Raw genomic sequence first — 576,716 nt, forward strand, 5'->3', positions numbered from 1 at the left:
CAAAAACTGGGTTCGCCTCCGGAGGGTCTGATGGACCCAAGTACGGCGACGATGGCCCCTACACCGCTGTTCTGCTCTCCAGAGCAAATACAGAGCTGTGACTCTCTCGATGAATGCTCGATCAACATCAGCCATCTTGCAAACAGACAACCGCCTAGCACTTGCCCCTCTCACAAGAACCAGATTTCGTCTCAGACGCGTGTCAATTTCGCTTCAAACTTTTGTCCAACTAGATGCGATAGACATGAATTTGACGCTCTATTCGCGTTTGGTGTGAACGCAGCATAAGGTGTTCCATGAGGGTAGTGCTGACCCAGGGCTTCTGCAGAAGCTGCCCGCAGCGACAGACCTCGCCCTACGTGCGAAAGTCACGGCTCGTTCCCTTGGCCAGAAGATGTTGACACTAGTGATCCAGGAATGCCATCACTGGCTGAACCTGGCGGATATGCGGGAGGCCGAGTGGTACCGGGTGGGAGTTGATAATTCCTCATTGAAGTCTATCAGGCAGTCCTCATTCTCCGTACTCACTGTTCTCTCGCCAGCTGATGTTGTGGGCTCACACCCTTGGTCAGACTCATGATGGAGCTCTGCTTCCAGAACGAGGGTCAGCTCGTCATCTTTTCCTCTGGCTCTGGCTGATGCATCGCGGAGGGGGGTAGCTCCCCATCTGTGGGGGGCTCACACGATTTCTCTGCGGTCGATGGTGGTGATTCAGGCTCTGGGTCGGGCTGTGTTCTGTATCGGGGAAGGACGCTCTCCAGACACTGGATGATGTCTTCTTTCCAGTTCAGACTGGTGGTGTCTGGGATGATGACGGGATGATGGTAATTCGCCCTGATCCAGAACAGTGACTTCAGGGTCTAGTCATTGTAGGGGCCGGTGATGGCGAGATGAAAAAACTTTCAGAAAAAGACAAAAAAATCTGTGATCTCACAAGCCATGGCAGCAAATCGAGCTGCATAATCCATCTCTTGGTTCGGTCTTCTGTCACGGGTGGTTGCAGGAAGGCAGAAAAAGACGATGAAGATAGTTCCAAACGACTAAGTTTACAAGTAAATCCCAAAAAGGCAGGCAGGCCGATCATCTAAACATAACGGTAGACCAAACAATGACAGATTGTGAACTGTGAAGTTGGCCCCCCAGCCAACGCAAAACGTTGTCAAAATAGGCTCAATCGTTTGTGCTCCGTTTGTACTGTAAAAAGTATTGTTGGTGCTGGATCGGTTTTTTAGATATTAAAATAATATTTTTAGGTCATTCTGAGGTCACTCAGCCCCCCTACATGATCCAAATTCACCCAAAATAGTCTCGTTCGTTGGTGCTGGTTTGTGCCGGTAAAATTTTCGTTTGTGCTGCGTCGGGTTTAAAATATCAGACATTGAATTATAGATGACGTCACCAGCCCCCCACATGCTCCAAATTCACCCAAAATAGACCAGGGCTCCAGACTAACTTTTCCACTGGTTGCACTGGTGCTACCAACTTTCTCAGTTGGTCGCACCAGCATATGATTTGGTCGCACCTTTTTTTTTTTTGCTACATGCCATGGGATTAATCAATGCATGCTGATGAATAGTGGTTTTAATGGACCAAGGCTAGCAAAGGATTTCTGGGTAGCAGCATAAATACCTGTAATATATTATATAAAAACATATGTAATATATGATAATTATCATTTTCATGGATTTTGGACAGTAATTTTAATCTGTAATTTTAAGCGTTTAACATTTGAATTATCACTAAAAAATGCTGGGTTGTTTCAACCCAAATTTGGGTCTAATATGGACAACCCCAAATGTTGGGTTAAAAATGTAATAAAACATTTTTACAGTTGAAAGTTGGGTTAAAATTAAATTTTTAACCCAACATTGGGGTTTGTCCATTATTGACCCAAATTTGAGTTTAAACAACCCAGCATTGTTTGGAGTGTATACAATCTATCTATTTACATTTGAATTATATTATATCTATCTATCTGTCTGTATATTATCATCTTTCTATCTTTTAAAAATCATTAAACATTCAAATGTATGCATTACATTTTAAAAGATTAGATTATTATAATACGCTGATACAGATTTTCGTTATCAAAGTTTTAGTTGTAACAAAAATCAGAAATCTCACACTCCTGACCTTACCTTCTGCATTTTATAATCATTTCCTTTTCCTCTGTGGAGCGATTACTCTCATCTAACCGCTGAAAAGACGTAGGAAGGGGCTCGGTGTTTCGTGAGACCTTTTCATTTTTATATGCCTTAATTCCTGAATTCGTAATTGGCGGGTTTCACCATCAGTGTGCAATGCGCGTGACGTCTACGTTCGTCAATAAATAAACTGCATGTGTCTTGCGGAAGAACATTGTAGCCGGAGCTACTTCTCTCCGTTAATGTCTATGGCGAGTCACGCAGACACTGGGCAACTCCGCAGCCGAGCCGAGCCCGGGAAAAAATAGTCAGAATATAAACACTTATAGGCGTACCCAGGGCCGGCGCTAGCTATAGGCAGAGCAGGCGATTGCCTAGGGCCTCGGGCTATGAGGAGGGGCCTCCATAACCGTAACATCCCCTATATCCACCAGACGGGCAGAAATATAGCCTCATTGTTCATTGGATATTGTTGAATTGTCACTCATCTGCAGTTAAACCAATTAATGTTTCCGTTTCAAAGCGGGTGCCGGCTTCTGAAATTGTGTGTAACGGACGCGTCCATCAGGTGCTGCGAAGCAAAAGCCTAAATAGGCACGCAAAGACGCACAGCTCGTAATGCAGGTGTGTGCGTTGTCGTCATCTATTTTGGAGTGATTGCAATGTATTCTAAATATAAACTTGTACTGTAGATCAGCGTCATTTCTAGAAAAATCATTCACCGCTTTATTACGAGTTTAAAAGAGCGCGAGCGTCATTAACGTGCCCAGACGGGACGCTTTGAATTTGGGCGTACAATGAATAACATCGCGTCGGGAGCTGACTAAAAACGCTACAAAAGTAAAAGACAAGACGTTTGTATTCAAAGTTAAAAAGCCAACACACTACAACATTTTTAAATGTTTCAAATAAAGGATCTCATGGGTCTATCTTCTAAATTCTGCTGATGATTAGATTATACCCTGTCTGACATTAGCCTACTTACGCCAATAATATCAGTTTAGAATTTTTTTTCCTAATCAGTAGCGATCGTGTCTTTCTCTTCCACTTGATTTGTGTATAGCATATTTAAGCTAGCAATGCAACGCATAATATCATATTACTCATATTAATAATATGACAATATGCAGTCAATATTGATTAAATGGTAGGGGAAAATCCTGCCCATACCGCAGCTATGAAAAAAAATGATAAAAGCATATATCACTGAAGTGGTATTCTGGAACTGTGAATAAATTGAAAAAAAAAAACAGCAAAATAACAATAACAACATCTTCATTAAAGGCACACCGCGGAACTTTTGGCCACTAGTGGCGCTCGACCTGTAACTTTCACGTCTAGCGTCCCTAGAGGCCACAAGCTCCGCAGCACTGTCGCAAAAGTCAACAAACAGTCAACCGGTCCGCCCATAGACAGTGGGTCAGCCTCCCGTGTCTTTAGATTGTGTGTGCTTGCAGTGTTTGAGGCGGGCAGCCTTGCCGCGCTCGATTCCCTTATAGCAGTCTGCTGAGAGAGAGCGAGCGGCTTAGTGCTAACATGTCTGTGAGTGAATGTGGGCGCGGGACGGCGGGCCGGGCACATTTACTGCACTAAAAACACCGTCGGCCTGAGCTGACTGTAACTTATGTGTGTTGGTTTCGTTTTACAGAAACCGTGGGACATGTTGTGTGTAGTGTTTGTGGGCACTGAGTCGTGGGAACGTTCACTACATTTAATGTACATTTGACATGAGTCGACTTTATTTGTGCGAGCCCTGCACTGTGGCGGGCTGTGCTTGTGTGTAGAAATGAACAATGGGCTGTGGGCATTTTATTACACTCATAACACCATCGGCTGTGGCCGGTCAGGCCGGAATACCAGAAAATACTACACTACTTATTTGATTTATCTGGGTCACCTTGGAAACGGCATTTGTGTGCAGGCAAGCGTCAGCATCGGTCGGGCACCCCTCCTCCTCCTGAAGCTCATGCCAGCGAGCGAACGCTGGGGGCGTAGCCAGTATTGGGCCAGGGCGGCACTGGCCCGCCCACATTACTCACTGGCCCGCCCAGGCAAGTTTGATAAAAATTCATTTTTAGTTTATTTGTATTATTCAAATGTATTTATGAAAATATATTAAGATATACCTGATTTATTGTTGACTGCTGTGTGCGTTTAATTTATTTTCCGAATAAAATTTAACTGGTGAAGCAAGTTGTAGAAAGCCTCTCTCCGGAACGTTATTGGTTGCTATGGTTGCTGGGGGTTCCGACAGGAAAACTCACAGTGGCGTCGGCGCCACAATAATGGCTAAACAACTTTCTTTAATGTGCTATTTGAAAAAAGCAAGAATTGAGGAAGAAGACACGCCACTGCCTTCATCTTCCGAGTCCACACAGCCCAGTTCTTCCGACTCATTACCCCAGGAGAAGGCTAGTCAGGTGCTGGCGCCGGCCGCTTCTTGCTCCCTCTCTCCCCGTCAGCCTGACGCGTGTTTATCCGCCGATCTAACTGTAATATTATTATTTTTGCTTACTTTATTTTTCCGGGTGAACTGTATTTGCACTGCTGAATAGCCTGAATAAAATAGACAGGTTATTGTCTGTTTGTCCAGCCTTTATTGAGCTCTGTTGGTTGAACATGATGATTTGCCAAATATAAAGGTGTAACTGTTTTTTCAGTTTGTCTATTAATGTTCATTATTATTGAAGTCATTTTTTATAGGAAAAACTATAGGCCCAGTCATATTTTCACTGGCCCACCCAAAATACAATTTCTGCCTACGCCAAGCCTGGACCAATGGTGATCCTCGTCTTGGCTTTTCATTTGTCACTATCCCTTTTTCTTTTTTTTAGTGTCCTCTGACAAAACCTTTGCCTTCTTCCTTGTAGCTGTTGGTTCGGCCATGACGAAAACATACAGACGGCAATCAAACGCGAGTTGAGCACTCACGTCAGAATCTGAGGAAGTTGTGGGTGGTGGGGGAAGTGACGTATGCCGTAAAGCGGTTGAATTTTGTAGTTCTTTTTGTGCTCGGGTTCCTACCCGAAACCCGAAGTTACATAGTGCTAGGAAAAGCGATACAGACACCTTCAGGCTTCGGCAGACGTGTCATTCAACCTATTGTAAGTCGATGTACCATCTCAATGGGTTTTGGTAATATATTATAAAGGTTGAAAAGTTCCACAGTGTGCCTTTAAACAAAAAAGAGATTAGCTTAGATGAAGTTTGATCAATATGTACATACAGTAGCCTACTGGTAAAAAGTCTGGACCAATTGCTATTTTTAATGTTTTTGAAAGAAGTTTCTTATTATGCTCTACAAGCCTGCATTTATTTGATCAAAAATACAGAAAAAAACAGGAATATTCAGCAAGGATGTGTTAACTATAAAAAGTGATAGTGAAGACTTTTAAAAACAACTTTTTAATAATCAAAAAAATCCTAAAAAAAAATTATCACATGTTATAAAATAAATATTAAGCACCATTTCTAACATTTGATAATAAATCAGAATATTATAACGTTTTCTGAAGGATCACATGACACTAAATTCAGCTTTGCATCACAGAAATATATTTTAAAGTATAGTAAAATAGGAAAACCATTATTTTAAATTTTAATAATATTTCACTATAGGCTATATTATTTTTCTGTATTTTTGATCAAATAAATCCAGGCTTGATGAGCATAAGAGACTTCTTTCAAATAGTAATGTGTCCAAACCTATGTACTGTTTAAGTAAAAACATTTAAAATTAAATGTTGTATAAATTAAAAGGTTATAGGAATCATATTTGTTTCAGAGTTTTTTATTGGGGGTGGGGGGCCTCCAACATGAATATTGCCTAGGGCCTCCAAATGTCTAGAACCGGCCCTGGGCGTACCGTAGTGATTCAGGATAAGTCAAAAACACGGTTTGGAAAATGGATTCATGATGTACTCGCTCATTTTGAACATAAGTTACGTTACGGACTGCAGCAGCTGCTGATACAGCGGCGTTCTGTTGCGCGAGCGTCCACTCGCACTAATGCGACCACATACAATTTTAACTCACACATTCTCAAAAAACGGTCGCAGTCTGGAACCCTGTAGACGCAATCGTTTGTGCTCCGTTTGTGCTGTAAAAAGTTTATTTTGTGCTGCGTCAGGTTTTAAAATATTAGACATTAAATCAAATTATAAATGTTGATACTTATTATAGGCTACAAGCTGACTGAATAAAATAGATCATTGAATTGGTCACAAAAATCTAAAATATTTAGTAATGGTCATTCTGATTACTGCTATTTCTAAGACATGTCTATCTAGTTTTATGTGAAGTCAGTACGATGTATGATTATTTCGGGTTTGTCATTTATTCAATCTCTTACCAAAATGTTAGATACTAATAAAGATGACTTAATAGAACATCAACTTCGTATCAGTGTTTTTGTAGTCCCTCTAGTTTTTATTAAAAACTTCATGGTGTTCAGACATTATGTCAGACTATTTTTTTTCTGTCACTTACTTTCTCTGGGCAAAATGGATTTGTGCCCTCAAGTCGTAGTTTAAAGTAACTTCAGCAAGTTTGGGCACGAGAACAGCAAAAATATCCTCGAGGTGAGCACACTTTTCAAGTAGAATTGACAAAGACTTTCTGTCATCACATAATTTGTTCAATAAACAATTATCTTTACTTCATTTACTGGTCTCTCCTGATTGTTCTTTTTATTAATTTACAAGGAGTATCATCTACTACACTTCTTCACTGCCACCACTAGGGGCAAGTGACACTTCTGTTCAAGATTGCTCTTGTAGAACAGCGTAGAGTTAGTAGAGAAAAGGTCAATATAAATCAAACTTCAAGTTGTTGCAGTTCTAAATTTCTGGCCAATGTAAGTATACATTGTTTTTAAAACAGTCAGTTACAATATTAGTAGTTTAGGAATAATTGTAAAACATTCAAGAGAGATAAGATTGTCAATGGTTATTGAACAGAAAACTCATTGCTAATACTAATATTACTCATTTAGCTATGAAATGCTGATTACAGTTGCATAAGTTCCCTATTAGTATAAAAAAAAAACGAACATGGGTCACATGTGCAACTGTAGTTAACATTTCATAGCTAAATTAGTGATATTAGTATTAAAGGTCCCGTATTATGCCCCTTTTCACAAGATGTAAAATAAGTCTCTTGATGTCCCCAGAATGTGTATGTGAAGTTTCAGCTCAAAATACCCAACAGATCATTTTTTACAGCATGTTTAAATTGTCATTTTTTGGGGCTTAGAAAAATGCGCTGTTTTAGTGTGTGCCCTTTAAATGCAAATAAGCTGCTGCTGCCGGCACAGGGGGCGGAGCTTCATGAGCTCGCGCTCAGTCTCTCAGGACAATTTCATCTCACGGAATGATAATAATATCATAAACTCTCAGTAACGGTGTTCATTTCGAGGACAATAATGCCTACAGAGTCAGAGTGCTGTAGTATTGTATAGAGATGGAACAGGTATAGTTTAGTAGTTTAATTACGGTTATTATAACGTATTTGTCATCTGCTTGTATGTATCCATTATTTATTAATAGCCTACAAGTCTGCTGTTTCGGACCACGTCCGAATGATGATCAAACATATACTGATGAGTTTAATAAAGTTTATTGTACATCGCACAAAAGATGAAGCGTCAGTTTTACTTCAGAAAATCACCGTAAGAGCTGAGTAAACACAGTAAGTTATAAGAAGTGCGCAAGTTGAGGGAGTTGAGGGAGCATTCCTGTGGGCGGACGTTAGTCAAAAAACTGTTCTACTGACGTCATTAAAGAAGGAAGTAGAGGGATATAGTCCAAACGGGTCGTTCGATGTAGGCGACTTCTGTTAAATAAAATATCTTGCTTGGCATTGAACTTTGAGCTTTATAATTTTACAGATATTATTTATACTCTAACAACAACATTACACACTAACTAAAGTTTGAAACATGGGATCACGAAGAACGGGACCTTTAACAATAAGTTTTCTGTTCAATAAACATTGACAATCTAGGGGTCAACATTAACATATTGGTCCTAATATAAGATATATTATCCTTATATTCAGACCAATACAGTAATAGATGAAAACAAATGTATACTGCACATTAAATATTTTGGAGTCAGGATTATTGAAGAGGCTAATTATGTTTTGCTTATGCCAGATGCCCAAGACTTCAGCAGTCGACAGGGATTACATTTTTACAGTACTGTGTTCATCAAAAGAGGCTATAGTCCAAAATGGCAACATAGCTACTCCTAATCAGAGCATCTGGGCGGGGCTTGGTAAACAGCTAAACAACAAGATCACTGCAAAGGCATTATACACCTTTGTTAAATTAAACAGACACAACATCTGGACTGCTTTAGGGTTTACTCATGAAAGTGATCATGAAACAAGTGGCAGTAGTGATGACACTGATTTTGAGCCAGGGTCCCTTTCCTCCAGTCCAAAAGATTGCTGGACTTTTGATTTTGAAGTTCCATTTCAGAAATGGATTGAATGTATGCCTGAAACGGTCACATACAAAAACAAGTTCTCTAAAAAAAAAAAAAAAGGGAATACACACTTTTGAAGCCTGGTATCTGGATGCATGTGATAAATCATCACATCTGGCAAGAAGTGAAATGCCCCTGCACATTTGCTTTTAAAAGAGCCAAGGTCTATCCATCAGTCACAGACAAATATATTGAAATCAGAGGCAACTGTAAGGAGTGTCGTGGCCACATTCACATAAAATGTGACAAAAAGCCTGAAATAAACAGCACAATGATGTTCAAGTGTTCACTTCAAAACACAGATGACTCCCTGCACACTGGCTGTTCCAAGCGTGCGATGTCTGGTAACTTGCGTGTGCAGATATCCAAAGAACTGTGTGAGGGTAGAATGGAATCCCATGTATGGAGGGCATCAGAGGCAACAAAGCTGATGGCTTTTGGAGATCCTGAGCCAAGTCATCTGCCTAATTTGGCCACCCTGCGCAAAGCAAAGCAAGAGCGAAATGATTTAGAATTAGGCGACAAGGATTCTATTGTGTCACTGCAGATGTTAAAATACAGTGTACCCCACAGTGGAAGCATTAAAGACATTGGACTGGACAGGTTTTTCTGTCACTATTGGAGTCAAACACAAATGTATATGTACAAGACATTATCAAAGACATCTACTAACCCCACTGTGAGTTTTGGTGCAACTGGCTCAGTGGTGAGGAAAATAAAAAGACGAAATGGAAAGTCTGGCCATATATTCCTATATCAGGGTGTTGTGTCAGGGGGTGAGGGCTCAAGTGTCCCAGTGGTGCAAATGCTGTCAGAGAGACATGATGTTAATGCCATAACACATTGGCTGACAGAATGGATACGCACAGGTGCACCTACTCCAAAAGAGGTTGTGAGTAACTTTTCTCTGGCTTTGGTCAAGGCTTTTACTCCTCATCCTGATCTTAAGACCTATATCAATGAGTGTTGTGGAGTCTTACTCAGTAAACAGTCAGCAAAAGTCCCACCTTGTTTTGTTCGGGTTGATGTTGCTCACTCCATCAAGATGATCTACCGGTGGGACTGCTTGAAAAAAAAAAACACATCGCATTAAAGATTTCTTTGTGAGGTCAATGGCTCAGCTTCTCATGTCATAATCCATGGACGATGCAAGAGAGCTATAAACAGTATCACTATTGTGGCTCTCAGCAAAGCAGAGGGCAATGACAGCTCTGGAGCCCCCCTCATTTCAGAAAGGTGCAAGAAATATCTGAAAGCCTGAATTGCAGGGTGAGGACCTGGAAGTAGATCCATGTGACCAAACACAGACAGACCTGCGGAAGTGGGTAACTGACATATGTGAGGAGAGCAGGTCACTTGCCGTATCTAATGGTGATTAATTTATGACAATATGCACTTTCTAACTGAGATTATTCCCAATATAATCTGGCTGGCAAATTACTTACCACTCTGGACAGGGGTAATGATCCCTCACTTCCGAAGCTCCAACATCACCGCAAGTTCAGCCAATGTCGAAGCCGAGTTCAAAAACATAAAACGCGGCCTTTTCAAGCATGAAAACTTGCATATTCAAGTGGATCGATTCATTGCTCGACATCAGTCCTTCATTGAAGGTTTGGTAGGTAGGGGGACACTAAGACTTAGGGAAGAATTGTGTGATGCATGACCGTAAAGGGTGCTAGGATTAATAATTGTCACACAAATTAGACCAGGTGAAAGAACTAATTTAAGGGAGACAAACGATCAGAAGAGTAGAAGGTGAACAGGAAGCTGGGCTCTTTGATCGTTCAGGAGCAAGCTGACGATTATTGCTGTGCATAACGCAAGCTGCTAAAGCAAGGTAGTAATTGTTTTTGTGGTTTTGTTTACTGTTTTCTAAACGTAATGTTATGTTCCTTGTTTGTTGCAGCAATTTGATACTTCATGATGGGGCTGATGACTAAGATATCAGTGGATAGCACGAGCTACTAAAACCAGGTATTAGCTGAATCGATAGTTGTTATTAATTGTTTTTGTTTTAGAAATGTACTAACGTGTGCATTTTTATTGTAGGACTGTTTGGCACCGATTGTTAATTTAGAGTTTTGTCTTCTACTTTGTCTATTGAATATATGGTTTCTTTCACTGAGTTTTTAACTCGCTGGAAACGGTGTTTTAAGTGCTCAGCATATGTCGAGTGAGTCCCTCGTCTTGACTAGACAATTGTTGGGAAGTAACGACATGGTATGGTGTTCAGGAGAATGAAGGATTGCTGAGTTGTTTGTGTAAATGTGTTTGTGTTTATTTTGTTTAGGTTTTCCCAGGCGGCTGCACTCGAGGGGCAGTGGGCGCACGTGTGGTGTTTGCTTGTAGTGGATGCAGTGGTTTGGTGTGAGGGTGTCACATATTGGTAAATGCTGTGGTGAATTAATTGGTGTTGGAGTATTATTCATTTCTTCACTCCACTTGTGCCTCGGTGTACTGCCAGGGTCTTATTTTGTTCTTTTCCTTTATTATTATTATGTTTGTTTTATGTGTCCATATGGAATGGACTTTGTGAAATAAAACTGCTGTGTAAAAGCTTTTATATCAAGATCCTGACTGCTGGTTCATTTTATACATGATTTACCTGTGAACTCCTTAACTGGGAGAGGTTACAAAGGCAACATGCGTATTTTTTTCTGCAAAACAAAAGAGTGTGGAAAAAGGTGAAGAGGATGCAGCTGTTGCGACAGTGATCGACACAGGAGTTAATCCATTACCCACCACAACCTCCAGTGTAGATGGAAGGCCAATAAAAAAGATGCTTCCTTCTCTGGGAATTCTGACACTGTCACAAACATCCATCCAACAGATGAAGAAGCTGTAGAAAATTGAAGAGGCTTAGCAGTTCCACCCAAAAAGAGGAAGAGGAGTTCATACCTCTCTCCTTGTCCTGAATGGCTCCATGCAGATCCATCTGTGAGGGGGAAGAGACTCAAAGTGGAACTGTTGAAAAATGGAAACAATCAACAGCCTGTTAAACTCAGGAAATCAAGAATCTTTGTGCTTAACACATATGCATTTGATGCTGTTTGTCAATGATTATGTTGTGCTTTCTGTGATAGTGTCACTTTTGAAAATATTGTTTGAAATGAGAATTCCAACAACCTCCTCCAGCTAGTGAAATCCATCACCACAAAGGGTCTGAAGGCCTACATACAGAGGGCAGAGCTGCTAAGTGAAATATTCAAAGCTGTTCGACTGAAGTCTGGTGCTCTCCAAATCGATGCACAATGCCACATCTCCACTAACATCAATGACAAGTCAAAAAGAGTCTCTATCCAAGCCTGCTGTTCGCGCTCACCTTATCACAACTTATAGCTCGTTCACATCTCACCAGCGCACTTGGCGTTCGTAGATCAACTGGTAGAGACTCTTTTTCAAAGATGGCTTCTGCCTGTATACGCGAAGTTGACTGTATGTAAAAAATATCTTCTTATTAAACTGTCTGGACACTGACAAAGTTCTCAATGCTTCGGTTTGAAGGTAGGGACCCTCATTATGCTACCGTGCTAGTGTGGGGCTATTTTGAGCCTTGTTAGTGGTATTAACAAGCGATTTTTATTTGTCATTGATCTATGCCCAATATACTAGCGTTATACTAGCTTTATAGGCTAAACTGTTTTTAGAGATAAAACTATTTACATTCCATAATCATGAAAACAAATCTCAGATAACGGTTGACTAGGTAACAATGTGTAATTAGACCAAAGGTTCATTTTGCGCCGGAGTTCTCCTTTAATATAACAGCTTCAAAGGGGTATCAGGCCGTGAGTGCAGAGACCAGTCTATGGCAGAGACGCTCTGGGTGAGTGGTATTTACGACAGTAACATTAAATACAAGTACTCCACAGCGACTCTAGGGGTCTTTGTATGCACCAAATCTAGTCCATACAAAGGCGTATCTGTCTGTTACGATTGTGAGATCTCTCGGCTCGATTTTCTTACAAATGTGTCCAGGCAGATTTTCTCACAAATGCAGTTGAGTAACTTCCTCTTCTTAAAACAGTAGATGGCGCTAAGCTAGGGGATAAATTTAGCGCTAGTCTCCCGGGAGAAGCACTGATTTGAAACGCGCTTGCCTTTGCCTACAGCTGAGGAAAAAGTTTCTGTCTTACTTTATCTATAATATACATCTTGAGGTTTTCCTTTGCTAATTGTTTATTACATATCTAGACAGAAATCCACATTAGCACTTAGTAACACTTCTCTCCAGGGGCGGCGCCAAGGGCATTCGCGGGCCATGCCCCCCTAAACGAGTTACTGTGCCCCCCCCCCATCCAAACCTCCCTTCCTTCCCTCCCCGCTAAACCTGAACGATTACAAATGCGTTAAATTAACATACGGTGGTTGAGCGAGGTAAAGTTAGCTTTAAGGTCGATATTCAGTTCTATCACAGCATTTGCTAATGTTAGTAATGACGAGAGTTTCGCTACAATTTTTCATGTCACTATCACCGTTTAGACAAATCTGGTGTTTGTAAAGTTTATAAAACCAATGATGGGACAAACATTACTACACAGTAAAAAATGATTTCCATGATTTGTTAACACAACATTTTTTATTTTGTCAAATCAACTTAGATTCACTAATGTTGTTCAGATAACAATTTTTTTTTAGTTTAGGTTGATTAAACTAATAGCTTGGTGGCAATGCACTGATATAAAATAAAAACATTAGTTGATTATACTCTGAGTCTTAATTTTCCCTGCGCATGCGCCGGACGCCCGGGAGTAAACAACAGACGACACTTGAAAGAGAAGGCGCGATTTTCTCTTCAGCTTCTTCAGAAGCAAGGAAAGACTGTTTATGGTAAGTAATTTTAAAATTCAATGTCTTTATAGACTGGTTTTGTCTAAGGGTAATTTAATTTATTTCCTAGGCAGCGAAAAATCAGAAGATGGTTTACGTTATAAGTAACGTTGATAATTTTGTCCAAGAAATTCCAGAAGTTTCCATTGAGGTTATTTTAAAGTTAGTGTGTTTCTTATGTCATCTTTACAGTTTAGTAAGGCTGTTAGTGAAGCGATTCAACCTTAAAATAATCCCGATAAATAATAATAGTTTAGTTATTTTTCATTTTTGTCACGATTAAACGAATGCATATTGGCCGTTTTAAAATATAGACTAACGCTAATGCATTCAGGTTAAGTTAACGTTTCCTTTAAGAGAAGGAAACGGCAATAAGTAAGAGATTTAACTGTTATACTTATGTTTCTGAAGCAATAAGTGTTCAAATGAATCTTTTTATGTAATATTTCAGACTTGTTGAGCTTTGAACATGTTTGCCAATTAACGTTAACTTACACGACGTAAGTTAAGTTAACTTGGACCAGAGACGTGAAGGCGGCATCTGCTTCTATATTAATATTCAATATTAATTTTATGTTTCTTGAATTGTTGTATAAAGTAAATGTTAAATTTGCAAACGCTGTCTACACTGCACAATGACTCTTATTTAGATTGTGTCCAGGGCTGGCCCAAGCCTTTTTGGGGCCCTACACTTGCTGTACTTCAGTACAGTAAAAGTGCTACAGTTTGTTATAATAGTCATTTTATAGTAAATCAAAAAGCAAGGAGTGGAAAATGAGCCAATAGCGGAAATTTCATATAATTTTAAGTGTTTTTTTTTTCCAGCAGGTGGCAGATATAGTCCATGTTATCTGCATGAATAAAAATGAGTAATGGGGATCTTATTTAAAGTGAATTTTACTGCACAACTGTACAGTTAAATAATATAAAGTTAAAGGTTGAATAGGTCATCTGGGAAATGCTAACTTTAGCCGTAGAATGCAACGGGGATTACTTTCAGGTGCTGCGTGATATCACTGCGCCCATGGTACGTTTGCAACGTTCCTTGATTATTACGCCAGAATGAGAGTATAGTTCCATGCCAAATCAGCCTAGAAAATTGCCATATGAAAATATAATGTTGTATCTGTTCATTTCAGGTGACACGATGAAGCCCTCTGGGTGGCTTTTAGCCATCGAGGGACATGTCGTGATGGGCCCACACCCTTTCTTTTTACACGGAGTAGCTGCTTTCTTCAGCAGCTATTACATCTTCAACCTTGAGTATCCTGCCGCTGGATCGTCGACGCTGGAGTTCATTCAAAGGTATTTTATAAAGATCACATTTAATCTTGTAATTCACATTATAGTACAGGCTTCCAACTCAATGATTGTCTTGAGGTCTAAAATGCTGACAAACGAGGTACCTGAGGCTAGCCTGGTGAGACCAATCCTGATCTCACGAACTCATTCAATTTCGCTCTGCAGATCAGTCTGGTTTTCAACATGTTATGCTGACAAATACCTGCCGGTCCAATCACAGCTATTTATTTTGTTTTGGGGCAGGCTATGTGATGATGATTTCAAAACGTCTATTGCGAAATGCGAATGTATTGAATGAAGTAGATGAAATTTTCTTTAAAAGTAGAACAAAATGCTCCCAGGCCCTTAATTGAAAAGGATGTGTTTGTCATACTTTCAACAGGGTTTGGTTTTAATTTACCAACCTGCCAATTGCGTGAAGATGCATTTCAGTGGCGGCGCACGTTGATATGGCCTCTCATAGTAGAAAATAAACCACTTTGCCTCAGGCAAACCTAACCTGAGGCACCTTGGCTAAAAATGGCTAAAAAAAATTATGGTGAGAGTAAGATCTAACAAGTTTGGATTATAAATCTATTAGGGTTTGATGTGGGGAAAAAGCACAGCAAAAAGCACACCTTGATAAATGCTGTCTGCAATACATACTGTAAGTCTATTTAAAACTGAAACTATCTTTGCATATTAACAGGTGCTTCCTGGGCATCAATCCTGAAAGAGGCTCAAAGACCAAGAAGCGGACAACAATGAACCCTCATGTGAGCACCCTTTTGAGGAAACTTATTGACTTTGAGTGGGCATCATAGTTTTTTTTGCAGCGGTAGTTTTCAGGCTTAGTTTTGAGTAGCCTTGTTCTTTTTGTAATTTTTCAAGACAACTTTGCACTACAAGATTTTTACACAATGCTGTTGCGTGTGGACTCATTATAATATTTGAGACTGAGAGGAGCGCCTGACCCCTTTACGACATTCCTTCATCGCTCTCTCCCTTGCTCTCTTATCTTGCCATGAAGGCCTCATTCCCATCCTGTCCATTACTGTTATTGTGACACAGCTAGTTGAATAGTTGAATTGTGAGACAGGTAGTTGAATTGCAAGTTTGCACAATTTCTCTGCATTTTCTGCATGTAAAGATGGCTTTTATCACTAGAAAGTTGAATTTCTTGAAGTTCTTGGCATCTGCTGTACATTGAAAAATATTTATTTGTTAATAAATATGCCTTTGGGCAAACATTGACTTTACCTCAGAGTTGTTTGTTGGGGGGAGGGGGTTAATTGTACAATGATTGTAAATTCACAGTAAATGGAAGCTTCATCTGCATTACTTTTACAGTAAGTTACTGGACAATTTTAGCATGACTTCCACAGTATACATTGTAAATTCACAGTAAATTATTGTCAACTTGTACATTACTTTCACAGCACACACTGTAAAAGTACAGGGCCTTGTTGTAATGATGTACAGCAAAAGATTGTAATTCCCCAGTAATGTACTGTAATATCACAGTAATTGCTTTGTCATTGAAGCTGTGAAGTTACAGTATACAGTTGTGCTTTTACAACAATGCATTGTAATATCACAGATATAAAATTACAGTAAATTGCTGTGAGTATATTTCACAGTATATTGCTGTAATCTTTACTGTGAAAGTCATGCAAAATTTATCCAATTATTTATTGTAAATTGACAACGAAATATTTTGCAGTGTAGCCTTTCATTTATTATTTAAAAGTACTTTTAACATTTAAAAACAGACATTTTCAAATTCCAAAGCTTGTAGAAGGTTACTATTAGTAAGACAGAATTACTACAAGTGAAATTGTGCCAATACCTCCCTTCATGTATTTACAATACACAATTATTTTTATTTTTATAAAGGGTTTTTGGTAACTTACTACAGGTGAGATATTTCGCATTATTTACCTGTAGTAAGTCAAGCCTGGTTACAAGCATGGCTGTAGCCAGCTATGAGGTCACCGAAGTCTGGACCTCTGTATTTTTCAGAGGTGTGTATAATAAAGGTTGTGAAACTATTGCCTAATATAGTATTAACTCGACTTTAGTGCTGCAAGGATTTTCCACAGCATCAAGATAATTTGTTAATCGTCATAAAGTGCGAGATAAGATGCAAGTACCGTAGCTAAACATTTCATAATTGACAGCTGTTTTAAGACAGAAATATTAAATGCAGACCTGCAAACTTGTCGCTATTCGGCGACAATCACCGTTTTCTTGGTCAATTGGGTCATTTACGTGAATCGCGTAGAACCGGAGTTTTTTTTTTTATGGGGGGGATGGGGGTTAGGCTGCCCTTCATCTGCATGCCATGCAGGCTAGAATTGAGAAACATTATTGGATAATTCTTATAATTTACATTTCTCTGGGCCTACCGGAATCTTAGCACTTTTTCTCTTGGCCAATCGGAATCTTAGCACTTGCGTCAGAATCTTGAAGCACACAGCGTCTACGGAGCTCGCCATTGGATGAGACACCACGTGAGTCTGATGGAAACTCATAACGTGTAGGAATCTTTTGTGAAATTCGAGGTAAGTCAAGCTTTTTGGAGCAAAAACAAAAGCTATTTATTTGCTTGATTCAATTGACGTTAGCTACCGCTTTTTATGTGATATAATTTACAATAATATTGTATTGTCTAGGGGTGGAACAGTACATGTAAGTTATTCGTATTAAACCGAAACGGTACGGGCGTCACGGTTCGGTGGACGAATTTGCACAGAGAATACACGGTATAAAAATAAATAAAACTCTAGATAGCGATAAATTTCGCTCTATTCACGTTTGGTGTGAACGCAGCATAATGAACAGGCTGCGATGTCAAGATTGCAACGCTGGAGTGTGTGTGTGTGTGTGTGTGTGTGAGAGTGAGTGTGGGAGAGAGAGGCGCGGGCGCGATCGAACAGTGGAAACATAAAAACATACTCCGTAATTTTGTTAATACAGGACATTATTCAAACTGCAAAGTGTTTACTTATTTGTGTACACTCGCAATAAAATACAACATTGTGCTTTTGTCAAACTATAAACTCTTGTCAAACTGTAACCTACAACTGTCACCCAACCAAAAACACACACACAGTTTTAAAAGCAAAACATATTTATCCAACCCCATTTCAAAACAGTCTGTGGGTTCCATTTTTTGGACATTCATCATATCGCATTGGTTTTTATTTCTTGTCCTCAAACAGAGCTCTAATCTGTTTATTTTAAGTTGCACATTCTACATTGATTAAAAAAGATGTTTTTGATGGTAGTACTATTTTATACGGAAATCAATTATTTATAATTCAGATGAGAATAAAGTTAGGGTTAATTAAAATTAAGGAAAACAAATATATTGATCTGAAATATAGCAAATTAATTTTAAATTCATTCAGGTACAATTACCAAACATATCTCAAGGTCTTTTTGTCTTTTTATTAATTTAATTAATAAACTAATTGTATAAAACTATTGTCAGTGCACTACAAATAAACTGGTTCTAAGCCTTTATTAATAAAAATTCAAGGCTTAAGACATTTATAAAAATGCCTTCTATATTTTTGTTTTGCTTTTCATTCCATCGTACCGAACCGTGATGTCTGAACCAAGGTATGAACCGAACCGTGACTTCTGTGTACCGTTCCACCCCTAGTATTGTCGTCATACCTATAAATTACGTTAAGCTATGCTAAAAGTGGTACCGGAAATCGGCTGAATGGTTTCCAAAACGATAAAAAACAATTGTTTTACTCGAGGGGAGGTGGAAAATGAGCTTAATTCCCCAAATGGTGGAATATCCCTGTAACGTTAGCTAGGCTTATCGCCCCTGGAATGGTTTGGAAACCATTCATCGGCTGAATGGTTTCCAAAACGATAAAAAACAATTGTTTTACTCGAGGGGAGGTGGAAAATGAGCTTAATTCCCCAAATGGTGGAATATCCCTGTAACGTTAGCTAGGCTTATAGCGTAGACTGAGAACCATGGCCTCGGATTTGGAGGTGCTGATTCTCATCCCAGCCGCTTCACACTCGGCTGCAAACCGTCCCAGTGCATGCTGAAGGTCCTGGTCTGATGGGGCCAACACGACAACATAATCCGCAAAAAGCATGGATGGAATCGTGTGGTCACCAAACTTGACACCCTCCGGCCCCTGGCTACGCCTAGAAATTCTGCCCATAAAAATTATGAACAGAACCGGTGACAAAGGGCAGCCCTGTTGGAGTCCAACATGCACCAGGAAAAAGTCTGACTTACTGCCGGCAATGCGAACTAAGCTCCTGCTCCGGTCGTACAGGGACTAGACAGCCCTTAGGAAAGGGCCCCGCACCCCGTACTCCCAGAGCACCCTCCACAGGACGCCGCAAGGGGCACAGTCGAATGCCTTCTCCAAATCCACAAAGCACTTGTGGATTGGTTGGGCAAACTCCCGTGAACCCTCCAGCACCCTGGAGACGGTATTGAGCTGGTCCAGTGTTCCACGACCGGGACAAAAACCACAGTTCCTCCTGAATCCGAGATTCTACTATCGGACGAATTCTCCTCTCCAGTACCCTGGCATAGACTTTCCGGGGAAGTTGAAAAGTGTGATCCCCGCTCATTCGCACAACAACAGTGCCTGGTGGCTCGAGAACGCACACCTTGAAAATAGGTTCCAAGGTGTGGCCTGGATCCGGCTGACTGCGGTAAACTTCGGGATAAATAGAGAGTCTAATATTAGCCATTCTTCTTATGATGTAATAAGTACATCAGGATTTATGGTGAGTGTTCCCGGTTCCAGCTGACCTAATCTATGCAGCCTAACATTGAATTATAGAAGTTTATAAAGTACTATGTGTATGCTAGGTCAAAGAGATCTAGGTCAAGAGTCTAGATTTAAACTGACAGAGTGTGTCTGCTTCCCGGACAATGTTAGGAAGATTGTTCCAGAGTTTTGGTGCTAAATAGGAAAAGGATCTACCGCCAGCAGTCGATTTTGATATCCTAGGTATTATCAACTGGCCGGAATTTTGAGATCGCAATAGACGTGAAGGACTACAATGCGTTAAGAGCTCGCTCAAGTACTGAGGAGCTAAACCATTTAGTGCTTTGTAAGTAATGACCAATATTTTAAAATTTATACGATGTTTAATAGGGAACCTATTCAGTGTTGACCGAACCGGCTAATATGGTCATACTTCCTGGTTCTAGTAAGAACTATAGCTGCTGCGTTTTGGACCAGCTGTAGTTTGTTTATTAAGCGTGCAGGGCAACCACCCATAAGAGCATTACAATAATCTAGCCTGGATGTTATGAATTAATTAATTAATTGTTCTGCATTTGTCATTGAGAGCATATGACGTCATTTAGATATATTTTTAAGATGGAAGAATGTGGTTTTACAGATACTAGAAATGTGACTTTCGAATGAAAGATTGGTATCAAAGAGCACACCCAGGTTCCTAACCGACGACGAAGATTTGGCAAAGCAGCCATCAAGTGTTGGACATAATTTAAGTTATTATGCGAGGAAGTTTTTTGTCCAATAATTAGAATCTCTGTTTTCATCAATCATTCAGTTTTAATATTAGCTATGCATTCCGTTAATTTGGTGAATTGGTAAGTTTCGTCAGGGCGGGAAGAAATATAGAGCTGAGTATCATCAGCATAACAGTGAAAACTAATGCCATGCTTTCTCTAGAAATCTCCCAAGGGTAGCATGTACAGAGTGAAGATGGTGGCCGTTTTTTAGGCTACAATCTGCATTGTGTAAATCTGGGATGAGCAACTTTGACCATGAAACTTCCAGATTTTAAAAGATGAGCCCCAACAGTAGTCATGATCAAGTTCAGATTGGCAACTTATGCTTACCTGTGCAATTACTCACTAAATGAAATAAACATTGCCATGCATTATTTAATTTCATATTTAGTTTATGTCTTTTTATGTGCAATCTTTCATTCATGTTTTGGCATTTCATAGTAAAACTAATATTTTGAGGTGTCAATATTCAGAATGGAGTGACGTTGTCATGCAATTGAAATTGTTCAATATTTGAAAACATAAAGAAAATTAAAAGCCTATAGTCCAAGTATAAAGAATATAAGAATGCAAATAAAATAAGTATTCAAGAAGGTGAACGATCAGATTTGGCCAACATTCAGTTGCAGTGTGAACATAGATATACACAGATTTAACAGATACATATTTCTTTTTTGAAACTCATTCCACACTAATGACAGTTAAACAGTTTCTCTCGAGTGAATCCTCATGTGGATATTAAGGTTTACTTTAATGCAGAAACTTTTCCCACATTGATCACATACGAATGGCTTCTCTCCTGTGTGACTTCTCATGTGGGTCCTTAGGTTTCCTTGTTGTGAGAAGCTCTTCCCACACAGTTTGCAGGTGTAAGGCTTCTCTCCAGTGTGACTTCTTATGTGGGAATTAAGTGTTTCTTTACGATTGAAACTCTTTCCACACTGAGCACATACAAACGGCTTTTCTCCAGTGTGAATTTTCATGTGAGTCTTAAGACTATCTTTCCGTAAGAAGCTCTTCTCACACAGTTTGCAGGTGTAAGGCTTCTCTCCAGTGTGAGTTTTCATGTGGAAATCAAGGGATTGTTTATGTGTAAAACACTTTTCACACAGCTTGCAGGTGTAGGGCTTTTCTCCAGTGTGAATTTTCATGTGGTTTTTAAGGCTTTCTTTTCGAAGGAATTTTTTCCCACACTGTTGGCACGTGTAAGACTTCTCCCCAGTGTGAATTTTCATGTGGGTTTTAAGGCTGTATTTTTCAGTGAAACTTTTTCCACACTGTTTGCACTTGTAAGGACTCTCTCTAGTGTGAATTCTCGTGTGGACTTTAAGGCCCCGTTTTTCAGTGAAACTCTTTCCACACTGTTGGCAGGAGAAAGGCTTCTCTCCAGTGTGAATTCTCATGTGGACTTTAAGGTGTCCTTTTTGAGTAAAACTTTTTCCACATTGTTGGCAAGAGTAAGGCTTCTCTCCAGAGTGAATTCTCATGTGAACTTTAATGTAGTCATATTTACCAAAACTCTTTCCACACTGTTGGCAGTTGACATTACTTGTAGCTCCTGTCTTTTGACCTCTTTTTCGTGAGTAAGCCTTTTCGATCCCTGAGCAACTAAAATAATTTTCTCCATTTATGAAATCACAATGTTTCTCATACAGATCTTTTTCTTCCATTTCATTCAGTTCTTCACTCTCTTCTTTCAGCTGCATTAGGTCTAAGGCAAAAAAAAAAGAGGAAAACAAGTTAACCTGAGTTTAATACAACCACGTTCCTATTAGAAAAATAGTGTCCTCTGAACTGTCTCAAGAATTTCTGAATTCCCCACTTTGGGCATTGGGGGGTATTGGGCATCTCACTTCAATTTTTGCTCACTCGTTGTATTTGTGTTTTTACAATGGGGTAATTTTGGTGATTAAGTTTTAATTGAAGTTTACACAAAACAAGATAGCTTGATTTCAATATTTGAATTAAATTGAAAAACAACTGATACAACTGACTCCCTTAGTGCATCGTGTTTCCTTCTGGAGCATAAGTGAATGTTTGAACCTTTTTTAATTGTGTTTGAGTCCCTCAATTGTCCTCAGTGTGAAAAGATGTATATCAAAATCATTGTCACTGCTGGAAAGGGTTGAAATATTCAAAAGATACTGCAGGACCCTTTGCAGGACCTGATGGATATTTATGAAGAACATTGGGCAGAGTTTAACTGCTCGGGACAAACAAAGGACTCAAGAACAACATCACAAAACAGACAAAAAAAGTTGTGGATCATCCAGGTAACGACACAATATTAAGAATCAAGGGTATGTCAACTTTTGAACGGGGTTAATTTTATAACTTTATTATTTTATTTTTTTTGTCTTGTGGACTACATGCAAACATTTTATGTAAATTGTCTAATTCAGGACAGCACTAAATAAAAAATTACATGCATTTTGAATGATCCCTCTTATTTAGATTCTGTAAGGTGTATGTAAAACTACTCTGTTGTCTGTGATCTACAAATGTATGATACTATTGAAGACCAATGGTTAATTATTTACATATTTAATCAATAAAGATAAAGATAAAATGAAGAATATTATGCTGCTACATGGAGTTCAGGATAAAAAACTCATCCTTGAATAACTTATGATGGTAAATTTACAACGGAGGATGATTGTAAGGATTGAGATTGTTTTGTTTCTCTTTGCAGGTTTGATTGGTGATTGGGGCTAGTCTGAGAACACCTGAATCCTGTCTTGGCTCCTATTTAAGCCTCGTAGTGTGGCTAGTCAGGGCGTTGCTAAGAGCAGTTTGCCAGATCGCCGCGTCACTTTTGAGAATGTTGCTTTTGTTTCACAACTATGCACTCGTCCTGACAACATTCCATAGGCGTATGACAGAGTTTTGCCGTATTTTTATTGGCCGCTATTGAAAAAGCATATTTTGCGGTTAATTAAAGCTTGTCATATTGCCAAATGACTGGGAAACCTAACCAGACCTTAAAACGAGCTCCGGTGGAACAACCGTTTGAGCATCTGTTAATAGATTGTGTCGGTCCGTTACCTCCTTCAAAGTCTGGAAATAAATATTTGCTGACCGTAATGTGTCAGAGTACTCACTATCCACCAACTTATGTGATGCGTAAAATCACTACTCAATCTGTAGTTAAGGCCCTGTCGCAATTCATAAAAATTTTTGGTATCCCTAAGGTCATTCAGAGTGACTAGGGAACGAATTTTACGTCTAATATGTTTGCGGAGATATTAAAACAGTTGGGAATTCAACACCACCAGTCCAGCGCATACCATCCACTGAGTCAGGGTGTGCTGGAGCGTTTTAATCCAACGCTTAAGTCTCTTTTGCGTGCATATTGTGTTGAAGTAAATCGAGACTGCGAGGAAGGGGTCCCGTGGCTTCTGTAGGCTGCTAAAGATGTCACTCAGTCTAGTTTAGGTTTCAATCCCAACTAATTCGTTTTTGGACATAAGGTGCACGGTCCGTTTGCTGTTGTGTGTGATCAGTTAAAGGGTAAACAGCCACCAAACAGTCTGCTGGAATATGTGAATGGATTTCGAAGAAGGTTGTTTCTAGCTGGTCAAGCAGCAAGAGAAGATTTGGAAAAAGCCCAACTTAAGATGAAAACTCTTTGATCGTCATTCTGAACAGCATGTATTCCAATCTGGGGTTCAGGTTTTGGCATTGTTGCCATTGGCAAGTTCTCCGTTCTGCGCTAGGTTTTTGGGGCTGTTGTGCGTGCACTGTCCGACCTTACTTATGAAATTTCCACTCCAGACAGGAGGAAAGAGACTCAAATCTGTCATGTAAATTTATTGAAACCATATTTGTCCCGCAATTGTGAACCAAACAGGGTTAAATCAGCCGTAGTGGTTGGTTCAATGTCGGATTAGCCTATTCCACCTTCTGTAGTAGATATGGAAGATGTTAAGGTTCCTGACGATACCATAGTAATACGCTGGTTAAAAAACTCTGATACCCTGAAAGATCTGGCGAGTCTCATTTATCTCATTTATCTGCTTTGCAGCAGTCAGAGCTGTCACAGGTAATATGTAATTTTCCGCCACTGTTTGGAGATGTTCCATCACAAACTCACTCGATAGAACATGACGTAGATGTGGGTGATGCCTCACCTATACGTCAGCGTTTCTAACGTGTTCCTTTTGATAAGCATAAGAAATTGGAGCCGTCAAGTTTGAGTTGGGCGTCGCTGTGTTTATTGGTGAGAAAATCAGACGGGACGTCTAGATTTTGTACAGATTACCGAAAACTTAATAAAATCATGAAACCTGACGCTTTCCCACTCCCTAGGATGGAGGGCTGTGTCGACCAAGTGGGCTCCGCGAGTTATGTCAGTAAATTTGACCTGTTGAATGGTTAATGGCAGGTACCTTTGACATTTCGGGCACAGGAAATAACTGCGTTTATCACTTCGTCTGGCTTATATTCTTATTCCGTCACGAGTTTCGGGTTACGTAACGCTCCAGCAACATTTAAAAGATTAATGAACCACATAGTTTTTGGGTTAGAAGGATGTGCGGTTTAATTAGATGACATAATTTTTTTTGTGACAGCTGGGATGAGCATGTGAGTCGGGTTCGAGCCTTGTTTCAACGTTTGGCGGATCTCACATTTGCTCGTGCAACAATTTCTTATTTGGGAAAGGAAGTAGGTCAGGGCAGAGTGCATCCTTAACCCTTTAAGACCGACGGTTTAAAAGCCTATAGAAACTGAAACCAAATTGCTAGCTCAATCATTCTTTTTGCATACAAAACCAGAGATGTAACATGTTCAGATCAAGCCTCCAACATGCCCATGTTGCGTTGTTTTCACCCTCAAATCAGTCTGTACAAACTGCGTAATATGCGTTTAAAAAAAAAAAAAAAAAAAATGCATTGCACGTCTTTGCACACATGTTCTGTAGATCTGCGATTGATAGTTACGTCTTCCGATGGCTCATTGACGTATCACGTTCTGTGCACTATGACCCCCGGGTGTGTCGCATGTTGTGACGTCACAAGCTGCATCATTTGACCATGCGTTTGACTCGCGTGATTATTCATGACCGCGCGAGCACTTCGACTCGGCGCTGTAATATCTTCACTCGTGAAAAGTCCTCTCCCCCCTCTCCCTCTCCCTGATACTTCGTCAACTCTGCACAAAAAACTACTACTACTGCAGGTCACGTTGATATTGACGGAAATGACAGGGAGAGGGAGAGGGAGAGGACTTTTCACGAGTGAAGATATTACAGCGCCGAGTCGAAGTGCTCCCAATAAGTGCTATTCCGCCATAGATTATAGTTATTCATTTTACCCGCTTATAAAAAGCGCCACATTTTATTTAGTGTCATCATACTTGGTCGTGTAACTACTCGTGTAACTATATTTAAATAGAGAAAACGTGGATGTGTTTGGTCGCTTCTAACTTCATCTCTGTTTGGCCCATATACAATGAATGGGGCTAAGCTAACTGCTCTCAAAGCTCTCCGCCCGACAGAGCGATTCAGTGCACGCACTGAGACGAGAGAGGTATGTATCAACTCGTCTTAGATAAGAGAATAACATAGTTTAATATGAAAAAACGGTGGAGTATCCCTTTAAAAGCCATGTGTCATGGCAGATTCACTATTAACATGGTGGAATTTGCCAGCGTAAAGACTGAACGCTTCTCTAGCGAGGAAACGGATCTGCTCGTGCGCGAGGTTAAGTGTGCAAGCAGACCATCTACGGGACAAGCCAGATTGCACCATATCTTTATGTAACAATCTTTTACAATGTAATCCTTTTATTTTTTTATATTTGCTATGTTTGTGTTCTGCTGCACATTCCTCTGTGTTTGTAATAAGAGTGTATGTGCATTGTGCACCCGCCTATAGGCACATATTACGAACACGCTCTTTAAATAATAATAAAAAAATACTGCGCCATTAATTTTAGACCAGGTTTCAGTTGGTCAATGGCTCAGTCTATTTCAGTTGCCTCAGAATAGCAATGCACCAACAATGCACCTGAACACACCTCGTTTTCAGACCAGCACTCCCATGGGCAAACAGATGGGCGCAAATGCATTTGCTATTTAAACAACGTGGCACAGGATGTGAAAATGCGTCGGGCTGAAGCTAGCAAAAAACACTTGTGCCGCACCTGGTGCCACATTACGCTGAGTGTATGATAGGGCCCATTGGGTTTAATGTTATACACTAACACGGGCGTAATTTCCTATGGGGACAGGGGGGACATGATTTTTTTAACCGCACGCCGTCATCGCCACGGAGGAGCAGGAGTCTGTGCCGATGCGCGTGTCCGCGTCCACGTACGTCGCGTCCACACACCATAGTCCACATTCTAAACTCATAGCTCACTGAAAGTTCTAATATACAGGTATCGCGCTTATTCTAGCGTGAAAGAGAACTGGATTCTGGCGCGCTGTCTGTGCGTCGTGTGCGTGTGCTTCAGAACATTCACAGACAGCGCGCCAGAATCCAGTTCTCTTTCGCGCTTGAATAATAACACACACATTTATGCCAAAATGTCCGTTTTGTCAATTGTATCCTCACAAGAACAGTCACAAATGAGTAAAATAAAATCTTAAATGAACGTCAAGAGTAAATGAGAAAATTAAATGCGAAAGATCCTGTCATCAGCGACAGATCTTAAAGGGACAGCAGCCAATTCTCTCTGTCAGTAAAGTTGACCAAAGAACAAAGGGGAATAGAGCAAATTACTCACTGATCTTGTCTAAAGAACGTTTGTAGCTTTAATAAGGATTAATCTATATATAATTTATGCAGTGCAGACTATTTGATAACCTTATTCAATTTCTGTATATGTCGTACCTGTTAGTTTATTAGACGAATATTGTGAGGTAACGCAGCGCCGCTTCACTTGGTCTAACGTTACACTATCACACTAAACGGTATTTAAATGTGTGTTGAAAGTTATAATGTTATACTACGTGTTAGTTCGTTTGCTATACGAAACTAGCAGTGAGCTAGATCAACATTAGAATAACATACTGACCATATTCTAACATTTCATCATGTTGAGCTAACGTTATATAACATTGATTTGTTTTATGTACATTTGCTCACCTGTCTAATAAAGCTGTCAAGTCGTGACTCGTGAAGCTCTGTCGAATCCAAGTTAGTCGCGGACGTGGACTGGAGCTCTCGGCATCTCAAAAACGCCACGCTGATATTGATCCTCATTTTAGTTCTCCTTGTTTGTCCCAAAGTCTGCTTGCCATGGATGGTCTATGTTTGAACGAAACAAGAACTGCGTGCCGCCAGAGAATGACGGGCTCTAGTGGCGCTAAACGTTACGCACTACGCAGTTGTCCACGTCTGTCGCCATGGTTATGTCATGGCTATGGCAGTATGAACGGAAACCGAGGATAGCGCGGATATTGCGACATTGACAGGCGACATTTTTTTCCTGGACGGCCACTTATTTAACCCTCAGACGGTCTTCGTTTCGGAGTCACATCCTGGGCCTTCCCGGTCAGAAGTGACCGGACACCTAAAAATGAAACTTCCTCCATCCCAGTAAAACCAATGCAATTTATTTTTGTTCTATAATATTTATTCTTTTTAATTTAGTATTTTGAGACAATTTGATTGAACTTATTAATATTTATGCAATATTTATGGTCATTTTTTTGCCATTGAAAATAATGAATTATTTATTTTATTTTTATTTGTTATTTATTTTTCTTCTATGCAGTATTTTAGGTTAAAATAGAGACTAGGCTTTCAGAAAAGAAAAAAAAAGAAAAAAAAACTCAATTTATGGTTTACCACTAGATGCCTGTATAGCTCTAAATGGAGATGCTTGTGAATTCTAGTTGTTTTTGGACCAAATCACTTACTTTTAAGATGTGGATTGAATGTATTTTTTTAGAAATTCTCAAATAATACTTTTTGCCAAGGTTTATAACATTTTATTAATTATTATTTTAATAATTTTAATAATTATTATATTAATTATATATATATATATATTAATTATAATTATTAATTATGTTATGTTTCTCACTTTTTTCTTCATCGTGGCCGATTTGTAGATAATTTTTGTGTTTTTGTCAATTTCCCATTCATTTCCTATGGGGGTCATTTTTGACCGAAGACCAAAATCGTCACTATTTTTTTTACGACCACTTAGCATGCTCGGATCATGAACTAAATTTTTTTGTGTGTTCACATACCTAATGCCAGAAAAGTCATCAAGTTTCGCAACATTCCGATGAAGCTGTGATTTTTAAAAATTCAAACAGATTTTTTGTAATCTGAATTTATTGGTGTGTATGTGTATAAAAGTGTGTTTGTATGTGTGTGTGTGGGTGGGTGTGAATTTTTTGCACTCTTGATGTTGTAGAGTATCACCCCTTTACAGCGGTGTACTTTTTTTTAGAATCGTAGCCGATTTGTAGATTGTACAGACAAAAATTCAGAGAATTTTTGTGTTTTTGTAAATTTCCCATTCATTTCCTATGGGTCGGTCATTTTTGACCGAAGACCACAAGTGTGACTATTTTTTTTATGACCACTTAGCATGCTCGGATCATGACCTCAATTTTTTTTGTATTCACATACCTAATGCCATAAAAGTCACCAAGTTTCATAACATTCCGATGAAGCTGTGATTTTTAGAAATTCAAAACAGAAAATTTTCCGGTCATAAATGACCGAAGACCGTCTAAGGGTTAAAATGTGAATTTCTCTGAAATAAAAAATCTTTGGAGACTTTTGGGATATTGTAAAAAATCTGATGGAGTTGACAGAAACTGAGGACACAACTTTAATAGGCAGATATTTATGGAAAATATAGTTTGATGTTCACTTCATGCATTGTTTTTTATATTTACACCCCTTATTTTTTATTTGATATATATGTTTTCACAATTGTAGAGCTTTTTAAAAGTTTTTTGGGATGGTTAATATTGTAACCTCTTGCTGAGGACAAGTGCAATAACATGGACCATCTAACCACAGACCATACATTTTAACAACTTTTCCCCAAAAAGATAAAAAAGTTTATTCTAAAAATCAGATAGGTATATACAGTTCCTTTAGATTTAACTTTGTAAGTATGTCATACATGATGAATTTCTTAATTTTTGCTATAAATTAGACTTTTCTTTGTGGGACATGTTTTGTCCCGACTCTCAAGAATCAGTGATGTACACAACTGCAGGAAATATATCACACTGTGCAAGTGATTTTTGGATATTTTATTACAAAATTCTTACATATTGTGTCTTTAATGATGACATTTTTTGACTTTATAAAATTATTCTCTCAAGTCTTGGCAATCGGCCCCTATTAAACAATAAAAAAGTAAGATTTCTTTTGGTTATACATCGTTTAGTAGCCTACTTTTATTTTTGGCAGAATTTATCATTATAATCAACTTAATTATTTCCTGGATTTTGTATCACCATAGTCCCTAAATGTATGTAAATGCAGGAAATGGGATTCAAATCGGAAAAAAAATTCCCCCATTTTGTGTCCCCCCAACCCCCCACCCCCCACTTCTCAAACCAAAGTTACACCCTTGTACACTAATATGACATTCTTCAAAAATAAATTATTTCTGTAGCGCTGGACATTTTAATAAGGATCAAATGACTGAGTTCAGCTTTGAGAATAAAACCAACCTGTTTGTTCCTCAGTATCTTCTTGTTTCACTCTAAACGTTTCTTCAATCTTCATGTCTTCACTCTCCTCTTTAATAAACGCCATCTTTATAATAGCGTGTCACTATTTACAATAGTGTCTTTTTCTGTGTGTTTGGACAATAAGATGAGAATAATTAACAGAAAGGAAAAATAAATCCAAACTAAATCTCTGTGTGCGTCTCAAGCAGGTCTAGTTCAGTGTTAAGAGAGTCAGTCAGAGTGAGAGTTAATGGACTTAATCACCTGTTTAGACAAACAATAAAAAATGAACTTAATATTAAGAGTCTGTACGTATGTGTTCTTGTATTAAGGCATTTAGGATTTACACCTGGTATTTACTGACTTGTAGATTCTAGAGACTTTCATACAAATTCGTTTGTTGAAGTTGTCATTACATGTTTATGTTCCCCTTGCATCTACAGCTGTTTTGACCAGCGTGCGGCGATTCGAATCACTGAATCATTTCGCTAAACATTTGATTCGATTGAATAGGGGATTCAAAAGCTCCGTTTCTCCATCACCACTCGCCAGCGACCGAAATCGTCTTTACAATAAACTGATTGACGATATAGGGAGCGAAATGAGACGCACCTTTTCTGTTACTGATGTGTGGATGAGCATTAATGTAGATAAATCATTCAAATGTTTCTTTCAATAATAATGAATAATTTTACATCGCTTGCAAAAGCTGTAAATTGTCTGGAAGGTTTGCATTGACTTAAATACTTTTAAAACGTTTAAAATTACAAACCTATTAGCCGAATCACAACAGAGGCAGCAGCGCAGCGCAGTCTTATGACGTCACATCGCCAAACTAAAATAAAAGTCCTAAAGGTAGTCCTAAAGAGCCTATGGTCAATAATTGGTGAAATACCTATTTAAATGATTGTGGTCCATAATGTGATGAAAAAATTAAAAACTACTAACAAAAGACAATGAGACTAAGTCTTGGGTGCAGAAAGCATTTATATCCCAATATTAAAATGCAACAACTTTATTAAAAATAGTCTAGGAGTTCATATACAAGTGTCAACAATGAAGTGCATGAGTAGGTGTGTTTCTAATATTAAAATAAAGTTAATTAGTCTTAAGATGAAAATAGATGTAAATAGATGAAAATATGAAAGATTCTTCAAAGAATCAGTAGAAATATAAATGTAATTCAATAAAAAAAATGAATATAGTTCAGTCTAATAAAAAAATAATTCACAGATCTCAAATAGTAACTCAAGTCTCAGATGTCAAGAGTCATTTGAGTCGCTGCCAATGTAGAGTGATTCAAATTTAATGAGTGAACTGTAGACAGAATTTACAACTTCTGAACTCCGCAGAAAGCTCTGCAGTTAATGCTCAGTAAATTTTGTCACACTTTAAGTATTTGAAAATCTGAAAATTTCCACACAAAAACTAAGGCCTGGTACTAGAGCACAAATGCAATTTGGAACAAACATGCTCTCTCAAACACACACACACACACACACATCATTTGTATAGAATTTGGAATTTTTATTGAAATAAATGTGTGACAACAAAGAGACTCAGACAGGAGGATGTTAGAGGACTCAAAACACAAGACATTTATTTCACAAGACGCAAGTATGCAGGTATGTAACAATCATAAAATGGATTAACTGAACAGTTATAGCAAGTGGGTGTGTATGACAGTTAAACAAGTCGTTCAAAATGAGTTGGAGTTACTTTTATATAATAATATATATAATCACAAAAAAGATATAAAAAACTTGTTATAGAAGCAGTTGGCTCTCATCCAGAACAGTGAATGGATCAGTGATATTTATTTCAGTGGTGAGCGGTGACTTTTTTGACCGGATATGCTCATTAAGCCAAATCCCCCTCCCCTCCCTGTGACGTAAAAAAACAACCAAAAGTTACACCGTACAGCGCAGAGGCTATGGCCAATTTGTGCTGTTAATAACCTGTTATGGAAATTATTATTGTACTGTTATTATTATTTGGTCTTTTGGAGAACTGTAGAGACAAGCACAGTCAGGTTGATACACCGTGTATACCCGAATATAAGACGACCCTGAATATAAGACGACCCCCCCCATTTTCCAGACTTATTTTTGGGGAAAAATAGATTTTTGTGGAAAAAATCTGGTTTTTAACAGAAAATAATTTTAAGAGCAAATTTCCGAGGCGTTGTTCCAAATGCCTCGCATCACCCGAGCCTCGTGTAGAGGCTCGCTCGTCGGCGGAGACCGGTGTTGTGCCTAATTTCGACCCCCTGCCAAATTATTACCCCCCTCGTTGAAGTCAGTACCTAATTGCCTAATCCCAACCCCGCCCCTAATCCTACCCCCTCCCCCGCAACTAATCCTAAACCTACCCATGCTAGGGGGATAATAATTTGGCGGGGGTCGATCGAAATTCGGCACAACACCGGCACATATGCGCTTCCTGATTGGCCATGACTGCGGCTGCCCTGAGTGCGACGGGATGGATTTAACCACCCTGCGGGGTCGTCTAGCCGTTTTCGATGACGATCCGGCTCCCGCTCTTTCTCGAGCCGTGGCCGCGCAAGAAAAAGCGCCGTTCACAGAGGATGCCAGAGCGGACGGAGACAAGCGAGCAGAGACCCGCCCCCCCTGTTCACATATCGCGTCTTTTGCGCGCTCAAGTTCGTTATTTCAAATGTAGGCGCACTCATAATGAAAGCGACGCGCTCGTTTTTTCCAAGTCGACGGCGCGGGAAAAAAATGCTATCAATCGATTTCTCCACTCAAATATCCACTCCCATTTTTCAGCCTATTTTTAGGACAAAAACCTCGTCTTATATTCGGGTATATACGGTAATACATTTTATTCTTCAAATGGCAAAATTCCATGTTCACAAATGTACATTCTCCTGTAAAAAAAAAAAAAAAAACCCACTTCTTTACATCATTCAAGAAAGAAATTGAGTTTTATATTGAAATCCGATTTCTATGAAGGAAAAAGCAGGAAAACTTTTGAAAGTGTTTTAGTATATGTATACATTAAGCTCCTCTAGTGTGCTGCTATGTCATTTAAGATGTATTTTCTACACAGCGCATAGGCTTTTTAATTATTTATTTATTTTATTGCAGAGAATGGGAACATACAAAAGAGTAAACATAATATCAACCACAAACGGCGCATAGGCTTCGTAACGACAGGTGGTATTAACATTAAGTGACATGGCATCTGACGCACAGAAGCCAATGACACATGTCGCTATGCTTAGTGACACATCCGGTCTTCAGTGCCAGTGGATGGTGGCATGTGCCACGGACATTATCGCGACACACTGACACAACAGCGAGTCGCGGAACATGTCACTGTATGTTCTGACACCTCCAGTAGTGACTGACAGATGAATTGAGCAGCTATACTGATGTAATCGTGACACCAAAATCCTACATAAATAGCCTAATTTAGTGATATTTTATATATACACACTTTGTCAAAAAATAATACCCCTTTATTTACAGGGCCAAACTGGACACAATATTAAGTTATATCTTTAAACAATATAAATACAAGTAACATATGGTAATAATAAATAAACTAATATAAAATAAAAATTCACATTACATATTATCAAATAAAACAATATTGTTTTAAACAATGTAATAATACTGGAGATTAACAGAGATTACTACCTGGGTAATCTAATATCGACATGGCTCCAGGTTCCCATGTTTTGTCTGCTTATACCAGTCATGTAAGTTATCTGATCATTGTACTAGTTATGCAGCGCTTAGCTTGGCAAGTTTGGTATTTCGTTCCCACTGCGTCTTAGCTATGCAGCTTTGAGTAAACCTATGAAAGAGGACGTCTCTGGTTACTGGTGTAACCCATGTTCTCTGAATAGGGAACGAGACGCTGCGTTCACTGCCAAACTCCTCGCGCTGCCGACAAGCTTCCTTTTTCGGCAGAGAAATCTGAGGAGCAGATGATGCGCGCGCTAATATAATACGATGACGTGAGCGTCGGGGCGGCGGCCGCGCCATCAGCCAATGATTAGAGTGAATCGTGATTCTATATGGGCTTCAGACAATCGTTCTGACGCGTAATTTTACACGTGAAATGCAGCCAAACTTTGGAGCGTTTTGTCTTCGGCATCTACAATAATCCCCTCGCTATCAGCAGACGCTTGAGCGAGCGAGCGAGCAAAAGCGCGCATGTGAGACAGAACAGACAGTGCTCCAATAAACCGTATAGTGCTTGCACGGCGGAGAGAGAGAGGGGGAGAGCGAGAGACTTTGCGTGTGTCCGCCTTATACCACAGAGACTCAGGCACCGAAATCTTCGTTCTTATTCGGTCTGGTTACTACCGCTTACGTCCGTTTACCGTTACGTCGCGTTTCGGTACCCAACCCTACTTAAAGGTAGCCTGGCTCCGCCCTCCTACGCACTTCCGCTCAATTTTATTTTCCTTCAGTACTACGTCTGGGATTGTGCTGTAGACTTTGGTTTCCAGAAATAATTTTTTTACCGGTCCAATCAGCGAACAGAGGGAGTGGCTGAGAACGATGACGTTGATGTAGCGCGTCAGTTTGAGTTGGAGTTCAGTAATGGCAGCGGAGAAAGACGTGAGAAAATCTATTCGGTCCGTTGTTGCAAAACTGCCGAATATCCAGAAGTTAAAGCCCGAGCAAGATCAATGTTTGCTAAGTGTTGTTGGTGGCCATGATTCGGGAAAAGTTTAATTTTCCAGCTCACTCCGCTAGTGGTGAATGAGTTAGCTAAGGCGAACGATAGGATGCAAAGCCGATAGTTGTTGTCGTCTCTTCTTGTTGCACTAATGGAGGACCAAGTGAGGGAGGCAGAAAGGTTAGGAGTTGGTGCTGGGCAGCTCGGCGTGCACGATGATCACTGTAACGTTACAGCATTTGCGGCAGATCCGAAACGACCGCAGCGGCGTATTGTTAATGATTACACCCAGCTTCGACAGTTGATTGAATACATCACTGTCATTAGTGTCAAATATACATTTAGAATTTAGAATTGTTCCTTGAACTCTTAAATTCGATGAACAAAACATGCAGCTCTCTTTGACAGACATCTTATTCTAAACATAATCCTCTGATCATTCGGACTTGTTTTTTTTTATTGCTTAAAACAATACACAAGTAATAACAGAAAACATAATACAAAAACAAACAAAAAATAATAATAAAAACAAAACAAAAATAAAACAGTAGGGGGATAATATAAAATAAACATGAACAAGTTAAGAGAATTACATGACACTGAAAAAAGGAAAATAATTACAAACAGATAATGTTTTTAAGGCTTTTTTTGTTCTCAGACAACTTAATTGAAAAGAGGTATTTTTTAAAATTCTTTCACAAATATAAGAAAGAGAGGTTTAGCATTTAGATATTTAGATTTATGAATATGGAATTCGGACTTGTTCTTTCCAGCCGGTTTCGGCGCATGACATACGTCACGACCACACGTTAGCGATTGGCTATGGCAGATCCTGAGTGACGCTGGGCAGATCCAATAGTTTTGAACTTTAACAGAGAACCCGCCTACAAGGAAGTAAACGTTTCTCAATGGAGCGAGGCCAGACTCTCTGTACAAATGAAATGTACGAGAGTCTGGTAGAACCAGGCTAACTTAAAGGCAATTTCAGTTCAAATTTCAATTTCAATTTCAGTTTTTGTCAAACAGCAACCCCTAGAGACGCTGGAGTACTTGTATTTAACGTTACTGTCGTAAATAGAGCATCACAGTCCCGCCCACAGCCGGTGCCGGAAGTAAGAATTCAATACAATTTCTCCATTGACAGTTGGGGTATAAGCCATAAAAACGTAACCATACATGGTAGACTTAAAACCACCTACGGCTGTATTAAGCGATTGTATATGCTCATATAAACGGCAAAAGTTCATGGGGCACTAACCTTGTTTTAAGATAAATGCCTTTTATTCGCGATGTCTTGGATAAGTACTTCATTACCCACAATCCTGAACAATCCCACAGTGATGCACCTGATTGGTGGAAGTCGTGTAACTGTCTGGTTAAACCCCGCGAAGGTCCGTGAAGACTGAAGATCGTTAACCCCTTAACGCCTGAATTTATATAGCTGTATATAAAAAAATGTTTTATGTGTGTTTTATCAATTATCAATTTCACTTTTGCACAACAAATAAATCGAAATTTTGGTATGTTGCAAATTTGCAACAGTGGGCATAATGGTCAAAAATAAGATAACAAAAAACACAGTAAAATAACAGTGAAAAAACAATGTTTTATTTATTCACCCTTTTTTTAAAAACTTATTTATATAAATCTGAAACAGCAGGTATTTAATAATAAGAATTATGACCACTTTCATGTCACCAACACAATATACACAAACGTTACTGTTACGGCTATAGGAAACATTGCATTAATTTGAATTGTAGATTGATTTGAATTGTAAATTAAGTTTTCAAATGTATGTTGCTGAACCTGAAAGAATGAGAGGGAATGCACAGAAGCAGTTCTTTGTACTATAACAATGTAACATAACAATGCTACTCCATTCTTTAATTATTGAAGGAGCAGGGGCCGTGAAACACCTCTTGGGTAGCCCCAGGGTTAACCTCCACACACACACACACACACACACACACACACACACACACACACACACACACACACACACACACACACACTCGCATACATACAAACACACACATGCACGCATTCACGCACACGTGGACACACATGCATGCATGCATACATACATACACACACTCAGGCATGCACGCACGCACAACAATGTAACATCACTGCTGCTCCTGTTGCTCTCTTCATCCCCTGGCTCGGGAACACATTCGCCATCGCTGCCCGCATCTTGGTATTGAACCTCCTCCTCACTGCTGCTGCTCCTCACACCTGCAGGGGTCAAAATTAACTTTTAGAAATGTGAAAATCTATGGATAATCTATGGATAAACTGGCGAAATTCACTAGCCATTCAATAGGAAATCAGCATTTTCAGTCTAAAATCTAGTACCAGCCAACATAAAAATTAACCAGCATTTGGCTGGTGCTGGTGCTAATTTTGAATCCTGATTCACCTGGCTTGACAACATTTTCCTGATCACTGCAGCTCTCTTCATCACCTGGCTTTTGAACATATTCCTCATCGCTGCCTGCACTATCGCTGAGACAACTATCCTCACTTTCCTCTGGGGGAGCTCTAACGCGAGGTTGCGCATTTACGCGCTTGCCGTAAAACACGGAAGGTTTCATTCGGATCTGCATAAAAATAATTAGCTTTTGTATTCATATCCTAGCATGGTGTACCCCAGCATGGTGTCTGTATACAGACTATTGAAAATAACTAAGCAAAATACAAAGGATTACCTAGATAAGCTGTCACGAAAAGAGTTTTTCTATATAGCGCTGGTTAGCGGTCAGCATTAGGCTTATGGACCACTGTCGCTAATATACAACAAAGCGAAATATTACAATAACTTCAAAAATACTTGTCACACATATTTCACCTCATTACGTCGAGTGTATATGCACACAATAAGCAGGTGAGTATTTTTTATCTTAGCACAACTTACCTTATATACACCTCAGGATCAAACTTTCCCGACTCATATCCATAACTTTGCGTCCGGAGTAATCCTCGTGAGTAAACAGGAAATAAGTCCGTCACTATGCGGTCCCACTAGAAACAAGTGCTTGTCGAAGGTTACTAGGTCCTTAGCGAATATGCACTAACCGGCATTGGGGGAATGCAGACGTTATCTCGGTTGGTTGATTGAGTCAAACGGTTTGTCGCATATTTGTGACAGTGGGCGTTAAGGGGTTAATAATAAAATAAAATAAACCTGTGTTGCGTTTTTGCGTGGTACACTTATCAGTGCAATCATGATCTCCTTGGCTGCCATGTTGGCTTTTTTCAAGGAGGAAAACTAAAGTGTTCAAAGGGAGGAAAACCACTTCAAATCGGGTCATGTAGTTGAGTGTAGCGTGTCCAAGGGTCAGCTTGTGGGTTTTGTAAGGGCCAGCATGAGGGACAAGTTGTGGTGAGTTTTGCAGGGAGGTTGGTAACGTTAGTTAGCATTATCGTTCACTTAAGCTAGGCTACTGTAGCTACTGTAGATTCGGTTACGAGCAAGTAAAATATTTTAAACTTTACCAGTATGGATATGCGAGCTTGATAGTGTGTACTAACAGCCATGTTAATTGTTTATATTCATACTGATAAAGTTAGTTATTTTATTACTTGTGATTCTGACATGATGTCACTACATGCACTGCGCTCCTCTCTGCTCGGCGCTTGTAAACGCGTCCGACTCTTCCAGCTGAGCGAACGGCCGGGATCGCGCGTTCATGTGTTTTGGGGGCGTGGCTTTGGAAGGAGCCGAGAAGGGAGGGGGTGGGAGTTAATGGAATAATGAGCTGTGTTTATTGCAGTCCTGAGAGGACTACAGACACTCGATTTTTAAAATTTCTTTTCCAGATTACTTACATTTTAATTATGGATTGATATATAAAGACAGTTTAAACAAATTTGGAAAAAAGTATTTTTGGGGATTTTTACCTACCCTGCCTTTAATAAACTGAATATGATGGTGGTCCAAGAGCAGACCATGCACCGGTCCATGCATCAGACCGGTGGCGTGGCGCACTTCCTGGTTTGCTGACCATCACTTTTTAATTTTCACTTGTTGTGGATATTAAGAAAATACATTAAATGTTATTCAAATTAAGGATGAACTATAACTTCATGAATAAAATGAGCATGGACCTCAACCTGTCCTGTCAGCAGAGTGTCCTGTGTCATAAAGGGCTTTGAAATAAACACACAAACTACACACTGAACACACATGCTAAACCAGTGGTCACCAACCTTTTCAAGCCTAAGATCACATCCCAAGTCCAAATGTAAACCAAGATCTACCACTTGCAGAAAATTATGAAAAAACAAGGCCACAATGTAGTTCTACTTTGACATTCTTTGTTGCCTGTTAGTCACTAGCAAAATATTTATTTAACTATACAAATAGTATATAACTATACAAACTGTCAACTATAATTCAACATTTTCAACAGTAATATAACATTGTTAAGTATATCCACAGGCTTATTACTCATATATAAACACAATAATCAGTCAATTACAGGCCTAAGCCAATAATGTACTGTTTCTTTTTCCCTTTTAAAACATATTTCAAACACTTCAAAATGGTAAGTGCAACTAGCATACAAAATATTATGACAACAGTCATCCTTCAATTCTACAAAAATATTTTCACACAAATTACAGACCTACTACTATTCATTACCTCAATAATCAATCAATTACAGGCCTAAAATAATCATGTACAGCACTGATTTTCTTTCCCTTTTCCAACAACATAAAACACAGATTTCCTTTTAACAATATAGCCAACACAGGGTTTTTCCTGGCTCAAAATGATGCGGAGTTGGTAAAATCGTAACACTAGGGGGGTCCGGGGAGAAAATTATGTACATTTTAAAGATAAATTCATTAATCTGGTGCACTTTGAGTCACTCGAATCTGTTGTTAAAAATAAATAATAATCCACCCGCAAACCACCCATATTCTTTGATTTAGATATCTGAATCTGATCATCACATTACAATTGTTCAATTAAGCATGATAATATGGTAACATATCACACTGAAGTAGGCTGATTTAAAATGAACATTTATTTAAATTTAAAGTTCTTCTTTTGGCAAAATTACATTTCCTTTATAGCCTAAACAGAGGCTTTAGCCTACTCCCTTTAACCCTTTATGACCTGCCATAGAACAATTCCACCAGAGTATATCTTTGTATTTTTACATGCTGTGGTGTCATTCTTTTGAGCATTTTCATATGCCATACATCAAAATAATCCTTACTCTCCCAATTTGAAGGCTATGTTTGTAAAAAATCAATAGTAACTAGATAAATATCTCAAAAGTGCAATAAACAAAAAGAAAAACAATTTTAATTATTTATTTTTTACATATTTTATTCAATACAAAAAATGGATAAATGTCAACCTCAAACTTGTCAATGTGAAAAACGTACATAAATCAATTTACATAAATTAGTTTTTAAGATACACTCATTCAAAAAAAGGGAGGGGAAATGCCATGTAAAATATTCAATTACATTTGTGGTCAAACAGATAACATTTTGCTTTTGAATATTGATTGAACATTGAATTGGTTAAAATATAAAATAAATAGATGAGCAGACGTATAGTTCATCATCATCGGACGCAATTAGAATTTCCAAAACCTCCGCGTCCGTGTACTTTCGTTTAGACATAACGTTGCGTGCGTGCGCGCACGCGTGTGTGTGTGTGTGTCAATGTGCTTGTATTTGTGAGTGTCTAAAGGAGAAAGAAATGATAAAATAAAGCAATGGTAAAAAGACAATAACGATAAGAAGGAACATATAGCAAATGGGAGTCAAACGGGAGTCAAACGTGTGATTTTTTTCCCCCAAACCACTTTAGCGGAAATCCCGCCCTGCAGCCGATTTCATTGGTTTAGGTTACAGTGACGGGTAGGTTTAGGGATCAGTGCTTGGTGTAGGCAATCTGTACAGTGATTGACATGAGCAATGAAAACTTTAGAATCGGCTGCAGGGCGGGATTTCCGCTGAAGTGGTTTGGGAAAAAAAAAATCACGCGAGTCAAACGCATGGTCAAATGACGCAGCTTGTGACGTCACAACATGCGACACACCCGGGGGTCATAGTGCACAGAACGTGATACGTCAATGAGCCATCGGAAGACGTAACTATCAATCGCAGATCTAAAGAACATGTGTGCAAAGACGTGCAATGCATTTTTGTGGGTTTTTTTTTGTAAACGCATATTACGCAGTTTGTACAGACTGATTAGAGGGTGAAAACAACGCAACATGGGCATGTTGGAGGCTTGATCTGAACATGTTACATCTCTGGTTTTGTATGCAAAAAGAATGATTGAGCTAGCAATTTGGTTTCAGTTTCTATAGGCTTTTAAACAGACACACGCAAACGGGAGCGCCGGCGCTCCCGTCGGTCTTAAGGTGATGATACACAGGGCAACTTTTTGAGCAATGTTGCTGGGCAATCTTGCCGAGCGATTGTTGCTTGGGCACTTTCCCATTGAAAATGGGCAATACATTCCTATCTGGATAATTTAGATCGGTCGTGGGCCCTGTGTCTTATCTGGTTGCCCGTTGACGGCAACATTGCCCAGCAAGATTGCTCAAAAAGTTGCCCTGTGTATCATCACCTTTAAAGGGTTAAACTTAAATTGTCAATGTTTCATTTTTGAAAACACTCTTATCGGAATAATTTTTTGTACCTTTATAAAGGGCATTTTCCCCCTAATTTTATTTAATGTATGCTCTAAATTTCATTTCAAATTCTTACATTTTATCAATACATCAATTAAAATAATAAGACACTAGGCTGTTAGCAATCAAATTGAAAAATTATAACTGTGTTTAAATGAGATTATGAGATTGTTTTGAAATTTTTTTGAATATACAAATAAGGAATGTTGAAAAGAATGATACTTTGAAACTAAACCGCCAGTAGGAGGCGGCAGGCGCCCGTCTTATGAGCGAGTCATTGAGTCATTCATTCAAACGATTCGTTCAAACGGCTGATTTATTCAAAATGAGGCGGTTTAATAATGGGTAATTGAATCTTTGACTCAAGCGATTAGGTCAAAACGCTGAATCTATCGGTAATGGATCATGGATGCTGTGAGATGCGCTGGTTCTGTTGTTTGGAACTATTTTTGCTGCTGAAACAGAACAACAACAGTCAGCGTCTAAAAATGTAAGTAACTTTAAACTTAATTTTAACTATTTGTTTATTGAACTGTTATGAAATCAATATCTTGGTTTCAATCGCGATGGCATTCACAGGAAAACAGCACTCTGGTCGTGTGTAGCCTATAACGTTATATTGTTTCTTAACTATAAATTTGACAGAGGCGGCCGCCTCATAATTGTCTATGCAGGAAAAACCCTGCAGATGACTACTCCCTCACCGTTGTGCCGGTTGTGCCATCGTTTCGTTAGCTTGCGTATCGTTAGCTTGCCTTGAAGAGCTTGATGTGAGCGTAGTGTGAAGTGGCCTTGTTTATACCATAGACTGTAAAAAGGTTTATACTCGACGCGTCCGCATGAGCCAAAAATGACGTCATTGTAACGGCGCGCACGCCTCCGGATCCCCTAGACACCATTTACTACACACAGTAGACTCACACATGGTGCATTTTTAATTAATAAGTAATAATGAATAAAAATATTGGTGTTTTTTCTCTGATTTTGAAAACTCTTCGCGATCGACTTAAAATGCTTCCAAGATCGACTTGTCGATCGCGATCGACGGGTTGGTGACTCCTGTGCTAAACCATCTCATTAAACAGATTAATGTCTTTTCACAAAATAATTGTAATATTCTTTCTTTCTTTTTTTTATTTTGTTTGAAGTCACTGGATGAATTTTACTAACAGTCTTTGTCAGGATAAAACCAATTACTCTCATTGTCAGTTAAGGTCGAGTGCTTGTTTTGAGATTGGCAGTGAGATGGCTACAGCAGATGGCATGAAATTATCCATTATACAATCATCTGACATTCACCAGCTAATGCCGAGTTCAGACTGCACGATTTTAGCCCCGATTTTGGCTCGCCGACAGGTTTTGAGAAATCGCCGACAAATGCCCGAAAACACAGGCAAATCGGTGCTCGTTCACGCGAGTGACAATCACGCAGTGTGAATGAGCAAAGACGTGATCTGAGAGAATCGCCGACAAGTCGCCGACGCCCGTGAGATATTTGGCATGCTAAATATCTGGACCTGTCGGCGATTCACAATCCTGCTGTGTGAATGTGTTCTGACTGAAAACTACATCGGCGATGACCTAATATTTGGAGTTATAGACCAGAATATCAGTATTTTAATAGATAGGCCTATATTTACAATTATATCAAACAGAAACAAAGCACAAACGTTTGCATGACCAGCAGCAACAGCAGGACATTTGCAAAATAATTTATTTACCCCAACTCTCTTTGCAAAACACAGTCCTTGCTCCCCTCGTCTTCCCAACCATTTCCTGCATAAACTTTTTTTTTCTTTTTTTTTTTTGCTACAAATCAGTGCACATACAAATTGTAGGCTATCATTTTTAATAACAAATTCAGTGTCGCGTGAGAACTCCGGTCTCACGCACGCGTGATCTTCCGTTATTTCCTATCACTTCTCGCGTTTGTTTGGTTGTGAAACGTAGTTTGCGGACCAGGCAGAAGTTGTCGGCGATTCTTTCTTTTGTAAAGTCATGCAGTGTGAAACCTCCTGTCGCCGATCCATCGTGCAGTGTGAACACAGCAGCAACTGAATGTTACCCCAGATAGTCATGCAGTGTGAAAACAACAGTGACCCGATTATTTTGAAAATCGTGCAGTCTGAACTCGGCATAACACAAACAGAAATATCTGTACACCTTTCAGCTGTGACAATATTCTAACATGAGATTAAATCAATGAATGAATAAACATATGAATAACAATGTAAAGTGTGTTGCATCATTTCAGTTTATTTAGAACCATCACATTGATGCATTAAACATATAAATGAAGTTGTCACAAATTTGTGAAATAAATAGGTGGTTGAGTGTGATTTTTCATTATTTCTCTTCTCTTCAGGTTTCCACTGGTGACTCGGCAGATGTCACCTCTACCTCCTGTGAATGTCCTCATGGACAGGCCCGGCCCGTGGCATAGGCAAAATGAGTGAACAAGTGAATTTTTGTATTAATTGTTTTTTTACTAATACTATTTTAAAACCATTAATTCGAAATACTACAAAATAAAGCAAAACAACAACACAAAAACTTAACTAAGTCCCCCGACTCCGGTCCGGCGCATCAATCTTCCCCCGCCCAGCGAGTGCTTGAAGTGTGTCAGAAACAGAGCGCACACGATCAGTTTACTGTATCTCGCAGGCAAGGTCTCCCTCTCTCTCCGCGCTACCCGGTTTGGCGCTGACGCACATACAGTGTTCTGTCTCGCATGCGCAGCTCTAGATTCTAGGAGATTTGAACTAATTTACGTGTCGTGTTGCTGTTGTATCAGTCAGATCAGCGTAGCACTCAATAATCGGGACAAGAGAGGTCCCGATCGGGACAAATAAATTAGGCCCAAAAATTCGGGACAGTTGGCAACCCTAACTCAAACACTCCCGTAGAAACGGGCCAGGCAGCTCGCGCCAGGTCTAGACACGGTGAAAGTTACCTCATTGCTGCTGAAACAGAACAAAAACAGTTCACATTAAAGAAGACATTTCGCAGTTTCATTCATGTTGAAAACATGAAACGTGCCAAAATTTTGTGGAAGATTGCTGCCATCAACTCCCAAGCAAACACTTTTGCTTGTGCTCAATGAATAGTTTGTGCATGAATTACATTTGGACGATGACATCACTGTTTTATCCAGAGCGGCTATATATAAATTAAATAAATTCATATTTTTTTACAACAAAATAAACCATCACTGAACATACTTAAGCTTGATTATGACACTATTTTCTTCTAGATCTGCTGTACAGGAGAAGCAAACTTTGTTGCATTATTTTCCTGTTATCACTGTAAAGCTGCCTTGAAATTGAAATAATCTGTATTGTAGGCTAAAAAGCATCATATAAAAATAAAGGGGACTTGACTTGAATGCTAGATGTAATGCTCTTGCTATATACATATATATATATATATATATATATATGACTAAATAATCACCAACACAATGATGGGGTGAAATGAGCTGTAATGCATGGGGCACACTGCAAAAAATGCCTTTCTTGAAACAATCAAGATTCACTTGAATCTAGTTAAAGTGAACTAAAATCAAGCAAAAAAATCTGCCAATGGGGTAAGCAAAACCGACTTGATAAGAATTCTTGAAAATAGCATAAATATCTAGTCACTGATAAATGCAATTGAATCTTAAAACTAGACAAAAATGCTTAAAACTATGCAGTTTTTACTTATTATAAGAAGTGAATAATAAATAAATTTAGCAAAAATTGAATTAAAACTAGAATACTTTATCTCAAATCTAATCACTAATATACTGTTGGTCTTAAAACTAGACAAACATGCTTAAAACTATGCAGTTTTTACTTATTATAAGAAGTGAATAATAAATAAATTTAGCAAAATTTGAATTAAAACTAGAATACTTTATCTTAAATCTAATCACTAATATACTGTTGGTCTAAAAACTAGACAAACATGCTTAAAACTATGCAGTTTTCACTTTTTTTAAGCACTGAATATTAAGTCATTTTAGTGAAAATTGCATTAAAACTAGAAAATTTGACCTTAAATTCAGCTTATTTAGATTTTCTTTAAGATGTGAGACCTAAAAATAGATAAATATTCTTGAAACAACCCAATAAAGAAATATAGTACAAATATATACATTTAAATGAATAATCAAACAACATATTCAGTTTTGCTGAACATTTATTAAAGAACATCCTCTTTAACAAATGGAGCATATAAAGCAGGTTGAACTGATTCATAGGCTATTCAACTGACACTTGAAAAAACAAAAAAACATGGCACATCAACAGCAAATGTTCTGCATAAAAAAGCTATGCCTCAGTCTGTAAGCTGCATACACTGTATAACCTCAAACAGTTTTAAACAGCAATTAGTTTAATGCATGCATTGCAATAATACAATTGATTTAAGAAACACTGAAAAAGCAGGGAAATCTCATAATAGCACAAATCAAGTTCAAATATAATGGGGAACAAAACAAAAAATAAATAACAAGAAAATACTCCATCACTACCTCAGCCATATAGGTTTGCAACTATTTATTCAACAAACATTTTCCATTCATGAATGGCCTTTTTATAAGAGGGGGTTGCATCCTGCTCATGGAGGACATCTACCAGAACTTCTGTTTGCAACACAGACAAGAGTGTGGCAATACACTTGGGATAGGTCAGGTGGAATGCATAGTAATATGCCAGGAGGTAGAGAAGCCCCTCGTGGAGCAAATCTTTCTCAAAGGTTACAACTGGAGTTGTACCGGCAACCACCATGCAGTTCTCCTCACCAACCAGCAAAACAGGACTAGAAAGCACACGCCGGTGGACGAAGGTATCAGGGTCCTCTGAGGGCTAGAAAACCAAATATATAAATACAGAATTTAGACTACAAACACAGCAAAAAAGCTAAATAAGTAGTCAAGTCACCTTCATTTATATAACACTTTTAACAATATAGACTGTTTCAAAGCAGCTTTACAGTGATAATAGGAAATTAAAGTAACAGAGATTGTTTTGGCTTCACAGCAGCTCTAGAATAAAGTTATTGTCCAGTCCATTTGCATAACAACAGCGTTTGGTAAAATAATGTTTGTTTGTTCCAATGACAGCTATTTAATTAACACTTTGAAGTCCCAGAAAGGCATGAAAGACAACATTAAAATAGTCCATGTGACTACAGTGGTTCAACCTTATTTTTTTTTGAAGTGACGAGAATAGTTTTTGTGCACCAAAAATACAAAATAATGACTTTATTCAACAATTTCTCACCGTAAGAATGTGGAAAAGAGCCTCACTGATTGGGACCACTTTCTTGGGTACTGCAGAGCCAGATGGGAAGAGCAGTGGCAGGGCGGTAAAAACAGCAATGGCATGTTCAACTAGTAAAAAAAACACACAAGAGAGGAGATCTATATTGATATGTGCTAAGAAATGTAACACTTTATAACAAGTATAGAGTAATAAAGTACTTGCAAATCATTAGCAAACTCTTAGTTTATAATTAATTCATAGACCATATATTGTAGTATCTACATTGCTAATATTTCAATAGGCTATATACAAATAGTGAGTTCATTGTCACTGTAATTAACACAATTATTATTGTTTAATTAGCTCATTGTAAACAAATATTTGATTGGTTATTAGGAGTAAATTGTTCTCTTTAGATTGAGAAAGGAAAATGGAAAATGTAATTAAGTGCTTTAAACCAACCTTTATTAGACATTAATTGCGTTCATATTCAGTGTTACTTAAAATGTTTACAAATACATGTAAACAATAAAATACCAATACAGTGAGCAGTTAACTAATTAATAGTTTGCAAATGATTTGCAAGTACTTTATTACTGTAGGCCCCTTTTTATTATAAAGTGTTACTGAAATTAGGTGTGGGTATTATCTATAAAGAATCAATCAATCAATAAAATACAGCTTTACCTCCATTTAATGTCCTTGGAGGCTTCATGACTTTCTTCATGACACCATAAAACTGAACCTTGGAGTAGAAGGTCTCCCACCTGCCTTTCACCTCAGAAATGTATTGGCAATTGTTTGGCTCAATGATTCTCCGCAGTTCATCCATTGTCTGAGAGAAATAATTATTGAAAGTGATAAGAATCATCAACCTGGAGTGCGTTTCCCGAAAGCATCGTTATCCAACTATGATCGCAATTTCCATTAAACTCTATTCGTAACGACGGAACTTGCGACCATAGTTGGCGAACGATGCTTTCGGGAAACGCACCCCTGTATGTCTGCAGTTAGGTAGATGATATGTTTTACATCAGTCTAAACTATGCTTCAGATTACTCACATGGTCCAGTTCTTTGAAGCACGGGTATGCCTGTAAAATTTGTGTGGGTCTGTCTTGCTCCTTCAAGGCATTTGAGTCAATGAAATTTCTTCTGGACTGGAACTCCAGGTCTAATAGATGAGTTACAGCAGCTTTGTTTGGCTTCTTTGCTTTGTACATTTCTCGTAGAGTCCTGTAATGTCGTGCCTGTGTTTTCTGGCTGTCAAGGCTGTTGTCTGGACCATCGGCTATAATTCAGTCATACAATATAATTAGAATATATCATTAAACAAGATGCACAAAATCAACAATTCAAGGATGTATGCCACATAAAAATAAATAAGGCAGAATTAGGCTTTATATTACCAAATATTATGGTATTATTTATTGCAAAAATTATATACATTTTATAGTAAATTTGAATGTACATACATGCTTCATCGATGCTGTCATTGTCTTGCCGTGGGGTGCTTGATTTTGAAGGTGGGGATAGATGAAGTGTTGATGCACTGGAATCAGCATCATAGTCACTTGCCACTGCAGCAGAAGGTTCTTCGTCCAGACGGGCTCTCTTGGAGGGAGGGTGTTGGGCCTTCACAGGACTTCGGATATTTGAAAGTCGCTTCATGAGCTTTTTGGCAACAGTGTCCTGTACAACAGAACAAAAGCATCAATGAATAGTTTTGAAACAATGTTAGCAGAAAATATGGAGCTAAAAGAGTCTCAATAAAGATAAATGTACACTACATTCACATATGCACACACAGGATTCATAAATACACACACAGGATACACAAATGTGCACAAAATTCACAAATGCACACAAAAAATTAAAAAAGCACAGAAGATTCACAAATACATACAAAATTCAGAAATACACACACTAGGGATGTTAACGATTAATCGGCGATCGATTAATTGCCGATAATACATTTAATCGATAAACCTTATCGATCATCGATTAAGCAGGTTCATGCGCGTGCGTGCTGCTCAACCGCGAAACATGTAAAGCGAGCGCCCGGAGTTATGTTTGGGACTATTTTACACCTTCATCATGACTATAAGTTTGCGTGTGCATTCGCAGCCTTTTGTTTTGTGAAAATGTAAAGTTGTAATAGTTTATTTTGTGTACGCCTATCTATATCTGATTTAACGTTATCTCATATTGGATGCATTTGGTTAAGAATTGATGCTAAAACGTGATCTTTAGCGTGCGCAGCTCAAACGGCAATGCACGCCTAATAATGACTATTGGGACTGTCATATTACATAACATTATAAAGAGAACAATATTGTAATAAAACATTGTGAATTATTTGGGTTAGTTGCCGTGTCGCGTTGTTCCAGGAAGAGCACGTCCACAACATGAGTAGTTCTGAATGGCACGTAAGTTAACTTAGTTCAAGTTCACTTGTGCATTCACGTCATTTTGTGCAGATATAATTTGTAATATTATGTTTATTTTGTATATATCTGATTAGTAATCTCATATAGGATGCGTTTCTTTGTGTTAAATAACGAGCTAGCAAAGTGCTCAACGGTTATTCATTCAGCGCGTGCCGCTCAAGCAGCAATACATGACTAATAATAACGATGATTAATTTGGGTCTGTCATATTACATAACATGAGAACACTATTTTATTAAATTGTTGTGAATTGATTGGGTTTAGTTGCCGTTTTCAGTGCGTTGTTCCAGGAAGAGCACGCCACAACAGTCACACATTCTGACGCACGCATCTGAGGCGGCGTTGGTGACACGCGTTGTATTAGTCGTTATATTTGATTATTAAATAATTAATTTAATTTAATTAACAATTTCATCGAAACCATTCTCATTAATTTGGTGAGGAACATAGCGTATTTTAGCAGGATTTGCAGACCCTGTCATGCTATTGGCCATATGCCACTGCAGCAGACGCATATTGCAGTATTAAGGTTAACGATTAATCGATCGTTAATTTAAACGACGATCGATCATGGTAATTTGTGAAAATTGACATCCCTAACACACATAATTCAGAAATACAAACAAAATGTTGGAGACACACAGACTTATCTTCAATGGCACCATTTATTTTTAAGTATTACAGCTGTATCTTAATGGCATCTTTTTATGAATGAAGGCCAGTGTCACTAATATTATAGCTATTGATGTCTCGATTGCCACTTCCCTACTGAAACAACCGTTTTTTGGGGTCGACAGCTTATAAAAAAATATTTCTGGGTTATTTAGCTTGTTTGCTGTACACCTTGTCACATAGCAGCTTTTAGACATTGTTTTGTTTTTTGTTACAAGGAGGCAGCCTCTCGCAATGCAAAGTCAATGGAGATGGTTGGATTGGCCTAAATACGCTCTGTCTCTATGCATATAGCGCTGTGTGAACGCGTTCATGTGATTGGCTGATAAGTAAACAATCCCCCACGTGGGGTGTGTTCTTGTGATTGGCTAAAACAAGGGAAATATCTGATTGGTTGCAGATCATTCCCTTTTAAAAAAAAGGTATTTGTGTGTCGAGCCAAGTCAGGGGAGTCTCAAAATTCACACACAAATGCAGTGAAGTTCACAGACCGCAAGCAGTTTGTATAGATATATTTGTGTGTGCATCAGAAATACATTTCTGAATCTTGTGTGCATTTGTAAATTTTATTTGCATTTCTGAATTGTGTGTGTATTTATGAATTTTGTGTGCATTTCTGAATTTTGTATGCATTTGTGAATCTTCTATGCTTTTTAAATTTTGTGTGTGCATTTGTGAATTTTGTGCGCATTTGTGTATCCTGTGTGTGTATTTATGAATCATGTGTGTACATGTATGAATCCTGTGTGTGCATATGTGAATGTAGTGTGTGCATTTATCTTTATTGAGACTTTTTTAGCTCCATAGAAAAACATGCTTTAAATATAAATATTCAAGTAAATAAAGTCACTTACCCACTCGTGACTGGATCCAGTTGACTTATCTTTTATCATAGGGTAGTATTCCACTAACCGCTTTGCCATGGCAAGAACTTCATGTTTAGTGGGGTATTTGTAGTCATCTGAAGAGGCTCTTGCAATTGAGATCATATTTGTCATGGTATTTCGGATGAGCCGGCAGAAGAGCTCCTTTGATAAGGTGACTTCATCCTCTTTTCCAAGACGCTGCTGCTCAAAGTATGCGCGTCTCACGTGTTGTAGTTCACTATCAGTGAAGAGAACGTATTCTGGGCTGGGTAACTTCAAAAACTTTGAAGTGCTGGGGTCATCTCGTTTTGAACTTTCATTATGTTCATCATCTGCTGATGAACCTTGGGTTTCAACAGGAATTGTGTGCCCCTAAAATACGAATGTAGACTGTACATCATTCAAATCAGACAAAGTAATTTTATTTTCAGAGCATCACACTTGTATGTATAAGTGTTAGGGCTGTAACGGTACATGTATTCGTATTGAACCGTTTCGGTTCGAGGCTTCCGGTTCGGTACGCATACAAACCGAACGATTCCTAGGACCATTTTTCCTGCCGACAAAATTCGTGCTGGTGCGATCACCACAACGCTGCACAACATCAAATGGCAAGCGGAATGAAAGCGGAACGAAACTGCGCTACTCATTATGTGCTTCACGGATCACAGTTCGGACCAGCAACATCTGTGAGCGCGAGCCGATCTCGATCAAGCGACACTGTTACAACACAGCGCTAAGATCCAGTGAAGAAAACATTTGAATTCGCCACTGAAGTAATAACATCGCTGCATGATCTAGTTATAGGCTTTAAGTCCACAGATCAGCAACATTCACCATGGATTTAATATAGTAACACTAACTGTAACCAGTTTGGCTGGAATAGTGAAATGCTTTCAAGTACTTCACACATCTTTTTCCAGCACTTCAAAACTCAAATAATATATAAATAAATATATGAAGAGTTCAGATGCAAAAGCCTCTACGTGCCATTTGAAATTTTCTTCTAGAATGATAATTTTTATGAAGCTTGTATATTTAAGTTCAGTAATTTCACTCAAATGACAATTAATTAATAGGTAATCTTCATTGCCATTTAAAGGTGCCCTAGAATGTTTTTTATTATTATTTTATAATGTTTCCTGGATTACCCTTATAATGTTAGTATGTTTTTTAGATAAAAAATAATCATAATTTAGAAATAAATGGCATTTTTCCTAGCCTGCTTTTAGCCTCTGATTTGAACACTCTGTTTGAAGGGGCGTGTCTGCTGTGGGATTCAGTGTAACCGCGGCCACTGCTGTGATTGGCTGACATGCTTGCATATGAAATAGCAACGCATTACATGTGAAACTCTCTCCCGAATACTTTTACTACTGCTATTATACGTTTTTACTATAACAGCTATCGAGATTAACGAATCGTGAGATGTTTTTAAAGTATTTAGATCTATTCCCATCACATAAAATGTTGCCGTGATGAGCATTGAGCAGATGACAGTGTGTTGATCGCGAGAATGAAGATCTTATCATTGCAAAGCAGTTTTTGCACTCTCTCTAATGCTTTCACCAATGCAAACACGATGATGTAAATACAGTAAGAGCTTCGTTGTGCAGTAACGTGCGTCATTGATTTCATAACGAGTTTGGCAAGTGTCCAGATAAACTCGAGCTGTGTGGAAAGATTGTTCTTTGATCGCTGTCTGTATATAATTTGTTCACAAATTAAATACGATTATTTTCATCCTACTAAAAGAAACGATGTGAAGCTGATATTTTAGTCACTGGCTTGACTTACTGATGCATAAACAGTATTGAACGATTTTGAGAGAAAGATTACCTGTCTGAACTTGAACAATTACACATCAGAAAGTGTTGCTTGGTAGCTCGATCCGAGGCCAGCTCTGTATTGGCCCAAGTTGAGGAAACACTCGGTGAAATGTTTGAAAATTTCCAGAGAAAATAAAATTAACCCATTGTTTCTTCAGAGGCCCAGATGAAGGAACTAAAAAATACTTTTGTGTTCATGTGTACATCCACACTGAGCGACTGCGATGCTTCGGCTGCGCAGTTCCGCCTGGCATTGAGGGCTGGCATTATGCAAATATTTGGAGGCGTACATATTAATGATCCCGACTATTGCGTCACAGTCGGTATTGTGTGGAGAACCGACCGTTTTTCAGGGGTGTTTTTCATTAACGTGAATTAAATGAGAACGCGAAAACAGTCCAGTTTGAGATTCACTCTATGTCATGTCCATGCACTGAACTCTTGTTATTTGACTATACCAAGGTAAATTCAATTTTGAATTATAGGTCACCTTTAAGTGAAATTACTGAACTTAAATATACAAGCCTGATAAAAATGATCATTCTAGAAGAAAATTTCAAATGGCTTTTGCATCTGAACTCTTCATATATTTAAATGTTATTTTTAATGTGATGACCAAAACATTATTTGTTCATCCTTCAAAGATGACCCCCATTTATAAACCTGAAAGTTTCAAGATGTAGGAAAACTCACATTTATTTAAAAAATATTTTTTCTTTTAACGAATAGGAAATTTCTCTGGCATTTCTTACTTTTTGCTGTATCGAAAACGTACCGAACCGTGACTTTAAAACCGAGGTACGTACCGAACCGTGATTTTTGTGTACCGTTACACCCCTAATAAGTGTTCATCTTTAAAGGATTAGTTCACTTTAAAAAAAACTTTTGCTGATAATTTACTCACCCCCATGTCATCCAAGATGTTCATGTCTTTCTTTCTTCAGTCGAAAAGAAATGAAGGTTTTTGACAGAACCGAGCAAGGCGAGCATTTGTGCTTATAAAACTTAAACTTTTTTATTTGTTTTTGAAATGACCGATCGTTTCTCTAGATAAGACCCTTATTCATCGTCTGGTATCGTTTAAAGCCCTTTGAAGCTGCACTGAAACTGTCATTTGGACCTTGAACCGTTTGGACCCCATTGAAGTCCATTATATGGAGAAAAATCCTGGAATGTTTTCATCAAAAACCTTCATTTCTTTTCGTCTGAAGAAAGAAAGACATGGACATCTTGGATGACATGGGGGTGAGTAAATTATCAGCAATTTTTTTTTAAAAAGTTAACTAATCCTTTAACCACACCAACTTACATATGGTGTGGCTAAAGTATTGAAAATGTAATTTCCACTAACAGGTTAAAAATATCCAAAACACAAGTATTTTAAGTAAAATTACCTGTTCTTCCTTATGAGTCATATGCCAAATGGCTTTGCGCCGCAGGAAGTGCTCCGGACCAGGAAAGAGATCTCGGTAGGGATGTAACGATTCACTCGCAACCGGTTGAAAATCGATAAAAATGTGTGACGATTCAAGTCGGTTGAAATGTTAAACGAATCGCGATACACGTTTTAAACAGCAGGGCGCGTTTACTATAGCCTACTGTGAAGTTGTGAACCTCGCTTTACAATAGCACAATAGCAGCGAGCACACACTGGCGTGAAGCTAGCGAGTGTTTTCACTTCATTCATGGAACTTGATCTTGTGTGAGCCAAGCTCAACTTCCATAGGAATGAACTGAAAACGCTCGGTTTGCTCCGCTCGCGCCGCACCAGTGTGTGCCATAGACTGGTGTGCACGTGCCGTCAAACAGTAGACATGGCTTTGGCGACGGCAAGCGTAGATGTTGACGTTGACTCATTCAAATCGGAGGTGTGGCGGCATTTTGACTTTCCGTAGACTAATAATAATCACCACCGTGAGTAACACCAGTCACCTCCGTTTTCATGTAAAAGTCATTAATACTACAATTGCGAGAGCCACGGAGATCACAAGGTGCATCAGTGTTTCCGTGGCAACCAGGTGTTGTATTTATTTTACTATCTCTTTCTCTAAATGTGTTTTTTTTTTACTCTTACTAGTGTAATGATACAAATTATAACAAAATTAGAATCTTGCCTTTATTACAATGTAAAACCCCTGTCAATCTGGTACTACTAATTTTACACAGTCTTTTACATAGTGTGCGAAGGTACCAGTGTCCAGCCTCTTGACCAAACAGACAGAAAGACTGAGTTGAAACAACCTTGAAGGGAATTTTTTTAATGTAGTTTTATTATTTGAGAAATATATTTTAAATTAAAAAGAAATGTGCAGCATTTTGTCTGAGAAATAATAAAAGGGACACTTTTGTCTTAAATCGCATTTGTTAAAAAAATCGTGAGAAAATCGTATCGTGAAACCAGTATCGTGAATCGTATCGCATCGTGAGATGAGTGAATCGTTACATCCCTAGATCTCGGATATCATCTCGTGAGAGAGTTGGTAAAATCTCTTCCCCAATGTTGGCAGCTTAGAGATTAGAACACATGTAAATATGTTAGTTAGCATAGCTCAGGTTTCTAAGCGTTATACTTTGTATGCAGAACTTTTCAGATATTGTAAAAATATATCCACATCATTATAGCTATTTAGTTTACCCAAATAGACAAATTTCTGTTTTGTAACATGGAACTAACAGAGCAGAAATATTAAATCTATGATATAATGATAACAGTTTCATAACACTTGACAATAAGGTTATTTTTGTTAGCATCAGTAAATTCATTAAGTATTATGAAAAAGCTATAAACAGTTGTAGAGCATTTAACAACATTGGTTAATAGTAGTGCAAATGTTCATTGTATGTTTGTTATGAAATAACCAATGTTAGTATAAACACACTTAAATAAAAAATGTAGGTAACGCTTTATAATAACTGCATGCTATGAATCATTAGTTAAGCATTAGTAAATAGTTAGGCTAATTCATAATTTAAAAAGCATTAATAGACATTAATAAGCAGTTTTTAAATACAGCTATAAATGCTTTATTCTTGATTTATAAGCACATTTATTATGTTTAATAATTGTATTTTCATACTTTATAAATGATCAATTTATAATTTCTAAATTACTAGATTATTTACAAACCAGTTATTTAAGAGTTGTCAGTGGTTCATAAGATCAGTTATAATGTGCAAGTAAATGATTCATTAACTATTAAAAAGGTACATTTATACATATTATTATTTAGACATATGTGTTAATAAATGCTTTATTCACATGAATTCCTACTGTAATTCATGGTTAATTTAGGTAGTTATAAAGCATTTAGTAGTGGTCAGTTAACTATTTTTGTGAGCTCATCTAAAGTGAGGACTAGTTATGCCTCGTAAAGCTTTTACAAAAGAGATTTAAAGGCTCAGTTATCTTCTGAAGTTCAGGTTCTCAGTCCTGGTCCTGGGGACCCACAGCTCTGCACAGTTTGTACTCTCCCTCATTTAACACACCTGATTCAGATCATCAGCTCGCTAGGAAAGAGCTCTATGAACTGAACTGGCTGTGTCAGATAAAGGAGAGTACAAACTGTGCAGAGCAGTGGGTCCCCAGGACCAGGATTGAGAACCACTGTACAGTCAAAGGAAACAAACACAACACAGAGTAACACACATGTCTATGATCTGTATCACTCGTGTTGTTTGTTTCCTTTTACTGTTTAGAAGATAACTGAGCCTTTAAATCTCTTATGTTAATAAAGCATTCATTAACTAAATTCATTAAATAAAGCATTCATTCAAATGTCTAAATAATAAGAATTTAAATAATTTATTAAAGCATTATTAACACACTGAGTAACTGTTACTATATGTCCAAATAATATGTATAAATGTACATTTAAATAGTTTATTAATCATTTACTTGCACATTATAACTGATCTTATGAACCACTGACAACTCTTAAATAACTGGTTTGTAAATAGTGTAATAATTTAGAAATGATAAATTGATAATTAATAAAGTATGAAAAAACAATTATTAAAACATTATAGATATGCTTATGAATCAAGAATAAAGCATTTAGCCTATATCTGTTTTTATAAACTGCTTATTAAAAAAAACTTGCATCACAATTACTAAGTTATTGCGATTGTCAAAACATTTGGTAACTAAACCGAATTTTATTAAGTTTAGTGACAAAATGTTTACAATGGCACAATGACTGGCAGGCTACTGTTTTCTTATTATTGCTGACACAAATTTCAAGATTTCAATTCAATTCTTGTGATTTGATTTCCAACTTGATTCAATATCAATTAATTTAGATAAATATTAGGCAAAGTAGATACATGTCAATTTTTCTCAAGAAAAAAATATCTCACCTAATGCTATAAACATACAGAGCCCTGTCAGCTGGTATTATTATTAAGGGTTAAAAATAACTCAAATTAAATAGTATGCGGTTTTTATTACAATAGTTATAATATTTTAACGGTATGGGTAAAAAAAATAATATATATATATAATAAATATGCTAAATACAAGCCAACTAACGTGCTATGGCGGCTCTCCTGAGGTAACTTAAACGTTAAATGTTATGTGGCATTTTGTTCTCCAGCTGTTTTATTGACCTCTTTCCGCAGTTGAAAATCACTGATTGATATATTATGTATGAGGCATACACATTTCGGTATGTTGTACTGTATCTTTCAACATACCTATTGTTCATTCGTGTTTATTTACTATTAACTAGTAGTAAAGAGTAAGACATATATTACCTATTTGGTTCACGTGCCGTTTGAACTGAGGCGCTACTAAGTTACAACAGCGGTCTGTCATGTCACGTCACATTTACAAGCGCCAAAACAGTTTTTATTGTTTGAATTTCGTAATAAAATTGACAGAATCTGAGAGCTGATGATTTGTTTCATATCAAAAGTAACCTTCTCTGTCTTGTTTGTCGGTGTCAGTGTCCTCTTCGCGACGTTTCTCTGCGTGAGAAAATGGATGTGTGCCGCGAGAGCTGAATGCGTGAGAGTTGGCAGCCCTGTCAGCTAGTTTCATTCGGTTACAGAAACGTGTTGTTTCCAGTAGGAAGCATTTCAATTTCACACAGAATGACCAATAGAGGAAATTTGCAACACATTTTTACAAATGACTTACCTTTTAGAGTGGAAATCGCAACATCATCGAGTCTATCCATGGTGAGAAACTGGCCACCATGCCACTGACTGACTTGCTCCTCATTCGCTGCTCGTTGGCGCGTTGATTGCGCATGCGTAATACAAAACCGCGCACGCGGTTCTCTTCCTCCTAGTGTGTTGAACGTGTTTAGTTTAGCACGTTGGTTGCGGTGGTAAGATACGATTAGATTCAAACTCTTCGGTTTTATCTGAGGTTCAAAGCTTGCTTTAATTTCACCTGAAACAATGATTTGGCGCTGCGTCATTTGTTATGTATTTGTGGCTCTTACACTCAAATCTTTATTGAGTCACATCAATTTTGCACATAGCCGTAGTCCAGATTTCCGCCTGGTTTGTGGAATAGATGGGTGCACTAAAGAGTACCGAGTCTACAACTCTTTTTGGTATCACATCAGACGAACACACTCACAATATCTAGACGGCGTGGGTAGAAGCAGATCACATCGGAGAGAGAGGTCAGCCAGTGAACCTAGAAGAACAGTGAACAGCAACTTGTGGGCATACAGTGGACCAACGGCGGTGGATACTCAGGATACTCGCAACTCAAGTAACGTTAACAGTTCGGATAATGAAACTACATCGGGGAGTAATGTACAACCCTCTCTTGCTGATCCTGTGGAACATTTTGGTGATTTTGATGCATTTGACACCGGTGAAACAGTTTTCGCTGGCTTAAGCAGTGACACCGTTTTACAGTCGCCTCAGAACCCGGACCCACAGGATGTACCGAATGAAACTTCAAATCCCTCTCTACTCGTTCCAAACAGGCCTTCAGATGACTCCTGTTCTTCACGCCTCCCCCAAGAAACCACGGTAAATGAATAACTTGGTTCTTATGATGTTAATATAATGGCATTAGCAGTAACGTTAGAGACTCGTGTAATCTAATTAGTATACATTCAAGTATTTAATAATTTTATTGTTTTCTTCGTGTTTAGAATGATGAATTATCAAGTGATGATGTGCTATCCAGACATGCCACTTCTATTGTGATGACTGCTAGAGAGAAACATCATCTCTCACAGGTAAGTATCAGTAAAACAAACAGCTTGTGTGTGTGTATTACACACATAACGTTTTTGAAAGAAGTCTCTAATGCTCAATCCTGCATTTATTTGATCAAAAATACAGAAAAAAAAACTAAAATATTACTAGCCTATATAAAATTATAATTTTCTATTTTAATATACTTTAAAATATAATTTCTTTTTTGTGAATCAAAGCTGAATTTTCAGCATCATTACTCCAGTATACTCCATTGCTAAAGTCCAGGAGCGGCTCCTGATAATACATTTAGGTGGGGCAGATTCTGAATGGTATTGTGGGCTATATGATTAACCTATGATTGATTGACAAATGTCTCCACTTATTAGAATCTTGCGCCTGACAGTGTTACACTTATACTGACACCTACCGGCGTGTGTCCGTGCAGCATCATGCAAAAATAAAGGTGTACGGTTATGCCTGCTAATGCGTTATTTGCAGAGTTGGGTATAACGCGTTACTGTAGTGTAATTACATTTCGTGATAACGCAGTAATGTAACTCATTACATTTAATAAAATGTATGTAATTTGATTACAGTTACTAATGTCAATAAAATTAAGTTACTTACGTTACAAATGTATTGTTAAGAAAAAATATGAAGTAAAATACATTTCTAATCACGTTTGGCGCGGCTGCGTCAGTTAATGAGCATGCGCTTTAATGAATTACCGGAGAACGCGTGCTGCTAAAATGGACGCAGACGTCTACGGGGGACGGGGTAGCTTTCTTATAACGTAAAGAAAGCTAGCCGCGGTCCTTCTCTACAGATGCAGCTATCTCGTCGTCATTAAAGGTTGTATCAGTGATTTCGGGCCCAAAAATAAATGTCTAATCTTTCCTAACGATCCGCTAGCTGCCCGCCCCATAAGCATGCCGTCCAAAAACCGCGTCTCTGTAGGCAGCCTAGGCTCTGAGATCTGCACACAAAAACAAATGTGTACAACCACCACTCAAAACCAAAATAAACAGTGTTCCAACCAATCACTGACAGGGGCGGGTGTTGCTCCGATTTCGCGTCCAGCCGTGCACGAGCGCAAAACCTCACAACACCCGCCCCTGTCAGTGATTGGTTGGAACACTTTATTTTGGCTGTAGCTAAGTTAGAGGAGGTTGACTAGTCGCAGCACTTCAACACGCGTGTTTTTTTTTCGTGACATGGGCGTGGCAGCATCGACGATTCCATTTTTTAATTCGAAGTTCGATATTGACTTAATTTCGATCGATTTCGATTTAAAATCGAAATCGTGACACCCTTAGTGTGCGGGTTGCGTGAAAACGATTCTACGAATAAAACATCTAAAACTAATAAATTGTTATTCATCTGTTGCACAAAATCAACAAGAACTAAAACAAAATAGAAATTATTTACAGGCCAGAGTTTTGATTTATAACATGTTTGCAGCATTGAACGATGTAGCCAATCACAGACATATGTGTTGATTTCTTGAACGCAATGGCCAATCAGATTCATTTAAGATAGAATCACCTCACCAATCATAACAGACTTTTTGTTCAGTGCTGAATTCTGCTGGCAAATCCTCTGATTTTAACAAAGTGTGGATATTATGAAAGATTCATTGTGCAGTCAGCTTCATTAATAACAGATGTGTGAGATCACGAGGAACTGTCAGCTTTTTAGGAATTATTAAGGGAACGCACTTTGCGCGCATTCAGTCATGCCAAACCATGCACGCAGTAGCCTGCTTGCTTTTATGTTAAATTAACAGTGGTTTGTGTGTTAATGCTTTAATAACAAATCATTTATCATAGGGTAGGGTCGGGCTTGATTTTTTGGGCCCGATCTAAGCTCTAGACTGAGTGAACCTTCTTGTAGTCACATGGTCTATGTGTGGGAAGAACAAAGAAGTTCAGTCTCTGTTAACAAAAAATGTGAGTCCATTGCTTTTATTGTTTTTGGTTGTTTTGTTTATTTATTGTGGATATTTAATGTTTTCCATTTTCAGTGTTAAATAGTCTATAGAAATAAAAGTTTATTGATCTTTGAAAAGGTGTACCTGCATTATTATGGCATTATCATTATTTTATAGGGCTGCAACTAACGATTATTTTCATAATCGATTAATCGGACAATTATTTTTTTCGATTAATCGGATAACAATTCAATTTTGATTTTGTTTTGTTTATTATAACTAAATAAACCCCTAAATCAGGGTATTTATGTGTACTGTAAAAGTGTACTTTAAAAAGTGCAAAAGCCAAACATTGAGTTTTACTAATATCAATATTTGCATTGTTTTTAATGATAATTGCTGATGGCAAGTTGACAACCATGATTCATGTAAAAAAAAAAAAAATCAAAATTATATACAACATATTATGTTTTAACATCATTTTTGTTAAAAACAAATTTACACAGACATGTTGTTCAGATGTGAAGATATAAACCAAAAACATAAAAAATATATAATTCATTTAATTTTTATTTAAGATTCAATTAATTATAAGGATAAATTGATCAAATAAATATAGAAAGACTGAAAACAAGCGTGTGAACGTAGTAGAGCCGCAGTAGATCGGGTTTGTAAAACAATGAAAACTTAATAATAGACAAATGCTATAAAAAGAGAATGGAATGGAGGTACACAGCAAGCTAACAGGCTTGATTAAAAGTACAGGAAAAATGATGCATTAGTGCACAATAGTGCTGGGTTTCGATTCAAATTTCAAGAATCGATTCGATTCCGATTCTCAAGATCTTGAATCGATTATCATTATTCGATTCGATCCGATCCGATCCGATCTTCGAGATTTAGATAAGTGTTTTTGAAAAAAGCATATTTTTTTTCCAGCTGTTGAATTACAGGACTGTAGTTATGCAACATATTGATACAATTATTATAGACATTTAACTGCAAATTAATGGAGTATTGATGGTTGTAAAGAACAATCCCCCTTCCAGAGTGTTGATACAACTGCTTTCACAAACTTGCACTGGTGTAGACGACAGAGGACGCAGAGGTAGGCTATATCAGCAGCAGTAACCGCAGAGGATTGCAAGTAACCGCAGCAACCGCGATATTCACGTTTTTTTATAAGGCTATACCCTTCTTGTTTTGAACTTCATGCATGTGTATTGAATGTTAAACAAGTTCATAATGATAACAAACAAGACTGTTTATCGTGGTGATGTGTAGCCTACAGAGGCTTCGCACAGACAGTGAATGAGAGAGATCGGCAGAGCGCGTGCGAGTCTGCGTCTGTCTCTGAAGTCATATGTATTCGTGAAAAAGGTTGCTGTGTCAAAGGAAAGCGAAATATTTGTCGTATCATCCTTTTAACGTTCACGTCACGGCTATTTACCATAAATGCACGTCAGCAGCAGCGCTCCACAGCGCGAGGAAGCTGCGGGGAAATAAAATCAGCGAGTCACGCATTGAATCAATGCCATATTGGTCTCTAATAAGTGAAGCATCAGCTTCAGCGTTACCCATGCGACGCATTGCTGCTCAGCTGAGCCTTGAAAAGTGGAACTCAAAGTTAAAAATAATTAACACCTTGTTTCATTACATCTCTTTTAATGAATCAGCTTTTTTGAACGTGTTCGTTGAATGAACGGTTTAATGACTCACTCAAAGCCCGTTGTCGTAACAATGTGCGCGCTGAGTGAAAGCCTTTCAATGCGCATACAGGGATCTCCCAGTCGCGGCAAGTTAAAGTTCACGGGGAAAATGTAAACCTATTAAAATCGATCCTCTGAGTTACGGATCGATCTTTAGAAATTAATATGAAAATCGATTCAGAATTGGTGAATCGATTTTTTCAACACAGCACTAGTGCACAAGCATTCGCTGAAAACCACTGACTACAGTGACTAAAAAATCTTTTGCTGCTGTTAATAACTGCCTTATTTAGTGCTTCACTTTGTAAACACCGTTTTAATAACCTGATTTCTGCGGTAGCGCTATTTTAATCCATCACTTATGTTGCGAGCGAACTGATTGCGCAACCTCGAGACAACACAGACATCCCAAGTCTCCCGGAAGTTCCGGGATTCTCCCGCATATTGATAGCGGCCTCTCTGATTATCCGCAAATTAGTTCAAACCAGGTTCAAACTCTCTGAATCTAGAGCGTGCGAGCAAGAGCGGCATGCGAGACAGAAGAGACTGCTCCAAACCGTGTAGCGCGCGCGCACGACAGAGCGGTGTGTGCCACATCATGATTGGCCTGTTTCAACCAATCACCAGTAAACGCTCCCCGTGACGTAGGGCTGGGCGATAAAACGATAACGATAATTATCGCGATATATTTTTTCTCGATAAAACGATATCAAGAGGTCGATAAATGTTCGATAATGTGTATGCGCCAAAAGCGGAACGAAACTCATTTGAACCGCGCGCCACACGGACCGTTTATCCGCTCGGCTCAAAGTCCAAACGGCAGCGCGAGCTCACTATGGCAGACGCGTTTACTCTGATCGCCTCGCTCACGAGATCCAGTGAGAAGCGCTTAAGTTCAGCGAAGAACACAAATGTCCAGTTTAAATCAGTTCAAAGGCAGATGAAACACCGCTGACAAACAGGAGAAACACTGCGCAGCGAAACAGTCAGAATCTGAATTGATACTGAATCCATTTAGCCTACCATGAATTTACTGTAACGTTGGCCTAGTAATATTAACTGCACCATGAAATGTGGGATATACATATTGAATTGTATAATATTATTAATGTAGACAATGTATTAAATGACTAATCGAATATAATTACAGTATTTAATAATGTATTTAACTGTTAGGCTACTGTTTTTCATACAAATACCATAGAAACCATAAAGTTACATTTTGCCATGATAGTGAGGTGCTATAGGCTGTGCCTGGCTTTATCTGTGGTTATCATGATCTAAATACATGATACTGGATGACCAATGGTTAATTTTAATAAAACTCAAACCAAATAAAAATGTGGTCCTAAAATAAAATAATAATAAAAAAACCCAGATGTTACTGTTTTTGTTAATGAACATAAATTTAACATAGTAGTATTGTATTAGCTTGAGTTAGGATGTAGATTTACTGTCAACTCACTGTCAAATATGCGTTTCGAGACAAAACATGTAATTTGAATATTGCAGCCTAAACTGCAAACTGTGCTGAAGAAATATTTTTCTATTCAGATATTTATTTTAAGGAAAAATGACAAATGTTTGAATGTTCTACCTCAGATTTTTAAAACCACAATGCTCTGGTTTATACAACTTTCACTTAGGAGCAAAAATCTGCCTTTAAACTTGAAAGAAAAAAAGATTTGACATTTATCGTGATAATTATCGATATAGACTGATATAAAAAAAAATATCGTGATCAATTTTTTTGGCCATATCGCCCAGTCCTACCGTGACGTAAGCAGACCAACTAATCGATAATGACATTCGTTGACAACGATTTTCATAATCGATTATAATCGATTTTATCGATTAGTTGTTGCAGCCCTATTATTTTAGATGTAAATGGTCTCAGAACGACAATATTATCGTTTATCGCAATAATTTCTTGGACAATTTATCGTCCAGCAAATTGTTTTATCGTGACAGGCCTATATGGTAAATAATTTTTTGTACAAGACTTTGGCCCGTCGTTGCTTAATATTAGCAAATTTTTGACGACTGCTTTGTTGAACTCAGGAATCTCACGCAATAACCACTTTTCAATTGAAAGCATCGCCAATGCATTAAAGCTGCAGTCGGCAAGTCTGGCAGATTGAGTGGACTTAGGCAACATTTTGAATGTTTACAACTCTCATGCCCCTCCCCCACTATCGACGAATACCCTTCCCACCGAGTTCATGCTCGCCAGTGCGTGTGCACCAGATTTTCAGTGAACGCGCCCGTCTCATCAGCATCCATCAACACCATGGGGTATTTGAAGGTATGCTGCCCTGGCTAATCTACCGATAGATTGCAATTGCTAACGTCATTTATACTCTAAATGAGCTTACTTGATTTGTTAGTGTTTTGAAAGCGAGATACATCCGCCATCACTCTTCGTTACTGCGCGAACTTCAGGCGTGTGCATGTGATTGTAATGCGAGGGGTGGCGTGTGCACGACCTGTGATTGACAGGCAGATCTCACGCCCCCCTGCGCTGATTGGACCCGATGATCCGGGAGCGGTGGATTTTTGCAAAACAAATAACAAGCTCCAGGTGGAGTTAGAAGCTCGGGTTTTTTCTAAAAACACTTTATTTATGTTGTTCTGTTGGATTATAGTGTCGATTTCACTGAATATGATCCAAAAAAAAATTGCCGACGGCAGCTTTAAGCTGTTCCTATGACATAGGCCTAGTGTTTCTAAGAAATGTTTTAATTTGTTTAAGGGTGGAGAAACATCTTTCAGACACGGCAGTTGTCATTGGCATTGTGATCAGGATACGTAGGAGTTTCATTGTTTCTGTGAGCACACATCATTTAAATTATTACTGTTTATAAATGTGAAAAATGTGACTGCACCTCCGCATGCTCCGAAGTCGGAATTGTCATCAATCAACGAGAGCTCTGTTTGGAGAAGTTGTTGATTTTACATAGGGTATGCATCAACTGCCCTTTTCAATTTTTCTTTAGAAAAGTATTTTGAAAATTCGCAAAAAAGCATGTTGTCGAATAAGATCGCAGCTGACAGATGCCCTGTGAAATCAAATCTGCCTTTAGCATTGGCTATTACTAGGGATGGCCCGATACCGATACTGGCATCGGGGATCGGGCCGATACTGTCCTAATATACTCGTACTCGTACTCATAAAAATTCGCTGATACCACGTACCGATACCACGTACATTTTGCAAAACGAAACTGGCCGCCGCGAGTGCTTTGTCGAGGTGAACTGAGGCATAGGAAAGTATAATGTCGGCGGTTTGGGCTCATTTCAAGATAAGGGATGATGACAACAGCAAGGCAGACTGTGAGTTATGTTCAGCTAAGGTGTCGAGAGGAGGGAAAGAAAGTACATCGTTTAACACCAGCAATCTAATTAAACATCTGAAGACGCATCATAGATCTGATGGCCGAGCGCACGCGCGGGCGGTAATGCACTCACTCTGTGTGCGGGTTACGGGAGAATAAAACGATTCGCGGGACTCCTGCAAACTAGAAATATCTATGAATAAAACATAAAAACTAATAGATTTTTATTCATCTCTTGCAGAAAAGCAACAAGAACAACTACAACAAAATAGAAACGATTTACAGGCCAGAGTTTCTATTCATAACATGGTTACAGCGTTGAGCGATGTAGCCAATCACAGACATATGTGTTGATTTCTTGAACGCAATGGCCAATCAGAAGCATTTAAGATAGACTCCCCTCACCGCTCAAAACGGACTTTTTTGTTCAGTGCTGAATTCTGTATGCTGGCAAATCCTCTAATTATAACAAACAAATTGTGGATATTATGAAAGATTCATTGTGCAGTCAGCTTCATTGATAATAACAGAGATGTGTGAGATCGCGAGGAACTGTCAGCTTTTAGGATTTATTAAGGGAGCGCACTTTGCGCGCATTCAGTCATGCCCATGCACGCAGTAGCCTGCTTGCTTTTATGTTAAATTAACAGTGGTTTGTGTGTTAATACATTTATTATTTTACATTTTTTTTTTTTTTTTTGACTTGTTAAAACAAGCAGAGAAGAAAATAAAAAGTCTTCTGACCTGTGTTCTAAAATAGTCTTCTGTCTTTTCTGGGAGCCTATAGTTACTTTTGCGGTAGAAATATCGGTATCGGTACTCGGTATCGGCAAGTACACAAATGTAAATACTCGTACTCGTATCGGTTTGAAAAAAATGGTATCGAGCCATCCCTAGCTATTACAGTGTCACAAACTTCAAATGCGGTCCGCTCTTTCGTTTAGACTGCGCAGTAGCGTCGCTATATTTTATTTGGGTAAATGTCCTGCACTTTCTTACGCACTCCTCCAGATGCTCCTCTCATCACACTTGCCCCATCAAATGTTTGTGCAATGAGTCTCCCCTTGTCAAACTTCTGGGGGATACGGTGAATAAGCTAAAGTTCAAAAAGTCGGCGTGTTCCTTTAACTGGCACAGACTCTTAAGCTTTGCTGACACGGAATAATATAGTTCACATAGCGTAAAAACAGGCTCATATCTGCCCATATGGCTCTCAATTACAGTGTGCTGCATTTCCATTTTCACCACAAATTTACATTGGAAAAATGCAGGGTGCTGTTGAGCTTGGGAGGGCTCAGAGACCCACTGCCCCACTTCAATCATTAATATAGCCAACCTTTCAACCCAAGCCATTAATTAAATTTCAACATATCCATCTCACTTTGACTAAAAATAGCCTAGAAACTCATAAATAAATGAACATATTTACGAGTTAGAATTATAAGATTAAGTTTATCTAGAGTTTTATGTTTTCAAGTGGTTGAATATTGCCCATACTGTGGCCCACCTGCTCCAGTCTTCAGTGTCACATGATCCTCCAGGATCTAATATGCTGATTTATCATCAATGTTGGACACTGTTGTGCTGCTTAATATTTTTTTTATAACCTGTGATACTTTTTTCAGTATTCTTGGATGAATACAAAGTTAAAGAACAACATTTGTATCAATATACACTACCTTTCAAAAGTTTGGGGTCAGTATTTTTTTTTTCTCTTTTTGAAAGAAATTAATACTTTTATTCAGCATGGATGTGTTAAATTGATTAAAAAAAGGAATAAAAAATTATAGTAAAGACTCAAATTGAATAGATTTCTATTTTGAATAAAAATTAATCCTGAAAAGAAGTATCACAAATTCCAAAAAAAATATTAAGCAGCACAATTTTGTCCAACATTATTAATAAATCAGCATATTAGAATGATTTCTGAAGGATCATCATGTAACACTGAGGCCTGATGCTTCAGTGTAATGATGCTGAAAATTCAACTTTGCATTACAGAAATAAATTATATTTTAAAGTGTATTAAAATAGAATTACAATGCAGAATAAATGCAGACTTGATGAGCATAAGAAACTTCTTTCAAAAACATTAAAAATAGTAATGTTTCCAAACTTTTACTGCGTGTGTAGATGTGTGTGTGTGTGTGTGTGTATATATATATATATATATATACTCATCTTCTGTTTTAGTTTTTTTATAAATACAATATACCTTACAAAATGCCCCATAAATTATAGCTCTAAAATTAGTATTGGCCACTATTAAAACTGTTAAAAGAACTTTGTTGCTGAGACACATTAATGATTTATCAGTGTTTTCATTCAATGATGTTGTAATGTTCAGTGTATTTCCCTGAAAATTAATGTTCTTTTTTTTCAGAGCGGTGTGAATGATGTTGTGGCAGCGGTTCAAGAGTATCAAGCTCAGTTACTGAACAGCTTGAGGAGTCAGCTACAAACAGTATTTAACAGACATGCAGGAAGTGAACTTCAGCAAGAAGCTTTGGGACTCTTTGACTCCTTTAAAGATCCATTTGCTGCAGTTTCAACATCATATAGACAGGACAGTGTCATAAAGGAAAAATTCAATTTTGTGGAAGCAGAAGAGGTTTCAGTTGGATTGGCAGTATGTTGTCAGAAAAGAGATAAAAGAAGAGATCTCGCCATAAAAAACAAATGTTTCCATTATATACCCCTGATAAAGAGTTTAGAACAATTGCTGTCTCATCCAAAAATCTTTGCCATGATAAATGGTGGATCCCAGAAATGCAGTGGTGGATATTTTTATGACATCATAGATGCTGAACTCATGCTGTCACACCCTTTATTTTCTTCTAGACCCTCTGCTTTACAGATAATCCTTTATTCAGATGAAATCGAAATTTGCAATCCCCTTGGATCTCATGCCTCAAAGAATAAATTGCTCATGTTTTACTACACTTTGGGAAACATTAATCCAAAGTACAGGTCAAAATTAGCTTCAATCCGCCTTCTTGCCATTGCGAAGCAAAGTGAACTCTCAGAATGTGGAGTTGATGCCATATTGGCAAGATTGCATGAGGACTTGGTAAAGCTATATAATGGTGTGAAAATTCATCTGGCAAGTGGTGAACATGAACTATATGGAGCAGTGGTTTCCATTTGTGGAGATACTTTAGCTCAACATGAGTTGTGTGGATTTAAAGAGGGCGTGGGCTTTGCATACAGTAAATGCAGACATTGTGAATGTTCTTTTGAGGACATGCAAATGTTTTTTAATGAAGATAACTTTGAGCAAAGGACCCTAGAAAGACATATTCGACAGTGCAGTGACATTGAGAAAGCCAGCACCGAGTATCTCAGGAACAGCCTTAAAACTACATACGGAATAAACCGAAGGAGCAAAGTAATGGATTTCCCTGCCTTCAATTTAATCCAACAAACACCTCAAGATATAATGCATGTCATTCTTGAGGGCATTGGTCCCTTGGAAATTAAGTGTATGTTGAAACAATTGGTTCTTTTGGGACAACTGGACCTAGATGTTTTCAATGCTGATATCATTGGTTTCCCATACTCTCCACAAGATATTAGAGATAGGCCTAGCCCTATTCCGTACAGTACATTAGCTTCCAATGACAACAAACTGAAACAGTCATCAGGTCAAATGCTTGTTTTACTCAAAATATTGCCATTTCTGTTGGATGTGATTAGAGGTACTGCTTATTTTTCATTCGTTCTTGAGCTTCTGGAGATTGTTCAAATTTTGTTTTCACCTGTTATTTGTCTTGAGACTATTGACAAGTTGAAAGTACTTATTGAACAGCATCTTAAACATTTTAAGGACCTTTTCTCAGAGAACAACATTACACCTAAACAACATTACTTGATTCATATTCCATCCCAGATTAAACTGTTGGGACCAATGCTACGTCACATGTGCATGAGATTCGAATCCAAACATTGTTTTTTTAAAAAATGGGTTTCAAAGGTTAATTTCAAAAATGTGTGCAAGTCCTTGATTAAGCATAACCAAATGTTTGAATGCTGTCAGAATGTAAACAGTTCCGACCACCCTATTTTTACCAGTGAATGTGTATTGGGACCAGTATCAGAAGTAAAAAACATGCCATATTTAACAGGAAAAGTAAGGGACTACTTTGGAGTTGATCAGATAAACCATGCAGTGTCTGTTAAGTGGATTACTTTGAATGGTAACAAATACATTCGTGATAAATCATTACTTGTGTGTATGGCAAATGCTAGTAGCCTACCTGAATTTGGACTCGTGAGGAACATATTTGTCATAAATTCATCTTTGTATTGTTTTGAGTGTCAGATGTTCAGTACAGTCTGTTTTGACAGAGACTACATGTCTTATAAAATTGAGGTTCCCAACCTGGCAGAGGCAACTGAACTGGTAAATGCAGACAACCTTGTAGACTATACACCGTATTACAGTGTCAGTCACAGGGACATTACATATGTCCCTATGAAGTATTACCTTGGAGATGTGATTGAATTACATAAAGCCTCAAATGTGTGAGAAAGTTATGGGTGTGTTCTATAAATTGCATACTATTTTGGCTGTATACATTTTATTTTTTTGTCTTTAATTTATCATTGTGATGTTTTGGAATATTCTACAGTGCTCAGCATAAGTGAACACACCCATGCTAAAGTTGATTGAAAGGAATAAAAAAAATCATCTTGATAAAGTGCATCCTGATAAAGTTTCCTTGGCCTTTGTAATATAAAATAGCCCCACATCATCACACACCCTTCACCATACCTAGAGATTGGCATGGTTTTATTTCAGTTAGCTTAATCGCTGGTTTGATTTGCATTGAGAGATGATCTTATGGAAAGTACCCCATGCCAATCTCTAGGTATGGTGAAGGGTATGTGATGATGTGGGGCAATTTTATATTACAAAGGCCAAGGGAACTTTATCAGGATGCATAGTGTCCTGGATCCATAAAATAACTGGCCTTTAAAATAGAAATCTGCCCCTCTATGGGGATTTAACACAGGGGTGTCCTGACTTATGCCCCCTGTATTTTAAGGAAGAACATTTATTTATTTACGATACATTATTCATTCACAAAGAAAATTGGTGTCTTTAAAGGTTGGAGTTTTCCCCATATTTTTAAATTAAGGCATTAAGATCAATTTCCAAAAGATGATTTTTTATTCCTCTTTTTAGTCAACTTTAGCATGGGTGTGTTCACTTATGCTGAGCACTGTATATGGTTCAATACAAGCTAAGCTCAATCAACAGTTGATCAAACCTTTTTTAAGAAAATATTAAATCCGTTATTTTTGTGCTCATCAACATTACACAACAAATGCTGCCGATGATCTTAACCTGTATTGAACCCAGAATATTCCTTGCATAAAGATTGTATAAATATGCTCATGTAAAGTGCTGTCTGTTTCAACAGCCAAGGGGATACAACAATCTGTAAGTGTTACTTTGTAAATGATTATTCTACATACATGAAATTCATTGTTGTATGTGTTTGTTGATACGAAATTTAGTAAATCAGAATCAAACCACTTTTTGACCAAGTGTTTGTTCACACAAGCAATTTGTCTTAATTTATTTTTCAAATATCTGAACAGACACAAACCTATGAACAGAAGATGACTAACAAAACAAAATCATAAATCTTTGACCTTTCTTAATTAAGATTCTTGAAATTAGAATTTGTAAGGGTAGTATTATTCTTAGAATTAGCACAAATATCTAATTGAACATGCACAAAAAATTGCGCTTTATAACTGTCACTTGTTCCTAGTAAAATCTACCTCAAAATGAGTTAAAATGTACTTGTCAAGACCAAAGAAGACCAATTTTCTTATATTAAGATTTAAAGTATAGTGTGCAATGCATTTTATAAGACTTTTTATCTTTCATGGCAAAAAACAAGATGTATTTTCTAGAAATAAGTTGTTTTTTTCTTTCTTAGATTTTACTTTTTGCAGTGCACCAGGTAAAATCTTGTCTAGGGCAGCAAATTGGTCAGGGCCGGCCCTGCTCATGGAGAATATAAATGCAGTCACACTGCTGCTCTGATGATCTGGGCTGTGCAAGGACTGCAGGTGGGAAAAGCCTAGTGGTCCATCAGACACAGTCAAGGCAGTGGAGGAACTTTTTCGCTGGATGTAGCTACAAGCCACTGACTCGTTCAGTGACCCCGGAGGACCGCAAGTGGTTGCTGGATCAATTCCAGGGTCGCTTCACGGGGGTTTCCTGGCTGCTCACTCCTGAGCCAGAAACTCAGCAGGGATCCCTTCTTCATCTCTGCAGTCACAGCATTGTAACTGCCAATAAACACCTGGGCAGTGATGCTGTTCTTGCTGCCTTAAGGCTGTCCTTGGACCAGAGAATGGCCATCCAGACAGCAACAGTGGGCCAAAAGGATAATCACCTCAGGCATGCCCTGCAGAAAGGTCGCCTAACGGCTAGCAATTATGGGAGTGTGCTGTCCGCAAAACGTGCCACCCCTTCCCTCATCAACAGGCTCTGTGGGAACCAGGACCTTTCTGGAGTTTTGGCTGTGCAGTGGGGCATAGTGAATGAAAAAGAGGGTGTTGCTGCGTTCGAGGAGGGCACCAGCCTGAAGGTCAGAGGGTCTGGTTTATGGTTGGCTGACTCTGGGATCCTTGGTGCCACCCCTGATGGTCTTGTTGGAGAGACGGGCATTATTAAGGTGAAGTGTCCATACAGATGGAGGGACAGTACCTTTGAGGAAGCGGTGAAAGAGAAGAGCTTTTACCTTTACCAGGAAGGTGGCACCTAACACCTGAAAAGGGACCACAGCTACTGGCACCAAGTGCAGGGGCAGCTGCACATTACAGGGAAGACCACATGCCACTTTATCATTTGGACACCTAAGCAGTGCATGATATTGCCAATCTCCCATGATGACTCCTGGCTGCCTAACTTGGGGATTTTGGAGGCATTTTACAGAGCTCATATGCTCCCACATATTGAGCAGAACTTGTAACTTGTAAATAGTGTATATAATGTAATAGTTCTTACAATCAGTTCCCCTTTGTTCATCCTTGAGGATTTTTTCACAGTTCTGTTCAAACATTTTTGGGGGGGCAATGGATCAGCGTTCTCGTCGTGCCTCCTGTCAGTACCTGGTTTCAGGGAAGCCAATAATTCATTATTATTACATTTATATAGCGCTTTTCTAGGCACTCAAAGCGCTTCACGTGGAAGGGGGAATCTCCTCAACCACCACCAATGTGCAGCATCCACCTGGATGATCCAGAACATAAGAAATAAAAACAACTAGCCTCTCAGAGTGCAACCCAAAGCGCTCCACACTCAAGACATTGGCACATAGATGGCTCCCCAGCGTCCATTCCTCTGTGTGTGTGTGTGTGTGTAAGGGAAAAAGTCACTCATCCAAATTCACTGCAACTTCCTTTATCAGGGGATTTGGAGATTCACCAAGGTACAGCAGAGCTGTACCACCACGTCAGCATGGCTTCGTAAGGAGTGAGGAACAAAGTGCAGGATTTTATATTCTTTCAAACGAGCATTTGCTCTCTCGACATGAATTCTTGTCCGTGCAATGTCTTTTGTGAGTTTCACTTCACTCTTGGTTAATTTGCCATGGTGCAAGAATGGTGGAATGTTCAAGCTGACTCCTTCTGGCAAAAGATCTCGAATCAGAAAGCCTTTGTCAGCAAGGACGACATCACCCGACTTGAAGACTTCGAGGATGCCACTCTTGTATGTAATGACTGCGTTTGGTGCCACACCTAGCAGGATCTTTAATTCATGGATGCCTCTGTATGAGGAGTAGGTGTGTTTTTGAAGGTCCATTGAGGCTGGAGTAGCAATTTCAACATCAGTGCAGTCTATCACCATCCTGCAGTTACGGAACATCTGGAAAGACAATGGTAGGCTCGACTGGTTTTTCTCCCGACTTGGCACAGCGGCCATGATGTCTTTTATCTATGTTCTACATGAACATAGTTCAAAGTCAGTACTACATTAGCCACTAGGGCTGGGAATCGCTGGGTACTTCACGATACGATACGATATGCGATACATTGTTCACGATACCGATAATATCACGATATGGCGATACTGCGATAATCGATATATTATCAGTAATAACTCACAATATATCATGTTTTAAGAAATACAATTTTTTTTTAATTAGGAAAATTAATCTCCATTTATTTTTTGGGATGAAACACAATAACAAAAACAACTTGTGTCTTATCAGTTGCAACAAAACAGTCACAGACACTATTTTAGTGTAACATTGCTGCAATCAGTAGTAATAAAAATGTTTACGCCGGGGTGTGTCGGCTTCGAGCCAGCACCAACCACGGCTTTCTCACAGAGCTCCGGGTGATGCCGCGTGAGGTGTCTGTACATGTGGTCGTGTTTCCCGTTTTGCGGACTTTTGCAAAGCCAGACATCCCAAGTCTCACGTAAGTTCAGGGAGTCTCCCGCATAATGATAGCGTCTCCCTGATGCCCGCAAATTAGTTCAAATCTCCCGCAATCTAGAGCGCGCATGCGAGACAGAACAGCCTACTGCGCGCATAACATACATAGCACGGCAGAGAGGGAGAGAGCGAGAGACTTTGCGTGTGTGCCTCATGAAAGCTAGTCAAATCCAGTCAACTCGGATAATGAATAGAGCGTTTTATAACGGCTTTTAAGATCGATACTTGGCAAGAGCGCATCGAGAATCGATCGCGGGAGTAAATATCGTGATATATCGCCATATCGATATTTTGGCGCACCCCTATTAGCCACGCAGGATGAGCCACATTAAAAAAGCCAACCAAGATGCAGGTTAGTGTAATTATGATGAAGCTCCATCAGAGTCATCAGGATCTGGTCGTCAATTGACAGACATTCTACCTTCCACCCAGCATAGTACACGATAGACTCCTTGAATCGCAACACATAGCCAACAAAGATGTTAAAAATGGTTCTGTCGGGGAAACAAGTTTCCATCCATAGGACCTTTTCATCAAGGATTTATGCAGAGTACCTGGAACATTGATGCATATGTCAAATGGGACTGGACGTCATGGGCAGGCTCTCCTGTGTGGGCTGACTTGTGCTGGGCTTCAGGGGCTGACTTGTGCTGGGCTCCAGGGGCTGACTCGTGCTGGGCTCCAGGGGCTGACTCGTGCTGGGCTCCAGGGGCTGACTCGGGCTGTCCTCGTTGGACCCCTTTCAAGTCCATCTTTAAAATGGCAGCTGCACACTCTGGAGTAGGGATTGGGTGCCCTGTCTGCACGCCTGATTGAACAAAAAAACAATTGTTATTCATACTCATGGTTTACTTACATGCATTAAGACATAATCAAATACATTTATGCCTAAACAAGTAAATGTATGCACTAAAGCATTTAAAAATACACTTCTGTATTAATGCCTAAACAAGCACATTTATGCATTAAAGCCTAAGCAAATACAGTTATGCATTAATGCATAAACAAATACATGTATGCATTAATGCATAAACAAATACATTTATGCATTAAATCCTAAGCAAATACATTTATGCATTAAAGCATAAACAAATACAGTTATGCATTAGTGCCTAAACAAGTACATGTATGCATTAATGCATAAACCAATACAGTTATTCATTAAAGCCTGTTATGCAGTTAGACAGTTATGCAATTATTATTTAATTATTAAATATCAAAGCTAAGTAGAAGCTTAAGAGGCAGAAAGTCAGAAGCCAGAAACATCGCTAGCTGCATGGTCTATGCAGCCATTCCCAATAATACATAAACAAAAAAATTTTCACACAAATGCATTTAACAAATGTTTTAATGCACTACTGTCATTAATGTGCATTAATGGATTTAAATGTACACCTCGTCGATGTCCTTTATACCATAACACGAACACATAAGATAGGTAATGTGTCTACATAAATGCATGAACAAATGCATTAATATAAATAAATGCATTACTGTATAAATAAATGCACTTATGTCACTTGATAAATTGGACATCCTAAGAGCACATGTGAGCAGCAAAAAACACTGGTAGCTGCTACTCCCCTGCAGCCATGCCTAACGTTACCCTAACGTTACTATTAACACACAACACCCTGATTGCGTTCTTACATTCATTTGAAAAAAGTAATAAAATAACGTACTTACTTGATATATCTTATCCACCGATTCCTCACGGCATCACTCTTGGGGAATCGATGGAAACGACATGTGTTGACGACTGAGCGGTGATTGTAGTCAGGTACAAAGCACTGCACCATGTTGCTAACGTTATCGTTAACCGCTTTCACACAAGCACACAATATAAAATACACAATGATACGTATAAAATTCAATACACAATACCTATATAAAACACTATTACTTACATGATTACTACTGAAATAACTGCTATTAACTGCACATTCACTATATAAAATTCACTGGAGGAAAAAGTTCGCGTGGCCGTCGTCAGATTTGGAAGTCACTCAAAAGTAGGGGTGTAACGGTACACAAAAATCACGGTTCGGTACGTACCTCGGTTTTAAAGTCATGGTTCGGTACGTTTTCGATACAGCAAAAAGTAAGAAATGCCAGAGAAATTTCCTATTTGTTAAAAGAAAAAATATTTTTTAAATAAGTGAGTTTTCCTACATCTTGAAACTTTCAGGTTTATAAATGGGGGTCATCTTTGAAGGATGAACAAATAATGTTTTGGTCATCACATTAAAAATAACATTTAAATATATGAAGAGTTTAGATGCAAAAGCCATTTGAAATTTTCTTAGATTGATAATTTTTATCAAGCTTGTATATTTAAGTTCAGTAATTTCACTTAAATGGCAATGAAGATTGCCTATTAATTGTCATTTGAGTGAAATTACTGAACTTAAATATACAAGCTTCATAAAAATGATCATTCTAATTTCTAGAAGAAAATTTCAAATGGCACTTATAGAGGCTTTTGCATCTGAACTCTTCATATATTTATTTATATAATATTTGAGTTTTGAAGTGCTGGAAACAGATGTGTGAAGTACTTGAAAGCATTTCACTATTCCAGCCAAACTGGTTACAGTTAGTGTTACTATATTAAATCCATGGTGAATGTTGCTGGTCTGTGGACGTAAAGTATTACTAGTTCATTCACGGCACAATGTTTCTCCTGGTGTCCACGTCAGCGCTGTTTGATCTAGAGATCTGCGGTTAATAACGGAGAAATTTGAATGCTTCTCACTAGATCTCGCAGCGATGTTATTACTTCAGTGGCGAACTCAAATGTTTTCTTTACTGGATCTCTTAGCGCTGTGTTGTAACGGTTGTAACAGTGTCGCTTGATCGAGATCGGCTCCCGCTGCACAGATGTTGCTGCTCTGCTCCGAACTTATAAACGGTCCGTGAAGCACAATAGCGCAGTTTCGTTCCGGTGTTGTGCCGAATTTCGACTCCCTGCCAAATTATTACCCCCCTAGTTGAAATCAGTACCTGATTGCCTAATCCTAACCCCACCCCTAATCCTAACCCCTCCCCCAATCCTAACCCCTCCCCCACAACTAATCCTAAACCTACCATACTAGGGGGGTAATAATTTGGCGGGTGTCAGAATTCGGCACCACACCTGTTGTGCCGAATTTCGAATTCGGCACCACACCGGTTTCATTACGCTTGCCATTAGATGTTGCGCAACGTTGTGATGATCGCGCCAGCGCGAATTTTGTCGGCAGGAAAAATGGTCCAAGGAATCGTTCGGTTTGTATGTGTACCGAACCGGAAGCCTCGAACCGAAACGGTTCAATACGAATACATGTACCGTTACACCCCTACTCAAAAGGCTCTTTCGTGATTGTGGCTTCAGTCGACTTCAGTGAGGCGTGGTGGTTTATGGGATGACTAGTTCCTTCGCTCGTAAATGAAAATATGTACACCAGGGGTGCCCAATCCTGCTCCTGCCTATCGACTGTCCTGCACAGTTCATCTCCAACCCTAATCAAACACACCTGCCTTTAATTTTCAAGTGATCCTGAAGACCTTATTTGGTTGCTTCAGGTGTGTTTGATTAGGGTTGGAGATAAACTGTGCAGGACAGTCGATTGGCAGGAGCAGAGTTGGGCACCCCTGATGTACACAGTCTTGTACCTTTGACTTTTTTGGGGGGATTTTCTCTTAGTTTTTTCACTCGAAATGATATGTTATATTGTATGCTTATGAGTTCAGCCGTAGCTGGTTTTCCTCAGACATGTTATAAAACTCTTTAGATATGGATTTTTCCAAAACGTCAATGGGAGAAATGAATAGGAAATTTACTTCTGGCACCTAAGCTCTCTCGGGCTGTGGGCGGGACTGTGATGCTCTATACCACTGACTCAGAGCCGTCTCTGCACTCACGACCTAATCCCCTCCCCCCTGTATAGCAGTACCTGTTCAGTAGGATGGAAGCGTCGGACATCGAACAGGCACAGATAGACTCCGAAGATGTCTACTGACCAGGTAATGTTTCACGATTTCATACAAATATTAGGCTACTGCATAATTGTATATGTTGTGCTATCGAATATGAACTACTGATGATGGTAATAGGATAATAATAAGTTTATGTCAAGCATTAGCCTACTTTATAATAATTAAGTAGCCTACCGCGTTTGATGGCTTGTAATTTAACTGCAATCATGGAAAAACATTATAAGTAAATAGCCTATAGGCCTACTGTATAATTTAATTTGTGTTTGAGTGTAATGTAAACATTACAAAAGGGGGCCATCGAAAGGGGGGAAGGGCGCAAAAACTCTCGACCTTGAGGAGCAGTCGAGGCTGCAGGAGCTGCGGTCAAGACGTGTAGCCTTTTTCCCAAATATACACTCACCGGCCACTTTATTAGGTACCCCATGCTAGTAACGGGTTGGACCCCCTTTTGCCTTCAGAACTGCCTCAATTCTTTGTGGCATAGATTCAACAAGGTGCTGGAAGCATTCCTCAGGGAGTTTGGTCCATATTGACATGATGGCATCACACAGTTGCCGCAGATTTGTCGGCTGCACATCCATGATGCGAATCTCCCGTTCCACCACATCCCAAAGATGCTCTATTGGGTTGAGATCTGGTGACTGTGGAGGCCATTTTAGTACAGTGAACTCATTGTCATGTTCAAGAAACCAATTTGAAATGATTAGAGCTTTGTGACATGGTGGAAGTAGCCATCAGAGGATGGGTACATGGTGGCCATAAAGGGATGGACATGGTCAGAAACAATGCTCAGGTAGGCCGTGGCATTTAAACGATGCCCAATTGGCACTAAGGGGCCTAAAGTGTGCCAGGAAAACATCCCCCACACCATTACACCACCACCACCAGCCTGCACAGTGGTAACAAGGCATGATGGTTCCATGTTCTCATTCTGTTTACGCCAAATTCTGACTCTAACATCTGAATGTCTCAACAGAAATCGAGACTCATCAGACCAGGCAACATTTTTCCAGTCTTCAACTGTTCAATTTTGGTGAGCTCTTGCAAATTGTAGCCTCTTTTTCCTATTTGTAGTGGAGATGAGTGGTACCCGGTGGAGTCTTCTGCTGTTGTAGCCCATCCGCCTCAAGGTTGTGCGTGTTGTGGCTTCACAAATGCTTTGCTGCATACCTCGGTTGTAACGAGTGGTTATTTCAGTCACTGTTGCCCTTCTATCAGCTCGAACCAGTCTGGCCATTCTCCTCTGACCTCTGGCATCAACAAGGCATTTCCGCCCACAGAACTGCCGCTCACTGGATGTTTTTTCTTTTTCGGACCATTCTCTGTAAACCCTAGAGATGGTTGTGCGTGAAAATCCCAGTAGATTAGCAGTTTCTGAAATACTCAGACCAGCCCTTCTGGCACCAACAATCATGCCACGTTCAAAGTCACTCAAATCACCTCTTCCCCATACTGATGCTCGGTTTTAACTGCAGGAGATTGTCTTGACCATGTCTACATGCCTAAATGCACTGAGTTGCCGCCATGTGATTGGCTGCTTAGAAATTAAGTGTTAACGAGCAGTTGGACAGGTGTACCTAATAAAGTGGCCAGTGAGTGTATATATATATACTAACAAATTGTTTTGTGTGTAGGTAAAAGCATTCCGTGGAGGCTGTGCAGAAGGACAGGCTGTTGGAAACAGTCCTGACAAGGTTGCCAGGTCTTATGTTTGATGTGATGGCCATGTTGGAAGTACCTCAGAGCCCTGACCCTGATGGAGATGGCCTGCATACCAATTGCAGAGAAATGGACATAGACCTGGAAAGGCTTTGCTGTCGCCAGAGACCTGCAAATTGCACATGCAACATGGCCCGTGCGGCCTGGAATGACATTTTTGCTGTTGACGACAACCAGGAGCCCAGCTGTTGCGTCTGTAAGATAAGGATCAAATTCTCCGACCCAAGAGGCCAATATACAGGATTCCGGTTGCGCCGCCTTTAAACAGCCTTTTGTAAATAGTTATACAGTAATTTTTAAACAGCACCTTATGGAAGAAACATTTGTGAATGTCAATTGTATGTTTTGTTCCCGGTTACCTCTGCAATTGTGAACTTATATTTATTATTTATTTTAGTTTAACTTTTTTTTATTTGCATTAAATAATGAAGTCAAGAGGGGAGAGGGGGGGCACACATTAGTAACACTTCTTACCACAATGGCATAAAGGGTAAATCTGTTTAGCCATCACTTCCAGCCCGCTCTCCTCAAACAATTACAAATATGTGCTAAAGGCACACATCTTCCAATACTGTGAATGACAAGGTAAAAAGGGCATGTCAGCAAGAGTTATTTTAAAAATATTTCAGTCTTTGTAGCAATAGATTATATTAGATTATATTAGATTCAACTTTGTCATTGTGCAGAGTACAAGTACAAAGACAACGAAATGCAGTTTGTGTCCAACCAGAAGTGCAAAAAGAGAAGAAAAGTGCAATGTGATATACAAGTATAGACCGAAAAAGAAATATGGTGCAGTGTAGACAGAAGTGTACAGTTGGTTAACAGAAGGTGGTTTAGAGTAATATAAATTAAATATAAATATGTGCAGTGTATTAGCAGTTACCTTATAAGAGCAGAAAAAATAGTTGTCTCTGTGACCAATGGCTGGACACCTGGTACAGGGAAATCTTCATCCCTAATTGAAAAGATAAATGGTTAGTTTACAATGTGCTATGTCTGCCTGGATTATTAGGATAGAGCAGAAAAACATACTGATCACAGTCTGACTCCTCTGTTATACTGGACACCGGTGGCTTTTTGTGGTCTTTTGTGACTCTTGCTGGGTGTAGACTTAACTTGCTGATGCTGGTAACTAGAATAAAAGGGCAAGATCAGTATGTTAGCTGCAGGCCTTTAGAAACCGCTAAAGGCCCGGAGCTCGAACCAGCGAAAGCTTCTGAACACATCTTAAAATAGGCACTGTAAGGACTGGGCTAAAAGGGTGAATCTGAATAACTAAATGCATCCTGCTAAAGACCCAAAAAGACTGAATGTAACACACACACACACACACACACGAGCCCTTCCCTCCCCCAACACACGAGTGAAGCTCCTGTTACAAAGTTTATAACCCATCGGAATGTCGCAGAATGTCTCTGAACAAAGAGACGGACATTTCTGTTGGGTAAAGACATAAAAACCATTGAATATATTTTGTTAAATGTATATGTGTTTTTCCCCATGTCACAGTGAAATATCTTTGTTTGGCCACGCCATAAATAGACATTAGAAATACCTTCTTTATGCATATTAAATACCTCTGTATTTTTCCTTTGACTTCCATATGATGTGTTTGACACCTCTAAAATGCTCATGGAACGGGCTATCTGAATATGCAAAGAGATATAAAGTAAAGTGTATTTTTAATAGGTTTTACCGCCATTGAAGATTCAAACTGTTAAACTATACACCCTCCTTGAACACACCCCTCTACCACGAGGGGCACGTTCTTCCAAACAAAGGACAATAAACCAAGGGTTCCCGCGTGCAACATCCATTCCCCGATTGGCCCAGTGAACAGGAAGGGGATGGATTTCTCCGAGGTGATAAATGTAGGAGCGCGGCTCCGCCCAACTCTCTCTTGAACTTTCCAGTGCGTCAGAAACATGTAATTCACGCGGATGTCCCCTCAGGGGATCAGATCCTATCCTGGATCTTTTCTTTACTTTCTAGCCTAAGATCTGTTTTCTGTACTCAACTTGTTTCACTTCCACGAAGTGAAATGACCTGAGCCGAACTATTTCCGTTGGTAACGTGACCTAAAAGACTTCCGACTGCTGTTCAAAGACTCGCGCCGCATCACGTGACTCCACGGAACCAAGGATTCAGCTCACGCACGCAGCTAAACCATGCGGGCCGCACGCGCACGGAGAACAAAAGATCTGCCGTCCAAAACGCGGCTAGACCATGCAGGCCGCTCAAGGAACGCAGCAACACATGAGAGAACCCTTCCACATGCAAGTAAATTTGGGTTACCCTGTTTTCAGAGCATTAAGAATGTGTTTTCGTGTTGTTTCAGAAAGGTTGATGTCGAGGTGAAATTGTACCAGCTCTGTCTCTCTCCCTCGCTCTCTCTCACCAACTCTCTCACCAACTTTCTCCCTTTCTCTCTCTCTCTCCAACTCATGTTTACATGGGTACCAATTGTCTAAACGCCCCGCGTCGTCTTAGTTTGTGTTTAATGTTTGTAAATACATGTATCATTGTAGTAAATGCTTAAGTAGTTCAGCTTCATTAAATACATTATATCCTTTTGATTGACTCATTGCCTGTTGCTCATAACCCAAGTCACTGATATGCTTCGATAACGTTACGAGCTCTTTACAGAAATACCTCAGACGGGCAGAGGTGGAAAGAGTAATAAAATATTCTACTCAAGTAAAAGTACTACTACTTCAATGAAATTTTACTTAAGTACAAGTAAAAGTACCGGCCTAAAAATCTACTCAAGTAAAAGTAAAAAGTAGCTCATTTAAAATTTACTCAGAGTAAAAGTTACTGAGTAACTTTTTTAACAGCGGGTGGGGGAATCCCCCGTGTAGGGCTGTAATGGTATGAGATTTTCACAGTATAATAACGTCTCAGAAAATATCACGGTTTACAGTATTAATCAATTATTAAAGGTGCTATATGTATTTTTTACCGCCTCTATCGGTGATGTTTCAGATTGCAACCAATTTTTACAAGAGCGCTCGTGCTCGAACACAAGAGCGATCACTCATCGTACCGACCACACTGATACTTTCAACACACTGGAGAAAGCATCACACAACATGCTGGAAACTCATATAAACTCCCACTGCAACTTTATAATAATAGGCTACTTTTATCAGCTTGACGTTGAACTAATGCTCCATGCTCGTACCATGATAACGTTACATTTGTGGTGTTATCTAGCATAAGGCATTTCACCAACCATTCGTGTATCTTTCACAATCAGCAATGTCAACATAGATGAATGTATAATATGATAACGAAAACGGTTAGTGAACTAGACTGAACAATTTCAGTGTAACAGTAAGATCGTAGGAAGTAACATTACTGTACTGAACGTGTCGGAAATGTGTATTATAAACAATATGATAGTAGTGGGATGAGTGACGTTAGACAGTAGATCTAGTACATAAAATAAAAGTTACATCCTAAAGCACCTACTTTTTGTTATCCTGGAACAGTCTTTTGTATTCATTTCATGTCTCATGTATGTTGTAGTTTACCTTGCTATTTCATTATAGTTTAACATTATTTCAGCATATCTGAAAACTTGTAATTTATCACAATAAAAACAGCGGAGGTCTCTCCATAATTCAAACGCTCTGCCGATGTTGATCCGTGTTTTCGTCCTAAGTCGATCCGATTCACGTTTGGCCTGACGAGTTTCAGCAGTTTCAGTTTTTATATTTTTGTGGAGTTTGTGTTGGAGTGTGTGTTGTGCTGGAGGCAGGTCGTTTGTTGGTGTTATCAGACTCCATGTGGTCAGCTGCAGTGCCGTCGCATAGACTGCATATAAAGGAGAGAGGCTCGGGAGCGCAAGCACGTCACATCCGATGGCTTTCGCAGTAAATCCGACCCGGACACTTTACATAGAAATAGGAATACCGGCCTTCAGAGGTAATAGCTAAACCCAACAAGTGGATCATTGTAATGTGTGATTACAAGCCCTTCACACACAGGCAATAAAAAAAGGATTAATTTTAGAAGAAAAGTTACATATAGCACCTTTAAATAAATAAACGGTATTATTAAATTATTATTATCATTAGTTAAAATGACAGTTAAATTAATGAAAACAGGTTTTTTTTTGGTTGAACAAATGCTTTTACTATAACAAACTTGAAACCATTTGTTTGTTTTGTTTATTAAAATTTCAATAAAACATGTCTAATCAATTAAATTCAATAATTGATAATGAATTAGATTGACAACTTATTTTTAACATTAATAATTTATTAAAATGTAAGAATAATATAGTCCTATGAAATGTATTTTGTTCAGAAAATTAATGTTTCTTTTTATGATTTAATCCAAATATATTATCAAAAACGGTGGTAATCAAATGTAAATTAAAACTTTGTGTCCTTTTATTTTTTGGGGAAGCGCTGCAAAAACAGATTTACTAAATTAAACCATGGACAAAAAATGTATATTCCTTTAAACAATGTTTAAATAAAATGTATTATTGTTGTTATTATTATTTTGAGAAGTTCGTTCTATTGTATGCCCAGAATTTCTCCTTAGTAAAACCGAACTTTTATTTTGACAGGTTGTAGTGAAGACCCGTTTCAAAGTGTAGCCTACCGGTATTTGACAATGGTTTTTCTCATATAAAATTATGAAAATGCTCATTAGGCGTTCTCTCAGAGCAGCTCTGGAAATGTATTCATGTCCTCAAATTGTTTGTGAGACGCTGAAAACACCATGAACGTCACGCGTACTTGAGTATGTAACGTTAACGTTAGTAGACAAAGCGGCGCAGCTCAGCAGAACAAATATGTTATATATTTACATAGCAGTATTTTTGTGCTTCAATATTCACAGACCATGTCGCGATTGGATTTATTGCACAGTTCTACTTTCCATGTATTCATCCATCCATTATTTTGCGTGTTTTACGTGACATCTGCGTTATGTAAATTCCATTTTCATGACTGGATTCCGGGATTCCCATTCCCTCTGCATCACGTAAGTCATTCGGCCTTAAGTTAAATTCATCGGGACATAGGCCTACCTTTATCTGCAGGAGGGATGGTGTCCTATGTATCCTCCTTTTGCAGCCACTTTGCGTCCACATTTTTTGCAAATTGGATATCTATCCTCGAGGACAACCACTCGTTTTTTCTACAAAGTATTTCCATACTCTGGCCATAATTCGCTTCATAAGAATTCGAGGGCGCTTTCAGCTTCAGCTGGGTCTGCGTCACCTTTCTTGCGCGTTTGTTCTCCCGCCCTTCAACCATAGACAGTATAAGAAGCCTTCAACCAATGCAATAGTTTCCGGAGTGTGATTTTTTTTTTTCTCCCTTGTATTATTTTTTACTCAGTAACGGATATGATTTCAAATGTAGCGAAGTACAATACTTCAAACAAAACGTACTTAAGTAAAAGTAAAAGTACAGATTTTAAAAACTACTTAAAAAAGTAGAAGTACACAAAAAAACTACTCAATTACGTAACGCGAGTAAATGTAATTCGTTACTTTCCACCTCTGCAGACGGGTATGTGTAAACTTTATAGAGCAAGAAAGCTAATTCTTGTGGCCACAGAATTTGTTTTCACAACTCTATAAATTAATTGAGCTAATTAATTTTACCTGTCTTGTAAAACGTGGTCTGTATAATTACTTACAATTCATTTGTGATTAATTGTGGGGATACACATGTATGCACGCAGGTAAAATGACAAAGCCTCCCTTAATGGGAGAGTTATTAACATGTAAGACTGGGCTGATCCAAATCTCTATGAATAATTATTAGTTATTAATTATTAATTATGACATGCAAATTCCCCATTGATCAGACCCAAGCAGAGTCTTTACAGTTTTGGTGGAGAATGCTGGGGCATTTCAAACTTGTTTATGAGCAATTCAGATTCAATCTAATGTGTATATTGTTATTTAATATTGTTTATGTAATATTTAATATTACACGTGCGCATCGGAGTGAACGCTTGCGAACTCCCGATCTGATTTAACAAGCTGCTAAATGTTCAAACATCTTAGTCACTTTTAATCGCTAAAAGTAAACTGCAGTTCATAGTATTAAATTTGTCCCACAAAAGACGAAGAAACCTCTTTTGAACGACGACATTTTTAATGTTAAACTCCCCTGTCCGAACGATGTTCTTCTGTCAGGGTGAAGACAAGATTTAGTGAATCGATGCTCTTTCACTATTCTTAAAAAGGCCTTATTTTATAATCGTTAGATTAACGATAAACTGATAAACTCCTGGTTAAAACATTGACGTAGCTACTCAATTGTAAAAACCTAAAGCATATTTAATCATAGGTGCTACTTGATATATGTTATGGGAGTCGAAAAACAGATGAATAATTCCTGTTTCCTTTTGCACGACGCAGCGAAGAAAACCTGCTAACGTGTTAAATAAATATAGCACCGATAAAAATCCAAAACTGAAAACATTTTTAATCAATGCCATTTGATAAATGTTATTTGGAGTTGAAAAACAGATGAATAATTCCTGTTTCCTTTTGCACGACGCAGCGAAGAAAACCTGCTAACGTGTTAAATAAATATAGCACCGATAAAAATCCAAAACTGAAAACATTTTTAATCAATGCCATTTGATAAATGTTATTTGGAGTTGAAAAACAGATGAATAATTCCTGTTTCCTTTTGCACGACGCAGCGAAGAAAACCTGCTAACGTGTTAAATAAATATAGCACCGATAAAAATCCAAAACTGAAAACATTTTTAATCAATGCCATTTGATAAATGTTATTTGGAGTTGAAAAACAGATGAATAATTCCTGTTTCCTTGCACAACGCAGCGAAGAAAACCTGCCAATGTGTTTAAAATAAGTATAGCACCGGAAAGAAATCCGTCGAGATTTAAATGAGACAGTGCATGTCCCCCGAGACAATCGAAAGCGGGCTGGTTGCAATACTACTGCCAAACGCTAGGGTGCGCCCTTGAGTGTTTTCCAGTATCAGATTGCCTCCACGCCCTCCAGGAGCGCAATAGCGCCATCGTGTGGACACTAGCGGTAAAGTGTCTTTTCTTCAATTTTCTCTTCCCACAACTTCAAAGTTTACCAGTGAGATTTTGAACTCGTGTTTCTAACTTTCAATGCATAGCAAATTTACAGCCTCGTTTACTAACATGATTTTCCCTGCCTTGACTGTGTGCACTTGTTTTGGATTTTGGTTCAAACCACAATTGAACTTAAAAATTCAAAATTATGTCTTAGCAGTTTCTGATGACCGCTCTGTTTTGAAATGGCTTTCTCCCAGTTGATCTTATGTTGGTTACTACCACTGACACCTCACTGTGGTCGTGATCATCAAATATAAGGCCAACCCTTAATTTCCTACACTTATTCAAATTTGGTTTGAAACAAACAGATTTCAAGGTTAATTTGAATTAAGTCTCATTGCTCGTTGGGAATTGTTTTATGGCTTTTTCTATATTTCCCTTTTCAAATTATTTTTAATAAGTTTGATTTTATTACAACTGTCTCCTTGCTGTTCTAGAAGTTACTTAACATCTATGAATACGCTTGATTTGAATCGTATTTAAACCAGTTTGAATGCAATTTAAATCAAGTTCTCTGTCAGCCAGCTTGACCACTAAGAGGAAGTGGCCCAAACCCCTTTGTGGCCCAAACGCGCCACTACAGCCTGCTTCCTCCTGTGCTCTTCCTGCGGCTCTAAAACTCTCCTCCGAAGGGAGACTAGGTTATTCTGATAATTAACATTGTCATAATTCCCTTTGTTTTTACCATAATTTTAGTAAAGCCGTTGCCTTTGATTTTTCTAAAAAAAAAAAAGAGACACTCAATTTGATTTAGATAAAAGAGCTTTAATTCACGTTGAGGTTCAATTGTTCTTCATCCTGTTTTGTGTTCGTAGGTAGAAATCTCTCTCGGGCTGTGGCGATTTGACAGTCAGCTCTGCTCGAGGTCCGGCGGGTGGTTCGTCTGATCTGCGTCACCAGCACTGACTGAGCACGGGTCTCGGACTTTCCTGTATCTTTCCCTTCGTGCGGCCCGCAACACGACATTACCAATTCGGCACCGCCGGTTGTGTTCCAGGTCAAGTTGCTTGAAAGGGCGCACCTAGGTACAGATGCACCGAAAGGCCCGGGACACTGCTGCCAAGTGTTTGGGGCGACAGAAGGACCAACCACGATGCTGACTTCGAGCGGAATGACCTCATTTCACCCCAGGCAAACTAGAAAAAGGTATTAAACCCATCCACTTAGTATTGGCCACAGAATCTATGAATTCCCCCGGTCATTGAAGCGTGTGGCTCCCTTCTCCTCTCCGAGCCACAAACCGCAGGCTTAGGCCTCCTCTTCCCTTGTAACACTTCCTGTGTACTATTGACGCCATTTCATTACAGAACTTTCCATCTTTAATGGTTGCATGTTACTTCAAACTTTGCTATCTTGCCACTGCTCTTTTCTGTTGTGCTCTGTTCCTTTCAGTTCACCTAGAAGACAGAGCCTATCTGAGACAACAAGGAACGCTGAATAATAGTTTGACAAACCAAGCCGTTAGCATCAACAGGTGACCACTAAGCTACCGCCCTGTTAAATTTTATTCAGGCCCATACTGAACTACCTAAATTGTCCCACCGAATGATTTAACTGTCTGCATCAGTTAACCAAAATTTTCATACACGGCATAGCCGGTATTATAGCTCATTAGACATAGACGAACTTGCATTGGTCTCTCTGTGTGTGTTGTGTTCCTCTCGCCCACAGTGAAGCCAGTATGTTCCGGTCCTACAGTCCCACAACCCGCTGGGACAACATGGAGACATGGCTGAGATTCATGACACCTCCATTCCTGCCCAAGGTCGCCAGTGACAGAGCCCGAGCCAAGAGCAGCTGGACGCAGACGTGGACACGCTAATGTCGCACCAACCCAGCCAAAGCTCCCACGACAAAGACTGGGCCAAACACGTCAAAACCTCGCTTTCCAGCTCACCGCGCAAGCACGCCTCCACAAAGGAGCCGCATCGCCCTGGAGCACAAGGTTGCAACGCCGAGGATGACAACGACCCCGAGCTACAAAAGGAAGTGGAAAGACTTCAAACTGCCCTGGCTAACCTTCATCGACACAGACCGAAGTGAATAGTCAGAGAAAAGAACCAGAGAGGAACTCGACGAGAAACTCCGACAAAGTGAAGCCTCTTGCAAAGAGCAGAGACCGAACTGAAAGAGACTCGAAAGCGCACGGCCTGCGAAAAACCCAAAAGAGGCCCGTGCGACCATCCACAAGCCCGTTCAACAGAGACAAGATCTCGAACACGAACTTGGCACCGATCACACAGAGTCGCCACACTCTGTTAGACTGCAGCATGACCTGAAAAGGGGAAACACACACCACAAGTTTCCCCTGACCGGTCCGCACATTTCAGCCAACGCACAAGAGTTGAAAAGGGGGGTGAAAAAGCCCGCCTTCCACACATCTCTGACAATCTACAGGACATTGATTTTTCACCTGCGGTCTCCAACCGGTGAACACACGTCACAGACACCCAGCAGCACAGACCTAGAAGAACCTGTGCTACCACCACCGGCTCCGAACGAGTTTGCTGTGGAACTTACAACGAACCTGTGACTGAGGACACAAGTTTCAAGAAACTTTCCCTCCAAAACCCGTCAGCCACCATAGTTCTTCTGCCCCCACGCAATGCCCACTCAACGATGCGTGAAGGTCCCCTCAGTAAGAATTCCTAAAACCCCAAATTCCTGAACTGCAAAACCAGAAGACACACTGCACGAACACCGTGCAAGACTCAGCTAAAAGGTCCTTGATCAACATCGGACATAAAACTTTTAAAAGTAGATGAAAGTGTGCTCAAAGAGTTGCAAGACTCTGCGTCTGTAAAATTAGAATTTTACTGATTTAAAGGAATCTTAGACGGACATGTAAGCCTCAACGGCCGACAGACTATGCACGACTCTTTTGAAACAAACGGTTTCTAGATGTTGAGTAAATCGGCACCGCTAAACATTAGGTTCCGTGACAGTGAAGAGTTACATAGAACACCAGCTCCAAATAGGGTATACGTTACCTTGACGCCAGAGTGTAGTAAAATCACCGGAGTTCTAAACTACCGTTAACCCACGGGCGTGCACTTGATCATCGCGATCCAACTAAAACAAAACGTGCAATACGTGTTTCGATCGCTGGCTTGTCTAAATGCCGATAAAACAATAGCTGGAATTGACATCTCTACTTCAAGTAAAAGAGCCTTAGATTCTCAACTGGTATCAGTAACTTCAGCATTAAAGCGTAAGTCTGTGTGAAAAAGGTATCATCTCAGCAGCTTGTAATCTGTACCGATATCCATTCCGCTTTGGTTAAAAAGAAATCCAAATCGCGGTATGACTAAAACCTGTTTCTGATAAAGAAAACTCAGAACAGTGTTATCTATGTAGACCCGGGTGATGCTCCCCTTTCTACGATGTAAAGGCCCTCAGAGAAAAAAAAAAGAAAAAAAAATTTGTTGCTAGATTGATGTAATTCACCTAAATTTTGGCTGCATCTACAAGCAGAAAGCTACTAAGCGATCAAACCAAGTCACGTGCTGAAAAAATCAGCATTTATGCACGAGAAGAAACGTAACTACATACGCTTAGACAAGCGTTGACTTGCAGCAATTCTATTTCCTTACTTTGTAAACAAATAGAATAAGTCATGTAAAGTAAAGAGCAAAGTTCCATTAGTACAATTAGCAAATGCCAAAACACATCTGCAGTTTACTAAATGGAACATCAAGTTCTTGAAAAACAAAGTATAGGCGCCTCCTGTTAACCCGTTAAAACGTGTGTGATTCATGTAAAATGTACAGACATTCTTCAAGTACTGTTGAATTGTTCTGACATGCTCTGGTTCCCATGACAACAACTTGCCACAGGAAGTGTTAACTCGTTATGTCACTTTTGTAAACAAACCAGCCTGGGTGGCTAAGCTAAATCTAGCCTAGCATCCAGCTAACTTGGGCTAAGCTAACCTAGCCTAGCATCAAGCTAACTTAGGCTAAGCTAACCTAGCTTAGCATCAAGCTAACTTAGGCTAAGCTAACCTAACCTAGCTCCCGCACAGCATAGGCTAACCGAAATAACTTCCACAGTTAGCAGCTAGCTTCATTTACTTGAACCCTTAATCACCGCCTGTGTTCCACAGGGCAAAGTATTCTAGAATACTTTCCTCAACACCAGTTAGGGTTTCTAATTATCCACTTTCCGTGTTTGCAATTCTTATTAGCTAAAGTTCACCTTCACTGGTTTAGGAATACTCCTTGCTAACCGTTGAAGACTAACTTCGCAGAGCCCCTGTTAATTAAACTTAAGTTTAACTACATGTAAACTGCGTAACTAACTACAGAAGAATTTGTATAACCATAGGAATTTTCATCTGCATGTTGACTAAACCTTTGGAGGGACACACACGAGGTGGTTTTGAACATGCAACCGCTAAAACCCACTATAAAGTGTTGATCAAAGCAAATCCAAAGTTTAGTCACTAATGCCACTGATTATTCTCGACTTCAGATCATTCCTGTGTTTGATCATTTTATTCCATTTTGCTTTAATTTTTATTTTATTTTCCTCATTAATTATTTCATTCCTTTGACCTTGATAATAATAGCAAGCAGCTATTCCCTGGTCTATTAGGTCATCTATATGATTTAAATTTTTTTTTGGCCTCTCTTGTCCGAGTGTGGTTCCATCTCCTATAGGGCCCAGAAAGGAAACAGACCCCCTTATTTGTTATTTTGGCTTAATTTCAACCGGTGCACTCGTTTTGTGACCCTTCAACACCACTACTAGAGTCCTGAGGATTGACAATAAGCAGAATTTAAATAAGAAAGCACCATCGGAACCACACAAAACTTAGCCTAACAGTCACAGCTAAGATAAGGACACAAGAGACACTTAGCTTTATGCTAAATGCTTAACGAACCTATTAAGCAGTAGTTCTGAACTTTTAGGGCCACGCATTAATCACTCACAACAAGTGTGCCAGAATGCCACAGAGCCCCTGCCTAACCTGACCTTAAACTTTCAGCTTACCAAAGACTGACAAAACAATGGACACTATGAGAAACCTCCACTCATACCCCTCCAACCACCCACGGACGCCGTCTGCACAAACCGACAACCGGTGCTCCGGACAACCTGCGTCAACAAGCACATGCTGCGTGCACTCAACAACATTCAGCGTTCTGCACCTGATGCCATCACGCGCCACAGCTTGTGATGCCACAGTGCAAAAGGGGGGTAATGCCAATGTATGCCGCTGCACGCCGCAGCACCAGAGACACTTGCAAGACACCGAAGCAAGTGGCATACCGGCGTGAAAGGACTGTCCGAGCCAACCAAGGACAACACCTGCCGAAATTTTTCCTCCCTTTCTCTTTTTCTCTCTCCCTTTCACTTTTACCAGGATGCTGCTGTGCCTCCAGCCAACCAGAGGGCAACCGCAATCGGACATCTCACCAGGTCTGGCACCAGGACTCCTTTTCTGCCGGACGCGCACTCAGAAAGTGAATGTGCCACCTGATCCTCACAACGCCTACAGAACACTACCCCAGGGTAACAACACAATACAGCTGGGTAGGTGCCGATGGACAAAGGACTCCCGCACTCACGCTGAGACCGTGGTTGAACACATGCCCAAGCAACTTGAGAAAATGACTGTCACGCTAGCGGAGCAGGTGGCCACAACCACCGCCGCACTGCCGTCAGAACTCTGTTTAACACTTGTATGTCCAGCATGAATGCAGCAAACCTCGCCAACGTGGGACGGCATGTAGCCGAAATTCAGACTGAGATTCCACAGATAAAAGAGCACTCACAACAGAGTGCATCCCTGCAGACCATCGACAAGACACTGAAGGGAACTGTGAATAACTTTGCTCAAACGCAGCTGGTAACAGCCCTGATGACAAACCTGCTGCAGGGGGTGAACTCCTCCATCGACAGCCTCGCCAGGGGTAGAATTCCACCGCACCTGATACCCTTAAGCCTCGTGAAAACCGTGCTGGCGTCCGCCATCACCACGCCAACTGACTCTTTACAAATACACCTTTCCTACTCTCTGGGTAGTGCCATCCCTCTCTGCGTCGACCACAAGCAGAGAAGGGGGGGGGGGCTTTCTCTCGAACTTGCCCATCATAGAGTCAAGCCGAATCCACCGGCTCAAGAACATTGTCAAGGTCAGATTTTGAAAAATAACATTCACATCAAGATCCACACGCCGGACGGGGTTGACTGCAACGACAGCAACACAAAGCCGTCCTAAGCTCCGAACCCGTACGTGTGCACATTGACCAAAGAAATTCACTATCTCTGCCCTAACAAGCCTTTCCTCAGAGACAACACTGACGGAATCTGCGGGCTGCAGATCAGCGACACCCGCTGCCCTGCCGAAGCCAAGCTACGCACTCAAGGCATCAAGACCCAAGCAGAGAGTGTAAGTGACAGGCGGCTCGCTAACACTCCTGTGCGCACAGCTGCACTCACTTACGACCAGAATGACACTGACACCTGTGTCACCTCGCTCCACTAGAGCCTGTGAATCCAAGCACCGGAAAGTGCCATCCTTCACCTTGACGACCTGGCATGATACCATCTTCCATGCAAAGAGTACAAATTAAAACTGGAAATCCCATCCTTCTCCAGGTACCACACTTTCACCCTAACTCCAGAACGGGAGTTGTGGTTTGCGAAAGGGGGGTGATCCCAGCTAATTGACATTGCTCCTATCGACACAGCTCTCCAAGCTTTGTCTCGACTACCCATTCTGACTACCTCACCTGTTGTCCAAGCCTGGACCGCAGCCGACACTGCACGGTGTACCTCTATGGTAGTCAGACACACCCTGACACTGGGCTTGACCTTCATCCTATACATGAGACTCAACGAGATACAAAACATCTTCAGCCAAGCTCACGAAAGGTTTCGGACGAAACCCGCAAAAAGGGGGTGCCAAGTCAGAGACCAGGCCAGAGGCAGCTTCGAACCTCATAGAGCTGAATCCTCAGCCCTAATAACCACCTGCTGCATGAGTCATGATTCACCTGCCATCCGTCCATTGTGATGATTGTTGTCCGATTAAGTCCACACAGGGACTTCATCAGACAAAAAGGGGGACTGTAAGGACTGGGCTAAAAGGGTGAATCTGAATAACTAAATGCATCCTGCTAAAGACTGAATGTAACACACACACACACACACACACACACACACACACACACACGAGCCCTTCCCTCCCCCAACACACGAGTGAAGCTCCTGTTACAAAGTTTATAACCCATCGGAATGTCGCAGAATGTCTCTGAACAAAGAGACGGACATTTCTGTTGGGTAAAGACATAAAAACCATTGAATATATTTTGTTAAATGTATATGTGTTTTTCCCCATGTCACAGTGAAATATCTTTGTTTGGCCACGCCATAAATAGACATTAGAAATACCTTCTTTATGCATATTAAATACCTCTGTATTTTTCCTTTGACTTCCATATGATGTGTTTGACACCTCTAAAATGCTCATGGAACGGGCTATCTGAATATGCAAAGAGATATAAAGTAAAGTGTATTTTTAATAGGTTTTACCGCCATTGAAGATTCAAACTGTTAAACTATACACCCTCCTTGAACACACCCCTCTACCACGAGGGGCACGTTCTTCCAAACAAAGGACAATAAACCAAGGGTTCCCGCGTGCAACATCCATTCCCCGATTGGCCCAGTGAACAGGAAGGGGATGGATTTCTCCGAGGTGATAAATGTAGGAGCGCGGCTCCGCCCAACTCTCTCTTGAACTTTCCAGTGCGTCAGAAACATGTAATTCACGCGGATGTCCCCTCAGGGGATCAGGTCCTATCCTGGATCTTTTCTTTACTTTCTAGCCTAAGATCTGTTTTCTGTACTCAACTTGTTTCACTTCCACGAAGTGAAATGACCTGAGCCGAACTATTTCCGTTGGTAACGTGACCTAAAAGACTTCCGACTGCTGTTCAAAGACTCGCGCCGCATCACGTGACTCCACGGAACCAAGGATTCAGCTCACGCACGCAGCTAAACCATGCGGGCCGCACGCGCACGGAGAACAAAAGATCTGCCGTCCAAAACGCGGCTAGACCATGCAGGCCGCTCAAGGAACGCAGCAACACATGAGAGAACCCTTCCACATGCAAGTAAATTTGGGTTACCCTGTTTTCAGAGCATTAAGAATGTGTTTTCGTGTTTCAGAAAGGTTGATGTCGAGGTGAAATTGTACCAGCTCTGTCTCTCTCCCTCGCTCTCTCTCACCAACTCTCTCACCAACTTTCTCCCTTTCTCTCTCTCTCTCCAACTCATGTTTACATGGGTACCAATTGTCTAAACGCCCCGCGTCGTCTTAGTTTGTGTTTAATGTTTGTCAATACATGTATCATTGTAGTAAATGCTTAAGTAGTTCAGCTTCATTAAATACATTATATCCTTTTGATTGACTCATTGCCTGTTGCTCATAACCCAAGTCACTGATATGCTTCGATAACGTTACGAGCTCTTTACAGAAATACCTCAGACGGGTATGTGTAAACTTTATAGAGCAAGAAAGCTAATTCTTGTGGCCACAGAATTTGTTTTCACAACTCTATAAATTAATTGAGCTAATTAATTTTACCTGTCTTGTAAAACGTGGTCTGTATAATTACTTACAATTCATTTGTGATTAATTGTGGGGATACACATGTATGCACGCAGGTAAAATGACAAAGCCTCCCTTAATGGGAGAGTTATTAACATGTAAGACTGGGCTGATCCAAATCTCTATGAATAATTATTAGTTATTAATTATTAATTATGACATGCAAATTCCCCATTGATCAGACCCAAGCAGAGTCTTTACAGCACTATGATTATGTATTAGTCACATATTTGAGGTCTAAATAACTACATGCTCGCCTAAAAAAACTCCTAAAACTACATTTTGTGACACAACAACAGTAGTATTTCTTTAAAATATGGTGGATTTGCTCGACCGCCATGACAGTCGCCGCAGGCAGAGTGATACAAACGTTAAAATGGTTAGAGTGATGTTACTGCACAAATATAGGGCGGAGATTCGAGAACCAGAAAGAACCGTTGTGTATATATCTATCTATATGAAAGCCGTGTTAACATTACTCTGTGCGTTCACTCGGTGGCTGGTATGAGACTTGTTGCACATTGATTGCTAGCCTAGAAATCTAGACACACCCTAGCGGCAGCAAAAATTATTTTGCTGCCAGTGTGGTCTAGCAACACTCCGTTGGCTTGCGAGCTGGAAAAACCAAACTCTGGTCAGACCAATCACATCGTGTATAGAGTTGGTGGGCGGGCTTAACATAATGACAGCAGAGTTGTGACGGTTCCGCGTGATTTCCATAGGTGATTTCCCTGCTACTTGAAAACAAACAAGATGCTGCTGGCGAACAGCGGTCTTTCGAATCGGCTTTGGCCGCGACTCTGGAGGACTTGGAGTTAAGAGTTAACGTCACTTAAGCCATTCTTTAAAAAGGAAGATGTGTTCAGAGTTTTGACGACCGGATACGGCAAAAGTTTAATATATCAACTAGCTCCACTGGTGGGAAAACGCATGGGACTCACTCATCCACAGCAGTTCGTTGTTCTGGTTGGTTGTAGCGCTATCCTATTGCGTGCAGAGAGATATTGATAGACAACCGTTTATCCCGCCCCTCGGATTGAGGCATGCCAATTGCGAGTTCCCAGACCTAACATCTTGATGTAGGTCTGGCTTGCCAGGCTAATTGATTGCAGTATGCTGGATCGATATTGGAATATATTAATTCGATCAAAATGACGTGCAAGTAATTAAAAAATATATTGGCAAAGAAAATACTGTATTACTGTTATTGCAAATAAAGCTCTTTCTGGTTATACTATGTTAGGCACTTGACAATACAGTGTTGTCTCTGAAGCATGATACAAACATATTATCGGTGACAATAGGCCCTATCCATAGGGGCCACTCTATTCAGTCCAAATATGTGTTCGACTTGAAGCGATGCTGCTCAGACCGATCGGTCCAGAGATGCTTGAGAAGTAGCAAATTCTGTTGAGCAAAGTCTTTCAAGAACCCACTGACACTTAACATAATATTGACAGTTACAAATGTGCAATCAGGATATAACAAACATGAACAGGCAGACAAAATCCCAAAGGTAACCAGTCTCAAATGTCTCCTCTCCACGGAAACCGAGGTTGAGTCTTAGATTAAAAACCATGAAAAAGTCCCTCCTAGAAGCCATCGACACACACTTCTGCACCGTTGAAGATTAACCTCTGTATGCACCTTCCACACTACTGGATACAAAGGCAGGTAAGACATTGAACATACCCCTGTAGCAGATCTATACAGGTGGACCTGGGGAAGGTGGAGGGTTTCTGAAAGCGCGCTGCAGAATGATGACAGCAAACAACAGCAAGTATTTTAATGTTGAGCCGCATCTCATTGGCCGCTCCGGGCATAAAGACTTGGCTGTGTTGCCCTCTTCGGGGAGAGTAGCGTTACCCAAGCCTGACCCAGAGCTGATGGCTATGCTTTCCCGGGCCAACGAGAGAGTTGGGCTCAAGTGGAGGCCTCCACCGTGTCCTGAACCCTTGAGGTTGGACGACTGGTTCTCAGTGCATCGCCCCGGTACCTTTCTTTTTGGAACTGCATGGAGAGGACACCTTTATCTGCCAGAAACCGGTCCGGTGCCTCGTCCCCCCCCCCTCCCTCACTAACCCTCAATGGTGGGGCGGCCAAGGGGTACGTTGAGCAGTTGCGATGCAATTCTGTCCAAAGAGCACTGCCTCCTGGAGGGGTAATCCACGTCACCCATCCAAGACCTGCAAGTTCTTGTCCGTTCACTTCTCCTGGAAGAGCGCGTGCACACATCAACCAGAGCAAGAGCAATGCCCATCAACATGCTTCGTTCAGGTTACGGTCCGGACGCCGTCGGCAGTGCTGTCATTTTACTTTTAGACCATGAAATCAACAATGTCACCAAAATAAGTGTGTTTTTGGTTGTGAGGGAAAGATAACCTTGTTCAGCTTCCCAAAGAACCTAGCATCAGGGGAACAGTTTGTTTGTTCCCGGCATTTCAGTGACAAATGTTTTATAAACTAGCCCAGTTCAACGCTTAATTTGCAAATCATTTGAAACTGAAAGATGGAGCAGTTCCAGCACTAAATCCCAGTCATGAGTCGTAATTGCAGGCGGTAAGTAACACCAAATGTCTGTGTTTTGTTGGCAATCGACGCATAAGTGCATATAATGTAAAAAAAAAAGCACTTATAGTGAATCAAATGTTATCCAGGGATAAAAAAAAACTCTTTAGCTCCGCCCACGGCACGCCTCCAGGAGTCATGCTGTAGCGATTCTTTTCGAAAAAAGCCTATCTGTCTTTTATAAATCTGATAAAACTAAAGACTCTTCGGAGATATGAAGGATGCAGTACTATTCTATAGGTACTCAAGATTAACATGAGAACATGGCAGAAACTGTGTATGTTATGTCCCCTTTAAAGAATTGCAAGAGGGTAGTGCTGACCCAGGGCTTCTGCAGAAGCTGCGCACATTGACGGACCTCGCCCTACGTGCGATGAAAGTCACTGCTCGCCCCCTGGGCCAGACGATGTCCACACTAGTGGTCCAGGTATGCCATCACTGGCTGAACCTGGCGGATATGCGACATGCCGACAAGTATTGGTTTCTTGACTCTATCTCCCAGGCCGGCCTTTTCTGCGACAATGTTAAGAACTTTGCCCAGCAGTTCTCAGCTGCACAGAAGCAGCTGTTGCTTCCAGCCTTCCACTCGTTGCAGTCCCCCTGCGGCTGCCTCCACTCCCACTCATCCTCAGCAGCAGCCTCCACCCAGGCCACAGAGTGGGAGCTGGTCGCATGAAGGCCACCCAGCCAGTCCAAAACAGACTGTATGCACAAGAGCAAACGGCCCTGAAACGGGCGACACCAGAGATGGAGGGAGCAGCTCTTCAGGAGATGGTGACTGCATCACTCCCTCCCCCGAGGAGGACCAGGTGGAGAATCCTTTGTTCAGTTATTTATTTCTTTTTGTTTCAAATTCTCAATAAAAGAGTAGTTTCCTCTATCTCTGGGTCCCAAGAGGGCACGGTTGGCGGTGCGTGTCGCTATGCCTTGCCACCCTCAGGCCCCACTCCTATCGCCAGTGAGCAGCAGCATGCATTTTGAAGACGCGAGGAAGCCTCCTCATATACACTCTGCCCAACCGTGGAACCAGGTAAGTGTTGCACTGCACACTCAGACCCTGAGTTGGCTCCCTGCGTTCCACATGGCTGCCCCACTGCAGGTATGTCTGGTTTCTCTGGTCCCGTTTTTACGGTCTCTGGGGGCCTAGCTAGCGCACCCCCAGCCCGTCTCACTGGCTCGTTCAGACCATCAGACTCGGCTATGCGATTCAGTTCTGGCCCAAGTTCAACTGCATTGGCACATCAACTGCCTCGGGTTGCTAGCAGCTAGTGCGCTGAGCACGCTCAAATCGCCTCTACGAGGCAAGCACGTACTGGTCCGTACAGACAGCATTGCGAAAGTGAGGCGGAGAAAGGGAGAGAAAAATAAGGTACAAATGGCGCTCTCCAAAAAAAGAAAAGTGGACAGCGAAAATGGAGCATTTAATCCGGAATGGACAGACTCATTTCTTTTCATACTTCCCAATGGGAGCACTAAACCAGTGTGTCTCATATGTTCAGAAAGCATGGCACTTATTAAAAGTGCCAATGTGAAACACCATTATGAGACAAAACACAGAAAATATGTAGTCTCAAATTGTTTGACTGTTGAGTCAAGATGTGAAACAGAAAAGGGGAAATTCAAGCTTTTCCTCCCTTTATTTTATTTTTCTGAAGTTAAGCACTTTATTTGAACATTCACAATGTTCACATTTTATTTATGTTCTCTAAATTTGAAATGCAGCCCTTGATTCGACAGTCAGGTATGGATTACATACAGATGTTGATACAACTACTAGGCTACTTAAATATATATCACACTAAATAGTTGGACATTATGATCTTCAAGAATTTTTCTCTAACTGGACCTCTTTAAATTTTAGTTGAATACCCTGCTCTATAACTATACAGACATCTGCTGAGTTCTCCTCAGCCATGGGATTGTGCACCTTTATTACTTGGCTTGTGTTTTTGAATCTGCTCAAGGAATCTCACTGATCAAGTACCCTGTCTTTTGGATAATATGATACAGTAAGTCATGGCTCTTCATTTCCAGTTTTGAATGGCCAGTGTCCTGCAGACTTTAGTTCCAACCCTTATAAAACACACCGGTCTCAAATAAATTAAATAAATAAAACCGCAAAATTCCCCCTTTCTTTTAGTGATTCTGTTTGTTTACAGCAAGTGTCTACACTAATGGTCAATCATCGCTTAATTATCTCATTAACTTCAACACTGCACAGTGTTTATATAATCCACACTCAAGAATGTTAAAAAGTAACATTGAGCAGTGTTAATTTATTACTGGGGTTTCTGCTGTTTACAACCCCTGTCCCACCAGGGTCAAATGTGTCATCAAACACAAAAAAACTAAACTTTGAGTTTGTGGAGATGGTGGCCCTTTTTAAAGCTGCAATCTACATTGTGTGAATCTGGGATGAGCAACTTTGGCCCTGAAACCAGCTTCCAGAATTTAAAAGATAAGCCCCAACAGTAGTCATGATCAAGTTTGGCAACTTATGCTTACCTGTGCAATCATTCACTAAATGAAATAAACATTGCAATGCATTATTTAATTTATCTTTAGTTTATGTCCTTTTATGTGCACTCTTTTATTCATATTTTGGCATTTCATAGTAAAACTAATATTTTGATTTTTAAGGTGTCAATATTCAGAATGGAGTGACGTCACCATACAATTGAAATTGTTCAATACTTGACTATAGAAAAGAGAAAGAAAATAAAAAGCCTAAAGTCAAAGTATAAAGCAGTATTCTTCAACCCTGCTCCTGAAGGACCCCCAACACTGCACATTTTCTTTGTCTCCCTATTCAAACACACCTGATTCAACTCATCAGCTCATTAACCCATGTGATAAAGACAAAGAAAATGTGCAGTGTTGGGGGTCCTTCAGGAGCAGGGTTGAAGAACACTGGTATAAAGAATATAAGAATGCAATAAAATAAGTATTCAAGAAGGTGAACGATCAGATTTGGCCAACATTCAGTTGCAGTGTGAACATAGATATACACAGATACACACTAATGACATTTAAACAGTTTCTCTCGAGTGAATCCTCATGTGGATATTAAGCTTTACTTTAATGCAGAAACTTTTCCCACATTGACCACATACGAATGGCTTCTCTCCTGTGTGACTTCTCATGTGGGTCCTTAGGTTACCTTGTTGTGAGAAGCTCTTCCCACACAGTTTGCAGATGTAAGGCTTCTCTCCAGTGTGTCTTCTTATGTGGGAATTAAGGGTTTCTTTACGATTGAAATTCATTCCACACTGAGCACATACAAACGGCTTTTCTCCAGTGTGAATTCTCAAGTGAGTCTTAAGACTATCTTTTCGTGAGAAGCTCTTCTCACACAGTTTGCAGGTGTAAGGCTTTTCTCCAGTGTGAGTTTTCATGTGGAAATCAAGGGTGTGTTTATGTGTAAAACACTTTTCACACAGCTTGCAGGTGTAGGGCTTTTCTCCAGTGTGAATTTTCATGTGCTTTTTAAGGCATCCTTTTCGAAGGAATTCTTTGCCACACTGTTGGCATGTGTAAGACTTCTCCCCAGTGTGAATTTCCATGTGGGTTTTAAGGCTTGCTTTTTTAGTGAAACTTTTTCCACACTGTTTGCACTTGTAGGGACTCTCTCTAGTGTGAATTCTCATGTGGACTTTAAGGTTTCGTTCTCCAGCGAAACCTTTTCCACACTGTTTGCACTTGTAAGGGTCCTCTCTAGTGTGAATTCTCATGTGGACTTTAAGGCTTCCTTTTTGAGTGAAACTTTTTCCACATTGTTGGCAGGAGTAAGGCTTCTCTCCAGAGTGAGTTCTCATGTGAACTTTAATGTATCCATGTTTACCAAAACTCTTTCCACACTGAGGGCAGTTGACATTACTTGTAGCTCCTGTCTTTTGACCTCTTTTTCGTGAAGAAGCCTTTTTGATCCGTGAGCAACTAAAAGATTTTTCTCCATTCATGAAATCACAATGTTTCTCATACTGATCTTTTTCTTCCATTTCATTCAGTTCTTCACTCTCTTCTTTCAGCTGCATCAGGTCTAAGGCAAAAAAAGAGAAATACAAGTTAACCTGTGTTTAAGCACGTTCCTATTAGAAAAATTGTGTTCTCTCAACTGTTCAGTTTTGCAGAAAAACGTAAAGAATTTCTGAATTCCGCCACTTCGGGCATTGGGGTGTTTCTCTCACCTCAATGTTTGTTCACTCATTGTATTTATGTTTTTACAATGTGTTGATTTTGTTGCTCAAGTTTAAGTTTTAGTTTAAGTTTATACAACTCAAGAAAGCTTGATTTAAATCTTTGAATTAAATTGAAAAACAACTGATACAACTGACTCCGCCTGCTCAGAGATTAATTTATAGTATAAAGTTCATTTTGAGGAAAATTGGGTTGTAGCTTGTTGTTTACGTTACTGTGATTGTAAATTGGTGTCATTTGTGTTTAAACATCGTTTAGCTCACGAATATTGATTCGGGAAGTTCGAATCTGTGAATATATTGCCAACCATTGACTCTACCTGTGCGACTCCACTGAGCAAGGACACCAGTAAGGCACTTAAGTATCTTCTTCTCCCTTTCCTTTCACACTTTTATCTTATTTACCCCTACTCAACATGTGCTTTCAATACATTCCTGTTGTCTTTCGACAACGCTCTCTTATAATGCACAGAAGGCAGTGCAATACTACTAATCTACCAGTTACTTTCAGACGAAACCTGCGCTCACTCTCTCCCTCCCATCTTTCCTCTGCTGTGTCATCTTCTCTTCCCTCACCCTTGCAATTCTCATCTCTGGATGTGAATTAGAGTGCCGCATTTTTCTGTCCGAGCCCGGTCCGCGTCCGACAGGGCAGTAACCGAACCCGACCCGAGCCCGACAGGCATTAAGATATTTATGTCGGAGCCTGACACAGTTAAAAATCTCATTTTTTTCTCATACTAATGACACATACGTTTGTTTGTGTAGAAAGCCCGCTTTTATTTAGCAACTGGAAGGCATTCGGAAATGTTTACAGATGTGCGCAACGCATCAGCGTGCGCCGCACACGGCCAACAAAGCGCGTTTAACACAGGCGCGCACAAGAGGCCCAAACAAATAGCCAATTGAAATTAAATGAACAAAGCTAGGTCTACCAAAAATTGCCCAAGCTAACAGAACAAAACATTAACGTAACACAAATGCAGCTTATTGAAATGAAAATCACTCTCACCATTTTTCTCGAAAACTGTGTGGCTAATAAAACTGTAACATGGCATCTATTCACATAATCCATCCTTCAATGTTTAGGCTGGTTTTAAAATCTCCTGAGGCCAACTTCTTTTTAACGTCTTCCATCGTTGCGCTGCCAGCCACATGTAGCCAAATATGCAGCACGCACGTGTTACAGCAACATAAACAAATTTCCGCGCACATGAAGATGGATGTTAGGGTAATATTTTACATTTATTTTAATCACAAAAACAAACATTTGCATCCAGTTAAACATTATAATAAAGCTGTTTTAAACTTCAAATGTTCAATGCCTTATTGCGCCGACGTGCGCACTGTTGACGTTGACAGCAGCGCGGATTGATAGAAATGGATAGAAAATAGTGCCATTAAAACTGAGGTATGAATTTTGACCGGCGTGTTTTTTGTGTGGTAAATTAATCAAGCTTTGAAACGCAAATAATTTTTTCACGTAAAAACGCACAGTTTTGTGGCCCGGAAAATATCCGGGAGTACTTTATTGAAAAACTTCCAGCGGCCAGAACTCTGACCAGGGAGGTGACAACAGAGTGGGTCAGTGTGTATGCACTATAGTGCTGGTAAGGATTGCATACAACTTCATGTCTTAAATGGGCGAACTAACCCTTTAACTCTCTTCTCTATCTAAACTTCTCTCCAATCATCCTACCACCTGCCCTCTAGATACCATCCCCTCACACCTTCTACAAGCCATCTCTCCCACATTTCTACCAGCACTCACACACATCATCAACTCATCCCTCCATATGGGCATTTTCCCTACAGCATTTAAGCAGGCTCGGGTAACTCCACTGCTTAAAAAAAACAACATTAAACACATCACTTGTAGAGAATTACAGACCAGTCTCTTTCCTACCATTCATTGCGTAAACATTTAAACGAGTTGCTTTCAACAAAGTTCCTTCCTGTCTCTGAACAACCAGCTGGATGTCAACCAATCTGGCTTCTAGAAAGCATTCAACCGAGACTGCATTGCTTTCAGTCACAGAAGCCCTACGGACCGCAAAAGCTGCTTCCAAATCTTCAGTTCTCATCCTCTTGGATCTATCTGCTGCCTTCGACACTGTGAATCATCAGATCCTTCTGTCCACCCTCTCATCATTGGGCAACTTCTGGAGGAAAATGCCAAGATATATATATATATACACTCAAACAAAGAGCTCCATGGTCTCTCAGACCTTCCTGCTCGTCGCTCCTGCTGGACGACACTCTTCTCGGACAAGGTGACGGTCAACAGGCGCTTTCCAGGGCGCGGGCCCCTCTCCACTGGTTTGAGTCCTATCTCACAGGTAGGTCCTTCAGGGTCACGTGGAGAGATGAGGTATCCAAAGCACATCAACTGACCACAGGGGTTCCCCAGGGTTCAGTGCTTGGACCGCTCCTCTTCTCCATTTACACCACATCACTGGGACACATTATACAGGCACATGGTTTCTCTTACCATTGCTTTGCTGATGACACACAGCTCTTCCCCTCATTTCAACCAGATGATCCCACAGTAGCTGCACAGATCTCAAGCTGTCTGGCGGACATCTCGGCATGGATGAAGGAACATCACCTGCAGCTCAACCTGGCAAAGACTGAGCTTCTCGTCCTCCCTGCCAATCCGTCTCTACAGCACGACTTCACCGTCCAGCTAGGTTCATCCTCAATCACCCCATCAACGTCGGTCAGAAATCTTGGGAGTAATATTTGATGATCAGCTGACCTTCACAGGCCACATTACAAAGACAGCTCGATCATACAGGTTTGGACTGCACAACATCAGGAAGATCAGGTCTTTCCTAACTGAGCATGCAACACAACTTCTTGTCCAGGCCCTGGTTATTTCTAGGCTTGATTACTGCAATGCTCTTCTGGCTGGACTTCCATCATGTGGTACTAAACCTCTACTAATGATTCAGAACACTGCAGCTCGTCTCATCTTCAACGAGCCCACGTCACTCCTCTGTTCATCTCTCTGCACTGGCTACCACTCGCTTCTCACATCAAGTTCAAGGCATTGACGCTTGCTTACAGATCTATCACAGGCTCAGCTCCCTCCTACTTTCAGTCGCTCCTACGAGTCTACATCCCTACCAGAAGCTTACGATCAGTCAATGAGCGACGGCTCGTGGTACCATCACAGAGAGCCAAAAAATCACTCTCTAGAACATTCTCATTCACGGTTCCATGCTGGTGGAATGATCTCCCCTCCCTCATCCGGAATGCAGAATCCTGACAGCATTCAAAAGACAACTGAAAACTCATCTCTTCCTTGAGCACTTAACCTCATAAAAATTAAAAATTAAATTAAATAAAAACTCTTTCCTTTTCCCTTAATCCTCCCTTGTCTGGCTTATGCTACTCTGAGCAATGGCTGCACTTTGTATTTTGAGCACTTCTTGCGTTGTTTTTGACCTCTTCACGATGACTCGCTTTAATTTAGTCCTAATTTGTAAGTCGCTTTGGATAAAAGCATCTGCTAAATGACTAAATGTAAAAGTAAACTAACTCCTTGAGTTAAGCACTGACTGCATTGCTTTATATTTGAGTCCAAGTTCAAACACTATGAAACGCTTCATTGTTAACATGCCGAGTTCTGAAACACTGCCAGCGGGACATTAAACACGAAGTGTCTGTCCGAGCTCACAATAGGTTTTGAGTGGTAACGCAAAAGATTTGAAAAATATTCTCCCATTACCATTAGGGGGCTCTTCTTTAGGGGCTCTTTTTTTGTAACCTTTTGAACGGGTTTAATTTTATAAATTCAGCTTTTTTTTTTGTCTTGTGAACTATATTCAAACATATTTTATGTAAAATGTCTTATTCAGGACAATACTAAATACAAAAATAACATGCATTTTGTATGATCCCTCTTATATTGTTAAAATAATTAACATTTTGCCGATTCTGCAAGGTGTATGTAAACCAGCTGTGGCTGTGATCTACAAATAAATGAAACTATTGAAGACCAATGGTTAATTATTTACATAATTAATATACATATAACATGAAGAATATTATGCTGCTACATGGAGTTCAGGAGAAGAAACTCTCATCCTTGAATAACTTATGATGGTAAATTTACAACGGAGGCTGTGAAAGTCACAACGGAGGTTTTCTTTAGTGCTCAATCTGTGTCTTTGATTTGAACTGTTTGTGTCACTAATAAAAATTTAAACAGTTTTAAGACATCTATTGTTAGTTTGTTATAAAATAACTAGCTGTTATATTTGCTCACGCAACCTTGTAAAAAATACAAATGTTTTGTTAGAATTTTGTTAACTTATTTATTGGTTGTAAATTAAGCATTTTTTGGCCCTCTGAATTTTAAGAGGATCTGAATAGCGGAGGAGCTGGTTCAGATCGTATTTATCAGACCGTTACCATTTTGTTTGTTTAAATGGGGAAAAATCGAAGATATCGTCAGTAGACTATGGAGTGCCGCAAGGATCGGTGTTAGGCCCTCTGCTATTCTCAATATATATGCTGCCACTTGGTAATATTATAAGAAAACATGGAATTAATTTCCACTGTTATGCTGATGACAATCAATTATATATTTCATCACGGCCAGATGAAAACACTAACTCATCAAAATTGACAGAGTGTCTTAAAGATATAAAATGCTGGATGACGCATAATTTCCTGCTACTAAATCCAGATAAAACGGAGGTATTACTTGTTGGTCCAAAAAACTATCCACAAAACCACTTACAATACAACTTTAATATAGAAGGATGTCCTGTTACTTTATCCTCTACGGTAAAAGACCTGGGAGTTATACTAGACCGCAACTTGTCTTTCGAAAATCATATTTCATATGTTACAAGAACAGCCTTTTTCCATCTTAGAAACATTGCTAAATTACGTAACATGCTATCTGTTTCCGATGCAGAAAAGTTAGTTCATGCATTCATGACCTCGAGACTAGATTACTGTAATGCTTTATTAGCTGGTTGTCCTGCATCCTCAATAAACAAGCTACAGTTAGTGCAAAATGCAGCCGCTAGAGTTCTTACTAGGTCAAGAAAATATGATCATATAACACCAATTTTATCATCTCTACACTGGTTACCTATCAAGTTCCGTATCAATTACAAAGTACTATTACTGACCTATAAAGCCCTAAATGGTTTAGCTCCTGTGTATTTAATGGACCTTCTATCGCCCTACAATCCATCGCGTTCTTTAAGATCACTAAATTCGAGGCTTCTGGTCATTCCTAGGATATCTAAGTCCACTAAAGGAGGGAGGGCGTTCTCACATTTAGCTTCAAGACTCTGGAATAGCCTTCCTGATATTGTTCGAGGCTCTGACTCGCTGTCCCAGTTTAAAACTAGATTAAAGATGCATCTCTTTAGCCAAGCATTTACATAATGCTTACCTTTTATAATACTGCTGAATCAGATCAAATGCATTTAATACTATAAAACTTGAAGAGACTGTAGGTTATCTGTATAGGTTGCATAGTATTTGCAGTCATTACGTTCCTGTGTATATTGCGTGAATGACGGGTGGTTGGGCAGATATTGTGTTGCGGTAGGTAGTATGCCATACGGAACCGTTGTCCACTGAAACTGCATATTAACGCACCAGTGGGGTTTGACAGCCTTAGTCAACGGGTTGGCGCGTATGGTTGGGTTGCGGAGAGATTGTGAGATTGTGGTTAGGTCTCAGCAGCAGGAGGGACGTAGAGGTCAGTAAGCAAGGCTGAGTTGAGTGGGGGACGGAGGGGGGTGATTTTGGGACGCAAGAGTCACTGTCTTCATGTTTTATCATTTACGCCTGTGTTATGGAAATCATCATTATGAACAGCAGCTACGCTAATTATTTTCCCTTTGCTTTTCTGCTGTTATCTCGGGACGCGAGTCCCGAGAAAATGGCGTTCGTCAGCTCCAGTTTGTATCCAGCCTCTCATGGAGACTTCAGATGCTCCAATCACAAAGCCTATGAAGTGACGACTCAACACGGGCGATATGGACTCTCTATGGTGGACGGCAATGATCCTCAACAACTCGTCTTAAGACCGGCGTGATTACTTGGACTTCCAAAAAATACTCTAAAATACTCTAAATGTTCCGATCCAATCTGACTTGTAATGCTGCCCGAATCATGCACTGTTCCTTCGTTGGCCAGAGGAGAACTGCCCCCCGACTGAGTCTGGTTTCTCCCAAGGTTTTTTTCTCCATTCTGTCACCTGATGGAGTTTTGGTTCCTTGCCACTGTTGCCTTGGCTTTTGGCTTGCTTAGTTGGGGACATTTAATATTCAATAATATTATTGATCTGCCTTACTTAAGGTGGACGTTGACGCAATTTTGTTTTAGAAACAAACTTTGTTATATTGTTTTCATGTTATCACTGTGAAGCGCTTTGATACAATCTGTATTGTAAAAAGCGCTATGTAAATAAAGGTGACTTGCCTTAACTTGAATATTATCTTCCATGTGCATCATTGCACAAAAGGAGACAACATTGCATTCATTGCATTTCTAAATAAACATTTAGGTAACACTTTAACTAATGAACCTTATTGTAATGTATTAACTAACATGAGCAATACATTTGTTACTGTATTTGTTAATCTTTGTTAACGCTAGCTAATAAAAATACAGCTGTTCATTGCTTGTTCATGTTAGTTCACAGTGCATTAACTAATGTTAACAAGATATATGTTGTAATAAATGCTGTATAAGTGCAGTTCATTATTAGTTTGTGCTAATTAATGTAGTTATCTAATGTACCTTATTGTAAAGTGTTGCCAACATTTATAGCTGAATCTCCCACTGCCACCCAAATATTTCCTAATAAGTATTATTATGTCAATGTTAAATATTGACGCCTCCAGTTGCTTTCAATCAAACTGCCTGGAAAAATGATTTTTTCTTCTAGGACAGTTAAGTTTTTTTTAACAAGACACTAGTTATATAGATATTGAGCTCTTTTGAGATGAGTAGAAAAAAAAGATTGGCTTATGGTTGAGTCATCACATATTTACTGCTATTATGTTCAGGATATATTTATTATGGTAATGTGTAAAATGTTTTGACCCTCTGGATTTTAGTTACTGTAGCGTCCATTAGGGATGGGCATTCGATTAAATTTTCTTAGTCGATCGTCGGGAGAATTAACGATCGACTATCGATTAATCATTAATATTTTTTATATATTAAAATTAATTATTTATTTAACTTTTTATAAATTAAAAATGCAATGAAAATACAAAAATACAGCGTGTTTTTCCTCGATGAGATCTTTATTACAAGATAATCAACTTGCGGCAGTTAAACTGGACATTCGGCTAAACTTGAAATATGCGCTGCGGTGCTCTAAAAAGCAACAAAACCTGCAGCTGCGAGTTGGCGTCCTCAAACAGAGACCCGATCGTTTGTTCCAAAATAATAATAAAAAAAATCATGTTAAACAATAACTTAACCAAAAACATAATAATACTCAATGTAACTCAAAACTATCCAAGGTACGAAGTCGAGAAAGAGTGTGAGAGAGATTAGCCTACCTAGCAACAAATTAGGCTACTTAACAAAGCCTCAAAAAAAATATCTATTAACTCACATAAAACTTCTGCACCAGTCTACTGATTTTTGTTGAGAAAGATAAGCATGTTGATGACATGGACTGGGCCTGGGGTCAGACGCGACCGCAACATGGTGACCGTCAAGCCTCGTTTATACTTTTGCCTGGCTCTGCAGCGTGAGTCTCCGCAAACGGACGAGGCGTTTATACTCCACGCGCTCGCCTGTAAAACGCCGAATACCGCAATGACGTCATTTTTGCCTCGCGCACCTTTGCTCGTGCTTGTGCGGACGCGTCGAGGTCGAGTGTAAACAAACTCTTCAGTCCAGCCGCCGAAAACACCCGCTCTGAGGGGACTGACGTTGCCGGGATGCACAGGTACCTCTGCGCTAACTTGACCAGCCCGGGAAACAACTTATTCCGTTCACTTTCCACCCGTCTGCAGTGGTGCAATCCAGCGGTTCATTGCTTCAAGGCTCACATTACGCAACGCAACCATATTACATTTACATTTACATTTAGTCATTTAGCAGACGATTTTATCCAAAGCGACTTACAACTGAGGACTAAACCAAGCGAGTCATCGTGAAGAGGCAAAAGCAACGCAAGAAGTGCTCAAAATACAAAGTTCAGACATAGCTCGGAGTAGCATAAGCCAGGCAAGCGAGGATTTAGAGGAAAGGATTTTTTTTTTTTTTTTTTTTTTTTTATCGATAACAAATTAACATGATCGACGAAATTCTTAATGATCAATTATCGATCGTCGATTAATAATGCCTATCCCTAGCGTCCATGCTTTGTTAATGTTGCATAATTAAGTGATAGAAATAAATGGTTTTCCTTGTTTCAGTTCAGAAGTAGATATTGGGTTTAATGTTTTAATTCTTCAAAATATCATTAATTTCTGTAGAGTTTGACATTATCAAATGACAGAGTTCAGCTTTGAGAATGAAACCAACCTGTTTGTTCCTCAGTATCTTCTTGTTTCACTCTGAATGCTTCTTCAATCTTCATTTCTTCACTCTCCTCTTTAATAAACGCCATCTTTACAATAGTGTCTCAGTTTTTCTGTGTGCGTCTCAATCAGCTCTAGTTCAGTAGTTCAGTGTTAAGAGAGTCAGTCAGAGTGAGAGTTAATGGACTTACATCACCTGATTAAACAAAAAAAAAAAAAACTTAAACAATTATGTTAATAAAAGAACACACACGAATACAGACTCTTAATATTAAGGCATTAAGGATTTACACCTGGTATTTACTGACATACAAATTGGTTTGTTAAAGTTGTCATTACATGTTTATTTTCTCCTTGCATCTACACTGTTTTGACCATAGACATAAATATATAGACGCCCCATTGGCTGCTGGATCGTACGTCAACGGCGCCGCCATATTCGCCGGGCAACTTGCTGTAACTCTCATAAGTGGACTGAAGAAAAGGTGCTTGACTATTTTGAGGTTTTACAAACCGTCGTATGATCCAGACCAGATCTCTGGGAATTACCTTTCACAGGTCAGACTGCCAACTCTCACGCATTGGCCGTGAGACACACGCATTTGGTTTCACAGGCTCACACGCCACACCCCCGTTTTCTCACGCTGAAGTGTCAACCTGGGGTGCGTTTCCCCAAAGCATCGTTGGCCAACTATGATCGCAATTTCCATTGAACTCTATTGGTAACGACGGAACTTGCGACCATAGTTGGCTTTGGGAAACGAACCCCTGGTCGGTCAAATGCCTGGAAGATGAGTTTATCTATATATCTACCTTTTGAGCCACTCATGATCGACTAGTTATGCCGCAAATCAGAGATGCTCACGAGTCTCTGAACTAGAGTCCAAGTCAAGTCTCAAGTCTCTGAACTAGAGTCCAAGTCAAGTCTCAAGTCTCTTGTGGTTATAATAAGTGTTGCATCACGTACAGCGACCCATCCAGGCTGCTTAGAACACTTCATAGCTACATATAAGGAATTCAAAGCATGTAATGTTATTATGACTCCTTTATCTATTAGCATACAGTATCAGCTTTGATTTAGGTATATAATCAGTCTAAACAGGCTATTTCAACATGACAAAAACACCAAGAATGCTTTACTTTTAAGTTAATATCTGCATCTGTAAAAATTGAGGTTCTGAAGAAAAAAGACTCTCATGTCTGTTGCTGAATTATAATGAAAGGCCTTGGCTCCTATTGTGCTGGCTCTGTGGAGCTGGAGCCATAAGACCAAATATAGAAAATGTTATAGCCTACCTCACAGCACCAAAATTGACATAGTGCAAAACATCACAGTGTAGCTAAATGCAAAACACTATTGGAACCAAATGATGTATGGTTCCTCATACGTTCATATATTTGTGGCGGCCCACCACAATATCAACACTGGCTGACCGCCACACATTAATTTTCGATTTTTTATTTTATTTTTTACTAAGCCTATTTAAAATCGTATTTGATTGCAGAGCGCCGTAGCGCATTCGCGCCGCACTACCTCTCGCACGTCCCCCTCTCTCTCTCTCTCTCTCGTTCACCCATACCTCTCACGCTCTCTCTCCCTCATGGAACACCTTGAGGTGCATGCGCGCAGATACCGCATATTTTGCATTGAGCGCTTCTTTTATTTGGCCCGTCTTGTTTTAAGTTTTTAAACACAAAGCTTACGATAAATGGCACAGCAGCGGCCGGTGCAGTCGACATGTTTGTTTGTTGTCCTCTCATGTGTGGCCACGCGCACGTAGTACGTGTTATGTAGGCAGGTTTTAGGTAACGGGTCGGAGGGAGGGAAATAACAGACAGCTCATCAGACGTTTCCTAAAAATAAACATTGTTCACGAGTCCCGCAGCTCGAGTCCGAGTCGAGTCTGAAGTCTTTCGAGGACGAGTCTCAAGTCGAGTCTGAAGTCACTGTGTGTGCGACTTAAGTCGCACTCGAGTCCGAGTCTCAAACTCGAGTCCCCATCTCTGCCGCAAATTAGTTACTAGAGCGAGCGCGCACGCGAGACAGAAAGCGCGTTTCCATTACAGATTTGCGCAAAACTTTTGCGATTTTTTTCTAAATGTCGATAAAAAACTATTGCGAAATGACGGCGTTTCCATTAACCGATGTTATGCGACTAAAATGTATTTTTTTCCTCTCGCGATAAGTCATTCCAAAAATCATGGTAACAGATGTTGGTAGGTTTATAGCCTATATCAGCCACGCACTAGACATTATTATTATTATTATTATTAATGGAAGGAGACGTGGTGTGTTATCCAAGCATTAATGGCAGGGAAAGACCCTTAAACTGAGAACGGCACATATAGCCTAAGGAGTTCCTCGCTGTTTCTCCCTCATTTCTGCTCCGAGGTCTTGATTGTGGCATTTCTTTGAGGTTTAGAATCCAGTATCCCTGTAATTATTGTTTCTTTTATGAATTTAATAAAGAACTCTGTCTCGTAGGCCTATTATGTCTAAACGGTCAGTGTACTTTTGTGTCCATTCGTTTTTCCTTATTTAACCCGTAATTCCAAAACGAAAAATGAACAGTTGTATTTTTAAAACGCAAAGTTGAACACCAAAATTTTTATTTGAACTGTACCTACACACCAAATGCTCCGCAAAAAAATAAATAGATAAATTTTCAGATTTTTGTTTATGACTTTTTGCCCCTTTATTAAACATTTAAAATATTGACAAATTAATATGAAAAAAAAATGTAGATTTTACTGGTTTTCTAAGGCCAAATTAGAACCTGGAAATTATATTTTTCCTGCAGTGCTGAATGAGAAGAGCCATAACCACAGCCTACAGAAAGGGGATTTATAGGTGAGTTAAAGGCTATAATAAATGTGTCTGAAAAAATAACAAGGTATTTTAATTGTTTATTAATAAAAAATCAGTGTCGGCTAAAACATCTCCGCTGTAAGGCGGATCCACCTTTGGAGAGAAATGCACCTTTCATACGGATTACATAATCAGAAGGTATTAGCTTTCGTTTCGAATTTGTTCGATTTTGTTTTGTTTGTTGTTAAAAAGTGGACATTTTTAGACTATATTTTGTTTCAGTTCTCGCGCTTCAGTTCACGGAGACCATGAAACCGCTCCTGATTGTTTTATTTTATTTTACAAAAGCACAACATTTTCTTGTTATTGTGAGTTTACACAAATAAAAGTAGTTGCGAATAATGTATTATTATTTTCTGTATAACCAGAAATGATAGAGTATTTTAAGTTGTTTCCACTGTTGATCGGAAAATGCAAGTGTTCGTGCCAGCGCCTCCCTGCCATCCAGTGCACGCTCCACACTCGCACACACACTTGGATATGCGTCAAAATCTTGTTTATTTGTGATAATCTTAGCCCTGTATTATGAATGAGATGTGACGAATTGCTTTGTTCCTTTTTTGGATAAAAGCGTCTTCTACATGTAGCCTAATAAATGTTATAATAATGATGATAATTATTATTATTATTATTTGCGGACACGGACCCCAAACACACCGCGTCTTCTATGTCAGGTGACTGTAAATGCGCAAAACCTGTTTCCATTGCATTTTTGCGAAATATTGCTTTTTCGAATTGCCTGAAAAACCTCCTCATGCGAGCGTAAAAACTTTTTTTGCGATAAATGGGAGTTTTTGCGAAATGGACGTGTTTCCATTGAGCGTATATTCAATTCGCAATTTCAATTTGCGCAATTTGAAGGGTAATGGAAACGCTTGTGCTCCAAACCGCGTAGCGCGCACGCGCACGGTAGAGAGCGATTTTATTCATGCTTGTTATTTTTTTTATTCATGCTTATTATATTTTGATCTGTGACCACATTGTTTGCTATTCTGATCATTTTGTATTATTTTTTTCAGTTTGTGCAACATAATTTTACATGTGTTTTTACATTTTTGAATGACGCTTATTATTTTTTTATTCGTGGCCGCAATACATTTGGCGGGATATTGATCCCATAGTACAGGGCTATGAAAAAACACAGACTGAGAATCTGACAAAATTACTAGACAAAATTTCGTTGTACTATGTACAATAACAATGAAGTCTAAAGTTTAACTTTTTGGACCCCAATAAAACACATTTTTAAATCCTCATTTAAAATGAAGAGACAATTTTATTTATTTTTCCCTGTATTATAAAATTTATATAAAGACATTTATTGTTTAGGTATGAATAATAAAACAAAAACCTGTGTGTTAAACTGCAAGAAAAAGGTTAGGAGAAAAACTATAAATAAATGATATAATTGATATATATATAAATATAATTGGAGACAAACCCTTGCAGTACGAGACCATTCATAAACCATTGAAATCGGTTAAGAAATCTAAACGTTATCAGCACAACTTTTTGTCCAGAAAAGCCGCAGCTCCCCGTTTACTTGTATTTGTTTATAGAGCGGTCTTGCCCTGATCAATATGGCGGACTCGTTGACGTATCGCTGCAACGGTCCAAAGCGCCCGATGTACTTATTATATCTATGGTTTTGACCAGCGTACGGCAATTTGAATCACTGAATCATTTCGCTAAACATTTGATTCGATCGAATAGGGGATTCAAAAGCTCCGTTTCTCCATCACCACTCGCCAGCGACCGAAATCGTCTTTACAATAAACTGATTGACGATATAGGGAGCGAAATGAGAAGCACATTTTCTGTTACTGATGTGTGGATGAGCATTAATGTAGATAAATCATTCAAATGTTACTTTCAATAATAATGAATCATTTTACATCGCTTGCAAAAAGTATAAAATTGTCGGTACGGCTTTGCATTGATTTAAATACTTTAAAACGTTTAAAATTTACAAACCTTTCAGCCGAATCACAACAGAGGCAGGAGCGCGGCGCGGTCTTATGACGTCATATCGCCGAAATAAAATAAAAGTCCTGTAATCCCAAAGCTTGAATGGTAAATTCTTGCTGAAATAACTATTTAAATTATTCTTGTCCATGATGTGATGGGAAAATTTAAAACTACTAATAAGAGACTGAGACTACATATTGGGTGCAGAAAGCATTTATATGCCAATATTAAAATGAAAAAATTATTAAAAATAGTGTAGGAGTTCATAAAGGATGTTATACAAGTGTCAACATTGAAGTGCATATAAGAGTCGGTGTGTCAAGTAGAACATTTTGAAAAAAAGATATGATCTTCAAAGAATCAGTAGAAATATAAATGTATAAATGTAATTCAATACAAAAAAATTATTAATAGAGTTCAGTCTAATTAAAAATCAAGTATTTCACAGATCTCTAATGAAATCAATTTGAAATTAATACGTTAAAACTGTTGTTTGATGTAAATAAATTAGCATTAAATATAAACAAACCAAAGATTATGTTATTTGGAAAACATAAATCAAACCCCTCAAGTAGAATTGAAAATTGACAACATAAGTACAGAAAGAGTATATGAAAATACATTTCTTGGTGTGATTTTAGACCACAAAATCTGCTGGAAACCAGACATAAAACATGTTAAAGCAAAATTGGCAAAGACCATAGCAATATTGAATAAATCAAGACATATTCTGGACAATAAATCAATGCATATTCTGTATAATACACTTATACTACAATATTTGAATTACTGTGTGGAAATATGGGAAACAATTACAAAACCAGCCAACAGTCATTATGCACATTACAAAAGAGAGCAATCAGAATCATTATAATGCTGGATATCAGGAACAGACAATTTATTATTATTAAAGTCACATATATTGAAGTTTATACATATCGTTAAATTGAAGATGGCACAAGTCATGTTCAAAGCAAGAAATAATCGACTTCCGGGAAATGAACCAAAAAAGTTAACGGAAAGGCAGGGTGGGTATAGCTTGAGAGAAGAATTAAACTTTAAAAAGCTTATAATAAGAACAACTCATCATACACTATGTGGGTAAAGCATGAAACAGCTCGTTGATATTTTCTGTATTTATATAAACCAGCAGGTGAGAAACAAGGTGTAAAAAGTAGTGAGAAACTACTGTAGATACTGTCAACATTAAATAGTCAATGTCAAAATTCAAAACTCAAAAAAAAAAAAAGTATACAAATTTAATTGCATTTTTTCCCCACACTTTTTAGAGGATGTTTACATAAAAGTTAAGTAAAAGTAAGTATTTGGGGTCATTTGAACTTTCCTTTGAAAGGAAAAACATTGTTCCTCTCATCTCAATGGCATGAGATTTTGTCACACTTTAAGTATCTGAAAATTTCCAGTTACTGGAGTTACTTTGATATATATATATATATATATATTCACAAAAAATATATATAAAAAAAACTTTTGATAGATGTATTTGGCTCTCATCCAGAACAGTGAATGGATCAGTTATATATATTTCACACAAATTAGTGTATCTACAAAACATTTGAGAAAGCTACGTGAGGTGTGACCATATATTATGATATTAAGAATATACATATACGTGTGCTGGATGTGCCGCCTGGTCTTGCTGCCCTGGGAAGTGGTCTGAGGGACTTCAGATGGGAAATGCCTGGCTGTAAGGCGCAGAGGAGTGTCTAAGGCAGGACGCCCTCCTTTGGTTGGACCGCGCATTGTGCTGTACTCCTCTCATCAGGTTCGTCCTGAATTGCAGGGAGGCGATTTCCTTTCCTACTCATAGTAGAGCACATCAATAGGGAGTGAGGAGAAGGATAGAATAGGATGTGACAATGTGGTCTGTTTATTATTGTAAATTTGTTAACACTTTAGATTACATAAATTGAAAATTGTATTACTTTTTATCTTGTTTATTTTTATTATTAGATAATTTGTATCTATTTCTCACCCGTAATTTGTCGGTAGATGATGTGGCTGTTGAGTAAAACGGTGTCAAGTAGGTGAAAGAAGATCTTCTTGTACCACTTGGTAGACTTGCTGGTGCATTCATGTCAGCTTTGTCAACTGCCCCCATCTTTTTGTTGTACATCTCCAGCACACAGACTGGCTTCATCTTTGCTTGCCCAGTGATGTGATCGAGCTTCCCTGTGGCTGCCATACCAGTTGGGTGGACTGTCATAAAGACATGAACATCCCTCTTGTCGTGCCATTTAACTGCCATCTGTGATCCATTTTCTTTGAATTCCACCTTACCTTTTGTCATCTTACAGGTGAATGTTGGCATCCCTTTCCTGTTTGCGTGCTCAGTGCCACAAGCTCCAGTGCCAAGAGACAAGAGGTGCTGGAAAAGTGTGGGACTACTGTCCCAGTTGTCCACATAAAGGACTTGACCCTTTCTTAGGGAAGGTTATAGTAGTGTCATCACAACAGACCCAGAAATCCCAAGTCCTGGGTAATGTTGGATGTCAGTGGTAGATCCGGTGTAAATGATCATGTCCTCCACATAACCAGTTAGCACATCACACAAAACAAAAAACTTGACCCCAAATCTGTGCCGTTTAGATGGAATGAACTGACGAAATGCCAGCCTGCCTTTCCACTTCAGCAGAGACTCATCCACACACAGATCCCTGTATGGCATAAAAATGCGACGAAAGGAGGAGGTGAGAGCAGTAAATATGTGTCTGATTTTTTTCAGCGGGTCATTGGAAACTGCTGTCACATTGTTTGCAAAGTGAAGACAGTGGAGGTGCAGAAGGAAGCGGTCCTGTGAAAACAAAGACCCGAAAAATGGTGTCAAGAGCAAAGTGACTGTGTTCCAGTAATCACGAAGTGATGGTTTTTTGATCACTCCCATTAGGAGAACTGACACTAAAAATTTGTAGATTTCAGGGATATTTGTTGGAACCCATTTAACCAGTTTTCCTTTTATTTCTCTTTCTTGCAAATCAGAGGCATTGCGGTTTGTTTCCTCCACAATTTCTCCGATGGCATTTTCTGTGAAGAACAATTTAAAACTATTGACCTCACTGGGGGATTTTGCACACCACACATTTAAACGTCAAAATTGCCTGGGCCAAGAGAATTAAAAAGGTTGGTTACCTTCCATGACGATGAGTTTACCTTGTCTGCCTTATTTGACATGGGTAAAACATGGACTGGTGTTGTGAATGAAGTCTCTTCACCTTCAATGATGTCAAGAGCTTCAAGGTTTGGGGGAAGGTCCTCATCACTGTCAATCTCTGCCTCGCCATCAAAATTCTCTTCGTCAGAATTTAAAACAATTTCCACAATTTCCTCATTTGTCAATTGTCTTCTTTTAAATAAATTGTCTGTTATTTTCGCTGAAGTTAAAAACCGGTGAATTTGATTAAAGTTGTCTCAAATTACAGTAGATATCATTATATAGAGACTGTGTCTGTTCCCCGAATTAGGACATACAAAAAACTTCCAAACCCATCTAAGGGTAAAAATGTAATTGATTTTCAACAAATAAAAAACAGACATAATACAAATGAGCAAATGATAGAGTTGGGGTACTCGAACTCGGACTCGAGTCCAATTTTGAACGAACTCGGACTTGTCACGCACTTGAATGAATTTGTACTCGGACTTGACACGGGCACTGGAGGGCACAATATTATTCAAAAACGAAACGAAACTACTTGTGTTGTTTCCGCGTTGAGCATTGTAGCCAATCACAGACATGTATATTAAGCGCATGAACACAGTGGCAAATCAGAGGCGTTCCCTTTCGAGAGGTTCCTCTTATTGCATAAGTAGCTTACGCTATGGGAAAACTCCTTTTCTCAAGAAATATTGAAGTCTTTATGTAAAACGCATTGCAGCTGCACAGCATACAGCAATGAGCGAGGCAGCTCGGTCATTGGCTGTGCTGCAGCAACTGCACGAACCTATGACGGGGCGACTCTGAACCCGCTTCCAATGAGCGTGCTTCGTGCCCACGCGCGTCAGAGCCCGCCAAGATGGGCGTGGCCAAGGGCTATATATTGGGCGCCCCGTCGTCTGAGTTCTTTAGATTTAATCTCCTTCAGCAAAGAACCTTCTCTTCGCTGGATCCTCCGGATTTGTTGGAGTCTTTTCGCCGCCGCCGTCGACAAGCCTACAGCAGGACTGCTTCGAGGACGCCGGCGCCTTCAGCCGCCTTCGATCGCCATTCTGCTAAGCCATCTGGCGCGCATCATCTGAATATCCTTTTCGAAAAGCTTTCAGTGTTCGCCCCCGCGACACTTTCTAAAAGAGCAAATTTAACAGGCGTTGTTTCAAATGCCTTCCTGCGCCTCGTGTCGAGGCCCTCTTCAGGACGGGGATCGTCACATCATTTGTGCCCGCTGCCTGGGACCGGACCACGCAGAGGCTGCCCTTACTCGAGGCGGATGACCCGAGTGTGACGCCCTGGGCCTCACCGAGCTGCGCGCTCGCTTCGCCGTTTTCACCGCGAAAGAGCCCACCTCTTCCGTGCTGCCATCTCCTCTGGTCGAGCCGCGCAAGAAAAAGCGCCGCTCACAGACAGCCGGAGCACGCGGTTTGCAGTGATGTCACGCCGGGCCAATCCCCGCGTGCTTCACCACCACCCGAGGACTCCCCGCCGCCAGTCCAGTTCACACAGGCGGACCAGCACCCCTCCAGCGGAGCGATGGGGCTCGTCTCGTTTGGCGCGTCAGGGGATGACGATGACAAGGATGAAGTTTTTCGTGTGATTTTGCATCCGACGAGTGGCCGGGTTCGTCGTTCGACCCCGCGCCATCGACATTAGCGGGCACGAGCGCGGGCTCCAGCATGGATTCTGAGATCGTCCGCATCCTGTCTAAGGCCGTGGAAGACCTCGGGCTCGATTGGTCTTCCCCGGAAGAACCCGCCCGCAGCCGACTGGACGAGTGGTTCCTGCAGGGGCGCCGACAGGCCCCTCGACAAAGACCCTCCCCCTTCTTCCCGGAGGTTCACGATGAACTCACGAAGTCGTGGAAAGCCCCGCACTCCGCTCGCCTGAAGCCTTCTTTTTCTTTGTCGCTCTCCTCTGTGGACGGCGCGAAAGAAAGAGGCTATGAGGGGGCTCCGCCCCTCGAGGAGGCTGTGGCCAATCATCTGTGTCCACCCTCCAACGCTGGATGGAAAGCTAAAGCTTCTCATCCCTCGAAGCCTTGCCGGTCTACTTCAGCTCTCGCCGGTCGCGCATACGCCGCCGCCGGCCAAGCTGCATCAGCGCTTCACTCTATGGCTGTCCTCCAGGTGTTTCAAGCTAAACTTCTCCGCAGTATGGACAAGTCTGGACCCGATCCTGAGGCATTCAAGGACCTACGCAGCGCCACTGACATAGCGCTGCGAGCTACAAAAGCCACCGCCCAATCCATCGGCCGTGCTATGGCTAACCTGACTGTTCTTGAGCGCCATCTGTGGCTGATGCTAACAGAGATGAAGGATGCAGAAAAGGCGCCATTTCTCGACGCGCCTATCTCACAAAGCGGCCTGTTTGGACCAGTGGTGAAGGAGTTCGCCGAGCGCTTCACCGAAGCCCGTAAGGACTCGCAGGCTATGCGTCACTTCCTGCCCAAGCGAGCTAGCTCATCGCAGAGCCGCCAAAGGCCGCCTCAGCAGCAGCGACCTAAGACGGCGCCTCCCGTCTCTCAGCCCAGACCTGAAACAGATTTTCGACGCCGCTCGCGCTCTGCCAAGAGGAAGCAACCGCCCGAGCGACGGGGACCTCGGCCCAAGATTGTGCTGAACCCAGAGCCTCGTAAGTCCTCCTAGCTACAGGGAGAAAAAGCGGGAGCGCGTGTCTCGCAAGAGCCGGACCGTTCTCTCCAAAACGTTTAAAGCATTACCCAGTCCCCTTACAGGCGGCTGGAAATGTCTATACAGCAGCCAATGTGCCAGCCACACAGCTCGCCCACCTGCAAACAAACGCCGTTTTTACGGCGACACACAGAAATCACATAAAGAGCTATTTTCTGCCTGTGTCATTAAAGGGTCACGTGTCCACACCAAAGTGCGCATTCCCACATATCAAAACTGTCAACGCAGTGCCAAATGTTTTCCCAGTTCAAGCTGGACGCCCCATAAAAGTAGATTGTGTGCCAACTGTCACGTATGCACCACTACACATAAGCACTGTTCCCACAGTTATAAACACTTCCCCAGTAAAAGCGGGAAGTTTTATAAGAGTGGCGCGTGTGCCCGCTGTTATGCATGCACCCCAACTCACAAACACTGTTTATATGACCAAAAACCTCCCGCCGCGAGCGGGAAGTTTTATGAAAGTGGCGCGCGTGCCTACCACAGTTTATGCACCCCCACCCATAAGCACTGCCCATACAGTGTTAAACATTTCCCCATCTCGCTCTGTGAGCATTACGGCGAGCGTGCCTGTAATCTCACACACACCCCTGCACTCGGCATTCAACAAAGCTGCTCAGCGCGCGCCCGCGCCGCTGAGAGCTGTAAGCTCGACATTAGCACAAGGCGATTCGCTGGCGGGAGCCATACGTCACTGCGACACGCCCCCAGCCAGCATTCAGCCCATATCTGTGCGAGCGAAAGCTTGGGAAAATATCCCCGACATGCCGAAATGGGTTTTGAACATAATAAAACACGGTAACTCGCTTCAATTCGCTCGCAGACCGCCCCGCTTCACAGCAGTGGTCGAGACGAAAGTGAGAAAAGATGTTTCACATGTTCTACGCACCGAGATGCTCAAACTGAGAAAGGCGCTATAGAGAGGCGCTCTATGAGCGAGGCAGGTTTTTACAGCCGCTATTTTCTCGTCCCCAAAAAGGATGGCGGTCTCCGCCCCATTCTAGATCTCAGACATCTGAACAAAGCTTTAATGATTCGCTCGTTCAGAATGATAACAACCAAACATATCCTCGCGCAAGTTCGCCCAGGGGATTGGTTTCTATCAGTGGATCTGAAAGACGCTTACTTTCACATTCCGATAGCGCCTCATCACAGGCCTTTTCTGAGATTCGCTTTCGAGGGACAGTCATACCAGTACACAGTACTACCATTCGGCCTGTCACTGGCACCCCGTACATTTACGAAATGTATGGATGCAGCACTTTCCCCCCTGAGACAGCGGGGAGTGCGAATACTAAATTATCTCGACGATTGGCCAATCCTAGCACAATCAGAGAGCCAGTTAGTGACACACAGGTCTTGGATTATCAGTCATCTAGATCGCCTGGGTCTAAGAATCAATTTTGCAAAGAGCATGCTATCCCCCAGCCAGAATATTTCTTTTCTGGGAATAGTGCTAGACTCAGTGCAGATGACGGCGCGCCTCTCGTCAGAGCGCGCGCTCACTATCCGGCGTCTTGCAACATCGTTCAGAGCGGGTGCGCGCGCCCCCGTCAAGCGATTTCAAAGGATGCTCGGTCTCATGGCCTCAGCATCAGCTGTACTCCAGCTAGGATTGTTGCACATGCGTCCTCTCCAACGCTGGCTCAAAACGCGTGGCGCTCGGGCCACTTTTTAATCAGAGCGAATCACGGCTGCATAAAAGCCCTGACGCCCTGGAAAGCTGTCGACTGGTATCAGTCCGGCGTGAGTTTGGGCGTGAACACAAGGAGAAAAATGATCATGACAGATGCCTCCAAAATAGGCTGGGGGCCCCTTTACGAGGGCAGGCCTGTCTCCGGCTTGTGGTCAAACCCGGAGAAGCGCCTACATATAAACTGTCTGGAATTGAAAGCGGTCGCTTTGGCTCTCAGAGCCCTGCTCCCGTACCTGAAGGACGAGCACGTCCTAGTCCGAACGGACAACATGACGGTAGTCTCGCATATAAATCGTCAGGGTGGACTCAGATCGAGCTCCCTGCACTCGATGGCCAGGGAGCTCCTCCTATGGTCCCAGCGCAACCTGCGCTCGCTGAGAGCAGCGCATGTGCCAGGTGTTCTGAACCAGGGAGCGGACATGCTGTCCAGAGACAAAGTTCTCCCAGGAGAATGGTCTCTCCACCCCCTGACGATTCAGTGGTTATGGCAAACCTTTGGCAGAGCAGAGGTCGACCTCTTTGCCTCCAAGGAAAATGCGCACTGCCCTCTCTTCTTTTCAAAGAGCACAGACGCGCTCGCCCAAGTCTGGCCGAGCCGCCCGCTGTATGCCTTCCCTCCGGTCGCGATGCTACCTCAGGTCATCAGTCGGATCAGGGAAGAGAAATGTGCAGTGCTCCTGGTAGCCCCACTCTGGAAGAACCAGACGTGGTTTCCAGAACTGATGCAGATGATGCAATCTGCCCCATGGCCGATTCCACTGAGGCTAGACCTCCTCAGGCAGGCCATCCTCCATCCCCGCCCCGATCTGTGGGCCCTCCATGCGTGGCCCCTCAACGGGTTCCCGGGAACCTCCCCAGTGGAGTGTTAAGAACCATCACTGAGGCGCGAGCGCCCTCTACGAGGCGCTTATATGCCCAGAAATGGAAGGTGTTCAGTGACTGGTGTAAATCCAGGAACCTGAACCCTGAGACATGCGAAGTACCGAGTGTGCTCGTTTTCTTACAAGAGCTGTTGGAGGCAGGCCGCACCCCCTCCACGCTCAAAGTATATGTGGCTGCCATAGCGGCATCGCACGACCCTGTGGAAGGACGCACACTAGGGAAAAACTACCTAGTTGTTCGTTTCCTGAGGGGCGCCAGGAGGATGAATCCCCCACGCCCCCCCTCGGTGCCGATCTGGGACCTGGCCACGGTACTGGACGCACTCAAGCGTGCCCCGTTCGAACCCCTCCGAACTGTGCACCTTAAACAGCTCTCGCTCAAAACTGCTTTCTTGCTGGCTCTCGCCTCGGTCAAGAGAGTGGGCGACCTGCACGCTCTGTCATCAAGCGCTGCCTGCCTGGAGTTTGGACCTAACGACAGCAGGGTTGTCCTCAGGCCAAAACACGGGTATATTCCGAAGGTGCTCTCTACACCTTTCAGAGCACAGGTGATATCTTTGGCCGTGCTATCGTCTCCAGCAGACGAAAGCGACGCTGATTTACTCTGCCCGGTCAGGGCGCTCAGAGTATATTTGGAACGTTCTGCCCTGTTCAGACAGACAGAGCAGTTGTTCGTATGCTTTGGCGGCCGCACCAAAGGTCTCGCTGTTTCAAAGCAAAGAATTTCGCGCTGGATAGTGGATGCTATAGCGCTGGCTTATGAAGCCAAGGGCCTTCAGTGCCCCTTGGGCATCAGAGCTCACTCTACGAGAGGCATGGCCTCCTCGTGGGCGTGGTCGAGTGGGATACCCATTCAAGATATTTGTGCGGCAGTAGGCTGGGCCTCACCGTCAACGTTTATCAGGTTTTATAACCTACAGGTCCCCTCATTGCACTCTAACATACTGTCGGTCTAACTATGCATAGGCTGGGGTGTGTACATGCTGAGCACTGTCTCCTCCCTTATAGAATCCGTCTCTGACTGATGTAGAGGATTTTTCATGCATGACAGTACATAAAAATGTGCTTGTGTGTTTCTCTGGACGCCCATTGGGCCGTTCCACGTTGTCCTTTATAAAGCCCGCCTTCGGCCGGCTCGTTGGATAATTACTTTGCTTAAAGGCTCAGGCATCTGCCTTCGGCTTAATAGAGCGAAGTCAGCACGCACGGCGTTTTACATGGCGTTCCCATAGCGTAAGCTACTTACGCAATAAGAGGAACCTCTCGAAAGGGAACGACTCGGTTACTAACGTAACCTCGGTTCCCTGAGAAGAGGGAACGAGTATTGCGTAAGCTGCCGTGCTTGGTCAGTCAAGTCAAGTCAAGTCACCTTTATTTATATAGCGCTTTTTACAATACAGATTGTATCAAAGCGCTTCACAGTGATAACATGAAAACAATATAACAAAAACAATATAACAATATAACAAAGTTTGTTTCTAAAAGAAATTGCGTCAACGTCCACCTTAAGTAAGGCAGATCAATAATATTATTGAATATTAAATGTTAAATGTCCCCAACTAAGCAAGCCAAAAGCCAAGGCAACAGTGGCAAGGAACCAAAACTCCATCAGGTGACAGAATGGAGAAAAAAACCTTGGGAGAAACCAGACTCAGTCGGGGGGCCAGTCCTCCTCAGGCCAACGAAGGAACAGTGCATGATTCGGGCAGCATTACAAGTCAGATTGGATCGGAACATTTAGAGTATTTTTTGGAAGTCCAAGTATGCACGCCGGTCTTAAGACGAGTTGTTGAGGATCAGTGGCGTCCACCTTTGGTCAGTTTGCTTCAGTCGATTGAACCTAAAGAACTCAGACGACGGGGCGCCCAATATATAGCCCTTGGCCACGCCCATCTTGGCGGGCTCTGACGCGCGTGGGCGCAAAGCACGCTCATTGGAAGCGGGTTCAGAGTCGCCCCGTCATAGGTTCGTGCAGTTGCTGCAGCACAGCCAATGACCGAGCTGCCTCGCTCATTGCTGTATGCTGTGCAGCTGCAATGCGTTTTACATAAAGACTTCAATATTTCTCGAGAAAAGGAGTTTTCCCATAGCGTAAGCTACTTACGCAATACTCGTTCCCTCTTCTCAGGGAACCGAGGTTACGTTACCGAGTCGTTTTAGTCAACATGCGGAGAATTTGCTCAAAATGTATGTTCAGAATCAGCACGAGCTTTATCCTTTCGCAAATCCCCTCATAATCAACAAAGTCTAGACGCAATATAAATGAGAGATTCACTGTGCAGTGCGGACAACTTCAGTGTTTATGATGAGAGTTTTAGGGAGAGTGCAGAACGCGGTAAGTAAGTGATGGCTTAAAGGGAGCGCTATTGACAATCTAAATAATAGTTTTGTTTTTCGTGCTTCTATAGGATCAGTGGTTACGTTCACACAGTAAATTATAAAGAGTGATAAATGCATTTAAATGTGGGAGTGAATCCGCAAAATTTTAGTCATGTGAGTCATGAAATTGCGATGATTTACATAGTAACCATAGCAACATTTTGGCGTCTAATAGTTTTATGATTTTTGTTACATTTACACTTTAGTTTACATACACCTTTCAGAATCTCCAAAATGTATTTTTTATTTATTTATAAGAAAGGATCATAAAAACATTGTTTCTGTTTAGTACTGCACTGAAAAAGCTTTTTCACATAACAGATGTTTAATAGCCTAGTCCACAAGACAAAATACAAACACAAAATACAAGACAAATTACTTGATTTTTATATTGTGTGTCATTACCTGAATGATCCACAACTGTTTGTTTTTTTTGTGTGTGTGTTTTTTTGTTTGTTTTTGTAATGGTTGTTCATGAGGAAAAATCCTCCAGCTCCTGCCCATTCTTTGCTTTTCCAGCATCTTCTTCATATTTGACTCCTTACTAGCAGTGGCTATGATTGTGAGATCCATCTTTTCGCACTGGTGACAACTGAGGGAACACACACAACTATTACAAACCCTGCAAACATTTAGTGATGCTCAAGAAGGAAGCATCTGTCAAGAGCCAGGGGGTGTAAACTTTTGAACAATGTAAATTGGTGTAAATTGTTCTTACTTTGTTTTAAAATGAATTAATTAATTTAGTCCTGCCCTTCAGATGCTAAAAAAGATATTAGCATGTAAAACAAAATAAGATAAAAAAAAAATCATAACATCATCTTGCTAAAAATTGTACCCCCTGGCTCTTAATGCAACGTGTTGCATTCTTGAGTATTACATTGCAGATTCTGAAAGATGTACAATAGGTAAACGTATCACTGTGACTATACATTGCAATAATTTTATAAGGTTTAAAATATTAATTTAAGAGCTCAGTGGTGAGACCTTTTGCCAGACTTTGATTGACAGGCGATCTGACCAATTATAATGCAGACACCCGCCATTTTTGTCCGACAAACAAACCAAACCAGTTAGTAGATTAAAGTCAGTGGACCACCAAAAAATGGTGTGTATTGATTTCTTTTTGCAGTTCTGATTTTCATTCATGTTTAATTTGTGGTATAACTAGAAGAGATTATCAGTTCATGTGCTGCTTGAACTGAGGCCTACACATTAAAGCACCACAAAACAGTATTTATTGTTTGAATTTCATAATAATTATTTAAAAAAAAAAAAAATTAGTAAAATAATTTAACTTTTATTTCATACCAAAAGTAGGCTGCTCTGTCTTGTATGTTGGCGCATTGTCAGTGTCCTCTTTGCTCCGCAATATATTTTTCACTGTGTGAGAACATGTGAAGTGAGCGCGAAATGGCTTATCGGACGTAGCAACAGTAACTAAGAGGGGCGGGTCTTTGTGAAAGGTCAATTTCAAATCATTTAAATCTTTGTGGACTCGACTCGGATGTTAAGGACTCGGACTCAAGTCCGACTCTGCCCTCTTTGGACTCGGACTTGGACTCGGACTCGATTGTTAAGGACTTGGACTTGACTCGGACTAGACAAAGGTGGACTCGGACCCAACTCTAGCAAATGATAAATCTTGGGTTGCTAAATATTTGATCCCTTACTTCAAAAGCACTTCTTGTTAATGATATGATTACAGACTATAACCTAGACGTGTTGTGTTTGATAAATACCTGGCTAAAACCAAACAATTACATTACTTTAAAGCTGCAGTCCGTAGTTTTTCCTTTTTGTCGCCATCTCTGTTCGAAATCTGCAATTGCAGTCATTCGCGGAATTATCAACTTTACGTGAGTTGTACCTCGGCAAGGCACAGCGTGGATGAATCCAATGTTTTGAGGAGAATGTGCAGCTGTCAGTCACCGTGACGGTGTGGATACTGGCATTCGCAATCACAGATTATTCTTTTTGGAAGTATGACCAACATAAGAATTTTCACCCTAAAATGTCATCTGAACAAGTAAGTAACACCCACTTTTGTTCTTCTGACCAACTAACTGAAAAAAGCATTGCAGTAAATCGCGTTGATTAATTCTAACGATCGTTTATCATATCATGTCAAACCGTGCAAATTATACTTTGTTCTCAAATTGTTAATGTAAACAACATCAGCATTACGTGACTACATTTAAAGCCCTTCAGATATTATCCTTGCTTTCACATGGGCCGGTTCCAGTCTCTTTTTCCAAACTCTCAGTCCAAAGTCTTTTGCATTTTACAGCGGGTGAATCTCCAGTTGTCACTGGTGATCGTCGTTTGAACCTTTCTGGATCCGCCATCAAATTACAGTTTTTTTCAATCGCTAAGAAGCGTTTGCCAATTCTTAAAATACTTTTTCTAAACTCTTAACACAGCAACACACCAACATCACACAATTAGCCAAATAGTTAATTTTCTGACCAAAACCAGAGTTTGTTAAATAAATACAAACTCTACATTTCAAAACGCTAAAAAACCTTTTCAATATACACTAACTCTATCAAAACACTGCAAACTCATTTCAAAATCGAATCATTCGGTCAAAACTTTAGCACTCGTTTTCTATCCAACATGAACACATAGTCAATCATAGCGTAATGACTGTCAAAATACTACAGTTTTTCTCATTTGCTAAGACACACTAAATGAAACTGGGATCCGCTTGATCTTCATCATCACATTATTAGCACAGCAGAAGTCTTCTCTTGCAAATGTTTTAACACTTTTTCATTTGTTTCACACATTTTTCACACCCTTTGTCAAAACAGTTACCACAGATCTCATTGAAAGACCCCAAACTATTGGATTCACTGTGTTGAACAAAAGGAAAACATCTATTCACAGCTGATAGAAAGTACTTCCATAATTATAAATCTCTATGCACCTGTGTGAAACTCGTTTGCACAACTCTTCAATCAGCAATCAGTCCTCATCCATCTATAAAAAATGCCACCCCTGTGTTGCTATTTGCAAGCATGGATCAAAGAGGCCATAGGCATGGAAGGAGAGTAAGAGGCCATGGCAGAGGGGCCCGAGGAAGAGGAGTTTGTATGCGTGGTGGAGAAGCTGCAGCAGCAAGAGGACGAAATCGAGCTCAAGTTTAGTGATGGCCAAATGAAGCGTTTCGAAGCATTATTGCTTTCCGATACAATTGTGTCGAAAATGGTTCATTACTCGAAGCTTCATTCAGATAGAAATTGCAGCACTATCTCCTGGTGAAGTAAATGTAATGCAACAAAGCTGACAACCATAAAATGCCAGTAGGCTTATGTTAACGCCCCGTTTATTACGTGTTTACCGAGGCGATCAAAGCTGAAACAGTGTAGTGCTGTGAAACTCATTTATGTAGGTGAAGTTTCCAGACACTGATGAATTTCATGTGTTCACCTTGATAATAAAACATTAAGCATGATGTGTGTGTGTGTGTGTGTGTGTGTGTGTGCGTGTGTGTGTGTGTGTGTGTGTGTGTGTGTGTGTGTGTGAAAAATTATTTCTTTGCCACTCTCCTCAGCAATAAACTCAATCCACTCTCCTCAACAATAAACTCAATCCACTCTCCTCAACAATAACACCAATCCAAACACCGACTACTACAACCCACGGTGTTGCCATGGTTTGGCTTCACTTTTATAAGAAATACAGCCGCCAGGTTTCAAACCTGTCAACACTGGATTGGGCTGTCAAAGCAGTCAGGTGGTTCACTACAGGAGTGAACCAGTGTGTTTGCTTCAGACGTCATTTTCACGTGACTAATGACGTAATGATGCAAGCTCCGAAGCAGTGGTTCATTGCAAGGACCGTTCGAGTTTGAAGCAAGCTTCGGAGCGTCGGTGTCAGACGTAACATCACTACTCAAGTTTCAAATGAAATTCGGGCTACAATTATTGACCATGTCATCCATCATGGCTTGTCCTTTAGAGAGGCTGGACAAAGGGTCCAGCCCATTCTGAGTCGGAGCACTGTGGCATCTATTGTCAGGCTTTTTCGTAATGAGAACAGGTAATTCAGTGTTACTGTAATGTATACCACTGTGTATTTCAGCTTTACTGTATTGCCCTGTTAGCAGAACAAACTGTGTCTACAGTAATGATGTTTTATCAATCCCATTTATGTGACTGTCATACAGTAATGTCAATTTTGACATGCTTTTTGCTTTTACTTTATAGAATCCACACATTACCACACACTGGTGGCAGAGGAAAGATATTTAGTATTGAACAGGAGTCAGCCATTGTAGATATGGTAGTGGCAAACAATGCAATCAGACTGCGTGAAATCCAGGCAGCAGTAATTGCAGATCAGGGAGCATTTAGAAATATAAACAGTGTGAGTTTGGCAACTATCGAGTCCTTAAACCTTAACCATGTCAGAATGAAGCAGCTGTACAGAGTTCCATTTCAAAGAAACTCTGACATCGTAAAGGAGGCACGATTCCAGTATGTGCAGGTACAGATTTTTTTTATTGTAATACCTTTTTTACCATAGTTACATGCGACTGTAATCATTTGCTCTATGAATTTGCTATTTTTCTTAGAGAATAATAGAGCTTGAAGCTGAAGGGGCACATCACAAATTCATTTTTGTGGATGAAGCCAGCTCCAACCTCTGTAAAGTGAGGAGACGCGGGAGGAACATCATTGGGCAGAGGGCCACTGTCACAGTGCCAGGTCAGAGGGGTGCCAATATCACCATGTGTGCTGCCATCTCCAATGATGGGGTCCTTTGCCACATACCAACTATTAGTCCATACAATACAGAACGCCTCATCACATTTCTTGATGCATTGAAAGAAATACTCATTCCACCCGAGGAGAGAGGGCTGTTGAGGCCTGGCATGACTCTGTATGTCATAATTTGGGACAATGTGGCTTTCCACCACTCTCGCCTTGTAAATGAATGGTTTGCAGCACAGCCTCGTATTATGATGCAATTTCTCCCTGCATACTCGCCTTTTTTGAACCCAATCGAGGAGTTCTTCTCTGCTTGGAGGTGGAAGGTGTATGATCACCGGCCATATGAGCAGATGCCCCTCCTGGAGGCAATGAATGCTGGTTGCCTGGCAATAGGTGCAGAGGACTGCCAGGGATGGATACGCCATGCAAGGAGGTATTTCCCTCGGTGCATTGCAAGGGAAAACATTCAATGCGATGTTGATGAGAACCTGTGGCATAATCGTCAAGAACGAATGGACTAAATGTGAAAGATAAAATATATATACAGTATATATCTTTTTTTCTTTTTAAAGGTATTTCCACCCATAATTTGCCTTTGGTAGCTTTTTTTTTTCTTTTTCAGTATCCATTTGAGTTTGTAAAGTATCATATTTCATATTGATGGCTGTATTTTGTATTTTGTTGTCCATTGTGTAGTGATTAATTGAAAGAATAAACTAATTTGACCATAAGTTGTGGTGTTTGATGAGAATTTTTGCTTATGTTGCATGTTTTTAATGGTTTGTGAGTGTTAGAGCATTTTGCTAACAAAATGAGTCATTTTGGCCATTGAGCTTCAGTTTCATCCTGTGTGTTAACTGTTTTGAAAATGTGATGTCAGAGTGGGCAAATGTGTTTAAGCAATCGAGAAAAACTGTAACAGTTGGTGGCATTACAAAAACTGCATTACTTGTCATGTTTCAGTTCTATCTGTATAGAACATACAGTATGAAATCATTTTTTTTATAATTATTCATTCAGCTGTGTGAGAGAGAGAGAATTCATGGTGACTTAGATGTGTACAACATAATATCTAAATGTAAAGGAGCCATCAATACTTGTACAACTGGGAAAAAAACAGTGACAGAATTGCTGCAGTAAAGACTTTACTGTAATAGCAATATGAAATTGCCGTCAGTGATCAAAACGAAACAAGGACAAACATACATGGCCTTTGATTTAAAGTGTGCAAAAATAAAACAAAATGACAGGGAAAAAAAGGCCCAGAAAAAAAAAGTCCTGTTCTATCTATAAGATCTTCAGCATTTGGCCACATATTCTCATCTACATCACATCGTATGTTGTCTCTCGCTATACACCTTGGAAAGAAACGCTTGGCATGCCTTATCCACCCCTGACAGTCTTCAACTGAGATGTCTCTGCAGCCAGCATCCATGGCATCCAGGAGGGACATTTGGTCTTGAAGCCGATGATCATAAACTTTCCACCTCCAAGCAGAAAAAAATTCCTCAATGGGGCTGAGGAAAGGAGAGTACGGAGGAAGAAAAAGGGAAATCACTCTTGGATGTGCTGCAAACCAGTTTGTGATTGCATGTGAATGGTGGAATGCTACATTGTCCCATGCAATCACAAATGTCCTCATCTTTCCTCCCACCGGTTCTGCTTCTGGGACCAGTTGTTGGTGGAGGTCATCTAAAAACAAAAGAAGGCGCTCTGTGTTGTAGGGACCAATCTGGCTTTTCTGCAGGACCAAACCATCACTTGAGATTGCAGCACACATTGTGATATTTGTTCCTCTCTGACCCGGCACATCAACGGTGGCCCTTTTCCCAATTACATTTCTTCCTCGTCTACGTGTTTTTGCCAGGTTAAACCCTGCCTCGTCTACATAAATGAATTCATGTAGTGTCTGATTAGCCTCCAACTCCATAATTCTCTGAAATAAAAAACAAACACAATTTTTACATAAATGTTTTAGAGTAGCAATAGAGAAAAAAGGAAGTATGGAATAGTCACTTTAGAATCAGACATGGTGTATAGACACCATACCTGGACGTATTGGTGCCGGAGTTACTTGACCCGATCACTGTTTCTCTCAAATGGAACCGTGTGCAACTGTTTCATTCGAATTCTGTGTTTGGTCAGAGTCCGAGCAATGGTAGCTAGGCTGATGCTTTCCACATTTTGGAATACCAGGTTGTCCTCTACAATTCTGGTCTGAATTTCTCTCAGTTGTATTGCATTGTCAGCAATGACCCATCCTACAATGGCATGTTCTTGGTCTTCACTGAGAAGCTTTCTTCTTCCCCCAGAGCGAGGAAGTCGTTGTGTCCTTTAGAAGAACAAAAATACAACATTTGCATTTGTAGCTAGTGTAATACAGTAAATAGCAACCGCATTGATAGCCCTAATGAAATGCATGACTTACCTGTTGGTTTGTTGAAAAATCCGGATAATGGAAGCAACGGTTGACCGTCTGAGATTAGGCTGGACTCTTTCACCAGCCTCTCTCAATGATAGACCATGGTTTATCACATGGTCTATGATGGTGGCTCTGATTTCATCCGTGACAACAGCTCTTACTCTCCTTTGAACAACACCACGCATTCTTACTCCTCTTCCCCTACCTCTCCTTCTCCCTTGTTCTGGTCCAACTAGTCCTCTCCCTGGTCCAACTAGTCCTCTCCCTCGTGCAGACATTTTCTTTCTTTTTCTGCTCCTCTGTGTTGTTATGTGTTGCTTTGAACAAAACCAATCCAAAGACTGCCTTTTTATTGTGTATGTCCATGTAATGGAAAGTCTTCATCACCTGGCAATGTCTCTGATTGAGATTGGAATCAGCTATTTCTTACTCTAATTATCAGTAATTTAAAAATGCTTATCAGCTGTTTGAATATATTTTTTAAATATTTGTTTCAATAATTTTGAGCTGATATTCTTGCAGAAGTAGAGGCTTTATACTGTATCTATGGTTTGGAACAATAGGTCTTAATTTCTGGCATGCTGCGTTTAAGCATTTGTAAAAAAGACTATAAAGATCCATGATTTTGGTATTGGGTTTGCTTATATATACAGAAAATGTAGGCATTCTAGAAATGTGTTAATTGACTGCATTTTGTGTGAAAACAACATGAATTGTGTTAATGGTATGGTCACAACAGACCGATGTTGTGCTAATTGTGTTTAGAGTTTTGAAAATGTGATTACAGATTGGACAAAAGGTTGTTAGCAATTGAAAAAAACTTTAATACATTTAATTATATCAAGTGCTGTGAGAAAAGGCTATAAACCTCCACCTCCAACATCCTCACACACAATATAGCCTACTAGCCGAGACTCCTTCTTTATGTGTACAGATGTGACGTAATGACTCAATATAGCCTACTAGCCGAGACTCTTCTTTATGTGTACAGATGTGACGTAATGACTCAATATAGTCTACTAGCCGAGACTCTTCTATGTGTACAGATGTGACGTAATGACTCAATATAGCCTACTAGCCGAGACTCTTCTATGTGTACAGATGTGACGTAATGACTCAATATAGTCTACTAGCCGAGACTCTTCTTTATGTGTACAGATGTGACGTAATGACTCAATATAGCCTACTAGCCGAGACTCTTCTTTATGTGTACAGATGTGACGTAATGACTCAATATAGCCTACTAGCCGAGACTCTTCTTTATGTGTACAGATGTGACGTAATGACTCAATATAGCCTACTAGCCGAGACTCCTTCTTTATGTGTACAGATGTGACATAATGACTCAATATAGTCTCTAGCCAAGACTCCTTTATGTGTACAGATGTGACGTAATGACTCAATATAGCCTACTAGCCGAGACTCTTCTTTATGTGTACAGATGTGACGTAATGACTCAATATAGCCTACTAGCCGAGACTCCTTCTTTATGTGTACAGATGTGACGTAATGACGCAATATAGCCTACTGGCTGAGACTCCTTCTTTATGTGTACAGATGTGACATAATGACTCAATATAGTCTCTAGCCGAGACTCCTTTATGTGTACAGATGTGACGTAATGACTCAATATAGCCTACTAGCCGAGACTCTTCTTTATGTGTACAGATGTGACGTAATGACTCAATATAGCCTACTAGCCGAGACTCCTTCTTTATGTGTACAGATGTGACGTAATGACTCAATATAGCCTACTAGCCGAGACTCTTCTTTATGTGTACAGATGTGAAGTAATGACTCAATATAGCCGACTAGCCGAGACTCTTCTTTATGTGTACAGATGTGACGTAATGACTCAATATAGCCTACTAGCCGAGACTCTTCTTTATGTGTACAGATGTGACGTAATGACTCAATATAGCCTACTAGCCGAGACTCTTCTTTATGTGTACAGATGTGACGTAATGACTCAATATAGCCTACTAGCCGAGACTCCTTCTTTATGTGTACAGATGTGACGTAATGACGCAATATAGCCTACTGGCTGAGACTCCTTCTTTATGTGTACAGATGTGACATAATGACTCAATATAGTCTCTAGCCGAGACTCCTTTATGTGTACAGATGTGACGTAATGACTCAATATAGCCTACTAGCCGAGACTCTTCTTTATGTGTACAGATGTGACGTAATGACTCAATATAGCCTACTAGCCGAGACTCCTTCTTTATGTGTACAGATGTGACGTAATGACTCAATATAGCCTACTAGCCGAGACTCCTTCTTTATGTGTACAGATGTGACGTAATGACTCAATATAGCCTACTAGCCGAGACTCCTTCTTTATGTGTACAGATGTGACGTAATGACTCAATATAGTCTACTAGCCGAGACTCTTCTTTATGTGTACAGATGTGACGTAATGACTCAATATAGCCTACTAGCCGAGACTCCTTCTTTATGTGTACAGATGTGACATAATGACTCAATATAGTCTACTAGCCAAGACTCTTCTCTATGTGTACAGATGTGACGTAATGACGCAAAGACAAGCTCGCATTTCCTGCGTAAATCCACCAGTACCACTGGAATTAAAAACATTATTACAAGCTTACCGCTTTGAATCGAGCTAAGGCAAGCAGAGAGTTTTGAACACTGGCTGGTTATGTACTTGCTCAAAAATTTCTTTTGGATAATTTTTAACCCAAAAAAGTTACGGACTGGAGCTTTAAATGAGTCCACTCCCCAAGATTACGGTTATAAACATGAACCTTGTCTGAAAGGCAAAGGGAGAGGTGTTGCTGTAATGTATAGTAATATTTTCAGAATTACTAAGAAATCTAGTTTCAAATATAATTCTTTTGAAGTGTTGGTGCTTAATGTAACAATATATAGTGTAAATTAGGGGTGTTACGGTACATGTATTCGTATTGAACCGTTTCGGTACGAGGCTTCCGGTTCGGTACGCATACAAACCGAACGATTCCTCGGACCATTTTTCCTGCCGACAAAATTCGCGCTGGCACGACCACCACAACGCTGTGCAACATCAAATGGCAAACGTAATGAAAGCGGAACGAAACTGCGCTACTCATTATATTGTGCTTCACGGACCGTTTATCAGTTTGGACCAGCAACATTTAATATAGTAGCCTAACACTAACTGTAACCATGGAAGTTTGGCTGGAATAGTGAAATGCTTTCAAGTACTTCACACATCTTTTTCCAGCACTTCAAAACTCAAATATTATCTAAATATTATATATCAAAATATAGCCCTATATTTAAATGTTATTTTCAATGTGATGAACAAAACATTATTTGTTCATCCTTCAAAGATTGCCCCCATTTATAAACCTGAAAGTTTCAATATGTAGGAAAACTCAAACTTATTTAAAAATATTTTTTCTTTTAATAAATAGGAAATTTCTCTGCCATTTCTTTCTTTTTGCTGTATCGAAAATGTACCGAACCGTGACACCACTGTATCATATGCAAAGCCGACTCCGTGTTACAAATATGTTAGACCTATTACTTCTGCCACTAAAGATTGCTTTATTATTAAACTTCCTGATCAGTTTCAGCATCTCAGCATCCCAGATAGCTTAGAACAACTTGATATTGTGACAGAAACTTTTAACTCTCTCTTTTCCAGTACTTTAGACACAGTGCTCCGTTGCGCTTAAAGTCCCTGTAAAGCCAATTTAAAAAAAACATTCTAAACACATTATAAATGTTAGAAATGTATTGCTAAAACATATTACAAAGACTGAACTGTGAAGTACTGAATTGTGGAGTTAGACCGTTAAACAGTTTTTCACCATTGCTATTTTCCGGATTTTTTGGGCGGGGCTAAAACGGGGCTCGATGACGCATTGGAGCCCCTGAGCTCCTGGACACGCCCCTACTTGATGACGCACTGGAGCCCCTGAGGCTGTCCGCTCCCCTAACAATATAGAGCACAGTTTTGCCGCTCAATCGTGAGTTACGGTCAGTGCTATTAGTTACTACAGCAGCCTACAGATTGCTAGCTAGCTATGCCTTCGTCACGGAAATGCGTAGCCCTACAACCTGGATGCGATCACCGGATCACAAACAAAACAGATCAGTGTCCTTATTTAAATTTCCGAAAAACGATGCTACATCAAGAAGAAGTGGATTAATTTTGTGAAGAGCCAACCTTGATGGAGAGCTGAGGATCACTGCCAAAACCCGCCTCTGTAAGTGATCATTTTACATGGGATAGTTTTATAAACTTTCGTCGGAGACAACTGAGACATTCACTGATAATCCACAGTTACTGGTGAATGGGGCCGAACCGACTATCTTCCGCCTCGGCATTCATCCTCCCGTCGCGCCGACAACTGGTGCCGTCATCGGCAGTGCGTGCCCACCGTGCGAGCATCTATTCCGCCTGTAGAGTTGAGTGTGGCGACGGCAGCTTTCCCGCGAGGGGGCGTGGTTTCAGCGCAGCCAGCGGACACGCCCCCAGCGTTTGAGAGCAGAGACTACTGCTCATTTTTTCAAGATTTTGATAGCTTATTTTATGTACTTGCTGGCTTTTTTTATCATTCAAATTTGACAGGGTGGCTAATAACACATTTTTCTGTGGTGTGACAAACTCAGAACACATACAAAATTTTGACTTTACAGGGACTTTAAAGAAATTTAAAAGAAAATAGTCCAACGCCGTGGTACAACGAGCACACTCAGGCCCTTAAGAGAGCAGCCAGAAAAATGAAGCGTAGCTGGAATAAAACAAAACTAGAGGTATTTCGCCTTTCATGGAAGGAGAGCACGATTGCATACAGTGAGGCCTTAAAAGCTGCTAGATCTGCTTATTTTTCAACCCTATTAGAAGAAAATAAATAAAAGCCTAGGTATTTATTTGAAGTTTCCAAGCCCAGAAGTTTCCAAGCAGCAGAGCAGTAATGACTTAAGAACTTCTTCACTTATACACAAGTTTTTGAGCCGTTTCCGCCCTACGTCCTAACCTCCTCCCGTCGATGCAATCCACTTCCGTTCTGGCGGGCTGGGTTTGTTTTGCTAGCTAGCTCCGTTGTGCCGACAAAGCACTGATATTGCAGTGACAAATGATATAACAATTACAACATGAAGAAAAGTGGTTCGGGAACGACGTGTTTGGTAGTTGGTTGCAAACACTCGAGAAAGCACCTGAAACGAGTAGTTAGATAGAGAGTGCTACGACCACAATCCAGCTACCAAGAGGCAATGTCCATGCGCTCCATTGTTTAAATTTTTTCGCAAGGCTGATACCGACTCGAAATCAAGGATCTGGCTGAGAGTGCCTTGTGAGGTTTAGAATCTTGCCTTGTGTTCCTGTCTACCAACACCCAGCCATGATGTTCATTAAATACAGATAAACCCAACAAATACTGCATGCATTTTATTTTTTAATATTATATATGAAAATTTTCATAGTGATGTAATTGTGTGGGCTGCTTTTGTATTTTACTTTTTAATACCTGTTAGGATTAAATACGCAATCTTGTTGAAGTGAATTTCGTTTTGTATAAATTGTATCTTCATTTTAATCAATGTTTCATCAAAAAATTGCCTTGATTAATAAATAAGAAGCAAATATAGTAGACAATATAATTAGGACACGGAGGCGCCGGTGCGTGAACTGGAGCGCATCTCATAAATGAACCGAAAACTGACAGAAAACACTAGTTTATTAATAAACAATTCAAATGCTTTCAGATTGTCCATTGCTTAATAAACAATTCAAATGTTTTCAGATTGTCCATTGCTTTTCCATCTATTGCCATGGATTGCACGAAGTAGGAGCAAATCTTGCTGTACGTTATGCTGGGCCACGTCGTCATGTTATCCTACCAGTTCTGCACTGAATTCTAGTAACGCCATCTCCAGTCAAAGTAGTAGAACCGTGTTCCCAAGCTGCATGTGTGAACGTACAGTAAGGAACATAAGGCCTATCTTTCATGATCGTAGTTCAGTGCAATAATTAAATTAAATGAAATTACGTCAAACTTTATTTTCACTCAAACAGTACAGGCACACTGATATATCGCACAGCATAAAGAGATAATGTAAATTGTGCATTATGTAAACAACGGACATCTGTTGGCATGACCTAAATATGGCTAGGCTCTACATTTGCTTTCAGATAAACAAAACGATCATGTTTGTATGACATGACACAACCGACTTTGTTGCTGTGCAGATATTGATATGCCTCGGAGGCTTTCAGATTGTCCATTGCTTTTCCATCTATTGCCATGGATTGCACGAAGTAGGAGCAAATCTTCCTGTACATTATGCTGGGCCACGTCGTCATGTTATTCTCCCAGGTCTGCACTGAATTCGGGTGGGGGATAGTAACGCCATCTCCAGTCAAAGTAGTAGAACCGTGTTCCCAAGCTGCATCTTAATCGCTGTGTTTACACCGGCAGACGCTGTGCAAACCACTTCCGGCGGAAATTAAGTGCATTTGTGTAGAGTTATGGCGCCGCCCAGGATTTTGGCGCATAAACTTGTGTATAAGATTGATAATATCCGGGAGAATATCCTCTTCTTAATATAATTAATTCCTCTTTGTCTCTAGGATACGTACCAACAACTTTTAAGCTGGCTATGATTAAACCGCTTGTTAAAAAAACACAACTTGATCCTACAGAATTAGTCAATTACAGGCCGATCTCGAATCTATCTTTTCTGTCAAAGATACTAGAAAAGGTAGTATCTTCACAACTATGTTCCTTTTTTAGAAAGAAATTATATCTGTGAGGATTTTCAATCAGGATTTAGACCGTACCATAGTACTGAGGCGGCTCTCATCAGAGTCACAAATGATTTGCTCTTATCCGATCGTGGTTGTATCTCTCTATTAGTGTTACTTGATCTTAGTGCTGCATTTGATACTATTGACCACAACATTCTTTTAAATAGACTCGAAAATTATGTTGGCATAGGTGGAAATGCATAAGCATGGTTTAAATTAGTGCTGCACGATTAAGGTTGGGCATCGAGAACCGGTTCCAACTTGGATCCGTTTAAAAAATAACGATTCCATTGGAAAATTTGTTTTCAATTCCAATCATCGGTTCCAAACGCGCAAGTTTTGGTCCATAGTGTTCACCGGATTTCTGGAAGTGCTCGCCCGCTTGTTCTGTTGCAGCCGTGGAGCACGGTAAGCAGCGCTAAAAAGTGTGGCTTTATTTCACCTTAAAAAGCCTGGGTTGGCACAGTGATTTTCATTCCACTTGAATAAATATACCTACGATTTGCGTGTGTACATAATTGTTCCAGTGGCAGAGTTTTTGCCACACACATCACAGGTTTTGGGTTCTAATCTGCACTCGTATAGTTTTTATTTTCCTCATCAAAACCAAATATGTTCATCAGTGGTTGTATATCAATCAGGGAAACGTTTGTGTACAATTTGTTTTGTGATTTCACTGGATCGAATTAGAGTCTCCGCAACGGATTGAAGCGCGCGTCCGAGAGAAGACTGTGCGCGGGCCATAAGAGAAGTTGAGAACACTGTATCCGCATCACTGATCGCAGCGGCAACGAGCACTTTGACCACTTGATTTAAAAAACAACACATTTTAGCGCTAGATCGCATTTTATTTAACAAAAGAACGAAATGAATGCTCTGCTAGGTAACTGGAGATGATTTATTTATTTGTATTGGTACATCCGTGCCGCGAGATGTTTTTGTGTGAGGACAATATTGACAAAAAAGTGGTGGGGACATGTCCCACCCGCAAATTACGCCTATGCCTGCATGGTGTACAAATTAACAAGGAGTGTAGCGTGTCCTCGGGCAACCCTGCGCTAACCAACGTTAGTAACGTTACCTTGTCACAATCAGTCAAGTGATCATAGTGTAATAAAGCGCTTGACCAAATTGCTAATTGTGGTGAACAAAAACGTTACTGAAATTATTTTTCCCTCGTAGATGAATGTAGCGTTATCCAAATTCCCCACGCTAGTCCTAATATTACTGTTTATACATGTCCAGAGAGTCCAGACCAGGGTGCAAGTTCTGCAAATCTGTTTTTTGGTCTGGTGCAGAGGCATTCCTAATTTTCTCTCACATGGGCTGCAGCTCCCAAAACTAAAACTCATTATTGAATCAAAATAAAATGTTCCTCTGTGAAATGAGCCTGTGACATGTTTTGACTCCACCCCTCAAAGAACCGGAATCGAGAATCGAAAAGAACCGAAATCGAAAGGAGGAATCGGAATCAGAATCGTTCAAATCAAAACGATCCCCAACCCTATGAAATAACCAAATTAGGGCTGTTAACGCAATTAATATTAATAATAATAATAACGCAATTAACGCAGCATCTGTTATATTTGTCATCCTTTGGCTAGTGTTACATGATCCCGCTCTTATTCGTGCAAATGGTTTTAAACCATTCATGCCCGACAAGTCAAAAGAGCTGCATGTAAATGTCCTGACTGGACACGCACCAGTATCGTACATATGCACAGACCGCATGCCAGAATACAGTTCTCTTTCACGCTTGAACGAACAATAACAAACACAATTTGGCCAAAATGTTGTTTTGTCGAGTATCTTCATAACATAAGAGCAGTCTTATGATGAACGTGAGAGAATGAGGTGCGTGTGAGATCCACGTCTCTGTCAGCAACGGCTGCTCTTAAAGGGCCAGCAGCCAATAAAGCTTTCTGTCAGTAAAGTTAATCAAAGAACAAAGGGAACTTGACACAGAAGATGAAACCGAGATTCAAGAGGATTACCAGGAATCTGAAAAGGATGATTATGAGGAGGAAGGCCATGCAGACGAAATCTATCTGTCAAAATATGGAAATATTATCTGGAATACTACTCCACCTCCACAGAGGCCAGGAAAAGCTTCAGCATCAAGGATCATGAAACTCACACCTGGACCAACAAGGTATTCATGTTCTCGTGTCGAGGACATGAAGTCTACTTTTTTTATTTTTTTTTCCGACGTCAATCCAGAACATCCTGATTGAGATGACAAATTTGGAAGGCAAGAAAGTGTATGGTGACAGCTGGAATGATGTAAATTGAACAGAGTTTGAAGCTTTTATTGGTTTGATCCTGCTTGCAGGTTTTTATTGCTCACGCAATGAGGCCTTGAGAAGTTTGTGGGATGCTGAAACTGGTCGTTCAATTTTTTTGGGCCGTCAAGTCCATGAAGAACTTCGTCAAGAATCATCCGATTTGACAACAAGGACACAAGAGCAGGTCGACGTGACACTGACAAGCTGGCTGCAATCCGTTACATCTGGAATCTGTGGGTCGAGCGTCTCCCTCTGATGTATAACCCTGGCCCAGACGTAACTGCAGATGAGTGCTTGATTCCATTCAGAGGAAGATGTGCTTTCAAACAGTATATGCCCAGCAAACCTGCAAAGTATGGAATCAAGATCTGGGCTGCATGTGATTCCAGAACAAGTTATGCTTGGAATATGCAGGTGTACACAGGGAAGCGTCTAGATGGACAGCCTGAAAATAAATTAGGGTGTGTGTGCCATGGTCCTCGACTTCACCGCTGGTCTTCAGGGACAGGGACACACAATAACCTGTGACAATTTTTTTACGTCACATGCCCTTGGCCAGGTGCTCCTAAAAAAACAGCTGACAATGGTTGGGACAATAAGAAGAAACAAGCCTGAGCTTCCACCTGCTCTTCTTTCAACAAAAGGCAGAGATCGCTTTTCTTCTGCCTTTGCCTTCACTGACACACATTGTCTTATTGTCCCAAAAAAGGCAAAAATGTGTTACTGATGAGCACCTGCCACAAGGAGGCCAAAGTAAGAGACAGGGAGGACAAGAAACCTCAAGTTAATCTTGGATTACAATCATTGCAAAGGAGGAGTTGACAACATTGACAAGGTATTTCCAAATTTGATTTGATATTTATATGCATTATTTGCTAAATGTATCATGCATTTCTTTTGTCAGCGAATGTACTAATTTGTGTGTCTTAATGTCTTTGTAATATTGCAGATGATTGCAACATACAGCTGCAAGAGAAAATCAGCTCGTTGGCCAATGCCTGTTTTTTCAGCCATGATTGACGTGTCAACCATCAATGCTTTTGTGGTGTGGAAAGAGATAAATCCTGCATGGGAGAGAGGAAAGTGTTTCCAGAGAAGGCTCTTTCTTGAACGGCTTGGAAAAGCTCTGGTGAGTCCTCACATGAAGATCCGAAAACACCAGCCTCAGCCTCAGCCTCAACTTACTGAGAAAAATGCAAGATCCTCCTTCAGACAGCGAAGAGGCTCCCGGACCCTTCGCCCAACCTCCATCCTCAAAAAGAAAGCGGTGTCAGGTGTGTCCACGGAGCAAAGATGTGAAGTCCAGAGGGCACTGCACACACTGCAAGAAGAACATCTGCATTGCTCACACTGTCAAAGTCTACCAGATGTGCATGGATTTGCAAAAACGAATTCATGTGACGTAGTATCATTCTCAGTGTTTTGCATTGTGCTTGTTCTTTCTCTTTTTTATTAGCCATGTTATTTATATAAAAAAAGTTTTATTGTTCTGTGTACCCTTCACTCATGTTCATTAGTTTATTGTTGCTGTTGTTTTGTAGTATATTGGTTTTATTTATTTTTTTTAAAATCTCTTGTTCTAAAAAAATGAATCATTTGTGATAAAACATTTTCTGAAATAAATAGTATGTGATTACAGTCATGTCTTTTAGTGGTGACTTGTAACGTTTCTGCAAATGTATGTATAATAATTTGCAAAAGCAGAATAAATATCAAAGTTGTGAGGAGAAGTTGTAGCATCAAGAAAAATGAAGTGAAAATTAAATAAGTCCCTATGGACCTCTACTGGAGATTTGTGGTCATTGCACTTTGTTTCTTTAAAGGAACACTCCGACTTTTTGGGACTTTAGCCTATTCACCTTATCCCCCAAAGTTAGATAAGTTCATACATACCTTTTTCATCTCCGTGCGTGCTATAAGTCTGTTTGACGCACCCACCGCTAGCCTAGCTTAGCACAAAGACTGGATGTAAATGGTTGCAGCTAGCATACTAATTCAAATAAGTGACAAAATAACGCAAACATTTTCCTATTTACATGTTGTGATTTGTATAGTCACAGAGTGTACAAAAAAACAAAGTCACATGAGACACAGACATATTTTAACAGTATAAATACTGGGAACTATATTCTCTGAAGGCGAAGCACTGCTACTTGGGCGGAGTGATAACCGCAGCACATGAGACGCGCTCTCTGCTCCTCACCACGGCGCGTCTCAGGTGCTGCGGTTATCACTCCGCCCAAGTAGCAGTGCTTCGCCACAACATGAGGATTACATCCTCATGTTGTTCCAACCCCGTAAGACTTTCGTTCATCTTCGGAACACAAATTAAGATATTTTTGATTAAATCTGAGAGCTGGATCACTCCTCCATAGGCTTCTTAAGGGATCGAAACTGGACGGCCGAAAAGTAATGAAAGACATCGTTAAAATAGTCCTAGTGACTACAGTGGCTCAATCTTAAGTTTATCAAGCAACGAGAATACTTTTTGTGCGCAAAAAAACAAACAAAAACAACGACTTTATTTCAACTATTCATTTCCTTTCCTGTGGGCCTCGACATTTCACGTAGTGGAACTGCGCAAAGCTTCTAGGTTGTACGTCAAGATATTTTCCCGTCTTATTGCTGACCTGAAAGACCTGCAGGATTCAGGCTTTCAGCTGGAAGATGGGAGGTACCTTAAGGCGTCACTGATTGCTATATGTGGCGATAATCTCGGTTCCCACTCTGTTAGTGGATTCACAGATAATTTCAGCAGTAGCAGAAAGGTACTGTTTGATTAACAGAGAGACATTTGCCAAATCGCCACTGGTTTTTGGCCCTCCACGAACACCTACAAATTATAACGACAGTATACAACAACTGACCTCTGACCATAATTTAATAGATGGAATCAAATTTAATTCCTGTTTCAACTCACTTAAGTCTTTTCATGTCTGTAGCGGTCTTCCTCCATGTCTTGGACATGACGTTTTTGAGGGAGTAGTGGCAAATGATTTGGCCCTCTATATTGAACATTTGGTAAATTCTGTAAAACATTTCACCTATGACCAGATAGATCAGGCCATCGCACAGACAAAACGTTTGGGTAGTGACTCACACAACAAACCATGTGAGATTAAGGAAAATGCTAAAAAGCTCAGTGGGTCAGCCACACAGAATTGGTGTCTTTTACGATTATTACCAGTTTATGTTGGTAGATGGATCAAAAATCCTATGGAAAGTGAGGTTTGCCAGTTGTGCCTTAAGATAAAGGAAATAACTGCATTCATCTGTGCTCCAAAAATTCACCAGAATGAGGTCGCATATCTGAAAGTTTTGCTCGAAGAATATGTATATTTACGGAACAGCATGTTCCCTGACCACCCTCTCAAACCAAAGCATCACTATTTGTTGCATTATCCTGACCCAATCCTTAAATTTGGGCCACTAATACGCTTGTGGACACTAAGGTTTGAAAGCAAACACACCTATTTCAAGGAGTGTGCCAGAAAGCTTCACAATTTTTTACACTTAAGTAAGACACTGACAGAAAGACCCCAGCTTCTTCAGTCATATCTAGGTTGTGGTCAGTTATTCCCACCTTCCATTCAGGTTGCTGGTGAAGCAAATGAAATTGATGAACAGACATACAATGGGGATATACAGATGCTGTTAAAGACAGTTGATATTGATAAAAACAAAACCTCTGAGGTTTCATCAGTGATTTACAAAGGGAGCAAGTACACCAAAGGCCTTGCTGTTGTTTTAAAGCACATTGGTGACAACCTGGTCTTTGGGAAAATATCCCTCATACTTACTGATGAGAAACAGGTGCACTTTGTTGTTTTGGTACATCACTCTTTACTGTTAGTTGATCTTGGAATCTATCACCTATGCCAGTCAGAAAATGAATATGCATATATTAATGCAGATTGGTTGCAAGATTATTATCCACTGCCAGTGTACAACATCTTGGACCTCCCTACTGTTTGCTTGCATCACTCAGTGTGTTCTTCATTCTAGGTATGGATGCTGAATGCATTCAGGAAATTCAGAGAGTGTTACCTGAATTAGACTATGAGAGATTGATGTGAGAGTGTGCTTCACTGGATCATTCAGTTCATTTTAATAACGGTTTTCTATGGGAGGAAAATGCTTAACGTGTAATTAGACATGTTGCGTTCATATTCAGGGCTCATCTATTTTTCTGTACGCTGTATGGTATGCTTTATTAATAAGGTGTGTACAGTATTTGATGTTTTAATATAACAGTTTTAGGACATTAAGCATTTTAGAATGTCCTTTTTTCACGCACACACAATTTGAAAAGACTCAAACGGACACAGGCAGAGTGAAAGACTGGATTTGTTTTCTGATCAGGTATGGGTACAAGTGATTTCAAAACATTTCAGCCGGTTCTAATTTGATTTTTGTATGCTGTGAACATGTTTAGCTAAAAAGACTGCCATTTCTAGCGTTTATTGTTTTCTCTGCAGTTATAAAGACAAAGTTGGCAATTCTGGCTATACTAGGCTATATATTTAACTATTTGTGACTTGTGTTTTGAATATATGTTTCCTGCACTTTAGGCATTATGCACACATTTGTTCTCCACCTTGTGAATTGATTCCGACTTATTTCGTTTTTTATTTATTAGAAAGGTATATTCTGTTCTAATTTAATCCTGTCAATTAATTTTTGATTGTTTTTCAATGGATCCATGTGGATCAGTGTGGCCTTTTTGCGGTTATTTATGTTATTTCTTAGTTTTATTGTTTCAAAAATGTCTATACATTTTGTTCTATATTGTGTGATGTTCTGTACATCGTGGCTTTGAAATGTGGCAGCACATTTTTATTTATTTATTTTTGTTTATTATTTCTATTACCTTTTTCACGTGTTATACTGTATGTTTTAAAATCCTAAATTTGCAGACAAATGTTAATCATTGTCATGTAACAGAGGGCCAGACAATAGGAATGCAAATAACATATACTTTACATATAAACTATTGTGCTATATATATATATGGCCACAGTTCAGATTTTAATGTGGTATGTAACTGAATTCCTTTGACACACACACACACACACACACACACACACACACCTATCTTCAAAGCTTTTTTGTGATTTTAGACAGCAGCATTTGAACGGGACTTTTATTTTGTTCTGGCGATATGACGTCATAGGAACGCGCCGCTCTGCTGCATCTGTTGTGATTCGGCTGAAGAAAGGTTGGTGTTTTAAAGCTTATTGTGTTAATCAATGCAAACTTAAATCAATTTTATGTATGTTTTTTTCACACGCGATGTACTGTAAATTATGTATTATTGAATGTAACATTAAACGGCTTTATCTAACAATAACGAACGTTATTTAGTGAGTGAAACGCATCCAAACAAGCTACAAAAAATGTGCATCTCATTTCGCTCCCTATACCGTGAATCGGTTTATGGCCAGTTTAAACATGAATTCGGCCACGGGTAAGTCGCGACGTAGAAGTGATATTTTCGAAACGCCGCGACAAATGAATCAATTACATCGTAAAATGATTCAGTGATTCAAAGCGCTCGAATCACCGCACGCCGACGAGACTGCTGATCAAAACGTGTTATGACAACTTTTACAAATGTCTTCATTAAAGTGTACTTTAAATATATTGTGTACTTTAACTACTAAATAATCTACAATTATCAAACGTAAATAATTAATTACTATGAAGTGTCTCTATAACTTGTTCTTTTATTCATTCTTAATTTTGTGTTATATTGGCTGATCAGGGCATTTAAAGTCAGCACGAAATATAAATAAACCATATTCGGTCATTGTTTCTCACGTGGTCACTAAAAATAAATTTGTCAAATGATTTTCTGCTGTAAATAAAGTCATATGGTTGAAATAATAAGAACAAGTTTGTATTTAAGTTATACATTTATTATAACATGTAGGCTAACATAATATACCATTTAATTAAACATAACCGAATAAGTTAAATTTAATATTTTTTCAATTTAATTTGACATGTTATAGTTGAAATTATTTTCTGTCTTGCATTTTATCTTAAATTGATGGATGGCATTTTAAAAACATGGAAATTAGCAAAAAATAAGTTAATAGAGCCTCTTATTTACGTGAGGTAAATATAAAACTGCTTAAAATAATAATAATAAATAAAAAAATATATATATAAAGTTGCTTGGTTTATTTTTTTATCTATATAATACACATTGTAAAATTGTATTGCAAATATTGCTGCCAAAGTATCAACCCATTTCAAATGTTTACTTCCTTATTTTCTCTTTCTCCAATTTGTTCTTAACAGCTCACACTCACTGAGGTGGAGCAGTGACGATATATTGTTCTTTTAAATACTTTCAAAAATTTCAGTGATAAAAGTGTAAATCTTTAAAATGCATGCAAATTACAGAGAAGCACAACAGTTACCCTACGGTGCTCCGCAGTGGTCAAAAAGGACTTAAACTGTGAATTTTGAATTGATCTCTTGTAAACTCAGATATGTAAATTCGGAGGTCAATTAAAAGACCACATGACCTTGGTGTTTGTGAAAAAAAAAAAAAAAAAAAAAGTAATTCAGGCGGCGATTTTTAAGCGGGTGGTGGGAGAAAAACTCTCATTGTGGATTCGGACGGCAATAAAATCATCGGCTAGCCCCTGTAAATGTTGCAAATACCTTGCGTCCCTTATTTCGAAATTTACCCTTCAAATGTTAGCGGGTGATTAAACTATGAAGATTACTAACCAGCTGTCTGAGCTAGTTAAAAATATAACCACATGCTTTAGTGTTTTAGGAACATTTACATTTAGGTGTGCAGCTTATTTAAAAAAATAAAAACTTACCTCAACCAGATGAAATCCATTCCCTTCAACAGCGTGTTTGAATAAGGAAACCCTGTTCGAGGCGTAGCTATCTGAATGGAAAAGTCTAATGGGGGCCGAATGGCGCTGCTGGTGTGTACACACTCAGAGAAAATGATGTGTTCCAGTTTTAAAAACGTGCAGCAACGCGGTGCTTCGCTTCTCCCTCTTAAAGCGTTGGTTCACTCAATTTAAATTCTGTCTTTAATTACTCACCCTCATGTCGTTCCAAACCTCATGTCGTAAGACCTTCGTTCATCTTAGGAACACAAATGAAGATATTTTTGATGAAATCTGAGAGCTTTCTGTCCCTCCATTGACAGCTACGTCATTGCAACTTTCAAGGCCCAGAAAGGTAGTAAAAACATCATTAAAATTGTCCATGTGACTACAGTGGTTCAACCTTAATATTATGAAGCGACGAGAACTGTTTGTGCGCAAACCCCCCGAAAAAATAACGCAATTATTCAACAATCTCTTCTCTTCCACGTCATTCTCCTACGCTGTTGACGGTAAACAGTGCAGCGCTTCTGGGTTCTACGTCAGAACGTAGGCTCACTATTGGCCGATGCTGGTCGTGTGTGATGACCCAGGAGCTATCCAATAATGAGCCGACATACTGACGTAGAACCCAGAAGCGCTGCACTGTTTACCGTCAACAGCGTAGGAGAATGACGTGGAAGAGAAGAGATTGTTGAATAAAGTCGTTTTTTCTTTTTTTCCGCACAAAATATTCTCATCGCTTCCCAATATTAAGGTTAAACTACTGTAGTCACAGACTATATTTTGACTATGTCTTTACCACCTTTCTGGGCCTTGAAAGTAGCAATGACGTAGCTGTCAATAGAGGGACAGAAAGCTCTCAGATTTCATTAAAAATATCTTCATTTGTGTCCCGAAGATGAACGAAGGTCTTACGGGTTTGGAACGACATGAGGATGAATAATTACTGACAGAATTTTCATTTTTGGGTGAACTATCCCTTTAAGAGTTTCGATAGGAATAGGAAAAACAACTTCCGTTTCATGTCAACTTTAAGTCCATTAACTCTCACTCTGTCTGACTCTTACCACTGCACTGAACTACTGAACTAGAGCTGATTGAGACACACACAGAGATTTAGTGTGGATTTATTTATTTTTCTGTTAATTATTGTCATCTTAATCATGACAGAGTGTCCAAACACAGAAAAACTCCTGGTGAAGTGAAAGATCCACCTGACATACTATTATGAAGATGGCGTTTATTAAAGAAGAGAGTGAAGAAATAAAGATTGAAGAAACCTTCAGTGTGAAACAAGAAGAAACTGAGGAACAAACAGGTTGGTTTTATTCTCAAAGCTGAACTCAGTCCTTATTAAAATGTCAACAGATATGAATGATTTTTTAAAGAGAGTCCTGAATGTCCTAATTAAGGTGGCTCCTTTTCGGGACGGTCTCTTGGCAATGCAAATTAACGTGATGGGGTATACCCTCCTTAAGTACTGAAGCCTGATTGTTTCGCACCAGTGAAAATGACTGGCCAATAACTAGGGGTGGGGGAAAAAATCGATTCTTAGATGCATCGCGATGCGGACGTGGACGATTCTGAATCGATTCACAAATGTAAAAAAAATCGATTTTCAAAAAAAACAAAAAAACAGTTTTATATATATTTATAATAACGTAATATTGACGGAACGCGAAAGACGGAACTCTGAAGCGCGGAAGTGCAGTGGCCGGACCGTCTGTGGCGTGCACATAACAGAGACGCGATGGCTGAGCGCGCTAAATCCAAACACCCTCCTTGTTAGGTTAGCTGACGTGGAAATATTTTGGCTTCTGAAGTTGAAGGGGGAAAGGAGCTGGACAAGAGCAACCCTAGTTGTAAGCTTTGTAGAATAAAACTAACGACGGAAACACGACAAATATGAGAAGCCATTTGACACGTTTCCAGTCAGAGGAAAGAATTTACTACAAGTAACTTATGCTCCTAGTTCAGGCACACATTTATTTTCCTGTTGGTTCTTTGCAATGTTAATAAAATATATTGTACGTTAATTCTTTATGGGTCATTTACTTTTAAAGCAACGTATTTATAGTCACACACACACAAAAGATTCAGATAATCGATTTGTATGAATAAAAGTAATGATTTCTTTTTTCTTTCGCCCAAAAAAAATAAATAAAAATTCTTACCGACTCCAAACTTTTGAACGGTATTGTTTAATGTTACAAAAGCTTTCTATTTCAGATAAATGCTGTTCTTTTGAATTTCTGGGTGATTCTCTGAATTGGGTGCCCTAGAGTCCCCCAAACTTGCTTCAAAGATTTTCAATTGAAGGAAATCACAAAATGCCTTTTAATGCTGTCAGTTAATAGAACCAGGTGCCTTTGCATTATAATGCAACACAATTGCTTTAAAAAATGTATTTATTTATAATGGGTTGCCTAAGAAGTAGACAACAAGCATGTTTGTATGTCCTCACTAACCATCAATACATTTTCATTGAATATCAAACAAATAAAAAGTGCAATTAATACCAAAATGTTGCTGCTAATATAATCATATGTTGGTCTAGTGTATTTTAGTTTACTGTTGTGAAATGGAAAATCAATAATCGCTAATCGAGAATCGTTAATAATCGAAAATCGACTGTAATCGAATCGGGACTTCAATAATCGTAATCGAATCGAATCGGGAAATCAGACAGATTAACCACCCCTACCAATAACTTGAGTGCATGAGTGAGGGTGCTGGAGCCATCTGTGTGGCAATGTGTGGTTGGCCACTCAGATGTCTGCAGACTAGAGATGCGCGGATCAGCGTCACCCGAATCCGCAGCCAAAAACAAATCATCCACCCGCCACAATAATTTTCTCTGATTTAGATATCCGCACTAGAGGTCTCCTACCCGACCCGAGCCCGACGGGTCCTGAAAAACTCACGGGTTTGTAACTTAGTAAAACTATATAGGCTATACATATAGTTTGCGTGCCGTGTGCTTGGCTGCTTGCTGTGTTGTGATCGTAATTATATGAGCACGCGAGAGAGAAAGTAGATGTGCGCAGTTTCAGCCGTCCTCCTCTGATTGCGGTGTTGTGACCGGAATAGTGTGTGCGGGAGCACATGCACAAAACAGTTTTGTAAAATGATATATTAATTATTTTTATTTTTATCATATATCATTTTACAAAACTTTTTTGTGCATGTGGTCCCGCACGCGCTATTTCAGTCACAGCACTGCAATCAGAGGACGCGCTGAAACCATCAACTGTCGATGCTGTTCTCTTCCTTCATAACTCGTGCTGAGAAGGATAGGCTATATTTATGTAAATAGTTGTGCAACTGCGCAAACTTTGTTTTGAAGTGTAATGTTTGAGTTCATGGGGAATTTGTGACTGTTTCACCTGTTCAACCACATCGTTTCGTAATTAGTAAGTCCGTGCTTTTTCTTTTTTTTCTTGTGTGCTGACTGATGAGGGGGCCACTGTGCCTTGGTGAAACGGTGTTTGTAGGCTACATGTAGCCTATTTTTTTAAATTATTGTGGTAAGCAATCATAAAATAGGCTACAGCATATTGGAACAAAAAAAAAAGCTATTTACTGTGAGAAACGGACCTCGGGTTCGGGTCGGGCTTAAAATATAACCAGAATGTTCGGGTCGGGTTCGGGCTTAAGTTTAAAGCCCGTGCAGACCTCTAATCCGCACCCGACCCGCACCCAATGGTCAAATTACAATTATTCTTATGTGTTAAGTGGATGATAAATGGATTGATCACCTTCAAAAGCGGACTCGGCGACGCTAGAGCTGATGCGCGCATCTCTAATGGTAACATAATACACTGAGGAATGCTGCTTTTAAATGAACATTTATTTAAAACAATTTATTTGACAGTTTCATCTTCTTAATGGCATAAACACAGGCTTTACTCCCTTGAAACTTCCTCGTGTGTGTGTTGCGACTTCTCGAACACACCTGGCGGAAAAAGTATGTTTTAAACATGCTCATATTTTAGAGAATGTAGTTAAGATTTACGTTATTAATGATTTATCATATCCACCCGCGACCCACCAGCGATTAATCAATGTTATTTTTATTACTTGACCCGCCCGATCTGCGTATTATCCACAGTACCCCCGCGGATATAACCGCGATCCGCGCATCACTACTGCACACCTACACAGCAAATTAGGAGGCACTTTCGGCGCGGACGCGTTTGGAAAAAACGAGTGCGCCGCTTCCATTATGAGCGCGCATACCGCGCGGCTACATTTGAAACTGGGAACTTGAATGCGGTTTAATATTTTCGAGTCAATTGATTTCACCTACCAATCATATGAGAGGAGCGCAGCTCTAACTAACGTCACAAGCCTATCAGAAGCAGAGCAGGGCGGGTCCTGGCAACAGTGTGATTGAGATCCATCCATCCATACCTCACGTTAGCGTCGTCGGTGAAAGCATGGAGCGCAGAACTCCAGAAACAACATCAGGTGACTTTAATGTCATCATGGATGAAAAGAAAGAAAGGAGATGTGAGTTGGTTGATTTCGTAAATTAGCTCAGGTCAGCATAATCATATTTTCTGTCTACACCTTTTGATGTTAGCCTTATGTTGACTGAGCTAACATTAACATACACTGCTGCTAGGTAACTTCAGACTGTTAGTTAAATATTTAATGTAGAACATTCTGTGTAGCTTACTAAAAAAAACATTAGGTGTAGTGTAGGCCTAGCTACCATGAAAACGAGTCCACTTTAAACCGCTTCATTTTCTGTCAGCAATGTATGACAAGTAAAGTTAGTCCTGTTAACGTATGGGATTTTTTTTTTCAGCTTTAATGTTTTAAAATATTTAACACAATTAACGCTGCATCCGTTCTTTGTGATTCTTTAGCTAGGGTTATGATCACGCTCTTATTAGTTATTAGTTTGTCCACCAAATGCTTTAAACCATTAATGGGCAACAAGACAAACGAGAACGCACTTCAGTAAATGTCCTCCTCACACACACACGAGGCACAAAGTCGCGAACCAGTATCGAATTCTCTTTCGCGCTTGAACGAACAATAACACACACATTTATGCCAAAATGTCCGTTTTGTCGAGTATCCTCACAAGAATCAATCATTATTAACCTTAAATGAGTTAAATAAAACCTTAAATGGAAGTAAAGAGTAGTGAGAGAATAAGACCATAGAATAAGACGCGTGAGATCCTGTCACCAGCTGTAGATCTTAAAGTGACAGTAGCCACTAATTCTGTCTGTCAGTAAAGTTAACCAAAGAACAAAGGCAACAGAGAAAACTACTAACTACTCTTTGACTAAAGAACGCTTGTAGCTTTAATAAGGATTAATCTAATTTAATTTATAATTTATGCAGTGCGGACTATTTAATAACCCTAAAATTGTGGGGGAAAGAATTTATCGAGACATCATTAGCTCACTGATTCTTGAGAGTCGGGACAAAACATGTCCCACAAAGAAAAGTCTAATTTATAGCAAAAATTAAGAAATTCATCATGTATGACATACTTACAAAGTTAAATCTAAAGGAATTGTATATACCTATCTGATTTTTAGAATAAACCTTTTTATCTTTTTGGGGAAAAGTTGTTAAAATGTATGGTCTGTGGTTAGATGGTCCATGTTATTGCACTTGTCCTCAGCAAGAGGTTACAATATTAACCATCCCAAAAAAACTTTTAAAAAGCTCTACAATTGTGAAAACATATATATCAAATAAAAAATAAGGGGTATAAATATAAAAAACAATGCATGAATACATCAAACAATATTTTCCATAAATATCTGCCTATTAAAGTTGTGTCCTCAGTTTCTGTCAACTCCATCAGATTTTTTCATAAAGCTCTTTAAATCAGGAAATAGCATGGTCAGGTATATCCTTGAGGACCCCTTTTCATCTCCCTGTCTGTGGTGAATGCAGCACTACCACACATGCTCTGGTACATTTTACATTTTTTTATATTTTAGACAAACAATGTCAATATTCCTATGGTCACAGCTGCACCATGTCAATACCATCTTTCTGTTAAGATACTTTTTTTAAACCATAGTGGATTGAATTTAAGCATTTTAGTGAGGTTATTGGGACAGCTAGCAACTGAGGAAAAACTACCTAGATGCAGTGTACAATACATGTTTTGGCGGGAAAATACATGCCCTTTCGTCAACTCCGTCAGACGTCAACTCCGTCAGGTTCTATGTCTGACGGAGTTGACCTATAAGCTGACGGAGTTGACAAATCCACCAATAACCTCTTAATGTGCAAATATAATATTATTTGTGAATATAGTGAAGGGTTAAACTGTTATTTCAGGGTTTTATTTACACATAAATCCACATACATAGCATGCATTACATTATTTAACCATACGCATATCCGACGCCTGCTGCTCAAGGCATAAGCGCAGGTTAGACAAAAATTAAATCTTAAGTAAGCTAATTGAACCTGATTCTAAGCTACAGATTATGTGTTGCAGTATTGTTGTCAAGGAATGTCAATTTAAGATCACACCCAGTATAAAGTAGGCAGTGCAGGGCAATCACACATCCAACACACCCAAACACACACATACGCACACACACACACACACGCCACTTTAAAGTAAATGGCTACTTACAAAGGAGGAAAGGAAGAGGAGAAGAGATGGATGAGAAAAAGTAGAGCAGGAAGTGGTATAGGGGAGGTAGATGAAAACAGAGGGGGAGGAGGGCCCCTGGTTTCCCTTATTGTTTTTTTTTTTTTAAAGTTGGAAACGGTGTAATTTATAATAGTTGGAAACGGTGTATGTGCTTATAGTTTGCTTTACAGTAAGTTCAATACTCTAATAACAAGGAGTAGTTTAAGTAAGTTTAAAGAGCACATCTGTTCAATAATCACAATGCACACATATTTTTTGTCAACACCGTCAGTTTTTCATCAACACCGTCAGATCTTCATCAACACCGTCAGTTTTTCATCAACACCGTCAGATCTTCATCAACAGCGTTGGATGTATGTTTTTGTTTTTGTAAATTGTTTGGGGAAAAAAATGTTCTTCCTTCAGTTTATGTTGTTTTTGGAATAAAGGACCATCTGATCTACATCATCTTATGTTTTATTTATTTTAAGGAATTTGTTTTTACAATATTGAAATTAAAATCAAAGTTTGGAAATGCAAATATTTAGAAATCTGAGTTTTCAGAATAGTGTGAAATCACAACTTAAGTTTATATATTGTATTTTTTTTACATATCAGAGTAACTAAACACTATTACAATATACTTCAGAAATTTAGATTCTTTTTGGATTGGAAGAATTAAAATTGTATACTTTTTAGTGTGTCTGACGGAGTTGACACAAATCCAGTTCTGAAGGGAAACATGCTTATTTGTTAAAAATGTGTTTTTATTTAGAACCTGTTCCTTTACATGGTTAAATAGCTAAGACCTTTCTCTGCAGAAACATACAACTCTAATTGATATAGTGTGTATTTTTTTAAAAAGTTTTTTAAAACGTGTTTTGTCCCGACTCTCAAGAATCAGTGAGCTATATTAATATCAGTCATACTGGCCTTCATTAATAAAAAGATGCCATAAATGGTTCCATTTGAAAATAAGTCAGTCTGTGCTTTTCACTTTAAGCCCTGAATCAGGCTTCAGTATTCGAGAAAGGAGGGGATACCCCATAGTGTTAGCACACAATGTCCTGTTTCCTCTTCTCAGGAAAACAAGGTTACAAGAGAAACCAGAGACATTTTTTTTGACAATGAGCGGGTCCCCACATGTTGAGATCACATGACCAGACATACTAATGCTGCCTTCAGTGGGACCTGAGAACATCCTACTTCCAAGTAGGGCATTCGTGATTGCGTCACTCATTAAATTAAGAAAAATAATACAGCAGTAGCCTAAATAAAACAATTATTTTGTGTAACATTAAACCCAGTATCCATTTCTTAATTGAATACAATGAAAACCATTCATTTCTATCACTTAATAATGCAACAGTATCTAACAAAAAATTTATTTTTCATAAAGCGAACCATAAAATGTGAGTGATCAACTTTACATTTGTTGATTATAAGTAACTTTTTATCTTCTAATCATCAAAAGCGTTTGGTGTATCAGAAAGTACCAACATTTAAAGGAAATACGATTGAAAAACATAGCCTATCATGAAAAGACCAGGTGTAAATGCCTTCTGAAATGCATTTGAGATAGATTTAAATCCAATCACTTAAACCACTACAGGAGGTGGTTTGAGACGCATTGTAAATGCATCTGGTTGTTGAAGCAACCTATGTAAATTTGACTCCTCCCAAATATTGTAAAAAAATAAACACGAGCGTGTTATACAAGCTCTCGGTAGCCAGATATGACAGCATTGCCGCACACTAAACCTGGATAAGTTGAATTTACTAAAACAATGGAGGTAGATAACTTTACTTGATTACTTGAGTGAATTAAACTTTAAAATTCCAGCCCTTTCAACATCAGTGGCCTGTTGCGCAAGGCCAGTTTCAGTTTCTACCAAGGTAAGTTCAAGATGAGCTTGAACAAATTGTTTTTTTGGGGCTCAAGAAGGTGGATTGGTTTTTAGCGGGTTTCATTGCTATGGTAACTTGCGTTTTACAGCTCCAATACAACTTTATTCTGTATTGGAGATCGCAGACCAAAACTTGTCCAATCATCTGTGAGTAAAGATGCAATTAAGCCTCTCCCCCTGTATTTCTTACTCCAAATTAAAGTAGTTTCAGTGAATCAAACAATACGCTCTGCTCTCCATGTTCCGTTTATGTGGCTGTTTGCTGCATGTGACACACTTTCAGGTGCATGCCCTTTAGAGTTAATCTCAAACCCTGGATTAAACCTGAGTTGACAGAGAACTAGCGTTGTGAGCCTGTTGAGTCTGATCTAAACCAGGTTGGATTTGTCAACTGCAAACCTTCTCTGGAACTCAGTTTGTTCAACTACTTTCATGCAACAGGCCTCAGGAATCGCATGCAGTGATGTACAAACATTTCTGATGCAAACAGGGAAATGGTTCTGTTCTTGTATAACTTCCATGTTTGAGACTAATGTTTTAATAGCTGTGCTTACTACTCTCTTTTCACAGTTATTAGGGCAATACTTAAACTGCCAAATAATCTCTTCCTGTGATCTGCACAAAACAAGATAGTATATAATTAGAAAGCTATTAACCTATATAAAACAGGAGTACATCCATCTGTTTTTGTATTAAAACTGTTGATTAACTTAAAGGTAGAGTAGGCAATTTTCGGAGAGGCTAGCAATAGCAAGCTAGCTTTGAAAGCGTAAGATCCCTCCATCCCTTCAGAGCATCTCCAAAGCCACGCCTCCTTCAAAACACATGATCGCAAAACATTTATTTTGATATATAGATATTTATTTTTTTGTTCTTGTTTTATCTTTTCTTGTTCATTTTCCTGTTTAATTGGTGTCTAAGTATCACTGAATTTGTTACTCACCTATGTCTATTTTAGTTTATTATCCTGTGAACTAAACTGAACTTATCCTGTGTTTATATACTTTGTTTCCTCAGTTATCTGCCGGTTGTTTGGTTATTCAAAGCTATCACGTTTGTTTCTCCTTGGATCATCATCTTGTTTTGTTGAGTACAAATAAAGGCTGCTGAACATAGTCTTGTCTGCAAGACGTTACTGAACAACCGACCAAGAACAATTAAAAATGTGTTTACCAGCAGCAGTCTGTCCTACTGAGGAGACGTTAAACCGAGGTCCTGACTCTCTGTGGTCATTAAAAAATCCCAGGATGTCCTTCGAAAGAAAGTAGGGGTGTAAGCCTGGCATCCTGGCCAAATTTGCCCCTTGGCCTCTGTCCATCATGGCCTCCGAATCATCCCCATATACTGATTGGCTTCATCACTTTCTCCTCTCCACCAGTAAGCTGGCGTGTGGTGGGCGTTCTGGCGCAATATGGCTGCCGTCGCATCATCCAGGAGGATGATGCACATTAGTGGTGGTTGAGGAGATTCCCCCTTCCATGTAAAGCGCTTTGAGTACCCAGAAAAGCGCTATATAAATGTAACAAATTATTATATTATTATAGCAGTCTATCTAATCCTCCTCGCTAAGGAAGATCACTCCCTCAAGGATCACATCAGCGTATTCCTTAGTGTAGCCAACCACGTACATTTCCCAGATAATTTCCTGGTTGCCTTTTTAATTTTGGACCGAAGGAACCGCTGAAATCTGTTTTATTAAAAACCTTTGAGGGGATGCTGGCCCAATTTTTAGAACTGGCCTAGAAAGCAGTTGGATCTTCTTGGACCCAGAGCCAATACCTCTACCTGCCACGTATCCAGAGACAGTGCCAATGCCTCAGGGCTAGAACCTGCCACCATGTCCATCCCGCTGGTTCCGTCCAGTCAACTGGCTTCGCCTCTTCTGTTGGTTCTATCCAGTTACTTGTCTCCAGTGGTTCCGTCCAGTTCCCTGGCTCCTCCACATCCTTCCGATCTGTCATCCTTTCAGCTCCACTGACATAAGCATGGTCCTTAGTTTCCTCAGTTCTCTGTTAGTTTTTGTCTTTGTTTGGTTCTACAAAGCTGTCACGTTTGTGTTTGTCCTTGAATCCTCTTTTTGATTTCGGTTAAAATGGAGATTGCTGCATCTTAGATAAACATCTCAACCCTGCAAAACGTTACAAGGACCTGAACCATGCTAATGCTTGTCCACAAATGGCAATATACATCATCATACATCACAGCGAATGTTGTGGTCTGTTGTCAAAAGATCTAATAGCACTAGCAAAGAGATTAGATTAAATGCCAAAAGACGGTAAATCGTAACTTTTATATGGTGCTTAACTTGACTAACTAACTATTGAGAAGTGGTTCTGAGAGTATGTGTGTGTGTATATATATATATATATATATATATATATATACACTCACCGGCCACTTTATTTGTCGGCTGCACATCCATGATGCGAATCTCCCGTTCCACCACATCCCAAAGATGTTCTATTGGGTTGAGATCTGGTGACTGTGGAGGCCATTTTAGTACAGTGAACTCATTGTCATGTTCAAGAAACCAATTTGAAATGATTAGAGCTTTGTGACATGGTGGAAGTAGCCATCAGAGGATGGGTACATGTTGGCCATAAAGGGATGGACATGGTCAGAAACAATGCTTAGGTAGGCCGTGGCATTTAAACGATGCCCAATTGGCACTAAGGGGCCTAAAGTGTGCCAGGAAAACATCCCCCACACCATTACACCACCACCACCAGCCTGCACAGTGGTAACAAGGCATGATGGTTCCATGTTCTCATTCTGTTTACGCCAAATTCTGACTCTAACATCTGAATGTCTCAACAGAAATCGAGACTCATCAGACCAGGCAACATTTTTCCAGTCTTCAACTGTTCAATTTTGGTGAGCTCTTGCAAATTGTAGCCTCTTTTTCCTATTTGTAGTGGAGATGAGTGGTACCCGGTGGAGTCTTCTGCTGTTGTAGCCCATCCGCCTCAAGGTTGTGCGTGTTGTGGCTTCACAAATGCTTTGCTGCATACCTCGGTTGTAACGAGTGGTTATTTCAGTCACTGTTGCCCTTCTATCAGCTCGAACCAGTCTGGCCATTCTCCTCTGACCTCTGGCATCAACAAGGCATTTCCGCCCACAGAACTGCCGCTCACTGGATGTTTTTTCTTTTTCGGACCATTCTCTGTAAACCCTAGAGATGGTTGTGCGTGAAAATCCCAGTAGATTAGCAGTTTCTGAAATACTCAGACCAGCCCTTCTGGCACCAACAATCATGCCACGTTCAAAGTCACTCAAATCAACTTTCTTCCCCATACTGATGCTCGGTTTGAACTGCAGGAGATTGTCTTGACCATGTCTACATGCCTAAATGCACTGAGTTGCCGCCATGTGATTGGCTGCTTAGAAATTAAGTGTTAACGAGCAGTTGGACAGGTGTACCTAATAAAGTGGCCGGTGAGTGTATATATATATATATATATATATAAACGCAACACTGAAAAAGAAAAGGTTGTTGATTGTGGCCTGTGGAATGTTGGTCCAATCCTCTTCCGGACCCCTTCACATTCCGGAGAAACTGCACATTTTAGAGTGGCCTTTTATTGTGGCCAGCCTAAGGCACACCTGTGCAATAATCATGCTGTCTAATCAGCATCTTGATATGCCACACCTGTGAGGTGGATAGATTATCTCGGCAAAGGAGAAGTGCTCACTAACACAGGTAAGACAGATTTGTGAACAATATTTGACAGAAATATTTTGGCCTTTTGTGTACATAGAAAAAAAATCTTAGATCTTTGAGTTCAGCTCATGAAAAATGGGGGCAAAAACAAAAGTGTTGCGTTTATAATTTTGTTCAGTGTATATTGTTGTTAGATATATGTTGTTGTTTTTGATACTTTACATGTCTAAATGTTGAGATGTTTGTCGCTTTTTGCCATTAAACTGTTTTTTGTTGTTGTTTTTTTTACCTTAGACCTGATGGCACTGGAAGAAGAGAGTCAAGAACTGAATGAAAAGGAAGAGAAAATTCAGAATGAGAAACATCATGATTTCATAACTGGAGAAAAATCTTTTAGTTGCTCACAAACTAAAAAGACTTCACAAAAAGGAGCTCAAAAGACAGGAGCTAGAAGTAATTTCACCTGCAAACAATGTGGAAAGAGTTTCACTCAAAATGAAAGCCTTAAAAGTCACATGAGAGTTCACACAGGAGAGAAGCCTTTCTCCTGCCAACAGTGTGGGAAAAGTTTCACTCAAAAAGGAAACCTGAAATTCCATATGAAAATTCACTCTAGAGAGAGTCAATACACCTGCCAACACTGTGGGAAAAGTTACACTCAAAAAGGAAGCCTTAAAGTCCACATGAGAATTCACACTGGAGAGTACCCTTTCACCTGCCAACAATGTGGGAAAAGTTTCACTCAAAAAGGAAGCCTTAAAAGCCACATGAGAAGTCACACTGGAGAGAGGCCTTTCACATGCCCTCAATGTGGAAAGGGTTTTAAACATAAACCAACCCTTACTGCCCACATGAGAATTCACACTGGAGAAAAGCCTTTCACCTGCACTCAGTGTGGTAAGAGTTTTACACACAAACCAACCCTTAGTGCCCACATGAGAATTCACACTGGAGAGAAGCCGTTTGTATGCAGTCAGTGTGGAAAAAGTTTCAGATTTACAGTAATTCTCAATGAGCACATGAGGATTCACTCAAGAGAGAACTGTTTTAAATGTCATCGGTGTGGAAGGAGTTTCACAGACAGGAAACATCTTATTAATCATGTAAAAATTCACATCGGCGAGAAGCCTTTCATGTGCGATCTCTGTGGAAGGAGTTTCACACTTAAAGGAAACCTTAAGATTCACATGAGAGTTCACACTGGAGAGAAGCCTTACACCTGCCCTCACTGTGGAAAGAGTTTTACGATTAAAGGAAACCTTGAGGTTCACATGAGAGTTCACACTGGAGAGAAGCCTTACAAGTGTCAGCGGTGTGCAAAGAGTTTCACATATCAAAGAGACTTGAAATGTCATTTACAAACTTATTCTGGAAAGAAATTGCAATGTTCTGAGTATGACAAGAGGTTAACAAAAAGGAGCAATTTAAGAAATCACCTGCACATTCACTCTGGAGGAAGGCGATTTAATTGTGATCAGTGTAAAAAAACATTTCTTTTGCCATTACATTTAAAGATACATATGAAAAGTCATGCAGATGTGAGACCCTATTCATGTTTTTATTGTGGAAAGCGTTTTAAATGGCTCAGCAATTTAAAATGGCACCAGAAAATATGTATCTGTGTAAAATCGAAGCTACGTTCACGTCCTATAATTTCTATTGTATAGAAGTTGTCACTCATATATTTGATTCAGTATAATACTTTGATATCAGTGTATTGAATAAATACATCTGCATGGCTTTCTGATAGTATTCAGGCCCATTTCCTTATGCTAAAATGCATTAAAAAAAATTCTCTCATTTTTTAACCATTACCATTCAAACCCCATTGACAAGTATTCAGACCCTTAACTTTGTTGAAGCACCTTTCTGCAGCCATTACAGCCTCAAGTCTTTTTTTGTGTATGATTTATAAAGTTTTACACAGCTGGATTTACGGATTATCTGCCATCTTTAGATCCTATTGAGATCTGTCAGTTTGGATGTGGACTTTCAGTGAACAGCCATTTTCAGGTTTATCCACAGATGTTCCATTGGGTTCAAGTCTGGGATTTGGCTGGGTCATTTAAGGACATTCACAAAGTCGTCCCTAAAGGCCCTAACATACTTACTGCAACGTTTTTTTTTTCCATTCTTTATTTTGGGGTAAAAGAAGTCCGAAATATGTGACCAACGGTATACTGTTAGGAAACATTCCGACGCCATCCACACTGCTGTGAGCCGAGTTTAGATTAATATGTAATGTATGTTTGGAGGAAATCAGGATGTTCAATCTGAGTATTGGGTCATAAAATCTCCTCTTTTCACATTAAATCACCAGTCCAGCTCCATCATTCTACTGGATCAGTGGTTCTCAAACCTGTCCTGGAGTACCCCCAACACTGCACGTTTTCTTTGTCTCCCTAATGTTTGATTAGGGAGACAAAGAAAACGTGCAGTGTTGGGGGTACTCCAGGACAGGTTTGAGAACCACTGCACTAGATAATGGTCCCTAAAAGCCCCGTTGTCACATTAGTTGCCTTTGCAGATGCTAAACAGACACATCTCTAAAGCCTGGTTCACACGGGATGATTTTAAAATTGATTTTCCAAACCTGAGAGACCCCACACACGGCGATAAAAAATCACGGGTCTAACAGTTTTGGTCGTACAGTGTGTGGTGCGCAGCCACACGGCAAAATCAACATCACACAAGAACCGATTTGACTCCCGAGCATTCCCAGGTCAGACGGAAAATCTCGCAAAATCCCTCGAGATAAACAATCATGGCGGACGAAGAGGATGCAGTGGCGATAGTTTGTAGTTTGTTTTTAACCCAAAAAAATAACTTTATCAAAAGAAAGGGCGATGGTCAAAGAATCTCCGACGTCCACCGGACTTTCTGGTGCGCCATGCTGCCGGCTGTTTTGATTTTGTTTCCCGGTGCTTCGTCACCTCACTTTCTGATTGGCTACACGCCACAGTCCACAGGCTGCGTGCTCACTTGTCCCCCGTGGACACCACACACGAGGAGAAATCGGGCCAAAAAATCCAACATGTTGGATATCCGATTTGAGATCTAAGCGGTCCCGACGTCCTTCCGAGCAGACGAGAGCAGTCTTAACACACCACACACGGCAGGAATATCTGATCAGATTATTTTACGATAATCGGAGCATCCTTAAGATTGTCGGAAGGGGTGAATCGGGGCTAAAATCGGCCTAATTATCCTGCCGTGTGAACCAGGCTTAAGTCTTTCCTGTGACTTCAAAGACTTCACCAGACACAAATAGGCACAGACATGTCCCTGCATTTAACTCATAATCAAACTATCCCAAAATGTATATGATGTATTCCTGTGTTGTATGTTTGTCCCTATATTATATTAACCTAGTTATGATTCTTTAGTTATGTTAGGGTAACTTCAAATACTGAGATCCAGGTTAAAGTATGTATGACTGTTTTAAATGTTTGCATACCCTTACTGTTTGGCATTGAAATGATCCTCTCTTTATGCCTTAATTAATAGGGCAGAGTACATTACTGTAAAATGCATTATACACATTTTTTTTTACTATACTTTGGTGTAAAACTACAAATTCCTTGACCACCAATAAACATGCAAATGTGCTGCGAAGGGAGACAAAGAAAATGTCTCCCATTCAAAAGTTCCTACCTCCGATTGGCCATTGTATCAAAACTGATGATTGTGAACCGATTTGGCAGGCCCCTCTGTTTGGTATTGAAATGATCCTCTCTTTATGCCTTAATTAATGGGGTAGAGTACATTACTGTAAAATGCATTATACTCTTCTTTTCTTTCTTTTTTTTTACTAAACTTTGGTGTAAAACTTGACAAATTCCTTGAGCACCATTTAACATGCAAATATGCTTCGAAGGGAGACAAAGAAAATGTCCGGCAAACTTACCTTTTAGATTAACTTCTTTCACACTTCCTGTGGACAACCGATCTCCGGAAGAATCACTTCAGCTCACGAACTCACCAAGAATCTCTGTATTCTACATGCATCCAGGACTCTTTTTCAGCACCAAACCAATGCAAGTAACTGTTCTTATCGATCTTTAGATGCATTTTAAGCTTTGGCGATTTGATTCTCTGATGGTTCTCGCAGGTTAACTGTTTGTAATTCTTGCCATTCTTTGCTCTTCTCTCTTTCTTTCTTTACTTTTCGTTATTATGTGCATATATATTCTTTGCTCAAGTTTAGTTCTATGTATCCGTAGTTTCATTTATTAAAAACATTACATCCACGCTCGATTGTCTGTGTTTGCAGCTTATACATCAAAGTCACTTTAATGTTTGATCTTGCTACATACTTTCCTACTGTTAGTACTATATAGAACAGGAAAGGTTATTCTTGGCCAGAAGAATAATCTTCCTTAAGAGTTGATAGAAGATTATACTGTCAGTTCGGTGGGCGAACAGAGCAGTCGATTTAAAAGTAATTGTTATAATTCATTCTGAAAGTTGATCTAGCCTATATATGTTTATAATTAATTATAATCCATTGAAGTTAATATACACTCACCTAAAGGATTATTAGGAACACCTGTTCAATTTCTCATTAATGCAATTATCTAATCAACCAATCACATGGCAGTTGCTTCAATGCATTTAGGGGTGTGGTCCTGGTCAAGACAATCTCCTGAACTCCAAACTTAATGTCAGAATGGGAAAGAAAGGTGATTTAAGCAATTTTGAGCGTGGCATGGTTGTTGGTGCCAGACGGGCCGGTCTGAGTATTTCACAATCTGCTCAGTTACTGGGATTTTCACGCGCAACCATTTCTAGGGTTTACAAAGAATGGTGTGAAAAGGGAAAAACATCCAGTATGCGGCAGTCCTGTGGGCGAAAATGCCTTGTTGATGCTAGAGGTCAGAGGAGAATGGGCAGACTGATGAGGCTAGAAAAAGAGGCTACAATTTGCAAAAGAGGCTACAATTTGCAAGAGCTCACCAAAATTGGACAGTTGAAGACTGGAAAAATGTTGCCTGGTCTGATGAGTCTCGATTTCTGTTGAGACATTCAGATGGTAGAGTCAGAATTTGGAGTACACAGAATGAGAACATGGATCCATCATGCCTTGTTACCACTGTGCAGGCTGGTGGTGGTGGTGTAATGGTGTGGGGGATGTTTTCTTGGCACACTTTAGGCCCCTTAGTGCCAATTGGGCATCGTTTAAATGCCACTGCCTACCTGAGCATTGTTTCTGACCATGTCCATCCCTTTATGGCCACCATGTACCCATCCTCTGATGGCTACTTCCAGCAGGATAATGCACCATGTCACAAAGCTTGAATCATTTCAAATTGGTTTCTTGAACATGACAATGAGTTCACTGTACTAAAATGGCCCCCACAGTCACCAGATCTCAACCCAATAGAGCATCTTTGGGATGTGGTGGAACGGGAGCTTCGTGCCCTGGATGTGCATCCCACAAATCTCCATCAACTGCAAGATGCTATCCTATCAATATGGGCCAACATTTCTAAAGAATGCTTTCAGCACCTTGTTGAATCAATGCCACGTAGAATTAAGGCCGTTCTGAAGGCGAAAGGGGGTCAAACACAGTATTAGTATGGTGTTCCTAATAATCCTTTAGGTGAGTGTACATACTGTACATACACTATATTGCCAAAAGTATTGGGACACCCCTCCAAATCATTGAATTCCAGTGTTCCAATCACTTCCATGGCCACAGTTGTATAAAATCAAGTACTTAGCCATGCAGACTGCTTCTACAAACATTTGCGAAAGAATGGGTCGCTCTCAGGAGCTTGGTGAATTTGAGCATAGTACCATGATAGGTTGCCACCTGTGCAATAAGTCCATTCCTCAACTGTTAGTGGTATTATAACAAAGTGGAAGCAATTGGGAAAAACAGTAACTCAGCCATGAAGTGGTAGGCCACGCAAAATCACAGAGTGGGGTCAGCGCATGCTGAGGCGCACATTGCGCAGAAGTTGCCAACTTTCTGCAGAGTCAATAGCTACAGACCTCCAAACTTTGTGTGGCCTTCAGATTACCTCAAGAACAGTGCATAGAGAGCTTCATGTAATGGGTTTCCATGGCCGAGCAGCTGCATCCAAGCCTTACATCACCAAGTGCAATTCAAAGCGTCGGATTCAGTGTTGTAAAGGACGCCGCCACTGGACTCTAGAGGAGTGGATACGTGATCTCTGGAGTGACGAATCACGCTTTCCTGTCTGGCAATCCAATGGAGGAGTCTGAGTTTGGGGGTTGCCAGGAAAACGGTACTTGCCTGACTGCACGGTGCCAAATGTAAAGTTTGGTGGAGGGGGGATTATGGCGTGGGGTTGTTTATCAGGGGTTCGGCTTGGCCCCTTAGTTCCAGTGAAAGGAACTCTTAATGCTTCAGCATACCAAGACATTTTGAACAATTTCATGCTCCCAACTTTGTGGAAACAGTTTGGGGATGGCCCCTTCCTGTTCCAACATGGCAAGGTCCATAAAGATAAGCGAGTTTGGTGTGGAGGAACTTGACAGGCCTGCAGAGTCCTGACCTCAACCCAATAGAACACCTTAGGGATGAATTAGAGCTTGTTTGTCTGTTAACATGATTGTTTTCAGATCATCAGTGATCAGTCAACTTTTTCAGTGATCATGCGCAGGGTTGCCAGATTGTACATAAGTAAAACACCTGCCAGAAAATGTAAGATAAAAGCTCTGCTTGTGGGATTTAAGCTATTTACATCTGGCAACCACAAACATCAACGCTAGTGGGGACTTGTTACCAATGCAAGATAACGCAAATGTAAAAAAAGAGCGTTTTCAGGATATATAACGAGCGAGCAAATATCGCAACGATTATTTAAAATTAATTTAATAATAATTCATTACATTTATATATAGCGCTTTTCTTGGCACTCAAAGCGCTTTACATAGAAGGGGGAATCTCCTCAACCACCACCAATGTGCAGCATCCACCTGGATGATGCGACGGCAGCCATATTGCGCCAGAACGCCCACCACACACCAGCTTACTGGTGGAGAGGAGACATAGTGATTAAGCCAATTGGTATATATATATATGGGGATGATTAGGAGGCCATGATGGACAGAGGCCACTGGGCAAATTTGGCCAGGATGCCGGGGTTACACCCCTACTCTTTCGAAAGACATCCTGGGATTTTTTGTGACCACAGAGAGTCAGGACCTCGGTTTAACGTCTCATCCGAAGGACGGTGCTCTTTGACAGTATAGTGTCCCCATCACTATACTGGGGCGTTAGGACCCACACAGACCACAGGGTGAGCGCCCCCTGCTGGCCTCACTAACACCTCTTCCAGCAGCAACCTGGTTTTCTCAGGAGGTCTCCCATCCAGGTACTGACCAGGCTCAGCCCTGCTTAGCTTAAGTGGGAAACCAGTCTTGGGCTACAGGGTGATATGGCTGCTGGAGAGGCAGATATCGTTGACGCTATCAAAATATGATTAATCTTGCAGCCCTAAGTGAGCGATTTTAATCACTCTACATGGTGTGGCCTAAATGCAATGTACTGTACAAAGGGAAAGGAATAGTGCTACTGAGTGAGGGGACCTAATTTACCTTTTAAACTAGCTGCAATAACAATTGACAGTCAGCCCTCAATACACCCCAACCCCTTAAATGTCACGTGTGACTTTATTAAAGCAAAGGAAGGATGAGGAGAGAAACAAAACTGTCTTTAATGATAAGTACAAAATAGAACAATCATGTGATTGCAGGGGAATAACTAGAGTTGAGCCGGATACTCGGCTGAAACGAGTATCCGGTACGGATAAAGCACTTTTGCCGAGTACGAGTGTTATACAAATAATATGAGTTAATATCTGTGCTCGGATTGAATAAAATCCTCATTGGGCAGCTGACTGTGTCTGCGTTCTGTGATAGGCTAGTCACAGCGCCCCTCCCCTACACACATACAGATTTATCGTGTTGCTGTGTCCCGCTCTGCTCACTCACACACAGAACACTGAGAAGAGAACAGCTCTCTCTCTCCCTCAGTCACTCAGGTTCGCGGGCGGGTCTTTTCCGTTAACGTTTAGGGTTTCTTCAGCTTCAGGTTTGTACTTAATTATTAGCCAGTAAAGTTCTGGTAAACGTGGGGTTTGTTCAGACGTGGTGCTTGGTAGAATGCGTCTCTGCCCGTTGGAGTTTTTTTTTTTTTTTTTTTTTTTACTGTCAGCTGGCTCTTACCAGTTTCTGGTTCTCTCTCTCTCCCTCTCTCTTGATCAGTGATACTGAATAATGAGTGATACAGAGAGTACTTCAGCTGACACTGCACCACCAGTCAGAGTTTGCTTAACCTTCCAGGACAGTGAGGGTCAAATCAGTGACAATGAAAACAGTGGCAGTGGCACCCACCTTTCCCCCACTGAGACCAATATTGCATCTGCGGATGGAGGTCCTCCTCCACCAAAGATCAAGAGGACTTCTGCAGTATAGAACTCTCTCACTGTTTCTGAAAATGATCCATCCAAAGCCATTTGCAAGCTATGCAAGTCCAAGCTAAGCAGAGGGAGAGATGCAAAACATTACAACACAACATCTCTACATAACCATCTGCTATACACTCTTAGAAAAAAGGGTTCATTGGGGTTCTATATAGAACCATAGGGTTCTTTACTCAACTCCAAAGAACCTTTTATGCTAAAAAGGTTCTATAATGACAAGAAAGAACCCTTTTGGCACAAAGGTTCTTTAGGCTATTATTCATTCATATATTATAATATTCTGCAACATTTTGTAGTTGTAATTAAATTATTGTTTATTAAACTGTTGTAGTAACTGTTGTAGTAAAGGGTTAGTTCACCCAAAAATGAAAATTCTGTCAGTAATTACTCACCCTCATGTTGTTCCAACCCCTTAAGACCTTCGTTCATCTTCGGAACACGAATTAAGATATTTTTGATGAAATCTGAGAGCTGGATCACTCCTCCATACTAGTCCATAGGCTTCTTCAGGGATTGAACTTGCCGGCCTCGAAAAGTTATTAAAGACATCGTTAAAATAGTCCAAGTGACTACAGTGGCTCAATCTTACGTTTATCAAGCGACGAGAATACTTTTTGTGCGCAAAAACAAACAAAAATAACGACTTTATTTAAACTATTAATTTCCTTCTCTTTGGGCCTCTAGTCAGTTAACGTAGTGTGATTCCGTAGAGCTACGTCAGACGTAGGCTCACTATTGGCCGACGCTGGTCATGTGCGTGATGCGTGTGACGTACAACAACAGAAGCTTACGCTATTACACTAGTGAACTGACTCAAGGCCCACAGAGAAGGAAATGAATAGTTGAAATAAATTATTTTTATTTCGTTATTTCGTTTTGTTTTTTTCGCACAAAAAGTATTCTCGTCGCTTGATAAACTTAAGATTGAGCCACTGTAGTCACTCGGACTGTTTTAACGATGTCTTTAATAACTTTTCGAGGCCGGCAAGTTCAATCCCTGAAGAAGCCTATGGACTAGTATGGAGGAGTGATCCAGCTCTCAGATTTCATAAAAAATATCTTAATTCGTGTTCCGAAGATGAACGAAGGTCTTACGGGGTTGGAACAACATGAGGGTGAGTAATTACTGACAGAATTTTCATTTTTGGGTGAACTAACCCTTTAATATCATATTTTAATCATGCTGATTTTTGGAGGAGTAAAAACTGAAATGGCACTCGTGATAGTGATTAACTACATTAAAAACTACATAAAATTATATAAATATATACATTTTCTAACCCCCATATCTTGAATTTTGTGATCATTCACATGCATTCATAAATGCTTTTGAATACACTGAATAATGCAGTGAAAGAACGCACTCAAAATGCACATGCGCACTAGTAGCCTATAACTAACTAGACTTCATCATGTAACTTTAGATGCGTGCACTCTGTAGGCACGATTTGTTTAGTTTTTGAAATATACTTGATAATGTTAAAGCGCACATCGTTAAAACAAAAAATACGATATTATCGCAGACGATTTAGCTATATCGCACACCTCTATATTGACCTTATCGTCATCATCATCATAACAAGAAATTACTCAGTACAAAAACAAACATAAGGGCTCATTCTAAGCCATTTATAGCTGAGGCTTTCGTCTTGTCTTACTTAGCCTTGTTTGCTGCTCTCATTATTTGTAATTTATGTGAAATTATTGTAGGCCTACCGCAACTAAACAATTTTGCATTATGGATTTAATTTTTTTATCTGTTGAACAGCAAACATAAACAAAAAGAAGTAATAAACTTGCGCGAGCATTTGTGTGCACGCACGTTTTTGAATTCCAACGGTTGAGAAGAGACTGATCCCCGTCTGCTGATTTAAATTGATGGTCTGACGGAAATATTGTTGTGGTAAGTCAGAGAAATACAAAGATTTTTTAAAGTAATTTACTTGTTATAAGCTTTAAACCCATTAGTTAATGAAGTTGTCAATTTTCTACAGCGGATTTACACTAAAACACGAAAGAGCCTGAACCGCGACAGTGTCACAAGTTGCCTTCCAGTAGGCCTACATCGGTAAGTTAAGTTTTGTTGTGCTTGTTGGAAACTGTTAAATTTTGTGTTTTCTGATCCTAAGTTTTTAACTGCAGATAGTGCTCTAGTCTAGTTTTTGACCGCACACTCAAATGGTCATGAAGAACAGCCCTACAGAACAGAACAGAGCGCTTGTGTGCGTTCAGCTTAGGGGCGGTTCTAGACCCTTTTTAGGTGGGCTTCAACCCCCATATTTTTCATCTCAGCCCCCCTAAAACTATAATCAGCTATCTGAACGATCAGGCCAGTGCTGCTTCTTCAGTAAAGTTTATCATTCTCTCTTGTTTACTGATCGACCCCCCTAAAGGTGAAATCCTAGAATCGCCCCTGCAGCTAGTGGTTAAATGTACTCGCACTTCGGCTCAGAAATGATGCTAGATAATTGTAAACAGCCCAATGTGAACACTTCAAAAAACGTCATGTTTCTATACAAAATGTTCGAGTTAGAGCGCAATGAATCAGTGCGATCAAAAGCGGAGCTAGTGTGCGAGTGAGCCTTTTTATCAGATCCTCTCCGCAATCGCGGCGACAGTATTGTGGTGGAGACTTTGTCTAATGCCACTAGGTATGTTAGACGAGGTCGAAGTATTCATAGGACAGTTAGGAGGCAACGTGGAGGCAGGGTGAGGAGTCACAATGACAATGACAGTAGTCCGAGCTGTGCACACTCGGCGCGCGCGCGAGGCAGATCTGGCCGCGCTGCTCGTATCATCTCACTCATGATCTGTGCGAGTGAGCGTTTGAACTAAACAGGTCTTGTCTACTTGTGTTTGTATGTCATATGAATAATATATATGTGTCCCATACATGGAATCAGAGTGCCTACTGTATTTAGTAAATGGAAAATCTCTACAGCAAAAGGCCAACCACTACATGCATTCGGTTTGTTTCTACCATTTATTAGTAATGATTTACACAGTTTGTTTACTACTTACTATATACCTGAGCATTCAGTATTGTGCAATATAGCATACAGAAGGTGATGGACATTTTTTGGGGAAAGAAGTGCTGCATTTATCATTTAAACATGTGACTTTTTATGAAAATTCTATAATCCAAGATTGCCACCACCATATGACGTCATAATATGCAAATTAGATTTACCAGTCGATCTACGAACGCCGATCCAAGTGCGCTGGTGAGAATGTGAACGAGCTATAAGTTGTGATAAGGTGAGCGCGAACAGCAGGCTTGGATCGGCGTTCGTAGATCGACTGGTAAAGACTGTATTTCAAAGATGGCTTCTGCCTGTATACGCGAAGTTGACTGTATGTTTAAAATATCTTCTTATTAAACTGTCTGTACACTTACAAAGTTCTCAATGCTTCGGTTTGAAGGTAGGGACCCTCATTATGCTACCGTGTTAGTGTGGGGCTATTTTGAGCCTTGTTAGTGGTATTAACAAGCGATTTTTATTTGTCATTACACTATGCCCAATATACTAGCGTTATACTAGCTTTATAGGCTAAACTGTTTTTAGAGATAAAACTATTTACATTCGATAATCATGAAAACAAATCTCAGATAACGGTTGACTGGGTAACAATGTGTAATTAGACCAAAGGTTCATTTTGCGCCGGAGTTCTCCTTTAATTCCCTAAATCACTTTCCCTCTTTAGGGTTGGTTGGTTTTAGGTAGGTGGGAAGGCTGGAGCCTTTTTCCCTCAGCAACATTTTTAAATTGCCTGTTCAAATACAAATTTGTTTAATGATTTTTGTAGAAGGTTTGTTTTTGAGAAATGTACATACGCATCATGATTGTTCATTTTAAAGTTTTAGGCGATTTTATATGAAAAATCAATAAATTATTTAGAAATTCCACTAATATTTATATTCATATTTACATTTACAATATAAAACTTTACTTTTTTATGGTAGACTAAGGTTAATAAAGTAGTGACATGTACATGATGTGAAATTAATAGTAACTTTCGGTTTTCCTTTTCAAGATTACATTATGGTAGACAAATGGACAACAGATGATGTCTGCAAATGGATCCAAACCATCAACCTGATTGATTCCAAAGAAGTCTTCAGAGGTATTTAATGGAGTTCTGCAAATGCCCATTCTGTAATGTCATTAAGTGTACAATACACAAGTTAAACATTTGCCACTACTTCACCAACACCAGCGAGACTTCAAAATAATATGTAATATAGAGGGCTGTAAGAGGAGCTATTTCACAAATAATTTATATGTTTTTCCAACTTGCAGGAATCAGTAAAGCCAAAAAAATTAAGCTTCAAACCCCCTCCATGCAAAAAGAGCCAGCATCAATATGGAGGGTGTCAACATTGTGAGCACAGAAATGGATGTGATGGAGGCAATGGAGTGCCTCTTTGGTACTTATTTCGTATTCAGTGTGGAATACCCCAAGCACATCACTCACACGATGAATTTTGTTGAGCACTACCTGTTTAAACTCTCCAGCAGCCAAAAAAAAAAAAAACTGTCTGTCACAGTGCTCAAAATGTATAATCAATTATCATAATACTTTGATATGTCATGAATAGTGCTAATGTAAATTTGTAAATATGAGGCGATTGATGTTATTCTGAAATGCTGATCTGAATTTAAATCTGGTTTCAGAATTTAATCTATGTATTCACATTCTTTATGAGTGATATTAATATGAATTTGTAGATTTTAAGTACTTCTATGTCTGTATATTTCCATTGTGAGTTATATTAATATGGATTTGTAGTTTTGAGGGACTTGATGTTCGAACACTGATGGGAATTTAGATTAATTGTATATTTGCATTATTTATTAGTGATTAATGTAATTGTGTACATTTTATGGACTTATTTTGTAATATGTAGACGTAGGTGAAACTCTATTTTCAATATTTATGAGATATTTTTAAATGGTTGATGGTTTAATGTTGATTTGTACATTTAAAGGCTTGAATACTTGAAATTACAGTAGCATTCTTTCAGTAATATTAATTATTTTTGTTAATATAAATAAATGACTAGTTCTATGCACTTTGGGTGTGATTTTTTTTTTCAGTATTCATGGGTGACTTTTTTATGTGAATTACATTTTAGGGTCTTGATGTTTGCCAATAATATGAAATATTTAATCCGAAAAAGAAAAAACAAATGATAATGAATGAACCCCTAAAAGGTTCCATATAGAACCTTTTTCCTGGTTACAAAGAATCCTAAAGGGTTCTTTCGATTGAACCCTTAAAAAGGGTTCTATATAGAACCTTTTAGGGGTTCCAAATACGTAGCGCCTGATAGAACCTTTTCTTCTAAAAGTGTATGTTCATCACATGAGAAAACCCACTGTATCAGGCCCCTCCTCCTCCTCTCCTCTTTCTTCTCGGGTCACTGGTGTTCAGCTGGGTGCTGCTAAGGGATCACATTCATCTTCCTCTTCAACAATACTCACTGCATTTGCAGTAAAGCAGCCATTCTCAGCAAACCATCCCCGGTCAAAACAAATTACAGAGATGATTGGTAAAATGATCTGCACTGATCTCGAACCTTTCTCTGTGGTGGAGAGGAGAGGCTTCAAGACACTTTGGCTTTTTAGAGCCCAAGTATAAGATCCCATCGAGGCACTATTTCAGTCGAACTGTAGTGCCTGAGCTGTATGAGGCAATGAGAGGGGAGTTGGTCCAGTCACTTACGGCAGCTGAAGGAGGTGTCATCAACCTCACTACAGATCTCTGGACCAGCAATCACAACGCACATGCATATCTCTGTCTTACTGGGCACTGGTGTGAATGTGTAGGGGAAGCTTCAGGACAGAGGAAAGCAGGGCTGCTAAATGTTGGTGTGCTGGACATTAGCCGCGTTTCCCTTACCCTTCAAATTGCGCAAATTGAAATTGCGAATTGAAAATACGCACAATGGAAACACGTCCATTTCGCAAAAACTCCCGTTTATCGCAAAAAAGTTTTTACGCTCGCATGAGGAGGTTTTTCAGGCAATTTGAAAAAGGAATATTTCGCAAAACTGCAATGGAAACAGGTTTTGCGCATTTACAGTCAGCTGACTTAGAAGACGCGGTGTGTTTGGGGTCCGTGTCCGCAAATAATAATAATAATTATTATCATTATTATAACATTTATTAGGCTACATATGTAGAAGACGCTTTTATCCAAAAAAGGAACAAAGCAATTCGTTACTACTCATTCATAATACAGGTTGGACAATAATAATACAGGGCTAAGATTATCACAAATAAACACAAGATTTTGACGCATATCCAAGTGTTTGTGCACGGAGTGTGGAGCGTGCACTGGATGGCAGGGAGGCGCAGGCGCGAACACTTGCATTTTCCTATCAACAGTGGAAACAACTTAAAATACTCTATCATTTCTGGTCATACAGAAAATAATAATAAATTTTTTGCAACTACTTTTATTTCCGTAAACTCACAATAACAAGAAAACGTTGTGCTTTTGTAAAATAAAATAAAACAATCAGGCGCGCTTTCATGGTCTCCGTGAACTGAAGCGCAATAACTAAAAAAAATATAGCCTATGTAGGCTAAAGCTTGAAATGTCCACTTTAAAACGAAAAAATTCGAATCGAAAGCTAATACCTTCTGATTATGTAATCCGTATGAAAGGTGCATTTCTCTCTAAAGGTGCATCCGGAGATATGTTTTTAGCCGACATTGATTTAGAAAACAATAGTTTATTAATAAACAATTAAAATGCCTCGTTATTTTTTCAGACACGTTTATTATAGCCTATAACTCACCTATAAATCCCTTTTCTGTAGGCTGTGGTTATATGGCACTTCTCATTCAGCACTGCAGGAAAAATATAATTTACAGGTTCTAATTTGGCCTTAGAAAACCAGTAAAATCTACATTTTGTTCCATATTAATTTGTGAATATTTTAAATGTTTAATAAAGGGGCAAAAAGTCATAAACAAATATCTGAAAATTCGTCGATATTTTTTTTTTATTTTTTTTGCTCAGCATTTGCTGTACAGTTCAAATAAAAATGTTGGTGTTCAACTTTGCGTTTTAAAAATACAACAACCGTTCATTTTTCGTTTTGCAATTACGGGTTAAATAGGGGAAAACGAATGGACACAAAGTACTGACCGTTTGGACATAATACGAGACAGAGTTCTTTATTAAAGGGGTCATATAATGCCATTTTTGTACAAGCTAATATGATTCTTTAGGGTCTAAATTAAAAGTTTGCAATATACTTTAATTAAAAATTCTCATTAGTATTGTAAGAAAACACTTATTTTACCTGGTCAAAAACAGCTCTGTTTTCAGCACGCCGTTTCAGTGCATATGACTTTAAATGATAATGAGCTTTGCTCACCCCGCCTCTCTGTTCTGTGCGTACACGTTTGTAACTCAATAACCATAACGCGTTGTTCAGTATAAACGTGGAATTATGAAATATATTGAGAACGTCATACATAGAAAGCATGCCGTAATGTACCCTGAGTGTAAACCTTAGACGCACTCATTTTGAAGCGTGCCTCTAGCGATTTGCAAAGATTAATATATTAATATAAAGTTTAATAAAACGTTTCACTCACTTCCGTTCTTCTGGAGATTCAGCAGGAACACGAATATCTGGTACCGATCCTTTTTAGCAAAGCTTCTTAGCAAATCCAGCTTTATACTGATCCGGCTTGTTTATAAAGCAGTCTGGTGAGAAATGATTCGCGCAAACATGAAAGCATTGACGTTGCTCGTGGGGAATATTCCCTTCGAAAACAAACACAGCCACTGCGTCTTCAGCGGTTCGGATTTAGGAACATTAAAATGACTGCTGTGTTCGTGATTACACCCAAGAACAGAACACCACAATCGCTTAGACGCCATTCTGCTCATAGACAGTGCTCCAGCATATCAACAATGACCGCGCCGGTCCGCGCAGACTGACAGCTCGCTCACGAGCGAGGGCGGGTCTGTGTTGAAACCCTTCTGTCAATCAACAATCGCGGGAGGGGCGTGCGAGCTTGTGACGTCACACGGTCGAACGGCTCGATTTGAGGCAGGGGAAAACATATAAGGAGATTAAAACAAAACCACTGGATGGATTTTTATCATTATATGATGGTTGTGTACAGACACTGCCAACACACATTTCAGTACAATCAACTTGTAAAAGTGCATGTACCATTATATGACCCCTTTAAATGCAAGAAAAAGAAACAATAATTACAGAAATAGCCTACTGGACTCTAAACCTCAAAGAAATGCCACAATCAAGACCTCGGAGCAGAAATGAGGGCGAAACACCCAGGAACTCCGTGTCTTTCCCTGCCATTAATGCTTGGATAACACACCACGTCTCCCTCCATTAATAATAATAATAATGTCTAGTGCGGTGGCTGTGATATAGGCTATAAACCTACCAACATCCGTTACCATGATTTTCGAAATGACTTATCACGAGAGGAAAAAAAGACGTTTTATTCGCATAACATCGGTTAATGGAAACGCCGTCATTTCGCAATAGTTTTTTATCGACATTTAGAAAAAAAATCGCAAAAGTTTTGCGCAAATCTGTAATGGAAACGCTCCTATTGAGCACACATCAAAAAACATTCTGTGCTGCCTTAAGGAAAAGATGAGAGAGTGGGAAGAGTCTGTTGGTCAGTCTGTCACAATACGGTTTGTTGTTTCAGATAATGCAGCGAACATGGTGAAAGCTTTGACTGAATATGGGCACATCCGTTGCGTGTCCCATACGCTTCACTTGGTGGTGATCAACGCACTGGAGAACAGGGTTGTGACATCCCTTCTCTCCAAAGCCAGGAGCATATCTGGCCATGTTCATCGCTCAAGCAAAGCCAGCAACAGACTACATGAGCTGCAAACACAGTTGAACCTCCCCAGCACACACTCATAACAGATGTAAAAACAAGGTGGAACTATACGTTCTACATGCTCCAGCGGCTGGTGGAGCAGCGCAGGGCTGTGCAGATTATGACACAAGAGTTTAACATGGGTAAAGCTCCAACAATCATCTATCCAAATGAGTGGGGGTTAGCATCAGACATGCTCACTGTTCTTATTCCTTTTGAGGAGGTCACACGGGCGCTCTCAAAACACAGCGCCTCCATCTCTGAGGTCATCCCCCTCCTGCATGGCCTGTGCTCCATCATCAGGTCACTGCATGCTGGTGAGGAATCTGAGGATGAATCTGATCAGTTCATGGCTGGTGATGATGATCAGGATGCCACAGTGGGGCTGGGCCAAGATGTTGCGGCTGAGTCCAGGGAAAGGTTAGGCACAGCAGCAAGGAAACTGGCAGCCAATCTGAGCAAAGAACTAAAAAGGGCATTTCGAACCAATTTTTGCAAACTCCACATTTCTGCTTGCCACTCTCCTTGACCCCAGATATAAGGACAGCTGTTTTCCAAACAATGTTGATGTGGAGACACTGAAGAGGACATTACTCCTCAGGATGGAGCTCTGTGACCCTGTGGCTACACCTGCAAGAAACACAGAAGAGACACCTGCCACCAGCAGCACTTCAGTCTTGTCTTTCCTGCAGAAAAATAAATCGGCTATTCCAATGAGGACACATTTACCATCAAGTGATGTGGAGGCCTACCTGGCAGATGGGGACATCAGCCTTACCGATGACCCAGTGAAATACTGGTCAGGCAAGCTTCAGTGCTGGCCCAATCTTACACGCTTTGCACTGCAGCATCTCAGTTGTCCACCTACAAGTGTCCAGTCTGAGCGTGTTTTTAGCACAGCTGGAAATGTGGTCAGTCCACAGCGTTCAAACTTAGACCCTAACCATGTGGAACAACTGGTCTTCATTAAAGTCAATGCAGATCTGAAAAACAGCGTTGGACTATTTGATCCTTAGAACACAGTCACCTCCCCCCCCCCTCTTACTCTCTCTTACTCACTCACACACACACACACATACATACCTGGTGTGGAAATAAAAAAAAAAATACAAATAAAAAATCACACTTATAAAAAAAATTAAAAGTAAAAAAAAGAAAGTTATGTTGAGTATGAAAACTCTTGTTCATTACATTTTACTTAATAATTGCAACCACATGTGTTGTATTCATTGTTGCAAAACTTGTTCTGTATATAGTTCGTTTGTTATCGTGAAAAAAAAAACCATTGATCTGAAGCTCAATGCTGATGCTGTCATGTAAATATAGTTTTCTAATCAGCAATAAATATAACAATTTCTGATCAACCCATATCAATTGCATGCTTAAAATAACATACCCGCCCATTTCAAGACAACCCAACCCACTTCCGGGGTTAAATCCCGCCCACTTCCGGTTTAGGCCCCGCCCAGTCCGAGTACAGATACAGATCATTCATATGGTTAACAGATACAGATAATGCTGTACTCGCTCATCCCTAGGAATAACGTAACAACCACATTAACAACGGAACAATACACAACAAATACACAGAGAATAATAAGGGAACAAATGCCCGACAGGTGAATGTAATTAATAACTAAGGGAACTAAGTAGGGATCAATAAAGACTAAATTGACCTAGAAACACAAGAGCCAAACACATGGGAACAAAAAGGCAACTAAACTAAGCATAATCCTGACATTACACTTAATTTCAGGGCCGGCCCGAGGCATAAGCGAACTAAGGCCCCTCAATCGAGTTAAAAAAAAAAAAAGTTTTTTTAGATTACTTTATCAAGTGACAATGAATGAATATGAATGAATGAATAATTCAAGACAAGAAAATTCAGATTTCATGATCAATATACCTGCCTACAACTGCTGCTGTGTCTGCCAGCGTTTAAGTGATGCGAGTTACACCTCGCGCGTCCATAGACAATTCGTGCGCAACTGCGCATAGTCACGGTATCGGTTTAAGTTGGAGAAAATAGCCGCAGGGGAACTTAACCTTCTAGGTGTAAGGGTAACAGTTTGAATAAATAATAAACATAGCAGTTTAAACTCTTCTCCACTTTATTATACCACACATCAGATCACTAACTCCAAAAACCCGCGACACTCCAGTACCAAGTGCGCACGACCCATTCCTATCTACGGCAAGCCCCGAGGGGAAAAATACATTGCATACACACATACAACGAGCGCCAGTACATCATTACAGGTATTATAGTAACAGACTTTGTTGGATTCTGTACAATCCAACCAAGTCTGTTACAATAATAATAATAAAAAAGATTTTGAGGACAGTTACACTGTATTGAGACAGTTGAGAAATAATAATATTTTTACAGTTTTCAACAATATGTCATTGTTGAACCCTTGCTCTTATTATGTTTCTGATTTCTCAGTTTTGTCATTATTTTAGCAAAAATTTATTTTATATGTTTTGAGACAGTTTGTTTTAAGAAGTTTCAAAGAGTTAGTAAAAGAGTAAAGTAAAAGTTAAAACTTTTTTATTTAAGTAGGCATCTATTTTTTATTAAGTATTTATTTTGTATTAATACATAACCTCACTGTATTCATTTATAATGTATCATTATTGCGTGACATTTGTGTCAATAATCGTCAAGCACAGGTGACTTCGCGTAGTGGGAGGGGCCCCCAAATCAAATTCTGCTTAGGGCCCCCAAAAGGCTCGGACCGGCTCTGCTGCATTTCCATTCAATTACAATAGAAGCCTATGGAGGAGTGAGACAGCTCTCAGATTTAATCAAAAATATCTTAATTTGTGTTCTAAGATGAACGAACGTCTTACGGGGTTGGAACAACATGAGGGTGAGAATATTTTTGGGTGAACTAACCCTTTAATGTAGATCATATTATACGAGCAAGAATGCAATGTTTCCCGAATATCCACACCCTTTCAAATGTGACATTTGATTTTATATAACAATTCAACAAACAAAAGGGTAACATTAAGAGATGTACTACATTTAAAACAGTATTGTCAGTGGGCTTATTGCTCTATTTTGCAACGAAAGCCACAGCAGAACTGCAGCACACAGCGGTCATTCGTGAACGAATCTGTGGCTTTGAACGAATCGTGAGATTCAATGACCCGGTCATAAATATAGCCACTTGCTTTGTAACTGAATGAATGACTTGCTCATAAAAGACAGTGACTTACCGACACCTACTAGCGATTTTAATTTAATATTTAAGAGTATCACTTCGTTTTTACCATCATTGCATATTTATTTCACAGTTTTATTTTAGGGCATTATTGTATTTATGAAGGTAAAACATGAACTGGAAAAAATCGATTAAAGGGGACAAGTTTTGTCCCTTAATGGAAAAGGTGTGACTGCAGTCTAGGTGGAAGAGAGGTAGGGTGGCCATTTTCAGAACACCAAAAAGGAGGACACTTTGCGGCATTTAGTGAGGCAAGAATAACTGCATAGGACTCTGGTGTACTCGCAACTACAATACAATTTTGTCCATCATATCGATGGTATCATGATACAGTGATTCTGAAATAGCCAAGGCTACTCTATTCATTGCCAGACAATTTGATCTACTGTCACGATACGTGGTGGTAGGAAGGATGAGAAGACGAGGATGATCAGGAAAACAGGATTTAATTAACAAAACTCAGGAACCACAACACACGCTATACATTAACGAGAACGGACCAAGACTGAATGAACTGAGGGAAACTAAATACAGAGACTGATGACAATAATGAATAGGAGACAGGTGACTATGGATGAAGATAATTAACTAAACACAGGTGAATAAACTGAACAAACGAAGAGCGGGAAAACTGGAACACAGGACTGAACCAAAAACACTAAGCAGGGGGAAACACATGTAACATTACACCCCCTCCCAAAAAGGCGTGTCCCCACGCCGTATAAACATCAAATAGGGGCGGGAGGGTGGGCGCCCTAGAGGCTGACGAGGGCGTGGCTTTCCCGGAACAGGAAGCCTCCAGGGCGGTTGTGCAGGTGGCCAGGGCAGAGACGCCCCTTCGGGTGGCCAGGGCGGAGACGCCCCTTCGGGTGGCCAGGGCGGAGACGCCCCTTCGGGTGGCCAGGGCGGAGTCCTATAACCCCCCCCCCATTTTCTTGGGGAGAGTGACAGGTTCCGGGACGTGCTCAAGGACAGGCTTGGGAGGGCTGGACGGGACCAGCTGAGAAGGCTCGGCAGGCGTGACGTGAAGCTCTGGCTCGGCAGGCGTGAAATGCATAGTCTCCGCGTGCCTGACGTACACCACGGGTGAAGAGGGTTTTGTACTGGACGGAACCAGCGGTGAAGAGGGCTTAGAACGGACGGTCTCTGGCTGGACGGACGGTCTCTGGCTGGATCAGCGGGCTCTGGCGCAGGATCATGGATGAGGATGGATGGCGTGGCGAAGATGGCTGGAGCCATCACTGGGGTGATGGTGATGCGGAGACCTCTCTCAATCAGGATCCAGATGAGGTAGTCATCTGGCCAGCCAAGTCCATCTTTTGGGTCCGTTCTTCTGTCACGATACGTGGTGGTAGGAAGGATGAGAAGACGAGGATGATCAGGAAAACAGGATTTAATTAACAAAACTCAGGAACCACAACACAAGTTATGGATTAACGAGAACGGACCAAGACTGAATGAACTGAGGGAAACTAAATACAGAGACTGATGACAATAATGAATAGGAGACAGGTGACATGGATGAAGATAATTAACTAAACACAGGTGAATAAACTGAACACAAACGAGGAGCGGGAAAACTGGAACACAGGACTGAACCAAAAACACTAAGCAGGGGGAAACACAAGACACACATGTAACATCTACTATCTTGATGTAGACCTATGTGTAACAAAAGAGGAAAAAAAGGGTTTGTTCACAGTATTTGTATTTATTCAATACATTGTGGCGTCTGTTTCAAAAACTGACCACTGAGATGAACCTGTCTTGCAAAGTGCACGGTGCCTGAAAACACAACATTTCTGGACTTCTGGAAATAAAAGAAATACATAAATAAACAAATAATGAATGCGAAAAATACTTAAAATCTTAAAAGGGCTTAAAATCCGGACTGTCTGCCCAAAATCCGGACGTAATTGAACTATCACTTTGATACTTTTTCGTGCTGAATGACTATATCTACATTTGAATTTTTTATTGCTACTTTTATTTATCTTCTACTGATTCATGGGAGATCTTAATTTTTTAGACATTTTTGCCAAGGTATTTTTATACTAAATTAACTTTATAGGTCTACATTTTAATATTAGAAAAACGTTTCAATATTGAAATGTAGCCATAAAATATTATTTATGAACACACATTATTTTTTACTCATAAATAACATGTGTCACTATTTACATTTTAATACAGGGATGTGGTCTTAATGGTTTTGCCATTTTCACAGACTCAGTGATTGAGAGATCCATATATCCTTACATATATTAATCTCACACATTTGTGTGAACAGGGCTTAACTGCTTTTAATTATTTTGTGGTGGGACCAGTGGAAAAAAAAAGATGTTCACCAGTGATTGTATATCAAGAGCAGAGCAGGAACATGTTTGTGTTCAATTTGTTTTGTGATTTCACTGGGACAAAATGAGTGTCTCCGCAACAGCATTAAGTGATAGATTATAGTGCTCGTCTGTGTGAAGACAGGAGCGCCAAGAGAACACTGTTGCCTTCCTCCACTGATAACAGCTGAAACCAGCACTCAGCATGATTAAAAACAACAAATAACTCCTTATTTACTGCTACGAACTGATAACGGTCAGATAAGTATGATATAAACCATGCTAATGCAATTCCACTAAAGCCAACATCATTTTTTAAAAGAATGTTGCGGTCAATAGTGTCAAATGCTGCACTACGATCCAGTAACACTAATAGAGAGATACAACCACGATCAGATGATAAGAGCAAATCATTTGTAACGATAATGAGAGCAATGTCAGTACTGTATTTATGAAACTATGACTCCATTTCTCTAAACTCTATACAAAACATGCACACAATATGTATATGTATATGTGCACTCTGAACAGAAATGCAAGGGGGGAAATATTTCATTCTCAAAACATTGTATTTGACTTTGGCACGAACACTAACCGAATGTTCACGTAATCAGCAAAGATCATCCTTCCTTCTCATATTTGGGTCTGGCCACAAAACCTCATCAACATCACAAGCAATGTTCTCTCTGGTTAAACAGCGGGGGAAGTAGCATCTGCATCTGTCAGGTTTAGAAATGGAGAATATGGTGGTAGGTTGAGCATCAAAACATGCAGATGGTCATTAAACCAATTGCAGACCAGGGTTCAGTTGCCCAAAAGCGTTGTTAGCCAACTATGGTCGCAAGTTCCTTTGAATCGTTGGTAACGCTGGAACTTGCGACCATAGTTGGCTTTGGTAAACACACCGCAAGGCTGTCCAGTGGAAACTTAAGTTGTCCCAGATAGTGTTGCCACGGTACCAAAATTTCAGTTTTCGGTATCAATATCAATCCACGGTTCTCGGTACCAATTTCGGTTTGAAACTGAATCTTCTTTTTTTTAATCATGTCTCACTGGTTCTTAATCGGGTTTTAATAGACTTAATCGGCTCGTGGTACCATCACAGCGAGGCACAAAATCACTCTCCAGAACATTCTCATTCACGGTACCTTGCTGGTGGAATGATCTCCCCACCCTCATCCAGAATGCAGAATCCCTGACAGCATTCAAAAGACAACTGAAAACTCATCTCTTCCGGGAGCACTTAACATAAAATAAAAAATAAAAAAATCCTTTCCTCTAAATCCTCGCTTGTCTGGCTTATGCTACTCTGAGCAATGTCTGAACTTTGTATTTTGAGCACTTCTTGCGTTGTTTTTGCCTCTTCACGATGACTCGCTTGGTTTAGTCCTCAGTTGTAAGTCGCTTTGGATAAAAGTGTCTGCTAAATGACTAAATGTAAATGTAATAGTCTCTTAATGCAGAATTATTTATCTGTTTGTTAGTTGTGTATTGTGTTTGTTGGCTGTATGGTCTAAGTTGGTGGCAAACCAGTTTCCCTATCGGGATTAATAAAGTTTTTCTAATCTAATCTAAAGATTAATTTAGATTAAATTTACATATATTAAAGTGTATATCAGGGTTACAAAGATGGAAACTGTAGTATTAAAAACACTTTACAATAAGATTCCATTTGTTAGATAACATTAGATAAAATGACCTAACAATAAACAATAGTTATATACTGTAGCAATTATTCTCTTGGGGAAAATTTACTAATACATTTTTAAAATCAAAAGTTTTCTGTTAACATTATTTAATGCACAATGAATGAAGTGAACAAACATAAACAATCAAGTGTTTGTATTAAATAACATTCACAAACATTAATTGGGCCTAATGTTGTAAAAATATATTGTTCACTCAATGTGTTGATGTTAGATAACGCATTAAGTAATGCTAATGAATGGTATCTTATTGTAGTGTTACCAAACTATACAGGAGATAAAACGTGTTTTATTTGACGTGACTGTACTTTTATTTAATCTAAAAATGTGTTCATATTTAATTTTAAAAGGGCTTTTTAAACCTGCTAAGAGTTATCCAGCCAAGAATAGGCCTAGAACTGCTTTTCTGACGGACTAATATTAATGACATAAATAGGGATGCACCGATACTGATACCAGTACTCGGGTGTCGGTCCGATACTGTGCTTATGTACTCGTACTCGTAAAACTACTCTGATACAACTGCACCCGATACCACTTTAGTGGCCGTTCACATATCGCATTTTTTGCGCGTGCAAATTCGTTATTTCAAATGTAGGCGTGCGACAAGCGGGCTCATAATAGAAACAACACGGCACGCTCATTTTTCCAGGCGCGCCTATGCCGCAGCGAGATGATATCTCAACATCTCATCTCAACAGGACATGTGACAAAAACCAACCGATAAGCTTCGGCCTTTCCGTAACAATCAGCTAAAAGCTCAACAAATTCCGTGAAAGCTCAACTGAACGCTTGTAAACGTGACAAACTCCTAATCCAAAATATTTCCATTTGTGGCTCTTTCCGCCTTTCTTGTCAACAAGTGGATTCAGAGCCACCGCATTAGCAGCGATGCCGGTCGCCATGCCTCTGTGTTTTTATGAAGAGGACGGAACTGTGCACCTTTCGGGCAGCGCATCAAAAACCGTATTATCCCGGTACTTCGGTACCACCGGTACTTCAGAAAAGCTGGTACCGTAACGGTTTAATTTTTTTAGTACCGTCTTGGTACCGAAGTACCGGGTCTTTTGACAACACTAGTCTCAGATGACAACAAACCTTGAATGTTCTGGTCCATTCCTCTGGACATTAGGAATGAGGATATTATGCAGGTTATTAAGAAAGGTGATAATGTGGTACTGTACTGTAAATGGCACCATTATGACTAATGGCTGCACACATTGGGTCTCATTCATGAAACATTCGTAAATATACGAGTAAATATGCGAGTGATTTGCGCGTAAAGAGACCTTCCCGAAAACTCTTCTCCTGATTCACAAATACTTCGTAAACGTCAGATGTGTGTGTGTGTTAATGAATTCCAATCAGTCGTAAATGGGATGCGCGTGCACGTTCATTCTCAATTACCATAAATCCCGCCCATTAAATCCGACTGACAACTATATATGGGCATCATATTATGACATGAATGCGAATGAAAAAAAATTCTCAGATGCAGAAATTGAAGTTTTATTATAAGTTCATTCAAAACGCCACATTTGATTTTCAAGCGTACATAGTGGTGTATCGGGTCCTAAAAAAAGGAAGCTTGGCAGCATATTAGGCTACAGATGCAGTTAATGGAATTTCATCTGTTATCTATTAATCGAACATTCCCAGAAGTGAGAAGAAAATGGTTCGACATTAGGCTAAGCTTGAGAGCAAAAACCGAATTAGTTCACTCCGGAAAAATAGTATTCAAACTGGAGAAGGACCACCACCGCAGATGCTATTACTGGCTCTCATGATAAGAAAAACCGTATGTAATTACTATATATAATATTTTTTCAAAATGCTGTGCAAATATGTAGCTACCCGATTAAGTTGAATTAAAATGCAGCCTTATTAATGAGCAAAACGTTCGGGTGTTAAGCGCACTATTTACGCGTGGCTGGGAGCAGGTGTAGATTTCTTGTGTACCAACTAACATTTGGAAAATACGAACATTTTAATGAATCCGGAAATTTACGCCAGAACCACTTTACACACGATTTACACAAAAATTCGTTCTGCTCGTGTTTCATGAATGAGACCCATTGTGATGTTGCCAGTACGCTGACCAGGTCTAATAGTAGTAGGCCTATTCAGATACAGAAATTAATAATTAAGCCTAAATGTAAAATAACACTATTTATTCACTGTAGAAATTAAATATAGTTTCATCTTTGTGAAAGCTGTATTTTGTTGTTTTGTTAACATTAATGACACAGACAACAGTAGGAATACTAGGTGTCTGCTGTCACTTTAAGACCGAATGTCACAGTGTCTGGTTTATGTTCCCTGGTGTCCACTAGAGGTCCTCCTTCTCCACGGTGTCATTCACTTTTGGAACTACATTCCCCACAATCCTTGTCTGCGCTCATCACTGTTCATTGCACTCAGCTGTTCCACATCATGATTGTCATGTTCTGTGTGTATATATACCCTGCCTGTTTAGTGTTTGTTACGGAGTCGTTGTTATTTGTCACACCACCTTGTAGTCTGCCAGTGGTGGGCAGATCGAGGCTTCGTGAAGCAATGAAACAGTTGAAGCAATGAAACAGTTGAACCAAATGGGCCATATTGTTTCGAGGCTTCTAATCAATCCGACACCCGTCTCCACGGTGACACCTAGTGGTCACTTGCAGGTGTTGATCTGAAACTACCTTTACAATGAGCCATTAAAAAATTTGTTGTTTTTTTATTATTGTATTTTTCTAATATGTGAAGCTTGTAACCTGTAGGCTCTGCACATTGCATAATGTTATTTTGTTAAAAGAAAGAAATCAAGCCACAATGGTGAAGACCCTTTTTAACATAATTGTATGTGTATGTGTCCGTTCAAGGGCAAGTAAACGAGAAAGAGGAATCAATTCGGGTCCGAGCACTATCTGAAACGCGCCTCTCTGCATCCTGATTTTCGCCTCTTCTTCTGCGTTTAAAATAGTTTCTGTAAATTGGCAAGACTAAACACATCCAAGTTATAAGCTTTCACTCTATGATGGTTACATTTAGCAGTTAATCAGCGAATCACATGCGTGCCGAACCGTGAGGCAGTTGATCCGTACGGATCACAGATCAAATGCGATCTGTTGCACCCCTAATCTAATGTATAGGCATTTCCAGCGCCGCCGCTCCCACCACGCGCATCACGCGCTGTGCGTAGGGCACCAAGTGCTGAGGGGGCACCAAAAATAGCCTAATGAAAAACCAATCATCAAACTTCTTGTTATAATCAGATTCAGCGCGTTATAAAGGAATTATGCTTAGGGCACCAAAATGGCTAGCAGCGGCACTGGGCATTTCATCACCCCAAACTACATAGTAAAAATTAGGGATGGGACGATACACTTAAACTCACGATACGATGCACCTCGATATGCCAGGGTCACGATACAATACGTCACGATACGATATCAAAAAAGGAAAAAAAAAGAAAAAAATATTACTGTATAACAACAACTTATTCATTTGCTTTGGCCGCCAAAGCAAATGTGTGTCCCGCCAAAGCCTTTTTTGATCGGCGAGTGATGTAGAATGAATTGACTGCTGCGCTTGACAATGACAGGGCGCATAACGAGCAGAGAGAGAGAGAGAGAGAGAGAGAGCGCCCCGGCCGCGCGCGCGCACTCTCACGTCTTCAAACAAAACGAGCGCTGTCTTGCTCTCTCTCCCTCGCGCATATTAATCAAAATCAATTGACACGATAGTAAAAGGTCGAAAGACCGCAGTTTCACGTTGAGCATTTGGAGATTTTTAGAGATTAGAGACTCTAGGCTTACTTAGACTCAATGAACAACATCTCAACACTTAATTATAAAGGCCGGTCTCATATAGACGCCTGTCTCAAATACAAGCCGGTGCAGTTCGACGATTTGGGAAAATAAAAGCCCGGACTATTATTTGAAGTTTTACGGTATATATATACATTTGACCCCATGGTCGGCTGTTTGGGGGCAAGGCAGTTGGTACTGATGCTAATATTTGTTAGCTCGCTGTAGACTGCAGTGTTGTTGTTGCAACATGCGCTGTCTTGACGTGATGACGTACCGCACCGTTCCCCGGATATAAATTTTTTTTTCATTTAGTTTTACCCTGCTTGATCAGCAGATGGTGCTGCCAGCCTGCCACCATAGACTGTATGTCTGCCCCATATACATACACACACACATATAATACACTAAATTATTTATATACTACGCAAATCATGCAGCAGTGCCATCTATCTTTATTTTGCGATCCATTTTTTTCGACCTCAATGCGTTTCGTCACGTTTTGTATCGCGATATTTCGTCAAACGATATTTCGTCCCATCCCTAGTAAAAATCTGACCCTGTCAAAAAAAGCGCAGTGCTTTCTGCAATTGGGTCGGATCATGTTCACTCCTTAAACGAACCGTACCAGAGTTGGTTTGGAACCGGACCGAGACAACCTCTTCAGCTGGGTCTCGGTACGGTTGTTTGGTCCGCACCCGAGTGCGATTGCTGTATTCACCATAGACAGTATAAGAAGTGGACAGAGCCATCTCATTGGAACTCAGTTGAGACAGTTGAAGCGTGGGGTGCGTGGGATTTCCCCCTTTCTGGTCAAAGTATCCCTGCCTCTGCTTAATTATTTTTATCCCCGGTGGGGATAAATTTATCCCCCCCTCAAAGTGATCAGTGCTACTACACTAGTGGCGAGACGGATCACAAAACTTATCACGGATCCGTGGTTTGATTAAAGTCAATTTTATTTTAAAATACGCTACTTTGGCTGGCTCGCTGTAATCACCATTCTGCAGACTTGCTCAATGTCCCGCCCACGGCGCTATCTGATTGGTTACTCCTCACGAGTAATAGCCTATCAACACTTGCGAGACTGGGCAGTGGAGCTGTGTGTCGGAGGCGTTTAGCGCGGCGCGGTAGATGCGAATGCATCTGTCTTTTCTATCATTTCACTGTAGCTCAGGATCGCGATGTAACGTTAAATTTGTTACTTTAACAGCACAGCAATACAACTGTTTCTACTGTGATGGTTTAACTTCGCAATCAATCCATGGTTCAGCAGACTAGAAGTAGCCTAGCTCTGGCCTAGCCTAAACTAAGTAAAGCGCTGTAATGTGAACTGTCAGTGCGATAGAACAATAAAATCCGAAATGGACCACGCACTGGAAAGCTGCGGATTTTCCCACTAGAAAGCAGAAAAGACTGTTTTCCTAGTATGATGCAAAGGCCTACACTATAGCCTATTTATGTTTAAGTTGACACTACGTTGTGCCATTTAATTTTGCCATTCATCATAAATAAGTGTTTTGACATGTCAAGCCGAGTGGCACTATCCATGGTACTGGGAGGGGGATTTAATTCTTGCGTGTTTTTTCGTTGTGCGTGATCACAGTTCATTTAAGCTATTAGAGTAAAAATATTGCGTTAGGCTACTTCATGAGTTAATAAGAAAAAAAGATTTTACAATTCCTGCAAATGCAGTGATGAAGTTCATTTTCTCATGATTTATTTTTATGAATAAAACTTTTTCAAAACATCCCCCCCTCTGTTTTTTTCACAAATCGCACCCATGTGTCGGACTTACGCTATACACTACGCGTTGGTTGGTTTTACTTCTGCGTCGTTGTCCGCGTTGACGCGCAATTACACATGCAGAGGGAGCATGTGAAACCCGTGGAGCGGTTCTAGCAATCACAGCGCTTGCGGTGCGCGTAGAATTGACGCGTCGTTACATTTTTGGAGAGGTGCACGTCAGGGTACGACGTAAGTTCGACGCAGAAGTATAAATTGGGCTTTACCTCTGTTTAATGCGATCTTAGTGTACGTGGGAAACCATGGCATGACCAAACCTAAGCTACTATCAGAGAAGTAACGTTGGTCGACTTATATCTCATGACCTCTGACTACATAGCGTCGCTGCCCGATGAAACTCACGTATGTCCAAAACGGTTACTTTTCAGGAAGTGAAAAAAACACCGTAATTTCACAGCAGTTGAACGTAGCGTTGTCATACTTCGTACGGCATCTTTAAATGTAACCATATTCTTGCCAGTGTAATGATATAATCCACATTTGACCAAAATCGAGTTTAAATGGACATACGTGCATATTTTACTGTAACGGTGGTCGATACGCGTTCTTCCGATCATTAATTAGAATGACCAAGTCGCGTTTCATAATGACTGATGAATAGGCTACGCTCAGTTTATTAAATAGCCTACATCTCAGTTTATTAAATACGCTCAGTTTATTAAATGTCTCTTGCAAACTATAAAGGGACAATGAATCAAAACACTGACATGGCAATGCTAAACTGATACTTTGTTTGCAGTCATACCGTAATTTTGTCACTCCTCTCCACTCCTATACGTGTGTCTGTCGTCAGGGGGGAAACGTTTACCTCGATAAAGTTAGACCTACTGTAAAGGAAAGTCATTGTCTCACCAGGCTGTGTTTATTTGGCACTGTATTGCAGAAAATAAAAGTGAAAGTGAAAGTGAAAATGAAGTTGCAGTTCCAGTAAACTCTAGTTAATCAGTTCATGTTTATTCTTCAGGTGATTCAAGTAACGACTAATTAGACTAAATACTGCTACTACAACTACAGGTGGAATTATAAAATAGCAACAGGCTTTAATGCAATATTTTAATCATGTCTTTCCGGTCAGAATTGGCTGATAGGAATGCCAAGAGTTCAACAGACCAAGTCATTTTAAAACATGCACATAAACAATTACATGCCAATACACAATAAATAGAACATTTAATTAAATGAATCAGTAAGTCAGGACAGCCCATTCATCCAGGTAGTGAAATAGTGCATCACTCATGGTCAAGTGCATTGTAAAATGGATGAAAGTCCTTGGGTAAAACATGTTTCAGTTCTTGAAGGTGCTTGAACTTCAGGGCTTTAACTTTTGGTTGGGATGTATAGAGAGGGGCCACGATGACACACGTCTTCCTTAGGGATGGGGATGTGAAGGGTTGCCAGTTGTCAGAGTGTAGTAGTTTAAACTCCATACTGCCATCCACATTGTATCTAATAGATAGATTAAAGAAAAGAAGGGGGAGGGGTGTCGGGGAACATAGGACACAGAGATAAGAGGGAACCAAAAGCATGTTTATTGAAACAAAATATTTTAATATGATAAGGATAATGTTTCATGTATTTGTGAAAAAAAAGTGTTTAAAAAAAAACAAAAAATAAAACACCTGACTGCTCGAAGGTCATGCACTGTAGGATCTCCAACTTTACTACCAGGTCGGACTGACTTGCAGATGTTGACTTTGCTGAAGTCTTGGAAAAAGCTGTAACCAACATACTTCACCTCGTATGGTTTTGGACTGGAACGAGCTCCTCGAATAACTGCAGCATACTCAGCTGGAACATGTATATCACGGTTTCTCAATTTCCTCTCAACCACACTGTGCACAGAGCCACATTCTATTTGTGTGTGACCTCTTTCTAGGTACTTCTGTGTCACACGTTTCTTTTTCTCAGTAGCAAACTTTAAGAGGGCATTGCTCAGGACCAGATTTCTGTTTTGATAACCACACCCATCACTCCAAAGGATGAATTCATTGTAAGTGGGGTGTGCTTCAAGGTAATCCACAATGCAGGAGGCGAACTCGTTGGCAGAGACCCCAGCTTCACCCTCATGCCAAAGGTAATTTTTTGCTTCATGGGATGCCATATTGTAGATGGTAAAATTATGGACACCAAGCTTCATTTTGTAGTAGAGGGCAGACGCTTGAAGCTTTGGGCACAGGAGAAGGCCCTGCAGATCCATGCATGCAACCAAGGTGGTGTTGTTTGCAAGTTGTTTGTCCTTTACCTTTTCTGCTCGTGCGTCATCCTTTTTAACACAGTGTTCCTCCCACACGGCAGCCTCGATGTTCCCGGCTTTGAAGGCACAGCAAGTGTCACACTGATCTTTCTTCGGATGGAACAGAGAAAGATTTAAATCGTTGAAGGTGTTAGTGAATACTTGCCGTGACAGAGGCTGGATGCTGTGGTCTGCACATGATTGCTTATACTGTGTGTGGAGATGACTGATGGACCTGAAGAGAGGCTCCAGGTACATCTTTGATGAGGAGGACCTGCAGTAGTGCGATGGAACTTTTGGCAGATCCAGAAGGAAGGTCTTTAGGAAGTCCTGCTCCTCTGTCCTTACCCTCACTCTCGCCATCTTCTCAGGACTTTCCCCTCTTCGCCCAACCCACTTTAAAAAAGTCCACTGCTTGATGCCAAGTGTAGACAGGAACATCCTTTGACAAACTCTGAGCCTTTTACCATCTACACATAAACAACAAAAGAGAGATGATGACCTCCGAGATTGAACCGCTTCTGTCCGGCGCCGCTTGACATCACTCACCTCCACCGATGTTTTTACATACATTCTCCTCTCTTTCCATTCCAATTTCTCCCAAAAATACTTAAAAATTTCCTCCCTCTTCCCTTCATCAATTTCGGAGCAGTGTAGTTTGCTCGATTTCTGGCAGGACACAGCCTGGCACCGCCCGCACATTTTTCTTTCTTCTTTGATGACAAATTCATTTTTTTTCCGTCCAAGATAAGATTGGCCCCTCATTCTTTTCCTTTTCTGGATGTTACCCTTCCAAGTGTCTGGCTTGGCCCTCTTCCTTGACCTTCCCCGATTTTCAATGGCACCTTTATATAATAAAAAAAAAAAAAAAAATATGTACTACAAATACACATTTCTCTTACATGTTTTCTTAGCATGTAGATATATGTGTGTGTGTGTGTGTGTGTGTGTGTGTGTCAGTGTGTAGGCATGCATTTAAGTTTGGCATTGGATTGGTTGTGTGTGTGTGTGTGTGTGTGTGTGTGTGTGTGTGTGTGTGTGTGTGTGTGTGTGTGTGTGTCAGTGTGTAGGCATGCATTTAAGTTTGGCATTGCTTTGGCATTGGATTGCTTTGTGTGTGTGTGTGTGTGTGTGTGTGTGTGTGTGTGTCAGTGTGTAGGCATGCATTTAAGTTTGGCATTGCTTTGGCATTGGATTGCTTTGTGTGTGTGTGTGTGTGTGTGTGTGCGTGTGTGCGGCTGAGCCCACTAGTAGCAAACAGAAATGTAATAATAATGACAATAAGTTACTCACCTTCATTGACAGGTGTGTAATCTGGGTCATTTTCTGGATTGTGTTCAAGTGAGTCTTAGAATAATAAAGAGGAACACATTTAGTACAACAAATGCACTGTTTACATCATTCAGATATAAGATTGCATTCATTTTGACTGGTAATCGATTAAATACACTAGATTTGTTATTAGTAATGGGCTATAGTTTTTAAGTCCTACTCATGTGAGGTGGAGGCTGTAGTATTGTCTAATCTGAGAAGAAGAAGAGGACTTACGCTCACTGGCAGCTATTTCGGAACGATTTTCATTATCACTTTCCAGAGAATCTAACAACAATAAAGAAAAAAATGCATTTAGCACACTGAATAGCCTACAATGTTTGAATAACTCAGAACTGAGCTTGCATCAGTAGCTTTGACCAGCAAATGTACAGTAACTATACATTTTGAATTCTCTATGATTAAAATGTTTTAATTTAGCCACATATAATTTGATGGGTTAGTACTTGGAAATGCAACAGCAGATTCCTTGATCAAGGGAACCAGAATAACATGTGTGACAGGCTTTCATCTTAATGTGCAACACATCAATAGGCTTTAGGTTGCTGTATAGGTATAGCTGCTACTGGGAGAAAATAATTTAAGCCTACAGTACCTACCCTCATTGGCAGCTGTCTGAGAACTGTCACTTTCAAGTGAATCTAAGAATGACAGAGAGAAGAAAACCAGTTAACATTTGAGTAATAAATACAATGTAGACTTAACTGTTTGGCTGACTTAATTCTATTTTCCTACAAACCTTCCTCCTCATTGCTGACCCTCGCAATCGCCTCAACAACAGCCCTATCATAGCTAACATTCATTAATTCACACAGCTCCTTTACAGAGACAGACATCCTGAAGGAAGGGAGAAAAACAAATCAGAAAAAATATAGCGCTATGCCCAGTCAACATTGCTTCACTTCGGAAATCCGTGCGTTAACATCTCCACAATAAAAACGTAGCAAGATAACTAGTGCTGGAAATTATCAGCCTCTGGCAAGCTGTGATAGCACAGTATGAGTGAGGCATGTGTCTAGTGACAGTCATGACAGTAGCATTACAGGCTATAATTTGATCAGTTTGACAAAAAAAAAAAGTATAAATCTTATCAATCAGACCAAGTTTATTTACATACTAGCAAGCAAGCTAATCTGTGAAGAATCTGTGGACAATTACTTCATCTCTAGACCATTTACCGGTAAATAACAGTTGTAAATATATTATAAACTTGAGAACAGTTGTCAAAAACAAACGTTTGCTGATACTTTACCTCACAGTGTTATTCGGCTATCCAATGCTGAGCTTCCAGAGACGAAACTTCACGAGACCGGCGAGGCGCCTCCACAGGGCGGGAGATACGCGGCGTGATTGACAACTTTGACAGCAAATGGATATACGTGGAAATACGTGGAGATGACATGATTTCACAACTTTTCATTGGTCATTTAGATAATGTGAAGCATACTGTATACGGAAATGAACCTGGACTTTCTATCCGTCGAAAAATCTCAAAATCGGCAAAATGGACATACGCGGTTTTCATCGGACAGCGACGATAGACTGTTTCTGCTGCTAAAAGACACCTGTTGATACCTGTTAAGAAAAAAAAAACAAGAAAACTGGACTCGTTTTAACAAGCTAGATAAAAGGTAATGCCCTGGCAGTGGCAAATAGCTTTGTTTTAATATTTGATTTGATTACATTAATGTTTAAGTTGAGATTTACAATAAATATTTTATTGCTGTGTAAAGGGAATACTGCTGGTAAAAGCACCGTATTTGTTTAAAGTTTTTGCAAACCACATGTTATTACACTTTTGTGTATATAGCAGTACATTTAAATCAAAAGTGAGTAATAGACTACTTTAGAATTCATTATTAAAGTTTGCGCGTAACAATGCGATTAATCGCGATTAATCGCAAGAAAATCATGCGATTAATCGCGATTAAAAATTTTAATCGTTGCCCAGCACTAATAAAAAGATTTATTCACCAAAAAAAAAAGAGCCCAGAAGACCACATCTAACAGCCATTTCAGCTGTGAACAGTGTGGAAAGAGTTTCAGTATAAAACAAAACCTTGAAGTCCACATGAGAATTCACACTGGAGAAAAGCCTTTCACCTGCCAACAGTGTGGAAAAAATTTCAGCCAAAAATCAAACCTTAAAGGGGTCATATAATGCCATTTTTGTACAAGCTAATATGATTCTTTAGGGTCTAAATTAAAAGTTTGTAATATACTTTAATTAAAAATTCTCATTAGTATTGTAAGAAAACACTTATTTTACCTGGTCAAAAACAGCTCTGTTTTCAGCACGCCGTTTCAGTGCATATGACTTTAAATGATAATGAGCTTTGCTCACCCCGCCTCTCTGTTCTGTGCATACACCATTTGTAACTCAATAACACAATAACCATAACGCGTTGTTCAGTATAAACGTGGGATTATGAATTATATTGAGAACGTCATACATAGAAAACATGCCGTAATGTACCCTGAGTGTAAACCTTAGACGCATTCATTGTGAAGCGTGCCTCTAGCGATTTGCAAAGATTAATATATTAATATAAAGTTTAATAAAATGTTACACTCACTTCCGTTCTTCTGGAGATTCAGCAGGAACACGAATATCTGGTACCGATCCTTTTTTCATGATCAGCTTCTTAGCAAATCCAGCTTTATACTGATCCTCGTTTATAAAGCAGTCTGGTGTGTGAAATGATTTGCGCAAACATGAGAGCATTGACGTTGCTCGTGGGGAATATTCCCTTCGAAAACAAACACAGCCACTGCGTCTTCAGCGGTTCGGATTTAGGAACATTAAAATGACTGTGTTCGTTATTACACCCAAGAACAGAACACCACAATCGCTTAGACGCCATTCTGCTCATAGACAGTCCTCCAGCAAATCAACAATGACCGCGCCTGTCCGCGCGGACTATGATTGACAGCTCCCTCACGAGCGAGGGCGGGTCTGTGTTGAAACGCTCCTGTCGATCAACAATCGTGGGAGGGGCTTCAGACCGTGTGACGTCACACGGTCGAACGGCTTGATTTGAGGCAGGGGAAAACATATAAGGAGATTAAAACAAAAACACTGGATGGATTTTTATCATTTTATGATGGTTGTGTACAGGCACTGCCAACACACATTTCAGTACAATCAACTTGTAAAAGTGCATGTACCATTATATGACCCCTTTAATACCCACATAAGGCTCCACACTGGAGAGATCCCTTACACCTGCAAACAGTGTGGAAAAGGTTTCACTAAAAAACAAAACCTTGTAGTCCACACGAATATTCACAAAGTAGAGAACCCTTTCACCTGCCAACAGTGTGGAAGCAGTTTCAATCAAAAAGGAAACCTTAAAGTCCACATGAGAATTCACACTGGAGAAAAACCTTACACGGACAGAGTTTTACACATAAAAACACCCTTAAATCCAACATGAGAACTCACACTGGAGAGAAGCCGTTTAAAAGTGATCAGTGTGAAAAGAGCTTCACAACAGTGCTAAACCTTAGGTATCACATGAACAGTCACACTGGAGAGAAGCCGTTCATATGTGCTCAGTGTGGAAAGAGTTTCACACGTAAGGTAAGCCTTACATTCCACATTACGACTCACGCAGGAGAGAACTCTTTTAAATGTCATCAATGTGGAGAGGGTTTCAATCATAAAACCAGCCTCCGCCTTCACACAAAAAGTCACATTGATGGGACGCCTTACACCTGCAAAGTCTGCGGGAAGAGCTCACATAAGACTTCACAGTGGAGAGAAACCTTTTGCGTGTCTTCAGTGTGACGTGAGTTTTACATACCGAAGAGAGCTGAAAAGTCATTGGAAAACCCATTCATGATAGAAATTGTAGAGTTCTGAGTGTGACTAGATTAAAAAGGTTTGGACGGACAGTACAGGTTCAGGACACTGCCCTACAGATTTTTAAAGATATCTGGAAATAAAATAATGCATTTCTAAAGTTCTAAAAACAATTTTTGTTTTAACTGTGTACTTGGGACAATGCAAATGAGTTAAGAGGGATAAGAGTATCCCCAGGTGGACACACTGTCGTTCTGAGCATCTGATCTGATGAGGAAAGGGACAATGGCACAACCAAGGCTATACTTTTAAACGCTCTCGCTATGGAACCGGCAGGAATCAAGCCCCTGGAGTTCTGCAGTCGAGCCTGCCACTTATCAGCCAATCAAAAAAAAGAAAGGGGCTACACAATAGCCAATCAGAAAATAGCACTATTGTATCTGGATAAGATTCAAGATAAGTCATGATCTCCTGTTTTAATGTTACAAAAAATTCACAACTTGTTTGACACAAACAATGACAACTTGACTCCTGTTAGAGAATATTTCCCAGATAATTAGCATCAGTTTTTCATGAGTGTCTGTAACTTAGCCAACAGTTTTACAGCCTGTTCACTGACAACACCGTAGTCTAGGCCTAGCAGAGGTTGGAGTAAGTCACACATGTGCAAGTCACAAGTAAGTCTCAAGTCTTACCCTTCAAGTCTTAAAGGGGTAGTTCACCCAAAAATGAAAATTATGTCATTAATGACTCACCCTCATCATGTCATCCCAAGCCCGTGAGACCTCCGTTCATCTTCGGAACACAGTTTAAGATATTTTAGATTTAGTCTGAGAGCTTTCTGTCCCTCCATTGAAATTGTATGTACGGTATACTGTCCTTGTCCAGAAAGGAAATAAAGACATCATCAAAGTTGTCCATGTGACATCAGTGAGTTAGTTAGAATGTTTTGAAGCATCGAAAATACATTTTGGTCCAAAAATAACAAAAACTACGACTTTATTCAGCATTGTATTGTCTTCCGGTTCTGTTGTCAATCCGCGTTCAGTGACGCTGCTGACATGTTATCTGGTGCGCCCGAGCTTCGTTTACAGTCTAAGGGAGACGCACGCTGTAAACAAAACAATCTTTGCAAACATGTCTAAGGATTTCGACACAGAGGAAGACTTGCATTTTTTGGCCCAGCCATATTTATTTGAACCCGAATATACGGACGCACCAGATAACACGTCAGCAGCGTCTTACATCATAAGCGTCACTGCGGACTCGTGAACGCGGATTGACAACAGAACCGGAAGACAATACAGGTTCTTATCATTTAAATGGTCTTACCTGAAAAGATCAACCGGGAAAGACTGCAACATTACCGCGTTTAGATCCCTTACAGTTAAACCACTGTGTTGATTACTTTTGACTCTAACAACCTATATTACTCTCACAATTAGCCACGCACTCCCTGGGTGATTACGGACTCCATTTCCCATCATGCATCTCCCTGGACTGATTACACTATACACCTGCACTGCGCTGATTACACACACACCTGCACCTCATGTTCAAACACTCATTTAAGCCACACTCACACTACACCCTGGGCTAAGTCTTGTTTTGCTGCTGCAAACATTTCCAAGCGTTTTTCCATGCGTTTACCTGCATGTTGTGACCTTGTCTGTTCCTGGGGCCTGTTTCAGAAAGGAGGTTAAGTGGAAACTCTGAGTATGTTAACCCTATACATTTTTATTTGAGCGGTACCGTTTTTCTTTACAGTCAATTAGATACCTCCATAATCTCATCCATCCTTACATCAGTAACATCAGCCATCGTGGCCGTGCTCTTACATCCGAGCAGATGCTTTGCGTTGGCTTACGTTTCTTTGCAAATGGAAGTTTTCTTTATAACATTGGGGATGCAGAATATATCAGTAAGGCTGCTGTATGCAGAGCGGTAGGGAAAGTGTGCCTCGCTTTTAAGCTCTTTCTGAGAATTTTTGTATTGTTTCCTGGGCACAAACCAGTGAGAGTCATCAAAGAGGAGTTTCACAGGATTGCAGGTCAGTGGTGTAGAAATCGGTTTAAATGAGGCTAACCTGATAAATGATGATCAGTTAAGAACATCTTGCTGTGACCCCTGGAAGTAACCTAATAATTACAATTCCCTTTAGGATTTCCCAATGTGGTTGGATGCATTGATGGCACACATAATCCGATCATTGCACCTTCTGAAAATGAAGCGGACTATGTCAACAGGAGATCCATCCACAGTATTAATGTGCAGGTACACTGACACCCTACTGTTTCTAATGGTCAAAGACTACATCACAATACTGTAACATCTCTCATTATTTGCACTGTCAAGAACATATGTGATGCTGCACATATCATCACAAATGTGGAGGCCAAGTGGCCCTACAAATGCAAGACCCTGAGGAAGACCCCATCAACCCTGCAGATTTCCAGGATGGAAGGGTAGTCCGGGATATGATATGCCACAATGTCTTTTCAGATTAATCATGATATCCACCACCACAAAAAAAAAAAAAAAAAAAAAAAAAGAATAAACACAAAATCACAGCAATTTATATGGTGTTCTTTATTTCCTACAAATGCAACCACAAAATAACAGAAATAATAAACAAAATCACAGCAATTTATATGGTAATCTTCATTTCCTTAAAAAAAAAAAAAAAGATTTTAAAATAGTTTCAATACTTCCTAGAATTCACCTGTTACCATACACTCACCTCTAGCTTTAGTTTCAAAATCTCGACTTCCAGATCTGCCTTTTAGATCTTGGCGGTCCAAGTATACAAGTTCTTTGCTGTTTTTTTTTTTTTATATCTTTTTAATAAGAAGTCATCTATATAACTCCTTAACTGGCAACTGAAAATACAGCAGATTAGAGTTACATCATGTAGTTCTAAAATTCAGAATTAAACTGACATTTACTGTAAATCACTGAACTGTGTTCATCTGTGCAACAGAAGATGGACCTTCCTCCTGCTGGGGGGTAGAGATAAGAATTATCATTTATAGATATAAACTTAGATTCTGTAGGCTACTCCACATATAAATGTGAATGTGTAGATTGTTTGATGTGTAAAGATATAATATTAACATTACCTCGGTAGGCCTCTCTGTGGCAGCAGAAACTGTTTCTTCATCCTCATCGTCACCTTTTTCAGCTGCTGCCACGAACAATACTGTTCTTCCAGTTTCACCTCTGATATTATAACAGTTGGGTAAGTTACTCTAAAATAGTTATTAATTACTAACTACAAATTACATCTTCAACAAGTCTAATTAGATTAATGTAATAATTACTATCTCTAGAAAGTACTGGTCTACTTACTAATTTGGTCTACTTCAGTGGTTCTCAACCCTGTCCTGGCGTACCCCCAACACTACACATTTTCCTTGTCTTCCTAATCAAACACACCTGATTCAACTCATCAGCTCATTATCACATGGGTTAATAAGCTGATGAGTTGAATCAGGTGTGTTTGATTAGGGAGACAAGGAAAATGTGTAGTGTTGGGGGTACGCCAGGACAGGGTTGAGAACCACTGGTCTACTTACTTATTAATTACTTTCTAAATCCCAAATTAACCTCAACCACTTGAACAACAAGGAGAGACAAGAAACTGCACTTCCAATGCTTTCAAATAAACAATATACAATTGCATGAATTATTCTTGAATTGACCAAAGTGTGTAACTAGAGGGAGAAGGTTACATTAAAAATATACCTTTTAAAATGTGATATATTAAATCCACTATTGTTTTATACAGAATTGTTTTATAGTCTTTAATTTAATTACAGTATTTAGATTACTTAGTAATTCATTACACCCAACACTGTATAACAGTAATTAAAATGTAAACTTACGCATTGACTCGAGCAGCTATTTTCTCCCTAACTAACTCTCTGTCCTTCGCCGCTGCAGCCGTGTTGCTTTTTTTTTTTTTAAATACGTGTTCAAATTCAGCATATGCTTGCATAAGCACATCCAGTTCTGCTGGGGAGAAATATGCAGACCTCTTTTTGTCTGACGCTGTTGCCATGGTGACTCGTAATATCTGCGCTCCATTGATAATGGCTTTTTATAGTTGTGGTGCACGCACTTAACTCAGAGTCAGTCAACTTAGAGTTGATTGAACTAACTCATTTCAGCTCTTCTGTAACCGAAAGGTTTCCAATCTCAGGGTAAGTCAACTCAGAGTTCAAGTTTTAACTCAGAGTTGGTTGAACCTCCTTATTGAAACGGGCCCCTGGTCTTCTGCCTGGTTCCTGTGTCCTGTTTGTTTGCAGCCTGCCCTGATATCCTGCCTGTTTATTGACCTATGGCGAAACGTATCTTCGGGTGAATTGTTGCAATTTGTTTCACCGCGCCCCGCTCACCGATTGGCCGACGGACAAATTGTTTCACCGCGCCCCGCTTCTGCTCCCCTCACCTCATTGGCCGGCCGACGAATTGTTTCAGAGGTTGCTCCCATTGGCCGAGGCCAGGGCGCCGGTGCCCTCGGACGTCATACACTCTTGTCAAAATCACGATTTACCCCGAAATAACGCTCCCTTGCTGTTTTACTCGATTTAACACAACATTAAACACAAAAGGTTTTTTTTAAAACTCCACAATTTTCTGTACATTTATTAATTTTTGCCTTTTTTCCAGAATGAAAAGCACACCCAACCTGCGTGTGGAGGCTGGAGAGCTGGTGCTTAGGCCGTATAACCGGGCAGCAACTGTGGAGAAAGTCCACCTTTCTCAAGTGGCTAAAGGGGTGCCCTTTGTCCCAAAGTACCCTGAGGTTGTGCTGGGGGAGACCAAGGTCAGGGTCATCCAAGGTGGAGGGGAATCCCTTTGATGATGTGCTGGTGGTAAGTCAAAGTGCCATCCAGTTTGTTCAAAACAGAGGGAAACCCTTCAAATGGATGCTAGAGAATGACCTTGGCTACTCCCTCATGGTCCTGTCTGGGCATCAGCAGGAGCGCGAGGCTGGCAGATTGGACAGAGGTGCCCTCATGGCTAATAAGGATGCCTTTCTCCAATATGCCTGCACATTTGAGATGGTTGCAGAAGCCATCAGAGTGCGCAGGCAGAGAGAGGGCTCGTTACCTGGCTGTGAGGGTGACTGTCTGGTGGGCTTTGGGATCCACAAGAGGAGCACCTACAAGGAGCTCTATGAGGCTAAGGACAGGGAGAGGAAAAGGTAATATGTGCTTCAGCTTGCTTATTAATTGTTTTGCTGTTTTGTATTTATTTTACTCTTATCATGTACACTATTGTGTCTTATGTAGCTATGTGGAGTTCATCCGGCACAAGGGCACCAGTACAGGCAGCAAGATGGATGCCTTGAAAAAATACATCCTGCTGAGGGACCAGCAGAGGAAAAAAAAGTCATCTTCTGCATCCCAGCCTGCCCATCCTTCGCATTCAGCTTCTCCTCCTCCCACCCAAAGCTCCCATTCCCAGCCAGCCACAGCACACGGTGAGTTTTTAGATCTATAAGTGGTGTAATTCTATGGATGTTCTAATGGAATTATGAATAACATTGCTGTCCTCAGAGCCAACAGATGAAGATCTGCTGGCTTCAGCCATGGAGGTGGAGCCACAGGGTGAGTGTTTTGTTTTCTTTTGTGTGTAAAAAAAAAAAGATACTCACCTGATCATATGTGATCACTAATACATTTACTAACATCATATAGCATTGTTATGTAACCACAAATGTCTTCATTTAGCATTTTAGTATTTCATATAGCATTGTTATGTAACCACAAATGTCTTCAAATTATTAAATCATTATTACTAATTACAAAATTAAAATGATGTGTTCTTCACAGTACTTCCACCACCTTCAACGCCGATCCACTCACCTCGCTTGGAGCAAAGAGCCGCTCAAAGGCTGGTGTCAGCGGCTTCTGAGGTACAGTTTTCACACCAGAAGTTTGCATATATATATATATATATATTATAAATTAATAATAATACATATATATATATATATATATATATTTTACTCATTTTGTTTTTATTCATATATAACATATTTTTGTGTGTGTATAGGTTGTTCTCCCTGAGGCCTGGAAGCACTCCCTTCCAAAAGAACAACACGAGTGGATCGGCCGCTCCCTCTTCCGGCGCCAGGGTGGAAGGGCAGCACTAACTGATAACCTGCAGATGTGGTGGTACCGTCCTGAGCCACGCCTGCAGTGTCATCTGCCTCCAGCGTCGCCGGACGTGTTCTTCACCTGGCCGCTGTGTTTGTGGATGCCCTACAGGATGTGGTCCTACAAGCTGATCTGCAGCTCGCCAGACTGCAGACGGTCTGGTCAGCGACATACATCATGTGGGCTCTACAACAGTGTTTCTCAACCCTGCCCCTGAAGGACCCCCAACACTACACGTTTTCTTTGTTTCCCTAATCAAATACACCTGAAGAAAACGTACAGTGTTGGGGGTCCTTCAGGGGCAGGGTTGAGAAACACTGCTCTACAAGACAGTGAGGCGGGTGCTGCCACAAGAAGCTGGCCGCGTGGTCCTATGACATCCTGGACCAGCTGGATCCGGCTCACCGCAGGATGTTCCCAGCCATCCTCACTTACCGGTGAGTCACGAAAAAATTATTCTTATTTCAGGTGTAATTAACTACTAACATGTTACACCTTTAACTAGGCTGTAATGGTAATAATGTAACTTAAACGACTTAAAAATAATATTTTTGTTAGTACTTTTAAAATTAATGACACGTAATTTGTACACTAAACAAGCATTATCTTGCTTTTGTAGTTTTTCACAAGACACTGTGTCTGCCAGTCGAGGTTCTATACAAAATGTGTGAACGACCCACCCAAATTGATCTTTGCTTGACCTTTCAAAGGTGTCAAACTCAGAACAATAACATTCCAACACCTTGAGACACCTAGCCTGAAGGCTGAGGTTCTATTCAAGATTTGTTAACGGCCCCCCATTGAGCCTTGCTTGACCTTAGATAGATGTCAGACTTAAAACAATATCAAACTCTGTACAGTTTTTTATCTTTTTGTAAAGATACAGATTTTATCTTTTTATCTCACATTTTTTATTTATAAAGAAATAACACTTTAAAGGAACTTTAATAAACTTTGCTTTTGTCTGTGTGTTTTAACAGGTTCTCTTGTGAAATGCATGTGGCAAAGTTGATGAGGGAGCGCTCTATCGGCAACAGCGTCTCTATGCTGTATCACAAGCTATGTGAACAGCATAGTGAGGAATGGATGGAGAGGTCCCTGCAATACCTCTCTGTGTGTGACCGGTTCCAGGGTATCACCACACAGCCCATCTCACCTCTACCACCCAAGCCGCCTGTACCAACCGCCAAGTGGCTCCTCTCTGTCCACGCAGATGATATCCCGGTATCCCGGTCCCGGTATGGTGAGCTCAAAGCCAGGGTCACCTCTGTCTTTGGGTCCATCCTGAAGATGGACTCCACAAAAAAGGTAACATATTAATTAAATATTAAATATACCCAAATGTGTATGTACAGGTATATATAAATATTTTTTTTAGGTTATCTGTACTGAATTTTCTGTTTTTCAACAATAGGTGGCCAAAAAACTGGCGGGAGCTGCAGCTGGGACCGCAGCCTGGGTCACCAATGTGGGAAATGAGCACGGACAGGTCCTCATGTCTGTGCTCACCTCACATGAGGGTCAGGGACTGCTGCCCATGACCACAGGCCCGGTGAAAAGGTACGAGGCGGCTGGAGTCGCTCCCCCTACACTCCTTTATGTGGACAGATACTGCTGCTCTTCTGTGGGCACCTCCAGAGCAGGTGCCATGTTCAGCGGCTGGAGTGACGTGGTGGTACGTCTTGATGTGTGGCACTTCATGCGGCGCTTTGCCGGAGGTCTGCACACTGACAGCCACCCGCTCTACGGTCTGTTCATGGCGAAGCTCTCCGCCTGGATTTTTGTCTGGGACGAGGGAGATGTAGCTCTGCTGAGGGAGGCAAAAATGCGGAAGCTGGAGCAACAGCAGGGCATCAGAGGCCTCACTGATGACCACCTGACCAGCAGGCTCACCTCCAGTCGACGCTGCACACATGGCGTGGAGGAGACAGAGCAGCTGATCGTTGAGTTGCTGGAGGCCTTCAAGGACGCCAGGGAAACCATGGGTATCCCCTTGGTGGACCAGGAGAGGATGGACGTCATCTGGGACACCCAAAGACACCATCTTCCCTGCATCCAGGACTCCCCTGGTGTGCAGCTGTACACCCAGACAGGAAGTACGACAAAGGGAGGGCTCATACTTCCTGTCTACCACTGCGCTCGGGGTTCCACTTCCCTGGAGTCCTTCCACAATTATAAATTAGTGTTAATGTTTGTTTGTTTTTTAATCAGGAACAAGCGCTAACCTGGAAAATGTCCAGGCTTATCTGCTTGAGGGTTTGGAGTGGTGGAACGAGGACCGCGCTGCTGCTGCTACCATCACGGATGAGGCCCCGTCATCCCTGCGCTACTACAGTGCCTCGCTCCAGCACAGCCTCAATGAACTCAGTCAGCGTCTTCTTGGCTGTAGTCTTGTACAAGACTATTCAAAGCCAGGACAGTACCCGGGTATGTGTCTATAATGCCATGCTTTGTTGTTTTCTTTGTAATGCACAGGTGTCTGTTTTAAAACCTTGTTTTCTATTTTATTTTATTTTGTCAGGCAAGCTCATCGGGGTGGAGTACCTGTGCTCGCAGCAGTCCTGGGAGTTCAGGGAGAACTTTGGGCGGGACCCAGATGCCCCAGACAGAATCCCAGACGACTTGGGGGAGGCAGAAGATGAGGGATTTGGGGATGAGGCAGAGGAGCAGGACCACACCATCTCCCCTCTTTCCTTAGTGTCCACCCAGGAAGCTGTACGCTTGTCTCGAGATTCAGCGTCTCCCTCTCAGTCCTCCCAGGACCTGCCACCTGAGCCCCAAAAAGATGTATGTATGCATGCAGGCATCCCTTGCCATGCCATCATATGGAGGACTTTTTTTCATCCATCCACTAACTTCTTCTTTCTTCTTGTTAGGTGTGCAGAGGACCAGACGGGACACCAGGTTTTGACAGAGTGGTGGAGCTGGCCAGGTACCTCGTTGAGCTAAGAGAAAAGCCTTGTGTCTCAGATAGGGAAGCCACTGACATTGTTCGGCTGTGGGACAGACTGCCGGACAATAAAAAAAAAGGTGTTTCCTATCCGCCGAGACACAATGAGAGACTCTTACAAGGCAGGTTCAAGGCCACCCACTCCAAAACCTCCACCTGCCATGGAAAGGAGAGCCTGAAGCGGTAAGTTAAATATTTGCACACAGAGCTTTAATAATATAAATGACTATAAGCTTTATAATTCCCTATTGTATTTACAGGTGTGTGCTGGGGCAGGGGTCGGTTCCTGCCCAATGGCCCAATATTTGTAGAATTGTAGAGGCAGTATGTCTGGAGCTCTGCTCCATTCATCCATCGGGGAAGGTGAAGTGGGGGCGTTTCATTGAACCGCTGGGCTGCCGTTCTACATGACTACCAGGTCATACTGAGGCTGGTGGGGAACTGCCCAGCACTGAGGGGACGGGCAAGGATTCAGCTGTTTGAGGTCAATCAGTGGACGCCTTCTGTCTGGTAAGTAGTTTCTTTTTAAACCCAGCAGAAGGAATTTTACAATTCTAATATTCTGTTCATCCTATTAATTGTGCCATTTTAAACAGGTACAACAACTACAGGAAGAAGCTGGAAGCAGACGTGCTAGCTCTGAGTGTGCCCTTACCTCAGATCAGCATGGTGTCTCACACCCTTCTTCCTGTAGCCAAGCAGAAGATGCCAGTGCCCGCTGCACCTGGATCAGCGCTTCCACCTTTCCCCTTTACCCTAAACCCTGACCTGTCAGGTCAGGCCATACGACGAGGGCAGCGCCATCCTCCCCCCGCATCAGCACCCGCACTCCCTGCTCCACTGGCAGCATCACTCTCTGCTCCACCGCCAGCATCCCTCTCTGCTCCACCTTTGAGCAGAACAACTTTGTGGAGGAAGAGGAAGGCAGAAGGGTTTTTAGCCCAGAAGCAAGGGCTGCCCCCTCCACAGCAACATGTTCGAAAACATTACACATGCAGTCGATGTGGGCAGCCCAGAAAAAAAGAGTTTGGGCACACCAGGGTGGGCAGCTTCTTCTTCTGTGCCACAGCAGAGGGAAAGACTGTGGAAGAGTGGCTGCAGGAGAAGAGAAATGAAGAAAATCCTTCATTGTAAATAATTTATTTGTAAATAAATATACTTCATTGTAAATAACTATTTATTTGTAAATATCCTTCGTTGTAAATAAGACAAATATCCTTCATTGTAAATAACTATTTATTTGTAAATATCCTTTTTTGTAAATAACTTCATTTGTAAGTATCCTTCATTGTAAATAACTATTTATTTGTAAATATCCTTCGTTGTAAATAACTATTTATTTGTAAATATCCTTTGTTGTAAATAACTTTTCTCTTTATAAATATCCTTTGTTGTAAAAAAAACGATTTATTTGTAAACATTGTAAATGTCCTTTGTTTATTTCTATTAAGTAATATTTATTCTCATTTAATAAAAAACATGTAATTATTCCAATATGATTGTTCTTTATTTCAAAAGGTTTATCTGCCTACATAACGGTCATATAAATTGTCATTAATTATTATTTATTTAAGAATATTTAATGACTGGTCTTCTATTTGAGAACATTTTTTTGCCTCATAAATGCCATGGTAATATATCAAAACCTTATTTAAGGTTTATCTGCCTTCATGAAAGTCATGTAAATTTGGCTGAATTATTTTTTTTTTTTTTTTACTTTTGCACATTTATTTGCCCTCATAAAAACCATGAAACAGTCCTTTATTTCATACTTATCTCCCTTCACAAAGGTCATATTAATAGTCTTAAATGCTTGTTCTTTATTTTAGAACACTTATTTGCTCTCATAATGGTCATTAAACAGTCATAAAAGACTTCTTTATTTTAGAATGTTAATTTGCCTTCACAAAGGCCATGTTAACTGTACTAAATGACTTTTCTTTATTTTAGAACATTTTTTGCCTCCATTAAGTGTTCATGTTAATTGTCTTACCCATTTATTTTATTTGTGAAGCTTTTGATTTATTTAAATTATTCATTAGCATTCTAATGTTTCCCTAAATACATCTCAGAGTCAAACACAGTCTGGTTTTTTATTAATTTTTTTATTTTATTAAATAGTTCACACTAGAACTATAAAAAATAAAATATATAAATGTAAACAAAATGCAAATATTAAAACAAAACAAATTAACAGCAGAAAGAGTACAAAAAAGTTCACAAAAGTAATAAAAGATGTATTAAATAGATAAATAAAGGATAAAAAATAGATAAATGCAAACAAAATACCAAATACAAATATTAAAATAAATCTTCAACAGAACAAATAGTTAACAAAAACAAAGCAAAGAGGATAAAAGATAAATTAAAGACATTTTACTCAATAGGAGCAAGTGCCCGTTGCTCTGCCAGCCAAAGTTCCACACTTTTACCCTCGTAGGAACTACAAAAGGCTTTTCCGGCATAACGCGAGTGCCCAAACTCCTTTGTTTTAGGTTGCTGGCACAGACTGCAAGTAATCGGCGTGCACTTTTTTGGCCTTTTATGGGGCAGGCCTAGGGAAATTGCCTCTTCCTTTTTCTTCCTCCTCCAGGCCGTTGTCCTGGGCACATCAGTTACATTGTCCGCAGCCGCAATCCTTTTTTTGGTCAGACAGCCATTGAGAGGCTGTCTTGCCAGCAGAAGTGGCACAAAAGCTTTTGCCACGGAAGAAGCTGTGCCCAAACTCCAAACGCTTGGGCTTCCCACACAGACTGCAGGGAAACCCTTTGGATCCCTTCTCCTGGCGGTGGCTTTGCCTTGCTTTAAGGCCTTTATATCTTCTTTTGCCCCCTTCTCCAGGCTGTGGCCCTCGGCACCCGTTTAAGGGCGTTTAATAATAATAGCTTTGAAACAACGAAACAAACTGAATGCTTCTCCTGACATGCGCGTTGCCCTCTCAGCCACAGCTGATGGAGGAGGGAGCACAGCTAGCGAAGCGCATGGAGGAACTGTAAAGACAAAAAAAAAAAAAAATATATATATATATATATATATATATATATATTAGACATTTGTTGCATTTGATATGATTTTATTCTTTTACATTGATTTATAGTTTAAAGATCTTACCTGACACTTTCAATCTTTTAATCTTTGGAGGCCACTGCTTGCTCGTGGATGGGGTGGTTTTAGGAGATTCATCCAGCCTCTCCCTGAAAAGTCTCCTTCTCTCCTTTTCCTCCGAAGAAATGATTGGAACTAGGATTTATTATTCATTCATATTTTCATAATTTGTGCTGCAAGATATCAACACATAGGTTATGTCTAATAAACTGCTGATGTACAGTATATATATATATATATATATATATATATATATGAGAACGATGCGATCTCGAGTGTCTCGAGAGTGATAAGAGGAGAGAGGACCAGGGGCCTCATTTATAAAACAGGTTTAGGGTTAGGGTGTATATTAAACAGGCTCTGAAAGAGGCGTACGCCACTTCCTACGCATAAGTTGTGATTTATAAAAACGCACCTGCACGCAAACTCTGACCCATGCGTACGAACATTTTGGAGACGGAGCAGTTTAGCGACACCGATGGTGAGCTGAGGGACTGACGGCAGATGAAGGAAAAGCACTTTAAATTTTCATTACTACTATTTGGCCAGTGGAAAAGATTGAGAAAAACTGAAAATCTGAAATGTATTTTATAATATTTTATTAATTTATTCAAAAACAAGGGAAGGATAGGCTACTATGATTTTGATACTATGATAATGATTTTTAGTAATGTAATGTGACGGCACATTCGTATGTCATATTTTCCTAATTTCTTGTATCGTTAAACATGGTATCAATTGGATGAATAAACATATGCAAATGATACGATGATACGGACGAACTCTCTGCCGGCCGGCTGGGTTCTGGAGGGGCGTCTGCCGTCCATAAGAGAGCGGAGGAGCCGCCACCACCACCAGTGATTTTTGACTTCCTTCCGCAAGCTTATACTGGGAATAAGTAGAGAGCAAACCCCTATTTGCAGAAAAACTTTGATGCAGTGGATTGAGAAATCATTTCAAAGCATGAAGTAATCACTGGTTGAAAAGCTTCCATGATGCAAAAATTGCAGCATCATCTACCATACCAGTTTCAGATGTGGTTGCTTCCTGCTGATGAGAGGGAGAATATGTGAAGGATAATGGTCCAAGAGGGTGCTCTTATGGACATTGTGCCTTCTGATGAACTGACCACTACTGAAAATGGACAGATGTCAGGAGACATGGATGACAACTACTCTTTTGAGAACACAGAGATGACAAGCACTAAAGCAGAAGATGAAATACGGAACTATTCCCAAGATCCATGCAAGACATTGGATTAATTGAAGCTCTATCCAATCATTAAATCCCTCTTCTTGAAATACAACACCACTCAGCCTTCAAGTGCTCCTGTAGAACGACTATTTAGTTAATGAGGGCTAATTTTCACTCCACAGCTGATATTAAAGTGTTGAAACATTCTCCAGTTTCCTGCATGACAGATGAGCATGATAAGTATGAATGATAAGCATTAGAGTATATTCTTGTGTTGCATTAAAATTACATTTATTAGTCTTTAATTTACATTCTTGCTATCCCTGGGAATCGAACCCATGACCTTGGCATAGCAAGCACCAACACTCTTCTGTTTGAGCTACAAGAAAGACAATACTAAAAAACAATTAGAACAATTAACCTACTGACATGCATAGCCTTTCTAAATGTACATTAAAAACTGAGCACGGGCTCACAGTCTTAACATTTACAAAGCTTGAATTTGGTCTACGTCGCTTTCTAACTTTTTTTAAGTCTGTGGTTATAGCGCCACTTCACAAGTTCACACTTACGTGCTGTCCGGAGGGAGGGCTCTGAGCCTGGAATTTGGTCCGAACCCAGTGTGATAAGAATAGTTAGGACTACAAGTGAGGAGATGGGGCGGTGGAGGGATGCTGATGAACTGTCGACGAACAGAGGCAAGCCATAAGCCATAAGATATGATAAGATAATACTTTATTGTCTGTTACACAAGGGTTACAGAAAATTTTCTTTGACAGGGCTTCAGTCACAAAGAGGCATTCACACAAACATATAAAATTCACACAGACATATAAAAGTAACTGACTACAGTGTTCATTTTGTGCTGTTCAGTATAGCAATTGCAGAGGGGATGAACGATTTCTTGTAGATGTTTTTGCGCGCCAGTGGTACCTTAAAACGCCTGGCTGATGGTAGTAGCTGGAAGGAGTGATGGAGGGGGTGGGAGGGGTCCTCTGTGATCAGGTTGGCTTTCCTGATATGGATATATTTCAGATATGGAGGGATGGGGCGAGCCAGTTATTTTGGCAGCGTGATTCACTATATGTAAAAGTCTTATTTTGTGGTGAGTTGGTTATACCAGGAAGAGATATTAGAAATAAGAACTGATTCAATGAGGGAGTGCGATACCAAAGTTAACACATCCTTGCTGATCTGAAAAGTTCTGAGTTTTCTGAGCAGGTGGAGACGTTGTTGTGCTTTTTTGTATATTGTATCTGTGTTTTGTGAGAAGGACAGGGAAGTGTCTATTTCTGTGCCCAAGTACCTGAATACCTGCACTTGTTCCACTGGCTGACCCTGGATGCTAAGTGTCTGGAACAGAGGTCTTGCCTTGTCTCTGCCCCCAAAGCATAGCTCCTTCGTTTTTGTAATGTTGAGCTCCAAAGAGAGCTCAACAAAAGTTTGGGACAGATTATTTACTACCTGCTGGTAGCGAGTTAGGGCATCAATGCTAGACATGTGTGCAACCAAAGCTGTGTGAGCTTTTGACCTGTGGTTAGAAGCATAGCTTTTGATTGTTTGCATGACATGTGGACTCAATAAATCCTTAACTTGAGCAAAATAAGCAAGCTGACATTCAGTACAATCTATATCTTTTATTTAGAATACATACAAATGTCATCTTACGTCTTTTAGTTTGCCAAGAGATTTAAAGCGTAGTTTTTGAAGAGTACATAAGAATAAGCCTAGATTGAATCTGGAAATAAAGCAAAAGCAGAAATAGTTCTCCGATGCCATGTCCGTAATTTATAGCAAAACATCAAGCATTAATTCGATCTCAAACAGATTAATTAAAAGTAGTTATTACTCCACCACCTGCGTGACATCATTAACCAACGTGGTTATACGATCAATTTGCGACAATATGGCTTCGGAAAACAATTGAGACTAGCTAGATGATTTCCTTAATGATGCATCGTATTATGGTAGTTAAGCAGTGCCAGTGAGTTACGTCATTGTACAGGAAACACACCCCTGGTTGAGAACCATCTGTATGAAGCCATATAAAGCCAAAAAAAATGAAGATCCAGAAATTGCATTATGATTTATGATCCTGATGTGGACATTTGTTCCCGATCCTGTTCAGCTCTTCTGGATCTGATGTCATAAACCAGCACAACAATAGCAGCTGAAGCAGCCACACCCACCAGAGCAGTAACAACCAATCGGATCACAGCTTCAACAGCATCAGAGTCTGTGGAGTAAAAGCATGAAACAGAGATCAGCTCAGTGAATAAATATGCTAATATCACTGCCGACATCAACTAATATCAGCGCTGCCGTACCTGAACATGTGTGACAAACTTGACTGATGTCGAGATGTTGAGTCTTGGCAGTGAATGAATTGTTCAGCACACAGCTGTAAATGTTTTTATCCTGATATTCCACCTCCAGAGGCAGAGAGAGACTGATGCTGAAATCAGACACACTGGTGCTGGAGAATAAACTGTTTCCTTTGAACCAGGAGAGAGTCGCTTGACTCACATTCAAAACTGAACACAGCAGCACATGTCTGGACACTGATGATGATGATGATGATGATGATGATGGAGTTGAAGGACAGTAACAGAAGATGACAGGAACAGGCAGAGGTGCTGGGAAAACAACAACAAGAGAATAAAGATAAATGAGGATGAACGGAGATATCAAATTAGATGAGAAAGAAACATTCAGAGAAACCAAGACTGATCAAAAGTAGAGCTTCTATAAAACATAGAAGATAAATATAATAGAAGTTAGATGATATAGAAGTTAAATATAAACCTGGAAATCAATTAGACAATTTAATGTTAAAGATCTAAGGAAGTATGTTATCTTTTATATGTTATTTTATATAACGATACATATTTAGATCCACTTTAAAGCTGTAATAAATAAAGAGGTAAAAATCAACTTCTTCTTAACCCTCTGGGGTCCTTCGGCCCAAATGGACCCGAAGCATTTAATTTTTTTTTTTTTTTTTAAATCATTGCTTTATCGGAATGGTCCGAAATTTGGTGACTTTGTTGGTACTTGGCATACGAACACCCCAAAAAATTGGGGACAGGATTTGAATAGTCTAAGTGGTTGTAAAAAAAATAGTCACACTCAGGACCTTCGGGTCCAAATGGACCCGCATAGGAAATGAATGGGAAATTGGCAAAAATGTGAAAATACAGAGTTATTTTGTGCGTACAAACTACAAATCAGCCACGATCCAGAAAAAAAGCACACAACAGTGAAGGGGTGAATCTATAAAACATCAAGAGTGCAAAACAGACACATCCACACACACACACACACACACACACACAAACACACTTTTATACACATACACACTAATAAATTCAGATTACATATGGGTTTTGAATTTTTAAAATGCTCAGTTTGTCCACCAGATGGCATCCATCTCATTTCAAAAATTGCTTTCATGAGGCCTAGGCTTGACTCTAAAATGAAATACAGCTTTAAAAAAAAAAAAAAAAAAAAAAAAAATTTTTTTTTAATTTCTAGTATATTCAATGGGGAAAAAATTATAATTATTATAATAATATTTGCATAATTATTGCATTAATATTAATTATAAATCATTTTTATTTTTGAAATTATCTCAAAACACCAAAAAAGAAAAGATATTATAAAAAACAAGTAAAAAAAAAAAAGATGATTTTTTTTAAATAAATATTAATCCCACCCTTCCGGCCCATTTGGACCCGAAGGTCCTGAGTGTGACTCTGAAATGAAGGACCCCAGAGGGTTAAACTCACAATAGACACTGAGGATGAAAACCTTCTTCACACGGTTGGTCTGCAGTTGATAAAATCCAGTGTGTTCACTTCTGGTGTTTGTGATGTTCAGAGATCCAGTTTCAGGATCCACCTGCAGTCTGTCTCTGAATCTCTCTTCAAGGACATCATCATATACAGTAATGTTGTCAGCCGTTTCATTGATTTGAACTATTAAATAGTTTCCAAAACTCCACTGAATCAGATCATCACCATCCTCCATTTCACTATCACTGTGTAAATTGACAGAGTCTCCCTCCATCACTGACAATAACTTCATCTCATCTTTATCACCAAATACACCTAAAGAACAAACAGAAACAGGGCTTGTCACAGATCAAGACTTTCAAATACCTTTATGATGGTAAACAAATACCACATTCACTAAAGTAAATCGTTTGAAATTAAAATTATTAAATATTAAATTGAATAAATAAAATATTAAAGTGTTTTCAGGTCCAAACCTCCACACAATCAGATCATTATTCCTCATTTCTCTATCAGTGTGTAAAGTGACAGAGTCTCCCTCCATCACTGACACCGGCTTCATCTCAACACCTGAAAAACAAACAGAAAAACAGAGTGAGATTTTACGATGGTTCACTGAAGTAAATAATTTGAAGTCTACATTTGAGATAAATAATACGGTATAATAAAACAACAGAATGGCTACACCCAAAGAAGGAAAATAGTGTGGGGATTAATAATTGTATCTTCGTGGTGATTTTGAATTAAACACTTATTCACTGAACTGAAGTTCATTTGAACTCCATACACAGAAAACACTTTTCTTAAGAAAATCGGTTATATGGATGAGAATAACGTCTCCAACTACAACTAATGCTGCTGGTATTTGAGCTTCAATGTAGTTAAAGGACACTGAGGAAAAACAAACACTGAATCTCTTACAGAAAGACTAAAGTCATAAAGAAATTATTAAAACTCACCAACCAGACACCACAGACACAAACAGAACCAAACCATGTTAAAAAATCCTTTCAACAGTAGTCTACAACTATAAATGACAGATGCGCTGATGTAAGAGCTGGTGTGTAGTAAAGTGTTGTGAAACTAACCACGTTGATGTGTGTGATCTTTAAAAAAAAAAGAAGCTCTTTCCCCCCCGGTGTCTAAACTTTGCAGCAACTTCCTATAAAACGCACTGTTCTGCTCATTTTGCAGTCTCTCCTATCTTCCACATCCGATTTACTGTAGATAATCAGCTCAGTAGGAAAGAAGTTCTTGAACTGAATAAATTGTGTCAGATAAGAGAAACGACATGAAAATGTGCATTGCAGTGGGACGCCTGGACTGGAATTGAGAACGATCTATTGAGAACGATCTATAGATTGATGAAGAGAGGTGTGGGTTGATCCACAGTCAACGGATTGATCCCGGCTCATCCAAGGACATGCATTTATTGCATGGATGGATAATGTTTAGAAATGCACATGCACAGTTCAGTTGAACGATACAGTTTGCACTAAATGTAATTTAAATTTACTGTTAAACTGAATGTATGAAGTAAACTCTTTGCACACTTGTTATCTGTCAATCTGACACACGTGTGATTTGTGTTTCCTTTCTGTGGTCCTGTCACTTTTTTTAATCAGAATTATCAATTGGCTGATAAAAAGTAGAAAAAGAAAAAAAGCAGCATTTTATTTAAAATTTATAATAATAAATTGATAAATAAAGCTAGGCCCATCTGTAAGAATATGCAGCTTTTTTTTATCAGTTTGTTTTGTGTTATATACCGGTAGTATGTGTCAAATTTATAGATGCAGAAAAGTGCAGAGATATTGTGTCATGTCATCACTGCTCATTATCACAATACATCATTACTTGTAATTACAGCTGGTATTTAAAGATTACCCCAAAATCTCTAGCTAATCTCAATGGAATTATTGCTGATGATCCTAGCTGGATGTAGAGTTGGCGATGTAGAAAAAGTGTTATAGAGGTGGAGTGGCTGGAAGGACGAGAAGCTCTGTTTCGCTAGATTTAGTAGTTGAAGGTGATGTTCAACTATTTCATGTCTGCTAAGCAGTCAGAGATATGTGCAGCTACCGTGGGATCGTCAAAAAAAAGAAAGAAAGAAGAGTAATGCTGTGATAGCATAGAACGAGCAAGCCTTGGCCAAAACAGTGACTGGACATGATTCATCAACATCATGTTGACAGATTATTGTTTCAAATAAAATTATGTTATGTACTGTCAGTGATGCCGGTTACTCTAATTTGACCACTTTTTTCAGTAACGAGTAATCTAACGCGCTACTATTTCGAAACCCGTAATCAGATTAAAGTTACTTATCCAAGTCACTGTGTGTTACTATTTTTTATTTTTATTTTTACAAGTCACAGTAAAAATATATATTCATTTCTTCTTGCATCTCGTTGAGTGTGCGCGACAAGTCACGTTTTCAGCATTAGGTTCACGTCACGTGTACGTACCCCGCAGCGACACAAACGTAAACAACAATGGAGGGAGGAGAGAGATGCGCTTTTTCTAGCTGGAAATACAGTCACTATGTTGAGTTTGTGTCAGCTAAAGATGGCAACATTAAGGTCCGTTGTAAACTCTGTGCTGGCGGCGACAAAGTGTTATCTACCTACAGAAACACTTCGTCGAATTTGAAAAAACATTTGGAGTCGCAGCACCGCACAGTCAAACTTACAGAGCAAGTCACGCCAGGTGATGCGAAGCAGAGAGCAGGTCCCCCACCACCCAAACAACAAAAGCTGGACTTCGGTGCAAAACCAGTACGTGGGGGAGAGTTGAAGAAGTTGGTCGGGCAGTTTGTTGTGGAGGAAATGCTGCCATTAAACACGGTTGATTCGCCTTCGTTTCGTGCCATAATAAACAAGATCCCTACTACTGTCAATGCCGCGCTGCCTCACAGAACAGCTTTTTCTTCTTACTTGGAGGAGGAGTATGCATCGATGGAGAGAAATCTGAAGGCCGCGCTGAATGATGTCGACTTTGTGTCAACTACCGCGCATATTTGGACTGCTAACAACAGAAGTTATATGGGAGTAACGCTCCACTGGATCAGTAGATCCACATTAGAGCGCAACAAGGCTGCATTGGCATGTAGGAGAATTCGCGGTAGACACACGTATGATGTTATTGGTGCAGAAATCGAAAGCATTCACTCTTCATATGGACTACTCAACAAAGTAGTTGCAACAGTGACTGATAACGGATCCAACTTTGCCAAGGCGTTTAATGTTTATCAGCCTGTCACAGAGTCCGATGATGAGACGGAGGAGGGAGAGTCCACCCCCACAAATGATGATGTCACTTTTTTAGATATGTCAGAAATCCTCTCAGCTGAGGATGAAAGTGAATGCCAGCTTTCTCTTCCCCCGCACCACAGGTGTGCTTCACACACCATCAACCTAATTTCCACAAATGATGTGGATAAATATTTAACTTCCAATGCAGAGAGCAAGGCTGTGTATAGGAGCAGCACAGCAAAACACACAGCTCTTTGGACCAAACCAAGTAGATCTACCCTTGGATCAGAAACAGTGGAGGAAGTCAGCAAAAGAAAGCTCCTGGTACCAACATCCACAAGGTGGAATTCATTTTTTGACTGCCCACACTTGAAGTTCTGATGCAGAAGACCCTGGGTGTGAAAGATGCCCTCTCCAGGATGACTGCAGGCCTTCCAGATGCCATAGTGCAGGTATGTTCCATTTCTTAAGCTAGTTAAAATTTCTTGCATCACACTAGTCATGAACATGTAAATCTAAAACAAAATTAAATCCATAATATTGAACCCACATTAAGCATGTTTTTTAAGTAATTCAATGACATAATAAATAGTAGGTCTTGTATGCATTAATACATATTATATTTTTCAGGCTATCCAGACTCGTTTTGGCCGTGTGCTGGACGACAAAGATGCCCTTCTCGGAGCTGTCAGTTGTCCAAAATTCAAACTCAGATGGCTGAGAGATGCAGGTAGGAGGGAGCGAGTAAAAGAGCTTCTGATAGCAGAGTGCCGCTGTACAACTGCTCCTACAGCACAGAGCCCTGCCAGTGTGCCCACCACATCTGCCAGCCAAGGTGAGATGGACTTTTTCACTTTTGAGGCAGAGCCAGAGGAAGTCATGGACTACCTGAGGTCAGCCTATGACCTTCAGATTCTGCATCAGTTTTCAAACATAAAGAATATTTTCTTGAAGTATAACAGTCCAACTCCATCAAGTGCTCCTGTGGAGCGGCTTTTCAGTCTGGGAGGTTTGGTGCTCACTCCTAGAAGAAATAGACTTTCTGACAAAAGGTTTGAGAAGCTTCTGTTAATGAGGTACAACCACTAGTTTATTCGCCTCACTCCACTGTTTCACTCATAACATGGGATTACAACATAAGATTAGGCAAAAGTAACAAAAGTAGACATGATATAAGCCTACATGTGGTGTTATACACTTGTTTTGTAAAACCACTCCTTGCTGCTCTAATGCTGTGAACAACCGGTTCAATGTTGATAAAACATGTTAAAAAAAATTATAGTTACATTTATAAAAAATGTAGATTATAAATAGTAAGTTTTGTCATTACAGTGTTAACAGTTAAATATGTCAGGTCAAGAAATTTTATAGTCTATATTTTATATTTTTATAAAAACAAGTATTTATGTTAAGTGAAGTGAAGAAAGACTATTATTTTTTATTAAAACGAGTATTTATGTTAAGTGAAGTACAGGAAAGACTGTCTTTATTTTATTGTTTATAAAAACAAGTATTTATATTAAGTGAAGTCAAGAAAGACTGTCTTTATTTTTTGTAAAAACGTGTTTTTTCAGGAAATAGTTTTTAAGTTCAACTTTAAATGTCAGGAGATAGATTGTTGATGTTACTGTTAAAATACACTTCCAATAAAGTGAGTGTTGGCAAAACCGGTTGTCATTTTTATGTTGAGGTGGCGGGGGTGTTGTCGGCAACTGCTGAATGTAACTAATAAAAGTAACTTGTAAAGTAACTTAGTTACTTTTAAAATCAAGTAACTTGTAAAGTAACTTAGTTACTTTTAAAATCAAGTAACTTGTTAAGTAACTTAGTTACTTTTTCAAAGTAACTGTGGCAACACTGTGTACTGTTATGACTATAAACTATATTTGAGACCATGACCCTGTCCAAATAACCACACTTGGGGTTTTTGCATTCGACCACTTGTCTACTTACATGACAATTTGGCCATGTAGATTGTCTCAAGAACTGATACAAGGCAGAATAGGGTTACCAACAGAATGTGTTGTTTTATTTCTCACCCATGCAACTCATACATTCTCCCCCTTCACGTATAACACTAACCTTAAATGGCTATGGCAAGATACCCCAGGTGAATAGGGTAAAAAAAAAAAACTACTAGATATCACAATACTTCCCACAGTTGATTGGTTACAAAAAGAATTGCAAACCATTTTTGATGTTTTCTTTTCACTAGTCTGAAAAAACACTGTGATGGATTTTTTTTTTAAATAAATGAATAAACTGTATTTTGAACTATTCATAATTCTAATATCTAACATTACTTTTCCTACAGGCCCAACATTCTTTCACTTGAAAAACAAAATGTACTCTGAGGTTTATGTGTTGAAACCAAGTGGCAACCTCCCCGTCTCTCTCTTGAAACCAACACGGAAGTGAATTAAACTGCAATTCATCTACTGGCCGCTTGAGGCTGACAGCAAAAGGGAGTCAAATCTGTATCTGCCCCATGTTAAAATGGCCAACTTCACAGCAGAAAAAAATATGTTTACAGCCTGGTGGCAAATAGTTGTTTTGGTCTATATAGCTAACTTTGCCCTTCATGACGACTGTGAGGGGGTTGAATTGTTTTACAACTCATCCGTTTAAATTATATTAAGCCTTAAAGTTCTGCATAATTAAGGGCGTGGCCACTTGAGTGACAGGTGGATTGCCGCTGCTGTTGTCACTGCTAGTCGTTTGTCTGCTGTCTATTAGCGTCACCCTCAGCTGTGTTTGTGCTTTTTTTCGGTATTATTTCATACAATTTAATACACATATTATACCTTGGCCCACGCACGCCGTTGGATTCCGACGTTGTCGAGGATGGAGAGAACAACCAGCGCTGTATTTCCAGTTGTTTCCCTCGCATGCACTAATGGATGTCTGACAATTTCATTGCTTTTTGGAGTTTAGATTTAAAAACGTCTGTAGATATAGAGACCGCACTCGTTATGCTCTACTGTTGCTCTCACGGAACAGATATGCTTGTTTAACTTTTTAGTGTAAAATAAAAAGGACCGTCAGATGAAATCCTGCAGGTGTCAGTGCTTTCTCTCCGTCCATGCAATAGATGCACACACTTAAATGAGCGCGGATTTCTAGTGCATTTACTTGAACTTCTGAGGTAATATCTTTGGTTTAACCCATCTGAGAAATTGAGAGGCGGCCAAAATCAGATTTTAAAATGGACTGAATAAAGCTCTTTACGAACTTGATGTGCGATGCCCTGCTGACTGACATGTATGCGCACGAATCACTGCCACACGCACAAGCTCAGAGCAATATTGTAAGTTACTGTCTGCATGATAATACATTTTTAACTAGCAGAATAATAATGCATCACGATACACATAGTTGACTGCTTGTATGTTGTGAGAAATGTGTGTGATCTGTGTTATGTACTGTTGTATACATGCTGCTCTTAACTAATTGCCCCTTGTGGGATTAATAAAGTTGATAAAAAAGTAAAGTAAATAGTCTCACTTTTAGTTACGTCTTTTAACTATTGTAGTATTTCGAAGGGCAAAAACATGAACTTTAACTATTGGCTTTACTTCTTCAATCAGCTGTCACTTTAGCGCGAGGCCAGTAGCATATAGCATTAGCACTTCAGCTGCACCCACGTCTCGCCTCTTTGCCCATTTTATTTTATTCTGGAGTGACGAGATGTGACGCGCTGCCAAGATGGCGACGGTCGGCGACGCCCACTTTAGGGTTCAAATACGCTCTTCAGAAACCTACGGGTGACGTCACGGATACTACGTCCATATTTTTTTTTTACAGTCTATGGTTGAAACCAGTGGAAAATTTTAGATTGGGGGATGGCAAACTTCTTGGCTCAAGGGCCACACTGGGTTTTAAAATTTGACAGAGAGCCGGTGTGGTGAAGAGATGAGTCCGACTGAAGAGATGAGTCCGAGCTAAGGACCCAAGCAATCCGATTGGTTCAAAGCACGTTTTATGGGTAATCGCTTTAGTGCCTGGTTACAAATCATACAAAATCACCTAATTATAGAAGACCTTTGAACTACGTTATAACAAGTCATTAATGTATTTTAACGTATATGTTTCATATACTAGTATTTAACCGAAGCTATAGATTGTGAAATTGAACATTTCTCATTGTTAGTGTTTGTTTTAGTTAGCTTAGATAGTAGCATTTAGCATACAGCTATCCCATGATCGTGATAGCTGAGTTTTTCCTAAGCTTATACTGCCCTACCGTATTCACAGCAATTCGTAATGCAATTATACTCATGTAATTCATTTGTATCGTAATAATCAGCGCAATATGTTACAAGTACACTTTTCTTTTATTAAAAGAACCATGAAATAATGTTTATATAATGTATATTACTATTTTTATTATTAACTGTTTATACATTTAAATAAATGACAGAATGCTAGCTATGTTTTGTGTGTACTTAGTATAAATATTAAGTGGTTGTCTAGCCTTGATTAAAAAACAGTGTAATAAAATTACAGAATCACAAATCTTAATATAATCAATCAAACCCCTTTAATTTATATAATAATCTTTTATTTTTATCCTAATTAATGAAAGAAATTGCCTTTTTAGATATTTTTTGCAAGGTTAAGTTATTTGTTATTAAAAAATAAGGCATAATATACTTTTTTTTATTACAAGCATGTCATTTGTGTACTAATCTGCATATGATTTATGTCACAATTAATTCTTAAAACAGAACATCATAAAATAACATTTAATGTAATAAAATTAGTGAACCAAAACCAATATAAAAATTAAATTAAATTACACAACACAATACATAATGAATACAACTGAATTATTAGATGTAATATATTTTATTTTTATTAACACAAAACTACAAGCAAAATGCACATCATTTTTGGACATTAAAAGAGCTTTTTAAAATAAACATCTTTAATTTCCTACATACTTTTGTGATAGTCCTCTGGCTATACATTGTGAAGATTAAGAAAATAATAATGTTGAGTTAGCTGTGTTAAAATATTTAATGAACTGTAAGGTTAAGGTTTTTTAGGTCCATCCTGGATTAGCTAATCTCTTTTCTTCCCCACGACGGGTGTATTATTAAATTTTTTTTTTTTTTTTGTTGCAATAAGTTAATATTTATTAAACCAAATGATTCAATAATTATTATCGAAACACACAGTAGACGCTTCAAGTAGACATACTTTGACAGAAATGTCATGTAGTTTTATTACTTATGGTTTAGAACTTCGTAATGATACATATTCAAAGTTAGTTGCCTAAAAGTGTTCGTTACTGGATAAACTTGGAAAAAAACTCTCCAGGTCTGAAAAATGGCAAACCGCGGTACACTTAACACACACTAAATACACACTATTTCTAATACAGCTTCAGGGCTTCTTTGAGGCTAAAGTGTATCCCATCAATCATCACGTTCAGGAACTTGTGGGCCCCAATTTCGCGTAATGTCTATAAGAACTTTGCACTGTAAGTTAACCACAATCATACAGGTCTTCACACCCAATTAAACTCTTGGGCCAAACTCCTGAAATATGTCATGTCATTAGACAAGTGGTCACGTGCGATACGCTTCCAAATTTAGGAGGGGGGGAGCAAGCTTGTTGAAACGTTCTTTTTTATTTTTTTATTTTACTTTTTATCGGCATGAGGTTTATCTTCTTTTTCAGCCTGAAGATCTGCCGCTTTGCTGGGCTTTGTCCCTCCTGAAAAGAATGAGAAAGCCAAAGACTCAGCGAACACGCCTACTCGTCACAAATGATAAAAACCAACCCATGAGAAGATGGACTTACCGAAGCAGACTCCCTCGACTCTGGACCTTCTTTCATCCGTTGAAGGGTGGCGGAGGGTGATGGGCTGAAGGCGGTTGACGGGCTGGCTGCCCGCTTGCAGGGCCTTTTGCCCCTCTTTGGCCTGGAGGTAGCGGGGCGCTTCCGGGTCTTCACTTTTTTTACTGGCATGGTTTCCTCACCCTCCACAGCTGACTCAAACAGGTGGTGGTGTTTTGCCACCTGCTTTGCATTTAAGTTCGGCAGATTAAATCCATCATCTGTGGAGGTATCGTAGCACATGAATTGTGCCACTTTATACCAGTCTCCGGGGCTGTGGGTGTTCTTCGCCTGTACAGAGAGAGGAAAGCATGGGTGACGAGTTAGAAACAAACACAAACACATCAGAAACTCACACAGAAGAAACAGGCACAGAAACACTAACATGGGTGGCGATGGAGGTCCTGACATCAGTGAACGTGGGTGTCCCAAGCAAACCCATGCCAGCCCATGCCTCCTGGAAATACTGGTTCAAATTTTTGCAGGAGCTGGGCTTGGATGTAAAAAATAAGTAGTGGGCATCCTTCCCACCCACCAAGGTGGACCTCATGGATAAGAATTCCTGCAGCCACCCATACTCCTCAGCATCCAGGGCCAGCTGGGCAGCCCAGAAGGCCTGGTTGATCTTGTGAGTTGATATCTGCGGAAACAGTGACTAGCAGGGTAAGCATTTGGGGAGAGTTTTACGCGAGAACTGTGCAGAGAGAGAGAAATAAAACCACTCACGTTGATAACATAGCTGCCCTCTCTGGCAGTCTGCTGGCCTTCCTCCACCTCCTTTATGGTAATGTTCTGGAACACCCAATCATGATGGCCATAGATGCAGGCCAGATATGCGGTGAGGTGTCCGTAAAATGACCACTGGTCCTTCTTGTCCCCCGACTTCCTGAGAGAAGCTTCACAAAGAAAGGGAGAAGCATTAAGGGGCTCTTTGGGACACCACAGTTTGAGAGGTGAGGTGAAGCAAAAACTTACCCAGAATCTCTGGAATCTTCCGCTTGGCGGAGGAGCGGCACTCTTTTAACACTGCCTTTGGAATGAGGATGCCTTCCTTGGCCTGATTTAAGGCCACCTCGTGCACCACTACCTTCCTCCGAAGTGATTTTTCCATCACTGTGGCCTCCACTTCCTTCTCGGGGGAGCGAAGAGACGTTAGAAGTTTTCTCGTGACCCGGGCAACCTGGGTGGAGGGGGTGGACCGTGATCTCCTCCTCAATAGGCGGTAGCGGCGGGTCACATCTCTGAGGGTGCTGCGCAGTGTGTCCACCCGCCTGTTGAGTTCCGCCACCTGATCCTGGAGCTGTTTGCGAGCATGCTGGCAGCAGGGTTTGTCACAGGTACCCTCCTCTGGAGGGGGTGGGGCATCCTCCAGATCTTGAGCCTCCTCCAGATCCAGGGTTGAGGCCATGGGCACGGCCGGGTTGCTCGCCCGCAAGTCTGTGAGGTCATGAATAATCTTCTTTCTCTTCAGCGCCAGCATGGTCTCTTGCTGGGCCACCCTTGTTAACTCGGTATGGTCCTTTAGGTGGCGATCCATGCGGGAGGTGGACTTGCCGCAGGAGGGCAAGGGGCAGGTGCCCTTGCGGACATCAACCCTCCCCGAGGAAATGGCAAGCAGCAGCTTGCGCTCCTGGCTGTTGATGACCTTATGGGTCACCCTCAGATGCTGGCTGAGCTGGTGGTACCCACGAAGGCACAGCGGGCAGTCTTCAAGATCCATGTCAACAGAATAGAGGAACGTGGCAAGAACCAAATGCAAATGACAAAGATTAGGGGGTCATTTATGCCCTTTACAGGTTCAATTTGTAGTCTATTTGATAAAACTTCAAGTATAATAGATCAAAAGTGGACCACTTTTTCCCTATTTAACCCTTTATCCCTATTTTACCTATTTAACCCTTTATCAGTCACACTAATAAATAAATATGCAAAAAAATATTTTTTGCTAAAATGGTGTTCCTTAGTCCAGCCGGTTGACTTGCCCAGTTAGGGTAATTCTCGGTATGAAGTAACTAGTATTAGGCATTCATGGATTTTTTTCTTGTCTGCATCTGAAGTTGAATTTTTTTTTCATATAAAAACATTACAGACAGTAGAATATGTTAACAATATCATCAATTTATTTTAAAAACTTCTTATTATAACACATAATAAAAACATTGTAAAGTGCAACACTAAACATAATAGAAATCAAGAAATGTAACAAATACAAAACTAAATAAATAATTATGATAACTGTAAATAATTTAAAATATATACTATATATAAAATAAAAATATAGCACATATCTTTTGATTTGATAGGTGATATGTAACAAAGAACAGTTTTCTGTTCAAACAACTTCTCATCCTTGAATTACTCTAAATGTGAAATCTGATAAAAATACTAAAATGCAACTTGTAAAATCATATCAAAAATTATAAAGGGTGATTAGTCAATGTAGTTATAATATCAAGTAAGGGTGTGTGTGTGTGCGTGCGTGCATAGGTCTCATCCTTGTGTTACTATTAACTCATCTCTGGTGATATGCAACAAAGCACTGGTTTTTATTGTTCAAACAAAGGAACAACTTCCCATCTCCACATTTAGAACATCGCCAACGCGACACTCCACTTTTGCACAAGTTGCACCTCCCTCTCTGAGTGCCAAATGTTGGCCAGTGTCCAACGCCATCATATCGGACTTCCTGGGTGGGGTGGAGAACTCGGGGGTTGGGGCGACGGACTTGTGGCTTGTGCTTTGCACCTGGGGGTCGGCCAACCCTGGCAGGTACCTTGTCAGCTCCCTTCAACGTAGCTGCCACCGACAGACGGAACTTCTTCAAGGGCATCGGTTTCTGTTTGAGAATGCTGCAGTCCCTTTTGTAGATAAGCCATGCATTCACAATGCTCACATCGATGATGTACCCAAACAATGGCAGGTACCAGCGCCGGGACTTCATTGGTGTTTTATAGAGGTGCACAAGCATATCGGAGAGATCAATGCCCCCCATGGCTTGATTGTATGCCAGGACGATGGATGGGCAGGGGACGTCGACCTTCTTTTGCGCCTCCTTTGTGTATCTCTTCACTGAAGACAGTGGCTCCACCCCATAAGCATTGCTCAGCAAGGTGACACACTTGTTGTCATACCACTTTACTGCAACGACTCCCTCTGATGAACAGAAATCAACAACACCTCGCCCTCGCTTCACCATCTCCTTATCACTCATCAATGTTGCACCACCTGAAAGACATGGAAATTTGTTTTTGAGAGTACAGTATGTATCACAATAACACTAATATAATTTCTATAACAAATGGAAGGCGTGTGTACAGTATATCTGCATCAGAAGAAAAAATGTACAGTATGTGCATGCATGGTTTGATTTGGTTGTGATTGTGCAACTAACAGGATTAGCATGATTACTGAAAGTGCATTACCTGTGCGATTTACCCTGACGGTACCCACACTTCTCAGTCCCAGGTTGGTGTGCAGCGTCTTCACCAAGTTGAAGCTGGTAAAGAAGTTGCCGTAGAACACCACAGTTGCCTCTTTGTGTACGATAGTGTTGCAGAGTATTGAGACAACCTTGGCGCCAAGGAGGAGGTCTTCCAAGCCCAGATGTGCATGCTCTTCCTCTTGAATGTTGAAGAATGTTGTGGCCCCTTGGTACAATATGAAGTCGTGGATGATGCCAGAGTAGCTGCCCCGACAGAAGATCTTAAACCCCCACTTATCCGGCTTGTTCTGAATGTACTGCCTGAGTTTGCCAGCTCTGGCGCCCTTGTAAGCCACCATAACTTCATCAACACTCTGCCTGTTGGTAGGTGGAATAAGGAGGCATTGTTCTCTGAACATGTCAAAAAGAGGGCGTATCTTATGGAAGCGGTCAGGGCAGCCCTCCGTTTGGAAGTTATCATTGAAGTGGACATATCTTCGGAGCACTTTGAAGCGCTTCACTGACATGGTATCAGCCACTGGTGGGAAGCGTGACTCACAGGCCCAGTAATCTCCCAAAGAGGGAAATTCAAAAACACCCATGTAGAGCAAAACTGACAAGAAAACCTCAATTTCAGCAGCTGTGGTGTTGATGGATGTCCCGGTCTGTTGAACTGAGTACAGGTTGGTATGCTCAGTTATGTGCACAATCATCTGGTCAGTAAAAAGCTTCTTAAAATACAGAAATGGCGTCTGTACCAACTCTGGAAGCTCGAAAACAGGCTCGGGCAGAGTGAAGATTGGAATGTCCTTTTTGACCCATTTGGTCTTTCTGGACTTTGCAGGAGGGGAGGGAGTTTGATTGAGGTCTGAAGATACCTCAACAAGCCTGTTTCTATTCCTCAATTTCTTTGAAGGGGGCGGTAAATCTATACTACGTGGAGGGACAAAATCTTCATCATCTCCATCGTCTGGATCACTGAGCTCTTCCATTTCTGAGTCACATGGATCAGCGGGTAAAAGTGCAATAGTGCTAGAGGTAGATCTGGGGGGTCCATAAAATGTACGATAGTCCATTATGTCTGAAAGAGATGGAACATAATAAACATTACTGTACAGTGTAGGATCTTGAGTAACCAGTGCATCAGGTACATCTATTCATAATATATTCACAATTGTCATATTGATGCAACTGTTCTCCCAACATACAGGCACAATGTGATTTATTTTAATTTGTTAAAAATTGCATATGCTAATAAATACTCTGTGTACTATGTATGACAAATCGGATAACACACAACCATGAAATTAGTTGAAGAGACAGAAAATGTTGAAGTGTGACTGATAAGGTAAGTTTACTGTGCTAAATAAAGCCAAAAATGTCCAACCATCAATTCAATTTCAGTCTTATTATCGTGTTATGTTTGTCAGATTATTGAACAGAAAATGTAATGTTTATATCCATCTAGACAGCTGTAGTTGTAGCTATTCAACGCATAACGTAGTGTTAGTCAATAAGCCTCAGCTACTAAGGCTATTGCAGAAATGAGTAGGACTAATGGTTCATTTCGTAATATGTATTAAATTTAGAATCTGAAGGTAAAACCACAGGCCGTATAAATAAGCGTAAAATACATATAGTCTAGCAAAGAAATAGACCATATGATCCTGCAGGGTGTATTATACTGAGTAACGATCGCGTTGCTGTGCTAATTTAGCTAGCGTCCAGTTCAGTTTAAGTTACCCTAACTGGGCACCTCAACCGAGCGGTCACACAACTTTTCTGAGGTAACAGAGAGATACATCTTATCATTACGTTTCTTCCATTCAACAAAAATATAATCATTAGGAAGTCTAGAACATGAAATCCGACCAAAAAATATCTTACCTTAAATTTAGCATCACTGGCAGCCATTGTTTGAAGAGAGGTCACGACAATACACTTCCGGTTCAGATTCAGCTCGTCTCAGCAACAAATATTTTATTACAACATTGCCACCCAGTGGATATAATTGTCATTACACATTCTATTCAGTGAGAGGAAGAACAAACGGCTAAAAATGGGGTTTGGCGAGTTTTAATTACAGGAATTTGACCACGAAAAAAGGTCAACCGCACGGTTACAATCCACGTTAAAGGGCTAATATTTCTGCTGCTGTCAGTTTAATGTTAATCAAACAACTCGGTGCTCTTAACTGGATAACTTTTGACACTTCAATAAGGAAAAATGTATATTTAATTTATACAGTGAAGACCATCCAGTTTTATTTTACATTTGATTACTTGTAAATGTCTCTACTTGAAAACCTCATATTAGTTAAGCTAGTAGTTTTAGCTGTGGTATCGAAATTGAAAAATAATTTACACTGGTGTCTAAAATTCTGGTGTCATAACTTGGGATGGGCATTTTTCTAAAATATTGCATTAGAATATTCAGGCTCACAAAAATCAAATATTCGTTTATTTAAAGTTTTTGTCACCATTTCTGAACAATCTTACGATTAGGTAATATACACAACAAGCTTACAATATATGTTAATGTTTCTTTTAGATTAAAACATTAAACAGAAGGCCTATGTGTAAACAAAAGCATTTAAGCTCTTAATGTTATCGTACAAAACATACATTCGAGTCAGCATTTGATTATCGTGTTTATATTGTTTCACGTTTATGTTGAGAAAAACAATAATATCCACATGCAGAGGCACCGCCAGCAATTTATGCTCGAGTGAGAAAAGACGCTGCGCTGACAGACGTTTCAGAGACACAAAGATAACGGTGTTCTAAGTTTCTAACAGCACTTTGCGTTTTCTGTTATTAAACCTGTCTCACTCAATGAAACTTAAAGGAAGTATATGTCTCAAAATCATTTTGCTATCAGATAAGTTATCATCTCGGATCACGCGGGGTCCAGCTGCGCTGACCTGCAGTCGTGAATGCAGTGATGGACAGCTGCCTTTCCTCATTCACTGCTGTTTGGATTTCATGTGATTTCTCATTGTGGTGATGATATTATAACTCTGATTCATTCATTAATTTGATCAAAAGTAATTCCATTTTGTGAGATCATTTAATAAGATAATTTTCAAGCAATTCCAAACTTCACGAGGCAGACGACAACATTATGTGATCAAAAACAAACAACTTGTTAACACGATCCACAGCGCCACCCAGTGCATTTAATTATAACTGCGAGTTAGTGCTTGGGATTTATCATGGATTCCGACCAGCAAAGCAACATAGTAAAATTCTAATAGTATTTTATTTTTCAAATAATAATTACAGATCGAATATTCGTGCACACCCCTAGTCATAACTGCCTGTTTTTGCAGAAACAGTTTCACGGACAGTAAAAAAATATTCATGGCCGGTAACTTACATTTACTAAAAGTTACCAGCCATTGGCAGGTGTGGGAAAAAAAGTTAGTTTTTAGTTTCTAGCTATTAAACAAACAACAACACTGCATGCATTTTGCGGAAGAACATTGTTTTGGTTGTGCTTCAGCTCTGCGTGACTGTGCGGATGAATTTGGTTATATCCTACTGCTCATAAATTATTAAGAGATATAACCAGTTTAAAGGAACTCAATCTGAATAGCTGAAGATGCTACTGTAGCTTTACACATTAATAGAATCGGTACTTCCTTGAAAATAAATTCTGGCACATGCAGCGCTAGATCAACCATAATGAAATGACCCTTCACAATAGATAATGCTTTACAATTAACTCTGTCAGAGAGCTGCATATGACAAAGTATCCTCTGTGTAAAAACTAGAGCTTATCAAAGTTTTGATTTATATGCTGTTTAATGTTGATGACCATGTTATTTTACATCTGCTTGCATATGATATCGTTTGTTTCTGCTTATTTTTTGCTTGTGTTTTGATCTGGAGATACTCTTTCAGAAGATGTGTAATCAATTTTGAGAATGAAACCAACCTGTTTGTGTGTCAGTGTCGTCTTGTTTCACTCTGAATGCTTCTTCAATATTCGTTTCTTCACTCTCTTTAATAAACACCATATTTGTTTGTGTGTCAGTGTCGTCTTGTTTCACTCTGAATGCTTCTTCAATATTCGTTTCTTCACTCTCTTTAATAAACACCATATTTGTTTGTTCCTCTGTATCTTCTTGTTTCACTCTGAATGCTTCTTCAATATTCATTTCTTCACTCTCTCTAAACACCACATTTGTTTGTTCCTCTGTATCTTCTTGTTTCACTGTGAATGCTTCAATATTCGTTTCTTCACTCTCTTTAATAAACACCACATTTGTTTGTTCCTCTGTATCTTCTTGTTTCACTGTGAATGCTTCAATATTCGTTTCTTCACTCTCTTTAATAAACACCATATTTGTTTGTTCCTCTGTATCTTCTTGTTTCACTCTGAATGCTTCTTCAATATTCGTTTCTTCACTCTCTTCTTTAATAAACACCATTATTGTTTGTTCCTCCGTATCTTCAATCTTCATGTCTTCACTCTCTTTAATAAACACCATCTTTGTTTGTTCCTCGGTATCTTCTTGTTTTACTGTGAATGTTTCTTCAATTTTCGTGTCATTTTCTTCTTTAATAAACGCCATCTTTATAATAGTCTCACGTGGGTCTCAGTCGCTTCACCAGGAGTTTTTCTGAGTGGTTGAACAGTTTGACATGATTAAGATGAGAATATTTAACAGAAAGAAAAACAAATCCAAACTAAATATCTGTGTGCCTCTCAATCAGCTCCCTAGTTCACCGTTTGTATAAACTTAAAATACAAACCTTTCTTCAGCAGTATCACAACAGACGCAGGAGCGTGGCGCAGCCTTATGACGTCACATGGAAATAAACGTACAGTGCACACGGTTCTGTCAAAAAAAAAAAAAAAAAAAAACACACGGTTCTGTCTAAAACCACAAAAGTGCAATAACAACATACATGTCAGAGAAATTTAGAGTTGAATTCTTGGAGAAATACATAAGAGGATGCGATGTTAAAAAACGTGATGACCAGTTTCTTTTTTGCATCCTCTTTCATTAGTAGTAGTAGCTCTTAATATTTTCATCACGTCATTTGACAACATGTATTTAAATATGTATTTCTCCAAGAATTAAACTCTAAATTTCGTTGACATGTATTTATTATTGCACTTTGGTGGTTTTAGACAGCAGAACTGGACTTTTATTTTGGTCTGGAGACATGACGTCATAAACTGCGCCGTGCTCATACTTCTGTTGTGAATCGGCTGAAGAAAGGTTTGTATTTTACGCATTTAAAGTGTTTACATCAGTGCAACCCGTTCAGGCATTTATATATATGTATATAAACGATGGAAAATTGCTTAATTGTTATTGAATTTAACATTGTAATACTTTATCTAACATTAATGAACTTTATTTTGTGTGTAAAGTGCATCCACACATGAGTATTAGAAAAGGTGCGTCTCATTTCGCTCCCTATCGTGAACCAGTTTGTCGTAAACATGAATTTGGTCACTGGCGATTAGTGATGAAGAAACGTGAAAATTTAAACTCGAAAATCCGTGTTAATAATTGAACTAGTTGTTTCTGAAAATGATTTATTGATTCAGTGCACGTTCTGGCCAACAGTGTAATCTACAAATAATTGACATGTCTAAATATGAAGTATTTGTATAATTTGTGTTCTTTTATTAATTTGAAGCACTGGTTTTAAAAGGTTTTGTCTAAATCATGTCATTTGAGGCCATTAACTCTGACTGACTTACCCTAACCAGTGTGCTGAACTAGAGCTGATTGAGACGTACCCAAAGATTTAGTTTGGATTTATTTTTATATCTGTTGATTATTTTCATTTTAAAGATGTCAAACTGTTCAAACACACAGAAAAACTCCTGGTGAAGATGCTGACATCTACGTGACACATTATTATAAAGATGGCGTTTATTAAAGAGGAGAGTGAAGAAATGAAGATTGAAGAAACATTCAGAGTGAAAAGAGAAGATACTGAGGAACAAACAGGTTGGTTTCATTCTCAAAGCTGATTACACATCTTCTTAAAAAATACTGAATCTCCAGATCAAAACAGAAAACAGAAGTGAAAAAGAAGCAGAAACAAACAATGTGGCTCCTAGTATGTTTGAATCAAGGGGTAAAGTGGTGTAACATTAAACTCGGGCATATCATAACCAGGTGACAGGACAGAAAATGTCAAAATCGCTGGTAGCCCTTCGGGCAGGCACTCCTCAGATTTTGGTAGCCCGAAATGAATTTTACTAGCCCAAATAAACAGACACATTTTTAATGTAGAAAATTGGTTAGGAGTCAAAACATCAATCAAAAACTTTTTAAAAACACAAATATCAACAATTGGATATAACATAATCAAATTAGAATCATCAATACAAATATGCATCTGGTTCTAACTGAACTGAAATGTGTATGACCAGTATGGAACATGAATCAGTCTGTGGCTCAGCCCCCAATGAGGGTATGACTAAAAAAAGTTAACACTTTAGTTTTGTGTCTAATGCTCACTATTAACTAGTTTCATTAACATGCAGATGGCAGGGTTTTATAATTACTGAGGTCCCGGATGTGAGGTAGGCTAGTTAGGGGGGTTCGAGAATTTTTTTATTTCTCTGATCTACATATGCAAAAAAAATTGGATAACAATAACTTTAAAAACATGTCATGCAGCTGATTATTTTTCTCTCCTTATGTCAGTGAAGAAAGTATACATGGGGTCAACTGAACTGATAGGTTGATTTATGAATAATTTTCCCAGTCGCGTTCATTTACTGAAAGCTACTAGGAAAGCTAGGTAGCCTAACTAAGTTTATTAAATTCGTTCACAATATATACACATTCATTTTTGAGCTTATTCCTAACACAGGGCCGTAGACAGGGCTTTATAATCAAAGAGGTCCTAAATTTAAGGTTGTCAGGGGGTTCAAATTTTTTATTTTTCTGATATGTGCATTTCAAGACATTTGAAATTTGCATTTTTTCCAAACAAAATTATTACATTTATCTTGCCTAAATGTTTGCGCTCATTGCATGTTTAATTAAATAGAAAAAAAGTAGCACAAATAAATACAATAGAATAAAGATACAAATAAAGACAAGTTTTTCAATGGGTCTAACACTAGTATTCATATACAGAAACTGAATAAAGTAATCAAATGGAAAATAACACTGGGTAGTATTTTAGTCCTGAATAAATTAAATACATAGGCTATTAATCCTGATTCCTTTAACTTAAAGCTATCTTTTGTTGTTTTGACAACTAAATTAATGACAGACACATATGGCTGCCGTCACTTTAAGAGCTATAGTGCACGGATCATGTGTTTTATGCTTATTAAAAGACAAAACCGACTATGTTTAGAGTATACTCACGAAGACGGAAATTGACACAATTTTGCGTGTTAAAGCAATATAATCCACGAAAAATAACTTTTGTTACTGGCCAGCTGTTCTTGAGGCGGATTCTCTATGAATGTGCGCATAGAAAATCATCTCAGAGCGGGCGAGCACTGATTAGTTTAAAATCGTTTGAATTTTTAAACTGGTAAGACTTAAAAAGACGTGCAAATGGTAAACTTCAGTCACGATGCACTGCTGGCCCGATTGTGCAAGTGAATATTCTGTCATGTCCCGACTCCTAAACGCGAGTGTGTATTATCGCCGCAGCGCTTGATGCTTGCCTTGCACAACACATTTTGAAAGAAGAGATAGAAAACGCGGCACCGCTGAACACTCACGCTGTTTGTGAAATTGTTTCTGGAAGATAGTTGTTAAAAGAATGATTTGATTTTATAATCTGTGTGGATTACGGTTGCGGGAATTTCCCGCATTATAAATGGGAGACCTGCGGGAATGATTAGAATTATGCGCAATACCCGCGCTGAAATTCGAGCCCTGCAGTATATTAGTTTGCCTGATTATTTTTGTCATTCGTTTAACATTTATGACCTAAAAAAACTGTCAAATATGAAATGTTTAGTTTAGCTAATTACATTTTATCTGAAAGCGTCATAAACGGAAGCGTCAGTCACTCTGCTAAAATTCACGCAGCAGCTTCTGTGAACATAAAGGCCGCCTATTTGATTGGTCATCTCAAACCAATCATTGACAAGCAGTGACAGACCAATGAGGCTAAGATGAACACACACACACCCTTGTCCTCTTTTTCTGACGTGCACTCTGCACACGCGCCGCTGCGGATTAAAGATGAACGCGCTGAATCTGATTATAACAAGACTGAAGCGAACACGAATTTGTGTAGCTTACACTTAATCACACATTTTTAGGGGGGCGAGGCAGAAGTTTAGGGGAATTTGATTACACTATTTCAGATAGCCCGTCGGGCAGGCCGGTTATGCATTTTGGTAGCCAGACTTGAAAACACAATAGCCCCGGGACGTCGGGCTAGTGATTTTACGAGCCCTGAACAGTTTCTGTTCATTACACTAAGAAATTAACCATTAAAGGTACAATATGTAAGATTTTTGTAATAAAATATCCAAAAATCACTTGCACAGTGTGATATATTTCCTGCAGTTGTGTACTTACAATATCCCAAAAGTCTCCAAAGATATTTTATTTCAGAGAAATTCCGATTTTAAATAAGTGGCCGTCCCGGAAAAAAATGTTGCCTGTCAGTGACGCAATGTCCGCGCTATCCTCGGTTTCCGTTCATACTGCCATAGCCATGACGTAACCATGGCGACAGACGTGGACAAATGCGTAGTGCGTAACGTTTAGCGGCAAGCAGTTCTTGTTTCTTTCAAACATAAACCATGGCAAGCAGACTTTGGGACAAACAAGGAAAACTAAAATGAGGATCAATATCAGCGTGGCGTTTTTGAGATGCCGAGAGCTCCACGTCTGCGACTAACTTGGATTCGACAGAGCTTCACGAGTCACGACTTGACAGCTTTATTAGACAGGTGAGCAAATGTACATAAAACAAATCAATGTTATATAACGTTAGCTCAACATGATGAAATGTTAGAATATGGTCAGTATGTGATTCAGATGTTGATCTAGCTTACTGCTAGTTTCGTATAGCAAACGAACTAGGGATGCAACGATACCGCTTTTTCAAAACCGATCCGATCCGATCCCAAAATTCTGAGTATCGGCCGATACCGATACCAATCCGATACCAGTGCAGTTTTTTTTTTAAATCAAGTAGAATTTCTATAACTCTGTGTGTTGAACTGATAATCACTCTTTTGTGTGTTAAACACAATCTACTTAACACAGACAACTTAATTTTAAAGAAAAACAACAAATCCCAAAAATATATGATCATAATCTGTGACAAAAATGCTATAATAAACTAGATTAGTGGATAATTCAGCAGTGCAATTTAGTCTAGAAAAATCATGAGTGCACAATAATTGTATAAAATCTGAACATTTAGTGAAGAAAATTTAGGGGAACAAATAAGAGACAATAAGTGTAACACTAAATCTGGTCAAACATTACACATTGCTCTTTGTATTGTTGTAAAATACATTCATGAAAAACAAGATAACAAAAATCAAAAAGATAAATTATTATATATAGCCTGTATAGGCTACTATAAAATTGAGACATGTTTTAAATGTATAGCACAGCTGTTTAATGAGGCAGCAACATATGATAGATAGGACAGAACAAGAAAGGCTATTAATAATCTTTCATTGCGCAAAAGTAGTATTATATGATTATGAAAGGATCCAATACAGTGCGGCACACAGCACTTATGCGCATCCCGAGCGCAGAATGATGCGCTTGAAGCAACACGGAGTCACAGCGCGCAACGCGTCGAATCCGCATTGAACAGTTCAAAGCACAAAGGAAAGACATATCGATGCGTAGTGTATTATACACAGTATCTATGCAATCGTTTATTGAGCCTTTTCTTTTAACAGTTTTAAATTTCAGTTACTGTGCGCGTGAAGAACAATTATAGTGCTCTCTGACTCTAGGCTACTCTGTTGCGATCTAACAGACGCCCGGTAGAAAGTAACATGATTTAGTTACAGCAATAAAGTCCAGCAATATAAAGTTGTTTTATGCTAAACCATAGACCTTTATCTACAGATCAAGAATAATAATAGTAACATTGAATCATCTTGATCTTGGAGAGTTTCATCGTGTTGCCTGTCGTAACAGAACGCGACGCGCTGTTAAATGCTGAATGGAGAATGACTGACAGCCGCAGCGGAGGGAAAAAGTTTACGAGGTCTTGAATTTAATGACTTAAATATTAATTTTTATCTCACATTATACTATATAATGGCTTCAGAACACTTATAAGATAGTGCACGAAAACTTTATGGTACTTGATAATGTTTTTGTGCCTTTTGTGGGGCTTAACAATAACACAGAATAATACGCACAATATCGGATTTGGATCGGCCTCCTCTGACCGATACCCGATCCGGCAAAAATGGCAGTATCGGAGCCGATACCGATACTGAGTATCGGATCGATGCATCCCTAAAACGAACTAACACATAGTTTAACATTATAACTTTCAACACACATTTAAATGCCGTTTAGTGTGATAGTGTAACGTTAGACCAAGTGAAGCAGTGCTGCGTTACCTCTAGTTTAATTCGTCTAATAAACTGACCTGTGTGAGTAATCCAGCACTTGCGGGTAGTTCGGTAGAATTAAATGTCCTTATTCTTTTATATCCGCGGGACTCGCGTATGATATCTGTCTCTTTAGCAATCGCGACCTGCTTCATACCACTGTGTTGTTCAGCTTGACAGCAAGTCCCATCATTCAGCTCATCACTGCGTCATCAACCTACGCTTTTGTTATTGTTGGAAACTGCGCCCTCTTGTGGCGAAAAAATCTTACATATTGTGCCTTTAATTCACGTGCATTTCGAACGTGTCCTTGCCTGCACTCAAAGCTTAGTAGGCTTGCTGCGACAGTGTTGACGGTGTTTCCGTAGTTCAGCCGCGTTTGTCATCGTACTGTTTTGTTGTTGTTTTTCCATTAGGAATAATAATGAACCCACCATTCAAGCAATACTTTCACTCCAAAAGTGAAAGTATAATGTCCACGGCCGCACAGGCATTCCTTTATAAAGGTGCGTACTGAAGCTCAACTTCCATAGGAATGAATTGAAAACGCTTACTCTGCTCCACAGCGTTATGAATGCCTGTGGGAATTATCAATTTAACCCAGGTGCAAAAGAAAAAACAACTCTAACTTCCCTCCACCCGGTGATGCCGGTATTACCGGTGTTATCACACGTCAATTAACTAGTGGGAAAATTTCCAGTCCGTCACATCTCTAAGAGTTAGACACGCATCCGAAACCATCAAAACAGACAAACAATCATTTCTTGAGTGACGTGTAAACAAGACAGGCGATAGCTGAGACCACTTTAGTGATGCTTATATGCTAAAGCTACATTTACATTTAGTCATTTAGCAGACGCCTTTGTCCAAAGCGACTTACAAATGAGGATTAAAGCAAGCGAGTCATCGTGAAAAGGTAAAAACAACGCAAGAAGTGCTCAAAATACAAAGTTCAGGCATTGCTCAGAGTAGCATAAGCCAGACAAGGGAGGATTAAAGGAAAAGGAACAAATTACTATCATTTTTTTTATGAGGTTAAGTGCTCACGGAAGAGATGAGTTTTCAGTTGTCTTTTGAATGTTGTCTGGGATTCTGCATTCCGGATGAGGGAGGGGAGATCAATCCACCAGCATGTAACCGTGAATGAGAATGTTCTGGGGAGTGATTTTGTGGCTGTCTGTGATGGTACTACTAGCCGTCGCTCATTGACTGATCGTGGGCTTCTGGTAGGGACGTAGATTCGTAGGAGGGAGCTGAGCCTGTGATAGATCTGTAAGCAAGCGTCAATGCCTTGAACTTGATGCGAGCAGCGAGTGGTAGCCAGTGCAGAGAGATGAACAGAGGAGTGACGTGGGCTCTTTTGGGCTCGTTGAAGACCAGATGAGCTGCAGTGTTCTGAATCATTAATAGAGGTTTAGTTGCACATGATGGAAATCCAGCCAGAAGAGCATTGCAGTAATCAAGCCTAGAAATATCCAGGGCCTGGACGAGAAGTTGTTGCATGCTCAGTTAAGAAAGGCCTGATGTTCCTGCATGACCGAGCTGTCTTTGTAATGTGCCTTGAACTTGCTGGTCATCAAATATTACTCCAAGATTTCTGACCAACCTTGATGGGGTGATTGATAATGAATCTAGCTGGATAGTGAAGTCGTGCTGTAGAGACGGATTGGCAGGGAGGACGAGAAGCTCAGTCTTTGCCAGGTTGAGCTGCAGGTGATGTTCCTTCATCCATGCCGAGATGTCCGCCAGACAGCTTGAGATCCGTACAGCTACTGTGGGATCATCTGGTTGAAATGAGAGGAAGAGCTGGGTGTCATCAGCATAGCAATGGTAAGAGAAACCATGTGCCTGTATGATGGGTCCCAGTGATGTGGTGTAAATGGAGAACAGGAGCGGTCCAAGAACTGAACCCTGGGGAACCCCTGTGGTTAGTTGATGTGCTTTGGATACCTCTCCTTTCCATGCGACTCTGAAGGACCTACCTGTGAGATAGGACTCAAACCAGTGGAGAGGAGTCCCTGTGATGCCCAGTGATGAGAGTGTGGACAGAAGGATCTGATGATTCACAGTGTCGAAGGCAGCAGACAGATCCAGGAGGATGAGAACTGAAGATTTGGAAGCAGCTTTTGCAGTCCGTAGGGCTTCTGGGACTGACAGTAATGCAGTCTCGATTGAATGCCCTTTCTTGAAGCCAGATTGGTTGACATCCAGTTGGTTGTTCTGAGACATGAAAGATGATACTTGGTTGAAAGCAACTCGTTCAAGTGTTTTCGCAATGAATGGTAGGAGAGAGACAGGTCTGTAATTAATGTTATTTTTTTTTTGCCTACTTAAATGCTGTAGGGAAAATCCCAGTGTGGACAGATACTCAGGTCAGATGTGTCTTTTGATTTGCGGCATTTCCTCTCCGCTGCCCTGAGTTCGGTCCGGTGTTCACGAAGAACCCCAGATAACATGGGGTTGGGGGGAGTAGCGCGTGCTGGCCTGGAGGAGAGAGGGCAGATGTTGTCTAAAGAAGAGGTTAGAATGGAGCATAAAGTATCCGTTGGAGTATTCACATCCAGAGATGAGAAATGCGAGGGTGAGGGAAGAGAAGATGACACAGCAGAGGAAAGATGAGAGGGAGAAAGTGAGCGCAGGTTTCGTCTGAAAGTAACTGGTAGGGGAGTTGGTGGTGCATGGGTAGTGAGTTGTAGATTGAAAGTAATGAGGACATTATCTGAAATGTGGAGAGATTTCACCAAAATGTTGTCTGTGATGCAGTTGCGTGTGTAAACCAGGTCCAGTTGGTTGCCTGATTTGTGAGTACCTGTGGTGATAAGCCACAGATCGAATTTGATCGAGTTTGAGATCGAATGAGGCTAGGAGAGAGATGAAGTCTGTTGCATACGGCTTCTCTAGATTAATGTTGAAATCACCAAAGACTACAAGTGGGATGCCATCCTCAGGCAAAGAGGACAGCAGCACATCCAGCTCCTCTACAAAGCTTCCCAGTTGACCTGGGGGGCGAAATATGACTACAATATGGATCTTAATGGGAGTTGTAAGTGTAATAGCATGATATTCAAACGAGTTGTTAATGCATAGAGAAGTAGGGTAATTAATGACAGAATTACAATTTTCTGGGTAAACTAACCCTTTAACGTCCAGTTAGACAAGACAAACATAGTGCTGTTCTCTACTAATCCTGCTTCTAGTAAACAAATCAATTACCTGTAGTGGACGCGTAAATCGGTTATCAGTGAAGATGAATCTGCAAAATCTATGTCAGTCAACCTCTAGAATGAACCATTCCAATACACTGTCTGGCAGTTAATTAAGAGAAAATTTTGGTAATATTTTCAAAAGATAAAAATTACACTAGAAGAGAGATTTAGCTGAGATCAGATGCCAAATGCAACTAATTTGTAACTTTAATAAGCACAGGTTCTGTGGTATGATGGGGCTTAAATTCTAACTGAAATTCTCCACAATAACCCATATTGTTTCCTGCAAATCTGAACATAGTTGAGAGAGGACACTGTGTTTCTAATATTTAAGACATGAATGGGAATATTGAGATTGTCTATAATTAACCAGTTCTCCCAAGTAAAAGAAAGTGAAGTTGAAAATATTGAGAAGTTCTGAGATTTCAGGTAACACCTCTTTCGGTAGCTTAATTGGTATAGGATGTAGCATACATGTTTTTAGTTTAGATGCTTTATGTTGGTGTTAATGCTTTACATGTCTAAATGTTTTGATGTATGTTGCTTTGTGCCATTAAACAGGTTCATTTGTATTTGTATTTTTTCACCTTAGAACCGATGGCGCTGAAAGAGGAGAATCAAAAACTGTATGAAGAGAAAGATCACTATGAGATTCACCATGATTTCATAACTGGAGAAAAATCTTGCTCACAGACTGAAAATACTTCCTCACAAAAGACGGGAGCTAAAAGTCATTTCACCTGCCAAGAATGTGGAAAGAGTTTTAATCAACATAGACACCTTGAAGTCCACATGAGAATTCACACTGGAGAGATGCCTTTCTCCTGCCAACAGTGTGGAAAAAGTTTCACTGTAAAAGGAAACCTTAAAAGACACATGCGAGTTCACACTGTAGAGGAACCTTTCACCTGCCAACAGTGTGAAAAAAGTTTCACTCGAAAATATAGCCTTAAAGCCCACATGAGAATTCACACTGGAGAGAAGCCTTTCACCTGCCAAGAATGTGGAAAGAGTTTCAATCAGAAATACAGCCTTAAAGTCCACATGAGAATTCACACTGGAGAGAAGCCTTTTTCCTGCCAACAGTGTGGAAAGAGTTTCACTGAAAAAGAAAACCTTAAAAGGCATATGAGAATTCACACTGTAGAGGAACCATTCACCTGCCAACAGTGTGGAAAAAGTTTTACTCAAAAATACAGCCTTAAAGCCCACATGAGAGTTCACACTGGAGAGAACCTTTTCACCTGCCAAGAGTGTGGAAAATGTTTCATTCAAAAAGAAAGTCTTAAAGTCCACATGAAAGTTCACACCGGAGAGAAGCCTTTCATATGCCCTCAATGTGGAAAGAGTTTCAGACAAAAAGTAACCCTTAATTCTCACATGAGGATTCACTCAAGAGAAAACTGAGAGTTCACACTGGAGAGTATGTCTTCAGTTTGAGATGAGTTTCACATATCGAGCAAACCTGAAATGTCATTTGCAAACTCATTCTGGGAAGAAATTGCAGAAAAAGGAGCTATTTTAAAAATCACCTTCACAGACGATTGAATTTTGGTCATTGTAATACAAAAATATTTTGCCATCACACTTAAGCTACGTTCTGACTGCAGGTAAATGTGGCCCAAATCTGAATTTTTTGCTCATGTGACTTTGTGATATGTGATTTTTGTCATGACAGTGTGAACAGCACAAACTGCATGGAATCTGATCTTTTCAATTCTGATTTGTCCCACTTCCATATGAGGTCCTAAATTCGATACAGGTCAGATGTTTTACAGTGCGACCGCAGTCTGAAGAGTCATATCAGAATTCATGCAACGTTCATTCAATGTCATTCTTGATCGACATGAGTCATCATTCTGCACTGGCGTGTACTATCGGTTTTTTTTTTTATTATTATGGAGGAAAGCTGCGAGGTCAGTCAGTGGAGGGATGGTGAGGTGAAAGACCTATTAAGTATTTGGGGTGACCGCTCCATACAAGCTAAGTTTGAGGGGTCTTATCTCAACAGATTGTGTTTGAAGGTGTAGCTTTACAAATGGCCGAACAGGGCCACATGGAGAACGTGGCTGCAGTGTCAGCGATCGGTTCAGGGCCTTAAATAAACATTTAAAGAATCTAAAGTCTCAAACCAACGAAGTGATCAATCACCTGCCCAGCCTGGAACTCCGGTGAGCGTAACTACACCAGCCGACAGAAATGAAATTGATATCGAGACCGGTAGGTTAAATATCCCAAGATAACATTACCTTCACTCTAAACTTCAGTGATTCTGATTTGAAAGTTGCATACAGTGGCGTCATGCCCATTCAAAGTGAGGGGGCACGTGCCCCCTCAGATTTTTCCTCCCTGATCATTTTTTATTTCTTCAGTCTTGTTATAATCAGATTCAGCGCGTTGTTCATCTTCAATCCGCAGCGGTGCCGAGCAGAGCGCAAGTCAGAAACAGAGGACAGTGTGTGTGTGTGTGTGTGTGTGTGCGTGCGTGTTCATCTGAGCCTCATTGGTCTGTCACTGCTCGTCAATGTCAGAATATTTGAGATGACCAATCAAATCAAAGTAGGCGGGCTTTATGTTCACAGAAGCTGAGCGCGAATTTTAGCAGTGAGACTCGACGCTTCAGTGTACGGTCAAGTGCGAGATGTAAGTAGCTAAACTAAACATTTCATATTTGACAGTTTTTTTAGTTCATAAATGTTAAACGAATGACAAAAATAATCAGGCAAACTAATATACTTTTGTCTAATTTCGCCATTTTGAACTGAAAATAGGCCTATGTAACGTGACTTGTATAGGCTAATAATTAGTTTACTGTCATTGTGAGGGGAAAAGACGTTTTCATTGTTAGGCACAAGATTAATAATGAATGTGTACATATTGAGAATTAATATAGTACAATTTGTAGCCTTAAGTAAATTAAAAAAGCTCAGCTTTAGGAGGGGAAGGCAAGATCAGGAGACTGAGAGAAAAAGAAAGAGTGATGGATAAGAAGTGAGAGCAGGTATTGACAAATAATCTGCCCACTGACATGGTTTTAAAGCTATTTCTTATCCTTTTTTTGGCCTTCAAACGTCTTGAAATGCACATATCAGAGAAATAAAAAATTTGAACCCCCTACCCACCTCAAATTTGATTATAAAGCCCTGTCTACGGCCCTGTATTAGGCTTTCCTAGTAGCTTTCAGTAAATAAATTCGTCTGAGAAAATGATTCATAAATCAACCTATCAGTTGACCCTATGTTTACTTTCTTCACTGACAGACAAAAATGAAAAGCCTATCAGTCAAAGCTCAACTTTAGGAGTTTTTTTGGCCTTCAAAACATCTTATAATGCACATATAAGATACACATATACTTTAACTTAGTCCTCAGATAGAGGAGGGTTGCTGCTAGCTCCGTTAAGGTATTTCTGTCCCTCCCAAACTGCATTGAAATAGTATGTTTCGCAGCCAGAATTAAAAAAAATTGCAGGGGGAGAAACCCCCTGACCCCTCCTAACATGATCCATATCACCCGTCAGAAAACAATTGCAACGTCTCAGATTGTGCCCCCCCAGAATTTTGGCTTGCATGACGCCCCTGGTTGCATAGGCTTTTGTAACATGTATAAATTTTGGGTTACACAAAGTTTAATTTGTTAAAGGGGTCCTATTATGCTTTTTCACTTCTTCAACTTTAGTTAATTTGTAATGTTGCTGTTTGAGCATAAAAAAGGATTTGCAAGGTTACAAATCTGAAAGTCTTAGATATTTTATTTAACAGAATCCACTTTCCAAGAACTACAACGAACGGCTTGTTTGGACTACAACACGATTTTTCCAGATCTTTTAAAGTCATTTCGCCCACGAAATACACAAAGTTGGCCTGGTTAAGCTGTGCTAGGAAAAATTAAGAGTGTTGTCTCTGGTTTTTCCTCCTCGGAAAAAGTTTGGCGGACGAACTTAGAGTGGTTTCAATGTATTTTAAACACTGTTCCTGAACATTTTAACCTTAACGTTTGTCTGTGCGCTGCACATTTTACGGAGAACAGCAGGGAGAAAGAGTGCAATGCAGGCTACGTACAAAAGCTTCTCCTGAAAGATGTAGCCATTCCCATTTTGTCGGGAAAATCTGTTGTTCATGGAACACAACTTGTAAGTACGTCTTATTATTTGTAGTTGTGTTTTCTATTGAGAGTTCCAATTATAAATATTATTTAGTTGCTATGATGTAAACGAAGGCAAATCTTTGCTATTCTGCTAACATTACAGTATTGATGTAGTGTTTACTTTAGCTTTTGTAAGCTCTTGCTTTAGTAAGGCTGTTCACTGTCCCTTAGGAAAATTATCCATGATTTTGTGATCGATTACTGTTTGTATTACCATAGTTTTCCGACAAATATGATTAAATGGTGGATAACATTTTTATAATCTATCAGAAACAAAAATAAAAAACATACCACTCTGGAATGTCCTGTGAAATCCGTGCTTGAAATCCGTTCTGCACTATCCTCTTGTTTGTTAACATTGTCAGAGTCTGAATCGCATGGTTTGAAATTGACGTCATCGTTAATATTTACATCTGAGTAGAGACAATGAGCATATGATCAATGACCGTGCCTGGCTGCTCATATTTATCACAAAGTAAAAATGCCCAAAATCAGTCGTCTGTGGATGAGAATCCGAAACAAGGACTGGTGGGACGTTGTCCTGCTCCACTTCACAGACACTGAGGAGTGAAAGGAGAATTTTAGAATGACGGGACTCTCATTTATATGACACTTTATTCAACAGGAAGAACAGCTCGTTCAGCGTGTCATGCGTCATTGCGCTATTTCAGCGTCATTGCATATGCGCAGTCCGATCAGTTATGATTTTCAATCCGATCAAGTGTTTACATGTTCTCTTAATCGGATTAGAAAATAAATAAAACACCCCTTTCAATCTGATCGAAATTTGTTCGGATCGAGCTCAATTGGATTGGTTAAGGTGTTTACATGAAGGCTTTTCAGTCCGATTGAGCCTTCAATCCGATTACTAACGGATTATTTGGTTGCATGTAAACGTAACCATTGACAAGTCTTCCTAATCCTAGTAACAGATATTGTTTGTTACCTTGGTAAAAAAAAATGTAGGTGTCCAGTGAAGTTTCATCGATGACTGAGCAACAGATCCATCATTTATAACATTCATAATTTTTATATTTGTTTGGTTCCACCAGGTGACACAACATGTGAGTCAGTCCCATCTACTTCTTCTGGAGACAGCTCCTCGTCTGCACCTCCAGATACTTTTGGGGGGAAAACACAACAGCCAACAAGACCTGTGGAGGTAAGAGTTTGATCAGTCTTTTATTAAATCATTTGTTAACTCTTCTAATTGCTTAGCTGGATGTTTAGCCAATCCATCCAATTCATAAATATTAGGGCTGTCAATCGATTAAAATTTTTAATCTAATTAATTACATACTCTGTAATTAAAGGAGCTGTATGTAAGAAATTTATTTCAATTAATCATAAATTTCCCCTGATATGTCACTAGACATTAAGAAATCATGTTCATTTCAAATACTTATATCACTGACAACAGTAGTCCGGCCAGGATATTGTCATTTAAAAAGTGCAGTTGCAGCCCTCAACTGATGTTGATGTTGTCATGTTGTGTTTTGGCCTGAAGCCCCACCCTCCACCATCTACCAATCACGAAGTCAGTAGTGTTGCGGCATCCGGGTTGCCAGATCTGCTCTAGTTACCACAGCCACAGCTACAAACGTGTCGGAATCGGATCCTGCAGCATATCTGGCAACCTCGAGTCAGTAATTTGAAAGTGATTGCAGTACCTGTTTTGGCCACAATCTTACATACGGCTCCTTTAATTAATCTAAATTAATCGCATACACAATCTTACAATGTTTACATGGTACAATTTCTGGTAAGCTACGTTTTTATTATTATTGCTTGACACAAATTTCACGATTTCAATATAATTTAATTCTTGTGATTTGATGCAATATTGACTCATTTGGATAAATAGGTACACAAGATAGGCATTCATTTTTCTTATGGAAAAAAAAAAATCTCACCCAATGCTGTAAAAATACAGAGAGCCATATCAGCTGGTAGTATTTAAGGTTAAAAATAGCTCAAATTAAATATAATGCGTGTTTATTACAAATAACAACTTTGATATAAGTAAAAATATAATACATATGTAATATAGTAGTAGGCTACATAAATTTAGAAAAACACTCTCTATAGCTCTTTTTTATAGCCAACTATAACGTGCTATCATATGGTCATGAAATGGCTTTCCTGAGGTAACTTAGGCTAAATGTTATGTGACATAATTGTTCTCCAGCTGTTTGATTGACCTCTTTTCGCGGTTGAAAAACACTGATTGATCGAGGAATATACATTTCGGTAAGTTTTAGGCTGCCCAACTTTATCTTTCAACATTGGTCATTCGTGTTTATTTATAGCTAGAGATGATCGGTTCACGTGCCGCTATGGGATCTGTCATGACTCATGTCACATTTACAAGCGCCAAAACGGTATTTATTGTTTGATTTTCGTAATAAAATTGACAGAATCTGAGAGCTGAGATTTTTTAAATATCATAAGTAACGTGCTCTGTCTTGTCTGTTTCCGTGTCCTCTCTTTGGTGCACGATTTTTCTGTGCGTGAGAAAATAGTTGTGTGACGTGAGAGCGCGTGAAAAGTTACAACACACACACAAGCGCGCTTTCTCTCAGACACACTCACCGACTCACGTACACACTCCTGGATGCTTTGCATTGATGTGGTACTTTAGATTTGACGAACTCCGTTTGTTATAAGTAAATGTTCCAAACAACGATCCAAGCAGCGCGTTCTTGTCTCCCTCATTCTTTTTACACGAATGGTGGCTACGGCTAGAACGGCTCCGCAAAGGTCAAAACGAATCAATGGATTAATTTGCGTTATTTTTTTTAACGCGTTATTTCTTCTCAGATTAATTAATCGAAATTAACGCGTTATTTTGACAGCCCTAATAAATATACATTTATGCTACAATAACTTTGACCAGAAATGTGTTCCTCCTTCTTACAGCTACATCTGCCAAAAGCAGAAAAAGGAAAAGCAAAATGGAAACAACACTTGAAGTCTATGCTGGAAGGATTAGAGGTCTCCTCGACGCAGATGAAAGCTTAAGGATTAAAGCAGCACAACATGAACATGAGCTCAAGATGTTGTCAATGTTCACACAGTTTCAAGGAACTATATGTAATAGAACAATTGTAGTATGACTGGTTGATACTGCTATTTATTTTCCATGTAGTTTTAATGACTTGGATCACATGGATTACTCTATTAATGGTGGTTTTCTCTAGAAGGCTAATGAAAAGGTAAAAAAGACAGACTATTCCATAACAAGTTTACCAGAACTGATGATCTACAACTCCCTGTAGAAGAACTGAATGCCAGCTTTGTCACATCCGGTGCACGTAGCGTCCATAGTAACTGGCGTTTTTCACTTGGTCGCTTCAAGATGTACCAAGGGTTACAGTCAACGACGCGAGTCGAATGATCTAAACACTGTATCATACATCGACAACCAAAAAGAAGGGCTTCAAGCTATACGTTTCAAGCTACATCCACTGTTATGAAGGTAAGATCTGGCTGTGTAGTATCTTTACATGCCCTTAACATGCATGCTAGCTAACGCTAGCGCAACAGTGTAACTTAGTGTAAAGTTAGTGATACTATGTGAATGTCTCAGTCTGTCTTCTATTATATTTCAATTACATACAATTTTCATAACGCCATTGTCAATCTTAGTTACAAACAAGGACTCAAGCACAGGAGAGGAAACTATTTGGCAGACCCAGTTCTACGGGGGTGCTAAGCACCCTCAAAGCAACCAAGAGCACCCTTAGTTGATACTGTAATAATATATTGGTAACTTTCATAACACAGTTGAGAATCCCCTTTATACAAAGTTTGAATAAAAAAGCTTGAAACCTAAAAATGTATTGGTGAATGACCAAAAAAACAAACGGTTTCTTAATATTTGACATTTTTGATTATGCTGTTTTTTATGCTCCAAACAATGTAATGACCTAAATAAATAAATTCACAAAACTTTTTTTTTTCTGGTTCTCAGGAGGATGTGATGTTAAAATACTGGTAACAAATTAAAGCAATGTAAAGGCAGACTAATAGATTAAAAGAGAAATATTTGTTGGGGAATATATTTTTTAAATTCTATTCCAATTATTGGTAAAAGTGATGACCTATTGTGCTTAGCCTACATCTGGACTTTACTAGAGCACCTTCTGTGATTTGACTCTGGATCCTGCCATTAGGGCTGAATGCTACTGATCGATTAGGAAAAGCCACAAGCCTCACAGCTTGAGTAAGGGAAAGTTATCCTGCAGGTTTCAGCACAGGCTTGTTCCGTTCATCAGATCAAGTTTCTGTGAATCATCGCATGTAATCCTTCTAAAGTCCATTTTAAATACATATTTTGTTTCATATACCATAAATAACTCTGGTATATTTTGGATAATTAATTGATATTTAAATATGAATGCTAAGCTCTGGGATTCACAGAAACTGAGGTCTGTTTTGCCACTTCTTTTACAGAAGGTTATAGAAGGCATCAGGTAAGTACATTTACATTTTACATTTACATTTAGTCATTTAGCAGACGCTTTTATCTAAAGCGACTTACAACTGAGGACTAAACCAAGCGAGTCATTGTGAAGAGGCAAAAACAATGCAAGAAGTGCTCAAAATACAAAGTTCAGACATTGCTCGGAGTAGCATAAGCCAGATAAGCGAGGATTTAAAGGAAAAGGATATATTTTTTTTAAGTGTTAAGTGCTCACGTAAGAGATGAGTTTTCAGTTATCTTTTGAACGCTGTCAGGGATTCTGCGTTCCGGATGAGGGTGGGGAGATCATTCCACCAGCATGGTATCGTGAATGAGAATGTTCTGGAGAGTGATTTTGAGGCTCTCTGTGATGGTACCACGAGCCGTCGCTCATTGACTGATCGTAGGCTTCTGGTAGGGATGTAGACTTGTAGTAGTGAGTGGAAGTAGGAGGGAGCTGATCCTGTGGTCAATCTGTAAGCAAGCGTCAACACCTTGAACTTGATGCGAGCAGCGAGTGGTAGCCAGTGCAGAGAAATGAACAGAGGAGTGACGTGGGCGCTTTTGGGCTTTTTTGAAGACCAGATGAGCTGCAGCATTCTGGATCATTTGTAGAGGTTTAGTTGCACATGATGGAAGTCCAGCCAGAAGAGCATTGCAGTAATCAAGCCTAGAAATGACCAGGGCCTGGACGAGAAGTTGTGTTGCATGCTCAGTTAGGAAAGGCCTGATCTTCCTGATGTTGTGCAGTGCAAACCTGCATGATCGAGCTGTCTTTGTAATGTGGTCTGTGAAGGTCAACTGATCATCAAAGAGTACTCCAAGATTTCTGACCGACCTTGATGGGGTGATTGAGGATGAATCTAGCTGGATAGTGAAGTCGTGCTGTAGAGACGGATTGGCAGGGAGGACGAGAAGCTCTGTCTTTGCCAGGTTGAGCTGCAGGTGATGTTCCTTCATCCATGCCGAGATGTCCGCCAGACAGCTTGAGATCCGTACAGCTACTGTGGGATCATCTGGTTGAAATGAGAGGTAGAGCTGGGTGTCATCAGCATAGCAATGGTAAGAGAAACCATGTGACTGTATGATGGGTCCCAGTGATGTGGTGTAAATGGAGAAGAGGAGCGGTCCAAGAACTGAACCCTGGGGAACCCCTGTGGTCAGTTGATGTGCTTTGGATACCTCACCTCTCCATGTGACCCTGAAGGACCTACCTGTGAGATAGGACTCAAACCAGTGGAGAGGAGTACCTGTGATGCCCAGTGATGAGAGGGAAATATGAAGATTTTACGGCGTGAATATCAGCAGAAAAGGCAGAGAGCAGAGATTGATACCTACTGAGGTCAGATGAGTCTTTTGATTTGTGCCATTTCCTCTCCGCTGCCCTGAGTTCAGTCCGGTGTTCACGAAGAACCTCAGTTAACCAGGGGTTGGGGGGAGTAGCGTGTGCTGGCCTGGAGGAAAGAGGGCAGATGTAGTCTAAAGAAGAGGTTAGAATGGAGCATAAAGTATCCGTTGCAGTATTCACATCCAGAGATGAGAATTGTGAGGGTGAGGGAAGAGAAGATGACACAGCAGAGGAAAGATGAGAGGGAGAAAGTGAGCACAGGTTTCGTCTGAAAGTAACTGGTAGGGGGGTTGGTGGTGCATGGGTAGTGAGTTGTAGATTGAAAGTAATGAGGAAATGGTCTGAAACGTTGAGATTTTTCACCAAAATATTGTCTGTGATGCAGTGGCGTGTGTAAACCAGGTCCAGTTGGTTGCCTGACTTGTGAGTACCTGTGGTGATGAGCCGTTGGAGATCGAATGAGGCTAGGAGAGAGATGAAGTCTGTTGCATACTGCTTCTCTAGATGAATGTTGAAGTCGCCAAAGACTACAAGTGGGATGCCATCCTCAGGGAAAGAGGACAGCAGCACATCCAGCTCCTCTACAAAGCTTCCCGGTTTTGGGGGCGATATATGACTACAATATGGATCTTAATGGGAGTTGTAAGTGTAATAGCATGATATTCAAATGAGTTGTTATTGCATAGAGAAGAGAGAGTTGAGTATTTCCAATTGCTAGAAATGAGAAGACCAGTAACCCCACCCCTCCCCGACTGGTGAGGGGTGTGAGAGAAAGAGAAGTTGTTAGAGAGAGCAGCAGGGGTTGCTGAGTCTTCTGGACGGATCCAGGTCTCAGTCAAGCCCAAGATATTAAGAGTAGAATGAGATGCAAAGGCTGGAATAATGTCAGCTTTATTGACTGCTGACTGACAATTCCATAGACCCATAGAAAGAGTGAGAGGTGAGGATGAGGGAATAGGGCGCAGTTTAGTAGTATTGTGCTGCCTTCTGTGCATGATGAGAGAGCGTGGTCGAGAAACAACAGGAATGTATTGAAAGCACATGTTGATGAAGGGAAATTAGAAAAAGGTGGTAAAGGAAAGGGTGAAGAAGAAACTTGAGTGCCTTGCAGGTGTCCTTGCTCGGTGGAGTCGCGCAGGTAGTCACAGGTCTTTACCCGAGTCGGTCTTCACACAAGGAGGCTGAACGCTTACATAGATATAAAGATTTCAATCGCCTGAGTGAGGGCAGCTGTGGCCGCCCCAGCAATTAGCACAGCAAAAGCAAATATCCCGAGAATGGGCCAAACCGAAACTAGCTGTTGAACAGCGCTACTTAAGTGCTACAATAAAATACAGACTACAGCCCTTTAGACACGCGGCATAAATTCAAAATAGGAACGCGTCTAATTAAAATACAGATATTTAGTGAAGATAAAAATTATAAATAAGCAAAGAATCGAAAATAGCCCTACCTACTTGACAAATAGTAAACAGAGCAACAGGAGAACTGGATATTAAGAAAAAACAACTTACGCGCTCAACAACAAGTATTGTTGTTGTCATCATTAAAGACATTTTCTGTGGTAATCATATCAGTGAGACCTCAGATAAAGTAATCATCTGATCGTATGCTGCATTGTATTTTAACATTCATTGTTAGTATTTATACATATATTTATATATATTTAGAGTATAGGTGTTCAAGCTAGAAAGTGCAAACCATCTCTTCAGGCTTTTTAATTCATTTATTTTGTTTGTTTGATCAACTTATGTGTAACCTGCTTTATGGCTCATTTAGTATTTTATTATCTCTTCCATAGGAGCAACTTGAACAAGGGTGTCAGTTCACCTCTGACTGAACTTTCTCCATGATCTTACAAGTGATGCGGCTCCACTGATAACTGCTATGGCTATGGACGTTAATGCTCCTCTGGTTGACTCTGCGTTTGGAAAAGTGCAAGAAGGAAGTGTTATCCTATCACATGCCGGCAAAGAGAGTGCCGAAAACCTGTCCACACACATGCTCCTCCTCCCCCACAGCTGCCACCTCTTTTGTCTGCACTGAACATCAGCAGTACCACATGATATCGCTGGCAACAACATTAGAGACCGCACACAAAATTGCCAACAGTACAAAAGAGCAGATTTCCAGCATTGAGTGGCACAAACTATGCTGGCTCACATCACCTCCTCCAAATTCAGAGAGGTCTGTCACACCCAAGGGGACAGAGCTCTGCCGAAAACCTAGTCCTAGCCATCAGGAAGACATGTTTGTTCAGAGGATTCCCAGAGACAATGAAATCACCAAAACAATGAAAGAAGAAATGGATTATTTCTTTTTTTATTATTGTTACATCTATGCTTCCCTAGATAATTAGATTCTGATAGCTTGTCACGCTTCTTTTACAGAATGCTGTTAATATTTCTCTTACTGGCAGTCCTAATCAGTTCTTATCAGTTCAATCCATTTCAATAAATTTGTACATGTTTGGTTCACGTTTTATTGTTCATTTTAAGAAATATATACTGGTAAATATGTACTGATTGTGATGTATTTTTGCCCATCCCTGGGTCTGGGTGTACGTCATGCTTTACACCTTCAGACACAAGACAATAGTCGTTGTGAGACCATTATGTGCTAGATAACTCCATGTGACGACCGTGTTTCTGATAATTAACTAAATTATTTTTTTATTTGTTTGAAATAATAAAATGAAACCACTGTTCCTTTAACTTTGAACTTGCAAAGTATGCTTCCAGCGGTGTCTTTAGGAACATTTAGTGCTTAAATTTTGCTATCTTTTTGTATCCTGTTCCTTGTGAAGGGTGATGACATCTTCTCTTAACATTTTGGACCATTCTTTTGACTTATTTCTAACATGCAGTCAAACATGACACTCAACAAACCTAGCCAGTTCAGATATTTCATGTGTTCTAGCTCAAGCACACTGGGTGCAACTAATGAAGCCCTTGACTAGTTGCATCAGGTGTGCTGAGTCAACAACTGTTTTGCAGATTTGTGCTGTTGTGAGGGATTCTATTCAGGGGGTTGAATAATTTTGAGATTGCAGAAGTCATTCAAAGTTACTTTTTATTTACTTTTGTTTAATTTGGTCGTTGCAAACAACTGAAAGCCAAGCCAATTGGGTTGAATAAATTTGATTACAACTATATGTACCATTTGTTGTTTTGTTTTGTTTTTTAATGGTACCATGTTTTACTATCTATGTGTGCCTTGGCTACCTTGCTGACCGGCTTAACACTAGAAATGCATGCTTGTGTTCTCGTGAACAATAGATATAACGTTGCAGGCTGATAGAGATAGGAACCCAGCAACCACCTGAGCAAGTATCATCAATACGTCATAATGATTACATAACCTTTATACTCTTATGATAAATGAAAAGCCATTAGGAGTGTAATAATAACAGTGATAAATAATACATGACTTGAGAACTGCATCAACATGTTAAGCATATGAAACATTACCCTTGAATAAATGAGGTGTCCTTATTTTTATGCAGCTAACCATTTAATCTAGATTAAAACTTGTAAAGATTGCTCCATTTAGGAATTAATAACCGGACCACACAATATGTGCAGAGATGTAGAATAAAAGATAATTAGCTTAACTTCGATGTTTATTCCTGAAAGTATGCTACAGACTAACAGCAAACAATGGAAAGTATTTGAATTTTTGAGCAGCAAGCTCATTGGCCACTGATGCAACAGCAACCAATCAGCTGTGTTATGTAGATAATGACATGATTGCTACCAATAATTGTTCAGACCATCATCCTGCACCATCTAGAGCTTCATGCCAGAACTAGGTAATATATGTAAAGCTTATTTATAATACTGTTGACTTTGACAGTATTTTCTCTCTCCTGGTTATTAATTAGGCAGTGTCAAAGACGCCAGAGTCTCAATTCTTGTCATTTTGGTATGTAATGGTGTGATTAATTGGCAAAAAAAAATAAAGTAAAGATGAATTTGAGTGATAACAGTTTTTATTTTCAAGGTATTGTGGTATATCGTTACAGTGAATTCTTTTGTCCACGATAACCGTGGTGTGGAAAAATGTGATCTCGTGTATGACAACACTTGTGTTTTCTCACTGAAGAGAAGAATCAAGTAAGGTAATTACTTAGGTAATTCAGTTTCTGTCCTTTTATTTATAAACTTTCATTCACATTGTGGAATTTCACAGCAAGAAAGAAGATCAACTAATATTTTGATTCAGAGGTATCAATATTTGAAGAGTTTGGTTCCAAAACGCAATAAATCCATTTAGATTAATTTGAGAAAAAATGTGTTTTCTTTACCAAGAAAGTGGAAAGATGAAAACCACTATTTTCTGTTTCAAACTTTCACATAGCATTTGTAGGTCATAATAACAAAAAAACAAAAAAAAATCCAGGTTTTGATTTTCAAAGATTTATTATAAAAACGGATAATTTTTTCCCCAAAATGCAATAAATCCATTAAAAAAATAAAATCAAAATGCAATTAATCCATTGAATCAATATAAAAGTTTTTTTTTTCATATTGAAACTGTTGAAAATACACAACAACGTAAGTTTATTAGTATAATATTTTTATTAAGAACTGTAAAGAAGATTGAAAACATTTTTCCTCCTCCCGAGTGGCTCATCTTCTTAATCTCCTCACGTAAATGATTCGATTTCGATGCCTTACGTTTCTTACCCACCGCAGAAACAACCACAGGTTCATCAATGCCGTCAAAATTATTCATTTTTTTGTTTGTTTGTTGATCGAAAAGTACAAAATAGATAAGAAGAACTAGGAAGCCGGGTGTATTTTAGGCGCTGCCGTTACTGTTTACATTGCGTGGAATGGTGCGTTGTGATTGGTTGAGAGCGGATATATCGCAGGGAGACTGGCGTTTGTCGCGGTTTGGAAAGAAAGGGAGAAAACATGACAGAATAACACGGCGGATATCGCATTTTACTTAAAATTAAACATTGACTTTTCAATACCAACCAGATACAATACTGATTTTTTTTTAAATGGCGTTTATCGCGTTTTGGAACCAAACTCTTCATTTGGAGTGCAGCGACGTCTCCATAAAATCGAAATTAGAGGGCATTTCCCGCAACCACTGAATATTTGAAACTATAGCAAAGGAGAAAGTCAGGTGGGCCACAAGTGATCATATGTACTTGACAAAAGAAAATAAAAAACCCCAAGGTGAAGGATGCTAATAAAAGTAGTGTCATGGACAGGTGGACAGACAGATTTGGTCCACATTTAGCTGACGTCTGAATGCAGCCTTGACTTCACACAGAGACATATTTTCTGGTGCCATTTTAAATGGCCAAGCCATTTGAAACACTTTCCACACAAAGAACATGAATAAGCTCTCACATCTGCATGACTTTTCATGTGTATCTCTAAGTGTAATGGCAAAAGAAATTTTTTATTACACTGATCACAATTAAATTGTCTTCCTCCAGGGTGAGTGCGCCGGTGATTTTTAAAATGGCTCCTTTTTTTAACCTTACCACCCTCAGAACACTGCAATTTCTTTCCACAATGAGTCTGCAAATGATGTTTCAAATCTCTTTGATATCTGAAACTCTTTTTGCACTGAAGACACATGAACGGCTTCTCTCCAGTGTGAATCCTCATGTGAGTCTGAAGGTTTCCTTTCTGTGGGAAGCCTTTCCCACACATGTTGCACGTGTAAGGCCTCTCTCCAGAGTGACTTCTCATGTGGGAGTCAAACGAGGCTTTATATGTGAAACTCCTTCCGCATTGAGTGCATGAATAAGGCTTTTCTCCAGTATGAACTCTCATGTGAGTCTTAAGGCTTATTTTATAGGTGAAACTCTTTCCACAGTGATGACATACAAAACAGTTCTCTCTTGAATGAATCTTCATGTGGTAATTAAAAGATGCTTTACGTGTGAAACTCTTTCCACACTGATCACATGTGTACGGCTTCTCTCCAGTGTGACTGCTCACGTGGGAATTAAAGTAGTTTTTATATGTAAAACTCTTTCCACACTGTTTGCAAGTGAATGGCTTCTCTCCGGTGTGAATTCTCATGTGGACTGTAAGGTTTCCTTTTTGAGTGAAACACTTTCCACACTGTTGGCATGTGAAAGAGCTCTCTCCGGTGTGAAGCCTCATGTGGACTTTAAGGTTTTGTTTTTGAGTGAAACTCTTTTTACACTGTTTGCAGGTGAAAGGCTTCTCTCCAGTGTGAACTCTCATGTGAACTTTAAGGTTTCCAAGATGATTGAAACTCTTTCCACAGTGATGGCAGGTGAAATACTTGTTAGACTTGTTCCGACGTCTTTTTCGTGATGATGTCTTTTCAGTCTCTGTGGATTTTTCTCCAGCCATGAAATCATGATGATTTTCATACGGATCTTTCCCCTCCATGTCATTGAGTTCTGGACTCTCCTCTTTCAGTGCCATCAGGTCTAAAGCGGAAAAAACAAACAAATATAAGTTAACACCAGTTTAATGGCACAAAGGAACAAACATCAAAACCTACTGAAAAACAGAGGCATTTCCTGTAATCTCAGAACCTCTTCTCAATTGTTAACTTCACTTTCTTTAGGACACGTCAAAAATACCTGCAGTCCAAAAAAGTAGTTATCAAACCCCTTATTAGTTTAGTTTATTTTTTTATGAAGCACATTCCTACTGCCTCAAGTGCAGCCCAAAGTGCTGTACAACGCATTCAAAAAAACCAAACAAAGACACAATACAAACACAACATTGAAGAAATGTTCTGTCCATCTTTCTTGTACTGGTCAATAGTTTAGCAGCGGCATTTTGAACCTGCTGGAATCATAATTATTATTGTAACGTGCTTGTTTAAACCACAATTTGAAGTTACAAATGACTTGAAGAGAGATGTAGCTGCAAACAGATGCCCAAATCAAGTGCTATTTAATCTTTCGACAACATAGAACACAATATTCTCTTGGATGGCTTGAGAATTATGTTGGCATTTGTGGACCAGCAAGGTTTACCACAACCACTTTGGTTGTGTAAATGAAGAGACATCTCATCAAACACAAGTATGGTGTGCCACAGGGCTCAGTATTAGGTCCTCTGCTTTTATCCATGTTTAAGCTTATCATTAGTATTCACTGTAATGCCAATGATAGTTTTTATTTACTCACAACCTGAAAAAAAAGGCACAACCATACAAGTTTGTGAAATGCATTGTTGATATTAGGGCTGCATCAACTAATCAATAAAACTGAAACAAAAGTAATGAAAAAAAATCACCAATGAATTTGATTATCACTTAACCGGGTCAGCGCACTGTGCATGGAAAACATCTGCCAGTCACGTCACTTTACAGTAGTGAATAATCCCAACTTTAAAATAAAAAGGTGGAGGCCACAGCGCGAGCTGCTGAGGGAGAAGTGTATGACCCAAGTTTTCTTTTGAGAGATATGTTGTTGTTTAATGCTTTTGAGACATGTTTTCCCCAGTGCATTACTTAGTTATATCTTTGCCTGGAAATGTTAAAAAGTCACACATTTTGTGTAAAGTTGCATTAACACTGCATTTTTTTCACCCTATGGAAATAAAGCACCTCTAATATGTAGGCAACTTTAAAAAATAAGTAAATAAGAGTTTGCCATATTCCCTATATTCAGCTGCTAAACTCAAGAAGGTGGATTGGTTTTTAACGTTGTTCATCTCCATGGTAACTTGCGCTGCACGGCTAACCTGCTCTGGAGCAGGTTTTATTCTGGATTAGAGATCACTGGACCAATCAGCTGTGAGCAAAGTACCATATCTGATGCAATAAAGCCACTCCCCCTGTATCTCTTGCTCCAAATTACAGCAGTTTATAGTAACAAGTTTGGAGACAAATTGCCCCTTATGCTGCTAATTAGTTTTTTATATTTATATTTTATTATAATTATGTATAATTCATATAATTATTATATGACTTAATTAATATTAAACTTTGCATTTGACGAAATATAATTATATACTAGCTCAGGTTTAAATAGACACGCATCACTTACAGAGATATTTGTAAAGGAAAACCCTAATGATGAAACTAGATTAAGTGTGTGACCTAGCTTGTGTAGGACATGTTGAGTGAAATTAAAAGTCTAAAAGTTGTACAAAATCTCTTATGAGAGGCTTTTGAAGGACAACATCTATTAAAATCACCAAGAATCAACAGGTTATCGGAAATTGAGACCACATAGTATTAAAAAGTCTGAAAACTCAGAGTTTTGCCGGTCTGTATATCAAGACACAAAGCAAAGGACTGGGTAGTTCTAATATTGGTCATTTGTCTAGAGCCAAGTCTAAGTAATAAAAAGTCCAGGTTGTTCAATAAAAAGAAGTTTAGTATATAAAAAAAGTCAATACTGATCTTGCATTTATCAAGGAAAAAAGGGCGTGCAGGACGAGGGCGAGTGACGTGAGAGCGGCGCAAGGCCGGTGGCGTGAGTGCTAATGAACGACACCTGTGAGACGCACCGGTCTCGCGTCTCTCACGGAGGAGCAGAAGCATAAAAGGAGGAGCGACGACAGTGCAGATCGAGAGAGGAACAGGCCTGATTTTATGTTGTGTTTTGTTTCTGTTGTGTGGAGGGATGGCTCGATACCACAATTTTGGCTTCGGTACGATACCAGAACCTAATACCTCGGTATCGATACTAAATCGATACCACAAGTAAAAAAAAAAAAACGGCCTCAAAATTTAAGTGACACTTAAAAAACACTGCTTGAAACTCTCCACTACCAAACGTGCAAAGAAAAGGTATCAAAATGTAAAACAAAAAAATAATAATAATTCAGTCAGGGACTCAGGGAACATACAGTAGGTTACATTTAAAAACAAAAACAAACAAAACTTGAAATTATACATTTAAAATAGGTTAATATCTATAATAATAGATTAACATATAATAATAATAATAATAATAGAATAATGAAATGATGAAATGACATTGTAAACCATTAGCTGTCATGCATCAACAGAGAATTATCAACATTTATTGCATTTATTCATCTTGGTTTGGTTACTGTTTGGGTTCATATTAATGCATTGCATAAAGTAATGTTAACATGCTAAACATGTATTAGTATATTTAGTTTTCTAGGTCATTTAATTACTGATTGATATAGATTAATAAATGCTATAATACTGTTAGGTCAGGTTACCTAATGAATGTTGACAAATGTAACTTAGCTTAATTATAATATTAGTAGGGTAATATTCATACTACTATTCCTCTCTCTCTCTCGCGCGCGCCAGAGCGGCACTAATATGCCATTCATTTTACTATCACTAATACTAAAATTAATATTATTCAAATTTTTATTCTTTATTCATTCAAATTCAATTAATATATGTTTGTTTGAAAGTGCAAAAATGATGAGACTAAACTTAATTGGTTCTAGCGTGTCATGCAAGCAGATTTGAGCTTTCGTGTTTAACGTATCATATATAATTGATAAGCTCTTATGTATGTGCGCTGTTCAATGTTCAATAAAAGTCTAGATTAAATCAGTTGAATGATGGACTAACCTGTCGATCTCTGAACTCTTTGAACAAGTCAAGATGAGCAACTCACAAGTGCTCCGGCAGATTTGATGTGTTGCCTCCCCGTTTGCAGAGTGGTGCATTGAGATCTGTTTCTTTCCTTTTCTCATTACTTTTGTTGGCAAAGTAATGCCTTATTTCACTCATACTGCTCTCTCTATTTATTAATTTCTGGCGTGTAGAAATTCGAATGAGATTCGTTTGATCCATCGTGTTCCTCCGTTGTCACCGTTTGCCGGTTTCGCGTGACCCGCGTCAGTTTAGGTAGCGCACTGCCGCCTAGCGGTGAACTTCGAAACAGCAGCGCATCAAATACCGAATTGAACAAAATTATGATATTGTACCGTTTGAAATATAATATATACCGGTATTTTTGCAGTACCGGTATACCGCGCATCCCTAGTTGTGTGTGGCCAGCAGTGAGGGGCTGCTGGCTTATACTTTTGTTTTGTATTTGTTTATTTTACTATTAAAATGTTTAAATGTTCGCCGGTTCCCGCCTCCTTCTTCCCACAACAACGAACCCTGTTACATTGGCAAACTCATTAGTGAATTACTCCTCGTTTGTATTTCTTTCTATATGGTGAATTACTGCATGATACCTGGATGTTCAGTCAGGCGAAACTAGGATGGTTCACATCACAACACAAAACTCCGTGTGCTCGTCTGATTCAGAGATTTCGTCCAGGAGAAATTGCCATCGTTGAAATTCTCTGCAGCAGACGGACTCTATCTGTGTCTGTAGCGCACAGCGAGAGCACAGGCACCCGCAGTCCGCCCAGCTCGAGCCAGTCCGGGCTCCTCGTCCGCCTCCTGTTCCTCCATCAGCCTCAGCTGCTCTTCACTATATTGCGGCTCGTAAAGATAGCCACGAACATCGGATTTGAGCTGCAGAATTTCAAAATCCTCTTCTTCCATATCATGTTTAGTTTCTTCCGTCATTGTAGCTTCCTATCTCTTGTTAGCTTAGCTTCCAAACAAGATGGCTGACATTGATTTCAGTATCTGCAAGTGAAGTCCCACCCACTGATCTGTGATAGCTCTGTAGCGTGAGTGGGTCCCACACCCTGGATAAATGATGAGCTAGTGTTTGTAGTCTCAACCCTTATACAAAGAAATGGGACTTCCTGCTTTTTATGACGCAAAATGACGCTTTTTACGTCATAAAAAGCAGGAAGTGGAACACTTAAATCCTTATTTCTGACCATTCAAAAATATGACTGGGTTTCTAAAGATACAAAGGTTAATGCAAATGGGTGAAGTGTCCCTTTAAATAATTGTTTTCTTTGGGCTACTTCTACATGTCATAATAATGAATGTCTAACATGGAAGAAGGACCTTCTCAGATTCAAGTGAAGTTAGTATAGAGTGGTGCAGGTTTGACATCACTTTGTAGGCCAAAACCCAGAAGCGAGTTAGCATTTTAGCACTTCTGGTTCCATCGTCGCGATAATCAATGGGTTTTTTGAATGGGATTTTGGTTAAATGGCAGAAATAAGGTCTGTGGTGAACACAACTCAAAGACACTTTCGTGTTTTATTCTTCGACATAAAATATATCAATTACTCTCCTCATGATTTTTTGTTAGGATGATACGTGTTTTGAAAAGGCTGGTTGATAGCAAGTGGTTAAAGAGGCTGTCGAGGCAGCCTAGTTATGGTTATAATTGTGCTCTTACAAACTATTCTAACTTAAACGTTCTGGTAAAATGTTTTTAGATAAAAACTGAAAGAGTTGTTGGAAGCTTAATGATGGTGACGTTGAAGTCGTGGGACCGTGGTGTAGTTCGTTTATAGCCTTCCTTTAGCTTTTTACTTCTGGCGATTGCATTTAGGCTTCAAAATTAATAAAAGTTGTGTTCATCAGTAGGGCTGTAATGATTCCTCGATTAAAGTAGAGTACTCGATTTGAAAAAATCATTGATTGCAATTTACCCGCGTCGAGTAACCGGCAAAATAATAATTATCCATGAACCGCATTATTAGACCGTTTTCAAAGGCTACGCGATACATTTAAAACCATTTAAAATCATAATATATTGAAATCACAACGGCTGTGATTCAGTTAAATAAATATATGCGCTTTTGTGTTATGTGTTAAAAGTATCTCAGCTCCGTTCACAGTAAACGCTGCTCCATGCAAACTCAGTCTCTGCATGTGCTGTTTGTTTAGGTTTCCAATAACGTGCATTTGGTAACGCAAAACGTCGGACGCGGTTTGTGTTTCATAGTTGCACTGTAACTGTTATCATGTAAATGCGTGGAGCGCGTCTCGGGTTTCTCAAACTCCAGCTCTGCATACTGCGAGAACGCATCGGGGAACGCAGTGTGCGCCATTTCACAAGATTTGTAACGCAACTCATTTGTAAATCTACGCCAACACAGGAGAATACATAAATATATTTCTGAATATGCAAATTGTTGTTCATCGCGATTTCAAAATAAAAGTGTAAAATTTTGATGTGCACGTTCTTGTTCAAGAAATTACAGCGGCTGTTGCATTTCTACCGTACATAAGTGACCAAATATTAAAGATTAAGTTGACATTTGAATTAAATGTTGTTTGGCCAAATATTAAACAAGGATTTGATCATGCCGTAGTGTAACCAGGCCGTTGGTGCCCTCTGTAGGCATTTGTTATAATGCGTAATGTAAGTTATATTTATATTTTAACAGTGTTGTTCAATAAAACCCATATGATTACTTACTTTGATACTTTATTTGAACCAATAATTATTGCTTGTCATTATATATTTGGGTAACACTTTACAATAGTTCATTAGTTAGCATTAGTTAATGTATTAACCAACATGAACTAACAATGAACAATACATTTGTAACTGTATTTATTAATCTTTGCTAATGTTAGTTAATAAAAATCCAGCTGTTCATTGTTTGTTCATGTTAGTTCACAGTACATTAATGTTAACAAATACAACCTTTGATTTTAATAATTAATTAGTTAATGTTGAAATTAATATTAACCAAGATTAATAAATGCTGTAGAAGTATTTTTCATTCTTAGTATATGTTAACGAAGGTAGTTAACTAATGTTAACCAATGGACCTTATTGTAAAGTGTTGCCTATATTTGTATTTTAAGTCATTTTTAAGGCTGTTGTTCACATTTTTATCACCACAATTTTTTATCCGATTACTCGATTTATCGATGGAATAATCAGTACAATACTCGATTACTAAAATAATCGATAGCTACAGCCCTATTCATCAGTGATAATTATGAACAAAACGTGCAAGTATCATAAACTTTTGTTGATCACAGAGCTTGTTTTTAGCGATTATCTAAAAGCCTATGGGAAAATCCTATTAGGTTTTTGTCGAGGAAACCAGTGTGATGTAGCCTGGAAAAACCCAGACAACTTCCGGCAAATTTAGATTTGCTTTTTGAAAGTTAGTCTGGCAAAGAGCTCATTCAAGCCCATTTCCAATCCGTCGAAATCGCGGCACCAATCAGAAACGTTGGGGCGGGCTTTACACGATGACGACAGCGCTGGGATTTTGAAGCAGATTTTGTAGCCTACATTACAAAGATGGATGCCGCCTTCGAACATCACTCGTTCGAATCAGCTATCGCGTCTGTTTTAAGCAATTTGAACGTTTCCTTTTAGTTAAAAACCGAGCAAAGAACAACACTCGGAGATGTTTCTCCGCCGCTCTGCATACTCATCTCCTTCATCGCTCTGATTGGGTTTAGGTCTATCCGCGACGTCCGTTGGTGACGCCCCTCTGGAAATGATTTGTCTATGACGCTTTGCCAGACCATAACTCAGTTACAACTGAGAATGGTCTGGTTTTAACCAGGCTAAGTGTGTTGCAAACTGCCGGTCGGCCTACAAAGTGACGTCATACCTGCACCACTCTATTTGTCTGGTCATGTGATCTCCACATGTATGTCCCCTAGGGTTGACTACCGAAACCAATATGGCATGTTCTGTGCCGGACCGAATCAGAACGCAGATTTTGGTGCCACTTCAATGCCTGACCGGTCGAGGTGGCGGCAAGGGACTGTCTTTGAGTGAGTCATTAAACCGTTCATTCAACTAACGCAGATTCATTCAAAGATGGATGTAATTAAACAAGGTTTTGAAATTATTTGAACTTTGAGAGCCACTTTGTAAAGCAGCAATGCGCCATATGAATAACGCTGAAACTGATGCTTCACTTCATAGAGATCAAAATTGATTTAAAGCATTGACAGCGCTGACGCCATTCTTTAAACAACGTTAAAAGGATGATAGGACAAAGATTTCGCGTTCCTTGGACATGGCGATCTTATTATTATTATTTTTTTTATGAATATAAGACCTGAAGGTCAGATGCAGGTAATCGCACGCGCTCAGTTGATCTCTCTCTCATTCACGGTCTGTTTAGGCTTGTTAAGTGCAAATCCGTGACAAACAGTCTTATTATCATTATTCATTTATTTAACATTCAATACACATGCACAAAGTGCAAAGCAAGAAGGGCGTAGCCTTATGAAAAAGAAGAAAAACCGCGAAAATCGTGATTGCTTGCATTCCTCTACTACCAACATTTCCGTATTGGTGCATCCCTAAAAAATATCATTCATTTCTGTAGAGCTGGACATTTTAATAAGGATCAAATGACTGAGTTCAGCTTTGAGAATGAAACCAACCTGTTTGTTCCTCAGTATCTTCATATTTCACTCTAAACGTTTCTTCAATCTTCATTTCTTCACTCTCCTCTTTAATAGACACCATCTTTACAAGTGTGTCTAGCGTATCTCAGTCGCTTCACCAGGAGTTTTTCTGTGGGTTTGGCACACTCTGTCATGATTGAGATAAAAAATTAATAATTAACAGAAAGAAAAATAGATCCACACTAAATCTCTGCGTGTCTCAATCAGCTCTAGTTCAGTAGTTCAGTGCACTGGTAAGAGTCAGTCAGCGTGAGAGTTCATGGTCTGATTAGCTAAGAACACTCAAAACTAGCACTACTAACCAATAAATTAACACAAATTATATATAAGGGTTATTAGGCATTGAAGCTTCACATTTGTTTTTGTTTGTTTTTCGTGTATTATATTTAATAGGCTGCATTTTAATGAAAACATTTACAGTTGTTTGTTAAAGTTGTCATTACACATGTTAGTGTTTGTGTTCTCGTTGCATTGCATTTGCATCCACTGTTTTGACATGTCTCGTCAGCGACTGCGTGTGGTGAATCGAAGGATTCAAATCACTGAATCATTTTGCGAATCATTTGGTTCGGTTCAATTCACAAATATTTGATAGCGCTTTTCCCAATACATGACTTGGAGTTTCAAAACCTCCGTTTGCCCATCACAACTTAGCAGTGACCGAATACTAGTTTATGATAAACTGATTCACGCATAGCTGCCAACTCTCACGCATTGGCCGTGAGACACCCGCATTTGATTGGTTTCACACGCTCACACGCCACACTCCCGATTTCTCACGCTGAAGTGTCAACCCGGGCGGTCAAATGCCTGGAAGATGAGTTTATCTATATATCTACCTGTTGAGCCACTCGTGATCGACTAGTTATACCGCAAATTCGTTAAAAATCTCCCGTTATCTAGAGCGAGCGTGCATGCGAGACAGAGATTGTGCTCCAAACCGCGTAGAGCGAGCGAGAGACCTTGCGCGAGCGAGACCGCCACCCCCCCGTCAACAAATCTCACTCGTCTCTACCCCCCCCACCCCCACCCCCCGTCAACAAATCAGACTCGTCTCTACCCCCCCAACAACAACAAATCTGACTCGTCGCTCCCCCCCCCGTCAACAAATCTCACGCCGAGCAAAACTCAAAAGTTGGCAGGTATGTTCACGATATAGGGAGAGAAATTAGACGCATCTTCTGTATGTGTGGATACGCTTTACTGACAAAAAAATCCCGTTCATTAATGTTAGATAAAGCATTACAATGTTATATTCAATGAAAATAATTCGCTTTCCATCTCCTGTAAAAACTTTACATTTACTGAACCGTTTGTATCTATGTAAACACCTAAAATGCTTTAAACACAAACCTTCTTAATCCGAATCACAACTGATGCAGGGAGCGCAGCGCAGCTTTATTATGTCATATCGCCATATCAAAATAAAAGTCTCATTCATAACGGTGCAGCAATAATGTTTGTTTGGTGTTTTTTTTATACCTGATATCATATGGAATTACTTTTGCGTCTTTTTTCATTCAATCAAACATAATGAGTTTGAGAGCAAAAATTATAATATTGTTATTAAATAAAAGTGCAGATAGTCTTGTTTTATAGTCATTATAAAATAGTCTTGTTTTAATTACAAAATTAAGTAATTGATAACAAAACTCTTTTTTGTTACAGAAGCAAGTGATTATAGTTTACAAAGTTATTAATATGGATTAATATGGACATTTAATATGGATATACAAATTGCATACTGTTCTACATATTGGACACTTACATATTGTTGTCCTATTGTTAGTTTATTAATTAATTATAAAGCTTGGAAGAGCCAGGATATTTTTTTAATATAACCCTGAGTGTTGTGTTGTGTTTGGCTGAAAGAAGAATGTCATACACACCTAGGGGGGCTTGAAGGTAAGTAAACTATGAGATAATTTTCATTTTGGGTGAATTAACCCTTTAAAAGCTGTAATCCCATTAAAGGCCATGGTGCAGGTTAAACACCACTGTCGATTAATGGGTACATAAAGCAGTTAAGATATGTATATAAAGTTAGAAATGTCTCCAAAATGGTGTTTAAGTCCAGTTTTTGGTTAGTAACGGTTATTATTTTACGCGACTCGGCAATGACGTCACATGAGGTAGACGCGGTGGAATGTAGCCTCAGCCGTTCTCCGCTACTTGAACTAATTCTAGCAGACTGGCACTGACTACTATGGCGTCTAACTGGGATGAGGAAGAGGTGGCGAGACCCACAGTTAACATTTATGATGGCCCACAGCCATACAATTTCGAACCGTTTAGACGTGAGAGGGCGAATGAGGAAATACCGAGAGCCGATGGCCGTCAAAGACGAATAAATGCATGGTCAGAGGAGAATGAATGGAGAGAGTTGGTGTAGTGTCCTGGTGAGTTGCTACCATTTAGAAACGCAGCAATAACGCTGGAGCTAGTAGGTAGTCAATGAACAGCAGTGCATACAATAACATTTATTTTTTTTACTGTCAGTGAATAGCATCGAGTGAAAGTCAACGTTTTCTTTTTATCCAGTGACAGTGATTATGTCGTTTGCTCAGAAAAGTAACGTTACCCTAAACTTAGTCAGAAGATCTATAAATAGAGGCATATAATGCAAGCTTGACAGTCCCACCTGTGAGTGTTTATTTTTAAACTTTTACCTCTTTCTCCGGTGAAAATGTTGTTTCACCGTAGCCGACGCCGAGTAGGCTGGTCATGTCTTCAGTGTGATTATTGTTGATAGTGCCAACTTGTTTTCCTCGCGATTGATTGTCATTGACACAGTCAGGCTTACCGAGAGAGGGTGTGAGTAGTAAGCGTCTGTGTCGCTGTGTTTGGCAGGTGTCTGTGTGGGCGGTGTCGTCCCATGGAAACTGGTGGAGAGCTTGTGTTGTAGGGAGGTGAGCGTGTTTTGGTCGCTGGTCGAGGACCTCACCCCGCGGCCAGCAGATGTAACGTGCCTAACGCAGCATCCTGGATTTGAGGCATGCTGCCTAAATCCGTTTGTGCTACAAATAGCATATTCACACTTCAGGCAGGATCATGGTCCCCTTCAAGCCAGCACGCACGAGTATGTTCATGGTTTATGTTTACTTTACCAATCTTTTTACAGGGAGTCCTTTGAACAACAGCTATAGGTGACAAGAGATGTGTTGCATGCACAAACATGCATAAGAGACAGGCTTCAAATGACGTTTCCAATCTACTTACAGAGTTTAAAACTTACGAATCTTTCCTACTTATCCCTAGGCAATACCGGTACACTGCGTACAGGCAGGCTATACGCTGGGCTTATGGAGTTTTAGGGAGGAGTATAAGGAAGCCTCTACCCTCTTGTGTGGTTTCAACCATAAGGCAAAACTTCCAAAGTGGTGACCAGACCTATCAGGGCTTTCAATGGCCTCGTTTGAATGAGAATGAATAAAAATAATTCTGTAAATATTAATAAATAAATATTCTGTTGTGGTCGCCCAATTACCCTTAAAATGTTATAAAGTACACAGAACACATGAATTTTAATAAGTAATAACAGTTTATTGGCATTGCTTGTAAGGGTTACTAAACATTTATTGAACAAGGACAAAGATTACTGAACAAAGACACAAATGGTCGAATCCTGGCTATATTTCTCAGATGCCTGCAAAAGTGTGGTCTTACCTGAGGGTCAACTGATGGTTCTCGTACTCACTCACACTCACTTACACACACGCACGCACAGTCACACACACAATCACACACACTCTTTCATGAATGCATATGCAGTGATACATGCAAAAGCACATCAAGCTGACACACAGTGAGCCCAGACAACACCGCACACAGACGTTGACAAGGCACAGGTAAAATGATTGGTAAATTATTTTGAATTGCATACAACAAATTTCATGCAAATAACAGACAGAGGAGCAGACATGCAGCATGCAGGACCCCGTGAATGGGGTACAGCGACAAATATTGCCACTTACAAAGACGAAAAAATGTAATGATTTAGTGCAAAGTAAAACCAAAGCAACAGCACACAAAGAAAAAACAAAACATGCAGAATACAGGAAACCACCACCAAATGAGATGACAGGGACAGAAGGAAAGAAGATAACTAAATAAATACTTACTAAAATAAATTAAAATAAAATAAATACTTACAACTAAATCATTGGAACTGTCTGTGGAAAAAAAATAAAAAAATAATGTGAATTTAGGTTCTCTTGTAGCGTGACTGCCGGGCTAGGAAGAGGCTGCCGGCCTCCTCCTTAGGAACCTGTTCAAAGGATTTGGCGATGGGGGCGGGTGCATCGGAGGACAAATTAGCGCTAACCTCTCGAAGAGCTGCAGGTGAATGGGTGTAGCTTTCCTGAAGGGCCTTCAACAATGATGTTGCATAACCTGCAGACATAATAATAATAATAATACTTAATAAAGATCATTGCCAGTGATCACAGATGTCTCGTGAGCCATCTCAAAATATGATAGAACTGCATGACACTGCTTACCGTATGAGGCTGCCTCTTTGCAGGGACGCACCACATGGGCACCTTTTCTGAAGCGCGGATACCGCACGCAGTACTTCTCCGTCCCATCACTTCTCCGTGCTGTCTCCCGGTTGGCATTGTGATTATAATGCAGCGCCGCTAAGAGAAGCCTACAAAATAACACATTTGAGAAATTTTTTGAAACTTGGTTTATGTATGACAAAATACTAGGCATGATAATAGGTACTATTATTACTTGTACCTATTATCTAGTACTATTATTATTACTATAGGTACTATTATTACTAATAATTGGCTGTATTATTCCATTGGATAGCACTGACCTGCTATACATCCCAAGGTATGAAAACCCTGTGTGCTTGGGCGCGAAGTGCAAGATGAGGGAGTGGTAAGCCTCAAGGGAGAAGGTCTGGTGCTGTGGAGACAGCTGTCGAACATCTTTCAGTAAGGCAGTCCTCGCGATTATGTTCTCCAACTTTACTGCTGCCAATGAGCCTGCAAAGACCAAGACAGGTAGGCAGGGAGGCAGACAGACAGACACACACACAGATGGAAAACGTATAAATAGACAAGAAGATAGATTCAGACAAAAAACAAACAATTTTTTAATGGAAACACATGAAATGGTCCTGCATATGAATTATAGCAAATATAAACAGTAAACAGAATGTTATGAGATTGCCAGGGAATGAAAAAATAATTTAATCATCATAGGTCAATGTCAAAGCACTCAGACAGCAAATACAACAAAACTTTAGAGCGTACATAATACCACATGCTGTGTGTGCTGTACCTGGGTCCAGCCACTCTTTGTTGCCCATCTAGAGGGCCATGGGCACAACTGGAGAAGGCAGGGGTGTCATGGTCATGGATGTCCTGGATGTGGTTGACTAAACTTTTCCATTTAGCCTCCATGACTGCTGGGTTGCCGTCTGGGGTTGAGGCTGCAGTCCAATAGAGGTGATTCACTATAGCAGGCCTCCACAGCTCTAGTTGGTCACACTCTTTTGAAGCTGCATCCAAGGCCTTCCCCAGACCTGTTTTAGAACAAATGGTATTAATTGATATGCACTAACAAAAACTGCTTCAAGGTTCAAACAATGGATACATACTTTTGGCAATGTGCCACACATCAAAATAATGCTGTGTCCCTTCAGGGCACAGCTCCTCTCTCACCCATTTGGCAACCTAAGGAGAAATAAACAAACTTTTGTGGATGATTGACCTGTGTGGCCCTCCGTGTATCAGCAAACCACAAACATCCAGCTTTAGTGCAATTCAGATGTTTACATTCTATACTGCAATTTTATTGTAAATACCTGGCGATGACGGTCCGTGATCAGCGTTGCCAAATGCAGGTCCTTTCCCCTCAGCAGGCCAACACTGCGCTTGAGCCCTTCAAGCTCACACCATGAGCTGTTGGGGACCTCTGAGCTCTGCAACATGACATTACAGTGTAAGTGTAAAATGCTGGTGTTGTTGAAGGAGGCGTGAATGAACTGACGCGTTGCTGGTCCAAGCATTACGATACACTGTATTCTAGTTAGGCAATACACAAAGCTCTAAGCATCGTTGTACTAGTGGAAAGATGTTATATTAATATACAATCAGTTTACTAAATTGCAGAGTTCATTTCTTTGTCTAATAACATCAGGTTTACCTGAACAAGCTGAACATCCACCACCTTGTTCACTCTGTCCTCGATCAGAGAGTAGGATCCATACTTCGCGCAGTGCCCAGGAGAATCCGACCTGGAATTAATTACAAATTTGAATTAGGTTTCAAGTTTTTAATAACCAAGGTCTGTAAAGACCATCCACCATGTCATCTGCAAATGCCAAATAAAGCCACCCTACAGGATAACAAATAACAAAATCAAAATGTGCAACTGGTCTATGAGCTCTCACACTGGTTTACCTGCAGTCACCAGCAAGAACTTGCCCACCATCCATTGCCCGTAGGTCACTAAAATTCTTCGCTTGATCGTTTTGCCAGGCCTGAACGATTACAGGGATGGTGTAGCGGCGCTGATGGCGAAAGTAACTGCTCGCACTGATGCACTGCAGGCCAAACAGAGTCAACATTCTTAATGTCTGGGTGGCCAAACATCCAGTGAAATGAATGGCCCCGCTTAACAGGAGGTTGCAGGTTGGCATGTTCCTGTGGAGCATTGGCTGGTTTTGCCAGAATCGGTGGTAGCCACATGATGCACAGACCTGGATATGTCAAAAAAAAAAAAAAAAGTAATCAACAGTATATCAGGATTCAATATAGATTAAGTACTGTACATTACTGGTCAAAGATTTCATGTTTTTAATGAAATACACATGACCAATACAGTATAACACTCAAATATGATGCCATCACAAACCAATAGACTAAAGCCAGCCTGGTACATACATTGTAAATTAACTGGCAAAACAGTCAGAGCTATCAGATTGTAATTAGATATTCTGATTTTCTAATCAGATGGCCTGCTGCGTAAACAAAACCGTACCTGCTTGATCTTTAGAAAAGTTCCTTCCTGCTGCACGATGCTCCTATCTGACCTCTCACAACAGACCGGACAGATGTCAAAAAGGCACATCAGCTCCTCTTGGCAAACAATGAATTTGTCAATGCCACTACAACAACAACAAAATTATTGGGGGGGGGGGTCATTCAAACTACCAAAGCTACAGTACACAAAAATGAGCATTCAAAATAGTCTATGTTGGTTTTAAATGATCTCACTTGTGGTGGGGGTCACACGTGTAAGGTTGCTCATCAAACAAGTCCTCCTCATGCTCCTCATGCATCGGCTCTTCGGGCACCCATGATAAGTCACTGATGACAGAGGCATTATCATCATCTTCATCTGTCTGTTCAGGACTAGCGAGGGGAGTGGAGGTTTGTGGGCAGAATGATGTCTGTGTGCCCACGCTGACCATCTTGGGCTTCAGGTTAACCTGCACAGCTGTGGAGAGGCAGTAAACACCCAAACATGTGACAATCATGGCAAATCTAAACGGCTATGTTTTTTGGTGTAGGCTATGTATTAATTTAATCAATGTGTATGGAAATGTTCTGATTGGATAGATACTGGCAATGTTTTAGACTATATGATAATATCTACCCCTTCAAAATACCCAAGTTTTACCGTGAGACCATCGGGGGGGCTTCAAAGAACACTGTGTCCCAGCGTCAGAAGTGGAGGAGGACAAGGGCTGATCCCCAGTATCGACACTCTCCACAGTGTCTACACTGTCCACAGTCTCCTGCTGTGAGGCGTCTATCAACATCTTGCAAAAACAAATATGAAAAAGGGTCAGCAAAATGCAAGGGTGTAGTGGTGAAATAAGAGGTGGGTATACTATGAATACTTAGAAGTGATTCGCAAGCACATTGGGTGCACAAGCACATTCAACATTTAATCATTTATTTTTCAACTTGGAAGTACTGAGAATTATTTACTTATCTTTGAAATTCCAAGACGATAAGTAAATATTCCCAGTCATTTCATAAGTCCATCAATAAAATGGGACGTGTGTGCTACAACTAACGTTAGTTTCCCAGTGGAAACAAAAACCTATGGCACAGCCGTACCAAAATCAAAACAGTGCGAGTGGGTGAGAAAAATGTTAAGAGGGTACACAAGAGAAAAAAGGTTGGGAACCACTGACTTAGATTACAGTACAGTGGACCCAGATATGCGATACTAAATTTGTATTCGTGAATCACGAAATATGCTCCTATAAATATTTCGTCTGTCGTCCAACAGTCAACGAGTACCTCATGTGACGTCATGGAATGCTTTGTGGGAGAAATAAGAATCATCGCTAAGCTGTAGCTAAATGCTAACATATCACCGACTTTTCCGTATTATATTTTAATTTTTGAGTACCCTACAACATCAAATACAATGGATAACTTTTTAAATGTTTATTACCAACTAGAAAATTGCCAAAAAAAAAAAAAAAAAAACTGCACCATGGCCTTTAAATGTGAAACTTGATGGAGGTGAAGCCCCCACTGCCAAGGGGGGCCACTAAATGCAGTTGTTATGCTATATATTCCCCTACTCTTATGAATTCTTATATTATATACAGTATATGACATTGTCAGCTCGTATTCCTGAGAGTTGAATGAAAACCACAAAAACATTTATAATTTAGTAAAATTTAATTTTTACTAGTAAAGTTTTCCAAATATCCCCTCTCTCTCCCCTCCATAGTCAAGTCAAGTCACCTTCATTTATAAAGCGCTTTTCACGGTATGGATCGTTTCAAAGCAGCTTTACAGTTATAATAGAAATTACCGTAACAGATTGTGTAGGCTTTACAACAGCATTAGGATAAGGTTATTGTCCAGCTAAAGTTAGACCATAAAAATAGTTAAACGACTACGCACTCCAAGTCCCCATCTTTATCCGCTATCATATAGTTTGTTGGTTTGTATAACACGCTGAAAAATGGATATGCGTGTCAGAAGGATTGTTGCTAATGTGATATGTTTAAGATAATACTATCATGAAAACGTGAATACAACTCACTGCTTTTGATGGATACATTTATTAGCTTTATTTAATAAAATATTATGCAGTTGCATATTATCTTCATTTTTTATGTTGATATGTCTATGTGCTGTTTTTAATTTGCCTTAAGACAAACCATGTGCAAAGTCATAAGTCAACACTATTGCTGAGTATTTTCTCTTTAAAGTGTTAAAATTGTGATGTCACAAATTACCTTGTAACCAATCACGTCATGAAGGGGCGGGGCTTTAGCATATCATTAACTATGCTCTGAAGCAGGGGAGCCCTACCCACACATGCCTCTGCAGTAAATGCCATCTTTTGTATGTTCCAGGCAATGATGAGTTTCAATTAAAAACTGATAAAATGTAAATATTTTTTTATATTGTATTTGAAGACATTTTATTTCCACAACTTTTTAAAAAGTGCATTCATGAACGATTCTTTGAACAGCAAATAATGTACAACTTCATGCAGGCCTAATTGAGGCTACTTTTAAAATCACTAAACATCAGTAGGCCTAACCACAAGTCAACAAAACATGCTTAACATGTGTAATCAGCGCCAAAGCTGACGACACCCGACGGCTGAAATCGGCACGGTGTGTCTGGACCTTAAAGGAACACTCCGACTTTTTGGGACTTTAGCCTATTCACCTTATCCCCCAGAGTTAGATAAGTCCATACATACCTTTTTCATCTCCGTGCGTGCTATAAGTCTGTTTGACGCACCCACCGCTAGCCTAGCTTAGCACAAAGACTGGATGTAAATGGTTGCAGCTAGCATACTAATCCAAATAAGTGACAAAATAACGCAAACATTTTCCTATTTACATGTTGTGATTTGTATAGTCACAGAGTGTACAAAAAACTACGTCACATGAGACACAGACATATTTTTAACAGTATAAATACTGGGAACTATATTCTCTGAAGGCGAAGCACTGCTACTTGGGCGGAGTGATAACCGCAGCACCTCAACGAACGACAAGAACTTAAAAAGTTTAGAAATTAGATCCCCGACAATAAAACGTCACACTTACACGAGATGTCTCCCAAACATATCTTATCCCTTACCCAAACATACCACATTTACACGATATGTCTCCCTTGTCCGGCTTCTTCTCCCTGACCAATGGAAGGGAAAGTCGGACCTAGGGAATGGACCAAATGCCCAGACAGGCAGGAAAGTGGGTGGCCCAGACAGGCCTAACACTTTCGGATCCATTACAACATATCTCGTTCCGCACTACACAAAATTCACTATCCCGGAGATACGAGTTGGTCAAAATTAACCTATTATATCCTATATCCTGTCTCTAGGACATTCCAAAAAGCATAATGGCGGATCATGATCACTTCGGGCTCTTATTGAGAAAACTATACGCATTTCTCCGGGCGTATCATCACGAGAAAACACTCAGAGAGGGAGAGGAACGAGACACAGCACCTCGTCGGCTGAAGCAAGTTTCCAACCTGATCGATCAAACCATCAGACCGGCCCTCTTGGATATGAATCTTAAAACCCAAGATTTAATAACAGGGAACGCCCATAATTGGTTGCAAATAGCGTTGGAAATCCTCAAAAAGCACTACACAGAATGCCTGGTGATTACCCAAGACCAAATTATGAACACCTCTAGAGATCGGTGGGAGGAAGCATGGGCGATAGCCGTTAAATGGGGTAGAAAGAACCTGAAGACCCTCAAAAACGACACAATCGAACAGGCGTTCCAGGCGATACAAGAGTTCATGACTCCAAAAAACCCAACCGCGACGGAGAACCGAACCGAACCCACCGAACCCAGTCCAAAAGGGGACACCCAAGAAGATACCACGGAACCTTCCACATCTAACTTCATAGGGGGTACCCGTAGAAAATTTACAAAAGATAAAGAAGAAGTAACAGAAAACCCGGCTCCAAAGAAGAAGAGACAAGAAGAACCAGAGGAAGAAGAGGTTTTTTACCCGGCAATAGATAGTAGACCCCCCATCACATTGACCAACACTACCGAAACCCGACTCGGGGAAAGCTCAATAGAAGTCACTGAGCGGCAACTCCCTAAGCCCCAGAAAGGGCTGGTAACCCAGAGGTTCGGGCTTTTCGAGAGGCACGTATGCAAGACCAACAAATACGACAATTGGTCCTTGACACCTAAGAGACCCATACTTTTCCTGGGAGACTCTAACTTATCGCGGCTCCCGGTACTAGACCTTGAACAAACGCAGGTGGTCAGCTATCCAGGCGCAAAGTTGGCACATGCGTATCACATAATTAAGAACAAAACCACCCCTAATCCAGACATACAATTAATCGTCCTAAACTTCGGTTTAAATGAAAAAGAACAAGGCAACACCACCATCCTGGAGAAAACGGTTGAAAGACTGCAAGGAGCCACTAGAACCACATTCCCAGCAGCCACAGTGTTCTTTCAACTAATAAATTATAGTAGAAAGTTACCCACCAGGTCCCAGGAAAATCTTGACTTTTTAAACCAAGTTTTAAAAGAAAAAACAAGATACATTCCCCCACTTCCAACCACCCAATTTCGGACAACAGAGGATAACATCCATTGGACACCGGAGACGGCACAGGCCATGACCGAACACTGGCTCAACTACCTGAAGCTAGACAAAAAACGCAGACAAGACGTTGCCACGTCTTTTCTGACTGTTAAACATTTTACAACTGATCCTTAGATCTTACTATGCCTCCGTATGTTTGTATGTGTCTATTATACACTCTTGATCGTTTAGAGTAGGGATGCACCGATAGGATTTTTTTTAACCGATACCGATTTCAACAAACAACTATTGGCCGATGCCGATACCGATATTTGTCACTTGCATACTATTCAGTACTAGCTAGTTTATTTCTGCATCAAATTATTTTCACTGAACATGGATTGATCCATTTAACATTCATCTGACCAGCATTATAAGAGAGGCACAATGATAAAAAAATACAATAAGACAACATGACAACATTCAGAGGTGATTTTTGCTATCCAATATTTATTTATTTAACAATATGAAGTCATATTTGATTACTTCTTAACAATAGAATCATATTTAAAACTATTATGATAAAATGGCTTAAAGGGGTCATATAATGGTACATGCACTTTTACAAGTTGATTTGACTGAAATGTGTGTTGGCAGTGCCTGTACACAACCATCATATAATGATAAAAATCCATCCAGTGTTTTTGTTTTAATCTCCTTATATGTTTTCCCCTGCCTCAAATCGAGCCGTTCGACTGTGTGACGTCACAAGCTCGCACGCCCCTCCCACGATTGTTGATTGACAGGAACGTTTCAACACAGACCCGCCCTCTCTCGTGAGGGAGCTGTCAATCATAGTCTGCGCGGCGCGGACCGGCGCGGTCATTGTTGATATGCTGGAGCACTGTCTATGAGCAGAATGGCGTCTAAGCGATTGTGGTGTTCTGTTCTTGGGTGTAATAACGAACACAGCAGTGATTTTAATGTTCCTAAATCCGAACCGCTGAAGACGCAGTGGCTGAGTTTGTTTTCGAAGGGAATATTCCCCACGAGCAACGTCAATGCTTTCATGTTTGCGCGAATCATTTCACACACCAGACTGCTTTATAAACGAGGATCAGTATAAAGCTGGATTTGCTAAGAAGCTGCTCATGAAAAAAGGATCGGTACCAGCTATTCGTGTTCCTGCTGAACCTCCAGAAGAACGGAAGTGAGTGTAACGTTTTATTAAACTTTATATTAATATATTAATCTTTGCAAATCACTAGCTGCACTCTTCACAATGAATGCGTCTAAGGTTTACACTCAGGGTACATTACGGCATGTTTTCTATGTATGACCGACGTTCTCAATATAATTCATAATCCCACGTTTATACTGAACAACGCGTTATGGTTATTGTGTTATTGAGTTACAAATGGTGTACGCAAAGAACAGAGAGGCGGGGTGAAAAAAGCTCATTATCATTTAAAGTCATATGCACTGATACGGCGTGCTGAAAACAGAGCTGTTTTTGACCAGGTAAAATAAGTGTTTTCTTACAATACTAATGAGAATTTTTAATTAAAGTATATTACAAACTTTTAATTTAGACCCTAAAGAATCATATTAGCTTGTACAAAAATGGCATTATATGACCCCTTTAATAACTCATGAACAGTTCATTCAGTTGTTGTGCATGTTGGACTAGAACATTAAATAATTTCAAATGAACATAGATCTGTTTAACATAAAGATTAAAAATATGACATGACAAACTTCAAATAGTTTTTTTTGCAATAAAACATTCCTTCTTAACAACTGAATCATCATATTTAAAACAACTTAGCTTAAAAACTCATGAACAGTTAATTCAGTCGTTGTGCATGGTCCACACTAAACATTAAATCTTTTTAAATGAACATAGACCTGTTTAACATAAATATTAAAAATATCACATGACAAACTTCAAACTCATGATCAGTTCATTCAGTCCATTTGCTGTTATCAAGTATTAAGGTTGCTGCTTTAGAAACAGGGGCAGGTTCTTCTTTATAAAAAGAAGCTTTTCTGTTTTTTCACAGTGCAGTCGGTTTCTTTTACTGTCCAAGACATTGGACGCAGCACTGAACAATCGTTCACTGTCGGTGCTTGTGCTCGGTGCACACAAATACTTGCGTGCAGTTTGCGCAAGAGACGGAAAGCGACCTTGATTGACACACCAGTATTGAAGAGGATTCTCATTTCTTTCAATTGGGATTTCTGCGAGGTAGGCATCCATTTGTGGCATGGGAGGGTTAATCCTAAATCCATGTGATAAATTCTCCTCCAGAACTTCGTCGAACATGTCACACAGACTGGGTGCATGTTCACTGTCCTTGCGCGACTTTTTGGCTTTTGGATTGTCCTCTGGGTGGCGCACCGCGGGGTTTCCGTCTCTTTCGTCGCTCAAATCCAGCTGTGCTTGCAGCATCATGCGAACTGCCTGCTTTTTGTCCGTGTCGAAGTAGTTATCTTTGTATCTTGGGTCTAACAGTGTTGCGATACAATAAAGAGGTTCTGAGTCATTTTTAGCAAAACGCTTTGTAACCGCATCTAGTAGTGTTTTTTTGGTGGTTTTTACTCCCTGGTCAGTTTCAAGGTCCTTGCTCAGAAGCCACTTTAGCGCAACAATTGATGGAATCACATCCGCTGCAGATGCTCCAGATGCACTCATCTCCCTCGTCAGTTGCTCAAATGGGTAAAGAATAGAAACTGTGTTCTCAATTAAACACCAATGATGGGCAGTTAATGTCACAGGCAGAACATAATCTGCACTATAAGCCGCGATTGTTTGCTTTTGATCCAAAAGGCTTCTCAGCATATAAAAAGTACTGTTCCACCTTGTTGAAACGTCTTGCTGAAGAATTTTTGGTTGCATTCCCATCTTAATTTGAACACTGTGTAAGCGCGAGTACGCTAGAGGGGAATGCTTGAAGTGGCCTACTATTCGTCGGCATATTGCTATCACGTCATATATGCTTCGTTGACATATCAAGCCCTCGTTGACAGCTAATTGTAAAGTGTGTGCAACGCAGGGTAAACTCGCGACATCACTGACATCCATTGCCTTTGTAATGTTTCTTGCATTGTCTCTGACAACTGCATGGACCTTGACTTTGTTGATTTTCCACGTTTCAAGCATTGTGTTGAATGTTGAAGAGATCGCCTCTGCGGTGTGTGAACCCGTAAATTCCTGTGCGTGCAGCAATATTTTTTGCAATTTGAAATCTTTATCAATCCATTGCCCAGTGAGACTGAGCATACAGGTAGGGCTTACATCAGAGCTCCAAATGTCGGTTGTAAAACTGATGGCTGAAATATCAGTGGCGAGGAGCTCGTGTATATGTGCGGCTACAACATTGTACATGTCTGGAAAAATATCGCCGACTAGGTAGGGAGTAACGTGGCTCAAGGTGTTCAACAAGCCTCCGAAACCCCACGTCTTCCACGACGGAAAACGGCTGATCGTCCAGTGCGATAAATTCCATAAGTTTTTGGTTAATCCCCTTTGCTTTGATGCTGTCTTGAGTAAACTTTTTTACTTTTTCAAATACCTGGGCCACACAGGGTGTCGGAACACTGGGAGGCGGCAGTTTTTTCTTTGCAGCACTGAGGAACGCAGCATGCTGTTCAGGATGCTTTTTCAGGTGGCAGATTAAATTGGATGTGTTGAAATTCTTAGCCGTGCTACCCCCTCTAGATATTTCAGCTGAACACTTGTTGCAAATGGCGATTTTTTGGTCTTTATGCGAGATTTTGAAAAAGGCCCAGACCGCAGACATTTTTCCGAGACTCCTATTCAGCGCGCATTTCTCACGTGAATGTCACGTGAACTTCCCCACCCCCGATCCACATCTGACAAACTATATTTTATTTCGTACAGATTTCATTTTGTTTTGGTAAGTATTTAATTATTTTACCCAGAGAAAAACGTTGAATATGCAACAGACATGCAACTCATTGCCTTCAAGCAATTAATTAACAAACCATCGGTATCGACCTTTTTCATGCTTTTGCCGATATGCTGGTGGTGTTAAATTAATCAAAAATCGGCCGATAAATATCGGCGGCCGATACATCGGTGCATCCCTAGTTTAGAGTATAACCCTTTAATTGCTGTGTAGTGTTGCCTTTCGGTGCTCAGGCCCTAATAAACTAACAAACCTGTAAGTATAGTATGTTGGCATGTTATTGGTTAACATGGTAACATTTTTGCAAGAGTGTCATGATTCTGCCCTCTTGCCCTTGATTTTCCCTAGTCGTGAGGCAGGATCATGACAGAATCATGTTTTGTGTCCAAGCACATGGCTTAGTGTTCGGCCATGTGCTTGTGTTGTCTTGTTACGTAAACCCCGCCCCCTTGTTACCCTTGTCTTGTCATTATTGTCTAGTCGGCTTCACCTGTCCTCGTCATTAGTGTTCCCCTTTTTAATCCCCTTGTGTTTGCTGTCCTGTGCCGGTTCATTGTTTCTCATAGTGTGATTTTTACCTGTGTGTTAAACTTACCTGTGAGTACCTTGGGAGAGTTTTGTCTGGAGAATTACTGATCCTGTTTCTGTAGTGAGTTTATGGTCTAGTTTGTCAGTCCTAGTCTAGTCTTGTCTTGTCATTTCTTTTGCTGTTCATGTTTTGCCCCCTCGTGGGTTTTGTTTTCTCTGTTTTCTGTCTATAATAAACTTTGTGTCACTGTATCCTGTCTGTGCCTGGGTTCACCTTCCACCCTCATAACAAAGAGAGACAAGAAAATTTAAACGATACAAAATATCCTAATCCTGATTTGTATTCCTCTTGTATTGTGTCCTTCATCATAGTCAAAGCTTTTCTGCGTGCCACGTCTCTGTCATATGTAGGGTTGGGTACCGAAACTCGGTGCCAATAGGGAACCGGTTCCGACGTAAACGGTAGAAACCAGACCGAATAAGAACGACAATTTCGGTGCCTGATTTCGGTGCCTGACTTAATTAGGCACACACGCACGCACAGTCTCTTCTGTCTCTCATGCGCGCTCTTGCTCGCAAGGTTTGGCTGCATTTCACGTGTAAAATTACGTGTCAGAACGCCCTCTGGGTGTGCCGACAGTCTGAATCCATATAGAATCAAGCCAAACCATTGGCTGATGGCGCGGGCGCCGCCTCGACGCACTTACGTCATCATTTTATGTTGGCACGCGCGCGCCATCTGCTCCTCAGATTTATTTGCCGAAAAAGGAAGCTGGTCGGCAGTGCAAGGAGCTTGGCAGCGTCTCGTTCCCTATTGAGAGAACATAGGTTACACCAGTAACCAGAGATGTTCTCTTTCATAGGTTCACTCAACGCTGCGTAGCTAAGAAGCAGTGGATTTGTATTTATAGGCTGCTGTATCACGTGCCGTTTGAACTGACGCGCTACAGCGATCTGTCACATTTCAAAGAGCCAAAACGTTATTTATTGTGTGAATCTCGTAAAAATATTGACAGAATCTGACAGCTGTGGATTTGTTTCATATCAAAAGAAACCTTGTCTGTCGGTGTCAGTGTCCTCTTTGTCTGCGATTTTTCTCTGCGTGAGAAAATGGATGTGTGGCGTGAGAGCGTGTGAAAAGGGTCAATTGCGTGAGTCTGACGGTCAATGCGTGAGAGTTGGCAGCTCTGCCTGCTAGTAATCTCTATTAATCTCCAGTATTATTACATTGTTTGATACAATATTGTTTTATTTGATATTATGTAAATGTGAATTTTTATTTTATATTGGTTTTATTATTATTTGTATTTATATTGTTTAAAGATTTAAGTTAATATTGTGTCCAGTTTGGCCCTGTAAATAAAAGGGTATTATTTTTTGATAAAGTGTGTGCGGTTTCGTTTACTTAAGTACCGTTTCAAGAACCGTTTAAGCACCGGAACCGTTTATAAAATACCGAGTAGGTACTGGTATCGGATAAAACCCAACCGATACCCAACCCTAGTCATATGTTAGTGGACTTATATAGTGAAGAGTGAAACAGTGGTGTCAAATTCAGTGGCCCTCCAGGACTGGAGTTTGACACGTGGTATAGGGGTAATTTCGGGTTTAGAGAAAAAAAATGGCAGCTGGCTGCAGAAAGTGGCTGCCATTAAAACCAGACGTAAACAGCCATTCACAACAACCACACACAACAACAAAAGTAGGAGGTGCAGGTTATGAATAATACTAGTGGAAAACTAATTAATCTGCTTTTATATTATATTATTGTTCTTGTTTATATAAAGTAATAGTCAAAATCATACCAGTCAAGTAATAAAGTATCCATAATAAACACAGAAGTCATATAAAAAATGTATGAGCATCAAATGAGACTGACAAGGGGCAAAAGCAGTTAAAAACATGATGTAAAGAAAAGTATCAAATTACGTAAACACATACCACAAGTAGAATAAGGAATGATGTTATTCTGAAATCAGGAACACTAAATACAACAATGCTTTGCTAATTTTAATATTTTTTTCAAATTTATGTGCAAAGCTTTCAGGTTTAATTTAAACTTTGTAATTTGTACCCGAAAGATGGTGAACTATGCCTGGGCAGGGCGAAGCCAGATGAAACTCTGATGGAACCCCGCAGCGGTCCTGACATGCAAATCGGTCGTCCGACCTGGATATAGGGGAGAAAGACTGATCAAACCATCTAGTAACTGGTTCCCTCCGAAATTTCCCTCAGAATAGCTGGCTTTTATAGTTTTATCCGGTAAATGACGCGAATGACTAGAGGCCTTGGGGCCGAAACGATCCAACCTATTCTCAAACTTTAAATGGCTAAGAAGCCTGGCTCGCTGGCTTGGAGCCGAGTGTGGAATGCGAGATGCCCAGTGGGCCGCTGTTGGTAAGCAGAACTGGCTCTGCGGGATGAACTGAACGTTGGGTTAAGGTGCCCGATGCCAACGCTCATCAGACCACAGAAAAGGTGTTGGTTGATGTAGACAGGTGGCTTTGGGTGCTCAAGCCCCTGCTCCATTTCAAAATTAATCAAAATTGCCCCTCTCAAACAAATATCAATGATAATATTGTGGTCAATAAAACAAAATGCATTTGATTATAATTAACATGACAAGGTGTACAAAACTAAAGTAGCCTGTAATCATGTTTATTTTTACGTTTCTGTCTACCTGAGGTATCGTTGCTATAACACGTTGCTATTGGTAGCGTCACTTGCGTGTGTCTTGCTTCGGACTTGACTGACGGGGTCAGTCTCCTAGCCTGGATGCCAGCCGAACTTAGCCCCGCCCACAACATTTGAGGTTGGAAAGTTCGGTCTGGACTTGATCCGTTGTGGAGCAACTATGCTCGAATCAGAGCTGTTCGGACCAATCAAATTGTCAGGGCGGGCTTTATACGATGATGGACAGATGATCAACAGTAACGTAATCATCCACGTCACCAAAGAGCGCTTGGGTTGAATTCGTTTACAAGTCAAGTCATCTTCATTTATATAGCGCTTTTAACAATAGATTGTTTCAAAGCAGCTTTACAGAGATAAACATATAATTTAAGGTAACAGATTGTTTTGGCGTTATAGCGGTTCTTGAATAATGTTACTTCCAGCTAAAGTTAACTAAAGTTAACCTCCGTCGACAAAGATGGCTGCCGCTGGAGAATTGAGATGTGTAGATTCCGCCATCGCGTCTGTTATAGAAGATATCGACAGCGCATTAATTTTAAAAGAGGAACACAGAACTGCAATCAAGGCAAGTCGCTCAACACTTACTCTGTTGCTCTGATTGGTTGTATGTCTATCCAATTGAGTGCAGAGGCATTTTCTTTCTTGGTTCGGTTGAAACACCCACCATAATCGCAGCCCAATGGAGCAATATCAGACTCATATTCTGACTAGAATCTGGGTATGACGACGTCAGGCTATCAGTCTCCGTTTTCGAGGGTCTAAAACTCCGGAGTAGTGTGTGCACGGCAGGAATAACCGTAGCAAAAGTTATGCGTTTTAAAATGAAAATGCACTAGTGTAAATGTAGGTATCCCAACAACAGTCTGCTGGGGAACCGATGCTCTCGAGCCAAATATAGTTCTTTCAGTGAGTATATGGCTCGACGGCAGGAAAAAAATAAACCAAACAATTTTTAAACTCTTTTTTTTTTTTTTATAATAAAAGGTTGTGTGTCGATTCAATTAAAAATCCACATATCATCACATATTTTGAAATATTACATAATTCATTGAAGCCTGTTTGTCATGTATAATACACCGACCAATCGTCATCTGGCACAACAAGTTCAAATTTCATTGGACAATGTGAAGTGGAGCGGTAATTTCCTGGTCATTTATAAATAAGTTGTTTGAAAATTACATGGACAGACTAATTTATATTTATGAAGCGATCTGAATCTGCGTCGTTGAACTAATGGATGTTAATTGACTACAAAGCACTGCCCAAAACCAGCACCAAAACTAGCATTAATGGTAAGTATAGTATTCAAGTCACTTGTATTTAGGGTGACCAGACGTCCTGAAAAATTCGTGACAGTCCCGAAATCTGAGCCAAATTGGCTGAAACTAGCTCAATGGTAAACAAATATAGATAAAAATTGTTCTGTGATTTCAGCAGCAACAAAATAATCCATCTAAAAAAGAGGGGAAGCTCCACGATTTCATCATTTCTCACAATATTGTTCACCTATGTCACCATGCATCTGTTATTTTCTCATTTTTTTAATTTCTCAAATTAAATTTTTTTAGTTGTTTAATTTATTTTAAGAAGGTTTTGACATCTAAACGTAAGAGCAATTCCATGCAAATGTCAATAAAGTTTAATCAAAATAACAAACCCTTTCTAAGTTGTCCATTTGGCTCTGTATTTTATTGTATTGATGTAAATTTGAAGGAAATTGCTGTGTCACTTTGAAAATTGCTTATTCACCTCAGATAAGGTGTGCACAGATACTAAAATGGACATTTTTAACCAAACATATTTCATGGTTTCAAAAGAGGGATCATATACTCAGTTTTTTATACTTTATGTTAACAGTAAGCATTTTGCAGAAAGATGGGAGCATGACTGAAATATAAATACACTCACTTTGTTACAACTGCATTGCCCTTTAAATTTATAACGGCTATATTTAGGAAGTCATGACGCTTCAGTGCTGTGTCACGTCCGTAACGATTTAAAGAATAAAGCTCTGTTCTGATCTCTGTTTAGTGAGGAAGTATTTTTAATCTCTCTGGATGTTATGTAACCATGATGTTTCTCAGATTGATATTTCTCTTGCATTTCATCTAATACTTCACTCTCCTCTTTCAGCGGCATCAGGTCTAAAGTGAAAAGAGACTAATAAAAAAAATAACATCAGTTTAATTCCACAAAGCAAGACACATCAAAACCAACCTAAAGGCATTAAAGCATCAAAATCAACAATATGCTTGCTAGATCCTCTATGCTCTAAATTTGTGAAAAAGGAGTTGTTTCAGAATCTATAATCTCAGAATCTCTTATCAATATTGTTAACCACTAAAAACCTGCAGTCCAAGAAAGCTGGCAATTATTAAACACCTCATCACTTATCACAATTGGTTTATTATAGACCAATCGCAATGTTCAGTAATTAAACTGGAATTTCAGCCAGGATTTAAGCTCTTTCTTTGCACAGAAACTGTCCTTATTAAAGTTACACCTTTTAACAACACAGACCACACATTCGCTTGGCCAGCATGAGAATTATGTTGGCATTTTTGGACAAGCAGTCATATCTATCTAACTGCTACCATTTTGCTTGTGTAAAAGAAGAGAGGTCTCATTAAGCAAAAGTATTGTGTCCCACAGGGCTCAGTATATATTTAGGAAGTCATGACGCTTCAGTGCTGTGTCACGTCCGTAACGATTTAAAGAATACGTTTATATTGTATAATAATTATTATTACAAATAATTTGAAACTTTATGTGCAAAGCCAAATATGTCCATTCTAATTATGAATGACAATTCATCTAATTTCTTTGCTCTAAACAACCTAAATAATGCATAAAATTGGGGCTGTGTATTTGCTGCCTTTCACTGCTAAGTGGTGCTACAATCACAGACTTTTTATTCTGTCTATTACGTCATCTGCCGCAGCTAATTGAGAGCTGTAGCAGGTAAATTCAAGTGAAAAATTGTAGTTTAACGTATTCAAAATCACAGTACTGAAATTACAGTACAAATTTAGAACTGAAAATAAATGTATAGGCTTTTATTATAGGTTAGAACTTTGTGTTGTTGTTTTTTATTTTAAATGAAAGATCAAAAAGGAAAAACAATACATATTTATTTCCACCGCCTTCTTTGAACATATTTACAGTGGCAAGGAACCCAAACTTCATCTGTGACAGAAATATAGAAAAAATCCTTGGGAGAATCCAAGCTAAGTTGGGGGGTAAGTTCTCTTCTGGCCAGGGTCTTTCGTATGCAGGCCTTTTCCTGTGTCTCTAAGTGTGAAGGGAATTTTTTTTTCTTTTACACTGATCACAATTTAATCCCCTCCAGAGGTGATTGCTTATGCTCAAAAACAGCATAAGCAGTTCTCTCCAGTGTGAATTCTTATGTGGCTATTTAGGGTTCCTTTATGTGTAAAACTCTTCCCACATTGAGGGCATGTGAAAGGCTTCTCTCCAGAGTGAATTCTCATGTGGTTATATAGGGTTCCTTTATGTGTAAAACTCTTTCTACATCGAGGGCAGGTGAAATGCTTCTCTCCAGTATGACTTCTCATGTGGGCATTAAGGGTTCCTTTATGTGTAAAACTCTTTCCACATTGAGGGCATGTGAAAGGCTTCTCTCCAGTGTGAATCATCAAGTGGCTTTTAAGGCTTCCTTTTTGAGTGAAAGTCTTTCCACACTGTTGGCAGGTGTAAGGACTTTCTCCAGTGTGAATTTTCATGTGGGTATTAAGGTTTTTTCTATGTGTGAAACTCTGTCCACACTGAGCACAAATGAATGGCTTCTCTCCAGTGTGAATTCTCATGTGGGAATTAAGAATTTCTTTTCGTGTGAAGTCCTTGCCACATAGTTTGCAAGTGAAAGCAGTCTCTCCAGTGTGATGTCTCATATGGGTATTAAGGTTTTTTTTATGTGTGAAACTCTGTCCACACTGATGGCACGTGTAAGGTTTCTCCCCAGAGTGAACTCTCATGTGGACTGTAAGGTTTTGTTTTTGAGTGAAACTTTTTCCACAATGTTGGCAGGTGAAAGGCTTCTCTCCAGTGTGAACTCTCATGTGGATTTCAAGGCTTTGTTTATGAGTGAAACTGTTTCCACACTGATGGCAGGTGAGGTAACTGTTAGGTTTGGTCTTCTGAGCTCTGTTTCGTGAGGAAGTATTTTTAATCTCTCTGGATGTTATGTAACCATGATGTTTCTCAGATTGATATTTCTCTTGCATTTCATCTAGTACTTCACTCTCCTCTTTCAGCGGTATCAGGTCTAAAGTGAAAAAAGACAAATAAAAAAAATAACATCAGTTTAATTCCACAAAGCAAGACACATCAAAACCAACCTAAAGGCATTAAAGCATCAAAATCAACAATATGCTTGCTAGATCCTCTATGCTCTAAATTTGTGAAAAAGGAGTTGTTTCAGAATCTATAATCTCAGAATCTCTTATCAATATTGTTAACCACTAAAAACCTGCAGTCCAAGAAAGCTGGCAATTATCAAACACCTTATCACTTATCACAATTGGTTTATTATAGACCAATCGCAATTGGTCTTCTTTTAATTCGGTATTCTTTTAATTCGGTTACAGCAAATCGGAATCCAAGGTTGTGTTTTGAATTGGTTTGCTTCATATTTAAAGGATTGAACCTTCTCAGTAGAGACAGGCAATTATTTATCACCTCGTGCACCAGTTTCATATGGGGTTCCGCAGGGCTCGATCCTGGGTTTTACAGTTTATTCGATTACTTACAGTGTATTGTTCTATTACCTATGAAACATTGACAAAAGAGAATTAAGAAGGAAAAGGACACTTGGAAGATTTACCTTTTTTTTTTTTTTTTTTTAAAGAACAACGACGAACATTTATTTTGCATTTTTGCTGTATTGGACATTTCTGAAGTGACGCACAAGACTGAACCCAGGGCGCAGACAGGATGCAGTGACACAAAGTTTATTATAGACAGAAAACAGAGAAAACAAAACCCACGAGGGGGCAAAACATGAACAGCAAAAGAAATAACAAGACTAGACCAGACCAAACTAGGACTGACAAACTAAACCATAAACTAACTACAGATACAGGATCAGTAATTCTTCAGACAAAACTCTCACAAGGTACTCACAGGTAAGTTTAAACACACAGGTAGAAATCACACTATGAGAAACAATGAACCGGCACAGGACAGCAAACACAAGGGGATTAAATAGGGAACACTAATGACGAGGACAGGTGAAGCCGACTAGACAATAATGACAAGACGAGGGTAACAAGGGGGCGGAGTTACATAACGAGACAACACAAGCACATGGCCGAACACTTAGCCATGTGCTTGCACACAAAACATGATTCTGTCATGATCCTGCCTCACGACTAGGGAAAATCAAGGGCAAGAGGGCAGAATCATGACAGTTGGTCACTCTTTTTTGTTTATTTCACATCACCTGGCCTGACAAGCGCGAAAATGAGAACTGTTTCTGAGGAAAAATATATTGTTGGACTTTATTTCAGTTTGTAGTGTATTTTGTGCATTTTCTCTGTTTATACTGTTTGAACAGAGACTGTACGTGTGCACCTGATTATTTCTTCAGGAAACAAACAGATGGCTGAAAATCGTGACCTACTTGATTTACTGACATGTTCTGACTACTCACAGTAGAAGACAGAGTATATCTCGGGGAGAGGATGAAGACTTACGGTCTCAGGTTCAGTTCCTGCATGACGAGGTTGCTGTTCTGCAGCGGTGTCTTCGTGACTCACTGGACCTGCAAAGGACAGTGATTGACTGCATGAGTCCAGACGAAGGTACCGTTCCTGTTGTGTCACGGCCGAAATCTTCTCCTTTAGCCTCTTCTACCCCATATGTTCGAGGACAGGTTCCAGGGGGAGATTCAAGGTCAGTTTTTGCTAATGTGCCTCATGTGTGTGCGCCCATGGTGACTCAACCAGCCTCGGCTGATTTGTCTGCTACGTCCAGGGTCTTAGCCTCTGTCCTCCATCAATCACGTCTTGAACCTCTAATATTTGAAGGTAAAGGAAAGATGAGTCCGGAGGATTGGCTTCAGTCTGTCGACATATACAGGACTTCACTAGACCTTACTGATTGCCAGATGTTACTTGAACTCCCTCGTTTTCTGTCCAAGGAGCCAAAGAAGTGGTTTAATGTCCTGAGCTCCCATCTTTCCACATGGGCCCAGTTTTGTGAGCTGTTTAGGAAGGTTTTTCTGCCATCTGATAATCAGGAGCGCATTATGAGAGGTATCCTGGACCGGGTTCAGAGGCCAGACGAACCTTTGCCTACGTTTGTCGCCCACATACTGAGTGAATTTCGAAAATTGTGAACTCCGCCTCCTCAGCTGGAGCAAATTGAGCTAATATGCAAGCATGCTGTCGAGAAATACAGGGTAGCGCTCTATGGTACTGCGGTAACGTCTGTGATGGAACTTCTCTTACGTGCGCATGAGCTGCATTCAGTCTTGGGTCCGTGTAGTCGTTATGCACCCCATGTGCCACAGTCAGTTCCTGTAGCAAGGGAAGTTCACTGTTTCAAGTGTTTGACACTGGAGTATACTTCCCGTAACTGTCCTGTAGACTTCGGAATAGTCTGGATGTGCGCTCGGTTTCACCCAATCAGCAGGGTGAACATACTACAGAGACGCAGAGTTCGGGACACCCAAGTAGTGTATCGTATACAGCGGCTGCGGCTGCCTCAGAAAAAATTAAGCTTTCTGAGTTGTTGAGATCCTTTCCTGATTTATTTGATGGACATCTAGGTCATACATCCATGGTTGAGCACAAAATTGACACAGAACAGGCCAGACCTGTCCATCTTCCTCCATACCTCCATCACCTGCGAAGAAAGAGTTAATTGAGAGGCAAATCGACACTTTACGGTGAAAGACTCCTACCCACTTCCGAGAATAGATGAGTCCCTTGATTTTCTGGGAAGAGGAAACTTCGTGTCCACAATTGACTTAGCCAGGGGCTATTGGCAGGTGGCCATGGAGGAATCGTCAAGGCCAAAGACCGCTTTTATTTCTCACCGTGGGTTATACCAGTTCCGTGTTCTACCTTTTGACCTGTGTAATGCCCCAGCCACTTTTCAGAGGCTCATGAACACTGTGCTGGCAGGCCTTATCTACAAGTCATGCGCAGTGTATCTGGACGATATTGTAGTCGCCTCACCCACGTTTGAGCAATACCTGATAGACCTGGAGGAGGTCCTGGCTTGGCTCAAGTCAGCTGGTCTGTCGATCAAGTTGAAAAAGTGTCAGTTCTGTAGGGAGGAACTTACCTTCTTGGGGTATCGAGTCACCAAAGATGGTGTCCTACCGAATGAGGACAAAGTGAAGGCGGTGGTTGACTTTATTACTCCAGCGAATGCTAGGCAGGTGAGACAGTTCTTGGGCCTGACTAGTTACTACCGGCGATTCATTCACGAATATGCACGACATGCTGAACCTCTTTTTGCACTTACAAGAGCCAATGTTCCTTTTGTGTGGACACAAGATTGCCAAAATGCTTTTGATTTCCTCAAAAGTAAATTGACGTCTGCGCTTATTCTGAGATTTCCAGTTTTCACTTCCATTCTTCGTTCATGTTGATTCGTGTGATGTCGGTCTGGGAGCTGCTTTATTGCAGAGGGATGAAGAAGGTAGAGACTGTGCAATTGCCTATGCCAGCCGTGCTTTGCACAAGTCTGAATGCCCTTACTCTACCCCCGAGAAGGAATGCCTGGCGGTAATTTGGGCGCTTGAGTATTTCAGACCGTACATTGAGGGGCTGCACGTCACAGTTTTTTCCGACCATAGCAGTCTGAAGTGGTTGATGTCACGACCAAACCCCACTGGAAGGTTGGCTCGGTGGTCACTTCGGTTGCAGGACTTTGATTTTGAAATTATCCATAAACCTGGAGTGTCCAACAGCGTTCCTGATAGTTTGTCTAGAACAGTGGTTCCCAAACCTGTCCTGGCGACCCACCAACACTGCACGTTTTCTTTGTCTCCCTAATCAAACACACCTGATTCAACTTGAATCAGGTGTGTTTGATTAGGGTGACAAAGAAAACGTGCAGTGTTGGTGGGTCGCCAGGACAGGTTTGGGAACCACTGGTCTAGAAACCCCTTACCTACCTGTAGTCGACCCCTTGACATTCTTCCTGATCGCGCTGTTCTTGGGAGTCTAAACTCGCGTTCCTTGCCTTCAGTCTTGTTTACGGACAGGGATCACTTGAGAAGTTTACAGCTGGACGATCCGGAGATTGGGAAGCTGCTCAGGGTATTGGAGGATGGTAAGAGTTTGTCTTCAGAGGAGGATCCCATGTGTGCTGTTCTTGATGGTCTTCTGTATCACAAAGACCCAAAATCTTCCTGTACATTGCATCCCATGAAACAGTTTAAGCTTTATGTTCCTCAGACTGTCAGGAGGTCTCTGTTGGAGTATTTTCATGATCATCCCACTGCAGGTCATTTGGGTGTGACTAAGATGGTGGCGAGGCTTAAACAGAGATTTTTCTGGCTTAACATGGTGTCGGATGAGAAGAAGTATGTGGGTTCGTGCATTGTCTGCCAATTCACGAAGCCGTCCCAGAGAAAGCCTGGTGGTCTCACGGTTCCAATCTGTCCCCAGTTTCCCTGGGAGTACACAGGGGTGGACTTCGTGGGCCCTCTGCCTCGGACGGCGAGTGGTAATGTGTACATCCTTGTGTTTGTGGATTACTTTTCAAAGTGGATCGAAGTTTGTGCTGTGAGGGAAGCTACTGCTCTTGTTGCTGCAAGTAAGCTGCTCAGTGAAGTTTTTTCTCGGCATGGTGCCCCAAAGTATTTGATATCGTACAGGGGTTCTGTGTTTATGAGTGATCTCTTCAAACACACAGTTTCTGCCTTGGGTACTGAGCACAGACTTACAACAGCCTACCACCCTCAGACCAATGCCACTGAGAGAGTGAACCGGACGCTAAAAACGGCCATTAGAGCATATATTGGGACTAAGCATACTTCTTGGGATCGCTTTCTTCCCCACATTTGTTTTGCCCTTCGGACCGCTCAACACGAGAGTACAGGACAGAGTCCGTCAATAGTGCTGTATGGCCGAGAACTGGACACACTCTTGGATCTGATTTCTCAACCTGATTCGCTTGGAGTGGAAGATCCAGGTGTGACTTCATTGGATGCACTGAAGCATTCGCTCCAGGAGGCTTCTGATCATGTCAGGTCTTTTCTAGAAGTGAGTCACTCTAAGAAAAAGCACTACTATGACAAGAGGCGTCGTCTTGTTTCCTTCTCTGTGAATGATCTGGTGCGGATCAAGACTCATCCACGTTCTGACGCACTTAGGAACTTAACTGCAAAACTCACGCCTTTATACACAGCTCCTTACTGTGTCACTCAGAAGTTGTCTGATGTAACTTATAGACTTACTGATGTGAGTACGGGGGTGGATGCTGGGGTGTTTCATGTGGTAAACATGGAACCCTTCCGTACATGGGATTCTGGGAATGTGTCAGCGGTTGTACCTGTGGATCCACCTCCGGAAGTTCCTGAGGACAGTACCTTGTTGGATGACGGGGGCTCCTGTCATGAAAGTCCTGGTGTGACGTCCTGTGACTATACAACTGATGATGTCTCTGATCTCTTGGAGTCTGATGTCAGAGTTTCTCTGTCTGATTTATTTGAAGATGTCAGTGGAGAGGGAATGAGTGAGTCTGTTGATCCTATCATTTCCTGTGATTTGTCTGAGGGGGATAATGATTGTGTCAAGCAAAGGTATAACCTGCGACCTAGACTTGGCCCCAGGATCACCTCAGGTTGGGCGACCAATAGATGGACCAATCCATTTCACACAGACCTGTTGGACTTAAAGTGAGCATGTGAATGTGGTGTGTATTTTGTTTTCTAAGACACTGTATTAACATGACACCATACCATAATCTTATTGGTTTGTGTTGACTGTTTCTAGGTTGACTAATATTGTTGTGTTTTGTTCTTATAAAATGGAAACTTCTCCTGTAAAATGTATATTCCTGGGGGTTTATGAAAAAAATCTGCTTACTTGTGACATTTTCTTTTTGTAACCTTGGATAAAGGGGTTAAGATGAGTTAATAACTGTCATGTATGTCAGTATTTCTCACAATTTTCCTTGCATTTCTGTGAGGTGGGAGTATTTACAACTATTCATGTATGAAGTTGTTTATTTCCTGTATTTTCACAGTGCTTTTTTTTATTTATTCATTTTTATTTCAAAAGCACTGTGAAAATACAGGAAATAAAAAACTTCATACATGAATAGTTCGTGGCTATCTTTACGAGCCGCAATATAGTGAAGAGCAGCTGAGGCTGATGGAGGAACAGGAGGCGGCTGCCTGTCGCGGACGAGGAGCCCGGACTGGCTCGAGCTGGGCGGACTGCTGGTGCCTGTGCTGTAGCGCACAGCGAGAGCACAGGCACCAGCAGTCCGCCCAGAAATGGCAATTTCTCCTGGACGAAAACTCTGAATCAGACGAGCACACGGACGTTTGTGTTGTGATGTGAACCATCCTAGTTTCGCCTGACTGAACATCCAGGTATCATGCAGTAATTCACCATATAGAAAGAAATAAAAACGAGGAATAATAATTCACTAATGAGTTTGCCAATGTAACGGGGTTTGTTGTTGTGGGAAGAAGGAGACGGGAACCGGCAAACATTTAAACATTTTAATAGTAAAATAAACAAATACAAAACAAAAGTATAAACCAGCAGCTCCTCACGGACGACTGCTGGCCACACACAACAGAAACAAAACACAACATAAAATCAGGCCTGTTCCTCTCTCGATCTGCCCTGTCGTCGCTCCTCCTTTTATGCTTCCGCTCCTCCGTGAGAGACGCGAGACCGGTGCGTCTCACAGGTGTCGTTCATTAGCACTCACGCCACCGGACTTGCGCCGTCCTCTCACGTCCCTTGCCCTCGTCCTGCTCGCCACAGCCAACTAACTAGAAATTTTGTGTGAAATGAATTTCAAACTCTGGTGGCAGCTATCCTTGTAGACGGAAGAGTGATTTCTCTGATGTTTGCGCTGTTCTGGATTAGTGGGAGTGGCTTGCGGAGCTGTACAATGTGGTGCATTGTGGGAGTTGTTGTCTTACATACAAATTTCTGTCTTTTCTCGGTCAAGAGGGCACCAAATTCAAAATTTATTTTACATTTCGACTACATATATGACCCACTTTCAATAAAGATTAATGTTGAAATGGGTGAAGTGCTCCTTTAAGCAACATGTGTACAAATTTAATCACACACAAAGCGAAAGGTAATGCATGCATTTTAGTAAAAATTAAAGTATCTGTTGGAAAATGCGATGGCTAAGCTTAGTGGTTCATAGAGTTCTCTATGTTTACTTGTTCTAAAGCTTGGTTGAATATTTAGGTTTTGTACTGATCAGGTCAATGCAGTCACCATTACCATTGTTATCTTTTACCCTGAATGGAGGACTGTATTGATAACATTTGTACACTGTAAAATCCAATAGCTTTCCTGACTCACATATACTAGTTAACTTTACTCGGTTATATAAAATACATACTTCTTACTAGGTTTTTTTGAGTTACAGTTAATTGCATGGTGAAAAAAGCTATTTACTTATTGTTTTGAGTGAATATAACTTTGTTGAAGTTATCTTAACTTGCTTAGAGCGACTATTTTGAACTCAACCTACACTGTAAATTCAAATAGCTGTCATAACTTGCATAAATGAGTTAGCTGTAGTCGGGTATGAATAATTACAAAGTAACGGTTAATTGCATGGTGAAATAAGCTATTTACTTATTGTTTTGAGTGAATATAACTTTGTTGAAGTTATATTAACTTGCTTAGAGCGACTATTTGGAACTCAACCTAAGAACAAGCAGGGCTGGGTGTGAGCATGCTCAGTAGAAGTCACCAACGGACAGTCTCGTGCTCAAGACGCATTTGCTGGAAAGTTAACGATTTCATCGCTTGTCGAATAATAAGGTAAGTTTTCAAGCAAGTTAGGTTAATATTTGTGTGTGAATTTGTGTTTCTGTCTGCTGCCTCCACATTAGCTAACATTTGTTAAACATTAACAAACCTTTATTGTTTTACATAGTGTAAGGCAGGCCTACTTTTTTTCTTGTAACAATTTTAAATTGTGATGTGTGTGTGATATTGTGTAACAGTTATATGTGAGCCTTTTTAACCAAAGACAAATTTGTATCACTGGTTGATAGATAATAAAGTTTTTTTTTATTTGAATTTGAATTTGAACAGGCAGAGCACTTGTTCGGGCATGTTTTAGGCGGCATTCCCCCACGTTTGAAAATCTATTTTAACTGAAAGTGGAAATACTCACATTGTTAATGTAGCTACAGCTAATTTTAGTTTCTCCCGAGTTGACAGTGTATTTTGGTCGAATGTTGGGTATTAACAACACAGACATTTCCGAGTAACAAATGAATGTTGGCCTATCGATTACATTTGCTGCATTAGTCCTTCCAGAAAAACGCGGAGATTATTGGTGATCGTTGATTATGCGGTATGTTTTCTTTAAAAATGCTATGGAATATGCGCGCTATTTATGCAATTTTATGCGATGAAATTGCGGGAACTAGCAAAAATTGCAGGATATTGCAAAAACTGCGGGAAGTTGCAAAAACTTCGGTTTAATGAAAAAGAGAAAAAAAAGTGATTCCCCAACACCCTGTTCTCACTAGGCTACTACCTTAATGTAAAGAGTAATTTCTTATTACTTCCTATGATAAACAAGCATACTACTACATCACAGAAAGTGCTGGAATATTTCAGTTCTCGTGTTGTTTTATTTCAGACCTAATAACACATTAAACTTACAAAACATTGAGTCAAGTTCTGTAGCTTTACAAATGGAATATATGCTACAACTTCTGTAAGAATTAATAAATAAAAAATAAAATAAATAAATTGTGTGCTTCCTGTTTTACCATAGACAGTAAAAGAAAGTGTTTTACAGCTTTTCGATGATGTTCACGTCGCGTAATAACGTCACTTCATAACGTTCCCATGGCAACAGGGGAAAGGGCTGCTCTTGTGTGAAACAAACGCAACATTTTTCAACTTTTTGCTAAGATATATGTGACTTTTTTGCAACGAAAATGCGGGGATTATGAAATCATCCAAGCTCTGCATATTTTGCGCGGAAATCGGCAATTTATGCGTCGTATTTGAAAAAATGCGGACTTTGGCTGATTATGCATTGAATCATGCGATCGCTAATCGCGTTTTTCTGGAGGGACTGGGGCTTTTTGTAAGCTAGGCTACACACAGTTTGCAGCCACATTGGTCGGACGATTAAGAGAACATAAGTTAGTTTACTACTAGTTTCTGTTTAATCTATTGCAAACTTGTGTGTAAAATAGATGAAAGAAACGTTCTGGTGTATGTATGAAACGTCTGAATTATTCATTCTTCTTTCCTCTACAAATTATCATTTCACAGGTTCAGATTTATCTTGTGACTCTTGCAAAAGTCTTGAATATCAAATAATGTAAATAAAATGCTAATGCACTGATTAATCAGAATGTACTTTAAACAATTTTTAGTATAAAGCTAGTCACAAACCAACACTTTCTTTCAAACAAGTACTATTATTTCTTTAAGTAAATGTGGGTGCTAATATTGCTGTAATTATACTTAAGTCAGGATTGTTTATATTAATTTTTCGAATTGTTTAAACTCAATCTGAATCTTCAAATATTCATATAAGAGGATATATACCTTTTTATATATTGGAAAACAAGCATTATTCTGTAATGCTTGTAAAGTATGCACATATGTGTCTTTAATCTACAAATCACATCACTGTAAGTGGAGCTTTCTTTTAACTAAGACATTCTTTGTCCTTTACAGAAGTGCTTGTGACAACTGCCTTGAGGACTCTTCACAGCTGCTTTGTCAGTGCGGGCTGGAGCACACTGGAGGTAAGTAGTAGACAACATTTTGGAGGATATTATATAATATATATATTAGGGCTGGGCACCTTAACACATTCATTAATTAACGCCGACAATCATTTTATCGCACGTTAATGCAGTTTTTTATTATTATTATTATTTTGAAAGTCCGTTGCTCACTGGCTCTGAATACACATATGGGGCTTTTCCACTGCATGGTACTGCACGCTTCGCTTTCCACTGCATGGTACTGCACGCTTCGCTTTTCCACTGCATGGTACTGCATGCTTCGCTTTTCCACTGTGTGGTACGACTCTGCTCAGCACGGCTCGGTTCGCTTTAGCTCGTTTTGCTTTTCCACTGCAGTTAGTACCGCTTCAAAGTGGGTGGGATTAGACTGATTGTTATAGTTTATTCGCTCCTCGGCAACCAACCGTGAGGGAAGTCTGCACTTCGTCCACTGACCACGATTCAGCCATTTCTTTTTTGGAAGGTTTTTTCTTTTTTCTTCAAGCAAGTCAAGCAAGTAGTTTTAAAACAGTTGCTACAGCGGTGGCTGTTACTGGCTATTTAAATCTAGCGGGTTTGATGCCTCACAAATACAATGACGCTGGTAGTGACGATTCTGTCTGACCAATCAGTGATCTGCAGTGTTTTCACGTCACATTTTAGTATCGGTACGGTACGCTTGGAACCTCAACAGAGGTGGTACCACAGAGGTGGAGCCGTACCGTACCATGCAGTGGAAAAACATCAATATAGTCAAACCATTGGTCACACGAGGGGCTGGATGTTGATCAGCCTGCAAATCTTCCTTCCTTGTCAATGACACAGCCTATCAAACAACCGAAACCAACATCTGCACCCTGTGTGTTCAATGCTACTTTAATGTCACCTGTTCCGTGCTTGTAAAATATCTACCGCGACTTGTAACGTCATCTCAAGTTTTTAACCGAGTGAAGTCTGTGCGAGTGAACACATGCACATAAGACGACTGAAGACTTACAACTTACACCTAAAATTTCCACTTACAATAATTTCTTGGGCAAAATAATTTTTCTACAGACAAAAGAGGACAGTTGTTAAAACACTATCGCCTAAAACATTGAGGCTTTACTCGGCAACAACCAATACCATGTCTTCATTACGATTGCTTATGCACTTTCAAATCTTTTAATGCACTCAAAGTGCATTTATCTGTTTGGCACTGTTAATCAGACATTGGACAAGCAAGTAAACCCACTGCTGTATTTCACTGCCAATTATGTGAATACATAGAGCCCTGCACTGAAGCAGATTTTTTCACACACTTGCGCAGCCATTTAAAACTTAAGCAGAGAGTTCTGTGTCCATACGAAGGCTGTGATTTTTACAGCAATGTATATTCAACATTTAATGCACACAAAAGTAGGGTACACAGAGGGAGTGCTACAACACATTTTAAAACTGGAATAGTATCAAACATTGAACATCAAGATCAGTTGACTGAAGTGGAGAAAGATGTGTCCTCACAGGATGAGATGGAGTGTGAGTTTGAAGAGTCTGTATGTGACATAAAGGACTTGGAAAGTCAGCTTGAACGTAACCTTGCTGCTCTGTTTTTGAAAATGCAAACAATCCTGCATACATCAGAAAGTGCTACACAAGAAATTATTCAGCAGATCAATCAGATCCTCTAACTTTCACAGCCATTACTTCAAAGTAAAGTTCAGGAGATTATCAGTCAGCATTGTGGTGATGTGGATAATTCCATAGTTAGTGACGTTGTAAATGCAGTTTCACAAACGAATGTCCTGCTGAAATTCACTTCTACAGGAGGATCCTTATCAACAGCTAGCAGGAGAGCATCTTATATACAGCAAGAATTTCCTCTCGTTATGCCAGTTGAGTTTCGTCTTGACAGAGATAGTTCTGTTGTATATGTCCCCATACTGAACATGTTGCAGGCTTTGTTAAGCAATAAGGATATTTTGGGTAAGGTGCTGCATGTAGAATGTGGTGCTTCACCGGAAGGATACCACTCATTCAGAGATGGCTCTCGTTTTAAAGAAAATGCTCTTTTGAATGTGGAAGAATTTAGGATCGCTCTTGGGCTATATATAGATGATTTTGAGGTTGCTAATCCACTGGGAACATCCAAGAAAAAACACAAACTATGTGCAGTATATTGGGTACTTGCTAATCTTGACTCCAAATATCGGTCAGCTCTTCACTCTATACAACTTGCACTTTTATGTAAGGTCAAGACTGTGAAAGAACATGGCTATGGAGATGTTCTTCGTCCTCTCATTCAGGATCTTGTCACTCTTGAGGAACACGGTGTGTATGTTGAACAGCTAGCAGAAAGTGTTAAAGGCACTGTATTGTATGTAGCAGCGGACAACTTAGGGGCTCACAGTTTGGCAGGATTCCATGAGAGTTTTGCAGCAGATCTCTTTTGTCGGTTTTGTATGTGTAAACAAGATGAAATGCAGGATAAGGAGGTCAGATCAGGTCTACACCAGCCAAGAGAGGACCATGACCGACATGTGCAAGAGGTTATACACGACCAAACTATGGCCAGGCATCATGGCGTAAAAAGAGGGTGTCCACTGAATGAAAACTTGAAACACTTTCATGTGGTGGATGGTTTTCCACCTGACATTCTGCATGACTTTTTAGAGGGTATAGTACCAGCAGAAATGTCACTGTGTCTTCATGATTTGATGAGCAAGAAGTATGTTTCTTTGGACTCATTGAATAAGGCTATTAAACAGTTTCCTTACACATTCTCAGATAAAGCTGACCAACCACAGATCATTCCAAAGACCTTCATCTCTAAGAGAACCATTGGGGGCAACGGCCATGAAAACTGGGCTCTCCAAAGGCTGCTTCCATTGATGATAGGCCATAATATCCCCGAAGGAGACCCAGCATGGGAGATACTGATGCTTCTAAAAGATATACTACAAATAGTAATGTCATCGCACTTTACTGAAGAGTTAATCCACTTTCTGGTTTGCAAAATCTCAGAACATAGAGAGTTACTTCAGCAAACTTTTCCGACCTACAAACTCCGTCCAAAACATCATTTTATTGAACATTACCCTCAAATGATAAAAACCTTTGGCCCACTAGTTGATGTGTGGACAATGCGTTTTGAAGGGAAGCACAAAATTTTCAAACAGGTTGTGCATGACACTCGTAATTTCAAGAATGTAGCACACACCTTGGCCGTAAGACACCAGAAGATGATGGCCTTCCATTTGGATTCTGCGTCATTCTTTAAGCCTTCTGTGGAAATTGATAAAGTGAGGTCAGTTATGATTACATCTTTCCCTGAAAATGTTCAGCGCTCACTACATCAGCGAAACGGCAATCAAAGTACAGTGCTGGTTGCATCTTCTGCTTGTGTTCACGGTGTAAAGTACAGTGCAGATATGATCATTTCAGTTGGATGTTGCTCGGGTCTCCCAGAGTTCCAGCAAATAACACATATTGTTGTTATCAACACAGAAATCCTGCTAGTCTGCAGGCTTTTGACCTCATGGTATGTTGAACATTTACGTGCTTATGAGTTGTGCTGCAGTGGGGGAGGGTCTCTCTCAGTCACCCAGCTTTCCGAACTGAATGATGTTTTTCACTTATCTTCCTATAGGGTGAAAGGCAATGTGTATGTGACACTAAAGCGTTACATTATATGCTGAATGACATTAAGCGGAATGGGTACTAAAGTGATCTTCTCTCTGCCTAGGACCATGGAAAGCTATAAACTAAGAATCATCATAAATGAAGAGGACATACGGAAAGTGTCACTGGATGGAAAACCAGAAACGGTTGAAGAGCTGAAGATAAAAATTTAAGATAAATGCAAGCTGCAGGATGACTTTAATCTTATGTATGAAGACCCTGACTTTGGTTATTCCCTCTGCAACCTTAATGACATAGAAGACTTGCCAGCTACAAAAGCAACTGTGAAGGTCATTCCATTTGTGACACTGACACTGGTACCTGCTTCCACCACCACCATTTCTGATGCCTCAAATGTCTCAGATGATACAGAGATTCTGTCAACATACAGCTCATCGTCATCAACAAGACAAGAGCAATGGCCAGAGTTTTTCGACATTCCAAACTTCTCAGTTGATGTGGAATTCAGACTGAGACAGGCTAAACTTCTGTTTTTACAAGATCAAACTTACCTGAATGTACTAAGAGACATGAAGCATGGTATTTTGGAGAAGCTTGCTGAAGCAATCTACAAATTTGATGCCTATCCAAATGAAGAAAGATGCCATTTTGTAGCATTGGCGCTCATTAGCAAACATCCCTGCCTGAGGGAACCAGGCTCGCCATATGGGTGTTCTGGCTGGAAGAATAGCTTGACATACAAAATGGGGAACTATCGCACTAAACTGAGAAAAGCTGGGTGTGCAGAGATTGCTATAAATCGGGGGGAAAAAGGCGCCCCGGAAATGGCATCAAAAGGCCTCAAAAGACCAAAAAGGTTTGAGGTCAATTACTTACCAGACCTCCCTGGGGGGCAGAATGAAGATAGACTAGAGGCTGAAAGAAAGCTCCTGGTTGAAGAAATGAAAAAACGGAACCCCAGTGGAACTGTCATTGCATCTAAGATGGACCAGACCTTCCCACTGCGGAGACAGGAGATTGTGGAGGCTGAACTTCCAGTGAAAACCCTGAAGGAGCGCTGGCCAGCCCTTTTTACAGAAAGACAAGTACGTACTGATGATGACATGTTTTTTTTTTTTTTTCATGACAAAGTGTGTATTTAGGTTTTAGGACTGGTAACCAAAGGTTTTCCAAAATTTCCACACTGGCTCAAGCCAGTCTACTCACTCACATTTCTTTTCTGTGTCTTGTAGGTGTTTGCTGAGTTCAACAGGATAGCTACGACTAACTTGAACAGTGACTTTTTTGGTGCTATTTACCGCTACACACCGCGCTTTCTCGCAATTTTCAAGTCCAAGAAAGGAAGTGTTGGAGAGAAACTGGCTGAAATTATGCAACAAATTGATTCAAGGGTCAGTCTACTACAGATTTATTAAGTTTTTGCTGTGTATTAGATTAAATAACTACTCCAATTGGCAACTGTTCTCTGCACTGTTAAGCATACATGGTGACACCTTTTTCATATACACTTTTAAAAATGTGTTTTTGTATTGTAACTTTTGAATGTTGCATAATCTTGAACTTTATTTGTTCTATCCACTTCTAGAAACCAGATGTGACAGCAGTGCGTACCCTTGTTCTCCAAGGCATCTCTGTTCTGCTTGTTGATGACCCCAGTACATTCTACAACACCTCCTTTGTAAGTTCTCACATCTTAAAGGAGCACATACTGTATATCACTGTGAGTTCAGAACAAAGGTGGGCTGCATGCTGTGACAGTTCAGTGTATGCCAGCAGGGTGATGCTACCAGCCTAGCTCCTGTGAAATGATAGAAATACAGCTTTTGCATATTTAAGATTCAGTCGAGATAAAACAACCAACACAACACCCCCACTTGTCATGCTGCAATTGTTGGTTTTGCACAAGAGGTAGAACATTTCTCTCCCTCACATAGACTAGCTGTAACAGCGATAACATCTGAATAAATTGTATATTAGGACAGACATCAGAGCTTAATTTTATTCATGTTATTAAGCTGGGTGTAAAGTGAAAACTTAAATAAAAATAGGCTGGAGGGAAGTGTTGGCAGGACAGATGACTTCATGACAATTGATAATGCCCATCAACATTTACCTGTTGTAATGTTATTTTTCTTTGGTTGTATACAGGATTCTGAAAGTAATGAGGCCTGGGCTCAGGTATCTGTTGGTTTGCTGACTGTCATCAGTGAAGATGCGCCTCTCTCTCCAAATCATCTCCATCTTGACCCAGTGTCTACTGCCATCATTCTGGAAGGAGGTATTGCAATGGACAATCTCCAGAACCTACCTCAAGCACTTTGCCTCTTGTTTGGACTCTCATATGCGCTACACTTGGACTACCCAAAACCAATGAAAAACACGTTCGGTTTTATTCAACGAGTGATGCTTGGCCTGGGAGAGAACAAACTCCCCCCCAAACTTCAAAGTCTTAAAAATCTCCTCTTGAGCTAGAATGGTCAAATTCAAGAGTGACATTTGGCATACAATCTCATTTGTTTATGAAAGTGGGTCCAGTTGCTTTTAATTGTTAAAGGAACACGCCGACTTTTTGGGACTTTAGCTTATTCACCGTATCTCCCAGAGTTAGATAAGTCCATACATACCCTTTTCATCTCCGTGCGTCCCGTAACTCTGTCTGACGCACACACCGCTAGCCTAGCTTAGCACAAAGACTGGAAGTAAATGGCTTCAGCTAGCATACTGCTCCCAATAAGTGACAAAATAACACCAACATTTTCCTATTTATATTGAAGGGTTGGTCAAAATCCCTTGCCTCTTCAAATACATATATAATCATATATCATTTTGAATGGTTATATACTTCCTTTATAAAAATCAATAATCAAATATATTCATTATCACATAATAATTTTTATATTCTTGTGCCTGTGAAATTATATTTTCTTAAATGCATGGATGCAAGTAACCAGTTTCTTTTAGGTGCCTCCCAATCTTACTTTGAGATTGCACGTAAGTACACGCAGGACACGAAGGCCACGTAACCCACAAGGCCGTTTGTCTCTTTCTCTGGGATCAGTAGAAAGGTTAGAGGGTCCTAAAGGCAGCGTGGGCACATATGATTCTTCGCTGGACATATGGTCAAGCTATATTGAGCGTTACTATCAAACTTTAATTGTTGTATTAAAATGTATTCTTTCCAGTGTATTTCCTTCCTTGGGAGTAAATGCCAGTGATCTGTTTTTCTCCCAAACGAGTGAATGTTTTAGCATTATGTTTTGGTATACTTAACTGATAATAAGGAGCTCAGACTCTCTTCAGCCTTGATGGGAGCTGTTATTTGCTAGTGTCTGTTATTTGTGTGTGTGTGCGTATGACATTCTATGTAGGTTCTGGACGGTCGGACCAGACACCCCGGCGCCCTTCTCTAACCTGCGAGGCCACCACAGACCTAAATCCAATGAGTGGACGACAACTATCTTTACTAATGGCGATAGGCACCCCTATCTCCTCACATGTGTTAAATTGTTTAGGCTCTTAATGTTTCTTAGCCAATGAGAATCATTCAACCTGTAAGCAATGACGTAGCTTAGACCTTGGAAATGGTATAACTGCTGTGATCTTTGTAACTGTAAGCGGGGCGGCCTACGAACTCCTGTGTGAGTCTTGAAGCTGACTTCTGCTGATGAAAATGCAAACTATCTTCAGTAAAACTTTTCTTTAATTTTTTATAATTCTGACTCCGGGTCTTCATTCTTCATATCTGGTTCTGGGTCTTTGACTGTATACCCCTTACAGTTATGGTGGAGGATGCGGGCAATTATTCTCGGTGACACCCCTGGCAAATCAACAAACAAGGTAGTAAGCTTTTGTTAATTGTTAGGGCTGTCTGACTGGAAGAGATTTTGAAGGAGAGCGGGAGAGCTTCACTCCGATGAGGCGAGTGAAGGAGTAAGTTAATTATACTGCTGACAGTATAAGAAGTCGCTGAGAGCGTCGTTAAGGGTAACGGCAGCAGACAGCGCAAGCGAAGCGTGCTCTGTGGGGGCCCCGCTGGGCATTACTGGTGTAGCACCACCCCAGCAGAGCACGTCCCTGGGCTAGAGGTCCAGTGGCACCGTAGACCTGCTCAATCTCTTCCATCTCAGATAGGGGATCCCCGAACTTAGTGAAGTGAATCAGGCAGTTAGGGATACTAACAATAACAGGGTTGTTTGCCAGGGATGCATTAGGAACAATTCCGAGAGAAAAATTTAAAAAGTTGTGACCCAAATTGGCATGGACCAGTATATGTAACTGTGATTTTGGAGTATACTTTGCAGTTTCATCACGCAGAAGCCAAGCTGTGTTGTTCAAAGATCGCCGCCTCCATTTCTGCAATAACTTCAGGTGAGTATGAACCATGATTAAGATATGGCAGAAAAATGTAATAACTTAATCAGTAACCTGAAGAGTCCTGAAACAAATAGTGAGACAGGAAAAGCAAACGCTGTAAGCAGCTGTGCTCTAAAGCCCTCACTTTAAATAAATTTGCAGAAATGATTAAGTAAATGGTAGTCAGGATTTTGATTCTGATTGGAAATTTAAACAACTTGACTGGCTACAACCAAACAAAGAAACAGAAAAATTAAAATGTTTAGCCTCGTATTGCTTACGATGATTACAAGAAGCAAGTGAAAGAAATTCTGGGTCAGGGATAATTTCCCTGGACAAGCGACTAAAGTTAAACAGACACTTTGTGAAAACAATATTTTGCAGCTTATGAAAATTAATGTTCTGCCAATAATAATGATGAAGATTATGATTGGGTTATTATGATTAAATCAGCCACTGGTGGACTGTAAAAGAATACAGAGAACTGCTTAATCAGTAGCTCTGTTTGCATTCCTGAATGGGACACACTGTTTCAAGGGTGTGATGCTGTAGTTGAGGCTGAAACAAATTCACCAGATGACAGAGAGTGTCTTGATTGTGGTCAGTAGGGCCATTTAACACGTGACACATTTCTGGTAATAATGTGAGTTTGAAAGTAGATCAGTGTTTAAATGACGATATTAAAGTTGTCGTCTGAGAAAGAACAAGAGATAAAACAAGGTCAAAAGATTGAAGTCTTAAAGTGAATCCTTCTGAAGAAAAGATCTATAATACTAATTTTTATAAGTGAATTGATGAATACAGGTTGATGTAAAATGAATGACTCCAACAAATGTGAGTTGCAGAATATATCAAAGTAACTAAAAGGATGATTGTGTTGCCATTAAAATTTTTAAAAAGGTTTTAGATGATATAGAGAGACTAATCTCACAGATGATTTACAATAACTGCAAAAGTATCACAAGCAGAGAGTGCTTGCCTCAAACTTAGTGTGAATCCTAATTGGAGATTGATAAACTCCAAGAGAAAACTTAAGTCAAATATTAAGTTATGGTAATTGAGAACTTGACAACTAAAATTGAGATTGAGAAATGTGAAATGTTATTGAGAACTAGAATAATTACCATTATGTAAGAACAAATAAGCAGAAGCCGTACTGGATTAACAGTTGCTAAATGCTGATTAAACAAACAGCTTGAAAAGTTGACCATGAAAGAACTAGAAGCTGATGTTTTGCTTTCAAAAGATAAGTTTGTTATTGGCTGTAATGAAACAGTTTGCTTATCTGAATCTGATGTGTGCTGTGGCTGAAACTGCCAGTGCAACAGACTCAATCTGAGTGGAAATTTGTAATGCCTAAATTTCCTGATGTGTGGGCAAAAGACAAATATAAATAATATGTTTATTTGAAACCGTATGTAATTTCTGGCAAAGATGCCTTAAGCTGGGATAGAGTTAAAAGATGATAGATAAATGTTTGATGTTAGAAGTATATGAGAGAGCAGTGTACCATCCAATAGAGTCTCAGAGTCTCTCTCATTCAATGAGTCAGCTAAAAGCTGGTATCTGTGATAATGTGTAAAGCACAGTGTTTCAGTTGAAGGATCATAGACACAGAGATGTTTTAAAAATAAAACTGAATGACTTTAAAGAAGTATTTAAAATAATAATACAGATAGAGATGACATTTTGATTAGGTTAATTTAGGACCAGTAACTTCTTTGTCTGATCTTAGTCCCCACCATGAAACGGGGGAGGGGCCGACGGAAATGTACACTGAATGTACGGTTGTGATCTGAATTCACTGAGTATAATCCAAGTAGCTAGGTTGCTGCTTTTAAGATAGTTAATGGATTTAAGTGATTAAATACTGTTGTTATTGACCTGTCTCCCTATGTGAACACTATTAGGCAATCCGAATGGCTCTGGTGACTCTTGAACGTGCCTTTCCTAAGCTCTAGAAAACAGCTGAGTTCTGTTGAAGCAAACAGCCTGTGATGGGAAAGAGCGGTCACCAGTGGGCACGAGTGGCTACTCAATGACGGGTAAGACCTTCTATTGGCCAGACAGGGGGCAACCTAAGCCAGAGTGGATCACGTAAAGTCACTGGGCATCTCAAGATGGAGGTGTTTATGTGAGAAAGGTATGAGAGTGGAGCGGATGACTGTGAGGCCAGCAGCATCCTTTATCGTTAGGGCGGATGAGCTGTGAGGAGTTACAGACAGTCTGACCCCGAAACGTGAGTGTTCCTCTAATACCAATCACCAGAAACCGCATTCATTGTATGGCTTGTTTTTTTTATTGTGACAAGCGTCTGCAAATATGCCAGGGGAAAACACCCTGATGGAGATTATAGATAAAGGGCTAACAGAAATGGGCTTTCAAGAGCCAGCTGAGGCCATGAAGTGATTCCCATTAGTTGTTGTGGAGACAGTAGCAAAACTTTTTATGTACTGGTTTGCCTTATGGGCAAGGAAAATCATAGTGATGATTTTGAACTAATAGGTCTATGACATAGTTTTAACTCCTGAAGGTCGTTAGACATGGTGGTGGCTAAAGATGAAGACAGCTTTTGTAGATTTGAGAAAAGTCTGGATAACAAGGTGAATGGTCAAAGGTTATTGTAATTAATTTAATATTACATTATGTCTAAGTTACAGCCTTAGAAGGCTGTTGAAAAAGATTATTTGTTTATAGTGAGAGAGACTGCTTGAGCAGAGGAAGGGATGGTAACTGTGTCTGTCTTTCCATTATTGGCCTGCTAGAGCAAGCTGAAGCAAAATAATGATAATGAAACAAAACAACCCAGCTGACCTTGTTAAATTCTAATGAATAATGAACAAGACATGCTTTGAAACTGGTTGGGAGACCATGTAAAATTAGGTAGAAGCTACCGGAAAATGGGAAGTTTAAAATCTTATTTAAAATTTAAATCTTTTAGCAATAATATAAAGAAAAATGAATATTGAAAATGAGCAGTTAACATATGTGTGTCTAGTATGAGTGCGTGTGATGGTGACAGCACTTTATGTCTTGTATGTATTAGTTTGGGGTACTATTATTTCCTGATTTTGAGGATATTGTGTCATTAACCTCTGGAATTAGTGTTTTATCATTACAGATGGGTTAAGTGAAATGACCAACTTTAAAAAAGGTTGATAATTCTAAGACAATCTGATGAAAAGACAATGCAGAACATGGGACGAGCTTTAATTGGAGTGGTTTTCCAGCTCTGTCTGCTATTGGTAATTATGAATGCTTTTGTCATTTATGAAATTGAACTGAATTACTCTCTGGATTAGTATTTTATATAAATTGGAATTGTAAAGAAGATTGCCGTCCATTATGGGGTAAAACTCTTGTCTAAATTCAACTGAGGGTCTAAATTTAAATAGACAACTAGGTGGGATCATAAGGATAAACGTAGGGAAAAAAAAAAGATATATATATATATAGACTTGACGGCAGAGAGACAAAGTGGCACATTGGCTAAGTCACTATCCAAATTATCCAGAGTGAGCTCCCTCATTTTTATTGAAAGGCCGGAGGGCGAACAAAGAAGGAGTGAATATAACTTCTAAAAAGAAAAGGTTTTATTTCTCAATCCCTTAAATGTATGTATGACATTAGATGTCTAAGAAAACTACAATTTAATAAAGGTAAAAAGAGAAAGCAGCTATATGGCTGTGGGCTGGGATCTGAGTAACATAATATTTTGGTTTCTGTAAAACTGTAAAGATAAGTGGAACTGAGACAAATACTGTGAGAAGTAGTTATAATGAAAAATAAAGTTGAAGTTAATGATAAGAAAACAAGAGTATTGAAGAATTAATAAAATACCATGATTCCCCTAACGAGGGAACTTTAAGTGTCACTAGGCTGACAGTGGTGAGAGACTCGGATGCAGAAGGAACTGGCATGTAGGGCAAGATGGAAGAAATATAGTAGAAGAAAATGTATGTTATGAAAATACAATTTCTGATAGGATTTATGGAAGTCAAATTAAGTTTAAATGGTATGAAAAAGGTTAGGGTTAGACATTGTATGATTGACAGGGATTCAAGTGATATAAGGATAAGGAATGAACAAAAGCTTTATTAAGCAGAATGGGGAACGATCCTATATTTTAGTGGTAAAATAATGACTGAAATGATGATGTGAATTTGTTTTATTTTATTTCTATTTTTTGAAACAAACAAAAAAGGGTATAAGATGTTATACAATTAAAATGGTACATGCTATGTGACTGTAAACTGAAGGATGATTTCAGTAAAGACTTAAAGTGCTTACATCGGTTATTATGGGCCTTAATTATTAATATTTTATTTGTTTGTTGTTTATTTTTAGTTAGACAACCATTGTGTTTTAAACCTAAAGGGTCTATAAAAGGGGTAGTGAAAATAATGGATTAACCATCCAACTTTGTTTATAATAAATGGATTTGGAAATCATAATTTTATAAATAAATAAAAAACTAGTGCATATATTCTGGTATTCATGATTATAGACAATGTCTTTATTTAGGATCTGAGTAGTGACTGTGGATCTAGCCCATGCTAGTAGGAATACAGCAATAGTGCTTGCTTATTTAGCCTGGCTTCCAAAGAAAAAATATGTACTTGTTTCGTAATCAGTTATGTGTTTTATAAAAATTTTAACCTGACTGATAAACTGAGGAAGAATGACATTGATGTCCTGTTGTGAGTGGAAGGTGGGAGAGCCTCTTAATGGGGACTGGAATTTTTAGTATCCAGCATGTCCATGACGAGGTGAAGAGACAAGTGTGACCCATCAGGGGAGCATGCGTCACCACTCCTCCCTTCCGTAGTGACCTCACTGGTTAGACCAGACGTGGCGGTATTGGACCCCACATTGGTCTAAAACGGGGGACTGAAGGGTTGGTCAAAATCCCTTGCCTCTTCAAATACATATATAATCATATATCATTTTGAATGGTTATATACTTCCTTTATAAAAATCAATAATCAAATATATTCATTATCACATAATAATTTTTATATTCTTGTGCCTGTGAAATTATATTTTCTTAAATGCATGGATGCAAGTAACCAGTTTCTTTTAGGTGCCTCCCAATCTTACTTTGAGATTGCACGTAGTACACGCAGGACACGAAGGCCACGTAACCCACAAGGCCGTTTGTCTCTTTCTCTGGGATCAGTAGAAAGGTTAGAGGGTCCTAAAGGCAGCGTGGGCACATATGATTCTTCGCTGGACATATGGTCAAGCTATATTGAGCGTTACTATCAAACTTTAATTGTTGTATTAAAATGTATTCTTTCCAGTGTATTTCCTTCCTTGGGAGTAAATGCCAGTGATCTGTTTTTCTCCTAAATGAGTGAATGTTTTAGCATTATGTTTTGGTATACTTAACTGATAATAAGGAGCTCAGACTCTCTTCAGCCTTGATGGGAGCTGTTATTTGCTAGTGTCTGTTATTTGTGTGTGTGTGCGTATGACATTCTATGTAGGTTCTGGACGGTCGGACCAGACACCCCGGCGCCCTTCTCTAACCTGCGAGGCCACCACAGACCTAAATCCAATGAGTGGACGACAACTATCTTTACTAATGGCGATAGGCACCCCTATCTCCTCACATGTGTTAAATTGTTTAGGCTCTTAATGTTTCTTAGCCAATGAGAATCATTCAACCTGTAAGCAATGACGTAGCTTAGACCTTGGAAATGGTATAACTGCTGTGATCTTTGTAACTGTAAGCGGGGCGGCCTACGAACACCTGTGTGAGTCTTGAAGCTGACTTCTGCTGATGAAAATGCAAACTATCTTCAGTAAAACTTTTCTTTAATTTTTTATAATTCTGACTCCGGGTCTTCATTCTTCATATCTGGTTCTGGGTCTTTGACTGTATACCCCTTACAATATGTTGTGATTTGTATAGTCACAGTGTGTACAAATAACAAGGTCATATGAGACACGGATATCTTTTAACCGCAAACATACTGGGAACTATATTCTCAGAAGGCGAAGCACTGCTACTTGGGGCGGAGTGATTTGCTCGCAGCGCCTGAGACGCCCTGTGGTGAGGAGCAGAGAGTTCGCTCGGAGTGTTGCGCTAATCACTTCACCCAAGTACTGCTTCGCCTTCTGAGAATATAGTTCCCAATATGTATACGGTTAAAAGATGCCTGTGTCTCATATGACCTTGTTATTTGTACACTCTGTACCGACATATAAATAGGAAAATGTTGGTGTTATTTTGTCACTTATTGGGAGCAGTATGCTAGCTGGAGCCATTTACTTCCAGTCTTTGTGCTAAGCTAGGCTAGCGGTGTGTGCGTCAGACAGAGTTACGGGACGCACAGAGATGAAAAGGGTATGTATGGACTTATCTAACTCTGGGAGATACGGTGAATAAGCTAAAGTCCCAAAAGTCGACGTGTTCCTTTAAGGCGAGACACGGCAGGCAAAAACATAGGTTTTTTTTCACTGGTCAATTTTGAGATTTCGGGATATTTGTCTTCAAAAACATGTCTTCTTTCAGACTTGTGGTGAAAAAAAGTCCGAAATACACATTTAGGTCTTTATTTTACTACACTTTGTCTGTTTGCGTCTGTAGATTTCTCATAAATTCATCAAAAGTTGGCGTTGTAAATCATCCGTTGCTCCGCGATCGCGATCTGCACCCTGTCATCACACACACCGTTAGAAAGCTCTCTCTCTCTTGTACAATGTTGTCGGATCCAAATATGGTAATTTCCTTTTTATCAGCAACCAATCGTGAAAGTAAAAGGGCGCAAATGCGCAATCTCATTGGCTGATGCTAAATCTTTAAAGCCCGTTTTCTCAAAATGACTTTTCTCTCATACTCAAAGTCCGAAATCTCCACTTCGGTAGCACCTATATACACTAAACTTTCCAGTCTTGTACCTAGTTATATTATGAAGACATTTACAGAGGGATTTGTAAATATATTATTCCTAGCCCGATTTATATAACATTTTATTCTAAAAAACATGGCAAAAATCATTTTTTTAAGGCTATTGACAGTATATTCTGATTTCTAGGATAACAAAAGTAGATATCCATAAATCCCTCTGTAATTTTTTCCCATCTAATATGTGAACACAATGAAAAAAGAATTTTGAACCTGGCTTTATCCAATACTCAGATTTCATTTTTTGAAATATATGCAAATTAGCGCATATTTCATTAGATAATGCCTAATTTGCATATTTAAACATTAAATTACAGAAAACTTGTAATACATTTTTTTCTCATCTTAATGTAGGTAATCAACTGGGAAAGTTGCATGGTGATATCTGCTAGTTAAAAAAATTACCCTATTCACCTGTAGTGTCTCGCCTTAACTAAATTAAGGCACTCCTTTCATATTGTTTTATATCAGCCACTGGGTTCATCAGCAAGTTACATTTAGAGGCTGCAGGTCATTCATACATGTGTGAGATCTGTTGCCATCGTTATTACTCTGTCATTTTTGTTCACTAACTGGATGTCACTTGTACTTGTCAGCAGTTGATTCTTTGCCAAGTTTGGTCTTTAAACTTTATTGTTATTACAAAAGCAAAGCAGTTGTTCAGGATTGTTAAATAAAAGGTCAGAGTTGGAATTGTTTTTCCACAAATGACAATGTTATGTACTGTATATTACTGGAAGATTATTGAAGAACAATTTTGGTACCGATGTATATGTGCAGATAGGCAAACACTCAGTCCCACAGAGTCTGTTGTTCACACCCCTGGTTGTTGCTTTCACTCTGCCATAAAATATAAAAATAAAAAAAAATCTTCAAAAGTACAGTGTAATAAGTGTGTCTGGTTCTGTGAGAAGACATATTCTGGGGTTGGCTCTAATACCTTGACATTGATCATTTTAGTCTGAATTTTGTCTTCAAGTGGTACTGAGCACTTATAGTAATGACTAACATTTTAATCTCTTCAAAACAAATTAGTATCTCTATCAGATGTCTAAAGTACAGATTCGACTGTTTTCCCAGTAAACATTTCTGTACAGGATACACTCATAAAATCAAGTATATTTCTCAAAAATTCATACTCCTATAAATAATACGGTTAAAAAAAGTTTCAATTACTTATCGGCCAAGTCAAGAAGTCAAAATCGTGAAATCCTGCGCCAAAATTTGATTGATTTGAAATAACAAGGTTTATCTTTACCAATAAGATGATAAAATACAATCAGAATAAATGCCAAGGTATGCATACTTTATACCAGATTCAAAAGGTTTTAAGACTTTGATTTTAACATTGGAAACTGAATACCAATGGTTAAGGTTCAAAGAATAAACCGGTTTCAACTATAATGTGGTTGTGTGTTAAATATTTCTATTTTATGATACTTTATAGTTCAGTAATATCTCTGGTACATTTATGTGACAAGTGTATAGTGAGTTCGCAGAACAGAGTTAACATATAGGTGAGCATTTGGTGTTTGAGATTGTTATTCTGAAGAATAACAATCTCAATGTCAATTGATTACTGTAAATGGAAAAAGGTAAAAATGAATGTTTGAAGTACTTAATTACTTGGTCTTTTAAGTAAATCAAAATCGCTCTTCAAGTTACTAAAAACAAGAAATTCTAAGTTGCAGGAATTGTCACATTAGTTAGCCCAACTTAAATAATTGTGTTTAGAGTACACAAAAAGCAAAGTTCACATGGCATTACTTAGTTGTTTGAAATAGTAATTCTGAGTAGTCTATACTAAGTCAGGAGTACATCTAAAGTAAATTTTCAAGTCCACTGCACACATTTTTTTTAGTAACTTAAACTCAAGAGTAAGTTTACTATACTAAACAAGGATTTGTTAATACAACACGCAATACCTATTCCACTGTACTTAGTTTTTTAAGTGCAATCGGTTTGCATGCTTTTTTCAAGTAAGGTGAACTAATTGGATTTTACAGTGTACAATTGTTTTGTTAGTAAAAAACAGTTAACTTCTGCTGCCTCTGATGTATCTGCTTTCATAACACCAGATACTTTTGCAGGATGGACCTAGAACAGAGGGGGGCAAACTACGGCCCACTGAACAATTTCATCTGACCCACGGGGGAGTTTTAAAATATATTACACTTTAGTAACAGTTTTGGTTCAGGTTTGATGCAATACAAGCGAACGCCAATAGAAGTCAGTAAAGCACGCAGTACAATCAATGTAGAATCAATGATGGGAATGACTAGGGGCGTTGATTTGTTTGACAGTGTGTCCGCCTGCTTGGAAAAAAATAAGGCCAAAGGCCAAACTTGTATTGTTCTCCAGGCAGATATCTGTTCAGATATCATAATATGTGCTGATTTTAACTGCGAGATTGTGATTTTCACTGCATATTTTGCACCACATCTCAGTCCGGTTGTCATCTGTCTGGAGCCAGGGTATCTCATGAAGCTACTTTTCTGCAAAAATACGTTTTTTTATTCTCAAATTCAGACTGGCGTTTCCTTGCTTCTTGGACATTTCGGTGAATGATAGCAAATCCTAAAACCAGAGAAATAACATCCTGATTCAGCTGAGGCAGCAAGAGTAGGGGAAGGAGGTGTGATCTAAAAGTGGTGCTTTCGGGGTAGGCCTGCACGATAAATTGTTATAAAATTGCGATCTTGATTCACCCTGTTCACGATTTAATTTTTAAATGACTTCGATTTTAAAAAAATTTTTAGGCCTTTATTTTGAAAGGACAGCTCTCACAAAGCCTTTTAGTCAAGTGTTTCACTCGTCAGTTCAGGGCTTCACCCTCAGCCAATGACAAAGCACCTTTTAAGTCACATGTTTCACTCGTCGAGCGAGCGCGGTAGTTCGGAAATAAACAAAATGGATATTGATGAAAACCCAGGTCCTAGTGATGAGAATCAGCCAACCACTCAGTCTCAAACCGAACTTGTTCCGAAAAAAGGCTCACATTCGGTGGTGTGGAAGTATTTTGGATTCAAGCAAGAAGACGAGGGTCAGTCTGATGTGATTTGCAAGGCATGCTTTGCCCTTGTTGCAGCCCCGCAAGGTAACACCACAAATCTTAACCAGCACCTCAAACGTCACCACAAAGTGCAATATGATGAAACCGTACAAGGCAAGAGGTACGAAAGTCGTCCAAAAACGCAGACGTCTATTACGGACACCTTGCACAATGCGACGCCATACCCACATAACTTCAGTAAGAGTAAGGAAATAACAGAAGCCTTTGCTTACCATCTCACAAAAGATATGGTTTCAATATACAACGTAGAACGTGACGGATTTCAAAAGATGATCCATACATTGGACAAACGCTACTCAATACCATCCCGCATTTTTCATACGTTGCACTGCCAACTATGTACAAGGAAGTGCTGACTGTAGTCGAGGCAGAAGTGCAGCAAGCGGATTATTTTTCAGCAACGACGGATTTATGGTCCAGCCGAACAATGGAACCGTACATGAGCCTAACTGTCCACTTCATAGCGACTGATTTCACCATGAAGAGCAAGTGCCTACAGACTGCTTCTTTCCCCGACGACCACAAAGGTGAGATCTTGGCACAGGGACTGAAGGATCCCCTAGCATCTTGGAGTTTGGAAGAGAAGAAAATGGCATGTATAACAACAGACAATGGATCAAACACAGTGAAGGCAATCTCCGCCAACAACTGGACCAGGCTCCAATGTTTTGGCCATAGGCTACATCTGGCAATTGTTGAGTTGGTGTTAGGGATGCAGCGATTACCGGATTTCACAATTAACCGCGCTTTAAAACGTCACGGTTAATTAATCGTAAAGACTATGCTACACCGAGTGTTCTGCATGGAACGGAACTTTTGCACCTAACACAAAACGAAAACAAAGTTACACCAGCGGTGCACCAGCTTAAAGTGCCGTGCTCGTCAACCACTATGGCAGAGGGACTAAGCAGCGACGCTCTATTTCCACCGAAAAAACGCCTTAAGGGCCTGTTCAGTGTTCACAGATCGCGTCTTTTGCGCGCTCAAGTTCATTTCAAATGTAGGCGGGCGGTATGCACGCTCATAATGGAAGCGACGCGCTCGTTTTTTCCAAGCGCGTCCGCGCTGCATCGAGATAAAAACATCTCAACTTTTCAGAATGCCGCAAGCGTACCGTGGGTCAAGTGACAAGAACCAACAGAGCAACGACAAACGCCTCCGGAGCGCAACCGCCCTAGCGCTTTGGAAAAAGGAGAACGCGGTGTGCAACTTTCAGCTTTCAGTGCAACGTAAAAAAAACAATAACAAAAAAACAGCGGAATGTTTTGGTTACGCAAGTCTGTGGAAAACAGAATGTGACGTGCTCTCAAGAGTTTCAGTCAGTGAACATTTAACTTAATATCCTATTGCTTTCTCCTGTCTGTGTTGAGTAAATGTTAGGCTTTGTAGTTGTAATATGCCCGGTGTAAAACACTAACACAAGATCAGGGTCGTGTAGACTTCTAGGACTACCAATTAACTGCATTTCAGTTATTAATAACACTGCATGAGAGATGTTCTCAGTTTCTTTCTATAATTTTTACTCAAACTTCAAACAAACAAACCAAAATAATGAGATTATAATAGGCTAGATGATTTTCTAAAGGCACATGTAAAATTCGGATTAATAATTAAAAAAGAGTATTTAAATAAGTACAATAATTTTGGTGGATAACATTTGGACTATATTTGTTTTCTTTTAAAAGAAATACATAGGCCTAATATTTAGCTTGCATTTAATTCAATAGAGCCAAATACTTTGTTTATTCTTATTTTCATTGGGATTTATTAGTATTATTTATGTTTTTATGTCAAATACCAACAAGATATTGTTTTCATGTTTTCAAGTTTTCTACCTCAGGTTGAAAATAAATTTAGAACAAACTAAACACTTAATAATTTTGTGATCTATTTCAATCAAAGAGCCCTGCAGCGTTTGACTTAATTTGTTATTTTTAAAAGAAAAATACTGGATGTGTACAAAGCACTTCTCTTTAATTCCAAAGGAAGAGATTGATTATACATTAATTTTGTACTGTGTTGTGGCAGCAATAAATAACACATTCAAATCTAGTGTTGAGTGTTCATGTGATATTATACATAAGTAGTGTTGTGTTAATTGATGCATAATAATCGTTAAATCGTGATTATTTCTCAGACAATAATCGTACTTACAAAATCTGTAATCGTTGCATCCCTAGTTGGTGTGTGTGCGTGTAACTGACTGAGTGTGTGTCTGTCTGGCTGACTCTGTGTGTATGTGTGTGTTTAACTGTGACTGTGTGTGTCTGTCTGACTGACTCTGTGTGTGTGTGTGTGTGTGTGTGTGTGTGTGTGTGTGTGTGTGTGTGTGTGTGTGTGTGTGTGACCAAGTTAGCCCTTGTACTGTAGGGCATACTACTACTACTACAAAAAGAAAAAAAATTATTTGTGATACTACAGACTAATAGTTTGTGTTGTACTCATTCAGATTTGTTGTATTTTTCTTCTAGAAAATGCCATGAAAGATCCACGAATTGACCGTGTCACAGGCCTTTGCAGAAAGATTGTGAGCACTTTCAGTCACAGCTGGCTACGGAGGAGAAACATTGCCATGGTCCAGAAAGAGCTCGAATTCCCTGAGCATCAACTGAAAACAGAGTGCAACGGAACAACAGAGTGCCCAACAAGATGGTGATCAAGGCAAGAGATGATTCAGAGGATCCTGGAACAGCTTCCAGCCATTTCACAGGTCCTCAATGATCGAAAGGTTAGACACCTAGTGCCCACATGGCAGGACATAGAAGTCCTTGAGGCAATGAACAACACCCTAAGTCCTCTGGCTGAATTCACCGATGCCCTCTCTGGAGAACTATATGTCAGCATATCCTCTGAAGCCGGTTCTCCACCTTTTCAAAACCTTTGTTTTGGCTGTGTAAGATGACGACACAGAATTCACAAAATCAATCAAGTCAAACATCCTGAAATATCTACAAGAGAAGTACAGTAATCCCCAAACTCAGGATCTACTTGACATGGACACAACCCTCGATCCTAGGTTCAAGATGAACTACATCAGTGAGGAGAAGAAAGCTATGGTAAGGTCATTTCCACATTTCAATACAATTGTCTAGTCCTGAACTGTTGTGATATTATATTACTTAATATTGATTGAGATTATTAATTCATTTTAAATCCCCAGCCAAATGCCTCCCTAGCACCCCCCATGAAGAAGGGCTGAAAGACTCTGAGAAGTTTCTTCAAAGCAGCACAAGCCAATGACAACAAGTCCTCTTCTCTAGAACAAGCAGTGTCCACAGAGCTGGAGGCATACCTTCTGACAAGCAACATCGACAGTGAAGATGACCCATTAATCTGGTGGCGGTACCCCTACTGTAAGGTTTAAAGAGGCCAGGGAGGAAAACCTAGGAGTTAAGCTCTCCGATGAAACGTGGGACAGGTGCTTGGCTACGATACATGCCTGTTCAGTCAACAGCAGACACCAACTGATCCAATTTAAAGTTATTCACCGCTTACATTACACTAAAGCTAAATTGCATAAAATGTACCCCTCTGTTTCATCAATGTGTGACAGGTGTAAGGTGGCAGAGGATACAGCTTCTCATGCTTTCTGGCTTGGCCCTTTATTGTCTGGATTTTGGTCAAGCATTTTTGACTGGTTCTCCAAGGCTTACAATAAGCCTCTCTCACCGGATGCTGAACTTGCCATCATCTCTCGCCTTTCAGGCGCATTGCAACAGTCCTTTATGCTAGGTATGGTCATGGCTAAGAAACTTGTGCTTAAGAACTGGAAGTCATCCTCGCCACCTTCCTTCCAGATGTGGATTATGGACATGATCTCTGACATACAGATGGAAAGACTTCGACTTTTGAGGACTGATTCTATTGAAAAGTTTTCCGCTGTTTGGGGTTAATTTCTCGGACACTTGGACAAACAAGTTAACGACTCAGTCGGCCCCCAGTGACTTTAAGGTTTAGGCTGTATATTCCCTCTGGGCACCTAGTCTGTTATGCAGCTTTTTACTAATGTACTTTTGTATATTGGACCACCCTTTTTTTTCTCTTCTCTTGTGTGTGTGCAGTCCGAGCCAGTGTTGTTTGTTTTGTGTTTTAACTTGAAAAATTCTTTAAAATAAAGTATACAAAAAAAAAAAAAAAAAAAAAATTTGGTGGCTGCGGCAAAATAGCAATGTATATCCACGGTTGTCTGTGTTGGTGAAGAAATACCTATGCATTCCAGCTACCAGCTCACCTTCCAAGCGGCTGTTCAGTACAGGGGGCAACATTGTGACATGCCACCGTGCATCATTAAAGCCAGAGCATGTTGATAGACTTGTGTTTCTGGCCAGGAATCTTTAAGTGCCATATTCAGGGTCACATATAGGGTTATGTGAGAGGCCTATGTCCCAAAGAAAATATCATTTAATTTACTCTTTCGTAATGGCCAAATTAATATTCATTTTCTTTTGTCATTGACGCCTTAGTAGGTTGGCAGATTTGTGTTTTATTTATGGTTATTTATGTTAAAATTGAATGAGCTTAATTGAATGGCCAATTGAATGTTTGTTTTGTTTTTTCATTGAAGCCTTCATTTACAGGTGTGTGGAGTTGGCTCAAGAAACATTAAACTACTAAAAGGCCAGCTATTAAAGACAATGTGCTGCTATATACAGATGAAACTCAAATTTTTTTAATATATCGCGCAAAAGTTCATTAATTTCAGTAATTCTACTTAAAAGGTGAAACTAATATGTTATATAGACTCATTACATGCAAAGGAAGATATTTCAAGCCTTTATTTGTTATAATTTTAATGATTATGGGTTACAGCTTATGAAAACCCCAAATTCAAAATTAGAATATTGTGAAAAGGTTTTCATATCTGTAATCCATAATCATCAAAATTATAACAAAAAAAGTCTTGAAATATCTCACTTTGCATGTAATGAGTCTATATAATATATTAGTTTCACCTTTTTAGTTGAATTACTGAGACGAATGAACTCTTGCACAATATTCTAATTTTTAGAATACTGTGAATACTAAAGTTTCACCTGTATACAAAATAAATTATTAATTTGTTATACTGCAACTGCACTTCAATGGCCAATTGATGCTCCTTTTCTTTAGATACTGAACCCTCAGAATGTTGAATGACGTTTCAATTAGCCTATTCAGAGCCATGTTCAGGCCATATTCAGCGCAGTGCGTTAAACTTCTATTTTTGGTAACCTACTTGAATGGCCAGTTGAATGTTAGTTGTACAAAATGCAAGCAGTTAAAGAGTTGTTTCTTCTTTATTCATTGAAGCCTCCATGTTTACAGGCTTGTGGTGATCTGCAATGTTCTATAGGTGCCAAAACAAATAGTTTTGGTACTGCCAAATTGTTTTGTTTTGTCATGGTTCATGTCTGCAATAAACATTACACTTCATGAAAAAAAAAATCGTTGCAGAGAATCGTGATATCAATTCTAAGCTAAAAAAAAAAATCTTTTTGCCAGAATTGTGCAGGCCTACTTCGTGGTTAGCTAAAAATGCACATCTGCGTAAAAAAAAAACACAGACACAGAACGTCATTATCAGATTATCACAGCTCGGCAGAGAAATAAGATAAAACGCAAGATAAAACCATAGAATCTTTGACCACTGAGATCACGTTTCCTGAGGACTGACAGAGTTTCCCGCACGGTTTCAAATCAGGAAGATCTTTCACTGATCTGCCAACTGACATTGACCTGCAAGTCCTAAATGAATTGGACATGGGAAGAACTTGATAAAGACAATGGTGGCAAGGGTCCTTGAGGGTGAAACAAAGTTTTCCAATCTGATGAACCCACAACTTTCAGCACAAAATCTGTGTTGATCATCTATATTAGAGCAAGCTTTAGCCCAATTTATACTTCTGCGTTGAGTGCGCTCAGTAGGTACGGCGTAGCATACACACAGGCGTGAACCATATGCTGTACCCTGTACCTCCTCAAAAACCTAACTACACGTCACAACGACTCGGTCAGCAAGGTCTGTGATTGGTCAGCTTGGTAGCATCGCATTTCCGGCGTTTTCTTCTACGCCGCCCGCCATTTTTAAATTCAGAAGTTCAGTGAAAAACATGGAGCAAGTGATTGATTGAAGAGGTGCGGAAATACAGGCATCTGTATGACTCCCCTTCAGCCATACAATACAATACAAAGCCCCTTTCACACAGCGCGCTGATCCCGGGAAATTGCCAGAAAGCCTTCTGTGTGAACGCAAACACGACCCGGGATTGATGCCGGGTTGGGGACCTAGTAACATCCCGGAACGCGCTCTGTGTGAACAAAAGCCGTAACCAATGCCGTGTCGTAATGATGACGCTGAAGTCAATCAATCAATCATTTATTTATAGAGCACATTTACGACACAACCAAGGTTGACCAAAGTGCTTTACACAGAATAAAATACACACAGACCTAGCATTTGTGAATACAAACAAAAAATAGGTAATCAAAAATTCATTTTCAAACAGAAGGTAGCTATATAGTGTTAAAAGCCAAGGAGAACAAATAAGTCTTAAGCTGAGTTTTAAAAGTGGAGATAGATGGAGCATGCCTAATCGACAGAGGAAGGCTGTTCCACAGCCTCGGTCCAGCAGCGGCAAAGCGCGGTCACCACGTTTTTTTAATTTTACTTTAGGGACAGTTAGAAGGCCATGGTCAATGGATCTCAGGTTTCTAGATGGGGTATACGGTACCAAGAGATCAGTTAGGTATTGCGGTGCTAGATTGTTAAAAGCTTTGTAGACGAATAATACAATTTTGAACTCTATCCTATACTTAACCGGAAGCCAGTGCAGAGACATTAAAATAGGAGTTATGTGATCGAACTTACGCTTCCCTTCAAGCAGTCGAGCAGCTGCTTTTTGAACCATCTGCAGACGGGAGATTGATGCCTGAGAAATGCCATAATACAAAGAATTACAGTAGTCAAGCCTAGAATTAACGAACGCATGAATAGCTATTTCTAAATTACTTCTTGATAGAATGGACTTTACTTTACTGAGAAGGCGCAGTTGATAAAAGCATGACTTAACAACAGCACAAATCTGTTTATCTAATTTTAAACTAGAGTCAAATAGGAAGCCCAGATTCCTGGCACACTTTGTTTTGTACGGGGTGAGAGGGCCAAGATCAAAGTCAAAAACACAGTTTTCATTGGGGCCGAACAACATAAACTCCGATTTGTTTTCATTTAAGTGTAGAAAATTGTTTGACAGCCATGACTTAAGATCATTCAGGCAATCTAACAGCGGCTGAAGAGAAGATTCATTATTGCGTTGCAAGGGAAGGTAAAGTTGGGTATCGTCAGCATAAAAATGAAACGAGACACCATGTTTTTTAAAAATAGCAGCCAGAGGGAGCAAATATAAAGAAAATAACACAGGCCCAAGGATTGATCCCTGAGGGACACCACAACCAAGCTGCTTATTGGAGGATGAATATTGTCCTAACTGTACAGTAAAACATCTATCTGACGGATAAGAGTGAAACCACTGTAAGACAGACCCACGAAGTCCTACACAAGACTCCAGGCGTGACAAAAGAATGTTGTAATCAACTAAGTCAAAAGCAGCACTTAGATCTAAGAGGACCAGAGCCAAAGGTTTACCAGAATCTGTGAAGATATATATCATTTAGGACTTTTAAAAGAGCAGATATGGTGCTATGTAAAACTTTAAAGCCAGATTGAAAAACTTCATTGATTGAATTGTTTGACAGAAAAGTTTGTAATTGAGCCAATACAGCTTTCTCCATGATCTTTGAAATAAAAGGAAGATTTGAAATAGGTCGAAAGCTGGAGAGAGATGAGGAATCTAGATTAGGTTTTTTTAATATATGGTGTTATCACAGCCTGTTTAAGGCAAACTGGAACAGTGCCCGTATATAAGCACTTATTAATGACGGACAGCAGACCTGGACAAATTGCATCCATATTTTGTTTGAGGAAATGTGAGGGAACAATATCATGTTGGCATGATGTAGGCTTAAGACGCTCCACAATTTCCTTACAGGCGTGGAAACAGAGTGGCTCAAACACAGACCATGTGGCGGAATATAAAGGAATCTCTGACAAAGTATGTCCAGTCTGAGACATTTTAGCTCTAATGGCCAATACCTTATTTGTAAAAAAGTTTCCAAAACTTTCACAGAGTGAGACAGAAGGCGTAGGAAAAAGATTGACAGGTGGATTTAGCACAGAGTCAATAGTGGAAAAAAGTACACGAGGGTTATTTCTATTTTGCCTAATCAAATCAGAGAAATATTTACTTTTAGCAGCTTTAGCAGCCCTCTGAAATGAGGAAAGAGAGTTTCTCATAATTTCATATGAGACATGCGATTTGTCCTTTTTCCACTTGCTTTGTCCTTTTTCCACTTGCGGTCAGCTCGACGGCAAGCCTGTCTAAGAGAACGCACTGATTCATTAAACCATGGAATTGGTACTGAAATACGGAATTTAAGCTTAAAAGGTGCAATACTGTTCAGAATAGAAGCACAGGTGGAGTTGAAAAATCTGAGATGTTCATCCGCATCCAGGTTATGAAGAGTAAATTCCGTTTCAGAAGTCCACGCTCCAAGAAATGCTGCAGTGAACTCCTCCCTGGAGTGTGCACTGAAGGTACGAGACATACGCCCCATGGGCTGAGTTTTTAGTGTTTGACCAAAGTATGGAACAGAGAAAATTACAGGCATATGATCAGAGAAGGTTGCATTGCTAATTGTAATATCTGATACAGATAATCCATGAGTTAAAATCAAGTCCAAGGTATGACCCTGTAGATGCGTTGGGCCAGATACCCACTGAACAAGGTCAAAAGACTCAATGAGATTTAAAAACTCCATGGAGAGAGTTTTAGATGCACAACAAACATGAATATTAAAATCACCAAGCAGCAGTATTTTATCGTAAGCAATAACAAGATCCCCCACAAATGCAGCAAATTCGTTAATAAATTCTGAGTTATGTTTGGGAGGGCGATATAACAGAGCAATGGTGACAGGGTTTGCTACTAGTATTTGAAATAGTTGCACCTCAAAACTGCTATATGAAGATGTAGATAAAAATTGACAAGAAAAAGTGTTTTTAAAAACAGTCACTATCCCCCCACCGCGGCCTGATGAGCGCGGGGTATTTAAAAAGTCACAGCCCTGCGGTAGTAATTCAACAAGCGAGCTTAATTCGCCAGGTTTAATCCATGTCTCGGTGACACAAAGGAAGTCCAGCGCTTGTGTAGTAAACAGTTCGTTTAAAAGTGAAAGCAGTGAAAGCAGGCTAGTGAAACGGTACGTAATGCGCTAGTTTATGTTCGAATCATAGAAAAAAAATGCACAAGCGTGGTTTCTCCAGAGAGAAATCGCAGCTCATAAGCACATTATACACGCTGCTGAGACATTACATTGTCGCGGCAGTGGCTCATGTAGATTGTCTACAAACCAGAAGGTTGGTGGTTCAATCCCCGGTTCCACCTGACCAAGTGTCGAGGTGTCCATGAGCAAGACACCTAACCCCAGATGCTCCCGACGAGCTGGATGGCGCCTTGCATGGCTGACACCGCCGTCGGTGTATGAATGAGTGAGTGAATGGGTGAATGTGAGGCAATATGTAAAGCGCTTTGGTGGCCATTGGGTCTGTGAAAGTGCTATATAAATGCAGTCCAATGCAAGTACAAGAACTCTGCTCCCTTTTCCAGCTTCACAATAGCAAGGAAATTCAGAGAGGCATGAGGGAATACATTCGACAATGTTAAGACCACTCGTAAATGCAAAGAGCTGAAACCCCTCTTGCAGACGATAAACACACTGGTTATTTCCACAGCATTTTTGTTATATATTTTTTGATTAGAGTGAAAATCCATTTATTATATAATGTTAATTTGACTGACTGCTACATTAATTAGGACACTTCATATGACAATCTTCAGAAAATATCAATAATTTCTGCAGAGCTGGACATTTTAATAAGGATCAAATGAGTGAGTTCAGCTTTGAGAATGAAACCAACCTGTTTGTTCCTCAGTATCTTCTTGTTTCACTCTGAATGTTTCTTCAACCTTCATGTCTTCATTCTCTTCTTTAATAAACGCCATCTTCATAATAGTGTCATGTGGATCTGTCGCTTCACCAGGAGTTTTTTCTAAAAAAAAATACCCAGCTAGCTGTACAAAAATAAAAGAACACAAAAGAATTATACATACACTACTTAGTTACGAGTTTATAATTATTTAATTATATTAAATAGATTCCACTTTAATAAAAAAAATATATATTTGCAGTTGGTTTGTAAAAAAAAATGTATTTCACACTTTTGTGTTTCTGTTGCATTTACACTGCTCGTCAGCGTGTGGTGAATCGAGCTCTTCGAATCACTGAATCATTTGTGAAGTATTTGATTCAATTGACTCGGAGTATTAAAAAGCTCCGTTTCTGCCATCATAACTTTTTCCAGTAACCGAATTCGTGTTTACAATAAACTGATTCCCGATATTGGGGGCGAAATGAGACGCACCTTTTCTGTTACTCATGTGTGGATACAATTTACATACAAAAATAACGTTCATTCATGTTAGATGAAGCAATATGCCTACATGTGTTCATTCAGTGATAAATATATTTTTTATTTTGAATCTAAAAACTATAATTGACTAAATGATATGTATTGATTTAAACACTATAAATGCTTAAAATAACAAACCTTCTTAAGCCGAATCACAACAGACAGGGGGTCGCGGCGCAGACTTATGACGTCACACCGTCTCTCACACCTAAATACAAGTCCCATTGACACTTACAAAATAAAGTCTCAAATAACTATATTAGCAATATACTTAATAATATTGTTTACCCTCCAGCTCGCTTTTTCTGGTCATCTGTGTTTGGAGACGTAAATTGGCGTAATGCTTGGAGAACAGTAGACAAATTCTACATTAATAACAAAGTAAAAGAAGTCTCTTATAGATTATATCCAGTAAAACGTGCTTTTAAAGGTGAAAAGGAAACAATTTTACATTATTTTTTCATTGCATACATACAAAAATATTTTTGGATTGATGTGGAGCGTTTAATTAAGAAAAAAATTAACATTGATTTACAGCTGAGTGGATTTGACAAAATGATACACTTCAATGATCATGGGATTGAGAAAGATAAGGCACTTCATACAATTGTTAATGTTAATGGGGAAGTTTCACATTCATAAAATGAAATGGTCTGACTCCAAACCAAACCTTTCTTGCTTTAAAAATGATTTTAAGCTTTATTGTTCTGTTTTGTGTAATTAAGTAAAAAGGCAATTAGAGCTTATAGCATTGTAAGCAGATATGTATAAAGTAGCACCCATTTTATGTTGTTTTTTTCTTGTCCTCTGGCACTGTTCTTATTTTACTTTGTATTTGTTTTACTTTGAATGATTAGGTCTCGTATTGTTCTGGTTCATGGCATTAATAAAAAAAGAGAAAAAGTCCCATTCACACGCTGCAATAATCACAAACGGGCATAGAAGTTTACATGCAAAAACACAGTAAAATAATAAGAAATAAATAAGGTATTCATATTTGAATCCTTGATGAAATGCATATTTAAATACACACTGTCTAATGATCAGTGGCAGATTTAGCAAATTGGGGACCCAAGGCGAAGGTAGTATGGTTTTCTTTTATGGTTCCTGCTGTTTTAGCACCGCTTGGGTAGCTTCGCTTCATTTTTACTCTGTCTACTACTCTGTACACTCTGTCTGTCACTCTGCACACCGTCTGTCAATCACTTATTTTTCGGCGCATTACAGCCTTGTCACTTTCACACGCAGAAAGTGAGATAATGGAATAGTCCAATGTAGTGAGGTGAGGTGGGGGGCCCCCTTCTGTCTGCGACACTAATGATTTGATGCCTTTTTTCGCAAATGTTTTTTAGAAATATATAATTTGCGAAAAGTAAAAACAACTTAAGGATAATTTAATGGGGCATTTTGGGGGCCCCTAGGTAGCTCGGGGCCCAAGGCAATTGCCGACCTTTGCCTAATGGTTAAGTCCGTGTCACAGGTCGGGGGGGCCAAGCCAGACTGCACCCACCCCTCAAACCCAGGACCACCTCGAGGAGCGTACCAGAGACCAGGCAGACAAGTGGAATTAAAATGAACAATCTTTATTGTCTAAAAAGGGGAATTAAAAAGTCTTGTCGTGGATTTTGTGTCTCTTCCCAGGAAAGGGAGCCCGCTTTTGGACCCTGGGAAGCGAGGGCTTCGCCCCACCGATCCATGCCACCGGCAACCACCGAGGAGGAGGGATTCGACCGCCGTTCCAGCAAGCAGGTAAGTATCTTGGTAAGTAAACCTTCTTGGGCGTGATACAGGCGGACAGATGTCCGGACAGGTCTGGACCGGGACTGAAGACTAGGAGGGGACTCCATTCCACCGGACAGGTGAGTGGCAGGTACGTATACCTCTCCAAAGGACAAGCAGCCTCACTGGAGGACAGGTGGGTACGTATATCTCCTCAAGGCAGGGCGCACTCCCGTGTCGTCGCTGGGCAGCAGGTGCGGGGGCTCTCGTGTCTCTTTCTCCTTCGGCGGGGTTCAGTCGTTAGCAGAGGTATCCTCTATTCCAAAGACAGAGACAGTTTTTTGTACAAACTCAGTTCCCTTTACAATGGGGCAAGGACTTACGGCTGGATTGTGTGGCTCTAAGCGGACAGTGCTGAGACTAGGGTGGATCCCTCCTTCAGACGGGCATCACACAAGACAGTAGCAGAATAATCATCTATTTAAACAGACAGAGCAATTTATACAGGTGCAGGCACACTCCTCTATAAGATGGAGAATCGAGCTTACGGCTGGATGGTGTGGCTCTAAGCGGACAGTGCTGAGGCTAGGGTGGATCCCTCCTTCAGACGGGCATCACACAAGACAGTAGCAGGAGAATCTTCTATTTGAATAGGCAGGACAAGTTATACGGGGCAAGCACACTTCTCTTCAGTATCGAAGCGAGGGCTTATAGCCCGAGCGGAACATGCACATTCAACACGGAGGCTTTCAGCAAACACTGGGCAAGAATATGAACTGAAGAATACTGGCAGTTAAATATACATATACATCCACACACACTGCAACTTCACATCAAATCCAATACTGTGTGACACTTCAATTCAGGCACTGCACATCCACTCTCAGTGCAATAAGGCCAGCACTCACCCAATGATCAATCCTTCCACTGTTATATTGCATCAGCACTCAGGAGATGAAGAGATGCAGATGACTTCTCGCAGCATGGAAAACAGCGTCTTCAATACTCTCACACTCAGACGAAGATATCAGGATTTTAATGATGACTCAGTTCACACTCTTAAGTGACAGTTACACTCGAAATCAATACACTTCACAATTCCTTATTCAACTCAGTGCAAGGCATGCATTCACACAGATCCGATGTTTCATTACTTAGCTTCCTCTCAGGAATGATGGCGCTCTCCAGTCTTGACTGTGTCTCCACAATTCTCCTACTTCCCATCCAGTTCACGCTTCCAGCTTGTATTCACACAAATCACCGTTGCACCCGTAATCCAGCCAAATCCTCACAGCCCTCTCCAAAGATCCCAGCGAATTCAAGCTACTGCCAAAGAACGATTTCTCCCGGGGGAGTACCACACTCAATTTCCTCTTCCTTTTCCTTTTAACTGCTTCATTCGGCCCCGTAGCCCTATCGCCGATCCTCACACCAATCGCCCGCACCTGATACCGTTTGCCTCATCAGCCGCCGCTGTCATGGAAACCAACAACAAGCGGAACCGGCTCGGTGTTTCACTGATATTGTTCCGGGGGGAACACACTTCCAGCGGACATTTGTTCCGCTTCCTTCGTCACTTGTGACAAAGGCGTGTCGTGAAGAGCAGGAGTCTGCAGCTATTCAGATGATCAGAGGCTGCACAAAGCAAACAGCTGCAATGAAGCGCGGTCTGCTGGTGGAGCCTGAAGTGCTGGCAAACTATGCTGAACTGATGCGAGTTAATGTGCTACCAGGAGGATTCGTCATTCACCCTGACGCACCACATCTCGGGGCCAGTCCAGACGGTCGAGTGTATGACCCTTCAGAGTCGCCTCCTTTTGGCCTGGTTGAGGTGAAGAGCAGCACAAAAAATTATCCATCTCAGGTTGCTCACCTCAAGGTGCAGGAAGACCACGCCAGTCTGAAGCGTTCACATAAATACTACTGGCAGGTTCAGGGCCAACTGGCAATCACAGGACTGACATGGTGTGACTTTGTTACAAATACCGTATCAAATTTAACTGTGGAAAGAATTTGGCGTGATGACTCATTCATAGCGGAAATGAAAGAGAAATTAGATGTATATTATTATGGCACATACATGAATGCATACTTTGAATTCCAGTAATCTTGTCTTTACCAATCAGTTTTGCCTTCTGTCTTACTGTTGATGAACTGTAATGTTTTTTTTTTATTGTAAATGTTTGTGTTATTTATTGAATAAGTTGTTATTAATCAGTTGGTGTTACACATACATGCCAAAAAATTAAAGGATGCAGCATTTTGACCAAAATTGTTTTAATCGTTCATCTAATGTTTTAGTGAAATCAGTCACATTTCAACAGAACAATATTAATATAACAATTATATTTAATTTAAAGTTTAAGAATATGTGGGAACACTAAATTACTTACATACTATTTACACATTATACATTATTTACATACAAAACATTAATTCATTCAATCTTCAAAACAAAAAGGTCCTTGATAATTTGCAAAAACACAACAGTTAAGCCCGATCTGATTCACACTGCCAATCAGTGTGAGCGGCACAGGAGAGTCCCAGATGTGAAAGGACTTTACCCTACCGATCACTCTCTCCACTATAATTCTGAGGCGGGCAATGGCTTGGGTTTGTTCCGTTTCCTCTTTGCTGAATTGAGCTGAACGCTTAAAAGGTGGAATGATGAGCTTAGCTCCAACGTCAGCAAGGAGATCTTGAATGAGGAACCCTTTGTCCGCCATGATGTCGTCTCCTGGCTCCAGCAAGGGAAGGACTCCACTGATCCTGGTGATCTCCTTATCTGAGATGCACCCAGTGTACAGGGGTGAGACGAATGTCACCAAACCATTGGGAGCAACTCCAATCAGGCATTTCAATGTCGTCCTGTTTTTGTAGCTCGAAAATGTTTCTGACTGTAAGGTCAGGGATGAGGCTGTCTCCAGGGCAATTTCTGTGCAGTCCGGTATCACTCTGACGTTAGGACAGTACCTCTGGAATTTAAGGGGCATAGTGGACTTAACCTTTTCCCTGCTTATCCAGATGGGAAGTGAGCTCAGCATCATAAAAAGATAATTGGCCCAGGTGATTGTAACCCTGCTGACCCTGGCAATGCTCACATTGAACATGTCAGCAATGAGCTGCTCCTTCATGCCAACAGCAACCCGCATGGAGTACATCAAGAACTCATCTATTAATGGCATGATGCGTGGTGGGCTGGGATCTTGGCAGCCTTCCTCACCTGCCCTCTTTGCTTTGGTCCAGTACACCAGTCTAAGGGCAGATGGTGCAATCGACTCCCTAAACATAGTAAAAACCCTCTCGGATGGAAATTTGGTGTAGAAACGAATTTGGTCGTCCGATGAACAGCAGGCCCGGGGTGGGTAATCGGGAGAATTCCCGGTGGGCCGCTTCACTTTTGGGCCGGTCGAGGAAATGTTTTTTTTTTTTTTTTACATTTGTCACGTTGTCTATCTTCTCTTAAAGGCTACACACGTTCCGCATTCTAACACCGAAGCGCGCAGCCTCTGCATGGGTTGCACCATGTAAAGGAGTTCTCCCCTCCTTTTCCAAATAGAGTTGGTTGGGTCCATAGCCCGTCTTTTTCAAAACGTTTTCTCAGGTAGTAGGCCCTAGTAGTAGGCTACCGATAGCTGGGCCGGCCCTACCGTTACTGTAGGCGTCAGGGAGGACGGAGGAAGAGGCCAGGAGGGGCTGAAAAAGCCAGGTTGAAAAAAAGAAAGGCATTGGAGGAGGATGCAGCAAAATGTGCCAAGCTTACAGATTTATTTTCAAGAGGACAAACACAAGTGGCAACAGGTAAAGAGAGATAGGCCTAGTAATGATTAGCATTAGCAACGCTGCAACGTAATTATTCGGCAAATACCATTGTAGCGTTGTCAACCTATTCACAAGCAAAATATTAAATGTAATTAAGGCGAGACACGGCAGGCAAAAACATCGTTTTTTTACTGGTCAATTTTGAGATTTTGGGATATTTGTCTTCTTTCAGACTTGTGGTGAAAAAAAGTCAGAAATACACATTTAGGTGTTTATTTTACTATACTTTTTCTGTTTGTCTGAAGTTGGATATATCATCCCGCTGCTCCGCGATCGCTGTCTGCACCGTCATCACACACACCGCTAGAAAGCTCTCTCTCTCCTGTACAATGCGGTCAGATCCAAATATGGTAATATCCTTTTTATCAGCAACCAATCGTGAAAGTAAAAGGGGGGATTTAACTTTGAATGCGCAATCTCATTGGCTGCTAAATCTTTAAAGCCCATTTTCTCAAAATGACCTTTCTCTCATACTCCAAGTCCGAAATCTCCACTTCAGTAGCACCTATATACACCAAACTTTGCAGTCTTGTACCTAGTTATATTATGAAGACATTTACTGAGGGATTTGTAAATATATTATTCCTAGCCTGATTTATATAACATTTTATTCCAGAAAACATGGCAAAAATATTTTTTTAAGGCTATTGACAGCATATTCTGATTTACAGGATAACAAAAGTAGATATCCATAGGCTAAATCCCTCTGTAATTTTAAGAAAGAGCAGTATATGACGGTACATGATAAACCAAAATGTATTGTTTGTTCAGAAGGAGTAAATTACCACAATTTGATACCCATGCAGAAAAATAATAATGACCATGATATTTTTTGTTAACTTCTCAGCTTAAGTCAGGGGTCGGCAACCCAAAATGTTGAAAGAGAAAAAAAAAAAAAAAATCTGTCTGGAGCCGCAAAAAATTAAAAGCTTTATATAAGCCTTATAATGAAGGCAACACATGCTGTAAGTGGTATATTAGCTTTATTAGTATCAAAATGATAAGTAGGCTATAAATTAGAGCTTAGATCGGGCCCAAAAAATCAAGCCCGACCCGGCCCGGCCCGACACATTAAACGTAATTATGAGCCCGAGCCCGATTTTAACCCGACCATTTTTTAATGCGTGGGTCATTATAACTGGCGTTCTCAACTTTCTTTCTCCCGCCCGCAACATTTATGTTTTGTTCCGCTCCCGCCCGCAAATAGACTTTTTTTCTGTACCTCCAAATACTTTCAAGTTAGCTTACGTGTCGCCACCATACATCCTCCTGATAAATTATTTGTTATTAAAGCATTAAAACACAAACCACTGTTAATTTAACATAAAAGCAAGCAGTTTACTATGCGTGCATGGTTTGGCATGACTGAATGCGCGCAAAGTGCGCTCTCTTAATAATTCCTAAAAAGCTGACAGTTCATCGCGATCTCACACATCTCTGTTATTATCAATGAAGCTGACTGCACAATGAATCTTTCATAATATCCACACGTTGTTTGTTATTATTAGAGGATTTGCCAGCATACAGAATTCAGCACTGAACAAAAAAGTCAGTTTTGAGCGGTGAGGGGAGTCTATCTTAAATGCTTCTGATTGGCCATTGCGTTCAAGAAATCAACACATATGTCTGTGATTGGCTACATCGCTCAACGCTGCAAACATGTTATGAATAGAAATTCTGGCCTGCAAATCGTTTCTATTTTGTTTTAGTACAGTGAGTGCATTACCGCACGCGCCCGCGCTCGCACTCGGCCATCAAATCTAGTCCCGCACTGCACTAGAGTGCGTTGGGAGTGCTCAGCTATCTTTCTCTTTTTCCCCTTGGGATCCATGGCCCATGACTCACCCGCCGGTTAGTTTGTTTGTTTGTCAGCCACCGGTCTGGCATCACGCCGATCTGACAGACACGTGTGTCACAGTCTATGACGTAAATTCTTCGTTGACAGAAATGTTGAAATTAAATATTTATTATACACATTTTTACAACGTTGAAAAACTTAGAATGTTTGTCATGTTTTTCCTCCTACAGAAATTATATTAAAACAAAAAATATTTTTTCCATTTTCAAATTTTTGAAAAAGCTCCAGGGAGCCACTAGGGCGGCGCTTAAGAGCCGCATGCGGCTCTAGAGCCGCGGGTTGCCGACCCATGGCTTAAGTGAATTATTATTTAACCTTTACATTATTGTTGAACCATGGTATTAATAAAAACTACACAATAGTAAGAGCTGAACTGTTGCTTCATTTATCCAATTTCCACCACCATGGAAAAAGTGGGCCGGTCTTGGGCCTGAAACTCCCGGGCTGAAAAGTGGGCCCACTCCGGCACTGATGAACAGTATCGGCTGAAGAGAGTAGGGGGTGGTAGGTCAGTGTTATGCAACATGGCTTCTAAGTCATGGATGTAATCCAAAGCCTCATCCAGAGCACCTGTAAAGATAAAGAAATTAAAAACCAGTCTTAACATATTTATGCTACTTTCAACACAACACAGAACAGTAATCATGTCAACTCCTAAATGACATCACTGCAGAAAGAATGTCATTCAGAGCCCCCTACAGCTAGACAGCATGAGACTATGTTACAGAAACTCAACAGCAAATAACAAATCCAATCACTGTGTGCACCAGTGAAGTTTTGCTGGCATCCAATAGGGAAAATCTGTTACTGCGCCCAAACAAAATAATTACCGCTATCAAAGATTTCAACCTCAAATTTGGAACACAACTTATTTAGATTTATGGCTTTGATTTTCTAGACGTTTTAGAGTTAAACTTGGTTTTATAAAATATATATTTTATATAAAATAATGTTCATAAACTTAAACCTACAAAACTTTTTTTGGATTTACTTATTCATTTTAAGCAATAATCTGCCAAGGGTCTTCTTTAAAATAAGACCAAACTTAAGTCTGTGCTCCCAATTTAATTAAAAAAAATTTTATGACAGTTCTTTGATACAGACATTTTTGTCCTCTATGTACCTGTGTAACTTTTTTTAATTGATGCACAAGGGTTAAGTTATTCAGTTAGAAATGCATTTATCCATTACCGGTACACATAGTTGACTAGCGTTAACTTACTAAACACATTATGAGCAATCTTACCTGCAGGTGGGTGTGTCACGTAGTCGTGATCCATCTTTACTGCCTTAGCCACCATGGTGCTATCTTCACAGCATAGCTGGATACTAGACTGACGTTTGATGGTTCTGTCATATACTGACTCCCTTCTCAAAGGAGCAGTAAAATTGTTCCAAGGGAATAGGCTCGAAACAACACCACTCTTCAGGCGACAAACGACAGCCACCAACGTAATCCTCCGGAGCGAAGTGCCGGCTGCAGGCATAGGTGCTATCTCTTTTTATGTCAAAACTGTTCCCTTCCTCTCTTCGGATCGCCTGTATCCATTTGGGTTACAGGTTTGGATCGACAGGAAAAGAATGAAACGAAAGGTAGGGCTGTTTTTGGGTGGAAGACGAACAGCCTGGAACACAACAGAAACTGCGACTCTTCGACTCTGCCATTTTTCGTATCTGCCACTACGATAACAGGAAGTTGGGGGGCAGTAGGCTCCACGAAAGGACCATGAAGGTCGTCCCGCCATGGTCTCCTGAGGGGTCTTCTCTTTTGTGGCTGCCCGAGAAGTCCTCACATCCAGGGAAGCCTGAAGGGGCTCCACCCTGGCCTTCGGCCCATCCTGCTCCGCCCTGGCCAGCGACTCTTCCTGCTCTAATTGCACAGAGATGGTTATGTGTTCACCTTTATTAATTGCTTAACTGTATTATTATTATTTTAATCTCTTAACAGATGGAAAAGAAAACATTTGCAGTGGTGGAATTTGCAGATGACAGTTCGGTGGAAATCATCCCAACCACATGGCTGGAGGAGACCACTGAAGTATGCTTTTGTATTCAATTAACTTTAAAGTAGCGTTAACTTGCAATATTAAAATCAGATTAATAAAATACAAACAAAACGAAAAGCTTGTCTTTTCTTTTTTTTATAGGGAATATTCTTACTGAACATTTCTGAACACACGGCAGTTGGTTCAAAAAAGTGCCATGCCTGACAAACAAAAATGGAAACGGTTCCGTATTAAAAAAATGTGGCTAAGAACAGGGAAAACCGGATTAAAACAGGTCTATAGACTGTGTATTGTCTGTAACTCATGAATATGTTGTTGTAAGGATAGCCTATTTGCCAAACACTAGCCTTACAATGTTGTTTACATTTTTTTCGGTTTATCTCGAAAATTACTTTATGAAATGTAATATTCTGGCAACAATCTATATTTTCTAGACTCGTATACAAAAGCCTGCCAGAAATGCCGACTTGTTCCAGAGACGTCGAATTTGGAAACGGAGGACACCTCAAATAAAAAGAGGCAGCTCAAAAAGCCAAGGAGATTTCAGTCTGAAACTGGAATCTCCTCAGATGGTAAATGTTTAAATCACACAACATGCATGTGAAAGGTCAGTTTATTTATATTGTAAGGGCTGTCTGCAGAAAGTCACAGGAGTGCTCCAGTGGAACATAATGACATTTTATAGCATTAAGTAATTATACTTTTTAACATTTGGAAACGTTATACTTTACAGCGTGATTAAAACTGATTAAAAAGTAATTAAAACTGAAACTGTTAAAAATCTATTAAAAAAATATCTAAATACCAAGTCCACTGAAGAGCAAAATTGTCAATTACAGGGTTTTTTTATACATAAAACATGCATTTTGCTACTAACTTTTATCTTTCATATTTTTTTCTATATATTTTAGATAAGGGCAGATTTATCCCAATTCAGGGAAAAAAGTTGTCAAAACCTAGTCCACCCAAATGTAAGTCACTAATAATACGTTATTCACTCATCCGCTTTATTTAGTTTTCTAAAACTCTGAAAATTCAAAGCAACCTGCTAACATGTTTTCACATTTCTGTTGTGTTTTTAGATCAGCCATTTCCTCAAACATTCCCACAAGCCAAAGGTTTGCAGAATATAACACTCTCCAGTTTATTTATTTATTTAACATATATTGCTTTAAATATATTTTGAATGATACCTTATATTTCTCTCTCACCCACAGAACGACAAATGACAAGATCTCCGGATATATTTAGTAAACATTTGAATTATATTAAACTTTTTCAGTGTTTATTTATACCTGCAGCTCTACAGTATATAAATAAAATGTTATTTTTACAGTAGAAGAGTCATTACCAGAGTCTTCAGTGACAAATGTGTCTCCCCTCCATTAAGGTGTGGAAATCAAAATGTATTGTGTTATATTCATTAGCATGTATGTAATACTTTGTAACCTATTTTGTTGTCTGTTGCAGTGTCAGATCTCCTCCTAAATGAGCCACAGAATTTAACTGAGGAAGCCACAAAAAGTAAGCTACAGTAGCAGCTCTTCGACACAAACATGCATGCATACATAGTGTTTCCCACAAAATGTTATAGGAGTCGATTTATAGGATTTAACGATACGGCATTTTGTAAAAAAAAATCGAACCAGCTAACGTTAGCTGTGTCTATTTAATGTTTATCAGAATAAATACGTTACCCCTCACACTTCCATATCAAAGACTGTATGTTGAACAGTGTAATTAGCACGCTGCTGTTACCACAACTTGTTAAAAATATGGGTAAACATTCATATTAATTTACCACAAAACACTGCCCGCTCCGAGTGACGTGCTCCTCGAGTCAGAAGTGAAGAATCCAGAAAGTTCCGCGAAGAATGAAAAAGTAATAAACCAGTTGCTGGGTCAAAATAACCCAACCAGCTGTTTATTTGTGAATGACCCCCTTACAACTCATTTGACCCAGCATGAGCAACCCAATAATGTGTTTACAGTACCCCAAACAACCCAATATTTGGACCCAGCACAATCAACCCAACAATTTGTTTACAGAAATAACCCAGCATTTTTTTGAGTGCAGTGTAGCATCTTCCATACGGAAGTAAACACGGAGAACATTAAAGTAAGTGACTACGCGTTTATTTATATGTGATCTGTTGCGGAAGCCAGTAAATTTATACGCAGGCAATATAAAAAAGACAAAGGTGAGGATGCAAAAAAAGAGAGCAGAGTTGTCAAACATTTATGATACGCGTTTTGCTTGTATATAGAGCTGTTACTGTAATACTTATGATTTCTGACACATTACTGTCCTTCACTGAGTTCCATTCACAGCTGTCTTGATAACGTCGGGTATGTAAAACTTTTGAAGTGACTCCCATGAGCGCAGAATTGTTGCTCTAGAACGACGGGAAAGTCGCATGAATTCCGATATGACCGTTCGGACTGCGGTCGCACTGTAAAACATCTGACCTGTATCGAATTTAGGACCATGGATGGAAGTGGCACAATCGGAATTGAAAAGATCAGATTCCATGTGGTTTGTGCTGTTCACACTGTCATGAAAAAAAAAACAGAATCTGAGTCATGTGAGCAAAAAAATCGGATTTAGGCCACATTTACCTGCAGTCTGGGTGTAGCCTTATAGTTCAATGTCTTGTGTTGGTCTTGTATGGATCACACTGTTTTTTTTGTTGTTGTTGTTTTTATCTATGTTGAATGTCACTCTTTTGTTTTGTTAAAGTTAAGCTGTTTATACGACCTTATACACCCTACATATCATCATAATGTAGCCAGTGATTTGAATCACTCTACATAGGCATCAACTCCCATAAATGACATTAAAGACTTATTGATTTCATTAAAATTCTTTGAAATTCTTCTCCTTTTAAAAATTAGACTTAACTTTTCTATCAGTACTTTCTGGTATTTTATGAAACACATTTATTCTTGGCATTTTTCTTGCTGCTTCTTTTATTTGTCTTCTACTGATTCTTGGAAGATCATTATTTTTAGTCATTTTATACAAATGTTCAGGTATTTTTAGATTCAAATGAACTTTAATATAACTTTGACTTTTATGTTTCAATACTGACGTGTGATGTATGAACTCATACACTCTTTTATCAAGTGTGTTTTATCACATTTGTCACTATTTGCATTATAATACATGGATATATGGTAAAAATGCTTTTTTACCCTAAACTGTTTTACCTTTAAGACAAAATCTCACACTCTTTCAGACAAAATCTCACACTCTTTCAATAGCAGTTAATATTTCACAAAGAATTCAACTGAATTACTCTGACATCTATTTTACTATATATTATATGCACTTTTGTCATTCGTGGACATAGCTGTGAGTAGGGCTTTTATTTTGTTGTTGTCTGGTGACGTCATATGGCCGCGCCCCGCTCGTGCATCTGTTGTGGTTCAGCTGAAGAAAAGTTTGTATTTTTAATCATTTAAATCGATATTAACCGTTCCATCAGTTGTATAATTTTGTTTTTACCATGCGATGCTATATGCATTATTCATCATTAAATGTAACATTATAATGCTTCAACATTAATGAGCTTTTTCTGTCAGCAAAGCTTACTCGAGTTAAAGGGATACTCCACTTTTTTGGTAATATGCTCATTTTACAACTCCCCTGGAGTTAAACTGTTGAGTTTTACCGTTTTTTAATCCATTCAGCCGATCTCCGGTTCTGGCGGTACCACTTTTAGCATAGCTTAGCATACATAATTGAAGTGGACAAGACCATTAGCATTTCTCAAAAAAAAAAATGACCAAAGAGTTTCGATATTTTTCCTATTTAAAACTTGACTCTTCTGTAGTTACATCGTGCACTAAGACCGACGGAAAATGTAAAGTTGCGATTTTCTAGGCTGATATGGCTAGGAACTATACTTCCTGCGTAATAATCAAGAAACTTTACTGCTGTACCATGAGTGCAGCAGGCGCAATGATATGACGCAGCGCCTGAAAATAGTCCCCAGCTCGGTAACTTCCAACGTGACCGGGACTAAGTTTGTGTAGTTTCAGTCGGCAAATTAGGCAACGTTAGTGGATTTTCCTGTGCGATTAGCCATGGTTCTGTGCGTAGTAAAGGGCTGTGATAGTAAGTCGAGGGGATACAGTACCGGCGTCATGTTTCACAGAATACCAGTGAACAACAAGGAACTAAACAATCAATGGTTGGCTGCTCTGAACATTGATCTCAAAACACCGGTAGAATCTATCAAGAAATGGCGTGTTTGCTCAGAGCATTTTGGACCAGATGACTATAAAGAAAACAAGGACAGTACGGTACGTCGTCTAACGGATACGGCCATCCCAACAATCTTCAGAGTACAGACAGGTCCAAGTGTATCATCGTCACCCATGGCTGTAAGTATAACACGTTTATTTTTTTGTTAGCTTGAACCACTTGATTGAAAAAGCACTGCCGTTGTCTTTATCTTCCTGTGAAATGCAATCAATGAGTGCTAGGTTTGCTCGATCATTTGTCTTGTACAGTAAGTCATATAACGTTAGTAGTTTTGTTGTCGAGTTCTGGTGAGGTAACTTACCGTATAGTTTAAAAGGAAACTTGTGGAATTTTCGGTATTGTTTATCTAAAGTTTCCATAATACAAAATACTAGTGATGTCACGTTATGTGCCGAAGCTTTGGAGCGTGTGTCGAAAAATCATCTGGTAGGAAAATGAAACTTTACCCTCTGTTCTAGTTTTTTGTAACGTGTTATGAATGAAACTCCTATGCTACAAGGAACGCTCCCTGTGCAAGCAGGTTGTCACGTTGGTTATGTTGACGGAAGGTAGCCTATTTTCAGGCGCTGCGTCATATCATTGCGCCTGCTTCACTTATGGTACGTTTTTTTTTTTTTACTCATAGTACGGCAGTAAAGTTTCTTGAGGGTATGCATTAACGTCACTTTCCTGTCGGAACACGCCCCCCTCAGCTGGACTGAGTGGCAAAAGAGCTGCTGCATGACTGGAGTTAATAGGGGAAACTGCAAAAACACAAGTAAAACAAAAAAATAATCCGTTTAAACTAAAGGTTGGACTCGATATAGTGTTCCTTACAACTTACCAAAGATCCAGTGATCATGGATATTGACATGCAGCCAGGAATCATGTTTCCTGACATTTATATGTGCCTGATTTCCACGCCGGGGAAATACATAAAGCAAATTTTCCTTTATTGAAATACAATATAGGTAGGTCTAAATCCATTTGATCACTTAAATCAATGTTATTTATCGTCATATCGTCCATCCTTAAAACTTGTATAGTTTTTTGTCAGTGTTTATTTAAAAACGTCCAATTATGCAGAATATACGATGGTAATTATTTAATTGATGAGTTGTCAATACAGTATATAACAATACAATATATAGGGTATGGTTTTACCCCTAAATTCAGCATATTGACACAGAATGATAACTGCAAATCCATATTTTGCTGCCTGGAGTCCAGTTGTTTCTATGAATTGCAGCGATCCATTTGCTTCTCTGTTCTGTAGCTTTCGGCAGTCTGTAAAAATATACCTCAGATTTCTTGTCAAATCGAGTTGTACAGTCAATCGCAAAGCTCTTTCCAGTTTTAGATGTGTTTTTCACGCCATTCAGGCTGAAAACAAATGCTGCCATTCAGTCTTTTTGCCACTTAGTGGGCGTAACCGCAGTCCCTCCGGCCGACGGTGACGTCACGCGCATACGCTCTATTGTATACATACATGCTGTCGGCGTCTAGTCATAGTTGGGGGCGTGGTCGGCGTGGGGGAAAACACCGCGAACGTCGTGTGTATTTGAATGACAAAAATGTCTTATTTCGAGGCATTGACGCCTGCCGACCGGCATCGATACATTGCAAAATTACCTGCAATAGGTTATGATTGCCCTTATTTAATTAAAAACTAGGTCAATGATCCAACCAAATGGCCGGAGGTGTCGTTTCCAGACATATTTTGTTATCTGGTTAAATCTCCAGGTAAAACATCGCGGTAGCTGTAGGTAACATTAGCCTATAACTAAATAGCCTAAACTTTCGTATATGTTGCATACTATAACTCCATAAAACCTTGTCACTTACCAATTGTACGTATGCTTCTCTCCAAACTATTAATCCTTTTGTAAAACGGTGATCAGTAGTAAGAAGTTGCCGAGGGACTGTGCTGACAGTTATCCCTAACTCACAGGCTGCAGTCTGTATCGAGTGTAGACCTCGAAATACTCCATAGGTTCACGGCTGGCCTATCAAGCGAGACTTTAGCTGATAACGCTAATGTGAATGAGACATCCCTTATGAAAAACAACTATAGGAATCTTGTAGTATTTTAGGACAAAATATTTTAGTAATCCTATAGGAATACTATAGTATTTTGGGACATACTATAGAAGTATTATAGAGGTATTACAGAACATCACAGAAGTATTATACACTACTATTTATTGCTTGTAGCCATTTTGTCCTCCTTTCCGGTTCTGTGTGTTTATAAGGAAGGATGCAGAACTTCAATTGTTTATTGGCGGTATAGAAAACGACACAGCACCTCTTCTACATGATTGTCGCGTATATTTCAATGAGCGCCAAGACAATGTTTTTCCCCACGGGCTAAATTCACATCACGTGACGGGGCGTTCCCAGACAACCGTCTGTATCTATGAACAGTCCCTCCAGAAAAACGCGATTATGCGATCGCTGAATTCAATGCATAATCAGCCAAAGTCTGCATATTTATGTGGGGGTCGCATTTTTTCAAATACTCCGCAATTTCGCCGCATAAATTGCTGATTTCCGCGCAAAATATGCGGGCTTGCATGATTTCATAATCCCTGCATTTTCGTCGCAAAAAAGTCACGTATATCTTAGCTACAGAAAGTTGGAAAATGTTGCGTTTGCTTCACACAAGAGCAGCCTTCACCCTGTCGCCATGGGAACGCTATGAAGTGACGTAATTACGCGACGTGAACCTCATCGAAAAGCTGTAAAACAGGAGCACACTTTAATTTTAAATATTTAATTTATTCATTTTTACTGAAGTTGTAGCATATTCCTCTAGTAAAGCTACAGAACTTGTTTGACTTGTTAAAGGGATAGTTCGGCCAAAAATGATATTTAACACATGCATTACTCACCCTCAAGCCGTTCGAGATGCATATGTCAATCTTGTTTCAGACGAACACATTTTCAGTTATTTTAGAAAATGTCTTAGACCCTTCAGTGGATATAATGTGAAGCAATGGGGTCCACCTCCTTCAAGTCCCAAAATGTGCATAGATCCTTCACAGAAGTAATCCATCCGGCTCCAGGGGGATAAACGAAGGCCTTCTGAGGGTAATCCGTGCGGTTTTGTCGTAAAAATATACATATTTAAAACTTTATAAATGAAAATATCTGACTTCCGGCAACGATCGACTGTATGAAGATATTTTTGGTGCAAAACTACAGAACGCCTGTGTGACAGTGGAATTTGTTGTTGTAGAGAATAGCCACACATGTGTATCAGTAAATCTGAAGAATTCTATTTACCTGTTTTGAAATAATCCATTAAAGAGCATATTGCAGGTAAAAAAAAAAAAAAAAAAAAAAATATATAACCTTGTATGAAAATACCATATGTTTCTTGGACTGCTCGTACAAACGGCTTTTTTTTCCAAAATCGCGTCATTTTACGTCACGCTAGGGAGCCTCAGCCTCGGCTCAGTGCAGAGCAGGCTGGTATTCAGTGAGAGCGGCCGTGAGTCAGTGTGTTTTTGGTAGTTTTTGTATTTTAATTTATCATCGTCATGGTAAATTATTGTTTGTGGAGGTTGCAAAAACTCCGGCCTGTCAGGACATCGAGTCCACAGGTTTCCATAACAAGAAAAGGGACGGTGTTGTATATCTTTCGTGCCTGGTGCGGTTTGTGCAGGTGAAGAGACGGGATTTCTCGGTCGTGTGTAGCGTTCACTTCAGATCGGAGGATTATCATCCCGGCGATATGATGGAGTTCAACATGGGATGCCAAAGCAAAAATATTGATCGTCTAATACTGTACCATTGGCATGAAATAGTGTGATATAGGTAGTCATGCCCTAAATAGAGGCAACTTGAAATTGAAAAACAAAATTACTCAGGTTGTTTAAATATTCAAATCTTTAATTTTCTGTTTATGTTATAACCCAGGTGAAAAATATGTATTAAAAATGTACTTGGGTATTTTTTTAGTACAATAGAAATATACTCAAGTATAGTTTTTATACATTTAATAGTATAAATCTACCCTAAACATACTAATGTCTGCTGGCCTGATATACAATGGTAATAATCTGTACAATATTGTGAGCACAGTGTATTAGAGATGCGCGGTTGGCGGTTACAGCCGCGGATAAACCGCGGATCGGGCGGATGACGGGACGAATTTTTTTTTTTTAATTAAATTCGGGCGGGCGGTTGAACCAATCAAATGAAAAATATACATTGTTAAATATTGTTATCTGACTATATACCTACATCCAAAAAAAAAAAAATCGAGCACACTTTGAAATAGTCAAATTTTCATCAGCTCGAGTCTATGCAGAGACTGCTTGTTGTTATCAGAGATGGCGACGCCGGCGAAGGAGGTACGTGACAAACTCAAAAAAGGAGAATTAAAAACAACAGGAAATAGAAGGTCAGAAAAGCTTTGCCTGGAATGAGTTGTGCGCTCTCTTGATATGCGCCCGTTCGATATTGCTTCTGGTAAAGGATTCCACCAAGTGGCCAAGACGTTGATTGACATTGGAGCTAAGTTCGGTGCTGTTGACGCTGGACGAGCCTGTTCTGAAGACTCCCGTTAATTTTGAATGCACGGGAAGAGAGCGGAGAGCCCGTCTTTTTCAGGCACAGTGCAATTCATTTTATACCATCAACAGGCCTAACAATCATATAATAAACTATAGAGCCATTAAAGAAACGCCGAAGTCACTATAGGCTTTTTTGTTGGTGCGCCATCAGCTATGCCTACATAAGACAGATGAAATCTAATATTAATAATTGATCCATGTCGGTATACACAGCCTAATATTTTATAATGAAACATAGCCTACACAATCAAGACAGACTATTTACTTATTAGCCTATTTATTAAATCCAGGAAAATGGTTAATGAAACATGGATTAAAATGAAGATACAATTAATACAAAACGAAATTCGCTTTAAAGAAAGGGTTTGTGCTTTTTTGAGGCCTCTGTGAAAGTTTGAAAGTCTTTTAGTGCCGCTTTCTGAGTGTTCGCGTCCTTAATGGAGAACTGTCACGTAACATTGTTGGCGCCCCATACAATAGCAGCATGTTGAAATTATGTGCCAAAATGCGTTTTCTATTAGGCTACAATGAAAATATTAGGGCTGTGCTCAGAATATCGATACAACGATATATCGTCATGAACTCCTGGCGATACGCGTATCGATACAGCAGCTGCCGTATCGATATTTTTGTGCTTTTGAATGTAGCCAATCAGGGCTCGAATTTCGGCGCGGGTATGCGCATAATTTGAATAATTCCCGCAGTTTATAATGCGGGAAATTCCCGGAAACATTGATTCACTTTAGCATGTAGGTTGTAGTATTAGTAAATGAATCCACACAGATTATAAAATCAAATCAGTCATTTTAAAACTTTCTGTGAGACGCAATTTCACAAACAGCGTGAGTTCAATGCAGTGCTGCGTCTTCTCTCTCTCGTCTCGGGCAAGCGTCCAGCGCTGCAGCCGGTGAAACTACACGCTCACGGTTAGGAGTCGGGACATGACGGAATATTCACTTGCATAATCGGGCCATCGTGACTAAAGTTTACCATTTGCATGTCTTTAAGTCTTACCAGTTTAAACATTCAAACGATTTTAAACTATTCAGTACTTGCGCGCTCTCTGAGAGTTGGTTTTCTCCGCGTGCATACATAGAGTAAAGCCGCCTCACATACAGCTCGTGAGATTATATCGCTTTAACAGACTAAAACACGCAAAATGATGTAAAAAATTTCGTTCTTGGTAAGTATCCTCTAAACACAGTTGGTTATGTCTTGAATGAGCATAAAGGTTTTTAACAGAAACGGCAATTCGCGGTTGTGATGAAGTTAAGCGAGATATTCTGCTGTCACTCTCTTAACCCTGAGCATGTCAATCAATGGTTGTTTCTGCGTAAAAATTTGAAAATGTAATCATTTAAAATGATTTCAACGTAGAAGAAATTACTTTGTTTGGTGCAGATTCCAACACTTAAGACCTGTTAAATACTAGGTGTTTAAAATAGTTTGAGAAAACTTAAGTTAAATTTAAGTTGTTACCGTTTTTGCTTTTATGGAATGTTTTAAGTTTTGTTTAGTCATTGAGCAGTGTAGACATGCTTCAGTGTCACTATAATTGTCATTTCAGTTATTGAGGCAGACTTTAAAAGCAGAAGGAAGAGCCATTCTAAGCTTTTTTATTCATTTAACTCCTTGTTTTTCAGTTATCACAACTGTTATAACACTGGTTATTCAATAAGCAGATATTACTGTTACTAAACTCAGCTCAAAAGAAATTTAAATTCCAAATTGATCCATATCGTGATACTTATCGTATCGTGGCTTTAGTATCGTGATACGTATCGTATCGTGACATTGTTGGTGATACACAGCCCTAGAAAATATTGTACAGTAGCCTATCAGATAACGTCAGGTTTGCCGAAGTGCGTTTAATTTAGGCTATTTATTTATTTTTGTCCCTGCGCGCCGATCGGAGACGAGTTCACTGCTGATATTCTGAGAGCTTTCTAGTCTCGCGGCTGTCATCAGCAGCGCCTTGTATCAGCGGATGGCGGGCGGGTGCGGTTTAGAAAATTTGTCAAAAACGTTGGTGCGGACGGATGATGAGTTTTGTGATGCGGTTGCGGATGAAATAACAGCCCATCCGCGCATCTCTACAGTGTATATCGTTAGCGAACGTGTATATCTATAAGCACGTCTCTCACAAAGACACCTGTCCTGTTCTCCACTGGTTCTCACACCACAACTCATGGTGTCTCTGACCGTTCTGTCTGACATTAGTCCTGGCCTGTCCCTGCTCTCTTGGCAGCATAGCAGGCTCATAACAGGCTCATAACTGTATGGCTGTGGTCCGTAATACGAGTAAGTACTTCCTCAGCATCCGAAATGTCATTGCGATCCATTGTTTTCCTGTTGTTTGAATCGACCGCTCTCCCGCCCGTTATGTCACGCCCGCCACGCCCATTTTCAGACGTGGAAGTAAAATTTTCTCACAAAAACGACTCCAGAAGCTTCTGTAGCGTATTTATAAGTATATTTTAAAGAAAATCTAGTTCCTACATAATTTTTCTATACATTGACTCGTTGGGTCCTCTAACCTGCAATATGGCCTTTAAACCTGCTGAGAAACGAGTAGCGTGAACTAGAATGAGCAGTTTCCATGAGCGGGAAACTCATGAATATTAATGTAGGCTCCGCCCACTCCCTCTACAGATGCACAACATTTCACGGTGCACTTGGTGCAAAAGGGAGAGCGCACGAAACTTGTCACTTGAAAGCGAAAAATAGTGTTTGAGATTCGTCGCAGCAGATTCAAGCAGCTGTAGTACTTGTGTTTGTGCTAGAAAAATATACAAGACATTTGTGAGAAAATATTCTACGAGTGTGCAACTCTCATTGGATGAATTCACATACTGATGTGCAGATGAGCAAAACTTCTCTGTGACTTCACATTTTTTGATGCGGGTGTTTAAATGCGTTTTGCACCATATTCACTGCAGCAACTGTAGCAAAAATGTGAGCTTACGAGTTTCTTAATTTGTGATTTGTAGAATAGGATTTGTGCACCTGCAACGGAGAATTTGAGAAGGTGTAACTGTTGTGTTGTGTTTGTGGAAGATAAAAAAAAGTCTACAAGTTTGCAACTCTTAAAACATTTCTCTCTGTGACTTCAGATTTACTGATACACATGTGTGGCTATTCTCTACAACTACAAATTCCACTGTCACAGGCGTTCAGTGGTATTGCACCAAAAATATCTTCATAGTATAGTTCCTAGCCATATCAGCCTAGAAAATCGCAACTTTACATTTTCCGTCGGTCTTAGTGCACGATGTAACTACAGAAGAGTCAAGTTTTAAATAGGAAAAATATCGAAACTCTTTGGTCATTTTTTTTTTGAGAAATGCTAATGGTCTTGTCCACTTCAATGATGTATGCTAAGCTATGCTAAAAGTGGTACCGCCAGAACCGGAGATCGGCTGAATGGATTCAAAAACGGTAAAACTCAACAGTTTAACTCCGGAGGAGTTGTAAAATGAGCCTATTTCCAAAAAAAGTGGAGTATCCTTTTAAAGAAAATGTGCGTCTCATTTCGCTCCCAATATCGTGAACGAGTTTATTGTAAACACGATTTCGGTCAATGGGAAGTATAATTAGAGAAACTTTTCTTCTACTCAACTGAACCAATGATTAACAAATTAATTCAGTGATTCGAATCACCTCACACTGACGACACGTGCTGTTCAAAACAGTGTAAATGCAATCACAAACATGTGTAAAGACAACTGACGAGCCAACTGCTAATGTTTTCTTTAAAGTGGAATCTTTTAAGTGATCTACAAATGAAATATACAAATATGAAATGTCTATATAATTTGTGTTGTTTTATTAATTTGTAGTGTTAGTTTAGAAAGTTTTTGGCTGATTAGGAAATTTAAGTCCATTAACTCTCACTCTGACTGACTCTCTTAACACTGAACTAGAGCGGATTGAGATTGATTTTTTATTTTTATTTATTTATGTATGTTTCTTCCTGTTAATTATTCTCATCTTAAACTTAACAAATTCTCTAAACACAGAAAAAGCAACACAGCGACCGAGATCCGTGTGACACTATAATAAAGATGGCATTTCTTAAAGAGGAGAGAGAAGAAATGAAGATTGAAGAAACATTAAGAATGAAACAAGAAGATACTGAGGAACAAACAATGTTGTTTATTAAAGAGGAGAGTGAAGATATGAAGATTGAAGAAACATTCAATGTGAAACATGAAGATACGGAGGAACAAACAGGTTGGTTTCATTCTCAAAGCTGCATGATTTCCGCTTCATTTAAAAGGACCATGCATCTGTTTTTCCCCTTAACATGCTCGTATTATGTGAGAATAATTTTTACATACAACACCCTTACGAAACAAAAATATATAGAAATATACTGCAAAATATAATGCGATATATTACATAATACGTTTCCATATGGTAAACTAATGCTTATATTTTTCAATACACTGCATTATATGCTTTGACTATGTATGGCTATATATAAATACATATAAAATGTTTATAAATGATGACAAAAATAGCATTACATGTAATATTCACAAAGTTTGACCCTTTATTGTGTACATATATTGCACATGTTCCCATATAAAGGTGAATGCAAGTTCTCTCCCTCACACACACACACACATACACACACACATTCACGGAATGAGTTATAACAGATTTCTACTTCCCAGCATGCTTTGCTTCTGACTGTTAAAGGAGGGCAAATGTTAAAATTAAGTATTATTTAATGTGCTTTGCTCAACATTAATATAGGGGGAGATCTGTTAATATTTAAAAGGTTTTCTGGTATGTCTGAGTTTTTGGGGTCACCATTGTGCTGACGAGTAGAGCCTGTGGTTCGGTTGACGATTGTCCGAAAACATGTGCAGATGTCTGATCTGTGCTGTTTTGAGTTCAGTAAAAGTTACGATGTCTCCTCCTGTTATTCAAGTATCTTACAGTTAGTAGGGATGCATCGATCCGATACTCAGTATCGGCATCGGCTCCGATACTGCCATTTTTGCCGGATCGGGTATCGGTCAGAGGAGGCCGATCCAAATCCGATATTGTGCGTATTATTCTGTGTTATTGTTAAGCCCCACAAAAGGCACAAAAACATTATCAAGTACCATAAAGTTTTCGTGCACTATCTTATAAGTGTTCTGAAGCCATTATATAGTATAATGTGAGATAAAAATTAATATTTAAGTCATTAAATTCAAGACCTCTTAAACTTTTTCCCTCCGCTGCGGCTGTCAGTCATTCTCCATTCAGCATTTAACAGCGCGTCGCGTTCTGTTACGACAGGCAACACGATGAAACTCTCCAAGATCAAGATGATTCAATGTTACTATTATTATTCTTGATCTGTAGATAAAGGTCTATGGTTTAGCATAAAACAACTTTATATTGCTGGACTTTATTGCTGTAACTAAATCATGTTACTTTCTACCGGGCGTCTGTTAGATCGCAACAGAGTAGCCTAGAGTCAGAGAGCACTATAATTGTTCTTCACGCGCACAGTAACTGAAATTTAAAACTGTTAAAAGAAAAGGCTCAATAAACGATTGCATAGATACTGTGTATAATACACTACGCATCGATATGTCTTTCCTTTGTGCTTTGAACTGTTCAATGCGGATTCGACACGTTGCGCGCTGTGACTCCGTGTTGCTTCAAGCGCATCATTCTGCGCTCGGGATGCGCATAAGCGCTGTGTGCCGCACTGTATTGGATCCTTTCATAATCATATAATACTACTTTTGCGCAATGAAAGATTATTAATAGCCTTTCTTGTTCTGTCCTATCTATCATATGTTGCTGCCTCATTAAACAGCTGTGCTATACATTTAAAACATGTCTCAATTTTATAGTAGCCTAGCCATAGGCTAGGCCCTATATATAATAATTTATCTTTTTGATTTTTGTTATCTTGTTTTTCATGAATGTATTTTACAACAATACAAAGAGCAATGTGTAATGTTTGACCAGATTTAGTGTTACACTTATTGTCTCTTATTTGTTCCCCTAAATTTTCTTCAATAAATGTTCAGATTTTATACAATTATTGTGCACTCATGATTTTTCTAGACTAAATTGCACTGCTGAATTATCCACTAATCTAGTTTATTATAGCATTTTTGTCACAGATTATGATCATATATTTTTTGGATTTGTTGTTTTTCTTTAAAATTAAGTTGTCTGTGTTAAGTAGATTGTGTTTAACACACAAAAGAGTGATTATCAGTTCAACACACAGAGTTATAGAAATTCTACTTGATTTAAAAAAAAAACTGCACTGGTATCGGATTGGTATCGGTATCGGCCGATACTCAGAATTTTGGGATCGGATCGGATCGGTTTTGAAAAAGCGGTATCGTTGCATCCCTAACAGTTAGTATAGGTCAAGAAAATGACTAGTCATCCCAAGTTTGATATCTTTAATACACTCTGCTGACTTCAGCTGAGAGCAGTGTAGTTTTTTTTTTTTCAGGTTGTGAGGAAATATAAATCTGAGTATCATTGATAATGTAGTGAAATCTAATTATAATGACTCTTAGGGGAGGCATGTACAAGGGGAAAAGCAGAGGACCCAATACTGAGCCCTGTGTCACACCATACTTGTGTTTCATGAGATGTCTCTTCATCTACACACAAACAGTGGTAGCAGTCGGATAGATAGGCCACAAACCATGCTAATGCTTGTCCACAAATTTCAACATAAATATCAGGCTATCCAAGTGAATGTCTGTCACAGAAAGACCTAAAAGTAATCAAAGAAAGATGTAGCCATGATTAGATGCCAAATCTAGGTTATTTGTTTGTAACTTTAATAAACAACAAGGCTGAAATCCTGACTGTTATCTTTCACAAATACAGTTTCTATGAAAAAATTTACATAGGTGAGAGGATAATATTTTTTTGGCTGGGAGTTCCACGCTGCCTCAGCAGAGTGGGACTTTATAGTAAAGGAGTATTGCAGCTGCCAGTCTCTGCTTTAACCGAGGAGTTTAAGTGTGCCAAGGTCAGACTGGAAATGACTTTAGTAGAGTCACGCGACAAATGTGTAAGGGAGGCAGCACCTGTGTTAACTGGTAGGAAGTGGTCAGCAAATAAATCTGTGGTAGAGGCAAAGGCTGACCTTCAAATTGGGGATATCGTGGGACAGGTACTGTATGGAAGAGGGGGTTTTGGGCTCAGTTTAGCTCCTCCTAAATGGCACCAGGCAGGCCCAGCTCAAAGGAGGAAGCTGGTAGTCAACGAGGTGCGAAAGCAGGAGGAGAGGATGAGGTGTATAAAGGCCATTTCCCAGGCCAAGCAGGGAGAGTGGATGAGATGGGAGAGTGTGGAACAACGTAAGATGGGCTGGCAAGACCTCTGGTCAATGGAAGAGAGTAGGATCAGTTTCCTTATTAGGTCAACATATGATGTTCTCCCATCACCGCAGAACCTAAACCGCTGGGTAGGAGAGGATCCCTCTTGTCCGTTGTGTTCATCACCTGCCACATTAAGGCACATTTTCACAGGATGTAAGGTGGCTCTTAGCCAAGGTCGGTTTACTTGGTGCCATGACCAAGTACTGCGATGTTTGGCTTTAGCATTGGAAGGCAAGCGTAGTATGACCAGGCTTCGTACAGATACTGTATAATTAAATTATGTAAATTACTTAAAAAGGACTACAATCAGAGATCTCGTTTATCAATTCTTTATCAACTTAAAAAAAAAAAAAAAAAAAAAAAAAAAGTAAATGGGACTTCTTTTAGATGCTCTTTTGAGTCAAAACGAATTCAGCCAGCCAAGTATGTTGTTTCGGACCCAAGAATCCAAGTCTCCCAATGTTGCACTAGGTTTAGGGTTCTGCAAAAGAAGATTACGTCAAATTTATTCTTCCATGACTATCTAGAAAGCATGCCGTGTTAGTTATTATTATATTGGTTACATAATTTATAATGCAATCTAATTGCTTGTTTGCACTAAAACTCTTATTTATATTCGAAGGATTTGTTATTTTCACTCAAATTACCGATATAAGGTATCTACAATGCAATATAGAACTTACATCATATATATATTAAATAAATTACATTAAGCACAAAAAAACTTTTAAAAACATTTTAGAGGACACAGGAACTGCTTTAACTGTGACATAAACACAGGGCCGGCGCCAAGGGGTGGGGGGGGGGGGGAGGGGGGTATATTAAATTTAGAGGTGTAAATCATACGATACAATCCAACATTGATTCTAATAGCCAGCGATTCAGGATTTATCGATACCTCAAAACATGACATGATACGATTTGATTAGATTCAGAGGTCTGTGTGTTCTGAGATTTCAGATAACACCTCTTCTGGTAGCTTAGTTGGTTTATGATTTAGCATACATATTGTTGGTTTGGTTGCTTTGTTGGTTTTAATGCTTTAAATGTCTAAATGTTTTGATGTCTGTTGCTTTGTGCTATTAAACAGGTTCATTTGTCTTTTTTCACCCTAGACCTGATGGCCCTGAATGGAGAGAGTCAAGAACTGAATGAAAAGGAAGAGACACATCAGTATAAAAATCATAATTTCATAACTGGAGAAAAATCTTTTAGTTGCTCACAGACTGAAAATACTTCCTCACAAAAGTCGAGAGCTAGAAGTAATTTCACCTGCCAAGAATGTGGAAAGAGTTTCAATCAACATGTAAACCTAAAAGTCCACATGAGAATTCACACTGGAGAGAAGCCTTTCTCCTGCCAACAGTGTGGAAAAAGTTTTGCTGAAAAAGGAAACCTTAATAAGCATAAGAGAGTTCACACTGTAGAGGAACCATTCCCCTGCCAACAGTGTGGAAAAAGTTTCACTCAAAAATACAGACTTAAAGCCCACATGAGAATTCACACTGGAGAGAACCTTTTCACCTGCCAAGAGTGTGGAACATTTTTCATTAGAAAAGCAAGCCTTAAAATCCACATGAGAATTCACACCGGAGAAAAGCCTTTCACATGCCCTCACTGTGGAAAGAGTTTTTCACATATAGCAACAATTAAATCCCACATGAGAACTCACACTGGAGAGAAGCCTTTCAATTGTGATGAGTGTGGAAAAAGTTTCAGACAAAGAGTCGCCCTTAATTCCCACCGGAGGATTCATTCAAGAGGGAATTGTTTAATTTGTCATCAGTGTGGAATGAGTTTCACAGACACTGAGCACCTTAAGAATCATGTAGTAACTCACACTGGAGAGAAACCTTTCATGTGTCATCACTGTGGGAAGACTTGCTCAAACAAATCAAACCTTAATGTTCACGTGAAAGTTCACACAGGAGAGAAGCCTTTCATCTGCCCTCAGTGTGGAAAGAGTTTCACAGTTAAACAAAGCCTTAAGACGCACATAAGATCTCACACTGGAGAGAAGCCTTTCACATGTCTTCAGTGTGAGAAGAGTTTCACATATCGAGCAGAACTGAAATGTCATTTGCAAACTCATTCTGAAAAGACAATGCAGAAAAAGGAGCAACTTCAGACAATTTAATTGTGATGGCAAAATATTTTTTATTACACCGATGACACTCGAAACGTCTGATGTGAGACTATTTTTATATATGTGGAATGAGTTTTAAAAGGCTTGGCAATTTAAAATGGTGCCATAAAAATATCCATCTGTGTAAAAATACATTTTGATTGTATAGAGCAGGGGTAGGCAAGTTCGGTCCTAGAGAGCCGCTTTGAAAATATCTGGATTGAATACATAAGGGGCTTTCCCACCGGGTAGTTCTAGGAACTAGCCACCAGGGTGGTTCCCCGAGAACTAATGGTTCCCATAGGAGCGTTTTCCTGGTTGCATTCGCACCGCCAGTAGGAACTCTGAAGTCTCGAAAGCCACGCTTGTTGTTGTGACTTTTATTTTGATGGAGCGGCAGACATTTATTTTTGACGGCACTGAACGCCAGCCTGAACACACAGTGCTCGCATTCTCCGTGTTCATTAGGTTACGATCTGTCTAAAAGTCCTGTCTAATATGTTATTAGATAGCACTGTTATACATTGAAAGTAGACAGTAATGAAAAGTTATAAGCGTATGCTGTGTGGTTGATGTCCAGTGTTGCTGAGCAGAAATACATAATCCATGTTTGGCTTGGTCCCCTCAAAGTTACGTTGGATTTTCTTCTCAGTGTAAAGGTTAAGAGGCCCATCTATCACTGTTTTCCATGTTCGTAGAGTTAGTCTCTGGAGTAAATATATAGGCTAATAACTGTGTGTTTACACAGCTTTTTTAAAATGGCGGGTGCTGGTGTTTTGTGTGTGTTCAGCCAATCAGCGAACACTAATGTCACTGGTAGTTCCTATAGTGCTGGTTTAGACCGACTCTGAAGTAGGAGATAAATTTGTTCCTAGTTCCTGTGGTCCAAATACACCAAAATTTGCGTACTTCCTCCAATAGTTCTAGGAACTATAAAATGGTTCCTCCGGTGCGAAAGCCTCTATTGAGTAGTCAACATCCCAGAAAGTGGATTCATGGACGCCCAGATCTTTAGCAATGCTTCTGTTCCAGCGTTGTGCATCTATAGCCAAGTTTCCATCCACTTTTACCTTTTGTTATCGACAAAGTGAATATGCATTAAAAGAATATTGCAAAATTTGTAATTGTATCTTTCAGATCCCAAATATTTGTAAAATGCTGAGAGTAATGAGACAATTGGAATTCGCCAGTTTACTGCTTATTATTTTCATAACTAAGAAGTCTATTATTAAATTTGGAAATATTAGGGAATCAGAAGATCACGGCGAAGTGGGACAGCTTGTCTGACAGGACTGCATGTTACTGCATTTATGTGACAAATCTTATGGGTTTGGACACAGGGCAGCTTATTTGTCCTGTATGCAAAATTCTAAGTTTTTTAGACCTTATGTAGCCGCGCCCCTTTTCCGCGCTGAGCTCATTGTCTTTTGACTTCCGGTCTGTATTTTCACAGCGATATTGCCTAGTTATGAATGAACGGCTTGTTAAAAAAAAATTCCTACGGTCCATTTGTTAAGACATGCTTTACAATGCTTATAGTAAACATTACAATGCTCATGAACTTTCGTTAACTCTACAATAAGTAAATCAACTTCACCAGCTAATTACTCCTGGACTGCGATGCCATAGAAACATACAGAGCAACCGAAAAAACGGAAGTTCAAAGACAATATTCTAAAGATGGCGGTGCCCTCGTTTCTCTGGTGCATAAGGGCTGTAAGACTGAAGAAAACTGGTTGGAGAAACTGTTTCAATAGACCATGTGGTCAGGACAAAGGAACTTGCTGAAAATTAACATTGGACCTCCCCCTCACGCAGTCTCACCTGATTTACATTTCATTCTCTCACCCAGTAACCGCTAAAACTCACATGAGAATATATATATGGTTTCATGTGAATGATTATTGTGTTTAGTATCATTTTAAATGTTCCAGAGTGAGTGGTTCAGATGTCTCATTCCAAAAGAGTAAAACAAAAGGTAATAAGGTTTTTTAGAAGTTTAGAGATGACACACAAAGGAAGGTGGACTCTAGGCAAATGGTATTTCTCCCCTACCCCCAAAATAAGGTGTAACCTGAATACAAATTACCATTGTAAAGAAGTTCTGGCTATTTAATGGAATGCAGCTAGAAGATCGTGGCTCTTTCTGTATTTCAGATAGCCCGTGAGGATTAGCTCATGTATTTCTTAAATGTTGGGTTTGCATCTATTTCTCTCATCCTAAAGCATTTGATGTTTTGTATTGATGATCTTTGAACTGATTATGAAATTGGCATAATACTTTTACCTGACATAATAAATTGTTATATTTGATTATACTAATAGACTTTGACTTCATTTCCATTGGAGTTAAAAGGAATAGTCAAACATTAACGTATATTTAATGATGCACAGATATCATTGAAAAACTTTTTCATTTTATGGAGTCAGATGAAACGAGTTAATACATAAGATAAAATGTATTGCATTTAATTGAAAATCCGTTTGCCATGATGGGAAGAGACGGAGCACGCGTGAGACCTTCACCGCTAATTTGAATGCCGCCATTGGATCAAATTAGACGGCCTTACAGGTCTATAAAAATGATTGGTAGTAATGTTCAGTCACATAGCAACAGTCTGTAACGTAAGCCTTGCCAGTTGCCATGCAGTCATAGCCGTAGCCGAGAATACATTCAGATCATTCAGATAAAATAAAAAAAAGTTATTCGTTCTGGTTTCAGAGTTTAATAACATCAAATGAAAAAAAAATATCCAGTTTTTTTTTTTCCAGAGTCAGATATTTAACTGTTTTAAATGGTCTATAGAATTACCGTCTTAATTCTAAAATTCGTTTAGAGCTTTTTGGATTCAGCCCACTTTATTTTCCTAATTTGTTTGAGATAAAATTATATTAGGCCTACATATTAATAAATTGTATTTATAAAATAATTTTATGAACAAGTGCCATGTTTGTGATTTTCATTTGTCAAGTAGCCAGCTTCTGACCATAGAATCGTGAATTTGCTATTTTTTCCTCATCCATTTGAAACGAAACTTTATTATATATAATAAAATTGTATACATATTTTTTTTTTTTTTTTTTTCTTCAAGTGTCATGTTTTTTTGTATTTTGTTATAAAGACTGTTTAGAACAGTGGTCTTCACTATTTTTTTCATGAGATATTTCTGATATGACAAAATCAGTAGGAGAGACATTTTTACTGCAAAGTATAAAAAGTTACATCCAGTCATAAATACCACGTCTGCTTATCAATCTGTCACCCCTGAACATACAATATGGAATGCAATAAATTCTAAAGGGTGGAAAAAGAATTCTTTATGATTTACCAGTCAAATTTGTAACTGAGACAAGATGATTTCCATTAATAACAAAAAAAGCAGGATTTCCAGAATATATTCATCCCAAAATGACCGCAAGTTATTTTTTCTACATTAGCCCATCATGTAACATATTCCAAACCTACAAGCCCTTCATTCATCTTTGGAACACAAATTAAGATATTTTTGAATATCTTAACTTGTGTTTGAAGATGAACAAAGGGCTGAGGGACATGAGGGTAAGTAATTAATGACAGAATAACATTTTTGAGTCACACACACAAACACACATTCTCAAACTCACTCACACACTCACTCTCGCTCACCCACTCACTCACACATTCCCTCGCTCACGCACACTAGAGATGCGCGGATGGGCTATTATTTCATCCGCAACCGCATCACAAAACTCATCATCCGCTGATACAAGGCGCTGCTGATGACAGCCGCGAGACTAGAAACCGCCCGCCCGAATTTAATTAAAATATTTTTTTTCGTCACGTCATCCGCCCGATAGTCCGCGGCTATAACCCCCAACCGCGCATCTCTAACGCACACACATAATCACACTCACATAAAAAAATTTCTCTATATCGAAGGAAAATTTAATGAATGATTAGCTAGCTTAATGCTAATTCCAGTACTCACCTGGTTGCTGAAGTGATTCCGTAATCGTTCGCCATTATTTTTCTTTTTTTATTCTGTCATGGTACTCGCTCGATGAAACATCATACAGGCAGGAGCACTGTTGCCACAGCTCCACGAACCTTTCCTCCATTTCATAACTCCACCTAGCAGCACCATCGTCTCTCTTTCCTTTTGCCATTTTTGAAAGCTGTGTACGGAAAAGCTTCTGTGCTCCTATTGGTCAAGGTTACACATGTGACGGAACCCGTCGTGGAGGACCGGGAAAAAATTAAACATGCTAGTCTTTTTATATTGATGTTGTGAAGCATCGCAGGTGCGGTGTCGGTTGTCGTCCACTATGACTCACTATACGAGATGAAACGGTCGAATCTTGCGTCCCGACGCCCGTTGTCGTTTACGAATCGCCACTACGTCAAACGGATCGTGCCAAAATCGGGCTAAAATCGTGTAATCTGAACCAGACTTAAGGGTTAAGGAAGAACTAAAGAATTAGACTTACTGAACAAAATGGCCGTGGACCAACTGACAGCAGCCAAAGGAGGAATCTGTGCTATGATAGGAACCGTATGCTGTATTCCAGATAACGTTGCAGATGTGGACATTTAATTGATGAAGCATTAAATTATTCCCAAAGGCACATTTAAGAGCCATCCAGATACAGGTCACGGTATCTTTTGCCATATTTTGCATCGTCCTTGACCTCGTCCGAGTTTTTATCTTTTATTTCAAGTCATATTTTTGGACCTTCCGGCCTGCCATTCGTAAGGTCCAGCTTTGCGGAGAGAGCACAACAAACATGGCAACAGAGCGGTGTGGACAGTGGTCTTCTAACTTTCCTTGTGCTCCTCTGGAGCTCTGTCGGCAGACGAATGCAGATTTTTTTATCGTGCGATTAAAGGTCTTTTTGGCCTAGCAAACTTTGTAGTTATTTTCACATGCTTTTGAAACAGGACGCAGCATGCGCGGCGCTCCGCTATGAAACCGGACGTTTTGTTGCTTCGTCGACCAAAGCGCAAGTGGATCTAGCTAGACCGGAAACAAAATATCAGGCACGCCGCACACACTTGTTTGGGCTTGCGAGCCGGCCAAATAGTTGGTTAACGTTACGTTTTGAGTGGATGACGAGCGCGAGACGCCGAAATGGATGCCAATAGCCTCTGTGCACAATGGGCGGAGCGAACGTTCGATTTCATTCAGAGTTGGCATATCAATTTCCGGTTATGAGCCTGTCGATTTCACTACTAGAATTTTACCACAGAATGGCAGTCGCCGCTAGCAGTTCTTCCTTTTCCCGGTGTCTTTCGGATTTACCGGCAGTGAGCGTCAGCGACATCCACAGGATCGTCGGTGCCCTGTCCCGCACCCCGACAAGGGATTTAAAATGTACATTTCTTCGTACATTCACAACTATGAGGGTAAGTATCTGATAGCTTCTGACGTTAGCTAGTAAAAGTACCAGCTACTGTTTGTGACTATAAATATATATAAATGTTTATTATAAATTAATATAAATGTTTGTTTTGCTAATGTTGTTATTCAACACAAATTATATACTCCTTCCGTCAGTTTCCATAAAAGATCAGGATTCAGGAGAGGTGGTCGTCAGGGCAATGTGCTACAGGTCGCTGACGAAAAAAGAGAAACCTCACAGCTTGAGTGTATGGTGATGCTAGTTATGGATAAGATAAGGGGTGGAACGGTACATGTATTCGTATTGATCCGAAACGGTACGGGCGTCACGGTTCGGTGCACGAATTCATGAGAAAGAGAGGCGCGGGCGCGATTGAACAGTGGAAACATAAAAACATACTCCATCATTTTGTTCGTACTGGACATCATTCAAACTGCAAAGTGTTTACTTATATTTGTGTACACTCGCAATAAAACACAACACTGTGCTTTTGTCACACTGTAAACTCTTTTCAAACTGTAAACTATCTGTCACCCAACCAAATTCACACACACTCACACTAATCTGTTTATTTTTAAGTTAGAAATTTTAATTCTACATTGATTAAAAAAGAAAATCAAATGTGTTTTTAATGGCAGTATTATTTTATACGGAAATCAATTATTTACAATTCAGAAGAGAATAAAGTTAGGGTTAATTAAAATTAAGGAAAACAAATATATTGATCTAAAATATAGCAAATTAATTTTAAATTCATTCAGGTACAATTACCAAACATATCACAAGGTCTTTTTATTAATTGAATTAATAAACTAATTATATAAAACTATTGTCAGTGGACTACAAATAAACTGGTTCTATGCCTTTACTTTATTAATAAAAAAATACAAGGTTTAAGACATTTATAAAAATGCCTTCTGCATTTTTGTTTTGCTTTTCACTCCATTGTACCGAAATCGTACCGAACCGTGATGTCTGAACCAAGGTTTGAACCGAACCGTGACTTCTGTGTACCGTTCCACCCCAAAGATAATGTAAGAAGATGAGATAACATAAGAGTTTGCTTATCAGCCAAATAACCCAGCGTTTTTGATGTTCCTGGGGATTAGCAATGTTTAATGTAGTGCTACATGTTTACTGTACCTTAGCAGCTAGCTGCTACGGGTTTACTGTGCATTGCTTGTCCCCACTGGGTTTTTGCTTGCATTAGTTATGTTAGCAGGTGGGGAATCAGCTAGAGTAAAGTTTAGGGAATTGACGATGGTGACTAGAAAATATTGACTACTGTAAGAGCAACCAGGTTAAAATGTAAGTTTACCTAGCTAGTCCCCACTGGGTGAAGGTTTTCTTGCTCATTGTTTTGATCCTTTAATTAAGCTACAGTCTGGAGTGAAAGGTACTACTACTGAAATACAAGTGGAAAATGATATGGCACAATATTCAGCATATTAATCCAACACATAGCTTAGAATATTGTCTTATCTCCTAACTTCAAAATGTTAGACCGAGGATTCAACATCAGGAGTGGTCTGCTGGTCTAAAGAAATGAGTCACAATGAAAGACTGTATCTTAAAAGAATCTGTAAGCAATGAGTATCCTTAAAGAATGACTGACCAGGCTATGATAATTGTGACTTTCTATGACATTCTGACATTGCAGGTGGTGCTTAAAGACAGCAAGCCTGTGCAGCTGATTCACCATAAATGTTCTTGCATTGCTGGAGCTGCACTGTGCAACCACTGTGTTGCTCTTTTGTACCAGTCAGCCCACTACTCGCAGCTGAAGGTGCCTGTAGTCCCCCCTGTGTTAAGCTGTACTGAGGGAGAACAGCAGTGGCACAAACCTAGGACTTTGGTAAGTCAACCAAAAACATATAACTAATTACTAGTTTTGTAGTTATGTTGTTTTACTGGAGTTGTGCTTAATGTATGTCCTGCAAACACTACAGGGTATAAAACCAGGCCCAGAGGACAAAATGGCTGTGCTGTCTGCTAAACCGAAGAGCCATCCTAAAGCAACAACAGAGGGTATAAGGTAAAAGCAATATTGTAACAATACATGGGTATTTTGATTTCAGGTCTATATGCCCTCGAGCATTTCCACTTATACACGTTTTACACTGCACTTCGCAGGAGCACACTTTACAAAGGCCTCAGTGGGGATCTACCTGTTCTTTCCGTCCTTCGGGTGAGTTTACCTTCTTATTTAACCAGTCTTACCATTTGTAATGTTGTGTGGAGCTGTACAAAATGTGCCAGATACTGTGTGCATAGAACTAAAATTGTGCTTAGTTGATGTTGAGTTGTATTGCTAAACTATACACTACTCCATCCCAAGGTGACTGAGACATATGCCGACTTCTCCAGAGCGGAGTCGCCAATGGTGTGTAGCATGAACATCACCTGTGAGGTTCCATTGGTCAACTCTGCCCTTGGGATGGTGCAAGCCGGAAGCCTGATTGCCTACCAACAGCCAGCAGCAGCACATAGAGATCTATCCTTCCACGTTGCCCCACCTCGTCCATCCCTACCCTTGCAAGGTTACCACTTACAGCCCTCAATCTACATGTCTAACACCACTGAGGCAGAGTGCAGGCACTTACAGAGCCTACAGGTGACCTGGGACATGGCAAATAAACTGGAAAGTGCCACAAGAAGCCAAAGCTCCTGCGAGGAATGGCACCAGTTGCGGAGACCAAGACTCACTTCCTCCCGTTTCAGGGAGATCTGCTTTGTCAGCAACAAATGTGAGGACAGTCTGGCTGATAGGATCCTGAAGGGAACATACCAGACAAAGGCCATGAGAAGAGGACTGGAGTTGGAGGCTGATGCCATATGGGAGTACACTCAAATAAAGAGGGTCAACCACTATCCGTGTGGATTTATAATCCACCCAGACACGCCTTGGCTGGGAGCATCTCCGGATGGACTAGTTTTTGACCCGACAGAACCGTCTCCTTTTGGTCTTCAAGAAATTAAGTGCCCAAATGTTAAAAACTACGTTGACTGTCCCTATGTTAAAATGACCTTAGGCAAAATGGAGCTGAAGACATCACATGCGTACTACTACCAAATTCAGGGGCAGCTGTTGGTAAGTGGCATGACGTGGTGTGATTTTGTTGTGTCGGCGGAGGAAGACACGATGATTGCTAGAATATACAGAGACGTAGAAGTGTTCAAGGTCATCAGAGACAAAGTTGACCAATTTTATTTCAATGTTTATATGCGAAAATGCATGTAACTGATCAACTTAATAAACAATGCAAGCTTAAACATGCAAACTTGGCTGATTTACTTTTTACAATGTTGGTTTAGACAAACAGCACATAAAAGTGGAGTCCATATACCTAGTGTAATAAATAACATTTATATAAATAACATTAGTTATATTAAGAATGCACGTGCACACACACGCACACACCATTCAACACAAGGTCAACATTTCAAACCTCATTTGCCCAGGTCTTGACCAGAGGGCCATTTTGGAAATTAGAGAGTAGACAGGCGACTGTAAAAATTTGATTAATACTCCCTGATATGGCAAGCGGGATTGTGGTTTCAAACAGTTTGTTTTCTTTCACTCTTCTGATTAGCCTCTCTACATGTACCCTCAAGCGAGCAATTGACTGTGTTTCCAGCACATCTGCCTCTGCCATTTGGGCCCTCTGGATGACAAAGGCTGGGCGGTAAACAGTCCCAGGGGTCAGGTCGTCCACCAAGAACCCTTTGTCCACCATAATTGCTGTGTCAGGGGTAAGGAGGTTTTTGATCCCAGACTGACGGAATATTTCCTTGTCGCTCATGGAGCCCTCGAAGAGGGGCGAGATGAATGTCAGAGCTCCATGAGGGGACATACCAACCATGGCTTTAAAAGTGCAATGTGATTTATAGTGTGAAAACACTTCACTTTGTAGAACCAGGGAAGATGGTGTCTGGCACCGTAGTTCAGTGCAGTCAAGGATGACTTGTGTGTCACTGTATGCATTGAACTCTGGTGGAAGATTGTCCTTAACAGCTGCAGGAGTACATCCAGTAGCTTATATCACGTACACATTGGGGGTGGAACAGTACATGTATTCGTATTGAACCGAAACGGTGTGTGTGAGAGAGAGAAAAAGAGAGGTGCGGGCGTGGTCGAACAGTGGAAACATAAAAACATACTCCGTCATTTTGTTCATACAGGACATCATTCAAACTGCAAAGTGTTTACTTATATTTGTGTACACTCGCAATAAAGCACAACATTGTGCTTTTGTCACACTGTAAACTCTTCAAACTGTACAAACAAACCTACATCTGTTACCCAACCAAAATCACACACACACACACACACACACACACTGTTTAAAAGCAAAAAATATTTATCCAACCCCATTTAAAAACAGTCTGTCGGTGACATCTTTTGGACATTTATCATATTGCATTGATTTTAATTTCTTGTCCTCAAACGAGATATATCCAGCTGCAGACCCGCAGCACCACCAGTTTCAGAACCCCAGTGCCAGAACCCCAGCGCCAGAACCGGAAGTGAGGGAGGGCGGAATTATTTACAATGACACAAGCATGGTTATTTTTGCAAGTATTTGAAAATATTTAAAATTGTTGCACCTTTTAAATAATATTTAGGGTATGTTTTTATTACACAGTGAGTCACTGCTCGTTGTATGAACTATAACTGGTATGTGACAAATAAAGAGCAAGACAGCGCTCGTGTTGTTTGAAGACGTGAGAGTGCGCGCGCGGCCAGGGCTCTCTCTCTCTCTCTGCTCGTTAAACGCCCTGTCATGCGCAGCAGTCATTCTATTCTCCATCACTCACCGATCAAAATAGGCTTTGGCGGGACAAAAATTTGCTTTGGTGGCCGCCAAAAAGCGGACGATCTGACGGGTTTTAGAAGATTTAATACAACCTGAAACTAAAAAACAGACCCGACCTCTATTTGAGACCGGCCTTTATTTACCCAGACCTGCAGCCACACCAGGCGTGTAAAGAGACAAGTACGGTACATTTTTATTGTTTCTTTTAAAAACAATGCGGGATTTTCTCTCTCTTTTTAGATTTTTGACATTATTTTACATAAAGAAAAATGCATGCTGCACATGTTCTTGTGAAATAAAGTATATTTTATATAAAATGACCATAAGTTTCAAGTATTATTTTCACCATCATGATCAGGAAGTAGCTCTCATAATACAATGAAACGGATAACTATATAGAATTATATTACACAAAATCAATGTTTTAAAATGCTTATTGTAGCTACTATACCTTAATGTATCATTATAACACGTATAAAGTATGACGTTTCGTGTGTAAAAATGCCGTTTCGTGTCTAAGCAAATTACGCTCCAAAACGTTAGGTGGCGTTACTCGGTTTAGAACGTAAGCCGCCCCTCACTTCCGGTCCTGGCGCTGGTGTTGGAACGTAAGCTCCACCCCTTACTTTCGGTTCTGGCGCTGGGGTTCTGAAACTGGTGGTGCTGCGGGTCTGCAGCTGGATACTATTGCCTCAAACAGAGTACCAATCTGTTTATTTTTAAGTTACACATTCTACATTGACTAAAAAAGATGGTATTTTAATGGTAGTATTATTTTATACAGAAATCAATCATTTATAATTCAGATGAGAATAAAGTTAGTGTTAATTAAAATTTTAAGGAAAACAAATATATTGATCTAAAATATAGCAAATTAATTTTAAATTCATTCAGGTACAATTACCAAACATATCTCAAGGTCTTTTTGTCTTTTTATTAATGTAATTAATAAACTAATAATATAAAACTATTGTCAATGCACTACAAATAAACTGGTTCTATGCCATTACTTTATTAATAAAAATTATTTAAAAAATACAAGGCTTAAGACAATTATTTTCTTTTGGTGGTACAGCCTGAGACATGCACAATAAAAAAAAATTCCTTCTACATTTTTGTTTTGCTTTTCCCTCCATTGTACCGAACCGTGATGTCTGAACCGAACCGACTTCTGTTTACCGTTCCACCCCTAGTACACACAAAAACATACATTCACCCACATAACAATTAAATCCCTCACAGATAACCATGTGTATAAAACCATGAGAAGGGCACACTTACAGTTGGTCTGGTGACCGGGCTTTCAGTGACTGTGCTGGTGGAAGATGCTCTCTTGGCTCTGCTGGTCACCCTGATCATTTTGGATGTTGCACTCTCTATCAGGCTCCAAAAAGCCATCAGGTGCTTGTAAGATGGGAATCTGAAATATAGTATCGTCATGAGAAAGGGAAAACAGAGAAAATTGTAGTAACACATAGAAACGGACAATGGCAGACAAAGTACACAAATACTGTACATTAGTGAAAGTAAATCACTTAATATGCACTGCTGTTGAAATTACACAGCCTAGCCTCTCATTCTGTTCAATGTATTTTTTTTAAATATTGCTTAATTGTTTTCTATTTTTCGAGGTAAATGCAAAATCTTTCGACTAATGCTGTGTTGAGTAGTAATTCACATAATTAGCCTCCCCAAGAAAAGTAGGTAACTTACTGGATTACATTTACTTAGTTACTGTCCAACACTGAAAACAGAAAGTGGGATTGTACATCCTACCTGGTGTAAAATCTAATGTCCTCAGGTGACGAGGCAAATCGCTGAAGCCCAAAAAAATTGTTTAGATGGAGAGTTTGGACTTGTTCTCTCAAGGCCTCAATTTCTGCCTTCATCCTCTCGTACTCTTCCCTGTTAACACAAACGGTGGGTCGGCTTCGTGCTCCATCGGGACGGCTTCCTCATCAGGGATGGCCTCATCCTCGATGTCCTCCAGCTCAGGCTCTGGACTCGAGGGTTTAGTACGCCGTTCCCAAACTCCGGCACGTCTCTTCACCGAGTAGTCGTTCCAGTGGAACAACGATGGCACTGCATTACGTGATAAAACCCGTCTACCCTTAGCAGTCCTCCGGATTAAATGTTCTTCAAAGTGACGACTGCATACCTTCGTGTTTTGAGTGACTGTAAATTCCGCCCGTCGTATTCTGTGCAGCCACTTAGCACATAGGATAGCCTCCTGAGGAAACCGATGAAAACTTAATGCACTGTTGTGTCGACGTGAAGCCGAGCAACTTGGCACACAGCAGTGATCCTTTGAGCCGGCCACAGTTTTCATCAGTTTAAATGTACCACGTACATTGTACTTCTTTCGTACACTAGCACCACTCATTTTGCGAACAACGCCGACGGCTCTGCATTGGTTGCTAGAATGTAAATAGAACGACCGGATATGAATACGCCAACTTCTAGACAAACCGGAAGTTTGTTCCTTCGCCTGTGCACGTAGCCCATAAGATTCTGAATGGAAAGTTTACTTTTAAAAAGTTGCCAAATGGTTCCATTGACAAGACCAAAGTGAGTCTGTGTGTTTTGTCATTGTGAATTGCGCTATCATCATCGCAGCACGTCCAGTCTGAAACACCACTTGATGGCCAAGCACACACATACATACACACACACACGCACAGTTGATGCGAATTCTCCGCCCCCTCGTCAATATCAGGACCTCGTCAGTATTTCTTTCACCCTTTTATTGATGGCCAGTGTTACATTGTGTGAGAGATTATTTGCTCCAAGTGAGAATGTTAGTGTGAAATTGAACACAGTATATGCCAATGTTGTTTTCAATAAAAAAAAACATTTGCACAAAGCAAGCCGATCCACTTTTCCATGTTGATGAGCATTAAAATGAGAAAAAATAATGGGACAAAAAGAAATCAAGAGACATTTAGAATAGATAAAAACGTGCGATTAATTGCGATTAATCGCGAGTTAACTATGACATTAATGCGATTAATCGCGATTAAATATTTTTGCACTAGAAATTATCTGTTTTACTTTCGGATTTTCTCCATTGGTTTTCTCGGAGTTTACTCTGATAATTTACATTTGTGTATTACATCCATAAGGTGGTGCTTGTTGCGGTCCTTTGTTGTCTTGCATTCAACAGCAAGTTCAAATGAAAATGGCTTCACCATCACAACCGGTTGAACACGACGCTCCGTCTTCTTTCAAATCGAAAGTATGGGTAAGTTTCGGTTTTCATCAAAAAGCGAATAGTAAAGACCTTGACACTATTTATATAATTATTCTCAGGTTTATGTTACTCTATTTTGTCTGCTTTATGTTACTCTATTGTATTTAAATAATTTTAAGTTATGTGCTGGGAGCTCAGCATTCATGTGAGAGGTCTCCAATTCAGAGAATAATGACGTCCTGTCCTGTAATAAGGTCCTGTGTCCTGAATGTTCAAGTTTTTGCACTATCCTCCTAAGTTTTTGCACTTCACTTAATGCGTAGAAGATAATGTTCACAGAATTAAATGTGACATTTGAAGTGAGTTGAGCAGTCTTATTTTCCTCATTTTTTGTAATGCCTTTGAATAATATGGGGGACATGAATCGAAATATATCGCAGAATCGAATCGCAATACTTGCTGAATCGCAATATGTTAAGAATTGCAATAATATTGAATTGTGGCCCAAATATCGCAATACTATCCAATCGTCACATTTTTGCAAATCCCCACCCCTAATGTCAATAGGTTATATACGTCTTATACTTCGTGTTATTTTAATTTGTTTATTATAGGTTTATTAAAATTAAACTAAATGATCGTAAAATTAAAACATTGATCAGGACTTGTACTGTACTGTGTTGTACATTATCTGTTTTATATTCTAGTTTTAAATGTTATATTCTGTACATGTATGTATTGTGATATTTTATGTGGGGTATATGTAATGTATGTTATTTTATTTGTTTACCTGCCCAGGGACAGCAGATGTAAACTAGCTATTAGCTAATTCTGGTGCAATTACTTTTAATTGTGCATTGTCCCTGTAAAAATAAACAATAAAATGAAATGAAATGAATGACTTGCTAACCGATGTTAGTCGGCAGCATTTGTGTTTTTGCATTCTTTATTAAGAATTAATAGGCTTACAGTAGGTTGTTATGATTAGCATAATTTTCTTTAATAAATAATTAAAACATTTCAACATAAAACATTGGAATAGAAAAATATTCCATTAATGAGGCTTTGCATGAGAATAAGACGTTAAGCTCATTCTCTTGACAGCGTTCAGATGATAGCTGTGTGATCAACGCCTCAACATGTGCGTCGCGGTGCTTCAAGTGTGCCGAGTTCGAATGTCAGCTCTACCATCTTCATAATTTTGTCTCTAGTTTAATATTTGTAAAACATCAAATAAAAAATGAAATATTAATTTATTGATTCAAAACACTTTTCTGAGCTTTTCTTATGTTTGATATATGTTTTTCTGGCATTTTTATTAATAGGTGTTTAGACGATATAACATTGTAGCCTACATTGCTGCTAACCGATGTTGGCCGACAGCGTTTATGTTTTACCCAAGCGGCAACCTCCCTGTCTCTCTCTTGAAACCAACACGGAAGTGAATTAAACGGCAATTCATCTACTGGCCGCTTGAAGCTGACAGCAAAAGTGAGTCAAATCTGCATCTCCCCCATGTTAAAATGGCCAACTTTACAGCAGAAAAAAAACATGTTTACAGCCTGGAGCAAAAAGTGGCTTTGGTCTATACAGCTAATTTTGCCCTTCATGACAACTGTGAGGGGGTTGAATTTTTTTATAACTCATCCGTTTAAATTATATTAAGCCTTAAATGTCTGCATAATTAAGGGTGTGTCCACTTTTGAGTGACAGGTGGATTCCCGGTGCTGTGGTCATTAGTCATCATTAGGCGTTTGTCTGCTGTCTGTTAGCCGTCACGTTACCTCAGCAAATAACAGAGCGTGTGGAGGTTACAACAACAACCCCAATGTAAGGCACTTCCGAGGGGCATACACGCGCCTCCTTGTAAGGCACCAGGTGAAAAGGGGCACAGGCAGGGGCGTTGCTAGACCCCTTTTACTGGGGCACGTGCCCCAGTATAAATCTGCTGTTCCCCAGTAAATCTGAAGTTTGAGTTTAACAATTTATTTTATTTGTCAGTGTATTTAATAGAAATTATATTATAGTGTAATAGAAATGATCTATTTGCAACGCAGTAATAAACCAATCAACGCTTGTAAAAGCAACGCAGTTTAACCGAAAACAGAAGCTAATCCGCGCGCGTCTGTGTACTGTTTCCTAGCAACTGCAGCGCGCACATATCTGAGTTCACCGAAGTCCGGCGGTGTTGGCACGCTATTAAGGGTAGGCTATGAAAACATGACGGAACAAAAGTTTGTAAATAATACAAATCTAATTTTAATTCATTATTTGCTTATGTAAATGGACATCCGAAAAATTTTTGTACGAAGCAAGGACAGGGAAGCAGAGAGGAGAGATGATGAGTTTGAGGGAGGTAAGACTTGATAAACAATTTACATCATCAGACATCAGATGCAAAAGCATCAAGCCTCAGAAAAACCCATATGAAAAACCTCTGCCAAGAAATGGAATTGCACTTTACTATAAGCAAAGACTTTTTATACAGAAAAACAGTGCACTAGTCTCGCATTAGCCTACTATGAATGGGAGAAAGTGCAACGTGCAAATGGCGGAACAAGTCCCGTATTTGTTCCGATGAGACTGTAATCTTCGCTAATCTTGAACATGTTTTACGCAAAAAAAAAAAAAACTTTTGTTGGGAATATTTAGATTTTGTTAAAAAGGTTATTTTATAAGGTGAGATAAGGTATTGTCGCGACACGCAGGACTCATTTACGGCATTATAGTATTTAATAGTAATATTGAGTGATAAAAAAGTGATATTATATATCATAATATATTATATTAAAGAGTGATATTATATTCTTAAAAAAGTTTTTATTAAGTTCTTTGTCTTTTCAGGTTTCACCGGTTATGATAAGACTTGAATTGTAATGACTATTATAACTGCATGTATGCATATGATATGACGCTGACATTATGCACATTTTGTTATATTGTATGTTGTTTAATTAAAATAAAACATGAAGTGTTGTGCCAACTACTGTGTGCCTAATGATGATGATACATCGCTTTTTAATGAATTATGGTAAAAAAAAAAGACCAATACTTTTATTGAATTAAATATGTATTAAATAAGAATTAAGTTCTTAGTGTAATCTTTAATGTAGTTTATTTGCGCCCTGCAGTGACTAGTACTTTGCAGCTAATAGACATATTCACACTTTTTCCACAGTACAGCACATTCCACAAAAATGCAGGTTTTTTTGTCATGATTCAAAACAATTTGTACATATGTCCTACAACACACACTGCACACACTCACACTCTAAGCTGTCTTATCTAGTTACTTATTCAAGTCCCGGTCCCCATGCAACTGATACTCAACTGACATTGGCTCATCTGCGTTCGAGGGTTTTTTGTCAAAGGTTTGACTGGGACCCAGCAGGTGGAGTAGAAGGAAGAGAGATGGAGCTGGATGAACAGTCGGAGCCAGGGAAAGTGAGAAGGACAGGCGAGAGACAGGAGAGCCTATAGAGGAAACTGAGGAAGAGATGAGCACAGTGGCAGCAGAGAACATTAGACAGGGGGCGAGGGCAAAATCCACTGCTCATAATATAGAGGGAAACATTTGTGACCTGGGGGAAAAGCATTGTGGCCCAAAACAGGTGAAGTTGTCTCAATATCCCCAGCACAACTATGGGTTAAAAAGTGATCTTTTAATTCAAACTGGTTTGGAAACTTTCCCTGGTTGGAGTATTCTATATCTAGAGATGCAGCTTTTTATTTTTCCTGTAGGATGTTTGGTAAAAATTTGAAACATGACACATTTGTTAGCACTGGCCTAACAAATTGGAAAAAAGCTCTAGATCTCTTTAGAGAGCACGAGAAAACACCAGCCCATAAAGCAAGCATTCTGTCCTGGCACAGCTTTGAAGCCAGTGCGGTTCATGAACAATTCCACTCAGCAAATGAGGCAGAAATAAAAGACAGACGGGAGTACCTTACCCGTATTGTTGCTGTGACACAATTCCTGGCCAAGCAAAATATTCCCTTCCGTGGCCATGATGAGGGAGGCTCCAGCCACAACCAGGGGAATTTTCTAGAGTGTCTAAATCTTCTAAAACAATTTGACCCTTTTTTGAAATCCTATTCAGCCCCTTCACACAGCACCTACTTATCACCTGCATCTCAGAGTGAGATAATTGAGTGCTGTGCTGAAGAGGTTACAGCAAATATTGTCAGGGAGCTAAAAGAGGCAGGGATGTTTTCAGTTATGGCAGATGAAGCCAGAGATGGCAATACTGAACAGCTTGCCATATGTGTTCGCTATGTTGCAGAAGATCCAGTGAAGGAGTGTTTGCTTGCAATGACAACACTAAAATACTTTGATGCAGTAAGCAAAACTGCTGCTATAGAACAGCAGCTAATGCATCATGCCATTGCTAAGCTTAAGTGCGTAGCAAAATCATTTGATGGAGCGGCAGTTATGAGTGGGGCTGTAGGTGGTGTACAAGCCAGATTTAAAACAAACCATCCAGAGGCCATTTATGTGCACTGCTATGCGCATCAGCTTAACCCTCTGGGGTCTGAGGTGTTTTCTGGGTCCTGGAGGTGTTCTGACATGCTCTGACATTTGTGCTTATTTCTGTACCTTATGACATTTTCATGGCTAGTCTGATTACACTGTATTCAGCACAAACTCTGCTACAGTAATATGTCAGCAGCATGTAGGTAAAAGTTTGTCGTTTTGAGATAATGACATTTATGCGTGGTTTGTGAAAAAACAAACAAAAATTGTCACTGAACTAAGGTCATGAAACCCATAGTGATTATTTCTTCACAAGACTTTTGAAAATTGTATCACATAGCATAGAGTATTTGCTCCAAAACTATGTGAAAATCATCCTGACTACTCATTCAGATAAGTCAATAAAGTCTTTTAAAATTTGTATGATGTGTTTTGTGTAAGATAGCTTTATGCGAAAGGGTGTGATCTCATTAATATTACTGCTTTTCACACCTGAGAAAGACAAAACCCTCCCCTAATGGCCCTATTAGGTGCTATCAGGCCCTATCATTACGAGGAGCCTTGCACAAAGAATGAGATTTAAAAAAGAATGGCTTTTAGATTATTTGGATTTATTTACAACACAACTTAATCCAAAGATACACAACAAAGGAGAGATATAAAGACAGAGGCTTGAACAGTCACACAACTTTGTGCCATTCCTGAAACATAGTACATACCTGTCATCTCCAAGGTGTTTGATTTTTCACTTTACCATGTTCATGTACAGAGACTCATGTGAATGTTGAAGTCAGCAGGACTCATCAGTGACATCTGGTCCCTGTATATATATTAAAAAAAATAGGGCTGCACGATTTTGGGAATACATTTTAGATTTTTCTGGTTAAAATTATTATTAAATATGAACACCAAGTTTGTTGTGCATTGTTATAGCCTGTGTGTACATACTACACATACATGCATACACACACACACACACACACACACACACACACACACACACACACACACACACAGAGGTGAGCAGGAAGAGCAGAGGTGGTAACAGTGTTATGGCTACAGGTGTTTATAAATGAACATAAAAAACTCAACATTAGCCATCATGGTCAGGGCTATATTTAGGCCTAACAAAATTGGCCCTCAAGACAAAATTCAAAAGCAGTAACACTGCCAACTGTAAGCAGTTTACTGCATTTGGATGTGGTCTTTAAGGCAGTTAGCTAATGTATTTAAAAACATATCCTTTCCCCTAGGTGTGAAATGAACTCCATCTTTCAAAAATAGCCCAGGACTGTCATGTCTAATGTGAGGGTGCTCAATCATGGCACTATTTAAGCTACAAACAAATGTAGCCATAACACTGTTAATAAACTTCCTAGCCTTGTCAAGCTTCACCGGATTGGCACCAGCCTTCCACCGGCACCTCTGGGTCACAGCTGACAACATGATCTTCATGCCCGGGTGCTGGAGTTTAAGCTGGCGCAGGTCCTTCATGGCATTCACCAGCTGGACGCTGCTGACCTCCTCCATGTCATTGCCGCCACAGTGGATGAGGAGGACATCCGGTGCTGCTCTTCCTCGCAGGAAGTGGGAGAAGGAGGAGAGAAGTCCTTTCCACCGCAGTCCAGCACAGCCAAACCAACAGACACAGACGCCTGGCAGACTGAGGTTGCTTCCCATGGTCTCTGGGCACCACGTCTGACATAGCTGTCCCCTATGATCCACACTGTGTCTATGGAAGGAAAATAAATGAGTTTAATAAATGCTTGAGGTAATGAAAAATAAGAATTTAACTATGAAAGGTAGCTCAGTTTTATATGTTGACAATACTGTCACATGTGGTAGAACATAGATCAAGGGAGCAACACCTCAAAATGTAGATGACAATCCAATTTGTTGTTGTCCTTTTAAGACAGACATAATAATATCAGTTGTCAAATAGCCAAGACTAGTACTTACAGTTTAAGCTATGTGCAGACGTTGTGGTATGTTACAAATTAACATATAAGCTCGTATTGCATTCAAACCTTCTATTGTGAAACATAATATACTTGAATTAATGTACAATACTTGCAATGTCGCCCCCACCGACAACGCATAGTATTGCGTGCATCGGCGCATTGCGTATCAAAAACTAGGATGACACATTTGGCTACGCATCGATGCATAATGGCGGCCGAAGCGTAGTTTTGCGGACGCGAATCCGTACCGATCCGTTGACTATGTAACGGCCCTTGGAGTTTATTCCCTTTGCGATGCAAAATGAGAAATACAGAATCTTATTCTTGCGACATTTTAAATTTGTATTGCCAAAGAAATTGCAGCTAAATTAAACAATTAAAAGAGGAACAGTAATGTCTAAAGTAATATTCTATAACTGTCCCAGCTGCTTAGAACTGATAAGTTACAAACAAAAAAGGGGGGATCATATTTGCATAATACCCTGGGAAAGATATAATATATTTCAAGAAATCAAACAAAGAGTAATGGAAAAAATAGTCAAAAGATCATAAACTCTTTTCAAACATATATTGATGCACAGACAATATTTACATAGGCACATGCCAATCAATCACCAGCTAAACAAACTGTCCCAAATAGCAATGATGATCCGTAGATGACCATAAGTGAATACTGGAGAATGAGTTAATGATAGGAAAGCAGGACGTCAAAAGTCAATTTCCTCGGGATGAGACCAAACTGATCTATAGGTTTAAGTGGTCACATAGATGTCCTTCCTTGGCTAATGGCATTTCTGCCTCCAAAGGGAATCAATGATATAGGCCCTCTGGCCAGTAATCCAGTAGGAACATAATAGCACAAAAATCCTGTTTGGGCAGCAAACAGACAGTTTCCCAAAACAGGATTTTTCAAAGACAGTGGTCAACAGCATGTGGCAAATCACAATGGGTATAATTCTCCTTCTGCTACTTCCCCTTTTAAATCTAAACATGGAGTGCTAATAATGACAAATGTACAAAATGAAAATAGTAGAAAGCAACATAAATTAAGAACAAGCGTTTTTCTTTGCCTCTCTCTCACAGACGCGCTGGATTTCTTTTTAGCCAGTCTCCCTCACTGCGTGCGTCGGGTCTCTGTTGATATTAAAGGGTTAGTTCACCCAAAAATTCTGTCAGTAATTACTCACCCTCATATTGTTCCAACCCCGTAAGACTTTCGTTCATCTTCGGAACACAAATTAAGATATTTTTGGTTAAATCTGAGAGCTGGATCACTCCTCCATAGGCTTCTTAAGGGATCGAAACTGTCCGGCCCAAAAGTTATGAAAGACATCGTTAAAATAGTCAGAGTGACTACAGTGGCTCAATCTTAAGTTTATCAAGCGACGAGAATACTTTTTGTGAGCAAAAAAACAAACAAAAATAACGACTTTTTTTCAATTACTCATTTCCTTCTCTGTGGGCCGTGATATTTCACGTAGTGAAACTACGCAAAGCTTCTAGGTTGTAGTCACGCATCACACACATGACCAGCGTCGGCCAATAGTGAGCCTACGTGTGACGTGCAACCTAGAAGTTTTACGCAATATCACTACGTGAAATATCACGGCCGTACAGAGAAGGAAATGATTAGTTGAATAAAGTCGTTATTTTTGTTTGTTTTTTTGATTGTTGACAATCATACACACTACTAGTCTAAACCTTTACAAAACCAGTTGAAACAACTGTATTGAACACTTCAAATGAAATTTTGTGTGAAAAACCTTTAAATACCTACAATATTTATAATTTAATAAGATATAGGGCCTACATTTGACACTACATTTGAATCGAGAGATTTATCCTGAAAGGAATTCTGCCTTTGCCTGTTCTGTATCATCAGGCTGGCTATCCGACATCTCCATATGAAAGAGGGGCGATTAACACTATATTGTCCTGCACCCCCACGATAAAGCACTGGACTGCCCCTCCAAACCCCCCACATGCTATTGCGCAATTTACACTTAAATCTTTATTCTAGACATTAGCATCATTAAAGTGTTGATAATGAATGAATTAAATCATTTAGGCTACATGTAGTAATATTTCTGTCATAAAAGTTTATTAACTAAACATTTAATTATTTCAATAATTACAGAAAAAAAACGCTTCTTCGGTTTAGGCCAGCTTTTTCCAAGCAAAAACTAAATACTATCTTAAAGACCCACTCCGATGAAAATAATGTTTTTCTAGGTGTTAACATGTTCTTGTGGCATTTTTCTTATGTTAGAGGACATATCTTTAGAAAAATAGGCTCAAAGTTGTATTTCTGAGTATTTCTACATTCAAATGGCTGTGAATCAGTAGCAGACGCAAAAATGCCGTTTGAAATAGACTGGAGTTGTGACGTAGTAACTCCACTGGGCGGGGCCACAAGCTCATACTGTGCTCTATAAGTAAACTTAAATTTAAACTTGATTCTGCAGCACTATGATTTATTCTTTGTGTGATAGCTATGAAAACTTCAAAAAGGTTAATCTGACTAAATGTTTGGAGCATGTCCACAAACATATTTATTTACTAACATGTTATTAGGAGTTATTGGCCTGAAATAGTCAATTCAAGAGATTACAAAAACAATAACGTTACCATTCTGATACATCCACTTGTAGACGACTAGATCTATGTACGTCGTCTTGTTCCTCGTCCGAGCTGGCATCTGGCTCAAAACTGTACGGCTGGATAGCTCCAATAGGCTTGTTGCATAAACAGAACGTTCGATATTTCCGGGTTGTCACGGTAGGCCGCACAACTTCCGGTTACGTTGACGTTATCTCCTCTCAGAGAGAGCGAGAGAGTGATAGTTTAGTTAGACGGCAATTATGAGTTTCTCAAGACTAAAAGAAAAACGAATTAAATTACAGCGTCAATCCAGACGAACGTCTTTACACTGTTGTGTGCCGATATGTGGAAATTCGTCGAAATACAATGGAACGATTAGTTTTCATCGCTTCCCTGTGGATCTTGAGGTGAGATCAAAGTGGCTAGTCAAGATCCGCAGGGATAGCTTCACTCCAACTGAATGCACTCGAGTCTGCAGTTGTCATTTCCTTTTTGAGGATTTTGTAACGACGACTGGAGGGGAGAAACGACTAAAGAAAGGCAGTGTCCCTTGTTTGTTTGCCTGGAATGAGTTCAGCGTCCCGGCACCTCGGCTTAATGTCTGGCAACGTCGGCCAAGGCCTCCTTCCCCTGACCTACCGATGGCGTCTGACAACGAGGTGGTCACAGAGATGGAAGTTGTACATCGTGATCACGCCTACTGTGTCACCCCCACTACTGCACTTGTCACACATCATCTGGCAGATGAAAACGAAGCCCTGAGGAGAAAGGTAGAGGAGCTCCAACAACAAGTCCAATCACTGCAACTGCTGTCTCGGTTTGGACTCCAACACCTCCAAGGATCTGATGAGGATATTCGTTTTTACACAAGGTTGGTCCATGCTATTATGCAATTGTATGTAGTAGCTAACTCTATGTGTGTCTGGGTTGCAGTGGGGGTTATAGTACTGAAAATCTATACTAAAGTTAAAGTACAATTACTCCCTAAAAAATGTACTCGAGTAAAAGTAAAATTTCCTTTTTGAGAAACTGAAGTAAAATTTAAAAAAGTATGTTGTTCCATCAATAATATGTCAGTCATCATTTTGTATTATTATGAACATAAAGTTCTAAAGTGATTATAATTTCATTGCAGATTTGCATCATACAAGCATTTCCAGGCCTTTTGGCAATTGGTGGAGCCTGCTGCAACAACTAAAATGGTACGGATCACCAGTGTCCATGCTGCCTCCAAAGAACCTAGCCTTCTGAGACCATCAGTAAGTTATGTTGTTAGTCTTAACATTTGTTACAGTTTACTTGACATATCTTGACTGTCAAAGGCTCCATTATTAATCAAGGGTGTTTTCAGATGATTTGTTAGGGCAACACACATTAATACTACAGTACAAGTGATTTCTAGTGTGTTGTGTGTTTTTGTTTTTTAACAGAGACTAGCACCGATAGATGAGTTACTGCTTTTCTTGATGCACCTTTCTGTGGGCCTGCATTTGAGGGACCTAGCCAAACGCTTCAACATCCATACCACCACAGCAAGCAGAATAATTACATCGTGGACACATTTCCTCTATTATCTACTGGGTTCCATCCGCCTGTGGATACCACCAGAGGAATTAAAGGCTCATCTACCACCTGAGTTTGCTTTGTTCCCAGACACACAAGTGGTGCTTGACTGCACAGAAATCTTTTGCCAAACTCCCTCTTCTCTTCTTTTGCACAGCGAAGTCTACTCCCCATACAAGTCACACACCACTTTCAAGGCCATGATTGGCATTGCACCTCATGGTCCCATCACCTTTGTGTCACCTCTGTATGCAGGTTCCATGAGTGACCGGGAAATTTTTAAGCAGTCAGGAATAGCCAAACTCCTCACACCAGAGATGGCCATTATGGTTGACAAAGGCTTTCTTGTGGACAATCTCTTCTCTGGAAAGGTTTACCGACCTGCTTTCCTTGCAAGAAACAAACAGATGACCAAAGAGGATGTCCAGCAGACACAGTCTATTGCCCGTGTGAGAGTGCATGTTGAGAGGTGCATCAGGCGAGTAAAAGAGAACAAACTGTTTGATAAAGTCATTCCTCTGTCAGTGTGTGGGAGCATTGACCAGTTGTTCACCGTCGCTTGTCTCTTGGTGAATTACCAGAATGGACCACTGGTTAAGGCATGGGCAACACAGAAATGAATGGACTAGAATTTTTATGAATCAGTTTACAATCAGTTCCAATTTCTTTGTTCAAGTTTTATTGTTAATTTTTACGAATCTATACAAAACTTGAACTGATACTGTATGTTGTATGTTTACAAACATACACAAATGTAGAGATGTTATTGTTCATTTTTACAAATCTATATATATCTTTGTAAATGCACTCACACACTCTCTCACACACATACTTGCTCATTTGTTATTGCTGTTCAGTTCATTCCATTTTGATGGTCATGTATTTTTACCCAACATGTAATATAATTGTTCATTTCTGTTCATTTTTGTTCTGTTACAGTTAGTAATAGATGATTGAAATAAATAACATCTTAAGAGTCCAACATTTCTCTTTGTAACACTTTGTTCAGATTTGATTCTAAGCATAATGTAAAATTATTGAGAAACGTTTTTTTTGTAGTTTTTTTCTGTACAAAAAATGCTAAATTTTGACATTTTTTTTAAACATTTTATAACATTTAGATATGAATCCAACTTGTGAAAATATATCTTTCAGGTAGTCAAATAGTATAATGGAGCCATGTAGCTGTAATGTTTCAGGCAGCAAACTTAAAGTTTAATATTCAAACAATCCAACAATCGAAACAAGTGTGTATGAACACAAACAATAACCGGCCAGTGAACAGAGAAACAGGGGGAGCTTAAATACACAGAGATAATGACAAAGACAACAGGTGACGATGATGAGTGAAACACAGGTGAAGGCGGGGATGACAACGATGATGAACAGGTGATGATGATGACGGAGGATACTGGGAAGTGTAGTACAGATGAAGACAGACAGTGAATGTGACAATAGCCATCTAGTGGTTAAATTGATTTTTCAAAAATGGGCATAAATGTTACATTAAACCATTTAAAATTATCCATGTTATCCCCATGAATGAAAGTTAGATATCTGGGTCTTTTATAAAGTGAAATTTGCATAAAATACTGTTGTTGTTTTTTTGTTAAAAGCCTATTTAAATAAATATTTTTTAATCTATTCATAGAAATTTACAAGATATTATAAATCCTCCCAAAACTACACAAATGTTGAGGAAAAACATTAACAAACAGAGTAAAATTGCATTTGTAAAAACATTTTTATAATCCTGTTACAAAATTAAATGTTATTGTCTGGGGTATCTGAAGACCCCAAAGATCACAAGTGACAACATAAATGAGGGTTAAACTGATATGTTGTTTGTTTACAAACATTCACAATTTAATAAATACATACAAAAATAGAACTGATTTACTGTAAATTATTCTAAGAGTAACAGTAAATAGTAACAGTATCTATTTCAAACACACAGCCATGTAAAAATAAAAAAAGAAGTGATCCCCCTTCTCCCTAATGATTTGTGCAACCTCTGCATCTTTGTAGATTCTTTGGATGACCATGTCATCCTCTGCAAACACCACAAAGTCACACCACTCCATTCCACTTATTAGAAGCTGGCCTTGGACCTGCCAGTAGTAGCTGTGCTGCCGTTTTAATTGCATTGTGTTGCCATGCAACTTCAAGTACTTGCAATCAACATAGCTCTTGCAATTTGGACATTTAATCTCAACCAAACCATAGGGAGGGTTTTCGGTTGGGTCAAATACAACCCCGTCAGGAGAAGACCCTAACCAGGGGGCATCAGGGTGGATGATAAACCCACAAGGCCAATAGTTTGTGTTCTTGATCCTGCAGTACTCCTCAATGGCAACAGGTTCAAGTACCAGGCCCCTCTTCATGGCAGCAGTTTGAACAGTGCCCTTCCAAATCCTCTGAGCGAGCTGCTGTGCTGTACTCTCACCTCGAACATGGCACAACTCTCTAAAGTGTGAGGACGTTATTCGTGGTCGACGAACCTGATGCCACTCTGCAGACAAGCTCTGGTCCCGTGTGGAAGCCTCCACCTGTCTGGCCATTTCAATACTTGTCTGGAGGGAGACCAGATGAAGTTGTTGTTGTTCACTGCAAACAAATTGACAGGTTGTAGGCTCCAACCTGTAATCAGCCAACGGCAGAAGTGGAGGTGGAGGTGCATCTGAGTGCAACTGGATGGTCCTGGTGGGTGCTACTGGGTGCTGAGAGGCGATGGCACTTCCCTCCTGCACTTCCCCTAGTGCTGACTGGACTAACGGAACATCAGAACTAATGGCCATGGTGGTGATGAGTGGTGCCAAGGTCGCAGGGAAATCACTATACACCTCAGCCACTTTGAGCATGTCCACATCTGGCAGTTCTCCCCTCAGTGCTTTGTAAAGTGTGCTCCTGTGTACATGGTAACATGCTGTGTTTCAGATGTGTTTATTTTCATATTTAAATCATGTTTTATCTAAATTATAGAAATAACATAAAACATTATTACCTTACACCATTTCCAACCGTCTTTTGCTTGGGTTTGGCTGCCAACACGACCATGTCTCTGACCCGGCCTGGCTTCACACCCTGTTGATAGTAATGGTCTTTAATGAAAGCAAGCTTTGCACACATACCAATTCAGCTGACTGACTACACTATGAAACAGTGTGGTAAATAATGCTCTCAGACTTACCATAGACCTTGGCTTGTGCCAGCGTTGCTCTGTTTCAGTGCAACTAAGGACAGGGGGTACAGCACTGATCTGAAGCTGCGAGAAGTGTGCTGTCTGATAGAGCAGTGCAACATTGTGATTGCACAGTGCCTTACCAGCCACACATGAACACACAGCCTCATACAGTTGCACCGGGAATGAGTGCTCAAGTGTAATCTTAAAAAAAACAAAAAAAAAAAACATTACCAATAACCATTGCCATCTTAAATATAGTACAGGCACAGGAAATGGAACAAAATCAACATTTCAGATTGTTAGTCATGGTAGGCTTAACCATATCATATTAGTTAACAAATGACCAAAAAAGGTCGTTTTTAGTTCTGTTTTTATAAACATTAAAATATGTTAGTATTACATATGTGAGATGTTAGTAGGCTATTACAAGTCAAAAACGTTACATGAATACTGAACATACAGATAACTGAAACTCCAACAAACTTACAACTTAACTTACCATACAAACTTAACTTAAACTTAACTTATAATAAACAACAGCCGTCACAAGCAGTTCCTGGAGTTTTCATGGGGGCTAGGTTAGATATCCGAGTGCTATTTTCTGCCTATGTTACTGATACAGAACCTATCCTAGCAACACAAAATCCCCAGGACATGTTTGGAGCAGAACTGGCTGGAACAACTGAACTATCTTAGATCCTACTCTGAGGTCGTGAGGTTTCTCATTCTTCCTCAGTGACCTATGGCAGGTAGCGCGGACGCTCACTCTCCCTGTCTCTGGCTCTTTGTTTGACACTGAGTTAAGAATAATATCATGTTATGATCAAAACAATTAAAACAATATAATATTCATCAGGCTCATTCAATGTTTAACGTTACCGGTTAGCAAGATAGCTCATAGGCTAGGCTACTAGACTAAAACAAAGCATAGTAAATTAACTTACCTTCGTAATGGTCAATGTAGCTGGAAATATACATTTTAAACCCCTTCTCCCGCTTGCTCTTTGGGGCTGATGTTGAGGATTGTATAATCCTATGTACATCGTTAACGGTAGTCCTTGGCAGGTCCTGCAAGCATCGTGTGTAAAATGCCATCTTCCTCGTTGACTAACTAAAGTTAACGTTAGCGTTCTCGCTCTGACAAGCAGCTGCTCGCTGTCAGACTCGCTCTGACAGGAGTAACCGGAAGTCGTGCGGCCTACCGTTACAACCCGGAAATATCGAACGTTCTGTTTATGCAACAAGCCTATATTGTTCTCCATTTTTGTTGCACCGGTATTGACAGGTTGGGGATGTAAGCTAGCGGGAGAGACAGAGCTCTCAGCAATGGGGAGGGGGAGGGTCGTCCCCGTGCCTCCGTGCCAACGGCTCCGCCCACAACGCAGAGGCGAATTTCTAATGAGCTACTGCCGCTCTGCTGAAGCGAAGTCCCAGAAAACGGCACAGGTTTTGTGATTTTGGCTAAAAATGGCATAATCATAATTTAAAGACCACTGGGAATGTTTAAAAATAGCTAAAAAATATGATCGGAGTGGGACTTTAAAACTCATGTTCATTTGTTGTCATGAACAAAATGTTCACCTCAACATTAAATATTAAATTCCACGTGGGATCTTTGGATATAACCAGGGTGCGATTTGTGAATAAAGCACAATTTGTTTGACATTTTATTCAAAAAAATCTAGAACCGCTTCGTGGTGCTGTTAAACTAAATAACATTTATAGAATAATTATGAACTTAAATGAAACAATATCGCAACAGTTTGACAAATACATTATTTGATCTGTTTTTACATTTTAATTCAGGGCGATTTACATTTAATTAGAGCGAGATTTTCACTCTTGCCTTGTCCTTTCCTCATTGGGAAGCGCTCATACACATGATAGCTAAACATGAGTAGATCGCTGGTGGATCATCTGTGCCTCTCTGTTTCAGATGGATTACATATACATAATCAGATAACATTTATTAAATATTTAGACATTTAAAGCTTTAGACATATTTCTTATCGTGACTGAGCTGAGACAAGTGGCTTTCGGTTCATTTTTGTGATGCGTAGTAGACAGACAAACTTTTTTCGTTAGCCTATATGAATAAAAGTTTACAGTTTTGAATGATGTACTCATATCTGTATGACCAAAAAATTACGGAGTATATTAAGTTCTTTTAGCTGATTACATTTGGGAATCCGGACATTGCTGCAAATTGCCTTTTGATATTGGCCTGTTCCCAAATAGTGTAAGGAAACTGTATGTATCGATTTGTCATTGTAATAATCCCTTTCAAAACAGCAGGCATTAAGGAGCTCATAGAAGGCTGTGAAATCCCAGACCTATGTCAAATGAACAGAATTATAAGTTTCCACAAGAAGCTTTGCGCAGAAAAGCTATCGGCTAACTCCCGCTGGTAACTCCCGGTTGCCAAAAATCCTAAAACTGAAAGGACTTGGGTTGGTTCCGGGATGGCGTGGTTTCGTGTAGTTGGCCTTTGTAATGTTGGCCCCAATTCAGCACACAGATCCAAGAGCATGGCTCTAGGGAACCTAATTAGCCAGTCATCATCGTGGGCCAGGAAATCTTCATGGTCTCTAAACACTCTTTCCCTCCTAAGTCTGCCATTGGCATAGTCCTCCTGCAATGCCAGCGCATCCATAATGCAATAGGCTACTACATGCAGAAGTGTCACCGTAGTATTTATGTTTACATCGATCACAATCAATCCTTTACACCAGTGGTCTCAAACTCGCGGCCCATTTTGTGGCCCCCTACTTGACATTAAAGCTTCAATTATGTATGCGCCTACATTTGAAATAACGAACTTGAGTGCGCAAAATATGTGAGCGCGATATGTAAACGGCCCCTTGGTGAGCTACCACCAATCAGGCCACGAGCGACGTGTTGGAGACCCCTGCTCTAAAACAATGTGAGAATAATCATTTTGAGCTTGTAATATGTGTCCAACAGGTTGATAAGAAGGTTTGCTTTGATTTGTGCAAAGCCAGTAATTTGCCTGAGACACTATAGATGTGTAGAAAGAATTCAATAAGACGGGCAGACACGACTGCAAATATTTGTATTTCAAAAGCAATAATTGTTTTTCTAAGTATAATAAAAGGAAATGTGCTTTCCAAAAAAACATCCAATATCATATTAATGTGTTAAAGAAAAAGGACATGAGCAAATATAAGTATCACAAAGATGTGTTATAAGGAAAAGACAAAGAAAGTTTGTAAAATGAACTTCAACTGTCAGAAGGACAGCTCATGAAGAACCAATCATGTACAGAAAGGAATGTTCAAATTCAGAGGAACAGTTCAGAAGAAACGTTAATAATAAAGATTGAGAAGATTGGATCAGTTGTGCTCCTTTTTTGGAATACTTGAATACAATTTTTTTGTGGAATACTTGATGCGGCCCAGCCTGACCCAGACTCTCCCTCCAGCGGCCCCCAGTTAAGTTGAGTTTGAGACCCCTGCTTTACACATTGTCATACCAATCAGACAATGAGTGGTAAACCCATACGCCCACCCATAGATCATTAGAAAATGAAAGTTAAGGAAATTTAATTTATGTACTTTTATTTGATTATTTATTCCCATTTATTTATTTCAATTGGTTTTGTGAACATGCATGTATTTATGATTAGGACGCATAATGAGGTTTAAAAGTGATTTGTATGTTTATGGTAATATGGATATATGCGCAACTTTTCAAGTTCAATATTTTTAATTTCATTCATCTGCCGTCAATCCCTCAGCTTACCATCGGTGTCGCCAAACTGCTCCGTCTTTTTTTTTTTAATAAAGTTCTTTTATTTTTTGTTTCACTTTGTTTTGTTGCGATCTGTTTTTTAAGAAACTTTTTCTATTTTTACTTCTTTTGGTGCTGCGTACTGTCAATTTTTAAGAATTTCAGCCAGTGTTTTGCCATGGCTTCCGCTGTTTCCGGTGTCCAGTGTATTTGGTCTTCCACTGTTCTGAACTGACGCGATGGCAAGAGTGGGACGTGTTGGGTTTTTTCTCCAAGTATGTTATTGAGGAAGTCAAGGTTCTCTTGAATTCTGATGGGTAATCCTCTGTTGTAATTGACTAGTTGGAAATAAGCATTGGCCGATGGGAATGTAGATTTAATAACGCCTTGCAGCCTTTCGATGGTTTTTCCAAGGATCGTGGGATTGCCCTGTTCCCTGACGTTGAAGCCGAAATTTATTATTACCAGTTGGGTATCCGGGTTTGTCGTAGTCTTATTTTTGATAATATGGTACGCGTGCGCCAGCTTCGCTCCCGGGTAACTAACTACCTGAATTTGGTCGATGTTAATCCTAGGTAGACGGGACAGGTTTGAATCACCCAAAAAGAGGATGGGTCTCTTGGGTGTCAGGGACCAGTTGGTGCTCTTATTTTGTTTGCAAACATGCCGTTCGAAAAGGCCGTATGTCTGGGTGTCCGACCCGGTCTGGGGTTTGGGACAATGTGGTTCCCTAATTTCTGTTGAGCCACCCCGAGTCTGGGCTTCTTCTATGCTGGTTGTTATTTCTTTTGAATTAGCAGTCGACGTGTTAGGGGATTGGGTCTCCTTAGTGGGGTAGAAAACTTCCTCCTCCTCCTCCTCCGATTCCCCCGTGGTAACTGTGTGGGATTTTATGTTTTCCTCCACCGATTTTCTTTTCTTTGAGGCGGGGTCTTCTCTATTTTCTGCCGTTTCATTTGCTAATTTTCGGCGGGTACCCCCCACGTTGCCGGATGTGGTGGCTTCGGTCGGTTTCTCGAGGTTCGTAAAGGTTTGGACCGCTTGGGATGCTTGTTCTATGGTGCTGTCCCTTAAGGTTTTAAGGTTTTTTCTCCCCCATTTTATTGCAATTCCCCAAGCCTCTTCCCATCTATTCCTCGTTGTGTTGGTGATTTTATCTTGGGTTAGGACCAGACACTCTGAATAGTGCTTTTTAAGGATCTCTACCCCTATCTGGAGCCAGTTCTGGGCATTTCCAAAAATCAGATCCTCCGTGCCCCGATTCATGGCTAAAAGAGCCGGTTTTATGACCGAGTTTAGCTCGTTCGTGATGAACTGGAGACGGCGTGGTTTCGTGTCATTGGCTTCGCCCTCCCTCAGGGTCTTCTCATGATGGAAGGCTCTGAGGTACGTGTAGAAATCCCTAATAAGTATTTTGAAGTTCTCGTCCGTAGTCATAGTGCAGTTTTGGTGTGTCCTAGGGACAAGATATATAATCGATTAATAACGAATTTGTTAAGAGATTTTTTAAAAAAAAGAGTAGTCTTTATAGGATATGCTTTTATGGACCAGAAAGTGTTAGACCTGTCTGGGCCACCCACTTTCCTGCCTGTCTGGGCATTTGGTCCATTCCCTAAGCCTGATCTCTACTCCCTCCAAAAACTAGAGGGGGAGAGACCCGGCAAGGGAGACACATCCAGTAAGCAAATAATGTGGTGGTGTGATTATGTATATTATGGACCAGAAAATGTTAGACCTTTTTGAGGGATTTGCGAATATTGTACTTATGTTGGTATAATCTACTTCTAATTGAATTTTTTGTTGCTCGACTGACATGCTTTCTTCGGTCTGCCTTCTGGGCGCGATAATTGGTCTGAAAGAGAATAGAACAGAATAGGTCTATTAATTCCTTTGTATGAAAGGTAAGATCAATTCCGACAGCTCTGGCTAGGTTAGGTGTTAGGGGAAAGTACAGTACCACCTCTGCAGAAATAGGTAGTTGTCTCATTTACACGCAGGCGCAGAACGCGCATTCTAGCTGACAGTCGGCTGTAGTTCTCTCGGTGTGTTGAACAAACAAATATCCCCCCCCCCCCCCCCTCGGTTTTCAATAATAACATCGTGCACACAACATTGTTTTAAAAAAAGTCGTCATTTACATAAACACGTAACATAAGCCATCGAGCGCCATCATAACTATGCCAAACTGGGCGCTCACATGACGTTAAGCATTTTCTGGCGCATAATGTGACGTTTGAGAACCTAAAACCCTGTTTCTCTCAGTTGACACGGCAACACATAACCAGTGTTATCAGAAATCTCCACTTTGGCCAGAGTTTTTAGAAATAATCGTTTTCTGTGATAAAAACGGGGTTTTCGTGTAAATGAGAGGCCAAACCGGAGGGAAATATCTGCGTCTTCCCTTCGTGTAAATGGGGCATAAAATTAAATATCACTTCACTAACATCTTTTGATTTGTTTTCCTGCTGTCAATTGTATATTTTACAATTGGTGTATGTTTTGTATTTACAATTTTGTTATTTCAGACACAACTTGTAGAGGGACTTTTATTTTGGTGTGGCAATATGACGTCATATATCCTGGCTCTGTTGTCACTCGGCTGAAGAAAGGTTTGTGTTTTAGACATTAAAGTGTTTAAATCGATACAGACTGTTTAATACATATTATAGTTTATAAGCAATGTAAATTGAATTATATTTTTTTTGCTAAAAAAAGTGCATTATACGAGTAACAGAAAAGGTGTGTCTCATTTCTCTTCATATATCGTGAATAATTTTAGTATAAACAAGTAAAGTAGTGAAGGAAAAACAGCTTTTCTAAACTCTGGAGTTGGATTAAATGCGTCTCAAAATGATTCAGTGATTTGCACTGACGAAAACAGTGTAAATGCAACGAGAAAACAAACATCTGTAATGACAACGTTAACAAACCAACTAATGTTCTCATGAAAATGTAATTATTAAATATATTCTATAAAACAATAAATACCAAATGGAAAGAAGAAATGGTTGTGTGTGTGTCCGCGTGTGTGTGTCGTTGTTGTTAATCAGGACTACTGAACTAGAGCTGATTGAGACCCAGAGATTTAGTTTGGATTTATTTTTCTTTCTGTTAATTATTCTCATCTTAAACAGGACAAACACAGATAGAAACTCCTGGTGAAGCGACTGAGATCCACGAGACACTATTATAAAGATGGCGTTTATTAAAGAGGAGAGTGAAGAAATGAAGATTGAAGAAACATTCAGCATGAAACAACAAGTTACTGAGGAACAAACAAAGATCGCATTTATTAATAAGGAGAGTGAAGACCTGAGAATTGAAGAAGTATTCAGTGTGAAACATGAAGATACAGAGGAACAAACAGGTTGGTTTCATTTTCAAAGCTGAACTCAGTCTTTTGATCCTTATTGAAATGTCCAGGAAAATAATACATAAGTAATCTAAAATATATATATATTTTAAGTGATCCTAAAGGTTCTGCTATTTAGAACACAATTTAAAGCAGAATTATCCTGCGTCAAGCAATCCTCACTGTAGTTAAAACATTAAAACTCAGCATTACACAGGAAAAGGTTCAAAAGCAGCGCATTCACTACAAATAGGCTGTTTCTATTTAAAATATGAACATTTTTGGATAATATAAAAAATTCTGGATAATGAAATTTCAGTGCTAAAACTCCATTAATAAGAGTGGCGTATTTAATCTAAATGTGTATGTCCGATGTAAAACAGAGTTTAAATCATTCTGTTTACCTCATTACTTTGCTCACTCCAGTAATATTGTATTAGACCTGTTTTACAATGTCAATAAGATATTGATTGATATTATAACCCAATTCGGAAAAAGTTGGGACAGTATGGAAAATGCACCAAAAAAATGTCATTTGAAAATTCAATCAAAATTCAATTCAAATTCACTCTGTACTATATTGAAAACACATTATCAACACATTATTTGACGTTTAACCATATGAATTTTAATTTATTTGTGAAAATATACACTCATTTAAAATCTGATGACTGCAACACACTATGAAAAAGTTTGGACAGCCAACACATTGTTTACTCGCCTGACTGATTAATGGCTGGATGAATAATAAAGTTCAAGTTCAGTTTATTTTTATAGCAGCCACTGACTGACCAAAGTGCTTTACAGAACTACAAAATTAAAAGACAATTATACCATGCAATTAAGTAATAATCTACTAGTTTACTCATAAAGACAGTCCCTTGGTGCCACCTAGTGGCTTAACAATGTAACAAGCATATCCCTACTAACAGACTGTTTCTCAAGATAGGCCTATATTTTATATAAAATCAAATTTTTTGAACAATAATAGCTATTATACAAGTATGAAAAGGTTGTTACAATATGAAATAATCACGAAAAATAAGCAAGAAAACAATTTATGTGCTGATTAATCTAATTAATCGCAAATCAAAAAGATAATTTAAAGTAGGCCTACGTGTGTGTGTGTGTGTATATATATATACACACAACGGTTCATTCTGGTTCTCGAATCTGATTGCCTTTTCGAGCCATACGATGATATGTTCTGTGTGTGTTTTTCAGTGTAATGCTTTGCAGGATTCATGTTCTCCTTTACACAATTAGAATTCTACTACTATTAGAAATATAAAATTCACTAAGGCAGTGATTCTGAACTCCAATCCTCGGGACCCGCTGCTCTGCACATTTTGTATGTCTCTCTTATCTGACACACTCAGTTCAGTTCATGGAGCTCTCTCCTAATAAGATTATGATCTGGATCAGGTGCGTTAAACGCATGCTCAGTTCATCAGCTCATCGGTTCTCAGTATGTCGAACGTGTCCGAAAGAAACCATTCTCGGTTCTGTACTGGTGATCCGAGAACCGCTGTACCTGTACGTTCGGTAGTACACGCATGCGTAGTGTCAGCTGCTCGTGCTCATCACTTCTTTCAGCACAACATGTCTCACTTCAGTTAACTGTTGGAGTTACTGGAGTAAAATATACTCCGGGATATTGGTTTATTTCGAGTCAGAGGGACTGTCAGGCATGTCCGAAAGTGAGTAACTTTAGTAACTTGTGGATCAGCGCTGACGCAAGACGCAAACTGTTTCGAACGATTCAGTCCGATTTAGTGTACTGGTTCGACCGGTTCACTAAAAAGAACCGCTTCAAAAGAACGATTCGTTCACGAACCGGACATCACTAGTGTCTTTTGCTTAGTCTCAAGGCCTTGATATACTCAAGGTGAAGTTCTTTGCTTAGGGGTAAAAAGAAGTATGAAATACAAGACCAACGGAATACTGCTAGTGAACATCCCGATGTGCGGCATGCTTTTCTATCAATAACAAGATAAACACACAACAGTAATGACAGCAGTTTAGAAAGCTTAGAGCCATACAGATGTTTGCACAAGCTCTGCAATTAGACAGATCAGTAATGTCATGTTAATTTATATAACACTTAATACAATAGATATCTTTAAACAAGCAGCTTTATAGTATTATACGTGGGGAAAAAAACAGTGACTGTCGTTTTCAATTAGAATTACAACTTAATTTTATATTATAAAACGGCTCTCAATATGTGTACTAGAGCAGGGTTTCTCAACCTTTTGCCTACTGCGACCCACTTTTCTTTTGTATGCCAGTCATATGACCCACTAAATAAATCTTGAATCACTGAAATGCCTCTTTAGATCTATAGGCTACAACGCAGGCCTATATGCTTATTATAATTAATGATAATCACGAAAACACACAAACATGTTCAATAATTAGGCAGACTATGAGGCAAACTGATTTTTTTTACTCACGTTAATGTGATAGCCTTGAGACTGCCGCTCTGATCAGGCCAGACGCAGTGGAATTTGTAAAAGTGTGACTCATAGTGTCGCACACAAACTGTTGTCAGCCTATTCCTGCTTTGTTTTCGTTGCAGTCACTGTTGATAATCCCGACTCACAAAGATACCATAAAACTTTAAATAATAGCCCGGGCTTTTATTTTCCCAAATCGTCGAACTGCACCGGCTTGTAGGCCTATTTGAGACAGGCGTCTATATGAGACAGGCCTTTATAATTTAGTGTTGAGATGTTGTTCATTGAGATGTTGTTCCTAGAGTCTCTAATCTCTAAAAATCTCCAAATGCTCCACGTGAAACTGCGGTCTTCCAACCTTTTACTATCGTGTCAATTGATTTTGATTAATATGCGCGAGGGATCAGTGTTGCCAACTATTTTCAAAGGAAAGTAGCTAACGCCTTCCCTAAAAGTCGCTAAATGTCGCTAGATGACGTCATACGTCAATTAACATATTAATTACGTCATCGCGTCGTACTTGCGTTCTGTCAGCCTAGTGCGTTTTCTCTCTAAATTAATGCTCTATTTAATATAATATAGCCGAATGTCAAATAAAGCTGTTCTCATTTCCTATTTTGTTGTTGTCAGAAAATAGAACGAGTATAATATAGTGAATTATTACATTTTTTATAGGCCTATGTAGAACATTATCTGAATTGAGAGAGTTAGAGAACCGGATTAACTAAGCTATGTGATAGTGAGTGTTACAAGTAATAAGCACAAGAAAATAAATAAAATGAAAATGGTCAAGCTAAATTCTTTAAATATAAAACAAAAGAAAAGCAGATAAGTGATCAGTCCGTGGAAAAACACTGCTCATTCGCGTCTGTCGGCGGCCGTGCGCTCCTCTCAGCCATTCACTGAACAGGGGAGACGCAGCTAGAGAGAGTGACGACAGGGAGAAAGCAAGACCTCGCGCTCGCAGGACAGTACTGGCACCATTTGGAGGTTACTGAGGTTTGTCCAAAAAGTCGCTAAAATTGTCGCTAGTCGCTTTTTTGAAAAAATGTCGCTGAAGGGGTCTGAAAAGTCGCTAAAAATAGCGACAAAGGCGCTAAGTTGGCAACACTGCGAGGGATAGAGAGCAAGACAGCGCTCGTGTTGTTTGAAGACGTGAGTGCGCGCGCGCGGCCGGGGCGCTCTCTCTCTCTCTCTGCTCGTTATGCACTGTCAAGCGCAGCAAGCGGACGCTCTGACGGGTTTTAGAAGATTAAATACAACCCGAAACTAAAAAACAGACCCGGCTTCTATTTGAGACTGGCCTTTATTTACCCAAACCTGTCGCCACACCAGGCGTGTAAAAGAGACAGTATTCGGGACTCGGCTATTATTTGAAGTTTTACGGTAGTAGTGCTAAATGGGAAGAGAAACTTCGTTGCACAATCTGCAAGTTGTGGATATTCATTTCTGGTTTGAATCCAAGCAATGAAAATAGCCTATGATTCGTCGGAGGATCGGCTACGTTTACATGCACAACTTTTGTTTCAATCGGACTGAATTAATTCCGATTGATGAATCTGAATGTAGTGTTTACATGAACGCTAAACGTGCTGGGGTTAATGTGCGCGTTTATATGTCACAAGATTCAAATCGAATTATATGTTTTTGACATGCGCACACTGCACGAATATACAGAGTTTCCCGCTGTTTGCGCATACTAACTATTCTCTTACATTGGTTCTTTATTTGTTTTAAACAGCAGACTTAATATTTATCCATTGCTGGTCATAATTTGGAGACAATGAGCATATGAACCGTTGTGCTGTGCCCGTGCTGCTTATTTATCACGCAGTAAAAATGCCCAGCACCCAAAACCAGTCTGTGAATGAGAGTCTGAAACAAGGACTGGTGGGACGTTGTCCTGCTCCACTTCACAGACGCTGAGTGAAAGGAGAATTTTAGAATGATGGTACGCTCATTTATACGACACTTTACTCAAAAGGAAGAACAGCTCGTTCAGCGCGTCATACATCATTATGCTATGCGCAGTCCTTTAGTTTCGGTTTTCAATCCGATCAAGCGTTTATGTCCTCCCAGTTGGATTAGAAAAGGAATAAACCACCCCTTTCAATCGAATTGAAATTTTATTTGGATCGAGCTCAATCGGATCGATTAAGGTGTTTACATGAAGGCTTTTTAGTCCGATTGAAACGTCAATGCGTTTACTAACGGATTATTTGGATTTGGTTGCATGTAAACGTAGCCTGTTGCAATGAGCCTTTTGTGAAGCCCACTTATTGGCTGTGCCGGTTAACACAGAGAAAGTCTCGCGACCCCCTATGGAACGAACAACGACCCACTAGTGGGTCGCGACCCCCTGGTTGAGAAACACTGTACTAGAGCTACAGCGAACTTTTCCACAAAGTTCCCAAAACTATCTCCAAACGAACTTCGTTATGGCCTGATTTTGCTTCAATTTACATCACACCAGTTTGCTCTTCGATTTCACTTGAAGTATATCAGGGTCTTTAAAGGCTGAATTCTTTTTTTTCTTTTTTTTAAACAAACGTAGTCATTTTGAAATGGGGGGGAAAAACCAAGAAAGATTATCACATATGTCGATTGTAAATTATGTGGTATGTAAGACTCTTGTTTTCTCTTTGCATGTGTGTGAGAGAGAAACAGATCGCTCTAAGCCAAGCCGTGGGGAAACAGAGGACCTAATACTGAGCCCAGTGGCACACCATCCTTGTGATTGATGAGATTTGCATTGTTTGATGAGTGGTAGCATTTAGACAGGACTTAAATCATGTTAATGTTTGTCCACAAATGCCAACATAATTCTCAAGCTAATCAAGATAATGCCGTGGTCTATGTTGTTGAAAGATCTAAACCTGAACAAAATTATAAACGCAACACTTGTTTTTGCCCCCATTTTTCATGAGCTGAACTCAAAGATCTAAGACTTTTTCTATGTACACAAAAGGCCTATTTCTCTCAAATATTGTTCACAAATCTGTGTTAGTGAGCACTTCTCCTTTTCCGAGATAATCCATCCACCTCACAGGTGTGACATATCAAGATGCTGATTAGACAGCATGATTATTGCACAGGTGTGCCTTATGGTGTGTTCACACCGAACGCGAATTTAATTATTTGCGCGAGTAGATTACATACAAAGTCAATGCAAAGACACGAATAGACGCATCATTCGCGCCGGGCGTTTTTCAAATTGAAAAATTTGAACTCGAGCGGAAGATTCGCATGACACTTTGTTGCACCAGCCAATCAACGAAGAGCTAATTGATACGTCCGGTCTCTCACTGTTGTCGAAAATGGAGGAGATGCTAATTGTTGCCGTCTGTGGGTACCCTGAAATATACGATACAACGTCGTCTGCTTACAGAGACTGGGCAAAAAAGGAAATAGCTTGGAGAAAAATAAGCAAGGAAGTTGGACTACCTGAGTGATGAAAATATACACAGATGGTGCTGTGAACCCAGACACGTTGGCGTTTGGCTTTCCTCCGTATTTGGGACTTCCACAACAAGTAGAGAGCAGCAATATCTTTTATTTCAGACATGACGGAAACGTATGCCAGAAAGAAATTGTGTTGTTTTTTTTATTCGTGAGTGATGCGGACGCGTATTTGACGCTCTATTCGCGTTCGGTGTGAACACACCATTAGGCTGGCCACAATAAAAGGCCACTCTAAAATGTGATAAATTAATGTAAATAATTTTGTTCAGTGTCATAGCACTTAAAGAGAGCTGTAACCTTAATAAGTGCAGTTTCTGTATTATGATGGATCATAAATCTTTGAAGCCAACCCATTAAAACCGGATCACACATCTGTGTGTGTTTACCTTTAAGACCGGATCGTGTGCGTAGTCACCATTAAGCCCGGCAAACGCGTCTGCGTCATTTTGATGTTTTTATCATGTTTTTATTAAGTGCAACATTGTAAAAAATAATGTTGTCTTTGTTTTAAAATCAAAATCACAAGAAATTAAGATTTTAGTAGGCTTTGACAAATTTTGACAAATATTTCTGGAAACCCTTAGGTTTTGGGAGGGGGTTTACAGAAAAGTACTTGGGCATAAAAAGGCCTTTTTTAGCAGGCGTTTTAGGCCTAAATGGGTTAAACTGTGGTTAACTTGTATTTGTCTCTTTCACCTTAGACCTGGTGCCATTGAAAGAAGAGATTGAAGTTCTGAATGATACGGAAGAGAAATATGATGATTTCGTAACTGGAGAAAAATTTAATTGCTCACAGACTGAAAAGACTTCCTCACTAAAAAGACAGGACCTTGTATTGATTTTACCTGCCCTCAGTGTGGAAAGTTTTTCAGTCAACGTGGAAACCTTACAGTCCACGTGAGAATTCACACTGGAGAGAAGCCTTTCACCTGCCAACAATGTGGAAAGAGTTTCACTCAAAAAGGACACCTTGAAGTCCACATGAGAGTTCACACTGAAGAGAGCTCATTCACCTGCCAACAGTGTGGAAAAAGTTTCAAGAAAAAAGCAAACCTTACAGTCCACATGAGAGTTCACACTGAAAAGAGCTATTTTACCCACCATCAAACAGGAACTAGAAATGATTTTACCTGCCGTCAGTGTGGAAGGTATTTCAGTCAACAAGAAAACCTTAAAGTCCACATGAGAATTCACACTGGAGAGAAGCCTTTCACCTGCCAACAATGTGGGAAATGTTTTACTCAAAAAGGAAACCTTAAAGTCCACATGGGAGTTCACACTGAAGAGAGCTCATTCACCTGCCAACAGTGTGGAAAAAGTTTCAAGAAAAAAGCAAACCTTAGAGTCCACATGAGAGTTCATACTGAAAAGAGCTATTTTACCTGCCATCAGTGTGGGAAAAAATTTAAAAGGAAAGGACTCCTTAATTCCCACATTAGAGTTCACACTGGAGAGAAGCCTTTCACATGCCCTCAATGTGGATTAAGCTTCGCTCAAAAAGGAAACCTTAACAGGCACATGAGAACTCACACCGGAGAAAAGCCTTTCGCCTGCAACATGTGTGGAAAATGTTTCCTTCATAAAGGAAGCTTTGAAAGCCACATGAGAGTTCACTCTGGAGAGAAACCTTACACCTGCCCTCAGTGTGGAAAGAGCTTTACACATAAACCAACTCTTAATTCCCACTTGAGAATTCACAATGGAGAGAGGCCTCACACTTGCAAACTGTGTTATAAGAGTTTTACTGAAAAAGGAAGCCTTGAAGTTCACATGAGAATTCACACTGGAGAGAGTCCTTTCACCTGCCAACAGTGTGGACAGAGTTTCACTCAAAAAGGAAACCTTAAAAAACACATGAGAATTCACACTCGAGAGAAGCTACACGCATGTGAACAGTGTGGAAAGAGTTTCAGATTAACCCTTAATTCCCACGTGAAGATCCAATGCGGAATGAGTTCTCCAGACATGAAACACTTTAACAGGCACAAAATTATTCACTCCAGAGAGATGCCTTTTACATGCCACCAGTGTGGAAAGAGTTTTCTATTCAGTAAAACCCTTGAGATTCACATGAGGCTTCACACTGGAGAGAAGCCGTTAATGTGTCTTCAGCACGAAAAGAGTTTCACATATCAAAGAGACTTGAAACATAATTTCCAAACTCATTCTGCAAAGAAACGGCAGTGTTCTGAGGGTAGTAATAAGTTTAGAAATAATACATTTATTTTGCCATCACACTAACAGATACACCTGAAAAGTCTTGTTCTTTGTGCGGAAAGAGTTTCAAATGGCTTGGCCATTTAAAATGGCACCAGAAAATACGTGTATGTGGAAAATTAAGACTGCGTTCACAGCTGAATGTGAGCCAGATCTGAACATTCCTTATTCACACAGCCTGTTTTTAAGTTCTGAGCTATAAATCACTGTTATAGTGTAAAAATTAACTTGCACTAGTTAACAGAAGCACACAGTTCCAACGAACTACTTGCACAACCACTGCTCATCAAGAACCACCAATAGCTGATGACAGCTTATGGTTCTTCTGTATTTTGCGTGTTTAACCTTCAGAGCAAAAGAAGTTACCTCTATCCATTTAGCAGTTTTTCAATCTTATTCTGTCAAATTTAAATATGAACGGTAACATTTTAGAAGGTCTAATTTGTTAACATTAATGTATAAACTAACATGAACTAACAATGATCAATACATTTGTTAGAGTATTTATTAATCTTTAGGGGCTTTCGCACCGGGTAGTTCTAGGAACTTATGGCGCTTTTCCACTGCATGGTACGGTTCGGCTCGCTTCGCTTTTCCACTGCATGGTACGACTTGGCACGGCTCGGTTCGCTTTAGCTCAGTTTGCTTATCCACTGCAGTTAGTACAGCTTCAAAGTGGGTGGGATTATAGTCTGACCGTTATAGTTGTGACATTGTGCCAGCACAATGTCACCTGGAAACAGTTTGTTGAGGAAAACACTTTGCGCTGTTATATGTTTGTCACTAGCACGCCCACCCCACCCTTCGGATATTAAAGAAATTACACCCTGGGGTGTAATCACAATTAGGTATTTCATGGTGTATGCATGTTTATACTGAGAAAAAGTCTGTGCCCTTGCAAGTACATTTGAGGGTTTTTCAATAAAAACCTCAAAACAGTCCACAATGGCGGCCACATTTCTTCCGAACGATTCCCCAAACTGGTGTGGCATACTGGCCAATAAACTTTCTCTGCTTGGCTAGTACACCAATGCAGACAGCCGTGAGTACATCACACTGAGAGTATGGTGAAAGGCATCACTGGCTGTTGTCCTGTGCACCTGAAACAGATGGCCGAGGTGCTGTATTGGCAGGTCTAGTCTGAGGCGTTTATCTCGGTTATATCTGAACAGAATCTCAACTAGTTTTGTTAAAAACAACAACATTAATGGTTGGCCATCAAGTATTTTTGAAGAAGCAACAATTTGATAGATACAGTGCTAAGCATAAGGTGAATACTCCCATGCTAAAGTTGACTAAAAAATCTTTTGGAAATTGATCTTAATGCCTTTCTTTAAGAAAATGAGGAAAAATCCAACCTTTAAGGACACCAATTTTCTTTGTGAATGAATAATGTATCTTAAATACATAAATCAATCAATCAATACATTTTTATTTATAAAGCGCTTTACAACAACCAGAGTTGATCAAAGCGCTGGACAGAGACTAAAAGTACAGGACAAAAAATAAAAGAAGTGAAATACAAGACAATAAAATAAAATACAACACATCTATAAAATCATTATGCTAATCAGTGGTCCATCAATTGTCAAAAGCCGAACTAAAGAGATGGTGCTTCAGCCCGGCCTTGAACAGGGGCAGGTCCATGATGGAGCGTAATTCCAGTGGCAGAGCGTTCCAGAGTTTCGGCCCCGCTACCGCAAAGGCACGATCACCCCACTTTTTGCACCTGGACCCTGGGACCACCAGCAGATGTTGTTCAGAAGAGCGCAGGGGTCTGCTGGGCTGATAAAGGGTCAGCGTATTACACAGATAAAGAGGTGCAAGGCCATGGATGGAGCAAAAAACGAACAGTAGGATCTTAAACTGGATTCTGAACTCGACTGGGAGCCAGTGGAGAGAGTGCAGGACAGGAGTGATGTGGTCATGTTTATGGGTGTTGGTAAGAAGCCTGGCCGCTGCATTTTGGACAAGCTGTAGACGGTGCAGAGAGGCCTGATTTAACCCGATGTAGAGAGCATTGCAGTAGTCCAAGCGTGAACTAATAAAAGCGTGGATTGTTTTCTCGAAGTCACTACAGCTGAGGAATGGTTTGACTTTGGCCAACCGACGAAGCTGGAAGAAACTTGCCCTGATCACAGAGTCTACCTGTTTATCGAGCTTCAGACTACTGTCCAAAATCACCCCAAGATTCCTGACTACAAAACTGAGGTGGGTGGTCAGGGGTGCAAGATCGGGAGCTGCCTTTGTTGAACTAGAGGCATCAAATAGGATAAATTCAGTCTTTGATTCATTTAGACAGAGCAAATTTTGTGACAGCCAATGTTTAATGTCAACCAGACATGTCTGAATGGACTGTGTGTCTGGGGAGTTCTGGGCAACTGGCAGATAGATTTGTACGTCGTCTGCATACAGATGGAAAGAGACATTATGCCGGGATATCACAGAACCTAAGGGGAGCATGTACAAGGAAAATAGAGCAGGGCTAAGGATGGAACCCTGTGGCACACCAGAGGAAAATGGGGCTGGAGAAGAAGAGAGATCATTGATCATCACAGAAAAAGTTCTATCTGCAAGATATGACTTGAACCACTGCAGCACGGGTCCTTGAAGGCCCACCTGCTGGGCCAGACGGATCAGGAGGATAGAATGGTCCACCGTATCAAATGCTGCAGTAAGGTCCAGCATTACCAACAGCACAGGTTTTTTAGCATCCAAGGATAGCAAGATGTCATTCTGCACTTTTAACAGTGCAGATTCTGTGCTGTGGTGTGCCCTGAAACCGGATTGAAATTTAAAAAAAATGTGGTTTTGGTCCAAGAATGATTGAAGTTGTATGAAAATGTTCTTCCTTAAAATACAGGGGGCATAAGTAAGTACATCCCTATGTTAAATTCCCATAGAGGCAGGCCGATTTTTATTTTTAAAGTCCAGTTATTTAATGGATCCAGGATACTATGCATCTTGATAAAGATTCACTTTAAATTTAATAATTTAAACCCCAGTCAGAGCTTTTCTGTTAAAAGAACACGGTTTCTACCATGCGCACGCGCTCTCTACACTGCCGAAGAAGCGCGGATGATCTGAAAACACAGACAAGCTGGAGTTCAGCGATATTCATTTGAGATTTTCTACTTGTAATAAAGTGTCATTCAGTCAGTCTGTGTTCTGTCACAAGCCGCTTGCGCTGTTTGTGCGACTAAATCTGTGATCAAAATGCAGGCTGATATCCAGCAGTGTTTTTAATGTTGATCGATTGTAACCGAATGAATGAGATGAGTGGTGGTGATTGACGGTTGTGAGCACCAACCAGCAGGGAGTATCCACTATTTAAGAGCTGGTTGGTTGTGGCCTGGGATGCGTCACGTCCGGCTCCTCCCCGTTTTCTGTTGTTGACAGCCTGTCTTTTCCCCTCTCTGGTTCCTTCGGCTCGTTTTAAGTGGATTCTAAGACTGCTAACCTCTCAGGTATGTGCGAACTGTTTTATGGAAAGCAGATTGGTTGGCCTTGTGGGGTTTGGGGATTAGTTGATGTTTCGCGTTGTTTGCAGCATTCCCTGTATCTCAGCTGAACGGCAGTTATATGAATCCCGTATACCCGTGCCTGTAAAGGGAAAATAGAGCTTATCTCCATTTTTCGGTAAGTGTTGTCATGCACGTGGTTATATGCCGAAATTTTAGCAGGTGATGTATGCATTTTAGTAATTGTTTTCTGTGTGTATTTGTCTCAGGATTCTCTCTCTCGCTCGTGAGCGATTTGTCTCTGCTATAGTCGAAGTCCCGTTTGCCTCTCTGCTGCCATACTGCGAGAACGCCCTATCGTCCAGCTGTTCAGGGGGATTGTCGCTGTTTGGTTTCGTTAAATTATAGTTTAGTGTATTTTGGGGTTGATGTGCACTAATTTGTGAAATACGGAGGAAATCACCCCGCGGTTGCTTCCTTCCAGCTTGTCTACCCTATTATTTGAATTGAGTTAATTTGTTTCTTTTCTTTTTCTATTGTACTAAAATTTGTATATTGTTTGTGATTTATATGACTTTATCACTGCCTGCTCTTTTGATCATACAGTGATGTAATCAAATTGTGATTTATTGTAACTGTTTTAAAGTTTGTTCTAAGTTTGTTTTGTTTTCTTTCAGTCGCCGGGGTCCCACGGGTGAAGGGTCTCTTGTGGTGGTGGTGCTCCTCCTACGGTTGCCGTGCAACACTTTTGAAGTGTTTTGGTTGCGTGATCTGAGTGCACGGTGGTGTGTGTGTGTGCAAGTGTGCTTTTGACTAACTAGCTTTGTGATCACTTCTCCGTGGTGAACCTCGGCAACATTATCAAGCTGCAGATTCGGAGCCTGCTGCATCTACAGTCCCGCATTCTCAGACCCCTCGTTTTTCGAGACAGCGCCTCCTGCTGCTCGGAAGATCGTATAACACCCTTATCCAAATGCCATTGAAAACATTAGAATGCAATATTACGGTCTCTTTTTATTTAAAGGCACAATGTGGAACTTTTCAACCTTTATAATATATTACCAAAACCCATTGAGATGGTACATCGACTTACAATAGGTTGAATGACACGTCTGCCGAAGCCTGAAGGTGTCTGTATAGCTTTTACTAGCACTATGTAACTTCGGGTTTCGGGTAGGAACCCGAGCACAAAAAAAACTACAAAATTCGACCGCTTTACGGCATACGTCACTTCCCCCACCACCCCAACTTCCTCAAATTCTAACGTGAGAGCTCAACTCGCGTTTGATTGCCGGCGTCTGTATGTTGTCGTCATGGCTGAATCAACAGCTACTCGGAAGAAAGCAAAGATTTTGTCAGAGGAGACCAAAAAAAGAAAAAGGGAGAGTTTAAAATAAACATCGGCATAAAAGTGTATATATAATGTAATATTTACTGCGAATTCGTGTAATACTGCCGTATACAAATGTAAATGTAAATGTTTTTTTTCCTTTCAGCTCATATATGTTTGTATTTGTGTAAAAGGAAAAACAAACTGAAGACTACAAATAACGGAAATATGTAGTATTTTTCGATTTCCCGACTACTCGATTTCATCTCCAACCCATTGCAAAGAGATCCTGAAGACGTTAATTGTTTGCTTCAGGTGTGTTTGATTAGGGTTGGAGATTAACTGTGCAGGACAGACGATCGGCAGGAGCAGGATTGGGCAACCCTTGTCAATGCGACTTACCTGATCAGACATTGTTTTCTGCGTATGCTACTTTTATTCAATTTGTTTTCTTTATAGGATTTATATTATTAATCTTATATTTATAATATTATTTTGGTCAGTAGTGAATCGATTAACTTTCTCCAACATACAAATCAAATGCCGTCTGCACACACATAAAGACACGGGAGGTTGACCGGTTGACGGTTTGTTGACTTTTGCGACAATGCTGCGGCGCTTGTGGCCTCTAGGGGCACTAGACGTGAAAATTACAGGTCGAGCGCACCCTAGTGGCCAAAAATTCCACAGTGTGCCTTTAAAGTTATCCAAATAAATATTTGCGTTCCCTGCTTAATGCATGTGGCAAAAAAAAAATCATTGTGTTCTCAAACTAACTAATTACCCAGTATTTATTTTTTGAGCGTGGGTGTAATTGAAAGGAAATTACTGATGTAACAGATACAAATACAGATTGAACTATCTTCTGAAAAATATTATGTGATATTATATTGCTACAATGTTTTAGTTTGTTTTTGTACAATGTTTCAAATTCCATTTTTTCTTTCAGTTCAACATATAATGGTCTAATTAACATTATACCATGCTAACATTACAAAACCTGTTTTTTGATATTTTGAATGTGAAGCCAAACTCAAATAATAGACAAAACACCAATAATAAACATTTCTGTACTTTATTTAACGATCACCTTAATCACTGTCATCTTGCTGTAAACAGGACAAAGCAAAGAAAAAAGGAAGAAAGAATTGTGTTAGTGACTTTATTTTCGTCTTTAATTGTATTAAAAAACCTCCTCATTTATAAGTCGCTTTGGATAAAAGCGTCTGCTAAATGAATAAATGTAAAATGTAATGTAAATACATAAGGTAAAATAATTACTTTCTGGTTGGCAAATGTTGATTCTTTTCTCATTCTTTTTGCAATCACCTGGTCAAATTCCTCAACTTCACTAAAATAAAAGATGAATGCCATTGTCAAAAAATACTGTGTAATAATTTTTTTTTTTTTTTTTGCAAATGCAAATTACAAGCATACCTAGGGTGATAAGTAGGGCCACGAAGGAACACCTCCTCAGCCTACTGCCAGGACAATGCCTGCAGCTCACATAGGCCATGAATGATGGCCTGTCCATATAAATAAATACATTAATTAATTAATTCATGTATAAAACATTTCATATATGGCAATAATAGAAACAATCAAATTGACAAACATGTGCGGGCCTACCTCAGGAAAAAGAAAACTACAAATGAACTCCACTTCATTTGTGAAGTTCAGTTGAGTTTTACAATTGTCTAGCAGAGCTTTGAGGTGTTCAAAAAGAATGGCACACTGCTGCTCACTGTCCATGTAAACTGGCACATGTGGCTTTAGGGGGAACCACTTTGATGGTTTCCCATTGAGAACATCCTGCGGGGCAAACAAAAAGTGTTGTTTTATATACACAAGCCATCAATGAATAATTGGCATAACCATTAAAAATATAGCTAAAGAGCATATTGGATAATCAATTGACAATGTTGAAGTTGACAATGATCACAGCCCTGGGTGAGTCATTTAGGAATGCTAATCTTTAAATGGTGAAAAATGACCATTTCAGTACCACTAAATGCTGCTCTGTTCCCTTTGAAGACACAATGCAGTCCACCAGTGCTTCTTCAGTTCTTGTCCGATCTTGGACTACTTGGACGTGCTGTGGGACATCTTGTGTGGTGCTTCTGCTTCTTTTTAGCCTATACAGAGGTTGAGTTTTTGCCTCTAATAAGCATTTTGCCTCGTCTGTCCAGAAGGCAAACCTGCGCCCATGGCTTGCAAACAATAATAAATAAATTATAGGAAAGAAAAAAAAAGAAATTGGCGCTTAAAAGAGTTATTAAGGGTGTTTTGTTACTCATGCTAAATAAAATGTTGTATTGAAAAAATATTCAAAAGTAATATGACAAATTTAACTCATATAATGTACAATACTTTTTGACATACCCGTCAATTTGAAATCGTTCCATTAGCATAAGGCACCACCATTTTCTAATCATGGGCATGTCAACCTGAAATAAATGCCCTGTTAAAGGTCATACTGTTTTCTACTTTTACCAAAATAAACTTAAAGTAAATAAAATAAACATACATTTCCTTTTATTAACTTACCTCTTGGAAATCGAACTCGATGTCACAGACCATTGAGAGGGTGTACTGAAATACAGGAGACAAGCTGTTGTTAACACTGTTCACTAGACCTTACTTATAAACACATTAAAGACCCTACCATCAGCACAAAAACACCACAGTCATTCCCTCTTGTCTGACGTGGCAAAGCCTATGATTGAGAAAATGAGAAAAAGTCAGTTTAGAAATTAATAATAGATAAAAGGTACAGATGCAAAATAATAATTTTTGCAGTAGAATTATCACCGAAAAATCCTTTCCAGTCATTTCTGTCCAGATCCCTGGATCAATTTGGTTGGCAATTTGTCTGTAGAAAAAAAACATGAATATGATTGATCAAATTTAAATGACAGCTCATCTGTAACCTGAGAACAGACACACCATGCAAAAAAGGCTAAATGAACGTAGCCAACACATGCAAGAAATGACTAGGAGAACATAGCCAAAAATTAGAGTTAAAGTCCCTGTAAAGGCAATTTCAAAAAAAAATTCTAAACACTTTATAAATGTTAGAAATGTATTGCTAAAACATATTACAAAGACTGTGAACTGTGAAGTACTGAATTGTGGAGTTAGACCGTTAAAAAGTTTTTCACCATTGCTTTTTTCTGGATTTTATGGGCGGGGCTAAAACAGGGCTCGATGACGCACTGGAGCCCTTGAGCTCCTGGACACGCCCCTACTTGATGACGCACTGGAGCCCTTGAGCTCCTGGACACGCCCCTACTTGATGACGCACTGGAGCCCCTGAGGCTGTCCGCTCCTAACAATATTATAGAGCAGATTCACATCAGTGTGCCGCTCAATCGCGAGTTACTGTCAGTACTATTATTAGTAACTAGGGATGCACCGAATCCAGATTTGTGGGGTTCGGCCGAATACCGAATCCACTGGTTAAGATTCTGCCGAATCCGAAACCGAATACCGAATCCTACTCTCATCCTCAGTCCATTAACACAGTAAACACATTAATGAAGTAAACAAAGTGGATTTTTCATTTTATTTTATTACTGTAAATAATAAACACTACTTTTACTTTTATAACTGTAAAAAAAAAGAAAAAAGAATAAGCAACATTATGCATTTTAACAGCGGCGATGTTGTGTAGCCTAGAGTCCTTGCCACCATGAGACAAATCGGCATTGCAAATTGAACATGTAGCTCGACTTGAATTGCCTTCTTTCACTGAAAGTAGCCTACTGCCAAACAACACTTTTTCTGCTCACGAATTCCATTTTCACTTTCTCACAGCCTACTGCATTCGAACGGTCCACCTACTGTAGCGAGTGGAAATAAGGTGTGTCCCCTTTAAGAACTGCGCGCCGTATGTGTCGTGCGCCTCGAACACATGCCCATGTGTGCGGGTTATTTCTGTTTGATGCTCATTTTTACCTTATTTTGTTAAGTAACGCTGTGGACGGTAGAACGTGTGACAGACAGTTACACAAGTTCGATTGTGGAATAAAGTGCGAGTTGTGAGATGCCAATCGCCTCTGTGAGTCTGACTGGCCTCTGCAATAACTACTACAGGCTTGTTCGACTTGAACCGGCGCTGCACAGACAGATGAGTTTTTGACATCAAAGTCCCGCGAGAGCAATTCAAAAGCATAAGGAGCCGTCTGCTCTCTATTCGTTCACGCGGTACTTTGATGTCATTCACTGATCGGTGACTTCGACGTAGCGCGCGTAGTGCAAGCCTAGGGTTCGGTTCGGTGGAAAAAAATTCTGAGGTTCGGCAGAAACCGAACCCCGTTAAAAAGCCCAATATTCGGCCGAATCCGAATCCGAATCCTGGATTCGGTGCATCCCTATTAGTAACACAGCCTACAGATTGCTAGCTAGCTATGCCTTCGTCACGGAAATGCGTACTACCTGGATGCGATCACCGGATCACGTACAAAACAGATCGGTGTCCTTGTTTTAATTTCCGAAAAACGATTACATCAAGAAGAAGTGGATTAATTTTGTGAAGAGCCACCTTGATGGAGAGCTGAGGATCACCGCCAAAACCCGCCTCTGTAAGTGATCATTTTACACGGGATAGTTTTATAAACTTTCGTCGGAGATAACTGTCTGGGATTCACTGATAATCCGCTGTTACTGGTGAATGGGGCCGAACCGACTCCCGCCTCAGCCTTCATCCTCCCGTCGCGCCGACAACTGGTGCCATTCGGCAGTGCGTGCCCACCGTGCGAGCATCCATTCCGGCTGTAGAGTTGAGTGTGGCGACGGCAGCTTTCCCGCGAGTGGGCGTGGTTTCAGCGCAGCCAGCGGACACGCCCCCAGCGTTTGAGAGCAGAGATTACTGCTCATTTTTTCAAGATTTTGATAGCTTATTTTATGTACTTGCTGACTTTTTTTATCATTCAAATTTGGCTGGGTGACTAATAACAAATTTTTCTGTGGTGTGACAAACTCAAAACACATCCGTAATTTTGACTTTACAGGGACTTTAAGGCAATAAAACATGGCCTTTAAACTTTGAACAAAGCTAATTGTATAGTAGAACAAAAGCTAGAAATGGCTAAAGGAACATAGCCAAAATTAGAGCCTGAAACTGCATGTCTAAATTCATTGCTGGACCTAAAAATTGCTCTGTAGTCCTCATCTCCAAAGCCGGATTCGTGCTCTGCATACTGAGAGTCTAAAAAGACTATCTCCCTTCGAAGTGGCCTCATAATCTATAATGTGTTAAGGTGTAACAAGATTTCATTCTAAAGTTCTTGGAAGAAGCATTTCATCAATGATCTAAGTTTAGTTTTAGAAACACAACAATTACGCTGTAATCAACATATCTATGAGACATTCAATATCTAGTAAGAAATAATTCCTTACACAGACAATGTAGTGGTCAGGGCCCTTAGCTTTTGTCCATGCTGGAAAGACTATCAAGTCTTTCATATCTGCATCCTCCTAAAATTGATTTCAGAAATTATGAAATTTTTTAAATAAGAATTTATGCCTTTTTATATTTTTTAACTCCCACTCACTATAAACACTCACCGGTAATGCTGTAACAATGTTTGGGGTTTCCTTCCAAGTAGGAACAACATAAAAGTTCTCTATGCATATATCTTTGCCCTATGGAAAAAGAAAGCAAGCAAAAATGTAGGTTGATTCAGACACATGTATACTCTTTGACAGTTTACATTGTAATATTTTATATACATACAATATTCCGAGCCATTTCAATAATAAGCTGCATGCAGGCGTTTCCAATCTGCAATAAATAATTCAATTAGTCACTCATTAGTGAATGTTTAAATACAAATATAGCTTTCCAAATGCAGACTGCTAACGTGGGAATCCATATCCCTCAGCAAACCCAAGCTCCAAAACTCCTCTCTAATGAGACACAATTTCCCCTCCTTGACAATAATTTCAGCTCCAGGCCGTTTGACGTCCAGCACGTAATCAAGCTATAAAAAATGTTTAAATAGTCATACAATAGTGCTCGACTGCAAATGCATGCACATTAAATTTCAACAATAATTTTACCAGTTTTTCTTGCACTGGATGCCAGTCCCTTTCCCATGGCTTTACTGCTGAAAAATATTCCAACAGGGTTGTTGGTCCCAAATCAGCGGCTTCTGGTGATGCAGTCTCACTCACTGCAGGGATGGCAATGGTTCCTGGTGTTGCTGAGGGTTTTAAAATGGTGTCTGGCACTGCTACTGAAAGTAAGGTAAAAAAAACAATCAAGCTTAGAAATCATAAACTTTGTGTAGCTCCACCTGAGGGAGGGGACTGGACACAACAATGTACTTACCTACTGACACATCCATGGATTCCTCAGATGTTTTATGTTCTACAAAAACATAAATGAACAGATCAGTCCAATGAGTAATAAAGTGTTACATTCATAACTAAAGTGCACAAGTACAGTGAAAAATTACCCAAAACAGCCTGGCTGTGGACATTCATTACAATGTTTGTCTGAAACTCCTTTTTCACGTGCTTAAGTCGTTCTTCATTTTTGCGAATATTTTAATGGTGAATTATGTTTCGCATGAGAAACACATGAGTCGACGGCAAAGCCATGTTTAGGAAGTAGTTGTTGTTTTTTAGTTTTGCAAATAACTGTTCCACGACTTGGCTGTTAACTTTTCCAGCCAGTTGCGGGACCAGGCGAAGCTTCCGCAGTGAATCTCGAGCGTCCTTTGTGTTGTCCTCATGGAACCGGTCATACAGAACATAATGTTCTGCTGAACCAGTTATAGGGTGGCCATCAGGGTCAGGATTTTCCTTTTTGCATGTCAGCCAGGGTAGTGACACCTTTATGTTTCCAGCTTTGGCTTTCGCAATGTTTTCTGCTGTTGGGTCCATTAACCTTCCTTCAAATGGTGTGAAGGGTATTGTTTGTGGTTGTCTTAGGTTAGTGTGGGTTGACAGTCCACGTGCAAAGTCGTAGATGACAATGTTCGGCATATGCTTCCATGAAAGAAGCATGTCCCCAAAATCACGCGGGCTCTCTGCTCGGATGTTGCATTTCAAACTGTAGACAATGCCACACGGACACATAATCACGGCCCAACCACTTAAAATGCAAATACATAAAAGAAAAGCAGATTTTTAGAAACTGTAATCCTTTGTATACTCATGCAAGACTTAATCATGTTATCAATGTCACATTGTATATTTTAGAGTTACTGCTGTTACTGTTCTCATTTGCAATATTGAGGTTTACCTGAGGCAGCCCAAATTTTCTCAAAAACTTTGTCATATGCCTCTCGTGACTTCATTTCTTGCGAAAGTCTTAAAAGGAGGTCAGTTTGAGATCCAGTGGCATCCAAACCACACTCTCTGCATAAATTTCTAATCACCTGCACCTATTAAAGAAAATGTGTGTCAGTGAATCCCTTAACCCTTAATAGGACAACAACATAAAGTAATGCCAACATTGAATAGAGATTTTACCTTCTGTTTGCAGAGCTCATCTCTCAGACGATCCTCTGAGACAGTTATCTCAGAGACCTCTGCTGCTTTTGCTGGACGGATCTTCTCAAATTCTGTGTTAAGAACACAGTCCGAGCGCCGTGTATTTCTCCCTATCCAGGGTGCCCAAAAGTGAAAACTTGGAGGAACACTGAATGGATTGTTTTTTTTTTACCTTTGGGAAACAAAACATGTCAGTATACCATAGAAATCAGCATTTTACCTTTTGTCTTATCTTACTAAATACAAATCTACATAGGTTTAACATTTAATAATTGCTGGTGGATTTGCTTTCTTACTTGAAACAAATCCACGGGCAATTCTTTCCTCTGTCAGTGCCTTCCAAAACTGTTCTGAATCCACATCTCCATTAAAATCTTCTGGAGGTTGTGCAAGGTCACTCACTAAAGGAAATGAAGAAAAGTTTGAATAAACCATTACCTTTGTGCAATCCGTAAACTAAAAGGGTTTTTTACCTGACAGATGAAAAGATGCCTTGTTGTGAAGGTCCATTATGTCCATTATGGACAGGTGAACCACAGGTCACGCAAGAATACTGATATTAATGGTCTGTTAGAGCTTCAAAATGAAGATAACCATGCAAAACTGTATCGGCTGAGGGGAACTGGACACCTGTAGTTAACTCCAAATACTCAACTATTCTGCTGACTGCAGTGTGGACCTATGATATAGAAATGGCACTCTTAATCACTGCTATTCATTAAAATAATAAAAACAACTTTAAAGAATAAAGAAAAAATATAAGCATCACCTGCAACAGGTTTCTAATAGTGAGGCAGAGAGGTAGATCAAGAAGGACATGGTCATTGAAATTATGTAGACCTTCACTCCACTCTTGGTACCGGTACAGTGCTCCACACTGAGGACAGTATTTGTAGTATGTAGAAATATCTGCAGACACAAAAGGTATAAAAAAAGGAGTGGTTCAGTTCAAAACACAACATTATCAGAAGTACAAAATCACAACCATAAAAATAAATAATAATCCACCTTGGACAATTCCTGAGGTTGTAAGAATTTTAGCCTTTTGAGTAATGCAGATCGGGTCGCTGAGGACCATGCGGTTTGGACAGTGGTAGCACAATGTCTCCTCAGGAATTAGGTGTCGTGGAAATTCCTTATCCACTGAAGAAAGTCTCAAATGGTTGGGAATAGTAGAAGGTATCTTTTTGTTCATTAAGATGTATTGTACCATGCCTTGTATTCCTGGAGCATCCTTTGGTGGGTAAGTGTTTTCACCCACATCACTCTCCTCCATTGCTGTCACCTGAAACTCCTCAGCGCTCCTTTCAGTGCTCCGGACCTTCCGAAAGAGTTCTGCATTGGTTTGGAATAAGTGCCATTTTGCCATTTTGGAACAAGTGCCCATATTTTAATTTGAACATGGAGTGGAGTAGAAGCCCCATGAATACTTTTGTGGACTGCATACAGTCCATTCTGGGGATCTATGCATTCACTTTTGAGATGGGATGAGGATGAAATGTCCATCATTTTTGCTGTGTGTCTTCGTTCAATGTGCCTTTTTAATTTTTTTTTGTAAAATGTCAAATTACATTTTGGGCATTTCTGCAATACTTTTGGACCCACACGGATGCCAGTTTTTGTGACTGGCCTGACAATGGCAGAGGTGGTTGGCACAGAGGTGGCAGCGATGGCTGTGGTGGATGGCGCAGCAGTGGGAGGCACAGAGATGGGAGCCACAGTGCTGGGCGGCACAGAGATGGCAGCAAAGGGCGGCATAACAGTTGGTGGCACAATGATAGATGGCACAGAGGTGGCAGCGATGGCTGTGGTGGATGGCGCAGCAGTGGGAGGCACAGAGATGGGAGCCACAGTGCTGGGCGGCACAGAGATGGCAGCAAAGGGCAGCATAACAGTTGGTGGCACAATGATAGATGGCACAGACGTGGCAGCGATGGCTGTGGTCGATGGCGCAGCAGTGGGAGGCACAGAGATGGGAGCCACAGTGCTGGGCGGCACAGAGATGGCAGCAAAGGGCAGCATAACAGTTGGTGGGACAATGATAGATGGCACAGACGTGGCAGCGATGGCTGTGGTAGCTGGAACAGCAATGGCAGTAGCTTGTGCAACACCAGTTGCCACAGCAGTGGGTGTGCTGTTACAGGCATTAGTGGCACTTGCTCTCTTAACATGCTTGTAATTGCAGGATCCTAAATGTGTGATAAAATCTGGCTTTCTTAAAATTGTGGACTGACAGTACAAGCAATGATAATGTTGCTGGGTTCGGCAGGGGCGACCGCATCGATGAATGGTGTACCCTGGAATACAACAGCATACAATTGCACTGTCACACACAGTCTTATGATCTTTCAAAAAGCAAAAAAAAAAGATGTTTGCTAATGTTACCTTCATGTTGCACTGCTCTGTTGAAGTGTCCCTTAACATGTTTCTGAACTTTGGACAACTTTGTCGGTTTAAAATATATCGGGGCACAGAATGGGCAGTGAAAATCACTGCAGCATTTATTGCATTTCTGTATTTCTGGAAGTGAATCCCCCGTTTGAATTGTTATATCCATCTTCAAAAAAAAAGAGAGAGTCAAACTCAAATTCAAAATTTAAGACCAACCCACAGAGCCCATAGTCAAATTTCAGTCAATAGTACAAATTAAAACAAGGAACCCCCAAAAAAGACCAAAATGACACAATCTAGCTCACATGTTAATACCATAGACTGGTTAATACATAGTGAAGGCATAGCAAATTTGATAATTAGGCAACTGTAGTAGCCTATGAGTTATAACGTAAATGGCTGGCAACAACATCATATCACAGTTAAATTAATATTGATCCATTTTAATACTTACGTTTTATAAGAACTAATTTAAGTAGTCTACATAAATTATATAAAGTAAAATAATTAGGCATTAAGTAATTAATTCAATTTATAGTTTTAGGAGAAAAGGTACGATAATTTAAAAAAAGGTAAATCTGATTAAATAATTAATGATGAAATTCTTTGATATTAACACACTTAATGTATTTAATTGGTCTACTTTAATGTCAACTAATTTTAATCAATTTTTTTTTTACAATGGCTTGTCTACAAAAAGTCCAAGGTTAAAGGCTAACGTTAGCTACCAAAATATTTTCGGGGGAAAAAGGCAAAAAAACATACATTAACGGCTCAAATTTTGTTACAAACTATCATTAGAAATATTAAATAGACTGTTCATATGTTGGTGTATCGATGAGCTATAAAGTAGTTTGATTAAAAAAGAAATCATTGAATAAAATTGACGATACTCACGTTTCGGCTCTTCACGTGTTTATCCCATGGTTTATCCATGTGTTTATCCGATCCAATTTGATAGGAGGCGCTGTCTCGAAAAACGAGGGGTCTGAGAATGCGGGACTCTGGGTGCGGGACTGTAGATGCAGCAGGCTCCGAGTCTGCAGCTTCATACTACTCAACCTCGGCCCAGTAAGGTTATATTTCTTTTGTCAGTTGTGTAATTATTAGTTATGTAAATCGTTGTATGTCATTTGTTGTTTTTGTTTGTTTGAAGCCGATGTCAGCCATGCACTAACGAGTCATTAGACCCATTCTGGAGCAACAGAGTTTATTTAATGTGAATCTCATTCTCTTTTTAAATATGACTTTGTATTAATAAAACTTTGTATTTTTTCATGGTAGCCACGTTTCTGCCTACCTTCTTAAGGGAGTCGAACCTGTGTGACCTAAATTCTTAGGTTTCATTCATATTTCCCGGGGTGAAATTCCCATGGGTGGCGTAGTAGAAATTCTTGTTGTCTGAAATCTGTACTTCTCCGTCACAATAGTATACGAGCAAGAATGCAATGTTTTCCGAATATCCACACGATTTCAAATGTGACATTGATTTTACACAGTTCAACAAACAAAAGGGTAACATTAAGTGGTGTACTACATTTAAAACAGTATTGTCAGTGGGCTTATTGCTCTATTTTGCAACGAAAGCCACAGCAGAACTGCAGCACACAGCGGTCATTCGTGAACGAATCTGTGGCTTTGAATGAATCGTGAGATTCAATGATCCGTTCAGCCTCAGCAGAATGCCAGACCAAGTATGAAGATACAGAGAAGGTACATACACAGAGAAGAGATGCTGTCAGAATCAGTGCCTCCAGGCATGAATCTAACTTAACTTTGTTTTGTTTTTGTTGGGTTTATATTATAATTCTTGCATAAACTTAACACAGTTATTGAACTGAACTGAACCAACACTTGACTGGTCAGTCTTTTTAGAGGTGCTTTAAAGCAGTTTGAATTTGTCTCATGTTTAATGATTTTTGCATTATTTTTGCATACTGTAAAGCTGCTTTGAAACAATCTGTATTGCACTATAAATACAGGTGACTTGACTTAATTAACACGTCTTTTTAATATCATCCTGATATTAACAGTGGCCACCTCCAGCTCAGATTCTGCAAAGGAACCATCTGATGAAGAGCTGCTGCGCCAGAAAAGCAGCCTCTTCCCACAGAAGTAAGTAAAATGCTTAAATGGTTAGTCAAAAATCAGCATCAGAGAAAACAGACCCACACGATTTCTCTTTTTCTTCCCCTCACAGTTGCAGCTGCCTGAAGGCTGGAGACAGCCCTTGCCCAAAGAGCAGCATGTGTGGGTCAGCAAGGCTTTTTTCACCAGAAACAAGTCTGGGAGGCTGGTGCTGACCAAACACTTGCATCTCTGGTGGCATCCTCCTGGGCCCTGTCCTCTGTATTCACAGCCTCCTTCAACACCTGACGCCTTCTATCATGCCATGCCATTCCTGTGGGTCCCTTACCTCTTGTGGTCATACTGCTGTGGCCCAACTGTTGTCATCGTGGCTTCCATCTGACAGCATATGGAATGTACAAGACTGTCAGGAGGGTCTTAGATGTCAGCGGCTGGTACTTCATGGCTACAGAGTACCTTGAATGCCGGTCCTGCAAAAAATAAAGCTGGCAGACTGCGGTTTTGACCTACAGGTGGGCACACTGTTTAAAAAAAAAAAGTTTTAACTTAATGTTCATTAGTCTGATATTGAGCTGAGGTCTTTTGAGGAGATTGTGAGGTGGATGCGAGGGTGCTCATTGAGGAACAGCGCAACTTCTGCATACCGAAACCGAGGCACGGAAAGCATTGAATTGCCCAGACTATTCATTATCTCTCAGTGGTTGGGAAGTTCCCGGACTATGCCACAGACCCTAGCAGTCTCGCTGCCTCAGATGGTACCTGTGCCTTGTCTGGCATGGCTGCTGTCAGTTTATGCCAAAGACGTACTGACACGACTGCCGGAACTAAAGGCCAGGGCGACTTCTATCTATGGAACCATCCTGAAGATGGATTCTACTAAAAAGGTAAGAAGACACATGCTCATAACATCACCATTAGTAGGAATAGGTGTAGGCTACGTCACCTTTTTGTTCTCGTGTTTTTTTCTGTCACAAAATGATATTTTTTTCCAATGTAAACCGACAGATCTTTACATATTACTTATTTTCATCCTATTTTAGGTAACTAAAAAACTGGCTGGTGAGGCTGCTGGCACAATGGGGGTAATAAGTTTGGGCTCATGTGTGTCCTCGCTGAGGCAGAGGGTGAAGGCCTGCTTCCCATGTGCTCTGGACTCGTGGAGCACTACCAGAGAGCAGGAGAAGCTCCTCCCCAAGAACTCTATGTGGACCGGGACTGTTGCTCTGCCACTGAGAAAGGAAAGGTGGCAGCAATGTTTAGTGAGTAGGACCAGCTGATTGTCAGGCTGGATCTGTGGTAGTTTATGCGGAGGTTTGCAGCAGGAGTGACCACAGATAGCCACCTGCTTTATGGCCCCTTCATGAAACACCTCATCTTTTGCATCTTCAAATGGGATGCTTCTGATGTGGAGAGGCTAAAGGAGGCCAAGCGGTCGACAGGCTGCCAGCCCACTGCCAAAGAACTGGCAAAGCATTGCCGCCACACTCGAGGGGCCCAGGAGATTAAGCAGCTAATTGAAAAGCTGCTTAAAGACTTCATGGGGGAAACAGACTCCATGGGCATCAAGCTCCTTGACCAGGAGAGGATGAAGGAGATCTGGCAGACCCAGCAGCGCCACATAGAGCGTATCAAGGACCCACCAGGTGTACAGCTGTAAAGGAAGACAGGACAGGTGACCAAAGAAGGGGTCATTCTACCCTTGTACCGCTGTGCACGTGGATCAACATCCCTGGAGTCGTTCCACCTGCACTTGAATCGCTTCTTGCCAGGTTTGCATGACTAAAAAATAGCGTTTGTTGTTTATTTGTGTGTTTGCACTGTATGTTTTTTTTTTTCATGGTGACCATTTCTGAATTTGTTTTTAGGTACAAGTGCAAATGCCTTGCATTTTCAAATGTACCTGTTGGAAGGACTGGTGCAGGGGAACGAGGCACCTGGGGTCGTTGCAGTTGAAGGTGCCAGTAGGGAGGACATCTGCAATGGCGGCCAGCTGCTGCAGTACTGCAATGCCCTGAGCCACCAGCTTCTGGGTCTGAAACTGGCACAGGATTACACCAGCCCCGGTAAATACACAGGTATTGTGTTCATGCAGACATTTTACTTTAGCTGTTTTTCACCCATGTGTTTGTGGCAAGGGGGGGCGTGGCCTAGCAGCGTCTGTAACGGGAGAGAAGATTGGGAGACAGGTGCGGCATAAGTGGGTCAAGTGCAAATGACGAACACCTGTGTCTTGTTTCAGTGATTGGCCTGGAGAGAGGATAAAAGCCATGTGGAAAGAAGACAAGGGGAGAGAGACCAGCGGAGAACTGTGGGTGCAACGCGTAGCGAGCTGTACGATAGCGGAAAGAGTGTGGGAAACCTGAGATGAGAGAAGCCAGAGAGGGCGAGGAAGTGACACTAGTGGACTGAGTTAAACGCTGTGTGCGTGAAGTTGTTTTGTTTCCAATAAACACCCGCAGTCTCTGCAAGCCGACCCTGTCCTCTTCCTTCCCTGAGTCATTAAATATCTGAACATTACTACAGTGTTATTAAAACATCTATGTGATACACTCTGTATTTCTACAGGAGACCTCATTGGTGTGGAATACTTATATTCCCAAACCAGCAGAGCGTTTGAGGAAGACTTAGGCTGCGTTTACACTTGGCATTAACATGCGACCTGTATCTGGATGTTGTCCACATACACATCGAAAAGGCAAGTGTAAACGCACATCTGATCGGAATGTTATCCAATCAGCGTGTCCCGGTACGGAGGTAGTCGAGGACGCATTGTGATCGGATCTCAGTGTAATGTAAACGCAATCCAGCCAACGTGTCTGCATTCACACCCAGATAGCAAAAAATATCGGCACGGCTTCTTTTTGCCGCCGGCCCCAAACTGTCGGCTATAGGTGCGCCCCGCTGGCGGAGATGAAACGTTTGCCGCCGAATACGTCACTCCCATTTCTTGCGAGATGCCGCCGGCGAACAGCCGCCGGGCCGCCGACTTCATTCTCTCTGGCGGTTGCCGCCGTCTAAATGAACCGCGGCCGGCTGGCGGCAAGCCGCATTGAAATCGACCAGCCATGTCATTGGCATGAGTGGAACTGACAGCATTTTAACTTTCACATTTAAAGCGATTATAATTATTATGTGAATTATATCAAATTTTGTTATTGTTGTTGCTCCAAAGTCATTAGGGTTTATAACAGATTTGACTCAGTCTGATTCCATGATAAGGTTTAGGAAAATACATTTAAATTACGTTGAAACTCTGAAGCGATTCAGTGATAGGCCTATGTCAAATATATAGAAATATTTTATTCACTTAAGGTTACAATTCTTTACATTTCTTTGATTTATGCACAATTGAGATGCACAAATAGTCCAAAAAGAATTCCTTTTGTAAAACTTACTTGGCAATAAATATCTTTCTGATTCTGATTAGGTTTTAAAATAAATATTTCATTCATGGTATGAACAATTTAGCAGAATAAATGGATGAAGTTAGACTTTTCACCAATGCCTGAAATCAGTGAACAGTGAAAGACATCTGCAACTTGGCCAAAAGCTTGGGTATGCTTTAGATTTTTTTTATTAATTTGCAACCATGGTAGCCTAATATTTATAATAAACATGAAAATCCCTGTTTTGACCTGAAAGATAAAGTGAAATATTTAGAAATATTTAGTCTCTCTGTCACCCCAGGAAATTTCGTTTATGTCTTTCATTTTTTTACAAGCTCGATTTTTTTATTTTTATTTTACCTTTTACAGGTAAGGGATTAATTTGCAATTGCGAGTTTTGCAATCTGTACAAATGTTTAAGAAAGTATTAAAGCACAAACAGAGAAGTACCTCCACCGGCCGAGAGGGGCAGTACCTAAAAAACGGAAGCAGATTTACCAACACAACAGTGGCCACTCGTCACACGATTTCAGTATTTGGAGAGGATATCCTATCTAGTCATTGACTACGATCTTTAAAGTAAGTACATTTTTCCTTTTTGTGTAACGCAATATTATGTTCATTTTTTACATTTTTAGTTCAGCTTTTTCAAATATGTTCTTGCCTTACTAGTCAAGCTAGTAAGTTAGCCTTGTTTACAAAGTTTTCGTCATGTTTCTGACATAGCTAACGTTACTTAGTTTCTTCCTGGCGTTAGTTTTTTCTTTTCTTCTTTTAACTATATTTACGTATGTTTATGCAAGTGTGAGTACTACAGTATGTGGTTTAAGATAGTATTGGTCAGTCGAATAATTAACTAACTTACGTAACCAAATCCTGAAGGACAATTCTCCCGCCCACGTGGGAATGGTAACGTTAGCAAAATCTTTACAACAAGAAAGACTGATCAGTATAACTTGTGTTGTTTTCTAACTAAACATAATGATGTTTTGTTTGATTCGACAACCATGCTGCTAGTCTAGATTAACTTACAGTGTTAGCTAACACATGCTGCTTCGCCTTTTTTACTCACTGAATTCAAGCATGTTCGACATGTTGAAATGTATCTAGCTACAGTAGATCGCCAAAGCTTTACATCTAGAAAGAAAGCTTTACATCTAGAAAGTTTAACTTTTGGTGTTTTCTTACAAAAATAACGATGTATGTGTGTGTGTATATATATATATATATATGTATATATGTGTGTATATGTATATATGTGTGTATATGTGTATGATTGTGTTTGTCTGAACATGGTTTTCTGTTGATCCACTTGTGAAAATGACTCGTTTTTTGAAGGGGTGAGCATTTTAATGTTATTGATTTTGCCTGGAAATTAATCAAAAAGTATACTTTATGCAAAATGTTCTTCTATTTTAGATGGTTCACATTGTTCAGTTTATCAACGAGGAGGATCTGCCATTTGCAGTGGTTCCGCAAGAGTGGCTCAGCGAGAGCATGTGCCATTGGCCCCCATTTAACCTCAGCAAAAAGACGAAGGCAACAATTTAGCCATCCTCTGCACACCTCCACACAGCACCTGGGAGAAACATCATTTTAAGTTCATGAAGGGAGCAGGTAAATGGGTCTGACTTGTGTATTTGATTTTCCTGTATTTCATCTGTGTAATTTATTTTCTGTTTATTGTGGATAACTGACTCTTTCATTCATTATTCCCTACTCTAGAATCTTGGAAGTCTCAAGAAAAAAAACTCTAGAAAGATGCATCGATTCCAGAAAACCAGGAAAATGCTGAACTGGTATGTAAAATCTATTGCTGTTATGCTGGATTTTTGATCCTGCCACTAAACTATACCATTTGTTAGATTTTCAAATTTCTGTTTCCTCTTTCTCGCAACCAGGTTTCTCCCCAGTAATCCAGACTCCACTTCACAGAGCCAAGAGTTTGAGTACAAGTAAGTGATGTTATTTGTGAAGTTTTTTTGTCTTGGAAACTATTGCTTCTATTTGAAGTCGGCATGAACCGGAAGTTACAAACGACTTTTCTCCAGTGTTGTGACGTATTTAAAAATGAAACGGTATATTGAACGGAGGGCAGGGTTTTACTCTAGCGCTCCTCTTCTCCATCTCTGCTCATAGCACGGTTTGAGGGGAGTTGCCACGCCCTCGCGCCATAGCACATGACCGGAAGAGAAGAGAAGTCGTTTCGAGGGGGAGGGAAGGGTAACGTATTTGATTAAAGATTATAAGGCTACATGAATTTTAAAAGAATAATGAAGTGCACAGATAAATCATTTATAATAAACACTACAATATTACATATAAAAATACGAATTGTAAAATCTTACTTCAAGAGCAGGTGAAGCAAGTTCAACAAACAATGTTGAAGACGTTTGCTTGCACTGAGCAATTAGGTACAACTTGCAAACAGCACCTGTGGCTGTCGGTTTAATTCCCACTGGGGCTACCTGTACATGTAGTAGACCTAGATATAAAGTAAAATTTAAGATTGTATACTGCATATATTACAGTCTGAATCCTTAGCCTTTCACATTTTTATTTATTTATGAGAAGCTTCAGAGAAATGTAATTTGTAACACTTTTTTGGATTTTCAGCTTGGTGTAGGGGATAAAGCATGTTTTAGAGACATGTTCCTGAAGACCATTGTTCAAAGTAAGTTGGATTTTTTTTTTTTATTTAAGTAGATGTGTATGTCCTATTGTCCTCATGCAATTCAAATTAAATGACAGATCTGTATTTTCTATATTAGCCATCCGGAAGGACCCGGCAAGCCAGGATGCACTGATGAGGCGGTCCAGGTTAACGTTACACGTTACCTGAAAGGAGCATCTGACCGTGAAGGCAGAAAAAGGCGCCGCACAGCTGAGAGGGACCCACAGCCGACCACTTAAAACTAGACTGACTACTGACACCCCAGAATCACTGACAACTGGAATCCTTTCTTTATCTTGCAGTCAGTAGAATCAAGACCCCTAAAGAAGTCAGAAGTGTCAGACTACACTCACTCACTGTGGAAATTACTTTCTTTTTTTCTTTTTCAAATAAAGCTTGTAAATCCTTGTGCCACAGGTCAGCATTGCCGTTATAATGGCCTATTCTACTCCAGAGCTTTACTATAAATTACTACCACTTATCATATTGTTAGAAATGGCTTGTAAATGTAGTTATACTTTTATTTATTTGGTATCTTGCACATTATTTGGTATCAAATATCCTCTTTACTTGTCATAATGTTTACTGGTAATTTGTTACCCTAGAGCTGTCCTTTTTATATGAAAACTTATTGTAAGTGTTGTAATTGCAGCCTTTTGAATCCAAAATTGAATTGGAAACCTGCATGTTAGTATATTGATTTATTTATTTTTCTGTTATGTTTCAGTGATCTGAAACATCTTGTTTAAATGACAGTTACTGTACTTTGAAACGTGGAATAAAAATGCCAATTGTAAATTTGTCTGGTTTGAGCAATCATTATTCTTGATAAACTGCATGCTATAAATAAAATATATATATATATATATCTAGCCAGAATAAGCGGCGGCAGAGCGCTCGAAAATAGCGTTTGCCTCCGGCGGGCCGCGGAAGGACGGCCTTCAATATAAAGCGCGGCGGAACGGCGGTTGGCCCGCGGGCCGGCCGCTTAACGAAGGCGGTAGGAAGCCGGCTGCCGCTTTTAAAAAGCGGCTGCCGCCGGCGGTGCGCCGTCCAACGTGTTTGCGATGTCGCCATTCTGACGCTTCTACTGCCGCCGGAGAACCGACGGTGGTCCGCCGACTCATTGCTATCTGGGCAGGTGAACGTAATTTAAATCCCCGCCCAGTCTCCCCGCGTGACTGTCAGAAAGTAATGGCCAGACGCAGTTTAGACACAAAATTAAACTTATCTGAACAATAAACGTCAATCTTTAAAACAGTTTATTTATGTGTGTCATTTTTCATTTTAATTGTGCAACATTATCTGAACAAGGCGATCGCCTGTACACTCACAGTCAGTCATGAGATCTTAATGAAGAGCTGAACGCTGCTATGCCAGAGGAATAATCAGAATCGGAATTTTTTAATGTTTTAAATGTTGAATGTTTTTATTGTTTCAGCATGTTTATCAATCTCCCATTTCTGTCAATATAGTCATTGCACGCAACCTTAAACCCAGATGATCGATGATGTGACTTGTTTAACATGATCAACCCAGTTATTTGTGTAAGATCAACTCTGGAAGTATTCCTTCTTTCAAAAAATATAATTTGATCTAATTAATGGAGATTGCATATGAAAGTAAAGTGAGTGAGTGAAAGCATTTGGGATGTTGTTTAATTTGTATCATCTTTACTATTAATCTGGTGTCGTACCACAGACCTGATTTAAATATTATGCGGGAAACAGAAATCCGATCGGTTATCCAGATACAGAGGCTGCTTAATGTGAACAAATGTAAACGCCCCATGTCCTGATTGGCTAATGATCCGATCTGCTTGATCGGATCACGGTGATCGCATGTTAATGCCAAGTGTAAACGCAGCCTTTGGTGTAGATCCTGACATTCCAGATGGGATTCGGGACAAACTTATTATTGATGGACTTATAATTGATTGTAATATTAAGTCAGTTACATGAATTTAATTCAATTTAATTTAATTAACTGATCCACATATTTATAATGAATTATTACGAGTTAAACCCAGAATTTTATTATAAGATTTCCTTTTTTATTTTAAAAAGGGTGGGTGAAAAAACTGTTACCTCAGTAGGCCTACAAATTAAGTGGTAAACTTCAACAAAATGTGATTTGTAATGCTATTATAATTTCAAAATAAAAATCCAAAAGCTAGACCTATTAGTGGTTATAATGGCACTTTTAGGGAATTTACCAGATGAATACAGAATTTTTCACATTTTTTACTGAGGCGCCTATTGCCCAATCTCCATAAAAAATTCTGTGCTTGTGTAGAGGAATATTTCACACATGCTCATCCACATTCCTTGCGGAGTGATAGGCTTTCAGGAACATTTGTACAAGCCCACATTTTTAAATGACCCTATTATAGCCATTGTTACGTGTCAGAACGTAAATGTTGTTTTATTTAATATTGTGTTGAACAAGTGTGTGTGTGTGTGAGTGAGAGAGAGAGAGAGAGAACAGGCTTTGCCTAAAACACTTGTGTTTTAAGCCGGTTGGCTGTTGTGTGCTTCTTTTGTAGTGTAAGCTGCTTGTGAGCAGCGTCCTTACTGTTAGCGGTATAGGCCGGTAAATGTCATATCCTGCAACCCTTTTACTCAGACTGTTTGAAAGGTCGGAGGCCCTTTGTTTTACTTTGTTTAGTTGTTTAGTTGTGGTTTCCTGCCACCTCAGACATTTCTGCACTCTTGGATACTCGCTACATTCTCGGCAGAAGTTTAAAACATGATCACTATTGATCACTTGAATATTTTGTTGCGAAATATGCCATGGCTTTATGCAACAGAAACTTGTTAACGATCTGAATCGCAACACTTTCGGTTCCATGGACCAACTTCAACAGGCTGCCGTTTGAGCTTTCAAACACAAAAGCAGAGTGTGCCCACAGTGGACCCCACAGTTTCACTGACTTTGCAAGGTGAGTGAGGAGATGAACATTGAAAGTCATGGCTGTCTCTCCATATAGTAACTGAAATTTAACAACAAATTCAAGCAGCATGATGTCTGCTTTGTTGACCTCTTCATAGGTGATGGACTCCTGTAAAAGGAAAAAGACAGCTGAGACCAGCAGACTGAGATGCTTCACGTACCGAGAATCAAGCACGCCCTCAAGACACGGTAAACAATTAAAAAGCAACCAAGCTCTCCATTCTGATGCCTTCCAGTATCTGAACTCCTCACGTGGAGGCTGGATGTTTTTGATGCGATTTTCTATTACCCGTAAAGTGTCTGGTCTACCAATGTAATAGGGCTGGTCACTACTCTGAAGCAAAAGCTTGGTGATCTTTTAGCATAGACTTTGAATCTCTATCATGTCCTGAGGCTATCACTGTGTACTTAACCTGTCTTTCAATTAAAACACCGGGATGAATACAGAAGCCACACCCATAGTAACCATTAAATGGAGTAGTGTTCTGCAGTGTAGGTCTTGCTTTGGAGTCTACACAGCAGCAGATGCCAACAACTTTGCTATTCACTTGAACACCGTTTTTTTCTCCACAACACACCTTTAGAACTGAGCGACTTTATTTGTCCTGTAAATGGTTTAAGGTAGACTTGCATAGATGGCTCATGGGTTCCAAACCACAGACCAGCCAGGATTACATGCTTAAATCTCATTTTGGGCGGCAGTTCATTCAAGTGTAGCTGTATAGGCCATATAGAGAATTTTGAAGATTTGTATACAGGGGACCCATCAGAATTAAAATTGTATGAAAAAGTGTTAGGATCTGAAAGAATTCCACCAGGTTGTGTCAATTTGTCATACATGACTCCATCGTAGATATCTGAGATAACATTCTCAATCCTGTTTGGCCTGTCAAATCGATAGCTGAGGTGCTCCTGATTTTCTGGATTTTCCAGAAGGTTCTGAATCTGTATGTGCAACTGGGACATTGATAAAGAAGCTACCATTATTTAAAAAAGTGATCTCAACTGCTTCATTACAGGATGGACACGGTGTAATGTTCTGGTCAGAAACTAGTTTTTGTGTTCCAATGTGAGATTTGCAGCCTCTACAGTAAAGATGAAACTCAACTATCTCTGAGTTGTTCTTGAATACCTTATTATTAAACATATGCTTGGACCTTGGGACTACATCATTACCAAATAGGAAATTAATGAGTTTCAGCAAGTCGTCCAGTTGACAGCCAGTAATATTATGTACAGCAGCATGACTCATTATCAGCAGCAGAGCCTCTTCCTTTGTGATGGAGCCTGTTGATTTGAGAACGGTGTCCATCCCTGTGTCTGTGCCAGTTTTGTGAAGTGGATCATCTGTTGGAGTGTCAACCTCACTTTCACTATCCATTCCATCTGTATCTTCAGAAGATGTGCTAAAAGTGTTCTCTTCCAATTCATCCCAAGCAAACAAATCTGACAGCATCACCCTAGAGAATTTCGAAAATATATTTTAGTGAGATACAGGACAAAGAACTGTGTTTTAATATTGAATGATTGTTAAAACTGCACTATGGAAGATTTTTTTGGTTGAAAAAATAAATAATTGAGCAAGCTCATGAAAAATAAACTGTCTCCTTGCCTTACTACTGAGGTGTGAATCTTCACTTGCATCACTATTTGATTAGATTACAATTCTGAGGGTAACAATTCAATTATAAAGCGATTCTCGATGCGTCATTATACTTTTTTTTCTCCAATTATTTTATTACTAATTATTCTTTTTGTTATTTTATATGTTATTAAAAATAAAAAACAAAGATGCAAATAACAAACAATAGAACAAATACAATATAAGAAAGAAGCAAATTAAATTAATAGTGCTGTAAAGTTTTTTCATTTTACATCGACATACCTGCAAACTCACAAGTGATGAAAAAAGGTGACATGTTTCCGAATTTTTTTAAGATTTGAAGGCTACTTACATTTAATTACACATAAGGAAGTTTTATAATAACATTATAATAAATTTTTAATGTCAGTTGTTTCTACTCTTTTTATTTTTTATTTAAACATTTAAATGGTGGCTGTCATTAAACGGATTTATTTTAAATATTTAAAAACAGGTTATATAAAAATACAATGATTATACAATATAGTGCATATATTTAGCACAATGCTCCTATCTAAGTAAATTTTTCTAGCTGACTAATGGTTTTAGGGCATAGAATGACGTTTCTGAGGTAAATGTGATGTTATATGACAATGTTTAAAAATGGTTTTATTGGCGTCTTTTTTGTGGTGTAAATATAATTTATTCTGAAGCGATTTCTGATCAGTGTTCTATCAGCCTTATACTTAAATCTGCATATATATGTGATATTTATCCCAGGGTATTATTTACTTTTATAAAGGCCAATTTGTTTAACCTTATTAAATGCATGCATCATCTTTTAACCTTATTAAATGCATGCACCATCTAATAACAATAGTGTCTTGGGCTGTTACCAATAGGTAGTGTTAGGTGGCAGCAAGTGATCGTCTTAATAAGCGAGTCATTGAGTCATTCATTCAAACCGATGAATCATTTAGTAACAAAACACCAAGCTGAGTGTTGCTTTTCTTTGGAACTTTTTTCGTTGGTGAAATAGAACAAAAACAGTCAATGTTGTGTCTAAAATGTAAGTAACTTCAATTAAACATTTGCAGTCGTGATAATATTCAGCATAACAGCTCCCTTAGTCGTGTTATGTGTTAGTTAATTATATGATATTTTATAAATAAAAAATGTTTTTGTTATTTTATTTATTTATATATTTTTTATATATATTCATGCTTATTTTTCGCTCTGTGACCATGCTGTTTGCAATTCTGATATATTTGCATACATTTTTTAGGGTTTTGCAATATATATTTTACATGTTTTTATTTTTTTATTAGTGCCCACAATACTTTTGGTGAAAACACCTGAATCGATCCGAATAAAATTTCAATCGGATATAAAGAGGTGGTTTATTCCTTTTCTAATCCGACCAAGACAACGTGTAAACACTTGATTGGATTGAAAACCGAAACTGAAAGGACTGCGCATGTGCAATGAAGTAGAAATATCCTTAAAGGTTCTCTCACCTGTGAAACCACACATAAGACATTCATATTCTGGATGGACTAATTCCGACTAAATCAACATGTGCATTACATAAAGGTATAATCCATGACCAGGTAAGGATTCATCTATTAGACTTAATTTTTTCCAAAGGTGACATGCCCCTTTTCACAAGATGTAATATGCAGATTAAAGGTCTGTAATATTATAACTATAATTTCCCACGTCAGAAGGGGAGCGAAATCTGATCTGCTTATTTTTTGCATAGAAAGGCTCACCAAAACAAAGTTACTGTTTCACTTTTCACGTTTTCTGGGTTGGTAGATGCACAGGGGACCCAATTATAGCACTTAAACAATGAAAAAGTCAGATTTTCATGATATGTCCCCTTTAATACAGCTGTCACAAGCAGGATTACTATGTGGCTTGAATTAAACACTATTGGCTTTTTCTTTTTTTATAAAAATAATTTGTGTTAGGTAATTTACCAGGGTCTGAAGTGTGCAGTAGACACAACCATCTTAAAGATCTCTATATTTCACTTGACCATAAACCATTTTGGCCGAAAGAGAAAAAAAAATATTTATATATTTGTGTGTTGGCGCTCTGCGTAATGTTCCACTCCGTGTTTATGCTGTGCGCTCTGCTGTCGCTCACGGCCCAAACGCTCCACTCATGTACTGATCACGCTCACTGGAAAAGCAAAGTCCGCTCAAATAATGTGCCGACATGACATTTCTCTGGTAGGCTTCTGTTTGCAATAGCTGGGCAACACTAGTCAAATGACGCTACCCTCTCATTCAATGATCAGCTCCCTGCTATCTGCTCACATGCTCTGATAATAATAGCTTTCTAGGACTATACTCTATTTTGGTAATTAGTCTGTTATCTGAACCGGTTTCACAGAACTGAATCAAGAATAGTATATTGATATTTAATATTATTTTAAAGTTTAGGGATAATTTTGTCCAATTTTTGATACTTTTAAAAAAAGCGTGGTTATTCAGATTCAGTAAAATCTAATATTGAATCTAATTTAAAAGTCTAAAAACAATACAATTATACAAAAAATATTATTTTAAATAAGAAAGTTATTTTTGGTTTCGGTTTTCGGTCAAGTGCATCCAGAATTTTCAGTTTCGACCCAGAATTTTCAGTTCGGTGCTGTTACATGTATGTCCTGTGTTTCCCCCGTTCTTTGTGTATTTGGTTCAGTCCTGTTTCCAGTTTCCCGCTCCTCGTTAGTGTTTAGTTTATTTCACCTGTGTCTAGTTCATTTGCCCCAGCTGTGCCTTGTTTCCCTAATCTGTTCTCTGTGTATGTAAACCCTGTGTTCTCCCTCACTCCTTGTCGGTTCTCGTTCGTATGTACGTTTGTGTTTGGTGTGTAAAGTTACAGTGTTGTCCTGAGTTTGGAATTAAATCCTGTTTACTTCTATTCTTCGTCTCCTCGTGCTTCCTACCACCGTGTACCGTAACAGAAGAACCGACCGTAAGATGACTATCCCCGCTGTTCGCCTCCTATGTCTCGAACAGGGGGATCAAACTTTGGAGGACCACACCCAGACCTTTCTTGAGACGGCGTATTTGACTCACTACCCGGACTACTGCCTCTGCACATTCTATCTGGTGAGTCTAAACGGCTCGTGCAGAGCGCAGTTGTCCGGAGAAGGTCCACGGGATGATTTTGCCGCCTTTGTGGAATGGGTGCTGGTGTGCTGTAATTCTACATTCACAGTATGCTCTGGAGAAGAGGATCTCGCCAGCACCCTTCCAGAGTTTCTCTACGTCACACCCACTATCAGTCCAGCCCCCAGATCGGTCTATGGGAAATCGGGACTGGTTTCCAGCATGGCCGATCCCCCGTTGATGTCAGCACATGCTGCCAAATGGGGCATCGTTCCAGAGCCTTCTCCGCCGATCCCGTCCAGTAGTGAGCCCGTCGCCTGCCCGCCAGAGCCTGAGCCCGTCGCCTGCCCGCCAGAGCCTGAGCCCGTCGCCTGCCCGCCAGAGCCTGAGCCCGTCGCCTGCCCGCCAGAGCCTGAGCCCGTCGCCTGCCCGCCAGAGCCTGAGCCCGTCGCCTGCCCGCCAGAGCCTGAGCCCGTCGCCTGCCCGCCAGAGCCTGAGCGCGTCGTCTGCCCGCCAGAGCCTGAGCCGCCTTCACTACTGGAGCACGCCTATCCGCCAGAGACTAAGCACACCACACGTAAGTCCACTCAAGAGGAGACTGCATTGATGGTGATGTCTGCGGCGATTTTGTGTGTGTGGGCTACACACACATCAGTTCTGGCCCATGCATCCAGTCCTCCCGAGCCTTCTCCGCTGGTTCCGTCCAGCCCAGCCGAGCCTTCACAGCCGGTTCCATCCAGCCCAGCCAAGCCCGCACCACTGGTTCCGTCCAGCCCAGCCAAGCCCGCACCGCTGGTTCCGTCCAGCCCAGCCAAGCCCTCATCGCTGGTTCCGTCCAGCCCAGCCAAGCCCGCACAGCTGGTCACGTCCAGCCCTGCCGAGCCTGAGCTTCCCTGCAGCCCTGCCGAGCCTGAGCTTCCCTGCAGCCCTGCCGAGCCTGAGCTTCCCTGCAGCCCTGCCGAGCCTGAGCTTCCCTGCAGCCCTGCCGAGCCTGAGCTTCCCTGCAGCCCTGCCGAGCCTGAGCTTCCCTGCAGCCCTGCCGAGCCTGAGCTTCCCTGCAGCCCTGCCGAGCCTGAGCTTCCCTGCAGCCCTGCCGAGCCTGAGCTTCCCTGCAGCCCTGCCGAGCCTGAGCTTCCCTGCAGCCCTGCCGAGCCGGAGCTTCCCTGCAGCCCTGCCGAGCCGGAGCTTTCCTGCGCGCCTGCCGAGCCAGAGCCTTCTCCGCTGGTCCCGTCCAGTCCTCCCGAGCCTTCTCCGCTGGTCCTGTCCAGTCCTCCCGAGCCTTCTCTGCTGGTCCCGTCCAGTCCTCCCGAGCCTTCTCCGCTGGTCCCGTCCAGTCCTCCCGAGCCTTCTCCGCTGGTCCCGTCCAGTCCTCCCGTGCCTTCTCCGCTGGTCCCGTCCAGTCCTCCCGAGCCTTCTCCGCTGGTCCCGTCCAGTCCTCCCGTGCCTTCTCCGCTGGTCCCGTCCAGTTCCCCCAAGCCTGTCTCTGAACCCGTCACTCCCCCCAAGAAAATTTTGGGGGGGGGATATAAGCCACCCGAGGGACAGTATCCACCCTGGCCACCTGAAGTGGCCTCTCCACCCTGGCCACCTGAAGTGGCCTCTCCACCCTGGCCACCCGAGGGAAAGTCTCCACCCTGGCCACCCGAGGGAAAGTCTCCACCCTGGCCACCCGAGGGAAAGTCTCCACCCTGGCCACCCGAGGGAAAGTCTCCGCCCTGGCCTCCTGCACGTCCTGCTCCGCCCTGGCCTCCTGCACGTCCTGCTCCGCCCTGGCCTCCTGCACGTCCTGCTCCGCCATGGCCTCCTGCACGTCCTGCTCCGCCCTGGCCTCCTGCATATCCTGCTCCGCCCTGGAGGCTTCCTGCTCCGGGTAGGCCACTCCCTCGTCAGCCTCCAGGGCGCCCAACCCCCCACCCTTATTGATGTTACTCGGCGCGAGGACGCGCCTTGCAGGAGGGGGAGCTAATGTTACATGTATGTCCTGTGTTTCCCCCGTTCTTTGTGTATTTGGTTCAGTCCTGTTTCCAGTTTCCCGCTCCTCGTTAGTGTTTAGTTTATTTCACCTGTGTCTAGTTCATTTGCCCCAGCTGTGCCTTGTTTCCCTAATCTGTTCTCTGTGTATGTAAACCCTGTGTTCTCCCTCACTCCTTGTCGGTTCTCGTTCGTATGTACGTTTGTGTTTGGTGTGTAAAGTTACAGTGTTGTCCTGAGTTTGGAATTAAATCCTGTTTACTTCTATTCTTCGTCTCCTCGTGCTTCCTACCACCGTGTACCGTAACAGGTGCATCCCTATACTAGGAACTAAACCCATCTAGGGCATTTTAGGTAACAGTACTGGTCATCAGTTATTGATGCCCTCTTTGTGGGTGAGAATTTCAATAATGGTCACTCGATCACTTTTGTGGTTTCACCACTGGCTGGCAATTTATAATTCTATGAGAAATCCAATCATAAAAGATCAGTGAGATAAATTTTAACTACCTCTGAATCTGAAGAGAACTCATTTATGTCCAATAAGGACTAATCTGTATCTGAACAGGTCTGGTCTGTAAGCAGAAGGGCCTTGTGTGTCCACTGTCCACCTTTCCACCTTTAAAAAAAAAAATATATATATCATTTTAAATTGTTACAAATGTGATTTTCTTTATGTATGTCTGAAAAGTAGTTTGACACCCTCATGGACATTTTTGTCCTTTTCAGTTTTATTTTTTTGATCACTTTGCCTGTGTTAATGCTAACTGCATAAAATTTGGCACAGGTGTGTATTTTTATTGGAATTTTACTATTTCACCGCCATTTCCATTAAAGCATATTTGCACTAGGTACACAAAATACTCCCTCTCAGCGCCTTTTGGACAAATATGTCCCCATTGAAGCCCATTAAAACTGTAATTTTTAATCCCAGGGCCATTTAAAGCTGCTGTAGGTAACTTTTGTAAAAACATATTTTTTACATATTTGTTAAAACTGTCATTATGTCCTGACAGTAGAATATGAGACAGATAATCTGTGAAAAAATCAAGCTCCTCTGGCTCCTCCCAGTGGTCCTATTGCCATTTGCAGAAATACGCCGCTCCCTGTCAGAATCAACCAATCAGAGCCAGGAGGAATGTCTTAGCTGTGTCAATCACGCTCGTGTACGCGCTGATCACACCCCTCTCTTGCACAGCGCGTACCAGTCGTTCAAACTCAAGATTGCCGGTGTGCCGCAGCTGTGCTAATGGTGGAGAAACAACCTAAACTGCCAATTTCTCGAGTGACACCTGCTCATAAAACAAAGACGGGTAAAAGGAAAAAAACGATGACGATAAACAAGCGAAAAAGAAAGAATTAGACAGAGCCCATTGACTCGGTGTCAAAACTCTAGCCGCGTAACATGTAGATAAAATTCCACACACTGTGCAAACAACAATTGAAACCTGCTAATTCACTGGCTTGTCATGTTGCTGAAATAATGTTGTGGCGAGCAGGACGAGGGCGAGGGACGTGAGAGTGGTGCGAGGCCGGTGGCGTGAGTGATAATGAACGACACCTGTGAGACGCACCGGTCTCGCATCTCTCACGGAGGAGCGGAAGCATAAAAGGAGGAGCGACAACAGTGCAGATCGAGAGAGGAACAGGCCTGATTCTGTTTTGTGTGCCAGCAGTCGTCCGTGAGGGGCTGCTGGCTTATACTTTCATTTTGTATTTGTTTATTTATTATTAAACTTGTTGAACGTTCGCTGGTTCCCGCCTCCTTCTTCCCATAACAACTGAACCCCGTTACAAATGTACTAGCAAACCTTATCTAGCATTAGGCCTACATATCGCTAGAATAATTACTTGAATTATATTATATATGTTACGTTAGTTACCATTATATTATCTTACTAACTATTTATAACTTATAGAAAGGGTGCAACGTTATAAAGTTACATTACAAGCAGGGTTCTAAATTAACACCCGCCAACCCGCCAAATGAGGGTTAAAATTCATTTTGGCGGGTGTTAATAAAAACTTACTAGCCAGTTTGGCCGGTGATGCATAAGGCTCTGTTCTCGGTCATTTATCCCCCTGGCAGTACTTCCTACATGTCCCATGAACACTGTGCCGTAATGCTACGTGATGACGTTTCATACGCCCATTGGCTGCGCAGTTTGCAGTGAAACCAGCGCAAGAATTGATCATGGAAATTGGAAACGAACGGAGCGTAGCCTACGCGTCCGTCCACCAGAAAAAACAAGGAAGATGAAGAACGAGCCAGAGCAGGGAGCATAGACTGAAAGAGGAGGGAGCTAGTAAAGTAAAAAGTTAAGATTAAACTAAATGCGGCGGTGGTTGGGACAGACTGCTGGGTTTAAATTTAAATGTCGTTTAACGAGAGATAGGCTACGTTATTTTTTTAAGTTTAAGGTTTTTGTCATTATTTCTGAACAAGCGTATACATTAGGCAATTACACAACAAGCTTACTATATATCTTAAGGTTTTCTTTTAGTTGAAAACATTAAACAATATGTGTAAACAAAAAAATATGAACAACAAAAGCATTTAAGCTCAAGCTGCGCAAACGGGGAAAAAACGCAACAAAAAAAGAAAAAAAAAGAAAAGCAGACTGTGCAGTTATCGTACAGAACGTACATACTCGAGTCAGCATATGATTAACGTGTTTATATTGTTTCACGTTCATGTTGAGAAAAACAATAATATCCACATGCTCGAGTGAGAAAACGCGCTGCGCTGACACAGACGTTGCAGAGACACGTGAGTGTGTGCAAAGTGAAGTAACAGCATGCGTTTTTCTGTTCTTAAACCTGTCTCCCTCAACGAAACTTAAAGGAAGCATATGTCTCAAAATCATTTTGCTACCAAAAGATATCATCTCGGATCACGATTCCCTCGGGGTACAGCTGCTGACCTGCAGTCGTTAATGCAGTGATGGACAGCTGCTTCCTCCTCAGTCGACTGGTGTTTCTTTGGATTTCATGTGATTTCTAATTGTGGTGGTGATATTATGATAACTCAGTTTAATTAATAATTGATTAAACGTAATTCCATTTTGTAATAGGCTATCATTTTCATCTAAGTAATTCCAAACTTCGCGAGGCAGACAACAACATTATGTGATCAAATACAATCCAAACGCACCCAGTGCATTTAATTATAACTGCGAATAGTAGTTTCCATTCGAAAAACCATTCGAATAGTATTTTATTTTTTGAATAATAATTACAGATCGAAAATTCGAATATTCGTGCACATCCCTAATAGATAGATCCCAAGCTTGAAATGAAATGTTTGCACTTTCTGTGTTGTAGGCCTATTGTAGGCTACTTTATGTGTTTTTTCATGCCAATGTTAATAAAATGATCTAATGCATTCAGTGGCACTCATAATTTCTCTTATTTTCACCGGGAAAAATTTGGCTAGTGGAAATTCTAAATGGCTGGTAACTTTAGAAAGTTACCAGCCACATTGGCTGGTGATCAAAAAAGTTAATTTAGAACCCTGATTACAAGTATTACAAAATACGTAATGATTTGAGGACCAAGTTTGTAGTCAAAGTATGGGCAGGCCATAGTCAATGTAAAGCATATTGTTGATGTTTCGTCCCTACTAGTGAATGTGCCATAACTGTTTATCCGCCGTCATCAGTGGCCCTGTTTACTAGCCTGCGCGTTCACGGCAGGCTCTACTGTGGGGGAGGAGCTGTGGAGGAGGAGCTGTGGGGGAGGAGATGTGGAGGAGGACTGTGGAGGAGGAGCTGTGGAGGAGGACTGTGGAGGGAGGAGGTGTGGAGGGAGGAGCTGTGGGGGAGGAGATGTGGAGGGAGGAGCTGTGGAGGGAGGAGCTGTGGAGGAGGAGATGTGGAGGGACGAGCTGTGGGGGAGGAGCTGTGGAGGAGGACTGTGGAGGAGGAGCTGTGGAGGGAGGAGCTGTGGAGGAGGAGCTGTGGAGGGAGGAGCTGTGGGGGAGGAGCTGTGGGGGAGGATCTGTGGAGGAGGAGCTGTGAAGGGAGGAGATGTGGAGGGAGGAGCTGTGGAGGAGGAGCTGTGGAGGGAGGAGCTGTGGAGGAGGGGAGGGAGGAGCTGTGGAGGAGGAGCTGTGAAGGGAGGAGCTGTGGAGGAGGAGATGTGGAGGGAGGAGCTGTGGAGGAGGAGATGTGGAGGGAGGAGCTGTGAAGGTGGAGCTGTGGAGGGAGTAGCTGTGGATGGAAGAGCTGTGAGCTGTGGAGGGAGGAGCTGTGGGGGAGGAGCTGTGGAGGAGGACTGTGGAGGGAGGAGCTGTGGAGGAGGAGCTGTGGGGGAGGAGCTGTGGGGGAGGAGCTGTGAGCTGTGGAGGGAGGAGCTGTGGGGGAGGAGCTGTGGAGGAGGACTGTGGAGGGAGGAGCTGTGGAGGAGGAGCTGTGGGGGAGGAGCTGTGGAGGAGAAGCTGTGGAGGAGGACTGTGGAGGGAGGAGCTGTGGAGGAGGAGCTGTGGAAGAGTAGCTGTGGAGGAGGAGCTTTGGAGGGAGGAGCTGTGGAGGAGGAGCTGTGAAGGGAGGAGATGTGGAGGGAGGAGCTGTGGAGGGAGGAGCTGTGGAGGAGGAGCTGTGAAGGGAGGAGCTGTGGAGGGCGGAGCTGTGGAGGAGATGTGGAGGGAGGAGCTGTGGAGGAGGAGCTGTGGAGGGAGGAGCTGTGGAGGGAAGAGCTGTGAGCTGTGGAGGAGGAGATGTGGAGAGAGGAGCTGTGGAGGAGGAGGTGTGGAGGGAGGAGCTGTGGAGGGAGGAGCTGTGGAGGGAGGAGCTGTAGAGGGAGGAGCTGTGGAGGAGGAGCTGTGGAGGGAAGAGCTGTGGAGGGAGGAGCTGTGGAGGAGGAGCTGTGGAAGGAGGAGCTGTGGGGGAGGAGCTGTGGAGGAGGAGCTGTGGAGGGAGGAGCTGTGGAGGAGGAGCTGTGGAGGGAGGAGCTGTGGAGGGAAGAGCTGTGAGCTGTGGAGGGAGGAGCTGTGGGGGAGGAGCTGTGGAGGAGGAGCTGTGGAGGGAGGAGTTGTGGAGGGAGGAGCTGTGGAGGAGGAGCTGTGGAGGGAGGAGCTGTGGAGGGAAGAGCTGTGAGCTGTGGAGGGAGGAGCTGTGGAGGGAAGAGCTGTGGAGGAGGAGCTGTGGAGGGAAGAGCTGTGAGCTGTGGAGGGAGGAGCTGTGGAGGGAAGAGCTGTGAGCTGTGGAGGGAGGAGCTGTGGAGGAGGAGCTGTGGGGGAGGAGCTGTGGAGGGAGGAGCTGTGAGCTGTGGAGGGAGGAGCTGTGGAGGAGGAGCTGTAGCGCAGCAGAGAGCAAGGGGGTGGGACCTGTAAGTTGTGCTTGTTCAAATTTTCAGGCTAAGTCAATGTTTTCTCAAAACTCCCTACTGCAGCTTTGAAAAGAAATCACCTTAACCAATTTAATTTATGTTTTCCCCTCAGACAGTCAAAATCAATTGTTTTAAACCCACCATCAGTGTAATCCTTTACAGCCATGACCCTTTGGTGATATGCACTTTAATCAAATAAGATTTTGATTTTATTTATTGCCCTTATATTCTGTGGAGAAACTGAGATGGAATAAAATAAAAATAAGGATTCAGTTTTAGTTCATAAATTAAAATAGATCTAGATCTCTGCAACCACAAATTTAATTTTTAACTACAAATTCTTAATGGGTTTTAAATATTCAAGTTCTTTCCAATCATTTGTAATATGAATACTTGACTTTATTCATGATTGAGAATATCACACATGCTTTGTAGTTGGTATTATAATTGCAATCAATTTCACACTTTCTTCCATTTAGATATAAACCAGAAACTTTTGAAAAAAATCTCGGTGGTATTAATAGCATTGGGAATCTGTTGGGAATTTATCCTTTGAATCAATCCTTTATCTTTTCATTTGAATGTGTTTTCTTTATGTGTCTATCGTATCTTGTGAACGGGACTTTTATTTTGGTGTGGCGACATGATGTCATAAGACTGCGCCGCGCTCCTGCATCTGTGATTCGGCTGAAGAAAGGTTTGTGTTTTGAATAATTTAAAGTGTATAAAACGATACAGTCCCTTTGTACAACTTTATATGGAACTTAGAAATGAAATACGTATTTTGAATGTAACCTTATAATGTATCTAATATGAATTAACATATTTTATGCATCCACAAATTAGTAACTAAAAGGTGCGTCTCATTTCGCTCCGTATGTTGTGAAGCAGTTAATCGTAAACACGCTGTTTGGTCACTTACAATTAGCAAGTAATGATAGAGAAACCGAGCTTTTCGAAACAAATTCAGATTCAATTGAATCAAACGATTCTCAAAAGGACACATGCAGTACAACAGTGAAAATGCAACAAGAAAAAAAACACAAACATGTGTAATACCTTCTACAAATCAACTGCCAATGTTTTCATGAAAGTTTAGTCTATTAAATATAAACTACAAATCAAATATTGAATGTAAACCATAAATGTCATATGTCTGTATAATCTGTGTTCCTTTATTCATTTGTATTGCTAGTTTAGAGTTTTTTGGCTAATCATTGAACTCTCACTCTGACTGACTCACTAGTGTGCTGAACTACTGAACTAGAGCTGATTGAGACGCACAGATATTTAGTTTGGATTTATTTTTCTGTCTGTTAATTATTCTCATCTTAAACAGGACGATATGTCTAAACACTCAACTCAAACTCCTGAAGCAGCTGAGATCTATGGAACACATTATTTTAAAGATGACGTTTATTAAAGAGGAGAGTGAAGAAATCAAGATTGAAGAAACATTCAGAGTGAAACAAGATACTGAGGAACAAGCAAATATGGCGTTTATTAAAGAGGAGAGTGAAGAAATCAAGATTGAAGAAGTGTTCAGTTTGAAACAAGAAGATACCGAGGAACAAGCAAATATGGCGTTTATTAAAGAGGAGAGTGAAGACATGAGGATGGAAGAAACATTCAGAGTGAAACAAGAAGATACAGGTTGGTTTTATTCTCAAAGTCTTTCTTCAGTCATTCTGCCTCATGCTTCTCTTTATCTATATTTACTTAATGTAACTCATGACAAAATGAATGACATGTCACCGATTAACCATTTGAGCGGTACGGTGAGCCAGAGACAAACACGCTTTTCATAGATCACAACTATACACAGTGTTTTCAGTCACATAATCTATGTTTTAGGTTTCAGACATTTAAATACACAAGCACTAGCAAAACAGTACATTTCAGGGCTCGACATTAAGCCTTTTCATGTGCTTGTCCTTTGGACAAATAAATCTGTCATTCACTTGTCAGAGTAAAAAAAGTTGCAAAAAAAATTTCAAACGACTGATTCATTTGAGAATGAGACAGATGTTTATGAATGGATCATTGAATCTTTAACTCAACGTATTCGTTGAAAATGCTGAATCATTCAGTAATGAAAATACGGTTGCTGTGAGAAGCATTATGGTTCTTCTATGATCTTTGTTTGGAACAATTTTCGCTGCTGAAGCAGAACAAAAACAGTAATTGCGTCTAAAATGTAAGTGACTTAATTTTAATTTGTTATTTAACTGTTGTATGAAATCAATGTCACATTTTCAATTGTAATGGTATTCAGGAAAACCACACATGTCGTGTGCGGTTGCTTAATAGTTGATGACATGGTTAGCCGGTTTCTGAATAAATAAATAAATTCGTTTTTAGAAGTTGCTCATTAATAAACTTGATAGTCTTGAAGTTTGTTAAGATGGGGAGGTGTCCAACAATTGCATGTAAATGGTAAACAACAAAAACAACCAAGAAAACAGCTCTGATCTGGTCTTTTCGGTCATACTTCGATATGTTTACAAGACAGCAAACATTTAAAAAAAAAACGTGCACTCGGATTTGATTTGGGCATGTACCTGTCTGTATAGGCTACATAAACTAAAAGAAAGCTTATATATATATATACACCTCTGGAAAAAATTAAGAGACCACTGCAAAATTATCAGTTTCTCTGGTTTTACTATTTATAGGTATGTGCTTGGGTACAATTAACATTTTTGTTTTATTCTATAAACTTCTCGGGGTGCTTCAGCAAGTATTATAGAATAAAACAAAAATGGTAATTTTACCCAAACACATATCTATATATAGTAAAACCAGAGAAACTAATAATTTTGCAGTGGTCTCTTAATTTTTTCCAGAGCTGTATATTCTGACTAGTTTACTAGTTTTTTATTTTTATTTTAATAAAACACCATATACTTTCACTCAAACTGAATAATAAAAAACACGTTTAAAGGTGCCATAGAATGTGAAATTGAATTTATCTTGGCATAGTTAAATAACAAGAGTTCAGTACATGGACATGACATACAGTGAGTCTCAAACACCATTGTATTCTCCTTCTTACTTAAATCTCGTTTTTGAAAAACACCCCTGAAAAATAGGCGAATCTCCATATAACACCGACTGTGACGCAACAGTCGGGATCATTAATATGTACGACTCCAAGAATTTGCATATGCCAGCCCATGTTAAATGCCAGGCGGAACTGCGCAGCCGAAGCATAGCAGTTGCTCAGTGTTTGGATGTACACATGAACACAAAAGTATTTTTTATTTCCTTCATCCGAGCCTCTGAAGAAACAATGGGTTAATTTTATTTTCTCTGGAAATTTCCAAACATTTCACTGACGACTGTTTCCTCAACTTGGGCCAATACAGAGCTGGCCTTGGATCGAGCTACCAAGCAACACTCTCTGATGTGTAATTGTTCAAGTTCAGACAGGTAATCTTTCTCTCAAAATCGTTCAATACTGTTTATGCATCAGTAAGTCAAGCCAGTGACTAAAATATCAACTTCACATCGTTTCTTTTAGTAGGATGAAAAAAAAACGTATTTAAATTGTGAATAAATTATATAAAGAAAGCGATCAAAGAACAATCTTTCCACACAGCGCGAGTTTATCTGGACACTTGCCAAACTCGTTATGAATTCAATGACGCACGTTACACTGCACAACGAAGCTCTTACTGTATTTACATCATCGTGTTTGCATTGGTGAAAGCATTAGAGAGTGCAGAAACTGCTTTGCAATGATAAGATCTTCATGCTCGCGATCAACAGACTGTCATCTGCTTGCTCAATGCTCAGTCATCACGGCAACATTGTAGGCCTATGTGATGGGAATAGATCTAAATACTTTAAAAACATCTCACGATTCGTTAATCTCGATAGCTGTAATAGTAAAAACGTATAATAGCTGTAGTAAAATTATTCGAGAGAGTTTCACATGTAATGCGTAGATATTTCATATGCAAGCATGTCAGCCAATCACAGCAGAAGCCGGTTACACACATCAGACACGCCCCTTCAAACAGAGCGTTCAAATCAGAGGCTAAAATCAGGCTAGGAAAAATGCCTTTTATTTCTAAATTATGACTATTTTTGATCTAAAAAACATACTAACATTATAAGGGCAACCGAGGGAACATTATAAAATAATATAAAAAACCATTCTAGGGCACCTTTAAATGGGTATTTTCTATAAATATTTTTGAGTCTTCATTTTCTTTCCTGACATAGCCTATTCCAGTTCTTGTTAAAACACACTAGACATGCAAATTCTGTGCATTTTTGGGCGTTTTTTGCGGGAAATCATATTTATTTTGTCCATCAAAAATGTGCTTTCACTTTAATTGAGCGTGAGCAGCGCAGCAAAAATTGGCCTTGTCCACACGGACACGGGTATTTTTATAACCAGAGTTTTTGCGTTTAAAAAAAAAATCCTCTCCACATGCTCGGTTTAAAAAAATTCTTCGTCTACATGAAAACGCAAGAACACGCTATCAAGCGCTGTCAAGAGCATGCCACACCAGCAGGCGGCGATATATCCCTAACCGTAAAGCCACGTTGGCCAATCAGAAGTCTAACAAAAAGTTATTACCGGTTCTGGTAGGCGGATAACGGCGCAGCGCGGCCACTCTAACACTCTGACGTCGCAAGGCAAAAACCTTGGTTTTACTGTCAACACGACAACACTGTAACCGGCGTTTCTGAAAATCCTCACCCTGGCAGGGTTTTTAAAAAATGTTCGGTTTCAGTGTCCTGATAATGCGTTTCCGTGTGGACGAATGGCCGAACCGCATAAAAAAAGTCACGGTTATAAAAATACCCGTGTCCGTGTGGACAAGGCCATAGACTCTGCGCCGAAACCCCCGCTTCACTGCTGCTCACGCGACGCTCCTGCATGACACTCATGCGCTGCTCCTGCTCCCGGTGTGAATGCACTCCGTTGATTAACATGCACGGCGAAAAAAATACGCGCCACTCACCCTTGCGGTGTGAAATGGCCGTAACATTAAACCCAATGTATAACAATTACCATATGAAACTACCGACGCTTTACTACTGCATTCCTATTTTAAACATGATATTTGTGGTAAAAGCACGGTAAATCAGCTTAATCCTCTGGGGTCTGAGGTGATTTCTGTTACTTGTGACATTTTCATGGCTAAAGTCTGATTACACTGTATTCAGCACAAACTCTGCTACAATAATACGCGAGCAGCATGTATGTAAAAGTTTGTTGTTTAATTTTTTTTTTAGTTTATGTGTGCTTTGTGAAAAAGTCACTAAAACAAAGCCATAAAACCTATACTGATTATTTGTAGCCTTATTTGTATATTATCTTGTAGCCTAGACTTTTTGCTTCAAAACTATGTGAAAATCCTGCATACTCATTCACATAAAACAAAATATTGATTTAAAATTTGTAAGACCTGTTTTGTGTGAGAAAGCTCTATGTGAGGAGGCGTGAATCATCATGAATATTGATGTGTTTCACATCCTGAAAGACAAGACCCTCCCATAATGGGACTAGAAGAAAGAATGTGAGATTAAAAGAATGGCTTTTTTTCAGATTGTCTATTTTATTTTCAACACAATCCAAATGTATAACAAAGGACATTATTGGCACATTATTGAACACACTGATCTAAACAGAAGATACTTGAACAGGCACTTTTGTGCCATTCCTGAAACAGTTCAACATACCTGTCATTTCAAAGGTATTCGCTTTTTCATTTGCCAGTCAGTGATGGAACTTATTTGACCATGTTCATGTAGAATATCAGTCCAGTGTATCTTGCTGATGTTGGTACAGCGCTCTCAGAGAAAACTAAAGACTTGTGTGAAAGTTTGAGTCAGCAGGACTCATCAGTAGCATCTGGTCCCTGTAAAAAAACAACAAAACAACTGTGAACATTGATATCAGGCGAAACTAGGGCTGCATGATTTAGGGGATGAATCTAATTGCAATCTTTCTGGTTAATATTGCGATTTGGAATTTAACATTCCCCCAAAAAATTACACGTAAAAAGTACACGCCGTGTTCAGAGCCAGATAAGTCTCTGAAGTAGGTGCAGAAGGCTACTCAGACTTGGTCAATCTGCCTTTCTTTCTATGGCATATGGTTGTTACTGTCTTGCTGGACAAAAGCTGAACGTAGTAGTGTTCGGTAATGTCTCTTTCCTCACAAGCTGGCGACTCAGAATGTGGTCGAATCTGTTGCTGCCTCACAAGCTGTGGACCTAGATCATAGAATCTGTTGTTGTCTCAATATTTTTATTTATTGATATAGACTTCACTACAGCCTGACAATAATGTACTGTATATAAAGCATTTATATATAAAACATACTCATTGTTATCTGGAATGTTTTCAGTCTACATGGTAAGAAAGAAGAGAATAACACCTGAGCAGGATGCAAAAGAACACATATTGTCAGGCAAAGACAAAGCCTTCATCGAGGGACGGCAAATCAACACATTTAAAGGTAAGTTTGTTACCTTTAAATGTATCTGATCCCCCCCACCCCCAGATCAGATACCGCACTATAAAGAAAAAGTTCATCAGAAAATGAAAATTCTGTCAATCATTTACTTAACTTCAAGTTGTTCCAAACCTGTATACATTTCTTTGTTCTGCTGAACACAAAGGAAGATATTTTGAAGAATATTTGTTACTAAACAGTTGTGGGGCACCATTGACCTTCATAGTATTTTTTTCCTACTATGGAAGTCATTTTATTTTTCACTTACTGCACTTCATATTACATTACACAGTTTCAAGGATTTAACTCTTTAAAATGATAAGTTGGTTAGTTGTGTAACAAATAGGTGCAGTTGGGTTCATGTTTTATTTTTTGCCCTTTTAGGTGTGTTTGCACTTGAGCACATTGAACCATCCAACTTTGTTGTTGAATACCGTGGGATTCTCTCTCAAAGTAAACATGTTGAAGATGCTCAAGGCAACTACTTGTTTGACTTCACATGGAATGGAACACGTTATTGGTAAGCTGGCTGTTTTTTGGTTTATTTATTTTTAATTCATATTCAGATCAAAGTAGTTGTATGTGTTGCATGTCATTCTAATAAAAACTAAAATAATTAAGATTATTACAATTTGCTAGGGTTTTTATAACATTAGGAACTTATAAGTTAGTGATAATCAATAACATGTTTATTGTTCAACTGGGTTATTCCTAAGGGGGGTATTTTGTTTTTGTTTTTTGTTTTTTACCTTAAATGGATCATCTCATCTATTACATTTTTAGAAAGGGAAGTTAACTGTCACAATGTGTTTTTGAATATAGTTCAATTCCCCAGAAATATATAATGTTTAGTTAGAACCTTATGTTTCAGGTAGGAATGTTTTAAGTTTCTTACTGCATTATTTTTCTCACAGCATAGATGCAACAAAAGAGGACGGTTCACTTGGACGACTGGTGAATAATCACAGAAATTCAAATTGCAATGTCAAGACAATAATTGTTGATGGAAGGCCACACCTGTGCCTATTTAGTATAAGAGATATCTTTCCAGATGAGGAGGTCACATACAACTATGGGAATTCCTCTTGTCCCTGGCGTTTAAGGGTGAGTCTCTTAAAGGGGTCATATTATGCCCTTTTACGAAGTCTTGATTTTTTTGGGGGGTGTACTAGAATATGTTTTCATGCTTGATTGTTCAAAAAACACATTATTTTCCCAGCTCCTCTCTCCCCAGTCTGGCTCAAACACGCTGATTTCGATGAAGCCCCTCCTTCCGAAATACGAAATGTGCTGTGATTGGTTAGCTGGCTTATTGTGTTGTGATTGGCAGCGTTTAGCGCATGTTTGGAAAATGTTTCGCCCCTCCATAACTGCGAGTTCTTCTCAAGTGTAAATATTGAGAATGCCGTCAATGTCAAAACCAATTTGAGCCCGATTCAGACCATGACAATGTTAACGAACAAAAGGATTGTCTAGAACAGATTTCACGCACAGACTTTGCAAGCACTGATATTACAGGACGTTTCAGAGTGGTATGTTTTTTGTAATTTTCGTATACATTATAGATACGATGTTATCCACCATTTAATCGTAACATTTGTCGGAAAACTAAGGTAATACAAACAGTAATCGATCACAAAACCAAGGTTAATTTTCCTAAGGAGCTTTTTATCACTGAAAAGTCAACCATGTTGCACTGTGTTCTGCATTTCATGTAATTGTTTTTCTATTTTTTATGATGCAGATTATTGAAACATTTCTGCATGTCTGCTTTGTGCACGACATGGCCATGAAAGTGACAGTAGATATTTAGACTTTGGTTGATACTAGGATTAGTTGTGGTGGCCATCTGGCAAACATCCTTGCATCAGTGTTGTACCTGTCTTTCTCACAATTACAGGAATTGTGTGACAAGACATCAGTGGCTGTGACTGAATGCAGTGTGAATCCTTCCTCATCAGTTAAAGATAAAGTAAGTGAGCATATGTTCCTTAATTGGTTCTCTTTGACACTAGAAATGTTAAGTGTAGAATGGTTGGGCATAATACTAGGCTTTTCTTTACATGAACTGTTGTCTTAAAGACGTTGTGACGTCTCAACTTTGAGTAAAATATACCTCGCTCTGTTCATTCATTTTCATTACTTGTGACGCTGGTATTCTTTTACATCACCTTGTACACATTTTAGGGCTGTCAAAATGGCTGAAAAGCTAAATTCAAATTTATTTCCTAAATATTAGCAAAATTATATTAGAATTCTAAAGGCAATACTTAATGTTAAGAGGAAATAAGTACTGTATTGTCTCTCATCCCTACAAGAGCACAAGCGAGTGCAATATGCAAATATAAACCAAATCATGCATCACATCTTTTATTGAAATGAAATGACATTCACTTTTTAAAGTGCATACTTTTGAAACAATTGTTAAATAGTCAAATTTCTTTAATGTGCATGCTAGGGGTGACCCCGAATAGTCGAAGATTCGATGCTTCGATAGGAGGAGCCTGATTCGACTACCAATCTCACGGTCGAATCTTCGCAGATGTGTTATTAAACGAGGATTATGTCATATTGGCTATATGAGTGTGCTCAATGTCTGATTTCACATAGAACTACTGGTTTTCTGTCAATACGTTAATATACAGCCTATTATGATAATGCTGTCAATAAAAATGTGCAAAGAAAGAAGCTTTTAATAAATAATTTTTAACGTGCGTGCAGCGTGAATAAATCCAAACACCCCGTGACAGATTTAAGTTTCACTTTCGATCCGTGACCGACAGAGGAGCGTCTTGTCGGCAGGGATTTAAATCTTTAAAAATGTCTGGGATAAGAAAATCTAAAGATGCACACCATCAGAAAGGATATTCTCCAAGGCTGGATTTAGCATCAGGAAAACCATGATCGCACTTCTGCCGGCCAACGTTAACAGGTTGGTTTTCCTCGGGACGTTCTAAAACGCTTAACGTGAAAAAAGCTTTTAAAACGCTTAAATGGCACTTTTACGTGCTTAATGTATGTACACAGAATGGTTTCTTAAGGTGTGTAGCCTACTATGTGCAGATGATGAACCCAGAATATGAACGCAACGCGTTTCTCCTATAGAAATTCACGTGAAGCTTTTTCTTTAACGGTTTTCTATAGGAGGAAAATGCTTAACGTAGCCTATAATAAAACGCGTTGCGTTCATATTCTGGGCTCATCTGCTTTTCTGTAGGCTATATAGTAGCCTATGCTTTATTAATAAGGTGTGTACAGAATTTGATCTTTTAATATAACAGTTTTAGGACAAAGCCATTAAGCGTTTTAGAATGTATTTTATCCGCGCACACAATTTGATAAGACTCAAACGGACACAGGCCGAGTGAAAGACTGGATTTAGTTTTTTTCGATCAGGTATGGGTACGTGATTTCAAAACATTTCAGCCGGTTCTAATTTGATTTTTGGATACTGTGAACACGTTTAGCTAAAAAGACTGCCGCTCCAGTTTAGCGTTTATTGTTATTTCTGCAGTTAAAAAGACAAAGTTGACAATCCTGGCCATACTTTCGTTATTTTAATAATTTCTTTATTTTTATTTTATTAATTGATCACTCAGGGTGATCTAATTTAACTATTTGTGACTTGTGTTTTGAATATTTGTTCCCCTGCACTTTAGGCATTTTGCACACATTTGTTCAGCTTCTTGTGACTTGATTCTGACTTATTTAGTTTTGTATTTTTATTTATTATAAATGTATATTGTGTTCTTAATTGTTGATTATTTTTCAGTGCATCGATGTTGCGTTGTAGGCTTACTTAGAGCATGCTCGTACAGGCAATTCAGCCGATTTAATTTGATTTGCATGTGAAATGCAAATCCTATCTGCATTGTGGCCTTTCTGCAGTTATTTATGTTATTTCTTAGTTTTATTTATCCAAACTGTTTTTATACATTTTCTTCTATATCTTTGTGTGATATTCTGTAGATCGCGGCTTTAAAATGTTAAAGCCCCGCCCCCGCCCCCTCCCCAACACCGCACACATGATTCGACTATAGGCAGGACTTGACGAATCTGAATCAACTATGAAAATCCTTAGTCGGGGACACCCCTAGTGCATGCAAGGAAAATTAGGTTACAATAGTGCAAAAAACTGTTCATACATTTTCAAGTTTGTTACATCAAAACTGTGCTGGACTATAAACGGTATATTATTTTGTGTTTGTTATTATTTTGATATTAGTTTTGTTGTCTTTTTTTTTTTTTTAGCCAGATGTTGAATTTTCCAGTTTTGAAGAATCCAGCTCTGATGAAGAAGATTCTCCTTATGCTGATAAAAACACTGAAGAATCCTCCTCTGATGACTTCATCCCGGACTGTAGACAAAATAACGATAGTAGTGATAGTCTATCTGTCAATACATGGAATCCACCATATAAGTCCACACCAGCTGTTTCAGAGTCTTCTATGAGGGCAAAGAGTGTGCCACCACAACGCATTCACTGTTCTTCCACTGAGCAAGAAATGGCTAGTGACCGATCCAGTTCTACTCAAGACCTCATATGTGATGATCATGATACTACCAAAAACAATATTGACATTCAGAGTTTTAAGAATACACTGGCAGGATCTTCTTATGAACGGTCAGAGACTGGCAATGTGCCAGAAAACCCAGAAAAAACTTTTTCCACCCACAAAAACTACTGTTATGTCTGCAAGAAACCTCAGTCTAAAATAGCCCGTCACTTTAAAAAGCATCAAGACAGTGAGAAAGAAATTGCAGCCGCATTCTTGCTCCCTATACACTCCCAGGACAGAAAAAGGTTACTTGAGAAATTACGAAACCGAGGCAATTATGAACATAATCAAGAGGTTATGGGAAGTAAAAGTGGACCACTGAAAGTTAGAAGGCGGCCAGGAAGATCAGCGAGTGAATTGAGTGCCAAAACATATGTGCACTGTGTATACTGTAAAGGCCTGTTTGTTCGCAAGGAGCTGTGGCGCCATACACACAGATGCCCTTCAAACACGTTTTCAGAGTCTGAAGCAACTGGCAGGGCCAAAGTCTTAGTTTTGGCTGATATCGCAGAGTCAACATTCTCCCACTCAATATCTCCAGAGGTGTGGAAGATTTTGGGAAATATGAAGAATGATGACATTTCATCTGTAGTTCGAAATGATTTCCTCATACTGCAGTTCAGTCAGTGTCTTTACAACAAGCTTGGAAGTGATTCAATAAAATCCGAATACATCAGACAGAAGGTTCGGGAAACGGGCAAACTCTTGCTAAGCTTGAGAACAAAATACTCCATATTTAATTTCGAAGATGCTGTGAAACCGAACAATTTTTGCAAAGTCGTTGAGGCTGTGAAAGATGTCGCTGGTTACGATGAAAAGAGCCAATCGTATAGGACACCAAGCCTTGCGCTGAAGTTAGGACGTTCACTCAAGAAGATCGGTGACATCATTCTCTGCAGGGCCATCGCAGCAGAGGATGATGGTATGACAAAAGCAGCAGAGCGATTCAAACGACTGTGCTCAAGTGAATGGGCAGAACATGTCTCCCATGCTGCTCTTGATACTTTGAGCAAATCAAAGTTCCACAAACCATCAACTATACCGTTCACACATGATGTGCAGCTTCTCCACCAGCACCTAGAGAAAGAATCAGCTGATGCTTTTGAAAGCCTAAAAAGTCACGAGTCTTCACAAACATACGCAGAACTTGCCAAAGTGACACTTGCACAAGTAATAATCTTTAATAGATGTCGTGCAGGAGAGGTTTCAAAAATGTCTCTTGAGTGTTTCAGTAAAAGAGACCAGACTGAGCTCCATGATGATGAAGCAGTCGGTCTCTCTCCTTTTGAGCAAAAAATGTCCAAGAATTTCAGCAGAGTGGAAATAATGGGCAAGAACGGAAGAAAAGTTGCAATTTTGTTAAACCCTGAACTTGTCAGAGCAATAAAACTTCTTCTGGACAAGAGAGATGCATGTGAGGTAGACCGGGACAACCCCTTCCTATTTGGAAGACCAAAGTGCTCACCCACCAGCTTCTTCAGAGGACAGGACTGCATCTGGCTTTTTGCAAGTCAGTGTGGTGCACAGCACCCAGAATACCTCAGGTCTACACAGCTCTGTAAACATGTGGCAACAGTGTCCCAGATTCTTAATCTGAAGGATAACGAGCTTGATCAACTAGCCAACTTTTTGGGCCATGACATTCGGGTCCATAGAGACTATTATCGGTTGACAGATGCAACAGTAGATATTGCAAAAATTTCAAAGCTTCTCTTGGCAATGGAGAATGGAACTCTTGCCAATTTCCAAGGAAAGTCTCTTGATGAAATTGAGATGGAAGGTATGTGCATTATTTCATATAATAATAATAATAATGTTACAGTACAGTAACATGAAAATTCTAAATTACTTGTAGAGAAAAACTTTGGAGCTAATTTGTAGTTTTTAAAATGTTACTCAGAAAAAGATGTTTTTGAGGTGAATGAGATTTTTTTTTTTAAGAGTACCTCATTTCTTTAGATAATGGAGGTTTAGGAATTGTATATGTGTACTAATGCACGTGTCGGGGTGTTTTTCTATAGATGAAATAGATCTGGAATTAGATGAGGAAGAAATAAGCGATGAAGATGACAAAGAGTCCAAGCCTGTCCCTGGAGTAAGAGGTATGTAATGAATTTAACTCCAGTGAGCATCAGTGGTATAGTGTATCAGGTGTTTGATGATCTGAAACAAAGTATTTGGGTTGTCAAGTTTAAGTATGCTTTTCATTTTTCTAAATGTATGAAACAAAAAAGTGATGGTGTTGACCCAGGATGAGACAGAAAGTTCCAACGGCATGTTTTAATGTATATTTACCAGGGCTTAAAAATGGGGAAGAAACCAAAAAGTCCACCAGTTCACTCCAAGCAGAATCAGTATTTTAACATTTCTGTTCGTGCGTTCCTTCTGCAACATTGTCGTTCCAAAACAGCTTGATTAGATACTGGTAAATTCCTAATTTGTTTGTTTGCCTATACTTTATAAGAGAACTTGAATTGAACTTGGTGCTAAGAGCTTATGAATAAACCTTGTAACTTCAGTGCATCCTCAAACGCAGCCACTGCTACTTTATTACAAGAGTTCCTTGAACTAGTAGGGTGTACTAATTGGGTGTACTCACTTTTGTTGCCAGGTATTTTGACAATAATGGCTGTATGTTGAGTTATTGATAACTGATAACTGCAGAGGTATTTAAACATTTGGGTATATAACAGTTATTCCAAGTACATAAAAGTATATATTTGTTCGTTTGTTTTGCAGACGCCAAATTGAGGAAAATTGTGAGAAGGCAATGGAGCCCAAAAGAAGTGAATGCTGTCATGAAACATTTCAAAGTCCATATTTCAAAGGGACACCTCGCAACATCGGCCGAGTGTGCGCGCTGCAAGACTGCAGAGGACACTGTTCTGAGAGAAAGAACGGTCCAGAATATCAGGGATTTCGTGAGGAACCGAGGTTTGAGGTTGAAAAATAAATGTTTTTAGAGAGATCAGTGTCGCCTTTTGATGTCTGTGGCTTTTGTTCTGTAAAGTTCTCTAAAGTCTTCTTAAGCAGAAGAGGCTGACTCAGGACTTTACTTGGTGTCGAAGACCTCTTTTTATTTGCTTTTTCTTTTTTGTTAAAACAATGTTTTTATAGAAATTTTGCAGGTTTAGTGGCAGCAAAAAAGATGCACAATCATTTGTGAATTCACTCTTCGATGTAGGTGAGCTGATTTGGTTTAGTATGGTTAACTCTAATACAGGTACTCCTATGGAGTAAATATAGAGCGATGTCCAGTTCAACCCAGATTGTCCTCATAATTAAGCATAAGCCGGGTGCACACTGCGATTTATTATAGTTCTTTACGATTATTGCTTGTCAGACTGTAGGAACATGATCATCGCTGTAAGCCATGTCACACGGTAAGATCTCAGTTGTCATTAATGTCAGACTGTACGACAGTCAAGACACGTTAAAAGCGGACACACACAAGAACTTGTCCGGAGTTTTACATCCTCAATCAATGACACGTACATTCACAGTGAGCTGCATTACACGCGGGATTGAAATGGTGGCTACGAAGAAATCTCTAACGTTAATTTTGGTCATGGCTTGTCTTGAAAAAACAAAGGCAATTTGATGGCCGTCGTAGGAGAAGACACACTGCAGGACTGAGAGTCAAATCTTCCAGAATTTCGTTGGAGGCAAAATTTGATCAAAGGGATCAGAGGATTCTTTTAGGATTTGCAAAATTCGTCGGCCAAACCGCGGCCAAAATCGCACAGTGTCCACCCGGCTTTAGTTTGTGTGTGTGTGTGTGTGTGCAGGGACGTGCACAGGGGGGTTGCTCAGGTTGCCCGGGCAACTGCCCATATGCCCTTCTCACTCAAGTTGCCCTTCAAGTTGCCCTTCCGAGAAAAAAATTAAATCGTACAATGGATGCAGAATTTCACGTAGGCCTAGATTTAAAAAAAAATCGCAAAGCCTCATTCACTTACATTCGGGCACCGAAAGTGAAAGTCAGTATGAAGGGCAAACGCTGCACGCGACCATAGACTGCACGCGACCGGCGTAGGGCCACGCAAATTAAGGCCACGCCTCCATCTCGTGTCATAGTCATAGCGCGCCGTCAAATGTGTAGCTACAACATCCACGACAAAATGAAGCGAAACTATCCTTCTGGTCACGAAAAGAGGAAGAAGAAAAAAACCATGAGAGTGAATTGCGGGAACAACAATCAGGTAAACGTGTGTTCTCTCCTCTCTAAGTTTGATGTCAGCAAAGTTTGATGTCTTTCGGTCTTGCTAACCTAGCTGGGCAGGCAGTGCATCTCTTGCATCACTTTGTGGCTGACAAAAGTGAGAGTAAAATACGAGTATTTATTACGTTTGATTTTGATAAACGACAAAGTGCAACTGTGTTTGTTTACTGCAGCTCGGAAAACATAACCGCGTCGCGTGTGTTATCGTGCGTTCATATGCGCGTTGCCGAAATTAAACTCGCATTTTTCAAGCAGAAATATGTGGAGACCAGACATACTGTACAATACATGCACGTGAATGATGCCTCAATCCGAGGGGCGGGATAAACGGTTGTCTTTCAATATCCCTCAGCACGCAATAGGATAGCGCTACAACCAACCAGAGCAACGAACGGCTGTGGCTGAGAGTCCCACCAGTGAACCAGCTAGTTGGTATATTATTAAACTTTTGCCGTATCCGGTCGTCAAAACTCTGAACACATCTTCCTTTTTTAGGAATGACTTAAGTGACGTTCTCTTAACTCCAAGTCCTCCAGAGTCGCGGCCAAAGCCGATTCGAAAGACCGCTGTTCGCCAGCAGCATCTTCTTTGTTTTCAAGCAGAGGGAAATCGCCTATGGAAATCACGCGGAACCGTCACAACTCTGCCGTCATATGTTAAGCCCGCCCACCAACTCTACACGATCTGATTGGCCAGACCAGTTTTTGGTTTTTCCAGCTCAAAAGTCTATGGAGAGTTGCTAGACCACACTTTGCTGCAAAATAATTTTTGCTGCCACTAGGGTGCGTCTAGATTTCTAGGCTAGGTGAGATATGGTCTTTGCACTAATTACATTACATTATAATGTATCATCTGCAGCAAAAAGAAAAAATATTTTCATGTTTAAGTGTTACAAATACACAGCAATTTAGAGCACTATAAAGATAAAAGCAAGACTATACCACCTCAAGATATATATCCATTAGTTCTATTCCAATAGTTATATATACTGTATATCCAATGTTTCCTGCACATATTAATGTGTCCTGTAGGATTTCATCATTCCTACAGGATACCTGCAAATATCCTGCAGAAACAAATGACAATCCTGCAGGATTCCTGTAGGTTAGTTTTGTAAGGGCACACACTCTAAACAGTTGGGAAACTTCCACACTCTCCAACATCCTGCCTGATATCAACCCACTCATTGCCTTTTGGTTGGGAGACAAAAATCTCCTTTCAAAGCAGTCCAGATGGCTTGGCAGACCTCACTCACAATCACTGATTCTGTGCTCGATCCCAATTCATGACTGGAGGCAACGCATTTTTGGCGACTACCAGACGCAAGTATGCGGAGTGTGACGGCCAGTATCTGACTGTATATTGACTGAGTGTTTTTCTGCTTTTGGGGTAGGTAGCAAATTGAAAGTCCTGATTGAAAAAACAAACAAAAACAATGTCCTCAAAAAGAGGAAAAATTATAAATCCGTTAGACCCCCCCCCCCCCAAAAAATATGTTATCCTCCAGCTGTAAAAAGTCCCTGTGTTCTGGACGGTCAGTCGCCATCATGCAGGGTAGTTTAAAGTGGCGGGTCGCTTCAGTCCTGGGGGAAACACATTGTCTAATGTTGCAGGTGTATTATTGACATGACAGACTTTATGACAGTTGATGAGCTAAAGGCCTTCATTGCACTCATCTACATTCGTGGTGCGCAAAGTGGAAAAGACTTCCGACCAAAAGCTTGCCAAGTCCATGCCTTTTCCACCTGGGGCTATGCTTTTTTCAAGGAGACCATGTCCCGAAACAGATTCCAGGAAATCATGCGATTCCTGCGTTTCGATAAAAAGGAGACCAGACGGACATGGCTGCAAGAGAACAAATTTCATCCAGTATATAGAAAGCAAACCTGATGAATTCGGTATAAAGTTATGGCTCGCTGCTGATGTCCATACCTGTGTTTTATAATATCCTTGACCTGGCTGCGATAAATGCTTCCATACTGTTCAAGAAATGCACAAATGAGAGAATGTCACCGAGGAACTTCATAATGCCACTCGCACATGAACTTCTCTCCGGCCACATGAGCCACACCGCTGATGGTGCAAGAGCCAAGACCCAGGAGGAGAGGAGAAGGCAGTGCCAACGGCGGAGAGACGGCAAGAAAAACTCAACCAAAGACGCTTGTGACAAATGTGTGCACATGGAAGGAAGACATTACCTGTGTTGAGTCGAGGAATCGATCCACAGGCTTCAGTGAATGATGTGCGGTGTTTGCCCCCAACACAACCAGATGCCTTGTTCACGTGAGCCCACTTAGAGGAGAATGCTTTCATTATAATTTTACAGCATGATATTTTTGCTCACTATAAAACATAGTGCCTTCTAAATCAGTTCGTTTTCCCACAGTTTAGCGAATTTTCTTTCTTTATTCTATATTTTACCTGTTTTGGCCATTTTGTTTTAGGCCTAGACTATGTGTTTCATATATGTCCATAAAGATTTTTACTATGCATTGAAATTCACATTAGGGATGTTTTTATTAGTTATTATATCCTAAGATTTTTTTTTTGTTTCACAAAGAAACGAACAGAATATTTATCTAATTTGAATTTGTATCTGTAACTAGTTCTGTTCTGTGGTTGTTGATGAACTAATACATTTTCACATTCATTATAATTTCAATTTCGTGTCCTGATGTTTATTATTACCTATTTTAACATAACAGATCCATTTATTGATGGTTTTTGTTTCCGATTCATGTGATTCAAACATTTCCAGTAACTCCAGAGTGTTGTAAAGTCCAAAAGTCAAGATGTCTTGAAAAAAGATAGATGTAATGTCTCAAACGAAAGATTCTGCTTCAATACACATTTGTTGGCATTTTGACATTCAAAAACAACCATTTCACTGCGGTGAAAAACTCTTACTCAGTTTTATCTTTTTGCCATTCACATGACTTGGAAGTGTCCCAATCAACCTGAATTCACCATTACCAAAAATATCATATTATGTGTAGGCCTATCTGTGTTCGCTTGGCGCTCGGTGCTCCATTGAATCCATATTTTTCAGTTTTATTCAAATTGAGGATTTTGTTTGAGGATTTTAAAAGTTTTTAGGGTGATGACGTCATAAAATATGATGACAGAAATCCAAAAGCTTCAAATGTAAACATGACGTGATAGAAATGACATTCGGTCCAGTCTAGTATGAACGGTCAGGATGACTATGGCCATTTTAGCAGTTATAGAATTCCGGTAGTTCTAGTGTTAATGGTATATTGCTGGTGTGTTTGGAAGAATTTGTAATGTACTAATAACACAAATAAGGTATACTTTAATATTACTAATCAAGCATATAATTAGTTCCTACACAGGCACATACTTAAAGTGCACTAAGTATACGTCTTGAAATTATGCTTTACTACAATTAAATTACAAATAAAATATGCTTAGTATCAAAGTGATTGTTTCAAAATAGCCAACTTTAAGTAAACTAATCATCAACACACTTGAAGTATACTGATCATTAGTCTGAAAAGTATGCCAACATTAAAATACTTAGCATGGTTATTTTTTACTAGGGCAAACTTGGTACACAGCTTCATCACTGCAGCATTCAGGAACTGAAGAATGTTTTATACAGTTTTTACTGTTTAGAAACATCTGCAAACATTACTGTTTTGCCTTTTAGACAAAATCGTAATGACCAAGAATACAACTTTGAATACCTTGGACATCTATTTTATTATTTGTATGTATTACAAAAAAATGTATTTGCTCTCTTGTGATTTTAGACATCAGCGTGTGAACGGGACTTTTATTTTGGTCTGTAGGTATGACGTCATAAGGTCGCGCCGCGCTCCTGTGTTGTGATCATAGACAGTAAAAGAAGGTTGTGATTCGGCTGCAGAAAGGTTTGTGGTTTGAATCATTTAGAGTGTTTAAATCAGTGTAAAACAGTTCCGGATTTTTTATATAATTTTACAAGAACTGTGAACTGAATTAATTAGTATTGAAAGTACCATTCTAATACTTTATCTAACATTAATGAACGTTATTTTTGTGAGTAAAGTGCTTCCAGACATGAGTAACAGAAAAGGTGCGTCTCATTTCGCTCCCTATATCGTGAATAAAAAAAAACCCGAATTCGGTCACTGGCAAATAGTGTTGAGAGAAACGGGGGTTTTGAAACTCCACCTCATTTGAATCAATTGCTTCCTAAAATGATTCAGTGATTCGTATAGCTCGAACACATGCTGGTCACATTGGTGTAAACACAACAGGAGCACTACATACATGTGAATAATGACACTGACGGTTTAAATGAGATCTACAAATCATTTAATACCAAATATAACTCACAAGTAACTAAGTATGAGGTGTTTGTATAATGTGTGTCCTTTTATTTATTTGTAGTGCTAGTTTGTCTAATCAGGCCATTTGGGTATCACTCTTTTATCAGTTCACTGAACTAGAGCTGAGTTAGACGTACCCAGAGATTTAATTTGAATTTACTTTACTTTCTGTTAATAATTCTCATCTTAATCATCACAATTTGTCCAAACAGAAAAACTCCTGGTGAAGCGACTGAGATCCATGTGACACACTATTATAAAGATGGCGTTTATTAAAGAGGAGAGTGAAGAAATAAGGATTGAAGAAACATTCAGCATAAAACAAGAAGAAACTGAGGAACAAACAGGTTGGTTTCATTCTCAAAGCTGAACTCTGTCATTTGATGCTTATTAAAACGTCAACCTCTATAGAAATGAATGACGTGTCACATTGAATTATTAAATTAAAAATAGTATAAGAATATGATACGATTTTTCCATCGTTATGAACGAAAAACGGCAGGAAGGCTGAATGAAAATGTCTAAATTTTGTTTAATATTGTATTCTCTTATAAGAGTCATGGGTTAAATAAGGGTACTTAACCCTTATTTAACTAACCCAGACATAGCTTACCACAGACTTAACCCAGATAAAGTGCATGTTTGAGCTGTTTTACCTGAAAGCAACTTGCACTGGCATATCTATGAAATTGTTTTGTCTCAAGCTGCGCACCAGTAATCTCAAATGCTACTCAAACGTCCTAATTTAACTCCGACTACAGGACTTTCAGGTCGATTTATGCCCAAATTTACCCCTCCCGACATTAGGAGAGAAAAGAAGCTTTGAACGCAGCGCGTGAGTGTAGAAAGTTGCTAGCGCACTACTGGAAACAGATTAAAATTGCTGGTTAAAATCTTACCTCCAGTTCTCGCTTAAGAACAGACAATGCATGCTGACCCGTCTCCCCAACCATTTTGATATAAATAACCATACATAAGTATTGATACAAGTTGCCACGGCACAGCATACATTTTGTTTACATCCGCTTCCCCGTAAGATCACGTGAGGTGCTAAATCTGGCATCATAATCTAAAGAATATCTTGTAGTGTGTGATCCGCCATGATTTTCAAATCTTGTAGTTTGTGGATGGTTAAGATTTGAAAATAAAACTGTGAAGAATCTCCTTATGTGCGTGATGCAACCAGATCTCACAATCGGTTAAGATTTAAAACTGTAGTCTGGGCCCCGAAATAAAGCCGAATCCTGGCTTAATCTAAGCCCTGTCTGAGAAACCAAGCCATTATTATTATAATCATTTAAAAAAATTATTAGGGGGGTAACGGTTCACAGAATTCACGGTTCGATTCGATACGATACAGCAAAAAGAAAGAAATGCCGGAGAAATTCCCTTGATTTTTTTTTTTTGTAGATTTTTTTTATTTAACATCATAAAGTATTACCTTTTTTTACTTTGAACCTTGATGGAGCTATACTTGCCTCTTCTTAGCAGCATATATGCTAAAACAAAAACAGCTCCTTATTTAAACCTAAGGTTTATTTTATTTTAAGTTTGCAAGGCTCCAGATTTACATTTGAGGGCGCAATTTTATTTATAATGTCGAAATAATAATTCAAAAGCAAAACGATTTAAAAAATAAATATTTGTCAGTGGAGATGGCGGCCACCTACTGGTTACAATAGTAATTTATTGTAAAAAAAAATTTTTAAATAAGTGTGAGTTTTCCTACATCTTGAAACTTTTAGTTTTATAAATGGGGGTAATGTTTGAAGTTATTATTTCTGTGGCGAATTCAAATGCTTTCTCTCTGAGCGCTGTGTAATAACAGTGTCGCTTGGTCAACATCGGCTCGTGCTGCACTGATATTGATGGTCCAAACTCATAAACGGTCCGTGAAGTAGAGATGCGCGGATGAGCTGTTATTTCATCCGCAACCGCATCACAAAACTCATCATCCGTCCGTACCAACGTTTTTGACCAATTTTCAAAACCGCACCCGCCCGCCATCCGCTGATTGCGCGATACAAGGCGCTGCTGATGACAGCCGTTAGACTAGAAAGCTCTCAGAATATCAGCAGTGAACTCGTCTCCGATCGGCGCGCAGGGACAAAAATAAATAAATAGCCTAAATTAAACGCACTTCGGTAAACCTGACCTTATCTGATAGGCTACTGTACAATATGTTCATTGTAGCCTAATAGAAAACGCATTTTGGCACATAATTTCAACATGCTGTATGGGGCGCCAACAATGTTACGTGACAGTTCTCCATTACGGATGCGAACACTCAGAAAGCGGCACAGAGGCCTTAAAAAAGCACAATGCCTTTCTTTAAAGCGAATTTCGTTTTGTATTAATTGTATCTTCTTTTTAATCCATGTTTCATTAACCAATTTCCTGGATTTAATAAATAGGCTAAAAAAGTAAATAGTCTATCTTGATTGTGTAGGCTATGTTTCATTATAAAATATTAGGCTGTGTATACCGACATGGATCAATTATTAATATTAGATTTCATCTGTCTTTTGTAGGCATAGCTGATGGCGCACCAACGAAAAAGCCTATAGTGACTTCGGCGTTTCTTTAATATCGAGGCTCACAGGCTATTATATGATTGTTAGGCCTGTTGATGGTATAAAATGAATTGCACTGTGCCTGAAAAAGACGGGCTCTCCGCTCTCTTCCCGTGCATTCAAAATTAACGGGAGTCTTCAGAACAGGCTCTCCAGCGTCAACAGCACCGAACTTAGCTCCAATGTCAATCAACGTCTTGGCCACTTGGTGGAATCCTTTACCAGAAGCAATATCGAACGGGCGCATATCAAGAGAGCGCACAACTCATTCCAGGCAACACTTTTCTGACCTTCTATTTCCTTTTGTTTTTAATTCTCCTTTTTTGAGTTTGTCACGTACCTCCTTCGCCGGCGTCGCCATCTCTGATAACAACAAGCAGTCTCTGCATAGACTCGAGCTGATGAAAATTTGACTATTTCAAAGTGTGCTCGATTTTTTTTTTTTGGATGTAGGTATAGTCAGATAACAATATTTAACAATGTCTATTTTTCATTTGATTGGTTCAACCGCCCGCCACTCGCCCGAATTTAATTAAAATATTTTTTTTCGTCCCGTCATCCGCCCGATCCGCGGTTTATCCGCGGAGTCTGCGGCTGTAACCGCCAACCGCGCATCTCTACCGTGAAGCACAAATGAAAGGCGCAGTTTCGTTCCGCTTTCATTACGTTTGCCACTTGATGTTGGGCAACGTTGTGGTGGTGTTTGCGGAAAATGGTTCAACGAATCGCTCGGTTCTTAATGTGTACCGAACCGAAAGCCTCGTACTGAACGATTTAATACGAATACGTGTATCGTTACACCCCTAAAAATTATCTTTGCTGTTGAGTGTCCTGCTCCTTTTCTCTCTGTTGGTCCAGTAGCTCTTTAGACTTCACTCGCATATACGTAGAGCCACTGTCTTAATATTTCGAGTTTTCAATCCAGCAAGCAAAAGGAGTTCCACAGATGTGCATCTCAAACCAGAGTACCACTGTTTCTATTGTCAAATAAATCCTGGTTTTATTGTAGTGGATGGAGATCAAAAACATCTGCACTTGGGTTGTTGGGTTCAGCAAAGATCATGCAACCCCTGTAATTTTCTTCATGTGGGTCTTTCATGGTAAACAATTCTCTTGTTAGAAGTTGGTTTCCTTCTCTACCTCATCTTGCCAGATACAGTTGTACATTGAACCATACTTACCGAACGAGGCCAATTACTGTTTTTGGCGATAGCACGTCCACTTTTCTTATTAGGTCCATGTCTGGAGGTGCGATCTAGGAATGATGCTGGCTAGTGTGTTTCCAGTTTTGATGACATATTTGACAATATTGCTGGAGTTAAAGGTAGCGCTCCTCAGGATGTCAAACTTACTTTAAAATATCTGGTGAAACTAGCACTCATGGCCATATTATTGGCAATCAGATAAGTCTGGCCAACGCTATCTCACGACCAATTGGTACGAGTGATTAAAAGGTGGCTAATTCATACAAATTCATACGACCTCACTCGTACGATTTGTCTAAACCCACGTGATGGGTAGGCTTAGGGGCGGGGTCAGGGGTAGGTCATTCGTACGAATTCATACGAATTTGGTAACTCGTAAAATATGTACGAATTAGCAAAAGTCGTACGAATTTGTACGAGTGAGGTCGTAAAATTCGTACGAATTGCCGTGAGATCGGGTTGGTCTGGCCGTTTGCATTCTGAAATACAAAGTTCTGTAATGAAACACTAGATGGCGGAGTTGTCATGACAGAACTGCTGTATTAAATGTCCGTTGCATCTATTGAGATCTTCTGCTTCAAACGTGTCGTTATCAGTCTGCATCTCTTTTCTCGATTATCCAATCTTTGAGAAGTGTCATTGCCCATAATGTAGATTTCTGTGTTAGTTTCATAGCAGTCGTCCAGTGTTTTAATTTCAGTCTCATTCAGCTCTTTGTGTCTCGTAGTTGTAGAGTTGAGTTTAAACTTTTGACTTTTGTTGACTTTTTAAAGGGATAGTTTACCCAAAAATGAAAAATGTCATCATTTACTCACCCTCATGTCGTTCCAAACTCATAAGCCTTTCGTTCATCTTGGGAACACAAATGAAGATCTTTTTGATGAAATCTGAGAGATTTCTGTCCCTCCATTGACAGCAACGCAACTCCAACTCCTACAAGAAATATAGGATCTAGCTTTTCATCGTGTCTGTTGCTTTGTGCCAATTAAACTGTGGTTAACTGGTATTTGTCTATTTCTGCCTTAGACCTGAGGCTGCTGAAAGAGGAGTGTCAAGAACTGAATGATTTGGAAGAAAAATTTCACCCGGGAGAGAGCCTTTACACCTGCCAACAGTGTGGAAAAAGTTTCACTCAAAAGGCAAATCTAAACAGGCACATGAGAATTCACACCAGAAAGAAGACTCACAGTTGCCCTCAGTGTGAAAAGAGTTTTACACAGAACAAATACCTTAATGCCCACATGAGAACTCACACTGGAGAGAAGCCTTTCACGTGTCCTCAGTGTGAGAAGAGTTTCTCACTAAAAGGAAATCTTAAGACTCACATGAGAATACACAATGGAGAGAAACCTTTCAAATGCCCTCATTGTGTAAAGAGTTTTACACACAAAAAAAACCTTAATACCCACATGAGACATCACACTGGAGTGAGTCCCTACTTGTGCGATCTCTGTGGCAAGAGCTTCTCACGAAAAGAAAGTTTTAAGACTCACATGACTATTCACACCGGAGAGAAGCCGTTCATATGTCAGTGTGGAAAGAGCTTCAGATGTAAAGAAAACCTTAATCAGCACTCAAGTATTCACTCAAGAGAGAAATGCTGTGTATGTCATCAGTGTGGAAAGAGTTTCACAGACAGGAAACGCCTTAGGAGGCATGTAAAAACTCACATCAGAGGGAAGCCTTTCATGTGCCCTCACTGTGGAAAGTGTTTCGCAAAGAAAGCAAACCGTGAGGATCATGTGAGAATTCACACCGGAGAGAAGCCTTTCACCTGCTCTCACTGTGGAAAGAGTTTCACAGTTAAAGGAAACCTTAACATTCACATGAGAGTTCACACTCGAGAGAAGCCTTACAAGTGTCTTCAGTGTGAGAAGAGTTTCACATATCACACAATCCTGAAACGTCATTTGCAAACTCATTCTGGAAAGAAAATGCAGTGTTCCTTGGTGTGACGAGGTTTTAGAAAGACTAGCAATTTCACAAATCACCTGTGCATTCACTCTGGAGGAAGACAATTCGATTGTGATCAGTGTAATAAAAACTTTGCCATTCACACTTGCTCCGGTTTCACACTGCACGCGTTAGCAGAGCGTCAGCAGTGTGTGTGTATGGAGAGCGGGAGCAGCACACGCCCGTTTTGCTTTCACACTGCACGCGTTAGCAGAGCGGAGGCAGCGCGTCAGCAGTGTGTGTATGGAGAGCGGGAGCAGCACACACCCGTTTTGCTTTCACACTGGCAGCGTTTGTCGCGCGCAGATGAACCACGGCTTGTGTACAGGCTTTTGAGGTTGTGGTCAGTACTTTGACATATTTTGTATATTTTTTTGAATAAATAAATATTGATAGGTTATTGATACCTGAATTATATTTATTATTATATATCATCTGCATATTTTTACACATTAGCACTCATCTCCATGAAAAGCATTCTGCAAAAGAGAAAAACTTTACGAAATCCTTTAGATTGTTGAAATATCTGATACACGTCTAATTTACAAACATTACCCATCATAAACATCTTAAAGATAATTCATAAATGTCTAACAAACAGCAAAGTTCTTAATAGAGACGTATTGTTAATGAGAAAATTCTGGGAAAAAAAGTAAAAAATTCAACAATCATGCACATCATAGATGTCTATACTGTATGTGTGCCATATTTATCTGTCAAAAAGTTTGTTTTTGATCTTTTTTATTTTTAATTGCTGAAGGTCATTTGATTGACTGTTTAAAACACAATAGATATCATCAATGCGCTTTTTGGGTAATTTGGCCATGATCAATGCATTGTCACTTTAATTCAGCGTGAGCGGCGCAGCAAAAATAGACTCGGCGTCGAAACGATACGCGCTGCTAACGCGTGCAGTGTCAATCCGGCGTTACAGCTACATATGCAAATCTGAGATCCTGTTTGTACTATTTGTTAAAGAGTAGGGCAACAGAAAATGCATATCTGTGTCAAATTGACCGCAGCTGAATGTGGGCCATATCTGGTTGTCTGCCTTCATGACCACTTATGTTATTTGCATCCTTCACCTCTTTATACTTTGACTTTAGCCTTTTTTTTTTTTTTTTATGTGCATGTGTAATCCTCTGGCCCCACCTGACCGTCATCTTTGCTGTAGTTTCAAATATTGAGCGTTTGCGGTAGACGTCCTATAATTTCAACTATGTAGAGGCATCACTCAATTCTAGGGGTATAACAATATTTCGTGTCACAATATATCGCAATACAAAAATGCAACAATATCTATCGTGGATGGTTCACTCAAAATAAAAATAACTGAGAAAAAATTCAAGTTTTCAGAGTTTTAGTGTCAGTACTACATTAAACTACTATATTTAATGTTGAATATAATGTATAATAATGCTATGGGGGAATATTTGTGGGTCCTGATAATGTCAAATGTCTGATGTTACCAGTAAAAAGTGGCCTACGTGATATATTAAATATATCTAATCAGTGTCAGAGTGCAAGCATATTCGTCTAAATAATTCTGTATTTTCAGCTTGAGAATCATGATTATTTTTATTCTGGTGTCCCCATTGTCCTGTGCATTGGGTTACCAGCACCAAGTCCCAGCCTATTCATTTACACCCACAATGTCATATAAAATGTAGCATTTTTTTGTTAATCTTTTATCATATGTCTTGGAGTATCGCAATAATATCGTATCGTGATATGTATCGAATCGTAACATGAAGGTATCGTTACACCCCTACTCTATTCCATATATTGATGCCTCTGAATCAAAATATAGTTGAACTTGCCATGAAATCCCACAATGTAAACACTAATAAAGTGTTTCTTGACCCTGCTCCTTTCTCCCTACACAAACACCTGATTCAGTTCATAAGAAACTACCAGGACCTGTCAGACAGAGGAGACTTTCAAAATGTGCAGTGTTGGGCTTCCTCCAGGACCAGGGTTAACAAATGAACATTGCATTCATCGTTTCTGCTCATTATATGTTTCTAGCTTATTTAGTCAAGTCATTTTTAATTTATTGTTGTAATATCTAAATTTCCTGACTTTCATTTTTTTATTTTAAAATAGTGGTCAAGATTAAGAATTTTTTTTTTTTATCAGCACAGTTGATTCTTTGTTGATACTTTCTGTTTCCTTTCAAATCAATTTGGTGCAATAAACAATCCAAAGCAGTTTGTCTTGTGGCCTTTCCTTGCTAAATATACAGTAGAGCAGTGGTTCTCAACTGGTAAAAATGGTTCACACACACTTTACCTTAGATACACATAAATTGTAAGTATATCACGAACACTGATAAATAAACAGTATAAGTTAAGGCTATTGAATAGCAGTCCCAAACTATTTTTTGCTATTACAATTAAGTTAGTGAAAAAAAAATTAGTGAGCAGCTGGTATGAATTTCTTTAGTGATAAGTGATATTTTGGGTTATGGTTACAGACACAACAATTACAATGGTCAAAACAAAATACTAACATAAACTCTTCATAAAACATGAACACTGTTCCTGATGAATAGAATAAAGGCGTGTCCTCGCCCCGTAAAATGTTCAACAGGTGAGGGTGGACGGGCGCACAGGACACTGACGAAGGGCTGGAGAAGAAGGTGGCCAAGGTTTAGGCTGGATAGGAAGCCTCCTGGGCAGGAGGTTCTGGCAGTCGAGGGGGCCCAGAGAGGACCACTATGGCCGGGCACATATGGCCCACCTCAAATTTTCTTGTGAGGAGCTATGGTTGTGAAGTGGAGCAGGCTCTGGTCAGGGGCTGGTGTGTAGCCCAGACACACACAGTTTAGAGCCATAATGGACAGTGGACAATGGACAATGCTCTCTGAGTTAGGCTCTGAATTTCACTCACCGGAGAGGACTTGGGAATTTCTCTTGCTGGAGTGGACTCGGGGGTTTCAATCTCTGGGGTGGATTTTGGGATTTCACTCTCTGGAACAGACTCAAGAATGTTACTCACTTGAATGGACTCTGGAATTTCTCTCAATTGAACGGACTCGTCTTCTATGCCAACGGTGAACTGGGATCCACACCTGGTCAGCACCCACTCCACGAAGTCCTCAAAGGTCCCCCGAGGACCATGAACAGGCAGGTGTACCCTTGTTATGCTTATTAAAGGGATAATTCACCCAAAAGTTTAAATTAGCCCATGGTTTACTCACCCTCAAGTCATCCTAGGTGTCCATGACATTCTTCTTTCAGACGGATACAATCTAAAAGAAAAGTCTCAAAGAGTGTTGTGATGTGAGGTCAAGTGGGGAATAAATGTGTGCTTAACCACTTAAGATTTAATATAATAGTTTGATATAATGCAACTCTCGGCCCACGGACCTCAAGCAAGTTGTAAAACGTTTGTGCACTTCTGCTCTAAGGGCTTAATTCCGGGAAAAACTAAATGACGAACACAAAATGCTATTGAGGTACATATTGGCACTGTATATCCAATGTTAGATATTTATAATCCACATATTAGTTTTAATTTGATTTGATATATATAAATATTGCTCTCAGGGAATAAAAGAGGCACATCATGGAAGGTACACACACTGCAACGTGAATACAAATGAGCGTAGACAAATTAACCATCACTAAATCTATCTGTTTTATATAATACAAAGTTTGTGAGGTAGTGTTTGTGGAGAACTGTCAGCAGTGTTTTTCTTGGTCATTTGGCTCTGTTTTCTACAGAAAGTGTTTGTGAAAAGTTCTGTCCAGAGTGTTTGCCACTTTATTATACATCAATAAATTAATAATATATACAATTTCAGATATGTTTATTTCTGATATGGTCATTTATTTTGGGATAGTTTTCAGCTCCTGGCCTAGAAGTTCTACAGAAGACTCTCCCTTAAGAGTCCTGTGAGGTCAATTAAAATATGATTTTTGTTGTTGTTGAGAAAACTGAAGGTTTCTGTTGTTCAGCAGGTGAAAATTTGGTCTGTGTTCACTCATTAGTGGGCGATTTGAATCACCCTACATAGGCAGCAACTTACACAACTGACCCTTGATCAAAAATATATGAAATACTCAATATTAATTTGAATAAACCTTTTTATCAATACTTTTTGGTATCGACTGAATTACATTTATAGCCTACATGGTATTTTAATAGCCTCTTTAATTTATCTTCTACTGATTTTTTTTTGATTTTTTTTACATTTTATCTATTTTCAGATGTTTTTAGACTCAAATGAACTTTACATGTCCACATTTTTAATTTTAGAAAAAAAAAAAAAACATTTTAATACTGTTATATCTGGTATAAATGTTTTCTGCAACCAAACATACAGTTTTGCCTTTTAGACAGAAAATCACTTTCCTTAGTTAATATTTTCAGCACATCATTGGATACCTTTTGTTTATATTTTTACTTCACAAAAATTAAACTTACAATTCCATTGAAATCTATTTTTATTATATATATATATATAATAAAAAAAAATCACAAAAGAGCACAGAAATGTACATAAAACCTATATATATATATATATATATATATATATATATATAGGTTTTATGTACATTTCTGTGCTCTTTTGTGATTTTATTCACAGTAGCATGTGAACAGGACTTTTATTTTGGTCTGGCGGTGTGACGTCATAAGGCGGCGCCGTGCGCCTGCATCCGTTGTATTTGGCTGAGAGAAAGGTTTGTGGTTTTAAGCATTTAAGTTGTTTAAATCAAGGCAAACGGGTTAATCAAGTTTATAGTTTTTTTAAAGTTTTTTTTTTTTTTTTTTACAAGTGATTCAAACTGTGTATTTATTTAATGCAATTTTATAATGTTTATTTCTGTCAGTAAAGCGCATCCACACATGAGTGACAGAAAAGGTGCGTCTCGTTTCTCTCCCTATGTCGTGAATCAGTTTATCATAAACACGAATTCGGCACTGACAAGTGATGGCTTTTCCGAGTCAGTTAAACCCAGGGGCGTTGCTAGGGTCTTGATACATTGGGGGCTTAGCCCAGACCCCACCACCCACCCACCCCCGCTGGTAACTACTACTTCTACTCAGAGGCACATAATAATAAGCAATAATAATATAAATGGGGGGTCTGGGGGACCTCCCCCAGGAAACATTGGGCATTAAACACTTAATTTCCTGCATTCAGGTGCATTTTTTTGTAGCTAATTTAATTGATAGGTAAAAAGATAGAATGCTTTTGTAGAACTGCAACAGCTATTCACAGAAACACAAATAAATAATACATGAATATTAAATATATAAAAAAATGAATATAAAACTATATATATATATATATATATATATATATAGGCTATTCTGTGTAGATATTTATCTATATCTATTTAACTATCTATACACACACACACACAAAAATCACTCCAACAGTGTGCTTGTATAAGTCTGGAAAAGGAACTATAGCAGGCATGAAAAGGGGTCAGGGGTGAAAAAGTTGAGAAGGATATTACCCCTCTAGGGTGGTCCGGGGGCATGCTCCCCCGTAAGAAATTTTTAAATATTCCATATTTTAAAGCATCAATCTGATGCATTTTGAGATGCATTTTTTGCCAACCTGGAGAGCTGGAGAAACTTAACTTCAGCCATGAGTCAAAAATATTATGGCCTCCGTAGCGTTAGCTAATAATTTTCCACCGGAGCTTTAGCTAGCCTAGCTGGCTAACGTTGCGTTCTCTCCTGCTGTGTTCAACGACTCAATTCATGCAAGCTAAGCCTATGTCAACAGAGCTCCTGGGTATCTTAGATATAGCCTACCAGAAAATATTAGGGATGTCCCGATATCATTTTTTCTGAACCGATCCAATCCGATACCAAAAATTCGGAGTATCAACCGATACCGGTCCAATACCAGCGCAGTTTTTTTTTAAATCAAGTAGAATTTCTATAACTCTGTACTGTGTTGAACTGATAATCACTCTTTTGTGTGTTAAACACAATCTACTTAATACAGACAACTTCATTATAAATAAAAACAACAAATCAAAAAAAAAATATGATCATAACCTATGACAAAAATTATATTATAAACTAGATTAGTGGATAACTCAGTAAAATTTAGTCTAGAAAAACAATAATTGTATTAAATCTGAACATTTAGTGAAAAAAACATTATTTAGTGGGGAACAAAGAGACAATAAGTGTAGCACTAAATCAGGTAAAACGTTACACATTGCTCTTTGTATTGTTGTAAAATACATTCATGAAAAACAAGATAAAAATCAGAAAGATCAATTATTATAGGCTATATATACACTCACCGGCCACTTTATTAGGTACCCCATGCTAGTAACGGGTTGGACCCCCTTTTGCCTTCAGAACTGCCTCAATTCTTCGTGGCATAGATTCAACAAGGTGCTGGAAGCATTCCTCAGGGAGTTTGGTCCATATTGACATGATGGCATCACACAGTTGCCGCAGATTTGTCGGCTGCACATCCATGATGCGAATCTCCCGTTCCACCACATCCCACAGATGCTCTATTGGGTTGAGATCTGGTGACTGTGGAGGCCATTTTAGTACAGTGAACTCATTGTCATGTTCAAGAAACCAATTTGAAATGATTAGAGCTTTGTGACATGGTGGAAGTAGCCATCAGAGGATGGGTACATGGTGGCCATAAAGGGATGGACATGGTCAGAAACAATGCTCAGGTAGGCCGTGGCATTTAAACGATGCCCAATTGGCACTAAGGGGCCTAAAGTGTGCCAGGAAAACATCCCCCACACCATTACACCACCACCACCAGCCTGCACAGTGGTAACAAGGCATGATGGTTCCATGTTCTCATTCTGTTTACGCCAAATTCTGACTCTAACATCTGAATGTCTCAACAGAAATCGAGACTCATCAGACCAGGCAACATTTTTCCAGTCTTCAACTGTTCAATTTTGGTGAGCTCTTGCAAATTGTAGCCTCTTTTTCCTATTTGTAGTGGAGATGAGTGGTACCCGGTGGAGTCTTCTGCTGTTGTAGCCCATCCGCCTCAAGGTTGTGCGTGTTGTGGCTTCACAAATGCTTTGCTGCATACCTCGGTTGTAACGAGTGGTTATTTCAGTCACTGTTGCCCTTCTATCAGCTCGAACCAGTCTGGCCATTCTCCTCTGACCTCTGGCATCAACAAGGCATTTCCGCCCACAGAACTGCCGCTCACTGGATGTTTTTTCTTTTTCGGACCATTCTCTGTAAACCCTAGAGATGGTTGTGCGTGAAAATCCCAGTAGATTAGCAGTTTCTGAAATACTCAGACCAGCCCTTCTGGCACCAACAATCATGCCACGTTCAAAGTCACTCAAATCAACTTTCTTCCCCATACTGATGCTCGGTTTGAACTGCAGGAGATTGTCTTGACCATGTCTACATGCCTAAATGCACTGAGTTGCCGCCATGTGATTGGCTGCTTAGAAATTAAGTGTGAACGAGCAGTTGGACAGGTGTACCTAATAAAGTGGCCGGTGAGTGTATATAGTCTAATATAAAATTAAGACATTTTTAAATGTATAGCACAGCTGTTTAATGAGGCAGCAACATATGATAGATAGGACAGAACAGAACAAAAAAAGCTATTAATAATCTTTCATTGCGCAAAAGTATTATGATATAATTATGAAAGACTCATGTGCGGCACACAGCGCTTATGCGCATCTCGAGCGCAGAATGATGCGCTTGAAGCAACACAGAGTCACAGCGCGCAGAAAAGTTCAAAGCACAAAGGAAAGGCATATCGATGCATAGTGTATTATACAGTAACAGTATCTATCTATGCAATAGTTTATTGAGCCTTTTCTTTTAACAGTTTTAAATTTCAGTTAATGTGCGCGTGAAGAACAATTATAGTGCTCTCCAGTGTGATCGCGGTAGAAACGAATATTAAGCAAGACAGTCCAGCAAGATAATAGTCATTTTATGCGAAACCATATAGCTTTATCTACCGTCCGATAAAGTATAATAATAGTAAAATTGAATCATCTCGGAGAGAGTTTCATCGTTGACTGTCGTAACCAAACGCAACGCGCTGTTTGATGCTGAATGGAGAATGACTGACAGCCGCAGCGGAGGGAAACGTTTACGTGATCTTGAATTTAACGACTTAAATTTGTATTTCTATCTCACATTATACTATAGTTTTCATATAGTATATAGTATACCTTCCCCCTCTAATGTCCATAATAGCTACCACCACCAGAAGCCACAAACATGGCTCTTTCAGGCTCTCTCTCTCCTCTGGTGCGCACTCTAAATGCAAGCGTGCTGTAACTATAACCATAGTAACTTTGATCTGCTTGAACACATTTTAATCGTCTTTAAAGGGGTCATATAATGGTGCATGCACTTTTACAAGTTGATTGTACTGAAATGTGTGTTGGCAGTGTCTGTACACAACCATCATATAATGATAAAAATCCATCCAGTGTTTTTGTTTTAATCTCCTAATATGTTTTCCCCTGCCTCAAATCGAGCCGTTCGACCGTGTGACGTCACACGGTCGGACGCCCCTCCCGCGATTGTTGATTGACAGGAGCGTCTCAACACAGACCCGCCCTCGCGGGTGAGATCAGCTCCATGAGAGAGCTGTCAATCATAGTCTGCGCGGACCGGCGCGGTCATTGTTGATATGCTGGAGCACTGTCTATGAGCAGAATGGCGTCTAAGCGATTGTGGTGTTCTGTTCTTGGGTGTAATAACGAACACAGTCATTTTAATGTTCCTAAATCCGAACCGCTGAAGACGCAGTGGCTGAGTTTGTTTTCGAAGGGAATATTCCCCACGAGCAACGTCAATGCTCTAATGTTTGCGCGAATCATTTCTCACCAGACTGCTTTATAGACGAGGATCAGTATAAAGCTGGATTTGCTAAGCTGCTGCTCATGAAAAATGGATCGGTAGCTGCTACCAGATATTCGTGTTCCTGCTGAATCTCCAGAAGAACGGAAGTGAGTGTAACGTTTTATTAAACTGAAATATATATTAATATATTAATCTTTGCAAATCGCTAGCTGCACGCTTCACAATGAGTGCGTCTAAGGTTTACACTCAGGGTACATTACGGCATGTTTTCTATGTATGACGTTCTCAATATAATTCATAATCCCACGTTTATACTGAACAACGCGTTATGGTTATTGAGTTACAAACGGTGTACGCCAGAGCTCTGGTGTACGCATAGAACAGAGAGGCGGAGTCAGCAAAGCTCAAGATCATTTAAAGTCATATGCACTGAAACGGCGTGCTGAAAACAGAGCTGTTTTTGACCAGGTAAAATAAGTGTTTTCTTACAATACTAATGAGAATTTTTAATTAAAGTATATTACAAACTTTTAATTTAGACCCTAAAGAATCATATTAGCTTGTACAAAAATGGCATTATATGACCCCTTTAATACATGATTCCGAAGGATAGATTAAAAGACCCGGTCATTTTTTTTTATATATAAATACAAAATTATTAAAAAATAATAAAAATTATCAATAAATTAATTTTTTTGAGATCCGGGGCTAACAAAAAAAACATCCGGGGCTGAAGCCCCGAATGCCCATGTCTAACGATGCGCCTGGTTAAACCAAATGTTTAACATAATGATTAAATCAGCACCGCACGCTGACGACACGCATGCTGGTCAAAACTGTGTAAAAGCAACAGAAACACAAACATGTCTTGACAACTTTTACAAACCAACTGACAACGTTTTCATTAAAGTGTAATCTGTCTATCATTAAATACCAAATGTAAAGCATAAATGCCTAAATATGAACCTATTATAAAAAATTGTGTTCTTTCATTAATTTGAAGAGGTAATTTTGATTTTTTTTTTTCTTCTAGGTCATCAGGTCATTTAAGACCATTAGCTATCAATCTGACTCCCTTATTAGTGCGCTGACTAACTAGGGCTGATTGAGACGCACACAGAGATTAAGTTTGGATTTAATTTTTCATTCTTTTTTATTCTCATCTTTATCATGACAGAGTGTCCAAACAGAGTAGAAACTCCTGGTGAAGCGACTGAGATCCACATGACACACTATTATAAAGATGGCGTTTATTAAAGAGGAGAGTGAAGAAATGAAGATTGAAGAAACATTCAGAGTGAAACAAGAAGATACTGAGGAACAAACAAAGATGGCGCTTATTAAAGAGGAGAGTGAAGAAATGAAGATTGAAGAAACATTCAGAGTGAAACAAGAAGATACTGAGGAACAAACAGGTTGGTTTCATTCTCAAAGCTGAACTCACTCATTTGATCCCTATTAAAATGTCAATCTCTACAGAAATGAATATTTTATTATTATAATTATGCTAACACAAATTGTGACACTGTGACAAAAAACATACTAACAGCCAACATAAATCAATTCTGATAGCCTAACTCCTGTATGTGTTTTTGTGAGTGTGTGAATGTATCTAGATGTGGGAGTGAAATAATATAAATCAGAGAGTAGTTATATAACATACCAATAGTAAAAGCAACATAAAAAGGACAATAATACAAAAAATAAGATATCTCTAGACAAGTAACAGCTATAACAATAGTAAAAAATCCATAAATAACAACAATAAACTAATTTCATCAAGTTGTTGGGGGAGGGGCTGGGCATCATTCAAACATTTTCCGACACCGATACCTTGACTTCGACACCGATACCTTGACTTCGACACCGATACCTTGACTTCGACACCGATACCTTGACTTCGACACCGATACCTTGACTTCGACACCGATACCTTGACTTCGACACCGATACCTTGACTTCGATACCGGTTCCTGACTGATACTTTTTTCTGTACAAATTTTATGAAACCCATTTTGACAAGATTACATTACATATTACCTAAAAAAAAACCTGGTTTTATTGTTTCAGTTTGTTGACGTTTTTTACAGACTCAAAGACTAATATAGGCCACTGGGGGGCCGAATATATATGCCTCGCGCAGCGCTCAAGCACACACATCAAATCTGCCACTAAGAAGCACTGGCAAAATTAGCCTAATGATTATGAATATGTCGAGGAAAAAATAGCAAGGATACATTTGAATTGTTTATTAATAAACTAGTGTTTTCTGAGTCAGTGTTGACTAAGATGAAGTGGACGTTGCTGACTCGTCATCTCCGCAGTATAGCAAACGCCTATAGAGAGAAATGCACCTTTCATTTGGATCACATAATCAGATTGGTTCGTTTAAAAGTAGACATTTCAAGCTTTCTATATGCCTATTTCTCATGTCTGTGAGGCAAGTAGCCTCGCTGAGTTTCGGTTCATTTATGTGACGCGCAGTTCTTCTTGCAGTCGAAGATGGAGCAACTTTCTGCTCGTAAGTTTATTCCGTGCGCTGTCAAGTGCTTCATCAGATTTGTCGTGTAGCCGGTCTTGGCAGCAATTATCTTGTCGCAAACATTACATTGCGTGCTGTTGGCATCGAACCTGGTGAAATGTAGCCACACTTTTGATCTTTTCCCCATCTTTTCCATCTATGGGGGTTGGGACGCTAACACACTACAGCCTCACGTGTGAGCAATGTCAATGGGTGTAACCGGCGTAGTGTTTTTTCCTGGATGCCTCACCACAGCCAATGAGGAAGAGGGCAAATAAAAATAATAGTAGTAGTGGAAATAGTTATAAATCTACTACTAATAATAGTAATACAGGGCTCTCTAGTTTTATCAAAAGTTTGGAGTGAGATCTGTTAGGGGAGGAGCCACCCAAATATTTGCAGCTGCGGCCCCTCGGCCCCATGCACCCAATTCGCTCAAATTTATGCTAGCAGTTCAATTTTGCCTATTGTTCATAATTGACCAGGACAAAGAGAAATAACAATTGGTAAATCTGATAAAAGATTATATTTAAAATAAATAGTTTTATATTTCAAAACGAGTTAACTGAACAGCAGTGCTCTATGTACATACTCCGTCATAACAACTTGCCCTGAGCATGTATGTCAAGCTGTGTGTTTGTGTGTGTACACATTTCAGCTTTTAAATGGTGTTTTGTGTTGTACGTGTTTGTTGCACATCTTGATGCCAGGGGTAGGGGGCTCCCACTTAAAGCACTGTGGCTCAAGGACAGCCATTTTCACAGTCATGATGGATGATAGCGTTCCATCCAGGGCCAAACTGTTCCTAGTTTTGGTTTTGTTCAAACCCACCATGGAGAACACTCTCTCTGCATCTGCATGCGAGTGGGGAAGAACTAATACCAGTTTGGCTATCTTAGACAGCCTTCCAAATCTGCTCAAACCGGTCACCTTTAAAAGAAAAATTAACCAAGGAGGCCCATTTTACTCTCTTAAATTGTTTATTCGCATTCGTCAAGTTAAACTTAAGTGAAACTTCTCCACCTTCTCTGTCACCTCCTCTGATCTGGCAACCTTTTTAGGGGGCTGACCCTTTGTTGCACAGAAAGAAACAGCATTGCCAGGATATAAAACATTACTGAAATGATAGCCAGAATGCTCTGCTTTAAGAGATGTAGTCTTAAAATAGCTGAAAAGAGTCGTAATACAGTAGAATTTGAAATAAAATAATGAAATGCATCTCTAATCCTTTCTTCAGTTTCAGGTACTTTCTTCAGTTTCATTTTACTTTAAATTTAATAATTTAGCTTGAATTTGGCAATATTCCTCAACATCAGCTCTCACTAGCCGCGTTTCCATTACCCTTCAAATTGCGCAAATTGCGAATTGAAAATACGCTCAATGGAAACACGTCCATTTCGCAAAAACTCCCGTTTATCACAAAATAGTTTTTACGCTCGCATGAGGAGGTATTTCAGGCAATTCGAAAAAGGAATATTTCGCAAAACTGCAATGGAAACAGGTTTTGCGCATTTACAGTCACCTGACTTAGAAGACGCGGTGTGTTTGGGGTCCGTGTCCGCAAATAATAATAATAATTTATTAGGCTACATTATGTAGAAGAAGACGCTTTTATCCAAAAAAGGAACAAAGCACATCTCATTCATAATACAGGGCTAAGATTATCACAAATAAAAATTTTTTTGACGCATAGCAGGGGAGCGCGGGCGCGAACACTTGCATTTTCCTATCAACAGTGGAAACAACTTAAAATACTCTATCATTTCTGGTCATACAGAAAATAATAATACATTATTTGCAACTACTTTTATTTGCGTAAACTCACAATAACAAGAAAACGCTGTGCTTTAATAATAAAATAAAATAAAATAAAACAATCAGGAGCGGTTTCATGGTCTCCGTGAACTGATCGATAGAACTGAAACAAAATATAGCCTAAGCCCTAAGCTAAAGCTTGAAATGTCCACTTTAAAACGAACAAATTCAAATCGAAAGCTAATACCTTCTGATTATGTAATCCGTATGAAAGGTGCATTTCTCTCTAAATGTGCACCCGCCTTACAGCGGAGATGGAGATGTTTTAGCGGACACTGATTTTTTATTAATAAACAATTAAAATGCCTTGTTATTTTTTCAGACACGTTTATTAATTATTATAGCATATAACTCACCTATAAATCACCTTTCTGTAGGCTGTGTGGTTATATGGCTCTTCTCATTCAGCACTGCGGGGAAAATATAATTTCCAGGTTCTAATTTGGCCTTAGAAAACCAATAAAAAATCTACATTTTTTTCATATTAATTTGTCAATATTTTAAATGTTTAATAAAGGGGCAAAAAGTCATAAACAAAAATCTGAAATTCGTCGATATTTTTTTTTTTTGCACAGCATTGGTGTGTACAGTTCAAATAAAAATTTTGGTGTTCAACTTTGCGTTTTAAAAATACAACCGTTCATTTTTCGTTTAGCAATAACGGGTTAAATAAGGAAAAACGAATGGACACAAAAGTGCACTGACCGTTTGGACATAATACGAGACAGAGATCTTTATTAAATTCATAAAAGAAACAATAATTGCAGGAATACTGGACTCCAAACCTCAAAGAAATGCCACAATCAAGACCTCGGAGCAGAAATGAGGGATAAACAGCAGGAACTCCTTAGGCTATGTGCCGTTCTCAGTAGGCTATGCTAGTATAACACACCTTCCATTAATAATAATAATAATAATAATAATAATGGCTAGTGCGGTGGCTGTGATATAGGCTATAAACCTACCAACATCCGTTACCATGATTTTTGGAATGACTTATCGCGAGAGGGAAAAATACATTTTATTCGCATAACATCGGTTAATGGAAACGCCGTCATTTCGCAATAGTTTTTTATCGACATTTAGAAAAAATCGCAAACGTTTTGCGCGAATCTGTAATGGAAACGCGCCTTCTGTCTTTGATCACAGGTGAGATTTCGTCCAGGAATATTAAAATCAAAATGACCTACCGCAAACCACATTCATCAGATTGTGTGCTGTGTGCGCGTGTTGCCTAGTAACGAACACATAATTTACCCGGAAACAAATTCTAATTTCTGATTGGCTGGTAGGTGGCATTTACCTCTGTATAACTTGAGACAGCTATGACCTCGGCAGAGAACTTCCCTCTGTATGCCTGTGCCTCGTCCATTAATTGCATAGCGGGACAAGTTATCCATTACTTCTCAGCGTGAGAAATACAAGGTATGTGAACTGGTTGAAATGCGTGTCTCACGGTGAATGTGTGAGACTAGAGAGCCCTGGTAATTATTAAATTATAATGTTGCCTCTAATCCACCCGTGACCTCAGCATAAGTTAGTACCCAGCTTATGTCACGCCATTGCAAGGCGCAAGGGACAGATGCCGCAGGGGACACAGGGCCCCAAGGGCCACCACCTCATCCCCCACCTTCATAATGAATGATATTTTTGAAGAATGTCCTAACGAGAGACTTTGTTCTGTGCGCTCTCAGCCAAAGCACGCACACATAAAGCCACCTCTCAAACAGCCCGCGAGAATTAAATTGAGTTATTTATCAAACACGCGTAAAATTGTCAAAATGCCCATCTTGGCGAGTATTTATGCAAACAGTCAGTTATATTGATTATGAATGTAAACAGGTGAGAAGGAACTTGTGTAAAGGTACATTGGATCCGTGCATTCAGTCTTAAAGTGGCAGGAGCCTAATTATAACTGTGTCATCAATGTGAATCAAACAACAAAAGAAAAACTGCTCACTGCTCTTGTCTGAATAAGTTTTTGTAGCTTTAATAAGGAATAATCTATATTTAATTCATACAGTTAAGAGTATGTAGATATATTTTACATTTGATTATTCAATTTCTGTGGTATTTACCTGAATACTGCTGTTAGAACTATCACGCTTCTTTGTGCTGTCTGTGAACTATTGCAACAAAATTACTTTATTGTAAAAACACAAATACATTGAGTGTGCAAACATTTAGGTGATATAATTGTAATTTCTTTTGAAAAATATGAAAATTGCCCCTCAGTTAGTCTAGCAAAATACATGTAGCAAGGTTTTCTTTTAATATAAAAAGGGAACAAAAGAATAGAAAGTGTTGGCGAAAAAGATGCGTTTCTTGAAAATGCCCGGTCACATAAAGCACCTCCAGTGTAATTTTCCCTTAAGATTGCCCTTAGGTGTCCCTTAAACTTAAGGGTGTTGCAAAAAATAACCCTTTGCAATATCAATATTTTTGCATTTGTATTGCCAAAGCATTCAAGCATTGCAAAAGACAATAATCAAAACCTCGCATCATGAACAAGATGTCTGTTTCAGTGAGTTTGATGTACACTATAAAAAGTAATAAGTTGAGGTTACTTAGAAAACCAGTTGAAACTGATGTTTTTTAACTGAAATATTTATTTTAAAGGAGCACTTCACCCATTTCAACATTAATCTTTATTGAAAGTGGGTCATATATGTAGTCGAAATGTAAAAAAAAATTTGAATTTGGTGCCCTCTTGACCGAGAAAAGACAGAAAATAACTTTAGGGCGCATTTGTGTGTAAGACCACAACTCCCAGAATGCACCACGTTGCACAGCTTCGCAAGCCACTCCCACTAATCCAGAACAGCGCAAAGTCGCAAACATCAGAGAAATCACTCTTCCGTCTCTACAGGGCTAACGTTAGCTGCCACCAGAGTTAGAAATTCATTTCACACAAAATGTATAGTTAGTTGGCTGTGGCGAGCAGGACGAGGGACGTGAGAGCGGCGCGAGGCCGGTGGCGTGAGTGATAATGGACGACACCTGTGAGACGCATTGGTCTCTCTCGCGTCTCTCACCGAGGAGCGGACGCATAAAACGAGGAGCGACAGGGCAGATCGAGAGAGGAACAGGCCTGATTTTATGGTGTGTTTTGTTTCTGTTGTGTGTGGCCAGCAGTGAGGGGCTGCTGGCTTATACTTTTGTTTTGTATTTGTTTATTTTACTATTAAAATGTTTAAATGTTCGCCGATTCCCGTCTCATTCTTCCCACAACAACGCAGCCGACGCCGCCGCCTCTTGTTCCTCCATCAGCCTCAGCTGCTCTTCGCTATATTGTGGCTCGTATAAATAGCCACGAACATCAGTTTCGAGCAAAAGATTTTCAAAATCCTCGTCTTCCATATCGTGTGTCGTAAATTCAGGCATTATGGTAAATCTAACTCCTTGAGCGCTTGTTAGCTTAGCTTGCTGTCTTCCAAGCAAGATGGTGGATTAATAGTTTAGTTTCTTCAGGTTTAGTCCCACCCACTGATCTGTAATAGGCCGGTGGGGTGAGTGGGTCCCACGCCCTTGAATAATAATGAGCTAAAGGCTGTAGTTTTCTTAATATGCAATGAAATTTATCTTCCGTCCTATCGTGACGCAAAATGACGATATTTACGTCACGATAGGACGGAAGTAAAACACTTAAATCCTTTTTTCTCCCATCTCAGAAAAAAAACAAGCAAAATTCCACCATCATTATAATATATGACTGGGTTTCTAACAATACAAACCTTAATGCAAAGGGGTGAAGTGACCCTTTAAAACTTAAGTATTGGTAACCCAGCCCTCAGAAATTTCAGCCAATTCCAGGCCTATTTGCCTTAGAGTTTTGAGTACAACTTCCTTGAGAAATTTAAGTTAATACTAAGACAGACAACAAATTGTTAGCACAACACTAGGACATTTATTTGTTCCATATTCAAGTCACTACTTACAGCATGCCATCAAATCAACAACTAAGAAAAATTGCACATACTGCACTCAGGAAATAAAAAATACCGTTTTTCACAAAGTGGTGAAATGTAGAATTAAAGAACACAATCAGCCACTTAACATTAAGCCAGATTTCCAACAGGAAACAAAACACATCCTTCAGGGTTTTTTGTTTATTAATGAACAAGTTTCCTAGTTCTCTTGAAAATGTACTAACCAATCACTTAACATTAAGCAAACTGCCTGTTTTCCAACAGGAAGCAAAATATATTCTTCAGTAGTGATTTACCATTTTCATAACTCAGTAATGGTTACTGCATCAAATGATTCTTTAGTGATTGTATTTTCGTTTGATAGACTTGTGTCTGAGTAACAAAATTGCCCTATGAATGAAATCAAAGGTGTTCTTCAGTACTAGAGGATACTCTAAATGCAGAGTCCAAAGAGCAGGCACATGGCTTGGGGAAGATTCTCCAGGTCATCCACTACAATTGTACCTTCAAAAATGATTGCATTTCTCATTGTTCATCAGGCTGTAATAACTCAGTTATAGCAGCCAAATTAAAGCAATACTGATCAACATAATGGTGACTGACAATTTAGGTTTTTGATCTCTTTTGGTGATTCTGCTTGTTAACATCAGGTGTCTTCAATAATGGTCAATTATCACTCAGTTCAGTCAGGACCACTTGAGTCAAAAATACCAAAAAACTATTATTTTCCAAAATATTTATTTGCATGATTGTTAAAGTTATATTTGGCGGTATGGCTCTGTTCTGAATTACCCATCCTTTTCATGAGCTCCATGAAAGCTAGTCAGGTAACAGCAGCAGCTTCTGGGGACAATCTCCCATTTAAAACTGGGAAAGCAGCAAACAAATCCCCAATTAAGAACAGAGCATGCATCAGTGAAAACAGAATGACACTGATTAAGTTAAACAGAGTTAAAGGAGGAGCTAGGGGAGGAGTTGGGTTGCAAGCATGCAGTGGAAGCAGCTAAGCAGACAAACTGAAAATGCCTTTAAATAAGGCCCTTGATTGAAAGAAACTAATTGAAGGCGTATTAATCGGATCAGCTGATAGACTGGGTATCAGCTGATAGCTGAGCTTGACTACGCGGCCTGCCTGAACTGACGCTGAACACTCAGTTAATCACTTAATTATCTCTTTAACTTTAACACTCATATTTTAACACTTTAACACTCTTGAGTGTGGAGCCAAATAAACTCCTTGGAGAGTTTAAAGGTCCAGTGTGTGATTTTTGGCGACATCTAGCGGTTCGGTTGCGAGTTTACACTAAGGGCTCAGCCCACTGCTCACCCCTCCCTTTCGAAGAAGCTACGGTGGCTAAAACGGGACAAACATCGTCGACTGAGACAGCAGAGAATAGCCAGCGTAAACCAAGTTTATGTACCACAGTCCATTATAAACCACATCATGGATAAAGTTTCAGGTGAGGATCAAGGGTCTTAATGTTACATAATATAATGATAGTAATCAGCTGATTGTCTCACGAACGTAACCAGCACATTCTCCCCACATAGCAAACCCATAATACAGCGAGGGAGAAGAACCACATGAAACTATGCAACTATATATTTTTCTAACAGGGTAGTAAAAGTTTAGCTGGCTAATATGAGCTGTTACTGTGGCTGAGCTCGTTAAAGCGTAAAGCCTTGTTTAAACTCGACGCGTCCGCATGAGCCCAAAGGTGCGTGCGGCAAAAATGACGTGATTGTAACAGCGCGCGCGCCTCCGCATCCCCTAGACACACTTACTACACACACAATAGGCTTTTTTTCTCTGATTTTGGAAACTCGATCGACTTAAAATGCTTCCAAGATCGACGGGTTGGTGATTCCTGTAACTGTTTTACGGTCAATGACAAGAGTAGCCTACTAATCAGCTGTCTCACGAACTTAACCAGCACATTTATCCCCACATAGCAAAGCCATAACACAGCGAGGGAGAAGAATTAAGTTACATGAAACAATCCAACTACATATTTACACCACTGACAAGGGAAAAGTCACTACTCATGGTGTTTATGACTAGCTTCTTCTAGCTTCCTGCGGCTTCTCTTTCAAGGTAGTGACGAAATGCGCTCTGTAGCGTTGTGTGTTCGCGTTCGGCTACTGTAGAAACATGACGTCACAATATGGCGACCTTTATAGAAGGGGATTCCCGCGCCTATGTAGATATAAATGCCTCATTCTAAGGTAATAAAAACATTACGGTTTATTAAGTTCTTTATACACCACTGAACACAGTTATGGATGTCATATTGCATTTCTGTTAATAAATACTCAAAAATGTTACACACTGCACCTTTAACACTGGAGTTTTTGCTGTGCATGGTTTTCTTTTTCTGGTTTACCTCTGCTTATCAGTGAGATCTCCCTCCTCTATATTTAAATATAATCTCAGTAGTGATCGCTTCATCAGAAGTGCTGTTTCTCCTTTTCTCTACCTTTACCTTTACTTTCTCCATTGCCACAGCAGAATATTTTGTCAGAGCCCCCATTCTCCCCTCTGGCCAATGTTTATACACTGTCACACTCACAGCCAAATTTGTTTGCCATCATTTATCGAGACAGGATGGATGGGCAGGTGAACTCATGACACTGGTGGTAACTTGTATTTGTCTTTTCACCTTAGACTTCATGCCGCTGAAAGAGGAGAGTCAAGAACTCAATGAAGTAGAAAAGAAAAAGAAATATGAGAAACATCATGATTTCATGACTGGAGAAAAATCCACACTGGCTGAAAAGATGGCCTCACGAAAAAGAGCTCAGAAGATTAAATCTAATCCAAAACAAAAACAAAACCTTGAAGTCCTCAAGAGAGAACACACCGGAGAAAAGCCTTTCATGTGCCACCAGTGTGGAAACCGTTTTAGATTCAGTAAAAACCTTAAGACTCACATGAGAATTCACACTGGAGAGAGGCCTTTCACATGCCATCACTGCGGAAAGAGTTTCTGTCATAAAGTTAGCCTCAAAAATCACATGAACATTCACACTGGAGAGAAGCCGTTCACATGTGACCAGTGTGGAAAATGTTTCGCGTACAGAGCAACCCTTAATGTCCACTTGAGAGGTCACACTGGAGAGAATCCTTTCACCTGCAAACTGTGTGGGAAGAGCTTCTCAAGAAGAGGAAATCTGAAGACTCACATGAGAAGTCACACTGGAGAAAAGCCGTTCAAATGCGATCAGTGTGGAAAGAGTTTTGGACGTAAAGAAACAGTTAATTCCCACATGAAGATACACTCAAAAGAGAACAGATTTATATGTCATCAGTGTGGAAGGAGTTTCACAGACAGCAATCACCTTAAGAGACATGTAATAACTCACACTGGTGAAAAGCCTTTCATGTGCCACCACTGTGGAAAGACTTGCATAAACAAATCAAACCTTGATGTTCACATAAGAATTCACTCTGGAGAGAAGCCTTTCACCTGCTCTCTCTGTGGAAAGAGTTTCACACTGAAAGGAAACCTTCAGACTCACATGAGAGTTCACTCTGGAGAGAAGCCTTACAAGTGTCTTCAGTGTGAAAAGAGTTTCAGATTTAAAGGAAACCTTAACAATCACATGAGGCTCCACATGTCTTCAGTGTGAGAATAGTTCCACATATTCACAGAGACCTGAAACGTAATTTACAAAGTCATCACGGAAAGAAACTGCAGAGTTCAGTGCGTGGCAAAAGGTTTAAGAAATAAAGCAATTAAAAAAAATCACCTGCACCTTCAATCTGGGAAAAAAATATATTATTATATTGTCTTCACATAGAGATGAAGTCACGCAGATTTTAAGAGAGACACTATTTGTGTTCTGAAAAGTGTTTTAAATGGCATGGCTATTTAAAATGGCACCAGAAAATATGTATCTGTGCAAAATGTATTTCATTTGTATAAAGAAAAAGTGACTGTGATGGGGTTTTTCTTTTCCAATGAAGCTTAATTTCAATGGGATTTGGAATTGCCAGCAGATATGCACCTTAAGGCACTCTTGCATAGTGTTGGCAGTGTGCTGAAGGTCAAAGGATCTCATTCAATAAGCATGCGTACACACAAATTTGTATGCGAAATCTACGCACAAACATTTTCACGAACAAACCATGATTAATCAATAACTTTCGCTCCAAAAATGTATTCTAAATTTACGTAAAAATGTATGAACAACTGAAAACACTCGTAAATCTTATACTCTTATAAACATGTTAAGTAAAAATTTTAAACAATGTAGATTTCACATACACTCACCTAAAGGATTATTAGGAACACCTGTTCAATTTCTCATTAATGCAATTATCTAATCAACCAATCACATGGCAGTTGCTTCAATGCATTTAGGGGTGTGGCCCTGGTCAAGACAATCTCCTGAACTCCAAACTGAATGTCAGAATGGGAAAGAAAGGTGACTTAAGCAATTTTGAGCGTGGCATGGTTGTTGGTGCCAGACGGACCGGTCTGAGTATTTCACAATCTGCTCAGTTACTGAGATTTTCACACACAACCATTTTTAGGGTTTACAAAGAATGGTGTGAAAAGGGAAAAACATCCAGTATGCGGCAGTCCTGTGGGCGAAAATGCCTTGTTGATGCTAGAGGTCAGAGGAGAATGGGCCGACTGATTCAAGCTGATAGAAGAGCAACTTTGACTGAAATAACCACTCGTTACAACTGAGGTATGCAGCAAAGCATTTGTGAAGCCACAACACGCTCAACCTTGAGGCGGATGGGCTACAACAGCTGAAGACCCCACCGGGTACCACTCATCTCCACTACAAATAGGAAAAAGAGGCTACAATTTGCAAGAGCTCACCAAAATTGTACAGTTGAAGACTGGAAAAATGTTGCCTGGTCTGATGAGTCTCGATTTCTGTTGAGACATTCAGATGGCAGAGTCAGAATTTGGCGTAAACAGAATGATAACATGGATCCATCATTTCTTGTTACCACTGTGCAGGCTGGTGGTGGTGGTGTAATGGTGTGGGGGATGTTTTCTTGGCACACTTTAGGCCCCTTAGTGCCAATTGGGCATCGTTTAAATGCCACGGCCTACCTGAGCATTGTTTCTGACCATGTCCATCCCTTTATAGCCACCATGTACCCATCCTCTGATGGCTACTTCCAGCAGGATAATGCACAATGTCACAAAGCTCGAATCATTTCAAATTGGTTTCTTGAACATGACAATGAGTTCACTGTACTAAAATGGCCCCCACAGTCACCAGATCTCAACCCAATAGAGCATCTTTGGGATGTGGTGGAATGGGAGCTTCGTGCCCTGGATGTGCATCCCACAAATCTCCATCAACTGCAAGATGCTATCCTATCAATATGGGCCAACATTTCTAAAGAATGCTTTCAGCACCTTGTTGAATCAATGCCACGTAGAATTAAGGCAGTTCTGAAGCGAAAGGGGGTCAAACACAGTATTAGTATGGTGTTCCTAATAATCCTTTAGGTGAGTGTATACAAGCAAAAGAGTAAGAAAAGGTGTGCTCAAGCTGCGAGGTAGCTCTGCATGAAGACGCAGATGTACAGCTGGCCAATCAGAGTTCTGTAATAGTGATGGGTCGGCCATGAACGATTTGTTCATTTTGAACGAATCTTTAATGAGACTCGGGAGAGAGTGATCAATCAATCAACCAATCAAGCTTTATTTCTATAGCACATTTAAAACAACAAGGTTGACCAAAGTGCTGTACATTTACAAAAAAAGTAGATAGATAAAATACAATAAATATAAATAATTAGAAAAGATACAACACCAGACAATTTCAACATACAGCAAACATCACACTCTCATGTTGGGTTGAAAGCCAAGGAAAAGAAATGTGTTTTTAAATGCGATTTAAAAACCGTAAGGCTGGGGGCTAGTCTGACGTGGAGAGGCAGTTCATTCCACAGTCTCGGTGCAGCGGCTGAAAAGGCACGATCCCCTCTGCTCTTGAGCCGTGTTTTAGGGACAACTAGAAGAAACTGATTCGCAGACCGTAATGACCTTGAGGGAGCATGTGGCTTCAACAGATCAGCGATATAAGCTGGGGCTAGTCCATTAAGGGCTTTAAAAACAAACAACAAAATCTTAAAATCAATTCTAAAATTAACTGGGAGCCAGTGGAGAGGGGCAAGGATAGGGGTGATGTGATCTCGTTTACGAATTCCAGTAAGGAGACGAGCGGCAGCATTTTGAACTAGTTGTAGACAAGAGAGGGAGGCCTGGCTGACACCTACATACAGGGCATTACAGTAGTCGTGTTGTAAAAAAAGCATGTATGTAATAAAAGCATGTATCTTTTACATTCACCTCTCAAGGTCTGTAAAAGATAAAAAGGACTTAAGCTTAGTAAGAAGCCTAAGCTGAAAAAAGCTAGCCTTCACAACCGAATTGATCTGCTTCTCCATTTTAAAATCGCAGTCCATTTTGACGCCCAGGTTTGTTATAGTAGACTTAACGTAAGGTTGCAAGGTGCCCAGGTCTATTTGTGAGACATCAGAGGTGCCACTGGGTCATTCGTTAGTTTTGTGTTGACCGGCATGCGCAACATCCTAATCCTATAGGTTCTGTACTGGAAACAGAAATTATTTGTTAATCTCTCGAGTCTTCGGGTTCGGGTCCGAGTTTTTCGTTCTTCCCGTCAGTCCCATAGAGGCTATGCTGTCTGTGCCGCAAAAAGAAATGATTAGTTCACCTCTCAAGTCTTTTGGGTCTGATTCTTGTGAGTCTTTCGTTCTTTTGTCACGTGACATGATGTGACAGCACTGGACACAGAAATTATTTAATAATTCCCAAACTTTCTTACAAATAAGTGTGTAGTCAGTTTTAACAGTTACATGCTGCGTTTTTGGTCTCAAATTATAGCTTTTTTATTTCTTACAATTTATAATTGTTTAGAATTTCTGTCATGATGGATCTTTTCCATATGAATGTGGTACTAAAGAGTTGGTAATGCTTTAAAATGTATCTATGATGAGGAAAATCACTTTGATAAAGATACCTATATATATATATATAGCCTAATAACAACATACAGTTACGTGACATAAACCCGAACGACTCAAACCCAAGAGATGAACTAATCAATTCTGTATCCGGTACTGACTGCATAGCTTCAGCAAATGGGGCTGTCACGTGATGAACGAACAATTCAAACCCGAAGACTCAAAAGATGAAAACTAACAGACTGAAGACCCAGATAAATGAATTAATCGTTTCTGTTTCTCATAATTTGGCATTTTCCTTGCATTGCAATTTTTTTCTTATTCTAAATGTGATCAACATTTGATGTGTTTGGGGAATTTGGCTATTAAGATGTAACATTTTAAATATTCTGCTGAAATGAAAGAAAGGAAAATGTCAGTAAAATGTTCCGATCTTCCCACTACTATTCTGTAAGGTCTGTATAAAAGTTGTTTATTGCATTTCAACTTGTTGGCACTCTTGGCAGCAAGTACTCTCAGGCGAGAATGCGTCTTTTGAAAGATGTTTGCTGAGAGTGACTAAAGAAAAGGGTGTGCTGAATTCCCTTCTATGGACATGGCTTGCGCATCTTTATGTTAGTTACTGACCTCGGGCGCTAATTTAAAATACTTAGAATTCATCAACATTAGAAAGATTTTAATAATAAATTCATGTGTATACACGTGTTGTGAATTAACCGGAAAGTTTTCGTGAGAAGTTAAAATGTGCGTATAAATACGCATAGTGTAGCCTACGCGATTATTAGTGAATGAGACCCGTTCACTAAGATGACACGCACATCTTACCAGCTAACACACACATTCTACCCTCCTTCTCTCTGCTTTCAGAGGCAGATGTCTCCAAACTCCTCCTTTCCAATCACCCTACCACCTGTCCACTTGATCCTGTTCCCACTAATCTACTTCAAACCATTTCTTCCTCAGTTGTACCCGCACTCACACACATCATAAACACCTCTCTTCACAATGGTACTTTTCCCACAGCATTTAAGCAGGCTCAGGTAACCCCACTGCTTAAGGGGGCTTTCACACTGGCAGTTTAGTTCGGAACGGGGCACGGTTCGCATGAAAAATCGCTAATGTGAACGCTGTCATGGGACCCGGGTCCGAACTGGGGTACCGAACCCGAGACTACCTGGAGGAGGTGGTCTGAGTTCGGTTGCTCCCGAACTGTGCCGCGGTTTGCGTGAATGTGAAAGCAGCACGGACTCGGGTGCACACTTGTTCAGGAAGTAAAGTGACCTGCGCATGCGTTTTAGCTTATTGTGGTGTATTCAGTTAAATAAAACACTTGTAAGGGATGATAGTGTTGATGATTTACCTTGGATACGAGCGAGAGTGAGCCTACAGTGTATTCGTGCATTGCGCGTGAAATCAGGGCACCAAATTTGGAAATCCACTGTCTCCTCAAAAGAGTCCGTTTGCAAGCAGCAGAAGGCCACCTTATGTGACACACGCAGAGTAAACCTGTATTGTTCACTCAACTGCGCATAATAGCAGCGAATTAATAAAAAACACAATATTGACCCGCGTTCTGTTTTCTATCATGCGCCGTGCACGTTTGCGATGACGTAATATGTACGCAAACGCACCAGGGTTCGATAGAATCAAGTTGAGTGTGAAACCAGACCAACGGGGCGCCAGGAACAAACGCGCTCAGGCTCGGACCCGAGCAAACGAGCCCAGTGTAAAAGCCCCCTAAGAAACCCACTCTAAATCCAGCACATCTGGAAAATTACAGACCGGTATCTCTTCTTCCATTCGTCGCGAAAACTTGAACACTTGAACGAGTTGTTTTCAACCAGATCTCTTCATTTATTACACAGAAAAACCTCCTGGACAACAATCAGTCTGGTTTCAAAAGTGGACACTCAACTGAGACTGCCCTGCTCTCGGTAATTGAATCTCTGAGACTGGCAAGAGCAGCTTCCAAATCCTCAGTTCTCATCCTGCTGGATCTGTCTGCTGCTTTTGACACAGTTAACCACCAGATCCTCCTGTCAATCCTAAAGACGAAGGGCATCTCGGGAACCGTACTCCAATGGTTCAAGTCTTACCTCTCAGGTAGGTCGCACAGGGTGTCGTGGAGGGGTGAGGTATCTAAGACCCAACATCTAGCTACTGGAGTGCCTCAGGGCTCAGTGCTTGAACCACTTCTCTTCTCCATCTACATAACATAACTAGGATCTGTGATTCAGAAACATGGCTTTTCCTATCACTGCTACGCTGATGATACACAACTCTACCGCTCATTCCAGCCTGATGATCCGAAGGTTGCTGCTCGCATCTCAGCCTGCCTGACAGACATTTCTGGCTGGATGAAGGACCACAACCTTCAACTAAACCTTGCGAAGACCTTGCGGAGTTGCTTCTGGTCCCGGCCAATCCAACACTACACCACAACTTCTCCACTCAGCTAGGTTTGTCATCCATAACTCCATCAAGGTCAGCCAGGAACTTTGGATTTGTGATTGATGATCAATTGAACTTTACAGACCACATAATGAGGACAACGCTGATGCCAGAGAAGTGGTGTGTGTGTTTTAAAAAATAAATAAAATATTGGTTGTATTAAAAATATTTTAATTAACGTACAATGTGTCATAGCTTTTCATTCTATTATAGTAACACAGGTTAACATCTGGTTATAGCTCTAAAATCGTCTGCAAAATTATAGCCGAAGAGAAACATAAATCATTTATAAAATAGAGAATTTAGAAAGTTACTAAAAAACATGAAAAACACAAATAATCATTACCTCCTATCCTGGCTGCTTCTCCTACCACTATTCAACTCCTTGCTTTTAGCAAAAAAAAAAAAAGTTACTCCCTCCCTAAATTTCCCTTAATGTTCATAAATGCTATACTAATTTTCATAAAAGCATACTGTCAATTGTCTGCAACTGAACATAGTGGCAATTCATTTATACATTAACCGTTTCAGATCCTGCCTTCATTCCAATGGACAAAAATAACTGATATTAACTAATGTCGACTGTATTTTATTAAATATATACTATCAATGGATTTTACATTTACAGTAGAAATAAATAATGGTCATATTTGTGTTCCTGGAATATAATTTAAGCCTGAAAGGATTAATACCACAATCACTTAAACAAAATGAAAAATCACAATTTTTTTAATTCATCACAATTATTTGTTCATTAAAGATTTAGTGAGGACCTCCATTAAAGTGAGCAGCCTCTCTTCTCTAGCTGCTGCCTCTCTCCTCATCTCCATTCTCGCTCTTAAATTCTTTTTCTTCTTCCTCTCTCTCTTCTCTTTCTCTTCTTTCCTCTCTCAGTTGTGCCTCTTCCTCCAGCTTTCTCAGCTTGCCACAGGAATATGACCATCTGGACGGCCAACCCTGCGCTATAAGGACGCCTGCAAGCGAGACTTGAAAACGTGCAGCATCTGTCCGGCTGATTTGGAAGCAGTGACATCGGACCGCGAAAATTGGCGATCCACCGTTAAGACTGGTGTCCTTTTAGCCGAAGAAAAAAGAGCAATGCAGTGGGAGGAGAAGAGGACTCGCCGGCAGCAAAGCGTTCAGCCTGTTCCCATTGACATCACCACTGCTTACACCTGTAGCAAGTGCCAGCGGTGCTGTCGCTCCCGTATCGGACTCTACAGTCATAGTAGAGTCTGCAACCAAACCACAGACTGACCTGGGTGCAGATTCTAAACCATTGTCTCTCGAAGACAGAAGGATGCCAACAAAAAACGTTTAAATGCTTACACTTACATATTGAGGGCAATGAGCTGTGGGGAATATTAGCCGTTAGAGTGTGCATCAATCTGCACTTCGAATTCTAACCGGAAATGGTAGACCATCCGGGTCTCTTTGGAAAACTCATTTCAACGTACTACGATTTGGGCCGTAATAATTCTGTCCGCATTTAGGACAGATAGTATGTGAATTAGGACGCACCAATTGTCCCTTCTTCTTCTTCTTCTCCGCTTTTTACTGGTAGAAAACAGCGTTGCATTTCCGCGCACGCCCCCTTCTGGATTGGAGTGTGGATCGCCTGTGACTGAATGTATTTGTAGTGTTATTGCATCCACCAAACGTGACGTCCGTAACATACGGGACGAATACACGTACCGTTACACCCGTAATATATATATATACAGTGTATATATTTATAAAAATATACTTTATCCTTGCAGACGGCAGTACCGGTGTAACCGTCTAACACCCACTACCCCTTAGTAGTGGGTGGGTTTGTAATACTACTAAAAGGCCAGTATAAGGTGTGGGACCCAATCACTTTAATGTCCATCATTTATTATACCCATACCATGATGGAAGTTGAACAAACTCAGCGTTATAGGATTAGTATTAATTTGACAAAACCAAAAATAATCCAACTAGGCTTAACTGGTACCACGACATTGATCATCAGCTTTCTCTGTCAACTCAGGCTTTGGTCCTGAGATTATGGAGCATGTGCACATGAAAGTGTGACATCAGCAGCGAACAGCCAATCACATGCCTTGAAACGTAGAGTAGCTGTGATTCACTTCTCGCGAGAGAATCGGTATACAGAGACTCATATGCTGTACTGTATACATATAATCTGTTTATATTTATGGATACCAGGGTCTTTATTCTGGCGGCCCATCCACATCTGTTTTTTTCTGTTACTGTCAATATAAATTTGCTAAAATTTCCAATCTTGCGGCACGACAGACTCATCCCAGCACAGGGACGGACTGACAATCTGTGCGTTCGGAAAAGTCCAGAACGGCCGTCCAACCGAGGGCCGTCGGCACAAAAAAAAGTATAATAAAGCAATATGAACAGCCAACAACAGTAGGGACACTAATGCGATCACTTATATGCAACGTGTAAAAAAAAAAAACTGAGGAAGAAGAGTCGGCCTACTAGCCAGTTTGTGATTCGTCCCCGGCCGCAGTCAGATTTGTAATGGAAGCAGGTCAGTTTAGAAAAATGTACAGTTTTGTACATGAGCTGCAGGGCGAAATGAACCCTTTCGCACGTACGAACACACACACACACACACACACACACCAGTGTGATTAGAACTGTCAGTGCACCGTGATCATTTGCTAATATTAAATGTGCTTTCGCGCATTGGCTGGCGCTGAGCCAGAGACGCACGCGCTCAGCGCTGTCATCACAACTTTTCAGTGTTTTCAACCACATAATGTTTCTTTTAGGTTTTAGGTTTCAGACATATAATTTCACATACGTAGGTACTAAACAAACAATACAATACATTTAGAGAGACATAGAGTTTGTAAAATACACACTGATGTCTATGGAAACCTTTCTATAATAATTAGACACGTTTATTCATATCAATCAGATACACATTGTGTAAGTAACTTTAAAGTTTACTCTATTCTTCTCCCAGTTCACCGGCCACTTACTTTCATGTATTTTGGGAGAAGTGGATGAATTAACGTGTTGTAGCCTAAATCCAACAGATCCGATTCTCTGAACTGTGGCACTATGACGGCGCCCATCGCTCACAGCTCAACTAACGCGATCGTTATAAAGGTGTTTAGACAACAAAACACACCCACTTGCATTTATTTGACAATCTGAATATAAGATATTTCATGCTAAAAAATGTGTGAATATTTTTAATAAAAAGAAAAAACGACATAAAGCATATCATCATTAATTCAGTGCTGTTGTGGCTGCGGTGTGTCACGTGACAAGCAATGACGCGTCACCATGGAAACCATAAAGTAAATAACGGTCTAAATAACAGTCAGCCAGAATATTTTACATTTATGTGAAAGGGTTAAATGGCCGGCAGAATGGCTAGCAGAAAACGTAAGGAGAAAGGTGGATGGGAAAAAGTAAAAGAAAAGAGGGCCAAGTTTCTCGAGACTGATGCAGCAAAATGTAAAAAGCTCACAGAGCTTTTTGGTTGCTGTGCAACTGCCAGCAGCACTGCATTGCTTAGCCAGAGTGTAACGTTAGAGGACCAGCAAGTGGAAGCTGAGCCTGAGCATCCACAGCCTGGTCATGATGAGGGACAGACAGCAGAGTTAACTTCACATCAGCAAGAGGTCCTGGTAAGTGCCAGTCGCAGGACACATTAAAATAGGCTGTCTTTATCCCTATCTTAGCGAATCAGTAGGGGTTCAATCTTCAGCTGGCTAATAAGCTATCTTTAAATTCATTTGTTTATTCAGGTTGAAGATAGTTGCAGTACAAAAGATGACAGGGAGAGTGCAGGGAAGTGCCAGAATGTCCCAGGATGCTCTACATCACAACATTTCAAACGGCCCAAGTCAGATAGTCACAGCCTGGAACAATTTTTTGCTAACCACCCTCAGCAAAAGCCTAAAAACCTGTCTCTGCAGAGAGTGTTCAGTTGTAAAGATGGTACCAACCGCAAATGGCTCACATTCTGTGAGGAGAATCACACGTTGTATTGTACAGTTTGTTTAGCATTTGCCAAGCCAGGTGAAACAAATCCCTTCATAAGTGGAATGCAGGACTGGAAGCATGTCAGTCAACGAGTAGAGGAGCATGAAAGGAGCAACATGCACAGGCTATGTGCTGAAGCTTATTTTTTACGGGCATCAAAAGCTGATATAGCTAGTCTGCTTCATGGTCCCCAAGTAGTGGCCCACAGAGATCAAGTGCGGAAGAGACGGCAGGTGTTGGAACGTGTTGTAGACATAGTTAAGGTCATTGGCAAGAGAGGACTTAGCTACAGAGGGACACAGTCTGAAGCAGCTTACACTCTGGATGACATGAGCATTGATCATGGGAATTTTTTAGAGCTTATCATTCTTCTTGGGAAATATGATGTATGCATGAAGGAACATCTTACAGAGTGCATAGAAAAAAGCAAGAAGATGCATCAAACCCAGGCTAAAGGTCGAGGTTCTGTTGTGACATTTCTGTCAAAAACAACTGTTATCAAAGTAATATCTACAGTGCAGCAGTTAATTCAGGAGACTATTGCAAAAGAGGTTACTGAAGCTGGGATGTTTTCAGTGCAGATTGACACAACACAAGACATCACATCCCAAGAGCAGTGCTCTATAGTTCTGAGGTATGTCAAAGACACAGTACAGGAAAGGCTTTTTGCAGTGGTGAAATGTGAAGCATCTACTGGAAAATATTTTGTTTAGATGCTTGCAGATGTGATTGAAAAATGTAACTTGGAAATTAGCAACTGCGTCAGTAATGCCACTGATGGTGCATCAAATATGCAAGGAAAATACAGAGGTTTTTCCACACTGTTGTCCTCTAAAGCGCCAAACCAAGTGCATGTATGGTGTTATGCACATGTGCTGAACTTGGTTCTGGCTGACACAGCTGAAGTGTCCCTCTCCAGTGGATCCTTGTTCTCACTATTGAATGATATTGCAGTCTTTTTTCGTGAGTCATACCAACGGATGAATTTGTGGGAGCAAGGAAGCCATGACAGTCGACACAAGCGCCTTTCCATTATCGGAGAAACAAGGTGGTGGGCCAAGGATGTTGCTTTGAAGAGGATTTTTGGGTCCTTTGGAAAGCCAGACCAGTGTGTCTACATTGACGTCCTCAGGACACTGGACAGGTGTCAGGGCCAGGAAAACCTGAAAACAACAGCGCGTGTCAAAGCAAAAGGGTACTTGGAAGGTTTAAGGAGATATGAAACCGTTCTAACTGCTCAGCTTTTTCTTAGGATTTTTGAGGTCACAACACCACTCTCAAAATACCTGCAGACACATGCTGTAGACATCTTGTCTGCTCACCGAATGGTTCTGACCACTGAAGATGCTTTGAAGAGCATGTCAAGAGATTTTGAGTCAGTGAAGAAAGCTGCTGATGTTTTTGTACAGTGGGCAAATACAACACTGTCTGAAGAGGATTGTGACCTTGAACTGGAGGAAATGCTTCCCGAGAAAAGGAGGAGAAAAACGAAGATGATGGCTGGTGAGAAGGCAAGTGATGAGAGCTTCACAAATGCCAACAGTGCATATGAAGCACAAGTTCATAACCAGGTGATGGACACAGTCACAGAGAGCATCCATAGGCGCTTTTTAACCCATGGTTCCCTCCATGCGGACTTGGCTCTCCTTGATCCAAGAAACTTTACAGAAGTTTCTTCAACAGGCTTGCCTGATACTGCATTTCAGGAGATGAGCAAATGCTTGCTCAGGTTTGATAGCAGGGCAACTCCTGCTAATTTGCAAAGTGAGCTAAAGTGTCTGGCAGCCCAATGGCCACGTCTTAAACAATCTGTTCTTGAGGAGTACCAAGTCAGGATAGCAGAGGATGACCCAGATGTTTGGGAAGAGGCAGAAATAAAAAACAGCACCTGCAAATCTTGCAAAGAATGCCCAATGTGTTGCTATCAACTTCTTACACGGTACAACCTCCTGACAGATGCCTATCACATCCTTGGCTTAGGTTACAAATTTCTTCTCACTCTGCCTGTGACACAGGTAGCTTGTGAGAGAAGTTTCTCTGTACTGAAGTACATTAAGAATCGCTTAAGGAGCAGAACTTCTCAGGAACACCTGGAAACATTCATGTTAATGGCCACAGAGAAGGACATCCTCATGTCCCTTGACAATGACCTCATAATAGACAGAGTTGCTCAGAATAGTGCCCTTCTCAAGAAACTTTTACTTCCCCAACATTAAAGGTGCTGTATTGTGAAGATCCAGGACTTAGCCAAAAAACTTGAACACCGACAACTTCTCAGTCCCTCACCCTTTTCCACTAAAGCCCAAAACGGTCTCCTAAGGCCCTCCCCCACAGGGAGAATGAATGCAGGTGCATGAGCAGTGATTAACACGCAGTTAGACACCCCTTATGGCCCTGATGGGTGCATCTGAACAGGGAGCTGTGGATTTCTGCTAATTACACTAGGCTGTAGGTAGTACCAGAGGAGACAGATTTTTTTTTTTAAATTACCTGCTTCATATAGTTCTACTTGAACACAGGGTCAGTTTCAGCAAATATGTCAGAAAGTTAGTTTTATAAGGCCTACTACACTTTTAAATTTGCTTACATTATATTTGAATAGTTATAAGTTATAGTATATAGTAACTATATATTTTATAATTACAAGTTTGTGTAATTTGAGGTTTCTGTAGCCAGTGACATTTAATTACTTGTATTTTATTTTCAATGCAGATGTGATGGTATTGTACATTTTTTGTTTTTATTTGAAGGCTGAGGCTTCATTAATAAACACAACCCCAATTATTATCATCATTGGTTTTGAGATGTTACTTGCTGTGAATACCTTGTCTGATACAGTATTGTGGCATATTATCAGGACATCCTGGCTAGTGTCTGTTGCGCGGCTAGTGGCGAATGGCCGGATGATGGGCCTATTTGGGAGAAAGTCCAGGGCTGTTTTTTAGCCCCAGTCCGTCCCTGTCCCAGCAGTGGCTTGGTCGCCACTTTTGAGCATTTTGGGCGATATCTCGTCCAATCCGCAATAGCCACTTTGGTCCCTGCCTACGGTAATTGTATAAATCTTACGTATATTACATATTATCTGTTTATATGTTCATTTAAACTAAATGTTTAATAATAATTGTAAAAATACAATTGCTTATATTATCTTTGTATTTTTATTCATTTAAACTATATTTTTAATAATAGTTGTAAAAATACAATTGCTCATGTGTAATGGATTATTAGGGGTATAATAATTATAAAAATCATTTAAAATAATCTACTTTTACTATGTAGTGTCCTTTAATTTGGAGTAGAAACTGGGGGAGTGGCTTTATTGCATCAGTAATTTTAATTTTGTGTTATTGTTTTTCCATTTCTCAAACTCTATTTTTCTGTAAATTAAACAATGCATTCAAAGACTTAATTTTGTTTCATTTAATATATTTTAAAAAAAATCTTTGTTTTTTAATCAAACTCTCAAGTAGAGAGAAGAGTCTGTCCATCCTCTCCCTGCTCTCCTCTTCTTCTCTGTCTCTCTCTGAAACCTCATGTCTTCTTCTCGGATTAACTCCATCAGTTCATCCTCTCTGTCTCTTTCTCTCTGCTGCTCCTCATCCTGGTCATCAATTGCTTTTATACGACTAATTTACAAAGCCAAGAAAATTAATCAAAGAGGATAAACACACGGTCACTATTAAATTTTACACAATTTATAAAACATATTGGAACATGTTACCTACTGTATTGTTTCTGTGTTTGTCTGTGGCCCTAATAATGGTTTGTATTTATTTTAAAAATCATTGTAATTCGTTTTTGCTATGGCACTTTAGAAAATTGCATCTAAACATTAATTTAAATATGTCTTGTTACTGAAAAAGAAGTTACCAAGAAGTTACTATGTGTGTGTTTTGCATGTAATTTTCTGACAGCAGCGTGTGAACGGGACTTTTATTTTGGGTCTGACTGTGTGATGTCATAAGTCTGCGGCGCGAGCCCTTGTCAGTTGTGATTCGGCTGAAGAAAGGTTTGTGATTTTTTAAACATTTCACGAGTTTTACAGTCTATGGTTTAAATCGATAAAAATCGTTTATTAGAGTCGGTCTTAAATGAATTATTCTGCATTAAATGTACAAATGTATTGCTTAATCTAACGAATGGACGTTTATTTTGTGAGTTAAGTGCATCCATACATGAGTAATAAAAAGGCGTGTCTCATTTCGCGTCGTATATCTTGAATCAGTTTATCGTAAAACAAATTCGGTCAATGGAGAAAGTTGTGATGGGATAACGGACCTTTTTGATACTCCGAGTCAATTGAATCAAATGCTACACGTAATGATTCATTGATTCGAATAGCTCGAATCACCGCATGCTGACGAGACAGGTCGAAACAGTAAGTGAATTGGAACGCAGAAAACAAACACACGTGTGATTAAATACAACTTTTACAAACCAACTGCAAATGTTTTCTTGAAATTTGTATCTATTAAACGTGTTTAAACTTGCATCCTGTATAATTTGTGTTCTATTATTAATTTGTCCTGCTGGGGGTAATCACTCTGGGGTGCGTTTCCCGAAAGCATCGTTAGCCAACAATGGTCGCAAGTTCCGTCGTTACCAATAGAGTTCAATGGAAATTGCGACCAACTTGCGACCATAGTTGGCTAACGATGCTTTCGGGAAACGCACCCCTGATTGAGACCCAGAGATTTAGTTTGGATTAATTTGACTTGCTGTTAATTATTCTCATCTTAAACAGGAGAAATTGAAGTGACTGAGATCCACGAGACACACCATTATAAAGATGGCATTTGTTAAAGAGGAGAGTGAAGAAATCAAGATTGAAGAAGCGAGGAGTGTGAACCCAGAAGAAACTGAGGAACAAACCAAGATGACATTTATTAAAGTGGAGAGTGAAGAAATGAAGATAGAAGCATTCATTGTGAAACAAGAAGATACTGAGGATCAAACAAAGATGGCGTTTATTAAAGAGGAGAGTGAAGAAACGAAGATAGAAGCATTCATTGTGAAACAAGAAGAAACTGAAGAACAAACATTTATGAAAGAGGAAAGTGAAGACATGATGATTGAAGAAGCATTCACTGAGGAACAAACAGGTTGGTTTCATTCTCAAAGCTGAACTCAGTCATTTGATCCCCATTAAAATGTCCTCCTCTAAAAGTAAAATAAATAATACTTTTGAAGAGTGCCATATGAGTGTCCTAATTAAAGTGGTTTTATTTTGACATTGAGCGGGGTCCCTCATGTGGACAGACATTGAGATCTCATGACCAGACAAATACTAATGCTGCCTTCAAGTGAACATGAGAAGGTCCTACTTCAACATTGAACATTCGTATTATGACATGAAGTCACACATCAAATTAGGAAATAATAATACAGAAGAAGCTTAAACAAAACAATTATTTTGAGTAACATTAAAAGGTGTCATATGATGCTTTTTTCCAAATATCATTATTTTGTGTATTGACTGTAATAAAAAATGTTAACATGCTTTAATGTAAAAAAATAAATAATAATTCACATGAGGGGCTTTCGCACAGGAAGAACTTTTTCACAGTTTCTAGAATAATTGGCGGAAGTACTAACAAGCGTGTTCGCACCGCAGATTTTAGTTCTAGGAACTCCTTTTGGAGGAACTAATTTATCTCCTCCTTCAGAGTCGGTCTAAACCAGCACTATAGGAACTACCAGTGACGTTAGTGTTCGCTGATTGGCCGAACGCACGCGAAACACCAGCACCTGCCATTTAAAAAAAAAAGCGGTGTAAACAGTTATTAACCTATATATTTACTCCAAAAACTAACTCTACGAACATGGAAAACCGTGATAGATGGGCCTCTTAACCTTTACACTGAGGAGAAAATCCAACGCGACTTTGAGGGGACCAAGCCAAACATGATTATGTGTTTCTGCTCAGCAACACTGGATATCAACAACAAGGCATGCACTAATACCTTATACCATATACGGTCTACTTTATAGGTATAACAGTGCTATCTAATAACCTGTTAGACAGGACTGTTAGACAGATCGTAAACTAATGAACACGGAGAATGCGAGCACTGTGTGCTCAGGCTCTGGTGTTCTCAACGCCGTCAAAATAAAGCTCCGCCGCTCCATCAAAATACTTCACAACAACAAGCGCGGCTTACGAGACTTCAGAGTTGCTACTGGCGGTGCGAATGCAACCAGGAAAACGTTCCTAAGGGAACCATTAGTTCTCGGGGAACCGCCCTGGTGGCTAGTTCCTAGAACTACCCGGTGCGAAAGCCCCTATACTGTACATTATTGTAGTTCCTCTTTCTAAAATGCACTGATTTCTACAAAGCCCCTCCTTCCTAAAAGCGCAGTGTGTTCTGATTGGCCAGCTGATTCAGTTCGTAACGCCCCCTTTCCATAATTGCGTGCTTCAGCTTACAAAGCAATTATAATGACAGTTATACTTATACATTAATAATTATGTCTTCAGTTTTTAAACCATATCAGTTCGAGCCTGAGTCGGATCCTGAAAATGCAGATGACCAAGACGATGAATCGGAATCAACTTTGCATGCGCGACTTCAGCAGAACGTTTCACAGTGGTAAGTTACCACTTACCTTTTTTAGATGTATTGTTATAACGGTTTAATTTATCTTCTTTACTGCAACGACTTCATGTCCTACATCTAGGGAAATGAAATCTTAAGTCCATGTCCGACTCTAATGCTTTCTGTACACCTAAAGACTTTGAAAAGATTTAGAAAAGACTTTATAAGATTATCAGCTCACATCTAAAGACTTGGGTTCACCGTTTTTAGTCTCAGACTAAAGATTTTACAAACACTGAATCTTGTAGTGACACTATTTACAGGACTACAACTAGATTATTTTAGCTTTTTATTCCCACCAAATTCCTCCCATCATGCTCAGCAGTGATTTAACAAAAAGGGAGGAGAAGCAGCTAGTTAGCTACTGTATCACATTATGTTGTATGATCCAAAATATGTATGAAGGTAGGCCTACAGTGGTGGTGGTATATAAGATAAGATAGACCTGACATTCCCACAATGGGGAAATTCTCAGTGTTGCAGCAGCACAGTGGATAGTAAAAAAAAATATATATATATATATAATAATAATGTAAACAATATATACAATAAATAAACAGTGCAGTGATGGCTGCTCAGTGCAGTGATGGTGTTCTGCAGGGGGTGGGAGCCACTGTCCAAATTATGTGATTATCATCATTAAATAATAATAAAAATAATAATAAATTATCATTATTATTAAATTATATAAAGGCAACCATACAGTCATGTGAAAAAAATAGGACACCATGAAAGCCTGTCTATTTTTCGACATACGGACATGTAATACCAATTTTAAAAATACTGAAGGACCCAGTGATTTAACTAAACTATTTAAAAATAAGGAAGGCCTTTTTAAGACTCTCTGTGAAATGTAATTTTAAAAGAATGCAATTTTTGAGGAGGAATAAATTAGGACACCCCCCATATATTCCCCCCACACTGCTTATGAGTGTGGAAAAGGATTTAAAAAGATGCATATTTCAAAGGACTTTGACATCAGCCATTCCACCATTTTATCTCACTGAATTAATTTCAACAAAGGGGGGTATCACTAGTTATTAGGGGTCCTAATTTTTTCCTCCATTAAAATAGGCATTTTTATGCATATTTTTTGTTTGATGAGTATTTTTTTTTAATTTATATTGTTTAATTACAATAAATCACTTTATTTTCCAGGAATGAAAAAAAAATCAAATTAGACATTGTTATGTGAACATTTCTTAATAAAGAGTTGACTATTTAATGGCATGACAAGCTCGACAAGGCGCTCCTCTTTATCCCTGGTCCATTTTCGCCTACTTGGCGCTCGTTGTGTTTCCACGTCCGTCGACATGTTTCTTTGTTGTGACTGATGGCTTCCTGTTTCCGGTTTTCTGAGAACGATTTTATTGGTTGTTGATTGTTTTACGTCACTATGACTACGCTAGGACTTGCGATAATATCAAACATGTTTGATATGAAAGACTAGGCTAGAGAAAGACTGGCATAAATCGGGTCGCCGACTGCAGATTATCACCTCACATTTAACGATCAAGACGACGGGAGCGCGCCGAGACTCCAGTAAGATTCCTAAAAACGGCCGGTCTTTAGTCTGGGACTGTGAAAATCCTTTGGTGTACGCCCGGCATAAATTGTAAGGAATTTATATCTTTGATTTCATAGTAACACTTTACAATAAGGTTCTTTTGTTTATTATTCACGTAAACTAACATGAACTAACCATGAGCAACACATTTGTTACTGTATTTGTTAATCTTAGTTAATAATACAACTGTTAATTGTTTGTTCATGTTATGTCACAGTCAGTGCATTAACTAATGTTAACAATGTTTTGAGTAAATGCTGAAATAATTTTAAAGGTGCTCTATGTAACTTTTCTACTAAAATGAATCCTTTTTTTTATTGCCTGTGTGTGAAGGGGTTGTAATCACACATTAAAATGATCCACTTGTCGAGTTTTGCTATTACCCCTGAAGGCCAGTATTCCTATTTTTATGTGAAGTCTCCGGGTCGCGAAATCCAACGTGCATGCGCGCTCCCGAGCCTCTCTCCTTATATACAGTCTATTGTAGACGGTCAGGGAGTTACGTCCGGTTAAAGGCACACGTTTTTCGGCTTATATCTCAGTCAATCTTTGATCAATATTCCCAAGACTCTTCGTAGTGCTGGACGGGGCCTTTGGAACGAGCCCACCCCCGAGGTCCAACTCGCCCGGCTCCCCGAGTTATAGCCGTTCGAAATCGGGGGTCCCAGCGAACGGCGATCCGGTAGGGGGCATCCCCGAGGCCCGCCACTCTAGCGTTCGGGCAAGGGTTCCCCTGGGACCTCCTCCCCTGAATTTGAGCTCTCTGGGTCTTTGCGTTCAAGAGATACGAGCGATTTTCTTCTGAGATCGTGACGTCACCGGCGTCCGCAATTTTGCAGCGCGCCCGATGGTTTTCTGCTAATATCTCCGCGAAAACACCACCAAAAACTATGGAACTTATATGGTTCTTTTCAGCTCGACTAGATGGTCCCAACGAGCTCGGTGCTCGCCGAATCCGTCAAGTATTCGCCGAGACATTTGCGTAATAGACGGTATTGTCTATGAGTTCGAGCACGAGCGCTCTTGTAAAATTTGGTTGCAATCTGAAACATCACCACTAGAGGCCGCTAAAAGTTACATAGAGCACCTTTAACTAAGATTAATAAATGCTGTAGAAGTGAAGTTCATTATTAGTTCATGTTAACAAATTTAACTAATGAAACCTTATTATAAAGCGTTACTGATTTCATGATAGCTAACACTTTTATGTAGCCTGGGAAAACCCAGACAACTTCCGGCAAATTTAGATTTGCTCTGAAAGTTAGTCTGGCAAAGAGCTCATTCAAGCCCATTTCCAATCCGTCGAAATCGCGGCACCAATCAGAAATGTTGGGGCGGGCTTTACACGATGACGACAGCGCTGGGATTTTGAAGCAGATTTTGTAGCCTACATTACAAAGATGGATGCTGCCGTCGAACATCACTCGTTCGAATCAGCTATCGCGTCTGTTTTAAGCAATTTGAACGTCTCCTTTTTGTTAAAAACCGAGCAAAGAACAACACTCGGAGATGTTTCTCCATCGCTCTGCATACGTCATCTCCTTCATCGCTCTGATTGGTTTTAGGTCTATCCGCGACGTCCGTTGGTGACGCCCCTCTGGAAATGATTTGTCTATGACGCTTTGCCAGACCATAACTCAGTTACAACTGAGAATGGTCTGGTTTTAACCAGGCTAACTTTTATGCACAACACATACATTTTACAACATCAAGAAAATTATTCTTGAAAATGAAAACTTGATTCTCACTGTTTTGTTTGGTAAAGTAAATAATATTTAGTAATATTATCATCACATCCCTATTTTCGTTTGATGTGTTATGCATTCTTCTTGTATCAACATCTTTTCATAAAATGCCAAGGAAAGAAAGGATAAAAAAAAGGAACTCTTCTTTTTTTGTTGCCCTTTTTGGTCCTTCCTGCCCCTGCCCCTGAGGAGGTCTGTGCACGCCACTGCCTGAAGTGATGACATAAAATACAGTTTAAAAACAAACTGGTGTATTTTTGTGGTTTATTTTAGGTGCAGATGTGAAAACTGCAATCGAATGCCCACCGACGTTGAACATGTCTGCTGCATGGAAATACCAAAGGTACTGCAATAAATTACTACATAAAAAGATGTGTGTATATATATATATATATATATATATATATATATATATATATATATATATAAAAATATATATGTGTGTGTGTGTGTGTGTGTGTGTGTGTATTAAACCAATCTTCTTTTTGTAAAATGTTCACACACAAGCAGTTTTCACATTTGTGGGGGTGGGGGTGGGGGAGGGGGGGGGGGGGACACATACACATAATTTAACCCTTGTGTGTCAATTTAAAAAAGTTACTCTAAGGTCATTAAAGGACAAAAATATCCGTGTCAACAAACTGTCATAAAAAAGTGAAGCTTGGGAGCACAGACTGACTGTCGTGAATTCGCATCAAACCCCTTCCATTCAGACTGCAGGTGAGATAGCGTGTGTATTCCCCAATGCCTGTTTGTGCACATTCGATACATACCTAGGAACCTTTTGCACGCACTGCTCAGTGGGGATAGTGATGAAGACTACACTCCTACACCAGGTGATGAAAGCAGCGATGGTGAGAGAACTGACAACAGCAACAATGATGAAGACTCCGATGGGAATCGTGATGTACATCCTAGCACCAGTGCTACTGCTGCAAGAGGGAAATCAGCTATCACTACAAAAAAAAAAAAGACAAAAGGTAGTATGGAAGACAGTGAAGCAAAATAAGTCTGCAAAAGACATTCCAATTTGGCAAGGTGCTTTTCCAGATGCTGATGCAGTCAGATTGCCCATTCAATACTTCAGAGACTTTTTTGATTCTGATCTTTTGGATACTATTGTGGAACAAAGCAATCTTTATTGCACACAACAAAATCCAAATGGTGCCCTCAAATTGGATTAGAATGAACTGGAGCAGTTTATTGGCACTGTAGTGTACATGAGTGTTTTCCATTTACCGAGGTCAAGAATGTACTGGTCCAGTGCATGTCGAGTGCCACATGTTGCTGATGTGATGTCCCGAGACAGATGGGAAGAAATAAAACATTTCATTCATTTCAATGACAACATGGCACCCAACAACTGTGATAGACTTTTCAAAGTCAGGTCACTTATTGATTCACTCCTCCCCAAATTTCAGGCTCTCTCTCAAGACCAAATGTTGTCTATTGATGAACAAATGGTGCCATTCAAAGGAAAATCAAGTCTCAAGCAATATATCCCCAATAAGCCATACAAATGGGGATACAAGATCTTTTGTGCTTCGTGAGGCCTGGTGCATTCATTTGACATCTTTGCAGGGAAAATTGAGCCTGTACCAGGACTAGCAGACATTGGGGGAAGTTGAAACATTGTGCTAAAGCTTGTACAAGTTATCCATGGTGCTGCCAATCATCTGGTGTACTTTGACAACTGGTTTTCCTCCTTGGATTTGTTTGTTGCTCTTGCAAACAATGGGATACCAGCTCTTGGGACTGTACGGCAGTGTCGCCTGCGAGGGTGCAGTTTCAGTGCAGACACAGAAATGAAGAAGAAGGGAAGAGGCACACTTGAAGAGCAACAGGTTGTTGTTGACAATGTGGAAATAAGAGCAGTCAAATGGTTTGACAACAGAGGGGTGATCGTTGCAAGCACTTTTGCCAGTGCACAGCCTGTTTCCAACATTGAAAGATGGGATAATAATCTGAAACAGAAAGTGACTGTGGAATGCTCAAGTATCATCAGCCTGTACAACAAGTTCATGGGCGGCGTTGATGCCCTTGATGCACTGATTGCATATTACCGCATCCACATAAGGTCAGAAAAGTACTACCATAGACTCTTTTTTCACTTTGTGGACATGGTCATTGTCAACAGCTGGTTGTTGTATCGGCGGGATTGTGAGTCACTGACAGTCCCAAGAAAGAAGCAGAAGGATTTGCTTGCTTTCAGAACATCTATTGCACAGGCACTCTGCATGCAAGGCAAGGATCTGTCGAAGAAGAAGAGGGGGCGGCCTTCATTGGATGTTGAAAGGGAGTTTGAGAAGAAGAAACATCGAGGTCCAGCTACGGTTATGCCGACACAGGAAGTCCGTTCAGATGCTGTGGGTCACTGGCCAGTGGTTGAAAGTGAGCGACAACGCTGCAAACTCCAACATTGCAAGGGCCAGACTGTAATCAAATGTGCAAAGTGCACCGTTCACCTGTATCTCGACAAAAACAAGGACTGCTTTCGTGAATTCCATAAGTAAAACTGTTTCGTGCAAAGACACTTCAAGTGACATGGTCACTTTCCACATGACCCAATTTCACATGACAGATGAAAAGTTCAGTAATTGTTTGTAGCCAGCGACGCCGTGGAAAGATTCGTGGACGCTCTGATGCTCTGACGCAGATCGAATGTTTGGTCTTTTATTTACTTTATTTAAAGGGGCCGTAAAGCAAACAAGCATGTCGATCGTTATTTTTGCAGAAAATTGATCGATGGAAAGAACTTAAAGGAGTCATAACCTAGTATTACCTTGGATACCCACGCTCTATTATAGTCTTTCAGGCCCTTCTAAAAAAGAAAAGTGGAAAAAAAATAAACACAGAGCTCCTCTGACCCTTATTTCTGAATGCATTATTGTCTCGCGAGATCTGATGCGATATTTTGGCTGTCGTGGACGGTCATTTTAATAATGCAAATGAGGGGTGCGTTGATTGGTGGCAGGAAGGAGGGGGCTTGACACCGCAGGTAACTTCAGCATATCATTCCAAAATGACATCATGGCGCAAGTTGTGAATGAACCCGACCTGGCCGCGACTAGTTTTGCTAATAATGTTTTGTGGTATATTGTTTTCATAATTACATTTAGCAAACAGTTTTAGGCACTGAGCATGGACTCCTGTACCGTCACTACTGTAGTGTAAAACAAAGTGGAAAGATGTGGCTAGCATTCGTTGAGTTCATTCCCCGTGTTTACCTCAAAGCTAACGTTACATACAATAGCCGCATTAGTAGTTAGCTGCTGTTTGTTACACACAGTAGAGTAATAAAAACACAGTCTTACCGTTTCAATTTCAGGCAAGTCCCTGATTGTTGGAATGGCACCTTTTTCCAAACGTAGCTTCGAGGCCAACTTCGCCTGATATTGCCCCAAATTTGTAAAGGATTCCTGTGTAAAATGTTTAGCGCAGACACCTAACGTTGAGCCAGTTGATAGGGTTGTTGGAACAGCGTCATTAAAAATGAATTTCATCCACTGGTCCCTGGTAGTTTGGTCCGTTTTTGGTAGAGAAAACACATTTGAATGCTGATTCTGGCAGTCAACCACAGAGCAACTCACGTGTGCACTACATTTCTGCATCTTTATTGACTGAATATGAGGGGGAGAGGGGCAGGGCGGGCTTCCTGCAGCATATGTCTGCGGTGTCCATATATGGTATATCCTGCCCCGTCTTGACGTCAAGTCGGGGGAGAAATTAAAATCTCGTATTTGAGTGCGCGTGCACGTGGGCTGGTTTACGAACCCTGGGGTAAACAAACGCTTCACTTTTGAATATCGGCTTCCCGGCCAATGTATAATCGTTAGGCAATCATAACATACATTGATTCTCGTGGAAAAGTGAAAATTACAGGTTATGACTCACAATTATAGTGACATGTTTGCTAACGAAATAAACCAATTAAAAGCCATTTGTGTGGTGTGGCTTTTGTTTTCATGGTTAAGTGCTATTCTAATTTGCATTCCCGCTGAAAAACAAGCGTTCTAGCGCGAAAATCTTGCCTATAAATAGTGTTGCGCGCCTTCTTATCAAATTCAAATGATCAACCTCTCCTCTATTTTGCTTGGGAACTAATCTGGTCAGAACCAAAGTTACTTGACTGCGTTCCCTGGAATCCTCTCAAACGGAGCACTTCTGCATTCCGATTGGTTGCCGCCGAACCGCGTCATTATTAGCTTATTACCATAAAGTTGAGCTGATTTCAACTTCTCCTCGCCGCTCTCACCGTCCAAGACGCGCCGCCCTCGCCGGAGCTCGCCGCCGGCTCTCATTGAAAATGAATGACTTCCGGCCACTTTGACGCTCTCGCCGGCGGCGGTGTGAACGCACAGTAAGAATAAAGGTTTAAGTTTATGAAAATGATTTATGAACATATATTTTATATAAAATACTATTTTATGAAACATTGAATTTTGATGGTGTGTTCACACCAAAAGCAAAGTGTATATTCGCATCGCGTTAATCGCTCTAGATGTACTCGCGGGATGTTCAGATTGTTTTTCGCGTCACTCGCGTGAATAAAAACATTGGCCAAACCTGAGAAAATGGCACCATCTGGTAAAAAAAAATATTTTACACATTATATACAAAATGAACGCCTATTAACAAAGACTGCATAATTTTATAGTTAAATGACCCTGGGATTAAATATTGCAGTTTTAATGGGAACATTTTTGTCCTTAAGGTCCTGAGGGTAACTACTTTGTGCCAAACGGTGTGCACAGGCAAAATGATCGATAAACTAAACTAAAAAAGACACAAATGTCCATAAGGATGCACAAGGGTTAAAGAAAGAGGTCATTTGATGCTTTGAAATGAGTTGCTTTTACTCTTGTAATTTTGACAGTATTATAAATAGTTGGTGGCTTGTCTTCCTTAGGTTTTAAGACGAATGAATCAGGTTCCAGGGCCTCTAAAATGCATGACACACCACCCAGGCTTTGAACCGAACTGTTTGAATCCTTACACCCTGCAGAACATTTTAAACATTTACAAAGCTGATTATGGAACTTTGAGGCGTAGAACAGAAGAAGGGTAAGTTGTTTTTTTTAATGCCATTTTATTACATTATTTTGTTAACCAATATAAATGTAATTTCATGACACCACTGCAAAAAAACTAATTAAGACATGAATGTTTTTCTTCAAAATATTTGGAAAAAAAAGAAGAAAAGATTAATTGTATCTCAAAGAATTGAAAATATGTACATATTTTTTTACAGTTTTATCTTACATGTTAATAGTGTCCACAACTCTCTTTACAGGCGGTACCGTTCTCTCGCCCAACGAAGCTTCGTCAGCTGGTGCTGGGGCTTTTTAGGACGGAAAATCAGGGTGGTTCTTCCATCCTGTGTTGTGCTCCGGATTCAGCAGGAGTTCCCTGATCCGGATGGACAGTTTGTTGGATTTCGACCGCCCCTTGACTAAAGCTTGAGACGTGGTGGACAATATCTTCCTCCTTTGAAGGTTTTTCAAACTGAGTTGACAGAAATGTGGGAATGGGGCTCTTCTGCGAATGGTGTGGGGTCTGCAAACACCTGTTCAAAGACGAGCTTCATCAGTTCATTCACATTTTCTGTAAAACATAGCATACAGAAGAAAATTCTATTATATTCATTCATTTTGATACACAACCTACCCCTTTAGAACATCTCAAATGTGTCACTATGTGTAAAGTGTATTTGTAGATGTATTTAAATAAAATTCATTTTATAACATACCATTTAAAGGGGCTGTTTTAAGTGGCTTTGCAGTGCATTCACCCTTCTTTGACTTTGGGAAAACGACCTTGTGCATAGCTTGTAATGCATGACTGCAAGGTACAACCAACAGTAAATGAATAAGATAAAATATAAGTAAAAAAATGACATATTTGGAATTAAGTAGGCACTAATGTATATCTGAATTTAAAAATGGTACAGAATGTCAAGTCACCTTTATAGAGCGCTTTTTACAATACAGATTGTTATTGTTATCAGTGATGGTTCATTTTTATTGTAAAGTTATTAATCTAGTTAATTTATATAAATATATATATATTAGGGGTGTAACGGTTCACAAAATTCACGGTTCAATATGATACACTTGTGTCACGGTTCGGTACGTTTTCGATACAGCAAAAAGAAAGAAATGCCAGAGAAATTTCCTTGATTTAATTTTATTAAATTATATTTTTATTAAAACTAACATAAAGTATGATATTTTTTTTACTTTGAGCAATGATGGAGCTATACTTGACTTTTCTTAGGAGCATATAAAACAAAACAGCTCCTTGGACAAAATTAAATTTAATATTGTAGTAGTTATAAACAAAGGTTTATTTTAGTTCAGATTAACATTTGAGGGCAGCAATTGTATTCATAATGTCAAAAATAAAACCAACGTAATGTTACTTGAAAGCATTCTAGCCAACTATTCATGCCAAACTTCATGAAAAGTTCTCCTCTGGCCAACGAACGAACAGTGTATGATTATGATTCAGGCAGCATTATAGGTTAGATTGGACTGGAACATTTAGAACATAATTTTGTATTTAAGTCGTATTACCTGCACAACATTCCAATGAAAGGGAAACCCACAGTCTTGGGGGCAAAATGCAGGATCGATGAAGACCGATGGGGTCCTGCACCAAACTTCCTTACAAGATGGTGCTACCATTTCTTGTGCCATGGGGAGATGGACAAGGATGTTGGTGTACTCGAAGTCACTGATCAGGATATTAAAAATCTGATTACAGAGGTATTTAAACAGTGTAATGCATAAATTTTTCCAAGTCAGGCATATAAAGTTATCAGACAATGTTTGTCTCTTTTTGCAAATATCAAGGTTGTGTCTCTACTTTCAGGTGGAAAATGCAGAAGGTGGAGAAAGGCTGATAGACTTATCAGATGCGATTGTGGCATGTGGCTACACTGGGCCAATAAATGTTGACCAAAAAAAGGCCATCACAGAGTAAGTTAACAAACATAACATAAATATGTGTCACAAAATGCTTTAGTGTTAACAATTTAACTCTGAATCAATACAGTATTATTTTCTTACTGTTTATTAGTGCCATCGCTTTGCATGCACTGGTGAGGCTGATCCCGATCTTGAACCAGCTGCGTGAGGGATTGAGGCTCTACGGATTAGATGAGGTGTTAGCACAGCACACCCAGATGTGCCAGCAGCTCTTTGTCCCCGGTCACTTACAGGAAGTCAGTAACATTGTGAATGAACAATTATTTTATTAGAACAGCCACTGTTAGAGACACTGATGACTTGCTCTTATGGCATATTCTGCATTTTTACTTTAAGCTGCCTTCAAATGTGTGTTCAAAGAGCTTAACGCTACAGGCCAAAACATAAAATGAATCTTTAATTTAAATCTGCAATCCTTACTGTTTTACCGTGTTTAAGCATTTTATTTGCTTCCTTATTTTAGGTGAATGTAGACTTCCTTCTGCTTGCGCTGTCTCCTGATTTCAGTGAGGAAGGGTCTGTGAGACGGCAGCGAGAGATGCAGATCATACATTTTCTGCAGGATTTCTTGCAAAAGTTGGAAGACAGAGGTAACACACTGCTTAGCACCTTTTTCTATAATCCTTGTGCATCACTCTTACCATACTATCATACACTTGTTTTCCACCGGTTTCATTTTATTCTATTTTTATTAGTTACTCCCTCTTTAGGTTTATATTCGTATGTGTATTCTGTCAAACCCCCGCCATGTATATGACGAATGCATTTGTACTAACAGAAATGTTGGAAATTACTTATTTGTATTTGTCTCTGAGAAGAAGCAGACAGCCAAGAAGAGGGCAGCCCTGAAGGTCAAAGTCACGTGGCAGCTGTGCACGGAACAAATGGTGGGGGGAAGCGCCTGTCAGTCCGGCGCTTCCTTCAGTGGGTCACAGGTCAGGCACATGTTCCACTGATCGAATCCAAGAGAAAGGCACTTAAGATAACTGTTAATTTTGATCATGACTGCGACTCCCGCTATGGGGCACATAGCGTGTGTTACCCCATTGTCAATGCTTGTGCTGTTGCCATTACATTTCCTACACGCCACTTAGCCACCTCCCAAGAGTTTGAAAACAACCTAACCGAGGCAATCTGTGGTGGTTACGAGTTCAGCAGACACTAAAGTAGCATTTTAAGGTCCTTGTTACTTGTTTTAGTTACTTGGTTTCTATTTTCTACTGTGTACAAACAAGTGTACAACAAAGTTGTTCTATTGTTCAAAAGAATAAATCTAAAGATTTAACTGTGGTTGTTGTATATTTTATTTACATCACTTTCTGATCACAAAAACAAACATTAAACACCTGACAAAGCCTGAAGCACATATTCATGACATAGGAGGTAAAGGTCTCTAGTGTCAGTGTCTCCATTTTCTTCAATCAGCACCTGAAGCTCTACTAGCTGCTGTTCATTCAGTGGACACTCAAATTCAGGGACTACTATCACACCATCCACATCTTCTCCATAGTAAGCTGCAACATCCCAGTCAATGTCCGGCTCTTCAATATCCTGACAGTCGAACAAGACAGAAAAATACCGCTATCATTAGTCATCCCATGTTTACAGCATCTAATGTAATCTGTTCATCCCAATTGTTTGGCTTTTCAACATTAGTTGAAGATAAACATTTAGGGTTTGTATAACTATGTAACAAATTGATTTGATCAGGTGCTTAAATATTCGTATTGGTGTTAAACAGTACAAGTGTACCTAATGAGGTTACTGAGTGCATATGAACTGTATTACCAACATTTGCATCAATTGTGATTGTTACACCAGCTGAAGATGTTAAAGACAACTTAGTTGTTTTAAAAGGAAAAAAAAAGAACCTCAAGATTCTCTGGCTGGTCAATCGGTCGAAGCATCATTCCTGAGTGCCAAATCTGCTCAGGAGTTTTATTCCCTTCTGTTCTCAGTGGGTGGTTGTTCCAACCTTCCACAAAAGCCTCCAGGTCTGCCTTCAGTTTAGGAAGGAATGTCAGGTGGACTGTCAAAAGATCTTCTATAAAGGGACAGGGTAGGAGTATGTTACTTTTCACAGGTGAGCTTTGAAAACATAACATTAATCATTGAGTAGCCTTTTGTAAATACATCTCATTGATTTGTTTCTTTCCCCCAGTATTTAACCATTTCTAAAATTCCACAATGATTTACAATGACATACGACTAGCCATTAATGTTTATTAAAGTGCTCCAGACATCTGTTATAAGTGAAAGTGACACGTGATGACACGTCATAAGGACGCCTGTGCCTTTCTTGTTTTCCACCTCAAGTCATGATTATTATTATACCAGGCAAGTTTTTAAGAACAGTTACTTATTTACAATAACTGCCTGGCAGGGGACAAAGACCTCCTGTATGGAATGGGTACTAGAATTAAATAAAATCAACAACAGAAGATGGACAACAACAAACCTTACAAACCATGCACAAATCGAATAATAATAGAACACAGACTCAGGAAACATTTAACTGACTAGGACGTACAACAATCTACAGAAAGTAGATGATAAATAGCACAATATGATGAGACAAACCCTTACCTCTGGAGGACACATCAAGAAGGTGATCCATCTCTAGGCTGTGGAGTGCGTTGTAATATTTTGAAATCACACATGTTCTGACATCCCGCCACAAACGTTCAATCCTGTGGATTTAGAAATGATTATTTTAACAATCAAGGACATGATAAAATGTTAGTATGTTATGATTTTACACACAATAGACCTCTTTATTAGCTTGGTAAAGCATCCAAAATACAAAAAAGAAAAACCTTTGATTATGGACGCTTTTTCCTGACATGAAGCTTCCTCGATCAGTTCCACGGACAGTGAACATATATCGGGCTATTTCAACATTCTCCACTCCCTGATCACCTCTCACCCTGAAGTGCACACACAGATGACCAGTGTGTTAAAATCTGTCAGTAATTTACAATACACAGAAATAAAGTGCTACATTGTGTCAGAATAAACGTGTTCAGCGTGGAGGGGTAAGGCTATGACTGGGAGAGTATAAGGAAGTAGAGTGTTGTGAGGAAACATTTAAAATTATAATCCTTGAGAACCCTGACTTAACAGTAAATTCTTTCTTAAAATATAACATCCATCATGTTTGTGTCTGTATACCTTGAAGCCTGTAAAAAACTTACCTTGAGGGTATTCCATGCCTCTCAGTAGCTTTTTTGAAGGCAGTGAATGCGGTTGATGCACGATTGTTTGTTGCAGCATTCAAGCACATCACCTGTGTTATGAGACATTTTCATAAATGTACATTTACTATTTGTCAATATCTTACATGTACAATTGGATTACACTCTGGTCCCTTCATGCCTCAGGGAATCTGATATTTTAACACACCTTAATGACTCTTACTACCATGCGGCACCCTATATAATAACTTTTTCTCACACGTCAACAGGGTAGTATTTCAGCCATCTGAATGCAACATGTAACTAATTACACATGTGTACATCATAGCAAATTTGCTTACACAGAAGGCCAACACATGAAAAGACCCAATGAAATGAAATCTTACCTTCCTGGAGTAGCCGTCCACTGCACCAAAAAGTACAATGTTGTACCTGATGGGAACAAAATAAAGACCTACATTACCAGTTTCAACCTGGATTTTTATTGTAGAAATATCATGGTAACATACTTATGCTTTGAGATCTATCAGTGTCTGCATCATTATATTTAACTAAATAAATAAATAATGAATAATCTGTACTGTACAGTACTGACCTGATAAGTTTGTGGTTAGTGTCGACATGCCACAGTGAAAGGGGCCCCCTGACAGAGTAAGTTCTTCGCACAATGCAGCCCAGTCCAGTCAGTCTAGAAAGAATCCCAAGCGAGTCCACTCGATGCATTGATGCAGTAACTCTCCTCCACTGGACGTGGATTCCCATGGACTTTAGCCTCCCTTTGACCATCCGATAGCCTGCTGTGGGCATTTCATTTTTGATGCGTTGGACTGCATTATCAAGCTCCTGGTCAGTAGCATTGCTGTAGTTCTGTCTGGCAGAGAGACCAAACTCCCTCATCCGTCTGTTGACTGTACTGGCTGAAACACACAGTAACTTTGCGATGCAGTCCACAGACAGATTTATCTCCAAAAGCTCAACAAGTCTCTCCTTATCTAAATTGTACCTGGGACGCCCCATCTCTCCAGCTACAGTTTCAACAGTACTGCTGGTAACTTCAGTATTTTCAATGTGGTCCATGACCAGATGGAGGAAATCTCTTAAGGCCTGTACAATATCTGGGGGGACGTTTACATGCCTTGACAGTGCTTCCCAGAGGTACAGCTCCTGCCGACATGCAAACTGTAAGAAGTCCAAGTCAAGAGGCATTCTTGAAAGCGCTGACTCTAATTTAATGATTAGCCTGGAAGTAACCTCACGTCTGACTATGTCCTGTTGAAGTGGAAAACAACACGAAATGAACACTTCTTAAGAATATATTGAATACGTATACATTCATTCGTCCATTTTAAATAGCGGGGGGGGGGGGTGTGTACATGACTGAAACAGAGAGACTTCTGTCCATTTTTTAAGTTGTGACGTGTAGTTAAATTGCATTAATGCATTATAGTGACATACATACATGGTCACTAGTTCAACTAAAACACTTGCCATGAAAGGTTTGGGAACCACTGCCCATACTTTACGTTAGGGTTGCCAACTTCCGAAAAGAGAAATGTGGGACATATTACTGTTTAGTTTAGTTTAGTTTATTAAGATCCCCATTAGCTACTGCAAAAGCAGTAGCTATTCTTCCTGGGGTCTATAGACTTCAACAACAAAAAAAAAAATATTCGTATAACATAAAACCGTACATTATATAGACAAAAATGGAGTGTACACATTCTTACATAACCATACAACAACGTACTAAAAGAAAAAACAATAAAACAACAAAAACGACAGCTCTACAATATGCATTATCACAGTACACAGTTACAGCAATACTACTATAGGGTTAATAATTAAATAAAGTACCACATATAAATAATAACAATTATTCAAATGTAAATAAATAAAGTCTTAATCTTTTACGAAAATTCATAGCATTCATTCCCAAAATCAAAAACTGCGGAAGAGAATTCCATGCCACCATTGCTCTATACAGCACCGTCCTTTGTATAAGGTTAGTTCGACACAAAGGTAACAAAAAGCGACTCTCTGTTGACTGACGAGTGGAATATTGATGCACAGCACTAAAAAAAGACAGTCTGCTGTATAATACTTCTGGCATTTTTGTAACAATAATTTTTCTAACAAAATTAACAATACAATAATTAATCCTACTTTTTACACTTAACCAAACTAACCTAGTATTCAAGTCTCTAACACTAGTCCTAAAAGGGCAATTTAAAACTACCCGGGCTGCTTTATTTTGAGCAACTTGCAATTTTCTTAAGTTCATTTCAGTTGTACTTGACCAAATAATTGAACAATAATCCAAATGTGATAGAACTAAGGATTCTACTAATATTTTCATCACTCGATTTGGAATAAATTTTCTACAATGCTTAACAACTGCCAGACTCCTGCCCATTTTCAATAATATTTGATTTATATGACTATTCCAATTTAACAAATTATCAACAATCACACCGAGTAGCTTTGCCTCCGTAACCTGTTCTATCACAATACCCCCCACAGTCAGACTCAACACAAGCGGATCTTTTAACAAATGCTTGGATCCCAGCACCATACATTTACTTTTCTCTGCATTAATCACCATATTATTGTCCCTAATCCAATTTTCAATTAGTTTCAGTTCTACTTGTAAAACTTTGTTAAGTTCAACAAGGGTTTGCGCGGACGTGTAAATTGTAGAATCATCTGCATATAGGGCCATGGTGGAATTCTCTAAAACAAAAGGCAGATCATTCGTAAAGATAGAAAACAAAAGCGGCCCAAGGCAACTCCCTTGTGGCACACCACAATCGAGAGTCTGTATATCAGAATTACTCCCATTAAATGTTACAATAAACTCCCTATTGGCAAGATAACTTTTAATCCATTCAATAGCAGATGTTTCAAAACCATAACAGATTAACTTTTCCAACAAAATTTCATGATCAAGTACATCAAAAGCAGCACTCAGATCTAACAATACTGTTCCAACAATTTTTTTATTTTCAATATCTTTTATCCAATCCTCAGTTATCTGAGCCAAAGCTGTTGTTGTAGAATGTTCCTTCCTGTATGCATGCTGATAAACAGAATTTAAATCATTTATGCTAAAATACATACTTATTTGTTCATAAACAATTCTTTCTGTAATCTTACTCAGAATAGATAAAATACTAATCGGTCTACTATTTTTTCCCGACAGTGGTTCCTTCTTATTCTTTATAAGTGGCATAATTTTAGCAACTTTCCAACTAGTAGGACAAATGCCTTTCTCTAAACTTAGATTTATTATATAACTTATAGGCCTAGCAATTACATCAGCTACTATTTTTAATAATTTTGCATCAAGGTTATCAGCACCTGATGGTTTCTCTTTAATTACTTTTAATAAACTCTCAACAGTAGTAGTACTTACTCTTTCAAAGTCAAATTTGCATGCTTTATTTCCCATTATTTTATTACATATTGTTCTATTATTTAAATAACTTTTTTGTTTCAGATTCATACCTTGTCTTAAAGTTGAAACTTTATTCTTGAAATAAGAACTTAAATGATTTGCAATATCACTGGGTTTAGTCAAAAAGGATCCTTCAACTTCAATAAAAGATGGCACCATTTTAGCTTTTCTTCCCATTATTGTATTAAGCATACTCCAAATTTTATTACTATCAGATTTAGCCTCTTTAATCTTATTTTCATAATAATTTCTTTTTTTTGTTCTGTTTAATTTAGTAACAAAATTTCTTAATTTCCTATACTCATTCCACAGGACACTATTACCTGATGTGATTGCTTCAGCCTTTAATTCATTTCTCAGCTTTATGTGCTCCTTAAGTTCTAAATCTACCCAAGGAGCAGCAATGGTTCTTACAGTTATTCGTCTCAATGGTGCATATTTATCCATGATTGGCATTATTGAGCTAGTAAAAGCCTCTAAGGCTCTATTAGGATCATCCTCAAGTAATATCTTTGACCAATCAACATTTCTGACTTCTTCACAATAATCATTTTCATTAAAAAATTTAAATATCCTTTTAACAATAATTTTCTGCCCTGATTTGGGAACCTTGGTTTTCCTATTAATTGAAACTAAATTATGATCACTAAAGCCTACCGGCATAGAAATTGCTTTTGAACATAAATCTGCGGCATTTGTGAAAATTAAATCAATACACGTAGCTATTTTTGTGCCATCAGATCTATAAGAAACTCTAGTTGATTTTTTAACAACTTGTGATAAATTACAAATCTCTGTTAATGAAAGCAACTTATTTTTTAACAAACAGTTTTTCAAATGCCAATCAATATTCAAATCTCCTAAAAAATATATTTCATATTTTGTATCACAAACTCTGTCTAACATAGTACAAATCTTATCTAAATAAACTATGGGTACATTCGGTGGTCGATAACAAACACCAATTAGAACAGGCCGAAGATGTGGTAACTGTACTTGTAACCACAAAGCTTCTACACCCACACAACCAAAATCAGCTCTAATTTTTGCAGGTATTTGATTTTGAATGTAAATTGCAACCCCACCACCATATGCATTTCTATCATATCTATACAGATTGTACCTATCTATATGCAATAGTGAATTGTCTATATTTATATCCAAATGAGTTTCTGATATTGCCAGAATATGCAAATTATTATTTATTAGAGTTTCTGAAATATCCTGAATCTTATTTCTCAGACTACAGACATTTAAATGTGCTATGCGTAACCCTTTAATATTTAATCTATCTTTTACCATAATCGTTGTATCTGATTAAACATCTGTCAATAGTAGAGCTGTACAAAAACAATAAATAATATCTAACAGAAAAGCATACAGACGAACCCACATAGAAACATACAAACAACCAAAACGACATAGAAACATACACACACACACACACACCCACACTTATGCACACCCCACTTATGAGCAAAACCAATTAGCAGCCACGCCATCTCCAGACATAAACATAAATTATTTTCCCATTACTCAGCGGTAACGAATACATAAACAAACTTATCATCATTAGTTATTATTAGATGTTCCATTCAACAGTCTCACAAAATTCTTCCTGCTACCTCTTATCAAGCCTCTTCCTTGTTTTGTTTGTCCAACTCAGGTTCTATGACCGTCTTTAGATATGTCTCTGCAGCTAGATGGTTGGAAAACTTTTTCGTATCTCCTTTGAAAGTCAGAATCAAGGTGGCAGGGTGAATTATGCCATGCTTAACTCCCGCACTCCATAGCTTCTTCCTCACGTCCCGAAAACTCGCTCGTATTTTAGCCATCTCCGTCGAGATATCTGGAAAGAAGCGAAGTTTCATTCCGCGAAACTCTAGTACCCTTTCTTCTTTCGCAATCCGCACAATCTCATCTCTCACCACCAGCCTCTGCAGTCTTACTATCATCACCCGTTGCCCAGAATTACTCTTAGATCCAACACGATGCGCCACCTCCACCCCTGGCTCAAGCTGAAGCTTATCACTGAACAAGTCTTTTAACAGTTGAGACATATAACTTGTAGGATTTCCTTTCTCAACATCAGCGGTCAGGCCCATAACACGGACATTATATTTGCGATTGTAACTCTCCAAGCGCTCAGTTTTTTCCTTGAGTTCATCATTATCTTTACGTAGGCTTTCATTTACGCCCTCCAGTTTGGTTATACGGCTATCGAAGCTACACAATGAAGCCTCTATTTCACCAATTTTTGTAGCACAAACAAGCACCTGCTCCTTAACAGCATTAAGCTGCGGTTGTAGTCTATTAATCGCCTCATCGAGCTCCTCTCGCATTATCCTGCGAATCAGAGAGGTTAATTCTTCCATATTAGCCTCTTTAGCTGCCATGTCTGTTGCGATCACCTGCTGAGCAAGGTCCACTTCTCCGTGCTTTGTTTGTGCTTTTCTCTTCTTTGGGGGCATAGCATACGACGAACCTCAGGTTATTAAACAAATTTCATGCTCGATCAGAAAGTCATTTGTCATTACCACAGTTTTTGTCAAGTTTGTCGGAGACTGGCGTTATCCGGCATGCCTAGCCTTCGCGCATGCTCACTGCTTATTACTGTATTTTGGCGATTTCGGTTTTGTTGACCGGGGGGGTGGGGGGGGGGGGGGGGGGGGGGTATCTCGCAGGCAAGGTCTCTCGCTCTCTCCCTCTCTCTCTCCGCACTACAATGTTTGGCGCTGACGCACATACAGCTATGTTCTGTCTCGCATGCGCAGCTCTAGATTCTAGGAGATTTGAACTAGTTTACGGGTCGTGTTGCTGTTGTATCACTCCAGATCAGCGTAGCACTCAATGATCGGGACAAGAGAGGTCCCGATCGGGACAAATAAATTAGGCCCAAAAATCGGCACGTCCCGGCTAATTCGTCACAGTTGGCAACCCTACTTTACGTTTTGTTTTACACATGCAGCACTGACTAGGTTGATTAGCTTATGTCAGCTACTTACATGTTCCAAACAAATTTCAGATTAAATTGCTACATTGTCAAACACACAGCCCCCATCATATATCAATATCACTTACGCCTACATCTTCCGGTGTCGCCGCCATTCCGTCCACTGAATGACTAAACTTCAGATACTTCCGTGCTTCCTGTAATGAGAGCTGTCAATCAAGGTACAAGGAGGATGTCCCTGTGGGTGTGATTACGATGAAAGAGACCAATCATAAGAGGGTCAGTGCCCTCCTTGGTTTCCGCCCCCAAATTGTCAAAAGTCATGTAGACTCGAGGGAGCAGAAATCAGCTGAGCGAGCAGAAATCCACTGGGCGAGCAAAACAGCACTCTGCGAGCAGAAGCCCGCTGCGCGCGAGCAGGATTCCACTGTACAAGCAGAGTTAACCTATGCGAGTATGCCAGGCGCTCGCTCGCAGCTACCTGTACACCTCTCGGTTGTTGAGTTTTTGCGCGAGTACTTTTATCATGCCAGCTTAAGATTAATTTTTGCGCGTGTGAAATAACATAATGTGCTCGTGAGCATGTCTTACACGCTCATAACTTTTGACAAAAAAATAACGCCATAGACTTGACTTGATAAAGGCTAGTTGGAGCAATGCGTAGGCCTGTGGCTATAGCTGAAATAAATCGTTTTAATGATTAAAACGCATACTAAAACAACGTGAACAAAGTAAACAAACAGAATTCAGACCACGATTTAATTATAAAAAATGAACAACAAATGAACAAAGTCAACCATTAACAAAGAACACAGTCAACAACAAACACAATTAATGGATAAAAAAAATGCACAGGCTATTAACAAAAAAACTATATAAATAAAACTAAAACAAAAACATGCACTTAAACTAAACAAAATCAATATGTGGGTGCTGTGGCAGCTGTTGCTGTTGCTGTTGCTCCTGCTGTTGACGCGCCAGTCTCTCCTGGCGCCCTCCGCTCCTGTCCACCGAAAGGGCAAACCACCTAATTGAATGCCTCCATATTTCTGCTTCTGTTGCACTGGAAATGCGCACTGCACCTGGAAAACAGCATTACTGATTAGCAGTGTTGTGCACAGTGTTGGGAGTAACGCGCTACAAAAGTAGGCCTAATACATTATAGTAACATATAACTTTTTGCTGTAACGTAGTAGTGTAAGGCCCGTTACATAGTCAACGCGAGCAAGCAACGCGAGCGACGCGAGCTACACGCTCCTTTTCATAGTACACAAGCAGACGCAAGCGTCACCGGCGATCCGTGAAATGCAATACACCGATCGCGCAACAGGGGGTAGTAGAGTCTAGAGTCGGGTCACGTGATATTCAGATCAAAATGGCAACTGAAAAAGGAGTGCATATTGCTGATTTTACATCGGCGGCAATAAAACAAGCTCACATAACTTTTCCTCTTCGCCCGCCATTGTATTCAAATCTTCTTCTTCTGTAAACATAATAATATACCTTTTTATGTACATTACTTGCAATGTCGCCCCCACCGACAACGCATAGTATTGCGTGCATCGGCGCGTCGCGTATCAAAAACTAGGATGACACATTTGGCTACGCATCGACGCATAATGGCGGTCGAAGCGTAGCGATGTGTAGCCTTGCGCACGCGTATGCGTACCGATGCGTTGACTATGTAAGGGCCCTAAGGCATTACTAATCAATTTTCAGTAATATTTTACTCGTTACATGTTCAGTAAGGCTTGCGTTACAACAGACTTTTAGTTTTAATTGTTGGCTAAAACAAACAAAAAAACAGCAAGACCGCGAGACATTAACGAATGAAAAATGCAAGTAGGCTACCTGTTCGTGCAGTCAATAGCCGTGTGTAGTGTCTAAGTTTGTAAATAAAGACTAAATGGCAGCGTCTGATATATTAGTATAGCGATTTTTTTTTTTTTACAGGAGTGCGGTGAGTCATGATTTCGGCCTCTGTGCTCGCGCTGGCCAGTGGAAGCGGCTAATGGGTGAAGATGGCATGAAGAAGACCACATTCGCGAAATCGACATAATATGCGCATTAGGCTATTCGTTCTGTGTTTTCTTTCTAAACAGTTAGGCTATGTTTAGGTGGTATTTTTCCATGGTTTCATCACGCAATCATGTTTTTGATGCGGTGGTGACGCGTTTCATGTAACATTAAGGGTGGCGGCGGCGCTGCCGATAACTAAAGCACCTAAAAGCTGATGAAAAAGCAATGATTATGAATATGTCAAATATAGCAAGGAGACATTTTAATTGTTTATTAATAAAGATGAAGTTGACGATGCTGACTCGCGATCTTCGCAGTAGGCCTAGTGAATGCGCCAGAGAGAAATGCAAATGCACACAGATAAACAGAGAGCACTCTGTTTTCTTTCATTTTGAATTGTTCTGTTTACAAGTAGACATTTCAATATAGATATATTTTTTTTTCAGGTCTGTGAAGTAAGCTATAGGCTACTTATACGCTGAGTTTCGGTTCATTTATGAGACGCGCTCCAGTTCACAAGCCTGCGCCTCCGTGTCGTGATTATCTATAATTGTCTGCTATATTTACTTCTTATTTATTAAATACAGGCAATTGGTGTATTAAACATTGGTTAAATTTAAGATACAATTAATAAAAAAACGAAATTCCCTTTAAAGAAAGGCTTTGTGTCTTCTGTTTGAGGTCTGTGCCTCGTTTACACTGCCTGCAGGTCTTGATGCCCAATTCTGATTTGTTGCCTATATCCGATTTTTTTTACCATCCGTTTACACATTCTTTAAATTGTGACCCATATTCGAGTCATGTGTTTACACTTGACTGAAACATCGCGCATGTTTAAAGGGTTCTTCTTGCTCAGATGGACGAACGCGCAGCGAGATCTCAGGACAGGTGGGAACATACAACACGATCTCATAAAAGTGAGTAGCCTATCTATAGCACAAATTTTATTTCTCATACCATTTATACGCCAAAAATAGTTTTTGCTTACATATGATACGCACTGTAAACGTTAAACGCCATAAAGTGCGTATCATGCACGCAAAAACTATTTTTGGCATAAATGCCACGTGAAAAAAAATCGTGCAATAAACGCACTTTCATGAGATCGTGGCGGGCTTTAACGAGGAGCAGTGGGTCCGAAATTTTAGGATGAGCAAGCCAACCTTTGATATTTTGTGTCAATGTGTGTCCACATTCCTCTCCTACGACGACACACTGTTTCATCGGGCCATCCGTCCATCCGCAGATGCGCGTCGGGGTTTCTCTCGTCATTAAACCGCGGAGGCGTAGCCCAATGCCTCGGAAAATCCCATCTGCCTGTTTACAGTCGATTTACATCTGATTTATTTCCACATATGAACGAGGCCTGAAACCGATCTCGAAATATCCGAATGCATGCGTTTTTTTCCTGTTTACACTGTCATTGAACACATCCGATCTGTGTCGCATACGAGTAAAAAATCGGAATTGGGTCACATTTCACTGACAGTGTAAACGAGGCCTATGCCGCTTCAGAGCGCTCGCGTCAGTAACGGAGAACTGTCACGTCTGTAACATTGTTTTTTCCTCATAAATGCGAACACGAATAATAAAATAAAATGAATATTTTATGTTCTGTTGAGAGCTAACCCTTCTTCGTCGGATTTGCGCAGTGTAATTCACAGAATTACAATATATATATATATATATATATATTTTGCCTCCTAAAAGTTTTTTTCATGCGTGTCTATTTCCCTAACATATAAAACGCATGTGTTGACTGGTATTTTTCTAATGTCTGGACTCCTTTAAGGGAGTAGCCTATTGAAAAACAGACGTTTCTTTATTGTTATTAAATGCATTTTCTGAGAATTAAAATTTCAAGTTTGACTGCAAATGTTATGTCAAAAAATCATTTATGTAAATAATTTATCCTCAACTAGTTTTGTGGTGTAGGTCTACGTAGGTATTTTATAATGTTAACTTCAAATGATACTAAAAGTAATTTAAAGACATTGGATCTAGACGGGAAGGATAACTTGGAGTTGGAAGGGGTGTGTCGCGATTCTACAGGTTCGTGGATCTGAGTGTTGCGATTTCGGTTTCATATCGCATATCGTTAGAGCCCCAACGTTAAGTTCTACTTCTGATAGTTATTTTGGTGAAAGTAACACAAACGTATTACAGGAGTAATGTAACGCATTACAATTATGAGACAGTAATATTGTAAGGTAATGAATTACTTTCAAATAACAGTAACAAGTAATAAATAATGTATACAGTTTGGAAGTAACCTGTGTTGTGCAAGTTACTTCCAAACTGTAATACATTATACATTAGGCTACTTGTTACTGTTATTTAAAAGGATTACGTTTGTGTTACTTTCACCAAAATAACTATCAGAAGTAGAACTTAACGTTGGGGCTGTAACGATATGCGACATGAAACCGAAATCGCAACACTCAGATCCACGAACCTGTAGAATCGCGACACACCCCTTCCAACTCCCAGAGTCCCAGCGTTATCCATACCGTCCAGATCCAATGCTACCACATCTTTAAATTACTATTAGTATTATTTGCAGTTAACATTATAAAGTACGTAGACCTACACCACAAAGTTGAGGATAAATTATTAAAAATTTGGGAATTCCAGCGTTATGGACATGCCATTTGCAGTCAAAACTTGAAATATAAATTCTCAGAAAATGCATTACCAAAATATTGAAACGTCTGTTTGTCCATATAGGCTCCTCCCTGAAAGGAAATTAGAAAAATATCAGTCTACACATGCGTTTTATATTTAATATTAGGGAAATAGACAGTCATGCGTGACAAAAAAATATTTAACTTTTTAGGAGGCAACGATTTTTGTTGTTGTAATTCTGTGAATTACACTGCGCAAATCGGATGAAGAAGGGTTGGCTCTGCACAGAACATAAAATATTCATTTTATTTTATTTTTTGTGTTCGCATTTGAGGAAAAAACAATGTTACAGACGTGACAGAACTCCTTTACGGACGCGAGCGCTCTGAAGCGGCACTAAAAGACTCCTTTAAAACTTTCACAGACCTCAAACAGAAGACACAAAGCCTTTCTTTAAAGGGAATTTCGTTTTTTATTAATTGTATCTTAAATTTAACCAATGTTTAATACACCAATTGCCTGTATTTAATAAATAAGAAGTATAGCAGACAATTATAGATAATCACGACACGGAGCGCAGGCTTGTGAACTGGAGCGCGTCTCATAAATGAACCGAAACTCAGCGTATAAGTAGCTTACTTCACAGACCTGAAAAAATATATATCTATATTAAAATGTCTACTTGTAAACAGAACAATTCAAAACGAAAGAAAACAGAGTGCTCTCTGCTTTTGAAATGAAATATGCATTTCTCTCTGGTGGATAGCCTACTGCGAAGATTGCGAGTCAGCATCGTCAACTTCATCATGACTTTATTAATAAACAATTAAAATATCTCCTTGCTATATTTTACATATTTGAGTAATCTGTAAGACTTTTGAGTGAATAAATACTAATTCACTAAGGACATTTGAAGCAATAGCCTACTTACGGCTGAGGAGGGTCCGTGATGCCATCCTGTGGAAGGCCCTTTTCTTGTTCACACCCTTCCAATTAATTGTTCGAGAAAGGGGGCAGGAAAACAGGTATGACAGAATGTTCCATGTCACCCTCTTCAAATCCACACCCCCGACAGCAGACAGGGTATTCACCTAGGGGCATGAAGATAGTGGTTGGATCACCGTTGCACAAGTTTTTAAACAGGTAAGCCACTTTTTTCTTTTTTCTTTTTTTTTTACAATTAAGACATGTGGGCAATTGGATGATGCTTTTATCCATAACATTCAATTTTTATTTTTATTTTATTTAACCCTTATTTAACCAGGGAAATCCTTTGAGAACAAGTCTGTTTTACGAAGGAGCCCTGGCCAAGAAGGCCGCAATAAAAGTTCCACATAAAATACAAAATATAATAAATACAATAAACATACAAGACATAATACATTAACAATACAATGAATCAGCCACGCTTTAAAAAAAAAAATAAAAATACAATGGCCTTACAACAGTTAGAAATACATGTAAAAAATTACAATACAATAGACTTATCCTAATTTGGGAAGCAGGGACAGGTGCCCATTGTGCCTGCTTCCCGATACTTTACTAGCCTCTTAAAGTGACCAAAGGAGACCAAGCTATCAAGTTTTAAGTCATTCTGTAACAGGTTCCACGCTGATGGGGCAGAAATTCGAAATGCTTGCTTCCCTAACTCTGTTCGGGCCCTAGGCACAATCATGTGGAGATTATCATTAGACCGCAGAGAGCGAATGCTGGCCTTGAAGGACATAAGCCTACATAAATAAGGCGGCAATGTCCCAATAATAGATTTGTATATAAACAATCGCCACCGGGTTAGCCTGCGCTGAGCAAGGGAGGGCCACTGGACCAGATCATACAGAGTGCAACAATGTGTAAGGTGTTTGCACCCTGTAATGAATCTCAGTGCACCATGATAAACTGAATCCAGTTGGTGCAAATATTTATTCGGGGCGTGCATATATAAAAAATCACCATAATCAATAAGAGACAGAAAAGTAGCCTCAACCAATTTCTTCCTTGTTACAAGAGAAAAGCAGGCCCTATTCCTAAAATAGAACCCAAGCTTTAACCTAAGTTTCCGGACTAAATTTTGGATATGAGCCTTAAAAGTCAAATGTTCATCAAGTAAAAGCCCTAAGTACTTATACTCAGCCACACGCTCTATTAGATTTCCCTGCAGGGTTACAACGTTCGGAGGGATAGCTGTGGAGTTCCTATTATTTGAGAACAAGACTGTCTTTGTTTTGTTTGCATTCAACACAAGCTTTGAGTCAAAAAGCCAAGATTGTACAACGTCAAAGGCATCCTGCAGGTACTGAAAAGTCTGGTGAAGGGTTTCTCCACAACTGTAAATAATTGTGTCATCAGCATAAAAATGAAACAGAGCATTATGGACCTTTGAACCAAGATCATTTACATAAATGGTAAATAAAAGTGGGCCCAGCACCGATCCCTGAGGAACCCCTGATACAACTTGTAAGAAACCTGAAGAAATACCGTCAAAGGTGACACACTGAGTCCTATCTGAGAGATAATTTTCAAACCAACCAACTGCCTTCTCAGAAAGACCAATGTTGAGCAGTCTCTGTTTTAAAATACAATGGTTCACCGTATCAAAAGCTTTAGAAAGATCGATAAAAAGAGCTGCACACATCTTTTTGCTGTCCAGTGCCTCAATGATGTCATTCACCACCTTCAATGAAGCAGAGATGGTAATATGTTCCTTTCGGAAACCCGACTGAAACTCTGATAGGATATTATTAACACTCAGGAATTCTTTCAGTTGTTCACTTACTAGTCGTTCTAAGACCTTTGACAGCACAGACAAATTGGAAATAGGCCTATAATTGTTTAACAAAGTAGGATCTCCTCCCTTTAACAAAGGGAGGACATAAGCAGATTTCCAGATTGATGGCATAACATTCTGAACCAAAGACAAATTAAAAATATACATGAGCGGTTCAGCAATAAAATCTGCAGCAATTTTTAAAAAATATGGCTCTAAACAATCTGAGCCGGCAGGCTTTTTGATGTCCAATGACATTAGAGCTTCATGCACATCATCAATTGAAAACGGGGCAAAGGTAAAAGAAGAAGGCTGGCCAGCACAACATCTTCCCGCAGCATTACCATCAGAAGAGGAGGTTTTTGGAGATAAAGACTGGTCAAACAAAGAACCAGATGCAACAAAATGTTCATTAAAACATTCTAGCATTGCCGATCTTTCTGAGATAATATCGTCCCTAATGATATGGGGAGGCAGTTCATTATGAGATTTAGTTAACGAAATTGACTGGATAGACTTCCAAAAAGTCCTAGGGTTATTTAGATTGTCTGTAGTGGCCGCTAGATAGTATTCAGATTTAGCATGTCGGACAGCTGCTGTAAACTGGTTTCGTAGTCGTCTAAAATTAATCCTATCTGCCTCCAGCCCAGAATTTCTAGCCTTTGCCCAAGCCACATCCCTCTCATGAAGAAGTTTGCTAAGCTCCGTCGAAAACCAAGGGTTGTCTCGTCCCTTGACTCTAAACTTACGCATAGGAGCATGTTTATTAATAAGTTGCAAAAATCCATCATGAAAGTATTTCCAGGCTAATTCAACATCATCAATAAGCCTAATGCTGTCCCAATTAAAATAGAATAAATCATGTGAAAAACCTTGTAAGGAGAAATGTTTCATATCACGTTTTTCAATGCATCGAGGCCTGGATTTAGGAATTTTTGCATTTCTAACTGCAGCAATCGTACAGTGATCACTAATGTCATTAGCAAACACGCCAATTTCAGAAAATTTATGAGGTGCATTTGTCAATAGCAAATCAATTAGAGTAGATTTCTCTAGGTGTTTTGAATTTGGGCGAGTAGGAGACAAAATTAATTGTGTGAGATTTAATTCACTGCAAAGGCCCTTCATTCCGTCTGAAGCAGTTTTGAACCAGTCCCAGTTCATATCGCCTGCCAGGATAATCTCACTGTACTGCAGCTGTGATAAAAGCTGTGACAGCGTCAGAAGGGTATCAGCTGCAGCAAAAGGTGGTCTGTAGCATCCAACAACAGTGACAGTCATGCCTTTGTACACCTCAACATTTAGGGCCAGAAATTCAAGTTGTTTACTCACAGATATAGACAGAACTACATTGGCAGTGAACTTGCTCTTTACATATATAGCCACGCCCCCAGCCTTACGAGGCCGGTCGGTTCTAAAGACATTGGCCCTCATTTATCAAAAGTGCGTACACCAAATTTCCAGCGTACACCTGGCGTACACCCAAAACCACGGTGACTTTGAGATTTATCAATATGGACGTTGGCGTACGGCACGCTCAAATCCTACGCCAGCTCAGGAGGTGGTGTACATGTACGCACGTTTTGAGTTAGTGCGGAAATGCGCAGAAAAACAATTCCTAACACCACAAAATGCACTGACAAACTAAAAGATATTATATATTATGACCCACTGTAAAACAAAAAAACAACAACATAGTAATTATAAACTTCAGTGTTTATTTTTGTGCAACATGGACTTCAATGTTTAATTTGTGTGACTTTACCAAAGCATTTGATTTGTAAGCATATGTATTCCTTCAGTTGCGAGCCTGTGCGCTTTACCCTGACGTTTCAGGGTTAGGCCCGGCAGGTGCGCACGGACTGGGTTCGGTAACGAAAGGCTTTCATGACCAAAAAATAATTCAGACTGACAAAATAATAAAAAATACATTCTTCTTCTTTTAAATAATAATAATAATACAAATAATAATAATGACATTCTTCTTCTAAATAACAATAAGCGTCATTAATAATACAAATCATACTAATAATAATAAGAATATTACAAATTGTCATGCAATTATTAATGTGAATGAATGGTACTCCACATCACATCATCATCATCACTATTGTACACCCCAATACATGTAACGTGATTCGAAATTGAATGCTAATTCAAAAGACGTCCTGTAAAATATTGCATTGTGATAGGTCATTTCGGCTCCACGTCAGAGAAGTTTCTCTTCTTTGCCGTCTTCCGTGTGTCCATGGCGTAAAATGAGGGCGTGTGGGAAGCGGAGACTTGAATATATAGGGGCGTGTTATTCTAATGACGATCGTTTTCAGCCGCGGGATTTATCAAGGGCAGGTATTCCATACACCTGGATTTCAAAGGTACAGACAGCTTCATAAATCAGGCGGTGAGAGGAGTGTAAGCATAAACTTACGCCAACATATACGCCCGTTTCTACGCAAGAATGATAAATGAGGGCCACTGTATCCACTGATAACAATGTCTTTATCTGTGACTGATTTAGAGAGCCATGTTTCTGAAACAATTATAATATCTGCATCGGTGGATTTTGCCCAAATACGTAAAGAATCGATCTTAGGAAGCATACTTCGCATATTCAAGTGAATAATACCCAACCCAGACCTGTTTTTAAAATCAGCCGGAGTATTGCAGATTTTAGAGTCAATATCAGCTGGGCCAGGATTTGGCTGCACATCACCACAAATAATTAACAACATAATGATCAAGCATCTCTGTTTCATAGTTGCACCAAGGCTCACAGCATTTTTAGTATGTAATGAATTAAAAAACAACATAAGATCATTGTCAGATAAAACAGTGAAGCTTTTCAAAACAGCAAGGCACAGAGAACGGAGAAGAGATTCAGAAGGAACACTACAAAGGGGCTGTAGTTTGTAGCAAGTAGCAAGTAGCTCTGGCCTGGAGCAAGTCATACTGGGAACAAATGAGGGACCCCACGCCTTCACTAGAGAGGTTTCATAGGAGACATTCATATGCCCATGTCCCCAGAGCAAGACAAGGCTCAGTAGAAGAAGTGTCATTTTCGGCACTGTAGAGTTGCAGCTTAAATAGAAGAGCAATTTGCTTGGCAGATGACTGCGTGTGCAGGCAGAGAGAAGGCTGGAGAGTTTGGTAGTTCAACGATCAAGCACAGGTGCAGGCAAAAAGGAAGTCTTACCAGTCGAAGCCAGGTGAAGCAACAATAAACATTCCATAGTTTACCAGTAAGGCCATGCAGAAAGCCTGTGGAAGACCATGCGGCAGGAAGACATGGGCAGCAGCGACAGCAAGAAGATGCAAGCCAAACAGCAAAAGCAGCATGCAGTGAGAGTTAATTGATTTGCCAGATCAGCGCAAGCAGGCAGCAGCAGCAAACAATTCCAGCAAAAACTTAGCAGGTGAGATGGTCGGGCTCAGCAAACGTTAGACGTTAGACAAACATTCGACAAACAAACACTGCTACACATGTGCGGCCATCTTGGATTTGGGGGAGGCAATGGCCAATTTAAGTTACATCATCATAAAGAGCTTAGTCTAGCAATAAATATTACTTTCGATGAATTAAATTACAGTTACATCATCATAAAGAGCTTAGTCTACTGTAGCAATAAATAGGCCTACTTTAGATTAATTAGATTTAGTGTAAGATGAAACAAGTTTCTTGAGTACAATGAGAGCATATTGGGGGAATATGCTTACAAGGGCATGTTTCTGCCTATCGTTGGCAGGGTCCGCCAGCCAGGCCTCAAAGCGGTCCAGCTCTGCATCTGATTCCAGGGGGAATTAAAATTCCCCGGACCACTCAAAGGCTGCTGGTTGGAGCCCGTTATTGACCTTGGCCATGAGCAGGTTCACGGTGGTGGCGAGTTGGGCAACCTGCTGCTTTAGGTTTTCCAAAAGCAATAGCAGGGTTCTCAAGTCTCACGCATTGGCCGTGAGACACACGCAATTCAACCAGTTCACACGCTCACACGCCACACATGTATTTCTCACGCTGAAAAGGCAATGCCAACCAAGTTGTCCTGCAAGTTTTATATAACGTCGTATACGAGGTGCAGGCACACAAAGTGAAGTTTCCTGCCGCCAGCGCGTCCGTATCTCGGCCAGATTGCGTTCGTTACTACTAGGCAACATAGATGCACGAACACACGGAAGTTGACGGAACATTCTCGGCCACCGCGACATTGCGCGAACACACGCACACACATTCTCGGCCACAGTAGCCTACGTTCGTTACTAGGTAACCAACAATATCGCGCAAACACACGTCGTGGTCATAGGTCGTGATGGAGAAGGTAAGTTGGAAGAAAGCTTGTCTAACATTTTTAGGCTAGAACATTTAATATATAGCCCATCGTATTCATTATTATTGATGCAGTCAAAAACTCTACAACTACTTTGCAACCAGGCCAGAAGCTTTGGCTAAGGGAAATGTTAGTGGCTATGGGAAGGAATGAAGATGTATTTCTACATTTTATTTTAAATTATATATTATACTGTAATAGTCTTTCTAGTTACATTAAGGCTACATGTATTAAAGCAGAGTGCTCTGGGTAATATTTTATATCCTGTCAAAACATTAATCATTGCCATTGCATTTGTATTTTTCAAAGATGTCAGGGAAAAATGCAAAAAGATTTGTTTTTCCAAACTGTTTGGAGCAATTTGTTATATTTGTGTAATTTTGAAATATAACATTAAAGAGTATATTTGATGTGATGAATTGCTCTGCCATTTATCAGATTTACCAATTGTTATAATTTCAATTTGTGCTGGTTTATCATGAACAATGGGTAAAATTGGGGGGCGGGGATGAGCGGGGCTCCACTGGGGCTCCTCCCCTAAGGCTCCTCCCCTAACCGCATGTGATCTCACTCCAAGCTTTTGGTAAAACTTGAGAACCCTGCAATAGGCCATGTAGCTGAGCCGCTGAAACATTGTGAAAGCTGAAAAAAAGTGTTAATCTGGAGAAAAGACTCAGGTTATTTATACATTAAGGAAATAATACACACAATGATGGTCAATAAAATCAACCCACAGCTGCACACTATACTGTATACTGGATACAGTACAGGCCAAAAGTTTGGACACACCTATACGTTTCCTTTATTTTCATGACTATTTACATTGTAGATTCTCATTGGCTACTTTGAAGAAACTAGAATATAAGACATGTTTTCAGTTATTTCACTCTTTTTGTGTACATAATTCCACATGTGTTCATTAATAGCTTTGATGCCTTCAGTGAGAATCTACAATGTAAATAGTCACGAAAATAAAGAAAAGGCATTGAATGAGATGTGTCCAAACTTTTGGCCTGTACAGTATATATGTATATATAATATATATATATATATATATATATATATGTTGTAAACATTGTTAACACTTTTTTATTTTTATTTCTTACGTGTGCAAGGAATTGGCCCTGTTTCATGGCCGACTCTGAAGGTTGGCTTGAAGAGGAGGTGACCTCCAGGCTCTCCACCACCGCTGGCTACTTGTGGAAAGGTATGTAAATGTTAAAATCAGAAAACAAGAAAAAAAATAAGTATAAACAGGATATTTATTGTACACATGTTCTTGTAAATTTGTATGAAAAAGTCACCATGTGAATAGGGGAAGCCCATATTAATGTCAAACACTGGACTCAAGTGTTGAGGTGGTGGTGGTGTTGACTGGAGCGCTGAGCTATTGATTACTAGATGACCATTGAGGGAAAATGATAACAAGAGAGGCAGATTGTCAGACAAGGACATGAACAGGACAGAACATCACCTTTGTACTTTCATTTGTATTGTAATTTTGCTATAGAGCATGATTCCTACCATTGAAGGGGTCTGACTCCCTCCTCACATTCCAGCTTATGTCTGTAAAGGTTTCCTGTCCTGTGTTGTCCAGAGACTCCTGACCCATGTCCACAGCGATGTCCGCTTTTTGATAAAGGGAAAACCGTGAATCAACATATTGCAGTGGTACAAATCACTGGACTGTACATTGTTGCATTTGGCAATCAAATCAAAACTTACAGAGGGGGGCTGGAGGGAGACTAGGAAGGGTAGCGCTAATAGGGAGAGGTTGAGGCCGAGGCCGAGACTCTGGTCTTCTTTTTGGAGTCTGCTCAGTTTCAGAGTCAGTACTGCCGTTTTCAAATCCTGGGTAACTAGTGAAGACAGAGGTCAAATTGTAATGACAAGGCAATAGCATCATTGAATGGGCAGGCATGAACAAAGGCTTTGTTTTTTGTACCCTAAACCCATCCCCAGCCATAGCTTTTGCAGTAATACAACAATTATCTATAATGTACATACTGTGTCGCTTTTCTTCTCCTTTTTGCCATTGAGCTCTCATCCTCTGACTGGAGGACTGCCATTCCATTTCTGTTGTAGTCCTTCAGCTTTTGCCTTGCCTTACTGAAGTCATCTACTATTATAAAAAAAATAAAAAAATAAAGAAAGACAGATATGGAGATAATTAAGGATAAATGAAGTAAGGCATAACTGTTGTCCTAACATGGAAAGACATAGAATTACCCTGTTTGCTTGTTTATTTACCTTTTTCAAAGAGTGTTCTTATTTTGAAGATTTTCCAGCCAGGGCCTGGCATTTCATGCCTCTTTATGGCCTTTTGGGTTTTTTCCTCAGAAATGAATGTTGGCCAAAAACATTCATCACCTTTAACCCATGACCTCGGCACAACTTCTGTAATGTCCTCGTCGAGGAAAATTACTCCACAGAATGTCTTTTAGAAATCATTGTGTAAAAAATAAGATGATTAAAAAAATACATAACTGAACTGAACTGAACTATGATTTTCAAAAATAAAGTCTAGTCCTTCATATGAAACAACGGTATAACCACCATTGCCTCATTGAAAGGGACAGCCATGCATTTTTGTGTGAAAGATGACAGTTTGGAGAATTTTATCTCATGGCCTAGGTCACAATGTTTAAAATGTCCGAATTAAAAGGATAGGTAAAAAATGTTTCAACCATCCCGTACTGTCTGTAGGCAATTATGATATCACCGTGACAGTCAATTATATTAATTATTTGACACACATTTTTGCCCATCAGAAATGTGTTGTTTCGACATGTTGTGGTCATGGTGAACCTCTCTGATATCAGTTCGTCATACTGGTGACAGATCAAGTTTGGTACTGGTATAGGGCCTCGGGCATGTTCTTTGCACAATTTGATGGGCTGGTCACTTGTAACACCACCATTTAATCCCTCGGACAGGCGTCTGATTATTTGGGCCAGGGGATTTGAGGGTTTGTGTACAAAACCCTTGAGTTTTTGCAAATAATTTTCGTATGGAAAGGATGATATAACATCCAGATTGCCAAAATGTTTTGCATCCTGTGCAAGATGGGTCAACCCATGCACATTGTACACTAGCTGATCATTTCCATACAGGCGGGCAAAATGTTCCACAAAAGCATGAAGGAGGCTGTTGGGATATTCGTTGTACTTTCTGGCAAAGAAAGGGGAGACCAGCATTGCCATGGCTGTCGACAGCAGCAGGAAGTTTGCATATAGATCAGATCTTAACACCTCGCGCAACACCACCGGCCCTGTGTATAAGAGAAACTGACGGAACTCCGTCGCCTTCCACCTATCCACTTCGTTCAGTGCTCTTGGCCTTCTAGCAAATTCCGAAGGTATGTGGGGTCTTAAGCTTAGAAGATTTCTGGATATTCTGTCCACGTCTCTCCCTGGTACACGGACAGTCAGAGGACCTTTCATCCACAGAAAGATAAGGCGCCTTACCACCCCCAAGCACACCAGGTGCATGTAGTCCAGTGGGACTTGGGACACCAAACCAAAATCTACATTTGTGAAGGCATGAGAACCATGGTGGTGTTCCTCATCCTCCTGCCTGGAAAATGCCTCATCAGACCGTGTTTGGCTATTCATGAGGGGGTATGTCATGCGGTGGTTGAGGTACACCCCACTCTGAATACACTTGTCACAACCATAGTAACCGTTAAAAGCCTTTGTGACTTTCACAAAGGATTTTGCCGGTGCGTCACAGATCATCGAATTAACTTTTAAAGTGAGCCTTTTCCCCTCAAATGTAAACCCCTCCTGTAATTGTGAGAGTTCATTTGCCAAATCTGTGAGATACATTTTTGATGACTCAGGTTTCTTTATACCTGAGTACATCCTAATGACTACAGGTTCTTTCATGGGTACTCCAACCAATCGACCTAAAATGGGCCACAACTGAAGACCTGAACTTTTAAAAAGTGGCAGGCCATCCACTGACATTTGAAGATATAAACAACATCCATCGACAAGCTTGTCTTTCCACTGGGAAAGGGTATGTTTTAACGCCTCAATAATGCCAATGTAGTGGTAAAGGCCACCGCAGAGCTCCTTAACAGAATAATCTCTTATTGTGTTAAGAAGAGTTCGTGCATCTTTTGGCAAGTCACAGTTGTGGACCGTTAATATTGCCAAGAGAGCCGAAAGTGCAATATGGGAAATACCATATGTTAATGCCCAGTTGGAAAGGCGATTTCTGAGTTTTTCTGGTTCCTCCCAGTCAGATATTTCTTCTACATCACTATCATCTTTTTCTTGATAATAAGATCTATCCTCTGGGTCAGACACAACAGCTGCCATTGGATCTAATCCAAGATTTTCTTCCATGATTTCATTTTCAGGTTCTGCAACATCATCTGTTGGAGACCCAATATCTCTGGGAGGAAGTGTGGCTGCAGGTGTTTCCTGGCCGATATCAATTAACCTTCTATTAAGGTCCACCCTGGCTCTTCTCCTCAACGCTGAACTGGAAACAGGTGTCTTGCGTCTATTCATTTTTTTACATTTAGGTAACTATCTAAACTGTAAATTGAATAATAATAATAAAATAAAAAAAGTATGGAGTTTGGAATGGAATGAAAATCTGAGTATTATACCTTCGTCTCAACAGTTTGCATCATCATGTTTTCAGCATCTGGAAAAAGAAATGGAAAGTATGTTGTAAGTTGTTGTCTTACTTAATTTTATTTATTATGTGACTGGAAAAGTTGTCTGGTTTATCAAAAATAAAGATTTGGTAACAAGTATAAAAAAATTTTCTCTATCCCTCTATTGGTCTATATTTATCCATCCATCTATCTATCTATCTATCTATCTATCTATCTATCTATCTATCTATCTATCTATCTATCTATCTATCTATCTATCTATCTATCCATCTACAGCTGACTCAGGAGACTCACTTTTGTTTACAAGAAAATGAAAGTAAAATACCAATAACAAAATTGTAATTGTAAGGTTGAAATTGTAATTGGGGTAGGCATGAGAAGAATAGTGGTTATGGTCTTTGTTCAGTGTAAGGTTGGAGGCATATACATTCAGATGTATTTCTAAATTATGTAGGCTAATGTCCCTGCCACTTTCTATCAGTTCTATCATATATTTTCTCTTCCTTTTCTTTAATTAATGTATATTTGATTTCAGTAATGATACTTTGGCCATGAATAATAAAAAAAAAAAAAATCCTAATCACAATTACTTAATTTATTTTTAGTCCAGGCAAAGTAGCATTTTACGACAGACTAATTGTAAAATATTTTTTTCAGCACAGATCATTTCTATGAGGTGCGCAGAACAACATACTAAAAGTCCTAAGAAATCCTAGTTGAGGAAATATGTTAATTTATCATCAATCCGAAATGTGTGCCAATAAGGCCAGGCAACAATAACAGAAAATTTAGAAAAATAACCCCTGAAATTCATACATTTTATATCATTTTATAATGCAATTTATTAGGCCTATATATTTATAGAATAGCAAAGTAATCAATATACAAGACTTAACCACATAGATATATAAAGGCTATCATGATCATTTTGCCAAAAATGAACAATGTATTTGTTTAGTTTATAATACGTTTTATTTTTTAACTTAAACAAATACAACATATAACATTCAAAACTCATCGGCTTAGACTGCCTTTGAAGAAAAATAAACACAACAGTTTTCTGTAGCCTTGTGCGAACTTATTCAATAGAATTAGACTTCTAGAATGTTATTTCCAGTGCAAAAATATATATTTTTAATTTTAGTAGTTTTTCTTATCATAGCCTACAAATGTCTTCGGAAACACATTTTACTCGATTTACTGAAGCCTGTAAAACGCATTTGCACATTGAGAGTCTGGCTCGCTCATAGGCTGCGTTGCGGCAACTGCACATCCAATGGCACGGGCGCCTCTGACGTGCGACCAATGAGCCAACTCTACGTCATTACACGTCAGAGCCCGCCAAGGGGGCGCCAAGTCCCCGAATTTGCCATTACAGCAGCGGGTTTTCGTTCATTCATCATAGTCTGTCTGACATATATATTAGAAGCTATGCGTCTGTCATGGATTTGTAGACTACTGAATTGATCCTCAAAAATACGGAACAAAGTGCGTTCCGTATCAGTTCAATACGGAACAAGCCTTTTATGTGTCAAATACTGAACGATTCGGCAACCCTAGTCTCATCTAACTTAACTGCTAGTTGTTAACAGCCAAGCAACTGCAATGTTCAGCAAGCCAAAAAGTGGTGCTCAAAAATAAAAAAGATAAGAAAGCTGCAGGTTGTGGCATCAATGATTGACACTGTTAGATGATGGCTAGCTGGCAGCATAAAATTCAAGCGAGTGTTTAAATGGTCGGTCAAGGTGTAAAATTAAGCTCACAATGGTGTCATTTTCATGAATGTGTGCCTGCAATTCTCAGCGCTTTAACGGCATAGCAGCTAAAGCTAAGATAAGGCCGTGACCAGATGTCCGAGACCAAAACCGGCGATATAATCCCAAAATTTTGGAAAAAACGGGGATATTTTTAGTTTGACTGTCAATCTGATTAAAATACATACAAGTTTTATCTTCAAAAAACAGGGACAGGTAACGTTAGTTTTTCTGTATTTTCCCGTAGGCAACCAAAAACGGGGACGTCTGGACATCCTAAGCGAAGACTATAACTACCTTTTAAAATTCAGTACATTAGCGCAAATATATGCCATTAAAAAGTTGATTCGGTTATCCTAATTGGGTCTATTCTGTGCTACACTCCAATTTGTAACATAACACTTTGTGGTGCGCAAATAACAGCCTGTAACTGCTATCTACAAAGCAAACAGCAATTCACTTGCACGTTTAAGTAATAAATTAGACAGTAAATTAGAATAAACACATACAAATAGATTTACATAATAAACACATAGAATAAACACATAAAAACTTACGTGTGGTAGCCTAGCTGGTCAGTTAAATCTGCGTTGACCGTTGAGCTTGATGATAGCCTATATCTTTTTTTTTTCTTTTTTTTTGGCGCTTCTGGCTGAAGTCCGTAGTACGGATGTGGACCGTATCTGCAAGACGACAGTCAAGCGAGACCCAACTTGGTTCACTTGGCGCTGTCGTGAAACGGACCTAAAACGGAGCTCAAACGGCTGTGCTGTAACGGACCTTATAGCATCACAAAATGTTGCTGTATAGTTTTTAAACACTAATAATATTGCTCAGATTAATGACAATGCATTTATCTCATGCTCTAGATAGAAAAAAAATATGCAGACAACCATGTTGTTTTGAAAATGTTTATTCCACGGAGTTCTTCACACAGTTTGAGAAAAGTATTTCGGATGTGGTCCACATCAGGTAGGCTAGTCTCTGTCAAAACAGTGTTGGCTCAAATCCGTTTTGCAGATATGGGCCAGAGCAGTTTTTAGCCCTTTTTTAAATGCAGTCGGCTCAGTTATGTATCACAGATTCGGGCCACACCAGTGTAGCCTATGTGAAAACAGTATCGGCTCAGATTCATATTGCAGATCTGGACCAAATCAGTCAGACACAGCTAATGTCTTTCGGTTACCTATGGGAAAAGTGATCTGGGCCAGATCTGTAAAATGGTATAAATACTGAACTGATGGCAGTTAGAATGCTTAAGCTGAAACTTATATCTGGCACGGATCTGGTTCACAATCAGAAAACGTCTCTAAGGGCCCGTCCACACGAAGACGCGTTTCGCTGTATACGTATAGATTTTTTATCGTATTGGCGTTTCGTCCACACGGATCCGGCGTTTTGGGAGAGTGAAACCGCTATTTTTTGAAACCGGGTCCCAAAGTGGATAAATCTGAAAACGACACCCTTGCGGTTTCGTGTGTACAGCCAATCCGTATATTTTGTGAAACGATGATGTCATCACATCACGTGTCGGCTGCGTGCGTGACGCGTCACACGTAACAGCAACAACAATAATGGCGGACTACATGATTGTGTTCGTGCTGCAGAAGCTACTAAGCCTACTAGCTTTATTACAGCAAAATCTATTGCTTCTATGCAACTGTGGTGAGCAACAAGCGATAATGGACAACACCATACGCCACATGCTCTTAGATCAACCAGGAGAGCAACCAGGAGAAAATTTTGGATAAGACCAGGTAGAACTAGCAGTTGGTGGGACAACTTTGTCAATGGCGTTGTTGTGGAAGATGAATGGAGGGAGAATTTCCGCATGTCCAAAGCATCTCTCGTCGCCCTGAGCGAGGAACTCAGTCCGTATATTGAAGGGCAAACAACAAACATGAGGGCACCAATTACTACACTCAAAAGGGTTGCGTTAACTCTGTATTATTTGAGCGACGAGGGACGGCTAAGGAAGACTGCTAACGCCTTCGGCGTGTCGCGACAGGCTGTGTCTGTTGTTGTCAGGCAAACTTGCAAAGCGATCGCTGTCCACCTGGGTCCAAAGTACATTAAGTTGCCTTTTATGGAGTCCGAGGCCGAGGATCTGGTTTTGCGTTTCCATCGTGCTCATGGCATGCCACAGTGTTTGGGAGCGGTCGACGGCACACACATAGAAATCAAGCAGCCGTCTACCAACTCAATGGACTACATCAACAGGAAAGGCAAACATTCTCTCAATGTACAGGCGGTCTGTGATTATAAGTACAGATTTATGGCTGTTGTGATAAAGTGGCCCGGGAGTGTACACGATGCACGGGTTTTTGCTAATTCAAAGCTTAACCTGTACTTTAAGACTGGCCAGATCCCTCCTCTGAAAAAACAGATTGTGGACAACGAGGAGGACATACCAATTTATCTTCTTGGTGACCCAGCCTACCCTCTGCTGCCTTACTTGATGAAGGAATATGCAAACGGTGGCTCCACACCTCAAGAACAGTACTTTGGGCTAAGTTTGTGTAGGGCACGGATGGTCATTGAGTGTGCTTTTGGTCGTCTCAAAGCCAGATTTGCTGCACTGAAAAGGCCTATGGACATCAACTTGAAGGACCTGCCCTTTGTCATTTATGCCTGCTTTGTTCTCCACAATTTTTGTGAAAACTGTAAGGAGACTGTGGCTGAACACACTGTGTTGGGAACGATGCAAGGTGATAAAGACTTACAGCCTCCTACACAGTGCAACAACTACCTCACAGACTGTAATGAAGGAGAAGGAAAGAGAGTGAGGAGAGTACTCACAAAGTACCTTGACCCTTAAAAATGCTGGCCATCAAGTTTTTTTTTCTATTTTGTTCAGTTTTTTTTTAAAGTATTTACACCATTTACCTTTGGAAAATGTACTGATGATTATTTTGAAAGTGTTGTGTTGAATATGTCTAGATAAAATAAATGACTGCAAAAATTCCAGAACTTTTTTTTTATTGGAAAATAAATATTTAGGTCAAAGAACCATTTTAAAAAACAGGTAATATTTTACAGGTATAAAGTGCAACAGTGCACAAAACACAATAACTATATACAACATGTCAACTACAACAGGTAAAATAATTACACAAAACAGGTCAAACTGTATAAAGTCCAACCGTGCACAGAACTGAAGTGCAGTGCAAACAATATAAAATCAAGAATTATATAGTGCAACAGGGCAGTCACTCTGTGTCGTCTTGCAGCAGTGCATGTCTGTATGAAAATGATGTTTGCTGATGTGGGGTGACATGTGGTGTTTGTGTGTAGAATTTAGGGCGGTACTGTCGAGGTTGGTTTGCTGGTTCATCGGGCCGAGGTGTGTGCAGGAAGGCTGGTGTAGTAGGGTGTGGTGTTGTGTTCATGAATGATGGTGGGTGCCCTTGGAATTGACCACTGCTGCTGTGGGGGGGTGTAAATTGCCGTTGGAATAACAATTCCCTCATGAAGGAAAAACCCTCCTGAATGGTGCTGGTAATGTTAGCAATGTTTGTATTTATCTGCAGCATGTTGTCGGAGTTGCGTCTAGAAGAGTCCTCCATCAACTCCAACATCCTCCTCTTTATTTTAAGGTCCTCCTCTGCCGGATCGGGCTCCTCTTTAGCCTGTCTCCTCTATGGCTGTTCAACTTTGCCTTAAATATAGCAGAGAAAATTTGCATTATTACAACGCAAAATAAGTTCAGAAAGCTATGTGAATAATCCACTAAACCAACACACCTACACAAAGAACATGCATCCATCCTAACTACACTGAAAAAAAAAAAATTTAATTGAATTTACTAAATGTTATGGTAAGTGGTTCCACACAATTGATTTTAGCTACATTTAAACAAATGCATTAAATTGGAAAAAATTAAAGGAATAGTTCACCTCAAAGTTGAAAATTGTGTCATTTACTCACCCTCAAGTTGAGTAATCAAAACAATAAAAAAAATTTAGCAAATTAAATGAATCTTTTTTTTTTCAGTGTATGCCCACATCAAACAATACTATATCATATGTAAATGGACTGCATTTATACAGCGCTTTCAACAGACCCATAGCCACCAAAGCGCTTTACATATTGCCTCACACATACTCGCTAAGCTTGAAATCATAAACCTGGAGCAATTTTTACCTGGAGCAAATCCCGGCGCTGCTTTACAACCGCAGATGGAAGACAAGTCGAGGGATTCAGTGGAGTTTGGAGAATCGGAAGGCAGCTCCACTGTCGATGTAGACGACTCTTCCAGGTCACCTGTCTCGATGCCGGCGTCGATGGAGCGTGTAGCAGGCGAACCACCCCAGATCTCCTCGCAAAGCTCATAAAATATGAGTACTACCCGTCCTTGACCACTTCGACGCCCTGTGTCCACCGCATGCCTGTATTTGCTGCGTATATTTTTCATCTTTGCGGTGACTTGGGCTTTTGAGACCATGCTAGCATCGTGAGGGAAATCCTTCTCGGTTAGCTCCCTCGGATACTGTGCCTGAAACGCGTCCGTTATATCACAATATTTGGAGTGACACGACTCCCAGTCTACGTTTTCTTGCAGCTTAGTGGACTTGTAGTCGAGTGTGACTCTAAGTAGTAGTTCGACTTCATCGTCAGTCCATACGAAAGACTCCACTCTTGCTCTTGAAGTTGTTGCGTTCGCCATCTTCGTCTTCTTCTTCTTGGTTCGTATTCAGCGCGCAAGGTTATGCGCATGCTCATAGTCTTCTTCTCCGTGTATAGTGTATCTCTGTGGCAGAATTACAGCGCCCCATACTGGTCTGGCATATATACTACACCGTTTTCAGTCGGTTTCAGTGGTTTCGTGTGTACGCAGATATTTCTTGAGACGACGCCGTGTTTACGGAATTTTTTTTTAGAACGAGGAAAACAAAATATCGGATAGGGAACGCACCGGCTTCGTGTGGACGTGCCATAAGATAGAAACGGAGGCAAGGGGCTTAAAACGGATCCGGGCCAAACGTAATTGCTATCTGGGATCACTCTGAATAGTAAAGTAGATGCAATGCATTTTCTGTGAAAAGCGCTATACAAATAAATTGGAATTGAATTGAAAGAGTCTGGACTAGCCCAATATGAGTCGCGCTGAAAGCAGGCAGGCACGCAGTTATGTAGCTCGCGTTTACACTTGCGTGCATGGCGGGCCCGTGCCGCGGTTCGCGTGAATGTGAAAGCAACACGGACTCGGGAGCGCTTGTTCAGGAAGTTAAGTAACCTGCCCATGCGTTTTAGCTGATTATGATGCATTTAGTTAAATAAAACACATGTAAGGGATGATAGTGTTGATGATTTACCTTGGATACGCGAGAGTTGAGTCTGCAGTGTATTTGCACATTGCGCGTGCAATCAGGGCAACACATTTGGAAATCCACTGTCTCCTCAAAAGAGTCAGTTTGAAAAACACAATATATTGACCCGCGTTCTGTTTTCTATCATGCGCCGTGCACGTTTGCGATGGCATAAGATGCACGCAAACTCAACAGGGTTCGATAGAATTGAGTGTGAAACCAGACCAACGCTGCGGGGGGCGCCGGGAACAATCGCGCTCGCGCTCGGACTCGGACCGCAGCAAACGAGCCCACTGTGAAAGCTCCGTCACCTGCCTCCGCAATTTTTCATATCAAAGCAGTGAAGGCGGGCGGGAACGTGAAGGAAAATGATAGCAGATAAACCAGCAGGGCGCGCACGGCGCACAGACTGGTGTGTGGAGGTGAATTCCAGTGAGCCGTTTGTGACGGGAGACCAAAAATAAATAGCGGTCAATAGTAAAACGACACGTCGACTAAAAAAATTGCCGTCGACTAATTTGCATGGTCGACTAAGTCGACTTATCACGGCAGCACTAGTCAAGATATATTGTACTATGGTACTGCCGTGCAAAGGCAAAAGACCGTAACTTTGTTTTGGTCGAAAATGAGCTATTGATATTTTTGGCACAGTCAAGACCTTCTTTATCATGTAGATAAGTATCTTGAGTCAATTCTGTTGTTTTTTTCAAGAAAATGGGTTTTTCAAGAAATGGGTTGTCTTAACAGTAACTTCCAAAAGCCCATGAGAAAGATTTGAGTGCAGGGCTGAGTGCTCCTGTGTGGCTGGAACCGCTCTCTGCAACCACAGTGTTGCACTACTGTATCAGACTATGAAGTACTCTACGTTGCAACTGACCGCCTGTTCTCAGCTGCACAGAAACTGAGCGGCGATGGCATAAACCACGAAGCACTGGTAAGCACTTAGGCTAATCACAAATTGTTGATGTTTCATTTATTTTTGAAATTGGATATAAACTCTACCCACCTTGTTTAAAAAGCACAATGAAGACAAAACAAGCGCATCATTACCACATAGATTACAGTTAGCTATGGTAGCTCTGCCAATCGCATTAAGAGGGGATTGGAGAAACTTGTGAAGCCTGTCTGGTGTATTAGTGTGGTTAGTTTGTGATGGTATGTTATGGTGGCTAACCAACTTCTGTCCTTAAGTTTTGTTTATTTGTTTGTTTACTTGATAGGGTGTGAAACCAGGCAGAGTGGGTAACATGGTCTTCATCTCAACAAAACCCAAGTCAAGACACTACACAGCTGTGTAAGGTAATTTTCACTGTCAAGTAATAATGTATTCTGCAGTCATTTGTCAGATTCTTTTTGTTTTGAGAGTTATTGTTTCTTTTTCTCTAATTATGACATAACTGTTTTCAAAGGAGAAAGCGCTGCAAAGCAGTGCGGGGGGACTTGCCAGACCCAGATGTCCTGAAGGTCGACGAGGCATACCAGGACTTCACGGCAGACCTTGCTCCGCTAATTACCACACTCTCCATAAGTAGTGATGTTCCCCTCGCCGATTCAGCCTTTGGGACCGTTCAAGAAGGCAGCCCTATTTCGTGCCAGTGCCAGTGAGTAGGATAATCATCCACCACCCAGACGCAACCCCTCCACCACCCCTGCCGTTAGATGGTCACAGACTGGACCCAACCACATGTTCCTTTGTGTGCGCTCACCAATAACACCTAAATGTAATGTCACATAACATCACTTTCGACATGGCAAGATCCATCGAGAAGGCTACGAGTGGCAGCGCAGAGTGGCACAGCCTGAGGAAGATGAGGCTCACATCCTCCAGGTTCCGGCAGGTCGTGGTCGTGGCCAGCATTTACCCGCTATATCTCTATAAACTTCGCAGCTTTAAAAAAAACAATCATCATTCCTAATGCCGATGCCTGACAGTCAATCCGAGTCAGAGTAGGGCAGAATTGTTTTCAAAGTATTTTACACCGCGAGTCTGACAACTGGACTCACTGCCGAACAAAGAACTGCACGTCGGAAAGTAAGCCTGAGGTAAGTTAGCTTACAATGTTAACTGTCCTGTCAGATACAGACAGTAAGTTTGACGAATATTAGATCAAAAGTGATGGTTAAAAAAATGTTTGGGAATTTTCTATATGTAACTTAGCTTCTGTTGTGTTTCTAAATCATTTCTGCATTTCCTCAATGTTATAAAACGAGCGGTATATACACTCACCGGCCACTTTATTAGGTACACCTGTCCAACTGCTCGTTAACACTTAATTTCTAAGCAGCCAATCACATGGCGGCAACTAGGCATGTAGACATGGTCAAGACAATCTCCTGCAGTTCAAACCGAGCATCAGTATGGGGAAGAAAGGTGATTTGAGTGACTTTGAACGTGGCATGATTGTTGGTGCCAGAAGGGCTGGTCTGAGTATTTCAGAAACTGCTAATCTACTGGGATTTTCACGCACAACCATCTCTAGGGTTTACAGAGAATGGTCCGAAAAAGAAAAAAACATCCAGTGAGCGGCAGTTCTGTGGGCGGAAATGCCTTGTTGATGCCAGAGGTCAGAGGAGAATGGCCAGACTGGTTCGAGCTGATAGAAGGGCAACAGTGACTGAAATAACCACTCGTTACAACCGAGGTATGCAGCAAAGCATTTGTGAAGCCACAACACGCACAACCTTGAGGCGGATGGGCTACAACAGCAGAAGACTCCACCGGGTACCACTCATCTCCACTACAAATAGGAAAAAGAGGCTACAATTTGCAAGAGCTCACCAAAATTGAACAGTTGAAGACTGGAAAAATGTTGCCTGGTCTGATGAGTCTCGATTTCTGTTGAGACATTCAGATGTTAGAGTCAGAATTTGGCGTAAACAGAATGAGAACATGGAACCATCATGCCTTGTTACCACTGTGCAGGCTGGTGGTGGTGGTGTAATGGTGTGGGGGATGTTTTCCTGGCACACTTTAGGCCCCTTAGTGCCAATTGGGCATCGTTTAAATGCCACGGCCTACCTGAGCATTGTTTCTGACCATGTCCATCCCTTTATGGCCACCATGTACCCATCCTCTGATGGCTACTTCCACCATGTCACAAAGCTCTAATCATTTCAAATTGGTTTCTTGAACATGACAATGAGTTCACTGTACTAAAATGGCCTCCACAGTCACCAGATCTCAACCCAATAGAGCATCTGTGGGATGTGGTGGAACGGGAGATTCGCATCATGGATGTGCAGCCGACAAATCTGCGGCAACTGTGTGATGCCATCATGTCAATATGGACCAAACTCCCTGAGGAATGCTTCCAGCACCTTGTTGAATCTATGCCACGAAGAATTGAGGCAGTTCTGAAGGCAAAAGGGGGTCCAACCCGTTACTAGCATGGGGTACCTAATAAAGTGGCCGGTGAGTGTATATTCCAATATCGCGAGCGGGCGCCGTTAGCGCAGAGCGAGCAGGAACGAGTAACGTTAGTGAGTTGTCGTCGAAAAAGATGGATAAAGCAAAAAAGCTGTCGGGGGCTAAAAATAGAAAAAGATAGAGGGGAAAGGAGATGGCATGTCAATTGATGCGACAGCAGCTAAATAAGTGCATGGTGAAAGCCAAGGCAACAGGTAGGATTTAAAGTGTGACGTCCAGGCATGCTAATGCCATCGGGACTACCGGGAGATTCCTGGTGGGCCGACGTGCTTTTTGGGCCGATACATCTCATACTTTTTTTGTTTTGTTTTTTTTGTCTTAACGGCCCATAGAACTCGTACATCGACGGCCCATTTGTTTTGTTTTGCTTAATTAACGGCGCTGGGTTAGTGCCGGTGTAATGCATTGTGCATTGGTCAAAAAAAAGTCAGCGTTAGTTTTTTTTTGACACCCAATGAAACACGTAGATCAGCGGCTCATTGGTGTTTTCTTGATTGACACTGGGCTGGCCCAATCACATCTTTAATGCGGGTGAAGTATAGAAATATACTCTTTCAAGTATAGAAATTAGTACAAGACTAATTATGAAAGTTTCCTTTATTTTTTAGTGCATTTGTTTTACAATATGCTATTACTATCATGGGATTAATATTATAACTATTATTATGTAGTAGTGTAATGTAGACAGACACTGTAATAAAAGATGTTTGAATTTTTCTTTGTTCAATTTGCACACTGAATATGGGTTGGAGCTCTTTAATTTTGAACTCTCAAAGTGGACCAGATTGATGAATTTAACATTTAAAAAGCATAACATTTTCTTATGGGGGAACATACCCCCGAACCCCCCTAGCGGGACAGAGGTACACTAACCACAGTTTTACCAAAAATCCTGTGAGAAAGAGTGGTATTGCTATGCCAATCCAGTTTACAGCTTTTTGGGGGGATCCCCTCATCTGTTAACTCTCACTCCTTACTACTCACTCATTACATTTATTTTTTTATTTGGGGGGGGGGGGGTTATATATATGTGTATATCCTTCTCACGTTTTTTACCCCTGACCCGTTTTCATGCCTGCTATTGGCAGGTGCAAGGCCAGCTGCTTATCACCGGAATGCAGTGGTGCGATTTTGTGGTTTTTGCAGAGGAGGACCTTATTGTACAAAGAATTTATAAGGATGCGGAGGTCGCTAGGGTTATAAGGGAGAGGGGGGATTATTTATTTTTCTATCATTACTTGATCTGATATTTTAAAAAATGGCTTCACCGGTCTGGCAATTCTTCAAGGTGTTTGAAATAGACAACACTTTAGCAATCTGCAATGTGTGTACCAAGCAAATCCCACAAGGCGGAAAGCACGCAAAACATTTTAACACCACCAACCTCATCAGACATTTAAAGGTTAGTCACGCGAAGGAATATGAGCAGTTTTCAAAGTTGGCTAGCGCTAAGAGAGAGCGAGACGGTTCAGCAACTCAAGCGCCACTCACTCAGCTGATGGTAACGGAGACGTTTCAAAGACAGCAACCCTACAGCAGGGACAGTAAGAAGCATAAAGAAATATCAGAAAAAATTATGGAATTCATTTGCCTAGATCACCAGCCGCTGTCTCTTGTGGAAGACGAAGGGTTCCGGCGACTCATGTCCTATTTAGATTCACGTTACACTCTGCCAGGGCGTAAATATTTCACTGATGTGTGCCTGCCGCAGTTATACCAAACAGTTTTTACATATGTCGACAGCCTTATGAAGGACAACATAACATCAATTGGTTTCACTAGTGACATTTGGAGTGCGACTGTATGTCCCATGTCCATGTTGAGCCTCACTGCGCAGTTCATAAATCAAAACTAACTTCGAACTACAAAAAGTTGTTCTTCATTCTCAAGAGTTTTCAGGGTCACACACCGTGGAGGCTATTGCTGCTGCATTCAGCGACATGTTTCGAGCATGGGGAATCCCGAAGGAAAAAGGGCATGTTATTCTAAGGGATAACGCAAGGAACATGGAAAAGTCCATGAGGGATGCCGATCTACCCAGCCTGCCGTGCATGGCGCATTCACTCCAGCTCGCCATGACCGAGGGAGTTATGTCACAACGCAGCATCACTGATATAATCGCCTCTGGAAGACGCATCGTCGCTCATTTCAAACACTCCCCGCTTGCCTACTCCCGACATCAAAGTATTCAGAAACAACTGGGCCAGCCTATCAAGAGACTACAGCAAGATGTACCGACCAGGTGGAACAGTACTGTATACATGCTGCAGAGTTTGCTCGAACAGAAACGTGCCCTGTGTGCTTATGGAGCCGACTATGACTTACCCTCCATGTTCACCAGCAGCCAGTGGAAATTAGTAGAAAATAAGATTTCGCTACTCGCCCCATTTGAAGAGCTCACGCAACAGATCAGCTCATCAACTGCAGATGTTATACCATCCATCAGAGCTTTAACTCGTCTTCTTGAGAAGACAGCAGAGACTGACCACGGTGTAAAAACTTCAAAAGCCACGTTGTTGGAAGCGGTCCAGAAAAGGTTCTGTGACATTGAATCTGAGCGCCTGTATAGCATCGCTACAATCCTCGATCCGAGGTGAGAAATCTTAATTTACACATTCGTTTCTGTGTGTGTGTGAGTGTGCTGTGTGGCTGTCAGAGCGAATTAAAGAGCATGCAAATGATATGAGTATTTAAAAAGTTTAAATTCAGAATTTATATATATATATTTTTTTGACTATTCTAGAAGGCTCCTTAAAGGATTAGTTCACTTTTAAAAAAACTTTTGCTAAAAATTTGCTCACCCCCATGTCATCCAAGATGTCCATGTCTTTCTTTCTTCAGTCGAAAAGAAATTAAGGTTTTTGATGAAAACATTCCAGGATTTTACTCCATATAATGCACTTTGCTGGGCACCAAACGGTTCAAGGTCCAAAAGACAGTTTCAATGCAAACTGCAAACTGTTCAAAGGGCTTTAAACGATTCCAGACGATGAATAAGGGTCTTATCAAGCGAAACGATCGCTCATTTAAAAAAGAAATAACAAAGTTTAAGTTTAATAATGTCAAATGTTCGCCTTTCTCTGTTCTGTGATGCACGTTCGTGACTCTCCTGTATATCTCCAAATAAACTTTGTTATTTCTTTTTTAAATGAGCTATCGTTTCGCTTGATAAGACCCTTATTCATCGTCTGGAATCTCTATCCCCCCTCTTTTTTCTCTACCTCTCTCTCCCTCTCTAAATGCCCACAAAATCTGACAGAGCAAAGAGTTATAGATAGATACAGATATGGAAGTTTTTAGTTATTTGTTTTTTTTGTTGCTGTGCACTTTATTACCTGTAGTCCTTTAAGTTTATTAGAAAAACTGATGGCTGACTGATTCAATATTTTAGCTATAGCCTTTTTTGTTGCAGTTTTTAGTTTAAAGTAGTCTAAAGCTAAATTTAAAGACTCAGATGTTCTGTCTTTTATCTTTTTTACGTTATATTCTACAGGAAAGTTGTATTTGTCAAGCCCTAAGCTGTTCCCAATAACCAAGCACAGGCTGTTAATATGCTGGACATGTTGCTTGCAAATAAATACACAGTTGTCAATTCATGATGCGTTGTCTTCTCTTAATTGTAATACTTAATGTACATTGTTGTTAATTATAGTTTAATAAATAATGCTACATGATAAATAGAAGGCTTCAAATACACCCTGTAATCGGTGATCGGTATCGGGTGATACAGCTTCCAGTGATCGGTGATCAGCCCCAAAAATCCTGATCGGAGCACCCCTACTCATAGAGCCTGGATAGAGTCCAGACACAAAGGTGACAGCACCGTGGGGTGCCATGCCAATCATGGCCTTGAATGTATTGTGCGATTTGTAGGTAGAGAAAACCTCACTCTGAAGGAGCAGAGAGGATGGCGTCTGACAGAATATCTCTGTACAATCAAGGACCACCTGTGTATCAGCTCTCACTATCTCTGGAGGAATCCAAAGGCGCTGGCTTCCCAGTAGAGGATGACACGGGAGTGGATTTTCACTCCTGTCCCGTCCCACTCCCATAGAAAGAAATCTTGTCCCGTCCCACTCCCAGACCAAAGTTTAAAAAATAATCCCATCCCATCCCGCTCCTGGTAAATTGACTCCCACTCCCATCCCGCTCCTGTTTAAACTGACTCCCACTCCTGTACCGCTCCCATATTTTGTTTTTCTTCAATTAGTGCTTAGTTAATACATAGAATTTGATTTAATCTGCTCTCCATCCTGTTTTAGACTAGCTGCTGAGCCCGTTTCTAGATTTTCTCCAGAAAATGGAAGACAGCAAATAAAAGAAAAACAGTACATAGTTCACACCATGTCTACAATAGTTTAATAAACCCAGACAGCACATAAAGCTGCATTATACTCATTTATTGTTGAGTAAACAATACATTTATAGTTTACATTTATAGTTTTTTTTAATTACATGTTAAAAACTTACTTACTTACTTGACACCTGACGGCAATTTTCGCTTGATGAACGAAGCGATGCTTGGCTGATTCTTTCCCGAATTTGCCTTGCAAGTGTGCCTCTTCAGACCGCTCGTCCCTGAATCACTTGCGTACTTGACTAAGACTAAGCATGTCTTACGAGCAGCGTACATCGTGCTATCACCGTCACATTCTACTCTCATAAACTTAATTAATATTTCAGACTTTCCGACCAGTTCTGTGAACTTAATAGACATGTCATTACTTCTGACTTTGCGCTGTAAATCATTTTTTGCCACATCGACTTCTCCGCGGCTGTTAGCTCCCTCCATCACTGCTCTTTGAATTCCGGCGGTAAGCCATGACAAAAAGCACCGATGGCTTCTGGGACGGCTGGGTCGTGTAGTTATTTTTTAATTGCGTTACATTGTAGGCGTATTAAAAGGAAACTACAAAATGGTGCATTTACTTTTTTCTTTTTTTGTCGTCTTTGCTATTGGTTGATTCCCGCTCCCGTCTGCTCCCGTTAACCATTTATCCTGTACCGTCCAAATCCCGTGATTAATAGCAAAGATGACTCCCATCCTGCAGGAATCCCACGGGAATCCCGTGACCCGTGGGATTCCCGAAAAAATGTCAGCCTCTACTTCCCAGCAGGCAGTACAGGAAATGAGTCCATGTGGAGATGATCCGACTTGCTGTAGTGCGGTGAATGCTGAACCTCTCTGCAAGGTCCCTGAGAGGAAAACCCACTGACAGGTACATCAGGAACAGCAGAAACTCATCAATGGGTCTCAGTTGCTGTTGAGATATAAAAACAAAAGCCTCTGTTTAGTTACCTTGACATTAAGTATGAAAGTATAAATCAGAAAATAATTCCAACATCAGCTGGTTGGCTTTTACTTTTTAGTTAGATGTAGTTAACTTCACAAACCAACAGGGGCCGACTACAGACCCGGGTATTTTTGGTCGGGTTGAAGTCATCCCTCCGGATCTTCTGCATCCACACCTGAGAAAGACAAAGACCCTCCCATAATGGCCCTATTATGTGCTATCAGGCCCTATCATTACGAGGATCCTTGCACAAAGAATGAGATTTAAAAAAGAATGGCTTTTAGATTTTTTAGATTTATTTACAACACAACATAATCCAAAGATACACAACAAAGAACAAATCTAAATACAGGCTTGAACAGTCACACAACTTTGTGCCATTCCTGAAACAGTACATACCTGTCATTTCCAAGGTGTTTGATTTTTCATTTTACCATGTTCATGTACAGAGTCTCCTGTGAATGTTGAAGAAAGCAGGACTCATCAGTGGCATCTGGTCCCTGTAAAAAATAAAATAAAAATAAACACCTGTGAACATGCTGATATCAAGAGAAACTATAGGGCTGCACGGTTTTGGGAATACATTTTATATTTTTCTGGTTAAAATTATTAAATATATATGAACACCAAGTTTGTTGTGCATTGTTATAGCCTATGTGTAGGGCTGCATAAAATAATAACAGATAGATAGCAGGCAGCCTATATATATACATCGTTAAAAAGGAACATTTCAGTAACTACACTAGAGAAAAATATATAGATTATCATGTTACTTCAAACGTTTCTATTCGTTATGAAATGAGATTGGAGTAAAAACATGAAGCCTAATGTTTGTCGTGTTTTGCTTTTCAAACTCACAGCGCGTGCAGAGAGCATTTACTGAAGCGATCGAGCCGCTCCAAACTATGAAACATTATTGTTACATTATACATATCTACGTTTGAGCAGATATCCACAAACACAGTATTTAACAGTAAACACGGGTCTAAACATTATATTTACCATTGAAGAATAAGCCTACTTTATACATGCTGTGTTTAATTATCGAAGATAAACATTCTTGTGTGTACATGTATATTCATTTAGCATTAGGCTTAATGCGCATGCGCGAGCGGTCTGTGTTTGTGTTTGTAGCTCCGTCGAATTGATTCATTAATCCTTGATTTTCTTCTTTACCACTCATTTATAAACAAGCACTTTCTATTTTTACATCGTGTGAACTTATACTCGATACTATTCCCTATAAAAAACAATCGGATTGCTTTGATATCGCTACTTAGATCCAACTTTGCGAATCTCGGCTACTAGCCTTTCAGCCCACTAGCATTTCACGCGTGGCCTCGCGCCTATTGACCGTCTGATTTTACACCCGTTTAACTGAAAGGATACAGGTTATATCCAGCATTCCAGTCCTAAATTAGTAGTGATATTGGTAGTATCACTACTAATTTACTGTTCATCTGTTATAATGGCGAACATATCGGATGTGTGTCTAACGTTACCTCTGAGTGCAGGTGAGGACACATTCGAGCTGATTTCGGTACGATTGGAGCTGGAATCGGTGGAGAAACAGATCCGTGGTCTGCTGGAGAGGCAAGCCGAGCTGCGGGATCGGCGATCAGCGCTTGAAACGTCACGCGCCGATGCTCACAAGTCAGTGGTTAGTAACTTTTTGACTCCGACTTCGTCTACTCCGTGCGTTTCTCTGCCCAGGAGGACGCGATCATCTCTGGCTTCATTCACTCCGGCACCTACACAACACCATGGACCCTGGGTGATCCCACAGCGGAAGACACGAGCCAGGACAAGAGCAAGAACCTCTCCGCCCCTCCCGGTCTTCGAGATCTCCACCCGGAACTGCTTCTCCCCTCTTCGGGAGTCGGAACGCGATGACGCCGTGATCATCGGCACTTCCATGGTCCGTCATGTCCGTGCTACCTCAGGTAAGGGTAAGGTGCGCACTCACTGCTTTCCTGGTGCTCGTGTTCTTGATGTCGCCGCACAGGTTCCCGAGATCCTGAACGGTGACGATCGCGTCGGAGCCGTTGTCCTCCACGCGGGAACGAACGATATCAGGCTGTGGCAGACGGAGGTTCTGAAGAAGGACTACAGGAGCCTGATCGAGACGGTACGCAGCACAGCGCCTGAAGCAACGATCATCGTGTCTGGACCGCTTCCCACGTACCGACAAGGACAGGAAAGGTTCAGTAGATTATTTGCACTAAATGAATGGTTAATGTCATTGTGTAATGAACAGAAACTGCTCTTTGTAAATAATTGGGATCTGTTCTGGGAGCGACCTAGGCTCTACCGTGCTGATGGCCTGCACCCCAGCAGAATCGGAGCGGCTGTTCTGTTGGACAACATCTCCAAGACGTTACACACCATATGACTAGTAAGTCAAAGTCCAAATCACAGTCTTTGCTGTCCCAACTTAATTGATATTAGTAGTGTAGAACATTATATAGAAACTGTGTCTATTCCTCGTCTAGTGAGGCCAAACAATAAATCTAGTGTAGGATCTAGGAAAAATCTTATTGTAATTAAACCAGAAAATCTAAATATCAGTGAACAAAAACTATTTCTAAAACTAGGTCTTCTAAACATTAGATCGCTCACACCTAAGGCGGTTATTGTAAATGAAATGGTCACAGATAATAGCTTCGATGTACTTTGCCTTACTGCAACCAGGCTTAAACCAAATGAGTATTTCGGTCTTAATGAGTCTACCCCACCAGGATACTGTTATAAGCATGAGCCCCGTCTGATCGGTCGTGGCGGCGGAGTTGCAACAATCTATAGAGATATTCTTAATGTTACTCAGAAAAAAGGTCACAGATTTAATTCGTTTGAAGTACTTGTGCTAAATGTTACGCTCTTAGATGTAAGAAAGAAATCCCTATTTTCTCTAGCCTTGGCTACTGTATATAGACCTCCAGGGCCATATGCTGAATTCCTAAAAGAGTTTGCAGACCTTCTCTCAGATCTATTGGTCAATGCCGATAAAGCAATAATTGTTGGAGATTTTAACATACACGTAGATAACACAAATGATGCGTTAGGGACTGCGTTTACAGATTTATTAAACTCCTTTGGGGTCAAGCAAAACGTCAGTGGTCCCACTCATCGTCTAAATCATACACTAGATTTAATTATATCATACGGAACCAATCCAACCGATATAGATATTATACCGCAAAGTGACGATCTCACTGATCATTACATGGTAACTTTTATACTACGCACTGCTGAAATTTGTCATGTTGCGCCACGTTATCGACCAGGCAGAACAATCCTTCCGACCACTATAGATAGATTCTCAAATAGCTTACCTGATCTATCTCAGCTGCTAAGTGAACCCAAACAAACAGATGAACTAGAGGAAATGACTAGCAGTTTGAGCACCATTTTCTCTAGTACATTAGATATTGTTGCACCAATTAGATTAAAAAAGGTTAGAGAGAAAACTAAAGCACCATGGTACAATAGTACTACACATGTTATCAAGAGAGAAACTCGTAACTTAGAGCGTAAATGGAAACAAACTAATTTAGAGGTCTTTAGAATCGCGTGGAAAGACAGTATGTCACGTTATAAAAAGGCTCTAAAAGCAGCCAGGGCTGAGCATCTCCGCAAACTAATAGAAAATAACCAAAATAATCCAAGGTTTTTATTTAACACCGTGGCTAGACTAACAAATAAACAGACATCACCAGAGCAAAATATTCCGTTACAGTATAGCTGTAATGATTTTATGAATTACTTCAATGAGAAAATAGAAAGCATCCGAAACACAATTGTAAATGTACAATCCTCTATGGTGTCTTGTGATTCAGCCTCAATTATCGCCCCTCAAGAACAACTACACCGCTTTACAACTATAGGACAGGAAGAGCTAAATAAACTTATCATTGCATCTAAACCAACAACATGTTTATTAGATCCAATACCCACTAAACTACTGAAAGAAGTGTTACCTGTAGTGGAAGAGCCTCTTCTCAATATTATTAACTCGTCTTTATTTTTAGGTCATGTTCCAAAAATATTCAAGCTGGCAGTAATAAAACCTCTTATTAAGAAACCGCAATTAGATCCAAATAACTTAGCAAATTACAGACCCATTTCAAATCTTCCATTTATGTCTAAAATACTAGAAAAAACTGTGTCCGCTCAATTGTGCTCTTTCCTGCAAGAAAATGAGATATATGAAAAATTTCAGTCAGGATTCAGACCGCATCATAGCACAGAAACTGCGCTAGTTAAAATTACAAGTGATTTACTTTTAGCTTCTGACCAAGGCTGTATCTCAATACTAGTTCTACTCGATCTTAGCGCTGCGTTTGACACTATCGATCATAAAATACTCTTGGATCGACTACAAAACTACACTGGTGTTCAGGGACAGGCATTAAGCTGGTTCAGATCGTACTTATCAGACCGTTACCATTTTGTCTGTTTAAATGGGGAAAAATCGAAGATAACGTCAGTAGACTATGGAGTGCCGCAAGGATCGGTGTTAGGCCCTCTGCTATTCTCAATATATATGCTGCCACTTGGTAATATTATAAGAAAACATGGAATTAATTTCCACTGCTATGCTGATGACACTCAATTATATATTTCATCACGACCAGATGAAAACACTAACTTATCTAAATTGACAGAGTGTCTTAAAGATATAAAATGCTGGATGACGTGTAATTTCCTGCTATTAAATCCAGATAAAACTGAGGTATTACTTATTGGTCCAAAAAACTACCCACAAAATCTCTTACAATACAACTTTAATTTAGAAGGATGTCCTGTTACTTTATCCACTACAGTAAAAGACCTGGGTGTTATACTAGACCGCAACTTGCCTTTCGAAAATCATATTTCATATGTTACAAGAACTGCCTTTTTCCACCTTAGAAACATTGCTAAATTACGTAACATGCTATCTGTTTCTGATGCAGAAAAGTTAGTTCATGCATTCATGACCTCGAGACTAGATTACTGTAATGCTTTATTAGCCGGTTGTCCTGCATCCTCAATAAACAAGCTACAGTTAGTGCAAAATGCAGCCGCTAGAGTTCTTACTAGGTCAAGAAAATATGATCATATAACACCGATTTTATCATCTCTGCACTGGTTACCTATTAAGTTCCGTATCAATTACAAAGTACTACTACTGACCTATAAAGCCCTAAATGGTTTAGCTCCTGTGTATTTAATGGATCTTCTATCGCCCTACAATCCATCGCGTTCTTTAAGATCCCTAAATTCGAGGCTTCTGGTCATTCCTAGGATATCTAAGTCCACTAAAGGAGGGAGGGCGTTCTCACATTTAGCTCCTAAACTCTGGAATAGCCTTCCTGATACTGTTCGTTGCTCAGACTCGCTCTCCCAGTTCAAAACTAGATTAAAGACGCATCTCTTCAGCCAAGCATTTACATAATTGCTTACCTTTTATACCACTGTTGAATCAGATCGAATGCATTAATATTATGAACAGCAGCTACGCTAATTATTTACCATCTGCTTTTCTGCTGTTATCTCGGGACGCTCCAGTTTGTATCCAGCCTCTCACGGAGACTTCAGATGCCCCAACACCTGCGATGAGACGACTAAACGCCTGTGAAGAGACGACTCAACGCCGGCGATATGTTATGCCATAAATTAATACATGATTAACTAACTGTATTTTTTCTATGTACATTTCTGAAATGCACAAATGAAAAGCGCTATACAAATAAATTTGAATTGAATTGAATTGAATTTAGACTCAAGCTTCAGACACCGGTCATGCTTGAGGCATTCCCCATAGCACCCTCTAGGTACGAAAGCTTTTTCAAGAGGGAACCAAACCAATCCAATCAGGCTTTGTTGGTACCATGACGCTGATCATAAACTTTCTCTGTCAATTCTAGCTTTGATCCTGAGATCAGCTAGCCTGGCATGCCAGACCTACATCAGGATGTTAGGTCTGGGAACTCACCATTGACAAGGCTCAATACGAGGGACGGCATAAACGGTTGTCTTTCAAATTCCCTCTGCACGCAATAGGATAGCGCTACAACCAACTAGAGCAACGAAGAAGGTGACGTAGTCAGAGCGACGGAAATGAGTCGATGGGGGAGTGTTTCGCGTATGTTGTGTTGTCAAAAAGTTTGATGGAGAGATTCCTGTAATCTACCAAAGTTATGGTAATGGAGCACAATTACTGTTGCAGTTTTTGTGAAAAAAATTGAGAATCGTGGGCGTGCTTGTACATTCACCAAGCATCTTCGAGAAACGACAAACGTTAAGTATTGCTGAGAGACTACTGCACGTTGGAGTGGCGGTAGTTAAAACACCGGCAAAGTTGAACAAGCTTTGATCTCAAACTTCAAACTTTATCAATCTCAAACTTTATTTGTATACAGTCATATGACAAGTTTGGAGAGCATTCAGGCAGTACTTTCAAAAACAGGTTGGTGGTCATATGTACAACTATATACAAATGTTTCAATATTGCTTTTAGGCATCAGTCTGAACTCCTCAGAAGTGTAAACCCAGATTCAAAGCTGCTACATAGTGATAGGGTGTCTGGCTCAGAGTCATCATCAAAGGAACCTGTGTAATCTTGGTCGGGCACCACAATGTCCTCCGCAGGCAGATCAACATCAGTGTATTCAAAATCTCCAAAGATATCAAAAAATACCCTGAGAATTTTCTGTCCATGCCTTTTACTAAACATGGGTAGGTTGTCCATTATGAAAGTAAGATCAAATATTTCTGCACTGTGCTCAAGTACACAATCGATCAACTTGTTACTAAAACCAGTGCAATCTGTACTGTTAGTGTACAGATGTATGTTCTGGACTAAGCTGAGATTGTACCTTTACCTGTAAAGTCCCTGCTTTTGACTGTGGCATGAATGTCTTGCTTAGTCAGTTCGTATTCAGGTATTGCCAAGTCACAACCTGCAGAGCTGCACGAACAAACTGAGTGGCAGCATGAGCAGCACAAATGTCCTGGTAGAACACTTTCAGTGTGGTGCTCAAAGTGTGAGTATAACGCCTTCCTAAGGCAGCTAGTGGTGCCCTTTTTAACAGTGTTTTACACCCTCATTCAATCTTATTTGCTGTTTTACACTGTAAATAATGGCATGTGGTGGAGACCCATCTCACCCAGCCCTGCCAACCACCTGTACAATGGCCTCCACATCCTCAGGTGAGCCATACATTATGATATGGGATATGTTGGGAAAGTTCAGGCCCATTCCGAGAGCCGTGGTGGCTACAACCACTCTGCATGCACCATCGCCGTCTAATGAAGCGAGTACTCTACTCTTGTGATGGGGTAGTGTTTGGCTATGAAATATACTGATAAGTAAGTTTACTACCCTGTGTTCTGGATCCCTATCAACCCAGCAGTCCTCACCAAGTTCCTCTTTTAGGTGACAGAACACCTTTCCGGAAGTCGTAAGTGTACGGCAGTAGATGATTACTGGTGACATTCTCGGGCCATTCTCTTTCAGTTTCCTCACAACCCAGTTCAGACAGTCCATAGTATCTGAAGACACTGTAGTCAGTCCAAGCCTAATATTTGCTCTGTTTGGGCTGATGGTGACGTGAGTGGCATTCTCCAATTGCAACTGTCTTTTGATAATTGTTCGGGAATCCAGGTCCGCTGTTGCTGTCAAGGCCAGAATAGGTGTACCTGAAGAAAAATGCAAGTGCATTGACAATTACAATACATTGTCATTATACACTCACCTAAAGGATTATTAGGAACACCATACTAATACTGTGTTTGACCCCCTTTTGCCTTCAGAACTGCCTTAATTCTACGTGGCATTGATTCAACAAGGTGTTGAAAGCATTCTTTAGAAATGTTGGCCCATATTGATAGGATAGCATCTTGCAGTTGATGGAGATTTGTGGGATGCACATCCAGGGCACGAAGCTCCCGTTCCACCACATCCCAAAGATGCTCTATTGGGTTGAGATCTGTGGGGGCCATTTTAGTACAGTGAACTCATTGTCATGTTCAAGAAACCAATTTGAAATGATTCGAGCTTTGTGACATGGTGCATTATCCTACTGGAAGTAGCCATCAGAGAGTGTGTACATGGTGGCCATAAAGGGATGGACATGGTCAGAAACAATGCTCAGGTAGGCCGTGGCATTTAAACAATGCCCAATTGGCACTAAGGGGCCTAAAGTGTGCCAAGAAAACATCCCCCACACCATTACACCACCACCACCAGCCTGCACAGTGGTAACAAGGCATGATGGATCCATGTTTTCATTCTGTTTACGCCAAGTTCTGACTCTACCATCTGAATGTCTCAACAGAAATCGAGACTCATCAGACCAGGCAACATTTCTCCAGTCTTCAACTGTCCAATTTTGGTGAGCTCTTGCAAATTGTAGCCTCTTTTTCCTATTTGTAGTGGAGATGAGTGGTACCCGGTGGGGTCTTCTGCTGTTGTAGCCCATCCGCCTCAAGGTTGTGCGTGTTGTGGCTTCACAAATGCTTTGCTGCATACCTCGGTTGTAACGAGTGGTTATTTCAGTCAAAGTTGCTCTTCTATCAGCTTGAATCAGTCGGCCCATTCTCCTCTGACCTCTAGCATCAACAAGGCATTTTCGCCCACAGGACTGCCGCATACTGGATGTTTTTCCCTTTACACACCATTCTTTGTAAACCCTAGAAATGGTTGTGCGTGAAAATCCCAGTAACTGAGCAGATTGTGAAATACTCAGACCGGCCCGTCTGGCACCAACAACCATGCCACGCTCAAAATTGCTTAAATCACCTTTCTTTCTCATTCTGACATTCAGTTTGGAGTTCAGGAGATTGTCTTGACCAGGACCACACCCCTAAATGCATTGAAGCAACTGCCATGTGATTGGTTGATTAGATAATTGCATTAATGAGAAATTGAACAGGTGTTCCTAATAATCCTTTAGGTGAGTGTATATTTCTGTATTGAAAAGTGTTCAGTAATGCAACAACAGATTTTTAGGTAATGAGGTGAGGGGTGATACTGATAACAAGTATGTCTTCAGTGGCTATTGCACCAGGCACATATAAGCCTTCACATATGAGTCTTAGTGTTCTTTTTTATAATAGGCTGAAGACAGGATCATGGGCATGTGTCTCACAACTTACATACTCACCCTGTTTTACGATGGATCGCAGTTCTCCTAGCCTGGCAAAACTCTCTCTGAAGGCCTTCTTCTCCTCTAGCGGCCTTTCCCCTGGTAGACATAAACATAACAAATATGAGAAAATAACAATGACTACAAAAAAGGCACAACACATTATACAACTATTTTTTTTTTTTAGGTTATCCATTAGTTAATTGTTCTGTGATGTCACTGCTGAATTGTAATAACAGAGCCTATATAAATTATAGGGTCGAAGAAAAAACGAGAGACCATACAAGAGATGTACGAGGCATCTATTTTAAAGCAAGTTAAAATAATTGTCTCTGATGATACACACATTTTACATATGAATTTTAATTTGTTACCATCAGGGAGACGATTCTAGGTCTTGATGTGTAAGTCTAATCATTATAAAAGCTGTTTGTGCCAATTGTGATCAATTTTAAATTGAGATTTTAAAAATTAATGTAGGATACTGCTAGTGTTTATTATTATTTGAATGTCGTTATTGTCACGGTTTGGGTTTTGTGTCTTGTTCCTTGTTCTTGTGTGTCATGTGATTCCTTGTTTGCCATGTGTCTGGTCTATTGTTCCCAGGTGTTTCTCGTTAGTCACGCCCCCTTGTTATCTCGTTTAGCTTGTTTGTCCTTGTATTTAAGCCCTGTGTTTCAGTTCAGTCCTTGTGAGTTCTTATGTTGTTATTGTCGATGTTGGTCGTGCTTTCCCCGAGTCCTGTTCATAGCCTGAGTCTTTGTCTAGTTTCCAGTCTGTCTAATAAAGTGTGCTGCATGTGGATCCTGCTTCCTCCTCGTTTCTACCGCATCGTGACAGAAGAACTCACCAACACTGAATCCAGCAGCATGTTCACCAGTGTCTCTTCTCCAGCTACCGAGCGGAGGAGAGGCCACTCTTTTGAGGGGACCCGGTTGGTCAAGTTTCGTGGGACACGTGGAGGCCTCAGTAGAGGAGGTGGTCGAGAGGAGCCCCGACACCACTCTCCACGCTGGCCACTCTTCGACCCTGGGTTGGTGATGTCCAGCCCAGGGCCCCATTCGCCGCTGGTCCCGTCCAGCCCAGAGCTTCACGTCAGCCACGTCCAGCCAGAGCTTCACGTCAGCCACGTCCAGCCAGAGCTTCACGTCCAGCCAGAGCTTCACTTCAGCCACGTCCAGCCAGAGACCGTCCAGCCAGAGACCGTCCAGCCAGGGACCGTCCAGCCAGGGACCGTCCACCCAGAGACCGTCCACCCAGAGACCGTCCAGCCAGAGACCGTCCATGCTTCTCTGGAAGACACTGTGCTCATTGTGGGGTCCATGGCTGTTTTGTGTGTATGGGCAGCACACACATCCGATACAGCCCATGAACCCAGCACCAAGCCCTCTTCGCCGCTGGTTCCGTCCAGCACCAAGCCCTCTTCGCCGCTGGTTCCGTCCAGCACCAAGGCCTCTTCGCCGCTGGTCCAGTCCAGTACAGAACCGCCTTCATCACTGGTTCTGTCCAGTCCAGAGCCCTCGCTTCACGTCACACCTGCCGAGCCAGACCTTCACGTCACGCCTGCCGAGCAAGAGGCTGTGGTTCACGTCACGCCTGCCGAGCAAGAGGCTGTGGTTCACGTCACGCCTGCCGAGCAAGAGGCTGTGGTTCACGTCACGCCTGCCGAGCAAGAGGCTGTGGTTCACGTCACGCCTGCCAAGCAAGAGGTTGTTCACGTCACGCCTGCCGAGCAAGAGGCTGTCGAAGTCACGTCTGCACAGCCAGAGACTGTCCACGTCACGTCTGCACAGCCAGAGACTGTCCACGTCACGTCTGCACACTTCCTCCGAACCAGGGTCTACGGACAAGATGGCTGATCCGGAGACTGTTCACGTCATTTCCCCTGAGCCAGTGTGTGTGATGTCTGTCCCCGAACCAGTGTGTGTGATGTCTGTTCCCGAGTCAGTGAGTGAGTTGTCTGTTCCCGAGCCAGTGAGTGTGTTGTCTGTTCCCGAGCCAGTGTGTGTGATGTCTGTCCCCGAACCAGTGTGTGTGATGTCTGTTTCCGAGTCAGTGAGTGTGTCTGCTGTTCCTGAGCCGGAGCCAGTGTCTGCTGTTCCTGAGCCGGAGCCAGTGTCTGCTGTGTCACGGTTTGGGTTTTGTGTCTTGTTCCTTGTTCTTGTGTGTCATGTGATTCCCTGTTTGCCATGTGTCTGGTCTATTGTTCCCAGGTGTTTCTCGTTAGCCACGCCCCCTTGTTATCTCGTTTAGCTCGTTTGTCCTTGTATTTAAGCCCTGTGTTTCAGTTCAGTCCTTGTGAGTTCTTATGTTGTTATCGTCGATGTTGGTCGTGCTTTCCCTGAGTCCTGTTCATAGCCTGAGTCTTTGTCTAGTTTCCAGTCTGTCTAATAAAGTGTGCTGCATGTGGATCCTGCTTCCTCCTCGTTTCTACCGCATCGTGACAGTTATATTGTAATTATTGTATGCTATGTACTGTTTTGTGTGAGTACTGTCATGTTGTCCAAGACAAATTTCCCAGGAATGGGACAATAAAGTTAAGTAAGTAAAACTATGTAACATCAGAGTAGTTAGTTGTAGCTTCATTCAGTCCAGATTACTTGTTGAATATCTTCTTTATCGCTAAAACATACTTACCATTTGTACGTGAGATGGGCCTCATCCACCACAATTACCAAAACATTGTCTTGGAAGACCTTGGTGGCCAACGTATCTCGCCATTGCTTGTGAAGAAGCCAGGATTCAGGACTCCCGTATACCAACTGGCACCTGCCGCTTCGAATGTCCTCCTGGTCGCCTTTGCCAAGTTGCATGGCCTTGAGTCCAAATTTTGTAGCCTCCTTTACCTGGTCCTCCATAAGTGCTATCAATGGTGAGACAACAATCACAAGCGGATTGTGGCTGAGTCCCATGCGTTTTCCCACCAGCGGAGCCAGTTGGTATATTAAACTTTTACCGTATCCAGTCGGCAAAACTCCGAACACATCTTCCTTTTTTAAAAATGACTTTAAGTGCCGTTCTTTGTTCATGTTTCAAAGAAAAGCTTAACTTTAAATCATCCATAGTCGCGGCCAAAGCCGAATCGAAAGACAGCTGTTCGCCAGCAGCAGCAGCCATTCTTTGTTTTCAAGTAGCAGTGAACTGTCGCATCTCTGTCATCATTATGTTAAGCCCGCCCGCCGCCTCTATACACGATCAGCGCATGCACATGATAGTGTGACATCAGCAGAGAACAGCCAATCACATGCCTGGAAACGTAGAGAAACTGCAATTCACTTCTCGTGCGAGAGTCAGCAAGATTCTTTTCTCTCTTCTGCTAAAGATTGAAGAATATGAAATATATAAATGCATTTACACTGGTAAGAAAAAAAATATCTTCAGTCTATCAGTCTATCTATCAGTGCAAGTGTAATGTTGTGAAGTTACTTATATATAGTTGATGGAATAGGTAAACCGGTGTTCTGACGATTCATGCTACCCATCGAGATTTGCTACTTACTGGTTATGCGCATGTGCAGACTCAGTTTTTTTAACAAAAGGTAAATTTTTATGTGTTATAAAGTATTTTTTCTTTTAAAAATGATAACTACCATATGAATATTTGTACGGTCAGCCAGCTGAAGAAGAATAATTGAAAGTTTCAGTTACTAAGGAAAGGTGTGCTTTGACAAGTCAATATTTGATAATTTTTACTTTTCACACCGTTTAAAAAATAAAAACAGTAGTCTACAGTATACAGTAGCTACTCATAACTTAGAATTGTATTATAATTGTATTTCATATAATATATAATATTAATATAGATCGATTCGCACTACGGTAGCATTTTTCGACAAGGCAGCACAAATCGTCAGAACACCGGCATCATGGTAAAAGCCCCAGGTTCATCTCAAGTAGGGTTGGGTATCGGTTGGGTTTTATTCGATACCAGTACCTACTCGGTATTTTTTAAACGGTTCCGGTGCTTAAACGGTTCTTGAAACGGTACTTAAGAAAACGAAACCGCACACACTTTGTCAAAAAATAATACCCCCTTTATTTACAGGGCCAAACTGGACACAATATCTTTAAACAATATAAATACAAGTAACATATGGTAATAATAAATAAACCAATATAAAATAAAAATTCACATTACATAATATCAAATAAAACAATATTGTATCAAACAATGTAATAATACTGGAGATTAACAGAGATTACTACCTGGGTAATCTATTATCGACATGGCTACAGGTTCCCATGTTTTGTCTGCTTGAACCAGTCATATAAGTTATCTGGTCATTGTACTAGTTACGCAGCGCTTAGCTTGGTAAGTTTGGTATTTCGTTCACTTAGCTACGCAGCTTTGAGTAAACTTATGAAAGAGAACGTCTCTGGTTACTGGTGTAACCCATGTTCTCTGAATAGGGAACGAGACGCTGCGTTCGCTGCCAAACTCCTCGCGCTGCCGACAAGCTTCCTTTTTCGGCAGAGAAATCTGAGGAGCAGATGATGCGCGCGCTAATATAATACGATGACGTGAGCGTCAAGGCGGCGGCTGCGCCATCAGCCAATGATTAGAGTGAATCGTGATTCTATATGGGGTTCAGACAATCGTTCTGACGGGTAATTTTACACGTGAAATGCAGCCAAACCTTGGAGCGTTTTGTCTTCGGCATCTACAATAATCCCCTCGCTATCAGCAGACGTTCCGGTGTTGTGCCGAATTTCGACCCCCGCCAAATTATTACCCCCCGGGAGTCTCCCGAATATTGATAACGGCTCCCTGATGCCCGCAAATTAGTTAAAATCTCCCGGAACGCTTGAGCGAGCGAGCAAAAGCACGCATGTGAGACAGAACAGACAGTGCTCCAATAAACCGTATAGTGCGTGCACGGCGGAGAGAGAGAGGGAGAGAGCGAGAGACTTTCCGTGTGTGCGCCTTATGCCACAGAGACTCAGGCACCGAAATCAGGGACCGAAATTTTCGTTCTTATTCGGTCTGGTTACTACCGTTTACGTCAGAACCGGTTCCCTATTGGCACCGCGTTTCGGTACCCAACCCTAATCTCAAGGTTATTATAGTTTAGCATTTTTAAGAATTTTTTTATTTTTTTTTATATCACTTTCAAATTCGTTAGAAATTTAAGTAGAGTTTTTATTAGTTTTATTAATTATTATTATTATTTTTAATATCACTTTCAAATTTGTTAGAAATTTCAGTAGAGTTTTTATTAGTTTTAGTTTCAGTTTAGTTTTTTAGTTTTCAAACGCTATTTAGTTTTAATATATATTAGTTTCATTTTTAATTTTCCTAATTAAAGTTTATGTCACGGGTGACAAAAACGCTTAGCGAGCGGAACCCTCTTGATGAGTCACGAGTTTCCGGAGGGAACGATTTGTGTGCGACACATCCCACTCCGGTTCCGGCTGTGGCAGAAACATTGGCCGTTTCTCAATACCAAATACGCAAACTTCGGACTTGCGTCCTTGGTAGTTCGGACTTGCCAAGTTCGACTCAGGAGAACGAACTCCCGAGGACGCGAGTCCAGTTATTCTGCAAATGGAACAGTGCGTTCTTGATCGCGTCACGAAATATGCTACAACTTAGGGCTGTGCGATATGACGATATATATCGGATGGACGATATAAAAAGCCTATCGTTTCATATTATGCCATATCGTTTATATCGTGGTGTCGCAAAAAAACATTGTTTACGGCAAAAATTTTGATGACTGCAATCTTTCACGCCACATGGGGATGCAGGCAGAAACGTGAATAACAGCATGAATGAAGGGGTGACAGAACCGGGTGTTTCCGAGCAGGAGAAGAACCAGCCAGAACAAACCGAGGATCTCGTTCCTAAACGAGGGGCTAGATGGTTTGGTTAACTTTCTATTTGTTGTATTGACCATTTTAGGGTGGTTTGGATAAATAAACGCCAGTCTCAAATAGAGGCGTGGTCTGTTTTTTAGTTTCGGTTTGTATTTAATCTTCTAAAACCCGTCAGATCGTCTGTTTAAACCAGTTCTGTGGTGCAGATTGCGCGCATCTGGGCGGAGTTGTTAGCGCAAGCAGAGTTAGCGGAGGCCGGAGAGAGAAGGAGATCGTTTTACAGGGTATAGCCTTCATTCTTTCTTGTTGATGTGTTTCGGGCAACAAGTTCATAGGCTCGATGGATATTACCAGTAATGTATTGTTCAGCCCATGGCTGTCACTTCGTTTCGTTTTTTTTTAATTCTGCCAATAATCTAAAAGCTATGGTTATATTAAATGTACAATTATCGTTATGTATATACTGACTTCACCCTGTGCTGCAACATACATTTAGTTGTACATTCATTTACAGAAATCAGCTGGTTGAATTCAAATTGATGCTGTTATCGGATTTTCAGGTGATATTCCCAATTCATTCAGTTAACGGACGCTCTGAGGTAAAGTGTTCAGACTGCAGACTAAGCAACGATTGTATTTAATTGTACAGTACTATCATAACATAGTACAGACATGATCTTAATTCCATAATGTCCTTAAACATAACAATTTGCTGGCCATAAACTGACAGCGCGCGTCCGGTGTGCGATACCTCGAGTTGCTATAGACACGGCGCGCGCGCTTCTCGTCCGGTGAGCGACCCCCTTTAGACATAATAAAGTAGCCTAGGCTAATTCTTAGATTAACGGATTTGTTAAACACATTTATAAATAAAACGTAATCTTCGTTATCTCTAGGCCTACACTAAATTAAAGGCCTGTCTCATAGACGCCTGCCTCAAATACAAGCCGGTGCAGTTCGGCGATTTGGGAAAATAAAAGCCCGGGCTATTATTTGATGTTTTACAGTATATCGTGATATATATCGTTATCGGGATATGAGATGACTTCTATCGTGATATGAGATTTTGGTCATATCGCCCAGCCCTACTACAACTCATACTAAAGTATGTCTCTTTTTGTTAAATGTCAGTTTTAATGATCAATAATATGTACAAAGATAAATAAGGCAAACAATTCAAACATAAGTAAGCTCTCTAATAGGCTACAAAGTAAAGTTAAATAGCCTAAATATATAAAGTTATAAACTTCACTTTGCCCTCAGCCAAAACGATTTTTTACCATGGAACAAACAATAGTTTAATGAGACCAAAGATCGACTTATACACAAGACGAATTATACGCCAAGTTTATCCACTAGACTAGAGACATCAGAGCCAGCGGCAAACGTCAAGCACTAGCCGAGGAAAAGCTGTTCCAGTCGGGGTTGATGAGCGTTGAAAGTAGTAATAGGATACAGCAACTGTCAAAATGATTGATTGACAGGTGGGCGTGTCTATCCTTTGATCTTCCCCCGCCCCTTCAGGTTCCTCCCTTTCCTGTCCCGCCCCTTGCCCCGCCCCTTCCGGTTCCTCCCCTTCCGGTTACCTTTGACCTAGTTTCCGCCCCTTCCTGTTACAGCTTCTGTCAAAATGATGGATGATGACCTTAATCTAGTTCCGCCCCTTCCTTTTAAACTTTCTGTCAAAATGATGACAGTTTGTTTAATCGTTTGAAGTTAGTTTGAGATGTATTGACCTTGAATGTTAAAGTTACAAAACGATGGATTGTTACCTTTTATCTAGTTCCGCCCCTTGCGTTTACAGCTTCTGTCAAAATGACGGATGCTGACAGTTTGTTTAATCGTTTGAAGTTTGTTTGATATGTATTGGACTTTGTTGTTACAATTACAAAGCGATGGATTGTTATTTTTTAGCGCATCCCCCCGCTATGCCTAAGCTTATCATTGCAGGTGTGTGTGAAAGTGATAAGAAAAAACTGTTATAGTTTATCTGTTCTTTAAAAGAATATAAAATAAAATCTTACATGTTTAGAGAGCAGGGGTTTTCTTCCCACACGGTAGCGCCGGATCTCTCTGAAAACTATCTCCAATTATAATTTTTTTTTGGACCGTAGGGAGTCGTTTGTGTGTGTGTGTGTGTGTGTGTGTGTATGTATGTGTGTGTGCACGCGTATGTTGCAGGGGCATGGATCTCCTCCCCTCCCTCCACATTGCTGGGGACCTTGAAAGTTTATCTCACACAGAAGTTGAAAAAGCATGTTGCTTTGCTAAATGTTTTGCTAAATTTATTTTCATAGTGTATAAGCATTAAAAGTTTTAAATAGACCCTTTTAAAAATATGATTTTAATTAAATTCAATGAATTCATAAAAAACAAATATGCTATATCGATGGTCTCTGGCGAAAACTTGACTATATATATATTTATTTATCAGGCTGCATGTAAAAAACTTTGAAATGTGCGGCTCTCACAACTTATCACACACATTGTGTGAAATGTTTAATAATTCCTCAAGTAGTATCTGTGAGAAAATCCCCAACATATGGCTATAGTGAGAGAGCTACAATGAAGACTTTTAGAATCTGTGATGCCTCAGGCCGAGCCCCATTGATAGCCTGCTTATAAGCTCCTTCCGATCACCAGCACATCTTCAGAGAAATACGTTACTTTACAATAATGTTAGCTTCAGGATATAGGGTGACAGAGCAGATGAGCCTCTGTTTATCATGTAATGTTAGTCTGCTAACGCCTTTCCAGAGCCAAAGTTTTGTTCGTACTAAATTTATTTCAAAGCATAATCGTAAAAGTTTAAATATGATCTTTTAAAAATGAAAAGATTGTTTAAATTAAATCTTTATAGGTTTAATACATTCGTATGTTTTAGAAGATTACTGTAATGATTTTGTTTAACGGCGACCTAAAGTATAATTGTTATTAATATAGCCATAATGATTTTTGAACTGTAACAGTATATTCTACCCCGTACACCTAAACACGACCATCACAGAAAACTGCATTTTTTCATTGTTTTTTTTACATACTGTTTTGCACTGGTTCCATAAAATCAAATAAAGTATATAACTCAATGTATTCAAACAATTTAACCTTAGTTTTAGCTAAATTAATATATATAAAAATTATATATATAAATATAAAATATAAAAAAACTCCCTACATTTTCATAGAACTGAAGAAGTAGTAGAAACTAACAATTAGTTTTAGATGTCATAAACAAAAACCCTCCCAGATCCTTCAGGGATAAACTACAGGGTGAGATGAAGCTTCACACCCTCACAGAGACGAGAGGAGTGACAGTCCAGATGAGCCTCTGGGGTCACAATGCCCCAGCATATGCAATGCTAGTCTGCTTTTCAGAGGTTTATTCATATTAAACTCGTTTAAAAGCATAATCTTAAAAGTTTAAATGAGATCTTTTAAAATTGAAAAAACTGTTTAAATCAAATCTTTAAAGTTTTATTAAAATCGTATCTTCTATTAATCTTCTTAGAAGACTTCTGTATGATGTAAATGATTTTCATAAAGCTATTATTTTTACTAAACATTGTTTGTTCAAAAAATAAAAAATGTTATAAATCAAGAACTGTGCTTAGGCGTCTTAGATCTTATTTCAAATAGTTTTTGTCCATGCGACATGAAACATGTTGTCAAAGTTTGTCACAAAGTTTTTGTTGTTTTAAAAGAAATCCCAGGACTCTACATTGCTCTTATTTAGATTAAGTTGTATCATTTAGAAAATCACCACACATTTTCAGAGACGCAATGTGCCTCTGTGCTCCATGACGTAGCATAAGTTTGTCTTGAGCGAATATTTAATTTTACTCGTCTTAATTCAAAGCATGTTCTTACTTTTTCTGCGGTAGCTACGACCTATTGTACGTATAAGATATATCATATTTACTTTTCTTGCATCTCTCAAACTATCCTTATTCATTGTGGAAGCACACAGGGTGAAACCCTTCACTGAGAATATACTATCGGTTATCTACTCAAAATATATGTAGAAGTTTAAAATGTTAGCATTTGTTGATGCGACAGGCCACATGAACAGACTTTGGGGAGAGCTGATGATACTATAGCAGGAAACATGCCCCTTTAACCTCCTCCATTTTTGTAGGCTTTTTGTTAAATACCATATAGCTTAGTCCTTAAAAGGTACGCTGTGTAGGAATTCCCCCATCTAGCGGTGAAATTGTATTTTGCATTCAAACGCATAGTGCTCTCTAGCACTTCGCTTTTTCAAATGCATGTTGCAACTACGGTAACCGCTATGTGCCAAGAAGCTACGACATGTCGTCCAATTGCACTTCATCGAGTTTAACTATACACGTTCTACCGTTATGTTGCCTATATAATGAATTACACAACCACGGAATGAAAAAGCTTGTAATTTAGACCATAACACTGACTTAACTGTCGACGAGAAAGCAGGACTTCAGTGTCCCTTTCAAAGTCTTTCTCCTTCATTAGCTCTATCCCCCTGGGAAAAGCTATCCCGATATTTACCGTCGTTTTGAATTTGCCGGACACGTTTCACTTTAAATTAATTTTTTAAGCTTTACCATGGCTACGAGGAATGCATTATGAAGTGCCGTGCAATCTTTCAAATTTGCCGGGGGAGTGACAAGCGCCTCTCACTGACCTTCTTGTGTCCGTTTCAGATGGTTTCAGTCAGCCGGCTCTAAACGGAAACGCGTTGAGGTAGCCTAGTGCTTTTTGTACCCCTCCGCTATTATAGTTTTTTCAAGATGGCGGAACGACATGAAGGCCTCCATGGACTTACCCGTCAGAACATTGGGAGAGCTAATTTTACACCAATGAGGTCATATTTATGAATAAAGCCATTGAGCTATAAAAATACTTTTTAATTCCCCTTAAAACCAAAGATTAAGTTTAATGACACAACGGTCCACCCAAAATCAAATACTTTATACGATTTGTATTACACTTTTCAAAGGGTAATCTTACTTTAAAGTTTGAACAAAAATGTAAAAGCGCTTCTTCATTTTTGCCGTGTTCTGACACAATGTCATTAATTGGTACTTTTTTCCTTTAAACTTCTTTTAAAATATACTTTTCTTATTTATACAAAGGTTCAATTTCAATTCATTTCCTAGCAAGTATAAAGTAAAAAATATGATATATGATATGTCTGATGCAAAGTTTTTTGCAAAAGAAATATGTGCCGCAAAACACCAAACAGTTCAACTCAGACTAAAAATTCCCTTGGCTAGAAAAAATCTCTACAAAAGATGGTTTCTTCCTATGGCAGTGATTATCTTAAATCGTACAGTGTTTTAATTGAAACAATAGAGCAACTGTTTAACTATGTTATTTTTTGTATTTGTGTTGTTGATATGTGATGTGTCTTATGGTACAATGTCAAAGAAAAATTTCCACTCTGTGAAAACAGACTGGACAATAAAGTTCAATCAATCAATCAAACGTAAGGTGGTTTTCCAGATTTTCCGCCAAAAATCAAATACTGTATTAACCTTTTCAAAGATTAATCTAGCTTATAAAGTTAGAATAAAAAAACAAAGATATCTTCATACCTGTTGTGTTCTGACACAAGGCCATTAACCGGTTCTTTTTTCTTTTATAAATTTACTATCTACAAATATCAGCCTGATAAATATGTACTTAAGACACGATTAAACAAGATAATCATGCTACCAAATACGTCTGACACAATGTTTTTAAGAAAAAGCAGTGTTTTAAAATGCAACTAAACCAGATGATTTTTCTTTTGACAAACCTACAGAAATGCCTGTTGATTACTAAGTTTCAGGCATAGCTCAACCATGCAATGTTTGAGAAAGCTAATATTGGTGTAATCTTTGCTCGGTCTCACCCACAAACGCAAAACTTTGTGTTGGGTGATTCGGGCATAGCTTTTTACTAAAAGAAAATATTATGGAAGTCATTATAAAACTATTTTATTTATTAATATTAGGGTTTCCTGCTGATTTAAAGTTTTTGTTATTAACTAATACCTTTATTTTTTTACATCCAGCACAAATTTTTTCAAAAATTGTTCTCTGACCCCAAATAAACAGATAATGGAATGTTCACAAGTTACAGTTAGATATTCTCCTGCTTAGTATGTGTGTAAATAGTGGTGCTTAACCTGTTAAGCTTCAAGCCCACTTTTGAAAAATCCCCAGAAATGACATACCCAAACTAAAACAGATACAGTTCATGAACCCTTTGCACTAAAAGCACAAGTATGATCTCATTTGAAAGCTGACACCTGGTTGTTTATTGTAAATGTAGAATTAATTATTGTCATAATGAAAAAAACAATTTTAAATAGCTTCAAAGTTTTGTAAAGTTATTAGAAATTTATTTTTATGAAACATCTTCATGAAAATAAAATTGAAGTTGGCCCTGGAGCAATCTAGAAATGCACTGCAGCTAAAGCCACATGTCTGACCATTTTATATTTAAAATCTGAAAATGATAAGTATAAAGCTCTGTATTTAGTTAAATGTTTTTCAAGATCATGTCAAATTACTTTATTTTGATTAGACTCTATTAGCAAACTGATGTTTAGTCATCTTCTGAGTCATCTATTCAGTCTATTGTCTCTATTGTTTTGTGGTGCCCCATTCAGTCTCAGTCTCCCCTGCACACATCTACACCTCTCCAGACTGGTTATTATGGCTCTAAATATGCATTTCTTTTGTCTGCATTATAGCTACTAACGACTGGCTATTTACAAGCTATTCATAGGGTTTCAAACCCTAATTTCTTTTATCAAAGTTCTCACTAAATATTTGAAACTGGTATCAAATGCACTGAAACATTTCAGTAAGCATTCCTATTGAGAAAAAAATCATAAAACAATAACTGCTCGTGGCAGGTGCGCCTGGGCTCGCTAGCATGTTAGCTTAGCACACCATCAATACACGACCATTTATGAGATTAAAACTATGTTTGCGCTCCAAACTCACTATATAACGCAAGTCTAGTGTTTTAAATAATCTTCTGTGATCTAACTTGGCTTCAGATAAAAAAAAAATCAGACAGAAAATGTATTATTTAGTGTTCTGAACGATGATGAAATCTATGTCGATTAGCATTACATTATAAATATAATCTATTATTATGAAATACCTGGCATGGCTTGAAGAACACAGGTAACTCAAATATCATTGCAATCATGTTTATTGTCTTCAAAACATCTTTATCTGCATGTTATAGCGATCTCTGTACTTTCTGTATCACTCAGTGACGTCCTGGAATGTCACATGACTATGGGTCTTCTTCATGATCCATATATGGACTTTTATTGGACATAATAGCGCCCCCATGCTATTGGTATGAATGGAAAACACAGCACATCTCAGTAAGAAGCGATCATTATGATTACATCGACGCATTTGGGTATAAATTCAATAAATATTATTCCTGTCTATAGAAATATGATGTGAATCTATGAGAATATATCAATATTTCTCCACATCTGCACATTGTTGAGCTAAAAGCCCTCAGGGACGTTGTTTTGTGAATCGCTGTCATGACGACAGCACGGAGTGTTTTTTATGAATGGACCAGCTGACGCTCATAATTCATATTAAAGGTATCGACTCATTTTTTTCATTTCATAACTCCTGACACAAATTAAGACATAACTGTCACTATAAGTTTCTCAGAATACAATAGTGGTCAAATACTGAATCTTGAGTCTTATATCTTTTTAATGATGTATAGTTTGTCAAGGTATAACATTAAATCTGATAGTATATTTGAACTAAATAAAAAAAAAAACGCTTCAGTGCGCCGACGCTCTGGAGAAGGTTAAGAGGTTAAATGTTTGGCTGTATTTTGTCACACCGTAGTGATGCAAAGTTTCACACTCTTGTAAAGACTATGGTCTAACTGTAAAACATAATCTTTATACATGAATTCAAAAGACCAAATCAATAAGAAAAGCACCGTTTATAATAATACATACACAAAAGTTCAAAAATGATGGTTTTATTACTATTACTATTCAGATACCAGACGACACTGGTTCACATTTTGAATGTGTGTCTGTTTTAGGTGTGACTTTTCTTTGAGAGCCGTCAACATTCATTGTTTATAGGAATAAATGACCATTAATTCCCCAGATTAATTAGTGTTTGTTCTCTGATGTATTTCTGTTTGACTAAATTGCAACTTTCCCTCTATCTACGATGTGGCATCACACAAAGTATTAACATGCTGTTAATATAAGCAAGTATTACTTGAGTTACTTACTTATAAGTAACTATTAACACGAAAAGCAATTACGTGCTGTTTTACACGTAAACTATTACAACAGAATCACATATGACTATTGCACTGAGAGAGGCGTATTCATTAAGACTGTTAAACAAAGTTCGGTGTTTAAAATTAAAATTGCACAAAAGTAAATGCTAGTGATCAACTTGCTAAAAAGTAAATTCAGCGTGACCCAACAAATACGAAAAGCCATTCGTGAGCAGTTTTGAAAGTTTGTAATTGACATCATGTTTCTTTTTGTTTTTGTACAGTTTGCAAAAACTATAGTCTACGAACGTGGTCAAACATAGGAATTTATGAAAAACATGAACAGATATTTCTACATGAGATATTTATTTTAGAACATCTTTCAGCTATGTCTACGAAACATCGACATGAAAGATGAGTATTTCTGTTTTTCTGTTACCTATAAAACTATTATACTTCAAACTCGTATAGCTATTGCCCATTTCACAGCACAGTCATAGATACATCGTTATGTTGTGTATGTCGCTAAACAACGGTTAAGCTAATGAATAACCGTTGAAAGGCGGGATGATTCATTTTTTTTTTTTTTTTTTTTTTTCATCTACACCGATACTTTGACACAAGAGTTTTAGGCAAGGGTCTTTTAGGAAAACAGACGTTGTGTTTTATGTCTTAATAATCGTTCTTCTTTTAATGAAAAGTAAGCAGTTTTGTGGCCTCATCATCAAAAATGTTTTAACATATTGTAAATATCAATTGTTATATAAATTATATGTGAAACACGCTCAGTCGCATTAGAGTCGGATTCTTGTTTATATTGAACATTGCTATTGAACCGCTAGTGTTCTTAAATTGTTTACCACGGTTTCATTTTTAACAACACTATCGTAACACTTTTTCGTATTTTGTACGATGTTTTCTTTACACCCATGGATATCCGTTTCCTACGGTTAGCTGTAATGTTAGTGAACTCTAGGCCTTCTCTTTTTTCATATACGACAGTATTTGCATGAATTGGCTTGATTTAATAAAATGATGGTTTAAACCACAGTGTAATTTTATACCATCCTAGTTTTTAAATATCTCTTAAATTTTTTATTTTAACCCTTTATGCGAATGCGAATATAGAATACTGCACAAGGATCTCTGAAATATTTTTTTTCGTGTAAAACATCTATGTAGGTCATAGATCTATCTATGTTTTTAAAAATACAAATACATCTTTCTCTAAGTGACCCTCAAAATCTGGGGATAGCTTCCGTGTAGCTATGATGATTGATCAGAAAATTACTTTTGTCGCTTTGTTTGAAGAAACACTTCAATCAGCTTGTGCTTGATAATTATTAAACAACCCTCAATTCGGTAATGACGTGTTTTACGCGATATTGATATCGCGTTTTAATTTAAACTCAATGAGTTAAAGTTCTATAACTAACTTAATATTGGGTAAAGTTAACTTAAAGCCTTGCTTTCTAAATGCTTTTTACAGAACTTGTCGCAAACAATTCATCCCCCTTTTTTAACCTCTTAATCTTTAATGAAAATATCATTACTGGATCAAGAGAAAATATTTGTCTTTGTCAGGAAAACAATGTTTCCTACATTTAGCCGTGATGCTAGCAAACTCTTGGTTTTCTCGGCATCTCTTTGCTTGTATACAACACTTGATATGCATTCATTTAAATAGTTTATTATCCTACTTTATTACTATAATTATATTTTGGGGCGGTAAGTGGACATCTCTCTGGCGGCATATGCATAACTTCTCCATGACTTTACTTATGATTCAATGAGGCTTTAATCCTACGTAGCGGTTTACGACGTCATGACGATAACACCCCTATACAACTCCTCCTACGGGGCGGGCTGAGCACTATCAGTTGTCCTGATAAACTCTACACAGAGCCCAGCCTCTTTTTTCGCACACAACCCCTGGCTCTAGCTCTAATAGTCGCGGACTGCTGTGCTACTGCAACATCGATCAAAAGTCGAAGGAACATTGTCTGGTTGTTACATGGACTGTCAAAACCCCGCTTCAACCTTCTTGTTTGTCAGACGCAAAGTACACTTTTTCGACTCACACTTCTGACCCAAAAACTTTGTTAACGCACAAAGTCTATACGATTGTGTTGTAAGGACTTCCAGGAGATTCCAGGAACTAACAGAATCTTTCACCATCGAATAGGGGACCGAAAAATCTGTAAACTTCGGAAATGGCGACGCAAAAGCTGATGGAGGCCCCGTTGAGTTCTGGCGTAGCGGGGACACTGCGTCATCCGGCGTGTGAGTGCGCCACAGGGAAAGAGTGTCGTTTAAGAGCTACGCTAGACTCTATGTTTAAAGATCATTTTAGAGGCCCGATGGTTAGCTTGATGCACAGGATTATCGAGGCTGCGGTTGATGAGAATAACGATTGTGCGAGGGATACCAAACGTGTGAAAAATCTCAATAAAGAAATGGATGTCATAAGAGGCTTGGTTGGATCCTGGACAGATGTTACGCCCATGTTTTTAAACGGCAAAGAACCGATCGGCGTAATCCTCAGAAAAGTTCTGGATGTGATGCTTGAATCTCGTGAGGAATTCCAAGTCGACGAACTACTCTGTATGTGTACGTTTGTAACAGATCTCTGTGTGTCACTGCTGTCAAAAAATGTTAAAACAGATATTGATGAAATAGTTGAATGTATGGTGAGCTATGCCCTGGAGCAAAACATGATTGCGTGTCGCGACTTTATATTGTGGCTGGATCACCTGTAAATGTCGTTAGTGTTTACATTATGTACAGGATGTAATGCCGGTCAGTCATTTTCTTCACTACTTCTATATATATGATTGTATACTCAAAAGTATAACGTTGAAATAAAAAAAATGACTTATGAATAAATGACTTAAAAATTATTCATTTTATAGTCATGTCCGATCTCATTAAAACCTTACATCTAAATTGCTTTTAAAATATTTCAAAGACCCTCGCGCCACATTCAATGTCCACTTACCGCCCCAAAATATAATTATAGTAATAAAGTAGGATAATAAACTATTTAAATGAATGCATATCAAGTGTTGTATACAAGCAAAGAGATGCCGAGAAAACCAAGAGTTTGCTAGCATCACGGCTAAATGTAGGAAACATTGTTTTCCTGACAAAGACAAATATTTTCTCTTGATCCAGTAATGATATTTTCATTAAAGATTAAGA

At 39.8% G+C, this 576,716-nt stretch overlaps 23 protein-coding genes, 1 long non-coding RNA gene and 3 pseudogenes across 25 annotated transcripts; 15 read left to right on the plus strand and 12 right to left on the minus strand.

Annotated features, from left to right (window-relative positions):
- Positions 1-20,884: 20,884 nt before the first annotated feature.
- Positions 20,885-30,754, minus strand: LOC130073225 (gastrula zinc finger protein XlCGF8.2DB-like). The gene is made up of 3 exons (XM_056238693.1): positions 30,709-30,754; positions 29,937-30,061; positions 20,885-21,993 (listed from the first exon to the last, which is right to left on the minus strand). Exons 2-3 carry the CDS (start codon positions 30,019-30,021, stop codon positions 20,984-20,986), a joined length of 1,095 nt encoding a protein of 364 aa, XP_056094668.1. The 5' UTR covers positions 30,022-30,061; positions 30,709-30,754; the 3' UTR covers positions 20,885-20,983.
- Positions 30,755-44,153: 13,399 nt separating this feature from the next.
- On the minus strand, positions 44,154-47,812 carry LOC130073199 (uncharacterized). The gene is made up of 5 exons (XM_056238669.1): positions 47,576-47,812; positions 47,200-47,347; positions 46,531-46,640; positions 45,818-46,113; positions 44,154-44,226 (listed from the first exon to the last, which is right to left on the minus strand). Exons 1-5 carry the CDS (start codon positions 47,732-47,734, stop codon positions 44,154-44,156), a joined length of 786 nt encoding a protein of 261 aa, XP_056094644.1. The 5' UTR covers positions 47,735-47,812.
- Positions 47,813-100,937: 53,125 nt separating this feature from the next.
- LOC130073226 (gastrula zinc finger protein XlCGF8.2DB-like) lies at positions 100,938-110,821 on the minus strand. Its single transcript, XM_056238694.1, has 2 exons — positions 110,639-110,821; positions 100,938-101,955 (listed from the first exon to the last, which is right to left on the minus strand). The coding sequence occupies exons 1-2, from the start codon at positions 110,721-110,723 to the stop codon at positions 100,946-100,948; spliced, it is 1,095 nt and encodes a 364-aa protein (XP_056094669.1). The 5' UTR covers positions 110,724-110,821; the 3' UTR covers positions 100,938-100,945.
- A 19,887-nt stretch (positions 110,822-130,708) lies between these two features.
- Positions 130,709-146,539, plus strand: LOC130073200 (piggyBac transposable element-derived protein 4-like; annotated as a pseudogene).
- Positions 146,540-147,673: 1,134 nt separating this feature from the next.
- On the plus strand, positions 147,674-398,096 carry LOC130073205 (gastrula zinc finger protein XlCGF57.1-like). Its single transcript, XM_056238675.1, has 4 exons — positions 147,674-147,701; positions 389,717-389,949; positions 396,557-396,621; positions 396,678-398,096. Exons 2-4 carry the CDS (start codon positions 389,778-389,780, stop codon positions 398,094-398,096), a joined length of 1,656 nt encoding a protein of 551 aa, XP_056094650.1. The 5' UTR covers positions 147,674-147,701; positions 389,717-389,777.
- On the plus strand, positions 150,532-178,930 carry LOC130073201 (gastrula zinc finger protein XlCGF57.1-like). Its single transcript, XM_056238671.1, has 3 exons — positions 150,532-150,664; positions 161,831-162,886; positions 178,707-178,930. Exons 1-3 carry the CDS (start codon positions 150,574-150,576, stop codon positions 178,928-178,930), a joined length of 1,371 nt encoding a protein of 456 aa, XP_056094646.1. The 5' UTR covers positions 150,532-150,573.
- Positions 168,841-168,957, minus strand: LOC130073309 (5S ribosomal RNA; annotated as a pseudogene).
- Positions 204,036-205,509, plus strand: LOC130073202 (uncharacterized). Its single transcript, XM_056238672.1, has 5 exons — positions 204,036-204,334; positions 204,423-204,613; positions 204,690-204,740; positions 204,966-205,048; positions 205,189-205,509. The coding sequence occupies exons 1-5, from the start codon at positions 204,057-204,059 to the stop codon at positions 205,507-205,509; spliced, it is 924 nt and encodes a 307-aa protein (XP_056094647.1). The 5' UTR covers positions 204,036-204,056.
- LOC130073203 (uncharacterized) lies at positions 205,658-208,923 on the plus strand. The gene is made up of 8 exons (XM_056238673.1): positions 205,658-205,729; positions 206,273-206,600; positions 206,707-207,388; positions 207,504-207,719; positions 207,814-208,079; positions 208,169-208,425; positions 208,503-208,752; positions 208,839-208,923. Exons 1-7 carry the CDS (start codon positions 205,704-205,706, stop codon positions 208,651-208,653), a joined length of 1,926 nt encoding a protein of 641 aa, XP_056094648.1. The 5' UTR covers positions 205,658-205,703; the 3' UTR covers positions 208,654-208,752; positions 208,839-208,923.
- LOC130073233 (uncharacterized) lies at positions 214,305-216,668 on the minus strand. The gene is made up of 3 exons (XM_056238702.1): positions 216,330-216,668; positions 214,869-215,177; positions 214,305-214,777 (listed from the first exon to the last, which is right to left on the minus strand). Exons 1-3 carry the CDS (start codon positions 216,625-216,627, stop codon positions 214,629-214,631), a joined length of 756 nt encoding a protein of 251 aa, XP_056094677.1. The 5' UTR covers positions 216,628-216,668; the 3' UTR covers positions 214,305-214,628.
- Positions 225,198-233,682, minus strand: LOC130073220 (uncharacterized). Its single transcript, XM_056238686.1, has 7 exons — positions 233,615-233,682; positions 232,794-233,481; positions 226,409-227,140; positions 226,160-226,329; positions 225,819-226,073; positions 225,398-225,724; positions 225,198-225,310 (listed from the first exon to the last, which is right to left on the minus strand). The coding sequence occupies exons 2-7, from the start codon at positions 233,431-233,433 to the stop codon at positions 225,224-225,226; spliced, it is 2,211 nt and encodes a 736-aa protein (XP_056094661.1). The 5' UTR covers positions 233,434-233,481; positions 233,615-233,682; the 3' UTR covers positions 225,198-225,223.
- LOC130073223 (piggyBac transposable element-derived protein 3-like) lies at positions 227,765-230,427 on the minus strand. The gene is made up of 2 exons (XM_056238691.1): positions 228,856-230,427; positions 227,765-228,658 (listed from the first exon to the last, which is right to left on the minus strand). Exons 1-2 carry the CDS (start codon positions 229,928-229,930, stop codon positions 227,946-227,948), a joined length of 1,788 nt encoding a protein of 595 aa, XP_056094666.1. The 5' UTR covers positions 229,931-230,427; the 3' UTR covers positions 227,765-227,945.
- LOC130073231 (gastrula zinc finger protein XlCGF8.2DB-like) lies at positions 234,691-244,029 on the plus strand. Its single transcript, XM_056238700.1, has 2 exons — positions 234,691-234,831; positions 243,204-244,029. The coding sequence occupies exons 1-2, from the start codon at positions 234,747-234,749 to the stop codon at positions 244,016-244,018; spliced, it is 900 nt and encodes a 299-aa protein (XP_056094675.1). The 5' UTR covers positions 234,691-234,746; the 3' UTR covers positions 244,019-244,029.
- LOC130073224 (gastrula zinc finger protein XlCGF52.1-like) lies at positions 257,657-268,200 on the minus strand. The gene is made up of 3 exons (XM_056238692.1): positions 268,146-268,200; positions 266,769-266,919; positions 257,657-259,002 (listed from the first exon to the last, which is right to left on the minus strand). Exons 2-3 carry the CDS (start codon positions 266,851-266,853, stop codon positions 257,822-257,824), a joined length of 1,266 nt encoding a protein of 421 aa, XP_056094667.1. The 5' UTR covers positions 266,854-266,919; positions 268,146-268,200; the 3' UTR covers positions 257,657-257,821.
- LOC130073228 (gastrula zinc finger protein XlCGF8.2DB-like) lies at positions 288,823-327,492 on the minus strand. The gene is made up of 2 exons (XM_056238697.1): positions 327,389-327,492; positions 288,823-289,747 (listed from the first exon to the last, which is right to left on the minus strand). The coding sequence occupies exons 1-2, from the start codon at positions 327,477-327,479 to the stop codon at positions 288,828-288,830; spliced, it is 1,011 nt and encodes a 336-aa protein (XP_056094672.1). The 5' UTR covers positions 327,480-327,492; the 3' UTR covers positions 288,823-288,827.
- Positions 350,195-355,805, plus strand: LOC130073204 (gastrula zinc finger protein XlCGF28.1-like). The gene is made up of 2 exons (XM_056238674.1): positions 350,195-350,407; positions 354,654-355,805. The coding sequence occupies exons 1-2, from the start codon at positions 350,239-350,241 to the stop codon at positions 355,673-355,675; spliced, it is 1,191 nt and encodes a 396-aa protein (XP_056094649.1). The 5' UTR covers positions 350,195-350,238; the 3' UTR covers positions 355,676-355,805.
- LOC130073232 (uncharacterized) lies at positions 379,171-380,318 on the plus strand. The gene is made up of 2 exons (XM_056238701.1): positions 379,171-379,344; positions 379,516-380,318. The coding sequence occupies exons 1-2, from the start codon at positions 379,285-379,287 to the stop codon at positions 380,266-380,268; spliced, it is 813 nt and encodes a 270-aa protein (XP_056094676.1). The 5' UTR covers positions 379,171-379,284; the 3' UTR covers positions 380,269-380,318.
- Positions 398,097-409,189: 11,093 nt separating the features above from the next.
- Positions 409,190-411,735, minus strand: LOC130073206 (uncharacterized; annotated as a pseudogene).
- A 7,933-nt stretch (positions 411,736-419,668) lies between these two features.
- On the plus strand, positions 419,669-420,340 carry LOC130073210 (uncharacterized). Its single transcript, XR_008804219.1, has 3 exons — positions 419,669-419,848; positions 419,957-420,030; positions 420,133-420,340. It is a non-coding gene; the product is annotated as an uncharacterized LOC130073210 (long non-coding RNA).
- A 16,157-nt stretch (positions 420,341-436,497) lies between these two features.
- LOC130073214 (zinc finger protein OZF-like) lies at positions 436,498-461,256 on the plus strand. Of its 2 annotated transcripts, none has more exons than XR_008804221.1 (3): positions 436,498-436,557; positions 437,200-437,513; positions 442,231-442,342. XR_008804221.1 is itself a non-coding variant. In XM_056238681.1 (3 exons), exons 2-3 carry the CDS (start codon positions 455,717-455,719, stop codon positions 461,185-461,187), a joined length of 1,014 nt encoding a protein of 337 aa, XP_056094656.1. In that variant the 5' UTR covers positions 436,518-436,557; positions 455,667-455,716; the 3' UTR covers positions 461,188-461,256. The 2 variants fall into 2 exon arrangements, 1 of the variants encoding a protein (XP_056094656.1); XM_056238681.1 differs by lacking the exons at positions 437,200-437,513; positions 442,231-442,342 and adding exons at positions 455,667-455,801; positions 460,259-461,256 and having other exon boundaries at positions 436,518-436,557.
- Positions 442,727-450,143, plus strand: LOC130073212 (uncharacterized). The gene is made up of 6 exons (XM_056238679.1): positions 442,727-442,858; positions 443,253-443,442; positions 444,239-444,310; positions 446,590-448,678; positions 448,920-449,000; positions 449,638-450,143. The coding sequence occupies exons 4-6, from the start codon at positions 446,788-446,790 to the stop codon at positions 449,859-449,861; spliced, it is 2,196 nt and encodes a 731-aa protein (XP_056094654.1). The 5' UTR covers positions 442,727-442,858; positions 443,253-443,442; positions 444,239-444,310; positions 446,590-446,787; the 3' UTR covers positions 449,862-450,143.
- Positions 461,257-480,924: 19,668 nt separating the features above from the next.
- LOC130073215 (gastrula zinc finger protein XlCGF8.2DB-like) lies at positions 480,925-482,107 on the plus strand. The gene has a single exon (XM_056238682.1). It carries the CDS (start codon positions 480,926-480,928, stop codon positions 481,883-481,885), a length of 960 nt encoding a protein of 319 aa, XP_056094657.1. The 5' UTR covers position 480,925; the 3' UTR covers positions 481,886-482,107.
- A 14,305-nt stretch (positions 482,108-496,412) lies between these two features.
- Positions 496,413-507,104, plus strand: LOC130073218 (uncharacterized). The gene is made up of 5 exons (XM_056238684.1): positions 496,413-496,771; positions 498,148-498,259; positions 501,851-501,920; positions 506,487-506,641; positions 506,871-507,104. The coding sequence occupies exons 1-5, from the start codon at positions 496,459-496,461 to the stop codon at positions 507,031-507,033; spliced, it is 813 nt and encodes a 270-aa protein (XP_056094659.1). The 5' UTR covers positions 496,413-496,458; the 3' UTR covers positions 507,034-507,104.
- Positions 507,105-508,228: 1,124 nt separating this feature from the next.
- LOC130073219 (uncharacterized) lies at positions 508,229-509,777 on the plus strand. The gene is made up of 5 exons (XM_056238685.1): positions 508,229-508,344; positions 508,451-508,557; positions 508,658-508,802; positions 509,030-509,156; positions 509,385-509,777. Exons 1-5 carry the CDS (start codon positions 508,282-508,284, stop codon positions 509,729-509,731), a joined length of 789 nt encoding a protein of 262 aa, XP_056094660.1. The 5' UTR covers positions 508,229-508,281; the 3' UTR covers positions 509,732-509,777.
- Positions 509,778-509,856: 79 nt separating this feature from the next.
- Positions 509,857-513,050, minus strand: LOC130073213 (uncharacterized). The gene is made up of 7 exons (XM_056238680.1): positions 512,356-513,050; positions 512,147-512,192; positions 511,761-511,852; positions 511,383-511,493; positions 511,153-511,256; positions 510,438-510,610; positions 509,857-510,117 (listed from the first exon to the last, which is right to left on the minus strand). Exons 1-7 carry the CDS (start codon positions 512,964-512,966, stop codon positions 509,905-509,907), a joined length of 1,350 nt encoding a protein of 449 aa, XP_056094655.1. The 5' UTR covers positions 512,967-513,050; the 3' UTR covers positions 509,857-509,904.
- Positions 513,051-529,983: 16,933 nt separating this feature from the next.
- Positions 529,984-532,526, minus strand: LOC130073208 (uncharacterized). The gene is made up of 8 exons (XM_056238676.1): positions 532,145-532,526; positions 531,902-532,016; positions 531,620-531,753; positions 531,419-531,523; positions 531,199-531,291; positions 531,001-531,087; positions 530,485-530,519; positions 529,984-530,031 (listed from the first exon to the last, which is right to left on the minus strand). The coding sequence occupies exons 1-8, from the start codon at positions 532,194-532,196 to the stop codon at positions 529,984-529,986; spliced, it is 669 nt and encodes a 222-aa protein (XP_056094651.1). The 5' UTR covers positions 532,197-532,526.
- Positions 532,527-538,112: 5,586 nt separating this feature from the next.
- LOC130073209 (putative nuclease HARBI1) lies at positions 538,113-539,099 on the plus strand. The gene has a single exon (XM_056238677.1). The coding sequence runs from the start codon at positions 538,113-538,115 to the stop codon at positions 539,097-539,099; it is 987 nt and encodes a 328-aa protein (XP_056094652.1).
- The last annotated feature ends 37,617 nt before the right edge of the window (positions 539,100-576,716 follow it).

Source organism: Rhinichthys klamathensis, unplaced genomic scaffold (genome assembly GCF_029890125.1).
Source record: "Rhinichthys klamathensis goyatoka isolate OS25496 unplaced genomic scaffold, OSU_Roscu_1.1 h1tg000530l_1, whole genome shotgun sequence".
NCBI lineage: Eukaryota > Metazoa > Chordata > Actinopteri > Cypriniformes > Leuciscidae > Rhinichthys > Rhinichthys klamathensis.

What these genes read in the sequence shown, in the direction of transcription:
- LOC130073232 (XM_056238701.1), top strand. Translation starts at nt 379,285, where the DNA reads ATGGTACGGATCACCAGTGTCCATGCTGCCTCCAAAGAACCTAGCCTT. An exon ending in CTAGCCTTCTGAGACCATCA is followed by an intron (nt 379,345 to 379,515) that starts GTAAGTTATGTT and finishes GTTTTTTAACAG; the next exon opens with AGACTAGCACCGATAGATGA.
- LOC130073215 (XM_056238682.1), top strand. Translation starts at nt 480,926, where the DNA reads ATGCCGCTGAAAGAGGAGAGTCAAGAACTCAATGAAGTAGAAAAGAAA.
- LOC130073212 (XM_056238679.1), top strand. Translation starts at nt 446,788, where the DNA reads ATGAGGGCAAAGAGTGTGCCACCACAACGCATTCACTGTTCTTCCACT. An exon ending in TGATGAAATTGAGATGGAAG is followed by an intron (nt 448,679 to 448,919) that starts GTATGTGCATTA and finishes GTTTTTCTATAG; the next exon opens with ATGAAATAGATCTGGAATTA. An exon ending in GCCTGTCCCTGGAGTAAGAG is followed by an intron (nt 449,001 to 449,637) that starts GTATGTAATGAA and finishes TTTGTTTTGCAG; the next exon opens with ACGCCAAATTGAGGAAAATT.
- LOC130073213 (XM_056238680.1), bottom strand. Translation starts at nt 512,966, where the DNA reads ATGCCTCTTGACTTGGACTTCTTACAGTTTGCATGTCGGCAGGAGCTG. An exon ending in AGGCATGGAATACCCTCAAG is followed by an intron (nt 511,494 to 511,760) that starts GTAAGTTTTTTA and finishes TGTGCACTTCAG; the next exon opens with GGTGAGAGGTGATCAGGGAG. An exon ending in TCTTGATGTGTCCTCCAGAG is followed by an intron (nt 510,611 to 511,152) that starts GTAAGGGTTTGT and finishes GTCCCTTTATAG; the next exon opens with AAGATCTTTTGACAGTCCAC.
- LOC130073209 (XM_056238677.1), top strand. Translation starts at nt 538,113, where the DNA reads ATGTCCAAAGCATCTCTCGTCGCCCTGAGCGAGGAACTCAGTCCGTAT.
- LOC130073233 (XM_056238702.1), bottom strand. Translation starts at nt 216,627, where the DNA reads ATGAAGTTATTGTCAGTGATGGAGGGAGACTCTGTCAATTTACACAGT. An exon ending in TTTCATCCTCAGTGTCTATT is followed by an intron (nt 215,178 to 216,329) that starts GTGAGTTTAACC and finishes TTGTTTTCCCAG; the next exon opens with CACCTCTGCCTGTTCCTGTC. An exon ending in AGTTTGTCACACATGTTCAG is followed by an intron (nt 214,778 to 214,868) that starts GTACGGCAGCGC and finishes TTTACTCCACAG; the next exon opens with ACTCTGATGCTGTTGAAGCT.
- LOC130073226 (XM_056238694.1), bottom strand. Translation starts at nt 110,723, where the DNA reads ATGGCGTTTATTAAAGAGGAGAGTGAAGAAATGAAGATTGAAGAAGCA. An exon ending in AGATACTGAGGAACAAACAG is followed by an intron (nt 101,956 to 110,638) that starts GTTGGTTTCATT and finishes TTTTTGCCTTAG; the next exon opens with ACCTGATGCAGCTGAAAGAA.
- LOC130073202 (XM_056238672.1), top strand. Translation starts at nt 204,057, where the DNA reads ATGCTAGAGAATGACCTTGGCTACTCCCTCATGGTCCTGTCTGGGCAT. An exon ending in AAGGACAGGGAGAGGAAAAG is followed by an intron (nt 204,335 to 204,422) that starts GTAATATGTGCT and finishes TGTCTTATGTAG; the next exon opens with CTATGTGGAGTTCATCCGGC. An exon ending in CATGGAGGTGGAGCCACAGG is followed by an intron (nt 204,741 to 204,965) that starts GTGAGTGTTTTG and finishes TGTTCTTCACAG; the next exon opens with TACTTCCACCACCTTCAACG.
- LOC130073201 (XM_056238671.1), top strand. Translation starts at nt 150,574, where the DNA reads ATGAAGATGGCGTTTATTAAAGAAGAGAGTGAAGAAATAAAGATTGAA. An exon ending in AGAAACTGAGGAACAAACAG is followed by an intron (nt 150,665 to 161,830) that starts GTTGGTTTTATT and finishes TTTTTACCTTAG; the next exon opens with ACCTGATGGCACTGGAAGAA. An exon ending in ATATCAAAGAGACTTGAAAT is followed by an intron (nt 162,887 to 178,706) that starts GTCATTTACAAA and finishes TTGTTGTTTCAG; the next exon opens with ATAATGCAGCGAACATGGTG.
- LOC130073228 (XM_056238697.1), bottom strand. Translation starts at nt 327,479, where the DNA reads ATGAAGATGGCGTTTATTAAAGAAGAGAATGAAGACATGAAGGTTGAA. An exon ending in AGATACTGAGGAACAAACAG is followed by an intron (nt 289,748 to 327,388) that starts GTTGGTTTCATT and finishes TTTTCACTTTAG; the next exon opens with ACCTGATACCGCTGAAAGAG.
- LOC130073218 (XM_056238684.1), top strand. Translation starts at nt 496,459, where the DNA reads ATGGCATTTGTTAAAGAGGAGAGTGAAGAAATCAAGATTGAAGAAGCG. An exon ending in CAGCAGAACGTTTCACAGTG is followed by an intron (nt 498,260 to 501,850) that starts GTAAGTTACCAC and finishes GGTTTATTTTAG; the next exon opens with GTGCAGATGTGAAAACTGCA. An exon ending in AGGCGTAGAACAGAAGAAGG is followed by an intron (nt 506,642 to 506,870) that starts GTAAGTTGTTTT and finishes CTCTCTTTACAG; the next exon opens with GCGGTACCGTTCTCTCGCCC.
- LOC130073204 (XM_056238674.1), top strand. Translation starts at nt 350,239, where the DNA reads ATGGCATTTCTTAAAGAGGAGAGAGAAGAAATGAAGATTGAAGAAACA. An exon ending in AGATACGGAGGAACAAACAG is followed by an intron (nt 350,408 to 354,653) that starts GTTGGTTTCATT and finishes TTTTCACCCTAG; the next exon opens with ACCTGATGGCCCTGAATGGA.
- LOC130073205 (XM_056238675.1), top strand. Translation starts at nt 389,778, where the DNA reads ATGGCGTTTATTAAAGAGGAGAGTGAAGAAATGAAGATTGAAGAAACA. An exon ending in AGATACAGAGGAACAAACAG is followed by an intron (nt 389,950 to 396,556) that starts GTTGGTTTCATT and finishes CTTTCACCTTAG; the next exon opens with ACCTGGTGCCATTGAAAGAA. An exon ending in AAGAGAAATATGATGATTTC is followed by an intron (nt 396,622 to 396,677) that starts GTAACTGGAGAA and finishes CTCACTAAAAAG; the next exon opens with ACAGGACCTTGTATTGATTT.
- LOC130073220 (XM_056238686.1), bottom strand. Translation starts at nt 233,433, where the DNA reads ATGGCGTTTATTAAAGAAGAAAATGACACGAAAATTGAAGAAACATTC. An exon ending in GAAGATTCCAGAGATTCTGG is followed by an intron (nt 226,330 to 226,408) that starts GTAAGTTTTTGC and finishes TTCTTTGTGAAG; the next exon opens with CTTCTCTCAGGAAGTCGGGG. An exon ending in AGGGCAGCTATGTTATCAAC is followed by an intron (nt 226,074 to 226,159) that starts GTGAGTGGTTTT and finishes CTGTTTCCGCAG; the next exon opens with ATATCAACTCACAAGATCAA.
- LOC130073224 (XM_056238692.1), bottom strand. Translation starts at nt 266,853, where the DNA reads ATGGTGTCTATTAAAGAGGAGAGTGAAGAAATGAAGATTGAAGAAACG. An exon ending in AGATACTGAGGAACAAACAG is followed by an intron (nt 259,003 to 266,768) that starts GTTGGTTTCATT and finishes TTTCCGCTTTAG; the next exon opens with ACCTGATGGCACTGAAAGAG.
- LOC130073231 (XM_056238700.1), top strand. Translation starts at nt 234,747, where the DNA reads ATGGCGTTTATTAAAGAGGAGAGTGAAGAAATGAAGATTGAAGAAACA. An exon ending in AGATACTGAGGAACAAACAG is followed by an intron (nt 234,832 to 243,203) that starts GTTGGTTTCATT and finishes TTTTCACCTTAG; the next exon opens with AACCGATGGCGCTGAAAGAG.
- LOC130073223 (XM_056238691.1), bottom strand. Translation starts at nt 229,930, where the DNA reads ATGGACTATCGTACATTTTATGGACCCCCCAGATCTACCTCTAGCACT. An exon ending in CGTCAGGGTAAATCGCACAG is followed by an intron (nt 228,659 to 228,855) that starts GTAATGCACTTT and finishes CATGTCTTTCAG; the next exon opens with GTGGTGCAACATTGATGAGT.
- LOC130073208 (XM_056238676.1), bottom strand. Translation starts at nt 532,196, where the DNA reads ATGCCAGGCCCTGGCTGGAAAATCTTCAAAATAAGAACACTCTTTGAA. An exon ending in AGGAGAAGAAAAGCGACACA is followed by an intron (nt 531,754 to 531,901) that starts GTATGTACATTA and finishes TGTCTTCACTAG; the next exon opens with TTACCCAGGATTTGAAAACG. An exon ending in GCCTATTGCAGGGTTCTCAA is followed by an intron (nt 530,032 to 530,484) that starts GTTTTACCAAAA and finishes TCCTTCCCATAG; the next exon opens with CCACTAACATTTCCCTTAGC.
- LOC130073203 (XM_056238673.1), top strand. Translation starts at nt 205,704, where the DNA reads ATGTTCCCAGCCATCCTCACTTACCG. An exon ending in CCAGCCATCCTCACTTACCG is followed by an intron (nt 205,730 to 206,272) that starts GTGAGTCACGAA and finishes GTGTTTTAACAG; the next exon opens with GTTCTCTTGTGAAATGCATG. An exon ending in CACCTGAGCCCCAAAAAGAT is followed by an intron (nt 208,080 to 208,168) that starts GTATGTATGCAT and finishes TCTTCTTGTTAG; the next exon opens with GTGTGCAGAGGACCAGACGG.
- LOC130073214 (XM_056238681.1), top strand. Translation starts at nt 455,717, where the DNA reads ATGGCGTTTATTAAAGAGGAGAGTGAAGAAATAAGGATTGAAGAAACA. An exon ending in AGAAACTGAGGAACAAACAG is followed by an intron (nt 455,802 to 460,258) that starts GTTGGTTTCATT and finishes TTTCTGCCTTAG; the next exon opens with ACCTGAGGCTGCTGAAAGAG.
- LOC130073219 (XM_056238685.1), top strand. Translation starts at nt 508,282, where the DNA reads ATGGACAAGGATGTTGGTGTACTCGAAGTCACTGATCAGGATATTAAA. An exon ending in TTAAAAATCTGATTACAGAG is followed by an intron (nt 508,345 to 508,450) that starts GTATTTAAACAG and finishes CTCTACTTTCAG; the next exon opens with GTGGAAAATGCAGAAGGTGG. An exon ending in CAAAAAAAGGCCATCACAGA is followed by an intron (nt 508,558 to 508,657) that starts GTAAGTTAACAA and finishes ACTGTTTATTAG; the next exon opens with TGCCATCGCTTTGCATGCAC.
- LOC130073225 (XM_056238693.1), bottom strand. Translation starts at nt 30,021, where the DNA reads ATGGCGTTTATTAAAGAGGAGAGTGAAGACATGAAGATTGAAGAAACG. An exon ending in AGATACTGAGGAACAAACAG is followed by an intron (nt 21,994 to 29,936) that starts GTTGGTTTTATT and finishes TTTTTGCCTTAG; the next exon opens with ACCTAATGCAGCTGAAAGAA.
- LOC130073199 (XM_056238669.1), bottom strand. Translation starts at nt 47,734, where the DNA reads ATGTACAAAGCAAAGAAGCCAAACAAAGCTGCTGTAACTCATCTATTA. An exon ending in CTCTTTTCCACATTCTTACG is followed by an intron (nt 46,114 to 46,530) that starts GTGAGAAATTGT and finishes TTGGTTTTCTAG; the next exon opens with CCCTCAGAGGACCCTGATAC. An exon ending in GCCATTCATGAATGGAAAAT is followed by an intron (nt 44,227 to 45,817) that starts GTTTGTTGAATA and finishes GTTCTGTTTCAG; the next exon opens with CAGCAATGAGGTAACTTTCA.